The sequence below is a fragment of the Zootoca vivipara genome, chromosome 6 (assembly GCF_965207765.1).
Source record: "Zootoca vivipara chromosome 6, rZooViv2.hap1.1, whole genome shotgun sequence".
Classification (NCBI taxonomy): domain Eukaryota; kingdom Metazoa; phylum Chordata; class Lepidosauria; order Squamata; family Lacertidae; genus Zootoca; species Zootoca vivipara.
In genome coordinates, this window is record NC_142589.1 from 4,622,400 (window position 1) to 5,196,442 (window position 574,043).

At 46.3% G+C, this 574,043-nt stretch overlaps 13 protein-coding genes and 1 long non-coding RNA gene across 44 annotated transcripts; 6 read left to right on the forward strand and 8 right to left on the reverse strand.

Annotated features, from left to right (window-relative positions):
* Positions 1–10,187: 10,187 nt before the first annotated feature.
* TGFA (transforming growth factor alpha) lies at positions 10,188–59,961 on the reverse strand. The gene is made up of 6 exons (XM_035119954.3): positions 59,590–59,961; positions 40,197–40,250; positions 21,898–22,015; positions 20,652–20,801; positions 15,958–16,067; positions 10,188–13,114 (listed from the first exon to the last, which is right to left on the reverse strand). Exons 1-6 carry the CDS (start codon positions 59,630–59,632, stop codon positions 13,107–13,109), a joined length of 483 nt encoding a protein of 160 aa, XP_034975845.3. The 5' UTR covers positions 59,633–59,961; the 3' UTR covers positions 10,188–13,106.
* Positions 59,962–85,491: 25,530 nt separating this feature from the next.
* Positions 85,492–102,966, reverse strand: GMCL1 (germ cell-less 1, spermatogenesis associated). Its single transcript, XM_035119937.3, has 14 exons — positions 102,737–102,966; positions 101,158–101,281; positions 99,535–99,631; positions 98,761–98,858; positions 97,240–97,352; positions 96,475–96,540; positions 96,266–96,350; positions 94,770–94,860; positions 94,055–94,195; positions 93,020–93,089; positions 88,768–88,843; positions 88,269–88,414; positions 87,303–87,390; positions 85,492–87,089 (listed from the first exon to the last, which is right to left on the reverse strand). Exons 1-14 carry the CDS (start codon positions 102,964–102,966, stop codon positions 86,961–86,963), a joined length of 1,554 nt encoding a protein of 517 aa, XP_034975828.2. The 3' UTR covers positions 85,492–86,960.
* A 99-nt stretch (positions 102,967–103,065) lies between these two features.
* TSR1 (TSR1 ribosome maturation factor) lies at positions 103,066–116,901 on the forward strand. The gene is made up of 15 exons (XM_035118214.3): positions 103,066–103,471; positions 104,374–104,477; positions 104,779–104,995; positions 105,082–105,216; positions 106,485–106,906; positions 107,048–107,207; positions 107,751–107,905; positions 108,836–109,044; positions 109,316–109,478; positions 111,363–111,473; positions 111,963–112,095; positions 113,249–113,365; positions 114,295–114,435; positions 115,061–115,135; positions 116,627–116,901. Exons 1-15 carry the CDS (start codon positions 103,090–103,092, stop codon positions 116,803–116,805), a joined length of 2,703 nt encoding a protein of 900 aa, XP_034974105.2. The 5' UTR covers positions 103,066–103,089; the 3' UTR covers positions 116,806–116,901.
* A 1,518-nt stretch (positions 116,902–118,419) lies between these two features.
* ANXA4 (annexin A4) lies at positions 118,420–142,871 on the reverse strand. 10 transcript variants are annotated; one of them, XM_035118216.3, is made up of 14 exons: positions 142,475–142,788; positions 135,415–135,537; positions 133,856–133,898; positions 132,036–132,123; positions 130,528–130,622; positions 128,975–129,088; positions 127,931–128,021; positions 127,619–127,698; positions 126,615–126,671; positions 126,178–126,271; positions 123,597–123,692; positions 122,216–122,274; positions 121,970–122,092; positions 118,420–121,248 (listed from the first exon to the last, which is right to left on the reverse strand). In XM_035118216.3, exons 3-14 carry the CDS (start codon positions 133,856–133,858, stop codon positions 121,189–121,191), a joined length of 960 nt encoding a protein of 319 aa, XP_034974107.1. In that variant the 5' UTR covers positions 133,859–133,898; positions 135,415–135,537; positions 142,475–142,788; the 3' UTR covers positions 118,420–121,188. The 10 variants fall into 10 exon arrangements, with proteins under 10 accessions (XP_034974107.1, XP_034974110.1, XP_088526991.1 ...); XM_035118219.3 differs by having other exon boundaries at positions 135,406–135,537; positions 142,475–142,752; XM_088670865.1 differs by having other exon boundaries at positions 142,470–142,709.
* Positions 142,872–149,520: 6,649 nt separating this feature from the next.
* AAK1 (AP2 associated kinase 1) lies at positions 149,521–266,882 on the forward strand. Of its 18 annotated transcripts, none has more exons than XM_035118199.3 (22): positions 149,521–149,944; positions 150,607–151,033; positions 183,774–183,892; positions 184,356–184,464; positions 186,197–186,339; positions 188,035–188,156; positions 193,638–193,719; positions 198,758–198,890; positions 199,792–199,895; positions 201,493–201,572; positions 205,030–205,166; positions 206,519–206,826; positions 208,266–208,508; positions 218,589–218,812; positions 222,562–222,719; positions 230,493–230,609; positions 233,129–233,218; positions 238,662–238,763; positions 241,839–241,940; positions 242,605–242,715; positions 246,848–246,952; positions 262,811–266,882. In XM_035118199.3, the coding sequence occupies exons 2-22, from the start codon at positions 150,871–150,873 to the stop codon at positions 263,920–263,922; spliced, it is 3,864 nt and encodes a 1,287-aa protein (XP_034974090.2). In that variant the 5' UTR covers positions 149,521–149,944; positions 150,607–150,870; the 3' UTR covers positions 263,923–266,882. The 18 variants fall into 18 exon arrangements, with proteins under 18 accessions (XP_034974090.2, XP_034974102.2, XP_034974093.2 ...); XM_035118211.3 differs by lacking the exon at positions 262,811–266,882 and adding an exon at positions 249,073–251,428; XM_035118202.3 differs by lacking the exon at positions 246,848–246,952.
* Positions 266,883–274,655: 7,773 nt separating this feature from the next.
* NFU1 (NFU1 iron-sulfur cluster scaffold) lies at positions 274,656–285,633 on the forward strand. The gene is made up of 8 exons (XM_035118222.3): positions 274,656–274,729; positions 276,844–276,950; positions 278,012–278,147; positions 280,000–280,066; positions 281,092–281,206; positions 282,600–282,663; positions 283,833–284,007; positions 285,122–285,633. The coding sequence occupies exons 1-8, from the start codon at positions 274,683–274,685 to the stop codon at positions 285,191–285,193; spliced, it is 783 nt and encodes a 260-aa protein (XP_034974113.1). The 5' UTR covers positions 274,656–274,682; the 3' UTR covers positions 285,194–285,633.
* Positions 285,634–286,476: 843 nt separating this feature from the next.
* On the reverse strand, positions 286,477–288,469 carry LOC148685232 (uncharacterized). The gene is made up of 2 exons (XR_015950296.1): positions 288,128–288,469; positions 286,477–286,770 (listed from the first exon to the last, which is right to left on the reverse strand). It is a non-coding gene; the product is annotated as an uncharacterized LOC148685232 (long non-coding RNA).
* Positions 288,436–331,490, forward strand: GFPT1 (glutamine--fructose-6-phosphate transaminase 1). Of its 4 annotated transcripts, XM_035118080.3 has the most exons (21): positions 288,609–288,777; positions 297,807–297,914; positions 298,527–298,634; positions 303,641–303,766; positions 305,129–305,187; positions 306,482–306,616; positions 307,289–307,350; positions 308,442–308,521; positions 310,140–310,193; positions 312,108–312,213; positions 314,009–314,172; positions 315,078–315,173; positions 316,008–316,105; positions 317,312–317,432; positions 317,689–317,745; positions 320,309–320,466; positions 323,460–323,574; positions 324,984–325,111; positions 326,017–326,184; positions 328,396–328,557; positions 328,855–331,490. In XM_035118080.3, exons 1-21 carry the CDS (start codon positions 288,771–288,773, stop codon positions 328,897–328,899), a joined length of 2,157 nt encoding a protein of 718 aa, XP_034973971.1. In that variant the 5' UTR covers positions 288,609–288,770; the 3' UTR covers positions 328,900–331,490. The 4 variants fall into 4 exon arrangements, with proteins under 4 accessions (XP_034973973.1, XP_034973975.1, XP_034973971.1 ...); XM_035118082.3 differs by lacking the exon at positions 310,140–310,193 and having other exon boundaries at positions 288,436–288,777; XM_035118083.3 differs by lacking the exon at positions 317,689–317,745 and having other exon boundaries at positions 288,610–288,777.
* Positions 331,491–337,469: 5,979 nt separating this feature from the next.
* On the reverse strand, positions 337,470–464,000 carry ANTXR1 (ANTXR cell adhesion molecule 1). 2 transcript variants are annotated; one of them, XM_035118587.3, is made up of 18 exons: positions 463,510–464,000; positions 449,599–449,670; positions 446,754–446,825; positions 443,934–444,015; positions 443,740–443,773; positions 439,090–439,169; positions 433,705–433,773; positions 432,111–432,191; positions 421,583–421,643; positions 417,781–417,879; positions 400,761–400,830; positions 399,815–399,893; positions 384,291–384,386; positions 374,884–374,925; positions 361,912–362,007; positions 360,952–361,119; positions 358,556–358,636; positions 337,470–337,855 (listed from the first exon to the last, which is right to left on the reverse strand). In XM_035118587.3, the coding sequence occupies exons 1-18, from the start codon at positions 463,659–463,661 to the stop codon at positions 337,616–337,618; spliced, it is 1,674 nt and encodes a 557-aa protein (XP_034974478.2). In that variant the 5' UTR covers positions 463,662–464,000; the 3' UTR covers positions 337,470–337,615. The 2 variants fall into 2 exon arrangements, with proteins under 2 accessions (XP_034974478.2, XP_088527003.1); XM_088670877.1 differs by lacking the exon at positions 337,470–337,855 and adding an exon at positions 338,234–338,297 and having other exon boundaries at positions 463,510–463,802.
* A 4,067-nt stretch (positions 464,001–468,067) lies between these two features.
* On the reverse strand, positions 468,068–475,431 carry LOC148685233 (gastrokine-1-like). The gene is made up of 6 exons (XM_088670981.1): positions 475,420–475,431; positions 473,958–474,011; positions 472,558–472,695; positions 471,874–471,978; positions 470,253–470,385; positions 468,068–468,159 (listed from the first exon to the last, which is right to left on the reverse strand). Exons 1-6 carry the CDS (start codon positions 475,429–475,431, stop codon positions 468,068–468,070), a joined length of 534 nt encoding a protein of 177 aa, XP_088527107.1.
* Positions 475,432–506,130: 30,699 nt separating this feature from the next.
* LOC118087216 (gastrokine-1) lies at positions 506,131–511,309 on the reverse strand. The gene is made up of 6 exons (XM_035119661.3): positions 511,208–511,309; positions 510,211–510,261; positions 509,531–509,668; positions 508,585–508,695; positions 508,205–508,346; positions 506,131–506,378 (listed from the first exon to the last, which is right to left on the reverse strand). The coding sequence occupies exons 1-6, from the start codon at positions 511,217–511,219 to the stop codon at positions 506,296–506,298; spliced, it is 537 nt and encodes a 178-aa protein (XP_034975552.1). The 5' UTR covers positions 511,220–511,309; the 3' UTR covers positions 506,131–506,295.
* A 4,024-nt stretch (positions 511,310–515,333) lies between these two features.
* On the forward strand, positions 515,334–524,324 carry GKN2 (gastrokine 2). The gene is made up of 6 exons (XM_035119634.3): positions 515,334–515,469; positions 517,769–517,825; positions 519,122–519,253; positions 520,284–520,394; positions 522,620–522,773; positions 524,086–524,324. Exons 1-6 carry the CDS (start codon positions 515,458–515,460, stop codon positions 524,166–524,168), a joined length of 549 nt encoding a protein of 182 aa, XP_034975525.1. The 5' UTR covers positions 515,334–515,457; the 3' UTR covers positions 524,169–524,324.
* Positions 524,325–527,856: 3,532 nt separating this feature from the next.
* On the reverse strand, positions 527,857–535,083 carry LOC118086023 (gastrokine-1-like). Its single transcript, XM_035117229.3, has 6 exons — positions 534,878–535,083; positions 534,436–534,483; positions 532,944–533,081; positions 532,724–532,831; positions 529,245–529,383; positions 527,857–528,111 (listed from the first exon to the last, which is right to left on the reverse strand). The coding sequence occupies exons 1-6, from the start codon at positions 534,887–534,889 to the stop codon at positions 528,014–528,016; spliced, it is 543 nt and encodes a 180-aa protein (XP_034973120.2). The 5' UTR covers positions 534,890–535,083; the 3' UTR covers positions 527,857–528,013.
* Positions 535,084–554,691: 19,608 nt separating this feature from the next.
* Positions 554,692–562,098, forward strand: BMP10 (bone morphogenetic protein 10). The gene is made up of 2 exons (XM_035119718.3): positions 554,692–555,271; positions 558,691–562,098. The coding sequence occupies exons 1-2, from the start codon at positions 554,959–554,961 to the stop codon at positions 559,629–559,631; spliced, it is 1,254 nt and encodes a 417-aa protein (XP_034975609.1). The 5' UTR covers positions 554,692–554,958; the 3' UTR covers positions 559,632–562,098.
* The last annotated feature ends 11,945 nt before the right edge of the window (positions 562,099–574,043 follow it).

Genomic DNA, 574,043 nt, shown 5'->3' on the forward strand with positions numbered 1-574,043 from the left:
GAACTCCTTGGAGGAAAAGGTGGCATATACAGGAAATATAATAAGTAAAGCAGGCAGCTAGGTTCTATGGAGGCAAGCTTCAAACCAAGGGCAAAAGGCGGATCGCTGCTCTTTTTCAGGGCCGAGACAAACATCTCTGTTATGCGTGCTATCAAGTGGGTAGGAAAGAGTCAACGATTAAAGGGAGAGGAGAATTTTAATGGCTTCAGCCAGCTGCAGCCCCACCCTGGCTGCTTCTGCTGATCACCTGGCATTCTGCTTGTAAAACCCAATCTGGGAGTCTCCCAGGGCTGCAGCTGGTCTTACCCGAAAGTCTGGAACCTGAAAGTGCTTCTCAGAAGGCTGGACCTGATCTCTTGCCTTCCGTCACCACCACCCAGCAGGGTGTTTGCAACGGGGCTGTCCCTCGCCTTTGCCTCCGGACCTCAGTCCTCTCTTAGGGATTTCGGGGTTTCAATCAGCCGTTCCAAAAATTTGCCCCCAGTGCCCCCTGCCTTATAAAAAGCATTATTCAGAACAGCAGCTTGCACGGAAGATAATAATGTGATGACATTTAAAACATTAACAATCAACTGCACATTTCTTTGGAAACTCAATTCAAACCGCTTCGTTTAATTAGTTCAGCAGTATTGAGGAACTTGATCTAGACTAGGGCTGCCAGCGTTTCAAGGTCTGGTGGACATTTGTTCCTCCGGCACCAGGGCTGGCCCATCATTGAACAGCTGCCTCATGTGCCACAGTCCAAGGGGCATCCCTGGCCAGTGCCAGAGAAGCGAGGAGAAGGGGCTATAGGGGCTTCTGGGTTCCAGAGAGATCTCACAGGGTTCTGAGGAGATCCCGGTGTGCTCACAGGGTGGCCCCTCAGGTGGTATAGAGCAGTGTTTCTCAACCTTTTTTGGGCCACGGCACACTTGTTCTGTGAAAAAAATCACGCGGCACACCACCATTAAAAAAGTTAAAAAATTTAACTCTGTGCTGCCCTATATTGACTATATAATTATGACTGTAAGAAACACTTGCCAATTGCTGTGTTGGTTGCAATCTCCTGTAATAAGGCTTCACAAGCCGCTGATTTCTCTGCCAGCACGTGCTCCTCGCCGAAGAGGCCGCTCACTCCCTGACAGAGTGACAGTTTGGATGCTGGCTGGACAAAAGAGGCAGATCTTCTCTTTGCACCTATGGAGTCCCTGTGCGATTTTTATGCGTTACAAAATGCATCGTTTCATTTCCACGTGGCTCCGCTCCTCCCGTCGAACCCGGCTGGGCCGTCCCGAGGTTGCGGTGCATGTTGGGATACTGGGGGTTCTGCTGCTTTTTCCTCTCTGGGGGGTCTGGGCTGAGGTTGCGGCTGCAGAGATGGTGAGTAGGGGAGGGGGAGCGCTCGGCGGCTTTCGATTGGGTGCGGAAGACCATAGACAACTAAGTCAAAGGGACGCTCGAGGAGGAACCATAGAGATAAAAGAGAGAGCGGAGAGTGGTGGTGGTGCAGGCGGGGCAGGCAGGCGGGTTATGACAGGAATCGCCGCCATCTTGTGAAGGGCGCGCTCAAACGCAGCCATGCTGAGAAGGTTCTCCGCACATAGGTAGGGTAGTTCTGCAAATTGCCCTTCTCGTCGCCGCACGTCGCGGCACACCAGGCAGCGTCTCGCGACACAGTAGTGTGCCGCGGAACAGCGGTTGAGAAACGCTGGTATAGAGGGACGGGTTGGCCCTGTCCAGCGACCCCCTGCTACTGCCCCCTTGCCTCTTAGCACACCCACACAGGTAACCCCAACACCCGCTTTGGGAGGCACTGATTTAAATCAATACCTTCATTTGACACCTCTCAAAGGTTTGGAGTGAATCAACAAGGACATAAACTGAGCCCTGAAGCAGGATCAGGGCCAAAGACCTATTGAGCCTGGCATCCAGTGTCCCGTGAGGGTCTAACCTGATGCTCCACCAGGAAGCCCATAAAGGGGGAGAGAGAGCAAGAGCCCTCCCCAGCTGCTGTCACCACCACAACCACCACCACCACCGCAGAAACTGGCACTCCTTTGCGGCCAAAGAATGGCCATAAAATGCCTCCTGGCCATTTCCAGAGAGCCGCAGCCATATAAAGCCTCTTTAAAAGGCATCCCTAACCCCACCCTCAACTCTTAAGCTCTCTTTCGGGTGTGTGTGTGTGTCTTTCTGCTGCCTTGGAGCAGTCAAGCCTATGCCTGCCTCCACTTAGAAGCATAGGATTGTAGAGCTGGAAGGGACCCCGAGGGTCATCTAGTCCAACCCCCTGAAATACAATAATTGCAGCTACCGGTAATTCTCCCCAGACACCTTCCCTTCCTGTGGCCGTCAGGCATCCATGGAACAGGGACAGTTTGGGGGCAAAGGGAGACGGGGACTAGCCATTTGGAAATGGTCAGGGCTCCATCCCCTTTCTCGGAATTGCTCTGCTCTTTAATTTCTTTGCCAGGATTTTCCCAAATGGAACCCCAAATGGAACCAGCGTGGAGTATGTCCCACAAGCCTGGGCAAAGGAGAAAGGCTTGATTTTAGTTAGGGCTCCCCCAGGACGCCATTCCAGAAATTGTCATCACTGCTAAGCTGAGAAGATGCGATGCAATTATAGGGGGTGGGGAGATTGCGGGGAGAAGAAGAAGAGTTTGGATTTGATATCCCGCTTTATCACTACCCAAAGGAGTCTCAAAGCGGCTAACATTCTCCTTTCCCTTCCTCCCCCACAACAGACACCCTGTGAGGTGGGTGGGGCTGAGAGACTTCAAAGAAGTGTGATGAGCCCAAGGTCACCCAGCAGCTACATGTGGAGGAGCGGAGATGCGAACCCGGTTCCCCAGATTACGAGTCTACCGCTCTTAACCACTACACCACACGGGCTCCCTGGAGGGCGCTGGCTGACTCCAGAGCTGCTTTCAGATTAGGTTTGCCAACTGACCAGACAAAAACACAAATCCTGCTCTTCTTCTCCCGTGCCTTTTAGCAGTTCCTTGATGCGCAGAAATCAGTGCGTGGCGCTTTTCATGACAGATCGCCCGGAGGTCAACAGGCTCACCTGCCAATATCTGCGCATCCAGCAGCTGTGAAATGCACAGGCCAGTTGGAAATTTGCCAACCCTGATCCAGATTAATTTTCCAGACATCCAAGTTGTATGCCCCAGATTTTGTGTGTGTCTTGGGTAGGCTTAGAATCTACCAGCTGCACTATAATGGGCATTGCCTGCCTATAATATATTGTGGCTGCATTTATCTTTGAGAGGGATAAACTCAGTAACCCCTCTGATGAGATTATATATATATTGTATACACGCACATATATAATGCAGCCGTCTATCTCTTGTGCTTGTGCTTCTGCCCACCCACCCTAACGCTCTAGAAAGAGAAGATTTCGTTTTGTACAATTGGACTTTGAATTGACAACTGCAGCCTGTACTAGAACAGCAGTCTTCTGCAGGCACTGCTGTTCTAGTACATCTGTATCTCTTGGGATTAACAGAACGCCATGTGAAGACTGGGGAAGGCACAAAGGGCATCTGTGCCAGACAGAATGTCCGTCCCAAGAGCTTTGATGGTGCCGAGCTCTCCGGTCCTTGGCAGAGACCCCCTCACACAGAAGTTTATTTCCAGAAAAAAAGAACGCCTGCTGCGTCTCCCTCCTACTGTGCTGGAAACAAGACCACCAACCAGATAAGGAGGCTGCAATGCTAATCTCTTGGCTCTTTTGCATAATATGCAGAGTGAATTTGACTGTGTGAAAAGGAATCGAGCTCTGCACGTGCTCAGGGGCACTTTCAGATATCTCCTGCAGGGTTTACACAGAGTGGAGCCATGACTTGGTGCCACCTATCATGAAGAGAAGGTTAAGGGGTGATATGATAGCCATGTTCAAATATATGAAAGGATGTCATATGGAGGAGGGAGAAAGATTGTTTTCTGCTGCTCCAGAGAAGCAGACACGGAGCAATGGATTCAAACTTCAAGAAAGAAGATTCCACCTCAACATTAGGAAGAACTTCCTGACAGTAAGAGCTGTTTGGCAGTGGAATTTGCTACCAAGGAGTGTGGTGGAGTCTCCTTCTTTGGAGGTCTTTAAGCAGAGGCTTGACAGGCATATGTCAAGAATGCTTTGATGGTGTTTCCTGCTTGGCAGGGGGTTGGACTGGATGGCCCTTGTGGTCTCTTCCAACTCTATGATTCTATGATTCTATGAATTAAGCCCTGTGCTCACATCTTGCCCATTGGCTGGTGCTGCCTACCAGTTGCAAAGGATCTTTTGTCTGATCCAGCTGGGCTTTTCTGATGTTCTTTTCATCTTATGAAGACTTTGTAGGATTTCCCTTTTAGAAGGCCAGGGGCTCCCTCTCTTCTGCTCTGTTTCCTTGGACTCTGCAGAGTAGTGGGGTGTGTTTTATGCAACAAATGTCTCCGGGTGTCTTGGGCTGGGGCATGTTTTGGGGCTAGGACACAACCAGGTGGAATGAGGAGGCCAGCAGACCAAACAGCTGCTGTTGGTTTAAATTGTGTTATTCAATGTCTATTTTGGTGCATATTTTATTTTCTATTTTTAAAATGTTTAATCTGCTTTTAATATGGAGTTTTTGCATTCCAAGCCAGGCTTTAATTCTTGTTTTTCACAATACACAGATCTGGAATGAATGGCAACAATTTTTATTTCTCCTGACCTTTATAAAGAGCATTCTGCAGTGGCTTTGCGGAAAGGCTGGCTATAGCTAAATGAAAACAAGCCTAGTGAAGTTCCTCTTTATTGAACCAAGTGGAGAATATTATTATTATTTTGACACAAACAACGTAATCTGATTGGGATCCTTTAGCCAGGAGGACCCTGGTAATGCACCCATCTTGAGAGTAGCCAAGTCACCAGGGGGGGAAATGGCCCTGCATGCGGCTGTCCCTTGAAGAGCTGATTAATGGTCAGAACTCAACAGACCAATTTTTTCACAGCATGGTAGTCACCTGCTAATAATGTCTGCAGACCACACTGCTGCTGTAAAGAGTACAGGAGCAGTTGGCCTAAAAACATTGGCAATCTTAAATTTGGTGGGCCTGCTTTGCTTAACTTCAGTGACCCTTGTCAAATTAAATGGGGATCTGGAAAAGTTGAGGACTGAAGCTTTTTATCCTTGTCCCTTCTCCTTTTCCTGAGAAGAGAATAAATAATAATTCCTATTGCTTTTATTGACCTTTCATCCAAAACTGCCCGGAGGAGAATTTCTGCAATGCTTGCAGATTTGTTGCCACCCTCTCAATGCAGCTGGTACGCAGGATGAGACCCTACCTGCCCGCGGACTGTCTCGCCAGAGTGGTGCATGCTCTAGTTATCTCCCACCTGGACTACTGCAACGCGCTCTACGTGGGGCTACCTTTGAAGGTGACCTGGAAACTGCAACTAATCCAGAATGCAGCAGCTAGAGTGGTGACTGGGAGCGGCCGCCGAGACCATATAACACAGGTCTTGAAAGACCTACATTGGCTCCCAGTACGTTTCCGAGCACAATTCAAAGTGTTGGTGCTGACCTTCAAAGCCCTAAACAGCCTCGGCCCAGTATTCCTGAAGGAGCACCTCCACCCTCATTGTTCAGCCCGGACACTGAGGTCCAGCTCCGAGGGCCTTCTGGCAGTTCCCTCGCTCGCTGTGAGAAACCAAGTTACAGGGAACCAGGCAGAGGGCCTTCCTGGTAGTGGCGCCTGCCCTGTGGAATGCCCTCCCATCAGATGTCAAAGAGATAAATAATTACTGGTACCTGACATTTAGAAGACATCTGAAGGCAGCCCTGTTTAGGGAAGTTTTTAGTGACTGATGTTTTAATGTATTTTTAATCTTTGTTGGAAGCTGCCCAGAGTGGCTAGGGAAAACTAGCCATATGGGCAGCAAATAAATAAATAAAATCCCTTCACGGGCATTGGGCCTTACAAGAATGAACAAATGATCTGAGTCCCATGAACTTGGTGCAGAGGATGGATAGGGCCGGATGTTTCAGAAACAGCAGCAGGTAGGAAACAGGGCAATTACAATGTGGTCCATCCCTTGTTATTCATTCTCATCTTCCCACAATCCGCACTTTGGAGAACACCTTGAGGAATGAGGTTGCATGCCGGAACTATCTTGATGAATAATGACTGATGGGCTTCTGTTTCTCAAGGACATGTTTTGACAAGAATTGTACTGTACTTTGTTTCCTGTGATGGAGCCTAAGAGGGAGAATTCTTGGTGCATGTCATTAGTGACAGTTCCAAAAGCTGGTTGCGAGAAACCACAACAGTAAAACAGGCACATAGCACCGTTTCAGTGGTAGAGATCAACAATCTATGCTGACATTCTGTGTGTTCACGGACACCTGGAAGGACAGATAATCTCTGAGACTACAGGAATATAATTATTGTTTATATACTGCTGCAATGAAGCCAGGCCATTAGGAGTGAGGTGACCTCCCGACCTCATGTTGTGCTCGTCTACTTACAAGTAAGTCTGCCATCTCCAACAGTGGCAGCTTTTGTTTCCTTGCATCAACATGATATAGGGATGAAGTGAGGTTGCAGTGAACCAGGCAGAGGGCCTTATCGGTAGTGGCTCCCGCCATGTGGAACGCCCTTCCATCAGATGTCAAGGAAATAAAAAACTATCCGACTTTTAGAAGACATCTGAAGGCATCCCTGTTTAGGGAAGTTTTTAATGTTTGAAGTTTTTGTTCTGTTTTTAACGTTCTGTTGAAAGCTGCCCAGAGTGGCTGGGTTTAAATGTGGTGGGGTATGTATGTATGTATGTATGTATGTATGTATGTATGTATGTATGTATGTATAAATAAAATTATTTATTGAAGTTTACTGCTTGCCCCATCTTGAGGACTCTGGCGAGACAGCAAGATCACAAAATTCCATAGAAACAAAATAAAATTTAGTCAGAATAAATGCTGTTGTTGTTTTTTCCTAAGCTCTCTACATAATTTGTATTTACAACATTTTTATGCTACCCTGGATTGTGGTAGCTCAAGTGTCCTTTAAGACCAGATTCCTGAGTCAAATTCCACCAGTACCAAGACTTGTGGGCCAGGAGAGGGGAAGAGAGAGAGACTGAGAATTGAATTAGTAAATCTGATTTGACATTCTATTTTTCTCACTGAGAAATACTATATTTTGCGTAAAATATTTCTGGCTCAGATGCAGAACAGCCTTCTGTTGTAAACTTACCCAGCAAAAATGTCCAAGAAAAAGGTAGTAGGCAGGTTTGCCAGGCAGCCACAGCAGACACCGTTCATGTAGGATAATATCCTGCCTGCTGGAGTTCATGGTGGGATTCATATAAGATTATACAAGAAAAAGGAGCCACTTTGATAATATACACCAGAATAATTATTCCTTTGATTTTAGGAGGGTGCAGCTGTTTGTGGTCAGTGAATCACAACCCTCATGAACTCCTTACTACTTAATTACTAGCTTTTGTTCTTTAATTTAAACAAAGAAATTGACATATGTTAATGAGTTGGATGAACATCCCCCACCCCCTGTTCGTACAGATACTCTGTACATCCTGGGGGAAAGAATACACAATCCTAGAAACTGGGCTTTTAGTGTTGTAGCTCCAGACTTCTGGAATGAGTGAAATTAGACTAATGCCTAGCGTCTTGATATTTAGGTGGCCACTGAAGATGTTTTTGTTGGTTTCCCCTGATCCATCCATCTTATAGAATTTTAATTGTAGAAAACGTTTTATCGTTTAACAGTAGAAATAGTTTTGTTGTTTTTAGAGCTTAATCTTCACGTCATTTTATTTTATTCTGCGCCTTTGATAGCTTCAGGCAGTGTAGTGGTTTATAAATCTGCAAAATAAATGAATAAGCAGCAGCTAAAGGAACTACCTTATGTCATTGATCGCCGATAAGCAGTCGTTAACAGCCATCAACAGGTTTACCACTCCTATCAGCCCATCACCCATTCCCACCCTCCCCCACCCTCTGAATATACATAAGGGTCTGGTGGATTCTGTTTCAGTGTATCTGACGAAGTGTGCATGTACACGAAAGCTCATACCAAAATAAAAACTTAGTTGGTCTTTAAGGTGCTACTGAAGGAATTTTTTTATTTTATGTCATTGATGAAATAACTCGGCAGATGCCAGGCTGATCTCTTTTATGCTGGTGGCAGCTGTCATGATAGTGCGGCTGCTGACTTGCGACAGACACAGCACCTCTGCAAACAGGCAGCATCCTTGCATACCTCACTGCCACTCACCAGTCACAACACCCTGCATTGAGGTGCCCACATCACCCATGCACAGAGGCACAAAAATCAATGCAGAGGGGGCCAAGCAACACCATGACGTCCCCCAACCCAGCCCACACTGTCTCCATGCATGATGAAGCTGCCTGAGTCCTCTGGGACCCCACCCCCCAGCACCAGGCGATACACCCAGACAGTTCTGTGTTGGGCTGAAAAAAGTGCAAGAGCACAAACTTATTCATCACCTTCCCTGCTCTCAGTGCTACCTTTGGCCTTTACACAAGCAGCTGCTGGGAGCTTTTGTCTTAGTGGATTCTTAATCATGACCTAGATTCCCCTCCTAAGTCCAGGTTCTCCCCACCACCTTAGGCCAGAGCCAGCTGAACTGGGCTCATTAAGGCCAACCTTTTCCAGAGGTGTGTGTGTTTGTAGACCAGTGATGGGCAACCTTTTGAGCTTGGTGGGTCAAAATTCGCCAAAAAACCGAGCGTAACTCGGATGGTGTGTCACTTCGAGAAAAAACACCATTATTTTGCAATATTTATAGTTTAAATAACAAAAATGTATAATTGTAATATATAATTGTATTTAATAAACCAAAAACTAATTATTTAACCAAACCAAACCAAACCAAAAACCCCTTATTTATCACAAAGTGCGCAGAGTTGTTGAGCTTTTTGGGGGGGAGCTGCTGGCCAAAGTTTTGGAGGTTTTTTTGGGGGGTGCAAAAGTTGCTTTGCTTTTGGGGGGATGCCCCAAAGCTGCTGCGCTTTTTTTTGGGGGGGGGAAGAGAACAGAAATAAATGATGAATAATATACTCACTGGAACTAACACACAGCACTGACATAGTCTGCCAAAGCGCAAAAAAAAACCCCAGCACAGAACGGGTTAAAAACGAACGCTGTTACACCCAATCATAGTCTGCCAAAACAGCACAGAAAGGGTTTAAAAACCAATCTCTGGCTACCAGCAACAACAACAACAGCGGAGACAAGCTGTAGCGTGAGGAGGAGCGGGAGAACAAATGGGGGGGGGGAGAAACAACAGCGTGAATGGACCAATGGGGCGCGTGCCAGCAGTGAGGGCTCTGCGTGTCACGTTTGACACACGTGTCAAAGGTTCACCATCACTGGTGTAGACCTTTGGCCACTAGGAGGTTGGGGTTGCCTGGCATTTCGTCACTGTAACCAAAGACCATTAGGACCTGGGGATGATGGAGGCCTTGCACTGTTTTCATGTTCACAGAACCCTTTCCTTCGGTAAATAATGAATGTGAGAATTTGTCCGTGCTGCAGGGGGCGAGGGTGGGCACTGCTCTCAATGACACCAAGATGGAGAGAATGGGCACAGGAAGACAACCCCCCTCCCGTCTCATAATACCGTACTACGAGCCAGGAACACTCAAGGAAGCAGACTGCAGTAGATGGCTTCAGGGTGGACTAGATGGACTTCTTAAGTGGAGCCTGCCGGGTCGAGGCAAGGAGTGCTCGTCTAGTCCAGCATCCTGTTCTCACAGATGCCTCAACAGGTAACCTGCAAGCAGGCCTCCAGCATCCAAGAGCGCTCTCTCCTCCTGCAGTTTCCAGAAACTGGGATTCAGAAGCACTGTGGAGGCAGAGCCGAGCCATGGCTAGCTGCCACCAGGAGCCCTCTTCTCCACACAGTGCTGCTTCACTTATTAACTTTGGATATTGTGAGAGAGGTGGCAGACCCCAGCTTTTGTAAAGGCGGTGTGTGCGTTTTAAGGGCTAGACAAGTCTATGCAGGAGGTGAGGAACGCAGGAATCTGCATTGTACCTCAGTATTGCCCCCACTGGCTGGCAGAGGCTTCCTGGCAGTGGCTCCACGTGAAAGGCAGGTCGGCCACATAACGTAGCACCAGACATTAAAATCTGTGCGCAGACGGCCCTTATTTAAAGTATCCCCTTCAACCCATTAAAAACAGACAACAGCGAAGTATTATGAAAAAAGTGTACTTCACTCATTTAAATAACTATAATTCAGCGTATTAAGGAAGAAATAACTGGCAATCAAATATAAACACTTTACGCAAATCAAATTAATTTAACCACACAATAAATTAATACATTAAATATTAACTTTCAGTGCAACATATACAGAAGGAACAAGTGTACCGCTGACTAAAAATAATCTTCAGGTTGGTTATAACAGTAAACGTACTTACAAAAACAGAGAGGGGAAGTGTTAACAATATAACCAGAAGTCAACACACAATCAGGAAGGGGGTGTCTAGTTCATTTATCAAATGTGTGTCTGATGTGAAAAATTGGCACAGTTCGTCCATTTTTATTCTTTAAGAAACATACATACTGATCCTGCTTCCGGCCAAGTATCCAAATTGAAACAGAAACTCAGGTGGGATCAGGTCACAACAGCTCAGGTTAAAAGGCCATCTCTAATTTCAGAAAAGCATTGCAGGGTACAATTGCAGAGAAACGTACAAGCCAGCTCGTTTATTCAGACTGCAAGTCACTTTTCTGCCTATTCCTTCTCCCACTGAACAAAAGGAGCACAGGGTCACATTCTGCAAAAGGTACTTAAAAACACTGCTTTCACAGGGTTGACAAGCCACAAATTGCAGCACAAATAAGAGCAAAGTCCTGGGACTGGGACTCCGAGGGTTTTTTAGGCCCAAAGGGGGACTTGGGGTAAAGGTATCCCTTGAAGAAGGTCTAAGATACCAGGAGTCCTTACGGCAGCCATTTGCAAGCTGGTGCCCTCCAGATGTTTGGGTCTGCACCTCCCCTAGCTGTACGGTGCTGGGAAGGAGGAGGGGAGATGTGGTCCAAACATCTGGAGGGCGCCAGCTTGGGAAAGACTGCCTTTCGATGGGGAAAAGCCCACCCAAGTGAATTGCTTTTCCTTAATTCTGTGGCAATCGAGTGACCCTGACTCAAACAGGCTGGAATAATGCCCAGTTTAATAAATCAGCACTGGCGAGGAAAGGCGTTTAGGGACAATATTTTTTTAAAAAAACCTCATTTTTCCTTGAAGAGATCAGCTCTTCTCCTCAGGACAGTCAAAGAAATATTTGTGCTGAATGACAAATAAAAAGGGATCGGACCCTTTAAAAGTAGCACAGAATGTCGTAAACTTTGGAACTAAAACTAACCTGCCTATAACTATTTCTTGGAAGGTACCTATCAGATTGGCTCTGGCAGCGATCAGGGTCAACAGGGATTTTAGACAACATGCTCAAGGATGGGGAATGGAATGGAAATAATGGAAACCATTAGCAATTTCACAGAAGAGGTTTCAACTTGCATCTTAAATTTCAATTATTCTGCCTACGCAGAAAGAACAGAATGGCTTTTGAGTGATTTTTAAAAAAGAATTTCCATATACAGTACAGTATATTCCTGCCCCCTCATTAGGAACTCTGCATTAGAAGCTGTCCTCTGAGGGTCCCAATTCTTGCTTTTATCGATTCGGCTTACAGAAGAGAGGTTTCGGCAGAATGCGGACCTCCCAAATGGTGAACATCAACTTTGAGCCAAACAGCCCCCTTCCCAACACACCTTCGGCTGCACACTCGCTCAGCAACAAGCTACACCCCTCACACTCAAGAGGCCAGCCCTCTTCCTGCAGAACAAGTATTGGGACATGGAAGCCCTTCCACAAATCACCTGTCTTGGGAAACATGCATTAGAATTGTCAGATAAAAGATGCACAACAAGCCCAGCTGATCCCATGGAATGTTTCCAGACACACAAGCATCTGTTGAAACACTCCAGTCTCTCCTTACATTGTCCTGTTAAGGCAGCCTAAAAATCCCTTCCCACTTAGAACCACAATGGGATGACTTTTAAGAATCCATCCAAAAGTGATTCTTATCTATTTCAGTGAGCTGGGCTTTTTTCAATTAGGTGCTAAAAACAATAACCGAAGAAGCATCCTCCCCAATATCTCTTGCCTTGGAATCCACACATTTTTTTAGGGGCTCTGCTTTTCATTCTTTGGGGAAATGCGGCAGAGCAGTCGGCTGTTGTTGTTTTGATCCAGTTACACAGAACAGGGGTGGGGGTGAAAAAGAACTTTCTAATTTGGAGGCACAATGATAATGAAAGCTGGAAATGTGAGCTATTTTGCTGTCCTTCGGCTCAAAGATGTTGCTTTTCTAAATCCAGATATTCAAAATACAGAAAACGCTGAGGGCTGGTAGAGACAAGTGATCACTTTGGAAAATTCATCTGGATGTTTCTGGATACAAAAAGATGTTTTTTTCAAGGAGTGGGACTTGCAGTTGAACCCAGCGGACCTTCTTCTCAATTGGAGAATTTGGCTATCTCAAAATCACGAATGTAGCTCATCACTTCTTTGGAGTCAGATTCTGTATTGAGTGCAGGATCCTAAGACTCGAGTCCATGTTCCATGAAGTCTCAAGCAAGGAGGAAGATTTTTGGGAAACAAAGTTACCCCCACCTGAACTGTACACAATTCTTTCCTGGTATTAGACACCCATTCCATGTGCATTTCTCATAGCAACGTAAACATGAAGCCGTCCAATGTGCACTTTTTAAAAAAATGACTAGCCTGTAATTTTCCTACTCTTTATTTTACTATGTGAAGTCTTTTGAGATTCCTTGGTTATCCATAAGCTTCCATGTATGGATTGACCTGGTGTGTGGCGTCATGTGTCTCCACATAGCAAGTTCTGGAAGCACAATGCATGAATGGAGGATGCAGACAAGAAGCCAAATGTTGCAGGGAGTCTGCTTGCCAATACTGTTCTGTCCCCAGGAAGCACCTGTGTCCATCTTAAGTGTCCCTCTGGAATATTGTAGGCCTCCTGTAGGATGCTTAAGTGGTCCCTTCTACACACAGCAGTCAGAATCCCAGCAGACCCCCGTCTCCATCAGACAACTGTGAAAACAGGCATCAAAATAGTTTAAGGATAAAGGCTTCACTCTGACTAGGCTGCAGCAAAGCTACGGTATAATACAATTGCATCTTGCATGCAACTAGCTTGCATGAATGAGCCTCACACAATTGAAATTGGGCAAATTAATAGCATGCAAGGCAGACACCTTAAAAGCTCTTTCGTGCTAGATTTTCCAGGTGTGGAAAGAGCTTTTAAGCTCTCCACCCTGCTTAATGGGTTCTGGGATGCTCACACAAGATATCGCAGGAACTTGGACAGCCCTTGTGGGAGCATCTCAAAACCCGCATGCTGAGTGGGACTTGTCTGATAAGAAGGCAGAGAGCTTTTAAACTGTCTGCCTTGCTTGGGGGGTGGCAAGGCTCACTTGACACACCAGCTGCAGAAGGTAAGGGTGCTCATATGGGGCAGTTCTGGGTGTGTGTGTGTCCAGCATACAGTGGAACCTCGGTTCCCTAATGCCTCTGTTGTCATACGTTTCTCGAACGCCGAAAGCCCAGAAGGAAATGCTTCTGTTTTTGAACATTTTTCGGAACCCAAACGTGCGATGCAACTTCTGCTGAGTGCAAGAAGCTCTTGCAACCAATGGGAAGCCACACCTCGGTTTTTGAGTGTTTTTTGAAGCCGAATGGGCTTCCAGAATGGATTTTGTTCGAGAACCGAGGTACCAGTGTACGTCTTTTTGCATATACACATCATACCCAGAACATAACCCCCATGTAAGGTGTGGTTGTGCTGTACAATACAATGAGCTATGCAACACCGCATGGAATTAAAGGTTGCCTTATAGGAGATATGCGCTCATGCAACAGGATTTCACTGTCCTCTTTGCACCCCCAACCTCCCAATTCCGAGGGTGTGGCGAGAAGGGGAGGGTAGTGATCCTGTTATGCAATCGGAGGTCTGTTCCGCTCACACACACAGCAATGGATACGACCCTAAGTCACAAGCTGTGGGGATGATCACTAAGATGGTAAATAGGCAAACCCACAGAGGATGGACCACCAAAAATGATGGCAAATTGGTACCCCATGCCTACAGGCAGTCTACCTCGGAATACCAATGTGGGGTTGGGGGGGGGGAGAAGACAGGGGAAGGCCACCCATTTCCCATATCCTTCCTTCAAGAAGGATACTGACAAGCTGGAACGTGTCCAGAGGAGGGCAACCAAAATGGTCAAACGATGCCTTATGAGGAACGGCTTAGGGAGCTGGGTATGTTTAGCCTGGAGAAGAGAAGGTTAAGGGGTAATATGATGGCCATGTTCAAATATATTAAAGGATGCCATATAGAGGAGGGAGAAAGGTTGTCTTCTGCTGCTCCAGAGAAGCGGACACAGAGCAATGGATTCAAACTACAAGAAAGAAGATTCCACCTAAACATCAGGAAGAACTTCCTGACAGTAAGAGCTGTTCGGCAGTGGAATTTGCTACCAAGGAGTGTGGTGGAGCCTCCTTCTTTGGAGGTCTTTAAGCAGAGGCTTGACAGGCATATGTCAAGAATGCTTTGATGGTGTTTCCTGCTTGGCAGGGGGTTGGACTGGATGGCCCTTGTGGTCTCTTCCAACTCTATGATTCTATGATTCTGCATAGGAGGTTTCAGGTGTACCTGACTTCCCAGTGCTTTGGCCTCATCGCACAAGACAGTGCCGGTATCATTAAAAGGCAAGAACCTCCAGGCTAAACTGAGCAGAGCTAGATGGGCACATGGTGCATTTGATGCAAACTCTGCACACCTTCCTGAAGTAGCAAAGCAGCTCATAGATTATTATATAGCTTGTAAGCAGCAGAAGCAGCATCGAAGCTCCTTTCAATGCAGGAAGGGGCTTAAGTTAGTTTGCACAGAGCTCCAAACGAGGACACTTAGGACTGTAAGTCTAAATCAGGAGAAATATAAGTCCTCCCATCTGACCAAGTTAGAGACTGGGCTGTAAAATCTATTTTGAATGAGCAGAATTTGGCCCATGCCTCAGAAGAATCTAATTTAAACAGTTGAGAATTCCTGCTGTCTTCTAAGTTGTAAGACTGAGAAAGTGTCCTCTCACAGAGGACAGCAGAGTCAAAGGATGGCTCCTTTTTGCTTGGTACGCAGCTGATGGAGGACAAGGCTGTCAATGGCTGCAAACCATCCCCAGGATCAGAGCTAGTCTCCCTCGGGATACGATCCAGTGGGGGGACAAATGGAGAGTGCAATAATAGCACTGCAAATCTCACTTCCAGGTTCTGCTTGTGGGTCTCCCAGGGGCCTCTAGCTGGCCACCATGGAAAACAGGATGCTGGATTAGATCGACCTTTGGCCTGATCCAGCTGCCAACCACTACCTGGCAGCCCTGCTGACCTCAAGGCCTGCATTTCAGTACACTGTACTGGGAATACTTATTTACGGTGCAATTTTGCTTGTTTACCTTCTGTTAGAATTGGTTGTTTATTGGTCCCGTTTAGGTGATTTTGTCATTTTTGTGGATTGTTTTTTGTCTGTTTATTTGTAGTACTCTGGGACTGAAACATTCTGTGAAGAGCGGGTTGCAAATGCTGCAAATAAATAACAAATTCTCACGTTCTTAACTCTCCAAGGTCTCAGTCAGAGGCCTCTCCAATTCCTACTTCCGTAAATCCTTTGGGCTGGAAATTGAATCCGGGAACTTTTAACATGTGAAGAGAGTGCTCTGCCACTGAACTGGAAACTCACTGCAGATCAGGGCTGTATGAACTATTGCAGGAGGCCCCCCTGACCCTCAGCCCAGGGAAGTAACTACTGTAGTTTTCACCTTACTACCCATCAGGTTAAACGCACCCCTCTAAGCTGCTTCTGTAGCACCTTTATTTACCTGTCTCTGAATGGCAGCAAGACGTTCCTCCTTTCAGGAGCCCGTTGGGCTTCTCCTGTCTGCAGACAACAGTTCTGCACCACTCGCAATGTTTTCGTATCCTACAGCAGCTGCAAAACATAAGCAAGAGGTTTAAGGCAGGGAAGGCCAGGAAAGACATCAGAATGCAGTGGTTAGAGTGTTGGATTAAGAGCTGGGAGACCAAGATTCAAATTCCCACTCAGTCTTGAAGTTCACTGGGTGACCTTGGGCCAGCCGTTGTTTCTCAGCCCAACCTGCTTCACAGGGTTGTTGTGAGGATAAAATGAGGAAGGGGAGAACCATGTACACCACCTCCAGCTATTTGGAGGGAAAGGTGAGATAAATAAATGCGAAAGGGTGGGAGATCAGAATGTCGTCCATCCCTACAGTATAGAGGGCAGCTGGCACAGGTGGGGCCCACCTTTAGAATGGGCTGGCATGGATGGGCCCTTGAGTTTGTGAACCTGGAAACCCAGGTTCACACATGTGGTAGCTCCAAGCTAGCCCCTCGCATTCTCAAAGCTGATCAGCCTCAAGTCTTACATTTGCCAAGTTTATCGCAATTCAGCACCGCTGGAATCCCCTTTTATAAGCACCTCAGGCCCTGTGATTAGGCACTATAAAGTTTGTTGCTGGGTTCCATGTTTCCTGCTGAAATTCAGAACTCCTAAATCAGAGTAGGAAACTTAACAGCTGGAAAAATAAATCAAAATGGTGTGTGTTGCCTATTAAAATAAAAGGACTGTTCGATTTGATTTTAATCAGTTTTAAAGGTACTTTACTAATTTAAGATGAAATCTTTTGCACCAGCCTTATAAGAGACCAACAGCCTAGGGAGCAAAGACCCAAAGACAAGAACAATCAGGTGGAACAATCCAGGTGGTAGCTCTAAAAAAATGGGTTTCAGTCTCTCCCTCTCCAAGGAGCACTCAAGCCCTTAGATCCCAGCACAACCACTGGAAACACAGAATCTGGGAGTTTGAAAAGACCCAAAGGGTCACCCAGTCTGCAATGCACTAAATCACCCAGAAGAATCCTACTACTGGTCCCCTGCGTCTCAGGACCAGCCTCAGCTAGAAGCGAGCCATTCACTGTTGCTGGCCCCATTATGTGGAATACTTTTCCAGCGGAGATTCAGCAGTCATCCTCCCTGTTCACCTTCAGACAAGCCTATTCAGCTGCTTAAACTCCATTTTAGATAAGCTAGTCATCCCTATGGTTGCCTTGTACTGATTTATGGCATTTTATGTTTCATTGTATGGGATGCAGGTGGTGCTGTGGTCTAAACCACAGAGCCTAGGGCTTGCCGATCGGAAGGTTGGCGGTTCGAATCCCTGCGACGGGGTGAGCTCCCATTGTTCGGTCCCAGCTCCTGACCACCTAGCAGTTCGAAAGCACGCCAAAAAGTGCAAGTAGATAAATAGGTACCACTCCGGCAGGAAGGTAAACGGCGTTTCTGTGCGCTGCTCTGGCTCGTCAGAAGCGGCTTAGTCATGGTGGCCACATGACCTGGAAGCTATCTGCGGACAAACGCTGGCTCCCTTGGCTTATGGAGTGAGATGAGCGCCGCAACCCCAGAGTCATCTGCAACTGGACCTAACGGTCAGGGGTACCTTTACCTTTACGTTTCATTGTATTTGTATATATTGTTATGCACCAGCTTGATATTTGTTGCAAGTGGGTGGTATAGAAATACTTTCAGAAGTAAACAAAAGGTGAGTCAGGCTCTCTGCTGACTATACTTTGGAACTCCCTGCCTAATGATATCAGGCAGACACCTTCACTGTACTCTTTTTGGCACCTGCTAGGAACATTTCTGTTCAGACAAGCCTACCCAGATGCTTACAAAGTTGATGTGAGTTTTTAGATTATTGTTGTTTTAACTTTTCAGAAGTCATAAGTTATTAATGTTCATTTTTCTTAAGAGATAATTTTATTGGCTTCCCTTTTTTTGTAAACCGCTTTGAGGTTTGTTTGTTTCTTTTACAATCAATCTTAGGAAAAAGAAAAAAAAATGCAGACTAGACTACTGCAATGCACTTTACATGGGGCTGCCTTTAAGAACAAATAAAGAATGGTCTGAAATTTTCAGCTAGTGCAAAATGCAGCTGCCCTCATGACCCAATTTGTGAGCAAGGATGTTATTAAAACATTACAGAATTTACTACCAACACACTCCTGCATAAATACTTCTCAGCACCAAGAAAAGCGGCAGGGCCTGGAGAAACCCGCTGTTGCCGGCGACTGTCCTAACTGGTTTGTTCGTTTTGGTCTCGCTGCTGGCAGAGAATGTTCCCCGAGCAAAGGTGAGAGGAGGGCTGGGGACTTGCTTGAGAAAAGGGATTAGGCAAGGCGAGCCATGCAGATTGGGAAACCAACCGCAACGACACTGCAGCCCGTCCTCTAAATTACACAGCAAAGACTTTAATTTTAGCTTAATGGGTGGCGTTCCAGTTGCAACATGCAGGCCACCATCTCCTGTCCTCAGAACAAAAACACACCGGAACACATGACCTCATTGCATGAAAGAGCCATTCTAGGACATCCAGGACGTGGATGGAGAAATTGCCAGGCAGAAGGGGGGGGGGCAGAGGCAGCGCAGGGCATTTTTTTGCAGCAGGCAACAGCTGAAAACAAAACGCATGTCCAGTTCTCTCCAAAGTGTCTTTCTAAATTAAGGGAATCCTTAATTTAATTGCATTTTTACAAAACGGAATTAAATGCTGAAATACATGAGGAATGGGAAGATGAGCGGGTTGGGGTGTGTGTGTGTGTGTGTGTGTGTGTGTGTGTGTGTGTGTGTGTGTGTAGAGGAAGAGACATAGTTTCATGCTCTTCTCATCCACAAAGTTAATAAAGTGGTTCAATTTACAACTAAAAATAAATTACATGATATATTTTAATGAAGAGACACTTTCAGAAAAAGTTCCCAATACTTCCAAAACAGCTGTTCCGGACACTGGGTAAAACTAAGACTTCTGTCTATATCTTAAGCCAGGGTTTGTGGCAAAAAGAGATGGTGCAGATCACAGAACTGTGGAGCTGGAAGAGACCCCAAACAGCCATCTAGTCCAGCCCCCTGCAATGCAGTGAAACATGGAGGATTACAAGGGTAACTTGCACTGAGTACTCTTTACAGATTTGCAGGTCTACCTTGTTAAAGGAAAGTTTTCAACGTTCTGCAATTAACCACTATTGGTCAATGGCAGCTCATCTGTTTTTAAGCTAGAGGCAGAATTAGGCTGAGAGAAGGTCTTCCCTTTCCATGCAATCAATTGCCTTCAGCATCCAAGAGCCCAAGTCCATATTAAATTTCATCCAGGTGTTACACTTCCCTCTCACTGCTCTCCTTCCATGAGGTTCGGGATGGCATTCCAAGGTGGTTTCCCATCCAAGCAGTTACCAGACTTTGGCCTGCTCAGATTCAGGGAGGTGGCTCCACCACATGGACCACGCTGAGACGTGACAAGCTAAGTGACCAGCCATAGCTCAGTGGCAGAGCATCTCTGCCTTGCATTCAGTGGGTCCCAGGTTCAATCCCCATCAGCTGCCAGTCAGTGTAGGAAACATTGAGCTAGATGGACCAGGGCAGGACTCAGCACAAGGCAACTTTCCATGCTTCTAAGATCATGCACACTCTTTTAAATGAATTCCACCTGCCTTGCCCCACCCCCTGGCCCTGGGACTCCTCATAAGGAAGCTGTGCCTGGAGGAAGAACTGTGAAGGGAGAGACTTCATTAGGCAAGGCTTTCTTCCACCTGCCTTGCTCCACCCTCTAGTCTCTGCTTCTCAATTTCTATTGTATTATTTTATGTACTGTGGCTTGCTGTTGTTTTATGATTATAGTTTGGAAATTATTTATCATAACTGTTAAGGGTGAATTTCTGTTTAACTTTTATATGCTGATATTATTATTTTATACTATTCTAATGATTACTGAATGTTACTTTTTTGATGTAGGTTGCTTATTTTAAAGTTATGTTTCATTATCACATTTTTGTATTGCTTTAGATTGTTATAAAATGTACATTTTTTGTTTCTTCAGCTCGTAAACCGCCTTGAGTGTTGTAAGATAGAAAGACGGTATACAAATTAAAAATGATAATGATGATGAATTTCTACCCTACTTTTCGAGGGTGGGGAAGGCTTCCAGAGAGAGACTTGTACATCGCTACAACCAACAGGCTTGCAATCTAAAAAGGCAGGGCACAAAAGGAAAACTGGTTGGGAGGGAGGAGGAAATAAGCAAACTCAGCTGCATATTCTTCGTTGGAAGTTCTTCTAATGATCAGCTAGGGTGAAAAAGTCCAAGGTGACCTCGCACCCCTTCTCCAACCTCCTTTGCTGCAGCTTGATGCCGCGGCTACTGCCTTGTGACAGCTGTTGGAGGGAGGAGTCTGCTGCCTAGTATGCAAAGCAGCCTTTGCCACATGTCAGGGTGAGGTCTGGCTCCAGCCTTCCAAACTGGGAAGCAGGCTGGACCTGCAAAAGGAGACCCTTCTCTCCATGAACTGCTGCTGCCCACCCGGGCCTATTCAGTAGGCTGGCCACCTTTTAAGACACGCATTTTACATAAAACACATGCCTTGGTGCACACACACACACACACACACATTTCATGCTTGCAGAGATGTCAATGCAGAACATCGGTTCAAATGGAAGTTTCACTTACTGTATTAGGACGCAGATCATGATAAGGGCGACAGAGGCTACAACGGAAACCACCACCAGGGCAGTGATGGTTTGCTTTGTCTGGCTGGCGGCCACCACTGCAAGGAGGTCAGCGTGTTCGCATCGCGCCCCAACGTACCCGGAATGGCAGCTGTGACGAGGCAAAAGAAAACCAAGAGCAGTGAGTGCACAGAGGAAAAGACACAAGCTTATATATATACACATATATATGCAGAATTTGAGGCAGATGCCATTTTCTCACATCTAGAATTAAAATGGGATTTTATCTAAAGCAAAGGGCTGGAAGGTGCCTAGAGGCAGGGTGGGAAGCAGCTACTGAAGGCCTGGTTTGCATTTCCCCTTTCGAGTGAAGCGCAAAAGTCCTGCTCTCCCTGCCTCACTCCAGAATTTGCGGTGCTCCTTTTGAGCCGCATATTCCCCATGGGAAAGACTGCACAGTGTTCCCAATCAGGGCATTAGCCAGGCATGATCCAAACAAACCAGTGAAATTTGAGCTGCTTAGGAACCATTTCGGCATATAAGTGGCATATACGTTAGTTTTAAAATATTAATAAAATTATTAGTATTTTACTCTTCCCCATCTGAACACAGCATGTGCTCTGGATCACGTTGGCATGTTTATTATCTTCGCACCAACTCTCAGCATTCCAACAAGGCAAATCTTGCAGATGAAGGGAGATTCCCCATATGTTCCACAAGGGCCCAAGAGCCACCCCCATCCCCTTAGGCCAGGCATGTCAAACCTGCGGCCCTCCAGATGTTTTGGACTAGAATTCCCATCTTCCCCAACCACTGGTCCTGCTAGCTAGGGATCATGGGAGTTGTAGGCCAAAACATCTGGAGGGCCGCAGGTTTGACATGCCTGCCTTAGGCAGTCTTCTTCTATTGGACTTCAATTCCCACCATCCTCAGCCAACTTAGCCAATTGTCAGGGATGACAAGAGCTGTAGTCCAACAACATCTGGTGACCCAAGAGTCTAATGCAGGCATTAGGCAAACTCGGCCCTCCAGATGTTTTGGGACTACAACTCCCATGATCCCTAGCTAACAGGACCAGTGGTCAGGGATGATGGGAATTGTAGTCCCTAAACATCTGGAGGGCCGAGTTTGCCTATGCCTGGTCTAATGCATGGAGGCAGGGACACTTTCTTTCGTGACATGCCTACTGCACGGTTACTGCTGAATGCAACGAGGTGGGTATTGCAAGATGCAAGAGGGAGACTTACACGCAAGCTGGTTTTTCCTCTTGCACCAAGAACCTGCAAGTACCATGGAAGCAAAACTCACTATGAGCATCTGGACAGCTGTTAAAGTGAGATCTCACAGCAGCAGCCACTGGAGGACCTAAGCAAGGATGGACACGAGAGAGAGAGAGAGGGAGGGAGAGAGAGAGGGAGAGAGGAGGCTGGTTAATCTTTGGTCCCATGGCCAATATAACTCACACTACATACAAAGAAACATACTTCAATCAGGTGCTGTGCATCTTTATACAGTGGTACCTTGACTTACGAAGGTGATCCGTTCTGCAGCGCTCTTCGTAAGTCGAATCCTTTGTAAGTCGATGCGTCCATTTTGCGCTTTGCACATGCGCAGACCACGAGCGCTGCTTCTGCGCATGCGCAGAATGCGCACGCGGTGAAAATACTTCTGGGTTTGCAGACTTTGTAAGTCGAAACCTTCGGAAGTCGAGGCATTCGTAAGTCGAGGTACCACTGTATACATTTCTATATGAGATTGTACATGATATGAATATTTCGGCAAGCAATTTTCCTTAATACGGGGCTTTTTGTAAAAACAAAAAAACTTCCACAAATATATGCATTTTTAGGCTTGCTTCCCCCTAGTACAAGTGTTTATCTACATATTCCTTGGTTAGAGAGGTGCACTGTAAAATATGAAGTGGAGCAAAATTGGAAGGGTAACTTCATTTCAGTTTGTGAATCGTTTCAGAAAGAAATTATTAGGTAGCCAAGCATTAAAATATAACCTACACCAAATTGCCTCCCCCCCCCCAATATGGCCAAACTAAGGACACGAATAGAGCCTGCTGGATCAGGCCAATTGCCCATCTGCTCCGGCACCTGGTTCTCACCGTGGCCAACCAGATGCCCCAATGGGAAACTGGCAAGCAGGACTGAAGCACTAGAGCAGGCACCCCAAACTTTGGCCCTCCAGATGTTTTGGACTACAATTCCCATCTTCCCCGACCACTGGTCCTGTTAGCTAGGGATGATGGGAGTTGTAGGCCAAAACATCTGGAGGGCCGCAGTTTGGGGATGCCTGCACTAGAGCAACACTCCCCCCTCCTGTGCTTTCCAGCAAGCGGAATTCAGAAGCATTGCTGCCTCCAACTGCAGCGGCAGAGGGATCCATCCTGGCTAGTAGCCATCAATAGCCCTCTCCTCCAAGGGTTTCTCTAATCCTCTTTTAAAGCCATCGGTTGGTGGCCATCACTGCCTCCTCCAGGCACTTCCATAGGATTGCGAATATGTTTGGGGTGCACAGAAGAGGCTGCACAGAGAAGCAGAGGCCATGCTCAGTCAGTGTGTGTTTTTACCCAAGAGTTGTCCCTCACCTACCACCGAAGCTCAACTAGAATGATATACCTAGAGTGCATGAACCAAGACAAGGTTTGGCGTTACTGTAAGGCAAGCAGAAGGGAGAAAGGCAGCAGTAACAGCTGTCAATATAAGGATACTTGTCACACATACTTTTGTGGGGTAGTGGGCTGAGAATGTGCACTGCTAAGAACACATCCATTTACAGGAAGAAGGTAACTGGCCATGACATCATTCAACCTTTTTAGAAGCCATGTGTCTTACAACTGAAATAGTCATAATAATAAAGGAAGATATATTTATGTATTTATGCAAGACATTCCTGGGCTGCCTTTCTGGACACCGTCCTCTCAAAGCGGCTCACGGAATATCACATGCCATAAAGCAATCTTCCCAAGGCTGCAATTTTTGCAACATATTTTTGTGAACCACTCAGAGACTATTGTAGTTGAGTCGCATATCAACTGCAGGAGAGCCAATGTGGTACAGTGGATTGAGTGTCGAGCTCTAGGATCTGGGTTCGCATCTCCACTCTTGCCATGAAGCTCAGCGGGTGACACACTCGCTGCCTCGACTAACCTACTTCACAAGGCTGTTGTTGTGGGGGTTGAATTAAAAGAGGAAGAAGAACCATGTATCCCACCTTGAGCTCCTTGGAGAAAATGTAATAAATAAGAAATAATGATTTAAATCATCTTAAAGCAGATTTAAAGCAGAAATAATGATTTAAATCATCTTAAAGCAGAGACATCACCTTGCCTACAAAGGTCCGTATAGTTAAAACTATGGTTTTCCCAGTAGTGATGTATGGAAGTGAGAGCTGGACCATAAAGAAGGCTGATCGCCAAAGAATTGATGCTTTTGAATTACAGTATGGTGCTGGAGAAGACTCTTGAGAGTCCCATGGACTGCAAGAAGATCAAACCTATCCATTCTAAAGGAAATCAGCCCTGAGTGCTCACTGGAAGGACAGATCGTGAAGCTGAGGCTCCAATACTTTGGCCACCTCATGAGAAGAGAAGAATCCTTGGAAAAGACCCTGATGTTGGGAAAGATTGAGGGCACTAGGAGAAGGGGACGACAGAGGACGAGATGGTTGGACAGTGTTATTGTAGCTACCAACATGAGTTTGACCAAACTGCGGGAGGCAGTGCAAGACAGGAGTGCCTGGCGTGCTATGGTCCATGGGGTCACGAAGAGTCGGACACGACTAAACAACAACAACAATGATTTAAATAAAAAACGTAACATTTCAGAGTTTCATGAGAACTACCTTTAAAAACAGGACATAGGTTAAAAGCCTCTAAGGTTACTGAGATAAAGAAAGTATCCCTGGTTTGTGAAAAACTAGAGAGGCTAACAGATCCTTTGAAAGCCACACTGTGACTGGTCATGTAAGTACCGTACTTTTCCGTGTATAAGACGTCCCCATGTATAAGACACCCCCTATTTTGGGGGACTCAAATTTAAGAAAATGGGGGGAGATGGTACAGAGTTGTTGACCTTTCTTGGGGCGGGATTACCCAGCGCTGTTGAGACTTTTTAAAGGGGGGATTGCTGAAAACCGCTCACCCCAACACGTCGTAAACTCCGCCGACTCTTCTGTCCCCTCGCCGGCAGAAGCTGCCAATCACCCGCGTCAGCCAATCAACACCAGCCATTGATGCAGCAACCATTAATTATTATTTTTTTTAAAAAAACCAAAACAGTCTTATACACAGAAAAATGTGGTATTTTCTTAGAGTGCTTTAAGCTGGACATTGTTACCACTGGTTAAAGATGCTGGCCAACATCTGAAAAATCTCACCAGGGGAAGATGGAGGCTGCAAGATACTTTTCCCAAAGGCTTCCAGGTCCCCTCCCACAATGTCAATGACAGAGTGAAATCGACGCAGCCGGACTGCAGTCTGCACACAGTCTTACAACATGACCCTGCGTGTGTTTACTCACCAGATCCAATGTGCCCCCACCCAGACATCCACGCTTCCCCTCAACTCATAGCAGAAGAGGTAAACAGACTAAGAAGGCAGGCCTTGTGTGAGAAGGTTTGAAGAACACAGCGATCTTTCAGATTTCGTACGAAGCAGTATGCAGAACCTAAGAGGTGTGCGTGTCTAGTAGGGTTTGGAAGACTTAATTTCATTACATTAAGCTACATATGTCTGAGCAGAACGGGATCAGCAGTCTGCCCCTCAGGACTGGACTGCCTCCTGTCGTCACTTGGCCCAAACACTGCCACATAAGACCTGCCCCACATTTGTAAGAGCTCAATATTTTAGTGTGGCAGCACATACCCTCTGGAACTCCCTGCCTCTTGACATCAAGCAGGAGCCTTCACTGTGCATGTTTTGGTCCCTGCTAAAAACATTTTTGTTTAGACAGTCCTGTCCAGGTGTTTAGAAAGTTGATGCAAGTTTTAATCCATTTTTAGTCTATTTTAGCTTTTGGAAAAACCTACATTGTTATCAATTCTTCTTATTGATCATTTTATCTTTTTTGTAAACTGCTTCGAAGGTTGGTTGGTCTTTTTACAATCAAGCAATGTATAAATTATATGAAAGAAAGAAAGAAAGAAAGAAAGAAAGAAAGAAAGAAAGAAAGAAAGAAATGCGTCCGACTTCAACATCTCTCCTGCTTCACCTCCACGAAGGCTTGGCCTTAACCCCCTAAGCCCACACTTCCAAATGGATAGAAATTTACTTATAAAAATATTTATATATCACTGCATTATAAAAAAAGTCAAAAGCTGTTTACATACGTGTGTGAGAGAAATAAAAAAAAAATTAAGACCAGAGACCATCAACTAACCAATTTGGAAAGATGTTCTCTTAATTGCCCGCACAAGCCTGGCGGCATTGAAAAAGTTTTCAGCAGGTGTCTAAATCTTTTTTGCATTTGCCCACTCACAGCTTCCTAACCTTGCTTCTCTGGCCACTGCCACCCCCGCACCTCAAAATTTACACCACAGGTTCCTGGGGACACCAATTTCTCTCCCTTCCAAAAATGTAATCAACCCAACGCCACAAAAAGCAAGACGCCAAAGAGAACACAAAAATGTAAGAGCCCTAAGCCATCTAGTCCAGCATCCTTTTCTCACAGTGGCTGACCAAGTCCCTGGGGGAAACCGACAAGCAGGACCTGAGCACAAGAGCATCTCTTCCCTCCTGTGGCTCCCAGAAACTGGCATCCAGAAACATTGCTCCCTGGGACTGGGACAACTAGAGGCAGCCTACAGGAAGTTCACAAGCAGTTAAGGGGCCTCCTGTAACATGGGTCTGCCAGCCAACTTTTCACTTTGCAAAAGGGATGGGGAAAACTGTGGTCCTCCGACATCTGGAAGTCCAACAGCATCTGGCTGGCCATCAGTTCTCCAGCCCTGCCTTAGAAAATCTGCTTGCTTTCCAAAGAGATGTTAAAAAAATAAAATAAATCTATAAGCACAAGGAACAATCATAGACCAAACATACATACAAGAGAACTTCTCTCTCTCTCTCTCTCTCTCTCTCTCTCTCTCGGTGTGTGTGTGTGTGTGTGTGTGTGTGTGTGTGTGTGTGTGTGAGAGAGAGAGAGAGAGAGAGAGAGAGAGAGAGAGAGAGAGATGCGGACATGGAGCAATGGATTCAAGCTACAAGGAAGAAGATTCCACCTAAACATTAGGAAGAATTTCCTGACAGTAAGAGCTGTTCGACAGTGGAATTTGCTGCCAAGGAGTGTGGTGGAGTCTCCTCCTTTGGAGGTCTTTAAGCAGAGGCTTGACAGCCATCTGTCAGGAATGCTTTGGTGGTGTTTCCTGCTTGGCAGGGGATTGGACTGGATGGCCCTTGTGGTCTCTTCCAACTCTTATGATTCTATTCTATTCTATGAGAAGTTCTCTTGTATGTAAATTTGGTGTGTGTGTGTGTGTGTGTGTGTGTGTGTGAGAGAGAGAGAGAGAGAGAGAGAGAGAGAGAGAGAGAGAGAGAGAGAGAGAGAGAGAGAGAGAACTTTGCAAAATGCAGAAACTGTGGCAAAACCTTTGTGCTGGTTATTCCATATAATGAACCATTATTAAGAAGAGGAGTGTTTGGTATTAAAGAGATTACCAATAAGTATGGTTCAGGAAACGTTCAGGGAATCCTTATCCTCCTGCATTTTTACACAATTATTCAACACATCCTGGGCTGTTTTAAATTGTTCGCCAACAGTTGACATGGAAAACAACATCCTGCTCAGCAAATCGCCCCTTATATAAAAAGCCCACCCATTCTCCATTTCAAAGCCCCATCAAGTTCCTGTTGCAGAGAGTTAATGGCAAACCAGGCAGCAAAGCTAATTAAAACCACAGCTTCGAAATGTTTCAAATGAGACCCTGGAAGAAATTAAACGTCGTCAAAAACTTTTCCTGCATTAAGTTAATATTTTCTCTGAGGAAAAAGGTAACTTTGTTCCAGTTCTTTAAAAAAAAACACTGGAAAATGGAAATGAAATACAGTTGTTCTTAATTGTAGTCAAAGCACAACAAGAAAAAGCATGTCACATGTCAGGTCAAGAAACCGGGCGGGAAGGCCCAAAGTTGACAAAGAAAGGGAATCCCACTCACAAGTCACTTATCTTTTGCGAGACTTTTTGTGTGCTCTTGAGTGTTTTGCTAGCTTAGAAAAGAAAAAAGGTTGCCAACTTTGACACACACACACACACACACACACACACACACACACAGTTCATTCCATTAACTCTTTTGTGGCCACATGCCCTTCACCACCCAAATGTTGCATTTGGACCGAGGACGAGGAGACCCAGTTTAACTCTCTGCTCAGCCATGAAATTCACTGGGGGGGGGCAGCTTAGCCTAGTGGTTACTTCAAATCTATCTTTGCAGAATCACCAGTTGCTTAACAGCAGTTCGATACTCTACAGGCGCTGTCTGGCTTTTAAAAATAAAAGGGATCTGCCTTGAACAAATCAGTCCCAGTCCCAGGAGTCCTGGTAGACCACAAACTTGACATGAGTCAACAGTGTGATGCAGCAGCTAAAAAAGCCAACGCAATTCTGGGCTGCATCAATAGGAGTATAGCGTCTAGATCAAGGGAAGTAATAGTACCACTGTATTCTGCTCTGGTCAGACCTCACCTGGAGTACTGTGTCCAGTTCTGGGCACCACAGTTCAAGAAGGATACTGACAAGCTGGAACGTGTCCAGAAGAGGGCAACCAAAATGGTCAAAGGCCTGGAAACGATGCCTTATGAGGAACGGCTTAGGGAGCTGGGTATGTTTAGCCTGGAGAAGAGAAGGTTAAGGGGTGATATGATAGCCATGTTCAAATATATAAAAGGCTGTCATATAGAGGAGGGAGAAAGGTTGTTTTCTGCTGCTCCAGAGAAGCGGACACTGAGCAATGGATTCAAACTACCGTGTTTCTCATATTATAAGACATGTCTTATATTTATTTTTCCCTCAAAAAAACACACTATGGCTTATTTTCAGGGGATGTCTTATATTTTTCCTCCACCTCCTCCTGCCATGGCCGGTATTGCTGCTGTGCCTATCACTATGTCTTATTTTCGGGGTACGGCTTATATTCCTTGAATGCTTAAAAATCCTGCTATGGCTTATTTTATGGGTATGTCTTAAAATATGAGAAACAGGGTACAAGAAAGAAGATTCCACCTAAACATTAGGAAGAACTTCCTGACAGTAAGAGCTGTTCGACAGTGGAATTTGCTGCCAAGAAGTGTGGTGGAGTCTCCTTCTTTGGAGGTCTTTAAGCAGAGGCTTGACAACCAAATGTCAAGAATGCTTTGATGGCGTTTCCTGCTTGGCAGGGGGTTGGACTGGATGGCCCTTGTGGTCTCTTCCAACTCTATGATTCTATGATTCACACAGGGTTGTTGTGAGGAATAAATGGGGGAGAGGAGATAAGCAGGTGCTCACCAAGTACTTCTATGAAAGAGTTGGATATAAATAAAAAAATACCCCAAACCCACCACCACCTGACATTTTAAAATTCATTGTTTATTGTACTTGTGATTTCAAACCGAACAAAACACAGCTGTAAACAGTGGGAGAAGATAAGCTCACTACTGTTATTTTTAAAGGAACATGAGCTTAAGGCAAGGGAAAGAGGGATGTATTGCTGTCTAAGTGTTCCTGCTCTTAACTGTAGTGCTCGCTTTGCACAGATCAGTGACATAATATCATCTGCCAACAAGCGACTCCAGTTGTGGGGAAGAAGTATCACTGGATTGGAGGCTTCTAAAGCAGAGATTTCCATAGACAAGGCTCCAGTTTCTAGGAAAATCCGGGATTCTCTGCCACACATTCTGTAAGGACCAGCAGGATAATCTATTGACTCCAATTCCAATATTGGTATATGTGCTGCTTCTTTGTATATATTTTAAAATTTTACATCTGGATGTTTTATGATGACCTATACTTGTAACGAGGGACGCGGGTGGCGCTGTGGGTTAAACCACAGAGCCTAGGGCTTGCCGATCAGAAGGTCAGCAGTTGCTCGGTCCCAGCTCCTGCCCACCTAGCAGTTCCAAAGCACGAAGTGCAAGTAGATAAATAGGTACCAATCTGGCGGGAAGGTAAATGGCGTTTCTGGGTGCTGCTCTGGTTCGCCAGAAGCAGCTTAGTCGTGCTGGCCACATGACCCGGAAGCTGTACGCTGGCTCCCTTGGCCTATAGAGCAAGATGAGCACTGCAACCCCAGAGTCGTCCACGACTGGACCTAACGGTCAGGGGTCCCTTTACCTTTACCTATACTTGTAATGCCTAATAAAGGTTTGGTGAAGTACAGTAAGTAAGTAAGCAAGTAAGCAAGTAAGTAAGTCTGTTGACTCACTAGCATAGGTGGGCATTGTTTAAGTTCATGCAATCCTGGGAACTGGATCAGGGCTCATTGTGTACCTGGAAAGCAATTAATGAGCCATAACTAGACAGCTGTGATTTACAAGCTGATGAAACAGCCCCTTTGATTGTCCCAGGCTTCCACATAAAAAAAGGACTCAGTTGCTCCTTTGGTTCTCCTCCTACACCTCTAGTCTGATTAATTAATTTAGTTAATTAGTTAGTTACTTAGTATGCTGCCCTTCATCTAAAAATCACAGGGTAGTTCCCAACATAAAAATACAAAATGAAAACACAAAATACATAACGAATCAAAAGCCAGAGAATGTTAATAAGCCAAAGAAACATTTTTGCCTGCCTCCCCAAAGGTATGTAATGAAGGCACTACGCAATTCTCCTTGGGGAGAGCATGCCACAAACGGGGAGCCACAACAGAAAAGGCCCATTCTCGTGTTGACACCCTCCGGACATCTCGCAGAGAAGGCATACAAAGAAGGGCCTTGGATGATGATCACAGGGTCCTGATCGGTTCATATGGAGAGAGTTGGTCTTTGAAGTCTTGCTGTCCTAAGCAATTTAAGGCTTTATAGGTCCAAACCAGCACTTTGAATTGGGCCTAGAAACTAATTGGCAGCCAGTGAAGTCAGGCCAGGATCAGTGTAATATACTCAAGCCATCTTGCCCTGACGGGCAGCCTGGCCACCAAATTCTGCACCAGCTGAAGTTTCTGAACCATTTTTAGAGGCAGCCCTACATACCAGAGGATAGATGAGAGAAATTAAGACAATCCTTGTCCAGATAGGGGCACAGCTGGGCCTCTGCGCCACTGAGGGACCACCACCCATTGCAAGGAGGCATTAACCACTTCCTTGGCCCAACCAGCTCTCCTCTCCCTGCAAGTTTTTATTAGCCAAGAGGCGCTAGCGGTTGCCACTACGACCCAAGCCTCTTGTCCCCATCCTCAAGCCTTACTAACTAAAACTCATCTAACACAACAGGATTAGACAGTGCTTCAGACACCCCCTTGAGATCCATCTGCTGTAACAGAAGAATAAAGATCCTGGGGCAAACTTTGTGACCACCCCATTTATATTTAAATGTGCACCTCAATATTTGTACCTCAGCATTACTAACGTTTTCCATTGTGTTTTGGTGCTTTGAGGAAGGAACTGACTGTGAAACTCGGAAAAGCGCAAAACCCAGAGGAGGCTTATGTTCCAACCTGTGCATTAGTTAGCAAAGGTAAAGGTAAAGGGACCCCTGACCATTAGGTCCAGTCGTGACCGACTCTGGGGTTGCGCGCTCATCTCGCATTATTGGCCGAGGGAGCCAGCGTACAGCTTCCAGGTCATGTGGTCAGCATGACAAAGCCGCTTCTGGCAAACCAGAGCAGCACATGGAAACGCCGTTTACCTTCCCGCTGTAGCGGTTCCTATTTATCTACTTGCATTTTGACGTGCTTTCGAACTGCTAGGTTGGCAGGAGCTGGGACCAAGCAACGGGAGCTCACCCAGTCACAAGGATTCGAACCGCCGACCTTCTGATCAGCAAGCCCTAGGCTCAGTGGTTTAGCCCACAGCACCACCTGGGTCCCTTGTGCATTAGTTAAGAAGGTGCAAATTTTGGCAAGAGCCACCTGTACATCTGCAAGCATCAATAGCTTACAGCTGAGCTACTGGGCCCCAGCAGAGAGGGGCTGGATGAGGGTTCAGAAGCTTCATAATGTCTTAGAATTGCCTTTTCCTACAAGGCGGGGGGGATGGGGACGGGACAGCAACAGAGCAACACAGCTCAGTCTACTGGAGCGTCGCTTCGCTAATGTCTGTCCCGACATGAGGAACCGGCCTTGAGCATCTTCCAAGAAGGCGGAAATCTTCCCCTCCAAGCTTGGAGATTTGCGGAGCCTCCTATAATTTTGCGCCTGCCATTCTGAAGTCAAATTGAACACCAGCCTAGAAAGGAGGCTTTATCCGGCTGCCAGGAGCGATATTTATAAGTTCACCTTCCAAGTGATTCACAAAATGCCTTTCAACAGGCTGCCGTGTAAATAACCAGGGGATGCATGAATTGGCCCCATACAAACCTCCAGAGCCGTTTTGCTTTGAACCTGGGCAAAAGCGTGAAGAAAAAACACACACAGAGAGAGACCCTAAGACATCCGGCTTTTTATGGTCCCACCATTCCAAGTAATGGATCATGTGAGACAGGTTCCCCCCGCCACACACTTCCACAAACACAGGTATTCTGCACAAGCCATATTTCTTAGATTTCAGTGCTTTCCAGAAAGGCAAGTGTTGACATTTAATCTCTTTCAATTCAATCCATTCATAAAATCTACTGACCATCCTATGAGGTGGGAGGGACAGACACAAGACAAGGAATAAAGAATAAAAATAATTCAGTGTCTTTAGATTTATTGGGCTATTGCACAAATTATGGAAGAAACAGCTGATCCAGCATATCCCACATAGCACTGTACCAGTGACGCCAGAATATTAGTGCAGGAATAGGGAGACCTGGGTTGGGGAAATCTCTGTATCTGCCTCGCCTAACCTGGTGCCCTTCAGAGGATTTGGCCCAGCCAGCACAGCCATATGGTGCTGGGGGTGATGGGAGTCATAGTCCAAATCCTCATTGGGCAACAACTTGGGGAAAGTCCCTAGGTGACCTTTTGAAGGCTCATCCTGGGATGTAGTTCAAGGTGAAAGCCCCAAGCCCTCTCAACCAGCAATGCTGAGGCCATCAGAGACATACCTGAAAGGGAGTTTCCATTCAAATTCCAAAAGCTTCCCAAAGGCTCCACAGCCTAAGACATAGACAGACCATGCAGTGTGAGAGGCAGAAGCCAGCGGGTGGCGGAAGAGAAGGGAAGAGAAGAGAAGAGAGCCTGGAGCAACTATGCTGGAGAGGTATGGCTGGGTGGGTCACTGGATGTTCACTGGATGCCTGAACTGGAAGCACTGCAAAGGCCAACCATTTGAAAGCTTGGAGTGCTACTCAGAGTTGACCCACTGAAATTAATGACTAAGGTCCATTTTACTAATGTTCCTGTAATATATATGAAGCTGCAGGTAGGTAGCCGTGTTGGTCTGAGTCGAAGCAAAATAAAAAAATTCCCCCAGCAGCACCTTAAAGACCAACTAAGTTTATATTTTGGTATGAGCTTTCGTGTGCATGCACACTTCTTCAGATACCAAGAAGCTGGTATATGAAGATATATGAAGCTGGTTATCCTTGCATGCTGCCTTTCTGGGCAAAGCATTCAAATACATTAGCACATTGGATAAGTGAATGAATGAACGAACGAATGAAATAGTACACAAGGCTCGTCTAGGATTCTCAAGTCTGACAAGGAGGACAAGGGTTTGTCAAAGTAATTAGCTTCTGTCAAAGTAATTAGCAGCTGTTTTAAAGATGTAACATTCTGAATTGTTACAATTCTAGTCACAATTCAAGAATGGTAAAAACAAAGCTATATTCTATACAGTATATCCAAGTTACTTAACTGTTACGAAATCACAACACCCAAGTCTATTATTTATAGCCAAGCATGTTAGCAAGAGATTGAGTTGTTCTCTTGGCGAAAAGCCAAGAACCCAGACAGTTATAAATGCCATTGAAAAACCACACACCCCTCTATTAAAAGACAGGAGTCAGTTTAAGTGTGTTCATTTCAAAGGGCAGATTGAGCTGGATCCAAAACTGAGCATGTACACACAACTGCGAGGCGAGGAAGCAAGCGCTTGCCGTTTGAACAGAGGAATGGCAGATGAATACCTGGAATATTTAACTAAGGCAAAATACAGCCAACTGATAATATTTAACCAGACAGCTGACCAGCAGCTCCATCCTAAGAGACAGGGAGTACCCAGGTGCATCAGTAGTACTTTGTCAATAGCAGCTGAAACTATTCAGGATTTGGGCATCCTCTGTATGCACAGTTTTACTTCACCTTCTCAACTTGTAGGCACTTTGGAATTGTCCAAATCACTTCGTACATACAGTACTCAGAATTCAAGACCTGAATCACAGGACTCTGTTTGCTTATGAAAGGACTATGGAAAAACACCAGCAAGAGGTCTTCAGATCACAACAGTTATTTGCCTTCGAATTCATTGAAAGTGATGCTAAGAACAGGCCAGAATCACACATTTGAATCGCAGAAAGTCTCTGCGGCGCAGAGTGCCTTCCATCAGCTTCAGCTGGTGGCCCAGATGTGCTCCTATCTATAGTCTAAGATTTGTTGTCTATGCTCTGGTACCCTCTAGGTTAGATTACAACAACACACTATATGTAGGTCTGCCTCTGAAGATGGTTCGGAAACTTCAGCTGGTGCAGAATTTGGCAGCCAGGTTGCTTACTGGGGCAATACTTGGCGTTAACAAAGGATATTCAGTCACCGGATGTGCAACCATTTGCTTTTCATTAGAAACACAAACCACCTTCCAAAGCAGTGTGACTGTGCAAAACTGCTAGTGTAAAAGTAAAGAGAAGTTTGATTGTTTCCCTCATCCTTGGATTTCCTCAGTGCTCCTCTGCCACAAACAACAGTTAAACCCGAAAGCCACATTCTCGCTTGCCAGAGCAAGGGGAATCTGAATTTCGGAAGGTTCAGGGCAGACAAAAGAAGAAAGGACTCGTTCTCTCACAGTATATAGTTAGGAAAGTTGCTGCCACTTTATGTAGGGATGCCCACCAACTTACAAGGTAAAGGTAAAGGGACCCCTGACCATTAGGTCCAGTCGTGACCGACTCTGGGGGTTGCGCGCTCATCTCGCATTATTGGCCGAGGGAGCCGGCGTATAGCTTCCACGTCATGTGGCAAAGCCGCTTCTGGCAAACCAGAGCAGCACACGGAAACGCCGTTTACCTTCCCGCTGTAGCGGTTCCTATTTATCTACTTGCATTTTGACGTGCTTTCAAACTGCTAGGTTGGCAGGAGCTGGGACCAAGCAACGGGAGCTCACCCCGTCACAGGGATTCGAACCGCCGAACTTCTGATCAGCAAGCCCTAGGCTCAGTGGTTTAACCCACAGCGCTTGGGTGGCTTTAAAAGATAATTCGATTCAACCATGAAGGGGGATAAGGCCACCCATGGCTATGTTCTACCTCCAATGTAATGGGCAGCATGCCTCTGATTAATATACCTGTTGCTAGTAATTGCAGGTGAGAACCCTAACCCTAACCCTTCTAGGCTTCCCACTGAGACACCAGGATGCTCAACTAGATGGGCCATCTTGCTCCAGCTTCAGGGCTCTTCTGATGTGCCCAGTCTGCCAATTATCCTAAAGCTGAAAACTGGGTAAAGTCCAGAATAAAGGACCAACCCAAAGTGTAGCAAGCTAAAGAACTATCCGGCGATTCATCAGGTGAGCACTCGAATGATGCAAGGAAAAGAAGCTCAATCGCTGTATAGGGTGAAGTTACTACTCCGTTGGCTTGCTATAGCAGACACAGCAGCACTCAACAGTCCAACACATAGAATGTGTGAATGTTAAGATAACACAGGTGTAGTGACTATGTAATATTTTTTTTACTCTTTCTGGGAAGAGTCAGGTCCAAACTGATTTGAATTAGGCATGCTTAGGACAGTGAACTGTCAAAATGTCTTCCAGGTATGGTACCTCCGCAGGAAGTGTGGCAAATATCTAAATGGCCAAGAGTTTATGGGGAAACACGCACATGTTCAGAAGCACTTGCAGCTCAAAAGGGTCAAGAGGCATTGTTAGTGCCAAGGACAGACAGGTCTGCGATAAAGTATTTCACCCAGGGTAAAACAGAGTCACCCATTTTTACTACACAGCAAGACAGCTGCAGGCTGGGCTGTAAAGTCGCCTTTGGATTTTATAGCTTCACATAAAAAGAACAACTGGTCTGCATTCATCCAGCAGCAGATCTCTTGATCTTCTGCAAAGTGACACCTGGGGTGGTGTCTCTCCAAGGGCCACAAAGTTTGATACAGAGGGCAAGGCTAATGATCCTAAAGAAGCAGAACACGCCACACACCAGGACACTGCAACATAGTGGGAGTGCAAAAAAAAACACAGAATGTGGCACCACATTGAGAAGTCCACTTCCTTAGGGCCTAAGTTTTCATTTAAAAAGGAAAAAACATGTTTCTAGTCCTTAGGGTTGCAAGGATGAAAGGGCGCTGAACAAGATCACAGAGACGGGCACACAATCCTAAGCTATGGCTTGTTCTAACTATGGTTTGTTCAGTCCTAATTTGTGTCACAGATAAGGAAAACAAAACCACGGCTTGTTTCTCCCAAACTTGGTTCATTTTCCAGCTGCTTTTGCTTCATGATTCTGCAGCTTGCTGAGCATTTGGTGTGTGGACAAACAAACTATGGTTAAGCAGGGCTGTTGGGTTCGGAAAACTCACAGCCCACTGGAACGGGTCCAGACAGACATAGAGACCATCCATGGCTTAGTGTTTGTTGCAACCAGAGCTCTGGGTGACATTATCTCCAAAAGGATATTGTAGAGCTGGACAATGTTCAGAAGAACCAAAATATTCAAGGGGGGTGGAGCAGCTCCCCCATGAGGAAAAGTTGCAGAATTTGGGACTATTCAGTTCAGAGAAAAGGTGAGCAAGAGGCAACATGATAGAAGTTTATAAAATTATGCATGGCATGGAGAAAGTGGATTGAGGAACATTTTCCTCCCTCTCTCATAACACTAGAATTCATGAACACCTAAAGAACCTGAATGTTGGAAGATTCAGGACAGACAAGAGAAAGGACTTCTTCACACAGCACGTAATTTATGGAATTTGCTCCCACAGGAGGCAGTGATGGCCACCAACTTGGATGGCTGTAAAGGAGGGTTAGACAAATTCATGGAGGAGGAGAGGGTTAATGGTGGCTATGAGCCACAACGCCTATGGTCCATGGTCCATATGCTCCATGGTCGGAGGCAGTAATGTTTCTGAACATTACCATCGGAGAGGAGAGAGGGCTCTTGGGCTCAGATCCTGCTTCTGGGCTTCCCAGAAGAGGCATCTGGTTGGCCACTGTGAGATCAGGATGCTTGGCTAGATGGGCCATTAGCCTGATCCAGCAAGTTCCTCTTATGCTCTTAGCTTTGGCCGAATTATACCGCATTACTGGCTCCAACGTATTTTTATTCTGCCAGCGCCCAGGAGAGGTTTGAGGAACTGTCTAGCCTACAGTGGCAAACTTCCCTCTCCAGCAGCATCACTTCAAAGACCCCAGGATTGCCTCCCCCGGTTGTGGTTTCAAGGGAGCAAGAAACCCATGTGCAGGATTCCCATACGTCTCATGCTTGTCTGCACGGAAGGAAAGAAGGGAGGAAGGAAGGAAAGATCCGCATAACGTGTGAAGCAGCCACATATGACACACCACACAGTGCTGGAAGCCCGTACATCCAGGACAGCAACGAGTAGACTTCCTCGTAAAGCACTGAAGTTATTATCACGCCAAACTCCTCTCTCTCTGCCTCCACAGCTGCAGAACATCCTCCTCTTCTCCCACAACTGCAAAGCATCATTAGGGAGGGCTGCCGCCTGATTAGTAACAGACAGAAGCATTTCAGCAGAGATCCTGCCTCCTGTAAAGCTAAGCTGCCCTTTGATCTCAGGACCCGCTCACGCTCTGCATATCCCTCCATGGAAGCCACCCTAACAGCCCAGAGCCAATTTAATTCACTCCAGGAAGCATCTCATTGGATCAAGGCTGGCCATGTACACAGGTTTAATCTATAGAGGAAGGGCGATTTCTGTACACCACAAAAGCTCGGGGTTAATAGCCCAGTGGATTAGAGGATTGCAGAAGCAGATCCCGCTCTTAACCCCAGGGCACTGCAAGTTAAAAGGGAATCAGGCCAAGGGCTGAGGCTCCAGAGACAGAAGAGCTGGTTCTGCGTCCAGCCTACAGCTGCTTAATGCTCTCTACATTCCTCCAGCACTAAGCAGCTTTCTCCAACCTGGTGCCCTCCAGATGATTTGGGCTTCCACTCTCATCAGCTCTAGCATCATACAGCTGCGCTGACGGGGGCTGATGGGGAAAGGCTGGCACCGAGATCTTCCTTTGCAAACAGTCTTGGAAGTTTTAAAAACCTACAGACCAGAAACACCCCAAACCTACACCAAAGGAAAGAACATGCAACTGCTTGAATATAGGCTAATAGAGAAAATACAAGCAAAAGGAAGGCGATTTTCCAAAGACAGTTTTGACAACAGCACATTTGGCAAAACTGGGGAGCAGGAACAAGAGGCTGATCAGCCCCAAAAGACTCCCAACTGCTGCTTCCTTTCCATTCTCAGTCAGCCATACTTAAAAAAACGACAGCTATGGGATGAAATCCACCACTGCCATGGTCCTCAGAGGTATGCATCAATCCTTTTGGGTTGATGCAGCAAGGAAATTATTAAGTTCTTTGTATTCTAAACTGGCAAAAGGCCTGAGAGCTCAATCTATCTACTGGAGAGAGATTGATGGGAGTCAGGTGGGGGTGGGCGGGGCGGGGGAGAACAAAAATACGTCCCCTTGGCACACACCCCTTCTCTCTCTCCTTTTCCTGCTGAAAATGAGGAGGGAGGTACCGTCCCTTTCGACCCAGTATTACAATTCCTGCTGCAAAAGGAACAAAATGTTGCAAGGCTGGACCAGCTCTGCGTCATTACCTGTCCTCGAGACCAGAAAAACGAAGCTTAAACAGAAGAGTATAATTTTATAACAAGGCAACTGTGTGGTCCATTCTTATCATGCCTTGCTGGAATGAGGAAATGTTTTTGTTTTTTAAAATGAGCTGCCACCAGATACCCACCTCCTTCCATTTTTGCCAGCAGTAAACCAGGTTAGCAATGCTGGGAGATAAGAGAATCTCTCTCCTTGGTTACATCAGCTGAAAATGGGAGCAGCTGAACAAGAGGTGACCTAAAAGTGGTTTAAAAATGAGAAACCCCAATCGCAGAGACCCCTGGCAGCCACACCTCCTGCAGCCTCAGAAATTAATCAAAAGAAAGTTCCAATGTTAACTGCTGGGGAGGGGGAGACCGCCAAACGGCAGTACAGTATTTGTATTTTATTTGTTTGCAAGGATTAGGGGAATTAAGAGTGAGCCTGCAGACAAGCTGGAGGAATCTGTGCCAGCAGGCAGCCACCACAGGGCAGAGGCAATGCAGTGCAGTGGTTAGTGTTGAGCTGGGAGAGGGGCTGTCACTTAAATAGTCACCCTGCAGGAGTGAACAGCTGGCCAAATCCAAGCTTTCACACACAAGGCAGATTGCAGCCTTGGACCAAGAGGGACTCGTAAAGGTAAAGGTACCCCTGACCGTTAGGTCCAGTTGCGGACAACTCTGGGGTTGCGGCGCTCATCTTGTTTTACTGGCCGAGAGAGCCGGTGTATAGCTTCCGGGTCATGTGGCCAGTATGACTAAGCCGCTTCTGGCGAACCAGAGCAGCACACAGAAAACGCCACTTACCTTCCCGCTGGAGCGGCACCTATTTATCTACTTGCACTTTTTGGCGTGCTTTCGAACTGCTAGGTTGGCAGGAGCTGGGACCGAGCAATGGGAGCTCACCCCGTCGTGGGGATTCGAACTGCCAACCTTCTGATCGGCAAGCCCAGGGGTCAGCAACCTTTTTCAGCCGTGGGCCGGTCCACCGTCCCTCAGACCATGTGGTGGGCCGGACTATATATTTTTGGGTGGGGTGGGGGTGGGAATGAACGAATTCCTATGCCCCACAGATAACCCAGAGATGCATTTTAAATAAAAGCACACATTTGACTCATGTAAAACACCAGGCAGGCCCCACAAATAACCCAGAGGTACATTTTAAATAAAAGGACACATTCTACTCATGTAAAAACACGCTGATTCCCGGACCGTCCACGGGCCAAACTGAGAAGGCGATTGGGCCACATGCAGCCCATGGGCTTTAGGTTGCCTACCCCTGGGCAAGCCCTAGGCTCAGTGGTTTAGACCACAGCGCCACCCGCGTTTGTTATTTATTGCATTTATTGCCCAAGAGGAGCTCAAGAAGCCAAAGAGCCAAGGCCACAGAGAAGCGTTTGACACGTGCTTTTTGACTGACACCCAGCCACACGGGAAGGCAAAGAGTGGCAGGTGGCATCGAGCACATTTACATTTTACAACTTAATGAACTCACCACTCAAGGCGGACGTTGTGTTCTCCACGGCCTGGCACACAGCTAATACAATACCTAGAGAAGGAAAGATAGCCAGGTTTGAAAACAGGGATCATTTGAGAGCGTCAAGAGAGTTTACTTTAAAAGCTTTGGCTACTGAAAATCCCACCATGACAAGCATTTTCATATTGCGTCAAAAACAAACAAACAAACCCCACCCTTATTATTCAGGTATATCTGCAACCCAAAGTCAACACCCAAAACACTCTGATGCAACCCAGCAATGGTGAAAATTTAGGGTTGTGATTCAAGGCCTGCATACCATGCTGACTTCCAATATAGTTACCTCTAAGTAAACGTACAGAAGACTGGTGGGCTGCATGGCTCAAACTATGTTCCCCCTTCAAATATTATGTGCAAGTTCTGCACATGATCAAAGGCCAAAGAGTGGATCCTGCAATCCGCTACTTCGTAATCAAATTAACAAAGATGAATGGATTTCTTGGCAAGAGCACATGGCGGGGTGACTAAAGTCAGAGCTACTCAAGACTTTAATCCGGTCTTCAACCTTCTCAGATTCAGGAGTCACTTTTTAAAACACAACTAATAAAATGGGACCTGATTTTAATTGCCCTTTGCAGCAGTTGAAGGTTATTACATACAGGAAATAAAATAATAAATAATAATAATAATAATAATAATAATTTATTATTTATACCCCGCCCATCTGGCCGGGTTCCCCCAGCCACTCTGGGCGTCTTCCAAAAAAACAGAAATTCTAAAATACAGAAATCCATCAAACATTAAAAGCTTCCCTAAACAGGGCTGCCTTGAGATGCCTTCTAAAGGTCTGGTAATTGTTCTCTTTGACCTCTAGTGGGAGGGCATTCCACAGGGTGGGTGCCACTACCGAGAAGGCCCTCTGCCTGGTTCCCTGTAACTTGGCTTCTCGTAATGAGGGAACCGCCAGAAGGCCCTCGGAGCTGGACCTCAGTGTCCGGGCAGAACGATGGGGGTGGAGACGCTCCTTCAGGTATACCGGACCGAGGCCGTTTAGGGCTTTAAAGGTCAACACCAACACTTTGAATTGTGCTCGGAAACGTACTGGGAGCCAATGTAGGTCTTTTAGGACCGGTGTTATGTGATCTCGGCGGCCGCTCCCAGTCACCAGTCTAGCTGCCGCATTCTGGATTAGTTGTAGTTTCCGGGTCACCTTCAAAGGTAGCCCCACGTAGAGCGCATTGCAGTAGTCCAAGCGAGAGATAACTAGAGCATGCACCACTCTGGAGAGACAGTCACTGGGCAGGTAAGGACTCAGCCTGCGTACCAGATGGAGCTGATAAACAGCTGCCCTGGACACGGAGTTGACCTGTGCCTCCATGGACAGCTGTGAGTCTAAAATGACTCCCAGGCTGCGCACCTGGTCTTTCAGGGGCACAGTTACCCCATTCAGGACCAGGGAGTCCTCCACACCCGCCCGCCTCCTGTCCCCCACAAACAGTACTTCTGTCTTGTCAGGATTCAATCTCAATCTGTTAGCCGCCATCCATCCTCCATCCTCCAAAGGGTGTTTGTTTTTTTAAAAGAGTAACTTGATGTGTTTCAGGAGCAAAGAAACTTCATCTGATAGCGTCCCTGATTAGGACAACTCCATGGGATGGAAGTAGGACCGGGGGAGAAATTTGTTCTGTTTGCATTTTAATATGCACCAAATTTGCAAATGCAACTGAAATGCAGCTGTATTTCAAAATTCATACATCCGATTTTTGCAGTGCAATTAAAAATGCATTAAAAATATGTATAGTAAAGGAAAGGCATACAAAATTGGGCATCAGTGGAAATAACATACTGGACCAACTACATTACATTACGGGAAAGTGCTTGCCAAAAAGCGTATACCAGGCAACAAAATCCATCTGTTAGGTGGGCAGGGCCACAGGCAGAAGTGGACACAGGAACTTTCACTAGCAAGTGGGATGGCGAACAGCATTTGCTTCACATTGTTCCTTTGATTTTGCTGGAGGTGCCAGCTGGGAAGGAAGAGGAGTTGGGGGCTGACCCAATCCCTGGAATGGCTCAGAACGGCACCAGCGAAGACACTGGCTCAGATCCCGACCACGACAAGGCAGCGCTTGGGCGAGCCAAACAGCAATCCATAAATATGCCAACAGCATCACCGGGCGTGATGGGAAAAGCTTTGGAAGTGCTTTCGCTGACCTCATCCTTGGGATCGGTGCCCACCATGATTCAAGCTGGGGCAGAGATCATGACATCCCCCCGCCCCACAGAAGAGGCACCTCTCCAGCTCAGCCGGGGTTCAGCACCCACAGAAAAACACACAGAGAGAACTCATTAGCTATTAAAAGTTATTAAAAGACCGATGGACCCATGCGGTTCAAAGGAAGAGTCCTTGGGGGCATCAGAGGGCACAAGAATGCCAGGCAAGCGCTTCCAATGGATTCTCAAAACACTGAACTACAAAAACTGGCTTTCACACACAGCTGGTCTTAGTGAACCCCTCCCGGGGGAGGGGGCAGGGAAGGGAATCTTTATTTTAATGCACGTATATCTAAGGAGCTGCCTTACCCCAAATCAGAGCGCTGGACCAGCATTTGGGAGTGGCAGCTGCTTGCCGAGGTCTCAGAAACAGATCGCTCTTGGCCCAGCTGCCAACCATGAGTCTCCGCAGTCTTCTCCAGCTTGCTTGCCCTGCAGCTGGTTTAGACTACAGTGCCCACCAGTCCCAGCCAATGCTCATGGATGATGGGATTTGTAGTATGAATGTACATAGTATGTGTGCCTGGCGCCTTCATTACATATCTTTAGGCGCCAGGTGGCGCTGTGGGTTAAACCACAGAGCCTAGGGCTTGTTGATCAGAAGGTTGGCAGTTTTAATCCCTGCGACGGGGTGAGCTCCCGTTGCCTGGTCCCAGCTCCTGCCCACCTAGCAGATTGAAAGCAGATCAAAGTGCAAGTAGATAAATAGGCACCGCTACAGCGGGAAGGTAAACGGCATTTCCGCGCGCTGCTCTGGTTTGCCAGAAGCGGCTTTGTCATGCTGGCCACATGACCTGGAAGCTATACGCCGGCTCCCTCGGCCAATAATGTGAAATGAGTGCTGCAACCCCAGAGTCGGTCACGGCTGGACCTAATGGTCAGGGGTCCCTTTACCTTTTTTACTATTTGCCTAATTAAACAATCCATGGCCTTTTAAACTGTGGCGGGCAGGGGGTTGTTGTTTTTGTTTGTTATTATGGTATGCATTTTTATGTTTTTATATTATAAACTGCACTCACTGGGATCTTTGGATGAAGGGTGGAATAGTAATTCAATAAATAAAATAATAAATCCATAAATTACACAAACATACATAAACGGTGAAGGAAGCCAAGGTTGAATTACTGGTTTTGTTTTGTTTTGTTTTAACTGGAGAGGCCATTGTGGTCCCAGTCCCCGGAGCGATCAGTCACCTCAGTACTGTCAACTCTGACCAGCAGCGTCTCTCCTGGGTTTCAGGGTCTCTCTCCCAGCCATCCTTGGATGAGCCTGAGATTTCCTGCAAAGCCAGCTCTGCTCCTGAGCTAAGGGCTTAAGGCCTTTCCCTACTGACAGAAAACCCTACAGCACCCCATATTTCCAAGGGGGCTCTTGTTCAAACACTAACCAGGCCTGCCCTCTGCTTAACTTGCAGCTGCTTTCAAGCTGGTGTGCCTTTGCGGGCGGGCGGGGGGGGGGGAGAGGGGTGCTGAGGCAGGGCTGGGAATTCCAGAGCAGGGGGAGGAAGAGAAAATGTTCCTCATGCCCCAAGACCGAATGATCAGGTCCACCCAGATGCATGGCAAAGCCCACATGAGTCACCCTGGTTCGGTTAATCCAGAATAAAGGCCCCTCCTTAATTCTGCTCTTGAAAGAGACACGAGAGTGGTTTTGAGGAAACTTTTCTGACAGTCTTCTTGGGACATGAGAGTCCATGCAGGAAGCAAAGGCAAGCCGTCTCATTGCAGTCTGGATTCCCCTCCCTATCCCCCACCCCACCCCAACATGAGTTCACACTCCAACTTCTCTTAATCATCAAATTTTTGCAGTGCAGGAAGACTCCCCAAGCTGACAGGACACACTCTCAACCAGAGACAGGCAACCTTTTGAGCTTGGTGTGTCAAAATTCGCCAAAAAAACCAAGCATAACTTGAAGTGTGTCACTTCAAGGGAAAAAAAACCCATTAATTTCACGTTATTTATAGTTTAAACAACAAAAATGTATAATTGTAATATATAACTGTATTTAATAAACCAAAAACTAATTATTTAACCAAACCAAACCAAAAACCCCTTACTTATCACAAAGTGCCCAGAGTTGCTGCGCTTTTTTTGGGGGGGGGGGAAGAGAACAGAAATAAATGACAAATAATACCTTCGCTGGAACTAACACGCAGCACCGACATAGTCTGCCAAAGCGCCAGAAAAAGCAGCACAGAAAGGGTTAAAAAACAATCTCTGGCTACCAGCAACAACAACAGCAAAAAAGGATCTGGGTTTTAACAGCGGAGACAAGCTGTAGAAGCAGGAGAACAAATGGGGGGGGGCAACAACAACAGCGTGAATGGGCCGATGGGGCGCGTGCCAGCAGTGAGGGCTCTGCGTGTCACGTCTGACTCGCATGTCAGAGGTTCGGCATCACTGGCTTAGGTCGTGCTGCTGGGTGACCACTCCTTTGGCCTTCTGCTCTTCACCCAGGGTCTCAGACAGATGAGCCAATGGGCCGACTCTAGGCTGCTTTCTACATTCCCTTCAAAATCCTGGCACCCTCAGAGTTCAGAAGCTGCCTGGTTCCACAAGAAGGCGTGTGTGTGACACCGGCTCTCTGACCAGCTTGCAGTCGCTTTGTCAAGAATGCAGGATTGGGTCTTCGGAACTGAGCAGCAGTAGAGAAGGCAGCATTTTGGCCTGTCAGTCAAGCCTCTTGCAGAAGATTCCACAGTGAAGTACAGTAAGATCACAATCTATGCCCATTTAACTGTCGCGAATTCGACCACATAGAATTGTAAGGGTCCCAAGGGCCATTTAGTCCAACCCCCTGCAATGGAGGGATTAAATCCAAGCAAGGGCAAGAGGTTAAAAGCTCTTGTTGTGTGGTGTCTGCTTGGGTTACCGGACATAGAGTTTCTAAGCACTTCTTCTTACTAGGAGGGTGGGGGCAAGGCTTGCTCAGTGCACCGGCTCTGGGATGCTCTCCTGAGATCTTGAGGGGGGCACCTGACTTCTTATGAGATCTTGCAGGAGCATCTTTCCAGGGATGAGGGCCCAGCACACCTTGCCCACCAAGCAGACCTGGCGCGGAAAGAGCTTTCAAATTCTCTGCTTTGCTGGGCAAAGTCCGCTCAGCACTCAATCCCTGGGAGTCCTGGGGATTCTCTCTCCCTTCCCTTCACCCACTAAGCAGCTCCAAGGGTTTGGTATACCGTACATGGTTTTCGTGCAGTCGTGGAACCCTTGGACCCAGACCCCCACGTAATATGCAGTTGAACTGTACCCAGATGGGGGTGATGGAGGGAGCGGAAAGAAGAGACGGGTTGGCGATCCAAGGCAGTTATTCCTTTTTTTTTTGGTTAAATAATTTTTATTAGTTTTCAGTTATAAAAATCCAATACTGTATATGCCACATTCTATCAATACCATATTACCCTGCACATTTCTTGTTAACATTAAAAAATAACCAAAATACCCCCCAATCCCCAGACTTCCCTCCACCCCCTCTTCTGGTTCTTTAAATGTACGAAATCTCACATTCCAAATCCTTTCCCCCAATTTTCCAACTAAACAAATTTCTAATATACTGCACAGATATTTTAAATATTCAAACTGCTTTATGCACTACACATCTATGCTTACAGACTATTTCCCCTTTTAAAATTATCCTTATTGTTGCTTTTTGCAAGTGTTTAATCCATGTCTGCTGATGTCCTGATTTATTTACAACCACTGGCCCCTAAATAAAAACCATTTCCCATTTCATTTTCCACGAGAAATCTGCATCTGCTCCAGCAAGTTACGTTCGCAGGGCATCAAACCCAACAAGAATGGCATCCCTGAGATGCTCTTGTGTTGCCTGTTTAGGTTGCACAAAGTCACTTTGCACTCATTCTATTTTCTTACTTTGGCATATTTAAACCTCCTCCGGAAGAGGCTTCCCATTAGGACAATTCCCAATTTCAGCCCCCCCCTTCCTTCCAAATTTCTCTCTGTCTCCACGACTGTGATTTCACCAAAATTTCTCTAACTCACGGCAGTTATTCCTACAGCATATTGAGAACTGTGCAAACACACAAACACACACACACATACACAAACTGTTCTACTGAATTACATGGGGTTTCCGAGACAAAACAAGCAACTGGTGTGTCAGCGCAGGCCACAGCAGCACAACAAAGCACTGAGCAGCGCAGCACCAGGGAATATGTTTGCACACCAACTCCCCAATCACAGCCGCATACAAGGGGACATAATTGGAAGCAGGAGCAAGGGAAGTGCAACCACAACAGAGGTCTGCCTGCCTGGAAGGAGACACGGCAGGACCACAAAGGAGGAGGAGGGCCTCCTGGAAGGAGAGAAAACTTCGTTTCCCAGCTTAATTCAGAGGACGTTCACGGCAGCTGTTCCAAAAATGTAAACGGCACGAAACAAGCCAGCAAAGGTGATCCCACCAACGTTTCTGTCCCAGACAACAACAGCAATCCGAACAGAAAACCATCCCCTTACCATTCAGGATTCTTTAAGAGCAGGAAAAGAATCTTTTGCAAACGCTGCACTGTGCCACTTTGCACCACACTGTTAGGCTAACCTCTCACAAACCGGGCTGTGTGCACACTACGTTGGCAAGATTTCAATTCTGAAACCACACCAAAGTCTCTGGCGAGAAAAGAGGTATCTCACAATCACAGCGAGCAAATTGTCCCCGGTGTAATGAAATATGCAGCGTGGTAGAGCATTTAGAGCAGGCATCCCCAAACTGCGGCCCTCCAGATGTTTTGGCCTACAACTCCCATGCTCCCTAGCTAACAGGACCAGTGGTCAGGGATGATGGGAATTGTAGTCCAAAACATCTGGAGGGCCGAAGTTTAGGGATGCCTGATTTAGAGTGTCGGACTACCGTAGGACCTGGGAGAGGACAGGGTTCCAATCCCCGCTCAGTCATAAAGCTCACTTAGGATAGTTTCTGCCTCTCAGCCTAACCTGCCCTACAGGGTTGTTGTGCAGAATAAATGAGGAGGGTGGGAACCATGCATGCCCCACCTTGAGCTCCTTGGGGGCGGGGGAAAGGTGGGAAATAAATGCAATAAATAAATAAACCAAATTTATTGTCATGCAACTCTACAATTATGTATGATGGAGGCAGTGGGACCCTGGAAGGAACACCCTCTCCCACTCACATGGACTGGTAATCATGCTGGCCCACTGCTCTAGAAGGCCACATTCAAGCCTATCGCTGCCACAAACACTTGAGACCTGGAAGCATTTACTTTATCTGAAAGGGTTCTGGTCTTCTAGCTGCAGATTTCAGGTCCATGAGAAAATTCTGCCCTCCCTTAGAATTTCACAAGATGAGCAAAGCTATGCAACGTTCGGAGCTGCTATTACAGTAATGTACGTCAGTGTGCTAATATACCATGTCCCAGTTGTCTTGTAATGCTGGCATAACAGCACAGATTGTGACTTCATGCCTTGGCAAAAGGAGCCTCTTGAAGACCGTCTGTGGAGAGGACCAAAGAGGGCTGGTGGGACGGGACAGGGGAATGAGCATAAGAACATACAAAGAGCCTGCTGTATCAGGCCAGTGCCCCATCTATCTATTCCAGCATCCTTTTCTCACCGTGGCTGACCAGATGCTTGTGGGAAATCCACAAGCAGGATTCGAGCACACAAGAGCCCTCTCCCCTCCTGGAGTTCCCACCAGCCAGTCTTCATGGCTGGAAACCATCACTATTCCTCTCCTACACGACTTTGTCCAATCCTCTTTTAAAGCCATCCAGGTTGGCGACCATGACTACCTCCCGTGGGAGAGAGCTCCACAGTTAAGTATAGGAATGGGACCAAACCCTGAGGATTCTGCCCAAAGGGGAAAGAAAGGGCACCAACACACCTTCCTCTCTCTCAAAAAATTCAAGGATCCATCATTTTAGTCGAGGACCCAGGTGACTGTGCACAGTGCCATACGACCACGATTCTACAAAACAAACGCAGCACTGAGCAATTGCTCAAGCAATTTGCAAAGTCAAATAAGGAAAAGCACAATGAGTAGGCACAGACCAAGTCAATGCAAAGCGATTCTGTGGGATGTAAAGGCAAAACATTTGCAGCTGAAAGAAAAGAGGCCTTCCTAAGTTCTTCGGAAGAGGGTGTGTGTATGTGTATACGCCCCCTCCCAGAGCCCTTGCCCTGGAAAAAAAAACCGCTGGGCTTTGCTTAAGCAATTTTGGGAGGCAAAGAATGAGTGAGGAACAATACAGTGTGTTCCTCTTTTTCCTCAGTCAACTGGGGAATGGCAGCACAATTTTCTGCTTCAGGAGCAGTATACGGTCATTCTTGGTTTCGTTGATGCAAGTGGCAGAGAGAAGCTGAACTATGAAGTCCAGAATGTTCTGAAGCCACTGTGTGACCTACAGTGTGAACCTTCTGCATGAATATACGAGAGCAGTCCTGGCCATCCAGGTGCCCTCCAGATGTTTTGGACTACAACTCCCAACAGCCTCAGTTGGGCTCCTACCAGTGTGAGCACTGCATGGTCATGGTGGAAGTTGAAGTCCAAAACATCTGGAAGGCATCTAGTGGGAGAAGAGGGCTCTACAAGGCCATGGCCTGATCAGAGACGGTCTGCAACAGCAATGCGATCACCATACCAAGCTAAGAACAAAAAAAGGAGCCTTTTAAGGTAGTTCAGCTTGAGCCTCCTACTAAAATGAGGAGCAGACTAGCAAGCAAATTGGTGATAGAAGGGAGGTGTGAATTGGGGGAGAGGGGTCTTCTCCAGTTCATCCTCTTTCTACAAAACTATACCAGCTGCCTTTCTGAACATTACCTGGGGTTCCCATAGGGATGGAAAGATGGACAGTCTGATAGCATTTCCCAAAAGTATGCCACAGCCAAGTCGAGCTTCTCAAAGTCACCTCCATCCCCTCCCCCCAAAGACTCTGGCCTTCCAGAGGGAAACAAAAGCGTAACGTCGCTAGATGGTTTGTTTTCCCCACTGCGAGGTCTCCATGGGTGGCCATGGGACCCAAATCCTGGTTAGACTACTCAGAAGACCAAGATGCACCCAAATATCCCCCATGAGACCACCACCAAGAAGGCAGAGGGTTCAACTAGATGTATATTATATTCTCAAGTCAGATGGCTAGACAGACAGCAGAGGAATGATGAAGGGAAGCGCCAGAGGTTTAACCTTGGGAGGCAAAGTCACTGCAAAAGTTTAAGAATGGCTAAACCAGTGGTTCCCAAACGTATGGTTCCATAAACTCATCCCCTGTGCCGCCTAGCCTAGCCTGGCCTGGCCTGGCCTGGCCTGGCCTGGCTTGGCTTGCATGACCCACTAAGGCAGTGTTTCCCAACCAGTGTGCCTCCAGATGTTTTGGGACTACAACTCCCATCATCCCTAGCTAGCAAGACCAGTGGTCAGGAATGATGGGAGTTGTAGTCCCAAAACATCTGGAGGCACACTGGTTGGGAAACACTGCACTAAGGAATATAATAACACAATAAAATTCAAGATAGCAACAATTAACCACACATCTATTCAAAACACAATTAAACCCGTTTATTTTAATTAGTGCAACAAAGCTGATGAACTTGATCCAGCGATATCAACTTTTCAAAGTCTGATAGTCATTTACATCCTCAGTGCCCCCTGCATCCCCTTGCCTCTCAGTGCCCCCACTGGCTCCCAGTGGGAGGGATCACTCATTTTGGGAACCCCTGGGCTACATCCCAGTCACCTGCAGATGGTGGGGCTCACAATCTCTCGCACCAAAGCCCCCATCAGCCGTTGTGGCTGAGGTTGATGGGAGGGCTTGCTGATCAGAAGGTCGGTGGTTCGAATCCCTGTGACGGGGTGAGCTCCCGTTGCTTGGTCCCAGCTCCTGCCAACCTAGCAGTTCGAAAGCACATCAAAATGCAAGTAGATAAATAGGAACCGCTACAGCGGGAAGGTAAACGGCGTTTCCGTGTGCTGCTCTGGTTTGCCAGAAGCGGCTTTGTCATGCTGGCCACATGACCTGGAAGCTATACGCCGGCTCCCTTGGCAACCCCAGAGTCGGTCACGACTGGACCTAATGGTCAGGGGTCCCTTTACCTTTACCTTTAGGTGTCTTCAGCTACATGTAAAGGGAAGTTGTCCTGTATATATAATAAGCAGATATAACAGATGGTTTTATATTATAATAATGCTGCCTACCAAGGGAGAAATGCAGTTCAAGAGGAGCTGCAATCTGTAAGGAACTGGCTGTGCCTTCCCACTTCACACATGGCCAGTTGGCATCTTAAGCGCCCAAATGCACCTGAAAGTCTCTTTACTCAACTAGCAAAACTGACAAGTTTCGGTGGCCTGAGCGAGGAGCATTATGTGCCAAGAGAAACCCAGCAGTGAAGGGTGGAGCTGCTCCTGGGAACAGAAAAGCGAGCAAGAGGAAAATGGAGCAACGCAACAGGATTTCAGCCTCCTTTTCCTTGGAAATTCACACACAAACATGTCACAACCCTTCCATGCGGCAAAGCAGGCCACGGTTTGGAAACCCACAATAACCAGCCCTGATTTCAGCTAGCAAGCTGTTCTGTGTACTTGGGTAAATGGCAGCGGTGGGTATAAATTCAAGAAGGGAAATGTAAATTAAAAGAGACTCGCCACTTGTTCTTCAAAATACAGTCGTCCCTTGGTTATCAAACGCCTTGGTACTCGGACGTTTTGGCTTCCAAATGCTGCAAAAGTGAGTGTTCCAAACGTTTTTTGGAACGTGAACGTCTGACGTGGCTTCCACGGCTTCCGACTGAGTGCAGAAAGCTCACACCGCCAATCGGAAACTGCACCTTGGTTTTCGAACCGTTCCGGGAGTCAAACAGACTCCTGGAACGGATTTAAGTTTGAAAACCAAGGTGCCGCTGTATACAAAATCTCAGTTGCAAGCAAACACTGCTATAGAAACCTTAAAAAAGGAATCTAACAACAATTTTCAATTGCTCCATTTCCCTCCTTGCCCATTTTGCTGTTCTCTGAACATTCACATGGACATTTCAAACAAACAATGAAATCTGGCGACTTTGGGGTAACTTGCTGCCCCAGGTATATGCTGTAAATACAGCAGGAAATTCTGGGACATGTCTCCTAGGGCTATGTGTTACTTCATGTGGGGAAGGGCTGTAGCTCAGTGCACTTGCTTGGCATGCAGACGGTTCAATCCTTGGCATCTCCAGGTGGGCTGACAGAGACTCCAGCCAGAAACCCTGCTGAGCCACTGCCAGTCAGTTTGGACAATAGTGAGGTGGATAAGGCAGCTTGCTATGATCAGTGGCACCCCCTAAAAATACCAGTGGGGTTCCTCGTGCAGTTAGGCTGGCCTAATTAAAAGCCAAAGTACGTTTCTGAGCACAATTCAAAGTGTTGGTGTTGACCTTTAAAGCCCTAAACAGCCTCGGTCCCATATACCTGAAGGAGCGTCTCCACCCCCATCATTCAGCCCGGACACTGAGATCCAGTGCCAAGGGCCTTCTGGCGTTCCCTCATTGCGAGAAGTGAGGTTACAGGGAACCAGACAGCGGGCTTTCTTGGTAGTGGCACCCGCCCTTCCAACAGATGTCAAGGAAATAAGCAGCTATCCTATTTTTAAAAGACATCTGAAGTCAGCCCTGTTTAGGGAAGTTTTTAATATTTAATGCTGTATTGTTTTAATATTCAATTGGGAGCCGCCCAGAGTGGCTGGGGAGACTCAGCCAGATGGGCGGGGTATAAATATATTATTATTATTATTATTATTATTATTATTATTATTATTATTAGCACACACCGACAATTAGAGACACCGTCCGTAAAAAACAAACCCGACACTCTGTTAATGCTTACAGGAATTGTTCCATGTTCATCTAAGCATCTCTCAAGGCAACACTATAGGAGCTTTTGCAGAACAAGCTCTGCTTCAACCTCTCATTCTGCTCTGCTATAACAAAAGCTTGTCAGCTCCCCAAAGTGAATCAATATTGCCAGGGTAAAACACACAAGCCTGCAACAGACCAAGGTCAAGATTAACTGGTGGGCTCAATGTACTACAGGGGACAGCCTTTGCAGGCTTCAGGATTCCTAGCCAGGAGAGCAGCTTGAAAAGGAAGAGGTGTGCCAAAGTGCCACAGGGCACTCTCTTACCTCCAATGCCAGTCAATATTCACAAGAAGCTGCTGGGGGCGGCCATTGGGCGTTTTGTGTGTGTGGGGGGGTAACATCTGAGCTGGGAAAGGCCGTGACAAGCTGAGTTTGAATCCTGGCAACACAGAGGCAACTGTGGGTGAGTGGTTCCCACGTCAGAAAAACTGGTCAAGTGCCTATCCTGGAAAGAGCAGGTTTGCATTCTGGAGATCCTTCTGGATGCAGCTCTGTCTCTGGAAACCAAGGAAGCCTCAGTGGTTAGAGCTTAGAAGCATCTTCTACCAGCAGAAACTGGTACAGCAGCTATGACTGTCCCTCGATTGGCAGTGTTTGGCCACAGTCGTTCATGCCATGGTTGCTTCAAGACTGGACTACTGCAATGCACTCTATGTGGGGCTTCCCTTGAGCCTGATCTGGAAGCTGCAGTTAGTGCAGGATGTTGCAGCACAATTGGCGACAGGAGTGAGACCCTGACAGTATATTAACAGGTGTATTGTTCTCACCTTACCCCATATATGCCCACTTGTCCACTTTGATCCATGGAAGTAGCACTACTACAGGTGCCCCACAATACCTGTTCTGCAGTTGTAAGAACTCGATCTTTTAGTGTGGCAGCACCTACACCAGCCTTCCTCAAACTCAGCCCTCCAGATGTTTCGAGACTACAGTTCCCATCATCCCTGACCACTGGTCAGGGATCGCTTGCTAGCTAGCTAGCTAGCTAGCTAGGGATCATGGGAGTTGTAGGCCAAAAACATCTGGAGGGCCGAGTTTGAGGAAGCCTGACCTACACTCTGGAACTCCCTGCCTCTTGAAATGAGGCAGGTATATTCACTATACTCTTTTTGGCACCTGTCCCGAACTTTTTTTTTTAGGTATCCGGACATATAGAAGGTTGATGTGTGTTTTAATCCATTTTTTAAAAAATCAATAAACACCAGTGCTTTAAATAGTTGTTTTTAATTGTTTTTTACTGATAGTTTTATTGCTTTTGTAAACCGCTTTAAGGTTGTATTACAATAAAGCAGCATACAAAGCTTGTAAAATAAATAATCCAGTTTACAAGGCAGTAGAGCAGCCTTTTCCAGCATGGTGCTTGCAGCTGTTTTGGAATGCAACCCCCATCAGGCCTAGGCAGTGGCTGGGAGTACGATACTGCAGCTCTCACTCCCCACCTCTCTTCTTCCCCAGCCTTAAATGATGCGTAACATTATACAGTCGTACCTCGGAAGTCAAACAGAATCCATTCCGAAAGTCCGTTTGACTTCCAAAATGTTCAGAAACCAAGACGCGGCCTCTGATTGGCTGCAGGAAGTTCCTGCGGCCAATCAGAACCCGCGGAACCCGCGTCAGATGTTCAGGTTCCAAAGAACGTTTGCGAACTAGAAATGCTCACTTCTGGGTTTGCGACTTTCGGGAGCAAAAATGTTCGAGTCACAAGGCCTTTGACAACCAAGGTACGACTGTATTGTCTCACACCGAATATAACTGATGTGTAGAAAGGATTCTATGAACAGAAAACAGAGACTTTTGCAACCCAAGAAAATATTCAATAAAAACAATCTGAACAAGAAGAGAAAAGGGGGGGAGCAGTTCAGCAGCAAAACAGGGTTTAGGACATATGAAGTCCAGACTACGCCAGCCTCTGCTTCCCAAAAAGTTAGTCAACAATGCCCAAGCCTTGCCTGCTACACTCAAGTTCGCTGAATAGCGCAGCTGATTCAGCCTCCTGGTCTCTCAAGATGTTCATTAAAATGTGGCGGTTCCGCTTCCCATGCAGGAACGCTCAGCAGAAACTTCTGGGCGCTTTGATCCATCGCTCGCTTTCAGCCAACATTTTATCCAGATGTTACTTGCCAACCATTGTGCCTCTTTAAGCTTTTAATGAAAATAAACAATCCTCTTGTGAAACTTATACCAAATTGCTATTTCTGGTCTCATTAGTATGATGCTAATTTTGACTCCCTCCTCTCATTTTCGCCAGGAAAAAAAAAGGAATAGGATGTCCTTGTGGCCTGGCCTCAGCTACTGTTTTCCTGGGGAACTTCCAGGCCCCCCCCCCAAGTTAGGGAAGCCCTTTCCGTGCAAATCCTTTGATTTAAATTCACTCTGACCTCTTGGCCCTTGAACCTGCACAGGTACTGTATGTCTGGGAGCGATTCACAGCTTTCAACACAGAGCAGTGACAGGGCAGGGCAAATCAACTGAATAAGGCCATTGCAACAGTCTAATCTACAAATCAACTGATAATGCTTGCCTGGGGCTGGTGTACCCAGTGTTTTGCCTTGGGCTACAACTGCCTGCAGAGATTATGTGACACTTCTCTGGATTCCCTGCTTTTGCTTTATTAAAGTTGAAAGAACACAACCCAAATGTGGCATCAAGCGACCTTAATCACACTCACTTCGGAAGACAGCTAAAGCCACAGGGGCCCCTGAAGGACACTACATACCGTTTCGTATCCTGGTCAGAGAGTTAGAAGCTGCAGCACAATTTCAGTTTTCTTCCCAGAAAACATCGACACCTAGAACTGTAAAGAGTAGGTACGGTACACCTTGAGGGTGCATCTCAGTTAGCAACTGTGCTAGTGTACCAAACAGCCTTTAAAGGTAAAGGTAAAGGACTCCTGGACGGTTAAGTCCAGCCAAAGGAAACTCTGGGACTGTGGTGCTCATCTTGCTTTTAGGCTGAGGGAGCCGGCGTTTGCCCACAGACAGCTTTCCGGGTCATGTGGCCAGCAGGACTAAACCGCTTCTGGTGCAACGGAACACCATGATGGAAACCAGAGCACATGGAAATGCTGTTTTCCTTCCCATCACAGCGGTACCTCTTTATCTACTACTTGCACTGGCGTGCTTTTGAACTGCTAGGTTGGCAGAAGCTGGGACAGAGCAACAGGAGTTCACCCCGTTGCGGGGATTTGAACCGCTGACCTTCTGATCGGCAAGCCCTAGGCTCAGTGGTTTAGACCACAGCGCCACCCGCGTCCTATCAAACAGCCTTTAGTTCCATCTGACTATTCCAGCACTGCAAGATAGATCCCTCTTAAGCAGGCAGGAAATGGCCGAAGGTGAGCAGGAATCCTCACTCCAGAACTGGCTTTCAGAAGCAGCCTTGCCCTCACCAAACCTAAATGTTAGGGTACATGTGGCAATTCCAGTTATCATGAAAAAACATGCACTTAAGACACATCATGCTAAAACTGGAACCAAGCAAAGAAGTGGCTGAAGATGAAGATTCTCCCTTCAGATTCTTGTGTTGAATATGCAAAAGTTGGAAGCATGTTCCATGAGAACATGGGAATGAATTGCCAGCGTAGTTTACACCTGTATACCTTTGGCTTTCACCCAAGTTAAAGACATGCTATTTATCCTATAGACTTCTCCAACCTGACACCTTCCAGATGTTTTGGACTACAACCCCCATCAGCCCCAGCCAGCACAGCACAGCACAGCACAGCACAGAGGACTTGTAGTCCACAACATCTGGAGAGCACCAGGCAGGATATGTCCAACTGCTGAAACAAAAACAAAGCTGCAACAAAATGTACGCCTCTTGCATTCTTTGCGGCTGGAAGGGCAACCTCCACTGGTCCCCTCAGCTCCCTCCTAAGGCAGGTTCATCGAGCAAGCCTGCAACATCAATTGACCAAGAGGAGCATTTGTGAATGGACCATTTCTGATACAATGCCCAGGGATGAGTTTCCGCATCACTTCAAATACATTTTGGTTGCATCTCTTTACACATTCTGCTTCCAGCCATCAAAACACGGAGAATAAACCAGCACGATTTGGGTAGGGGGTCATATGCAAAGATTCTTGATTCAAGATCTGGTCCTGTTCCAACCTGTGTCAATTTCGCTTTAATCAAGTACAGCTTTTCTTTTTTAGTTTTCCCTCAAACATATGGAACCAGGACACAGCCCCTCTGCCTTTTCCGAGACCACCCAAACAAATGAGGGAGGCAATATGCAAGTGGGGTATAGAAAGGATAGAAGACATTTCCTAGTGGATAGGGCCCATATTTTTTACATGAGGAATCATGCAAGACTCAATGTTTGAACTGACTCTTTTGAAAATGGTGTGGTTGACAATACTATTGCAAGGCACTATTAAAGTTCCACATTCAGCATCTGTCCACGACTACACATTCACACCTGCAAGTAACCACCTGATGGCACAGGAATCAAACAGGGCATGCATATATGAACTACCTGCAAGAGAAACTGACCAGTTTCATGAACCACCATTTGGAACCCTGCCCCTGAATTTGCTCTGTCTATACCCACCAGGCCACAGATAAACAAGACAAACAAACACCCCCCCCCCGACACACACCCTGAAGCTTATTAATCACAGCTTAAATTTTGCAACCTGGTCCTAAACATGTTTACTCAGCAGCAATTTCCACTTAATTCAACCGCACTTAGGAAATGAGCAATGTGGATAGTTCTGTATTGTGGAAGCATGCAATATGATTTTTAAGGAAGCTCTTTGGGGCAAGGACCAGTCATTTTTGACATATTAATCTAGAGCACCATTTACAAGGATGACACCACCTCAAGCACTCAGCTCTTGGTGTATTTGTGTTGCAAGAGCCTTAAGGCAATTTTCAAGTTCTTCACTGGGGAAATCCTGCGATTCCTTGATGAGAAGATCTGCAACAGCAGGTCAAGGGTTCCTGAAAGGCAGAGCAATCCAACATGTAGCTGCAAGGGGAGCACTGGGTGCAATGTGGGGATACCCTCTCCATAGCTTGTTGGCCAGTGCCAAGACTTATTCCACATGTGCCAAGTATACACCCTAGAAAAGCCTTCCCCAACCTAGTACCCGCTTGATGTTTTGGACCACAACTCCTATCAGCTCCAAGCAGCACGAGGACTGATAGGAACTGCAGTCCGAAACATCTGGAGGGCACCAGGTTGGGGAAGGTTGACCTAGAACATGACCCAGGTTCTCCCATAGGGTTTAGGGATTCCCTGATAGTCAGGCTGCCATGGAAAGATTTGAGAGCCAGTGTTTTAAGAAAGGTGGTCTCAAATCTTTCCATGGGTGAAAAACTGGCTGATGAAAAGGAGATTATTTAAGCATATGCCTGATTAAACAATCTTCATTCATAACACGGAGCTATTAAGATTTCAAAAAAAACAGGAACTGGGAGCAAGGGAGATGTCTTGAACCCGGGAAAGAATTACGATAAAGCCACAGAGTTAAGTGTCTTGCCTTTCGATCCAGAAGGTATCTCCTGCTTCTGGTGTCTCATAACTGAAAGCTATCCAAGCGCCTGGTAACTGGAAGCCAGAGAGGACGTCTAGATATACCAACCGAATACTAACGCTACTATGCCTCTAACCTGAGAAGATAATAGCTGAACTTTTAATCCTTTGCTAAAACCCACTTGCGCTTTTATAGGGCAAGTGGCTCCTTCTTTCCGGATACTTCACCCATGGCTCTCAGGGCCCCCTTCCAAACCCAACAGGTCAGTGTCACACATGAAGCCAGAACCCAAGGGGCCGTTCTCCTCCCCCACACAACTGCCTGGCTTTTATCAGTCTCATTTTAACCTATTATTTCCGCAGCTGATCCGTAGCAGGATTCAGTCCAAAGAACAAACTTCTTAACTGCAACACTTGCTAGTTTTTCAGAGAGTGCGCAGAGAGGAAAAACTGCTGCTTGCTGATCTGAGCTGCTGGAGGGAGAAGCTGGAATATTGTTTATTCGGTTTAATTTATTACACGTTACATAACCTTAATGCCCATACAGGAGTTTGGACCCAAGTCAGCCTTCTTTACACCACAGCAAATCCCCCAACAGCACAAGCTCACACCTAGCAGCAAACACCCATCAGTGTTTTTTAAAAAGTGCCATTTGTTAAATTCTCCTAAACAGCATCTCTGTAATTATCCGGCTATTTCACATTTCAAAAAGATTGCTAATCGCTCGGAACAAAAACAGCCCCAGTCCATATAGTGTGTTCAGGCTGCTTTTGCTGTGTAATTAAAAGGAGGACATTCACAGGTAAGCAAAGTCACCCTAAAAGGCATTTATTTGCCACCCCCTTTTTAAAAAACTGTTTACAAAGAGACAGAAAATACCACGGAGGGTCTGGTAAATAAATGCCTTCCCGTTTCTATTGTTCAGTCACCAAAGCAAATCTAGTAAAGAAACAGGAGGAGGAGGAACAACAGGCAACAGAGAGAAGAAAATACCCCCAAAATGGGGGGGGGGAGGTGGCAGGGAAGCAGAGAAGGAAGAGAGAGGGGACAGATAATCCGATTGCTTCGCTTTATCAGTTAGTGGTGAAGTCTGAGCAGAGATGGATTACTTCGAAAGCCTTGTATGTATTCTAAAGCAGGTAGCTCTCAGCAGCCACTATGTCCTTTCAAGCAGGTAGTCCTCTGTGAGGCAGATTGCTGCCTTCCCGTCCTTTTCACTGTTTTCCTCTTGGTTAAATAAAATTTCATTTATTGCATTTCTATCCCACCCTTTTCCTCCAAGGAGCTCAAAGGGGTGTTCGTGGTCCTCCCCTACAGTACCTCATTTGATGACCACAACAGCCCTGTGAGGTAGGTTAGGCTGAGAGGCAGTCAGTGACTGGCCCAAGGTCACCCAGAGAGCTTCACGGCCAAGTGGGGGAGATTTGAACCCTGGTCTCTCCCAGCTTCTAGTCAGCCACTCTCTAACCACTACACTGCACAGCCTCCCATGTATTCTGGCCTCGTTAGCCTCTTCTCCTCCGCCTCCGGAGCTTGGAGGGGGGAAACGCGGGTCTGGTAAGGAGGGGAGCATTTTCGGAAGGGGCCAGAGACCAAGGCAAGAGGCGCTGCGACTCCGCGCACCAGCTCGACGGGAGGGTTGGGCTGCCGAGGAGACGCGCGACACTTGCAGCTTCTTCGGCCCCATCCCAGCGAAGTTTACTCGCTCCGGGTTCCAGGGTGGTTTTCCTCGCGAGTAAATAAAGGCTCAGTTGGAAAGGGGAGTCCGAGCCGCGCCCGGACGGGAGGGGGCCACTTACCGAAGGTGAGGAGGGCCACCTCGGCGCCCGCCACGCCGACCATGTTGCCCGGCCAGCCGTGGGGGGGGGGGGGCGGCGGCAGCAGCAGCAGCAGCGGCGTCGGTAGACTCAGCTGGCCAGCCCTCGGCCTCCAGCAACGGCGGCGGCGTCGAGCATTCCCGGTGGGTTCGGCGTGGAGCCCCTTCGGGGGTCGAGTAGGAGGATTGGAACGGGCGGCGCGTCCCGAGGCCAGTCGGCAGCGATGCACCTGCGACGGGCGGAGCAGCAGCGAGCGCGTTCTCCGGCCGTCAGACGCGGCAGGCAGGCGAGAGAGCAAGGGCGTCGGTGCGCTCTTCTCCGCGCGGCTCCTTCCAGGTGCGCTGCGCGGCCCCGAGTGGCCGAGGCGGAGAGCAGCGTCCGCCCCTCCTCCTGGCGCTGCGCCGGCCTCCCTCCCACGCCCCCCGGGCGGGGTAGTGGCTCCGGCCCCTAGGACGCCCTGCAGAAGCGCCCGACGGGCGCTAGGCGGCGCCGACCCGGACGTCGGAACAGCTGGAAGTCCGTCCCCGCGAGCCGGTCCTTGATCCTCGAGGAGGTGGTCGCGCTGCGGTAATAAGCATCACTTGAATGCCTCTGTTTCATTTTGTTGATTTTGGGCAGGGGGCGGGGGACAGCTTATTTTCCCTCGTCGGAATGAAAACCAGGGGAAAGTTTCGAATTGCAACTTTTTTTTAGTAGGCTACAGTACTTCCACTCTTGTATGTACAGTATTAATGATAAAAAGTGCCTTTTATATTTGCAACACAATAAAAAAAGTTTGGTTTAGAATTATTGCTCCCGAAGAAAGAATGAGGCTCAAACTGTACATGTATTTTCCCCTAATGATTTAAAAAACAAAACAAAACAAAACTTTAAACTGCTTTTAGCTGATTTTCATGGTAATTGTTTTCGGAATGTTTGAAACAGTTTCAGAATGTTCCTATACTTTCTCCCCCCCCCCCTTTTTTTTAAATTTTCCCACCCCTTGCACAGGCTGCTTGGCTTGGATGGACAGGACTGGAAATTCAATAAATAAATCAAGAAGGAGCCTGTAGGGTTGCCTAAGATTTTGTTGCTCTGCTGTGTCTTCAGGTGTTGCCATTACTCAAACAAGAGGCCCTGATCCATCCCAGGTATCTGCAAAACCTCGCCATTCCAAAATTGCATCATGAGAAACAAGGCAGACCTTTTCTCTCCCCACTCACCAGCTGGGGCAACCCAACAGACAACTTTTTTCCTCTTAGTCATTCAGGTGACTTGCACATATTTTACTTGGGGATGGCCACATTATGTAGTTTTTGTAGCAGAAACCAAAAGCCAGAAAGTGTGTTATGATGAGCAACTGGCTAAGAATGATCTGAAATATCTGCACATTTGTATCCAGACTGGATGGCAGCCATGGGGACAAGTGGGAGAGTGGCAGATGAGAGACGCTGGACTAGATGACCCTTGTGGCATCCCTTCCAACTTTCCAATTCTATGACTCTGTGTTAAAGTGCAGGGCCACAAGCTTAAAACATCTTCTTTTGGCTTGAAAGACTAACAGATTTCTTATTTCTAGTTACACGTAAGTAGCCGTGTTGGTCTGACGTAGTCGAAACAAAATAAAAAAAAATCCTTCCAGTAGCACCTTAGAGACCAACTAAATTTGTCATTGGTATGAGCTTTCATGTGCATGCACACTTCTTCAGATACCTATGACATTAATTTTCACAGCTTGCTGCAGACCAGAACAGCTTCTGCCACAATAAATTTGTTGGCCATCAAGGTGCCACAAGACTCTTTATTCTTTGTACTACGACACTTCTGAAAAGCCTCGATTAATTTTCTCTGTATGTTCACAAACTAAAATTTTAGCTGAGGCCAGTTTTAATGAGCAAGTGTCAAAAAATGTTCACCCGTGAGGCTGTAAATAGGGAACCACTCTTGGAGAGGGGGGCGGGAAAAGGGTGTGGTTTTTTTGTTTCTCGTGGGTGACTATAAGCCAGAAAGAAAAGATATTAACACAAAGGCCTTTCCTGCTTAAAAATATTTATTGAGCTTCACCAGTTTTTTGGGGTGGGGTGGGGTAAGTCTTTTGTGGACCTCACCATGGTAAGGAAATAGTAGTGCTACAACAATGATACTAAAAAGCATGGAGCCCCCTGGTGGTGTGGCAGTGGAACAGAAAAGAGCCCTGCAGGGATGGGGGGGGGAGTCAGGGATTGGGGGGGGAGTCAACCTGTAGTCTTAAAAACATCTGGAGGGCACCATGTTGGGAAAGACAGTGTGAGTGCTTCGGCTGGTGGCCTACTGGCCGAAGGCCAATTGAAGAAATTTTTGCAACACCCGGACAGGCGAATTTGACTCATTCCTTTCCAAACGAAGGTTGCTACGTTTTCAAACTGGCCCCTGTGTCTGCGCCTCTGATGTCTGGCGTCCAAACAGCAAGAAGTTTTGACCTCTGCAGATCAAACTGCTCCATTAAGGGCACAAGGGGGACGGGGGGGGGGCATTTTATTCCCTGTCACCTGACAACCCCACTCAACTCCCCTCTGTGCTATTTCTCATCTCTTTGGGCAAGCTTGGTGACCACAATATTTATTTATGTAAATAGAAGGCCGCTCCATTGTAATCAGCTTCCCACTCCTTGCTTGAGTCATTCATAAGCACAGTTGCTACATCTCTGGAGGAAGAAAAAACAGCGATCTCCATGATTATCAGAGCGGTTTGAACGGGGGGGGGGGGGGAGAGCAGGAGAGATTTCTTCAACAGCTGGGTGGGTTTAGTGAAGAAAAAAAAACTAGGCCCATCCTAATCCAGATTATTCAGCGTTAAACAGTTTTTGAGAGAATAAAACTGCTGTAGGCATGTTTGCAGGTCAGCCCCTTTGTGCCATTCAGATGAGCAGGTGGGAGGGAGGGAAGGCGGCAGGGGATGGGGGGGGGAGGGAGAGAGAGACGCACAGCAGGTGCTGCTTTCACCCACTTTTGCATCACAAACTGCGTCTGACAGCATTTCCTTATTTATTCCCATTGGAGCCCCCGCTCCTGCATTGCATCGGGTCAACTTTACAGTATCTCCATTGCAGCAAATGTAACAGGAGTGTATATTTTCCCTGATGTGTAGGGGCTGGGGCTTTGCTTTGTTTTTCTACAGTACTGGAGCAGAACCATACCAAGGAATCATGATGCCTGACGAGAGGACCCTGCTGGAGCAAGGGTCTTGCATCCTGTTGTTCTCCCAGTGACTGGCCATCAGGTGCCCCAATGGGAGGCCCACAAGCAGAGGCTTCCAGTTCCAGCAACTGCCATTCATAGGAATTGCTGTCTCTTACTGTGGAGATAGAGCTAAGCCATTCACGCCTAGTAGCCCATGAAAGCCCTCTCCTTCATTTGCGGTTCGAGGACCCGCCCCCCGCGATAAATGAAGACACAGTGACACATGGTATTAGAGTTAATGGGTAGAATAAGGCCACAACTTTATTGGTTAAAGCAAGTGAGAGTATTGGCTTAGGCATTGGACTCGCTAGCAAGAGTGACTCTACCCCGCTCGGGGGGGGGTCATATCAGGTTAACACCCCAAGGAAGGAGCCTGTTGATGCAAATACAACTGAAAGCTCCCCCTGGTGTCACCGGGGGTCGTGCCATGGCCCTAGCCACCAGCAGGGCGTAGGACGGGATCCACGACCGCCGGATCCCTTAAGGGGATACCCCTATAAGAGGAGGGTTGGATGATGGCCACAGCCAGTCCTCGAACACACCAGACAACTCCATATTCCAATGCCTACCACCACCCGAGCCAAAAGGGCTCGCCGCCAATACCCTCACCGCTGTAACCAAGCCCTAATGCTTCGTGTGATAGCAGCTAGCCAGATGTCGTTTCCTTGGTTTGAAAGATGCACGCCATCATCACGGAAGAGAGCCGCCTCACTGAACTTGATTTCAGGGGGCTCCACAACATGGCCCTCCATGCTACGCAGTTTGCGTGCCAAAACACGATTCAGCAGTTTCCTGGATTTTTCCAAGGCCCGTGGGTTATGACTGTCACGCCACACTCTCCTCTTGAGGGGCGATCTGGAGCCTGCCGCGCTTTTTTAAAGACCTGGTAGCCCCGCCCCCCAGCTGGCCCTATTGGCCAGCCCTGAGCGCGGCAGGTAAAGGTGGAGCAGGGGGCCGGACCCGCCCCCTGCTCGGAGCGTAGAACGGGTCCTGCCCGCAAATTCCCCCCTCTCTGAAGAGGAGGGATCTAATTGGTCTAATCCTCTTTTGAAGCCATCTAGGTTGGAGGCCACCACTGCCCCCTGCTCCTGCAGGAGCGGGTTCCAGCGTTCAACTCTGTGTTGTGCGAAGAAGTCCTTTCTTCCGTCTGTCCTGAATCTTCCAACGTTCAGCTTCATTAGAAGCCCACGACTTCAAATATTATGAGAGAAGAAGCAAAACTTTTCTCTATCCACTTTCTCTGTGCCAGGCATCACTTTATTAACTTATATCATGTCACCTCTTACTCGCCTTTTCTCTAAACTGAGCTCAAATGCTGCAACCTTCCTCCTCCCCCTGGATTATTGCTCCTTCCCCTTGATCATGAAGACCTCCTCCAGCCTCTAAAGCAGCCTTGCCCAAACTGGTGCCCTCCAGATGTTTGGGACCACAACTCCTCATCAGCCTCAGCAAGGGCCATAGCATCTGCTTCCCATGCAGAAGGTTCCCAGTTTGAATCCTGACATCTCCAAGTAGGCCTCGGAATGTCCCCCATTGAAACCCTGGACAGCTGCTGCCAGTCAGTGCTGACGATACTCAGAGAGATGGAACAGTGCTCTGACTTGGCACATAAGGCAGCTTCTTATGTGCCCAGGCATCACAGTGATACGGTGTTGGCTGGGGCTGATGGGAGTTGTAGTCCAAATAAGGGTGGGTGGAGGAGCATCAGCTTGGGCACCGGGCTGTGCTAGACTTTAATTTAATTTAATTTGCAGTCACACCTTTCTCCAGATGGCCCCAGGGCAGGTTCCAGAATAAAAACATTAATGTGAAGTATGAAACATTTGACAAAATCCAGGTAACACACAAAAGCCAAGCATTAAAGACAAGGCAACAGTCAATAGCTAAAGCACAACCAAGTACAAATAAGCAGAACACGTGCCCTGCAGATATTTCGAGTCCTACCAAGGCCCCGGGCAAAGTTGCAGTCAGCCTTAAACTGTAAAGGAAGTGCCCACCAGAGGTGTTCCCCCCCTATTTTATTAGGCCAAACTGGGGCAGCTGACCTTGGCTGAAGAGGGCCGATCCTGCTCATTGGTGCCTTGTCTATCTCTTTCCACTTCTTTCATGGAGAGGAGACAGCGAAGAAAGCAAAAAATGTAACCAGCATAAACATGACTCTATTTTCTTCCCGCGGCTGTTTCCAAGAGATTGGAAGACAGAGTCCAGGGCAGGCCTACAAAATCTTGATAACCAAGAATATAAATGAGATGCACCCGGGAGGAAGTTCTCCTGCAAAAGCCTCATGTGAACATATAGGAATTGAGGATGTAGTCAACTAAGTTCCACTCAGAGAAGACCCATTGAAAGGTAGCCATGCCCATTAACTTCAGTGAGACTAGCATTGGCTGCAACCCATAGGCAGGAAAAATTCTAGGTGGATCAGCTCCCATCCATCACAACTTTTTGTATTGAACTACTTGCACTCCTGGGACCTCAGCCCTGCAACTATATGGACAATTAATGCCATTTTTAAAAATCCTAAAATTTTCAGAATTAATCTAGATTCTATACCAGAACTAATTTCCTGTAGGGACACTTCCTTGGGAGAAACACTGGCAGGGTTGCCATATTTCAAATAGTGAAAATCTGGCCAGAAAAGTTGTTAAGGATTTTGGGGGCAAATTTGTCGAGTTTTTTGTTTTTGGCCAAAGTTGTTATTTGGCAAATTCGCGTGCGTGCGAGAGAGAGAGATTTTGAGCTGCTTTTAAAGAAAACCACCAAAAACAACACTGCCAACATGGGTTGCCATGCAGCCGGATTTTCCCGGACTTTTTAGCTTCCGACAGTGTCCAGGAAATTCCAGACATATGGGAACCCTAGATATTGGACTCCATGAGACTGACATCCGCATAAACATCCCTAAGATCAGGCTTCTAGTCATTGGCCCTAGAAGTTCTTACAGACCACATCAAGACAGAAACCCTAAAAAGTCCTTACTGGGAAAAGTTATTCCATACTTCTAAGGAAACTTGGTTAGGAACATTTTGGTATTTATTTATTGCAGTTGATGGAGATGGAACTTTAAAGAGTATTGTACGGAAGAACGCTGATAAAAATTTCTTGCAATTTTTGCCGGGCCACACATGGATATTGTAAGCAGACAAAATCCAGCATTCATTTGAACCAAAGGCACTTAGAGATTCCAAGTGCATCCTTTAGCTTCAAACGTGACTTCAAGACCTGACAAGTATTGGCCGAGCTCTTTGGTTCTCTTTGGAAGAGAGTCGGCAAGTCTCCACCACAAGACGCAGCCCACTTTAATCTCCAATAAGTATAAATTTCTAATGCGGCAGTAAAAGAGTCCACCTTATATCCTGAAGGAAAGTACTCCGACAAGGGAACTCTGTGTCTGTTTCCAGCATAAAAGGGTTCAGCCGCAGGTTTACTTTGGATGAGAAATTCAGGAGATGCAAAAATGCGGCTTTGACATCTCATACCTCCCTACTCCATTTCTCTTGCAAAAAATAAATAGGAACTTGCCAGGATCTCTTCGGTTGATTCCTCTTGCTAGCAGAAGTGCCCCTACTTTGAAGCAAGGGGTGTGTGTGTGACCACATTCATGTGTATAGAGTTGCCAATTGCTCACTTGGTTAGCGGCACTCTTGATAGCAACTTATTAGGTGGATATTTGTCAGACGGGTGTATTAGGTAGATCAGGGGTAGGGAACTTGTATGGTCGGAGATGATAGGAATTGTAGTCCGGTGGATGTGCAAGATAACAAAAACATTCTGGGAAATGATTTATAATGAGCTGAAAAAAATGTTTAAAATAACGTTTGTAAAAAAAAAAAAAACCAGAGGCTTTTCTACTAGGAATTTTAGGTGCAGAGAAACCAAAGGAGCAGAAACGACTGTTTATGTACCCGACCACAGCAGCGTGGATACAACTGGCTCAGAGATGGAAAGAAGACAAAGTCCTGACCGGAGACGAATGGCTGATGAAGATGACGGACTACGCCGAAATGGCGAAACTGACTGGGAAAATCAGAAACCAGGAAGAGAAAAACTTCAAGTAGGAATGGGAAAAATTTATAATGTATTTAAGAGAACACTGCAAACAACTAAAAACTTTGGCAGGATTTGAGTAATGCTTGTAATGTACTAAAAATTGTGGCTAAAATGGACTATTTAAAAGAAATAAGAGAGAAAATAAGAGAAGCAGTTAAAAAAAAAATGTTAACGGTAACCATGGAAGGGAGCTGAAGGATTCAGGGAATGCTAAATGATGATGTTGATGTTTAATGTTTGAATTTTAATTTGCAATGTAAAACTTAATAAAAAAATATTTTTGGGGGGGGGATTGGAATTGTAGTCCACCAACACCTGGAGGGCCACAAGTTCTCCCCTCTCCTGGCCTACAGCAACCCAGGAAGATGCAGGTTGAGATCCCTGTTTAGTCCATTCATTCTATCTCACCCTGACCCACTTTGCCGGGTTGTTGTGGAGATACAGGGTGGATGACCACGGCACGCTGATTTCCTTGGAGAAAGATAACATCATCATCATCATCATCATCATCATCATCATCATCATTTCACATATTGCCCTTCCAAAATAAAGATTGAGCTTGTCATATGTATGAGAGTTCAGGGGAGGCTGGACTGATTAACCCACACAGGAGAAAGAACATTTGTGAAACCTTGTTTGATATTTATCTCAGCAGCTGGGAAACAATCGGTTGAAAGTGGAAATCATCTATGTGACTGTAAGGGGAAGATCTGGATTATTATGAACTTGGAGGACGATTTGAACTTTAGAAAAAAGACGGCAGTGGACGGTTGCGAGGAATCCCCAATTTCTTGAAGCATGGGAACCCAAATAAAAAATTCTCTAGACGATTTGGCATAACATTCGGTTTGATTGATATATATATGTGTATAATTTGAAATAATGAATGTGATATAATTGGTTTTAATTGGAAAATTAATAAAAATATATTTTTTTAAAAAAAATATGTATGAGAGTTCATAGTTGTGTGTGATTGCGTTTTGCAAACACGTTGAGGCTGGCTGTGGCTCTGTGGCGAAGGTTTGCCTGGATTTGCCACCACTTTCTGTGCAAAATGTCCCTGTGAATGGGAAAAGCAAAACAATGCCTCCCAACTCTGTCTCCCCTTCCCCTCCTTCAAAGGTTAAAGGCAGCGACCCAGCAATTTCCTGAGGGAATGAATCACCTTCTGCCAGCCTCCCGATAAAAAGTTTAAAACCGGGACTGCAGATTAGCAAGCCCTGGGAAATCCTGGAGGGCCACCCCTCAAGGATCAGGTGTGACTCAGCTCAGCAGGAATGCCAAGTATTTGGCCTGCCAACTGTACCTGTGTCCTACTTCCTGCATGGGAGGGAGTTCCCGTTCTTTGGTGTGCTGTGCCAGGTATCTGGGTTTGTTCTCAGAACTGGCTCAGCAACAAAGGACGCCACAGTCCCCAAGTGCTACAGAGAGTAAAGACAGCAGAGAACTGCTAGGAGGTTTCCTTCACCAGAAGGGCTCGCAAGGTGTGGTGCTGTCAACATGTTGAAGGGTCCCCACTTCACAGAACCATGGAACTGTAGAGCTGGAAGGGACCCAAAGGGCCATGGAATACAATGCAATGAATCAATTGCAGCTTCAACCAGCTTTCACTGCCAGGTTGTGGCTGTCTTATTGTTTCTGTTGTTCTGTTGCTATAAATAATCATTCTCTGGTCTGTTGCACTTGGGCATTGCACACACACACACACACACCCTCAGCATTCAATGTCAATTAGATAGACACACATAATAATAAAAAACACAAATAAATGTGCATTATCCAGAATGTGATTATCCAGAACTTCCCTCCCTACATGTACCTGATTGTGGCATTTGAATTGTGCTTGAGAATAAGAAAGCGAGATCTTGTTACAGTGCTGTCCTATGCATGTTTTTGGGAAGTACCATAAATTCTATGTTCAGTGGAGTTTGCTCACAGATAAGTGCAGATAGGATTGCAGCCTAGAAGAACTGCCTGTATTATTATTATTATTATTATTATTATTATTATTATTATTATTATTACTAGTGGGACCCAGCCACGTGTTGCTGTGGTCCAGTCAGAGGCCCCGTACCCCAGTGGAGGATGGTAGGATACCCCTCCCTCTGTTGTCCCCGGGGAGTGTTGGCCCCTCGCCACCGTATCTCCATTCCTTGGCCCCCACCCTTGGAAAAGGAACTGCCTGAGTCATGTTTTATAGTCATTGGGCAGTAGATGGCGCTGTGTTGAGTTCCTTAAAATTGGCTTTTACCTGCCTCAGGTGTGACATCTGTCTAAGCAAACTTATAAGATCCTTCGCGTATTCGCATGTGATGTTGTGTCAAAATTTCAACACAATCGGTCAAGCGGTTTCGGTGAAAAGTGGAGACACGCAAACATGGTCGGTTCACATTTATATATGTATTTATTATTATTATTATTAATTAAAGTTATTTATAACCCACCTTTCCCCCTGATGAGACTCAAGGCAGGTTACAGCTAAAAATAAGAACTGCTAAAAACATAGAAGAACAATAATCAGGAAACAATTAAACATGGATAGAATTAAAACTACATACATATATAAAATCTATTAAAGTCATACAAATAATTACAATAAAAACAGCACGGCACCAGCCCTTTCATTAAAAGCAGTCAATTCCCCAAAAGCCTGTTGGAACAAAAAAAAAATTCATCTGCCTATGGAAGGACAACAATGAGGCAGCCCGTCTAGCTTCTCTAGGGAGGGAGTTCCAAAGTCTGGGAGCAGACACCAAGAACTATGAAAACCAGTGCAGACTTTAGTCTCTTTGTTTTTCCAGAACTTGATGTGAGTTTAGATTTCATGCACCAAATAAAGTATCTGGATGCCCCCATAAAAGTCTGCAGGGAGAGCAATCAATACATGCAATTTGACCTGCTATCAAACTACTTAATTTGGTGCAACATAACTGAAATTAATGAAATTGGGAATTCCACCAGTGGCAGAGAAAGTATAATCTCCTGGAGTACTGTTGCTCTGTATCCCTCTTCCTTTAGCATTCACCGCATGCCCTGTTTAAAAATAAATCAATAGGAATAAACATGAGCATCTCTGAGCATGCACTGAGTGCCTTCCCTCCCTACTGGGCAACTGAATATCTCTCTCCCCCCGCAGAGCAGTGCTCACTGAATTTTCCATCACTGAATGTTCAGTGTCCCAAGACTGCTGTTCTGCTGCTCAGTTAAATAATAAGATATTTAGTCACTTATTAGCTCAGCTCGAAGCAAACAGGATAAGGAGTGTTGCGGCTTGCAAAGTAATGGGGCATGCACTGTAGAGACCTCAGGGGAGGACTTAGCTTGGAGATGGGAAAACTCCAGAACGAATTGTGGAGCCAGGGGTGCACCAAACAGTCAGATCCTCTCCTGATCAAGAAATGTGACCCGGGCAGGGGGAGCGGGGGACACCCATGGCCGGAAAAGCAATGTTGCTGCGTATTTGCAAGTTGACAGGTATATCCAACACCCTGCAGCAATTCAGCTCAAGGGCAGCCCAACAACATTTCTTTAGGGACTGCATTTGCCCATGGAAATCCCCACTCTCAGATCACTTCTGCCTCCGGGGTTAAAGCGGATGTTTCTTTCCACACCTCTGAGTTCAGGATCATAGCTTTGAAGTCAAATCCAGCCAGCAAAAGAAGTGGTCACGGTGGGAGATGACCAACACAAACAGCCCACAGGCGCTCTTGGAGAAGAGGCTCAAGGTCCAAGACGCCACCTTTGCCAACCTACATGGGCCCCACATTCTGCCTGCGGCATGAATTCCTAGTGGACTGGAGCACATTAGTGTGCCCTAATACAACTGCCAGTGTGGCTCTGGAAATAAAAGGCTGAGTCCAAGGCAGGGCTGGATTTATGTATAGGCTAAGTAGACGGGACTTAGGTGGCGGGTGTGGTCTAAACCACAGAGCCTAGGGCTTGCCGATCAGAAGGTTGGTGGTTCGAATCCTCACAACGGGGTGAGCTCCCGTTGCTCGGATCCAGCTCCTGCCAACCTAACAGTTCGAAAGCACGCCCAAAAGGGCAAGTAGATAAAATAGGTACCGCTCCAGCAGGAAGGTAAACGGCGTTTCTGTGTGCTGCTCTGGTTCGCCAGAAGTGGCTTAGTCATGCTGGCCACATGACCTGGAAGCTGTACGCTGGCTCCCTTGGCCAATAAAGCGAGATGAGCGGCGCAACCCCAGAGTCGTCCACGACTGGACCTGGTCAGGTGTAGGCTGAAGCCTAGGGCCTCTAGCTCTAGGGGGCTTTGCCAGCCTGCCCGCTCCCCAGTGCTGCAGACAGTCTTATCTCTTCCAAAACTGCAAACCCAAGACTTCATGCGAGGGCAGGGCAACTTGGGCCTCTAAATCTCGGGGGCCTTACCAGCCTGTCCGCTCCCCAGCACTGCAGTCTCTCCTCTCCCAAAATTGCAAACCCAAGACTTCATGCGAGGGCATTTCTCCCCCATTTCAATGACATTTTGCTTCAAAAGAAAGGCGGACTTGGACATCACCTTCCTCCATCATCCTCTAAGGGAGAGGTCACGTACTCAACTTGGATACCGGTACCACCCTCCCCCATAATCCTTGGGATATGCAGTCAAGTACACAGCACTCCTCCCTTGAGGGGAACAATGAACATCCATTGATGGGTTTCCTGAGGCCAGGTGTCCCCATAGCCCATCCTTGGGAAGGCCAGAAGCCAACACACCATGCACAGAGGAGATTGCCCATTGTGTCTCCTTTATTGCCCATTGTGAGCCACTGCTCTGAGAGGGATGCCTTGCAGTCTAAATGTGCTAGGATGTAGTAAACTTTGACATATGACCAGCAGACCAGGCCCTCTCGGAGGTCCAGAATGGCCTTGCCACCTCCAGCTGTTGAAGCTCCTAACTACACAGAAAAAGGGTGGCCATGCACCCTACTTTGCACAGGGCAACCCTCAGAGAAAAAATATCAAAGCAACTTAAAGCTCTTAAAAAACCAACCAACCACGAGAGCCAAATATGATTCTGCATTATATTAGGGGGAATTGCTTGCAAAAATGTGTATATTAGGCAAAAATGCATACATATATTAGGAGACCTGCACAAAGTAATGCATGGGGGGGTCCTGTGTGTGTGCTTTTTTAAAAAACAAATGCAAAGTGATGTGGAGATGGGATGAGCTGATTTTAAGATCAGGAGGAAGAAGAAGAAGAAGAAGAAGAAGAAGAAGAAGAAGAAGAAGAAGAAGAAGAAGAAGAAGAAGAAGAAGAAGAGGAAGAAGAATTTGGATTTGATATCCTGCTTTATCACTACCCGAAGGAATCTCAAAGCAGCTAACAATCTCCTTTTCCCTCCTCCCCCACAACAGACACCCTATGAGGTGAGTGGGGCTGAGAGACTTCAGAGAAGTGTGACTAGCCCAAGGTCACCCAGCAGCTGCATGTGGAGGAGCGGAGACACGAACCCAGTCCCCCAGATTACAAGTCTACCGCTCTTAACCACTACACCACACTGGAGGAGAAACTGGGATTAATCAGCTTAGAGCAGGCATCCCCAAACTGCGGCCCTCCAGATGTTTTGGCCTACAACTCCCATGATCCCTAGCTAACAAGACCAGTGGTCGGGGAAGATGGGAATTGTAGTCCAAAACATCTGGAGGGCCGAAGTTTGGGGATGCCTGGATTAGAGAGACCCATTCATTCCTGCTGTGAGGGCCGGGCTGAGAACCTGAGCTTCCTTTCCCAGTGCTTGACAATCATGGGATGATGGCAGACAATGGCTGTGCTCGTTTGCCCTTCCGGAAACCCTGCCCAGCTGCTCTCCCAAGCAGTCACTGCAAGGCACCAAGCAGAGGGCACAGCGGAGGAGCTCCCTGCCTGCCCCAGCCTCAATCTGCAGGAGCTGAAAGCCCCTGCCCAAGAGAAGTGAGACTTGTGTTTGGAAAATGACAATTTTCTGTCTAGGAAAAGGCAGCTCCTGAAAGGAGGCCTTCTTTTGGGGGTTTCCAGGAGCCAGAGGGCAGAACAAGAAAAGCCTTTGAATGGCTATGTAAACGACCCAGCAGGGTGCCAGCGAGGAGGAGACAGTCAGCAGCGGCAGCGGCAGGCAGCCCAGCGGAAAAACCATCAGCATGCTCAATTGCCAAGCACAAACACATCCTAAAAGCGGCTGGATTTCTCAAGGGGGTGACCTCATGGAGCAGCACACATAGCTAACTTGGCTTCACCCTGCAGCTGTGGGTAGGCATATCACCAGAGCAGTTTATATTCTGTGCGTGTTTTTTAAAAAATATTCCGCACCAGATGCTCCAAATTCCACACTAAGAAAAGTAGAATTCTCCAACCTGCATTTATTCTGCAACCTCAATAAATAATGTGCATTGTGCAAGTTCTTCTGGAACTTTTGTAGTCTTGTCATTTCACATTCTGGTTTTTAACTACTGGTTCTGGTTTTAGTGGTCACACACGGGTCAAGGATTACCCTTACCAAAACCAGCCACTTTTCAGAAAACGTTACCCACCAAATCTTTCTGCATCCGTAACAGATACAATCCGGCTCCTTTTCAAAGGGGCTGAGATTCTTAGGAAGTCGAAGTCGGTCTGTACGCATCCTGTGTATTTTGTGCACACCTGCAACGCGGGCACCACTCCCTGCATCCTTAGCAACATCAGCGTAGCTGTGCTGCTGAGCCTTCCACACACAGCCTTCCTGCCTTCCTCAGCCGCCCTGGCGTGGAATACAGTGAAGAAGCAACATAAAAAGTGCCTGTTGGATCTGTCCAATGACCCATCTAGTCCAACATCCTGTTCTCACAGTGGCTGAAAGAGTTGCCTGCGGGAAACCAGCAAGTCAGATTTGAGCACAAAAGCCGTCTCCTCGCCTCCTGCGGTTTCCAGCAACTGGTATTCAGAAGCAGTACTTTTGTGCCGCATGCTCATTACAGTGGTACCTTGGTACTCAAACGCCTTGGTACTCAAACGCCAAAGACTGTAAGTGTTCTGGTTTTCAAACGTTTTCGGAAGCCAAACGTCTGACACGGCTGTGGGCTATTGTTTCTGGAGCGCCTGCACCAATCAGAAACTGCACCTTGGTTTTCAAACATTTCAGAAGTCAAACGGACTTCCAGAACAGATTAAGTTTTGTGCATTTGTTTTTGCTATTTATTTCTGGTTTTGAGAACCCCAATCTCTGAACAGTGCAAGATTCTGGGGGTTCTAGGCGCCTAAGCTAGCATGGCTTTGGGAATGAGGCACAGTGAAGATGGTGGTGTCTTTAGGATATATGATTCACACACACACACACACACACACACACACACACACACACACACAACCTTAGCCTACAATGGAGGGGTACACAGCAGTAACAGCCCCAAAAGGTATTGTTTCTCCCATAGCCGCAGCCTAGGATTCAAGCAGAAATCAAACATTGCTCTCAAGCGTTGCTGACTCTCTCCAGCTTTCTGCTTTCCTTCCAGGTCACCTCACTGCAGCTGAACTCTAAACTCTGGTTTTGTCCTTCTAACTCAGGCGTCGACAATGTTTTCCGGCCGTGGGCCGGAGCATTCGCACGGACTCTCGTCTGTGGGCCGGACATGGGGCGCACATGTACAGAAGCGATTTCCAGTGCCACGCTGCCCATGTCCGGAACACCAGAAATGGCTTTTGCGCATGTCCGCAGCTTCTGCGGCTGCACAGACACGATTTCCAGCATTTGTGCAGCCGCAGCCACAATTTCCAGCGCCGCTCAGCGAGTCCCCGCGCCGCACTGGTTTAGCGCCGAGCGGGCAGCTTGGTTCACGGGCGGCCTGTGGGCCAGATAAATGGCCTTCATGGGCCGCATCCAGCCCATGGGCCAGACATTGCCGACCTATGTTCTAACTAACCCTGAGCTGGGGGAGAGGCCCCACCCATTTGTTTCCCCTCATGGCCCATCACCTCAGCACAGGAAATTGGCCTAGCTTATATTTTAAAACTTGCTGGGTTCAGAGGGTAGAAGGGTCTTGAATTAGGGATGCCATATTTCAAAAAGTGAAAATCCAGCCACAAATGTTATTGCACTTTTTGAGCTTTTTTTTGGGGGGGGGGAGAAGAAGAAGAAGAAGAAGAAGAAGAAGAAGAAGAAGAAGAAGAAGAAGAAGAAGAAGAAGAAGAAGAAGAAGAAGAAGTTGTTGTTTTTGGGCTACAGTGGTACCTTGGTTCTGGGACATAATCCATTCCGAAAGACCATTTGACTTCTGAAACGTTAGACAACCGAGGCGCAATGGGCGGTTGGCAAATTCCACTGAGAAAATGGAGAAACGCACCTTGGAAGCTGTTCGACTTCCGAGGCGCATTAGAAAACGAAAGCTTTCACCTCCGGGTTTTCGGCGTTTGAAAGCCGAAACGCTCAACTTCCAAAGCATTTGACAACCAAGGTTCCACTGTATTTTTAAGGAAATTCTACCCGGGAGCTGTTTCTGATGGGGGGTTCCCAGCAATGTCTGGGAAATTCCAGACGTATGGCAACCCTGTCTTGCATACAACCCAGATCACCGCCACCTCATACCAATACTATGACTAATGTAATGCTAATACTAATTACAACAGGATTGACAAATTAGTAGTACAATTAGTGGTGTTCAAGGGACCAGGTCATTCACTTACACACATCTTTCCTGTTTTACAGTGGGAACCAGCGTGGAAAATGTGGCTATATCTTCCTCCCCTGCACTCTTTTGCTATTCCTAGAATCCTTGAATTGTAGCATTGAAAGGGACTGCGAGGGTCACGTAGTAGTCCAGCTCCCTGCAATGCAAGGATCTTTTTGCCCAAGGTGGGGCTTCAATCCATGACCCCAAGATTAAAAATCTCATGTTCTGCTGACAAGCAAGAATACAGCAAAATCTGAGATGCCACAGAGACTCTGCCTTGCTCCTTTTCCCTAAAAGTGAGACTGAGATAGATTAATCGGTTTGAGATTAAAACGTGGGCTGGTCACTGCAGAGAAAGAGACTTGGCCTGGACAGACCCAGGGGCAGATCTACTATGAAACTAATAAAGCTTAAGCTTCAGGACCCCTAATTGCAGGAGGGTCCCAAAAGTGACTTCAGTCCACATTGCTATTTTTTATTTTTTATTTCAGCATCTTAAAAAGCAGAGACATCACCTTGCCGACAAAGGTCCGTATAGTTAAAGCTATGGTTTTCCCAGTAGTGATGTATGGAAGTGAGAGCTGGACCATAAAGAAGGCTGATCGCCGAAGAATTGATGCTTTTGAATTATGGTGCTGGAGGAGACTCTTGAGAGTCCCATGGACTGCAAGAAGATCAAACCTATCAATTCTGAAGGAAATCAGCCCTGAGTGCTCACTGGAAGGACAGATCCTGAAGCTGAGGCTCCAATACTTTGGCCACCTCATGAGAAGAGAAGACTCCCTGGAAAAGACCCTGATGTTGGGAAAGATTGAGGGCACTAGGAGAAGGGGACGACAGAGGACGAGATGGTTGGACAGTGTTCTCGAAGTTACGAACATGAGTTTGACCAAACTGTGGGAGGTAGTGGAAGACAGGAGTGCCTGGCGTGCTATAGTCCATGGGGTCACGAAGAGTCGGACACGACTAAATGACTAAACAACAACATTTTTTATTTAGGTCTAGTTGACTTCAGTTTGAGCCACACAACTCAAAAACTATAAGGTGTAGGAAATTTGTGACTTTGACATGTCAGATAATCCAGTACCGCTATTTTAATCAAAATCTGAGGTGTACTAGTTATTAAAAAATAAATGAATTGTGGTGATCTGTCACAGAACAGTCCCACTTAAGAAGGTAACAGTGGTTCCCCAAGACCTCGTTGCTGGTTGTGAAGGGGCCACCATAACAGTTGAAGCTTCAGGGCCCCAAAAATGTAGGTCCGCCACTGGCCAGCCCAGCCCACTGACCTTTTGCTCTTGCCAACTCTCAGCTTCACTGCCAGCCATCCGAGAAATTGTCCTGTGTGCCCCCGCCTCCTGCCAGCACGTCTAGCCAAACCACGCATGTTTAGGCCTTTTGGAAGATCCTCGTCAAAGAGCCTCTTAATTTTCTTAAGCAGCAGTGTGTGCACAAGGCAGAGGGGGCTCTGGGTGGGCTCAGTTGCCTTGAGACCGTTAAGTGTGGCCCCGAAGCAGCCACCAATTCATGCACTGCGGAAAGTCAATACTTAGCCCACTTCAGATCTCACTGCATAAAGGCCTCTTCAGCAAAGAGTGTTTAATGGGCTTCTGTCTAGTGATGGGCTCAGCGCCATGGGACTGGAGGCAAAACACACTTAGCAGCTGCAAAACATAATCTGCCACCATGTTCTGAGCGTCTCGTTTGAGTTCGTTTGCTCCAAAATGTGAAGGCTAAGCACAGAATAGACAAAGCTCTGCTGGAAACAAGTCACCTCCCTGTAATTTAGACTCTGTGAATATTTGGGGGTGGGGGTGGTTTGGTCCTGACTCCTGTTTGGTGCTGTGCCATCATTTCCTTCCTTCTCCTTTTTCCTGGATTAGTCTCAAGAGGAATCTCTTCCAATCAGAGATCAATGAAACGATGTCACAGTGCTACAAAGCCGATCAGCTTAGGCCATAGCTGCCAAGTCTCCCGTATTCCCTGGGAAATCCCCGTTGTTCCAGCTGTTCCTAGCTGAAAAAGCGGATTTTTTTGTTTCCCCCCGGGTTATTCTGGTGCGCCGGCCATTTTGGAACTGGGCAAAGCAGCATCAAAAGTCACTTCTGAGCATGTTCCCCCCAGTTCCAAAATGGCGGCAGCGCTACTTCCGGTCTGCTACTTCCGGCCCAGTCCCTTATTTCTCCGACAGCAACTTGGCAGGTATGGCTTAGGCTGTGTGATGACACCGCTGAAGACAAGGGAAGGCAACTGGGTGAAGGACAATGGAGGGCAATGTAAACAAAAAAAGAAAAAGGAAAGCCTTTTTGAAAGGAATATCAAAAATTGCTGAAAGGAGTTTACCAAAATTCACCAAAAACTCCGAATAATTTGAGATTAGCCCAAATCCTTATTGCAGATACCTGGGCTGCTTCCAGACCAATGGCTCCTAGGAATACCCAGTCCATTGTAAGCTGCAAGCAGAATTGCACTTGATTTCCCACGCTGTACAGTTAGAAGGTTTGGGTCCCATTTTTGTCATGTTCCGTCCACACCAGGTAGATTTGACACAGGCAATCTGGGTGGGGAACAGGAAGGAAGCTAAACTAAGCAAACATTTATTGTAGCCTTTGCAATGAATTCCATGTTATTGCTTGATTCTTTTTCAAACAATATTTTAATTACCACTAAAATGCTTTTCTAGCTGTCTTTCTCCCCGGTTAAGAAGACTTTTAAAATGTTGTAGTGCTGTGACACTGTAATACTGTTGTTGTTTTTTAAATAAAGAAAACCTCACACAGCCTTTCTTTACATTGCAGAGGTGACCGTAAAGGGTTCTTCCCACATTTGTTTCAGAACACTGAAATGCTATAGCAGTATAATGCCATATTTCAACCAGGGTAAAAAGGTAAAGGGCCCCCTGACCATCAGGTCCAGTCGTGTGCGACTCTGGGGTTGCAGCGCTCATCTCGCTCTATAGGCCGAGGGAGCCGGCATTTGTCCGCAGACAGCTTCCGGGTCATGTGGCCAGCATGACAAAGCTGCTTCTGGCGAACCAGAGCAGCACACGGAAACGCCGTTTACCTTCCCGCTGGAGCGGTCCCTATTTATCTACTTGCACTTGACGTGCTTTCGAACTGCTAGGTGGGCAGGAGCTGGGACCGAGCAACGGGAGCTCACCCTGTTGCAGGGATTCGAACCGCTGACCTTCTGATCAGCAAGCCCTAGACTCTGTGGTTTAACCCACAGTGCCACCTGGGTCCCAGGGAACCACCCCTAATTATATTTTTTAGAAAAAATATTTAGAAGTGGTTTGGTCACGGAGGCTCCCAGCTTCTCTGTTTTCATGCCCACCTCCTCCTCCATCCATCCACCCCTGCAGATGTTCCTGATGGAAAATCCTTGGCGTGAAGGAGACTCCCCTCACATTTCCAGAGTTCACACAACCCCATACCGCCCCCAGACATTAATCACCATCTGCTACAACTCAGACAGATGTTCTCTGCCGATAACAGCACATTCCCCAGACCGTGGGTTGCCCAATTAACCCACAAATACTGATTAGCAACTGTTAACGATAAGTTCTGAGATGGTGTTCAAAGTCACGGGGAGGAAAGAGCAGGAGACCTCAAATGGATGGGTGTCAAGCGATGACTAACACCCTGGAGGCTTTGCTGCACACTTTGCTTTGGCTGAGAGGACAAGCCTCTCATGCATGTTGGCAAAGAGGGATGGGTAGAGTAAGGAGCAAGGCTCCACTGGGTCCTTCTCAGTCAAAGGCAAGGTCCCTCAGATGCCACCAGCCTCCTTGCGCAGAGGGCCAACTCTGAAGAACAACTCCCATCATGCTGTGCTGGCTGCAGCCTGCACCCCACAGGACTGAACCCTTGGTCAGAAAAGGGAGAAGACACAGTAGAAGAAGATGAAGAAGAGTTTGGATTTGATATCCCGCTTTATCACTACCCGAAGGAGTCTCAAAGCGGCTAACATTCTCCTTTTCCTTCCTCCCCCACAACAAACACTCTGTGAGGTGGGTGGGGCTGAAAGACTTCAGAGAAGTGTGACTAGCCCAAGGTCACCCAGCAGCTGCATGTGGAGGAGCGGAGACGCGAACCCGGTTCCCCAGATTAAGAGTCTACCGCTCTTAACCACTACACCACACGGGCTCCTTATAAGTACCTCCTTATTCCCCAACCCTCCAACTGACGGCACACCTAATTAGAAATTACCCCCACCCATGGATTCGAGGTAGCGTGGGTGGTTCCCAGGTTAGCCTGGGTCTGAGGGACGCTGGGGCACAGCCGCATATGCCTTTTTTCTTCTGTATATAGCAACCCCATAGTTTGTTTCACAGATGTTTGCATATAAAAAAGGCTTTTCTTTGAGCACACCTATTATGTGGCTCAGGGGTTATTCAATATGGTGCCTTCCGAATGTTGCTGGACTCCAACTCCCAGCAGCCCCAGAGGTCCAGGATGATGGGAGTTGTAGTCCAATAACTCACTACCACGAAGGTAGATGTGGTATTAGTGGCGCCAAAGATGTTTGTGGAATAATGTGTATATTTTGGCCTGCTCAATGTTGTTATGAATTTGTGGGACGCCAGGAGCAGAGACCTTCCTAAATTCTTAGATTTGGTAAATGTCAGAAATAAACTAATGCTTGGGGTATTAAGGGAAGCTGCCAGATGCTGAATCTAGTAGTGTCAACAAAGACAGGCCAAACCAGTTTTGAAGCAATCAACAAAGAGAGCAGAGTTCTGGGCCATTAAGAATGATTGGCAAGGCAAATATGGCCAGTTGGCAGAGGTTGGAGCCCTCTCTCCCCAGTGAGTAGCAGAGGCAAAGGCCCAATGGTAGCAGACAAAGGGCAGGTTTAGGATTTCAACTTAGGCTTTGAGTCTGTTAGCTGCAAGAAGAAGCAGGGGCAGGACTCCATGTGAGCTGTGGTTGACAGGCTGGAAACAAAGAATGACAGAGGATGGCTTTTTGCTGTCCTTGGAGTCCCCTTAAAGGGGGAAGCCAGACCCTCTTGGAGTCCCCTTTAAGGGGGAAGCCAGACCCGCTTGGGTCTCCATCTAGACACAGTGTCTCTCCATCTAGACACAGTTGTAAATATGTGTAAATAAACCATACTTCATAAAGACACTGCAGTTTCCACCGTGCCTGATTTCTGAAGGAAACACAACCTGGATAAGTACCAGGAACCCCTGAAGTCTCACCCCGCTCGGAGATAGAGGTGGCTTGTAACAATATGATTGCTGTGAGGATTGAGAGCCAATCTCCTCTCACCTGCTCTGCAGATAGAAGGCCTCTGAATGCCAGATCAGGAGCAAGAGAGGGGCTGGGGCACTCCTGTCCCACAGGTGGAGGAAGAGTGTGGGGGGGAGCACCTCGCCCCCAGCAGTGCAATCCCAGTGGGGTGCTATCGTGGCTGCCCCCCCTGGGCGCCTAGCCCCCACAAGCAGTGCACCTTGCCCCTGCCTGCTCTCCGCCCCCCAGTGCCGGAGCATGAAGCTCCGCCACTGTCCTGTCCTGCTTGCGAGCTCTTCAGAGATTTCTTGTGTATGAATGGAATCCTTCCTGGATGGGCCTGGAATCAAGCAAGGATCTTTTTAGGTTCTATTAAAAGTACTTAAGAGGGTGCAGAAATTCTGAGGCAAACATTCACATTCAAAATGTGGATTCAATCTTTTAAATGGAAATGTTACACTTGCTACCGGAATGGAGGAATTGGAGGCGCTGGTGAGCTTTGAAACTTGGGTGAATCTTTGCAAATATTCATTTTAGGTCTTTGCTTTAGGAAATGCCAGCGGGACGAATAATAAAAGAAAATAATTTTAAATGGCCTGCTGAGCTTTCAAAGGCCACAGTTTTGCACAACTTGAGAGCTTCCTGTGACAGCCGTCGGGGGCCCCTCAGCAGAAAGCACAGAAGGGCCCCCAAATACAGCAGAGCTGTCTTATTGCCACAAGTTGAAATGAAGACACCTTACCATTGAAATAAGCTTCCTTCCCCATCAAGTCTATTAAATCTGGAGTGTCCAGTTACCTACATGCAGCAATGCCTGTCTGTAGCTCACAAGTAAGATACTGTCTAAAGTTCCCTCTCTATCTTAGAAAACTCGTAGCAGAGCAAACTATGGGATTAGGCTGCCCCCTTCTGGCTGCCATGTGTATTCCTGTTAATGTAGCATATGAACATTGCCTGCTACAGTCAAAGCTGGAAGCAAAAGAAACAAGAGTGGTTTTCATTCATAAAAATAATCAAAAACAGAGTACAGTGGTACCTCGGGTTACAGACGCGTCAGCTTACAAACTCCGCTAACCAGGAAGTGGTTGCTCCAGTTTAATAACTTTGTCCCAGGATAAGAAGAGAAATCGTGCGCCAGCGGCATGACAGCAGCAAGGGACCCTATTAGCGAAAGCACGCCTCAGGTTAAGAACCGTTTCAGGTTAAGAACGGACCTCTGGAACGAGTTAAGTTCTTAACCCGAGGTACCACTGTAGTGTTGAAGTCCACAAAATAAAGCAGAGTTTTGCCATGATATGCACGTTTTCTTTTTGATGTTTGCTTCCTTCGAGTTTAAAAAGTGAGTTCCAGGGACACTGCAATTATTTAAAGCATATTGAAATGGATTCTTTCTGTCACCAGTTCTGATCCCGATGCTGAAAATGCGACCCAGCGACTCACCAAGGCCACCTGTAATTGATAATGAGGAGCATGTAATTGATCGATGGGAGAAACATGTATTGAGTTGTGCACACAAACTTTAGGCTTCTCTCCCTTCAAGGAACTTGGCAGTGTCCACGCCCCCACCCCCCGGAAGGAAAGTGAAGGAGGAGACATTTGGTGGTAAAAGGGAAGCCTCCCTCCCTCCCCAGGGCTAAGTTCCTGACCACCTCTGGCTATTCCTCCGGCCCTCCTATGTCTCTGGTTCTTATGGAGCAGGCTTCCTCAACCTCAGCCCTCCAGATACTTTGAGACTACAAAGCATCCTGCTAGCTATGGATCATGGGAGTTGTAGGCCAAAAACATCTGGAGGGCCGAGGTTGAAGAAGCCTGTTATGGAGGTTGAGAAAAGGGTGGAACAATCAATGCACTTCTTGGGTGGGTGGGTGTTATTTTTTTTTTTAATGTATCAGGCTGCTCAACCTTGCTGTGAACCTGGCCCCTGGGACATATACACTGATATATGGTTGTTCTTCTCTGACTCTTAGCACCGAAAGCTGAACTGCCACCCCGAGGACTGAAAGCCCCAGTGCGTTGTGCTTCCACTCTGCCCTCTCTCCACAATCCCCAAACCTTCATCAGATGCACCGGACTACCATCTGTGAAAGCCGGTGCCACAAACCTCTTTGTTGTTTCAGCATCTCTGAGGAGCTTCCCATAAGAATAGCTAACGGAATTGCTCCAGGCATTTCTAAAAAGCAGAAATTGCAGAAGTTAACTGCATCAAATAGGGGAGGCAAAATTCATCCCTGGGAGAATCCCATTAAGTGCCACCTCCAGCAAATGTTTTCCTTAGCATAGCTGCAAGCAGAGAAAAACTGACAACTTTTTGAAATGAATTTCATGTTCAGAATCATTTGATGGTTCACTGTGAGCCAGCTGATAAGCCTGTTGCTTAGCCTGCAGATAAAATCATTCCGGATTCATGAATCTGCCCAGGACCCCCCTCACACACGCAAATAAATCTCACTGCAGCCAACTAAAGACAACCAACCCTACCCTGTCCCCCAGCCTCTCTCATTAGCAAGGAAATATAATAAAGCAGTGGTTTTCAACCAGTGTGCTGTGGCACCCTGGGGTGCCATGAATGTCAGGGGTGCCATGGGCAACACTGGCCTCTGTCCCTCTTTCCTTCCCTCCCTCCTCTGTGTCTCTGCCTCCCAAAGATTTGCACAGCTGTTTTGTTACAGCAGCCCTGGCGACAAGCTCCCCAGGTGAATGTTGCCTCTGGGGGTGCTTCCCAGGGGGTGCTTCCCAGGCCCCTGTGGGGCAGTGTGAGGACGCACCTCTCTTTGGGGAAGGGGGCACAGCTCAGAGATGAAGGGTGGCAGCAACCTCTCATGGAAAGGGGAGAGGAGGCTGAGGGAACACTCCCCAAGGGAGGGTGTTCAAAAAAGGGTGAGGGGCTGCCAGCTCCGCAGGCAAGGGGCGGGTCCCATAGGGATGCTGCAGAAAGAAGGCAGTTGGTTAAGGGAGCCATGGATCCAAAAAGGTTGAAAACCTCTAATAAAGGAATAGAAAGAGAATCTACCCAAAGGACACTGACATAAAAACCCCCACATATACACAAAGTATTACTACCACCCCTCTCCCGCTGCTTCTTCTTCCCGAACCTCATTCTGTACACGCTCCACAACCTGAAAAAGAGACAATGCCCATACTTTTGTAAACCAAGAAAATCTTTAATAAAATTAAACAAACAAGACCAAATCTGCTCAAGACTCATTCCCATTAAAAGCCTTTCCTCTCTGGCTTTGCAAATGCTGGGAGAGATCAACTCATTTCCATCTCAAATTCTAACACTTTGTTTTCTGACTCTTCCTGCATGTTTACATCTCTGGGTCACCAAATGGCATCCAGCAGCCGTTACCTCACTAGCAGCAAGCACAAGGCTGTGGTGAGACCAAGACTAGGGTCACATCCAGACCATACATTTAAAGCACATTAAAAACACTTGGTTTCCCCCCCAAAGCCTATTGGGAAGTGCAGTTTCCACCTCTCAGCATCACTGAGGAGCAAATGGCAGGAGAGGGGTGGAAGATGATGTTGGAAGGGACACAGGAAGTGTCTTCACCTCAACTAGCTCAGTATTGTATTTCTTGGTGGCAAGGAAAAAGACTACTTGTGTAGCAAATTGTGAACAGCAAATGTGAATTTTTGCTATAATCCCCCAGGTTCTTAATAAGTAGACCCTAGGTCAGATTTGAAGATCCATGAAGATTAAGCTGGGGGAATATCTATTCCCAAACAAGATCTACAGGCAATGTTCTCTCCATAATCATGTTTTCTTAAATTAACACATGGAATGGAGAATTATCTATGAGATTTAACATTTAGTTCAAATAGAAAAACTTCTCTGACTTTGCATTTCCAGACTACGCCTTCTCAATATTTAGAGGGACGTTACAGCAAAATACCTGCAGAACAGTGCCTTTGTATATGCAGTGCTCAAGCAGGAGGTCTTTATCATTATTCACTATACAGTACGGCTCTTTGTATTCTGGACTGAGGGCAAAGTTTATTCTGAATTTGTTAAGATACCTGCTGGTGATGACCAAATGAAAACCACGTATTTCTTGTGTGATTCTGACCACAAACTGATTCTGATTAAGGCAGGCTGGACTGAGGAGTCTCCAGTATGAAAGGAACTTCTGCTCCGTGGTGGTAACTGAGTCGAACTCTGAAGCAGAGAGCATTGGATTGGGCAGCCTTAAAACTTCAGCACCGTGGCAATGCATTCTTGAGGCGTGCGGATTCCTGAACAAACCACACCACATGCAGTCATTCAGCACCACTGAGAGCTCCATAATCATGGCAACCCTTTGAATGCAGAACCCAGACCACCTTATCTCATTGACTGTCTCTGGATTCACCATCCTGGACATGGGAATTTGTTCCTCAGACCACCTTCCTAATGCTGGAAGGGAGGAAGTTCAACACAAAGCCTCTCTGGGTAATATTCCACAGCTCTGGGGCAGTCATCAAGGTTTTGTTCTCCCAAAGCAGCAACTGTCCAAAAAACTAGAGGCTGACAGCCAGCCAGGGAAGGGCCAGAGGGAAGCAATAGCTGGGGCTTTTTAATTAAGCATGGTGTGGTGAAAGCAGATAGGAAGACCTTTTTCCTCCTTCTCTTATCGTACCAGGACTCGGTGGGGTTGAAGCTGAATCTTGGAAGACTGAGAACAACCCAAAGGAAATGCTTCTTCATGCAGCACATAGTTAAAAATCATGTTTACAAGGCATTCTGATCCTTATTTTTCGGACCCCCAACGCAGACCCCTAGAGAGAAACCAGTACCAGGCAATCTAAACTGTGAATGGTTTATTCACAATTTGCTAATATATTATAGCATACAAAGGGCATATGACAAAAATTTGGCTACAGACAAAAATTGAAAGGCATAAATTCCACAGCAACCCCTACCCTCCAATATGTACAGACTAAATCCACTTACATCTCACCTTTAATAGATCACTTAAAAAAAAGGTAAACACTAACTCAAAACATGAATGCTTTGACCTCAGTTCCTAATTTGGATTCTGCAATGTAGCTATAAAAAAAGGTTCCAACACACTCAAGTTCCTGAGCATAAATAGGATGTAAACTCCCAATATTTGAGTAAAGAAACTGAAATCACTTTAAAAAAAATCTGTACATGGTACCCCATTAGCTCTAACAGAATGCTAGTGTAAACCTGTGGTAAGGTATGCCATGCAGAGTTCTCCATAAGCCAAGCACTTTGAATACATATGCATTTTAACTATGGCACACCAGTTTCTGCTCCAACCCCTACAGCCTTCCCAAGTGAGCTGGAAGGCAATCTATCCCAAGAAGCCTCCTGCACCCTTTAAGAGCTGCATAAGGTTCAGAGTTTCATAAAAATGGCTCTTCAAAGAACAAAGAAACCCCGGCCTGCCCAATGCAGCTATTCAATACTATTTACAGTTCTTAAAGGCAGGAGCCTTTGGGTCTGGAGTTTGCTACCCCACAAGCGGAGACGTGTCCAGTCCTCAGCATTGGGAGATAGTCTTGTGTTTAACCATGCAAGAAAGCATCTCCCCAATACTGGCATGACAGTCTGCAGAGAGACCTGTGCCTGGACTTTAGTACAATGAGACCCATGTACCAGACCCACCTCTACTTCTATGTAATCCAAAAAATGAATTTTAAAAATACATCCAATGTTTAAAAAATATAATCTTGAAAACAAAATAGGATATACATGTAAATATATATTATACTCCTCATTAGGAAATATTTACAAGTCCCAAATGCTAAATGAATTTTTTTTATTTTAAAAAAACACAAATAAAGGGGTAAAGGTGAGCCCTGGTGCACAACCACTGAAGGCAGTGGAGTTTTATCAGGGCTATAACTGACCCTTAACATTTGCAGGTTCAGCCTGAAGAACAAAACCTAGAGGCGTTACCCTACATGTTATCCTACATGTAACCATCTTGGATTTTACAGATGTGCTATTCACATTTAAGGAACATGTCCAGTTTAGTTAGCTGCATTTCCATCTTGTCTGTAACTGGCAAGAAACTGGTAATGATTCTCAAGCGTAGCTTTCCCTTTGGCTCTTTTAAAAGCCACCGGAAAAATGCCAACATTATGCTGGAAACCTTTCAGATATGCATAGGAATGTACACATAAGGGGTGGAAGCTGCATTTCTTCTGCTACAGTGTGTAAGGCCATTTTATTACTTTTCTCTCTGTGCATCAAGGGCACTTGAAATAAAAAAAGTCATGAGAACAAGATCCAAAGGTATCTCTCAGCTTTCTAGGTTATCCAGCTGTCCATCAGTCTCTGTCTTTTTCTCTGGGGACGTATAGAGGAAATTGCAGCAAATATACAGAGGGAAAACCAGCAGTCGGCTGTCCAAATTCATCACTACCTGTTCCTGAAAAAAAACAAACCGTATTTTTGGCAACAAAGGAAACAAGATTTCCCCCTTATAATTCAGACTGCATGCAGGAAAACCTAGAACTCATTCTGTCCCATTCTCTGCTCTTATTCCTGCTGCTGCTCCCTGGAAACACTTTTCAAGGGAAGACGAGCCGGTGCTTCCTTGCAGGAGCATCTGAAATGAGCTCAAGGTGATGAAAACACATACCTGATCTTTTTCAAGGGTTAATATCTGATATCCTGCTGTTCTGCTACAAATAAGCTTCCCACTGCTATCAAAAGAAGCCAGGCGCAACCTAAGGGCAGATAAAAAGTTACACTAAGCAAGCTGAAACCGATTTGGGAGAGAGGGGGAATCAAAAGAACTGTTTGTATGGGGTTTTTTTTGTGGGGGTGGGGCCTTAGGAATGGCAGGTAGAGAAAAAAATGCCAACCGGAATCTTTTACTCAGCATTACAGTTGACAGAAGCTATATAGCCTCTTCCAGTATATAGGGTGGTATGAGGGAGGGAGGGAGGAGAACAGAATCTATAAAGCTGCCAGCAGACACTGGCAACCCTTACAATGGTAAACATTGTGCCAGTGTTATTACGTTGGTATAAATTTTGCCCCTAAACACAGGCTTCCATGGACAGGAACGGTCTGTATGACTTGGCAAGGGCCGTAATATTGTATCTACAAACCACCTAGCAAATTCCCCAATAGCTATATACAAACCGGAACCCAGGAGGAATTTGGGCAGAGGGGAGAAAGAGTGCCTTAATCCATTGCTCTTCCTCCATCTTTCTTTGCACGCTTGATCCCTCCTGCCTTTTCTCTGAAAAAACTGTGGGGTGGGGACAGCTTGGATACACACTACCAAAGGAAGCTAAATGGATATATTCCCCCCCTCCCTTCCCTAGCACCCATATTTTGGGATGGAGAGAGGCTAACCCTATAGTCAAGGAGCAGCAGCAAAGGGACTCCAATAAATCACACTAAAGAGCAATTTCTCAAAAGTTGATTCCCTAAACTCCTGCCAACAGCTAGGACATGCAACACTGTCCTCTACAGCCAGACTATTTCTCAGTGGCGTCATTGAAAAAGTACCCCCTCACTGCAGCAACACAGTATAGTGTGACCCTGAAACAGAGCCCAGGGTGGAGATAAGCAGGCAGAACCACAGTGCACTCACCTGAAAGCAATGTTCCTCCGGGGCTGCAAGCTGACTGAGCCACTACACGGCTGATTCAAAGTGTTGCGCTTGAAGATGATGTAGCGGTTGGTGTAAGTCACCAGCAGATCAAAGCCAAAGTTGAAACCTGTCCATCGCCAACAATACTTGAAGAAATAAAGGAGGTCATTGCCCCACATATAGTTACATACTAAACATATGCTTTAGTTTTACACCTGAATAGTTTGCCACAGATCTATTTTGATCTCAGTACAGGAAAACTGTAATATTCTATCAATAGGTTTATTGCTAAAAAACCTCTAAGGTGGTTGTTATCAATAGCAATGGCATGTTGGCATACCACCTGTATATCTAGATGTCAATTAAGGTACTTAAGACCCATAAGAATTAGTTTATAAAAACACGATTTGCATTATAACCCAATTTTCAGCAAACCACTCACAAAAATTGTTAATGAATTACCCACTTTGAAAGGGCATGGAAAAACACTTGTGCTTACGTCGCCATCCTTTGCAAGCTTCCTGCCACACCGCATGCTATTTGCTTCCAGCTCGTCCTTATTAATTTCTTGAGGCCTTTGGACATACAAAAGAGTCTTTTATAAAATGTCATTTTTTCAGATGAAAGAGCAAGAAATGTAGCCTGTTAAATCGGGTACATAAACAAACATCCAAGACAAACTGCAAAGGTGTTGAAAACATTTCAGGAGGTTCTCCCTTCTGATAGCATCAAAATTCCTTGCTAATCCTTCAAAGCAGTTGTGGGGAATGAGTGTTCGGACCCCTGGGCAGTCACCTGTGGGGTACCTCAAGGCTTTGTCCTTCCCCCCTGTGCTTTTTAACATCTATATGAAGCTGCTGGGAGAGATGATCAGGGGGTTTGGGCCTAGTGTTCACCAGTATGCGGATGGTACCCAGCTCTACCTCTCATTTAAAGTGGAATCAATGAAAGTGGTGAACATTTGGTGTGACTGGAGGTGATGATGGATGGTGGTAAATGGATTGAGGCTGAACCCTGACAAGACAGAAGTACTATTTCTGGGGTACCGGGGGCAAGCAGGTGGGGGGCTCCCTGGTCCTGAATGGGGTAACTGTTCCCCTGAAGGACAGGTGTGGAGCCTGGGGTCATTTTGAACTCAGCTGTCCATGAAAGTGCATGTTAATTCTGCATCCAGGTGGCTGTCTTGTTCCATCTGGTATACCGGTTGAGACCCCACCTGCCTGCGCGCTGTCTTACTTTTTAATGGTTGATGTTTTATTATGTTTTTAATATTTTGTTGGGAGCCACCCAAAGTGGCTGAGGCAACCGAGTCAGATGGGTGGCATATAAATAATAAAATGATTATTAAATTATTATCAGTCTGATCCATTCTTTGGGTTATATACAATAGACCATGATAAGACTGCTACTGAGCTTTCTTGTGCTGGCAGAGGCCAAAGATTATGCAGGTAGATCAGCTTCTTGCAGGATACTGCCAGCACAAGGGAGAAAACTAATTGGGTGGCAGTGATGTTGTGGTAGGAAGGTTTTCAGCCTAGCCTGATCTTGCTCAGTACTCACTTTCGACCCTTTCATTTGTATAACATTACACAAGTGTAAGACTAAGTAAAAACACTCTTGCTAACCAATGCAGAATGATTATGACCCTCCAGGCTGGCCTAGTTCCAGTGGAGGGGAGTCTAACAAAGCGAGTAGATGAGTACAGCACACACACCAGGAGCAGAAACACCCCAAGAAACAAACACACTTCTCACATTTACATATTTTACAATATTATATCCTACCTATTTGGACTCAACAATGAGCCTTACCATTAAAATTGCGAGTTATGCAACCATTACAACAAAACTAAAAATTTGAGTGTGTCAAGATCAGTTAAGAACAGGAGTGAGAACCATCACAACAAGGGGAGACATGGAGCTACATCACTAACCCCGAATCTGCAGAACCACAATTTCACAAGCAGGAACTTGGCAATGGGGAACATTGGTGAAATGGTGCTTGATACAAACAGAAGAACTGCCAGTCAAGGCCAATAAAGTAGGAAGGACAGATGACCAACACCTGTGTTATCAGAACCCGTACAGCTACTCTGCCTATCATGCACTTTGAGGAGTCACAATTCCATCCTTACCACTGGAGGTTGAACGACAAAGAACTCCAGAGTTAAGCAGATGGGGTGGGGGCTAATAGCTCAAAATACCTTCCCTTCTTTGAGGGATCCCATAGTGTACTTCCCTCCCGTTACTCCTAACCTCTGGTTCCTGCTCTGTAACAAGTCATTGATCCATAAAAGGTCCCCCTCCCTTTTATCCCATGCCTACTAAATTTATTCAGTCTTTGGAGAAGGACTCTTCAAAAGCTTTTCGGAAGTCTTAGCATAGAGGCTTGTTCTTCTTTGACGATCCCTCGTAGCTGAGTAAGATTGTCTTCCATGAACACGGTCTTAACAGTGAGTCTAAGTGACTGTGGAGGGTTGTATCCAATTAATCACTACTCGGAGCAGACCCAATGAAATTAAATGGACCCAAGTTAGGCACACCTATTCATTTCAATGGGCCTACTATAAGCATGACTAGCACTGAATACAACACATTCCAGGTGATGGTTGGGTTCCCTTCTGGGCACTGCATGCCAGTGAGTGAAGTGAAAGCAACACATACACACACACACACACACACACATTATTCGCACAAACCACACATATACACGTCCTACTTGTGCATTCCCTCCATCCTTGTCTGATAAGTTTCATAATAAACCAACTTCAAACAATAGGTTACAGAACTGGCTGATTAAATTAAACTTTGCTTTACACCAGGAACCTGGTTTGTACATACTGCTAAGCTGAGACTCTTTTAAAAGTTAAATTACACTTGGCAGAAGTCCTTTTGGCTGTGTGAGGAGGAACAGGAGGAACACACAAGCCCAACAGCAACCACAGTCTAAAATCTATAAAACAAATGTACAGTCGTACCTCGGGTTACGACCACCTCAGTTTGTGAACAGTTCGGGTTACGAACTGCGCAAACCCGGAAGTGTTTTCGCCACGTGCGCAGAAGTGGCGCGTGCACGATCGCGCGATCTGCGCATGCGCAAAATGGCGGCGCCCATCGCGTCCGGGTTACGAACTGCAATCCGGAACGGATCGCGTTCGTAACCTGAGGTATTACTGTATACATACATACACACACACACACATCTTGGGCAGCATAAAAGCTTAGGCAGGAAACCTTTCATAGGTAGAAAGCAAATAACTTAAAACTGTAAATGACATATTGCAGAAGTTACTACTGAAAAGTTGGAATTCTGGATATTATCTTCTCTGACCATGTATTTAGAAAACTTTATCCTGCTGCTCTCAAACTGAAATAATTCAGTTTAATGATTAATGTTTTTAATACACTGTGCATCAGTACTGAGTATCTTTGTAATAGACTGAAGCTGCCTTCTACATGTTCAGGCCATTGGTTAACCCAGAGCAGTTAGAGTGTAAACACCATTAGGACTCAGACTAACTTCTGGGTGAATGTGCACAGAGGACTGGACTGCAAAGGGCATTTGATTTTGGAATCTGTATACTGTACAGTCATACCTCATGTTGCGTCCGCTGCGGATTGCATTTTTTCATGATATGCACACGGCAGCCCCGGAAGTGTTTACTTCTGGGTTTCGCCACACGCGCATGGGCAGAAGCGCGCTTTCGCGCATGCGCGAAAGTGCTGCTTGGGTTGCAGACTTTTCAGGGTGCGAATGGCACCCCAGAACGGATCAGGTCCGCAACCCGAGGTACCACTGTACTGCCTCATTCACAAATAATGTGAATCAGTGCAATTCTTTATGGGGAAGGTTTGGGAATTGTTTTTTAAATAAAAGAAAAACAAAGCTATATATGTGAAGGGCAAGTTTCAAATTCATAAGCATCAAGATTTAAGGACAGAGAGAAATTAAAGTTATTTCCCAAAGAAAACTTTGATTACAGGATCAACTTGAGTGGCCAAACATTTGATGCTCATGAAGTTTACCATACATTTGTACTATGAAAGCTGCTCTCTACAACGTAAAAGCACAACCAACTCCTAACATCACAACCAGTTATGTAACATCTTCAGCAAAGTGTGTGAAAAGGCATTTATACATATCATAATGTAAAAGCCAACTTAATGTATTAATTTCATTAGATAAAGCTCAACTGCACTAAAAATAAGAGTCACAGAATCAGGCCTCCAGAAATCCACTCATTAAGGTGCAAATAGCAACAAAATTTCTCCCAGGTACGCTGCAAATTGCAGAAGCATTGCATTTTCGCTGTTCTGGCTTTGCAGAGGGAAGACACAGTGCAAGCAATGCTGAAAAGGCCCTGGGCTACTGGAAACCAATACCAAGCTTGTTCCCTAAATCTCTAGGATATACAGACGCCTTAGGGAGAGGGGCAGGGTCCTTTCATCCTTTGCACCAGGCTTTGGAGAATGAAAAAAGCAGACACTTCTCTCTTTTCCAACACTGCCATAGGCATGATCAGATGACTCTGGGAATGATGGAAACGCCAAGCATCTGTTGAACACTGAAAGCCAAAATTTCTGGGCTGCTGCAGATAGCCACCCCGAAAAGACTGGAACTCTTAAATTTAAAATGTTAAATTAGCCACACTTTGTTTTTCCCCTTTCATTATGAGAGCCACATTCTGAGATGCCTGTACCAGAGAAGAGTGCACTAACAAACTTATAGGGAAAGGGGTGTGCTATACATACCCAATGTCATTGTCTTGTTCTGCTCTGAGCATGGCAAACCACTGCTGTTTATAAACAGAGGACAGCCATTCTAAAAAAAAAAAAATCAAAGTGGGTCTTTTACAGATGGGGAATATAAGTTAAGCAGCACTTTAAATGGTCTTATAACTTAGACAAATCTATGCACGTTGCTAACTATAGGACCCCACCACCCTGCACCAAACCATTCAGCTAGTGTGATGGAAGTAAAGAAAAAAAGGGGGGTGCATTCTCATGTTTGAAAGGACATGCACACACACCTATGGTTAAAATGAAAAATGGTCAGTCATTAATTTGCACCTAGGTAATTCAGTTTCAGCTAAGATCTTACCTGGAATGGTTTCTATAAAATTTGGTGCTCAGTGTATTTAATTCATCCATCCTTTTTGCCAATTCAGTCCAACTTAAACAGGCCTCAGTTCCGAATCACTAATTTCCTCTCATCTCAACATTTGCCAGTTCACCTCATTCTCATGCCCATTCAGCTTTCCTTTCTACCATTAAATCTCACTCAGTTTAGTTCAGCATTTTTCTGGAAAACCTTCCACTTTGTCATGCTGACACAAAACCCCAGTTCCTCCCAACAACTTCCAGAGAGTGCCAAAACATTCTTGTTTACTAAACTAGAATAAACTCTATGATGACAATCGTATGGCGGCATTCCCAAGACATGCAGAAAACACAAGCCTAGAACATACTGCAACCAAATAAGCCTTTCACTTATGACATACACCACATATGGAACCTGATCCCAGGACAGCACTATAGCTATGGAAGCGTTTTCACCAGTCCCTGCATTTTGAGGGGGCAGGGGAATGGTATTCCTAATCCTCCCATTAGAGATCCTGCAATCCTGCATTAAGCTGTAGGAATCATTTGCACCCAAACCCCACTTGATCCACAACCACTTTCACATTAGTAAATTGGATCTGAACCCCCTCAGCATGCCCATATATTCAGTCCTGAACCCACCTTGTCTGCGGCCAAGGGGGAAAGAGAGAGCTGCTCCAATCTTACCTGCAGGTATCAGACCATCTCGCTCAACAATTCTTGCTGATGCCAGATCACTGACTATGTACTGCAGCCGTAAGTGTCTGAACACTGCCAAAAATGCACTTCCTGGTTCTGATTCCAAGAATGAGATGCCATCCCCAAAATCTGCAATGTGATAATAAGCAAGCCATTATGAGTTCAAATACTTTTTTGTTATGCTTGCACAGTTGAACTGGCCCTGCCCCTCCTCCCAAATCTGCTCTTGGGGGGGGGAATCACTCAACCCTCTGTAGCCAATTTCGGGGGCTGTGGGAACACACATCAAGAGAAGTGCTGTTGCACTCACAGAAGTCATTCTGTTAACAATGACTTCTGTGGATTCCACCCAAACTATTTATGGTCAATTCTACAGCAACAAAAAGTAGGAAATGCATTCTGCAGGCAAAGCTGAAAAATATCAGATTTTCCTTTAAATTGGAACAATTTTATTTTCATTCACTTACTTTAATTTTGTCTGTTTTAATACAACTAGATCCTGCTTTTTGTAAGTGCTCAGGATCACACATAGAACTATGGATTATGAAGCTAAGTAAAGGATAAATGCTTTCCAGCCCACATTAAATAGGCCAATTGCATATTATCAGCGTCAAGGTACAAAGGTACAAAATCTTGCACAAAGAGAAGATTTGATATTTTCAAACCGCACAGTCACTCACAAACTCTAGAGCTGCACAAATACCTTTTTTACGCTTGGAAAACCAAACATCCGCTTCATTTAAAAGGTGCTTTAGAGATCCATTCCAAGAAGGCACCAGTTGAAGGAACATCCACTGGATAAAAATAAACTGGTGTAAGTTTAAAATTTTCCATTGGAACATTTTTCATTCAGTGTGAAAACACACACACACACCCCTTTTACAAGCAGCCCCATTTACGCGCATTCAATACAAGTGTGACGATGTTTACGCGCATTGTGCCAAACCTTGAAGTAACCCAGAAACATCATAATGACATCTCTGAAACGTCATTAAAAGAGTGGAAGAGGGGCAGGGCAGAGGCAGAATGGGGGGTTTGCAGGCTTTTTCAATGGGTTTAAATTGGTACCTTGGTTCTCAAACACCTTGGTTCCCAAATGCTGAAAACCCGGAAGTAAGTAATCCAGTTTTCGAATGTTTTTCAGAAGCTGAATGTCCGATGCAGCTGTTGGCTATTATTTCCAGGGTGCACCAATCAGAAGCTGTGCCTTGGTTTTCGAACATTTCGGCAGTCAAATGGACTTCCGGAATGGATTAAGTTTGATGCTTTTGTTTTTGCTATTTGCGTTTTTGTGGCTTTTTTTGTTAATTTGTTTTTGTGACTGTGTGGAACCTAGTTCAGCTACTGATTGATTGTGTGACTGCGGAAATGGATAAAAGTCCCCCATCCAAACAGTGACTATCATCAGTGCAGGCAAGAAAAAATAATTTAAATTTTTATTTTATAGTAAAGCTTATGGTAAAGGGAACCCTGACCGTTAAGTCCAGTCATGGACGACTCTGGGGTTGCGGCGTTCATCTTGCTTTACTGGCCGAGAGACTGGCGTTTGTCCGCAGACAGCTTCCAGGTCATGTGGCCAGCATGACTAAGCCGCTTCTGGCGAGCCAGAGCAGGACACGGAAACGTTATTTACCTTCTACTTGCACTTCAATGTGCTTTCGAACTGCTAAGTTGGCAGGAGCTGGGACCGAACAACGGGTGCTCACCCTGTAGCGGGGATTCGAACCGCTGACCTTCTGATCAGCAAGCCCAAGGCTCAGTGGTTTAGACCACAGTGCCACCCGCGTTTATAGTACAGTACATTGATTACTGCTTTCATTTTATGGATCAATTCATGTTAAATTGCTGTTTTAGTGGTTGTTTTTAAAAGTCTGGAACAGATTAATCTGTTTTGCATTACTGTCTATGGGAAAGTGTGCGTTGGTTTTGGAACGTTTTGGTTTTGGAATGGAATTCCGGAACGGATTAAGTTTGAGAACCAAGGTACCACTGTATACATGATTTCACTGATGCACACGGTGCCTTTGAAACTAACCGCCTCCTAAACAGGGGCAGCCTGTACTGGAAATAAGCATGTTTTATGACACAGCAGCACCTGGACCAGAGTACGGTAATTGTGGATTAAGCCTGGTTTGGTGCGAATCCACCATCAGGGCACCTGTTTCACACACACAGGACTATCGGGGACTTGGTTACTACCTTTTTAAGAGCAGTGTACACATCCATCTCCACTTGCATGACAAACAGGTTAGAGGAACTGATCAGCTGTTTCATGAGGTTTATACTGGAACAGAAGACATGGCACATGAAATGTCAAGGTAATGAACAGATTCATTTAAATTTGTGTAATTTTAGGCTAAACATCTCTCAATATCTCAGTTAATCCAAGATAGCTGAAATCTCAATACCTGAGTTCTTTGATGAGTTCTACACACTGGTGTGTCATCAGGTTGTTTAAGAGCCATTCAAGGCACCTAGATTTAACATATATCAGTCTTATCCGAGTGCACAGAAAGATGATTTCCCCAAACAATTAAACATCTAGGAAGAACATTTTAAACAGCTTGCAGAGTAGATATTTGCTCTGTATTACCAAATATCACCATATCCCATGAAGTCCCCACATGCAATGCCCGTCCACCCTGCTATAATTCCCTTCACTCTCACCATGGATTTTACATTCCCATTGCATCCAACAATATAAAGCAGGCTTCCTCAAACTTGGCCCTCTAGATGTTTTTGGCCTACAACTCCCATGATCCCTAGGCTAGCAGGACCAGTGGTCAGGGATGATGGGAATTGTAGTCTCAAAACATCTGGAGGGCCGAGTTTGAGGAAGCCTGATATAAAGTATCACTCTGAGCCTGTGTCATCCTTCCAATTTTCTGATGCCCGGATACCACAGCCCACAATACGCAGAAGTCCCAACTGCACTGTATAGGGCAGAAATGTCTTCAGAATGTCAAGCCTACTTTTACTTACCTAAAACGAATCCCTTATTTTCTATAGGAACATGCATATCCCAAAGAACATGTACAAACAGGAAGATGAAAGAATGCCCATGGAGGAGCCACATTAGCTGCTTCCCACAGCGATTCCAAGGGGAATCACACTACTTTTAGAAATGCCATCTCATTAGATAAAGCTCATTTCAATGCAAAGAAGATACTTGCTTTTTTTTCAGGGAATCTAATCCATATGTTCCTGCAGAATTATAATAGCTGCACACAGTTTTTGCATTAATTGTTTCCTTCATTGTCTCACCACATTGCTGTATTAAGCCATCCTGAAAATACACAATGACAGAAAAAAATCTCCAATGCCTAAATAGTATGTGTAATCTATTCCCCAGAATAGCCTAGGAAGAAGGTGAACTCAATAGATAAAGTATTGATAATACCTAAAAGCCTGGAGGAAACCTATATATACCTCCAGTTTAATCATCGTTCAGTTGCCCCCATTTTGGAACATAAGTATTTATGCCAAGTCAAACTAGTTATTGTGCGCGTGAACTGCTAACAGCAGTCCAAAAAGACACTTTTCTAGCTTTCCTACGTGAGAGCCCTTGGAGCAGGAGCAGGAAACTTGCAGCCCTCCAGGTGCTGTTGGACCACTATTCTCAAATCCCTAGACCTTGGCCATGCTGGCTGGGGCTGAAGGAAAGCTGGGAGTCCAACACCAACTGAAGGGCCCCAGGTTCCCCACTGCTGCCTTAGAGCAGGCGTCGGTAACGTTTTCCGGCCGTGGGCCGGATCATTGCCACTGACGCTGGTCCGTGGGCCGGACCCGTTCTGCAATTGCGCAAAAGCATTTTCTAGCTTCTGGGCATGGGCAGCGCGGCACCAGAAATTGCTTGTGCGCATGCCTGGACATGCGCAGAAACGATTTCCGGCACCACTCAGCGAGTCCCTGCTCCGCCGGTTTAGCACAGTGCGGGGAGTTGCCGAGCAGGGGGCTCAGTGACCGGGTGACTCATGGGCCGGATAAACGGCCTCCATGGGCCGCATCCGGCCCATGGGCCGGAAGTTGCCAATGCCTGCCTTAGAAGGATTGAACATACAACCTTAGAGCACATGTATTGCATATATAATACAGAGAAGCAGCAGAAGGTGGAGATTGTTAAAATGAAAAGTTACAGGGCATTCATAAAATGTTCAGCTTTGCATTAAGAAATGAGTTTTCTTACATATTATCATCATTTATATTTGGATCCCTTTTGTCAGGAAAATGACTAATGAAGCAACTTACAAAAATAGTGTGAACACAAATCTGTTATAACATACACAATCAACAAAGGCCTAAAAACACATCTATACAAATTAAAGACAGGCCTTACAGATCCTGCCCCACTAAAAGGGCCACAGATCTCAGAAAACCCTCAAAATTAAAGGCCACCAGCCCAGGTAAAAAGAAAAGGTTTTACCCAGGTGTCTAAAAACATATACAGAAGGTGCTAGCATGCCTTCCTGGGGAGAGAATTCCACAAGCATAGAACCACCACTGAAAAGGTCCCTTCTCATGTTGCCAGCCTCTAGACCACCTGTGGAGGGGGCTCACAGAAAAGGGCATCAGATGATGACTCTGGGGCCCAGGTGAATTCATGTCTTTTGCCAAGTAAAATATTTTACAAATGCCCCATAGCTTATAAACTGAAGGGGGAAGGGTGCCAAATAAAGGTAGCCATTTCTACTTACCAACTGCAGCATGCTGGCTGCTGCTAGGAGTGCAATGACTCTGCTGGGATTTATTAACACTTCATCTCGATAAAGTGACCCAAATGCTACCTGTAAGGCTGGGAAACAAGCATCCCATTAAAGCAGTCAAATGTAGAGGATGGGTATATTACACCCAGTTAAATTATTAGTGGTTTTAGTTAATTAATTCCTTTCCATTCAACATAAGTGTTCAAAGTGATGTTTAAAATGTTAATGTCCAGAAACCCCCTAAGAACTTCAAACACATCAACAACACTTAAGAAAGGAAAACAAACTACAAAACTAGCAACTGAGAAACCTGGAGGAGCAAGTCCTGTGTAGGAAAAGCAGTCAAACACATCAAGAAGTATTAAGCAGCAGGGAGAAGCTGTTGAGAAGCCAAACCACTCAACAGAAACAGAAACAGAAACAAATAAAATCTGTTATTTTCAAATGCTCTACCCCTTTGTAACTAAAATTCTGGTGGGAATGCGACTGTTCATCTTGTGTTTTTTACATTGACAACATAAAAAGTTTTAAAGAAGTCCCAAGGTGCCTGCCTACTTTCTTTAACACTGCTCCCAAATGGAGAAACCCATTTTCTAATGAGTTCTCTACAATGTTCTCCCAACACATTCCCCAGATTTCCAACTCTAAATGTGATCCAAATAATGTTTTAATATACAACTTCTTTTGATAATTAAAAAAACATCTTAGCTGACTTGAGAAGTACTCATGTCTTCTGTAAAAAAAGGAACATCATCCTTTGCTTACCTTCTACATCAATATTCTGATCAGGAATTTCCAATTCTATTGTATCCATTTCCGATTCCCTCCAAGAACCGCTGAACATACTCGAAAAATAGCCAGACTACAAAAAAGACCCTGAATTTAATTCAAATGCTTAAAATTTAAGAATATATGCAATTAAAATATACAATAAGCAAATTAATATGGTACAAAGAAAGTGTGCTGTACGTCCATATCATGAGGCATTATGACAGATCTCTTCCATTCCTAATAAATTTCAAGCAAACTCTTTATTAGCCTTTATACCAAGCATGGTTGATCTCTAAAGTATCAGTTTGAACACCCTCAACTTTATTTGCCCTCGTTTATGACACTAGAAACGAGTGTTCAGACCATGTAGTAGTGCCTACTCTAGTGTTTGATTCTAGTTAAAGAAAGCTATGGTTTCCCATTATCTCTGAAACGGATTCAGGAACAGAAATCAGGATCAAACAAGGTTTTCATTCCTGGTTAGTACATCACCATTAAGTCACAATTTCCTGTTTCAGGAGTAATGGGACACTGGTTTTAACCAGGTTTAGACAACACACAAGGGGAGGTATATGTAGGCCCAACACTTGCTTGCCTTCTTAACCAAGATTATGAATCTTTTTATCCAAACAGAGGAGGCAGAAGAAATTACAAGAATATTGAATACTGCCTGAAATTTGAACAAAACCTCCCATGGGCAGCAATTTAGAAGGGTACTGGAAAAGGAACCACATGCAAGACGTACAAATAGATGTACAAGGGTGGTCTCATGCTACAGACATACATTCATTGCTATATGCATACTAAGTTAGGTGTAGGTAAATTAACACACACATACTGTACACACACCATGTAAGTATACCTTTTCATTAAAATGCAATTCATATAAAACTAGAAATAGCTAGTTTTCCATCCAAGGAAGTGAAAATTACTGCTCTACTAGAACTTTCCATCACAGCAGGAGGTGACCCCATTATGAGATGCTATCACTCACAGAAGTTTACCTGAGAGATCAAAAGAATAAAGTCTATTTGTACAGTAGTATATTCCCTTTGACAATCTTATTTTTTCCAAGGGAAACAATCAATATGTTATGGTTAATTTATTCAAGTAACCTAAAGTATGCTTTGTTCGCCATTAATGTACACCTCACTGCTGCTCTTAAGAATTCTGGACATAGTGGCAGGCAAGGGATAAAGAGAGAGTGTCTAACAGCACTATCCTCTGCATGTTTACTCAGAAACAAGTCCCACAGTTCAGTGGGACTTGCTCCCTAGTAAAGGTAAAGGGATGATCAAATTACTACAGCCGTAGCTGAATTTTTGAGTGCTGTCCATGCAGAAAGGGTGGGCCATTACAAAGAGAGTTAGTGCTCCTTAATTGGTAGGTGATGTGGCAGTGTTCGGTTGTAGTATTTATATATATCTATACTCTTCCTGGAGTTAAGGAACTGACTGGGATAAGCCTTGCTCAACTGAGTTTGTATTTTATATAATCTGTATATAAATTTTATGTGATAATGTGTGGTTTGATATGCCTAATAAAGGATATTTGTTTGTTTGTTTGTATTTAGAATTGGAGCCCAAGATCTGCCTGGGAAAATTGTTTTATTCTTACCTGACATAAGTATATCTTGTGCAAGTTCCATTCTTCTCCCAGAGCACAAATCTTAATATCACTGTTTTCACCTTTTAGAAATAAAGTCTGATATATATACTTGGAAGTGCTTTTCAATTTTTTCCTGGATTAAGGGAAAAAAAACAAGTATTGAATTCCAGCACATAACACTAAACATAACCTTTTGAAAGCTTGTTGGACAGATGAACCTTCCTTGCAAGCATCCCATTGAACCAATTTGATCCATTTCCCAAGGTTTTTACCGAAGTCAATGGTTACAAGGTTGGTTTCAAGTTACATTTTGTTTAAGGAAGCCCACAGTTATCCCAACATCATGCTTCTTAATGAGCTGAAGCAATCATGAGTAATTCTAAAAGCAATCATGAGCCTTCTAAAAAAGCCTTTAAAAAGTGGATACTGCAGAGCATATCCTGGCTCTGGCAATGCCATTCACTGATCCTTTACCTGCCTGGAGGCTCTCATAAGGGACATACCGTAAATTTTTTGCATTATCAGCTCCATCCTGCTGCTGATGATCATATCTAGTTTAGCTTTAAAACACAGACTAACCTAAGGCTTCAGGAATGTATGTCATTTACCTACTTTTAAGATATTGCCAGGCATGTGCACGTTCTGCTGGAACTTCTGCTTCTGCTATAATAGTGCTTGAATTTGCAAAATGGGAAGGCCAGTAGCTCAATAGGAAAGCATCTGCTTTGCCTGAAGAAGGGCCTGGGTCCAATCCCTGCTGGGATCTCCAGGTACAGCTTGTGAGAGACTCCCTGTCTGAAACCTTGGAAAGCTCCTCCCAGTCACTGTAGGCCAGTGGTTCCCAGAGGGGGCAGAGAAATTGCTAGTGGCAGGCACTAAGCGGCATGGCGGGTAAATGACTAACAGATTTTGACAAGTTGATGCCACTGGGTCACATTTGGTTGAATTAATTCATCCTCTCTCAATCTTGGCTCCCCAGATGTTGTTGGAATACAAATCCCATCATCCCTCATCACCAGTCCTGGTAGTGAGGTGTGATGGGAGTTGTATTTCAACCTTGGGACCCAACTTTGAGAAAGGCCTAATTAATTAAACTAAACAGTTTTAAATTAATCTGCAATCAGTTGTTAGTGTTTTAAATTTTGTGGCGTTATCATCTTTCTCAGTGAGGCGTGCAAACCGCTACTCTGAATAATGGGGGACGGGGACGAGTTTATGGTGGTGGCGGCCCCCAAATGTTTGAGAACCACTGGCCCTGTGGAAAGCACTGAGCAAGATGGGCCGATCATAGAATGGTAGGAGTTGACAAAGTCCCGAGGATCATTCTAGTCCAACCTCCTGCAGCTGCCTCGGTTTCCCGGAGGGGGCTGCAGGAGGCTGATGACCCACCTGCAGCCCAGCGCGGTTCCCCGCAGCGGCGAGCCAGAGGCCCCCGCTTGCTCCGCAGCACCTGCCCCATGGAGGCTGGCTGCCTCGGACGCTGGAGGCCTCAGGCGGGTCCTCCAGGAACCTGCTCAGTCCCCGCAGGGCGGCATCCTGAGGCAGCGAGTTCCGCAGGTTAACGCGCCGCTGCCCTGAGATGAAGTACCTCCTCGGGGTGTTGAGCAGCCGCTCCTCGCGCTCGCTCTCGTCGTCGCTGTCCGTGTCGCTCGGGTACGCGCCCAGGTCACCCCGCTTCCTCTTGGCGGCGACGGCAGCCCCCCCTCGGCCCCCGCCGCCCGCCCCCGCCGCCACAGCCCCCGCCGGACCTTCGCCGCACGGGGTAGCGGGGGCCTCCGCCGGCCGGCCCCGCCACGCCCTGCTGCTCAGCAAGCCCATGGCCGCTCGCTTGCCTCCTCCTCATGGGGTCCACGCGAATGCCGCGGGCGCCGGCGACTTAGCGACCCGCGGCAGCAACGGCCGCCGCCATTATCGCCACGGCGCCCGGCCGACGCACAGCGCATGCGCTGCAACGGCACACGCCATAGTCCCGGCTGGCCCCCACAACAACACAATGCGCCTGCGCGGAGCGGCGCCTTTCGCAGCCGTAGGACTGGCAAGGCGGAGAGGGAGGGAACCTTCGAGAGGAAGGCTAGAGCGGCCCACAGCCCTGGAGGAGGTCAGAAGCAGAGAGCGGCCATTCTAGGCTCGGAGGCGGGTCTTGGTTTGTGTTATCGGAAGAGTACGTACGTCACTTCCTGCCTGGCACCCAGGCAAGGGGAGCGCGTGGCCATGGCTAGGAAGAGCGGAGGCGGCGGGGCCCACCGGGCCGGGTCCCTGAAGCAGCAGAACAAGCCGCACAAGAGCGGGAGGCACAGCGGGAGCAACGCGAAGAAGCAGGGAGGTGAGGAGGCCCGTCTGTACATATATGTGCAGTCCTGTCCTGCGTGAGAGTCGATGGCATCCTTCAGCTCAGGTACAGTATAGGCAAACTCTGCCCTCCAGATGGTTTGAGACTACAACTCCCATCATCCCTGATCACTGGTCCTGTTAGCTAGGGATGATGGGAGTTGTAGTCCCAAAAATCTGGAGGGCAGAGTTTGCCTATGTCTGCTTCAACTGGTCCGGGGGCGGGGGGGGGGGGCGGGCCCGAGACAGGCCGAGCCTGGATGCTGCCGATGGCTGTGCCAGAAAACTTGGGACCAGTTTAGCCAGCCCTTTTTACCACAGCTGCGAGACCCCCCTTTACCCCATGTACGCCCTCTTGAAACCGCTTCGATCAGCGGAACTGGCAGGATTACAGGTGCCGCCTAATGCTCCTTTCTGCAGCTGTAAGAAATTGATCTTCCCCTGTGGCAGCGCCTGCACTTGGGAACTCCCCGCCTATTGATACCGGGCAGGCACCTTCACTGCACTCTTTTCAGCACCTGCTAAAAACATTTTTTGCTTAGATACCCAGGTATCTAGAATGCTGGTGGGTTTTTAGTTTATTGCTGTTTTTAATTTTTGGAACGTTTTGATTGTTTTTACAGGGGAAAAAATCTCATTTTATTCATATTGTAAACTGCTTTGAGGTTTAATTCAATCAAGTGATATATGAGTTTGATTAAATAAACAAATAAATAAAATGATTGGTGGGCAATGAGTAATAATGATAAGCTTGGCTCAGCAGTGTGGGTGCATATGCTCAAGAGCAGTATTTAAACAGTTTCCCTATCTCCATGTCTTCCTCTGAATTGTGTTATGTATAGCATAGCACTGTGTGCATTGAGAGCTTTTTCTCTTCTCTCTCCACCCTTTCCTTAGGCCGGGTCCCTGCTAAGACACTCAGCCAGCAGCGTCACCGCAATTTGGCCAAATTGGACCGCAAGCATCGGGCCTGGCAGCTCCGCCAGCACTGCAGGGAGATGGTGAGTCAGTGAGAAGCTGGTGGGGTGGAGGGAAAGCCTCTTCCTGCTTCTACAGGGGAGGGAGAAAAACATAAGAAGGGCATCTGCCGGATCAGGCCAAAGAGGGCCATCTATTCCAGATGCCTGTGGGAAACCTGCAAGCGGGATTCAAATAAAAGTGTCATTTCCCCTCCTGCAGTTTCCACAGCTGGCATTCAGCAGCATTGCTGCCTCTGACGGCAGAGCATAGTCATTGTGCTTAGTGGCCATCAATAGTCCTCTCCTCTGTGCAAGGATTGTATTTGCTTTTTCTTGTTCACAGGTGTTGGAAGAAAAGCGGAACTTGGGTCACAAGGCTGGGCCACCCCACTTGGTGGTGGTAGTCCCGCTGCATGCTGGCGTCGCTGTCCCCAGAGCCTTGAGCCTGTTTCAGAGCAGTGCAGCTTCTACTGTGTGCCAAACCAAGATGGGCCCACCAGGTTTTGGCCTGCTGTGCCACCGATCCAGACGCCGGTGGCGCTTTGTGGTGGCTGACACAGGTAAGGGCACCTTAGCGTACTGAGACCACTGTTGTTGCAACATGCCAGCCTCCACCTTCTTCACCTGTGCCTTTCTTGTCACCCAGGGAACCTCCATGCTGTGCTGGACCTTGCCAAGGTCGCGGACACCCTCCTTTTTGTGCTGGATCCTCACGAGGGCTGGGATGCCGCTGGAGACTACTGCCTTTCCTGCATCTTTGCACAGGGCCTCCCCAGCTATGGTGAGAACAGTGTCAAAAGCTGCTGTGCTAGCAGGAGGGGACTCTTCCTTTACCAAGTTCCTCCTAGCAAAACAGAACAGTGTTTGGATACCAGGGTTTGAAGTGGGGAAGCCAAGCTGGATAACCAGGAAGAACATCTGAATTATAGACTGTGAGGGAGCTAGGTAACCTCCAGTTAAGACACGGGGTGATTTACTGTTCTTTTTATCCTGATTTTCATACAAATTCGTTCAAGTTAGAGGCAGGCAGGCTTTGCCAACAGGCATATACGGGTAAACTAAAAAGGCAACATGTAAAAGTGGGGAGTGGCAGGAAAAGGGAGAGGAAAGAGTCCTTCAAGGTCAGAATGAAGTGCTGAGTTACAAGCATTTACATTCAGTTCAGGCAATGCTGATTATCCCTTGCTGATGTTCTTGTTTGAACAGTGGATTGTGGCTTTCTTCTCTTTGGCCAAAGGGTGGGGCCAGAAGGTTCTTTCCTCTCCTTTGGGGCAAATGACAGCTGGATACAAGTGTTATTTCTGGCCAGGAAGGCGGGTGTAAGCTTGCAGCTCATGTTCCTTTGGCTGATGGATGGGGCTGCGTTGATCTCCTTGTCATGATGTTCTTCCTGGGAGGCAGGGGAGGGGGCCCTTGATCCTCTGGCTGGTGGCAGAGGCCAGAGAGAGCTGCCCTTCAGGTCTGCAGCCCCAGGGAAAGTTCATATTAAAAGGGATTAGACCAATTCACAAAGAGGGACGGATCTTTTGCAACTGCTGCCCATGAGTGCTAAATTGAGCAACTGTGTTCATTGACAGTCTATCCCCAAGCCACAGATATAACAGGGCAGGGCTGTTGTGTCTGCTTCTCAAGAGACATTTGGCTGGTCTGAATTTGAAATGGGATGGCGGATGAGAATTTTTTTTGGATCTGATCCACTGCTTCACCCTGTGTTGTTGAACTTATACCAACTTATGGAAGGGATGGGCAGTGGGCTTCCGGTCAGTGCTGCAAAGCTGCTTACATTTGTAGAATTGTAGAGTTGGAAAGGAGCCCAACGGTCATCAAGTCTAACCCCCTGCAATGCAGGAATCTTTTTGCTGAATGTGGGGCTTGAACCCACAACCCTGAGATGAAGAGTCTCATGCTCTACCGACTGAGCTATCCCAGGGATAGCTTGCTGGCACCTAGAGGATATGGTCCACCCTGCCTTGTGAGGTCCCCTGAGCTTTGCAGCTGCCTGCAAGCCTACCCAGCCGCTGATGCTTCTCTCCTGTTTGTCACCTGCAGGCCTTGCTGTTCAAGGTCTTTCTGACCAACCGCTAAAGAAGCAGGCTGACTGTCGCAAGAAGCTGAACAAAGCCATTGAGAAGAGGTTCCCTGAAGCCAGGCTCTTTCCCCTTGACACAGAGCAGGAGTCCGCCCTGCTGCTGCAGCACCTGGCCAGCCAGAAGCAGAGGCATCTGGCCTTCCGAGACCGGCGGGCTCACCTGCTGGCCATTGCCGCCACTTTCGTGCCCAGCACAGACAGTGTCTTGGTGGGGACCCTGAAGGTGTCTGGCTACGTCAGGGGACGGAGCCTGAACGTGAACAGCTTGGTGCATATTGTGGGACACGGGGACTTCCAGATGAGTCAGGTGGATGCCTCCCCAGAGCCCTTTGCTCTGAACCCCAGAACTGCAAAAATACACCCAAGGAGCATGGGGGACCAGGTAGGTTCTGTTGCCTGGCTGGTAGGGTGGGGGGCAGGAACTGGAAGCTAGGAGAAGGCAGCAAATGCTTGTGTGTGGGGGGGGGAGCAGTTCCTTTGCCCCCAGGTGGCCGTGCTTGAACTTCTCTCTCCTGATTCCTAGGATGACCTTGTCAGGAGAGAAGAGGAGATGGAGGAAGACGTGAAGGTGCTCAGCAAGGCTGATGCCAGCAAGCAAGAGTCTCTGCAGTCAGAAGTGGCCCCTGACCCCATGGATGGAGAGCAGACCTGGCCCACCGAGGAGGAGCTGAAGGAGGCTGAGGGTCAGTCTGAGCCTTGTCCATCCTGCCTGCCTCCTCCTTTAGACCAGCCATCTTGAAGGATGCCACTTTGCATGTGGGCCAGGCTGAGGCTGATTTTGGTCTGGGTTGGGCTTCAAACGCTGCTTCCCTGTTTATTTCATTAACTTTATACCCTGCTTGATTGTAAAAAGAAAAACCCTCAAAGTGATTTTTTTTGTAAACCCAATAGAATTATCACTAAGAAAAATAATCAAGAATTATTTGAGATGTTCAGAAATTCTAAATAACAATATACAAAAAACAGATTGCCGCTTGAGCCAGCTTTTTAAATGTCTGGGTAGGTTTATAGTTTTTGGTATTGAAAATCATTTTATCGCTTCTTAACGGTAGTGTGTAAAAGCACCAGCAGTGTGTGCTTTTAAGTAGTTCAGCTTCACTTTCCTGGTGCTGTAAAACAGCCTTTGCTGTAACTGCTTCAGTTTGGCCAGATGAAGAGCAGTCAGTTCTCTCTCTCTTTCTCTCTTTCTCTCTCTTGACGCTGCCTAACTGCACTTGCATTTCCAGAGTCCCTGGCACAGAGGAAGAAGATGGCCAAGAGGGTCCCCAAAGGCACATCTGCCTACCAGGCTGCCTGGATCCTGGACAACAATGATGAATTGGAGAGTGGCAGTGAGGAGGAGGATGAAGAAGAGAATATGGTGGAAGAGCCCATCTCCCAGGTAATGGGATTGGGGTTAGTGCACAGCAGGAAGGTGTAGCCGGACATCTGATGGGCAAGTGGGGAAGGAGGCGAGCTGGCTGGGGAGAATGGATTCATTGTAGGTATTCTGGACTGTTCAGGAACAGCTGGGTGCAAGAAGGGGGGCCTTGGATGTGCAGGAACCCTAAAATGTTGGCTTGGCTTACTAGCTGGACTCTGTGCATGCTGCCAGTACTGTCAAAGTCTTTTGACATATGTTCAAAGGGTAGGGTAGAGAGGCAAAGGGTACCTCTTACTTGATTTGTGTTGGGAAGAAAGTAAGAAACTGCTGGAGAGAGGCTTGAACCTTGGAGCTAGCGGTACCCAGCAGAAGGAGTCATCTTCTGCTTGGCATCCTCTCTTGAGAGCCAGGAACATGTTTTGGTGAGATACCGGTAGATTAGTGGACCCCTGTTGATGGTGGAATGAAGAGCAGCATTGTGGGTGCATAGCACTGAAAGGTCAGAATTCGGGCAGAGGGATAGGAAGCCGCCATATGCAGAATCAGAGTCTGTCTAGCTTGATACTGACTGTACTGACTGGCAGAGGCTCTCCTAGCCCTACCTGGAGATGCCAGCAGGGATTGAATCTGGGACCTTTTGCTTGCAAGGCAGATCCTCTTCCACTCAGCTGTGGATCTTCTCTGATCCATAAAGAAGAACATGGTTGTAAGAGCATAGCAAAGGGAAATGGCAAGCCATGTGTGTCTGTCTTGACTGCCAGCCTAGTATTTTATTTTAGTTTTAATTTCATTCTCCAAGGAGTAGTATACCAATTAGACATTGTGTCTTACATTTTCCTTTAAAAGGTTTCTTTCTTCAAACACCCGTGGCTCTTGAAGATCCACTGCAGCTGCTCACTTTCTCTCTGTCCCTCACAACCCCACGTGGGTTGCTTTTTTGTATGCTAGGATGGGAGTGGCAGTGAAGAGGAGGAGGAGGAGGAGGAGGAGGAGGATGAAGTGGCCACAGAGGAAGAGGAGGGTGCAGCCATGACCCTCCTGGACGATGAGAAGATGGAGGACAACGAGGCAATTCTGGAGAAGTACAGGGAGGAGCGGCAGGAGGAGATGTTTCCAGATGAGGTGGACACACCACGAGATGTGGCGGCCCGGATCCGGTAAGAGCCTCATACGTGCAGGGTGAAAAGGTAGGAGTGCCTGCAATGGGATGGCAAGGTCTGCTCCAGTTTGCTACATTTATCACGGCCAATTGCCAAAGCGAGGCCGGGTCTTGATGCCCAGGTCCATGTTAGGCTGGGCTTTGGGAACAGAGGAGCCTTGTACCTCCCCCTGCAGCTGGTTCACAGGCAGTTCCTCCGCTGGGTGTGGGATAGGCAAAGGCAGGAGGCCGGGACTCTTGGACCGCTGACTCCCTCTGGTTGTCTCCAGGTTCCAAAAGTACCGAGGCCTGAAAAGTTTCCGGACCTCTCCATGGGACCCCAAAGAGAACCTGCCCAGGGACTATGCCCGGATCTTCCAGTTCCAGGATTTCTCCCGGACGAGGAAACACGTCTTCCGGCAGCTGGAGAAGGAGGAGAGCAGTGGAGCTGAGGTAGGCCTTTCCTCCAGGCCCCAGATCAGTTGCTGAAGGCTCCTTGGTCCCATCAGTCCTGTTAAAAAATTGCAAAGCTGGAGGGCAGAGGAGTGGGACTCAGCCTGACTGTGGGCATGGGATCATTTGCACCCAGCCTCCCCTGAAGCAAGCTAAGGGCGCAAAACAGGAGTGAGCCAAAAGTGCCTGCAGGGGCAAAAGCTCCATGTGGCTTGAGCTAGTCCATGGCAAGTTGGAGGGCAAAAGCCATGTCAGCTGGGGTTGCCCGTGGCCTGCGATTCCTTGGTTGTGCAGAACTTGCAACAACTCAGCACGGAGCTGAGAGGCTTGAGCACCTTGTGAGTTTTCCTTCAAACCTGAGAGCAAGTTTCTACCTCTTGTGGTTGCAAAGAGAAGCTGGAAAGTGCAAGGTGCCTGGTCTTCTGAAATCTTGGAAGCCAGAGACGGGCCTGAATAAAGTTTCCTCTGACTGGGGGCAGAGCCTCAGTCCCCCTTCCTTGCTCCTGGCTTCCCTCCAGAGCAGCCTCCCCCATCTGATGCCTGCCAGGTGTTTCGGACTGCAATTCCCTTTAGCCCTAGCCTCCTGCATAAGCTGACGGGGTCTGATAGCCGTAGTGCAAAACCTCTGGGGGGCATTAGGGTGAGGAAGTTTAATCCACAATAATGGGCTAGGTTTTTTTTACTATTGGTTTTATTGAAATGATTTCATGGATAACAAAGGTACATATAAGGTCTATTTCTTTTTTTTAGTTCATAAACTCCTATCTGCAGGTCTGAGATATTTGGTGTGAGATATTTCTATCATAGACATTGTGAGTGGGGGAGAGAGGTATGGGGAGAGAGAGAGAGAGGTGGGAGAAGGAAGGGGGTAATGATTTGTCCTTTTGCATAGTGCATACATTGGGTTTTGTGTCAGCATCACATGAGTAGGTTTTTCATCAGTTGTTAGTTTTTGGTTGGCGGTGAGAGAAATTGGGGAGCCCAGAATGCAATGCTGGTTGCATTCAGCTGCTTGTAGTGAGTTTTGTTTGTGTGTGAGAGGGGGGGTGGGGTTGCTGGATCAAATTAGCCATATCAATTTGTATGCTGTCCGGGGTGTGTGTGCGTTATGTTGTTGTCTTGTAATAAAGGGGAGCCACACTGGGGTGAAGGCATCTTGTTTGTCCCCCTACTAATTTCAGTTTGCTTAGTATAGGGCTAGTTGAACCAATGGTTTGATTCTGTATAAGGCAGTAGGGCTGTTCATAACCTCAGCTGGATAATCAGTTGGAACTTGGAGCTTCATTTGGCAGCCCTTGACATGTGACCTCAGCTTATTATTGAGATTTCTCAGTTTGGGTGAAATTGCACCAGAGCTTGCAAACCAGGCCCGGGGTGGGGAGCCCGTGCCCCCCCCCCCGATGCTGCTGGGCTGTAGCTTCTGTCAGCCGCAGCTAGAATGGCCAGTAGGCAGGGCGAATGGGAGCTATTGGCCAGCCACGGTTCGAGGACCTTAGGCTACCCACCCCTGCTTTAGAGAAAGTGGGGCCTTGCCCATCCTGATCCATCGCTTGGGGTTTCACACGCAATGAGTCTGTGCACATATCAACCAGCTCTTGGCATTTGGTTTCCTGGGGCAACCTTTGCCAACCTGGTGCTCTTCAAGTCTTTTGAAGGACAACTCGCATCAGCATTGTATGGCCATGTTGGTTGACCAGCTTGGTAAAGGCTGGTCTGGTAAGTGACCGTTTCCAAATTGCTTACAGTCCTTTTTCTGGCCTCCAGTACATGTTTGCTGATGGGCAGAGTTTCTGCTCCTTCCTGCTTTCTGTACCCAACATTTCCTGCTTTGCTCCATGCGCTGCCAGGTTCGCTCTTTCACCCCTCTGTCTTCCCTTTCTGCAGGTCGGCTGTTATGTCACGCTGCACATCTGCAGTGTCCCCGTCTCGGTCATGGAGAGTTTCCAGCAGCAGGTGCCTCTGTTGCTCTTCACGCTGCTTCCTTACGAACAGAAGGTGAATGGGGAGGGGAGCAATTTAGGCGTTCTGGCCACACCCTGCTGTGCCTCCTTCACTTAAGCTGCTAGCTTTTCATCACAACGTCTGAACCTGTCTAACTTTGGAAGGGCAACCAAAGTGATCAAGGGGAAATGAAGCAGAGGGTTATCGATAGCTACCAGCCACAATGGTTCTGCTCTGCCTCCACGGTTGTAGGCAGCAGTGCTTCTGAATACCACTTTCTGAAAACCACAGGAGGGGAAAGTGCTCTTGTGCTCAGGTCTTGCATGCAGGTTTCCTAGGGCCATGTGACCACTGTGAGAACAGAATGCTGGACTAGATGGGCCCCCTTTGGCCTGATCCTGCAGCCAGGATCTTGTTCTGTTCTTATGACACCTGACAATCATTAGGTGATCAGAGGCTTCTCTTGCCTGTCGTGGGTGTGAGTTTGGGCTATTCCTAAGGCTCCCTCTTTTCCTCCCCTTTTCTTCTCCGCACTCTCTGCAGATGTCTGTGCTCAACCTCCTGGTGAGACGCCAGCCGGGTGACAGTGAGCCCATCCGTTCTAAGGAGGAGGTGATTGTCCATTGTGGCTTCCGCCGCTTCCGAGCCTCCCCGCTCTACTCCCAGCACAGTTCAGGTGAATGAGCATTTCCCCCCCCCTCCTGTGCCCCGGGCTTCTAGTTTGGGCCCCTGCAGTTGGTTCTGTGAATGTGTGTGTCCAGAGAAGTCTTGGTGAATGTCCTATGCTGAACACGCTGAACAGGGTAGCGGGTCTTCAGATGCAGCCCTTGGGCCCCTGTCCATGCCCCACAGCCCCGTATTGTGCCGTCGTTGAATACTTTGGGTGGTCTGGAATGTATAGTGCAAATGCATCTCACATGAGGCTTCTGTTCCAGGAGCAGCACATGTATGCAAAATTGCACATAGCCAAAAGCTGCTGGCTGGCAGTGAGGGGAACCCCATGTGGAGGGCCTCCCTGTGTCTCCACTTGTCAGGTGAATAAATCCTGCTCCCTTGTCTGCAGAAGGGAACAAAGAGGCAGGCAGGCAGGGAGAGAGGCAGTAAAGAGGCAGGCAGATCCATTCCAGCCTTTTATCTTCTGCTTGCTGCACCTCCATCTATCTGCCAAGAATAGAAAAATATTTCTTCTTCCTCTGCCTGCCTCCCTCCTCTGTTCTGTATTAGTCTCCTTCCTCCACTGCAGCGGTTGCCACCAGAGCAGAGTGCATGTAATTCAATTTTTACAAGTAAGGGGTGGGTGTGAGATGCAATTGCACTACATTGTTTGCCTGGACAAAGAAGTGTGTTTGTGTGTGCCTGATGTTTGCATGGTTGGAATACTATATAGCCTGCTAGCCAGTGATAAGCCAAAGGTAAGACTCACATCTGTTGCGCCACCTACCATTGGAAGGTAGATCAGGTGTACCTTCAGGCTGGGGGGGGGAATCCCCATTTGGGGTGCAGAAGGCCCCTGCTGCCTTTCTGGCTGCTTCATCCTGGGCTTCAGTGCTGCCTGGGACATTACACAGCTACTTGCCCTGAGCCAGACAGACACACTTGCTTGACCGGTCTAAGTACCAGGCAGCTCCTTCCTGATGCTCCCAGGAAAAGGGGGGCAAGGTGAGGTTGGCCCTTCAGTGGCAGAGGCTGCAGCCACAGCTTTCCATTCTCCTGTCCCTGGGAGTTTTCCTGGACAGAGCTCTGTAGCCTTGTAATTCCACAAAGGGGCTGTGGATTGGTGAAAGATTGGCTCCAGGGCAGGGGCTGATGGTGTGCTTTCCTTCCCTCAGCTGACAAGCACAAGCTGGAGCAGTTTCTGCGGGCAGACACCACCATGGTTGCCACCATCTATGGCCCCATCACTTTCCCACCTGCTTCTGTGCTGCTGTTCAGACAGAGGAGCAATGGTGAGTTTGGCATTAGGGGGAGGGCCTTTGGGGCAGGTGGGTTGTCAGCCCTGGGCCTTTTCTTGCTGCTGCCTCAGTTCCTGCTCAGTTCCAGCCTGCCGCCCTCCCAGTGCTTTGGACTACAGTTGTCCTGACTGGGGCCGATGGGAGGCGTAGTCAGAAGCAGCAAGCGGGTGATGGGTTGAGGAAGGTCGTCTACAGCAGTGGTGTCCAAAGTGGACAGTATTGCCCCCTGGGGGTGGGGGGTGGGATTACCTGGGGGCACAAAGAGGCAGAGAGGGGGCAGCAGAGGTGTCAGACTTTGAAAAGCTGGTATCACTGCATCAGTTCCCTTGGTTTTGTTGAGTTCATTGAACCAAATATTTTGAATTGGGTTTTTGAATAAATGTGTTTTGAATTTTATTGTGTTACTATCTTCCTTACTGGGTCATGCAATGATGATTTCTGTAGAGTTGGGGACACTGGGGGTGAGTTTATGGAACAGATGGGCAGTGGCCCTGAAAAAGTTTAGGAATTGCTGTTTTTACAGCAGCTTGGAATCTACTTGGCTCATTGGCTGTCTGTTTGAATCACCCTGCCTTATTTATTGGTGGCACTGCAGCAGTTTTAAAATATTTGTGTTGGTGCTGTTTAATGGTCACTGTGATGTGTGTGTGTGGGTGTTTCTTTCCTTTCCTTTTTTTAGCATGGGTAGCAGAAAAGGATTGACGACCTTGGCTTTGAGCCAAGAGCATTTCCAGCCCCTCGCCATAGATGCCAGTTGGTTACTATTGATCTCTTTTCCCACTTGAAAAGTGGTGCAAGGCTACTACTGTTTTGTTGGCTGGGTGAAGCCTGCATTTATTGCACAGACTGTGGTGAGCTGGCTCCCTAGAACTGAGCGCTGTTGCCCATCCAGCAGCACGCTTGATAATTGCGTTTCTCTGCAGGAGCTCACAGCCTCCTGGCCACAGGCTCCCTGCTCAGTGTCAACCCTGACCGGCTGGTGATCAAGCGGGTGGTGCTGAGTGGCCACCCTTTCAAGATCCTCAGCAAGATGGCAGTTGTGCGCTACATGTTCTTCAACAGAGGTACGTACGTTGGGATCCAGAGGGAAGACTATCTGACAAAGCTGCTGCTTGTTAGGGAGGAGTTGGGGAAATGCCCCAAGGCAGCACAGGCCTTGCCTGTTCATATGCTGCCAGTCTGGTGGGTTTGTCTATGGGATGGCAAATTAGCTACTGTGGAATAACCCAGATTCAGATCTTCGGGGAAGGCCCTTTTCTAAGGCTGCTCCGAGACTCTGGGGGGCCCTAGAGAAGCTAGACTGGCTCCCTCTTTCTTGTCCTTCTGCTGGCAAGTGAAGACTGTTTTATTCCAACAGGTCTTAGGGAACTGACTGCTTTTTAAGGAAGTTTTAATTCTAATAAAGCTTAATTGCTTTTTAGCTTTTTGTGTTTTACCTGTGTTGTTTTAATTTGTGTCAGCTGCCTAGAGTCCCAATCCAGGGAAAAGGTGGGATGTAAATAAATAGAATAATCTACACTAATTTCTCCCTGGAAATGCAGCGCCTGAATATTGAGCCAGAGGGAGGTTCTGCTAGTTTAGTGCTATCCTATGGACACCCTCCACCCCACTGTGAATGAAAGCAAGACCTGGAGAATTCCATTTTAGAATGTGCATCACTTACTCTTTGTTTTCTCTCATATCCTACAGAGGATGTATTGTGGTTCAAGCCAGTGGAGCTCCGGACCAAGTGGGGGCGCCGGGGGCACATCAAGGAGCCTCTCGGTAAGTATGCAGGCCCCCATTTTAAATCGATCCCTAGCCCAGGCTACTGTCCCATCTTGCCTGAAGTCTTCTATTATTGTTCCAGTACCAAAAAAAATCCAATCCGGAGAATCTGAATGACTTTTGTCCAGTAGCACTCACACCCATAATTATGAAGTGCTTTGAAAAGCTGGTACGAAATTATGTTATTACCTGCCTACCTGAGGGATTGGACACATTCCAATTTGCCTACAAAACAAAAAGATCAACAGAGGATGCTGTGGCAATTGCCCTCCAAGCTGTTCTGGCACATTTGGAGCAGCGGGGGAGCTATTGCCTGACTGTTTTTTGTAGATTTCAGCTTGGCATTTAATACCATTCTACCGCGACATCTGATGACTAAATTGGGAAACTGGGGTTCCCGCTATCACTCTGTGGGTGGATACTGGACTTTCTTTTAGATCGCTCCCAGAGGGTCCGGTTGGGCCCTTATACCTCTAATATGCTTAGAACTAACACAGGAACACCACGGGGATGTGTGCTTAGTCGGCTCCTTTATACTCTTTATACGTATGATTGCATCGCTGCCCACCCTAGTAATAGGGTTGTCAAATTTGCAGATGGCACAACCGTGATCAGGCTCATCTCTGATAAGGAGGGTGAAACTGAGTATAGAGATGAGGTGGAGCGACTGACAGAGTGGTGCAGAGTTAATAACTTGCTCATAAATACAAAGAAAACAAAGGAGCTTGTGGTGGACTTTAGGAGACGAAGGAACGAGGTCCAGCCACCTTTGATTGACAGAATCTGTGTGGAGAGGGTAACGACGTTTAGATTTCTAGGCATTGAGTTACAGGAGGATCTGTCCTGGAGTGTTAATACAAGGGGGCTTGTGAAGAAGGCGCAGCAGAGACTACTTTTTGAGAATTTTAAGGAAGAACCATCTTCCACAAAAGCTGCTGCTTGCCTTCTATCACTGCGCCATACAGAGCGTGCTCACGTACGGTTTATGTGTGTGGTACAGAAGCTGTACTTCTCAGGATAGAGCAGGGCTGTGCAGAATTATTAAAACAGCAGAGAGCATTACTGGCTGCTCAATCTCCACCTTAGAACAAATCTACACCACCAGGTGCCATAGAAAAGTGCTAGACATATCAAGATATCCAATGCACCCTGGTCACCATTTATTTGTGCTCCTGTCATCGGGACGGAGAGATAGAACAATGCAGGCAAGAACGAGCTGTCTCAGGAACAGTTTCTTCTCTAGAGCAATTTTGGCCCGAAATGGAAAGTCTGGACTTTTGTATCGTATTTACTGTTTTTAATTAGGTTTTGTAGCAATTTTGGATTCTGCGGAATGCTTTATCTGAGTGGATGTAGCAACCGAGTAGTTTCGTTGTTCCCGCAAGGGGACAATGACAATAAAGAGATCTTATCTTATGAACATCCCAGCAGATATCTCTCTGAACTGTGTTTTAAACTGCTGCCTCCCCATCTCTTCTCTGCTGGCAGGTACCCATGGCCACATGAAATGTCAGTTCGATGGGCAGCTGAAGTCCCAGGACACGGTGCTGATGACCCTCTACAAGCGGGTCTTTCCCAGATGGACATATGATCCCCACGTGCCGGAGCCACCGCGGGAGAGTTTGAGCAGCCTCCTGCCTGGCCAGGAGGAAGAGGAAATGGACTAGCAACTGCAGGGGACCCAGTTTTGTCTAAATTTGCACTTGGCCTCTGTTCATTTGTATCCTATTTATTTTTGGAGGAAAATACTATTTCCAAGACAAGCCTTGGCCTCTTTGTTTATTTACGTGTGTCTTTAGTGGCCTGACAGTCTTGGGCATCATTGCCCCAGAGAGAAAGTGAACTGTCAGTGGCTAATTCCTCCACAGAAGGGGTAGTTTGGGTTTATTTATTAAATGTATTTGCAGCTTGACCTTCATCCTAGGGCATGACACAAACAGTTAAGACTTGGAAGAGTTTTCATGTCTTAAAAATTCAAAACATTGTTAAAATTGCCACCCAAGGGAAGAAACACCAGTTGCAACAGCACACTAAAGACCTAGTAGCCAACAGAAACCCAGGCGAGGAGGGGTGACTTTTCCTATTCTGCATCTGTACTTCTCGTACTCTCGAGGGGGAGGGCATTCTATAAGCAACAGAGAGGACCCTATCCTTTGCCATGATGCAAAGGCACTCCTTTGGATGTTGGAGAATGAGAATTGCTTATCTGTGGCCTTGCAAGGAGAGGGATAGGGAGTCTTTGTTCCTTCAGAACAATCTTAAACTCAACTCTCAACCTTGGCAGAGCGGGGAATTCTTAGCGCCATGTCCTCTTGGGGGCCTGAGTCGCTGCTTCTCTAAAATGAGTACCTTTATCAAGGGCTCTGAACAAACAATATGGTTGCAGATGATAAAATTCCCATAAGCTCCTCCCCAGAACCTTACAGACCTGCATCTTTCTCTGCCGTTTTAATGCTCCCAACTTTATTGTTGACTTTTATAGTTTCTTGGACGTTGTGACTGCTACTCTCCAGCTGACTCTAGAGCAGAGGTGTCCAAACTTTTTTCAAAGGGTCAGACTTGATGAAGTGTTGACCTTTTTTTAGGATTGAAGTTGTTGAGCTGGGTGTTGGTTTTTTAAAAAGATTTTACCCCATGAAATAAACTGCCACAGGGGCCAGATTAAACTGACCGGTGGGCTGGATTAGGCCCCAAAACGGACTTTGGACATGCCTGCTCTAGAGTCCGTTCTCTCTTTTGGGATCAAAGAAAGATGCTGCTATCCCCAGGCACTCGTAAGACTTCCAGGAAACAGACGTTCCTTGATTCTAAAACTGCCAATTTGTCAATCACCAGCCGTGGCACAGGCGGCTGTAGGGATGTTTTTGGGAAACTTAAATTTGCTACCCTCATTTACTACAATACCTATGGCTTTAAAAGATTAGACACATTCATGGAGGAGAGGGCTATTGATTGCTACTAGCCATGACGGCTATGCTCGGCCAGAGGCAGCAATGTTTCTGAATGCTAGTTGCAGGAAATCACAGGTGGAGAGATTGCTCTTGTGTTGCAGTCTTGCTTTAGGCTTCCCGTTGGGGCATCTGGTTGGCTACTCTGAGAACAGGATGCTGGACAAGATGGGCTGATACTCTTATGTTCTTAGCAGGATTCCTTGGGTGGGTAAAGGGACACTAACAGAGTATTTCTTTCCTAGGGTGCTTGTCGAGAGCCTCTTGTTAGTCTTCTCTTGTCCCATCTTATCAGGAGACTCCCCCCCCCTTTTTTTTTTTAAAAAAGCAAAGTTTACAGCAAACACATCTTTGGTTTATTAGAGTGGAAAGCAAGCAGCATGATGGCATTTCAACCTCCTGTTGCACTGCCACATTTGTTGCACACATAGTTGTTTCTCATTTAGCCAGAAGCCTGGGTTGTCTTCTAAAGGAGAACTAGTTTTAGAAGACTCAAACCTGACTCAAACCTCAGGTTCAATTCCCACTCTGTTAGAAGCAAAATAGAATTCACACAAACATGAAACAAAAGTAAATCACAACCTGACAGGTTTTTGGTTTTTTTCAAAGCACAGATGAGAGGGCTTTCTGAGCAGTGACACTAGGACCAGCTGCTGTACATAAATTGTTTCCTAGATCAGAATCTCTCTCTAGTGGAGGAAAGAGTGAAGGAGACGATTTCTCTTCATGCTTCTGCTCCAATCAAAGGCAGAGCTTCCTGCACTCATATCTGTATGACATTCAGAAGAGTCAGCCTTTATCACTTATGCTCCTGGTGCTGAGACTTGGTATCAGACTGTTGCTTAACTTTTTGCTTTTCACAGGAAAGGCACAAACAGGTATTACATTTTTGGCCGCAGAATATATAGAGATACAGCAATTTACAACTTGTGATTCTAAAGGCACTACAGAAGACGGCAGGGGAGGATTGTCTTGTTTTAAATAAGTGCTCTAGCATTCTGAGTAGGACCCAAATTGCATTCATTTGCTGTTTACATGTTTTGTTCTGGACACCGATTTTCTATTCAGAGCATGTGTGAAATTCTTTGCTTTACATTTCCCCCCCCCCAAAAAAAAATGCACAATGGCTAAAGGGCAAGTACTTGTGAGGAAGGCAGAAGCATTGTAGGGAGGTGACCTCCCTACAACCTCAGTCTAGCTGAAACTGCCCCTCTCATTTTTCCTCCAGACAGAAGCACTTGATTTTCTTAAAAAGGGTAAAATCCCTGAAATCAACTACACGTAAATGGGAATGAGGCCCAACCCACTTTGGGAACTAAACAGGAGCCTGGACTTGGCAATATCCAGATTTACTAAAAAGAGCAATTTTTAAAATGATTCATGCAAACAGCAGTTCCCATATACATTGATCGAGAAGCAAGTCTCCCTTGCCATGCGTACGACGGGTACTGTGTAAAGGTGGTATGACAGCCCCAGTGGCGAAACCATGGCTGGGTCACTACAGGGAGCCCTGAACCAATAAGGCGCGCAGCTGCTGCCGTTGCCATTTGCCCAGAATGCCTTGGGGCCTTATTTGTTGAGGCCCCAAAAGAATTCTGGGGGAATCAAGACAACAGGAGTACAAGTCACCCGGCTCTGGGGCTCCTCTTCAAAACACCAGACCCTAAGAATGTTAAGAAATTAATAAAACAAAATGTGTGGTTGGCCTCTAGGGGATTAGGGTAATAAATACAATGTACAGGGCATTCTGCTAGCAGTTATAGTGAGGGCCAAGGGTTGAAATCCAGCACTGCCCCTTCATTATGCAATATTTGTTCCTGATTTTGGTGGGCATGGGAATTTAAGTAACAATGCTTACGTAGCCTACTGTATATGAGGGTGTAGTTATGTGGGTGGATGTACTTTGGAGAAGGGCCACAGAGCACCTGCTTTGTCCCAGATCCTGGTATTGCCAGGAGACTCTTCTCTGGAATCTTTGGGAATTGCTGCCAGTCAGTGTAGACACTGCTGAGCTAGATGGACCAGTGGTCTAACTCAATATAAGGCAGTTTCCTCTGTTTCTCTTCAGACTGCAAAGAAGGTGTATACAGTGGTACCTCGGGTTACAAACGCTTCAGGTTACAAACTCTGCTAACACAGAAATAGTACCTCAGGTTAAGAACTTTGCTTCAGGATGAGAACAGAAATCGTGCTCTGGCGGCGTGGCGGCAGCAGGAGGCCCCATTAGCTAAAGTGGTGCTTCAGGTTAAGAACAGTTTCAGGTTAAGAATGGACCTCCGGAACAAATTAAGTTCTTAACCAGAGGTACCACTGTATTTCATTTATAAATCTACAGCAGGCATGTCCAACAGGTCAATCGTAATCTACCAGTCGATCGCGGGGGCATTCCCAGTCGATTGCAGGATCAAAGTAAGAGATCTTCGTGGTCCTCCTGATCGATCCCTGAACAAAGCTCAACAACTCTGAGCAACCCTCCCCCCAAAAAAGCTCAACAACTCTTGGCAATGGGTAGATCACTGCCAGTATTTTTATAGTGGGAGTAGATTGCAGTCTCTTGGGAGTTGGATGTGCCTGATCTACAGAATGCTAAAGCTAGCCTTCCCTAGCCGGATACTCTCCAGATGTTTTGGGCTGTTAACTCCAACCAGTCTGTAGTCAATGTCCAAGGATGGAGGGGGTTGTGGTTTGGCAACAGCTGGAGGTCACCAGGTGAGAAAGGCTGACTTAGGTGGTCAGCAGTCCCTTCTGTGCAACCCCTTCAAGAGTGAGGAGTATAGACAAATGAAACCTAGTCAAGAGGACCTGCAGGAAATTTGAGAGTTGCCAGGGTTTTTGTTTTTGTTTTGGTTTAAATCACAAACACGTTTGCAGGTCCAATTTTAGAAGCCAGGGCACAAAAAAGATTCAGAGCTCCCCACACGTATATTATCTGCCAATGATTCCAAGGAGAAATGATTTTCAAACCTATTATAGGACACAAAATCTAGGTTAGCATGATGCAAAACTGGCATAAAAGGATTACTGCAAGAGATTGAGACTGCAGGCAGCATGGGCAAGACGTGCTGCCTGGTTGTAGGAAAAGGCAAAAGGCCATTTGGGCTGTTAGTCTTCCCCACCACAAAGGAGGAGCAGGACTTTCCTGTAGTCTCCTGAGGTGTCGCCCTGAAAGAGAAATTTGAAGCCACTGTCAAGTCATGCTTTTGATTAATGGTTTAAAGCAGTTTAAAGCACTCTTCCCCAACCGGGTGCTCACCAGAGGTTTTGGACGACAGTTCTCATCAGCCCCAGCACCATAAGGCCATACTGACAGACTGATGGGAGATTTATCTTATTTATTTCATAAAACTGATACACTACTTGACGGTAAAAAAAAAAGCAAACCTCAAAGCAGTTTATAAGGAGACTAAAACAAAGTTATGAGTAAAAGCAACACTTATATCTTAAACTAAAAGCAGATTAAAACATACACCCACATTCTACTTGTCTAAACAAAAACCATTTTAGCAGGCACCGAAAAGAGTGCAGTCAGGGTGCCTGCCTGATTTCAAGAGGCTGGGAGTTCTAGAGTACAGGTGCTGCCACACTAGATGTAGTTCAACATATCTGGAGAGCAACATTGTGGGTGGCGGTGGTTTGTATCTGGCTTTGCTATGGCCATTAAACACTGCTCCAGGCTGCCCACGAGTGTGAGCCTCTTTGGGGAAATTGTTCCTGCAGGGAATTCTCCTGCCCAAGCCTCACAGCAATGAGTGAGAGCAGCTCAAGGCTGCGGTGGAGACCACAAGGCAAAGCATCTTTAGCCACTTAGGCCTGAGGCCTACATGGGAATTTAAAGGCTCTGGAATTGGGTGGGGAAACAAATGAACAAAAAATGCAAGCTCACCTTAATGAAGGAGTAGAGGGATTTTCCATACATCCGCTTGAACTCTGCCTTGATATCTATCATGTCTATCTCACAGCGGGAGACCATCACTCGAATGAGGGTGTTGTCATTTGTCCCTAAACCCTTAATTGGGGGGGAAGGAGAGTAAACAAGCAACTGGTCACTCGGTTTTTGCATAAAACAAAACAAAAACAAACAAACAAACAAGTCACATTCAAATCTTTCTCTCTCCCCTGCCCCATTTACCTTCATGGATTTGTACAGCCTTTCAGCAAAGTAGGCATTCCTATTTCTTATACAGTTTACTGCAAGGAGAAAAACAAAGGAAGAAAGATTAGCAGACGAAGAAGAGAGCTGGAACCAGACAAGCTCATGATCAAGGAATATAGTTTTTCAAGCAAACAGAGGGCCTACATTTTTTAATAAAGAAAGTGTGGAGTCAATTATACTTGGCCAAGAAGCAGCTGCCCAACATGGGAATCCCTTCATCAGCAGCCATTATCCAGTGAGAAAGCCTGAAGGACTCTCTGAATAAGGGTGGGGGAAACCTGTTGCCCTCCAGAGGTTGCTGGACTGCAACTCCCAAAATGGCACAAAAGACAATCATGGGAATATGTAATCAGCGCAAAAACAAAACTATACCGTGATAAATCCCTGAAACGAGATATTGATAAAGTGAATGATATTAAAACTAAACTAATAATTGTTCCAAAAAACAAAATTAGCTTAAATCTCCCAAAAGAAACCTTGATATAGAAAAAAACATAAATTTCTCAAAGAAACCTCTAAATAAAGTAAACCTTGACGAGGTGCTGGCTGAGTGACTCGTTTCACTGGAAAATCTCTATTTCCTCAGAAGGAAAATATTTAGGGGCTGAGGTTTTCTTATCAAAAACTAGACAGGAACTGTAGATTCTGAAAAGAACTGAAAGCTACACCGCAGCCGGGGGTAAAATTCCCCAAAATAACTCTAATTTTGTTTAAACCAAAGGTTAGCTAATCTTATGAGACAGTTCAAATAATGAATATCATAGCTGTTTGAAAAAGATTAGGTAGAGGGCTGTAAAAGCTCTCCTGGTTGTGATGTTATAACGCCATTGCTAAGACTGCTGAAGGGTGTTTCTGATTGCTGGCTTATATACTGAGTGGTGCTCCATTTCTTAAAGGGCCAGAAGCGACTTAAGGCGTGTCAAAAGACACTTTCAGTAGTAAAGTACAACAAACTTGCATGGTACTTGTTCTAAAATACTCAACATAGAAAGCTTCTAAAGGAAATATTAATAATGAATATGGTTATGTTACCATATGAATATGTTACCAGAATGTGGGGGAAAGTCTCCCCTGCAGATATTAAAGAGCTTTGAAGGCTCACATGGAAGGAGGCAGTGCATTAGCTATCCTGGACATAAACCATGAAATTCACCAGGTGACCTGAGCCAACCTATTTCAATCAAGCTTACCTCACAGGGCTGCTAGATAATCTTCATGCAGAGTTTATTGGACTTCTTGAGAGAAGGGTGCAGAAACCAAGATCATCATTGCAAGGCACCTCCAAAGCTCTTTCAAGTTGCCCCACAAGACCATCCCATCCCCCTGTTTCATTTCAGCAGCTCAGTAGATGACTCACCTATCGCTAACAAGGCATCCTCAAGATCTCCTGACATTTCAGATTTAATGCTCTCTGTAATGTCTTTGTTAGCAATCTTCCTGTAGTCATCGAACACTGGAAAGCAAAAGGAGGGTTTTACTAGCAAATTAAAAGTAAAAAGGTGCCAAATCTAGAAGCCCACATATTTAGGAATTTATTCAACTAACTTCTACTAAGAGTAGACTCACTGAAATTAATTGACAGAAGTTAGCCATGTCAAATTTCAATGGCTTTACTCTGAGTAGGAAGAACACTGGTTACAACACTTTAAATTGCCCTCAGTTTTGCTGCTTAGATGAGACAGAACATTGGGGAGTTCCCAGGTTTCTGATATTTGACTTATGATTATTTTAAAGTAAGAAAATGGCAGTTTATTAGAAATATTTTTCTGTACTCCTCCACAGTGCAGGTTTAAACAAACTCTGTGACGTTATTTACGCAACCGCAGTCACTCCCAAGGAATTTGTAGAAATTTCAACGCAATGAATATAGAATGCCTTGGTTGCTGTGGTATCAAATTGGAAATTTTATACACCAAACCGCAATACATCAATTCCGCCTTTGGATTATAGTTGAACTCTGCTAAAGAGATAGAATAGACTCTATTGTCTAGACTGTATAACATGTCGATCCAAATAAACATGGGTACAACAGATGGTTTAAAGAAGATATGGGAAGCTGATTGGCAGATTAGCATCAGTAAAAAGGTGTGGATTTCAATATGGAGAAAAATTCATTTTAAATTGGTCTTGGCCTCAATAACAGAGGTGGCATTTAATTTGTGCAAAAATGACATGTCACTCAGTGGCTCAGTTCTGGGATGAAGTATTTGTTCAAATAAAGCCACTTACTGGATAAAATGTCTCAAAACGCCCAGAACTGGCTCTTCTCAATCCATTTATGGGAGACAGTATGCAGTTTTAACTTTTAGTAAATTCTCTTCTTCTAGCACCCAGGTGCATAACAACAAGATTCTGGAGGAACTTAGAGGGTGTTTCTCTGACAAATTGGTAGAACAAAGTGGCAAGTAGCACTTGCAGAAAAATAAAATAATAAAATTGGCACAAAGCTCGAAACATAGTCTCTTTTGTAAATGAATAGCAGAGTTTCATTATGTACATAGCTAAAAACAAAAACAGACGACTCCCCTCACATTATAAAACTTTTGGGTTAACAAACTATTTACAGTGGTACCTCAGGTTAAGAACTTTGCTTCAGGATGAGAACAGAAATCGTGCTCCGGCGACGCAGCAGCAGGAGGCCCCATTAGCTAAAGTGGCGCTTCAGGTTAAGAACAGTTTCAGTTTAAGAACGGACCTCCAGAACAAATTAAGTTCTTAACCAGAGGTACCACTGTATTGCCTTCTATTCAAAAAGTAGTCTGGGATAAATACTTTTATTCTGCATGTATTGCCTAAACACCAGCTTCTGATGATATATTACTTTATTTATCTGTGTGCTGTTGTATATGTTGAAAGAATTAAAGAAAAAGGAATAAAGAAAGTTTGTGCAGATTTCTGCACAATGGTGGCAAGTTGGATTGAACAGACATGGGGGTTTCTAAAACCGTGTGTGTGAGGACCTAAGGGTGTTTAAAAAAAAGATTTCTATATATATTTCTATATATCCGAGCTACAGTGCTCTATATACATCTTGCTGGCCCACAAATTTTCATTTATCTGGAAGGAGGAGGAGGAATAAAAACCCACAGAGTGAATGAAAGACAAGCACCAACAGGTGGTAGCAAAGCAAATGCAGCAGACTTGTCTTGAAGCCAACTCTTACTGTAAGAACTGGTGGAGCAAAAAACAGGAAGATACAGGATCTCCTTGCCAGGAAATCTGTGGGGTTCATGTCCATGCAAGTTTCCATGGGCATGAAAGAAAGACACTATGGCAGCATATAAATGCTGAATGAATTTTGCAATCCGGCAGAGCATCTCATGTTTCTCCACAGGAGAAAGAAATTAAGTTGGAAAGAGTCCCAAAAGGAAACTGTAGTAAGAGTATCTATCAGGGCTGGTTGCACATCCTTAGAAGTCACGCCAGGGCTGGCTCCACCCATAAGAGTCATGTTATTGCCTTTTCTTGAACCACAAACGTCCAACTGTCATATGGAAAATCACATGCTTGCTTTTAAGCTTCCCTTTTCCCATTGCTAAGAAATGGCCTCTGCCGATAAGATGTCCTGTTGCTGCTGCTATGTGAATGTTCTGTATTTCATTGTTAGCCATTGTTTCGGTGTTTATTAACATGAGATGTTTGTTTGCCTGATTGATATTAATGTGATTTTTTTTAATGCTGTTATGTTTTGTCATTGTTGATGCATTACCTTGCGCTTGGTTTTACCATGGAAAAGCAGCATACAAATAAACTCAGCTTGATCATGATGTAATTTCCTACACTTCAGTGTGGTAAAGAGACACTTTGAATTCCTACCTCTTGGCATATGTACGAAGCTGGAGAAAGGGCTCCCTCCCCTTTGCACATATTCCGAAAGCATCACAGATGCCCAAGGGGAGTCTCTGTACAACAACCATCCAAAATGTTCAGCCTCTTACCCCTCAACAGGTGGTTTCTGCTTCTTGAGCACAGGATACTCATGAACTGGGCCTCATCAGTGCCCCACCTTTTCTCCCCAGCTTCGTACAGACACTGAAAATGAGAAGTGCAGATAAAAAGGCATCAATTTTTAAAAGGTCAGTGCAGAAGGACAAGGAAACCCAGGAGGGAAGCAGAGCCTGTGAGGGGAGAAGGGAGGTCTGGACCCAGCAGCCAAACAAGAGCTTGGCTGTGGCATCCAACAGCCCAGACAAGTTCCAAGTAGGTAAAAAGGTAGAGCTTATGTCACGCATTGTTTAAAATCACAGCAGAGAGAAATAGCTCTGGGTCAGAAGAACTGGCTCCCCTGAAGGGGGCAACTGTGATATAAGCTGCTGCCCCAATGTGGTATTTTTCCGCAGTAAGATCTGTTCCCCGAGTGCAAAGAGCTACAGACCTGGGCATCTTGCACAGCCAGGCCCTCATCAACGTAGCTGCTCTCATCTCTGTTGCCCTGGAAACAAGAGGCATAGGTTAAATTCAGTCTAATGCAGGGGGTGGGAATTTCCAATGGGGCACTGTAGGTGTCAGTGACTATCAGACTTTGAAAAACTGGTACCATTGGATCAAGTTCAACAATTGTGCTGAATTAATTAAACTAAACAGTTTTAATTGGATTTTGAATAAGTGTACAATTAATTGTTACTGTTTTGAATTTCATTTTGTTATTATCATCCTTTGGTCATGTAAAACACTATTCTGAATAATGCTTTTTTATAGGGTAGGATAGGGGGCACTGAAGATGAGTTTATGGAACTCATCCCCAAAAAGTGTGTCCCCAAGAAAGTTCAGCAGATTTTACCTCTGAGAAGTCACAGCTTTAATGAGGGGAGATTCCAAGGCAGCAGAAATGCCCTTGGATGTAAAGAGGCCATACCAAAGGGTTCCGAACCAATGGACAAGCATCATGCAAGTGGTTCATAGCACGCCTGCCTTAAATATTCACACTTACATAGCATTGTGTTTCTATTGCTTCTTTTATTTCTCACATTGTATTTTGCTGTATTGGAATTTGGATTCTGTTGCATTCCAAGTCCAATACAATGAAATACAGTATAACAAAAAAGCAATAAAAACACAATTAAAAATCATATAGCATCTGGCACAGCGAATAGAATTGATAAAGCAAGCTGGGGGGTGGGGGTGGGGGGTGGAATCAAGGGTCTGCCAAAACTCTCAGCAATTTTCAAGAGGTCTGTGTGGGGCAATGTTTGGGGTCCACTGGTCCAGACAAGTATCAAGGTGGCAAACCCATCAACAGGATGCAGGGAGAGAAATAGTGGAATACCAGCCTGGCGCTGTGGGGTGTCAGTTGAAAGAAATATTTACAAAGAAAGAAATGGGGGTGAGGTGTTTGTGAAAGGTTGCCATAAGGCAGCCTTTGCCAACCTGATTACTTACAGTGGAAAGAGACACCAGCACTCTCCGGAGGATGGAGGAGGTGTCCGAGACGATGTCATCCTCAAGGCTAACCCCATACTCTGCCAAGAAAGCCAAGACACAATGGCTATAACGGGCTAGGGTTACTTAAATACTCCAGAGAGTACTGAGAAATTAGAGTCACATTCATTTCCACCACGCCAAGGTAACTACCTCAGGCAGCCGATTCAGGAAGGAAGATTTCTAGACAGATCTGGGCGCAACCTAACACCACGTTCTCCCACACAAGCAAACACCATAGAAAGAAACTCAGAAACATCTCTTTATACTCACGATGTTTGTAGGTTTCATTAATCAGTCTGATTTCTGGGTTGGTACGAGAAGCCAATATTTCTATGAGGCAGCCCTCATCTGTCCCAGCCCCCTGAGAGAGAGACAAACAGACAGACAGACAGAAAGAAAGACAGAGAACATGAAAAGAATGACCACCAGGGAGAAGGGGAGAGTTCTCATCCCAATGTAGGCAGGATTTAAATGCTGAACTTCCCCGAGTTCTTTCTTGGGGGGGGAGGGCTTAGAGAAACACCAAGATGGGGGTGGGGGTGGGAAAGTGCCCACTGGCCTCAAATCAGATGAGAATGCAGCAGTGCTCATTCTACAGTGGTTTTCATTCTGCTCAGAGGGTTCTGCCCTTTTTATTGCACATTAATGATGGCGTGTGCCTGCAAATGTTTTGGGGTGGTCACTCTGCTTCACTTCCAGTCAGTGCATATCCTGCAACAACCTGCTGAAATCAGGTTACTTTTTATACCACAAACATTCTGGTTTATTCTCCTCCTATTTCTGTTGTGCCATAGTCCAGATGCACGGGGAAGCATCCCAGCACAGACGAAAGAGGAATAAATCCTGCACCAGGGCACTATTATTGTGTCAAGAGCACATTGCAGAATGCACCCACTATCAAACACAGGTGGGGCCCTGTAGCCAGAATTCATCACACCCAAAGCAGATCCACTCAGGTTGCTCCCGGGCAACTTTTCTTTGGCTGCAACATGGTTTTATCTGAACCCTCTGGAAGTTCTGTTTCCCTTCCCCATCGCTCCTTCCTGGCTGTGATACCTGCATCACACAGAACTGGACTATTTGACCAGTTGGGTCTCTTTTCCAAGGCTACCATTCTATGATTCCGTGATCCTAGTACCACATACTCTGGAAACCAGGCCCTGTCCAGCAAAATGTGCATACGATTCCAGTTACATGATCTGTGTGCAGACCCCAGTTATGTCCCACCCAATTTTACATGACAATATGGTAGGAATTATGCTTATTGGGCAGAGTCCACTCATACTTGGGCTTCTGTTACAAGCCTTTGCAAACCTTGACAGCTTTTTTCAGCTCCTGCACGTCATACAGAGTGATGGGTGTCATCAGTCCAATGATAACCCTTTCAAAATTCCCACTCAACTCAGACTTCAAGTCGTCAATCAAATCCTGTTGGGGGAAAGACATGTTTTGGATGAATATCACAGAGAAGCAACTGTAAAAATATGTTTTTAAGCACATCAGAGGTAAGAAAAGTCAGTGAGAGTGGAGCTCCTCCACTTGGCTTAACAGGAATGCAATAAGGTGACCCCCCCCCCGGGAGGGGGGGGGAGGAAGAATCCAACCTTTTCTTTCTTTAAACAAAAAAACAATAGCTTGTTTCATACTGCTTTGAGGTCATTAGCCAAACAAGGAAAAAAGTTTTACTTCAAATAATTTTATAGTCTGGATTCACAGAGGTTTACTTAAGACAAACATTTGTACTACAGGCTGAGAACATCTACCAATTATTAACATCACTACCAACTGAGGGAACCTGTAAATTCATTTTTATTGATGGTAACCGATATATGCATATTAATCATTTGTAAGCATCACTGGAATATTCCTTTATTACCCCCAAAGCCCTCAGAACTACGAGCACTCACTGCTACCTTTGCTACTTACGTTTATTAAACATAGTTCACCATACTCATAATCTGATAAGTGCTTTACAGGCCTCTGAAGTTAACGTCCCCTTGAGGTTTCTAATAGTCCCATTTTCCAAATGGGCAAACAAAACTGCACTTGTGTGACTTGCCAAAGGCCAAAGGCCCCAGAGCAAATGCACGGCTGATGAGGCACTTAACCCCTGCTCTGCTGCTCAACATTCAGCCCAGCCTTGCAAACAAATTCCCCCAAATTAGAAACGTTTTTAACTAGCCTGCCTACTGACTTACAACTGCACTAGGCTTATGTGGCCGTATAAGCCTGCTGTTTCCCCTGCACCCCAAGCAGAGGAGAAGGCCTTTTAAGTGTTCACGCTCAGACTGTGGAACTCCCTACCAAGGGGAGGTCTGTTTGACCACCCCCCCACTTGATTTGTAGTCAGCTAAAGAACAAAAATGGCCTTTCCGCTCCTTCACATTTTTGGACTGCCAGCCTGAAGACCCATTAGCAGGCTGCTCTTCTGTATATGCTTTCAACTGCAGAACCTGTTTCTCTTCAGTACTGGAGCAGTTTATTGTGTCTTTGATTTTAATGACTTTTTTTCGTAATATTGGGATTTAAGATTATCTTAAATACAATAAGAAGTGTGCAGAGAATTGAGGAAGAGAAAGAAATCATGCTTTTTCTGGTTGCCTGAAAAGTATTCCTACTCATCACAGATGACAAAGTGGGTGGCTATTTAAAAGCTGGGGAAACCGCAGGTGAGGGGGAAACACACTCAAGGGAGGACACAGATGTGTCATTTGGGCAGGTGAAGTATCGTAGGCTGATCAGTACAAAAAAAATACTTGCCATGATAGATTTTAAACTATAAACTTCTAAAATATCAAAAACTAGAGGTGGGGAGCAGGGAGAAGAGAGAATCAAGGAACTACACAGTTCCTATTCAATGCACCTACCCGCCCAATAGTGGATTTGTAGGCTATCTTAATCTCCTGCCGTTGGGCCAAATTCCTGTTAACCAAAACCTCAATAATGGCATCTTCATCTGTACCTGAGGCAAGAAAAGCAACCAACTTATTTGAAATTCAAGCAAGAAAACCCACGTGGGGGTGGGGAGACAATGACAACAATTTACCATAGCAACTACTGACAAGCTGGGAAGCAGCAATTATCTCTAGAACTGTAAATATGCTCACAGACACACATCTACTAGATTACACCTTGATGCATATGCAGCCTAAGAAGGTGGATGTGAATGAAGGGGACTGAGCATGGGTCAATATAGACTAGTGAGGTGAGGTTGTGGGAGACCACCAGGGGAGCTATTGGGAACCCCAGCTCTGCACTCTTCCAATGGGAAAACACTAGGGAAGATATACTGTTGCCAGGTTATTATGGTATTTGACAATTAAAAGTTCCTCTCTTCTTTTTTTCTATACCAAGTCGCATCTGCCATGTCCTATACCCATTAGGAAACAGATTTCTATGAAAGCACACTTATCTTTTGTGGAGCTATGAATAAGCTACTCTCTAGTCCTCCTTGAACCCATGTGGTTCAGTTTATTTTTTAAAAAAGGGACACTTTCGGTTTTGAGAGCCTCAATGATATGTAAGACTCTTCTTTAATAGTGTGGCTAGGCTACCTTCTTGGAAGTCACCTGCAAGTCCACTATGTCTTTGGTGTGATGCACCTTGACTACTTCTAGACTCTGCTTATGGCACAATGGGGTCCAAAATTCTGCTGAGCAGATTGGTGGAGGGAACACAGCTTGGCAGGCAATTCCTGCCTTTCTACCACCACAACTCTAATATGTAGAACTGTTGTTGAAAGGACTGAACATCAAAGAAAGGACCTCTGCCCAACACCATGGAGAGCCAATGGCAAGCAGAGTAGACAGCAGCCATGCTAGATGGACCATTCTCTATGGATAATATCTTTTTATGTATATATAGATGCGAGATAACCAAGGCTGTTTTGACAGCCCTTGATGCAGAACTAATGGCTTGCTCTGTTAAAACTGTTTAAATCCCATGGCTATTAGCCCAAAGCCTGCAGAACCACTGACCTGAGACAGAAGAAAAATAATGAGTGTTACATGAGAGGCACAGAACACTTTCCAGCTCAAGGGCTGCATTCCCTTGTGGAGGCTGTTTCTCTGAGAAAAAGCGGGCAAAGCAACTCTTAACTTTTGTACAGCAAGTACATTCAAGACACAAGGTAAAAGTGAGAGACTTACCTCCATCCACATAAGCAAGAGGCAATTGTCACAAGCCAAGGACACACTCCAGGCAGGCAAAAGCATCAGGAAGAGTACAGAGCAAAGCTGGCAAGAGTTGTGGCCTGCGGAGAGCCCCAAGGGCCAGACAGAGAGATCTGGAGGGCCACTGGTTTTTAGTGCCTAGCCTTGAAGTTCCCCACCCCATCAGAGAAAGAGAGGCAGAGGCAGAGGGGGCAGAGACTCACCTAGTCCCTTCATGGCCTTACGAAGCTTCTGGGCATCCTCTTCCGCCCTGAAGTTGGAAGCTCCTTTGATAGTTCCCCGGTTTCCTGCCTAAACCAAAGAATATCAGCTGTTAAATGCCATCACAAACAGGGATATACCAGTGGTTGTGGCTCCAAATAACTCATCTGGGCTCCAAATAGCTCCTTGAAAGCCATACAGTCGTACCTCGGGTTACGAACCGCTCGGGTTGCGAACAGTTCGGGTTACGAACTCCGCAAACCCGGAAGTGTTTTCGTCACATGCGCGTTCCGCGCATGCGCAGAAGCGGCGTGCGCGCTTTGCGCATGTGCAGAAATGGCGCTCGGTTTGCGACCTTTTCGGGTTACGAACTGCGACCCGGAACGGATCGTGTTCGTAACCCGAGGTACTTTCTGAGGTACTACTGTAGTAGCAAAAGCACAGAGATTGTGAGGTGTGCTATATTTCTTCAGAATGGTGGCTGTTGCTTACCTGTTGGCAACACCAAATTCCAGTAGAGATTAGGAAAGCTGCAGCTCAATGCTAGAGCACACACAGGGGATGTGGAAGATCGACCTAAGGATCTCAGGTGGTGGGAAAGATCCCTGCCTGAAAGCTTAAGTACACTATCACAATTCAAAGTAAGGCATGCTGGACTCTATGAACCAATAATCTTAACTTGGTATAACAGAGCCAGTGTGCTGAAGTGGTTAGTGTGTTGGCTTAGGACCTAGTCAGGACCTCCTCAGCCATGAAGCTCTATGGGTGATTTTGAGCCATTCACAATCTCTCAGCTATCCTACCTCACAGGGTTGAAGTGAGGATAAAATGAGGAAGAAGAGAACTATGTATATCACCTTGAGCTCCTTGGAGGATAGGTGGGATGAAAATGCAATAAATACTCTTTTTTTTCCAAATAATTTTTATTCAATTTTCCAAATAAACAGACCACACATAAACAAAAAACACAATTACAAATCCTCTTATCCCCTCCTCTCAATTCAATTCGCTCTGCCGAGCTGTGACTTCCCTCCCTCCTGCCATTCAGCTTTATTGCTCACTCTCGTCTCGCAGTTTCTTTTTACCCACATTGTAAACCAGTTCTTAGGATTTATTTCAGTCCTGCAAGTGTCTTTAAACTTCTACAGTTCTTCTCCATATAATCAATGAATTTACTCCATTCCCTTTGGTACTTTGTCTCTCCCTGATCACGGATCCTGCAGGTCAACTTTGCTAACTCTGCATAGTCTATCATTTTCGTCTGCCACTCCTCAATCGTCGGTATGTCTTGTAATTTCCATTTTTGGGCTAATAAAGTCCTAGCCGCGGTTGTGGCATACATAAATAGTCTCTGATCTCTCTTTACTATTTCCTCTCCTATTAATCCCAAAAATGCAATAAATATTCTCTTGTTTTGTTTAGCTAACAAAAAGGGTGTGAGGTCTGACTCCTCGCCCTACAAAAGTATATATAGGTTAAGTTCCCACAGGACAGAAGTGGGAAATTATCATACGTAGAAAAACAGCCTTTGCCAACCTGGTGCCCTCCCAGCACACTGGCTGGGACTGATGGGAGGGCACTAGGTTGGCAAAGGTTGCAGAAGAGGATGTATGAGGACCCAGAAGCCCTGACCTTTGTGTTGCCAACTTTCAGCTCTGTTGAAACCTTCCCATGGCATTATCATATAAATCTTGCTCCGATAGGAGTCTTCCGTCTGTTTTATTTGCCCAACTCAATATCACAGAACAATGGCCCTGTTTATTGGGCTCTTGAGCGTACCGGGCACAGCTTGGTACATGCTGGGGAAACAGGAATCACTCACCATGACAGCCACCTGGTCTGGAATTTCCCAAGCCAATGATTAACTGCAATAAAACAAGGAGATGATTTAGATAATATTTGACTTCAAACACAGTGCTTTCCTGGCATGGGAGAGAGGGGCTTCTAAGCCACCTGGTACCACCCAGTACTGGAGAGGAACAGCCCTGCCTACTTTGGGGGCAAACATCTAGACACATCCTTTCCCCAAGGAGTTGCAACACCCCCACCACATACACCTCAAAACTAAACTACAAAAAAATCCTAAGATTTTCAAGCATGCACAGCCTGTTCTCAGTTAAAACTACTCAAATGACATCTAGTTTATAGAAAAGGCATGAGAGGTGACATGACAGAAATTTATAAAATTATGCATGAGATGCGGAAAGCAGATAGAGACATGTCCGTCCCCTCTTCTTTCATAACACTAGAACTCATGGACGTCCAATGAAGCTGAATGTTGGAAGGTTCAGGTTACATAAAAGTAAGTACTTCTTCATCCAACGTATGGTTATTCTATGGAACTCACTCCCGCAGGAGGCAGTGGTGGTCACCAATGTGGATGGCTTTAAAAGTTCATGAAGGAGAGGGCTATTGAAGGCTACGGTACTAGCCACTATGCTCTGCCTCCATAGTCAGAGGCAACACTGCTTCTGAGTAACAGTTGCTGAAAAACACAGGAGGGGAGAGTTGCTCTTGTGCTTGGGTCTTGCTTGTAGGCTTCCCATTGAGGCATCTGGTTGGCCACTGTGACAACAGGATGCTGGACTAGATCAAGCAGGCTCTTCTCAACTGCTATGAACCAGAGATTCTGCAATCAGTGGAAATCCTCTTTTACTGTGCTAGCATCTTTATCATCAGCCCCCCCCCCCCCCGGAATGGTCTTGAACCTGGGCTGTGTCCGAAGAGATGGCCACCACACACAGCCCCACATGCCCCTATTACAGTTGAAAGTTTGTGGGCATTTTAATTGTAAGCTGTGTTGGGAGACAAACTTGGTTGAAGCAGCAAACAATGACAAAACTAGATTCAGGTATGTAGCTGTGTTTGTTTGACCCAGTCGAAATAATTTAAAATTAATTTTTTTAAAAAAAATAGTCTTAGCTCATACCTAGAACAAACTTAGTTGCTCTCTAAGGTGCTACTAGACTATTTTTTAATTTTTTAAAAGAATTGAATGACAAAACTCATCTTGATGTGAAGCAGAGATCTGGCATCACAGAGCAACCTCTGGACTTGGACTTTTTCTACCAGCCTTGCCTGTCCCAGAACAGCACACACAACAGCAGAAAGCACAAAATAAGAAGAGTCTGGCTGCTGGGGCTCCATCTAGTCTAGCTAGCATCTTGTTCTCACAGTGGCCACCAAGATTCCAGTGAGAAACCCGCAAGCAGGGTTCCAGAAACAAGTGGTTTGTGCCAGGTCAAATGAAGGAACAAATCACTCCAGTGGTGGCCAGCCATGTGTGATGTCAGATATAGGGCCACTCTAATGATTGAGGGAGTGGGCAGAAGCCAAATTCTGGATAATAAGTACAAATTTCTGGTGGAGCACCAAACTGACTGCAGGGATTCTACTGATTCAAGAGTTCCCCAGAAGACACAGCCCCAGCCAGCCAGCAGCATCCACAGCAACAGCATCACTCATGTTGTCTGAAGAGGCTTGGTCTGAGCAGGCTTCACAAATCTAGGAAAATACAAAATGCAAATATACACATGTGTGGTATTGCACCTTCTACAAACATGAGGCAAATCTAATACTGTATTTAAATTTGTTATACGCAAAAGATGAACCTTTTAAGCAGATACTTTTTAGCCTAATTCCCAGGTTTGTGTCTTAGTCATGTCAAGCTGCCAAGGAAACATGGTTTTTTAGTCTGGAAGAACTAGGCAAAGCCTGCTCCAAAACTCAGCTCTTCAAACAAAGCTTTGAGTCAGACTGTTTTAAGTCTTCCTCCCCAGTAAAAGCAAAACCAGAGTAATGTGGAACTGACATGGTTTCCAAGCACATCATTTTCCAGTCTCCCTTCTCCAAACCCAAGCTATGTAGGGTTTTTTTGTTACAGCTCATGTTTAAGGAGAGTGTTTAACCACAAGCCCAGGTTCAAGTAACACAGACATAAGAACAGACTCTGGATCAGGCCAATGGCCCAGCTAGTCCAGCATCCTCTTCACACAGGGGCCAATCAGGAAAACCGCAAACAGGATCCAAGCATAAGAGCACTCGTCGCTCTTGTGGTTTCCAGGACCTGGTATTTAGGAGCATTGCTGCCTCCAAATGTGGAGGCAGAAGGAGCTGCTAGGTACCAAGTTCTTGGGTACTGTCAATTGGCCTATTGCCAAACTTCAAGCTCACTTAAATTTTGTTGCTGTTGTTTAGTCGTGTCCGACTCTTCGTGACCCCATGGACTATAGCACGCCAGGCACTCTTTTAATGTACGTTAAATGAGTTGTCACTCGTTGCTTCTCTTAAGTGTTATGTTACAGTGAGATTATTATTTAATTAAGTATAGTTCTTATGCAACTTTACTTGCACTCTTTCATGTATTTTGGTGTAATGCTGTATACAAATAAGTCGACTACTATGTCTAACCAACAGCAGAGCTCTTCTTATGAACATGCAAGAAATGTTTGCACTGAACTGCCAGGCACATCTCCTGATGTAAATAAGGACTCACATCGGAGAAGCAGCTTCCTGGGAAACCAAACTCTCTTTCACAATACTGTACATGGATTTAATTTTTAGTAAAGATGTGGTGGATTCTAAGAGGGAACTAACCAGATGACACATTTTGCAACTGTGGCAAAGCCACGATTCTAAGGGCTTGTTTCTGAGTAGACGTGGGTTGTATTGCGCTGTACATCTTGCAACATAACATTCAGATTCCAGTTTCTGTACCCAAACCCACAGCTAAAAGAAAAAAGAAAAAAGTTCCAGAGACAAACCACAGGCCGGTGATTAAGCCTTGTAAACTGCCTGGTTTTCAGACAACTTCAGAACCCAGCTCTCCTCAAGAGTTCTTCAGTAAAAGGGTGTGGTAATAAATTAGTAGCTGGGGCCCAAACTATCTACCACTTTTATGGTGTAATTAGAAATCACTAGGTAATACTAGGCCAAAGAGGTAGAAATTAGGAGAGGAGCCTTATTCCCTCCCTTCTCCAGCTATGATCCTTATGAAAATCTCTCCACTTCCAAAGCTGCAAACAGCATTGGCGGAAAAAAGCTTTCACTTGTTTCAGCAGGAGCTTCCACCCACCCACCTCCTGCTAACATTAACTGCAATGCATTGTAGGAGAGGTAATTTGACCTCATGGAATCATAGAAAATGCAACAAGCTTGTTTTCTGCTGCTCTAGAGGGGAGGAGCCAAACCAATGGATTCAAATTACAAGGAAGGAGATTCCAATTAAACATTAGGAAGAACTCTCTGACAGCAAGAGATGCTTGACAGTGCAACGGACTTCGATGGAAGGTGATGGACTCTTCTTCATTAGAGGTTTGTTAACTGAGGTTGGGTGGCCATCTGTCAGGGATTCTTTAGTTGTGATCCCTGCATTGCAGGGGGTTGGACTAGATGACCCTTGCATCCCTTCCAACTCTATAGTTCTGATACTATATCATTGCTGGCAGAACTCAAGTACAGGATTTCCCCCTTCAATTTCTCTTAGTAGTCTTAGTAATTAGTTGCACCGCCCACCCCACCCCCCAGCTCATTTATTTCCCTCAAGGAAATAAAAAAGCTAGAAAACCAAGTATCCCAAAGAGCTCTACAGATGTGTAAATGTAATGATTTACTCTTGGCTTATTTGCCATGAGGCATAGTCAAATAAGCAGCATGGGATATCATATTCATTTAGAATCATTTTCATCCGTTTTGCATGCCCCATGCACAGCAGTGGGAAATACAACATCAAAGTCGCATTGACTGCTCTGCCGCTCTGCTACATTTCATTAGGAAAAACAAGGTCAGCAACTTTCCTTAAGCGGATGGTTTTCATTTGCCAGCTACAAGCATAACAAGGTTTATGCATTCAAATCTCCACTTCCTGCTTTTACCGTAGTTCTGTAGGAGACACTGATGTTGAGATTCACTTTGCAAAGCTACCGTAATTGGCACTGACAGGGTTGCCTAATCTTTTTTTTTTTTTAAAAAAAAGTTTGAATCTAAGTCAGTGGCGTCACAACATCAAATAATGGCAAAGGTTACCAACTGACCAGAAAAGGCCCGTCCTGGTTTCCTAATACCATTTCACACCCTAGCAGTGCTTTCAACATCAGCTGGACCTTGAAAATGAGATCACCCCCTGCAAAAGTCAGTGCACATCAAATTGTTGTTAAAGGCACAGCTACAGAGGCTGGCTTAGAAGTTGGCACTCCCATGTGGCAGTGATTTCCATAAATCCATTATATGTTGAGTGAAGAACTTGCTGTCTTTGCCAATGATTCTGAATCCTGAACTTGTGGACATCCATAAGCCGAATGATGGAAGGTTCAGGACTGACAAAAGAAAGTACTTATTCATGCAGGGTAGAATTGATGGAACTCATTCCCACAAGAAGCAGTGATGGCCACAAACCTCCATGGCTTTAAAAGAGGATTAACAAGTTCATGGAGGAGAGGGCTATCAACGGCTACTAGCCATGATGGCTATGCTCTCGGGAGAGAGCTCTTGAGGAAAGGAAGGCCTTTCAGATCTGGCAAAGAGATAGAAACTGTGCCACTAAGAAAAAAACCTATGCCAACGCTAAGGCTGAGGTTCAAAGAAGAACCAGAGAACTAAAAAACACCTGGTGGATAAAAAAAAGCTCAAGAGATCCAACACTTAGCCGGCACTCATGATGGAGGAAGGAGCCTGTTGATGCAAATACAACTGAAAGCTCCCCCTGGTGTCACCGGGGGTCATGCCATGGCCCTAGCCACCAGCAGGGCGTAGGACAGGACCCACAACCGCAGGATCCCTTAAGGGGATACCCCTATAAGAGGAGGGTTGGATGATGGCCACAACCAGTCCTCGAACACACCAGACAACTCCATATTCCAATGCCTACCGCCACCCGAGCCAAGAGGCTCTCGACTTTATACTGTGGTAGCACCTACACTTTGAAACTCTTAAGCACCTACCCGGTATTTACATCAGGCAGGCACCTTCATTGTATTATTTTGGGTGCCTGCTGAAAACATTTTTGTTTAGACAGATGCTTAGAAAGCTGGTGTGAGTTTTAAATTTTTTTTAGTCTATCGTTATTTTAGCTTTTTGAAGGTCTTACATCATTGTTAAATCTTGATTTTTTTTCCAAACCACTTTGAGAGTAGTTCTGTTTACAGTACAGCTCTGTTTACAGTACAAATTTTATGAAATAAATACAATGTTTTAACTGTTCACATTCTTCGTTTGCTATACCAAGTAAAGTGCCTATTTTAGAGGGTATTTTTATACGGCTGTTTTATTTGATTGCCAATGCCTGCATTTCTGCCCTGGGCAAGTGCAGGATGCAAGGGGGAGAGAAGCACAATAAATGAATAAGTAATAAGACAAGACGCTCAAAATTCAAGCAGAACAATCCCAAGTTAATCAGAGCTTTGTTCTCAATTCTTTTCTTTAAGTCTTCTCAAACAGACTCCCCTTGGCAAAGGCCTCCCTACAAGTTCTGGACATCCTTCCTAATCCACCCAACCATGAAAAACTAACTATAACATAATCTTAGAGTGGAACAAAACCTGATTTGTATTGTGACTCTTTCATCTATTTAGCCCCATGCAAAGAAAACTGGATACCAATTCTGGGGTAGGGATGGAAAAAAGTTTCCAAATCCTAAGAGCAAGCATCACCTTTTAAAGACTAGGAACTTAAAAGTTTTCCCAACTCCTGTCCCAGTAGGACACTGCTTGACGGAAGTCATCCCATACTTAAATGCACCAAACAGACCAAAACAGCACTAGCTGAAGCAAAGACCTTTGGCAACGATCAGACAAGCACCCATACTATTGAATGTACAGTACAATTAAAAAAAATCCTCTGGAAAGGCTTTTAGAAACCAGAGCAGCAAAGAATGCTGCAAATCTGCCAAAATGCCTAAATCTGCCCCTCCTTTTCAAAGGGCAGTTTATGGTTGTAAGGTGTCTGTGCACCACACCTGGTGAAATCTCAGAAGCCACAGAAACTGTGGAATACAGTACATGTACAGTATGTTTTTCATTAGTAAGGATGAAGAAGGGAGCTTTCAATGCCTAGTATCAACCTTCCTCAACCTGGTATCCACCAGCTGCTTTGGACTAAAACTTCTATAGCTCTCAACAGCAGCACTCACTTGAAAGAGCTGATGGGAGTTGTAGTTCAGGTTGGGACAGGCTACTCAGTATGGCTCTTTTCTACAAATCCCAGAAGCAGAATAAATTATGCAAATAAGAAAAGTCACAGCATAGGGAATTGTGCACATCTGCTTAATTTTCATAGTTCACTCAAATGAGAGAAATCAGCTTCTCTTGTGACAGAGTTTTTAGCATGGAATCTGCACAGGTGATAAGCAGGTCGAAAATGCTACTTTAGCCCAAGCAATTCCCAAAGTACAAGCTAGAACTGCTTAGTAGGAAACGCCAACTTCAACTCCTGGCTCTTAATACAGAAATTGATAGACTTGTTTAACTGGTTCTTGTTGCAGCACCAATTTGAATATTCAGCTTTATTATCCTGCAATTATAAAACTAGCATGTTAAATGAGGCACCTTTAACCTTCAAACAAGAACACTTAATCAAGCTGGTGTGGCCTGTTCATACGAAGAACAAGAAGAGGCACAAACCACCTGTGGCTGGAGGAGCGGATCTCTGCTCTCAGGACCAAACCAGTGTGTCTCATAGTAACCAAACACAGACATGTGTACCTGTGATTTTTAAAAACTGAACGGAGCAGGAAGATATGAGTGAAACTCACCTCGCCATCATGCATGCACCCACCCCCAATCCAGACATAAAAACTTCTCTCCTACCGGTACCTGCACACCACTGTTGGAAGCAATTCCCAGTCCAAACCTGCTGCCCTACAGATGTTTTGAATTACAATTCTGATCAGCCTGCTTCAGGAGCAAATGTCAGGAGAGTGGTGCTGGATCTTGGCCCTGAGGCTGCTTTTCCTTTAGAGTAGGACTGCCCTCCACCCACTCTTAGGTGAGGGATGCTAGTCAGCAGATCCTGAGGTGAGGCACAGCACACTGGCATCATATGTCCACATGCACCAGAGTAAAAACATATCTGCTTCCTACGGTAGTCAGGTTTTGTTTCATGAGACTGGGGGAGGAGGCTGAGAGCTAACTGCTTTTTAAAAAAGAAATCCCTTAAATTCCCCGTAAAGGCAAAACAGGGAGTGGATACCAGCACATGTAGATTGTCTAGGGTAAATGGGGCTTCTATATCTTTCTATTATCCAAAAACTGCTTCCCCCCCCCCCTGGAAACCATATTAGGTCAGGGTGTGGGGAGCAAGCTACCTCCTCACTCTATTATTACAGGTTGGTTTATATCTCAGCTTTCCACAAGTTACTCTGTTTGCTTATTTCATAAAAATGGTATGTCACTTATCTGCACAACAGGTCAAACTGCAGCTCAGTCAGAAAACAAAACATCCCTGAACCCCAAAAATAAGTCTTGGTCTACACCATATCCTATCTCCGTGACCTTCAAGACCTACAATATTTTTCTCCCATCAAAACTGTCATGTTCATGGAAATGCAATTTGGCCCTAAATGACAACTGCAAACAAGGCTATGGGGGGGTAGCCTTGCACCCCACAGTACGCTTTAGAGCAGGGTTTCCCAAACCTGGTTCTCCAGCTGTTTTTGGACTGCAAGTCCCATCATCCCTATCTAGCAGGAACAGTGGTCCGGGATGATGCACATTTTAATCCAACAACAGCTGATATGGGAGCATGGAACAGATCGTTCTTTTTCAAGTTTTCAAAATGAGCTGTGGTGGGGAGGAGGGGGGCATGGGCCTAGCCAGGTTTTTTGTTACCAGGGGTAGGCCTTTTGTTGGGGCGGCGGCAGAACCTAATTTTGCAGGGTATTTTTTTTAATTAAATTTCATTGATTGGGGTGGCAACTGCCCCTCCCTGCCCCCCTTAGCTATGTCCATGGTATTGGTATGCTTTTCTCTTGTCCTTAATATGTATTAGTTTTTATCCTGTATTTTTATTCTGTGAACCGGCCTCAGATCTACGGATGAAGGGCGATAAGCAGGTTTCAGTAGTAGTAGTAGTAGTAGTAGTAGTAGTAGTAACAACTTGCGAGGCCTAGTAGGCAGCAGCCCATTTCAGCACCGCAGCGGAAAAGTTCTCCAAGACTGTGCCCGGACGCGACCCAAGTGGAAGGCAAGCGGCGCTTTGCCCGCGCTCAGAGGCACTCTGCCCCCGCCAGGCGGGGGAAACGGAGGCGAGCCCTCGCTCGGGTCCCCAGGGTGGCAGCGCCCGCTCCCCGCTGGCCCAGCAACCGGCCCGCGGGCGAAGGGAAGGAGGCCGACGCCCAGGCACCGCCAGACTGGCTGGTGAGGGCCCGCTCTCTTCGGAACACGCCGCGCCCTCGCGCCCTCTGCAGCCCCAGAAGTGGCACAGACCCGCCCGCCTCACCTCACCTCACCTGCCCACCTGCTGAGTCCGCGCCGCTGCCGAAGCCGAGCGCCGCCTCGCCTTTTCATAGGCACGGAAAACCCGCCCTTGGAAGGGGCGGACGCCGCCCTGGAGGCGGCTGAGGCGAGCGGCTCGGGTTTCACCTCGGCGGGGAAGCCGGCGCCCTCCGTGAGGCGAACGAGCGAGCGAGCTTCTCCTCAGGGAAGCCTCTTTCCGCCCTCCCGAGAGGACGGCCGCGTGAGAGCGGCGGCGCCGAGCCTCTTCCCCGACGCCCGCCGAGATGAGCCCGGTCTGATGCGGCGGGAGCCTCGGACGGAGGAAACGGCCTGAGGAGGACGCCGTGGCTGAGCCTGAGGCGGGATTTGAACCCGGGGCCTCCTCCTCTCTGCACTACTAACCACGGCTGCACCACCGCTGGCGGGACATCGGGCATGAGTAAGGAAAGCTGGCAGCTGTTTTATTATATTAAATTTGGGTATGTTCGCAAAATAAAAGCACAAGATGAAAACACAAAATACGTAACGAAAACCAAAGGAAAACAAATGAATACCACCCAAAATGTATACCATCCCAAAAGCAGGCAACCCTCCCAAATTGCAAAGCAGATAAATGCGCCATATGGTGTGCCATCCGCACTATGCATTTAAAGCACTATGGTGCCACTTTAAACAGGCACAGCTTCCCTCAAAGTCTCCCGGGAACTGTAGTTTCTCAAGGGGCGATAAGAGCTGTTAGGAGACCTCCTAGTCCTCTCACATAGGATTCCCCTGGATGTTTTAGCCACCAGTCCCTCTTCTTGAGGAACTTCTTTGTGGGTCGACCTTTGCTGAATTTGAGATAGCATGCTGTCTAGGGTCAGAGTCTCTGGCCCTCTTCACATCATACGTTGAAAAATTCTAGTAGCTGCAGTTTCTTAAGGGCGCTGCAAGTTGTTATCCCCACCCCCAAGCTGCTCTTCCTAGAGTTCCTTGGGAAAGAGGGGGTGGGTTGTTAAATCGCTGTGCAAATTGGGGAATCTGTGACTGTGAAGGTAATTGTAGTTCAACAAACTACAATTCCCAGGATGCTTTTGGGAAAGCATTGCAGGGGGTTGACCTAGATCAGTGGTTCCCAACAGGTGGTCCGGGGACCCCCAGGGGTCCGCGAGCTATGCCAGAGGGGTCCGCAAGATGCTATTAGAATAAAAAATATATTAAATAAATTTCGTATGATAACAGATTTTTTGTTTTGGCCGCTTCCTGCATGAGCAGAGTCTAGCGCAAAACTAGAATTAGATAGAGGCAGTAGTTCTGCTGTATGCTGTTAGGTGGCGCTTTACAAACACTACTGTTTTGCAAAGAGGCAGCGCCCGCATTCTACTATCGCTCACCTCCCCAAGATGCTTTGCGCGCGTCAGCTTCATTTGTGCGCTACTGCGCAGGTACCCTGTCTTCTCCATTCCCCTCCCTCCTCCCTGGCGCGCGCTGCCTCTTTGCAAAACAGTAGTGTTTGTAAACAAAGCGTTGTTTTTCGCGGAAGCTACAGTTCGCGTAGTTAAAAATGGACCGTTGGTTAAAAAGTGGTTCGTTAAAACGACAAAGGCCTACAGATGAAGAGGAAGAACTGTAAAAAACGTATAAATATAAAATATAAAAAGACTCTTAATTTGGCTCTCACTTTTTAATTTTAGGATTAGGAATTAATGGGGGTCCTTGTCACAATAGCGGCTCGATGAGGGGTCCTCGAGAAAATTTTGTTGGGAACCCCTGACCTAGATGACCTGCAGGGTCCCTTCCAGCTCTGTAATTCTGTGATTCTAAGCCATGATCATTTAAAGTGGTATGCTGCTGCTTTCAACAATATAGAGGGCAGAGCAGATGGGGCCTTGGGCACAGCAAAACCACGGTAATGGGAGCACCATATGAATTTAAAGCCTGACTCCTGCCTGAGCCAACCTCAGTATAGAGCAGTATATAAATTCAATCAATCAATCAATCAATCAATCACCTGCTCCTCTGGCAACCCACGTGACCAATACATCCACTTTGCACTATCCATCCCACTGCTTCAGCCAATGTTGCTTAGTAGAACGGGTACAGTGAAAAGGGTGGAACATTGGGAAAACCCCAGAAGATAGGGGTTCAAATCAGTAGCGGCTTTTTTTTTTTAAGGCATTCTCTTTTGTAATTTTCATATGACCTTCCAAATTATGATAAATTTAAACTTATAAGTAAAGCAAAGTGTAGGAGACAACGACGGGCTGGTGATGGTGGAATGAAGCAGAACATGAGTTGCTCTGCTATTTTTTCTTTACTAGGGTGTGACTCACAACCATTCCTTCCACTTTAAGAAGCCAAAGCAGGTTAAGAACTGGGGGTGGGGGAGAGAGCAGTATTGCAAGGATAAGATTTAAGGAGGAAATGCAGGAGACTAGTTTTCATTCTGCTGCTCACAAGAGGTCACTATTGCTCCACAGGTGGGGCTGACCAGCAGTTCTGGATAATCTCGGCATTTACGAAATTTCTCCAAGTCTGGCAGATTTCCAGTTACAAAACGCTGAACTGTCTGGAAAGTTTGGTCAATAAGGGAGTAAAAGCGGGTATTGTATGAAGCTGCTGGCGCCCTGATTCTCAAAATAGGGGCCTCCCAAACAAAATGCAGGCTGCCACTAGGATAGGCTCAGAAGCTTTATTCCTTAGGCTTCCTCAGGCTCATGGAGTTTTATGAGCTAGGAAGTGAGCTAGATGTTTTTCTCCACCCAAGTTTGCTTCCCCAAAATTGTACAGTATTTCCAATTTACATGTCAAGCATCCTCTGAGTACTGTACTCAAGCACTGTACAGTATTTACTTTCACTTGGCATCTATGAAAGACACTCTACCAACAGGGGGTGCCAGAGCACCCCCACCCAGGTAGGCAAGGGATGTGGGGAACAGGTGCTATTTAGTCCAGCATCCTGTTCTCACAGTGGCCAGCCAGGTGCCTTTGGTAACCCACAAGCAGAATCCGAGCACAAGAGCCTCGTATGGTCTCCAGCAATTGGTATTCAGAAATTGCTGCCTAAAGATGTGGAGGCAGAGAATACAGATACTCTTCCCCGCTCATTAATTTGTATAATCCTGTTTTAAAGTCTTATAGGGAAAGAACGTGTTTTCCCCACATGCCCTGCAATAAAGACTTCACTCTTGCAATGTGTGTGTTAGATATTTTTTATTAGGAAGGGACCTCACTGCTCTGTATCCATCTGCCTTCAGGGTGAGATTCTGACAGGTGGGTGGGGAGTTTGATGGGTTCAGAAACATGATGGGCCCTCATCTGTTGCTCATGCAGGTTATCTGGATTGTGGGGAGGCAAACCTCTCCAGCTGCACAGGTAGGATGGATGCCAATGCCAAAGTGTATAAGATACCCAGGTGGGAGGATGACAGCCAGGAGAAGCAATAAGGCCTCCTGGTTCAATGTGCCACATAAGACACCAAGTGGCCTATTGGACAATATATATAGTTTGCCAGAGCATGTCATATAAAAACACCCTACACATTGATTGATTTTTTATTTATAACATTTAAATGCCACTTTTTCCAATGAACTCAATGTGGTGTACATGGTTCTCCCATCCCAATTTTGTCCTCACAACAACCCTGTGAGGTAGATTAGACTGACAGGCAGTGACTGGCCCAATGTCCGTGAGCTCCATGTAACTGAGTAGGGATTTGAACCCTGGTCTTCCAACGCTCTAACCATTACACCACACTGGCTCTCCTGCCTCAATTCGTTTTTTAATCAATTAATAATTCATCATAAGAACCACTCCCCAATCCTTTTTCAAAAGACATATGGGGGTAGAAAAGGCTTCCTTATAGAGAGCCAGACCAATGGCCCACCCTCTGACAAGCAACAGTTGTCCATGATTACCTCTTACCTGGAGATGCATCTACTGGTCAATACAGCACTCATTCCAATTGGTTCAGCTATGGCTGGATGGGCTTTGCCTCTCCTAGCATGGGATTTGACCCTGCATTTGACCCTCTGAAGCTTGCATGTTAAATGCAAAGTATCTTGCCTCCCAAGCTTCCTCTTGCACACCCTTTGCTGCTTGCTGTTGCTGTCTTGTGACAGGGCAGGTAAGAAAAATGCCTTGTGATGTGGTTGACTCCTGACTGCTGCTGTGGCTGAATAGCTGAGGAACCGCTCTTCAACATTCGTTAAATGGGAAATATTAATGTATGTTGTTGTATTTTTTCTTGTTTACCTTATGATAGGATTGTTTAATTGCTTATTAGCCCTGTTTATATGATTCTGTAATTTTTGTGTATTATTTTTCTCTATTTATTTTTATTACTTTGTTCTCTGCTCTGGAATTTAAACATTTTGCTATATGCACTGTAAATAAATAAATGTTTGCAGTTTAGATATGAGTCAAAGGATATGACACTCAGTGTTTAATGTTAATTACAGGTGAGTCTTAATTGTTTGAGGTTTTTTCTTCTTCTTAATTGCCATATGAAATGATGCCTCTAGAGTCCTTCAACCCATATCATTCTGTTCAATATGAAACCAGGAACAAGTTGATGGTATACCTACAGCCCATACTAATAAGGTGTTAACCAATCAGCTATATAATAAAAGTTCTTGATGTGGAATAGTTGGTCCTTTCTCAAGTATCATACTTTATTTTATATGCAAGCATTGGAAAAGACATTGGAAACAATGTTTGTGCAATGTTTTTGTTTCAATATGGAAAATGTTTTGTTTGACCAGAAAAATCCATCTTTTCACTGCAGAAAATCTCCATATTATAGTAGCCTGTATTTCTGGAATATCAGTTGGCTGGTGTTTTTCTTTTAAAAACAGGAAAATGAAAGGTTGTAGTAAATGCTAGTGCTACTCAGAGTAGACCCTTTGAAGTTAATGGACATACCTGATTTAAAATTCATTAATTTCAATAGGTCTGCTCTGAGTTTGGACTTAGCTGGATACAAGCCCAATGTCTCCATTTAAGGCACAATCCTGTGCCACAGTTACACCAGCAGAGTAATAGTAATAAAAATAATAATTTGTACCCCGCCCATCTGGCTGAGTCTCCCCAGCCACTCTGGGTGACTCCCAATTGAGTGTTAAAACAATATAGCATTAAATATTAAAAACTTCCCTAAACAGGGTTGCCTTCAGATGTCTTTTAAAAATAGGATAGCTGCTTATTTCCTTTACATCTGATGGAAGGGTGTTCCACAGTGCGGGTGCCACTACCGAGAAGGCCCTCTGTCTGGTTCCCTGTAACCTCACTTCTCGCAATGAGTAGCATTTGGAGGTGGCACCAATGTAAACCAGTTGGTGGAAACAAGTATTCCAGAGTAATGACAATTGCACACTAGCAAATTCTCTCCTCTCTGCCTGTCAGGTTCCAAAAATGGAGTATAGCTCTTCCCGTCCTCTATTGTTCTCTAGAACAATAGACTGTAGAGTTGGAAGGGGCCCAAAGGGTTATCTAGTCCAACCCCTGGCAATGCTTTCTCCCATTTCATCTCTCTCTCCTTCCTTCCACCTTCCAGACTCTCACACCTTCTATCTAGAGTGCTTTTGTAAAATAAATAAAAATATTTTTTTAAAAAAGAGTGCTTTTGTGTGGATGTCTCTTGCTTGCCTCCTGCCACAGCAATGGCAGCTTGCTGCAAGCAGTGAGGTTTCAAGGGGTGTGGCACTTAGCCTGGGATGTGGTTTATTTGGAATGAGGTCAAAGGTGGATTTAGGGGAGTTTGACCGGTTCTCCCGCACTGAGTTGAGAGGATGCCGCAACATTGACTTAGAATGGAAGGTGAGAGGTGAGGTGGGGTGGGGGTGGCAGTGCATTGCACAGGTTGCCACTGAAATTTGATAGCCCAAAGTCCACTACAGAATAAGGTTGCACGTGCAACTTAACTCCAGCAGATAGGAACATGGGAAGCTGCCATATACAGTGTTAGACCATTGGTTCCCCTAGCTCAGTACAGTATACAATACTGGAGATGTTCTCAAATGTAGACAACAATGTTGTTAAAATCCCACAAACCGACTCATCAGTCTCTGGCTAATCCACACTGATGGTCCTATTTATAGAAATGTTAAGAGTTGAGGATCCCAGCATTGGAAGTGATCCCTAGGGTGGGTGGTGTTCAAATAGGAAATGATTTTAGAGGCATACAACAGTCTTGCTCAGATGGGCATCTAAGATAATGGTTAAATTTCTCCTAGAATTGGTTTAATATCAATATAACTTCGTCAACACCAACAATGTTCTTCCTCGGGCATGGATATCATACCTTTAACCATTTTTAATTTTACTACTACTACCGGTATTATTATTAATCAAATCCATTCACAGTCCTGATCGACAATGAATTTTGGGCAATTTGCTAATACCAATCAATCATGAGTTTGGGGTAAACTGATCCCTGCCTGAACGAATTTCTATCTAAAAACTGTTGATATACCAGGTGCTGTACAAAGGATGTACAGTGTGTGTGTGTGTGTGATAACAGTGTGTGTTTTGTAACATGCAACAATTATATAAAATAAAAAAATAAAACAACAATAAACAGATAAACGGTTCTGAATATATTAACAAAGCTGTGTCAAAGTGTATATAATAAATATATTACACTTATTACAGCATATGATTTCATATGCATATGTATTGCTTAGATTGGTGGCCATAAGTAAAAAGTATTTTGTATCAATAACAATTAGAATTTATAGGAAAGGAACAGGAAGGAAGGATTTTTTTAAAAAAAACCTGTACTTCATGCACTCCTCTGAGTGTGACAGAGCGCGATAAATTAATAAATCCATTACTCACAGCTCCCACCCAACAACCCTCCTCCAGGCGTCATCTGGGACTTGTAGTCCTGCGAATCGACGAGGTTCCAGAGATCCCGCAGGCAGGGAGGAGAAACTACCCTTCCCAGAATGCAACGCGGCCAGAACGTCTACTGTTGCAATTTAAAAGGGGGGAAAGAGGAGGAGGAAGGGAGGAAGTAAATGTGAAGTCCCCTTAAAAAAACACCCACACACCCACAGTAGTTTTGTTTGTGGAATTATTTCACGGATCCGTCGCTTCTGTTTGAGGAGAGGGGGGGAGGCTGCGTGCTTGCCTGGCTTCACTGGCTGGGAAGGGGTTAATAGGGAGGGGCGGCGCGTTGAGGATTCCTCCTCCCTCTTCCGCCCTCCTTCCTCTCGCCCGCCGACTCCCTCCCTTTTTTCTCCCCCCCCCTCCCTGCCCAGCTTTGCTGGAACTGGGACTTCCTGTGGCAGTTCATTTCCTGGTCGGCGGGGGCCGCGAGCGGAGGAAGGCTCGGCATGGTCTCCCCCCGGCCAGCCCCAGCCTTCCTTGACGCTCTTCCACCTCCTCCTCCTTCTCCGCAGCGGCTCCCCCTCCTGCTCTGCCCGGCCGGCGGCGCTCCTCCGGCTGCCACTTTGTAGCGATGCTGCAGGGCCGGAGCGGCGCCCGCAGCGGAAGCGGACATGGTAACAGTGTGGCCAGGCCGGGTCTCTCTCTCTCTCTCTCTCTCTCTCTCTCTCTCTCTCTCTCTCTCTCTCTCTCTCTCTCTCTCTCTCTCTCTCTCTCTCTCTCTCTCTCTCTCTCTCTCTCTCTTCTCTCTCTCTCTCTCTCTCTCTCTCTCTCTCTCTCTCTCTCTCTCTCTCTCTCTCTCTCTCTCTCTCTCTTCTCTCTCTCTCTCTTCTCTCTCTCTCTCTCTCTCTCTCTCTCTCTCTCTCTCTCTCTCTCTCTCTCTCTCTCTCTCTCTCTCTCTCTCTCTCTCTCTCATGCAGCCATAGCAGCAGGGACAGCAGCTGGGCACCCCCTCTCCTGCCTTGCTGTGGGGGGGGGGTCCCAAAAGTAGGCTTTCCCCTCCCCACCACTCTTGGCGGGCGGGAAGAGGGGGCCGTCATAATAACGACGCGTACCCTTTCCCCGGGCAAAAGGACCCCCCTATTTTCGTTACTGGCACCTCAAGAGTAGAAAGAAGGGATGCTCTTTTTGGGAGGGTGCGAGTAAGGGATTCCTCCTCCCTCCGCCCTGCCTGAGGGATATATTTCTCTCCAGAGAGGGTGATGGTGCTGTTTTTAATATTATTAGACAGTTGGAGCAAATGGCAAAAGCCTCTAATTCTGTCTCTTCCTCCCAACAGGTCTGAATAATACCCAAGCTCTGCCTTCCTGGACTAGGCGAGAGGAAACAAAGCATATGACCTCTAAGGAAAAAGAAGATATTTTGCCGCAAAGGGATTAATTTCTGTCTGTCTTCAAGACATCAAGAGCTGTGTACATAGACACACACACACACCAAAAAAAATTACACACAAACACACAGTTAAATATATATATTTGGGGTGTTTGTGTGTCATACTGGACTTGCTAAGCTAAAAGTGTTTAGGCTGCGCACTCTTGGAGCCATGAAGAAGTTTTTTGACTCTCGGCGAGAGCAGGGTGGCTCTGGGGCCGGTTCTGGGACCCTCGGAGGGAGTGGCAGTAGCACTGGGCCTGGGAGTGGATACATAGGCCGGGTGTTCAACATTGGGAGGTGTCAGGTGACTGTGGATGAAGTTCTGGCGGAAGGTAAGATGCAGCTGATGGGAGTTTTGCCTCTCCTTCCCCTACCCCCTCCTCCTCTCTTAACATCTCCACAAATGAATGGAAGCAGATTCTTAACCCTTCTTTGAATGTTCACACACTCAATTTCCATTCTTTCAGGAAAACGTGCCACTTTACATGGGTGCCACCTTTGCTTATTAAAAGGACTAGAATGTTGTGTCAAGGCAAATTAATAAATGGTAGCATTGGTGGCTACTGTCTATTCTGCGTTTTAATTAATAAAAAAAATGGTTTGGAACTCCAGTTTCTACAAATGCAAATAAATAGAAGCAGCTAACAGGGTTAACAGTACTGTATATAAGTTGGAAAACTCCCCTCTCCTCCCCTCCCATTGGCAACAATATTATGTAATATGGCAGGCTGCATTGGTGCTTATATTAAGGGGGTGAATTGTTTCCTTTCATACTCCCCCCTTCCCCCCCTCGTTTGAGTGCTATTAAGTAAAGGGATAATTGGACGCATAGGGGTAAATTTGTCATTTATTCATCGTGCCTTTGTGTAGCAAGTGCAAAGCACACATGTAAGATGCATGCTTACCTTGGGGGTTGTGGACCACAGAAATCTGGGTGACATTTTAATGACTAAAGGAGATTCCTACAGGGGTCCATAAAGCCCACCCATAAAGTTTTCAGTGCAGAAAGCCCTTGGCTTTTTACTTCAACTTGATTTGGTGCAGTCTAGCTAGAATGTTGAGATACTTCAGGGATTCTCAACCCACCACTCCCCAGCGTAGAAAAAAACCAAATTATATATGGAACTTTAGCTATGACCTTCACAATTGTAGTATTATGTAGGCCTTGCATGGAGCCAGTATTTGGACAGCATCTCTTTAAAAAGAGGGGGAAATGTACAGTTTAGAATTTATAATACATTGCATAAGGCCTGAGTTACTAAGAAAGAAAGACCCCTGTTAGCAGAACTGGATAGAGGTATTTGAGAGGGTGGGGGTTGTTTTTACTCTGTATCCCTGTGCCAAGGTAAATTTTATTGAGCTGGCTTTCCCAAAGGGACAGTGTGGCTGCATTTACAAAGAACAGTGTTTTTCATGAAGCGTTTGGGTTTTTTTTAAAAAAAGATGTTTGAGTGTGTTGAATCCAAGGCTGATGCTCACCTAGAGCAAGCCAAAGGCTGCTGGTCATGGTGAATTGCCGCAGGCATTTTTCTGAGTAGAGATAGGGAGTGGGCAAAAAGCCAGCCCTCGACATCTCTGTGTCTCTCTCTCCAAAAATAACAAAGCCAATAAAAAATGGCGAGGCACTATTTTGACTGAATTGTGTATTGTGTACCTGCCTCTACTGGCTTCTGACAAGGCCCCGGCTATGAGGTGCTCTCAGGACTAAGCTACAGATACATTCTGCCTTCCTCTTGCTTACTACGTAAGTGTTCCGCAGGAAACGGAGGACCTCATTTGAAGATGATTAAATAACTTGCCGGCAGATCCTCCATGTGATGTTGACAGGAGCAGGAAATGATCTGAACCTCTGTCCTCGAGAATTTGTTGAACTGCTCCTCTTCCTCTCCTTGGTGTTGTTTGTGCCTTCCTCCCTGGAGCTCTCCTGTTCTCAGGGTGGTGCTTTAAGAGGAAGATAAACGTTGTGACTGAGATTTCTGGTGCATGTTTGATTTGGAAAGAGGAATGTCTGGTGCATGCGCATGGATAGATATAGATAGTAGTTTGTGTATTTTCAAGGCATGCTCAGGGGCTCCTAAAATGGTCCCAAAATAATGGAGATTAGGGGTGAAGAACATAAATGAATAGCACAAAGGCCCAGGACAGCTTCAGGTGGCTTGGTAGCCATGGTTTTTGGGGATGTGTCTTAAACTGTGGCCTGAGCCTGCAGGATTAACTTAGCTCCAGATGAGAGAGCAAAATCACCTGAAAGTTTTTGTTCACTCACCCCAGGTTTGGACAACCAAAGCATTTCTCAGGAAATGTGCACACTCTTCTAAGAGGCCACCCATAAAGTAGATGCTGTGTGAAAGGTAGGAGGGGTGACTGTAAAAAGTATGTGTTTAAATGTAACTTTTAATGCATGGTGTCTAACCATATCATTAGGAAAATATATGTATATATTCTACAGTGTCCTCTGGTGACCTCTTTTGATGGAGAAACTCAACACACAAACTGGTCCGTGTGGGATCAATTGGTGTATTGGTTAGAATGTTGAATTTGGGGCCAGGAATGCCCAGGGGCTCCCATTTGGCCATGAGATTCTCCATGCGAACTCTTGGTCTAACCTACATTGAAAGGGTTGCCGTGATAAATGAAGGTGGGGAAGATATCTGTGTGTATCATCTTGAGCTCTTTGGATGAAAAGTAGGATTAAAAAACGAACCCTTCCATGATCAGCTCTGAATGTTCTGTGTGAGCCTGGAGGAGGAAACACTGTCCTGCATTTGCCTCTTACCTGTAATGGGCTTCTTGGATCAGTGCATGTTATAAAATGGGGGGAAATGATTAAAATTTTAAGTTCACATATTTTATTACAGATAATGACAATTAGCATTGTATGGTGTACAGTGGTGCCTCGCTAGACGAAATTAATTCGTTCCACGGGTCTTTTCTTATAGCGAAAAATTCGTCTAGCGAATCCCATAGGAATGCATTGAATTTTTTTGAATTTTTTTTTGCCCATAGGAACGCATTAATTGAATTTCAATGCATTCCTATGGGAAACCACGATTCGTTAGACGAATTTTTCGTAAAACGCATTCGTCTAGCGAGGCAAGCTCCGCTCGAAAAATCCTTTCATTACGCGGAAATTTTGTTAAGCAGGGCATTCGTTAAGCGAGGCACCACTGTATTTCAAATGTTGATCAGAGCCCATGCCCGTCATTTTACGTAATCCTCAGAGCAGCCTCTTAAGGCAAGCCAGTTCTATTTGTTAAATTTCTATTTACAAGTAGGTAGCCGTGTTGGTCTGACGTAGTTGAAACAAAATTTTAAAAAAATCCTTCCAGTAGCACCTTAGAGACCAACTAAGTTTGTCATTGGTATGAGCTTTCGTGTGCATGGTATCTGAAGAAGGCAGTGGGAGGCAGTGGAAGACAGGAGTGCCTGGCGTGCTCTGGTCCATGGGGTCACGAAGAGTCGGACACGACTAAACGACTAAACAACAACCACAAGGTGCTACTGGAAGGAATTTTTTAAAATTAAATTTCTATGTCCATCTTCAATTGTAGATAGAGGGCTGAGACCAGGAAAGTAATGCCTTACTGAGGCCACCACCTGAGGATAGGGTGGGAGATGAGATTTGAAACAGGGACGTTACAACTTGACCTCTAATCTATTGCATTACAACCAGCTTGACCCAGTTAAAAGCTTAACCTGACTTCCAATATCCGGGCTGGGGAACTTGTGGCCCTCCAGATGTTGGTGGACTCCATCAGCTACAGCCAGCAGGGCCCAATGATCAGGAATGGTGGGAATTGTGATTCAGCAGTATCTGGAGGGCCAGAGGCTCCCCAAACCTGACCTATATAAACTATCTCATGTGAAAGACTCTTGCACAAAGGATTGCTCTAGAGCAGCCTTCCTGATAGGCTGGGACAACAACTCCCATCAGCCCTAGCCAGCATTAGCTATGTTGGCTGGGATGAAAGTTGTAGTCCAACACATCTGGAAGGCACCAGATCAGGGAAGGCTGCATCTGATTTTAGCACGCCTTCAAGGTTAAGGTTTTCTGATAAGTGTCTCCCAATGTTGAATGATGTTTATGTTCTGAAGAAACCTGATTCAGCAATAGGAAGTTCTCATGGACAGAGGTGAGGGCCTTTTATGGTCCAATGGCTGCATTGGCTCATGAGCAACCTTTGGGCGGGGACACATGCCAGTGGTGAGTGGGACCTCCAGAGGCAAAAGTTGGTGGACCTACAGAGCTAACTCTTAGGATTGTGTGGTAGACTACATTCCAGCCATGCAAAAACCCAGCTCCATGTATGCAAGCAAGAGACATTATTGCAGTTCAAGGACACACTTCAAGGCAAGCAAAAGCCCTGGAGGAGAGCAATGGAACAGGGATGTATGTATGCATGTATGCATGTATGCATGTATGCATGTATGCATGTATGCATTTAACATGCCACCGATATATGCCCCAGCCATTCTGGGTGGCTCCCAACAAAATATTAAAAACACAATAAAACATCAACCATTAAAACTTCCCTGAACTGCCTTCAGATGTCTTCTGAAAGTCAAATAGTTGTTTATCTGTTTGACATCTGATGGGAGGGCATTCTATAGGGAAAGTGCCACTACAGAGAACGCCCTTTGCCTGTAAGGTGTGGGAGCAGGAAGGGGTATGTGCCTTGGAGGTGGGCAAGGCCAGATTAAGAACTTTAGAGGCCCCTAAGCACTGAAAAGATTATGGTACTCCCCTTCTGTAATTTGAAACAAAAACAATGCTAAACTTTAAAATAAATAAATGACTGGATCTGATTCCCTCACATTATTTTGATCTACGTTTGTAGGACGTCCCCTGGTTTAGGCGGGGATTAAGTACCGGTAGTAACCCAAGAACATAAAATGAACCTAAGGGACATAAAAAGGAACATAAAAATGGAGGAAGAGTGTGGAGTGGAGGGTAAGGAAGTCTAACAAGCTCTGATTTCTCCTACTGTGACTACTTGGATGTTTTTCTTGAAATACCAAATGTCAAAACCTGATCGTGTGCATGCCCTTGCTTTGCTGGTGCCTTAAGCAGGTGCTTAGTTTGCCTATTGGATAATCCAGCATTGGAGAAGGAGCTGTGTACAGAGGTCTGGAGGTGAGGGTTCCCCACCCCATCTACCTTATGGGAAAGGCAGACAAAATGGTCAGTCACACATGCTCCTGTGAGAGTTTTGCTCTCTTGCTGTGCTCTCCTTTGTGTGTGTGTGTCGTGTACCAGAACTGTGTTGGCTAAACAGGATAAAGTGCCTGCTTGGGAACAAACTACTGCTGAGAACTCATTATGTGTTCATTATTGCCTTGTTTTTCTCTTCAAACAGTAGTGAAATTAAGGCCATACTTGAGTTGGGTGGCAGAGAGGCAGGCCCTGGGCCTCATTCTAGCCAACCGTTGGGGAGCTGGACCTTTTGTCTCTTTGCCTCCAGGCTGAAGGTGTTGGTGTCATCACCATGCAGAGGGCTGCTTCTTGGGAATCAAGGTGATGGGGAGGGAGGTTTCAGGTTAGCCTTTTTACTGACATGCAGGCTTCCTATCGGTAATAATTTTATTGCCATTATACAAATTATGCCGCAAGTGCATTTGGAATACCATGTACAGTTCTCACCTCAAAAAGGATATTGCAGTGTTGGAAAAGGTTCAGAAAAGGGCAGCCTTAATGACCAAGGGGGTGGAGCGACTCCCCTATGAAGAAAGGTTGCAGCATTCAAGACTTTTTAGCCTACGGAAAAGGCGAGTAAGAGGCAACATAATAAAAGTTTATAAAAATTATTCATGTAATGGAGAGAGTAGATGAACATTTTCCTTCCTCAAAACACAAGAATTTGTGGACATCCAATGAAGCTGAATGTTGGAAGATTCAGGACACACAAAAGGAAGTCCTCCTTCATACACTCTGTAGTTTAACTATGGAACTAGCTTCCACAGAAGTCAGTGATGACCACCAACCTAGATGAATTTAAAAGAGAACTCGACAAATTCATGCAGGAGGCGAGGGCCATCAAAGGCTATGGAAGCTATGCTCTACCTCCACAGTACAGGCAACAATGCTTCTAAATACCAGTTGCTGGAAGCCACAGGAAGAGAGAGTGCTGGGTCCTGCTTGCTGGGTTCCCACAGGTTGGCCATTATGAGAACAGAATGCTGGAGTAGATGGGCCACTGGCCTGATCCATCAGGCTTTTCTGAGGTTCTTATTTAATGAAGGAACATTTCATTATCATGCAAGTACCAGCACACTGTCTGAAGTGTTGAGGTGCTGGGTTACCTGATCTTCAGTTTGTGAGAACTAGGTCTGACATAACGGGAGTATGACTGCTGGATCAATCCAAAGGCCCATCTAGTCCATGTTCTCACAGAACCCTGAGTGCAATAGTGCTCTCTCCACATGAGGTTTCCAGGAACCGGTATTTGGAGACATGCTTCCTCTGACATGGAAGTAGAAGATAGTAATTGCAGCTAGTACCCTTCAGTAGCTCTCTCCTCCATGAATTTGTCTTCTTTTGCAGCCATCAAAGTTGGTGTCCATCACTGTCTCCTGTGGCAGTGAGTTCCATAGTGTAACTGTGTGCTGCACAAAGAGGGACTTTCTTTTCTCTGTCCTGAATCTTCCAACAAAGGGTGCTCATCAATGGCTCCTCTTCATCCTGGAGAGAAGTGACTAGTGGGGTGCCACAGGGTTCTGTCTTGGGCCCAGTCTTATTCAACATCTTTATAAATGACATGGATGATGGGCTTGAGGGCATCCTGATCAAGTTTGCAGATGACACCAAATTGGGAGGGGTGGCTAATACCCCAGAGGACAGGGTCACACTTCAAAATGACCTTAACAGATTAGACAACTGGACCAAAGCAAACAAGATGAATTTTAACAGGAGAAATGTAAAGTACTACACTTTGGCAAAAAAAAAATTAAAGGCACAAATACAGGATGGGTGACACCTGGCTTGAGAGCAGTACTTGTGAAAAGGATCTAGGAGTCTTGGAAGACCACAAATGTGACATGAGTCAACAGTGTGATATAGCAGCTACAAAAGCCAATGCAATTCTGGGTTGCATCAATAGGAGTATAGCATCTAGATCAGGCATCCCCAAACTTCAGCCCTCCAGATGTTTTGGACTACAATTCCCATCATCCCTAACCACTGGTCCTGTTAGCTAGGGATCATGGGAGTTGTAGGCCAAAACATCTGGAGAGCCGCAGTTTGGGGATGCCTGATCTAGATCAAGGGAAGTAATAGTACCACTGTATTCTGCTCTGGTCAGACCTCACCTGGAGTACTGTGTCCAGTTCTGGGCACCACAGTTCAAGAAGGATACTGACAAGCTGGAACATGTCCAGAGGAGGGCAACCAAAATGGTCAAAGGCCTGGAAACAATGCCTTATGAGGAACGGCTTAGGGAGCTGGGCATGTTTAGCCTGGAGAAGAGAAGGTTAAGGGGTGATATGATAGCCATGTTCAAATATATAAAAGGATGTCATATAGAGGAGGGAGAAAGGTTGTTTCCTGCTGCTCCAGAGAAGCGGACACGGAGCAACGGATTCAAACTACAAGAAAGAAGATTCTACCTAAACATTAGGAAGAACTTCTTGACAGTAAGAGCTGTTCGACAGCTGAATTTGCTGCCAGGTAGTGTGGTGGAGTCTCTTTCTTTGGAGGTCTTTAAGCAGAGGCTTGACAGCCATCTGTCAGGAATGCTTTGATGGTATTTCCTGCTTGGCAGGGGGGTTGGACTGGATGGCCCTTGTGGTCTCTTCCAGCTCTATGATTCTATGATTCATTCAACTTAATTGGATGGCCCTGAGTATTATGAGAAAGGGAGAAAAACCTTTCTCTATCCACTTTCTCCTGACCACAAATAATATTACACATCTCTATCATTTCTAAACTAAAAAAACCCAAGTGCTGTAACCTTTCGTCACAGGGGAGTCGCCCCAACCCCTTGATCATTTTGGTTGCCATTTGCTGTACCTTTTCCAGTGCTATAATATTTTTTTGAGGTGAGGTGACTAGAACTGTACACTGTATTTACCCTTCCCATGCCTTCTGCTTCTGGTGAAACTTAAGCCTGGATTGCCTGTGTAGGGTTCCCACATGCATGTCCCATCAGTTGTACCTGGTTCTCACATGCATGCCTGTGGCTTGAATTCTTAACATAACACAACCTCGTAGAGCGTTTGTGGTTGCAAAATTCAGTGTTCTATCAATGGTGTTAATCTAGGACAGGGAGATTTTGGAGAATTCCATTTCAGTATTGATTGTGCCCATGTAAAGTATGGAGTCCCTAAGACTTTATATGTATTGTGTGGCTTGCATTCTGATTTGGGACTTTGCCATGTTAAGCTGTGATGTTTAGTTTGTTTAGCAGTACTATATTTTTCATGAGATCCTTGCTGGTGCCTGCAGCCCAAGCTCCTGGATAAGATTGGTTATGCATTGTTTTATCTGGCAAGGTCCCATATCTTACTGAGCACATGACTAACTTTTAAAAACTGCTGTGCACCTAAGAGTTCAGCTGACTGGCTGCATTAGTTAAACTGGACAAACTGGATGTCTCTTATTCCTTGTTAATTTAGCTCTGCATTTTAACCTGTACAGGTCATATGACTGTAAACAAAACTGGCTCACTGGCACTTGATTTCTGTAGGAGTGAGTGTTGTGACTGCAGAGTTCTCTTTGCATTGATTTACCTGTAACCTCTTACACATGTGCAAGTTGCTGAATGCAACATTCAAATGTGTGTGTGAACCTGTCCCTCATCATGACTATTTGTTGTTGTTTAGTCGTTTAGTCGTGTCCGACTCTTCGTGACCCCATGGACCAGAGCACGCCAGGCACTCCTGTCTTCCACTGCCTCCCGCAGTTTGGTCAGACTCATGTTGGTCACTTCGAGAACACTGTCCAACCATCTCGTCCTCTGTCGTCCTCTTCTCCTTGTGCCCTCCATCTTTCCCAACATCAGGGTCTTTTCCAAGGAGTCTTCTCTTCTCATGAGGTGGCCAAAGTATTGGAGCCTCAGCTTCAGGATCTGTCCTTCCAGTGAGCACTCAGGGCTGATTTCCTTAAGAATGGATAGGTTTGATCTTCTTGCAGTCCATGGGACTCTCAAGAGTCTCCTTCAGCACCATAATTCAAAAGCATCAATTCTTCGGCGACCAGCCTTCTTTGTGGTCCAGCTCTCACTTCCATACATCACTACTGGGAAAACCATAGCTTTAACTATATGGACCTTTGTTGGCAAGGTGATGTCTCTGCTTTTTAAGATGACTATCATGACTATAGCATTGGGTAATAGCTTAGTTTGTATGTGAATGAGCCATTGCAGATGAAACACCACAGAAAGAGCCTTTCTTTCTCCCAATGTCCTTTCATATAAGGCAGTGGTGTCCAAACTTTTTTCAAAGAGGGCCAGATTTGATGAAGTAAAGGGCTGTGAGGGCCAACCAAAGTTGTTGAGCATTTTTTTTGGATTGAAGCTGAGGGTTTTTTAGGATTTTACCCCAGGAAATAAACTGCCAAAGGGGCCAGATTAAACCGACCAGCAGGCCGGATTAGGCCCCCGAAACAGACTTTGGACATGCCTGATATAAGGTAAAGGACCCCTGGACGCTTAAGTCCAGTCAAACTTGACTATGGGGTGCTCATCTCGCTTCAGGCCAAGGGAGCCAGCATTTGTCCACAGACAGATTTCCATGTAATACGGCCAGCATAACTAAACTGCTTCTGGCGCAACGGGACACCGTGATGAGTTCTAGAGCTCACAGAAATGCCATTTACCTTCCCACCACAGCGGTAACTATCTGCTCATGCTGGTATGCTTTCAAACTGCTAGGTTGGCAGGAGCTGGGACAGAGCAACTGTAGCTCACCCCGTCCCACGGACTCAAACCGCTGACCTTCTGATTGGCAAGCCCAAGGGGCTCAGTGGTTTAGATCACAGCACCACCCGCTCCCTTCCCTTCATATACGTTGCAATGAAGCCCATTTGCACACTGACCTGTCAGTCATCACATGAAGAGAAAACAAGCAGTGCATATTCATGGGTCAACAAATCTTGGCTTTCTTGCTGATATTTGCAGCTGGATAGGGTTGCATATTAAAGCAACTCTTCTAGGCCCCCTCCCTACGAGGAACTAGGCTCCATAAATCAGAGGTGGAATACCTGCTTTGCATATAGATTCCAGGTTTGCTCCATGGAAAATTCAGCTTCAAGATCTTGTGTAACAGGGCTGTGAACGAACTTCCATCTGAGACCTTGAGGAGCCACTGACAGCCAAAGTTGTCAGGGGGTGTGGTCTGGGAAGAGCACCGACAGCCTGGCAGTTGCTAGAGGGTCACATTCAACCCACAGAGCAGAGGCTCTCCACCTCTAGTTTGGAGGGTGAAGCAAAGAATGCATGATAGCATGGGCACATCTTATGCAGGGGTAGAGATGTAAAATTTCTGGAAATTTTGAAGCTCTGGAAAAAAACGGACAGGAGGTTTTTCCAGAAAAAAATGGAAAAAAATTTAAAAGTTGAAAAAAATGCTACATTAGCACTTCTTTTTTCTTGATTCAAAGTCCTTCTGTTAGTTTAGAAACATAAAATATAACTATGGACAATTTTAATGGGCATAAAATTATCACAACTTGCATATTAAAAATATAGTGTATCCAAACAATTATTACAAACAGAATTTACTTTTAAAATAATATTTATTTGTATTTGTAACAAATGGAGCAACAATCTCCTGAACTGTTTACTAGTTTATGTGGAACAAAAAAAAAAACTCCACAAAACAATTTTTAAAAATCCAGAAGTAACAATTATTCATATTTCCTTTCCACAGAATTTTTTTTTCAATTTTTTCAATTTTTTGGAAAAAACAAAAAAGGCTTCAGGAATTTTTCAGGGTTTTTTTCCGGGCCTTCACATCTCTATGCAGGGGTTCTGTTCTTAGGGTTCTGGGTTATACATGAAAATCACATATACCCAAACCCTTGGAGCTGTTGTAGGCTAGTGGGTGGGTGGGGGTACAGAGAGAATCCATAGTATTCCCAGAGCTCTTGTGCCAAATGGACCTTTTCCAGCAAGCAGGCAGAGAAGTTAAAGCTCTTTTTGCACTGGGTAACCTCTCTCAGTGCGCCGCCTTCAGAAAGCTAGGGTTGCTCATACGAGATCACACAGGAACCTGGATCCCCCCATGTGATCTTGCAAAAGCATCCCAGAGCTGGAAAGCTGAATGGGCCTTGCCCCCACAAGCAAGTCAGAGAGCATAACAACTCTTTTTGCAGTGGATAACCCCAAATGGACTCAGTGCAAAAAGAACTTGCAAGTTCTCTGACTTGCTTTAATTTATGTTGCACAATTTCAGCAAGCCTGCCTCCAACCACATATGGTTGAAATCAGGCAAGTTAAATGCACATACAATGCAATTATTCTCTCTCTCTCTCTCTCTCTCTCTGTGTGTGTGTGTGTGTGTGTTTGTAATCAAAGGAGATAAAGCTCACTGTCAAGGGACTCTTTCTGGGAATGGGAGAACAAGCAGTCAACCAGACTCCTATATGTCTGACAAGATATTTCAGGCTTGTCAACAACCATTTAACTAATTCTTACCGTACTTTGCTACAGGTAACCAGGAAGGAGTTTTTACAGGGCCGTCTCAACCATGCCGGGCGCCCTGGCGCGGAGATCGCTCCTGCACCCCCGCTCCGCCCCATTTATTGTTGCGGCTGGTGGGCGGGCGCAGGGTGCAGCATGGCTTCCACGCGGCTCTGCTGCGCGATGCCCCCCTGCCGGGCCAGTGCCCAGGCACCCCGCGCCACCCAGCCTACCCCTAGAGCCGGCCCTGAGTTTTTCCACAAGTTATGTTTCTGTTTCAGTGTATCTGAAGAAGTGTGCATGCACACGAAAGCTCATACTAATGACAAACTTAATTGTTCTCTAAGGTGCTACTGGAAGGAATTTTTTTATTTTGTTTCGACTACGTCAGACCAACACGGCTACCTACTTGTAACAAACATGACCTGCATATTGGGGTTGTTCAGACAGTCTAGAAAAAGATTTGTGGGCCAGCAGTCTGTTGACTGGTTTATTCTTAATAAGTAAATAACCCAGGGTAGTTGAGTCTCAGTCCTCTTAAGTAACTACAGTGGTTTAAGAACAGCCCTGTTTATGAACTATTTGGTTTAAGAACTCTGCTTAGTGTCCCGGTTTACAAACTTTACCTCGGTCTAAGAACGGAAGCCGAATGGTGGAAGGGCACCGGCAGCAGGAGGCCTAATTAGGGAAAGTGTGCCTCGGTTTAAGAACGGATTCGGTTTAAGAACGGACTTTTAGAACAGATTAAGTTCATAAACCGAGGCATCACTGTGCTGAGTTAGGAGAGGTAAGGACTTTTTCAATTGCTCTTAATATAGGGTGGCAATGACCAGGGCCAGAATAATCCTGGTCAGGCCATAAGAGCAAGAGGAATTCCATTTTGTATATTCAATTCTAAATCTCTCTGCCTCTGATAGAAAGCAAACAGGCACAGCATGTTTGCACATCTAATGCAAAGATCTAACCACACACAGCACTTCTAAGAAATTCTAGCATAAACCACAAGAGCAAGAGGATGTAGCCCACCGCAAATTATAAGTAGAGCACAACCACAATTGTGCCTGTAAAATTCCACATAGACACATGTATGAAGGTACCAGGTACATAACGCCACCTAGTAGAGTTGGGCGGGTGACTTTGCATCTTGGGGTGCTCTCTCTTGATTGGTTGATGAAGTACTGCAGAAAGGCTGATCTTCACTTCACTCTGTCAAAAAGGTATAAAAGCACTCTGTGTATGCCCATGGGTCGGGCAGAATGAGAAACTCATTCTCACTGCCACCATTTATTGCAATAAATGTTTTAATAAATCTGTTTTATAATATGTACAACTGCCTGAGATTTCGTCTGGTCAGTTTGGGAAGCCAGTCATCCACCTTACATTTCTGGTGCCGTGCGTGACTCGGATGAGGGCATTTCCCTGAACCAGAGGCAGTCCCCTTTTGCCCCACTGGACAGGGCGCAGATTCCTAACGGCGCCTCTGGTCTGGTGCACACCGGCAGACTTTTTCCGGAGGATCAGAGGTGGCCCTTGAGTTTCTGTGCCCTGGACGAAGAGGCAAAAGGACCGAGGTTGGAAGGGAAGAACAGGAAAAGCCGGCTGGGGTAAGTAGAAAGGGAAAAGGTACCTTGAAGGGAATTGGCCCCCTTTAATGAGGGGAAGGGAGATCCTGATCACATCTCCAGCGTGTTGGTAGTACTCAGTTAATCAGAGGTCAACTGGGAAAACCAGGCGCTTTGGGTAAGAGGCAAAGGGAGGAGGAAAATGTGTATGTTAGTAGTCAGTAGGGAGGAGGTCCCCTGACAAATAGATACTTAGGAAACAAGGAAAAACTGGGAGGTAGAGTGTGGTAAAGTGTCCAATGCATGGTATGTGTGGCAAAGTTTGCAGTGTGTGCTGTGAATGAGGGGATACTTTACAGGGCCATAAATGGGAGGAGTATGGTAAAGAGGAGGGGAAAATGTGATTTCCCTCAAATTCATGATAGATAAATTCAGAATGCTATAAAAGAAATTTAATTTACAAGTCCTGCCAACAACAAGTTCGGAGAGAAAAAAAAAAGGTGGCGTCAACCAGTATTCCCCCCCCCCCCCCGAGAGAAGAAAGGCATTGTGAGAAAGAAGATGAAGAGAAAGGCAGTGGTTAAACAGCAACAAATAATGGCTCAAGGACCAGTGAGGAACCAGAAGGGGTTCAAAGGTCACTGGTGAAGGTCAGTTGCTAGGACGGAGATGTCTCGGTCAATGTAAAAGAGGAAGGAAGAGTGTTCGGAGAAAGATGGGACAAGGGGGTCCCAGCAGAAGAGAGTTCGTCGGTTTGGCAGGCATGGCAAGGAGCCGTGGTCAAGGTGACCTAAGAGTTACCTGCATCTGGACTTTGTTATAAACATAGGCACCCAGTATTCTGTTTTTAAATATCCTTGAAACAGCACCAAAAAGCCAAAAGAAGCATCAGACTGATTTTATGCCTAAAAGGGCTGTACAAACAGACAGCGGAGGATTGGTTCAGAAAAATCATCTCTGGAACCTTTAAAATGCTATTCACCACACTAGAAATGAGGCTACCGCCGCACAGGATACTGACAAAATGCCAGTAACGGTGCTCAGAAAATGTTTTCATATGCTTCAGCTGGCTTCAAAAGAAAAGAAAAGAAAAATTATGTACTTAAGTAGTTCACAACGCAAGAGACAATAGATTTTATTTGAACAATTAAAATCTTTTCCCCAAGTCCTGTTGGAACTGTGCAGACTTTAGTTTTTGGGGAAACTTACAAGAATGGGGAAAAAGAGACATTTGAGTCCTTCAAAAAGCAAACTACGTTTAAAGGGTTTAACCCTCCTACCTGCAACCCCATTTCATATGTTTTTGTGACAGCAACATGTTGGAAAATTTGTAGAAGTGCATATTTTAATGAAATGAATGTCTGTCAACTAAAGAATTTAGGATAAGGTAGAAGGAAGTTATATTGAATTGAGATTTGTGTGTAAAGACATTGTTTGAATCTAACACTACGTTGGAAGACAGGCTGCAACATCTCAATAACTCTCAAACCTCCGGCAGAGATGTGTGGCGTAACCCCCCTTATTTGGTTACACAAGCGATTCTGCATGATTTGTATTTGCACAACTTGTTTTCTCCTGCAACCTGCACTTAGAGACTGTGGCTGTGCCTGGCTGGTGTTGCCATTTCGGACATTCTATTGTGTGACATTGTGTGACCAAGACCGTTGCTGTGAAAGTAGGGAGAAAAAGATGTTATGCTTTGGAGGTCCACGTTTCAGCTTACAAAAACACTACTGCTCTAAATGCTTTGACTTTAAAAAAATTTATGTCTCACGGAAACAGCCCGTTGCTACAAAGCAGCTGTAAGTTTTTTCTTCTTCTAGAAACCACAAGACTTTGCATAATTTGAAAAACAGGCTTCAGTATCCTAGCAGAACTCCGCCGTCGGCAGCTGGATGGGAGGCAAATACGGATTTAAAGGACCCCTCCTTAACCCTGCACATGCATGAAGTTCTGTGGAAGGAAAGAGAAACCACGGGGAGATCCTGAAAGATGGACCAGACGTGGAATCCTGTTGCAAGCCTTGTGAAATTCGGCAAAGACTGCTGTAAGGCACTGCTGCTATATCCCAGAGATGACTTCTCAACTAACTGCTGCTACATCCCAGAGATGACTTCTGTGTGCCAGACACACCTCAATGTCCAATACGTGGGACGCACTACCTCGGAGAGTTTGGTGGTGGACTAACCAGCAAGAAGTTCTAAAACAGCAGCGGCAGCTACAAGGACAATCTCTCTCTCCCCCCCCTCCTTTGTTTTTTTATCTACAGGAAATCACTCGAGCGAACAGCGTGTAGCCTTGCGGAGCCTGACACGATGGTTCTAGCCTGACGCTAGCGAGTCCCTGAGTGAATCCTTGAAGGAAGGGAGACGAGACCCTCTTCATTCCTAGGTGGTGAGGTATCCATTCCATCCGGTGAAAGTGCCTGAGATGACCCCCTGGATCCACACCCTGCTGTACCTAATCAGGAGTGGGTACCCAGCGCACGGTGCACCAGTTTCCCCTTGCAGCGTCTGACCGGCAAAAGACGCCCAGCGCATGGGAAACCGAAGTAGCCCCTGCTGTGACACTCCGGACGCTGTCACTCGACGCACGGGTTGAGGAATGTCCATCTTATGTAGCACCAAACATCAAGGAGACAAGGAGACGCAGTAAATCTTAGACCCTTATATATGTATGTATGTATGTATGTATGTATATTTGTATGGGAGGCATCAATTGAGTGGGACCCACAGTAGAAGTCTACCTGCCCCCAAAGCAGTATCCTTAATTTGGAAGGAAGGGCAGTGTACCTGCCTCACTTGAGCGAACAGACCCAAAACAGTTTCAGAAATTGAACCATGGGGTGGGTTCCAGCAACTCCCTAGGTCATACAGATATGGGGAGGGTTCCAGCAACTCCCTAGGTGATACAGGGCTATAGCTGGGTTGGGGATGTAACTGGAAGAGCTGGCCAGGTGCACCCCTCAGTTCTGGCTTTGGAAATGATGGGAGAAGCTTCTGGTAGCCCACTGATATCTAATGCAAGCCTCTCCTGATTCTGGCAAACTGGAACAATAGCCATTCTTTCTGTAGCCAAATGCTCAGCTAGGACAAACCTCCAATTGTTATATATATATATATATATATATATATATATATATATATATATATATTCCTGGCCTTTAGAACTGTGTAGGAACTTTTGAAACCCACTGATTTGCATTGAAGCCCAGTACTGAGCTGAGAGAGAACTGTGTATTTTCCTGCTGACATAAAGTTTTGGAAACAGTGGCTAAAGCCCCTTGGCTTTTAGATTTCCAGCAACTATAGTATCCTAGTATCTCTGAAGACTAGTGTGGCCATTATAGATTCATGGCCCACCTGAGAGAAAGAACCCTTTGTTGCCAAAAGTCTGTATTGCGATTTTTTTGTTGTGCCTCAAATGGAAATGCAATGTAGTAGAAAGTGGCACTTGTGCTTCGACAAAAATGATGTTTGTATAATGCAGATATGTGTTCCCAGTTAGGTCTAACACGAAGGCTAAAAACTTCAACAGAAAATGCTTAGGAGTTATGGAAATAGATTAATCAAAAGCTGAACCAGGCTTAAATTCAGCAAGCATTTTTACTCTGCTTTATAGCATCAAGCTGAAGCAGGGGAAAAAAAAAACTTTCATGATTATTTTACACTGACAGTTCTGCAGACTGAATGCCTTAATCTACAGGCTCTCAGAGTTTGTGTATAGCCCTATGAATTAGCTGATGGTGTCTATCCTTTTTTTTTTTTTTTGAATTTCATTTATTTATTAAGCATCAATCTTTGTACAACTCAACATAAACAATAAACAAATAATCTGTAAATCAATGAACATAAAAAATAATCCATAATATCCACAAATAATAATCATAACAATAAAAAAAAAAACAAAAAAAAAACATACATACAAACAAAAACAAAAAAAAAACAAAATATACAGAGTTTCACCATTTACCAATCACCAGTTACCAATCACCCCCCAGCTCCTACCGATGGTGTCTATCCTAACAATGAATTATCCTTTCCCCCTTAGGAAAGTTTCCAACCCCATGTGTATGTGTGGTAGCATTTTTAAGAAACTGCTTAGTAATGCACGTTATTCACAAGTTTTAGAAACACTAGCTTGTATACCTTAAGTTAAGAAGTTTCAAAATGAAGGTCTGAATGTGCCAGGTAACAAGTTTCAAAATGAAGGTCTGAATGTGCCAGGTAACAAAATTTAGGTCTTTTTGTAAAATATTTTGCTATTTGATTTAAGAAAAGCAATGTACTATGTCTTTAATGACTGCTAGTTCCTGATCACAGCCGGAGGTTCCTGGAACCTTTTTAGTTCTGGTGACACTAAGAAACATTTAACAGCCTTGGTCAGGTATTTTAACTGTTCAGTAGAAAAGGCAGCCCCCACCCCGAAGTTCTCTATCTGCCTTGCACTGTTTCCCTGGAAGTCAAAAACCTAACATTTGAGCAAGCTTCCAGTTAGCCTTCTTCTGCCCTACATACCTCTTTGCAGCCCAGCAATCTTCTGAGGGCTCTGAACTAGCATCTGTATACAACCAGAGTAAACGTGTTGAGAGTGATGTTAAAAACATTAAGAAGCAGGCTGATTTGTACCACAAGGTTAGCCTAGACGGTGCAGGTCTGCCCAGTGTATGGAGTTAGATTAGTTCTTGGCTCCCAGGTTGGTCATAGTTAAAAGAGATTCTGCTCATAATATTAATTTTCTTTCTTATTGTCTTAGCCCTATGCAGAACCTTGGTCTGTATAAAGCTTCGGGTAGCCCTTCTGAGACAAGCTGAATAACAAGCCTGGGAAAAGTCAGCAGAAGCTTCCTCACTTACTTTGCTCTCTGTTGCCCATCCTTTGGCCTAACATTGGAGCATGGGAAGCTGCTGGCTCCTCTGTAGAATCATAGAGTTGGAAGAGACCACAAGGGCCATCCAGTTCAACCCCCTGCCAAGCAGGAAACACCAGGAAACACTGTAGTGCGATGGGTCAATCAAATGGAGATGCAGAAACACACCTGTTCTTCATCTCCATATTGAAGAGGAGGGAATATAGGGTGGCAATGACCAGGGCCAGAATAATCCTGGTCAGGCCATAAGAGCAAGAGGAATTCCATTTTGTATATTCAATTCTAAATCTCTCTGCCTCTGATAGAAAGCAAACAGGCACAGCATGTTTGCACATCTAATGCAAAGATCTAACCACACACAGCACTTCTAAGAAATTCTAGCATAAACCACAAGAGCAAGAGGATGTAGCCCACCGCAAATTATAAGTAGAGCACAACCACAATTGTGCCTGTAAAATTCCACATAGACACATGTATGAAGGTACCAGGTACATAACGCCACCTAGTAGAGTTGGGCGGGTGACTTTGCATCTTGGGGTGCTCTCTCTTGATTGGTTGATGAAGTACTGCAGAAAGGCTGATCTTCACTTCACTCTGTCAAAAAGGTATAAAAGCACTCTGTGTATGCCCATGGGTCGGGCAGAATGAGAAACTCATTCTCACTGCCACCATTTATTGCAATAAATGTTTTAATAAATCTGTTTTATAATATGTACAACTGCCTGAGATTTCGTCTGGTCAGTTTGGGAAGCCAGTCATCCACCTTACATTTCTGCAGACAGAAAGCTTTGGTGGGGTCCTTAAAAACAAAAACTCTGGGTTTCATAGGTAGTGATGGTTATGATCCCCCCCATTTTTTTATTTTTTACTGTTGCTATATTTTTCCCATGGAAATGCACCCTTTTAGAAATGCACCCTTTCATAAAATTAATTACATAATGACTGAATCCATTGCAAGTGAAATTAGGCAAGTGGAGCAGCCACAATACCAGCCCGATCTAAATTTGTAACGTTTCCCCCGCCCAGGGTGACTTTCCCTAGGAAGCACATAACGTATATACCCAGATTTTCAGACATCGCTAAAATTTGTAGGTTAACAGCTTTCAGTGTTCCCATTTCTTAATATCTAATGTAGGGGAAGTATGTACTACTGAGTATTCCAGTAAAAATAATTTTAAAGTAACCTTTGATTTTGAATATAACATTTAAAGTACACTTAAGTGCACTCTACTGATCCTCCCCGCATTCTTAAGACATGCTTTAGCTCAACTATTTCCAGATATAGGAAAAAAATTACCATATTTTAAAGTGTAGAAAATGAACATGACCGACTCATTAAAAAGTTTTGGTTACTAGTTTTGCTTACTAAATAGAAATTGTACACGCTAAAATAATATATTGATTTCCTGCAGTGGAAAATGCTTAAATCAAAATATTCCAGAACCTACCCACCCCCATCACTGGTCATAGTCTCAGGTTTCCCCTGACTGCCTGTTCTAGAATAGTGCCTCTCTCTGTTCTCACCCCTCCCCAAATTCACATAGATATACATCATACTTTTGCGCCTGGGCTATATGTAGAATTTTCAAGATCTGTGTAAAACTGCAGAATTTTCTCTAACTTTATATTCCTCTCTGAAAATGCCATTTCTCAGAGAAGACCCTAAACTGTAAAATGGATTAATCCTTATTAGTCTTAACCACAGAGGATAAAGTAGCCCTCTCACCAGGAAGAGGGGAGTATGTGATCTCATGGTCTTCTCATGTTTGCTAATCAAGGAGGTTTAGGGGTGTCTAGAAAGGAAATGGTTCAGATAATGAGGAGCAGCAAAACTTTTCAGGCACGTCTGTGAAGCTAGGCTTTCTCTTGACTTGATGCTCTAGGCTAGGCATGTCCAACAGGTAGATCGTGATTTACTGGTAGATCGCGGGGGTTTCCCATCATCCCTGACCACTGGTCCTGTTAGCTAGGGATGATGGGAGTTGTCGTCCCAAAACAGCTGGAGGGCCGAGTTTGCCTATGCCCGGCCAGGCTGGCCTAACATCTGTTCTTGGAAAACTGGTGGAAAGCATTCTTAAAGGTATAATTACCAAGCGTGTAGAAAAACAAGGTTTTGCTGAAGATCCAATAGACTTCTGCAAAGGTAAGTCCTCTCTCACTAGCATTTTAGTTATTTTAGCAAGCAGGTGGAGAGATGTGACTTGGATGTTCAAAAGCTTTTGATAAGGTACTCCTTACCAAGACAACTGAGCAAACATAGCTACTGGGGAGAGAAGAGAAGGTCTGGGCTAAAGAGAGGTGAAGGTAACTGGCCAAAAACTGAAAGCAGAGAGTTAGAATAAACAATGGAGAGAAGGTGGAGGGGGGATATGTATTGGGACTGGGGTGTGTGTGCTTTAACTTGTTCATAAGTGGTCCAGAGTTATGGGTGAGCAGTGACATGGCCAAACTTTCTGATGATGCCAAATTAAATCATCCAGAATGGTGAAAACCCGTACTATTTGAGACTGTGGAGAGCTCCAAAAGGACTTTTCCAAGGTAGGAGGTGAATGGACAGCAAAAGGTGGAATTCAATGCAGCACTAAGGAGATTGTTTTGTCAGCATGAACATTTCTGCTTGTTAGAGAGAAGAATCTCTCCTCCTGTTCTGGGAGCTCTTGTAACAATCCAAGGTGGATTGGGATGGTGGCAAGGGCAGGAAGCCCCATTGCAGCCACAGGAGTTCTTGTGTTGGCTTCTGCTAGGGCACCAGGGTTGCCTTATGAGGCCTTTGACCATTTTGGTTGTAATGAACAATGATATATATATATATATATTTGTCTAAAACAGGGATCAGCAAACCTTTTCAGCAGGGGGCCGGTCCACTGTCCCTCAGACCTTGTGGGGGGCCGGACTATATTTTGAAAAAAAATATGAACGAATTCCTATGCCCCACAAATAACCCAGAGGTGCATTTTAAATAAAAGGACACATTCTACTCATGTAAAAACATGCTGATTCTCGGACCATCCACGGGCCGGATTGAAAAGGCTATTGGGCTGTATCCGGCCCCCGGGCCTTAGTTTGGAGACCCCTGGTCTAAAACAAGGGTCGAGCATCTTTCCAATAGATCAAGTGTTCACATGAAAAATGCATAGCACAATAGGCTTGGGATGCTTGTGTAGAAGGCGATTAACAAATTGAGAACAAATCATTAAATGACAGTCCTCATGGCCAAGTACTCGCTCAACAGGAAGCCCCAGCATATGTTCTTAAAGAGGCAGCTTTCCCCAAATGGGTGCCCTCCAAATCTTTAGGATTACATCTCCCATCTGTCCTAGCCAGCATGACTTTCTGGAGGGCAGCAGATTAACAAAGGCTGGATTAGAGTATTGGGCTAGTCTCTAGAACTGGGGAGATGTGGGTTCAAATCCCTTCTCATCCCCTGAGGGTGCCAGTCACTCTCTCAGCCCAGCCTGCCTCTGTAGGGTGGTTGTGACTTGTGACAGTAAAACAGGAGAACATGTACCTTTGGAAAGGTGGGATAAACTGTAATAAATAATATGAAAATAAGTAGAATATTATTATAGATTCATGTCTTTGCTAGGTTCACAATTTACAGAACTTGAGATGTATGCTCGAGGAAAGATATTGGTGGAAAAACATTTAAGAAAGCAAAGAGTGTGCTGCACTAATTGATATTATGGAGATAATCAAAACTACACTTCTAATTGAAGCTGGTTGCGCAATGGTCTAATGCTGCACCCAGCAGGTTTTCAGGTGTGGTGCAAAAGTGGTGGTAGACTGGAAGCGGCCCCTCCCCTTAGCCAGGCTCTGATTTAGCACTTAGTTTTCACTTGAGCGGAACAGGCCAGCTTTGAGAGCTGCTCTTTGAGCATGCAGGGATAAAATCTATTCATGATTCAAGACTCTACTTCAGACCTCTCAGGCAGCTGGCAAAGGCCTCTCTGTTCTGAAGACTAGTTGGGGCTGAATTTTTGTGTCTTCCTATGCGGTAATCAACAATCCCAGTGATGAGTGGCCCTATTAATTCAGTGTTGCAGACTGCTGAGGGATGTCCTTTGATTGCATAAGGCACCTCTGGCTTGGGGGTTGATTATGGCCCTCCAGGCTTTACCAACTGGCCCTCCATGGGGGGCTCTCCCCAAGCCACACCCCTCACTGACCCAGGACTGCATCCTTTGCTGTGCTTGGAATGCCTTTGAACTGTGATAAAAAGCTTCTTGCTTGTCTTGGTGTGTTTATGTAAACACACTTGCATATGACTCTTGCATGGCTGGAGTAACCTATACAGTAGTCACATCATCCATTGCATTGCTCACTTTTCCTCTGCAATAATAATAATAATAATAATAATAATAATAATAATAATAATATATTATTATTTATACCCCGCCTATCTGGCTGGGTTTCCCCAGCCACTCTGGGCAGCTTCCAACAAAATATTAAAATACAGTAGTCCGTCAAACATTAAAAGCTCCCCTAAACAGGGCTGCCTTCAGATGTCTTCGAAAAGTCTGGTAGTTGTTCTCTTTGACATCTGGTGGGAGGGCGTTCCACAGGGCAGGTGCCACTACCGAGAAGGCCCTCTGCCTGGTTCCCTGTAACTTGGCTTCTTGCAGCGAGGGAACCACCAGAAGGCCCTCGGCGCTGGACCTCAGTGTCCGGGCAGAATGATGGGGTGGAGACGCTCCTTCAAGTATACTGGACCAAAGCCGTTTAGGGCTTTAAAGGTCAGCACCAACACTTTGAATTGTGCTCGGAAATGTACTGGGAGTCAATGAAGGTCTTTCAAGACCGGTGTTATGTGGTGTCGGCGGCCGCTCCCAGTCACCAGTCTAGCTGCCACATTCTGTTCCTTATGCAGCTCTTAGTTTGAAAAAGCTTCCCTCACTCAGACCTCAAGGGTAGAATCTTCCAAGTTTTGCTACTGGAGACTGTTTTAACTGATGGCACTACCGATTAATCTTGGGTCCCTTGCATGTCAGGTGTGTGTGCATGCAGGGGACCCAACTAGGACCCCTTCCCATTCTGTAGGCCTGCCTTGCCTCCGGCACTAACTTGGCCTCGTCGGACAGCCAACAGAAATGAGTGGCTTCCCGCTGCACTGGAAATCGTGGTGGTCAGCTGTGGCTTATTCTGTTAAATTTGTTGTTGGTGTAGGTAATTCCAGGATCACCTGTGAATTCTTCCTCAGGTACTTTGCTGGATGTGAGAGAGAGAGTTTGGAGAATCATGTGCTTGCTGAGAATGGCAAACTGCTTTCAGTGTTCCCTGGGTGAGGTGACTTGTTTTCTCCAAAAGAAGTGGCAATGTGGGTCAAGGCCCATATTTCCTTGATTCTTACGTTGTGCCAGCGTTTATTTTTTTTATCTTTGACTCTTTCTTGAAACGAATGAGCCTGAAGGGATTGTCATCTCGGCATTGCTGAGCATGTAAACAAGCCCTCTGCATTCTGCTTGAGTAGCAGTCTGAACGGATTGGGGCTTATTCATGGGCTTTATATTTGCTGCTTCCAAACTATTGTGACAGCAGAGGCCTCTCTCTGTGTTGCACTGGATTTTGAAAGCTGAAAAGGTTATTGCTGGCTTAAGGGGGTATTTACATAGATCTACGCTAGCATTTTAATACAGGCCTTGGAGTTTTGTGCCTTCATTCAGTTATGCCTTTTCATTGTGGCCATGGCAGATGCAGGCATTGTTGTAGTGCTTGTTTACCTGCCACTCACCCCAATCAAAGAGAACTGAGTAGTTCAAATATCTCCTCTGATAAGAATTTGCCAGGTGGATGAAGGTGCTCTCTCTACTAGATTGGTTTTCCTTTCTGGTGGTGTGTAGATGAGCTGATAGTAAAGATCACTGAGGAAATGTATGTAAAATGCTTGAAACACTAAAAAAAGAAAAGGAAGGAAGGAAGAACTACATTTTTGCCCAGTTCACACATCACAGTAAACCATGGTCTTTGATAAGCTACAGTTTACTGTGAAGGAACAGCATGATGGTGCATGCTGCTCAGTTATGCCCTTTTCCAACCTGAGTGGCTTAGAGTTGCATGTAAATCAGTACTTGTGGTCAGTGGCGTCCAAACGGGGGGGGGGGCAGTGGAGGCGGTGTGCTCCCGGTGCCACGTCTCCGGGGGTGAAAAGGCGGTACCTTGCCATGGCAGAGGCATAGGAAGGGGGTGGACATTTGCCGCCCGCCCACGACTCCCAAGCCTAACCCGAGCTGTTGATGTGTGTGTGTGTGTGGGGTGTGTGTGTGTGAAAACAATTCTGCACCGGGTACCACCTGGGCTTGCTACGCCTCTGCTTGTGGTCACCAGGGTTTGTTCTTTGCATATGGTTTGTTTGGGAGAATTTCACATAATGGAAAGCCAGCTGCTCTTTGGTTTATTTCTGAGCTTGGGACTTGGGAGAAGCAAAGAGGGTGTGACTGCATGCTGCCTGTTCCATGTAAGCCATAGTTTATTTCAGACCATGGCTTACTGTGATGTGTGAATGAGACCAAATTACTACTGTTTAGTTACCGCCTCCCTGACAACAGTGAGCATGTGGAATGCAGTTTTCTCATTCTGATGATGCAATTCCTTTCTGAGATTTCCATCTTCTCTGCTTTGCCTTGTAGCAAAGGTTGCCTTCCTTACATTGGCCTCTGCTGTTTCTTGCTGGCTTGACATCCATGCTCAGGACCACTCTGCGGCCCTGTGGTCTCTGGTGCTTATGCAATTGCCTCGCTTCTCCTCCTATGGGCTTCTGATGCTGTTAAGCTGCCATTAAGAACGGCAGCAGCTGAAAAGGGCTTCTAACAAGCTGGCTGTGTGTTTGGGTCGTAGGGAGTTTTATTTACTACGCATTAGAATTTTCTTCTTCTCACACTGAGACTTAAAGAGCTGAAGTTGTCGTAGGGTGGACAATGTTTGGAATTGCCTTTTTCACCCTGAAGTAATTGAGGAGGCAGCATAGAGAGCAGTAAAAATGGTTCTGTGACATTCTCTAGTTGTGTAACCTCCTGAAACAAGGGGCGGTTCAGATGCCTCTTGCTCAAAACTGTAAGATAGGGGCCCATGTTGGTGTACTGTATCTGATTTCTGCTGTGATCTTGCTATGCAGCAATACAGGGGCGGGGGGGGGGGGTTTCTGAAGAACTTCTGCTTTTCAGAGACCCCAGTTAGCATGACCCCAGGGGTCATGTTTTCAACAAGGACAACCACTGACTCTGCTTGCCGACCTATATGCATTTAAATACACCCTCCTCTCTGGTATAAGCAGTGGTGGGGCCATCCCCTTATACTGCTTGGATTTCTTCCCAAAACGACTGCCAGCTTCAGACAGATTTTTCACAGGACCCCATCAGAGGTAGAAATATTTAAATTCCTTCTCCACACATTCCCACTGGTTTTTATTAACATTTTAAAAGATAAAGGACCCCTGACAGTTAAGTCCAGTCGCGAACGACTCTGTGGTTGCGGCGCTCATCTCACTTGACTAGCCGAGGGAGCCGGCATTTGTCTGCAGACGGTTTTTTCTGGGTCATGTGGCCAGCATGACTAAGCCGCTTCTGGCGAAACCAGAGCAGAGCACAAAAACACCGTTTACCTTCCCGCCGGAGCAGTACCTATTTATCTACTTGCACTTTGACGTGCTTTCGAATTGCTAGGTTGGCAGGAGCTGGGACCAAGCAACAGGAGCTCACCCCGTCGCGGGGATTTGAACTGCCGACCTTCCAATCGGCAAGTCCTAGGCTCAGTGGTTTAGACCACAGCGCCACCCGCATCCCTATGAATATTACACAATATTAATATTAATATTACACAATAGTAAACACACACAGAGAGGGGGCGGGGTTAAATGGAACTTTGCATCTAACATGTAGTTGCATTAAACATCACTGTAGTTTGGCCCTGACTTCTAATTCTCCAGAAATGTGTTAACTTTATACATGATGTTTCTAGTGGTGGTGTTAATTATCCTACTTTTCCTCTAAGGAGCTCAAGGTAGCATACACGGTTCTCTTCCCATTTTATCCCCACAACAATCCTGTGATATAGGTTGGGCTGAGAGTAAGTGACTCGCTCAAGGTCACTCAGTGAGCTTCATGACATAAGTGGGGATTTGAACCCTGATCTCCCAGCCCTAGTACTTAGAACTGCAACATTTTGACTCTCTTAAATTATTCTGTCTTCTGTTGTCACCCAAAGATTTATTTCTTCTTAAAGCTTTATCCTACAAATTTATTGGTGAATCAAATACAGGTTATAGGTCTGTATGACTACGTACTTAAAAACAAAACACAACACCTCCAAGTCTCCAAAACCAGTGCTCTCCACAATATCACAAGCTATTTTACCTCCTGATAATAAAACCAAAGCGAGTTTTTTAGCAGCTGCTGTCTCTTGAAACAGTATGTGTTAAAGCACTCTGGGTATGTGATGTTGTGATCTTGGTACTGGAGTGAGAAGACGGGATGTCATTCTGAACTCCTTGTACCTGAAGGGACATTACGTCTCTCTAACACAAGGATGGATTCTCTGTAATTGGTTTTGAAGTGGTCTGCCTGTCCCCCCCCCCCCCCTTGAGCTGCTTGCCACAGTCATCATGGTGACCCTTCCCTACTCCTGGTGAGTGTGAAGGGGAGAAAGCTTCTGCTCCAAGTTGGAGCTAGGAAGGTGGAGTCACCTTCAACAAAGTCCCCCATGATATTCTTGCAGAGAAGCTGGTAAAATGTGGACTGGATGAGGTATCTGTTAGGTGAATTTGTAGGTGGTTGACTGACAGGACCCAAAGAGTGCTTGTTATCCTGGGAAAAAGTGACAAGTGGGGTGCCACAGGGGCCTGTTGTTGTTCAACATCTTATAGACTACTTGGACAAAGGAATTGAGGGGATGTTGTATTCTGCCTTGGTACTGCAGTACTGTGTCCAGTTCTGGGTGCTACAATTTAAGAAGGATTTTGACAAGCTGCATTGTGTGCAGAGGAGGGCAACCAAGGTGATCAAGGGTCTGGAAAGTAAGCCTCATGAGCTACAGTTGAGGGAATTGGGTTTGTTTAGCCTTCATAAAGGACTGTCACATGGAAGATGGAACAGACTTGTTTTCTCTCCTGCTCCAGCGGCTAGGACTTGAATCAATGGCTTCAAGTTACAGGAAAGGAGATTCTGACTAAACATCAGGAAGAACTTTCTGAAAGTTAGAGCTGTTCAACAGTGGAAAAGATTCCCACAAGAGGGGGTGAACTTCTTTGGAGTTTTAAAGGCAGAGGTTGGGTGGTCATCCGTTACTTATGATCTAGTTGAGATTTCTGCATTGTGGGAAGGTTGAACTAGATAAGCCTCAGGGTCCCAATGCTACAATTCTATGATTCTATTATTGTGGTCAGATGTGTCATAAGAACTGATGGTTGTTGTCTGGGTTTGCCTAAAGGCTGGACACAGAAGGACAAATGGCAAGTGGCTTGGAGTAAATGCCACTTGGAGTCTGCAATGCCTAGTGCCTGCTTCTCACTCTACCTTGGTTGCCTAGTTCTATTTTCAGATGATATACAGGAAGACTTGTGTGAATCTTTATGGTTTAGAAACGTATGCTGGGATGGTGCAATATAATTTTCCATGCCAGATCAGTTGACCCTAGTGGGGAGGGCACAAGTGCCACATTGTGTTGGCTGTGAAGTATTGATGAGGCAGGGGCAATGCATAGAGAAACAATAAAAGGGAGGAGCTTTTCTCTCCCATGGCAACAGCTGAGCCTTCTTAGAGTTCTTCCTCCGCCAATGTTTTGGGCTACAACTCCCATTAGACCATGACAGTATGTCTGAATGAGAGAGCAGTTCAAAATTTCCAGGGGAAGACTGATCTACTGTAGTTTAAGTCTCTTGCCTTGGTACCTAAGAAGTAGTCATCGTTTCGTCTGCTAAGGAAGATTAATTTGGAGGTGCTATTTATTTCCTCCTTTCGGTTGACTTGTTTGGCTGCCTGGATGCCTCTGAACAGTTTATGCTTGAAAGCTGTTATTTTCATGTGGAAAAAACTGTCTGTTCAGCATACATCCAGCCAAGGAAGGACTGTTATTGTGTGGGTGTCTTTAAAATCGACCCAGAGGAAAATGGAAGCTGGGTGTCATGTTTTGAAGTGCTGACAACTGATGTATATTTTAGAAAGCGATGTTTTGTATGGGCTTTTTCTGCTTCTGGAAAATGTAATAATAAAATGAAGTATTAATAAAATAAAATGAACATGTTGACAATAGATTTGTGGAGTCATTTTCCAGCTGCAGAAACACCAGTTTTGGGAGAGGCATAAAGATAGACTTGGAATGGAAGAAAGTTTAATTGGCTTCCCACACAGTGTTTATCTGGAGCCCCATGAAAATGGGTGAGTGCATTGTCTTTGGAGCCAGGCTGACAGGGCTGAGGAACCGACTTGCCTCTTACATGTGGCTCCCAGAATGTTGCCCACCAGGAAATGTGGCCCTCTGGCCCAAAAAGTCCCTCCCACCCCGCCCTGATTTAAACTGATGTATTCTGAAGGTGCCCCCAAAGAAGGTGACTGTATGAATCATAACAAATTCTTAAGCATATGAGCCAACAAAATTACAGTTAAACCCACCACATTGCAACATTTGGCAGCAGACAGAGGGGCAGATCCCCCTGTCCAACCAACCTTCGGGCATAAAGATCCAAATACACCTCCCAAAAATAGATGCATTCTTAAACCGTGGCAACCTCAAAAATCCTCACTGCCACTAAGAGAGCACCAAATTGATCACGCAGCTTGAGGCATGGCCACAGTGAAGGTGCTCTTCTATGTTCTCACCAAAGGTGTCTCTGGCATTGTTGAAACATGCGGGAGAGCCTCCCTGGCTGATCTCAAAGGATGAGCTGACTCAAGGAGGAGATGGTGGGCCTGCATGTATCCTGGCTCTAAGCCAGGCATGTCCAAAGTCCGTATCGGGGGCCCGCCAGTTGGTTTAATCCGGCCCCTGTGGCAGTTTATTTCCTGGGGTAAAACCCTAAAAACCCCTCATCAACAACTTCAATCCTAAAATAAATCTCAACAACTTTGGGGTAAAATAATGAAAAAAGCTCAACAACCTTGGTTGGCCCTTTGGTTGGCCCTCACAGCCCTTCACTTCATCAAATCTTGCCCTCTTTGAAAAAAGTTTGGACACCACTAAGCCCTATAGCATCATTGGGGGGGGGCAGTTACAGCTACCCCACCTATTACCTCTGGAAGCCTTCCTGCGATGCCAAAGGAGGCACTGATCTTTGGGGATGGTGAACACTAGAAATTTAATCAGACTAACTTGATTCTTGGCTAATTTGTCATGGATTTGATATCAGTAGCTGGAGCAGCTGGAGCAGCATCTGAAGAAGTGTGCATGCCCACGAAACAAGCTTAGTTGGTCTGTAAGGTGCTATTGGACTATTTTTTATATATATTTCACCTGAATCTGGAGCATCTGGGACAAGGATTAAACTCTTCAAACCTCCTTGTGCTTTTTGCTACTGCCAGGAGCTGACGTGTTGCTACGCTTGATTCTACTGAAATGCTGTTCTTTTGTGTGCTGTTACCTTTGCTATTAAGTCGCTTGTTTTGTTGTTGCCATTATTTTTATTTATTTAATTTCTATACCGCCCTTCATCTGAGGATCACAGGGCAGTTTACAATATAAAAACACAAAAATGCACGACATAGTAACAAACAACCCTTCCCCTGCCACGGTATTAAGAAATGGTTCTTGCAGTTGCTGATTTTGTGATGCAGTGCTATTCTCCTTGTCGTAAGCAGCTTAGAGCGCAGGTGCTTTTCTGTGTGCGGAAAGGCAGCATACAAAAATAAAGTGATGAGTAATGATGACAAAGGCAACGAGTGGGGGCTGCAACGCATCATATGGAGCGCTGCTCCCTGCTTTATGCCAGTGGGGCAGGAGCTGCCTGAGACAGGGGTTGGGGGAAGAGAGATTATTTCTTGTTTTAATTTGTTTATCAAGATGTATATACCACTTGATTGTAATAAACCTTGTTGTTGTTTCTTAAGGCTCCGCCTCATTGTATATTTTTACAGGTTGCCACATCCCTTCCTGGCAACTTTTGCCAAATCTGCCTTCCTTTTCTCCATGCTACGGCAGTTGCTCCCTCCTTCCCTGAACTGTGTATATTGTTGAGCCTGTAGATAGGCCTGACCTGAAGTTGGGGATTGGGGTAATGGTGGCTGACGTCAGAGAGGCGTTGCAGTTCTTAGCAGAGTTTGGGGGGTCCTCCTTTCTCATGAATTGTTGCAGGTTTCCCAAATGCCTGTCCCCTTCCTCCTTTCAGCTTTCCAATGGTTCCTGGGAGGTTGTGCTTGATGCAAAAAAATCTTAATTGAAATGTAGGATGGGGTTATGCCGTGAGCTAGACTTCGTTAGCGTATCGTGCCTCTTTCCCCTCAAAATCTGTATGTCTTGACCACTCAGTTTCTGCGTTTGATCTGAATAATGTCTAACTAACGCTCCGAGGTGGCCTTGACACTGAATGTAGATGACATTAGCATCTGGGTGTTTTTTCTTTGTAGTTGAGTGTAGTAAGCCCTGCTGCTTACTTGGCAGGATTGAGAGTGGGCAAGGATTATGAACAGTGAGATTATGTAGGCTGCTGGGGCCCACTTCTGAAGTGTTGTGTTCACCTCTGGTACAGCCACCTCTGAAACAGCTGCGGTGCAATGGTGCATCTCTTGTGGTGAGTCTGTGGCTGGCTGTAGTGATTTGAACTGGTGGCTTCTATTAGTCTGCACATGACAACAGCTTTTCAGTAAGTAGTTTTTATTTCAGTTAGAGGAGATGTGTAGGGGGTGCTGTAAGGCAAGTGTGGGCGTTCCTGCCTGTTGGCGCTTTGAAAAGTTAGCTTCCATCCAGGATAGGCTGTAGGTCCCTTAAGAGTACATAGGAAGCAACCTCATTACAGAGCCTAACCATTTATCTGTCTAGCTCAATAATATCTAGCAGCCCCTCCGCCAGGTTTTAGCGCTACCTGGAGATATCAGGGATTGAACCTGGGATTTTCTGTGTGCAAGGTAGATGCTCTGCCACTGAACTATGGTCCTTCCCTTAGCTGTAGAACCTCCATGTTGTGAGCTATAGATGACAGTGGAAGTGGTACCATTGTGTTGCCCTTGGGAGGTTGATACGCATGGAAATTCTCCATAGATTTGGAGAACTGTAGAGTTGGAAGGGGCCTCAAACAACAACAACAACAACAACAACAACAACAACAACAACAACAACAACAACAACAACAACATAATAAATTTTATTTATACCCCGCCCTCCCCAGTCAAAAACCGGGCTCAGGGCGGCTGACACCAACAGAATTACAATAAAACATCTAGCCCAACCACCTGCAATGCAGGAATTACAGCTAAAGAATCCCTAGCAGACGACCACCCAACCAGTGTTTATAAACCTCCAAGGAAGGAGAGTCCACCACCTTCCAAGGGAGCCAATTTCATTGTCAAGCAGCTCTTAACACCAGAAATTTCTTCCTAATGTTTTGTTGAAATCTTCTTTCTTGTAATTTGAATCCATTGGTTCAGACCTATAATCTGGAGCACCATGGATTGAGTCATCTGCTAACCTGGATAAAAGGCTGGTGTTGGCAGAATTGAGGGTGTCCAGTTTTGGTTTTCATTATTGCTGGTCAAAGCAATGGAAAAAGCAATGGGAAGATACTCAATAAAATCTCCTGGGTGGCTCATCAGGGGGAAAGAGAACCCTGGCAGAGGTTGCGAGTTACCAACTTAACGGCATATGGACCTCGTTTGGTGCCCTTCAGATGTAGTCCCACCACCTCTCACCATTGGTCTCCCCTTTCCTGGGGCTGATGGGAGGTGCAATTCAAACATTTGGAGGGCACCAGGTTGGGGAAGGCTGGTATAAACAAGACCACTGTACTGCATTCCTGGTTCTTGCTGAGAGATGATGCTTCCATCACACCTCTTTTTGTGCAGCAGATTGTTATAAACATGGTGCACTGTAGGAATGTTGATTGATTGTGGTTTGGCTGTAAAAGTTGTGGCTTGTGGAGTGAAATTAATCAGCGTCCTTTCACTGTGTTGTTGTATGAGTTTTGTTCCGAGGTAATATCAACCAGAGAAGTGCTAGAGGTTATTCTGCTGTGGAAGACCAAGCTTCTCCTCTATGTGTAGAAATCAGTTGCTGTCTGCTCCTTTCATAGATTATCAGCAATGAAGCTGAGAAAGGAGGGATGCTTGTTCAAGACCACCCAGTGAGTCCCTGGCAGAACCTTCCAAGTCCATGATGCCTGAGGTCCTGTCCATCTGTCCTTTACCATACGCCAGCCTCCCCTAACCTGGTGCCCTCCAGATGTTTTGATTAAAAACTTTGCCCTTCAGATCCTTCCTTCCTTCCTTCCTTCCTTCCTTCCTTCCTTCCTTCCTTCCTTCCTTCCTTCCTTCCTTCCTTCCTTCCTTCCTTCCTTCCTTCCTCTCTTTCTCTCTTTCTCTCTCTCTCTCTCTCTCTCTCTCTCTCTCTCTCTCTCTCTCTCTCTCTCTCTCCCTCCCTCCCTCCCTCCCTCCCTCCCTCCCTCCCTCCCTCTTTCCTGGCATGGCTTTGTATTGGGCTTGTGGTTCAATTGCAAGGGCTCAGCAGAATTGCCCACCTTCAGAGGATGCTACCCATTGGATCACTGCATGAGTCATTGTTTTAGATTGCTGGGACTTCCAGGAGGCACACCCAGAACAGTGACTCATGCAGAAACAATATAGGGAAAACTACACTGAGCAGAGGTGATTCTTTTGCTCACATGCTCTAAAAACAATTCCTTTCCAGCGTGAGAGTTCCTCCAGTTTTAATTCAAGGATGTGAAAGTACCTTGGGTGCCTAGTTAGCCATATCTCCTTCCAGAGAGCTTGGATTGATTTTCTGCATGGCTCTCCAAGGTCAGGCCTGCTTAGTTTCAACAGCAAAATTGCTTGCCTCAAATTTCAGACAATCTTCTAAAATTGCTAGCTGAACTTTTGCACATCTTCTGTCCACAGGTGGGTTTGCTATTGTTTTTCTGGTGAGAACCAGCAATGGGATGAAATGCGCCCTGAAACGAATGTATGTCAACAATGAACACGACCTACAAGTCTGCAAACGGGAAATTCAGATCATGGTAAGCCAATGCAGGACTCAAAACTCTGGAAGTTCTTGCAGAATGTTTTGGATAGATACTATTGCATGGATTGGAAAGTTGGGCCTTCCTGTTTGACAGATCTAGGAGGGAAAGAAAACCACTCCTGTTAGCACTGCTACAAAGCCAGCTGTTGTTTTAAAAACATAACTGCTTCTTTAAACTGAATAACTTGAGTGATGGTGGGAAGTTCAGGTGTCAGAGCTGGGCCAGGATATTCTAGAAATACAGAACAACCAAAAATCATGTAGCAGAAGTGAATTTGAATTTGAAAAGTTATTGGATACTCAGAGAATGAGGAGAAGCAAAGTAAAAGGAAGAGAATGATGTCACTGGCATAATATGTGCAGGTAGCTTAATTCTGTTTTGAAGTTTGTTTACTTAGATGTAGATTTTTCTGGTTGTGACTTCCAGTGAACAGTACCTCTTCTTTTACTTTTTCCAGAGGGACCTTGTGGGACACAAGAACATTGTTGGATTTATTGACTCCAGTATAAACTCTGTGAGCAGTGGGGATGTCTGGGAAGTCTTGATCCTCATGGATTTTTGCCGAGGTGTGTACTAGTTCAATGGAGCCATGTTTACAAACCTGTATGGTATGACTCCTGTTCTCAGAAGGCCTACACGATGTCCAGATATCCAAAGGTTTGTCTAAATTGGAGTGCTGTTCAAATGCAAGAAGGTACAATGGAAAAAGATGCAGGCCTTAAAAATAAGTTCACAAACAATACTAGTCCACAAGATTTACCCCACCTCTGGCAACTAGGCAAGCAGTCATTACCAAGCCATGTTTAGAAGAGAACTTTGAAGGCTCATCACAACTCACCTCAAAGGAATAAGCAAGCTCTGTAAAGTCACTGGATTTTTTTCCAGCTCAGATTGAAATAGGGATTTGGAAAATAATTTTTAGCCTTTCCCTATGTGTTAGAGCAGCCATGTCCAACACATCGCTCGCTCCCTGGGCGATTGTGGTCTATCATGGGATCCTTATTGATCACAGGATTAAATGAAGTGAGCAAAAAGCTGGACAATTCTGTGCAAATCCTCCCCCCAGAAAGCTCAACAACTCTGGGCAATCCTCCCCTTCCACCCATCCACCCTATGCACGCTCTTTCCTCCCTCCAGAGACAATGGGTAGGGAAATTCAAAACAACACATTTATTCAAAATCCAGTTGAAACCATTTCATTTAGTTAATTCAAAGTAGATGAATCTGATCCGGTGATACTAGGTATTGCCTGAAAAAGATTTTTATGCATAAAACATTTATATATAACTACTTACCAAGCATGCACAAACCTTCACCTACCACAGATGTGTGGCAACTAATTTATAAGGCAATTGATAGCTGCTAGCTAGTTGTTAGGGATGTGGGTGGCGCTCTGGTGTAAACTACTGAGCCTTGGGCTTGCCGATCAGAAGGTTGGCGGTTCGAATCCCTGCAACGGGGTGAACTCCCGTTGTTCGGTCCCAGCTCCTGCCAACCTGGCAGTTCAAAAGCACATCAAAGTGCAAGTAGATAAATAGGTACCGCTCTGGCGGGAAGGTAAACGGCGTTTCTGTGCGCTGCTCTGGTTCACCAGAAGTGGCTTAGTCATGCTGGCCACATGACCCGGGAAAACTGTCTGCAGACAAACGCCGGCTCCCTCGGCCAGTAAAGCGAGATGAGCCTCGCAACCCCAGAGTCGTTTGCGACTGGACTTAACTGTCAGGGGTCCTTTACCTTTTTTTAGCCAGGTATTGGTATATTGTAGGCATCCCCAGACTTCGGCCCTCCAGATTTTTGGACTACAATTCCCATCATCCCTGACCACTGGTCCTGTTAGCTAGGGATCATGAGAGTTGTAGGCCAAAACATCTGGAGGGCCGCAGTTTGGGGATGCCTGCTATATTGTGACAACTCACAATTGTAAATACAAGCAAGCGTGACCAAAGGAAATAGCTTTGAAAAATAGAAGAGTAGTATAACTTTAAATACGAAATGAATGTGTTTTGCTCTAGGCTCCAGCATTGTCAGTTGTACATAAGTGAGCAACATGTTTGGAGGAGCTCATCTCCAGTGCCCCTTGCTTCTTAGGCCACCCCCCAGTAGTCCCACTGCTCCTCAAGGGGGTGGTACCACCCAGTTTGGGAACGACTGGCACAGAGCACCTTCTGATACCCTGTGCCAACATGCTGCCATGTTTCCTTGAGTGCCTTGTGGTTAGTAAAGCCTCTTAGAAAGCGCAGTGTCTCAACCACTGGTCTTGGCTCTCCCTCTCCCTTACTCTGCCTTTCCTCTTTCCAGGAGGCCAGGTGGTGAACCTCATGAATCAGCGCTTGCAGACAGGCTTCACGGAAAGCGAAGTTCTGCAGATCTTCTGTGACACCTGCGAAGCCGTGGCCAGGCTGCACCAGTGCAAATCGCCCATCATCCACAGGGATTTGAAGGTAACGTACGGTGTCCTTGTAGAGATGCTTGCCATGTAGATAGTATTCTGGTGCCCAGAGACTCTCCTCGATATTAAAGCAGTGATAGGTCCTCATGACTGGGTGTGTTACAGGCATTTCTTTTTTCCTACCTTGGCTGGTATTGACAAACAGCAGTCTTGTGCACATGCATCACTCACATTTGGGCTGTTGGGTTTTTTGCGCCACCAGTTTCTGACTAACCTTGAACTGTCGTCAGTGGGCAGTTGGTGGAACCCCACTTGGTAGGTATTGTCTTGCCTCTTCCTGACTGCTTATAGCAGCCTTCCCCAACCTGGTGCCCCCCAAATGTTTTGGGGGCGGGTGTTTGACTTTATCACATTTATTAGACAGTGTTTGAGGCTCTCTCCCAAGTTGTGTGAGCACTCAAAGTAATGTAATCAACACTACGATTACAGAAAAGTGGTGTGCATGGATTTGTGCGCTTAGAAATCTTTATAGTGGGGGCTGACCCTGTATCCCCAAATCTCAAATCAGGAGATCATAATCTCAGGGCATTTAAGTGATGTCAAAGGTTATGCTTATCTGAGTTTCTCAGTGAAATACAGTGCTACCTCTACTTACGAATAACTCTACTTACGAATGGAGCTCCGTCCGCCATCTTGGATGCAGTTTAGATAGGATTTTTTCTACTTATGAATTTTTAGATAGGGTTGCTTCGACTTACAATTTTTTTCTCCCAATGCATTCCTATGGGATTCGACTTACAAATGTGTGTTTGGAACGCATTAAATTTGTAAGTAGAGGTACCACTGTATATTTGTTTCTCTCAAGGCAAGGCCAGGGGATCTGGTGCTATTCCAGATGTTGCTGAACTATAATTCCCATCATCCTGATCATTCACCTTGTTGGCTGGGTCTGATGTGATTGTTAATCCAAAACATATGGAAGGACACATGTTTCCTGCCTTTGCTCTGGGGAAATGATTTCTCACTGAATTTCTCAAAATCAGAAAAAGAATTTCTCAAAACTCCCTCCAAGCAAATGAGAAGTACCCAAGATGAATGTAGAGACAATCATTTACTACTATGAATGTGTTGAATAGTTGCTGTTGTGAGCCTTGGCATCAGTGCCATTCATTGTTTTTAGGAAGAGGGGATTTGTATCTTTGTGAGAACATAAAAGTAAATGCTGAAACATCTGTAGAACATTACAGAGGCAATCCTTTGTGTGCAGTGGGATATGTGGGGGGTGACAGTTGCAATGCTCTGCCAGAATCTTACACCCACTGTAAAATTCCTAAATAGTCCACAGCAGCCTTTCCCAACCTGAGGCCATCCAGATGTTTTGGATTACCGCTCCCACCAGACCCAGCCAGCAGCACTGTATGATGGAAGCATGGGGTAGAGGGCTGATGGAAGCTGTATTTCAAAACCTTTGAAGGGCCCCAGGTTGGGGAAGGCTGGTCCATGAAGTATCAGCTGACCTTCTCCATGGGTGATATCTCAGTCACCACATGAAAAGTCTTCCGGGAGGAAAACCAAGTAGGACTTGATGGCTAGGGGATTTTGGCTTTCAGAAGTCAGGGGCACTTTCCACAACTGCCGCCACTGTTCCCAAGTTCACGTTTCCTGTTCCTGCTGGTGGGAAGAGAAATGTTTATGCAAAGGAATTATGTTTCTCCTTTATCCTGGTATGCACACCTTTTCTTTCCAGGTGGAAAATATCCTCCTGCACGATCGTGGCCATTATGTGCTGTGCGACTTTGGAAGTGCCACCAACAAATTCCAGAACCCTCAGCTCGAAGGAGTGAATGCAGTGGAGGAAGAAATCAAGAAGTGAGTGAGGGATGGTTTAGTGGGCCTCTCCTGTGTCTGGCTTGGGGCTGCTTCTGCATGAAAAGCATCATAGCAGCAGAGAGGGGAAAAAAGCAGCCTGTTTCTGGGCTTTTAGAACATTTGTTTAAATCTTAAGTGTTGTGGTTTCAAAACTAGAAGAGGGTTGTTAATTAGCTGGGCTGCTTCTAACCTTTACCCTGACACTTGAGGTGGTATGTTTTTAGGACCCACCTTATTTTTATGATTGTAAGTTGTTTTCAATTATTTTAACTATCATTTTTAATGCTATTGTTGTGACGTGGGGTTTGTGATTTCAGCTCTCTTGACAAAACATGCTGGAGACAGTTCTCTAGTAACAGCTCTTTATTAAAGTGAACAAGACTGAAGACTGAGGAGAGGAAAGCTACATTTATAGGGACAGGGGACTAGCTAGGAAGGGATACATTTTGGAGGGAACAATATCACGCAATCACAGTGCTGCCTTTTGGAGGAAACCAATAAGACAGAGGATCCAAATACAGCAGCTTAAATGAACCAATAGTAGCTGTACCCTCTGGGACCAAAAGGCAGTTACTTTATCCTAATGCAAATACAGACAATAATAATACAGATATAAAATCCTTTGACTCAATACACAACACCCCTCCCCCCTAGTGAGCACAGCAGACGTAATCCCTCAGGTACTGTGGGGTCCTACAACTTCTACCTGATCTCCTGACAACAGGTGTTGCAGGTTCTGGATTGGGTGTTACCTGTGGTGGAGGGGCTGCTATAGGGGTTTCATCAGGAACAGATGGAGTCCCAGACATCTCAGGGTCCCCGACCTGTACCTCGTCATCATGAGGACTAGCAGACCCTGGTTCATTTGCTGAAGCCCCTGGTGACTGCACCTCTGGACCATTTTCACTCTGGTCTCGCAGCTGTGCGTCATTAGCCAGGGATGAATTATCTGACTCCTCCCTGCTGAGCGCCCGGCGCCTCAGCTGATCTATATGTCTCTTCCAAACTTGCCCATTTTCCAAGGTCACATAATAGGACACAGGTCCACTAGCCCGGGTGATCACACCAGCCACCCACCGCGGACCTCGTGAATAGTTCCTCACCCAGACCAGATCTTCAGGGGCGAGATACCTTGTTGTGTCAGTCTCAGCCTGGGGGGTTGCTCTTGAATTACGGTTTGGCATTTTATCTGGGTGGACATAATCCAGCACCGTTACCAGTCTTCTACCTAAGAGCAGCTCGGCTGGCGACTTGCCCGTCGCAGTACACGGCGTCGCATGCTGCAAAAATAACATTCGCGCAATGCGAGCCGACCAGTTACCCTCCATTAAGCGTGCAATGGATTATTTGGCTGTTCTTACCATGCGCTCAGCCTGCCCATTGGAGGATGGGTGAAAGGGCGCGGATGTGACCCCTCTTATGAAGTTATCAGCCAAGAATGCCCTGAATTCTTGGGATACAAAAGCTGCCCCATTATCTGATACAATGGTCTCAGGTAACCCGTGGGTTGCAAACAGCTGCCTCAACACCTTGATTACGGCAGCTGATGCCATGCTAGGGACCATCGCCACTTCTAACCATTTGGAATATGCATCAACGATAACCAAAAAGACCTTCCCTTGGAATGGCCCTGCAAAATCTATGTGCAGCCGGCTCCAGGGAGTCCTGGACTGCTCCCACCAGTGGACTGGTGCTCTGGCCACTTCTGCCCGCACCTCTTGGCATGCCTTGCATGTTCGTACCCATTGTTCTATGTTCTGGTCCATTCCAGGCCACCACACATAACATCGGGCTAGCGACTTCATCCTGACCATTCCCGGGTGTCCCATGTGAAGCGTCTCAAGAACCCTGTTTCTCAGTGGTGCTGGGATGATCACCCTATCTCCCCATAGGAGACAACCCTTATGCATGGACAATTCGTGCTGCCTTGTCGCATAAGGCCTGAATTTTTCTTCATGCGGACCACCTGGCCACCCCCTCCCCACCCAAGTGAGCACACGGGAGAGAACAGCATCTTTCCTCGTTTTCTCAGCTATATCCGTAGCTGTTACAGGAGCCCCCGGAAGTGTTTCTAGCATCATAATGTGCTCCGCCGGAGCAGGATCCTCATTGCTCCCGCCAGGAAGGGGCAAGCGACTCAGCGTATCAGCATGGCACAATTGTTTCCCCGGCACATGGGTCAAGGTGTACTGGAACCCATTCAGGAATATTGACCAACGCAACATTCTGGGGGAGAGAATTTGTGGCGTTTGTTTGTTTGGGTTGAACAACCCTAACAGTGGTTTGTGGTCCGTTTCAATGGAGAATTGGCGACCGTACAAATAATCATAGAACCTTTTGATTCCGGACACAATAGCCAGTGCCTCTTTATCAATTTGAGCATAGTTGCGCTCCGTGGGCGACAACGTACGGGAATAGAAAGAGATGGGCTTTTCCGACCCATCCGGTTCCCTATGACTCAGCACAGCCCCCAGACCGTATTGAGAGGCATCACATGCCAGGACCAGCGGCTTTGACTCATCATAATGAGCAAGGACGCTCCTGCTACTCAGCATTCCTCGCAAGGAGTCAAAAGCCTTCTGCTGCTCCCGCCCCCATCGCCACACATTCTTTTTCTGCAATAGTCTATGTAATGGTTCAGCTACCGAAGCTTTCTGGGGTAAGAATGAATGATAAAAGTTAATAAGTCCCAGGAATGACTGCAACTCCGTCTTGTTCTGTGGTCGTGGTGCCTCGATGATGGCCTTAATCTTAGCATCTGTGGGGTGGATGCCTGATGCATCAATTTTAAACCCCAAGAAATCCACCGTTGGCACCCCAAAACTGCATTTTTCCTTTTTCAGTTGCAACCCCACCTCCTTGAACTTGAGCAACACTGCACGGACACGCGCAACCAGTTCCTGTGGGTCTTTTCCAGCAATCAAAACGTCATCAAAAAATGGCAAGACCCCCGGCAGACCTCTTAACAGGCGTTCCATGAGCCCTTGAAAAATCCCTGGGGCCACACAAACTCCGAACTGTAATCTGTTAACTCTGAACGCCCCTTTATGTGTGACAATAGTCTGTGCTTCCGCTGATTGTGGGGTTACTGGCAGCTGTTGGTAAGCTTGTGCCAGGTCAATTTTGGCGAACACCTTGCCCCCAGCCAGTTTAGCCAACAGATGTGATACAACTGGAATGGGGTATGAGTTTCCCCTGAGTGCCTTATTGATAGTACATTTGTAATCTGCACATATCCTGACTTCCCCATTTGCTTTAAGGGGCGTGACGATTGGAGTCTCCCACTTAGCAGAGTCCACGGGTGAGAGAACTCCCTGCTTGACCAATTTATCCAGCTCTGCCTCGATCTTGGGTTGCAGTGCAAATGGCACTCGCCTTGGTTTGAGTCGGATTGGAGCCACCCCGGGGTCCAACTCGAAGTCAACTGGGGGCCCTTTATAACAACCCAGTTTTCCATTAAAGAGACCAGCAAATTCCTTGCATAATACCTCGCTCATCTCAGGGCAGGTTTGGATTGAATTAAGCCCTGAGATACTCAGTCCCAGGGCAGGGAACCAGTCAGTGCCCAGGAGACTGGGGCGACTGCCCTTCGCAATCACCAGTTTGAGTACAGCCTGTTTGTCCCGGAACTGTACTCTCACGGCACACATTCCCATAACATGGATGCGGCCTGCTGAGTACGACTGCAAGGTTGCCGGAAAGGGCTCCAGAGGGGGCAACTGACCCCTGGGGAAGAATGTCTTCGCGGTCTGGTCTGACACGATGGTGAATGCAGATCCGGAGTCCACCTCCATGTCGCACTGCTGACCCTCAATCTTCACCTTGACGTGTGCCTTGCCTTGCGCTGGAAACTGCACGGCCCTCCCATTGATCTCCGTTACGTAGTGGCAGTCCTTTAGAAAATGAGTTGCTGTGGGCGGTCTGCGATGCTCCAGTCTAGCTGCTCCTGTCGCTCCCGACGCCGCCGATCTACAGACCCTGGCGATGTGACCCGTCTTTCCGCACGTCCGGCAGATAGCATCCCTGAAACGACAACTCTTCCTTTCATGGTTTCCGCCACAACCTGGGCAACTGCCTCGGCGATCTCTGTGCACTGTGCAGGCCTGACGCACCGACTCAACCCCACGGACTGGGCTCTGGCTTGGAGTAGCCTCTAGCTCGTCCATGGCATGCGCAACTTCTATCTGTGGCTTAGTGGCCTTGCGACTGGCATCAAGCTCCTCTCTTTCATAATTCTCCGTGGCGGTGGCCTCCTTCAAGGCTGAAGCAAGGGTAACCTCTTCTTTAGCCACGATGCGTCTTCTGGCTTTCTTGCTGCTCAGACCCCCAATAAACCGATCCAGGAGAGTCTCTTCCAGATTTTGGAAGCCGCAGTGCTGAGCGAGCTTCCGGAGTTCAGCCAGAAATGTGGATACAGACTCCCCAGCACACTGCTGCCTCTTATGGAACTCCATCCGCCGGGCCATCTTGGTCTCAGTAGGCGCCAAGTGGCTTGTTAGGCAGGCAAGAATATCTTGGAGAGATGTCTCACTCAGCTTAGCTGGAGCAAGTAATGCCTTGGCTAGCTTGAAGGTCTCGGGCCCACAGTAGCTCAGGAATGTGGCCCTTCTTTTGCTGGCATCGGTGATCCCTTGAGCCACTGCGAAGAACTCAAAGCGTTCGACGTAGTCTTCCCAGGTGTGGGGCTCTGATGGCTGGAAGGGCTCCAATACCCTTGGACTCTCCATTGTCCTAGCGGGCAGGGTCGTCTTCTCAGCTGGCCAGTGAGTCTTGTTCTCAGCTGCAATCCGGACTCTGAGGCAGGGTTGTGTTTAACCGCTCCTCAGCATTCCGGATCCCACCTTCGTCGCCAGTTGTTGTGACGTGGGGTTTGTGATTTCAGCTCTCTTGACAAAACATGCTGGAGACAGTTCTCTAGTAACAGCTCTTTATTAAAGTGAACAAGACTGAAGACTGAGGAGAGGAAAGCTACATTTATAGGGACAGGGGACTAGCTAGGAAGGGATACATTTTGGAGGGAACAATATCACGCAATCACAGTGCTGCCTTTTGGAGGAAACCAATAAGACAGAGGATCCAAATACAGCAGCTTAAATGAACCAATAGTAGCTGTACCCTCTGGGACCAAAAGGCAGTTACTTTATCCTAATGCAAATACAGACAATAATAATACAGATATAAAATCCTTTGACTCAATACACAACAGCTATAACCCACCCTAGGACCTTAGGGTAAAGGGCAGAAAACAAACAAACAAATAATAAATATATTGGCTTTCAACAACAGCCTCTTTTTGTGGTGGTCTTGGGGTGCGATCTTGAAATCTCTTATTTCTGAGTGCCCTGAGCTGCTGTCAGTTCTAGATCTAGAAATCATTCAAGGCAGAGTAAATGTTTATGTGAGTTGTAGAGGAAACACCACATAGTTTACAAAACCATTTTGACTATTCCGGCTACCCTGTGAGTTTTGGTTTCGTTGTAGGTACACCACGCTATCCTACAGAGCACCAGAAATGGTCAACCTCTATAGCGGCAAGCTGATTACTACAAGAGCAGACATCTGGGTATGTAGAAGGTTCTGTGAAGTTACTTGCCTGCATGTGGCTTGCTAGAAATTGTACTGGCAAATCTCCTGCCTTGGTTGCCCGTCTTTCCCTGTGGTCTTCTGTCTGCCGTGATTCCCAGTCCCTTAGACCTGCCCCTTCACTCGGTGGTGATCCTGCACGTTTTGCCACTGAGGCAAAGCAAGAAAGTGCCACCCCTTCCCCTCCAATGCTGCCTTCTTCTCCCTCACCCACAACAATGACAGTCAGAAAAAGGGGAGTAAAAGAAGGCCATTGGAGGTGGGGGGGAGAGAGAGGTGGAGGCGTTGGCAGGAAGATATGGCAGTGGCGGTGGGCCAGCGGCATTAGTGGTGTCAGCAAAGGCAGCCGGTGGCGTGCTCTTTATGGGTTGAGATTGGCCACCACTCCCAACTGTCCTGTGCCTGCCATGCTGAGGCAATTGCTTCACCTTTCCTCATGGCCAGGCCGGCCTTGCTTCCACTACTGCATGGCCTGCTGGGAGCTTGCAGGTCAGTCACTCTTTTGCCTTCCTCAAGGATAGAAATGGAATCAAAGTGTGATGGGTGGCGTGTAACTAAAATTGTATCTCTGACTAAGGTCTTGCAACCTAAATGGTTTGAATGGTGCACCTGTGCCCATGTGCCTGATGGCAGCTTTATGCAGCACCTCAGTAATGATTCCTGGGACGGAGAACTGAATTTCTCCAGCAGCTGGTGATGTCGCCCTTTTACCACCCAAATTCCCTCCCTCTTTTGATCTGCACACGCCTTTGAAATCTCAGGGCAGCAAAATTTCCATTTTGGGCAACCCTTTGGTTACGTGCAGGGCCGGCCCCACGACCAGGCTGGGTGGCGCAGGGCGACAGGATGCCCGCCTGCCCGCCACGGAGTTGCGCCCGCCCACCCACCGCGGAGCCGCACCCCCGGGAGCCGCACTGTGCCCCGTGCCCTGCGCCCGTCGGCCCGGCTGCGCAGCTCCGGCCACACAGCTCCGCCCGCCCGCCACGCTGGGAAATGGGGCGGGGTGGGGCGGGGGCGCCGGAGGGATCTGTCGCACCAGGGCGCCAAATATACTTAAGACGGCCCTGGTTACGTGGGGTATATTTAGCAGTACGTTTTATTAATGTGGTTTTATATATACATTTGTTTTTAAATATTTAATTAGCAGTGAAATTACATTGCAATTTGGATTTGTTCTTGTGCCTCGGTTTCCCCCCTTTTCATCTATAGAAGTGGTAACCCGCCCCAGAGCCCTTGTGAATAGCGTGGGGCTTAATAAATAAAAATGAACAATTGGAGATTATCCCAAGAGGCTGCTTCCTGAGGTGCATTTCAGAAGAAAGGACTAGATGCACTAAGGGCCTGATCAGCCACTGTGCTCAGAGGCATCTTTCCCATAGGGCCTAGTGGCTCGTTGCGCCAGGTGCCAGCCTCTCAGGGGCGCTGGCGGGGCGCAACCAGCTACTAAGCCCTATGGCTCCTCTGCCACCACCTCCTCTTCTCCCTCGGCTGCAGGAATCCCCTCCGCCGCTGCCTGTTGGGCCGTTGCCCTCCGAGCCGTTGCCCTGCTCCTTGGGCCGTTGCCCTCCGAGCCGTTGCCCTGCTCCTTGGGCCGCTAGGCAGCAGCGAGAGCGCCGGCAGAGGAGGAGGCGGCCCCCCAGAGCCTCGCAAGCTCCGTAGCCCTGGGACTCCTGCTGCTCATGGCCGCTCAGCCCACCAGCAACCAGCGTTAAAACAAGTGCGCTCTGCAGGCAGCCGTGGCGTCAGGGGCCGGGATTTCTGCCAGGGGGTGGCTCCAGGCAGGGCTAGAGTCGGCCAAGGTGGGGGCGGGGGCGGGGTGCAGCACGGAGTTTGGAGGCGGCAGCGGCAGAAGTAGCTGCCTCAGCAATAGATCAGGTGAGCCCGTCCCATCGGTGAGCCCACCTGTCTGCGCTATAGTGAGCCGCTGTGCGCTCTGCTGGGGGCGTGGCAGGTGGGGGTCCAGGCTGGGCAGGTAACGCGACCTCCAGGGGTAGGTGAGTGGGTTGCTAAGGGCAGTGGGGAGGTGGGCCGTGTCGGGAGAGGTATTCTAGCCTGACCGCCCCCTCCTTTGAAGGAAGGGCACTAACAGCGGGAATGAGGTGCCAGGCATCAGAGAGGGCATTGCGATACTGGAGGGGGCAAGGGTGATGGGGATCAGGTTGGCTTGCCACTGGAGGGAGCCCACAGCACTGGGGGGGGGAGGTGGGGGGCAAGAGTTACTGTCAGGGGTGTAACAGGCTTGCAGCCGAATCGCAACCGTGTTTACTCGGTAGTAAGTACTACTAGCCCATCTAGCTGCACGCACGCAGGGACTTCTAAGTCTGCACTTTAATTCGGAGTAGTTAAAAGAGATGGTGTGTCTCTTCCTTAACTGCGCTTTCCCTCCTGAGTGCTTCATGCCTGCTGATATAACCGCCCTCCAGATGCTGCCTGCCCGGAGGGAAGGGTGGGGGTGGGGGGCGCCCGAGGGATCCCTGCACCACGGCGCCAGATAGGCTTAAGACGGCCCTGACTGTGCTAAAGGCAGAACTCTCAGCCCCAGTACAGAGCTCAGGCCCACCACCCTGGTCTCCTCCCCACACCCCATCCAATCTATTCTTGCAGAGACAACTAATGACTAAACTGGACCATATTGCATTTATTTGAGTGACTTGTTTGCCTGGAAAGACTAGAGTAGGCGGAGGGCTGCCTCAGTGAGAATTGCATACTTTATCCTGTGAAACAGCTGGATTTTCCTTTTTATTTTATTTTTTGGTTTCATTCATGAGGTTTGCTTCATCATCTGCTCCGGTAGTTAATATTCTAGACAAAGTTTTAGCAGGTTTATTTCTCTTTTCCAAAGCATGTATATTCCCTGCAATAGCATGCTTATCTGATTTAACTGCTTCCCACACCACAATAATATTTGCATTTTATATTGGTGGGTGGGCCAGACCCTGCCTTTTCTAAATCTCTGGGGCTGATGGGAGTTGTAGTCCAAAACATCTGAAGAGCACTTGGTTGGAGATGGCTGCACTATACTCTGTATTCACTTCCCCGTAACTAGGATGTGATCAGCATAAATTCTACTTCTGAGCTCTTTTTACATCACTAGTGACTTTGGAAACAAAAAAATTAATCAATTCTCATAGCTGCTTAAGGCAGTGCACGTAAAAACTACAGCCTTTTTGCATGGGCGTGGGTAGGTGGAAGTGGCATAAAATGTTATTCCTTTGTTTTCTAATTGTGCTAGAACAGGCATCCCCAAACTTCGGCCCTCCAGATGTTTTGGACTACAATTCCCATCTTCCCCAACCACTGGTCCTGCTAGGTAGGGATCATGGGAGTTGTAGGCCAAAACATCTGGAGGGCCGCAGTTTGGGGATGCCTGTGCTAGAACATCCTTTTGTCAGGGTGCAAAAATAGCACTTAATTTTTTAAAAAATAATTGATTGTTCTTTGCTCTGTTGCCGTCTCTTGCCAAAAATATTTTCTTCTGTTACTAATTTCTCCAGTTATTTGATAACTCATAGATAACTAATTATTGATGTTTTTTTTTCTTTTTAGCAATAAAAAAACCAATAACATATAAATCTACACAAGTTAGAGAAACTGCATTCAGAAAGCAGACTTTTGAGCATAAAGAAGCCACAGCCTTCAAATAAGCAGATGGAAGGAGGGGAGCATTTGGATGCATGGATGTAACACTCGTGTCTTGCAGCCATGCATTTAAAATTCCAAGACGTACTGTGCTGAGAGTTTCACCCCCGTTCTTTAATCTCAGACCAAATATGTAGAGCAGGCGTGGCCATACTTGGCCCTCCAGATGTTTTGGGACTACAGTTCCCGTCATCGCTGACCACCGGTCCTTTTAGCTAGGGATGATGGGAGTTATAGTCCCAAAACATCTGGAGGGCCAAGTTTGGCCATGTCTGATGTAGACGTTCCTTGAAGCCAATCACTTGACTGAGAACCGCAACCCCCCCCCCGGGTGAAAGGACTTTGAGATTATTCTTTACCCGCCATCATGTTTTTCTTTCAGAGACAACTTGTATCCTACTTCTATGTTCTATTTTTGCACAACTTGAATACTGCTTTTCACTTCTTTAAAAATTGACACAGAATTTAAGACCCATATCTTATGTGCAAATGCTGCTTTTGAAGAACTAGACTAAATGCCTTACTCCAAAGTAGGTAACAGAGATCATTACCTGCAGATAGTAGAAAATGATGGTTGTTGGTATTAGACTTGCTCTCCTCATCTAGGGTTCGTGGGCTGCTAGCTTCCCAGAGATTTCTTCTTGCAAAACAACACACACAGGCAGGGACTGTTTGAAACACACCAAGCAACAGTCTCTGTGTGCGGAGGAATTTGTTGCCCTTCCTTCCCACCATCTGCTTAAGCCAGTATTCCCCAACCTGGTGCCCTCCAGATGTTTTGGATTATAACTCTATCCACCCCAGCAAGCATGGTCATTCATAGTTGTAGTCTAAAACATCTGCAGGGCACCAGGTTAGTAAACACTGGCCTAGAGAAATGCATTGTGTAGACACTTCACACTGAGGCTTTTTGTGATGCTTTCTTATTTGAAAAGGAATCATACCAATGAGATGTATGTGTTTGGCCTCCATGTGGATGGTGTGAGCTGCATAAGGGTCAGAACTTGGCCTGCAGTGTCTGGTGATTAGTTTAATTCAGAGTGCTCTGTTTTGGAGAATTGAGGCAGCTGGGTCTTAAAAATTCTGCCAGTTTTTTTTTATAAGCTTTGAATTGCAAATTTCTCTTGCAGTTCAGAAACAGCAATCTTGGTTCACCAGAGGCAAACTTGGAACAATTGCTAGCAGAGCCAGCAATTCCTACATTCCTAGCTTCAAATCAGGCTGGTTTTTGCTGACCTGAAATCTGATGCAGGTCATGTCAGCAAGAGAGGTTTGTTTTCTGTTGTTGCAGCTAGAATCCAGCAAGGCCTTACATGACAACGGAGGTAATCAGGTCTCTGTTCCTACAGCACACTAAAGAATTCTTTGTCTTCTTTCAGGCCATGGGCTGTTTGCTGTACAAACTCTGTTATTTTACTTTGCCATTTGGTGAGAGCCAAGTAGCAATTTGCGACGGAAACTTCACCATTCCTGACAACTCGCGCTACTCTCAAGACATGCACTGCCTCATACGTGAGTATCTATTTCGGAATACAGCTCAACTCTGGTTTTGAAAAGCAAACTAACACGAAACTGATCCTACCTCCTGCCAGGTGTTTGGGTATGGAACCCAGAATACCTCTGTTTAAAAGGACAAAGGTTTTGGGCACAAGTCTAGGAGATTTATTTTGGTGCCCACTTCTGTGAAGTTCATCAGATGCTCTTATATTGATGCAGCTCTCCCCACACTGTTGCCTCTACCACAACTGCCATCAGTTGTACCGGTAGTTGTAGATGGAAGTTGTAGCCCAAAACATTTGGAGGACACCAGTTTGGGAAATGCTAAAGGGGCAGGGGTTAACTGAATAAACAGTTTTGAGGGTCTTTGGGGGGAGTAAGTTCTGCTCCATATGCGTCAAACTCAAGTCTTTTGCACCCCTGCCCTGTGATGGGAAGGTAAAGGAGGGCCACTAGCAAAGTAATTATCCAATTAGAAGCCGGAGCTATCAAGATGTGAAACTGTACCTGCTCCTGCCACCTTCCCCCTCTTCTCTGCCAGGTGTTTTCCCTTTATGGAGAGCTTGGAGGAGATTATAGCAATGTACCAAACAGTTCCCACCTTAGAAGCTCTTCCAAGACTCCAAAGCCATTAAGTAAGACCACTTTGAATCTCTTAGAGAGGAGAAGCAGGCAAGCCCACAGGTCACTAAGGCTCCTTATAGTAGCAGTAGACTACGGTTTACTGTGGTGTCTGAACCAGGCTAATAAGCAATGTGGGATGTCCTTGGGTTTTGGAAGCTATGCAAGTCCTTGTGGGCTGGGTTTTCCAGCATCCATATCCTGAAAGTGATATTGAGTAAGACTTGTCCCTGTCCCTCCTATGCCATACCTAAATGCCACACCACCGAAGCCTAATAGGTCTTCTGTTTCTTAGGGTATATGCTGGAACCAGACCCTGACAAGAGACCTGAAATTTACCAGGTCTCCTATTTTGCATTCAAGCTCGCTAAGAGGGAATGTCCGGTCCAGAATGTACAGGTAAGTGATGACTGATCCCTCTTTGCTGAAGGGGCAAAATACCATACAAGAGTCTGTAAAATAATCCTGCCAGTTCTTTAGTCCTCCTCTTCCTCCAGGACTATTTTTGGGCCTGCAAAAGTCATGGAGTAATTTATTGAGAGGTTGCAAGGAAGCAACAAAAGACAACACAAAAGGGAGGGAAACCACAGGAATTTAGCTTAGTGTATGGGGAGGTGTGCTTTCTCTGTACAGTATGATTGCATCTTACGTAGGGAGTTCAGCTCCAAAGGTTCTGTGTATACACAAAAGTCACATATACCCAAAGCCTTGGTATTTCCGCATGGCTAGTGGGTGAGGGGGAGAGAGTGAGTATGCCTCGCACTCCCAAAACCCACACGCCGAGCAGGCCTTGCCCAGCAAACAAGGTGGGAATTTAAAAGCTTTTTTGTGCCAGGTCCACTTGGGTTACCTAGCACAAAAGAGCTTTTAAGCTCTCTGCCCTGTTTGCTGGGTAGGACCCTGTCAGCGCACTGGCTCTGGAAGGCTAGGAATGCTCAGGTGAGATCTTGCAAGGACTCTGACAGCCCTGCAAGATCTTGCAAGGGCATCCCAGAACTAGTGTGCTGAGTGGGCCATGCCTGGTAAGCAAGGCAGAGAGCTTTTAAAGCTCTTTCTGTACTGGGGAACCCCAAGTGGGCCTGGTGCAAAAATGGCTTTTATGCTCTCTGCCGTGCTTGGATTTAAGCTGCAGAGTTTTAGCCAGCCCTTCTTCAACCATGTATGGTTGAAATCATACAGATTAAATGCCTTCTGTACAGCCAAAGCACACTTTTCTCATGAACTGTAGTGAATTTAAATTAAAAAATTCCTTCCAGCAGCACCTTAAAGACCAATTAAGTTTTTTTATTTTGGTATGAGCTTTCATGTGCATGCACACTTCTTCATGCACACGAAGTGTATCTGAAGAAGTGTGCATGCACACGAAAGTTCATACCAAAATAAAAAACTTAGTTGGTCTTTAAGGTGCTGCTGGAAGGAATTTTTTTATTTTGTTTCGACTACGTCAGACCAACACGGCTACCTACCTGTAACTAGAACTGTAATGAATTTAAGCTCTTTACTTAAAAATACGCTGGTGGTAGTAGTAGCAGTTTTGGTCATTTTAGTTTTACATCGCTACTGCTATTTTATTTTCAGGTGTGCTGTGTTACAGCCTTATTATTTCATTATTTTGCATGTTAATACATTGTGACCTGCTCTGGAATGGGCAGCCCTGTAAGGCAGGCTGTAAATAAATAAATACAGTTGACCATCATAAACATTTGCCTGACTACAATTATAGAAATAAATAGACATCGTGTAATTTCTATGCTAATGTTGCAAGGGTTTTGTATCTTAATTCTGTCTGGCTTGGGATTGTTAAGTGGAAAAGTCCCCGGTGCTGTTTCTCCTCTTTCATCCCAAGCATTTCTTAAGTATCGTAATAAATTTTACCTACCCATGAAGTGAAGCCTAGGAGAGCTCTAGGTTTCCCCATTCAGTTTGCCTCTTGCTCCCTGTTGCCTCTGACAGCCCTCCGTCACTTTCTGCTCTGTGTGTGGGTTTCCATTTGCAGAACTCTCCGATCCCTGCCAAACTCCCAGAACCAGTGAAAGCTAGTGAAGCTGCTGCTAAGAAGAGCCAGCCAAAAGCCAGGTGAGGGTTCCTGTCTCTTCCATGGACCATGGCAAAAGACGGGGAAATGCTAGCGGTGCTGCTTAAGAGAGTTAAGCATTCTGGAGAGCTGGGGCCATTTCATACTGCAGCGCAGGAACCTGAGGTCAAAAATCAGTCAGTCATAATCACTGAGAGGTATATACCACTTAATAGGCAAAATCCCTGCAGCGTTTACATGAACTTGGTAAGATAATTTTATAAAGGAAAAAGGATAATGTATATACAACATTTAGAACCAAAACTTCAAAGAAACACATCACTGAAAACAGAAGCCACCCGTAAAACTTTGGGTTGAAATAAATGATAGACCAAAATGAAGGAGACCATTATGTCATATGTGTTTAAACATGTTTTTAAATTATGAAATGCATAGTTAAATAGGCATTTTATCTCAACGAACACATAACTTAATCAGAAGGTTAGTTATGTTCCTGTTTGTATGTTCATTCAGGATGTGTGAATTAAGCGAGTTAAAAATGTTAATGAAATCTTTCTCCATCCCTAATTAGTAGTTCCACTCTCAGAAGTGATTAATGACATTTTGTCTACGGGGAAGCTTCCAGAATCTTGGAATGAAACAAATAAAAGACCACACCTGAGTTCATATACACCTGCTTCAGTGTTAAAAATATTTATTCTTTTCCAAGTTTAGTAAAATACAAATATGAGAAAAGAGTACAGTGTAGAAATAGAAATGCAAGAACATCCACATGTTCCATTTATCCTGTATAAAAAAGAGGAACGGGGCATATATTAACATGCATTTAAATAACAATTTATTGTTTTGTGTCTGTTTTTTCTCAGTGTGGTGTAGTTAATAAATTTTACCTACCCATGAAGTGGTTAGAATGTCTGACTAGGACCTGGGAGACCAGGGTTCAAATCCCCACTTGGCCACAAAGCTCTTTGGGTGGGTGACCTTAGGCCAGCCACTGCCTCTTGGCCTAACCTACCTCACAGGGTTGTTGTGGGGATTAAACAAAGAGGGGGAGAACAATATAAACCACCTTGAGAGTTTTCTTTAACTATTTTAAAAATTGATAACTTAAAAAAACAAGCAATTTTTTCTATATGTGAAGTGGAATTGGGGCCATTTCATCATAGCCTCCCTCCCCCCAAGTTTTTCAGTCCTGCTTCCTGTGGACAATCTTGTAATTGTTTTGAGATCTCATGAAAACTCCCCCCCTTCCAATCTAATCTCCTTCTAATTAATCTAATTAATCTCCTTCTTCCTTCTCCCACCTGGCGTGCGCTCTAGACCCCTCCTGTCCCTGCCACCCTTTCTCATGTTATTATAGGGACACAGAAAGCTGTCTTCTATTGAGTCTTTGGCCCACCTAGCTCAGTAGTGTCTAAACCAGGCATCCCCAAACTTCGGCCCTCCAGATGTTTTGGACTACAATTCCCATCCTCCTTGACCACTGGTCCTGTTAGCTAGGGATCATGGGAGTTGTAGGCCAAAACATCTGGAGGGCCGCAGTTTGGGGGTGCCTGGTCTAAACTGACTGGCAGTAGTTCTCATGGGCTTTAAGAGGGGAAATTCCCAGCCCTACCTAGAGATGCTGCTTGGGATCTTCTGGATGCAGATCAGATGCTATACCACTGAGCTACAGTCCTTGCCTATCAAAACCATCCTTGAACTCTAGTGCTTATCACAGAATACAGCCCTCTGTTTCATTCCTTTCCTTGAGAAGCTGCTTCCTTCTGCCTGCTACAGGGTTTGTCTCAATTGTTTTGAAGTACCTGGGCCAGTGGCTTGTTGTTTTGCCCCCCCCCCCGTGGTGCACCTGCTCCTTATTTTAGTTTTGTATTGTCTTTGTTGGGGATGAAGGTACCGGAAGGGGCGGACTGCTTAAGTGTTGCCTGAAAGATGCTCCCCACAGCTATAGTTGTAGAATCATGGTAATGGAAGTGAACCAAAGTGATTTAGAACTAGACCACAGTTCTTTTTATGACTCTGGCCTAAACAGTTGCACTTGAGGCTGCCAGCTACTGCCAGGCAAGCTCAGGGCCCTTTGGTCTGCTTGTCTGCAAACCTATTAAAAGTGCAGATTTAAATGGTGTGTTGTTTCCAACATTTCTGCGCACAAATTGATTTTAGCATGTGCCAGCCGGCCTTTATTTCATGCCGAGTGGGGCGGTCGTGACGGCAGATGGGAGTGATGCAACAGGCAAGACTTTATAAAATGTGCCAGGTGGATTTTGCAAGCCCGGCTTGCTTTTGGAGTTCTGCCTGAAGGGTATCCGATGGTGGGACCGTCTGATATGTTGCTCCTGAACCTTCTGCCTTGATGATGTAGTTCTTATTGTGGGCTTTGGATGTCTGCTGAGTAGACAAAACAGTATAGCAGTTTTCTGAAATACTCCTAGTTTCACCTTCCCTGCTCCCAGGCTCTGCTCCTCTTCCTCCTCTGGCCTCACTCTCCCCTCTACACGCATCAAGCTACTACCTCTTCCTTTCTGCCCTCCCCACCACCTGCTTCTTTTGCAAAGTATTTATTGAGCCACCCTACCTCTGTGTTTAGTGTGTGTGTGTGTGTGTGTTTCATTTCTCTATAGTATATAAAAATATTTACTGCATTTCTGTCCCAAGGAGCTCAAAGGTGTTATACATGGTTCTCCCCCACCGCATTTAACCTCCCCAAGGTAAGGTAGCTTAGGCTGAGAGGCAGTCACTGGCCCCCAGGTCACCCCCAGTGAACTTAATGGCCAAGTGGGGATTGAAACCCTGGTCCCCCAAACCCTAGTCTGACACTCTAACCCAGGGGTCAGTAACCTAAGGCCCATGGGGGTTGTTTAACCAGCCCACGAGCCGCCCCCTCGGCGAGTCCCTGCACACTGCACTAAACCGGTGCTGCGCGGGGACTTGCTTCCGCAGCGCCAGTAATCGCGTCTGCGCAGGCGCAGGTGCCGGAAATCGCAGGCGTGATCTGGCTGGAGTGAACCGGCGCAGGCAAGGTAAACCTTGCCAACCCCTGCTCTAACCACTACACCACACTGGCTTTCAGTGTCTGCTCTTCTACTGCTACCCGTATCTCCTCTGAACTAGTGCCAACTCACATGACTTAGCTGCTCTAAGAGCCTAAATTGTATACCTGGGATTCTGCAGTTAAACTTCTAGGGCTGCAAAACCCCAGTTCCACAGCTGGAACGAATTACGCAGTTTGGAAGAAAATATACAGAGAGTTGCTTAAAATTACATGCTGTGTGTAATTTGTGCCATTGTCATGTATAACATGGATCTTGTGGTCACCTCTCTCTGTGTGTGATTTTTTCCGGGGGTGGGGAGGTTGGCTGTTTCAGGGGGCATTTGCCAACTGGAAGGTTGTGGGGTGGGGGTGCTCCAATGAAAGGGTGGGTCATGGAAAGAGGCTGGTCACTATGCTGCCTTCCTCTAAAACGTTAGTTTTGTGTCAATGTTTCCTTCTCCTTGCAGGCTGACAGATCCTATCCCCACGACTGAAACATCCATCACCCCACGCCAAAGACCCAAAGCTGGGCAGACACAACCAAACCCCGGGATGCTGCCCATCCAGCCTGCTCTGACTCCCAGAAAGAGGCCCACAGCACAAGGTGAGAGGGCGCCCCACTGCAGGCTGCTTCCTAACCTACTTTTCGTTCTCTGCATGGGTAAACTTGCACTCCTAAATGCACAGGCAGGCTTCCTTCTGAGTGCTCTGCTGCTCATGTGGACCAGAGGTTCCCAAACCGTTTTGGGGCCCCACCCCTTGATTCCATAGACTCATCCCCAGTGCCCCTTACTCTACCCTATAGGTAAAGGTAAAGGGACCCCTGACCATTAGGTCCAGTCGTGACCGACTCTGGGGTTGCGCGCTCATCTCGCATTATTGGCCAAGGGAGCCGGCGTATAGCTTCCAGGTCATGTGGCCAGCATGACAAAGCCGCTTCTGGCAAACCAGAGCAGCACACGGAAACACTGTTTACCTTCCCGCTGTAGCGGTCCCTATTTATCTACTTGCACTTTGACGTGCTTTCAAACTGCTAGGTGGGCAGGAGCTGGGACCGAGCAACGGGAGCTCACCCCGTCGCGGGGATTCGAACCGCCGACCTTCTGATCAGCAAGCCCTAGGCTCAGTAGTTTAACCCACAGCACCACCTCGGTCCCTTACTCTACCCTATAAAAAGCTTTATTTCCGAATAGTGGCTTGTATAACCCACTAAGGAAGACAGTAGCACAATAGAATTCAAAACAGTAATGATTTATTCAGCACATTTTTTAAAACTCCAGTTAAAGCTATTTAGTTTAATTAGTTCAACAAAATGGATGAGCTTGATCCACTGATGCCAGCTTTTCAAAGTCTCATAGTCATTTATGCGGTGGTTCAGTTACAAGGGTTCCACGTATACACAAAAACCACACATACCCAAACCCTTGGAGCCACTCTGCAGCCAGCGGGTGGAGGGAGAAAGAGTCCTCTGTGCTCCCAGAGCCCATGCAGCAAAGCAGGCCTTGCCCAGTAATCAAGATGGAGAGCTTAAAAGCTGCTTTGGCGCCCGGTAACCTCAAGCATACCCGGCGTGAAAGTACCTTTTAACCTCTCCCACTTGCTTGGATTTATCGTGTGCGATTTCAACCAACCCTCCTTCAACCGCATATGGATGAAATTGTGCAAGTTAAATGCACGGACCAAAATCCTCTTGAAGATTAGGTTGCAAACTATTGAAAAACAAGGCACCCGCTTTTCTTCCCCTTTCTTCCATTTGCTGGCTATTGTGCCTTCCTTGCACCTTCTTTTGTATTCCAGCCCCTTGATCTATCTTCATTTCATAGAATCACAGAATTGTAGAGTTGCAAGAATCACAGCTAAATATTTATGCATTTAAGTGTTTAAATAAAAAGTACACAAGTGGGGGGCAGGAGTAAAGGAAACGGATGCATTCTGACCTCTCCTCTTGCTCTGCAGTTGCTGCTCCAGCGCCTTTGGCCGGGGGTCAGGCCCCCCTCCCCACCAGCGTCCCACAGCCGAAAGCCCTGCCTCAGCCGACTCCGCCTCTCCCGCAAGCTCAGCCTAAGCAGCCGCCCCCTGTACAACCGCCTGTTGCCTCCCAACCGCAAGCCCCTCCAGCTCAGCCCCAGGCTGCCACCCCACAGCATCAGCTGTTCCTAAAGCAGCAGCAGCAACAGCCACCACCGCAGCCGCCAGCCACATTTTATCAGCCCCAAGGACCTCAGCCGCAGCCGCAGCCACAGCCTCCCCTGCAAGTTCAACAGGTGAGGCTGTTTTGGGGGGTGGCTGTTTTTCTTTTCTCTTCCCAGGAATTTTAAGGCGGGACTTGGCAGCGGAGAGGAGTTTGAGTCCAAGGACCCGAGGGCGGATCTCTGAGTCTTCACTTTAGGAGTCAAAGGCAGCTTTCAGGAATCTTTCAAACGAGTTTGTGTGGTCATAGAGAAAATATATGAGACAAGGAGTGGGCACAGAAGGTCTTAACAAAATGAAAGCCCCACCACCCCATATCTTGCAAATTTGAGCCTCTGTTTGAGCACATAGAATCAAATATAATGCACTAAGAATTATTAAATATACAGATGAAACTCGGAAAATTAGAATATCTTCAAAAAGTGCATTTATTTCAGTAATGCAACTTATTATTATTATTATTTTACAAATGCTTTCTTTTGGAAATAACACAGTAATAAAAAATAGTTACAATAACACAAAAATAAACATTGCTATTCCATTTCATTCATTCCATTCCATTTATAATTGATCCGCCTAATGACAAATAATTACAATTAAAACAAATAAAGGCTTGACATATATTGCTTTGCATGTCATGCATCTATCTCATATATTGGTTTCACCTTTTAAGCTGCGTTGCTGAAATAAATGCACTTTTCGACGATATTCGAATTTTCCTAGTTTCACCTGTATAGTACTTTGTGAGCCCTGCATTTGGGCCGCTTTGAGATGGCTTGTTTGTTTGTTTGTTTGTTTGTTTGTTTGATTTATTATTTCCAACTCTTCACCCTAAGATTCCAGGGCAGGTTAAAGCATTAAAACACAATATTAAAAACAGTTTGAAACAACTTAGAACTATGAAAATAAGCTGAGTCCTAAAAACATACACCTCAAATGTCTAAAGCCAGGGTAAAGAGGTGTGTCCTCGGCATTCTCCGGAAGCTGTGGAATGGAGGTGCCAGGCGCACCTTTGCAATGAGGGAGTTCCACAGTTTTGGGGCTGCCACAGAGGAGGTCTTCTCCCCCTGGGCCACTACCACATCAAGCCTCTGAAGTCAGAAGAGCTACCCAGGGGTCCCCCTCTGCCGATCTCAGCACCCGGGAGGTTCTGTAAGAAAGGAGATGGTCTTTCAGGTGTTTGGGCTCTGAGTCGTTCAGGGCTTTAATCACCAATGTGAGCACCTTGAATTAGGTCCGGAAATAAACTGGCAACCAGTGCAGCTGTTTCAAAATGAGTTATACGAGACCCAGATGGAACTCCAGCCAGAAATCTGACTGCTGCATTTTTGGACCAACTGAAGTCTCCAAGTCATCTTCAAAGGCAGCCCAACACATAGCACGTTGCAACAATCCAGAAACAAGGGGAGGTCAATTTGGGGAGACGCTCTCACTCCATTGCATGTGTTGGAATGAAAAAGATTGCAGCTGATCGTAAGGAAGGGTTCCTTAATGTTTGCTTGCTATGTTGTAGATCCAAGTGGCGCCCCAGGCACCGCAGCCGCCAGTGAAGCCACAGTTTCCAGTGGCGCAGCAAGGAGTGCAACCGCAGCCTGTGCAGAATTACATGCAGCAGCAGCAGCAGCAACTGCTGGCACAACAGGGATCCATCCCACAGAAAGCAGCTGCAGGGCAACAGAAGCCGTCAGCTCAGATCCTGCCCCAAGCGCAGGTGCAGCAGGTGGCGGCACAGCCAGTCCCTGTGCAGGATCATCCGGTAAGGATTGGGAGGAACCTTTGGGTAATAACTCTGTCCTTGCTTTGCAGTGTTGCTTGCGTACTTCTTCCAGATCCTCTGCCACTGGGCCCACGGCCCCTCCCCACTTCTCATGCTGGTGGGCAGCAGGGAAGGAGCAAATGTGGCCATGTCCAGAAGACCCTGATTTGATTTCTCTTCCACTTTTCATTCAAATGAATCTCAAAGCAGCTTACAAACAATAAATAACAGTAACTTGATAGGACATAATGGAACATTGCAAGCAGAGCATAAATCAAATACAGTGGTGCCTCGCTTAACGAATGCCCTGCTTAACGAAATTTCCGCTTAACGAAAATATTTTTCGAGCGGAGGTGGCCTCGCTAGACGAATTCATTTTATGAAAAATTCGTCTAGTGAATCGCGGTTTCCCATAGGAATGCATTAAAATTCAATTAATGTGTTCCTATGGGCAAAAAAATTTCAAGAAAATTTCAATGCATTCCTATGGGATTCGCTAGACGAATTTTTCATTATAAGAAAAGACCCATGGAACGAATTAAATTCGTCTAGCGAGGCACCACTGTAGAGTAATTAACAAATAATCAGTGAAATAATTACAGTCTATAAAACATTGTTAACAAGCAGCAACTAAAAATGATGAATGGTATCAGACGAACAATGATATTCAAGTCTCAGAGGTAATTTGTGAAAACAGATAAAGAACCCCAGCATTGTCCTCAGTTTCTCCTTTGCAGATGCTCAAATTTACCCCCCCCCCTTCTCTCTCTGTGAACACAAACAGAAGCATGCATTTTTATTCAACTCCTCCAATGCCTGCTTAAGACTGGAGGGAAATTTGCATTAGTGCTGATCCAACTAAGGTTATTGTCCCCTTTTCTGGCCGTGCTTTTGTGTTTCATACAACAGTGTTCCAGAGATGGGGAATCTGTGGTCTTCCACATGTTGTTGAACTACAGTTCCCATCATCCCCTGGCTACTGGCTGGGCCCGCTGGGAGCTATAATCCATCAAGAATTGCAGGACCATAATTCTGCAGTTTAAAACTCAACGTGAACAAAGGTGCTGGAACTGAGTTCAAGCAAGTTCCGGCTGAAAAAAACCCTGATTAATCATTAGATAAAGGATGGAAATTCAACACTTTGCTGCAGAGAAGGGGGGCACGACAAATGTGATGGGGCAGTGCAGATGCAGGAGAGGCTGTGAGCAGACGAGAGAGAGTGAGAGTTAGAGTGCCAGAATGAAATCCTTGCTCAGACACTGGTAACTGGGGGCCAGGTCTGACCCAGTGGTTCCTTTTTTTCTTTTCTTTTTGCCTGCACATCACTTTACAAATTTCTGGAGATTCTTAATGAATCCTGAGCAGAAAGCTGTGACTCATCCTGTTGAAAGTGAACATGGGAAAACTGTCTGGTTTGGCACCAAAAGGCTGCATGTGGGTGCAATAGCAGTTCTTTTTCCTTTAAAAAAACCCCCAAAAACATTTATTCAAAAGTTACAATACATTTACAGTACAATACATTTTTAATCAATATATCCCTTCCACAGACACCTCTATGATGATGGTGGCATTAAAAAATCCTGTTCTTCAGTAAAAGAGAAAAAGGGAGACCAGATTGTGCCAAAGTATCTTTTTCAGGGCCGTCTTAAGCACCTCTGGCGCCCTGGCGCCGTGGTGCGACGGATCCCTCCGCCGCCGCCCCCCCACCGCCCCGTTTTCCAGCGCGGCGGGCGGCCGGGTTCAGCGTGGCTGCCGAGGGCGCTACTGCGCGACGGGCGGGCGGGCTTAGCGCGCAGCGCTGCTGCCGAGGGCGCTGCTGCACGGTGGAGCGGCGGGCGGGCGCAGCTGCACGGCGCCCCCCTGGCAGGCCGGCACCATGGCACCCTGCGCCACCCAGCCTGGCCGTAGGGCCAGCCCTGATCTTTTTTGAAGATGCCTTTCATTAGCTGCTGATGGTATGTGAGGCGTTCTGATAGAGCAATGCTTCAGATGTTATTAACCCAAGCCTCTACGTATTGGTATTTTAGAAGTTTCCTTCCATCATTGGGCAATAAACTAGTCTAGCTCCTGTGAACAGGAAGGAAAATAATTCTTGCGTTTAAGGGTAGAATTTGGGGTCAAATCTAATGATAATAAGGCAAGTGCTGAATTAAAAGGGATCCGATAGATTGTTTAATGATTTTGGAGGTCAGGTTAAAAACTTTTCCCCAAATGCATGAACTATGGTACACTCCCACCAAACATGAAAATAGGAACCTCATTCTCTACAGCCTTTCCAACATAATGGTGAGTGTGAGGGACAGGGGATATCGCGAAGTCCCTCCCCTCCTGAGTTCAAGCCAATCCCCGAGCACAGGGGGAAGCAGAGAGAGTTCCGATTCCAGTGGGGAAGCAGGAAGTCGTGTCCGAGGCTCAGGCAAGGTAGAGGAGCCAGGGTCCCAGGTGGGACAGGAAGGGGCGAATAAGGGCGGGAGACCCATCCCCCCAACTCCGGAATTACGCAGAAAGAGGAGGGGAAAGAGGATGGGTCTGCCAAAGCTTTTGTGTTGGAGAAAGACGCGCCAAAAGCCATTAGGAGGTTCTGAAACCGACTGACCACATCACTCCGTGTAAATAGCAATGACTTAAGCACTGTAAATACGCAGCACCAATAAAAGAATAAAATGCAGAGCTGTGTAGCGTCGTTACTCTGAAGTAGTCCGCTCCGGCCACTGTGACAGCAACCTCCTAATCCTTTTTGGGCTACTTTGGAGTTGCCGGGATGAGCGTGTCAGAGGCGGAGAGATGGCGGCAGATCGCGGAGCAAGCCCAGCAAGAACTGCAGCAGCTGTCGCTGCAGGCGCAGGGGGAATTGAAGGCAGCTAAAGAAGAGACTAAGAAGGTCCAGGACGACCGGCTACAACTTGCGGAACAGGTGAGAGCGCTACAGGAAAGAGAGCAGGAATTAAGGGCGGTGGCGGTAGACCTCCAAAACAAGCTGGATGCAGAGAAAAACAAGGCGGGAGGGGCACCCCAAGTCCAAGTGCTGCCAGGAAGGAGAGCCGGGACCCTAGTAAGCAAGTTCAATGGAGACCCGAGGGAATATCATGGCTTTGAGACTGAGATTGTGTATGCTCTTGAGCTGCACCACGATGAGTTCCCTGATGATGAGCACAGGGTAGCGTTTATTGTGGAGCACCTTACCGGGGCAGCCAGGGAGTGGCTAAGACCGTTAATTGCAACAAAGAATCCTTGCATGAAGAATGTCAAACTATTTCTAGAAGGTTTGAAAACGATGTATTCGTCCGATAGTCATATGGACCAGACTAAGGAGGAACTTCACAATTTACGCCAAGGAAATATGACAGTTCGCGCGTATTGGGCGAAATTCACCATGCTGGTGCACAGATTGGGGTGGGAACTAGAGTCACCCCCAATGCAAGCGGCGTTCTACTTGGGGTTGCATGAGGAGGTGAAGGATGAGCTCTCGAGAGGTCCAAAGCCCAGTAATATGGATCAGCTGAGCAAAGCGGCTCTGGCGGTGGGGGTGAGACAGGAATCCCGGTGGAGCGACAAGCAAGCAACGCGCGCAAAGCGGGCTTGGTTCCCACGGTCGCAGGAGAAGCCACCCCCCCAACAACCCTTTCAAGCCACGCCTGGGGCCAGTCAGGACCAGGAACCCATGCAGATTGATAGCGCGCGCGCGGGGGCTTTTCAAACCCCAGCGGCGCCAAGACGCAAGGAGGGAAGGGGTGGGAATTGCTTTCTCTGCAACTCCCCCCAGCATCTCGTCAGAGACTGCCCACATTGCAGGGAGTGGCAAGGAAAGGCGGGAACGGTTGTGCCCTCCCCCACTGACGCAGCACCACAGCAGGGAAACGGGAAAGCCTGGCTGCAGGAGACAAGGGGCAGCAGCCAGGCACAGTCAGCAGACAACAGCCCCAGCCCACCCACCCGCACAGAGAGGAGCAGAGCCAGCCCACCCCTCCCAGAGCAGGAGTGGTTCTAGAAGTGACGCTCACGCTCCCAAATGGCTATCCCCTGACAGTCCTCGCCTTAATTGACAGTGGGGCGTCAGCGAACTTCTTCTCGAGGAACTTTGCAGAAGAGCACCAGATCCAGCTTCTGCAGCTGGATTTTCCTCTGCACGTGGCGACCATTGACGGCAGAGAGCTGCTGGGAGGGGCCATCACTCATCAAACCCCCCCCATGAAAATGACGGTGGGAAGGCACTCAGAGACACTGGCATTCAACGTCACCACCATCTCAGACCCCCCCATCGTCTTGGGCATGAGCTGGCTGGCGCGCCACGACCCCTCCATCAGTTGGCACCAGAGATGCATCACTTTTGGATCGGACTTTTGCCTGGAACATTGCATGCAGCACCAACCAGGGGAGGGGCCTCCGATAGCCACGGTGGCCACCATGCACGTCAAAGGGGGTGAGGCGATACCCAAGCCGTACTGGGACCTGCAGGAGGTCTTCAGCGAAGCGGAGTCCGACCACCTACCCCCACACAGGCCTTTTGACTGCCAGATCAACCTGGTGCCAGGGGCAACTATACCCCCAGCCAAGCTGTACGCCATGTCAGACCAGGAACTGGAGGATCTGCGCGCTTTCATCGACAAGAACCTCAAGCGGGGGTTCATCAGAGAAAGCAAGGCAGCAGGGGGCAGCCCGGTCTTCTGGGTGGACAAGAAAGACACGCAACAGCGCCGTCTGGTGGTGGATTTTAGACGACTGAATTCAGTGACAGAGCCAGTGGCTTTCCCCATGCCCAGAGTGGATGATCTCCTGACAGCGGCACGCAGGGGCAAGATTTTCACCAAGCTAGACCTGAGGGGGGCGTACAACTTGATCAGGATCCGGGAAGGCGATGAATGGAAAACCACGATGTTCACGCCTCTGGGCTCTTTTGAATATCTGGTGATGCCCTTCGGGTTGCAAGGGGGCTCAGCATGCTTCCAGGCCTTCATGCACCACGTCCTGGGGTCCCTCCTCTTCAGGAAATGCTTGGTCTTCCTGGATGACATCCTTATTTACTCCAATGACCCAGTGCAGCATGTGAAAGATGTCAGGGAGGTGTTGCAGCGCCTGAAGGAGAACCACCTGTATGTGAAGCTGGAGAAGTGCAAGTTTCACACCAAGGAGGTGGACTTCCTGGGCTACAAGCTGTCAGACAAGGGGCTGGCGATGGACAAGGACAAGGTGCAGGCCATCCTGGACTGGCACAGCCCCAGGACGCGCAAAGATGCCCAACGCCTACTAGGCTTCGCCAACTTCTACAGGAAGTTCATCAAGAACTTCTCTCGCGTTACGGCTCCCATCACTGACTGCCTGAGAGGCAAGCAGAAGTTCAGGTGGACACCAGAGGCACAAGCAGCGTTCGAAAGCCTCAAGAGGGTGTTCGCCTCAGACCAGAACCTGTTCCACGTGGTTCAGGACGCGCCCCTACGCGTGGAGACAGATGCTTCTGATAAAGCTGTGGGCGCCATTTTGTTGCAACTGGACGCCAACAGAGAGTGGAGACCCTGTGCCTTCTTCTCCAGGAAGTTGACCCAGCCAGAGCGAAACTACACGGTGTTTGATCGGGAACTTCTTGCGATCCACGCTGCGTTCCAGCACTGGAGACACTTCCTGGTGGGCGCCAAGCACCCCATCCAAGTGTGCACGGACCACAAAAACCTGGAGTTCTGGAGAACTGCCAGGGTGCTCAACCAGCGGCAGATACGGTGGGCAGAGTTCTTCTCGAACTTCAACTTCTCCATACACTACATCCCGGGAGAGCAGAATGTCAGGGCGGATGCCCTCTCCCGCAAGCCAGAGTACATGGAGGAGGAGGCGCCACCGGCACCCAGGCACATTTTCCCCCCGTCAGCATGGTCCTGCGGAGCAGCAGTGGTGAGCGAGGCAGAACTCACAGCACTGACGGCAGCGGATGAATTTGCCAACCGCATCTTCAGAGAACTGAGAGGGGGGGGAGCAGGCAAAAGACTTTGCAGAACGCAGGGGGCTGCTTTTCTACAAAGGTGCACTGTACCTGCCCACCACCCAGCTTAGACGTACGGTCCTCAAGCAGATGCACGACAACCCAACGGCGGGTCATTTTGGGAGGGACAAAACCACTCACCTAGTCATGAGACACTTCTGGTGGCCAGGGGTGAGGGAAGATGTTCGAGACTATGTAAGGGGCTGTGACACCTGCCAGCGGGCAAAGGTGGTCAGAGCAGCGCCACCGGGATTGCTGGAGCCCTTAGCCACGCCACACAGGCCGTGGGAAGTGGTGTCCATGGACTTCATCACAGATCTGCCTTCTTCCAGGGGCAAGACCGCAGTGTTGGTGGTGGTGGACCTCATGTCCAAAATGTGCCATTTTATACCGTGTGCCAGGGCGGTCTCTGCAGAAGAGACAGCCAAACTGTTTGTGGATCACGTATTCAGACTGCATGGATTACCTTTAAGGGTTATTTCGGATCGTGGCCGCCAATTTGTTTCCAGGTTCTGGCGGCGGCTCATGAACCTCCTGCAGGTGGAGGTCAGCTTGTCGACGGCTAGACACCCGCAGACCAATGGACAGGCGGAGAGGGTCAACGCCATTCTGCAGCAGTACCTGAGATGTTACGTCAGCCAGAGGCAAACGGACTGGGTGGATCGCCTGCCACTGGCAGAATTTGCCTACAACAATGCGGTGCACGTCTCCACAGGGGTGTCGCCCTTTAAGGCCAATTACGGGCGTGACCTCAGATCTTTCCCAGAGAGGGAGGGGGAGGAGGAGGAGGAAGGCCCACAGGCTGAGGATTGGGCAGAGGAACTGGAGACGGTGCACCAGCAGCTCAGAGAACACTTGGAGAGAGCCAAGGAAGCGTACAAGAGGGGGGCAGATCGCCACAGGCGACCGGGGGAGGTCATTAGGGTGGGGGACAAAGTTTGGTTGTCCTCGGAGGGCCTTCCCATCAGAGGGCGATGCAAAAAGCTGGCGCCCAGAAGGTTGGGCCCCTTCACGGTCACGCAACAGGTCAACCCGGTGGCATACAGGCTGGCACTGCCAGAGGACATGAGGGTGCACCCAGTGTTTCATAGATCGCTGCTGTCGCCGTACAGGGAAAGCAGCAGGCTCCGAGACAGCGAACAAACCCCTGAGGGAGGGGGGGAGAGGGAAGGCAGGGAGCAACTCAATGAGGCCACAGCCATCCTGGATTCAAGGTGGGGGGTGGGGGGACTGGAGTACCTCATGGCATGGGAGGATGCTCCACCGTCCCAGAATGAATGGGTCCCAGCCACTCAGATACAGGAGGAATTCCTGGTAGAAGAATTTCACGCCCTCTTTCCCCATAGACCCAAGCCCTGGCACATGGAAAGGGAGGGGGAGGGGGAGGGGGAGGAAGCACAGGAGAGCAGCTCACCATGGCGCTGGGAAGCGGAGTTTGAGGAACCAGAGGATGAGGTATGGGTGTCACCGAGATCCACCCAGTCAGAGGAAGGAGCAGATTGGCAGAACATTTTTACCCCCACCAGCTCTGACGCCACAGACTTTTTGGGATTCCCGTCCTCCCAGGCGGAAGGGGGGGGCTTGCAGGACTGGGGGGAGGTGTTCACACCAACGGGCTCGGAAAGCACTGAGTTCTTAGGCTTCCAGTCGTCACCGACACCTGGGGGGGACCTGGGGAGGGGTGAAGGAGAGCTTGGGAGAGGGGTGGATGTGAGGGACAGGGGATATCGCGAAGTCCCTCCCCTCCTGAGTTCAAGCCAATCCCCGAGCACAGGGGGAAGCAGAGAGAGTTCCGATTCCAGTGGGGAAGCAGGAAGTCGTGTCCGAGGCTCAGGCAAGGTAGAGGAGCCAGGGTCCCAGGTGGGACAGGAAGGGGCGAATAAGGGCGGGAGACCCATCCCCCCAACTCCGGAATTACGCAGAAAGAGGAGGGGAAAGAGGATGGGTCTGCCAAAGCTTTTGTGTTGGAGAAAGACGCGCCAAAAGCCATTAGGAGGTTCTGAAACCGACTGACCACATCACTCCGTGTAAATAGCAATGACTTAAGCACTGTAAATACGCAGCACCAATAAAAGAATAAAATGCAGAGCTGCGTAGCGTCGTTACTCTGAAGTAGTCCGCTCCGGCCACTGTGACAGTGAGCTTAAAGGATTTATCTTTGCATGTGGGGGGTCCAATGCCACTGAAAGATAATTTTAAAGGAAATTTTCTGGAGGCGAGCCAAAATTGTTTTTAAAGATGGATTTTGCCGTATTGATTCCCATGCTTTTTCACTTATTGAAATTCATATGTCAGTCTCCCATCTCATTTTCCGCAAAGCTTTCTAATATAATATAATAACATAAATCATTGAGAATGCCCCTTTTGTGGCAGGTCCGTTACACAGTGAGCCCTCGCTCCTGCAAAAGGACTGTGTCTGTTGATACAGATGTAGCCAGAACCGTTTTATGCCTTTTGCCTTTGCTTTATCTTTTACAAACACATCTAGAAACCATTTGTTTCAAGATCTAGGAGTTGGTTATATTTGTCTGCATGTTTAAATGAGGGGTGATCTAGCAGAGGCATCTGTAGTGAAGTCCTAGGAGCCAATACTAAGTTCCAATTCCGCCACGCCGTTAATTATACTTTTAAAAAATGGGTTTGCACACCTTTTCTTGTTCCTTCATGAAGGGCAGAGCGTGTACTGATAGTCTTGTGTGGCCACTTTCTATCTTTATCCATGGAATATCTACTTCGCTGTTAATGAGAGGTATCAATGATTTAATTTGGAAAGCTGCGTAGTATAGTTCAAGATTGGATATTCCTAACCCCCTTTATTCCTATGTCTAAATAAGATTTTTTTGATTGAGTCTGGCTCTATTTCCTAATGAAGTAAAAGAAAGTAATTTGTTTTGCCATTTTTAAGCATAGCAGGAGAGATGTATGTTGGTAAAACCTGAAACAGGAAAGATAATTTTAGTAGAATTGGCATTTTTATAGCTGTGATACGACCTAGCCAGCTAAGGCTTGTGCGCTTCCATTTTGAGAGTTTTTTATTTATCGTTTTGAGCAGGGGCTCATAATTTCTTTGATTTAATTGTTTGAGATCAGCTGTTAAGGTTATCCTCAGGTATTTAAACCCCCCATGGGTGACCCAGCAGTTCCTTTCTCCTGCTCTGGATTTTTGTCGGGCAAACAAGTTGGAGAAGAGTTTGCAGCTTAATCGCAATCCTTGTTTCCAATGTACTCATGACCAAACATTACAGATCCTCCATTTGATGACTGTAATGTATGCATTCATCCCAAATAAGTGCTTTTTTACTTAATGAGAACCAGGGTTTTCCCTGTGGTGAGTGGAGCAGCTGCCTGAAGTATAAAGGAGTGGAAATTTGCCAGGGATCTCCCATCACTGCAGATACTTGAGAATTAAATTTCACATCCGCCTTCTCCTGCTACATGTGTACACACACACACACACACACACCACACTTCATTACTATTCAAGTGTAATCATTCTTCATTGTTTCTTTTTTTACTGAAATGCAGCTGCTTTGACTGTTGGAGGGGGGGGGTTGTTTAAATGAAAAGGATGCTCAGCATATGAATAAATTACGGTAAATGCCTTCCAGCTGAAACTGTATTTATACTAGGTTATTCTTGCCACATTTCCCCCCCTGTAATTCCCAAATTTATTGGTAACCAACTGGTTTCGGGAGCAGATTTGGAGAGAGCACCCTAGGATGAAGAATTTAAGGGGAGGGGACTCCCCCCTCCATTATTCATGTTAACAAAATGGGTGTGGGTAAACATAAAAGGGGTGGTTATTTCTGTCACAAATATATTCACAACAACATTTCAAACTAATATTTGTTGTGGTATTTGAGGGGGAAAGCTGAAATGTGATGGAAAAAATAATCCAAGCCTCCAAAAGATGTAAACATCCCATTCTGTTTGCTCCTCTTTGTATTATAGATGATGTTGATGTTGATGATGTTAATAATAATAATAATAATACCTTTATTGTCATCCAGAATGTAGAGTTTGGGTTGTCCCTTCTGCTTCTAAGAAACAGCTTTGCAACTCCTGTGGTTAAGGAAATAAACTTGGTAACTTTCTCTCTCCCCCCCCCAAAGCAAGCGCCTCCACGACATCAAAGGATCCCCACCACCCCGTCGTCAGCTGTCCAGGCGCAGAAGGTGGGCTCCCTCACTCCCCCGTCCTCCCCCAAGACTCAGCGAGCGGGACACCGGAGGATCCTGAGTGACGTGACACACAGCACTGTCTTCGGGGTCCCAGCCAGCAAATCAACACAGCTTCTGCAGGCAGCGGCTGCTGAGGCCAGCCTCAACAAGTCCAAGTGTGTACTTTTTTTGGGGGGGGTGTCTCTTCTTCCTGCTAAATGACCCTTTGTGCATTTTGATTCTCTTTGTTTTGTTCTGATGTGGGGGCAGCCTGCCTCTGCCTGCTTTTCTCGCGCCATGTCCTAATAGCCTTCCTGCTGTTGCTCTTGGAATGAATAGAGGAGTATGCTTCAGTTGCAAGAGGAGAATTTATAACCCTGGGCTAGCAACTAAGCTTAACCTAAGAACACCAGAAGAGCCTGCTGAATCAGGCCAATCGCCCATCTAGTCCTGTTCTCACAGTGGCAAACCAGAGGCCTGTGGGAAACCTGCAAGGAGGATTCGAGCACAAGCCCTTTCTGTGGTTTCCAGAAACTGGCATTCAGAAGCATGGCTGCCTCTGACTGTGGAGGCAGAGCATAGCCATCATTGCTATGCTCCTCTCCACCATGAATTTGTAAAATCCTAGAATCATAGAATCATAGAATCATAGAGTTGGAAGAGACCACAAGGGCCATCCAGTCCAACCCCCTGCCAAGCAGGAAACACCATCAAAGCATTCCTGACAGATGGCTGTCAAGCCTCTGCTTAAAGACCTCCAAAGAAGGAGACTCCACCACACTCCTTGGCAGCAAATTCCACTGCCGAACAGCTCTTACTGTCAGGAAGTTCTTCCTAATGTTTAGGTGGAATTTTCTTTCTTGTAGTTTGAATCCGTTGCTCCGTGTCCGCTTCTCTGGAGCAGCAGAAAACAACCGTTCTCCCTCCTCTATATGACATCCTTTTATATATTTGAACATGGTTATCATATCACCCCTTAACCTTCTCTTCTCCAGGCTAAACATACCTAGCACCCTAAGCCGTTCCTCATAAGGCATCGTTTCCAGGCCTTTGACCATTTTGGTTGCCCTCTTCTGGACACGTTCCAGCTTATCAGTATCCTTCTTGAACTGTGGTGCCCAGAACTGGACACAATACTCCAGGTGAGGTCTGACCAGAGCAGAATACAGTGGTACTATTACTTCCCTTGATCTAGATGCTATACTCCTATTGATGCAGCCCAGAATTGCATTGGCTTTTTTAGCTGCTGCATCACACTGCTGACTCATGTCAAGTTTGTGGTCAACCAAAACTCCTAGATCCTTTTCACATGTACTGCTCTCAAGCCAGGTGTCTCCCATCCTGTATTTGTGCCTTTCATTTTTTTTGCCCAAGTGTAGTACTTTACATTTCTCCTTGTTAAAATTCATCTTGTTTGCTTTGGCCCAGTTGTCTAATCTGTTAAGGTCATTCTGAAGTGTGATCCTGTCCTCTGGGGTGTTAGCCACCCCTCCCAATTTGGTGTCATCTGCAAACTTGCTCAGGATTCCCTCAAGCCCATCATCCAAGTCATTGATAAAGATGTTGAACAAGACTGGGCCCAAGACAGAACCCTGTGGCACCCCACTAGTCACTACTCTCCAGGATGAGGAGGAGCCATTGATGAGCACCCTTTGGGTTCGGTCAGTAAGCCAGCTACAAATCCACTGAATGGTAGCATTGTCTAGCCCACATTTTACCAGCTTCTTTACAAGAATACCATGAGGCACTTTGTCAAAGGCCTTGCTGAAATCAAGATAGGCTACATCCACAGCGTTCCCTTCATCTACCAGGCTTGTAATTCTGTCAAAGAATGAGATCAGATTAGTCTGACATGACTTATTTTTCAGGAACCCATGCTGACTTTTAGTGATCACAGAGTTTCTTTCTAGGTGCTCACAGACTGTTTGCTTAATGATCTGCTCTAGAATCTTTCCTGGTATTGATGTCAGGCTGACTGGGCGGTAATTGTTTGGGTCCTCTCTTTTCCCCTTTTTGAAAATAGGGACAACATTTGCCCTCCTCCAGTCTGCTGGAACTTCGCCTGTTCTCCAGGAATTTTCAAAGATTATTGCCAGTGGTTCTGAAATCACCTCTGCCAGTTCTTTTAATACTCTTGGATGTAGTTCATCTGGCCCTGGAGACTTGAATACATCTAAACTAGCCAAGTATTCTTGTACTACCTCCTTACTTATTCTGGGCTGTGTTTCCCCTGCTGAATCATCTGCTCCATATTCTTCAGGTCGGGCGTTTTTTTCTTTCTTGGAGAAGACTGAGGCAAAGAAGGCATTGAGGAGTTCTGCCCTTTCTCTGTCCCCTGTTTGCATTTCACCATCTTCTCCTCTGAGTGACCCCACTGTTTCCTTGTTTTTCCTTTTGCTACGGACATACCCATAAAAGCCCTTTTTGTTGCTTTTAACCTCTCTGGCGAGCCTGAGTTCATTCTGTGCTTTAGCTTTTCTGACTTTGTCTCTACACGTGCTGGCTATATGTTTGAATTCCTCTCTGGAGATTTCCCCCCTTTTCCATTTTTTGTACATATCCCTTTTAAATCTTAACTCAGTCAAAAGTTCTTTAGATAGCCAGCCTGGCTTCTTTAGGCACCTTCCATGTTTCCGTCTCATTGGTATTGCCTGAAGTTGTGCTTTTAATATCTCCCTTTTAACAAACTCCCAACCATCATGAACTCCCTTCCCTTTTAGTATTACTGTCCATGGGATTTCACCCAGCGTTTCCCTAAGTTTTCTGAAGTCGGCTTTCTTAAAGTCTAGAATTTGGACCTTAGTATGCTTGGTTGCTCCTTTCCGCTGGATAATAAACTCCAGAAGAGCATGGTCACTCCCACCTAATGATCCTGCCACTTCTACCCCACTAACCAAGTCATCACTATTGGTTAGGACCAGATCTAAAATGGCTGATCCTCTTGTTGCTTCTCCCACTTTCTGGACAATGAAGTTGTCTGCAAGGCCAGTGAGGAATCTGTTCGACCTTATGCTCTTGGCTGAGTTTGACATCCAACAAATATCAGGATAGTTGAAATCCCCCATTACTACTATCTCACTTCCTTTGGAATGCTTGGCCATCTGTTCCAGGAAGGCATCATCTGTGTCCTCAGTTTGGCTTGGGGATCTATAGTAAACTCCCACAATGAGATCACTGTTGTTTTTCTCTCCCTTAATTTTGACCCAGATACTCTCAATTTGGCTTTGAAGTTTTAAATCCTGGATTTCTTCACAGGTATACATATCCCTAACATATAAAGCTACTCCTCCTCCTTTCCTGTTTGGTCTATTTCTCTTAAATAGATTGTATCCCTCTATTACTACATTCCAGTCATGAGACTCATCCCACCAGGTTTCAGTGATGCCTATTATGTCATATTTAGTTTGCTGTACCAAGAGCTCAAGTTCATCTTGTTTATTTCCCATGCTCTGTGCATTAGTATACATATGTTATTATGACCGAAGAGGCTTTTGTCTGGGCCTCTGTTTGGGGAAGAGACACTAAAGGGTGGGTGGGTGGGTGTGCACACGTACACACACACACACACACACGGGTTGTCTTTGAGATACGGACCTATCCTGTGGACCAACTTCACTGCTGTGGTGTGTATTGTGACGTTCTAAGGCACCACACATTTAAGTGAAATTGTGTATATTTGAAACACAATTGGAAAAGCTTGCAAACACCTTGTTCTGTCCCCTTTTGTTTTGCCCGTGTGCGCGTAAATGGGGGGGGGGGGAGAGTTACCTGTATGGATCTGTGTGGACAATTTTCAGGCTCGCAGAGCTGAACAGAACTTCAAAGTCTACCCAGTTGCATATTCTGCACACATTAGGAAGTTAGGAAGCAAAGATGGCAACTGAATTTCTTGTTTTTGTTCCCCTTTTGGCGTGGCTTCCTCCAGGTCTGCCTCGACGACGCCTTCTGGATCCCCCAGGACATCACAGCAAAATGTCTACAATCCACCAGATGTCTCTACCTGGAACCCTTTTGATGATGACAACTTCTCCAAGCTCACAGCAGAGGAGCTGCTGAACAAGGATTTTGCAAAACTGAGTGATGGTTAGTGCAATCCAGTAGTGGCTAAAGTGCCCTCAGAGTGGAAGCTGTGGCAGCCTAGGCTGTTGAAGATGAAGGGCCTCCCAAAACTTTCTAGGCTGTTCCTTGGGAACAGACAAGCTGACTTTTTTTTAAGGCTCTCTTGGTCCAGTGGCCTAAATCAAGACCACTGGAGTTCTCATAATCGGTCCCCTGCACTTCATATTTCAAGGTTATAGACTTCATATTTCAAGGTTAATTTGGCACAACATTTGCTGATTTTAATATTAGGTTCCAGTTTCACCTTCCAGGGTTCTGAGGCTACAGAGGGAAACAGCCGTGGTGGCAGTATATGACCATTGCTGGCTGACTTCCCCTGAAATAGTCTTGATAGATAGATAGATAGTTTATTACGGCCATAGGCCCATATGCAATACCAATATACATTGTACAACAAAGCAAATATGACAAAATAAAATTAATAAAATTCAAATACATATCTAAAATCATAAATTCCTAAATTCCATTAAAATAAGAGCAATACAGCACTTAAAATATCAGATTATCACTATAAATCAGTATTATATAAGCGAGATCAATAATCATAAAGTAATCCATTTTTCCTCTTATAAGCTAAGACTGTAATCAGAAACCTGGCAACAAAAAGGGACCTACTCGGATCAGAATCTTGCAGTAAGTGTGTTAACTGTGTTTCCAAGGAGTCACCTGAGGTTTCCGATAATAAAGGGAACAAAAATCTGGTCCGAGAAACTGAATGCAGTGGGCAGCAAAATAGTATATGTTGTAAGGATTCAATAGATCTATTATCACATACACACACAGCTGAAATCTGACCTTTGGAAAATCTATTGTTCATAACATTAGAAGGAAAGGCATTAAATCTTGCCTTAATAAAGGCGTATCTGTGGACCGCTACAGACAAGGAAGTCAAATAAGATGGTATCTGCTGGGAAGGCACTATGCCAAGATTTAGTGGTGAGCAAGTGCCACTACCCAGAATGGTGTTTTGTTGGAGGTCAATCTCCTCAAGTTTTTGAATGAGGGTTCTTTTAGCCGTGGCTAGGTCCAGTTTTAATAGTTCTGATGGGGACAATCCATAGGTCACTACTTTAGAATGGATCTCTCTTGCCCATGGGCTGGGAAAATCATCCCTCCAAAGACATTGAATCAGGTACAGATTCGGGAGCCTTTGCCATAAGGACAACCAATAGCAAAGGCTGCGCCTCCAAAGAGTATTTTCTAAAGATGTAGTTTTTAATTCTAAGCGAATAGCCGCATTGCTAACGCACTGAGGGAGTTTTAACAGCCGTCTCAGGAATTGGTTTTGAATGACCTCCAATGGCATCAAATTTACTGCGGTCCCCCATAAAGGGACAGCATATGCCAGTGTCGCGATCACTTTGGCTTTAAATACCTTCAGGGCGGATGGCACATGAAGAGCCCCATCGGAAAAGAAAAGGCGCAAAAGCGCAAAAGAAAGGGCTTTAGCCTTATTTGAAATATATGCAATATGCGCCTTCCAACCCAGATTGTATTGGAGAAAAACTCCCAAATATTGAAATTTATATACCTGTTCAATAGGTTTTCCATCTAATTGCCACTTATAGGATTTTCGACTTTTTGAGAAGATTAGTACTTTTGATTTAGATTGATTTATAGTAAGGGAGTTGGTTTTACAGTATGAAACAAATATTTTAAGTGCTCTCCTGAGGCCAATTCTTGAAAATGACAAAATTACTGCATCATCAGCATAGAGTAGTAATGGGCATCGATAGTTTGCAAGACGGGGGGCATGAATGGTTGTCTGAGATTCAGCCAATGGTGTCCTCATGTCACTAATAAATAAATTGAAAAGAAAAGGAGCTAGGATACAACCTTGACGGACTCCTCTGTTGATGGGCACAGAGTTTGTGAGATCGCCGGCTGGGGTTATTCTCACCCTAGCAGCCGACCCCTCATGCAGCTGAATTATTAGCCACAAAAGTCGTCTGTCAATTCCCCATCGAACCAACTTTTCCCAGAGTAACCTTCTGGGGATGCTGTCAAATGCAGCCTTAAGGTCGATAAAAGCCGCACAGAGTTGGCCTTGGTTTGAAGAAGAATATTTTCGGGCTAGATGGTGCAAAACTAAAACATGGTCCGTTGTTGACTGGTTCGGTCTGAATCCTGCTTGCTCAGGGCCTATCAGTTTCTTTTCTTCAGCCCATTGAGTAAGTCTACGCAATAGAAAACGTGCGTATATCTTTCCAATTATTGACAATAGGCTAATATTCCTGTAATTCTCCGGATCATCCGGGGAGCCTTTTTTATATATCGGAATTATTATAGCATCCTTCCATATTTTTGGTACCCTTCCAGTTGCATTAATGGCATCGAAGGTGACAGCCAAGATTTTTGCCCACCAGTCAGAATGTAGTTTTATGGCTTCCGCCGGAACCAAATCTGGCCCGGGGGCTTTGCCAATTTTAAGTTTAGAAATTAGATCCAAGATTTCGTCAGGATCAATAGGGGACCAGATGGGGAGATGCTCAAATACATCATCAAGAGTGTTGGTATTGGGTTCTGTTGACGCAAAATATTTCCTTAGGAAGGATTCCCAGACTGGGGCAGGAATAATTGTTAGGGGGTACCTCTTTGATCTTCTATTAACCAATTGCCAAAATTGCCGTGAACTACGTGAGCTAGAGGCGACTATGAGTGCCTGCCAGCGATTTTGTTGCCACTCTTGTTTAGCCATTCTCTGAGCTTCCTTATATGCTATTTTTGCTTGTTGGTAATTTCTAGGTAATACTAAAGCACCAGAAGATTTATATTCTTTGTAAATGGCACAAAGATGCTGTCTAGCTTGTCTGCAATGTAAATTAAACCAGGGGGCACCAGTCTTAAAATGGGCCCAATTTACCTGAATAGCTGGTACTGTAAAAAAGGACATAAGGTCTTCCGTAAGCAGAGAGAATGAGTTAATAATTTGTTCATACCCATACAGATCTAAATCTAAAAGAGCATGGGTTTGAACTATCTCTTGTTGGAAAAATTCCGTATATTTCTGGGCTTGACTTACAGACCATTTTGTTCCTCTCACTTGTTCTGCAGCATTTATTCCCATATATATGGGGTGCCTAGACTTGACTGGCTGCCAGTCTAGGGAAAGCTTGGCACTCAAGGGAAGATGGTCGCTCATTTGAACGTTTTCTATTTTAAAATAAGAAAAAATTGGGAATAAATCTCTGGAGACAATAAAATAATCAAGAACACTATTTGTATGTGTGCTCAAATGAGTAAAATCACCCGGAATATCCGGGGGACAGTTCCCGTTTAAAATTATTAAATTCATACGTAAAATCAGCTGATAAAGGAGGGTGCCCGCTTCATTGACCCTATTATCTTTCGATTTTCTTTGTACGTGGGGGGATAGGTCCAAGTTCTGGTGATCAGGGGGGACCCACCATTTGGCCTTGCCTAACGCTTCCCAGTTTGCAGCTGTACGAGCATTGAAATCACCTCCCAAGACTGACGAGGTATTCGGATACTTGGTATAGCAGAAAGCTAGATGTTCTTCAAGTGCTTCCCATTTGGAGTGGAGGTCCGCTGCTTGCCCCCCAGGGGGGAAATAAACATTTGTTACCAGTAATTCAAATTTCCCTCCTGAAATCAAGCCTGTGATCGCGTAAGGAGGGAGTGATTTCACAAGTGTAAGTTTTGCTTGCAATTTGAGGGAAATGGCTATCGCCAAACCTCCTCTGGGGCGTCCACCTTTAAGAGAGGGACAAGCTGGAAGTAAAATAATATCATATCCGTTTATATCAATCACCTCCTCTTCCCAAGTTTCTTGTAAAAGAATCACTTGGAATAAGTTAACAAATTTTAAGAAGTCTGGATCAAGTTTCTTCCCCCTCCATCCCGCAATATTCCAGCATAGAAATGACATCAGAGGGTGACTAGGTTGGTCATTAGGTAGTCAAATCGAGTGGGAATGGGGTTCTGAGTTCGGGGGAGTTTCAGCTTCAAAAAATTCAGTTATTTTTCTTTGAGAAGGTGGCAATCGTGTTATACATCCCAATCGTTTAGATTTACTGGGATGGTTTGACTGTAAAATCAAGCCACTCGTCTCACTAGAGGCAGGTTTTAGGCCTAAAATAGTCGGCTCTTCAGAGCCAGATGGTAGAATTAGAGGGGTATTACTTAGGGAGAGAGAAATTAAGTCAACAGAAGTAGTGCCACTAGTTGGATTTTCATTAATTGTTTGAGTAATTTTGTTAATACGACCCGTTGGGTCTTCAACCAGATCACACTTCGGGGCTGAGAATAAAATAGGGTCGTCTCTCATTTGTTGAGCTGGTTCAGCTGGTTCTGTTACCAGTTCGATGATATCTATGGATGTATTCAGCTTGCTCACGTTGGAAGAGAGTGGGTTAATAAAGTTGCAAGTAAGCGCACTCATATAGGGCACTTTATATGGAGAGCCCAATTCGGCCTCATTAAGTTCTCTCATTTTATCCCAGGCAGATGTTGTGGCCATATTTGCCTCAGAGGGGGGTTGCGTGGTGCATGAGTCTGGTGGAGAGGTTTTCGCCTCCAGATTATGGAAGAGTGGGTTCATCTCAGCAACAACCTGTTGGCTGGAAGGGGTGGGTGCCTTCCCAACCCACAAGTCCAGCTCTTGGTGGTATAAGAATGGGGCAGAATCTGAAGCACAGTCAGGTATATTTTGTTTAGGTAGTCTCAGCTGTTCCTTCATCACTTTTGTCAGGCAAAGGCGGAGAGTGTCCATTTTTTGGAGTATTTCTTTCTGAGCTTCTTGTGGGAGAGCACTATAAGAATGAAGTAAATTATTTTCAAAGCTGTCAAGGACGATTCCCTGATTCACCGCATACGTGGGCCCAAGGGAGTCCAACTTTTGAGGGTCCTTGGCTACCAGACCAGTAGGGTGATTAAGGATGTCATCCACAGAGTTTATATCAATTAGAACATGTTGGTCAATCTTATGTTGGAGAGTTTTTGGCAAAATCACAGTATGGGGAATAAGTGGAATTGGGGGTGCTTCATTTTTAAAGTACCTTGAGATTCTTACGCCACTTGTCTTCAGGTGTTCTCTACATTTGTACACCAGTTTTGCCAGTCTCCCGTCATAAAATGAGACCACCGCTCTGGCAAGGAATCCGTCGAAGTATAGATATTCCACTTGGGCCAAGTCAGTAGGGTTATTAAGGATACCTGGCATATAGAGCTTTAGAAAGTTCAGTAGATGGGCTTTACGCTCTTCTTGTGACAGGAGTCCTGGGGGTTTAGGATAATTTGATAGAACGAGCTTGTTTCGGTATAGCACCAAATTCCAGTTATTATTTGTCAGGTTCCTCTTCTTAGAGGGATTGGTCTTATCTGCAGATAAAACGTGAGACCATGGATCTTGAATCAAAAGGTCTTGCTTGGAGTTAGGTGTTGGGGTAGGCGTTAGGGGTTCCAAGCATTCCAATGCAGCATCAGGGCAAGGGTTTATAGAAAGTTCTTGCTTAGAAGGCTTCCTGGCAGGAAGTTTCTTGGTGTTCCCACTGATCCCGGTTATTGGGGAACTCTTGAGGAGTTTAAAGAGCTTTTTAAAATCCATTTTTTTGTAACGCACTGCCTTGAAATTTTTAACATTTTTGCTCTTTTTTGCACTTATGGGCCTCCTTTTCAAGGCGATAGCCCTGCTGGATCTCTTTACATTCCTTGATGATCTATTTTTGCAGGTGATAGGAGGCAAGTTGTTGTTACTTTCCAATTCTGCAGTCACTCCGCCAGGTTCCCTGCAGAGGATTTTACAAGTGTCCATCATTATAGTGAGGATTTTTGTACAGGTGCCCAGGTAGGATTTTATATGTTCAATATCCTCAGTTAAAAGCACCAGCCATTTGATAACGGATAAATCCTCACCATTTGTCTCAGGGGATTGGAAGCAAGAATCTTTTGATGTTTTAGAGTTTCCCGAAGACAGCTCTGCAATTTGTTTTAACATCAGTTCCTCCACTTCTCGGTCTTGGGATGGTTCAGGAGAAGCTAGGGGTTTAAGTCTCTGTTTCGGGAGTACTTCGGTGTCTGTACCAGTTATATTTGAAATTATTTTGAGCTTTATCGGCCCATTGTTGTGGCATTCCTCCGCACAATCCTCTCTCTGCACTGCCGGCCCTTCGTTGTGGCTGGCAGAGGACTCGGTGCAGAGGGGGGAAGTTTCAATTTTCTGCTGATTCTCAATCAGCTCCACTTTGCCCCTATTCTTATAGGGCCGAGTGATTTTTGTTTGTGCTTCCTTTAGAGTAGCTCTTTTAGAGAGAGGTCTTATATCACTCCGAGGAAGGCCCGAGGTTTTACAGCCACTCCGGGTCGTCACCATTATTTATTTGGTAAAAATCAGGTTGGTAAAAGTCTCGCTTCAGTTCATTTGCTTGGTTAGTAGAATGGTGGAGCAGGGAGTAAATGCAGGGAGATAACGATAAGAGCAGTCACAACTTGAAAGGTTTCTTCTTTTAAAAAAACGCTGAGGCCCAGACGCTCCCCCAAGTGAAGGTCAGGAAGACTTTAAACAACTCCCTGCTGTACTTTAATTCCTTAAAACCTATGACTAAAACTTAAAACTTAAAACTGAGCTAAATTAAGTAGATAAGAATAAAACGAAAATAAAATATAAACACGGTATAAAACAGTAAAAAACTTAAAAACAAACCAGTAAAGTACGGAGGTCAGAAGGGAGGATGTTGATACTCCGCCATCTTAGATCATCTCCCCCTGAAATAGTCTTGAAATAGACTTACCCTGAAATCATTCACAGGGTGATCAGCAGATGTGGGAGTCCACAGCCAGAGTTCACTATCCTCAATGCTTTGTCAGAGCCATCAGGGGCATAAGATTTTTTAAATGCAATTGTTCCATTTCTTGGTATCCTAGTTGCAACTAAAAGGCATACCACATGTTGTTTCTCTCACAGTACAAACTGGTGCATGTTTGCTTGGAAGTATTCTCACTCTATTCAGTGTGGACTATTCCTTAGCACATCTTTATGATTGTAGCCTAAACCAAAGTGACTGGTTCTGGTTTCCTCCCCCCAAAAGCATCAGGAACAACCCTAGTAAGAGTGAAGGAGCAACATGTGGAGTTTCTGTTTGGCTTAGTTGCTTATCCTTAAAACTGAGAAACCAGGTCTAGCTCTGGCTTGCAATATGTATTGCAAACCCAGGGGGTTTGGAATATTTCCAAGATATGCTTAGCAACTCATGATGCATAAGAGCACTTAATAACCAGGTCCTTGATTAATTTGTAATATAAAGATAAATCCAATTCCTTTGTTGGCTTCCTAGGAATAATAGATGAATCAAACCAATTTTTATCTCATCGGGAGATGTTGACATTTTTGCTGGTAGCTGCTTGTTTAGAAATAGCTAAATGTTGGCGCTGCGCAATAGGTCTGTCAAGAGACTCCTGGTGTGCTCAGGTATGGTCTGTTACTCTGGCCAACAAATTGACCTGCCAGGTCAGGGTGGCCAGAAACAAAATGAATCCTTTCACCACAGGTGGCATCCATTCATCTCCTATATGAGACATGGCAATCAAGAGACCTCCCCAGACACATGGAAACATCTGGAGAGACCTATTGGATGGAGACTTTAATATGCATTATAAACCGGTTCTAATATCAAGCTGCTGTTAATGCCTTTCCCCAAGAAATGGCAGAATATTGTTGTTGTTTATTGTATTTTAAATTATATAAAATATATATAAGTAACCAGGTCCTTGGAATTTCAGGTAAACTTCCAGAGAAGCTGGGTAGCTCAGCAGAGAATCTGATTCCAGGCTTCCAGCCAGCTCCTTCCACAACACAGGCAGATGCGTTTGGCCCATCTTCTCTTGCACCTGTGTCAGGTATGCCCGGGTGGGATGCTATTTGCACCAATTCAATGCAGAAGGTCTTTCCAATGGAAGCAGGCAGCACTTGTCAGGCTGATTCTGGACTCTGGTTGTGTGTCTTTCAGTTGTCATCAGGGGGGATGGAAGGCAGGCTACAAGTGGGCATTGTGAGGCCGGCCAAGCTGAGGATAGGGGAGCACAGGGCCTCAGCTGCAAGTCGGTCAGCTATGTTTTGGCTAGGTGACCCCCATATCCAGATCTCCAGCCCAGGTTCCCTGAGGGGGCAGGACCTGTAGTGTGAAGTGTTTCAGGCAGAAGCTGCTGCCCTGTTGGCTAAGCAGGAGGACCAGGTTCTTGGCATTTATACCAAGCCTGGTCCATTGGGAGGCTTATTACTGCCTGCCATTCACAGGGGTTCGCACTGCACACTCCAGTCTATCCTGTGCCTAGAGAGGACCCGTGAGGCCAGAGCTCTTGCGGTCCAGGGTACTTGTTAGGCCAGGATCCAGCCTCAGACTGTGAGGCTCTTCATTCCCTTAGCCGAGTGCGGGCAGCACCTGCTTCAGAGATGTGAGCAGGGTTACCCAACAAGTGGAAAAAGTGGGGACCTGGGAAGGGCTGTACTTGATTCCATCTGGAGTGGACAGTTCATTAGTTTCCTTCTAAAACCTGGGTGCCTTCTGCAGGCTTAGATCTGCTGACCAGCCTAGATCCAGTCCAGCCTCTAATCTCATGGAGTATGATCAGGTTTTTATTGAGTCTGGCTGGTTTCTTAAGCTGCTGGAAGCCCCTGCTGTGTGCTTGAGACCACCTTGGAGAAGAGCATAGGGCTTTAAGAATAGTTGGCAAGTAGCCTGAATGTGTGCTTCACCTGCTATATTTTCGTGTTAAATGCTAAATGCGATGAGGCAGCAACTGTGGCCCAGAATGATGGTTTTTTTTTAGAGCTTTAGTGGATACTCCATAAAACACATAAAACCTGGTAGTTGTCATAAATTCTGGAGTGACTTCAAGATTATGCTACTTAAGCCTTTCCCAATCTACTGCCCTCTAGACATTTTTGGACTCCAGCTCCCATCATCCCTGAACATGGCAATTAGGGCTGATGGGATTTCCAGGAGCCACCAGTTTGGGGAAGGCTGTCCATGTGGCTGACCTGGAAGATAGTTTGGGAACTTCCTTTATTTATTTATTAAAAACATATCCTGCTTTTTGCTATGTAGGTCTCACAGCATATATATATATATATATATATATATATATATATATATATATATATATATATATATATACTGTACAGTGCACACATTTTAAAACATGAATTGAAGCTCCAAAGTCTAAAACTTCAGGAATTTAAAATCTCGAGAAAAGAAAAAAGGGAAACATCTGAGCATCATTCAGGGTGCAAAAGTCTACTTGAATAAAACAGTTTTGACCAGGCACCTGAAACTCAGTTGCGAGTGGTGCCAGTCTAACTTCTTGTGGGTAGGCCTTCCATAGAGTTGGGCCCACAACATTGAAATATGAGTCGTGCTTCCAGCTTTCAGGTAGTGCAGAACTCAGAGGTCTGCCTGTGGACAGTTGTGGGCTGATCTTCTCATCTCACATCTCCTGAAGCTGGCTGCCATTTGATCATGGGACAATTCAAAGTGCTGGTTTTGACACTTAGAACCATAAACTGCTTGAGTTCTGATTATCTCAGGGGATGTCTCCTTGCATTTAAGATCATCTGTAGAAATCCTGCTGCAAGTTCCAGATAAACAATTGCAAGGAGCAGGGAATATGAGGTTGTTTTATATCGGTTTATTTGTTTTAATGTTTTGTATTTTTTTTTAAGGAGCAGGGTCTTCTGTGCAGCAGCCCCATTGCTCTGGAACTTATTCCAAAGGGAGGTTCATTCAGCCTCAGCCTTCTTGGAGAAGTTCAATGTTTTTCAGAGGGCCTTTGATTTCTGGCGCTGCTTGCCTCTGCTCTGCTTTTTGAGGGTTCTTATTTTATTTTTATTGGATGGTTTTATAAACCATTATGAAATTTAATGAATAGTGGTATAAAGCTGTTGGTCAGAGTAATATAGTACTGTATAGCCATGCATCTTGACTTCGAGACTTCACTCAGTTGCAACACTCTCAAAGAAACACAGCAACCCTCCCCCAAGGCTAGCAGAACATATGAATAATGAATTAATCCTCGTCATGTTGAGTTTGGAAAAGGTGGGATGACCTGATGCCCTTGGAAGAAGAGTTGTTACTTTGGTTCTGTGGGTGGTCTACTGTGACCTTGGATCAACTCACCAATAATTCACTGATAAACTTTTTGGTTTAGTGGTTCATGGGGGTGGGTGGGTAATACTGCCGTACCCCCAGATGCATGTGGCAATTAAATGACTTTTCAATGCATTTTGGTCTGTTTGGCATCTCCCTGTGCTCTGCTTGACATCTCTCTCCCTCTCTCCCTCCCTCCCTCTCTCCCTCCCTCTCTCTCTCTCCCTCTCCCCATTCCTTCCTTTCCTAACTTCCCCCTTGCTGCTCACCCAGCTGAAAAAACAAAAGATATCCTGGACTCTAGCCCTCCACTTCTGGCTGTTCCTGACCCTTTCATTCCTCTTCCACTATCAGATACGCCAGGTAACTGTGACATGCATAAACAAGATGTGATTTAGCAGGAGGGATCCCACCCAAAGGCGCTGGGTGACTTTTTGGGTGGCCTTGTATGCAAATGTCAGTAAGTGAATTCAGGTGGTGTGTTATGTTGAACCATTCACAGTACGACTTGAGAGTCACCTGTTTGCTTCAGTGTGCTTCCTGGAGGTACCTGGATGCCAGCAGCTACCAAGGGGGGCTCCTCTGAGCACCCTTCTGGTTCTAACTTGGTTCTCAGGTGGGTTGGGTTCAAGGTATTTACATTTGGCCTTGATCTTTTAAGATCATGGTAGAAAACGTATTAGTGGATATTGTCTCTTAGGTCACTGATAAATTATTGGCCTGGCAGGCTGTCAGGGACTCGTGAGCTTCTATCTCATTTTTCAGAAGTTACTGGGGTGGGGAGTGTTGCAATAAGGGAATGTTGGATAAATCCATATGTACCAGCTGAACATTTTAAAATCTATTAATTCCATGAAAGGTCCCTGTTCTGCTTCTCCTTTCATATCAGTGGGTTTTCATGGCATATGTTCCCAGTAAATTATGTGCTTTGGTGTTACCTGGCTTTTATTTTCATTTTTTAAATAGTGCTTTATTTGCTGCTCATGGGCTGCAACTGCTAATGGAAATGTAACTGCTGCAAGAAGGACAGAGGTGACAGAAAAGCATCTGTTCAAATACTGAGAAATGAGAAGTTCAGGCTCAAGGCTTTCATCTTCTCCTGCCTTGGAATGGAAGGGAGCCAAGTCTCCTTAAAATAAGCTCATGGCAGGCTGTCTTGCTTGATTAGTCATTACAGAGTGTGGTAATGCTTTTAATTCTGTGCACTAGGCACTAGTCCCCCCCTTTTTTTCTCATGAAGATGAGCCCTCCCAGCCACAAGGCAATGTAAGGGTGGTAACTGGCTGGCATGTCCTGTCCAGCATAGTTTCACTATCAATGGTTAAATTCACAGCCATCGAGAGGATTCTCTCTCTCTCTCTGGCTGCTGTTTTAACAACATATGCTGCAGTCAAATGAAAGCATAGCAGAACCGCAAGCCCTTCTCGCTGATGCCTGTTATTTCATAAATAAAAGGAGGTACTGGTGGTGAGAATGATGATCAGGCCAATAGCTGCTACATGCAAAATTGGTTTCTAGAAAATCTCTTTTCATCTCCCCACCTACACCGAGCCCTGCAAAGCAATTTTTTTTAAATGGTCCTTATAGCTGTATAGATACGCTTGAAAGGGTAGTGGGAGGACCTGCTTGCTGAAATCTTAGTAGCCACATGGGTAGATTTCCAAAGTCCCACAACATAACTACTTCTCTGCTCTTCCTCCAAGACTAGCAAAACCCAAAATAATTTCTGCAGTGCAAAAGAAGCATTGTGTGTTTTCTGGATACCAGATTCAGTTTTTCCTTGAGCTGTGTTTGGATTTCGCAGACAAAAGGCATGAAATATGGGCTTTCTTTTCTCCTCCTTCAGTTTTAGCCACCCTTTGTAATGAGCTCCTAAAATGGGATTGACTTGTTTTGGAGAACAACACGTGCCCTTTGGTTTGTTGACACCTCAAAGGTTAAAAACATGGCAGCCGCCTAGAGCAGCTGCTTGGAAAGGTCCCATGGTCTTTAGCCAGCCTTTGCCAAATTGGTGCCCTCCAGATGTTTTGGACTGCAACTCCCATTAGCCCCAGCCAGCATGGTCATTCTCCTATCAGCTGCAGTGCTATACAGCTGTGCTAGCTAGGGCTGATGGGCGTCATAGTCCCAAAACATTTGGAGGGCACTAGGCTGGCAAAAGCTGCTCTTAATCCTGGTATTCTGAATGTGCTGTTTGACGGGATTCTTACTAGATAGTTTTTCTTCCCCAGCTGATGTCCAAGGAAAAGGACTCTGCTGCTGTGTGCTTTATTGAAATAGCTGTCCTTTTCTTTCCTTCCATGGTTGAAGAGTGAGTAATATGCTCAAAAAGACTATGGGGTGGTTTTTGGTTTTGTGCATCTTGATTATTCAAAGTGATAATTAATAATGGTTGAATTGCATTTTGAGAGAGTTTCTTTTTTTCCACCCTAATTAAGGATGCCTGCTATAATGTGTGCACTGTTTGTTTATTTTTGGATGTTTAGCCAGGACATGCAGACAGCATGGGGTGGTTTTAAAAGAGAAGTCCAGGTGGCAAAAGCAAATATTTTTATCCCCAAGGTCATTTGCTGAAACAGCTCCACCTGACTCAACCGTGCCCACTGCAACATTGCATAAGGGTAAAGTAATACTCACATCCACCTTCCACCTGCTTTGCAAAGCTGGCAAAGAGCAGCGGCCCCTGCAAGCCAATGGGAATGGGGGTGGGGTTTGGAGCTTGCAACAACTTTCTTCTGTTGCCTTTCCTTCTCCTCTCCGTGTGGAAGAGGAAGCCCCTGTTCTCAGCAGGAGCCTTGTGTTGTTGTTGTTTTAAATCTTGGAGCTGTTGGTATTCATCTACCTTGAGAGACAATGGAGTGCACCTCCAGGGGTGACGTCAAACAACACTGTTAACAGCACTGATGGCCTCCTTGGGGCTCAAGCCTGGGCAGTGTTTATGGAGGTCCTGGATTGCCCAGATGGCCTTGGTCTTACTAGTGTGGTCCAAAGGAAAGCAGAGCAATCAGTTTGGCACCAGGATGACTATAGGAGTTGCTGGAAGGAGGCATGCAAGGCACCATCCTTAGGAACTCCACCCTGGATTTGTGTAGGGCTTTCTCCTTAGTCTTTTCTTCTCCTGAATCCCAGAAGGCAGCAGAGGTTTAGGATCAGAGTTTTCATTCTCATAATGGGCCACCTTCCCATGTTGATGAGCCCCATCTGCCCCTCACTTCCCTCTACTGCACATTGAGTGGGTCCACATTCTTGACCATTGGACCCACTCAATTTGCCAGACTCTGTCTTCACATGTAGGTGAAGTCCCTAACTCACTGAGGGTTTGAGGCCCCTTGGCTACCCTCACCTGGTTTAGCCATTTCCCCCATCACTTATTTTATTATTATTTATTTATTGCATTTATATTTCACCTTGTTCTCCATGGAGCCCAAGGTGGAGTACATGGTCCTTCCCCTTTACTCTCATTTTATCTCCATAAACAACCCTGTGAGATAGGTTAGACTGACAGCCAAGCCCACTGCCCCAAATAAATGAGCTTCATGGCCCAGGTCCTACTCTTGACCACAGCACCACACTGACACTGATAGGATATCACTGTGTGAATTTGTTCAGAAGCATAGCACATTAAGGTCAGTGTGACACACTCCCAGATAAGTTGTACATTAAGGCTGCTGTCGTATTCACCCGGGGGTGGGGAACTGAATCTGGTCAGCAGGCTGGATCCAAAAGAAGTCTCCCACCCCACAGGCCGCTTTGGCAAGTGAGTGGGACATCCGTGCGCATGAGGTCAGGTGCTTCAACTTCAAAGGGAGAATTAGCACATTCTAAAATGTGCTCCCAATTCTTCCTTTCCAGATGGAATTCTGCACGTTTTTGAATCTGTTGCTGCAGGTCTAGTGCTGAATTACACCAGTGGCTGGAAAAGAAGAATCAGTATGGTTTTTTATTCCCATGTCCATTTTAAGATCCACCCCCCCTTTCGTGCAGATCCTGGTTACTTAAATGTGGGTGCGCACAGCAAATCAGCCAGAGAAAAATTTGCACACAGCTGTTGAGAGATTCAAAGCCCTCTTCATGCAAATCTACTAATTGCAGTCCTCCAGGAATGTAATTTGCATAATGCATAATTCATTTTGTCTTTGGGGGACAAAAGGCCAAAAGAGAGAGAAAGAAATCATGTTGGCTTCTGGGATGTGAGAGTCCCAAATAGAGATGTCAAGCCACTTTTCACTGTGTGACAATGGCAGATATTCAAGAGATCTTGGAGACAATAATTGCACCTGCTTCTGCTTGAGTGTAAATGAAGGGAGGTTCTGGCTTTACTTTACTGAATCAACTTTGGGAGCTTCTGTGCACATTATGGGGATGGTGCAAAACACTGAAATTAAACAAGAAGCTCTGAAATGCTGCACCCAAACCCTGTGGTTGCCATGCTGGCATGAGGTCCCAGGTCACAACCAAACATCTGCCATAAAACTGCTGCAGCAGAACATGCAGGTTGCTGAAAACATCCCTGCTAGATTTGGAGGGAGAAGGGACATCTATAGGACTTTCCCCTATACGTTCCAGGGAGTGGGGTCACAGAAAGTGCACAGCCCAGAATCCCACTGGACAATTCACCCCTGGCCTTAGGTATTAACTAGGATCAATTCTTTTCTTTTGGCCACATGCAATAAAATGAGGGGGGGGCAACGATTTGTAGGATTTGTGACTCATCTTTCTATGTTGTAGCCAACACCATGCATGGTTGTCTTGCAAAGTTTTTGTGAACTAACCACAGCACTTGCACAGAAACAAGAGCATGCAGTTTACAGGTCTCTGTGTTTCATGAATGCCTTTGGGATTCTGCAGCTCTCCTTGCACATAGAAGTACATTTGAGCCGTGGCCTGCTGGTACCCATTCCTGAAGACATGGAGTCGGGGGGGGGGGCAGGAGAAAGTGACTAATGCCAGTGATGTACTGTAACTGGGACTGTTTCTTCTCTCCATGTTGATAAGCTGAGAGGAAAGCTGTGTGTGTGTGTGTGTGTGTGTGTGTACGCGCGCGCACGCGCGCCTGACGGTGGGGCAGCTTCAGATGAAATGTGGCCATTTGAGATTTTTGCAGTCCTAACACCTCCTTTTATTCCTTTACTGATTTTCTCCTTCTATCAGTTATGTTAAATGCCCACTTCCAGACATATTCCAAACATCATCAAGTATGACTAAGCCTAGAAAACTGAGCACTCTTAAGAGGTTAATTGAAATCCTCCGTTTTAAAAATCCAATGTGTCTCCAAAAAACAACAACACTCAAACTAAAAGGAACAGGCAATGCAGATTGATTAATTTGTATAGTTTAGCTTGGCACTTTGGGTTTTGTGAGAGTGTGTGTGTTTGAAAAGGAGTCAACAATAATTCTGGGCCAATTCTCTACTGGCTAACAAGATGTTTTAGTGCAAGGATGCTAGAACATTCACTGTGATGAGCCAATTAAATGGGACACCTTGGGGAGGCTACCACAAGTAAAAAAAAGTGTCTGCGGTCTTGTTTCTGTTTATGTGATTCAGTTATTAAAGGACCAGCTGAAAAAATCCAAGGCCCTGGCTTTTCAGGTTGTTGCATGCTTAACCAAAGGATCCATATCTGCAATTAAATGCATATATTGGTGAAAATAACCCTGACAGAAATCCTTTAAATGTTAGGTGAGTTGTTGACCTTGTTGAACAACTGCTGTTCTGCTTTAACCAATTTATTTTGTGTGATTTTTGCTTTATTTCTTTCTGCTTCTCTCCTTCCTCATTTCCTGCTCTCTCCCCCTCCCCTGCTAGAAAAACTGATTGAGGGCCTCAAATCTCCTGAGCCTGCACTTCTCCTCCCTGATCTCCTGCCTCTCGCTGATCCCTTCGGTAGCACCCCTGATGCTGTGAATGGTAAAATCCTGAAAAGCCTCTCTGGCGTGTTCTGTCCTGCATGTTGACCCACCAACATTGCATGTTTTGAACCGTAGCAAGCAGGTGCCCAGAGGTCAAGCCAGCCAGAGCCCACAAAAAGTGACTTTGGGAGACAGAGGGTCATAGGATGTTCAGTGTTTGGAATTCACTAGCCTATCGCTGAGTCTGCGAATCAGACGTGTGAAGTTCCTGCACTCTGGGCATCACCGCCAAACCATCCCCTTCCCTTGTTCCACTAATTCTCCACTTTCTGTAATCTATCACCTCTTCCTCTCATTTTTATCCTCCCCAAGTTGGAAACTCAGGCCAGATCTACATGTGCAGCAAAAATGGGGTGGTAGAGTCCTGACGTGAATGGACTGAACCACTTCAGATTATACAGAAGGGCAGAAAAGGCTCATTCACTGGGCAGATGTGGGGAATCTTTGGCCCTTCAGATGTTACTGAACTTGCAACTCCAGTCAGCCCTAGCAAACCTGGTTGATGGCCAGAGATGATGGGAGTTGTAGTTCAGCAGCATCTGGAGAGCCGAAGGTGGGAGGGGGAAACCTAATTAATGGCTGAGCTCAGATAAACAGATCACTTTACTCCATATACAGTGGTACCTCTGGTTACGAACTTAATTCGTCCCAGAGGTTCGTTCTTAACCTGAAACTGTTCTTAACCTGAGATACCACTTTAGCTTATGAGGTGTCCCACTGCTGCTGCTGCACGATTTCTGTTCTCATCCTGAAGCAAAGTTCTTAACCCAAGGTACTTCTTCCGGGTTAGCGGAGTCTGTAACCTGAAGTTTTTGTAACCCGAGGTACCACTGTATGCCCACTTGACCTCTTTGGTCGGCAAAACTGGCATTGTTACAGGTGCCACATAATACCTGTTCAGTGTTCGTAAGAATTTGAAATTTTAGTGTGGCAACACTTACACTCTGGATCTCCCTGCCTGTGGATATTAGACAGGTGCCTTCGCTGTATTCTTATCAGCACTTGCTAAAAACATATTAGTTTAGACAAGTCTGTCCAAGTATCTAGAATGCCAATGCAAATTGTATTCTGTTTCTCTATACCATGCATAATTTTATATGCTTCTAGCATCTTGTCTCTTACTCACCTTTTCCCTGAGTGGAAAAGTCCCAAATGTCGTAAGGGAGTCTCTCCACCCCCTTGATCATTTTGGTTGCCCTTTTCTGAACCTTTTCCAACTCTGCAATATCCTTTTCAAGGTGAGGCAACCAGAACTGTACTGGGTGTTCCAAATGCAGTTGCACCATAGATTTATTTAATTGTATTATGATACCTGGCAGTTTTATCTTCCGCTCCTTTCCTGGTGATCCCTAGTATGGAGTTTGCCTTTTTCACAGCTGCCGTACACGGGGTTGACATCTTCATTGAGCTGTCTACTATGACCCCAAGGTCTCGTTCCCGGTCAGTCACCTACCGTTCAGTCCCTATGAGCGTATATGTGAAATTAATATTCTTTTCGCCCTGACATGCATCACTTTGCACTTGTTTACGTTGAATTGCATTTGCCATTTTGCTGCCTATTTCTTCAGTTTGGAGAGGTTCCTTTCGCAGCTCTTCGCAATCTCTTATTGTTTTAAAGACCCTGAGCAATTTAGCACTGTCAGCAAACTTGGCTACCTCACAGTTTACCCCTAACTCTAGATGGTTATGAGCAAGTTAAAAAGCTCAGGTCCCAATACTGATCCTTGGGGGACTCTTCTACTTCTTTCCATCCGGAGAGCTGTCCATTTTACGCCTCCTCTCTGTGATCTACTAACTTAACCCGTCCCTGATCCACCACTTCACCTCCCCCCTTTTCCTGCTCTTCAGTCTGAAATTACGTGCCCACCTATTTCTGCTGTGTTTCTTCTTGCATCCTTAGAAATGGTTTGGCATGCCCTGGGTCCCTCTTGCTCTTGAGGAGCCTCAGTGCTTTTCTCCTCAGATTTTTGTTTCTCTCTGCTGCATTCTTTCCCTTGCTCAAAGGCTTAAAAGTCTGGGATACAAAACACCCACTGGCCCTTGCAAGCTTAAGCTCCCCGAGCATCCTGAATGGGCCCAGACAGGACTGGCTGGTTGGCCTAGTCCATCCTCTGGTCTCCCTTGTGTCACATCTTCCCTTCACAAAGCTGAGAATTAAATTGGGGTTTTTTAAAGCCATTGCATGTATGGAATGGCCATAAATATATACCTGATGTTCCTTTTCCAAAAATGTATCTTGAAAGGTACACTTAAGTGTTGCAAGCACATCTTTTTTCAGTTCAGTGCATGCCATAATCCTGGACACTTTTTGAAAGCTAAAGAGACCCTTCCTAAGCATTTTAAGTAGCAAGTTATTTCCAGCTGCCTATTTCCCGGAAGAAGAAATGGAACCAGCTACCAAAGTTTCATGGCACGTTAAAGCCAAGCCTTATAATGAAACGGATTCACAGGAGTCTGGGCTGCATGCTTCCGTTTTTGAGACTTGCCTACATGTGTTAGAAAGCGCATGGGGGGCAATAAGGACCGTGAGCCTGACCAGGCTCCATCTGCTCATCCCTGCTGTGCAGAATACATCTGAATACCACAGCTCAGTGGGCAGGGCCAGTTGCCCAGGGCGTTTCCAGGGACCTGTTGCTTGTGCCATCTTTGCCTGGCCAAAGGGTCAGGTTGAGAGAACTCCTGCAGTTGTCCCTGCCCACATGATTGTGCATCCTGGAGGGGCATGGAATCTCCTCACATGGCTGTGGCATTGATGCTGTCAGAGGTACGTCTGGAAAGGAACCTGACTGACACTCAGAAGTTTTGGGCTTGCACAGGCCTGCCAGTGTGCTGGGTCTTTCTTGATTTGTGCTTTCCTGGGTGCCCAGGAATGCACAGTTGTGCCAATGGGAATATCCCTTTGAAAATCACCCTCAGACTAAACTGACATTTAGTAGTGCAATCCGGGTGTTGGAATGTCTCTGTAGGATGTCCAGGGATTAGTGTTTCAGGCTACGGCCTTCTCTTCCTTTCATCCTCTGCTGAACCTCACCTAACTTTGGCTTCTGCTCTGTTCCTTTGTGCTTTCGGAAAGGAAAAGCTGAACTAACAGTTGAGAGTCTCATCCCAGGCCTTGAGGCTCCTGTGTCGCAGCATATATCATCGCAGACAGACTCTGTGGCTTCAAACAGAGCAGGTTGGTGGGGGTGGGGGGGGTGGGGTCTTGAGCTCAGGTGGGCCATGATGTCAAGCTGGTGAAGAAATGGGTGGGCTTCTGTGTCTTCCATTCTCAGCATTGGGGCATTGTCTGCAAGCTGAACTTTTATTTAGAGTGCTAATTTGAAATTTTAAAAAAAAATCCATACACCTTTCCTGGGGTGCATATATATATGCACAACCTCTCTCCAAATGCTACAGATTTAAATAAGGCAAAGTATTAAACAGCATAACATTCTGCAGCCTGCAGCCTTGGCATTATCAACACCACACTAACAGATTAGAATCAGGCTCATCTACAGTACAACCCAGAGTGCTGTATCTGTAATCCTCCTATCACATTGAATTTCAACTCCTTAAAATCCAGTGCTGTTAAATAAGCAGCAAGACATCCCCCAAAGCCCTTTAAGCTGATATTTTTTAAGAACACCACCACCACCTGAAATCAATTTATTTGTTCAGAGGCAGCTTGTATGTGCCGAGTCCTTTCAAAGCGACTAATTTTGGCCCCACTTCAGCCCAGGATTTTAAAAACTGATGCATTCAAGCTCAGGATGAGTTGGAAGCAGACAGCTTTCCACGTGTGACTGCTAACCTCCTCTTCTCTGTGCTGTTTCCTTTCTTGCTAACCGGGGGATGATCAGATTCTGTCACTGGGGAGGACTCCCTGCTTGACTGCTCTCTGCTTTCTAATCCTGCTGCTGACCTTCTGGATGAGTTTGCTCCTTTATCCGTTTCAACCCAAGCTCACAAAGGTAAAGTACCTTTAAGTGTTCTGTACAAATGGGAGAGAAGGTTGGGGAATGGGGGGGGGGGATGTGCAACATGAAAGTGGTGGAAGCATCTGTGTTAAAAGCTGTGGTGGCCCCTGTGTGCCAAGGCAGGATGGTGGTCCTTCTTCCATGAACATTTTTGTCATAGCTCTTTCACAGTTGATGTAGCTTGGTGGCCAAGTGCTTGAGCTGCAAGTTGGGCTCATAAGGAAGTGAGCAACACACTATTTCAACCACTCCCAACTTGGTGCCCTCCAGATGTTTTGGACTGCAACTTCCATCAGCCCGGGACAGCCTGGCCATATGATTCTCAAGCTGACAGGAGCTCAGCTGTGCTGCCTGGAACTGGTGGGAACTGCAGCTCAGACAGGTTGAGGCGCCAAGTTGGGAATGGCCACGTAATTTGCACAGCCTTGCCTGAAATATGGGGGATCAAAATTGCTGACCTTCCTTCAGTGCTTGCCTGTGGAGTTCTTGCTCTTCCTCTGGTCTCTCCATCCTCACTCTCTAAATGTAAGCTGCTTGTGGGGCAGACCCACCAACAGAGGCGATCAGCTGTAAACCTCTGGCAACTGAATCCTTTGGGTGGAATCTGATATCGGGGGCTGTGTGCCTGTGCTCCACTTGGTTGTGTCAGATGTTGCTTCTCAGCATCTTTTGCGTGTGTTACCCTGTAAAGAGCAGGGCCTTTTCATTGGTGGCTCCCTGCTTGCGGAATGCTCTCCCTGGGGAGGCTCGCCTGGCACCATTGTTTCATATCTTCAGGCGCCAGGGGGAAAGATTCCTTTTTAACCAGGCCTTTTGCTTTTAACTACTTATGACCTTTTAGAGAGGGTGAGATATTTTAATGTACAGTGGTACCTCTACTTACGAATAACTCTACTTACGAATGTTTCTACTTACGAATGGAGCTCCGTCCGCCATCTTGGATGCGGTTTAGATAGGATTTTTTCTACTTACGAATTTTTAGATACGGTAGGTTGCTTCGACTTACGAATTTTTTCTCCCAATGCATTCCTATGGGATTCAACTTACGAATTTTTTCAACTTACGAATGTGCGTTCGGAATGCATTAAATTCGTAAGTAGAGGTACCACTGTATCTCCTCCCTCCCTAGTCTTAATGTGTGTGGGTTTACTCTGGGTTGCCATGACATAAAAGCGACTAATACATTTAATAAATAATAATGATGGATGTGGATGCACATGGCTAGCACTGGATAACTTACGGTAATTGTCCTCTTGGCACACATGCAGTGCTTTAGGAACGGCTGACCGCTGCCTTTTGTGTTTCTCAGTGTAGCTTCAGGCCTTTGGGGAAGAGCTTTCCCAATCTGGCCTGTCCCCACCTCCCCATCCCAGGCTGACCATTGGCTCTGTGTTGGGCAGGAAGGGATATAAGGACTTCTTTCCAGGCTGAGCCTTGCTTGAACATAAGAGGAAGTGAACATAGTAAGCTGCCTTATACAGAGTCAGAGCATTAGCCTGTCCAGAATTGCCTATGCTGACTTGCAGCACCTCCCAGCCCTATATGGCGATGGAGGCTCAGAGGCACCAAGTTCTGCGCAACAATGGGGGGGGGGCGCTTATCGCGTGCACGTGACATCACACGTGCAACCCCCCCATGTGATGTCACAAGTGTTGGGAGGAGGCCACTTAATATTTTTTGGGAGGGTCCAGTTCCATTGCTGCATACTTTGGGGAGGGGGGGATGCCCTGCGGCTGAGCTACGCCCCTCCTCTTGAGCAATCAGATCTACTGGAGCTCCAGCTTGTGTTTCTGGCTTGGCTTTTTTTTACTCCTGGCTTGTTCTCTGCTCTTGCCTCCTGGTGGGGCTCTTTGCCCTCGCAGCTCTCAGTTCCTGGCTCACTCCACACTGCCCGCATGTGGCCCAGGTGAGCTTTACCCACCAAGCGGCAATAAAATACTCCTCTTGGTATGGGCTACATCTGCCTGGAGTTCGGTTATATCAGCATCTTTTCCTGGGCATAATAAAGCATGAGCGACAAAGAAAATTGTTAACGAGCAAGAGCACCCATTTTATGTTTTATCAGTTAGCTGGATTTGCAGTGAGCAAGTGCAATGGGAACGGATCCATTTTGCTTCCACTGGAGTAAGAAACGAAGAGGGATTTCCAGTTCTAGCTTGTTCTAAACATTAGGATGAGGTTTCTGAGGATAGGAGCTGTTTGCTAGTATAACAGCTAACCTCAGAAGGTGGTGGGCTCTCTTTCATTGGAGGTTTTTAAACAAGGGTTAGATGGCCATCTGTCAGGGATTCTTGCATTGCAGGGGGTTGGACAATGGTCTATATATGGTATATAACAAAAATTGGAGACCATCAACTAGCCATTATGGAAAGACGTGTTGTTCATTCCCAGCATTATCCTGGCAGAATAGAAGAGTTTTTAGCATGTGTTTAAAGACTGAATCAGAAGGCACCTGCTCAATCTCTAGTGGCAGGGTGTCTCACAGGACAAGGCATAGCTGCCAAGTTATCCCTTTTTTAAGGGAAATTCCCTTATGCTGAATAGGCTTCCTCACGAGAAAAGGGAAAACTTGGCAGCTATGGGACAAGGTTCTGCTTTAAATTGCTGTCAGATGAGCCTTGTCAACTTGCAGGGTGACCAACAGTGCTACTGCAGATGATCTCGATGATCAAGATGGGATATAAGGGTTTAAGTGCCCCTCAGGGCACCCTGGACCTAAGTTGTTCAGGGCTTTGTAAACTAATACAGGGACCTCAGACCTAGATTGGCAGCAGATGAGCTTAGTTAGGGTCAGTTAGGATTCTGTTGTTGGAATCTGGGTGTGGGAAGAACCGAAAGTGTAAGACATGAGTGGGAAAGGTGATCTGCTTAATTTCATTACCTAAAAAGCAAAATAAGGCAGGGAAGGGGTCTATCTGTGGTCCTCCAGATGTTGTTGGATTCCAACTCACTCACCCCAGCTAGCATGGTCCATAGATGGGGGTGCTGAGAGCTGTAGAATATCTGGAGCTTCCCTATCTCTAAAAGAAATTCTTGGCATCATCTTGGTGGAAGTAGAAATTAACAATCTTTGTTTAAAAAGTTTTTCTTTTGGAGGGGGGATGTTACAGACATTGCATTTCTTCCAGTCAGTAGCACTTTGATTCCTTAGAGAAGCTGCCTTTCTCTTGGGGTGTGTGCAAACTGTCTGAAGCCGGTATGCTGAGTTTCTTCTATCATCATTAAGGCACCTTATGCCACTAGGAAGAGCTCCCATTGCAGGACCACTAAGTGGCAGCTGCTTTTGCTGGGGGTTTGCCACTTTTCAAAAGTGACTCGAAGGGATCTCTTGTCAAAATCTGTGCCAGAACTGAAACCACACCTGACAGCTCTGGGCCAGCCTGAAAAAAACCAAAACCTTGCCCTCCACTGTGAGTGTCTTGGGAGCATGTGGGAATGTCACTGAGCTCGTGGCTTGGAGGAGGAGCCCTGTTTTCCACAACTGTGGCATCTCAAAGGGGGTGGTAGACGATGTCTGCCTTCACAAACGGTGTTCCCACCATGAGTCTGCGTTCTGTGAACCGCCCTGAGACCTCTGGGTATAGGGCGGTATATAAATTCTATTATTATTATTATTATTATTATTATTATTATTATTATTATTAAGTTTGCCAGAGGCCCACATCCTCCTGGTGGAGCAGAGCATCGCCTCATCTGAATCAGGGCTCGGGCTTGTCTCTCTCTTCACTGCCTTTTCTCGCCCCTTTTGAGATCAGGTCCCTGGGAACGTTACTAACTCTCTAACGCAGCCTGGCTACTTTCTTTCTCACAATACAGCCTCTGGTGCTGCTGCTGCTTCTGTTTATTTTTCACATTTATACCTTGCTCTCCCTTATAACTTGTAACAATTTAAAGCTCCAGCTTCTAACCTTGCCTTTGCTCGCCTGGTGTGTCCTCCAGCTGTTTGGGACTGTGACCCACACAACTGGAAGACATGGCAGGTTGGGGAAGACTCTCCGCCCGCTAATCCTTCTTTGCAACAAAACACATGCAGCTAATGTTGTTTTGGTGGTTTCTAACCAGCTTTCTCTGCTCTATCTTTTTGCTCCTTTTTAAAACTTCCACCCCTCTCCCCCTCGTGCTGCAGAAGATACTAACCTGATCTCGGGCTTCGGTGTCCCTGAGGGCTCTGAAAAGGTGGCAGGAGACGAGTTTGACCCCATCCCTGTGTTGATATCCAAAAATTCACAAGGTAAGCAGGCAGGCTGGGGGTGACTTGAGATTTTAAGGCAGTGTCTTTCTTTGTGGTAGCATGTATGGCCTGAAACTAAATCTGAGGCTGAAGGGTTGCAGGGTCGCCATGCCTGAGCCCAGTCTTCTTCAGCTTCCATAGTCTTGGCAGCGCTGAGCTCCTTTCAGTTCCCACTTGTTGTGACAAGGACACATTGAGGAGAGGTGAGCATCCCAACATCTTTAGCAATAAGGAAATTCTTAATAGTGTTACTGCCTCAAATCTCCTGATCGTAAGCGGGTGGGCGGAACTAACTCTAATCATCTCCAAAGGACCCTTGTGATTTAGAACCAAATTCCAGTATTCACGATTTGGTTAGGCTCCCACCAGGGGCCTATACTAACCCAGTGAGATTAACAGTTGATTTCCATCACTACTCCACGGCTCCTTCCAATGCCATGCCCTCTTGGTTTAAAAAGCAGCTTGCAATGTAGCATGATTGGGAGACAACCACCCACCTTGTGCCCATGGAACTAATCCTGAGGGTCTTTGAATCCTGACCCAGAGTTCACCGCTGGGAATAGCTATAGTACAAGCTTGGTGGTTTGTGGTGGAAGGAATCAAGAGTAGGGCCTCTTGGCCAGGTGACCCATTGGATTCACAGCCCCTCTCTCCCATGCACTGTCACCCTGATTTTTGACTGGGCATTTCATATAGACCCAACAGCGCAGAGTTATGTTCTAAAACACAACACACCTTAAAGCTAGAGATTGTATCGGGGTGCTGGGCTGCAGTTGAACATTCTGTCATAAAGTACCAAAGCGGCTGTGCAGAGAAAACGCAGGATGTAGACCATGAGCAGCTGAAAAGGGGCAAGGGCATCTTTTGATAAGACATGCGTAACATTGAGGCCTCTATTGGAAGACATAGAAGCGCCCTGTTGAATAACAATTTGGTGCTCTGCAACTCTGGAAATTACCTTTCCCCCTTTGTCCCATGGTCAATGCGCACAGGACTCCCCCTTTCTATTTTTGTCACGGAGCCCTGCCCGGTAACAGATTCCTGCTCTAATATTTCATTAACACTGTTGTAAAATCATCCTAGGGAAGAGGAGACTGCATGAGGTTGCTTAGAGAGGGAGGAGCTCTAGATCTAGGCCCCTGACCCTCCAGTTATTCTGTTTACTTATTTCATGTAATCTATACACAGGTGGCGCTGTGGTTAAACCACTGAGCCTAGGGCTTGCTGATCAGAAGGTTGGCGGTTCGAATCCCTGTGACGGGGTGAGCTCCCGTTGCTTGGTCCCAGCTCCTGCCAACCTAGCAGTTCGAAAGCACGTCAAAATACAAGTAGATAAATAGGAACCGCTACAGCGGGAAGGTAAACGGCGTTTCCATGTGCTGCTCTGGTTTGCCAGAAGCGGCTTTGTCATGCTGGCCACATGACCTGGAAGCTGTACGCCGGCTCCCTCGGCCAATAATGCGAGATGAGCGCGCAACCCCAGAGTCGGTCACGACTGGACCTAACGGTCAGGGGTCCTTTTACCCTTTACCTTTATACACTGCTTGACTGTAAAAGCAAACAAACCTCAATAAAATTATCAATAAGAAAAACCAACAATAATTTAAAACTTTGAAAAAGTTAAAACAAAAGTAGACTAAATACAGATTAAAACTCGCATTGACTTTCTGGACAGGCGTGTCTAAACAAAAACGTTTTTAGCAGACACTTGCCTGACTTCCATAGGCAGAGAGTTCTGAAGTGTAGGTGCTGCCACACTTAAAGATAAAGTTAGTTCTCCTGTTGACCTCTGTATCAGGAGTGCAATGCCACAGGCAGAGCCGCTGTTGGCCGACTTAACTTTTCAGAAGCTGAGACCTTTGGTTGTTAGAATCTCTCTTCAAAAACCACATTGAAGACTTGTGTCTGCAAAACTTTCTGCATTGATCTACTGTAACTCCAAGAGCCACGCTTGTGTAGATTCCAGACTGCTGCTGCTTTCTCTAGCTTGTAGCTTGCTCTTCCTTTTTGTTTGCTTGTGAACGCCTTTTTCATTTTATTTATTGAAATAAAAAAAGCTAACTTTTAATTCCCTTTAATTCTCTTGCTCGATACTGAATTGCTATCTCTCACACTTTCAGGTGGGCATTCTAGAAACAGCAGTGGAAGCTCTGAATCCAGTCTTCCCAACCTAGCCAGGTCTCTTCTGCTAGTGGATCAGCTCATAGACCTGTAGCAGCCACTCAGTAACCAAGGCGGTTTCTGTAACGTACCTTAAATCCAATGTGGTTTTTTTTGTTTTTGTTTTGTTTTGTTTTCCCAACGGAGCTGAATCTTTAGTTGTCAGGTGATTTTGTGTTCCTGTTGTTGTTTTGTTTAAAAAATAACCCTGCAGATGGAAGGAGCCCACACCCTGAACCCCAAATCATGGCCCCCTCTCTTGGGACTCCCCTGCCCTCCGTCTCAGCACGTCCTTGATGCAACTTGCTGCCTTGTGCACTTCTTTCTACTAGCCTATCTCTAATGGGAGCAACGCTGTTTATTAACCTCTTTGCTATGATTTCACCTCCTCTCCCCCCCCCCCCCGCCAGCTCCACTGGAACCATAACTGTACATGAAATTACGTGTAACCTGTGTATGATCCTTACTAGAAATGCATACAACTAATATGTCTGGGCCCCCATCCCACCTTAGTCTAGAGAATGCTAACCAAATGGTACGTCAACTTCTTTTCGTAATCTAAAAGCCAGAAGGGGAAGGACCATGAAAATAAGTCGCCATTGCCCCTCTCTGATGTGCAAGGGGCCAGGGGCTCTCTTAGGAAGGCTTTGGGGCCGGACTCTGGGCAGTGCCTCCTCCTCCACAGCTAAAACTGTGCTTGAGATCTGCTGAGTAGATACATTTCCAGCTTGGAAAGTGGACATTTTGCTCCCTAACCAGCATTCTGCAGTGTGCTTAGGAATTGGCTGTGCTTAATAAGATAAGATTTAAAACAACAACACCCAAGCTATGGAAATTATCCATCGCAAAATAGTTAAATGTAAAACATCATAATGTCTAAAAAGCATGGCTGATTTTTTTTCCTGTTGGATGAATCCTCAGTTGAAGAGGGCATTTGTAGCAACAGATGTGTACTCTGGTGGAGGGCTTAGCCTGTAGAGGAATTCTGTAAAATTAATGAACATGTCAGACATTCCTGCAGGTGAGGTTGTTTTTGGGTTTTTTCTTTTGGCTGTCTCCCTATGTTGCAACTAGGTATAGTGTTAACACAGTACTATGGAGCCACCCCCCCCTTTTCCCAGTAGCCAAAGGACTGTAATCTTTATTTAGATCCTTCGGTCTTTGTAGAGCTCGCATGCACACCTTGTCAGCCAGTTGAGAGTAAGTGCTTTCCAGCTTAGGTGTACCTGAATGGGTTTTACCTTTTATTTCCACCTTGATATGCTCAGTTTCGTCAAACTACTGGATAGAGTAAACTTGTTTTCATCGGCTTCTGGTCTTCAAGTCCAAAGTTAACTTGCCACTCTGAAGATGTTCTTCTGTACGGAAGGACCTACCCTGACTCCATAGTGGAATAATTATTAGCTTAATGCTAACTCTGTGTATGTGTATGTAGCTGTATTGGTAAAAAAGTGCAGTTTTTCCATGTGTGAAAGTATGAATGACTAAATTTATAGATGTATCAGCCTCTCCTACATGAAGAAAAGACACCTTGATGACGTCCCTGAGTATTCCCCCCTTCCAGCTTCGCCCCCCACACCCCATCTAAATCTCCCCCTCAGAAATTAGCTTAACAAATTCTGTAAATAGGATTTAACCGTCATGTCCGTTCTCTCTGAATCTTTCTAAGATCTACATGCACACTTCATGATAAAAAGTATTGCTTATGTGTGATGTGTCCATTTCCGTGTCTCTGCTGCACTTTCCTGATGATTTACATGACAGAACTATGGAAATTATCTTAGTAAAATTGTTGATAGATCTTTATATTTTTTTGGGAGGGGGTGGGGTTGTTTTGACTTCTGAATCCCGAAGCACAGGCGACCGGGTCTGGATTATGTGGACAAAGCTTTAGATAGAACGTTATTGTATAGTCAGATACTGAAAAATATATGGGGGGAAAAAGAATGGATTTTTTAAAAACAAAGTAACCATCTGCTGTGTATAAGAAACCAAAAATAAAGAACATTTCTGTGAATTAAAGTACTTTTAAAAAAGAATGTTTAACATTTTAAGTCTACTTGAACTTGTTGAAGAGTTCTGGACACAGAATAATGGGAGTACCTGGTTGCTTGAGGACAGTGCTGTGAGCAAAACAACTGTGAGTGTTGGGGCTTTTTACATTTTTGCTTTGTTTTTCCAAAACTGAATCATGCATCTGGATTGGCAAATCTAACATGGTGGAAATAATTTATCCTGTACTAAGGTTTATGAATTGACCAAAAGTCATGGAAATGACGTGTAGCAGATTCTTTAATAAACAGCGCAAGACTGAAATTCTGGGAATGATTATTAGCCTGTTGCAATATATTGCTGGAGGTTGCAGTTCCTTCTTTCAAAGGGGTGATCAAGTATAGGGGGTGTGCGTTTGGGGGTGTTGCAAGGCTGCCGTTAGGCAGAATCAGACAGTCTGCAGCCCATTTTGGAATACCAGTAAAAAAGGGCAGGGAGCAAATATTTTGATTATGATCATGGGAGGCATCACCTGGATTTTCTGCCTCCAGGACCAAAATGTCTTTGACTGCCTGAGGCAGTGGGTGGAGGTGCTGAAATTTCATGTCCGGGGGAATGACTTGATTTCTCATATCCTTAAAGACGGGGATGAAGGTGTGTCTTCTGCTCATGCCATGAGCCCCAATCTCTGTCCCTGTGTCTTCACTGGGGGAACTATTTTTTCCCCAATGAGTTGCTTAAGCAGCTGCAATTGATGCAGACCAGCAGCTGGGAAGTGCAATGGTCCAGGTTGACAACCTTAGTTGTGATAGACCTAGGCTGGCCAACACCCGGTGCCCTCCAGATGTTGTTGGCCTCAAGCTCCCATCAGCCCCAGATGGCATGGTGAATGAACAGGGTTGATGGAATCTGTAGTTCAACAACGTCTGTAGAGCACCCCATAGACTTTCCCAGCAGTCTGCTGGAAATTCACTGGGGAGAAATTCAGCACCAGAAGTGGCACCTCTGTTGTTGAATTTCTTGCTGTCTGAGCTAGTTATTTAATATTTCTGGTGTGTGTGTGTGCTTTTGTTTTTTAAATTGTGTGGGCTGACTTCTGTCTTGCACACTAACAACAACAACAACAACGAAATGGGAGACACCCCACTGGGTGTATATTAAATTTGCAAAGTAGGAGTGCATACAATTCCTGTATTGTGGGGTGTGGACTCGATGACCCTTTGGGTCCCTTCCAACTCTACAATTCTATGATTCTATGCTCGGCACCTCTTCACAATTAAGGCATTATTTTGAAGCTGTGCCAATGAACTGCTTATTCGGAACCACTTCAAGCAGGATCAGGCCAACCCAGCATTCTCAGAAAGAATCTCAGCAAGTAGTTAGCTTCCCTGATATTGCTTGGATCACCCCTGACCTTTGGCCTTGCTCCCTGGGGTTGGTAGGCATAGTGGTGCATCAAGATCTAGTTAGCCACACCTGTTCTAGGTAGCCCAGTGAACCGCAGTCTACCTTCAGGTTGCCCCTGTAGAAATGTTTCACTGCAAGTAGTGCCAAGCTCAGCCTGTCACGCACTGTGCTCGGATAGTGTTTGTCATGCTCTCTTAGATGATAATTGGCAGTAGACAATGTAGTTAAAAAGTTCACAGTAAATTCTGTAGCCCATTGATCGTAACACAGCCCTGTGATGCTGATCCATATCCTGTGACAGCCTTCATCAAGCTGATGCACTCCAGCAGAGCTAGTATGATGCTGCAAAGCTTTTATGGAATGTGGAGCTGCTCTTATCTTGTCAAAGGGTTGCCGTGGCCTGTTGCTTTTCTGACATGAGTGGAGAGCTGTGCTGAGCGAGCAGAAACTGCTGCCTGACCTCTGCAACAAACTGCCATGTAAGGACATTGAAGAAAAAGCACTCATCCTGATGGAGAACCCACAAGCCATACAGCACCCCTTTCCTATGGCTCTGCCTTCCTCTTTACTCTGGGAGTGATGCTGATGATCCTTTCATCTGCAACCAGATTAGAATCTCACTCTTTAGGGCTGGGGTTTTGAAAACACAAGTGGAAACTGGTGTCAAGTAGCCATTAACTTGGTGATGGAGACGGAGGTTCAAGCAGACCTTTGTATGGAAGATGCCCAAAGTAATTTGGTGGCTTGTTGGCTTTTAATTGTGCTCCAAATATGCACCAGCATATTTGGTGCTGTATGGAAAGCAAATGGAAGCATTCCCTGCTCAGAGGAGCATTCAGGATTAGTCAGAAAGGTGGGATTCATCCTGATATCACAGTTGCCATCTTAATGGCAGGCAGTTCTGTGGAAGTGAGAGTACAATGATCCAGGAAAGCTTTGTTTATGGAAGAAAAATTTTGAGGGAAGGGACCTCAAGGCAGGTTTCCTGATGCGTAAAGAAGGTAAAAATTTGATACCAAGCACCAAAACCCAGTTTACAAGATTTCAGATAGCTGTGCAAAACACAGCCAGATGAGAACCACCACCCCAACCTGATTCCCCTCCAGATGTTTTGAACTACAGCTCCCATAACCCCCAGGATCATACAGCCATGCTGGCTGGGACTGTGAGTTGTTGCTGCTGTTTATTGGTATCGCGCTTCCAAAAAATGAAACACTAAGCAACTTACAAAAATGTACAAGAATAAAACAGCTTAAAATACACAAATTATATATATAGATCCAGCTCCACATCACCCTGCTAAAATTAAAGAATCAAAGGCCTGGGTGAATAAAGATGTCTTTGCCTGTTGCCTATAAGAGAGCTAGTGATGGCAGCAAGCATGCCTCCCTGGGGAGAGCATTCCCTAAACGGGGCCACCACTGAAAAGGCCCCTTCTTGTGTTGCCACCCTTCACACCTCCTTCAAAGGGGGCACCTCAGATGAAGAATGTAGTGTCTGGGTTAGCTTACTTGGTGGTGAGAAGCAGTTCTTGAGGATACTGAGGTTTGTAGTCAGAAACATCTGGAGAGCACCAGGTTGAAGAAGATGGTGCAGGGAAAGGACAGGCCAATGATCTAACCCAGTAGAAGGCAGCTTTATATTCATCCCCGAGCCCTTCCAACAGTGAAGCTTGTTGGTGACTTTATGTATCCAAACAAGAAGATATTCACTTGGACCTTTTCAGGTCTCCCAGGCCCAGTTCCTGAACTCTTACAGAATCTACCATTTTCATTTATTTAAATAAGTGGTTTGCAAAATTGAAATGAAATTATCAATAATAAAAACTAATGGCAATAATTTAAACTTTTGAAAAGTTTGAATAACAACAGACTGAAAACAGGTTGAAACTCACACCAGCTTTCTAAACATCTGAGTAGCCTTGCACTAAACAAGGAAGGATGCTTTTTTGAAGGTGCCCAAAAAATGCAATGATGGTGCCTGATATCGAGGCAGAGGGTTCCAGAGTGTAGGTGTGGCCACACCATCACGTGAAGACCTAATTCTGTCTGTGCTCCTGTAATTGTGGAGTGCCACAGTTTCCCTACTCTCACTGCTTTGTTGTCTCAAAAAGAGGAGGTGGGAAGCATGTTTATGAAAAGAGAAGGTGTCAGTACAAAGGAGGACACCACTTGGTCCAAGATGAGAGCGCATAAGTGCTTTCTTTGATGTCTTCGCGACACAGCCCCCACACCATCCTCATCCGATTAGTCCCCTGCAATAGAGCCCTCCTGTGTGTCCCTCCAGGTCTTGTCGACCTCCGAAAAGGTTCAGTTTGCTGTAGGCACCCTGCAGAGACAACATTGCCCTGCTGCAGCTGCCTTAGGAGGAGAATGTTTCAGTGGAGCTGTCCATTGTGCTGTTCTTGCCTGGCCTGTTTTGCCTTTGCCAGACACTGCCTGCTTCCCTTGGGAGTCTCAAGCTCCTACAGCAGGGGTGTCAAACTCAAATTCATCGGGGGCCGCATCAGCAGTTTGGTCACCCTCAAAGGGCCGGTTGCATCTGTAGGACTATGTGTCCACTCTTTATTATCATAAATTATTGTCACTGCATTCAATTATTACTGTTTTTTGTAATAATGTAAGTAATAACTAGCTCTGAAAGCAGAAAAATAGTCAGAATAATGGCAAGTAGATATTCAAATGTACAATTATTGTACAATTTATTGAAAAATGATTTTTGGTAACAGACAGTATTTTTTTAAAACATACAAATATTGCCAAACGCTTGGAGCTGCTGTTCAGGAAGATGGATTTACAAGGGTCCCCCATCATCCCCCTGCGCCTCACAGGGTTCTCTGGGGAGAGGGGCTTGGGTGTGGGGCTGAGTGAGGAAGCCTTCAGCCCTTCCTCATTCCTGCTGGTTGGGGGGGGCAGAAGGGGGCTGGGTGGGGCTCCTGCTCTGGCGCTTCATGGAGCAGAGGGCAAATGTAAGAATTCTCTGCACTGCAAGCCTATGTATCTTTAATACCCAATGGAGCATAGGTTTGTATAAATGGGTGTGGAAGTGCAGCCTTGGGTTGAGCCTCATAAGTCATACGATATGCAAACATTAATGTGAACACAAGGGACCATGGATCCAGTAATCAGCAAAGCACGCAGGTATCTAGGACAAGTAAAAATGTTTTATATTCAACAAATTCTCAAACCGCTCTACTTTAGAATATTCTGTTGCAGCTAGCTGCAGCCTGCAAGTTAGTCTATTGGTCGATCCCTGCGAGGCTCTGCCCTTCTGGCCCCGCCCCCTCTCCCTGTGCAGAAGTGAAGTCGGAGTTTAACCCTTTCCGTAACGTTAGTGGCTGCTTCTGTTCGTTCCTCAGGAAACGGACCATATATCTCCCTAAAAAAAGCTCAACAACTCAAGCAGTCTCTCTGGAGTCGGCCACCCCTGATCTATATAAACTATCCAGGGAGGAATGGAGGGCTGCCTCCCTCCTGCCACCCCTCCCCTACCAGATAATATGCCATTCTTCTCCGCTCCTTTGCTAGCCGCCCACCCCTTCCCCCTCCCCTTTTTCGCCAATCAATCCTTCTCCATTTGGGAAATTTACAGGAAACCCAAATTCGCTGTCCTTGTTGGGTGAAGCAGATTTTGAAAAGCATAACACACACACACACACACACACAAGAGTGACACCCTGTGTGTGATTAAATGTCTTGAAATCTGCTTCTGATTTCCTCGGGATTGAAACCTTTTTTTTTAAACTCCCATTTAAAGGCAGCCCGACCTCAGTTTCTCCACTGTTGCATTTCTCCCACCCCTCTCCCCACACCCCTCGCTGCTCTTTTGATCCCTCCCAGTGAAGCAACCCTTCATTGGGTAGTTCAGAGCGAGCAAGCAAGCGAGAGGGAGAAGCAGCAGCAGCAGCAGCCAGCCCTGCCTCTGCCGCTCATTTCGGCGCCCCTGGAAGCCGCAGCTGCGGCTGCAGCGCGCTTGTCTCCTCTAGCCAGAAAAGGAGAGGGACTTTGGAGGACTTGCGGAGCTTCCGGACGAACGGCAGCTTCGTCGGAGGAGACGACGCGGCAGCGGAGCGCGTTGTCATCGCTGCCACCGCCCCGCCCCACATTCAACCACCGCGCCGAAAGCGAGCGCGAAGTTGCGAGAGGTGGGGTTGGGGAAGGGAGCAGCGGCGGGCCATCTCGCGAGAGTAAGAGGCGAGAACGGTTTCCCGAAAGGAGCCCCTGGGAGCTGTAGTCTCCAAGCGGAGCGCTCCCCGCGTGCCTCCAGATAGCGGCCTGTTTGTCGGTGCGGCCAAGGTCCCGCTGCTGGGTCCTGCTGGCTGGGGCGCTCGGCGGGCCACATGAGGAGGTCTGGCGGGCCGCATTTGGCCCGCGGGCCTTGGGTTTGACACCTGTGTCCTACAGTGTAGGTGGAAGGAGGGCTGTAGCTCAGCAGCAGATCATCTGTTTTTCTTTCAGAGGGTTCCAGAGTCACTCCCTGGCATCGGCATGTAGTGCTTGGAAATACTGAGTGGATGGACTGATTGTCTGATTTGGTGTAAGGCAGTTCCCTAGGTTACAAAATATGCAGGCTCAGAGCAGGGGGAAGCAACGCCAGCTTAAGCTCTGGCATCCCGAGAGAGTGAGTACAAAAAATACCCCGATACTTTTAGCATTCCAGAGCCCAAAGCCCATCTCATTCTCAAATGGGAGGGTTTTTTGTCTCTCTGTCCTCAAATCTGCTTTTATTCTATTAGCACACACAGATCTTGTTTATATCTTGTTATAGCAAACCACCTTCACCCACAGTCGGATTAGTTTCTCCTGTTCAGAACAGTCAAGGAAAATCCAGCTGTTTCTTGACTGGTGAGCGAATATCCACTGACCATTCTGAGTCATTTGTCAATAATTTGCTAGGTCATAGTTATGGCTAGGCCAGCCTCCCTAACCAATGTATTTGGGTTATGTAATTGAGTGTTTGGAATTAAAAACAAGTGTAAGGGTCTCTACACTGCTGTCCCCCTTTATTGTAGTGAAGGCAAACCCACTATCCTTTTTGTGTTATTTAATGCCTGTATGGGAAGGAATCACAGTTTTTTTGTTAATATTAAATTTAGTATACTCTAATAATAGGATCTTCCTGCCAACCTAGCAGTTCGAAAGCACGTCAAAGTGCAAGTAGATGAATAGGAACTGAAAAGTGGGAAGGTAAACGGCGTTTCCGTGTTCTGCTCTGGTTTGCCAGAAGCGGCTTTGTCATGCTGGTCACATGACCTGGAAGCTATACGCCGGCTCCCTCAGCCAATAATGCGAGATGAGCGCGCGACCCCAGAGTCGGTCACGACTGGACCTAATGGTCAGGGGTCCCTTTACCTTTTAATAATAGGATTTAGTAATTGCAGCAGGGGTGGGGCCCTCATAGCCCTTCTACCTGGCCCTTGGGACTAGACCAGGCCCCCCTCTTCTTCAGCCATGCATTGTGCTGTTGCCTGGCTCAAACACACCCTTGAGCTAGGGTAATGCCTCTTGCTTGCCTGGATGGAGGGTTGTGAGTGTGCAGAAACTTCTGTGCATGTGTTGCACAAAGTCAAAAGCCACTTCTGTTTCCCTGCCCTTTCTTGTTTATGTATCTCCACACCCACCCACCCCAGAAAACTGCCCACAAGGCAACTTGGTCCTTGGGCTGAAAATGGTTCTGTGCCTCTGAATTACAGGGCGGACTCAGACATATTCTCAGATTGCTCACCAGTACTGTAAGTGTCTGCAGCAGCTTTCTCCAACCTAGTGCCTTCCAGATGTTTTGAGCTACAACTCCCACCATTCCCATCCCACACAGCTGTATGTTGCAGCTGTACTCCAAAACATCTGGTGCAGGCATGTCAAACCTGCGGCCCTCCAGATGTTTTGGCCTACAACTCCCATGATCCCTAGCTAGCAGGACCAGTGGTTGGGGAAGATGGGAATTGTAGTCCATAACATCTGGAGGGCCGCAGGTTTGACATGCCTGATCTGGTGAGTGCTATGTTAGGGGAAGCTGCTGTATAGGATTGCAGCCTGAGTCCCATAACTTTTTCTTATCAATCATACCTGCTGTCTAGGAATGCTGTGCTGGAACCATCACAAAAATTTGAGTTGGAAATCACAGAAATGGGTGAGAATTCTAGACAGACCTTTAAACCATCTCTTAGCTTTCTGGCGTTTCTCTTCTTGTCTCTCTTGGTTTCTGGATCCTCCTTTCAGCACACTGGGCCTCATTGCTGATTCCGTTGTCTTGGTCCTGCCCTTCCAGAGGGTCTCATCTATGCAAGAGGCGGGTGGCGAACATCTCAGTGGCCCATCCATCAGTCTTGTGCATCCTGCAGTACCAAATGTATTCAGGACACGTTATTGTTTTGATTATCTTACAATTAACTGGACAGTGCTCTTTATTCTCCCATGGACTATAGGCAGATGTGTAGGATGTTTTTATGTTGTTACTGAGCTATGCAAAGTGGATTGGATGAAGACCATGGGGAATCCGTTCCTCAGAATGCATTGTGTTCCTTCACAATTCCCATTAATTCCCATGAACTTGTGTGGGAGGCATTTGCAGGGAATTTAGAAAGCCTTGGCCCGTCACATATTTACCCAGCCTTTCTGCCAAGGAACACAAAGCAGCGTGAACTTGGGTTCCCAGGCAATGAGGTTCATAATATGCAATTCTGCAAGATGTTCCACATCCTCATTGGGATTCTCCTTCTGGTTTCAAAGTCTCAAGATGCAGCTGACTAGTTGCAGGGCTGCCACTGTCAGTTTGAAACCTACCCAGGTCTCTGGAGTGCAGAAAAGCAAAATCCTTTCTGCAATTGCTGAAGAAGAAGAAAATTTATTGCCAAATTCTTCAAACACCTGATCCCAGCACTGAGCAGGTTGCCATTCCAATTTGTATGGTGAAGATTTCTCTCCCTGGTCCTCATAATATGGTTGCTGTATGTGCAAGAGGGCCTAGGTATGCTGTAGACTGATTTGTGCCCTCTTTCCTTTTTGAACTGCATTTTGTGTTTGTTTAATCCTTCTGCCATTGCATAGTTGAAAAACAATAGATTATGGATATATATGCAAGTACATATCTCATTGTAGAGTCTAATTGTATAGAACAGATGAAATGCAATTGTGTAAGTACCGAACTGAACCAAAATGGGGCCTGTTGAACTAGGCAGTGGGTGGGCAATGGGGATTTTCTGAGGGGGAATTGTGCAGATCAGATCTTCGTACGGGGCTTGTTTCAACTGCTGCTTTAGATGGTTGTCTGCCAAGCATGCGGGAGAGCTGTATGGCACAGTGGTGGGAGGTGAGGGGAAGTAGCCTTGGCCCAAGGTGTTTTCCCTTCTGCAATATAGGGTAATAAAGGGTAAGAAGGACTGAGCTGACATATGCCAAGCAATTGATAATGCTCTTAAAGCACTATATAAATGCCAATGTTAATTTTTTTTATGAGGCTGGTGAAAATGTAGTTTGATTTCTGTTTTAGAGCTCCTTGCTCCGGAATATGAGAGAGAGAGAGAGAACCCAGACATATTTCTCTTCCCACCCCACTCACTCACTTATACCCCTTTCATAGCTTTAGTTTAGAGTGACTTTCCTAGTTAGCACATCCACTAGGCTTGGAAGCAATGCCTGCTGCTCACCTGGAGCACCTGTGCATGTCTTTCCAGTGGAATTAGTGAGCCTGAAAGTCAAAGGAAGCCTGCCGCTTGCTGCGTTGAATCCAAACACAGCAAGGCAGGCTGGCTTTATTTGTATCATGGCAAATATGACAAGCTAGTGTTTAAGGCAGATACACACACAGCCCCTCCAAAAGAGAGAATTTTAAAGGACCTGTTTTTGCTAAGGGAGCCCTTAGTTCGTAGCTGAACCTGCAAGGGTGATAAGGGATGCATCTCAATTGGTTATAGCCAGGGTAACTGCTGATGATATTGCAGCCAGCTGAAGCCATGACCCAATCCACTAGTTTTCATATGCTCTCTTCTTCCTTACCCTTTAGCTTTTTTTGTAGTGCGGGAGACAGTTGCAAACCTCATAGTTTTCTTTTGGGGAGGGGGATACCTGAACCTCTTGGGGGGAAAATGCATATTACACACCCGGCGTTCAGAGTGGTTGTTTTTTGAGATTGGGTTTTTTCCCCTAGGTTGCTTTTTTGTTACTGCCGTGGGAATGATTAAAAATATAAAAGAGGAAGTCCTGTTAATGGAACGCTGCATATTGGCTTCAATAGGCTTTCTGTACAGTATGTTACATTGCCTTCCATTTCTTGCCTACAGTGGCCATGCACTTACAGTGTAATGTATCAAAGCCGATGGTCTCTCAATAAACAATCATTTTGATGCTTATCTTTGAAGTACTGTCTTTGATTATTGGGGGGGGGGGAAGAGGGGGAGAGTAGTTCCAGTGCCCTGAAAAGCAGGTGACCTCTATTGGAATTCCCCCCCTCCAAAGAATGAACTACTTTCTCCCTCTTTTTATTTATTTATTTATTTTAAAAAAACAGCAGCACAAGAAGGACAGCCCTAGTCAATCTAAGTTAGGTTTGCAAGGCAAGAATTGATGCTCCAGGATCTCTTCAAACTGGAAGCATCATCCACCTATGCTCAGTGGTCTTGAGGACACAGCCTTGCTTAAGGATGTGTGACGGGCCTGGCTAAATAAGAACAGGGTCTGCTAGTCCAGAATCCCCAAAACTGGCAGAGTGTAGCCAAAGATAAGCCTGTGTCCCCAGGTGGGCTGTGATCTGTGCTTTGCCCTACAGACCACATGAGATTTGGTCCGTCCCCCATGCCCCCCCCTTCTAAAAGAGTGTGATGCCCAAAATCCTGTTCCGTTATTTTAAAATGGATGATAGCAAATGCGAAGGCTTTGGGATCTGGTTTTCAACCGTTTAGTTTTCATGTGCCTTTTTCCTGTCCTCTTGCTAACATGAGTCCTATGCCATGATAACCTGCTACTATTTCTTGGAAGGTAAGCTACCTTGTGTTCTGATAACTGTCTGTGTGATCCATCTGGCCTAGAAAAATAAATATGGATTCCTCCAGTGAGGTAATAAGAGAAAGTCCTTCCATTTTCCCCTTCATTCTTCTGCTAATCAGGCATTAAACTTCTAGTAGTTAATATGGCTTTGGACTGGATTGACCCAACATTGCAGTGGTTCATGCCCCATTCCAGCCTTCCCCAGCCAGATGTTTTGGACCACAGCCCCCATCAGCCATCATGCAGCCATGTTGGCTGTGGAGCTGATAGGAAATGAATATCTGGAGGGTAGCAGGTTCAGGAAGGCTGCTATAATCTTTGCATCTACCGGGCTATACCGGGCTAAGATATAAATAGAATGACTACCACCTGTGATTAGCTGCCATTGCTCTTTGAGCAAGTGGGCAAGCAGAAATCCCCAGCCTGGTTTATCCTCCTTCGCCAGCAAAAGATTAGCAGAGCATTTGAGTAGCTGGAGAACTGGCCTCTCAGGAGTGTCTTCCTGTCCTGGAATCCACTAGGATTGGTGGCCATTCTTTAGGGTGGCTTGCAAAATTAAAAATCTAAAACTCTTGTCCTGAGACACTGGAACCTCCCTGCTAAAAACTAAAACTCAGAGGAAAAAACACCTCAGATTGGATTCATTCCAAAGGAAGCAAATAGAAATGTTTTCTTTTGTTCGTATGGTTTGGATTCCCACCTCCCCACTACCACTCTCAGCAACAAGAAGTTGTTGCTGCATGATGTGGGAGAGAACCACTGGGGATTGTTTGCCATGGGGGGGGGGCAACAGGCAGGTAGACAGGGTGCTGAAAACTCTCTCTCCAGCTAATTGTGCACCCTGTTTAACCCCACACTTAATTTTTCAACACTTAGCAGAATCTGACCACACTATCCTAGTTCCTTCACCGCCACCTTGTCTCAAATTAAAAAACACAAAACCAAAAGCGATGGTTGTGTGCTAGTGACCCTCAGCTGTGCAGATTTCTGTGGCTGCCATCCCACTCGCCACCCACTCCAGTCATATCCCGAGGTTTGAATGTCTGTGTATTTATAACATCTTCCATCTTTTTCCAACACACATTTTTGTGGAGTCCTGAAATGTGAGAGGACATAGAGTCTATGTGCTGTAATTTACCCGGCTTCATCTTTGCATATATTTTTATTATTATTTTAAATGTATTCCTCCCTCCCTCCATTCCCCACCCCCACATTTGTGCTGCTGATTTTGGATCAACATCATAACACATCTGTGCTTTAGTTCTGTCAAGAGAATCCTAAGATCGGCAGGTTAACACTCTTGTCTTGTGCATTGTAGGTCTACCGGGGGAGCCAACCATATATTTTGTGGTCAGCGCTGAGCACGGTCCTGGAGTGTCTGCCGCTGGCTGCTTCCCAGTGAAGAAACAGCAGCCTGAGATGCTGGATGGAAGAACCCGGAGCGCTGAACATGGAGAAGAGTCGGAGTACTTATCGAGGGACGGTCCTTCCAGCAACAGCTCTTTCCACAGCAGTGAAGGGGAAGGGACGGACCATGAGGGGGACATCTTGGACTGCAGTGGATCCAGGCCTCTGCTGATGGATTCCGAAGAGGAAGAGGAAGCTTATAAACCGAACCCTCAGCATCTGGAAAGGGGTAGCATCTCCCAAGAAGACAATCTTCAAGTTCCCCAGAGCATGGGGGTGCAGCTTGATGCTTTCCAACAACTCCCCGGAGGAACTTCGGACGAGAGAGATGTCTTTGCCACAGCTCCATTCCGAAGCTCCACGGCTCTTCACGACGACCTGGACATCTTCGCCAAAGCGCCATTTGTCTCCAAGAGCCATGGGGTGGTGAAGCAGCAGGATGAGGGCGACGTGTTCCTCCAGGCTCCGTTCACGAAAAGGAAGAGCCAGGAAGAGTTTATGCCGCACAGTGGGGCAAAGGAATCTCCTGTCCTGGCGGGGATCTTGGGCTCTGCTGGAGCTCCCCAGTACACCTTTAACGCTTCCTTCCAGAACCTAGATACAGGGCTGCATGGCTCTCCTCTCTCGCAAGGTCAGTATTCTGTGGCCTCGCTGCCCCAGCCATCCAGTGCTCTCGAAGGCCCAGATCCTCCCAAAGGCGCATCTCAAGAGCTGGGCAGCATCCCCAACGACACGCTCCAAGCGCATACACTCCCCCAAGACGTCCTCTTGGGTTTGAAGGCCAACCAGCCTTTCCGTCCACAGTCATTGGCAAAGTATTCCCGTCACTACAGCCCAGAAGGGAACCAGGGCGTCGGCGCCCAGCCCATCGCAGCTTACAAAGTGGTGTCTCAGACCAACAAGCAAGCCATAGCAGGGTCCATTTCTATCGCCTCTCTTTCTTCCAGGACTAAAGAGCTGCCCAGCTCTGACCCATTCTCATCAGCCCCTTTTCCTTCCAAACTGGGAAAGCAGAAACCCTAAATGGTTTCCATTGTGACAGAAGGAGGAGGCAAGGCTTTGAATACGTTACCAAGAGCCTACAAGCCCTTTGGGCAAAATGCACTCCGTACGTACCTAGAATGTCAAAACTACAGTTGCTGTGATACTCACCTGAATCATATGAAGTTGGTTTCAGGCTGTGAACAACTTCCAGGCTGTAAGGTTTATCACTTGCTTTTTAGATGCTCTTTCTCTCCCCACACTCCAAGTTTCCTCCCCGTGGGTCTTTTGTTTGGTTTGGGTGATTATTTAAGCCAGGGAATATATGGGACAGAACTGATTACCTCTTGATAGTAGCACTCACTAAGGATTACGTAACATATCAACAGCACACCAAGAATGTTTCAGAAATGCTAGCCAGATGGGACATTATTTAATTTTTCTAAGCTAGAGAGAAGGATAAGCACACTTTGATTTTAGTTGCTACTAATGAATCTTCCCTTGAAACCCGTAACTGACAGTTTGCAACAGAAGTCTTGTCCTGCAGTGTGTGTTTAAGCACCCCCCCAAAAGGCAATTAATGTCTGGGGGTCTTAAACCCTATTTGTTCTAAGTGACAGCTGAGGGTTTTGAATAACTCCGTTCTGACTGTTGCAGACCTAGTTACACCCTCTGTGGAAATGGTAAGTGAAATGCAGAAAGCGTGGGAAACCGAGTGGCTTTTGCATGTTCCCAAAGGGAGGGCTTGACTTTCCCACCTGCGATGGATGCCTAATTTGCAAAGCCAGTTTTCTGCCAGTGAAACAGATCTAAACCCAGATGCCACCCCTGAGGAGCATCCCCAGAGCCCTCCCCCCCAAGCTCCTCTTCTGCGCATAGAGAGGAAAGCAGCTCCCTAGTCTGGCCCTCAGCACTTCCACATACAGCATATAGCAAGCGCTCCCTCTTCAGAGGTTGCGCCAATTGTGCACCCATGTTGCAGATGGCCCCCGTGGGTTTGCTGACAATGAGGAAGGGGGGCAGCCACCAGGAATGACAATAGAGTGAGCAGGACTCCAGATCATTGATGGGTTGGGTTCTAAACACACACGAGCTAATCAACAAGAACTTCTAGTGCAGTTACTTTTCTGGCACATCTGGAGCTTGACAGTGCTCAAACATCCTTTACTTTTGTTTCCTGTATCTTGGGGAGGGGCAGTGCGCAATGCTCTGAATCTCCACAGGTTTAAAAAAAATAAAGAAAGGATGTTGCATACTGTGACAAAGATGGTCGTAGAGTGGTGTGGAAAGTGTTAGTGTTAATTCTGCTGACCTCAGTGATGCTGTGACAGTTCTTGATGGCTTAAAATTCTGATTCCAGTCAAGGCCCAACGACTGAATGGCAACTTTTGCAAGTCTTCCCTACCTGCTGTTTTATGAAGGACAATCTTGTGGTTTTTAACAGACAATCCAAGAAGCTGATGCATCGCTTGTGAGAGAAATCCTTGTGAACTGTTGAAATGTAATGGCAAGTTGACTTAACGCTAGTCAATTTTGTTGAATTGTGCCTTTTACGGAAAGGTGTCCTCACACCCTATGGCCAGACCCCAGCGTTCAGAAATGTCCTGCCAGCTCTTTTACCTCACGTTCGTACAAAGGAATCTTGTGAGTGCCCCCTGGGTGAAAGGGCCTTGTCTGCCAGTTGTCAGAGGCAGCCCTGCCCTAAAGTCAAGTGATGACAATTTGGGGGGTGTTTTTAAGGGTCCAGCGCAGGGGGCACAATTCACTGGGCAACCTTTCCATTGAAATGCATGGGGACCTTCTTGTACAGCTTCCATCGCTTTGAATGGGGCTGGCACAGGAGAGCTTTCTGGCAGATGGTGCTTTGTGTCCGTTGGAGAAGAGGGTGGCTTTTGAATTTCCTGTCTCAGGCACCTAAATATATTGGACAAATCCCAGCTATGAATCATGAGCATGGCTAGCTGGCTGGTCTCCCCCACTCCAAAGATTTTATCCTCTGCTTATGTGTTAACTGTTTGGTGAGGATGGGTGGGGGTGGGGAAACCTTAGCTGCTCTTGATGGGACTGTATTTTATGGTTGAAAGTCCTCGGACTCCGAAAGGGTCCTTAATGACTCAATATCTTTCCTATTCTTTTGGTACTTTCAAATGAATTCTGTAGCACTTTGTTACTCCAAATGGGGGCATTTGGTAGGGTGGTGGCTTGAAGCAGGCTTTGCTGAAGCATTTTTAAAAGTTTAGGAGACAGATGTGAAGGCCTTAACTGTTTTTTGACATGCAACTTGTGAATCTGTTTCCTTGCTCCTTACTGCCAGCTGGGAGTCCTTGCACTTTTGAGGACGGTCCAGTCTGATAATGATCACGAAAAGCTTCTTTCAGTCAAGAGTCCAACTACCTGGCAGAGGAAGTGATGGAGACTGTTAAAGCAGAAGATCTGCCCCAAGGGAACCTCATGTTTGCTCAGCACTTCACAAGAGCAGCATGCTCCTGTTTTGCCTGTGTGGCCCTGCATCTTGAATACATTCACTTGGACTATCCCAGCATCTTTAGGCTAGTTTGGATGCACCTCTGTCGATGTGCAAAAAGCCCTTCCTGCAAGTTTTCATGGCCCATCCGTCTTGCTGTAGAGCCAGGACTCAGTTTACCAAAAAGCTTGGACTCTGGATACGCTTCTTGTGAACTCAAGCACTGTATTTGCTATGAGTCCTTGCTAATACATCAATCTTCATCCTGTACCTACCTCTACTCTTTAAGCAGATGCTGGTGTGCCTGTGTTTCTTTTTGTCTGGTTGGTTTTTGACATCTTTTGCTGTAGAACTTGTGCAATTGATAATGGCTTGTAGGGAGAAGCAAAGAGGAATTTGATGCCGCTTAATACCCTGCAGTGGGGTGGGGGAAATACCGGTAATTCTTGGAAAATGTGCTCACACAGACTTTTGTGCCTCCATTGTTCAAAACACAGGCAACTGAGCAAACATCATTTTGAGCTTGCCTTTTTTTTAACACAACAACCACCCCGATGACTGCTTACCTGTTGTGTCTTCGCAGATATATATATAAATTAAATCAAGAAGACATCTTTAGGAAGCCATGTTCTGTTTCTCTGTGAAGTGTTTGCTAATCCATACATTGGAAGTTTAACTTATTTTTTTTGTGTGTGTGTGTGTGTATTGGAGAAGAGAACTTACCGGTAGGCGCTAGAATGAGAAAATTAAGAAATGCAGAAGATTTCATCCTTGCAGTGTTATAGATTCCAGTGTAAAATTCAAAGATAGAGTGTAGCCTGTACTCTGTTGATGGCATCCGGCAGCTCAGCTTTGAACTCTCCTTGACTCAGGAGGTTGCATATTCAGTAGGAATAAACAGAGGCTGGAGCTAATTAGATTGCTGTTGAAGTCAGTGGGATTTCCCGCCTCCCTTTTGACCAATGACAAATAGTATTTTCAGTTCTAATTCTGCTCCTCCTACAGTCAGTCATGAAACTGCCGCCAGTATTAGTTGAGTGCTTTTAAACTGTTACAAAAATCCTCCGTCACTCCACAAATAGTTTTTGAATGAATGCATTTTGCTTAGTTGTTTCCCTATCCTTGTTGAACAAGATGGTACTTCAGCAGAGTTGTTTGGCCAAAGACCAAAGCACAGTTAGGCTCCAGTCCTCATAAGAAGCTCCATGGATGGAATAGTTCCTCTCTTCTCCTCTCTTATGTGAGAATGCACCTCATTCTCTGGAAAGTAAGGTGCACTTAGCCATTTTAAAACTGGCTTCCCCCTCATGTGCTCACATTCCTAGATGAGTCAACTTGAAATGTTGGGGTCATGTTCCTGCTGACCATGTGGGTTTCCTTCCCAGCCTCATTTCTCCACCCCAACCCCAGTGATTTGGATTGCAAACCTACCCCGCCCCATGAACCCCGGCATCATATGGTCGTGCTAGCTGGGACTGATGGGAGTTGTGGTGCAAAACATCTGGAGGGCACCAGGATTAGAGAAAGCAGAGCTACGAGTCTGTGACTTGCATGAAGGGGCTGGGTGGTGATTCCTGCCCCCACGTTTACTCGTGAGGTAGGGCACATCTTCCTGGCTCACCAAGTGTTGCGCAACACACAAGGAGAGACCTTCAACGGAAAGTTTGCCCTACAGCCCTGGCATAGCAAAAGCCTGGATGGTTTTCCCTCTCTGTTTTAGAAGGTTGCTTAGTAGATTTAGACAATCTTAATAAACTGTTCACTAGTAATCTTGAGTGAAGCTTGATGACACTGCCATGAAGCCGGTGTTCTTCTGTAACACTGCGGAACTGCACAGCGGCAATTGCGTCTGGGCGATCATCTGCTTAGATGTGATGCCACATCACTTGATTCCAGCAGGGCGTACGTAGGAGTTGCATGTCCCGCCTTGAGGGGTTGCACCTTCCAGTCAAATCAGTGCAGCTAGGAATGCATTTCATGGGCCTCGGTCGGCGGATGTGGAGCCATATTGAGCTCCACTTTTCCCTCATGCAAATCATCGGAGCACTTTTCAAGTGGTTCAGAGAGCCACCTCATTAAAAACCTCCCTAGTGTTGCCCTTCCAGTTCTGCACAATGTGTGGGTCTTGCTTCTCTGATTAAGCTTTGAGTTGGGATCTGCTTCCTGGTGTGCTGGCAGCTTTGCCTGTGGGGTCGGTGGTGGGTTGAAGGTTGAAGAGCAGACAATTTAATTTTCCTGTTCCATTCTGGGGTTGGGCAGCATCCCCTTGGTATTTTATGTCTCAGGTTCCAGAAGGATTTTTTAGCCCAGTAGAGTTTATTGCTAGAAGATTATGGCTTTGAATCAGAGAGAGAGAGAGAGAGAGAGAGAGAGAGAGAGAGAGAGAGAGAGAGAGAGAGAGAGAGAGAGAGAGAGAGAGAGAGAGAGAGAGAGAGAGAGGCATCTGGTTGTCTGTCTTCTCTCCTTTGTGGAACTGCTCCCAGTTTAAACCGGGTTGATGTTGGCTGGCTGAGGCAGAAAAGGGAGAGGCTGGCTCCCAAGAACACTCTGGTTTTCCTTCTGAGGTTCCCTTCTCCCTTTCCCACCTGCGCTCCACCACCATCCCTGCCCACACCCCCATCACAGTTGGGCTTGTGGGTCGTTGCCTAATGTTTGGGATCAGTGTTAAAGCTACAGGGCTATAAGATCAACCACACTGATTTCCATGGATTCAGCTCCCACCAAAGAACTCTCATGCTGGAAAGTTTTCCCCGCCTTCCTCCTTTCTGATGTTTGGTGGTTTTTAGACGTGTCTTGGGTGTAGTGACATTTCCCTCCCTAAGTGTTTTTGACACAAGGGCACCTTGTGTGTCTCTGCTGTTGGAGCCATTCTTGCATCGGGACTTGGCCTGTCATGACTCTACAACGACTGCAGCCGATTTGAATGGCGGCTGTTTTGTTCTTTCGTGTGTGTACACTGCGAACATTTTTACCATTGTAAGACTAGTCAGCTGTGATATCAGAGTGCCAGTCTCCCAGTGGCTATTTTTCTTTCTTTCTTTCTTTCTTTCTTTCTTTCTTTCTTTCTTTCTTTCTTTCTTTCTTTCTTTCTTTCTTTCAAAAAAGGGATTATTTCTTGTAAAGGAAGGCCCAATGGTAATTGGATCGAAACACCTGGCCCCAGAGGTGGAATTGCAAATGGGAAGAGGGAAATCCGTATGCAGGCAATAAAAGAGAATTGTGACTCATTCTGAAATTGTCTTTACTGTCCTGGCAGCTTGAGGGGGTCCTTTGAGAGGGTCGCATCCAGCCCTCTCCCCTTCTGCTGCTGCAAATGTGGAATTGTCTCTGTGCAGTTACGAGTCATGAGACCAAGGCTTTTACTCCAAGCTCCTCTTGATACAGTCAGAACTCAACAGTGTTGGATATACCTCTCTGCTATGATAAACTGTTTGAAGTCTGGAGTATATATATATTTCCCACTCTGGTTGCATTAAGTCTTTTATGAAGAAATGTTAGTGCTGGAAACTTGTATGCTTTATTAAAAACTATCTGATTCAAAGATCCTTGCCTCGCTGTGTGCTCCTTCTTTGCTCATAAGAGTCTTTCCAAAAGCTTAAATGCAAAGGATGTGTCTGTATAAACTTGTTGATTTTCTGCAAGGGGGACAAAACCAAGAGCTAACTCGAAAACTATCCACCATGCATCGATCGCAGCAATGCCAACTATTCAGGGGTTATTGTCAGATAATAATGATGGAGTAACTTTACTGGTGGCTGGGTTTTTGTGCTCGGTTTATGCAGAGAGATTTGGCCACTGTGGAAAGGACCAAGGGATGCTAATTGAAAATTGATATATTGTTCTAAAATATTAATTTAATTAATATGTATTTTATTTCATGAAGTTTATAATGCGAATGTTTTATTCATAATTTTGTTCTGAAGATTCTGAACTTGTCATGCCTAATAAAGGTTATTGATTGATTGATTGAACTATCCACCATTTCCCCACAAATGTTTTCAGCCAGGCTGAAATTTCATCTCTCCCCAACTAAGTTTCAGCGCACCTTAAAAAAAATATTTGCCAGCAAGTTTACATTCCCCCTCACTTTCACTCACTGTCCGTTGCCTTCACTTGCTCTTAGTGATGGTACCATGTAGTCAAAGCTAATTGGGTGTAAGAACACCAGAAGAGCCTGCCGGATCAGGCCGGTCGCCCATCTAGTCCAGCATCCATTAAGCAGGACCCAAGCACAAGAGCCCTCTCCCCTCTTGCGGTTTCCAGCAACTGGTACTGTATTGATAAGCTATCTCCAGACATTTTGGCACATGAAGCAGACTCCAAAAACGGTGCCTTCCTCCCCACAAGGGAAGATCTACACCAGGAACAGAGTTGGGGTGGGGTAGGAAAAAAAGATTGGGATCTGCTGCCTGGTGGATCCTGCCACCTCGGGCAGTCACCTCACATTTCCTCATGGGTGAGCTGGCCTTGGCTACCTTCAACTGGCTACCTTCAACTGGGGAGGCAAAGCATAGCCATCATGTCTAAAGTTAAAGGTAAAGGGACCCCTGACCATTAGGTCCAGTCGTTTCCAGTCGTTTCCGACTCGGGTTGCGCGCTCATCTCGCATTATTGGCCGAGGGAGCCGGCGTATAGCTTCCAGGTCATGTGGCCAGCATGACAAAGCCGCTTCTGGCAAACCAGAGCAGCACATGGAAACGCCGTTTACCTTCCCGCTGTAGCGGTTCCTATTTATCTACTTGCATTTTGACGTGCTTTCAAACTGCTAGGTTGGCAGGAGCTGGGACCGAGCAACGGGAGCTCACCCCGTCACAGGGATTCGAACCGCCGACCTTCTGATCAGCAAGCCCTAGGCTCAGTGGTTTAACCACAGTGCCACCTGGGTCCCTTATAGCCATCATGTCTAGTAGCCACCAAAAGCCTCTCCATGAATTTGTCTAATCCTCTTAAAGCCATCCAGGTTTGAGGCCATCACTGCCTCATGTGGGAGTGAGTGCCATAGTTTTAACTATGTGTTGCGTGAAGAAGAACTTTTTAATCGATCCTGAATCTTCCAACATTCATCTTCATTGGATGTGCACAGGTCCAATGTGCAAGGGTCAGCTTTCAGCAGGGGGCTGGCCCACTCTCCCTCCGACCATGTGGTGGGCCGGACTATATTTTGAAGGGAAAAAAAAAGGGGGGGGGGAGAAATGAACGAATTCCTATGCCCCACAAATAACCCAGAGATGCATTTTAAATAAAAGCACACATTCTACTCATGTAAAAACACCAGGCAGGCCCCACAAATAGCCCAGAGATGCATTTTAAATAAAAGGACACTTTCTGCTCATGTAAAAACATGCAGATTCCTGGACTGTCCGCAGGCCGGATTGAGAAGGCGATTGGGCTGGATCCGGCCCCTGGGCCTTAGTTTGCCTACCCATGTTGTAGTGTGCAATTTCACCAAACCATCTTGTGCCTCACACGATTTAGGAGAGTCTCACAGGTAGCAGCAGTGAAGCCGCGTCAGCCAGAAACTGTGGGGCGGCCGGGATTATACCCTCCAACATTTCTCCGATGAAAATACCACCCAGTAGTTAGGCCAGTGATGGGCAACCTTTTGAGCTTGGTGTGTCAAAATTTGCCAAAAAACCGGGCATAACTCGGGTGGTGTGTCACTTCGAGGAAAAAAACCATAATTTCACGATACTGTATTTATAGTTTAAATAACAAAAAGGTATAATTGTAATATATAACTGTATTTAATAAACCAGAAACTAATTATTTAACCAAACCAAAAACCCCTTAATTTATCACAAAGTGCCCAGAGTTGTTGAGCTTTTTTTGGGGGGGGAGTTTTGGAGGTTTTTTGGGGGGGTGCAAAAGTTGCTTTGCTTCTTTGGAGGGGATGCCCCAAAGCTGCTGCACGTTTTTTTTTGGGGGGGGGGGGAAGAGAACAGAAATAAATGACGAATAATACCTTCGCTGGAACTAACACGCAGCACCGACATAGTCTGCCAAAGCGCCAAAAAACCCAGCACAGAACGGGTTAAAAAATGTACGCTGTTACACCCAATCGTAGTCTGCCAAAGTGCCAGAAAAAAAGAACAGAACAGAAAGGGTAAAAAAAACCCAATCTCTGGCTACCAGCAGCAGCAGCCACAACAATAACAAAAAGGACCCGGGTTTTAACAGCGGAGACAAGCTGTAGGAGGAGCGGGAGAACAAATGGGGGGGGGGACAACAACAACAACAGTGTGAATGGGCCGATGGGGCGCGTGCCAGCAGTGAGGGCTCTGCGTGTCACGTCTGACACGCGTGTCATAGGTTCGCCATCACTGAGTTAGGCCTTCAGCTCCATCAAGAATGTCACAGCTCAGCTGTGTTTTCACCCAATGCTGCTGCAGAGGAAATTGCACATGGGCGGATTGGGGTATGTGTAAAATATTGGCCGCGGTATGTGTCAAATATTGGCCGCTCCATGCTCCTCCCCACACATAACAAGGCAGTGTGCGGCCCATGGGTTCCATTTCAAAGTACTCTTGCCGCCCGCTTGGTCTGAAAAGTTGGGCCAGCCTGTTATCTATAGCAGGCATAGGCAAACTCAGCCCTCCAGTTGTTTTGGGACTACAACTCCCATCATCCCTAGCTAACCGGACCAGTGGTCGGGGATGATGGGAATTGTAGTCTCAAAACACCTGGAGGGCCGAGTTTGCCTATGCCTGATCTATAGCCTGCATGTGAAAAGGTATAAATTAAAACTTTGAGTGTGAAAGTCTTCAGACTGCCTTAATGTTTGTGCAGGAAAAACCCAGCCTTGAGCTAGTCTGATAGGAGGCGGCAGGCACCCTGTTCTTCTCACTGAGCCAGGTATATAGCTCTGATAATGCAAGCCTGCTTCCCCTCTGAGAACGTGACAGTTTCTATGCACGTATAAAGCTAAGGCAAGGTGTAATGGAAAAGCCTTCATATAAGTATGTGAAATGTATGGGCTCCACTTTTGTGGGTTCCGGCTGTTCTGACCAAGTAAAGGCATCTCAGCCAGGCACCACCAGAGTTACAAATTGCAAATTTGACAAACAGTCAGAACAACATCAAATATATAAAGCAAACCCTTCTAGCATCTCCGTCCTTCTGCTGATGCTGCCCACAGTCCATGAAAGCAAGGCCGTGGACTTTAATCCCACAGCAGAAGCTCGTGCAGCAACTTCTGCTAGTTCTCTTGTCGCCCTCGAGCTCCTCAATGTGCATCAAGTGATGTGTCCCATAGACATTCGCACATTAATTTATGAGAGCAGTCATAGCAGCATTCTAGTTACAGAGAGACTGGGCAGTGGCACAAGGTCTCACCTCCCAGGCTTAGGCCATAGTCCTCTGCACATCAAGCCACGTGCTACATTGGTGTGCTGGCTTCTGAGTAAGTACACCAAGAGAAACACAGAATTGTAGAGTTGGAAGGGACCCTGGGGAGCCCAGAACCCCTGCCATGCAGGAATCACAGCTAAAGCATCCCTGGCAGGTGAGGTGGCCATCCCTTCCAGCCTGTTTTAAAAACCTCCCAAGGAAGGAGAGTCCACCACCTTCCGAGGGGGTCCGTTCCACTGCCAAACAGCTTTTGCCATCAGAAATTTAATCCCAATGTTTAATCGGAATCTTGTCATTTGAATCCATTGATCCTTTCCCTGGGACATAATCCAATTCCCTCAATCAGTGCCGGATTTACGTATAAGCTAAACAAGCTATAGCTTAGGGCCCCACTCTCTCGGGGCCCCAGAAAAATTTAAAGGAAAAAACAACGATGCACATTTCCAAAATATAAGATAAAAAACAAATTAAATAAAACCTACATACAGCAACAGTCTTTTTTGGTGTGTGTAGGTTCCTATTTGTTATGTGCAAATGGCTTTAGATACCTATTAGGTCCATAAATTACCATATAGCATATATTCAACCCAAAAAACAGCAACAATTTATTGTTGACAAAAGACAGCTGGACATATAACGGGCCCCATTACCTTGAGTAGCTTAAGGCCTCATCAAACCTAAATCCAGCCCTGCCCTCAATCATAACAAAATTATAATAATGTAGCAACAACAGTACTTGAATTAATTTGTATAATAAATCACTGCTCCGCAGAGAGTAAAAAGAGAAGTGGGCGGGGCCTCGGGACATCTGACGCGGAGACCCCCCTCCTCCGTCCCTCCCGCCTTCGCGAGTCCTTCGCTCCAGCCTGCACTTACTCACTCCGGCCAGCAGAGGCCGCTCGACCCTAGCTGGCGGTTCAGGCGCCTGCGAAGGCAGCCCCTCGCGAGGGGTCCTTCGGTTGCCGCCCCTCCGAGAGGGAGAGGGAGCAAGATGGCGGCCGCGAGGAGGTTGGCGGCAGCGGCGGGACTGGGCAGCCGGTAGGTGACGGCGTCCGTGCCGCCCCCCGTCGTGGCTTATTTCCCCCTGCCTGGGGAGGGAACGGCATACAGTTCTCAGGATTTTTTTTAAAAAAGGGGGAGGTGTTTGACTTTTAAACGGGACAGCCTGTCCTACCTCATGGGGTTGTTGTGAGAGGTGAAGGGCCGCTTGTGTTGGGCCCCCTTCCGAGGGAAGGTGGGCTCCGGAGGCAAGAAAAGGGCGTTTACAGCGGTGGGATTCTGTGTGGCGTGATCCCCTCGGTGTCTCTGCGGGGTTGCCTGGACTCAGTGCCGGATTTACGCATAAGCTAAACAAGCTATAGCTTAGGGCCCCCACTCTTGGGGGCCCCAAAAAAATTTAAAGGAAAAAAATGGATGTACATTTCCAAAATATAAGTTCAACAATTACTTCGATAAAATACCTATTTTGTTACGTGCAAATGGCTTTAAGGTACCTATTAGGTCCATAAATGACCATATAGCATATATTCAGGGAGGCATTTAATGTTTAATTGTTTTATTTCAGTTTTCTGTTGTAAGCCGCTCAGAGTGGCTGGGGAAACCCAGCCAGATGGGCGGGGTATAAATAATAAATTATTATTATTGTTATTATTCAACACAAAAAACAGCGACAATTTGTTGTTGACAAAGGACAGCTGGACATAAAAAGGGCCCCATTACCTTCAGTAGCTTAGGGCCTCATCAGACCTAAATCCGGCCCTGGCCGGGACTCATACCAGCCACCTTCCCCGGCCACAGCGGGCAGGGCCAAGAAGGCCTGGGGTGGGGTGACCTTGGGCCGCTTTCAACAGCTACACCGACCTTGCAGGGTTGTTGTGAGGATTAATGCCCAAGGTGGGGGGGAGAAGACAGTGACTGTCCCGAGGCCACACAATGAGCTTCCTAGCCGAGTGGTGGGATTCGAACCCTGGTCTCTCCCAGGCTCTGGTCCGACACTCTTATCTCCTAGACCACCCCTGGCTGTCAGGGCTGCTGTGAGAGTGGCATATGGTCTCTCCTCTGAGGAAGAAGGAATAACAGAGTCTTAAAGCCTAACCAGGTTTTTTTTATGGCTTCATGGCTTATTTGACATGTTTTGGACTACAATTCCCATCAGCCCCAGCACCATACAGCCCTGCCGGCAGGGAGTTGGGAGTCTGAAAGGAAGCAGCTTGGGCAGAGTATCATAAGCAAGAAAGCGTGGACTACTGTTGGTCGATGGCCATAGTAAACTGATTGATTGATTGATTGATAAGCAACAAAGCAGGTCCCTGCCCTGAGGAGCGAAAGTGTCCTCAATGGAAGTAATAATAATAATAATAATAATAATAATAATAATAATAATAATATATTTATACCCTGCCCATCTCGCTGGGTTTCCCCAGCCACTCTGGGCGGCTTCCAACAGAAAAATACAATACAATATCTTAAATATTTGGTTCCATTTGTTGATGAAAGAATAAGTAAGCTTTTCAGTCCTTAGCTATTCACATTTTAAAAAAACCAAACCTGTTTTTTCATGAAAGCAAACTGGTTTAACAAAAAGCACCCTCTTTTAATTTTGGGCCATCACAGCTGTCCTGATCCTTTGGCTTCCCGAAACAGTCATGTAAATGACAATACTGCCTGTTTTGCTAACCTGCACTTTTTAAGGTCTGGAGGCGTCCTGCATGCTTCCTGTTTTGTCTTTATAGTTAAAAAAAGATGGAGACATCTTTATGAAGCCCTGGATTGAAAGCAGGAACTGTAATCTAGAGGAGCAGTTACCTTTCCTGCATGGTGCTGACCTGTATAACATCTCACTTTCTTCTGCCCTTGTCAAACCACAAAGGAGAAAATCTTCAGAGCTAGGGTCTGGAGGATTGGTTGTTGGAGTTGTGTTTTCAGTCTTCACTCAGCCATTGACTGTTTTCAGTGTTCTTGTTCAGGTTTGGTCAACCAGAGTAGCTGAGATCATGAAAGGCACAAGGGAATATTTTTTACTCAACATAAAATAAAATAGGGAAGGGTCTAACTTTGTAGGATGGACTAGTTAAGCCTTTATTGAGCCTCAGGACTATAAGGAGTCTGAAATTGTGACATTTTTGGTAAGGTTGGTTTTTGTCTTCTTTAAGATTCTGCCACTTGGGATTCAAAGGGGTGAACATCACAGCTAAACAACCCCTACACATTGCCTCCCAACAGATCCTGCTCCTTCCTCCCACAGTACTACAGATGAAAGGTGAGTGCTAGGTTTGTTGTGCAGTTTGCGATCACAGTTCTGTGGGGGAATGCAGTGATAAAAACTTGCAATTCTCCTCTGAAATTGCTACATTATGACAAAAAGTATATTGAGTAAGCATACTGTTCAGTCCAACAGCTCTTTTAAGAGTGTGTGTGTGTGTGAGAGAGAGTATTTCCATAAAGCAGGGGTAGGCAACCTAAGGCCCAAGGGCTGGATGCGGCCCAATCGCCTTCTCAATCTTGCCTATGGATGGTTTGGGAATCAGCTTGTTTTTCATGAGTAGAATGTGTCCTTTTATTTAAAATGCATCTCTGGGTTATTTATGGGGCCTGCCTGGTGTTTTTACATGTGTAGAATGTGTGCTTTTATTTAAAATGCATCTCTGGGTTATTTGTGGGGCATAGGAATTTGTTCATTCCCCCCCGCCCCCAAAAAAGTCCGGCCACATGGTCTGGGGGACGGTGGACCCCACGGCTGAAAAAGGTTGCTGACCCCTGCTATAAAGTCATCTGAATTAGTTCCATGTATAAAGTGTGTATTTGCTTCTAACTTTTGATTTTTCGATCTGGGCTTCCCAAGTTTTGTTGATTTTCTGTAGGCCAAGAAAATAAAAAATGAGCCCTTCTTAAGAGAGAGAGAGAGAGAGTTGTGAATGCCTAGTAGGCAGAAGATGGACCGAGAAAGGCAAGGCCCCCCCACCTCATTGAGCAAGGCCATTCTCAGCTCTCTCTTTTTTTACAACACTCATTTTCGTTACTTGTTTGAACTCCTGCAGCAGAAGGGAGGGGTGGGGAGAGACAAGATTGCATGATGGAGAAACTTAATCCATCTAAATTATATTGCCTTGTTCAGTGACAATATGCCTCTGAGAATCTGTGTTTGTGCCATGCTCATGGGCACCAAGAAGCTTCTGGCTGGCCCCTCTGGGGGCCAGGATATTGCACTAGATGGGCCTTGTATAAAATCCAGCCCAGTTCTTCTTGTTTATAGTTTATGAAGGTTGGATGCAAATAAGGTTACTACAAACCTCACAGTTTTTTTTATTCTTTTTATTTCAGCGAGATCTATGTTTGTTCAGACACAGGACACTCCAAATCCAAACAGCTTGAAATTTATCCCAGGAAAGCCAGTGCTGGAATCTAGAACTATGGAATTCACCTCTCCAGCTTCCACATATTGTTCACCCTTAGCAAGGTTTGTTGTTTCCTTGTTGTCAGTTGTATGACAATAACTTAGTTATGTGTTCAGATCAAAGTACTTTTAAGTGGTATTTACTTAGGAGCAAACAACATATTGTACCATAGCTGCTATAACGAAGCCCTGGGAGCATATTATCCCGTGCAAAGCGTTATTGGGAAGTGGATGCTTTGCATCAGAGAAGGGAGTGTTTAACCATTTCAGTGTAACCATTCCTCTAAAATGCCCCCTCGCCCAACTGTTGTTGCCCCTATCCCTGTTTTGGACTTACCTGTGCCTTGCAAGTACTAATCAGGACCCTGTGAGGTTGAAAGCAGATTGAAATCTGTTCTGTTGTTGTAATGGGTATTAATCAATTCCAATAGCATAAGAAATGTTATTGGAACCTAACCCCTCCCCAAATAAAGACGGCCAACAAGACAGAAGAGAAACAAAGTGGGGGGAATGATTAGTGCAAATCAAACCTCGTCAAATCAAGTCAAGAAATGTCTAGTCAGTCCAGAGTGCACTTCCACAGGTGTCCATGTGAGGCAGGCAGGCAGAACCTATGTTCCTTTACAGCAGCATCTATATATATATATACAGTGGTACCTCGGTTTATGAACACAATTGGTTCCGGAAGTCTGTTCATAAACTGAAGCATTCATAAACTGAAGCGAACTTTCCCATTGAAAGTAATGGAAAGTGGATTAATCTGTTCCAGATAGTCCGCGGAGTACTTAAACTGAAGCGTTCATAAACTGAAGCGAACTTCCCCATTGAAAGTAATGGAAAGTGGATTAATCCGTTCCAGACGGGTCCACGGAGTACTCAACCTGAAGCATACTTAACCCGAAGCATGGGTGTAATTGGTTCCGGAAGTCTGTTCATAAACTGAAGCGTTCATAAACTGAAGCAAACTTTCCCATTGAAAGTAATGGAAAGTGAATTAATCTGTTCCAGATGGGTCCGCAGCGTTCATAAACCGAAAATTCGTAAACTGAGGTGTTCATAAACCGAGGTTCCACTGTACAGTATAAAAAATGTAAAATGTGCATGCGTGTGGGTCTCCAACACCAAATACCTGACATACAGGCCAGGATACGCCAACACCGACACCTGGGGAGTCACAGGGATGAGCCGGGGGGTGCAGGGAGTGGGGTGGGGGGAGTCACAGGGATAAACCGAAGGGGGGGAGGAAGGGGGGACAGGGGTGGGGCCAATCACAGGGATGTGCCGGGGGTTGGGGGAGGAGGGGGCAGAATAGGTCATGGGTCGGGACAGACTGTGGGGAATCACAGGGATGAGCCACAGCAACGCATGGCCGGGTATAGCTAGTAATCAATAAATCTTGTTCAAGTAGTGTAACATTTATATGGTGTGGTTCCTTTGAGATGAGCATGGATTTCACTTGTTAAATGTTCCTTTAAAGTCAAACTCCATGTCATCGTAGTCCATTCTCACATGAGGGTCCCCGATAATGTCCTTCAATGTTTTGCTATTGTAGGCAGCTGCCAGAAGAATAGAGTCAAATCTTTGCACGTTAATTCTCTAGAGTCATTATCTGGAATTGAAGGAAGGGCAAGTCTGGGATCGGAAGTCAGTAATTGGTTGGTTATTGATTCAGTCTCTAAATATTTCACATGAGTAGTTTCCCCTTATTATATATATACAAAGAACTCAGTCTCATGCATGTTTACGTGCAAGTATTCTGGATTCATGGAAGTGTTCTAGGATTGAAGCCTTAGTGGCCAGGCAGTCAACAGCCTACAAACATTCATGGGTATACTGCTACAAAGGAACCTGGAAGCTCACGGTGAGCAGGAGTTTTGAATGAAGATCTTTATTTTTCTTGTTTTTGTTTTGGTAGGCAGCTCTTCAGGATTGAAGGAGTTAAAAGCATTTTCTTTGGAACAGACTTCATCACAGTCACAAAGGTAACCCTAAAAGAATATTTTAATGCTTTGATGTCTGCACAGGGAATGATAATAGAATCAAAGAATTGTAGAGTTGGAAATTACCTATGGGTAATGTTGCCCAACCCCATGCAATGGAATCTCAACTAAAGCATTGATGGTAGATGGCCATCCCACCTCTGCTTTAAAAAGGGGAAGGAGAGTCCACCACCTTCCAAGGGAGACTGTTCCACTGTCAAACAGCTCTTGCCGTCAGAAAGTTCTTCCTGATGTTTAGTAAGAATCTCCTTTCTTGTAACTTGAATCTGTTGGCTCAGGTCTTACCCTCTAGAGCAGGGGAAAACAAGCTTGCTCAATTTTTCATGTGGCGGCCCGTCAGATATTTGAAGATGGCTATCACATTTCCTCTCTGTCTTTTCCAGGGTAAACATACCCAGCTCCTTCAACAGTTCCTCATAAGGCTTGGCTTCAAGACCCTCAACCATCTTGGTCAGCCTCATCTGCACACAGTCTATATAAATATTCTAAACCACCAGTGATTCCCAATTGTTTGTCTGCAGATCCCAGGGGGTCTGTGTAACCCACCCAGGGAGTCCATAGCACATCCCTGTTAACTGTATGGCCTGGAAGACATGCATCCTGGTTTTGCACTAGGACATGTTGGAGGGTATGGTGGCAGCATTCACATAACAAAAACTAGCACAGAGATACCAACATTTTCAAAAGTAGGGGGTCCATGGCTTGGCTCTTGAAAAACAGGGGGTCCACAGTTCTTAGCTAAATGGGAACCACTGTTCTAAGCATTCCAGAAGAGGCGTGCACTTCTGTTATCACTTACTGTGCAGACCATGCTCTCCTTAAAACTTTCCAAAAAATAGAAGATATAAAAGACATGCCAGTTTTTAAGTTGCTGAAGTGTCAGAAACTATGCGCTATTCATAGATTCAAAGGACCTACATTTTCCCACAAGGCTTTAAAAAAGTGTTTTTTGTCTGATTCAGCAAAGCTATTCATGTATAGCTAACCTATTCTTGAAATCTTTGTAGGAAAATGAAGAAGTGGATTGGAACTTAATAAAACCAGATATTTATGCAACTATTATGGATTTCTATGCTTCTGGCTTACCTGTTGTTACTGAAGAGGCACCTCGTACAGACACAGGTAAATGGCTAATATTGAATGCGTTGATGGAGGAGAGTATTGGGTGTTAGTGGCAAGTTACATCCTCTACTTGTGAGCTTGTCTGGCCACTGTTGAAGATGCAGTGTTGGGCTAAGTGGCTCACTGGTTAGATAGAAAAGGATGGTTCATTATTATTATTAACTGTATATCCTGCCCTTCCTCCCAAAGGAGCACATGGGGCAAACAACAAGGAACAAAACAATGCAAACATGAGAAACAGTTCCTGGACAGATGGAAATGGGTGTTCCCGAGGGCTGCTTGCAATGTCTTTGCTGCTCTGATAGGCCAGGGCTTACGGGGACACCCTCTTGGGTTTTTTTTAACCTCTCTGTTCAGCTTGCTCTAGGCACAGCTTTCCTTCTTATTACAATACAGTATCTGAGGAGCTTTTGATATGGGAGGACTTACAGGACTTTATTATTGGATTGGGGTATAAAATCAAACAGAAGGTCTTAAATTTTAGGATTTGCTACAGAGCAACAATTAACAATAGTGATTACCAACGATTCATACAACATGGAAATTCAGTGGAATTTGATATTTGGGAATTTTGATATTGTAAACTCATGCAGAAATAATTTATGGTAATTACATTCAGAGCTCCCCAGAAAAGATCTAAATATGGTGGCTTGGCAGCACCCGATATTAGCAAGCAGCCTTGTTCTGCCACGACTCAGTGGTAGAAATATTAAAACTCATTGGGTATTAGAGCAAATAGGGATCCCAGTATTAACAGTGTGGATGTGAAGATCAGATAGCCAGTAGATCAGTCATTGCAATATGTGACTTTTTGAAAGCAAATAAGATAGTTGAATTTTTGAAAACATGAGACTGTGCTCACAAGATGATGGGGGAAGTTTTTTGTATTAACATACCTGGTAAGCAATGGAATGATTTATGTTGTAATAGCACAATATCTTTTAGAGATGTTGCTGCCAGGGAGATTTCTTTTCTTTTTTTACAAGATTCTGTATTTATGGTATTATATTCCATACAAGTTACAGAAAATGCATAAATGAGACCATTTTGTTGGAGATGTGGCCAAGGGTGTGTGAAGTTTGAACATATTTATGCTTGTAAAGATATAACACAAGTGGGCTATGAAGCAAGCAGGATGACAGCTAGCACACAAGGGCTGGAAGTCTCAGAGCGGCTATTACCAAACACAAGTAAGAGCGCACTGTTGTGCTTCTTTTGTGGCAGGGACAGTGGTGATGCAGGCTCACTTTTCTGCAGCCGTTTCATCCCCAAGAAGCTATTCAGCAGAGCTTTTCTGGGTGGTAAATGGATTATATTCAAGGAATGTTGTGGAAACATTTATCAAATAAGATAAGCATGATTCATTCCTTTTGTCTTGCATAAACCACACAAGCTCCATCTGAAGAAGATGATGAAGTTGTATCAATGATAAAAGAGCTCCTGGATACTAGAATAAGGTACAGCTATAACTTTGTTTCCTATACACTGTTGGTGTTTCATGAAGGTGGCAGAGTAATGAATGTGCAATTCTGTTGATAGCCAGTTTGGTGGATTGGCAGAGATGCCGGTGCTTCTTGCTAGGTTGCCTCTGAAGAGAGTATTTTGTTCACTTTGCGGGATGCTGCTAGTCTTTCAACCAGCTGTGCTCCCAACCCACTTTCCCCCAAGAGCTTTTACAATGCTTTGTGACTTAGAAATTCACTTCAGAAAGAGATTGCAGTAAACATCTCCAAAATATGTAAGGTATGAATAATTTAAAATAGACGTGCCCTTTGGATATTTAGCTTTTATCACTCTGATCCCTGAATATATATTTCTGTTAGAATCACTTGCCCTCTGCTGTTAGCCAGGAGGACAGCAGGGAAATTTGTTACAGTTGCACATTTATATATTGGTGCTTGTGTCAATATCTGCATTGAAGCACTTCCAGCATTTTAGTGAGTGTCAGTCTGACAAGACAGAGCCTTCGTTGTTCCTTTGGAAAATAACAGCATGTCTGTTGGGAAGTGAAAGGGGTATAAGTGGAGAATGAAGACGCTGGTTTCATTGGAATGTAGGTGCAGCTTGTTCTTGAATGAATACTCAAGCCCTGAATTGGATGCATTAATTTGCCAGCTACAATCTATTTCGTCTGTTGTGAGGACATTTCAGAAGTGGGATTGAGAGGAGCAAGGACTTCAGCATTTTACATAGCTTCTCATTACCACTACCCAGATTGCAAAGAGAAGATAAAAGTTGCAAACTGGGCAAATGCATGCAAAATGACTGGATTTGTACAATTTATTCCAGTTTCAGTAATCAGCTCTTATTGTCAGTAAAATAGGGCTTGCCCTGGCAGAGAGCATGCACATAAAATAAACAGAAGATACTCAGTTTGGGATCAGCTGTTGTAGGAAAAATTTGCTGATGGTGGATTTGAAGAAGGGAGGTGTTTTGAAGAACTGCAAGAGATGGGCTGTTCTGAGAATAAGCATTAGTGCCACAGAGAAGGTATAGAGGTGGGATACAAAGAAGAGGTGGCCGAAGAAGTGGGGGTGAGAACTACTTCTAAATGTATAGAAATGTTTGGAGTTTAAAGTGGTTTACTCCACTAATACTTCGAAATCTTATCGACAATGTTCCTCAGGCCAACAGTCCAGGAAGATGGTGGGGATGTCATCTTTAAGGGCTTTGAAGATGGGATTGTGCAGTTAAAACTGCAAGGCTCCTGCACAAGCTGCCCCAGTTCTATCATCACCCTGAAGAATGGGATACAAAACATGCTGCAGTTCTATATTCCGGAAGTAGAAGGTGTGGAACAGGTAGGCACAAATTGAAGGGTGTTAAAAATTGGGGTGTTTTGTTCATAGAATTTCTTCTCCACATCTCAAAGTGTCTCTGTACAAGCAAGTTTGTACAAATGAAAGTTGACACTTCAAATCTGCTAACTGGGTTCAGTGCAAAAAATTAGGTATAGAAGGGTCATTATAGAAGTAACAACAGAGTATGAAACAGGATTTCTCTGGGCACAAGTGAGACCAGCATCAACATGTTGCAGTTTCCTTTTGCACCCCTACCCCACCTGGAGTGTTTCTCTTCAGGGTTCCAGTCAATCATGCTTTCCACCAGGATGCTTTATTCCATATCCCCACCCTCTGGCTCTCTTTCCCCCTTTTTCCCACCTGGTATGCCATATTTCAGCAAAAACAACAGAGCTGTGCTCACCAGCATCACAGAAAGTGATCCAAGGCATGGGGCCCAGTGAACAACCAACAAATCACAGAATGTATCTGTGGATACAGAGGGGCTGAGTGGGGTGGTGTCTAAATCAGCAGTGGGGAACCTTTGGCCAGCCAGATGCTAGACTACAACTCCCTTCATCCCTGACCATGGGCCAAGCTGGCTGGGGCTGAAGGCTTACAGCAACATCTGGAGGGCTGCACTGATTGTGTTGTGTTGAGAGAGAGATGGCTTTCTTTGCTTTCTCCAGTCTGTGGCAACAACAGTTATGTGGGAACAGTGATCTTCAGTCAAGAAGATGGCTTTCCTCATGTTACTGACAATCTCATCCACACTCTTAGCAAGTCATAGTTCTTTGGAAGTGCTGCTTCATTTTGAGCTGGAAATGCTGGGTTGGGTGTAGAAAGGAGGAAGTTATGCCATGGATTTCTTGAGATACTTCTACTGGTGTAAATTTAAAGTTACAGTAGGTGCAATTATAAATTTATACTAAGTGGCCATTTGTGATTTTAAAAAGCATAAATCTGCTTTTCAAAATGACATTCAATATCTGTTTTTCATTTCATCTGTATTGTGGCGGCTGAACTACAAGGATCTTGAGGACCTTTTGATTTCTGACACCCGTGTGTGCATGTGTTTTTATTTTTTGAATTAACAGCTGCCTATCCCTTATTATTGCAATCTGTTATCTTTCAGGTTGTCGATACCGAAGAAGAAGAAGAAAAAGCAAAGTCTCAACCTAAATCAGGGAAAGCTTTGGACTCTTAAGGAAAAATTATTCTCCAAGCTGATTTGTCTAAATTATCCGCTGTTGTCAACACTTTTCCCAGACACAGGACTGTTTCCTTCACTGCTTCATGGTTCTAAGAAAAATAGTGAAAAGTATTCTTGAAAGTGTGGTTGTCTGTTTGCTGCTATTCTTGTAAACAAAAAGAAGAAAATGTATAGATTTTGTTTGGACAGAATATGACATTTATAAAATATTTCCCCTCTCTGTTGTTTTTAGGTAGCTTCTGTGGTGACCTACAGCCCATACTGTTGGAAGAATTATGTAGTGATAAATACTGATATAAATTATTGCTTTATTATTTTGAGGACTTCCTGTTATATAAGCCATGTTTTTATTACTCTTCGTAGGTCTGTTGTCTTATCAACACTGCATATATATCTTTGCTACTAAATGCACAATACTGGGTGAATACTGATAACCGTTTCCTTATTATTGGTCACAAATGGGGATTAGAAACTGAATTTAACCCTTGAAAATAAGAAAACTAACTCTTTTGCTACTGTATTTTCTTGAATACATCAAAGTAGTTGCAACAAGGAAAGAGTGTGTTATGTTCCAGCAAACCCCATTACCGTATTGGCCCGAATATAAGCCACATCCAAATATAAGCTGCACCTTTAAAATTCAAGGATGGAAAAGAAAAGAAGACAATACCCGAATATAAGCCGATCCCTTAAAATTTTTCAGGCACTCACACCCGTTCTGTTTTACCATATGTCTGTTTCAGCAGTGGTATCATAAAAGCCAATTTTTGTATGGTTGCAAATTTAAGCTGCACTTTAACTTTTTACGGTAGGAATTTGGGGAAAAAGTGAGGCTTCTATTCAGGCCAATATGGTAAATGAATTTTAAAATGTGCTGGGAAGAATGTGTGAATTATACAGAAGCTGGGACTCCCCAAGGAAACTAGATGCCTTTTCAATAAAGGCAAATGGGAAATTGCTTTGCCTAATAATTAAGTAAGCATATGCTGTGTGAGGGCAACCAGAAGCAACCCGTGCCCTGCTTGTCTTGTGCAGGATGCCACCACTTCAGTTCCTGTGGCACTGTCTTTTCCTTGCCCTGGGCTAAGAATGAGTTACTAGTATATGACCACTATCTGTTCTGGCCATCTTGAACTTTTTCGTGGGTGACGCACTTAATAAGTTCTGACTCATTCAAAGTTCCTGGAAGAGAGAACCCTTCTGTATTTACTGTTTTACTTTTCCCTGCCTCTGAAAACATCACATTACCTAACATGATGCAACCAGCACACCTAATCTTCACAACAGCGTTCCTTTTATTTGAAAGGGCAAGTACTGTACAGTCGTATGAAAAGGATAGCTTGTTACTTGAGAATTAGTAATCCAGCACCCCCACCCCCAAACCTGGAAGAGACTATTCAGCATTTCCTGGTGGGTCAGCAAAAGGGGTGTCTGAAACAAGTCAATTCTAAATTAAACCGGGTGTCAAGTTTGTCAAGGCTACTTCCATTCTCAGAAACTGCCAGCAAGTGATCAGTTGAGGTAGTAGCGCATGGATCTTGCCTGCAGCAGCTCCTTTTGGTTTTAGGTACCTTTTAAGAGCAAGAGATGACATACAGACATTTATAAAATTATGCATGGCACAGAGAAACTGGGTATTTTTTCCTCCCTCAATGCTAGAACTAGAACAAAAATATCAAAGGATGCCTTGTTGAAATCAAAATACGCTGCTTCCAAAGAGGGGGACTCTTAACATGCATGGATGGCAAACATAAGAATACCACCAAGTGTGGTGAGGCTCATTCCATGGGAAGGAAGGTGAAGCAATGTTGGGGAAGATTCTGTTTCTAGTGTAGACCAGCTTCACAAACCTGGCATGCAAAAGGTTGCCCTCTCCTACTGTGTGCCCCCAGCACCTAGTGCACTGTCGCCATGCATGTTATTTATTTAAATCGTATCCCACCTTTTCTCCATGGAGAATCAAGGCAGCATACATGGCTGTCCCCTTTCTCTGAGAGGTGGGTTAGGCTGAGACGTGGCGTCTGTCACCCAAAGTCACCCACTGATGGCAGAGTGGGGATCCGAACCATGGTCACACCCATGTCCAAGTTTGAGACTCTAACCACATTGGCACACAGTCGCTACAGGAAGTTGCCTTACACAACCTCTGGCCATTAGCCTGCCTGGCCTAGAATTATCTCTTGGAATTAATGGCTATTCTTCAGTATGGCCAGGGGGCCTTTTCTGCCACCCGCCTCTTTTAAGCGGGTGAACGGGTGGGGCTGCCAGGGCAGGCCAAGCAAGAACCCCTTTGCAATCAGCTGGGGGCATGAAGGTGGCTACTGGACCACCTCCACTCCCTGCTGCTCGTCCCCTGCACCAGGTACAGGGCAATGGACACTTGCTGAACATGGAGGCTCCATGAAGCTCCAACGGGCAACAAGTTTTTCTGGAAGCATTGTTTTAAAAAGCCCCACAATGCTCTGGTGCTATGGAAAAGAAAGAAAGGCCAAACTGATTTCATATTGTGGGATCTTAGGGCAAAGGGCAGGAAATAAAAAGTCAAAAAGTGAGGGGTACTAGCCCCCAAAGGGAGCCCCATTTTGCCCAAGCCTAGAGCCACCAACCAGCGGACTGATGATAATGGCAACCACACACAAAGGGGTGCCTTGTTTTGCTGCAGAGTCACAATCAAAAAGAATGAGGATGGTGATGATAACACCTAAAGGGGTGCCTCATTTTGCTGCAGCCTAGTCACAAAAAAGCAGATGGGTAAGAACAGCAATCCCCAAAGGGTGTCGAAATATATAAAAATAATTTAAATTTTTGTCCAGTAGTAGCACCTTAGAGACCGACTAAGTTTGTTAGAACATACTTAGTTGTTCTAAGGTGCTACTGGACAATTTTAAAAGAAATTTTTAACTGTGTCAGACCAACACGGCTACCTACCTGAATCTAACCCCAAAGGGTTTGTGCGCCTTATTAGCCCCGCAACGGGCGCATTGCTTCGCCCCAGCCATGAGCCACCAACCAAGGGACCGATAATGGCATAGCTGCCAAGTTTTCCCTTTTCTCGCGAGGAAGCCTATTCAGCATAAGGGAAAATCCCTTTAAAAAAGGGATAACTTGGCAGCTATGTAATGGTAATATTAACCTTATTAATCACAATAACGCCAAGAGCGCGCCTCGTTGGGCCCCCTCGCCTAGAGGTGCCTGCTTCCCCCTCCGCCTCCGACCGAGAGCGCGGCCCTTCCGGCCTGCGGGGCTCCCGCTCCTCCACCTGAAGCGGATGCTGATCCGGCTGCCACGTCGCCCCGAGTGACACGGCAGCCCGGAGGCGAAGGAGGCGGAGACGGAGAAGGAGCCCGCCCCGCTAGGCCGAGCCGGGCCCAATCGCGAGCCAGGCAGGGAGCCTGCGCCCCTCTGTCCGCGGGAGGAAGAGGAGAAGAAGGAGGAGACGCTGTTGCCGCTGCCGCCGCCTCCTCACCCGCCAGTCCCCGCCGGCCCATCAGCGAGGAAGTGCCTGTCCAGCCTCCGCCGCCTCGTCCTCCGCGCCTCACAGCTGCCCTGCTCGGTCTCCGCAGGCGCCACCATGTGCGGTGAGGAAGGAGGGAGAGAAGGAGGGAAAGGCGGCCGGTGGGGAGGGATGGAGGCTGCGCCGCTGGGAAGGCGGGCGAGGTGGACGATGCTGAGGGGCCAAAGGCAGGGCGAGGCGGCTTCTCTCGAAAGGTTTGCCCGCTTCCCTCAGGGCAAACGGCAGCGGGTTGGGCTAGATGACACTGGGGACCCTTCGTGCTCTACGGTCGCATGCAGTAGCATTTCCTCAGCCCATGTGCAGAGTGCCCCTGAAGAGGGGAGGCCCTCAGGGCAGCACCTGCCTCTCTCTTCTTGGCGCCCCCCCCCGCCCCCAGCTGCTTCCTCCTCCACCTCATTTGCTTTCCTGCTCCGACTCTTTCACCATCATGATATAGAGAGCCTCGGGAAAGACCCGGGGGCTTGGCCCAGCCTCCCCCTCCCCTGTCAAAAGTCCGACGCTGGCTCTCTTGAGCATGTGCAGGGTGCCTTCGCCTTCAGGGTGGTTCGGAAGGGAGATAGGAGGTGACTGTGCAGATGGAAATCAGGTGGGTGAGAGATTTGGTTCGGTTTGTTTATAGGCAACCCCATGTTTGAACATTCAGCAGGGAGATATTTCCAACTTTGTTTTCCGTTAAGCTTAAGGTGGCTAAATACAACAATATGGCAATATGTTCACCTCCTAGAAATATAAAGGGGAACAAGGGGTGGGAAGGGGTGGCAGCCATCCGTGCAGTAGAGGAAGAGCATAGGTGTGTGAGAGAGAAGGAGACAGGTAGAAAAGTAGACTTCCCTATTCAGGAGCTTCTCCACACCAACTTCTGGGCTGTCTGCCTTTCTAGCAACTTGTACTGAAGCTAGGATTTGCCAGCGGTGTTGGCAGGTGGAAGGGCTGCTTCTATATCTCTGGTTTGCATGTAGGTTCTTACTCTTTAGGTGGTGTTTGTTTTGCGCACCAAGCTGTTTACGGTGGTTCTGAATACTCTCTGGGATGTTCCAGAAAGATTTCATATTTCATTTAATCCCCATTTGACGTTGTGTTTGCACATTGCCTACAAGCACATCCTTTTGATGTGTCGAAAGGTGCTGTTTAACCTTATTGAGTTTCAAAAGCGGCTTCTAATGTGACACAGAAGAAGAGGGGATGTGGAAGAAGAAAAGAGAGTCCTCTTACACACATAGGCAAAAGGCAAGGGGTGTTTGGATCAATTCCAGAGGCATCATTATTAAAAAGATCATTGCTAATAAGAGATTAAATGGGAAAAAAATTTTTTGCAGCTTTTTTCTTTTTAAAAAAGTTGTGAGATGACTACCATGAAATGTTGTTGTTGTTGTTTAGTCGTTTAGTCGTGTCCGACTCTTCGTGACCCCATGGACCATAGCACGCCAGGCACTCCTGTCTTCCACTGCCTCCCGCAGTTTGGTCAAACTCATGTTCGTAGCTTCGAGGACACTGTCCAACCATGAAATACATATTTAAAATACCAGAAAGAAAGAAAGAAAGAAAGAAAGAAAGAAAGAAAGAAAGAAAGATACTACAGAGCACAGCAAAAATGACATAATAAAAGTAGAAAGAGGAGATGATAGGCACATATTTCTGGTGATGATGTTCCACTATGTGGTGCATAGTTAAACTATGAAACTCACTCTTCCAGGAGGCAGTGATTGCAACCAACTTGGATGGCTTTAAAAGAGGTTCAGACAAAGTCATGATGGAAAGGGCTATCAATGGCTGCTAGCCAGGATGGCTAGCCTTTGCTTTCATGTTCAGAGGCAGCAATGCTTCTGAAAGACTAGTTGTTGGAAACCACAGGAAAGGAGAGGCTTCTTGTGCTCCATTCCTGCTTGCCAGTTTCCTGCCGGCATCTGGTTGGCCACTGTGAGAACAGGATGTTGGATTGGATGGGTCATTGGCTTGATCCATCAGGCCCTTCTTCTATTCTTAAATTCATAAAGGGTGCAACTACAGGTGAGGCTCCCTGATCTTCACCCGCCTAACTTATTCAGAGATCTTAATGATAAGACTGTCTCATTATTATTTTAATAATATTGGAAGTGTGTATGTATATAGTTCTTTTTGTGTTCGGGGTGCTTCATGTGCATACATTTATCAAATTGCTTCGAACAGTATATAGTTTTTATGAAATAAATAAAACAAAACAAAACACAGGACCCCACTCATCCTTACAAATTCCTTCTAAGTTAAATTGGTCAATATGATTCTCCCCATATTCCAAAGGACTAGGCACTGAAGAAAAGCAAAATTGGCTTGCTTGAGGCCACCTAGTGAACCAGGACCTTCCGGTTGAGCCCTGAATTATCATTTGCATTCTCTTGGTGTGCAGATGTAGCATAGGTCTATATGTGCTTATTGAATCCCAGGCCATTGGGCCCATCTAGCCAATTGTCCGCACTGGCTGTGGTTCGCCTGGGTTTATAGCAGGAGTCTTTTCCAGCTGCACATGGAAGGTGTCGGAGATGGAACATGCTCTGCCACTGAGCCCTTCCCCATATATCAACTATTCTTTCGGCTTTCTTAACGTTAAGGATTTCTATTGTACTCTGTCACCTTCAGGTATTTATGTGGGGTTTTTTTTGATGTGGGACACAGGTTCACGAGAAATTTCTCCTGAAGAGCAAAAAGAAGAAGAGCTGCAATCACAGTTTGCTCATGTGCATTTAATGCTATGCAAATTTGCCTCAGAAAATGGAAAATGGGGCAGTGCTAAGAATAGAATAGGCAATTTATGCTATAAATAGTTTGCTGTGAGCACAGTGCAAGTCTTTCTGTGAATTCAATCTTGGGAATGTGTGGGATTCTCAGATTGCATAGCATAATCTGTTCTTTGTCTACAAACACATCCTTTAAAATATTTCTGAATACAGTTATAGACTCTTGAGTGTCTTGTTCCAAAATGAGAAAGCAGAATTTTGTGCCCTTAGAGTGATGGAGACTGACAATGCCATTGCCTTTTCTTCAGGTCATATTTCTGAGGGAATTATTTCTCTTGCATGGTTAAAATTGTAGGGTTTATTGCCCTTGCAGTTTTATGTTTACCCTGACATTTCTGTATCTCACTTGCTTATTCTTTGATGGAAAAAGTATAATTCATCTATTGTTAACGGCCCAGGTAGAATGTAGATGTCCAGACAAACCAGTGTAGCAAATATATCCCTTGTTCATAGTTGAATGTGAAACTCATAACCAGTTTAAACTTGCTGCAGAGGTAAGGATGGGAGCAAATCTTACAAGATCACTTTCTTTTAATAATTAAACTGGTGCAGCATCAAACTGGAATAATTTCAAAATTTGATAGTTATTCAGTGGGTTACATTGCCAGGGGCTGGAGAGGGGGGTTGACTACAGGACTAAGAGCAGATTCCAAGCATTGACTTATAGGTAAAGAAGGAATACCCGAACTGACAGAACAGTTTTTTTTCCTGTTCAGCAAAATAGAGTGAGATTGTTGGCTCTTCGTAAATGGGTAGTTTGTTCTGGTTTTCATTGTACAACTAAAATTTGGGACCTGACTTGCTGTGAAATTGTCCACCCTAGTAGAGCACACACTGTTCATTTCCGACCATTTGGTTTGACTAAGTGTAGTGGCGGGTGCTCTGTTTAACATCTGCAGTGAAATAAATATTTCTACTGTTGACATTAATTTGTTTAAGCAATTTTTATCCTGCCCTTCAGTGCAAGTGCTCTCATAGCAACTATCATATCCAAAGGATCTCTCTCCACCGTGCCTTTTAACCCCAGTATGAGCTATGGGGCCCACTTAAACATTTTTGTTGCATGTGGTCATTCTTTACCTTCTCTCTGTTCCTGTCTCCCCCCCAGCCCCCCCTTTAAATTTCCCCTGCATTCTATCATTCTGCTTTATTCTTTATTCTTTATTCTCTTCCAGAAACATTAACCAAGTACAAAAGGAAGTGTGGCACCTGAACCAATCTGGTTCAGGCTGGGTTGCAATGAGTTTCTGGTCTCACCAGCTGAACCCTCATGTTTCACTGCCAGGTGTTGCCACCAGGAGTGAAACAAGCACCTGCTCTTCCTTCTGCTAGGTAGCCCCCAATATCTTGCTGATATCAAGCTAAGGAGGCCTATAGAATTCTTTTGACTTCAAGGTTACAAAACCCCCCTATTTTTATCTGAATTCTGAAGTATTGACTTGTGAATTCTAACTGGGCTCTCTCAGAAGAGGGACAGCAGGAAATAAACTACAGTGGGACCTTGACTTACGAATTTAATCCATTCCGAATGCACACTCGTAGGTCAAAAACTTCGTAAGTCAAGTTTCCCATAGGAAAAGCGGTTTCCCATAGGAAAGCATTGGAAACGGAAAAATTCGTAAGTCGGGGAAACCACATCTAAAAACTCGTAAGTTGAGGAAACCGCATCTAGCTGCGAACGGGTTTTCCCGTTTTCGATGTCGGAAAAATCGTAAGCGCACGATCACTTTTTTCGCTCGTAAGTCGAAAACGTTGGATGTCGAGTACTTCGTAAGTCGAGGTCCCACTGTACTTTAAAAGGGCTAGAAAGATGGTAGCACCTGCTTTCTGTGCCAAAGGTCCCTGGTTTGATCCCCACCATTTCTCCAGGTAGGTTAGGGAAGACTCCTCACAGCAATGCTGCAGAGACCATGGCCAGTTAGTGTTGACGGGACTATGGTCTGAAGTTTAGCTATACAATTTTCTGTTTTATCTGTGGTGAATCACAGTTGCCCCCAGGCACGTTTTGGAGTTGCAAACTTCCCCTTAGGCAGCTCTGAGTGGGGTCATGTCTGGAGACCCCCAAGGGCAGTCTTGTGCTAGCCTTGCATTCCGCTGACTGCATGTTTCTATGCTTTCCTAGTGTTTGAAATTAGGGAGCAGCTGCACCACCAGTAGTAATTATTAGCGCAGATATTTAGCGTTACAGAAGTGACCTATTGGAGAACTTACAAAGGAAAACATATTTGAAATATAGGATGTGACAGCCATGTGAAATAGCTGCTAGGAGGTTGGGCACTGATCCTTGTAAATTTGGAATATATTACTGTGCTTTAGGTGACTAATTATATTTGTCAATAAGGTAGAGAGCTTTGACCTACCAAAAGTTGGTGATTCTTCTTCCCTTCTGCCCCTTTCAGGTGCCTCTCTAGATGAGCTAATAACCCTGTCATAACAGAATTTTCATATAGAACATTTCCTCCTATGGGCTATGATCTTCTTTATGAGCTGAATGAGTGAATTTATTTCACTGTAACGTTTTACTTCCTTTCTTCTTTTCAACTCATGCAAATGAGGAAGTTATCTTGGGAGTGTGCTGTGTAAAAATATGTGATTAGCAGCACACCTTAAAATCAGTGTAGTGCTTGTACACTTGGAAGGGAGCAAGGGCTAAGGTAGGGTTGCCAAACATTCAAAGTTTCACGGACATAACTGGGATTTGGCCATTGGAAACAGTGTCTTAGTACAAAGCGCTGAAATGTCAGGGAAACTCTGGATGTATGACAACCCATGTTGGAAGTGTAGATGTTGGCAAATTTTCTTTAAAATAGCTTATAAGCGTCTTTTTTTTTTTTGAGATTGGGCAAAATGAAAAAAAGCCATGCATCAGAATGATTTGCAATATCTGGCCAAAAATTATGAAACCTATAGCACGATAGGGGCTTAAAACCGGTTTTGAACAATATATCAAAATATCGCCTAGCCCCGAACAGTACATCTGTGGAATGTGCTTCTTTTCCCCTGGGGTCAGCTAGTGTTGACTTGCCTTAGAAACTAAGAAATCCCACAGCTTTTTGGGTGTCTCCAAGGTTTGTGGTATAAGGCTAGCATGGTGCGAATGTGGTGTGTGTGTCTCTCTCTCAGAGCCAAATATGTCCTTGCTGGTAGATCATAGGTCAACATTTGTCCCTAGATGAGGGACCATAAGCTGCTAGGAAGAGGAAAGGGATGAGGGTGTTGGGTGAACTGAAAGCACACCATGGTAACAGGCTGCTAATGCTATGTGGAGCAGAGCTTTGGCTACAGCTAAATGAGCAGCGTTTGCCAACATGGTCTTGCTGACCCACTGTAAGCTCCTTGTTCATATGCTTCTGACTTACGCAAGTAATATGAATACTGAAGCAGCCTTGAATGATGGCTGGACTGAGCCAGGGAGCCAGTGAAGTGTTAAGCAAGAAAGTGGGCCCTTTTCCTGAGGCGATATTGGCTCCTGGTAAAAGCAGACAGTCTTGTCCAGGGGTCAGCAAACTTTTTCAGCAGGGGGCCAGTCCACATTTCCTCAGACCTTGTGGGGGGAGGGCGGACTATTTTTTTTTAATGAACAAATTCCTATGCCCCACAAATAACCCAGAGATACATTTTAAATAAAATGACACATTTTACTCATGTAAAAACACGCTGATTCCCGGACGGCGATTGGGCCAGATCCGGCCACCAGGCCTTATTTTGCCTACCCATGATCTTGTCAGTGGTGGCCCCCTGTCTTTGCAATGCCTTCCCAAAAGAGATTTGCTCCCTTGGTCATTCTAGGAAGGTTTTTTTTGGCCAGCTATGCACCTTTCTGAGATGTAAGGGTTAGAATCGGAAAAAAATGTCAACGGTTGCTGCTGGGGGTGGTCACTGTAAGGATTAGCCTAGGCAAGAATGAGAATTTTGAGACTCAGTGTCTAGTTGTGAGGACAGCAGAGCTCTCTGTTTAAACCCAGATGTTCTCCAGTCCAGTTATGTAGAAAGAGGTGGGGGAGCAGCAGGGTCTCTCTCCATTGCTTACATCCTTCCAGTTCATGCATTTTTCTTGCCTCTGACTTTCAATATTGGAGCATGTCAAAGGAAAAGAGCACCTGGTGGGAAAGACAGACTTTCAGCAAGATCAACTGTGTCAATTGTGTGTTGTTGGGCGGGCGGGTCGTTGGAGAGAAGTGGGGTTAGCACTCCATTGTTCATGTGGTCCTTCCAAGAGTTGATCAGTCTCTTCTTTGTTTTTCCTTAGTTATATATATATATATATATATATATATATATATATATATATATATATATATATACTGTATATTGGGGGGTGAGTTTCCCAAAGCTCTTCTCTTGAGTTGGAATGCTTTACTGCAGTAAAGTTTTCATAATTACTAACATTGTTGGCTATAATGAAATAGAACACTTCCTTGTAGTCACTGGGAGCTGGCAACCTGTCTGAAATCTTGATAAACTGGAATATCATGGCTTAAACTCCCCACCCGGCTTTCCCCCGTGTTTCTTGTGCCTTGCCCACTTTATAAGAAGGTGTGAGTATGGCAATGCCCTTTCACACAGGGAGTTCATGCATGGAGATTTCCTTGTAATTATCAAACGCAGTACTGAGCATGCAGGTCATTATTGTGACAAGGCAACTCATTTGTTGTGCTTGAGAAGTACCGGTAGGAGCACATTATTGACTTTCCAGGTGCTATTTTCTGAGACTTCCCAGGAATTGTGGGATCCATGGATTTGTTATTGCTTGGGGTTGACCCATTGGGTTTACTCTGATTTGAACTAGCACTGAATATATCCCACAGTGTCTAAAAAGTAAAAGTCCCAGAATGTAGGGTGTATTTTTTCTCATGCAGATGGTAGCAGAGATGAGGCCTAAATCAGGTGATCTGGAGCTATTGAGATAATTCAAAAAATCCATAATAGTTTGCTAGATTTTCTAGGACCAAATCTAAGAAGGTTTTTTTTTTTTTTGGAACGAAGGTTGTAATGGAGGGTTCCATTCTGCAAACTCAAAATTCTTTACCCTACATCCTTGTACTCCATTCTAGAGCTTGCAGAGTGGAGCCACTTCATTGCACTCATCTACAATATGTTTTATACTTTTTAATGGTTTTTTATTTTATTTTTTATTTTATTTATATCCCATCCTTCCTTCAAAAAAGCCCATCATAATGGATCCTTCTCTCCTCCCTGCCATTGCTTTTACACTCTCTTTGTTTTACTTACGATTTTAATTGTGCATATGTACATAAAGGTAAAGGGTCACCTGACCATTAGGTCCAGTCGTGACCGACTCTGGGGTTGCGCGCTCATCTTGCATTATTGGCCAAGGGAGCCGGCGTATAGCTTCCAGGTCATGTGGCCAGCATGACAAAGCCGCTTCTGGCAAACCAGAGCAGCACATGGAAACGCCGTTTACCTTCCCGCTGTAGTGGTTCCTATTTATCTACTTGCATTTTGACGTGCTTTCGAACTGCTAGGTTGGCAGGAGCTGGGACCAAGCAACGGGAGCTCACCCTGTCATGGGGATTCGAACCGCCGACCTTCTGATCAGCAAGCCCTAGGCTCAGTGGTTTAACCACAGCGCCACCTGGGTCCCTGCATATGTACATAATATATATATATATATATATATATATTGCTTGGGAGAAATGTAGCAAAAAAGTGTGGTGCTTTTTCTTCCTGTGGCTTGCAATCTATATACAGTATATAAAAATGTAAAAGGTGCATGTAGGTGACACAGCACCTTTCTCAGAAACCGCTTGACCGATTCTGCTCAAATTTGGACACAATGTTCCATTCCACTGTGCGGAGGTTCCTATAAACTTACATTACAGAAATATGATACCTATCACAGGTAAAAACGGCATTTTATGAAAAAATAGCACCCTCCAGTGGACGTCAAAAGAACAGATACCACCACACCTCTCTCCCCCTCCTCCCCTAAACCTTCGGTCGGGAGAGGGTGGGCCCAATCACAGGGTTGAACCGGGGGATAGGGGGGGAGGGACAGGGATAGGTAATGGTGGGGGGAGACACAGGGTGGGGGGAGACACAGGGATGTAAACACAACACACAGAAAAACGGGGACTCTGAAGGTGAGGGGAGTCTGAACTCCATTTAACAAACTGAGCCACCCTAACGCGTGGTAGGGCCAGCTAGTGTTTTATAAAAATGAGTTTATTTACAACACTTTGGGGGCTGTGCTAATGAAAATCCTACACAAGCGCTGTTTCAGTTCATAGTTGTGGTTACAAAGTGAAATGCACTATTGCATGTATATAGTCTTTGTTTTAATTTCTAATCAACCTTGCAGGCATCTTTGCTTACCTGAACTACCACGTTCCCCGGACAAGACGGGAGATCCTGGAGACCCTCATCAAAGGGCTTCAGCGACTGGAGTACAGAGGATATGACTCTGCTGGTAAGCCGCTCACCCTGTCCTTGGATTCCTTATCTTTCAAACTTATTTTCTGTGGATATGGTTTTAAAAGTATGTGGTTGCCAGTAAAGTCATGGTCTGCAGTGTGTAAGAAGCAAGGCTTGGTGTGACTTACTCCACCTTTCAGTTCACATGCAACAAGTTTACAGGTTTAGTTGTATATCTTGGACATAAACCGTTATGTGCACAGGTATTTGGATCAAGTTTAAATCTCACTAGGCTTTTTGAGATGTCTTTTCCCAATGAAAGAAATCTCCTTTTCCTCACAGAAGCTGTATTGTTTGACAAGAGTCTAACGGCGAACATAACTGACCCTGTGCAGTTGGAATGCTTGGATATTCTTCGATGTCCCAGCAATGTGGCCAGTGGCTAAAAGGGAAACCCTAGGCAATGTTATGTTTCTAAATCTTGCACTGGCTTTTTTGTAATTATGTACAGCCATAATGTTCTGTGTGTTCTGAAACCCTGCATTTTTATTCTAGCCTTTAGAAAAATGATTGTGAAAGTTAGGTTACTGATCTTGGAAAGCAGAACAAGTAATATTTCAAGCCAAATGAGGTGCGTGTGATTCACCTTAAGCTTTCTGTGTATTAGGAGTTGGAATTGATGGAGGCAATGATAAAGACTGGGAGGCCAATGCTGGCAAAATTGCACTGATCAAAAAGAAGGGGAAAGTGAAGGCTTTGGATGAAGAAGTGAACAGTAAGTCCAGTTCTACACAATCCATCTTTTCTCTTTGGTGTTCTTTGTTCCTGACCTCAATACCATTCAGCAACCGTCTTTCAATGTATTGTTAGGTACAAACTGAAAACACTTCCCAACACACGCTGTGCTCATTGGTATACTAAATGGTAAACTATATATTCATTTTTATAATGCAGTCCTCAGATAAATCGAATTTTCTAATCCTCCCTGTAAGTCTGCCTCACCTGTTGAGAGCAAATATAGAGATATAGCATGATTCCTTGTTGTTGGGTCATTCTTTGGCCAGTTAGACTTGACACCTCAGTCACCTTTGGATCACAGACCCTTTCTCTCTCTCTCTCTCTGGTTATAGTAGAGGCAGCATGAATAGGGAGAATGGTAGTGGAGAGTACGCATGAAGAAAAAGTGTTCACAAGATAGTGGAATTCAGATACTCTGCATTGTCTTGTCCACCTCCTTCCAGAGTGGACAGCTGAGACCTTTTGTCTTGTCTGTTACTGATAAACTAGTGTCCTATAAACTGATAACAGCAGATAGCCAGACCACCTTTGCCAAGTGAGAAACTACTGAAGTTCCCAACAGTGGATTTATTCACATGCATCGCCAAACCATGGTTTGATGCTGCTTGAGTGGCCTCATGCGTGTTCCCCTCCCTCCCTCACATTATGCCAGGCATAGGCAAACTCCGGCCCTCCAGATGTTTAGGACTACAATTTCCATCATCCCTGAGCATTGGGCCTGTTAGATAGGGATGATGGGAGTTGTAGTCACAAAATCTCGAGAGCCGGAGTTTGCCTATGCCTGCATTATGTGCTCCAATGCAAGTTACTTCCTCTTTAGCACAAACCAGAATTTGCTGTTAAACTAGCCAACTATGGTTTGGGCTTGCCCTCCAAACTGGGACCACAAACCAAACCATGGATGGAAGCTGGTTTGCAGTCCTGCCTTGGAGGGCATATGCAAATCATAGTTCAGCTGTTAGGGAATTTGCAGTAAAGGCAAAAGTAAAGAATTAAAATGGAATGTGTGAATAGAATGCTTGTTCATATTGTAGCCAACTATTTAATTTATACAGCAGTTATGTATTTCTGTAGCTGCTGCTCTTAGGAATTGTTTAAATCAAATGTTGATGCTCTAAGCAATGTAAATTGATACAACCACAAAATAAGGTGGTCTTTTCTTAACTTTCTATGTACTGGAAAAATGCAAGTATTAAATTGGTATGATCGCTGGGTGGGAAAACTCTAAACAATGGAGAAGCAAACATCTCATGTTTTGCGTTCCGTTCAATACCCTCTATTCAGGAAACAACAACGTGTGTTAATATTGTGGATAATACTTTGTTTTAAACTACAGTCATACCTCGGGTTAAGTATGCTTCAGTTTGAGTACTTTCAGTTTAAGTACTCCGCGGACCCGGAAGTGTTTACTTCCGGGTTCCGTCGTGCACACATGTGCAGAAGCGCTCTATCGGTGCTTTGCACATGCTATCGCTGCTCAAATTAAGTACTTTTCGGGGTGCGAATGACACACCGGAACCAATTAAGTACTTAACCTGAGGTACCACTGTACTGTAAATGTTATTTTTTTTCATTTAAAATACTGTCTTGTTTATTTTATAGTACAGTACGTTGATTATTGCCTTCATTTTATGGATCAATGGTCTCGTTAGACAGTAAAATTCATGTTAAATTGCTGTTTTAGGGGGTGGTTTTCATCGTCTGGAATGGATTAATCCACTTTCCATTACTTTCAATGGGAAAGTTCACTTCAGGTTAAGTACGCTTCAGGTTAAGTACGGACTTCCGGAACCAATTAAGTACTTAACCTGAAGTAGCACTGTATGGCTGTTTTCAGGGAGGCATGGTGGAGGACCTCTGTCTTGTGGACTTACTTTTATCTTAACTGTTGCTGACTGAGAAGGCTGGCTTTAGTCAGAACTTCGGTTGGGATGGTTGACTTTTTTGTCCCAAGGGCCACATTCCCTTCTGGACATCCTTCCAGGGGACCACATCTCAATGGTGGGCAGGGCCAGAAGAAAAAGTTGGTAGAGTAATGAATCTAAACATTGCCTTTGTTCATGAGGCTGGTTTCTACAAACACTCATGCCCCTCTCTATCTGCCATCCAGATCAGCAAGTGGCATGATTAGAGCTCAGATACACATTTCAGCCAGGCAAAAACACTCTAGCAGGGTGCAGGGTATGGCTGGTATGGGTGTGTGTGGCCTGGGGAGAGTCCTGAGGGCCAGATGGAGAGGTCTGAAGGGCCACATTTGACCTTTAGCCCAGAGTTTCCCAACCTATAATTTATGTGTTGGTGGAAGTGGACCACTTAACACATGCAAAAGACCTGTAAATAATAATAATAATAATAATAATAATAAATTTTTATTTATACCCCGCCCTCCCCAGTCAAAAACCGGGCTCAGGGCGGCTGACACCAACAGAACCACAATAAAACATAAAAACAATTAATTAAAATACAGATTAAAATACAGTATTAAAATTTAAAGTGCAGCCTCATTTCAAGTAGGCCATAAGTGGCTGACATCAACAGAACCACAATAAAACATAAAAACAATTAGTTAAAATACAGATTAAAATACAGTATTAAAATTTAAAGTGCAGCCTCATTTCAAGTAGGCCATAAATCCAAGCCATGAGGGAGAAAAACACAGGGGTCAGGCTGAGTCTAACCCAAAGGCCAGGCGGAACAGCTCTGTCTTGCAGGCCCTGCGGAAAGATGACAAATCCCGCAGGGCCCTGGTCTCCTGGGAAAGAGCGTTCCACCAGGTTGGGGCCAGTACTGAAAAGGCCCTGGCTCTAGTAGAGGCCAATCTAGCCATCTTATGACTCGGGATCTCCAGAATATTATTGTTTGTGGACCTTAAGGTCCTCCGCGGGGCATACCAGGAGAGGCGGTCCCGTAGGTACGAGGGTCCCAAGTCGCATAGGGCTTTAAAGGTCAAAACCAGCACCTTAAACCTGATCCTGTACTCCACCGGGAGCCAGTGCAGCTGGTAAAGCACTGGATGAATGTGATCCCGCGGCCGGGACCCTGTAAGGAGCCTCGCCGCGGCATTCTGCACCCGCTGGAGTTTCTGGGTCAGCTTTAAGGGCAACCCTGCGTAGAGCGAGTTACAATAGTCAAGCCTGGAGGTGATCGTCGCATGGATCACTGTGGCCAGATCGGGGCGAGAGAGGTAAGGGACCAACTGCTTGATGCGGCGGAGATGGAAAAATGCCACCTTTGCTGTGGATGCAACCTGCGCCTCCATGGAAAGGGAGGCGTCAAAGGTTACACCCAAACTCTTGACAGAAGGCGCTGGTACCAATTGAGCCCCTGCAAAAGATGGGAGTTGGCCCCCCAACCCCATGTCGCCCCGACCTAGCCAGAGGACCTCTGTCTTCGAAGGATTTAACTTCAGTCGGCTCCCACGTAGCCATCCAGCCACAGCTTCCAAGCACCTGGTGAGTGTGTCCGGGGCCGAGGCAGGGCAGCCGTCCATCAACAGATAGATCTGGGTGTCATCAGCATATTGATGACAACCCAGCCCAAAACTCCGGACAATCTGGGCAAGGGGGCGCATAAAGATATTAAAAAGCATTGGGGAAAGGATTGTGCCTTGCGGGACTCCACACACCAAGGGGTGCCGCGGCGACAACTCCCTCCCTAGCGCCACTCTCTGTCCCCGACCTGAGATGAAGGAACGCAGCCATTGTTGGACTGTGCCCTGAATCCCCACGTCGGCAAGGCGGTGGTCTAAAAGGTCATGATCGACCATATCGAAGGCTGCTGACAGGTCTAAAAGAATCAGCAGTCCCGACCCACCTCGATCCAGCTGTCTACGGAGATCATCTGTTAAGGCTACCAGAGCTGTCTCGGTACCATGACCAGGGCGAAAGCCGGACTGAAATGGATCTAGAGCCGATGTTTCATCCAGAAACCTACCAAGCTGTTCGGCAACCACTCTCTCAATTATCTTACCCAGGTACGGAAGATTCGAAACCGGGCGATAATTGGATAGATCTAAAGGATCTAGAGATGTTTTCTTTAAGAGTGGACGCACCACTGCCTCCTTCAACTCCTCTGGGAAAGTCCCTGTGCCCAGGGACAAGTTGATGATCTCACCCAGGGGGGCCCGTACCTCATCTGGACACGCTCTAATCAGCCAAGACGGGCACGGGTCCAGGGAGCAAGTGGTGGGCCTTCCAGCCCGGAGGAATCGGTCTACATCGGCAGGGAGTATCTGATCGAATTGGTCCAATACTGAACTCGAAGACAGTCGAGGGGCCTCCAGTTCCGTTATTGTATCCAAATTGGCAGGGAGGTCACGGCGGAGTGTCAAGACTTTCTCCGCAAAAAAGCTCGCAAATGCCTCACAGCTATGGGTCAAATTCGTATTTAAATTTGGCTGTTCCTCTAGGGTTGTTAAAGACCTGATTATTCTAAAAAGTTGTGCTGGGCGAGAGCTAGCGGATGCAATGGAAGCTGAGAAGTAGGACTTTTTTGCAGCTTTCACCGCCATCTCATAGGCTTTCATAAGTTTCCTGTAAGATGTTCTTGAGGCTCCGTCGTGAGCACGCCGCCATACTCGCTCTAGCCGTCTAAGGTCCCGCTTCATTTTCCGAAGCTCCTCGGTAAACCAAGGGGCCCGGTTTCGGCGGGGTCGCAGAGGGCGCTTAGGTGCGATCTCATCGATGGCCGCCAAGAGCCGGTTGTTCCAGTTCTCGACCAGCTCTTCTAATGAGCCGCCAGGGGGAGCAGGGTCCCGCAAGGCCTGACGGAATCCGTCAGGATCCATCAGCCTATGCGGGCGAGCCCAAATGTTAGAAAAGAGCTCACATTCATGAGTGAGTAAGTAGCCTGAAAGCCTTGGCCTACTTTAAAGCCTCACGCTGCATTTCTGAAGCCAGTGGGTGATGTCAGCTGAAACCTTTCCCTCCATTCAATAAGAGTAGGGGATCCTCTTAGGAATCAACTTTTCCCCACTTTACATAGAACAACAGGATATGGACCTGGACATTGAGTTTGATGTGCATCTTGGAATTGCCCATACCAGATGGGCCACCCACGGCGAGCCCAGTCCTGTCAACAGCCACCCACAGCGATCAGATAAAAACAATGGTAAGACATTGCCGTTACCTTTTGGTGGGTGTGAGGGATGAAGTGACGCTTTGACTAGGCTTCTGATGGCTGTTCAGAGTTGATAAGGTGTTGGGCAGGCAATCTTCTTGGATAGCTGTGTTCATCTTCTTGAACAAAGTACCAAGTAGCATGACATGTAAGAAGTAAATCTTAGTGGTCTTAGCCTTTATTTCCAGGTGGGAGGAGGCAGATAGACTGGAGAGCCCCAAGAAACCAAAAATCAGCTGCATTGAGAAACAGAATTTAGTTCTTTTATGGATTAAATAGTGTTTTAAGTTTAAAATAAACCTGGTCTCAACTCCTTTTAAATATGCAGAATGTTCACAGATGATAATGATTTTAAAATAGCTTTTTTGAAAAAGTGAGTTGTGGATTACGGAATAAATCATATATTACCTTATAGAGATTTTCAGAAAAGGTTAAATTTGAGTACTCACTGACTATATTGTTTCTAGATAAAAATCTGTGGTCTGAGGCACTGCTGTTAGTATTGCACTAAGGTTAAAATACTACCAAAGTTACAAGCATGGGTTATAATTCCCATTAATCTGTTGTAAGGGTTCGTTTTAATCTGTTAAATGTCTTAATTCTAAAGGCTCCCCGGGGCTGAAATTGAGCTGCCAGCTACCTTGTACTTTGTTGATACATCCTGTTTAGCATAGGCAATTATCGTTCCTGGTGTAGTTAGTACAGAAAACAGTTTTGAGTAATGGCCCACATGGAAGATGGCCTACGTTCTCTCTTACATTAGGAAATTGAACTGTAAATGGGTCTGGAATAAAGTAAAGTAGGTAATACTGCAGTTGGATGCAGCTGGTGGCATTAAATTACAGTGGTGCCTCGCTTAACGAATGCCCTGCTTAACGAAATTTCCGCTTAACGAAAGGATTTTTCGAGTGGAGGTTGCCTCGCTAGACGAATTCGTTTTATGAAAAATTTGTCTAGCGAATCGCGGTTTCCCATAGGAATGCATTGAAATTCAATTAATGCGTTCCTATGGGCAAAAAAAAAATTCAATGCATTCCTATGGGATTTGCTAGACGAATTTTTCGTTATAAGAAAAGACCTGTGGAACGAATTAAATTCGTCTAGCGAGGCACCACTGTACTCTAACTTAAGCCGCCAAGCAGGGATTGTACTTTCTTTATTAAATTCAATCATCCATCTATTATGTACTTGTGGTTGGCTTGGCTTTGGGAACCCTAGTTTCTGTTTCAGGCTTTTGCCTTTCAACAAGGTGCTTGGCACCTCTTTTTTCTTCTCCTCTTGTAATGCTTGCCTATTTTTGCGGGCTGTTTTATGCTCATAGCCACTAAAGTGTTTTCTCCCCCTTTGTTTCAGAATTTATTGTTATCCACAATGGCATTATTACAAACTACAAAGACCTGAAGAAATTTTTGGTAAGTGAAGCTCCTTGTGCTGTGCTGTGAGTTTAAATAAAGTCTGAATTTGCTTGTGTTCGTATCGTAGGAAAGAATCACTTGGGCCGAGTAGTTTTGTTCCCAAATTATGCCAGCATTCTTTGGATGCTGAGAAGGGAGACACTTTAGAAGCCTTTAAAGTATATTACATGAGATGGTGCTATAACTTTAAGGAGTGGTTAGATTATATGTTCCACTGGGCTGATAGGTATCTTCTGTGTCATTTTGTGAAGTGCCTTAGGGATGCAGGAAGGCACCTTATCTCAATTCAGGTTGTTGCTTCATCTCATGCTGTACTGTCTGCACCAGGCTTCCTCAAACTGATGCCCTCCAGGTGTTTTGGACTATAACCATAACTATCACTCTCAACAGCCCCAGCCAGCATTGGTAGCAGCTCTCCAGGTTCTTCCCTTTCCTGCACCTGGGGCCTTCTGCAGTCAAAGCATGCACTCTTGTCACTGAGTTTATGGGCTTTCTCCCTGGAACATTAGTGGCATAATATAATAATGAATATTACAATCTTACCACAGCTGGATAATTTTATCTTCTAATTTCTTTCAGGCTTAAGTGTGTAATGTGATCGTGTGGTCTATTAGGTTAATGGTACTGTATTGACTTCAAATGAAGTAGTAGAATTAAGAAATCTAAGGAGCAGATGGATATACTTTAATAAACTCCCAGGAATAGTCTTCAGGTGCCACAAGACTTTTTGTGGTGTTTGCAGCCGCAGACAACAGAGTGACCCCCTCTGGAATTTTTCTTTGCAAAAAGAGGTCGTGGGGTTATTAAGTTAATTGTTTACAATCATATGTGGCACTAGATATATTATCAGCTGCCCTAGAATGCTATTGTCGCTCTTCCCCTCCCTAACCAACAAAAATTGAATCCCGACCCATTCTGGCCTTTGAGAACTTTGCCATTGGGTTCCGTACTAGCTTGGCTGCATTGTGTGGTTAGCATCTGCTCTGCTTTCTGTAGGAGTGCAGCAGTGAGCTGGAACCGTGCCCATCAAGACATGGTTCTTTTGCTTCTGCATTCCTTTATCTATTCTATTTGATTCTTTCTCTGAGCAGGAGGACTTGAAATTAATGAATGAAAGTAGAGCAGTTGTAAGAAACAAGAGCAGCCTGTGCAATATTTTTAGAAAATATTATGGTTGCTATGATACAAAAATAGTGTAATAGATATTATTTTATCCAGCCCACATGTGCCATATTCCATATTTCCATTGTTTCGACTAACACAAGTCATACTTTTAAAATGTTTTTTTCAGGAAAGCAAAGGTTATGAATTTGAGTCTGAGACTGATACCGAGACAATTGCTAAACTTGTCAAGTACATGTATGACAACCGTGAAAGTGATGATATCAACTACAGCACATTGGTAGAAAGGGTCATCCAGCAGCTGGTAATTCTACATTTTTTCATAAAGTATTTATCACCCATAGGAGATAATATATAATTCTTATGTTTTGCCAGACCTTTTAATATGTTTCATGGTGAGGTTTCAGGAATTGCTTAGTCAATTGCTGATATAGAGCAGTCTGCTTTCTCTTACAGCCGCTTTAGTCAGCAGTGTAAGACATTCCTGCATTGCAGGGGGTTGGACTAGATGACCCTCTGGGTCCCTTCCAACTCTATGATTCTATGAAAAGCAAAGAGCAAATGAAAGAGCCAGGATCCTGTTTGCAACAGGAATGTTAGTTCATAGCTTTTACCAAACTAGATGTAAGTTAATTGACTAATTTAGAGAATATCCTGTGATTCTCAGACTAGGGATGATGATGTGGATGATGATGATGATGATGATGATGATGATAATGATAATAATAACCACTTGCTCATGGCTTCCTTAAAAGGTTGGCCTGCTTCTGCTGTTGGCTTTGATGATACTTTAGTAATTTTAGGTGGTTTCCCTGGTCAATCAGTATACTGTTTCTGAGACTTTTAAGCTGCAATGTATTGTAAGCTGCCTTGAAAGAGTTTTCTCCCAAAGGCTCCATATTAATATTTTAATTAAAAAATGTAAATGATGTTAACTGAAAAAGTAAAGTGTGTGTTTGTTTGTTTTTTCCACAAGGAAGGTGCATTTGCCCTTGTATTCAAAAGTGTTCACTATCCTGGTCAAGCAGTTGGAACCAGGTAAATACCGTCCCAGTACTGTAGTATGCTCTGTGTTTCTCTAGGCCAGTTTCATTATTTGTGCACCCACACCTCTTTTTGATAAGCTATCATAGATTTTAGTCAATTTTGAATTGGAGGAAATTCTGTTTGCCATATCTCTTATGCAACCCTGTGGTATAATATTCCCTGTTTTTCATGTTACCTGCTGATGCAAAAATATTATCTTAGAGAAATGACCCAGTTCTTTAATGCTATTTTCCTGCTATCCATGAAGTACCACAAACTGTTCAAAATTAGCAAAACAATCAACATCTTGACTGCGGTGACTGTTTGGATTTTCCAAGCTGAATCTGGGTAGTTAAAGTCATGTTTGCACGCATATCAGCTTTATAGCTTACTCCAAAGAATTGTGAGAATTGTAGTTTGTGAAGGGTCTGGAAGCCTCTTTTGAAAATTCCTTGCTTGCCTCACCCAGACCTGTAGTTCCTCTGGTTCCATTAGGTGAAAGAGGGACTTTAAAGGCAGTGATCTTGTTTGCACTTAACTGATCTCAGTGGTGCTGACTTTTGAGTAAGCATGTCAGGGATCAACATTTCAGGGATCAGGGATATTTTAAGATTTTGCACATTTCTGTCACATCTTTACAGTCTCAAAATTCAGGGTTCTGGAGAGGTTGACCCACAGATTGTGAACTATACATTCAGCTGGTATGGGATGCCTTTAACTACATTCTGTCTTGGCTTAAAAGCTGCCCAATTCTGAACTATATAGATCTTGAGTTAGTGCTGTTTGCCATTTTGAAGGCTGTAATTGAGATCACATTAGTGGGGTCCCCCCAATCTTTTTTGTTCTGTGAAATTGTTCTGTGTCCTGGTCTGACACAAACACACCACCCCAGGCCCATAACCCTATCCCTGCCCCCTCCTCACATGGTGCTTTGCTTGAACTTGCTATCTCCAAGGCCAAACTTTCTTCCCCTTGGTTATATCCTTCAACTTGGCTGTGCTGACACTTAGCTAAGCTGCAAATGTGATCAGGCCCTTCAAAGGGAAGAATCGATGCAGAAACCAGTGTTTATTGGCCATGACAGCTGGATGTCTTGTTTTCAGGAGAGGAAGCCCGCTGATCATTGGAGTGCGGAGTGAGCACAAGCTTTCTACAGACCACATTCCAATACTGTACAGAACAGGTAAATATCACAGCTTGAAGAATTTCTCAACTCCCCTCCCCCTCCTTTTAATGCAAGTGTAGCAGAAATGAGAAGTTTGGTAAAGGGACCCCTGACCATTAGGTCCAGTCATGACCGACTCTGGGGTTGCGGCGCTCATCTCGCTCTATTGGCCAAGGGAGCCGGCGTACAGCTTCCAGGTCAAGTGGCCAGCATGACAAAGCCGCTTCTGGCGAACCAGAGCAGCACACGGAAACGCCATTTACCTTCCCGCCGGAGCGGTACCTATTTATCTACTTGCACTTTGATGTGCTTTCGAAATGCTAGGTTGGCAGGAGCTGGGACCGAGCAATAGGAGCTCACCCCGTCACGGGGATCCGAACCTCCAACCTTCTGATCGGCAAGCCCTAGGCTCTGTGGTTTAACCCACAGCGCCACCCGTACTATCTGCTAAATCAAAACCTTATGAATATGGAGATGAGATGCTATGGGAGACTTCTAAAAAGCAAACCCTATTGTGTACTGCATTCCTTAGCTGGATTTGGATTGTGGAAAGTACAGAAAAATCTAGTTCTGTTCTTATAATGTTTGATGTCATGGCTCTGGGTAGGTGGTGGGCTCTCCTTCATTGGAGGTTTTTAAGCAGAGTTTGGATGGCCATCTGTCAGGGATTCTTTAGGTGTGATTCCTGTGTTGCAGGGGGTTGGGCTAGATGGCTGGGGCCCTTCCAGCTCTACAGTTCTATGACCTGCTCTACAAACCTGTATTGGCTTTGTAACAGCTGAAGCATCCCTGTGGTGCTGTGAATCCTTGCTTAGAGATCCCACAAGGCCTCTTCTTCCCTGTAATGTTCCTAGGGATTTCTGGGCAGAGGGAAGGAATGATTGTTAAATCAATCCACCCTTAGATACACAGTGAGCGGCTTGGTAGTAAATGACTCCCCTCATTTTGCATAATATCACTATATACCTTGTGCACGTGGCACCTTAGCATTCTGGTATGAAGACTGGCCAGTATCTTCAGCTCTTCTTGTCCCCCAGCAGAACATCCCCTGTGGCTTTAGGAATCTATGCATTCCTTTTAACTGGATGGCAACTAATGCTACAGTCCTATAAGCTTGCCTGAGAATTCCGGTATCACCACAGGTTTATTGGCCCCTTCTTTATTTATTTTATTTGAATCTCACTTTTCAGCAAGCAGCCCAGGATAGTGCCTCTTGGAGGGCAGGTGACTGGATGAACACCATCTAGTTTGTGGCTCGGCAGGGGTTTGTAGCTGAGTATCCTCCCACTGTTCTGCTCCAAGTATCTCTATGCTGATGCTTCACCCCCCCATTTAGTCATGTTATGAAGGTTTATTGGAAGTATCTGTCCCGGGTGCAAATGCTAATGCAGGTATTCAAGTGGGACAATGGCTACAGGAGCCCTCTGCTGCTGCTGGAAAACAGCTTCATCTCAGCCCCATGGGACTGAAATTCGCAGGACTTAACACAGCTCAAAAAGCACCGTGTGAAACTGCACTTCCAAGCCAAAAGTCTGTCTTCTGCTTGTACCTAATTTTTATTTTAAGTTGACATTGCTGAAGTTTTTGTTGTTGTCAATGACACACTGAAGTGATTTTTTTCATATTACACTTTCAGCCACACAACCTATGGATCATTCTATTGATGGAATATCCATAAAAATGGAGGAAGGTGCCTGAGACATAATTATTCATTCTATGAGGAGTCCTGAGAATGAATTAAGACAATTACTTTCTCTTTAATGTGTAGCTGATTGCTTTCCATTTGAGAGGAGGGACCAGCTTCACAGGGTATAGTCTGCTACTCTGTTCATTTGAGCAGAACTTTTCATTTCTTAGCCTGCTTTTCTGGGTGCAGAAGTGCATACAGAAACGACGATCTTGGCTTTTGATTGTCAATATGTGTAACCTTGTTTGTTCAATGGAAAGTGATGGCAACATATTAAAGAGATGGCATTGGGGGCGGGAAATTCTGCATGCAAGAATCCTAATGGGGCTTTCCCACTTAACCAAAAGGGCTTCTGATCCCTCTCTCGCCTTCTCTGGTTTCTCTGCCTTCTGCTGATTTTGTTAATTTGAAACCAACATCCAGATTTGAGGTTGTCTGACTTAACTCGAACTGGCTTTTTTCTTTTTTAAGTCAGTATCAACATGAGAGCCATGTTTTAATTCTAAAAATTAGAATACATTTAACATTGGTGCTATCAAGTACTGATCTGAATACTAACAGTTTGCCAGTGGGTAGATAATCATGGTAAAAATGGGGGCAATGCTAGGAAAAATATGGTAGCAAATCCAGATGTACCTTTGCCTTTAAAGAGCTGCTTGTTCTGTGATTCACTGCTACTTTAAATCATTTGTGTGCAAATGTTCTTCACAGAACATGCCTATATTTTCAATAGCTCTGACTGTCAGGTGTCTTAAGGCTGCAATCCATCTTGTGTCCTATGAGAGCCAGTTCCATAGTTTTAACTAGACAGTACAGTACATACCGTACTAAAACTATGGAGCTCATTCCCACAGGATGCAGGGATGGCCAACAGTTTTGATGGCTTTAAAAGAACATTAGACAAATTCATGGAGGAGAGGCATATCAATAGCTACCAAGCCACAGTTGGTCCTTGGTATTTCTGACAATTGTGAGAGTCCTCCTGAATCAATACTTTTTCAGGTACAACATGCTTGACTCTAGAGCAGCCTGTTCAAAATACATTTTTCACTGCCCCAGTCCAAGTTCTCCTAATGCAAACTACTTCAGCTAGCTCAGTTGTCTTCAGAAAAGCTATTCTGGCTATGAGGTTTTGAGGATAGCAGCCCAACACCTGTATTAGCTGCCTGTCCAGGGCCCACGTTGAATTCAAGTTTAAGAACACCTGATTGTCTTAACACAAATGTCATCATTTCTTGTTTTTTCAATTGACAAACACAGAACTAATTCAAAAAGGCTTGGATGTTGTGCATGTGGAATTGCTTAGAAATTGGCTAGTTTATATCATGTTCTTAAGAAAAGCTAGACTGTCATTTTTACATGACAATCCCCACTCCACACCAAAAGGCTTTCAACTGTCTCACATCCTTCATCGAAGCTGAGAGCCAGTATGGTGTAGTGGTGAGTGTGTCTGACTAGGACCTGGGAGGTCAGGGTTTGAATCCTCACTCAGCCGAGAAGCTCACTGGATGACCTTGGACCAGTCTGCTTTCCAAGACCATTGTTGGGATAAAATGGTGATGCAGAGGAGAAGTCCGCCGGCCTCCCTGAGCTCTGTGGAGGAAAAGTAGGATATAAATGGAAGAAGTAAATAAATAAAATAAAATTGCACAAGGCTGACTCCCTGGGAAAACCTCCCGCACAGCTCCTGTTGAAATGAAAAGGCAGTGGCATTGGTCTTGACCACTTCCTTTCAATGGTGCTTCTGCAGGAAATATTCCCGTGGACTATGCCAGCAACCTTTAAGAAAGTGAAGCTTCATGTTGGTACTGTGACTTGGTGACTTGGGGTGAATTTTATCCTTTGAGGTGCCTTCGTTTGCTGTCAGTTGCTTTGTGCGCTCTTACGGCAGCTAACTGAACTCTCTTGCCTCCGCAGGCAAAGACAAGAAGGGGAGTTGCAGCCTTTCCCGGGTGGACAGCACTACCTGCCTCTTTCCTGTCGAGGAGAAAGCGGTGGAGTACTACTTTGCATCGGATGCGAGGTTTGTGGCCCCCGTGGAGTCAGCCGAAGTTGCCTTGTCCTTGGCTTCCCACAGCATGCACCAAGGAGGTGGTTGACTGCTAGGCTAATGCAGTCAGTGACAGGCCACCTCTCTTGGATGAAGCACCAGAGGGGAGAAGAGATAGTGACTGGCATTTGTGTGTCACTTTCAAGTAGCATGTGTGTTATATGTGGCATAAAATGTTTCCTGACTTGACCTGTTTTGTGGACACCTTCAGCACCTAGCGTATTTCCAGTAGAATGGAAAATGGGTGTGAATCTAGCAGCCCAGGTACTCTTGGTGTTGGAGCCTCTAAGGCAGGCTTCCTCAGCCTCGACCCTCCAGATGTTTTTGGCCTACAACACCCATGATCCCTAGCTAGCAGGACCAGTGGTCAGGGATGATGGGAATTGTAGGAAGCCTGCTGTAAGGCTTCTGATTATCCTAGAGCCAACAGGGTGTAGCTGATAGTCTGGGACCAGCTTGTTGATATTTTAAATGGCTATCCTGCCCTTCCTCCCAAAGGTGTCCAGGAGGGCTCATGACTTCACGGTTATGTGGGTGTTTGAAGCTTTTCAAGTGGCCTCAGGTCAATTGCTGTATCTTTGCCTAACGTGGTGAGGAACCATATACAGTGGTACCTCTACTTACGAATTTAATGCGGCCAGTAAAGCGAGGTGAGTGCCGCAACCCCAGAGTCATCCGTGACTGGACCTAACGGTCAGGGGTCCCTTTACCTTTTACCTCTTCAAAAGCAATGGGATATTTGGGTGTGTAGTTCTAGTCAGTCCAACTAAGTTCTACTCAGAGCAAAACCATTGAAACTAATGAACCTCAGTCACGTGCATTAACTTCAGTAGGTGAAACTATGCACAAAACTAGCATTGGATAAAAACCATGTTTTATGCAGGTTGTTCTGTTTTGGGGTACAAAACAACCCACAAAATGATTGCAGGGGTCTGTTGGAGCCCAGGTGAACATTTTGCTTTGATTTGACTTTCTTGACACAGGAGTTAACACTCTCAGGGTACAGACCTGCTACACTGATTTCTTATTTGTAATGTTCATTGGAGAGGGGGCACCTTTCATGCTATTTAGGTACATTAGACCCACTTCTTCTCTGAGCCCAATATTTAGCCTAGGCATCTTTTCTGTTTTCTTTTCAAGAGCTTACTGATAAATATCCAATGAGGAGTTCAAATTAACATTGTGGGGGGTCCAATTAGACCATGTTTTTGGAATGCACAGCCAATTAATCTATTTTCTTATGTTAAACAGGAATGATTTTGTGATCAATCATGATCTTTGTTTCTAGCTGGTCTTAAAAGGGCCTGTAAAAATGGAAAAGGGTTAAATAAATACAATAAAATTTGCATAAGAGCTGAAAAGTAGGTTACAGTGAAATGATAAAGTAAGGATGTTAAAAATGATCCAGTTAATATGTTAAGTTGTAGACCATTCATAGTTTTTTGGAGGGGAGGCTGTAGTTGTATTCCAATTCAGCATCGTATTTGTTATCAGCATCATCAGCATCATTATTAGTGGTATTTCAAAGTTTATATAAAAATACAGTAGGACCAGTCAGCTTAGCTCTTATCTCAAGACTGGTATATCTACTCTTGCAAACACTCTGGTTCTAATATGGTTTCATTACTGGATAACTGGAGTCCAATTGTTTTATAATGTGTCTATTCAGTGAATCTTACAAGTTATTTGCCCGTAAGCATAATAATCCAGATTCTTCTCCTTCTAGTTTCTATAGTTGGAAGTTGAACCATTCTCTACTCTTTTACAGTGCAGTTATTGAGCACACCAACAGAGTGATTTTTCTGGAGGATGATGATGTGGCAGCTGTTGTGGACGGCCGTCTCTCCATCCATCGAGTCAAGCGCACAGCGGCCGATCATCCTAGTCGCGCTGTCCAGACCCTACAAATGGAGCTCCAGCAGATTATGAAGGGTATGTCTGTGTTGGTAGTCAGAGCTTCCCAGTTTCAGAGCTGTGTTTGTGGGAGAGTGAGAAGATCCTTCCTGGAGGTTCACGGGGACACAGGCTACCTACCTGGAGGCTTACAATTTTTTTTTAAATGGCACAAAATGGGAAATAGGGAGGGAAGAAGAAAATCAAAACGAATGCCCTGCTTAACGAAATTTCTGCTTAACAAAAGGAATTTTCTAGTGGAGGTTGCCTCGCTAGACGAATTCGTTTTACGAAAAATTCGTCTAGCGAATCGCGGTTTCCCATAGGAATGCATTGAAATTCAATTAATGCGTTCCTATGGGCAAAAAAATTTTTTCAAAAAAAATTCAATGCGTTCCTATGGGATTCGCTAGACGATTTTTTTGTTATAAGAAAAGACCCGTGGAATGAATTAAATTCATCTAGCGAGGCACCACTGTAGTAATTTCTAAACAATTGTTCCTATCATGACCAGGTGGCACAGCTCCATCGGCTCTGCTGCTTCACAGTTGTAGTTTATACATAACTGAATTGGCTGTGTTTTATTCTTTTCTTTACATTTCCCAGGCAATGTTGTTTAGCCCATGTTCACTGTACTAAAATATTTATGTATAAGAAGTTGCAATAATAATAAAACACCACGTTCTGAAATAACGAAGAAGAAGAAAATATAAAGAATTTCTGCATCAGCAAAAAGTACAAAATTATATTAGGATGGCTGCTATCCTATACATACTAGTAAGCAGGACTTTTTTCAGCCAGAGCTCACCAGAACTCAGTTCCGACACCTCTCAGGTGGGCGCTATTGCCATCAGCCCCACTCTGTTGAGGTAGCTTTGTCAACAGAATAAAGATTGCAGTGTTGTTTCCATCCAGTCTACCTTTTGCTGCTGTTTTTTTTTAAGGTAACTTCAGTTCATTCATGCAGAAGGAAATTTTTGAACAACCAGAATCCGTTGTCAACACCATGAGAGGAAGAGTCAACTTTGATGACTACACAGGTAACTAAGTCAAAAGCATGTCAATTGTCTTTTGGTTTTTGAGGCGCTTTTGCTTAATAAAGTACTGCTGATCAAGGGGGGAGGGGGCACAACAGGATGGTCTGTATACAGAGAAGTTCTCTGCCCCTTTTGCCTTACGTAATGTAAGGATGATTAATACAATTGTAGAGTTGGAAGGGACCCCAAGGGTCATCTAGTCCAACCTCCTGCAATGCAGGGATCACAACTGAAGAATCCCTGACAGATGGCCACCCAACCTCTTTTCAAATACCTCTCATGAAGGAGAGTCCGCTACCTTCGGAGATAGTTCGTTCCACCATCAAACAGCTGAGGTAGAAGTTCTTCCACACTATTCCACATTTGCTTTCTGTTGGTTGCATTGTGACCGCTTTGCTGATGAGCAAGTTTCCCTTCTCCGCTGGGATGCTTAGTGGGACTGAGGGGGCTATGCTGCCACACTTGGTAATTGCCTTCTTCCTGCTTAGGAATGTGTCAAAGGAGATGACATTTGCTTGACCCTACTGGGTACTGTAGATCAGGCACCCCCAAACTGCGGCGCTCCAGATGTTTTGGCCTACAACTCCCATGACCCCTAGCTAACAGGACCAGTGGTCGGGGAAGATGGGAATTGTAGTCCAAAACATCTGGAGGGCCGAAGTTTGGGGATGCCTGCTGTAGATGATGAGAGAGAAAGCTCTGAAATTCCTCTAAATGGACAATATAATTCCTGAAGTCTTAGTTGAAATGTCTCTTATGTTTTTTCTTGAGGAGTAGTAGTAGTTGTTGTATTGGTCATGTTAAATACCTAAACCTTTGTGTCTACATTTATAATAGTGAATCTTGGGGGTTTGAAAGATCACATCAAGGAGATCCAAAGGTGTCGGCGTCTCATCCTAATTGGTTGCGGAACTAGCTACCATGCTGGAGTTGCAGTAAGTGGCTGACTTTGGGTTTTCCTTTTGAGTAGCATCTCAAACACATGGAACAAATTAGTAGTGCTGTGATCCTACGATGATGTCTGTCAAGCTATGGAGAGTGGGCGCTGATAGGAGGTGAATGTAGTTCTTTTATGGCTCCGTGTAACCGTGACCCATCCTTGTAGCATCATTACATTGGTCTGTTTGGTTCTGCAGATGGGAGCCATATCTTACTGAAATTACCTACTGGGTCATTAATTCTCAACTGGAGCATGGAAAGGCATACTCAGTAGAACACGTAGGAGACAACTCCTAGGGACTGACGTCCCTTCCTCCCTCCCCCAATAAAATTTTGGAGGGGGCTGGGCCCCTGCAAAGTTGATGGGCATTGGCATTCAAATGGTGCGCATGGGCTGTGTCATTGTGCGAGGCGGGGCTTACCTCCCCCCCCCAATATTTTATTCAAGTTGGTGCCTCTGGTAGAACATTTGGCATGTGGGAGTCTTACCAGAATTGGAAACTCACTCCAGTTCTGATGTAATAAATCACATTTTCTTTGAGGCCTGTATAGTCTATTTTGCCTATGAGAATGATGCCGACCTTGGACCCTCTTTTTGTTTCTTGCACTGAAATTGAAAAGCTAAAATGGCATCCCTTGTCCCTGCACGCTTTCTTTCTCTTTAAATGACACAAAGATGGAGACGAAATATATAAAAAAAATATAAAAATTGCCCAGTAGCACCTTAGAGACCAGCTAAGTTTGATCTTGGTAAAAGCTTTCGTGTGCACACACACTTCTTCAGATACAAAGGTGCACGCACACAAAATCTTATACATTGGAACCTCGAGTTGCAGACGTAATCCGTCCCGGACGGACGCCCACAACTTGAAGCGTTTGCATCCAGAAGCGCCGCATCTGTGCACACGACCCGTTCCGGTTCCTGCAGGTTGCTGCAGGACGCAACTTGAAAAGACGTAACCTGAAGCAGACACAACATGAGGTATGACTGTACCAAGAACAAACTTAGTTGGTCTCTAAGGTACTACTGGACCATTTTATTTTTATATTTATTTCAACTGCGTCAGACCAACACGGCTACCTACCTGAACAAAGATGGAGAGTGGGAGCAGAAAAAGTGTTCCCTCCGGAATCTGCTGCACTGCTTCATGGGCTGAGGAGTACGTGACTTCCCTCCTTTTTCTTTTTCTTTTCTTTACCAGACACGTCAAGTTCTGGAAGAATTGACTGAATTGCCTGTCATGGTAGAACTTGCCAGTGACTTTTTGGACAGGAACACTCCAGTCTTCAGAGACGATGTCTGCTTCTTCATCAGCCAGTCAGGTACGGATGGGTCTTTGGCCTGGGAGCAGTGCTGGGCAGGTGGCAGGCCAAACTGAGACCAGTAGGCTAGGGTCATGACCTTTGACCTGGCGTGCTACCGAGGAGGGAGGTTTAGAATCCTGTAGAGCCAGGAGCCACCAAGTCCAGTCAGGATTCTCCCTGTTGTAGCTCTTAGCACACGGTACTTCTTGGCCATTGCTCATACAAACAATGTGTGTTTCTGTTTGTTTGTTTGTTTGTTTGTTTGTTTTTTTAGAAGTAATGAGTTCGGCATGCTTAGAACCAGACATGTGCAAGTTATCCGGGGCAAAATGTAAGAGTTTCAAAACAAAGGACAAACTCTGTGTGAATGTAGTGAAATGCAGCCTGAATTTCATGCCTAAAGCTGAGCTTCAGATATAAGCTACAAATTAAATCACGTGGATACATGTTTATTCATTATGTGTTTGTGATATTCATCTCTATCCCGCCTTTTCCTCGGTCTGGGACTCAAGGTGTGTCTTACACAAATTAAAATGACACAGATAAAATGCAAAAAATGAAAATGGTTAAAAAGTAATTAAACTCTTAATAGAACTAAAACAATATTTTTATTTTTAAAAAATCAGGTGTATTACTGAAGGACCCTTACTACTTTACCAGAAAAGTAGTTTTGACTATTTATACCAGGGGTCAGCAAACTTTCTCAGCAGGGAGCCAGTCCACTGTCACTCAGACCTTGTGGGGGCCCGGACCATATTTTGAAAAAAAAGAAAAAAGGAACAAATTCGTATGCCCCACAAATAATCCAGAGATGCATTTTAAATAAAAGGACACGTTCTACTCATGTAAAAACACGCTGATTCCTGGTCCGTCCGCGGGCCGGATTTAGAAGGCGATTGAGCTGGATCTGGCCCCTGAGCTTTAGTTTGCCTACCCATGATTTATACTATAATATAGTATAAGTAAAAAGGGGCTAAATAGCCAAAACTTGTTAATAATCACTTCCAACACCACTGCTGCGTTGAAAATGAAATGTTACCGTTCAGATGAAATGGTTGAAGCCTGGGCACTTTAGTTTGCCAAATAAACTTGTTCTGTGGAATAAAAGCTAAAAACCAATTGTAGAATCTTCTGCCCTCCTGGACACAAGAGTCGTATTGGGTAGTCACAAACAGCAGATTCCTTGCAGGGTTTCCCATCCCTCTGGGGCAGCCTTCACCGACCGCTGCCCTCCAGATGATGTTGGACTGCAACTCCCAGCAGTCCCAGCCAACACAGCTGATGGGAGTTGTAGTCCAACAACATCTGGAGGCTCTTTTAGTTCACAGTGATTTCTTCCTTGGCCAGGGGAACTGCTAGAATATATTCTGAGTGTAGAAGGCGCCTCTTAGAATGCTCCCTGTTGACCATAGTGATAGTAGCCGGCCAAAGGAATGGTAGGCATTGGCAGTTGGCAGGCTGGGGATTTGACACCCTCTGCTGGTGATTTGCAGGCATGCCTATAATCTTCTTTGCCATGCACTTGGTATTCCTGTTGTTACAACGTTTTCAGTGTAATAATAAATAATGAATTCTCTAAATTCATAAGAAGTAGTTAGTAGTTTGAATTGCTTTATGAAAAGCAGCTGTAATTATGTCTTGTAGTTCAACTCCATACACATAACACACAGAGCCATCGAGACAGATCAGTCTAGATTTGCTTTAGTGCCAGTGGAATATATGAATGGTTCATTGGTAGGGAGATTTCTTTCCGGAATGTATTGCTAAAAGGATTTGGAATCCTGTAGATATTGTTGCCATTTCTCAAAGAAGCAGAGGTTGGCCACTGACTTAGCATTTGTCCAGTTTACCTACTTTACTCTTGCCTTTTGCATCATTCAAAAAAAAGTGTGCCATTTGGGTATTGTTTAAAATGAACAACACCCCCTCAGTTTGCCATCTTAACATCTGGCTGCTATTCTCATTGCAATATATTGTCCGGTTTATTTAGATATTTTATATCTTGCCTTTCTGCATCTGCGTATACTCCAGGCAGCTCACATAAAGGAACAACAACAAATTATAAAATCCAAACAAAATTTTAAAAAATTCCTTCCAGCAGCACCTTAGAGACCAACTAAGTTTGTCATTGGTATGAGCTTCCCTAGCTAGTACGTTGTTGTAATGCAGCTGCCTTCTGTCCATGTTGCTGAGCAATGAAGGGGAAGAGCTAGAGTTCTTCAGAGAGCATTGCTGCTTTGCTTAGGTCTGTGGTTTCTCGTCTATGGTGCCTATCTCCAGCAACAACAACAAAGTTAATGCAATTCTAGGCTACATCAACAGAAGTTGAGTGTCCAAATCAAGGGAAGTAATAATAAAGCACTATTCTGCCTTGATCATACCCAACCTGGAGTCCTGTGTCTAGTTCTGGACACCACAGTTTAAGAAGGATAATGAAAGCTGGAAGGGAGTGCAGAGGATGAGCAAAATGATAAGGGTCTGGAAACCAAGCCTAATGAGGGACAATTGAGGGAATTAGGTATGTTTAGCGTAGAGAAGGTTGAGAGGTGATAGGATAGCCACCTTCAAATATCTGAAGGACATAAAAGGTGGAGGAAGCTTGGTTTCTGTTGCTCCAGAGGGTCGGATCTGAAGCAGTAAATTCAAATGACAAGAAAGGAGATTCTGATTAAACATCAGGAATGACTTTTTGATGGCAAGAACTATTGGACAGTGGAACAGTCTCCCCTGGAGGGTGGTGGACCTTCATTAGGGGTTTTTAAGCACAGGTCAGATGGCCATTAATCAGGGATTCTTTAGCTGTGATTGCTGCATTGCAGGGGGTTGGGCTAGAATGATTCTATGGCCTCCAGGTCAAGCATTTTCTGACTCTGATGGTGTCTGTCTCTCTGCAGGTGAGACAGCAGACACTCTGATGGCCCTACGGTACTGCAAGGAGAGAGGAGCCCTGACTGTAGGAATCACAAATACTGTGGGGAGCTCCATATCTCGCGAGACAGACTGCGGGGTTCACATCAATGCTGGACCAGAGATTGGGGTTGCCAGCACAAAGGTAAGGGTTCCTCACTCACACTTGGCACCAATAAAGCTCAGTTGAGTCACGTAGATTTGCCTATCTTGTAATACATGCATCTGTTCTGAATCCTATGCTGCAATGCAGGGGGGTGGACTAGATGACCCTCAGGATCCCTTCCAACTCTACAGTTCTGTGATTTCTCAAGGAAGGGCTGAGGGAGCAGGGGCAGGCATAGGGGTTCTTTCCCAGTTCTACTACACTGTGCAGAGGGTGTTTAAAAATACCCACATTTTGAATAGTTTCCTCCAGGTTGCGTTACGTTGAAAGAGGCATAACTTCTTAAAGAAATCCTCATTTGAAGTGCAGGCACACACTGCACTTTGGACTGGTTTTTAAATTGCACTGGATAATTTTTAAGAAATCAAGACAAATGATAAAGGCTTAGATGGAGAAGGTGGTTTTTTAAAAAAAATAATAATCCCCAACTGATGCAAATATTAGTCTGATCTGTTTGTTATGGTGCATTCTTAAAGCCTTGGAAGATAACCAAGCTTTCGCTTTGTGGTATGGGTTTGAGATTAGGGGTTTGTTGCAAGCTACAGGAAAGGGAAATGTAGACGGCATAAATGTTAGGTAATCTCTCGGTGTATATCAATTTCATGTGCATGTATAACTCAACTACTTTTTGTATTAAATTATTCTTTAAAGCTTACTAAAAACATACCATTAACACCCAAATGTTGGAAGAGTCTTTGAGCAGTGAATAAGGCAAGATCCCATGTGATGGGGAGCTCCTCTTCCTATCTCAGTAGATTCCCACCAGGGCATAACTACATCTCCTCCCTGCTGCCTTGAGTTGCTTTTCATGGTTTGTTGTGTGAGCTGCTGCTGCTGCAGCTGGCCATTCTGCACTCTCCCCCCTCCCTTCCGCAGACCTCCAGGCTGTAGATCCCCTTAAGAACACCCTTAAGAGCCTTCTGAATCAGGCCAATGGCCCTCCTAGTCCAGCATCCTATTCTCACAGTGGCCAGCCAGATGCCTGTGGGAAACTCGCATGCAGGATCTGAGCACAAGAACAACTCTCCCCTCCTGTGGTTTCCAGCAACTGGTATTCCAAAGCATTGCTGCCTCCAACTGTGGAGGCAGAGCAGTGCCATCCTGGCTTGTAGCCATCAATAGCCGTCCCCTCCCTTTGTCTGGCTCTCTTTTAAAGCCATCTGGGTTGGGGGCCATCACTGCCTCCCATGGGAGCAAGTTCTGTAGTTTAGCTCTACGTGCTGCATAAAGTAGTACTTTCTTTTATCTGTCCTGAATCCTCCAACACCCTTCCCCAGGGGGTGGGGTGGGGGGTGTCAAAGAGGGTCCCTAGCAAATATTTCAAGGTGATCAAGCTGCTTCTTTTTCCCCTTAAGATTTTTAAAAATGTGTTTAACAAAGAACAAGCCTTGGCCAAGATTTGTATGCTAAGGTGCCTGCTGCTTTTTCGTGGGGAACGTGCTGCAATATTACATGAGCTAAGAGGGTATTGTTTGCAGCTGACAGTCCAGCTCATTTTTAGGCTGCATTGGCAGTTTTGAAAATATTGGTGCTCCTTTCCACGGAGCCAGTTAAGAACTTCAGAATCTGTTTTCTTAGGCTGTTCTTGGCTGCTCCAGAGACCCAGGTAAGGAGCCCCTGTTCTGGCCCAGGGGCACTGGAGCCTGGGGTAACCCATGGCAATGAGAGGGGAGAGTGCCACTGGACCAGATAGCTGGCGAGGATCAATGGTTCCTAGCCACCATGGCTATGTTCTGCCTCCACTGCTGGAAACTGCAGGAGGGGAATGTACTTGCTTTCCACTATTTTGCTACCGTGAGAACAAAATTCTGGACAAGTTGGGAAGTTTTTAATTGGGTGGGGTGATGGTCACCCAGACCTTCCTGGTCCAAGCACAGCACTCTGTCCTCAGCATCTGGCTGCCCAGGTCTAGGAGGGGTATAAACCTGTATTTTTGTGTCACGGGCGCTATTTTGTCCTGCTTATGCTCTTGAGCTTGTTGGCGGCATCCCAAGTAGAGCAGATGTTACACATTACATTCTCCCCCCGTCCCCATTTAAGGCTGCATTTCTGGAATATGCAATCACCGTTTAGGGTAAAGAATCGAAGTTAACTCTGACAATGCTTTCTGGGGGAAACTACTGATACACTGAGAAGGTGGAAGTTGTCAGACAATGGCAATCCTTTTTCAAGTTGCAGTGGTGGAACCTCCAAATTAGAGTCAATACTTAGGAGTCAATAGAAAGTAGCTCCTCTAGATTAATAACAGTTTGAAATCAGTGCTTTCCCCTACATCTTGCCATCTAGTGCCCCCCACTGGTCTCTAGAAATAAGGTTCTCCCAAACAGGGATTTGGATTTCAGGCTGGGCTCCCTCCAACACAGACACACACATTTCCTCCTCAGAGTTAGCCTTTCTCTGCATTGAGCATACCCAAGTTCTCATCCTGCTCTGAGTCGCTGGGTTGGGCCTGTTGTTTTCTCTCTAATCAGGCTAGAAGGAAAAAAAACAGAAGATTGCAGGGCCTGCCCCCTTTCTGTCAGCCTTTAGACAGAATTCAGGGGTATTGACTGGCTCCCCCTGCCCCCCCCCCAACACTTTCCTGCCTAAGGATGTGAAGATATACGAGTGCGAGTTGTGCCTTGGGTGCAGGATCTTTGCCTCTGCCCAGGCATGAACAGCAAAATTACAGAGCCTCCAGCTGTAAGGACTGGCCACACACTCAGCTGCTCCCTTCTTCTTACTCTCCAGGTTAGCTAGGATAATTGTTGTCGTCAGGTCAGGTACGTTTGGAATTGGTCTCCTTTTTCTCATTGGAAGAACCAATTCTTTCTGGTGCTTAGGGGCTGGGCTGGGTTTGTGCCAGGATCAAGTGGGCACTTTTATCCCAGCAGTACCCTCCTGAGCTGCTTTCAGGTGTGATTTTTGGACAGCTTGCAGCATCTTTGCAAACCTGGCAAGCATATGCACAGTGATGTCCTCTCTTTCCGCAGGCCTACACAAGCCAATTTGTGTCGCTAGTGATGTTTGCGCTCATGATGTGCGATGACCGGATCTCCATGCAAGAAAGACGGAAAGAAATCATGCGAGGCCTCAAGTTATTGCCAGGTGTGTACAGGCGCTCTGTGGCGTCATGACAAAATGTAATACTTTGAAGGATTCTACAGCAAGGCGAGGATCGATTTGATGAGGGAAGAGGGACCTCTCATTTGCTTCCTGGTTTTGTGAGAAGCTGGGAGATTTGAAGCAGCAAGGATCTCATCCAGATTAGGTCCCTCACTGCCACATAGCCTGCATGGAGCTGCCTCTGAAGCTCTGATGCTCCATTCTTGGTTAATCCACACTAGCTACCAATCCATTTTTAGACATAGTTCAAAGTCCTGGTTATTAAACAGTTTTGGAGTAGGACCTTTGACGGGCTGCCGCCTGCTGCATGAGCCTGTTTGTCTGCTGCACTCTTGCCTAGAGGCCTTCCTCTGCAACCTGCTGTCATCAGAAGTCTGGGCTGGCTTGAGTGGCAGGGCCTTTTTGGTTCTGGCACCCAGATTCTGGACCTCAGGAAAGCCTAGTTAGAATCATAGAATTGCAGAGGTGGAAGGGACCCTGAGGGTCATCTAGTCAAACTCCCTGCAATACAGGAATAGGCAGCTGCAACCTTGACATTGTCAGCCCCACACTCTAACCAGCTGAGCCCCTTTCTTCGTGGTGACTGGTGCTCTCTCTCTCTTTTGCCAAGCTTTTGGTTGTGGTTTTTTGCTCATTTTTCATCTTACTGTTTTGATTATATTTTAATTAATGACATTTGCCACTTTGGGGGGGGGGGGCTAAAGATGGTTTTATAAATAAAATAAACAGATGAGGTCTGTGGGTGAACTCTTCAGCTGTAGAAGATGGGCTTGTGCAGGAACAATAAGTTGCATATAAAAGTGAAAACAGTCATATCTTCAAGAGAACAAAACATATTTATTTAAAAGCCACGTCAAGCATTGCATCAGTGTATCTTGGTTCTTTATTGTCACATCCTCAAATGTGGATCACTTTATAAGTTACAGAACAGGTTCTCGAGTTCTGTTGGAGGATTTAGGAATACCACCTCCCACCTCTATTCTTCGGTGCTAATGAAACCCCAATAAAAATTGGTGGGTCCAGGTGACAGTTACTTTTACTCTTTGAAGATCCACTGAATTGTGAAGTTTTCAGTACAGCTTTTAAATGCCACATTGAACATTAGTTACAGGTAGGTAGCCGTGTTGGTCTGAGTCGAAGCAAAATAAAAAAATTTATTCAGTAGCACCTTAAAGACCAACTAAGTTTATATTGTGGTATGAGCTTTCGTGTGCATGCACACGAAAGCTCATACCAAAATATAAACTTAGTTGGTCTTTAAGGTGCTACTGAAGGAATTTTTTTATTTTACATTGAACATTGTTTCCAAAGTGCATGTACAGCCATTTCTAGTGTCACTGCAGCGGTATCTGCGTGTTAACATCTTGCCTCCCACTTGCTACTTGCAATAGACTTGATCAAAGAAGTCCTGAGCATGGATGATGAAATCCAGAAACTGGCCACAGAGCTTTACCACCAGAAGTCAGTCCTCATTATGGGCCGTGGTTATCACTATGCGGCATGCCTGGAGGGCGCTCTGGTAAGAATCCCCATTTCCTTCAACAACAACAACAACAATAATAATAAGGCGGCTTATGCATCGCTATTTATGTTCCAGTTTGAAGGGTCAGACCTGACAATGAGCAAGAAAATGAGGGAGTTTTTAAAAACATGTCTCTAGTAATTATAACTGCAAATGGAGGGTTTAAAGCTGCTGTCCCCAACCTGTTGCCCTCCAGATGTTTTGACTGCAACTCACATCAGCCCCAGTCCAAGTGATCTGGAGAGCACTGGATTGGGGAAGGCTGGTTTAAAGTGTAAGGGACAACAGAAAGACTCCCAAATGGACTGAGTAGGTTTTCTAAAGGTCAGAAATGAAGATGGGTTTTAAATCAGGCCTGCAAATATTGTTGTCTCTAAACTGAATGCAGCTCAACTGCCATCTCCTCTGACCTACCAAGAGTTTTTGCAGTTCTCATGGTAGTTTTTTGTGTTTCTGCAGTCTGGGGCAGGCAGAAACCAGCTGGAGGGTTCTGGAGCCACTATCCACAGCTGCTGGTTTGCTTTTGGCTTGGTGCAGGCATAGGCAAACTCGGCCCTCCATATGTTTTTGAGACTACAATTCCCATCATCCCTGACCACTGGTCCTGTTAGCTAGGGATGATGGGAGTTGTAGTCCCAAAACATCTGGAGGGCTGTGTTTGCCTATGCCTGGCTTGGTGGAGCACATTTCCCCCAAAGAGTTCATGGGGGAATGCATGGTCGACCCCTCTCATTTAATCTTCCACAAGAACCCTGTGAGGCAAGTCAGGCTGAGAGGCACTGACTGGCCCCCAAGGTCACCCAGCGAGCTTAATGGCTGAGCGGGGATTTAAACCCTGGCCTGAGGGAGAGAGAGAGAGAGAGAGAGACTTCATGGACTAATGTGTTGCACCTTCTCTGCAGAAAATAAAAGAAATCACCTACATGCACTCGGAAGGCATTCTGGCCGGTGAGCTGAAGCATGGGCCCCTTGCCTTAGTTGATAAACTGATGCCTGTCATCATGATCATCATGAGGGACAGCACATACACCAAGTGCCAGAACGCCCTGCAGCAAGTCATTGCCCGGCAGGTGAGTGCAGACAGGAGGAGACAGAGCCCAGCTCTGCTCCACAAAGTCCCATCCTCCTTTGCTCCTCCTCAGGGATAAAGGATGAGGCGCTGGAATTGGCAGTGCCCAAAGGTATCGGAGGTGAGTGGTGGGAAAGAGGGGTCCGTTTCCTCTACGCCTCAATTCTTGGTCTAAGGGTTTCGTTCACCTCTTGCTTGTGTGTTAATTCCAGGTTTGAATGTGGGATCCTCAGGCCCCTTTTAAGGGGTCAGGGTTGCAGCCAAGGCTGCTGCCATTCCTCAGGCAAGATTTCCTCCTTGCACATCCAGACAGTTTTACTTTTATCATTTATTGCATTTATCTCCTGCCTTTCCCCAAGGAGCTCAAGGTGGCATACATTCTTCTCACAACAACCCTGCGAGGTAGGTTAGGCTGAGAGGCCTGAGATCGCCCAGTGGGGATTTGAACCCTGGTCTCCCTGGTCCAACACACTAATCACCACCGCTGGCTCTCCTTGCCCTCTCCTGCATCTGCTCAGTTGCCTAGAAGTCTTGCCTGCTCAAGGCACGGATGGGCAAGCTGAATATCCAAGATGCTTGGGAGAGGGGGGTTCCTCTTTGAAGCTGAATAGCTCTTTCCCTTTTCCTGATGTTTCTAGGGGACAAACATAACCTCATCTGTTCCCATGCTCCTCCCGCATTTATGTATAAATGTGCCCCAAATGGGAAGCCTGAGCAAAGGGAGCTGTGCAGCTTTTTATCTCCTGCCATTCAGCAGCTCAGGAGGCACTTTGACCTCCACCAGCTCTAATGCCAGAACTGAGTAGCAGTGCCTGGAGCAGTGGAGAAAAGGGGTGAGGGAAGAAGCGGGAGGGCAGCGCCTCTTCCAGCCGGAAAAACGAGGTTCTGAACCTGAACAGGAGCTGAAGGAAATAGCTATTTCCAATAGTGTTTGCTTCTCAGTGTCAGCCACCCCCCTTGAAGACTTGCCTCCTGGCTTTCTCCTCTTAGGATCTTATCCAGAGTGAAACGAAACTAACCACATCTGCTCTCCCCTGTGTTTTCACTCAGGAGTAACATAAACCAATAACTAGGGAGATGGCAAATAACTGAAAAGTGTGTTTCTTGACTACGCACATTGTTTTCATTTGGGCCGACAAAAGTGGCATTAGCAAATTAAATGACAAACCCCCGGTGTTCCAGGCTGAGACCCTCTTCAACTCCTTACAGGCAGGGCTTGTGGCTGGAAAAAAGAGGAGCCTCTTCCATCCTCTGTAGCCCCACCTGAGCCAGCACAACACTTTGTGAGGCACCTTCAAGGCTCACAGGCTTCCATTTCTCCCTTTTTTGGTGGGAACCAGTCAGAATGATGCCAAGGAGAGTGGCTTCCAGACCAGCCCCATCTGGCCAGAAAGCAGAAACCACCTTCCAGGCTGGCTGTTGTGACACCTTTTGAATTCTGCTGGCGCAGCCTTATTTCATTCGTGGGAAAAAAGCACTTTTTCAAGGTCTTAGTTCCCTGAGGCAAAAGAGTTCATGGGGTGGGATTGGTGGAGGTAAAGAGACAGCCATCCCTCCTAGCTTGGTTTCCCGCCCTCCCACACAGGACAGGGGCGCAGCCAGAGCAAAGGAGCCTGGCTTGCGCTGCTCTCTGGGGTACCCATGTTCCCTCCAGCCTGCCTGCCTTCTTCCTGGCCCAGGAGCAGGGTCAAGCAATGGCCCAGCCAAAGTGATTTGCCCCGAGTTTTGCTCAGCCACGCTCTGTGGCATGGTGCCATCTGCAAAGCAGGTGCAGGAATGCTGCCAGCAGACGCCAGTGTGACGCTTGCAGGGGAAAGGAATTGAGGTTGCTCTCCTGTCACAGTTTGGGGTCTAGCACTCCAAGACCTGCTTGCAGCAGCTGCAAAATGGCACCCTGCAGCAACTGGAACCCACGGGTGTCAAAGAGAGCTGTGAAGGTGCAGTAAATCATACCCTGAAGGTTGTGGTGGTGGAGGAGGAGCTCCTCCCCTGCTCTCCTTCCCACAGGCATGTTGCCAGGAACAGTCTGATTCTTCTGGCCTGCCATTTCCCCATGGTGCCTCAGGGACAGGCAAGACCTCTCAGCCTTTGCCTCATCTTTCTCTCAAGGGTGTGGAGAGACGGAACCTAAGAGGTGGGTGGAGGCCTCCTAAGTTTGGGAGTGGAGAAGAGGCTGCCCCGCCTCTTTCCTTTACACATGTGCTCCTTGCAGGGTCGGCCTGTTGTGATTTGCGATAAGGAAGATGTTGAGACCATCAAAAACAACAAACGGACCATCAAAGTCCCCCACTCCGTGGACTGTCTGCAGGGGATCCTCAGCGTCATCCCTTTACAGCTCCTGGCTTTTCATCTTGCGGTACTCAGAGGCTATGATGTAAGTACCACACTTCAAAGTTCCTCTTTAGTCCTTCAGTGAACATAAGGAGAGCCTGCTGGACCAGGCCAGTGGCCTATCTGGTCCAGCATCCTGTTGGTGGCGTTCCACAAACCACTTAAGGTGGTGTGAATCCACCAGCTTCAGCTGGGTTAAGTGGGCAACTTGAGCGCCTTGCCAAATAAACCAGCAAACAGAGACAGCACTTGTGTCTGTAACAAAACAATAAGTCTTATATTGCCTGTTCAATTTAAAATGTCCTTTTCAAGTTTTTTTTATTGTCTTTGTCTTTTTCAGGTTGACTTTCCAAGAAATCTGGCCAAATCTGTTACAGTTGAGTAGCATACTCTGTCATTAATGCTTTGGCAGATGTCAGCAAGAGACACTCTCTTTTGGTACTGGGACACATTGATTTTAAAAGTTCTTCCTTGATCAAATCTTAATCCCCTGTTCAAGAGTCTTTATAATTGTTACATTTGTGACTGTTAAATGTTGAATCCACAGGCTATGCCAGCAACATTGTTAAATGATGATCATTTCAAGGTACAGTTTTTTTTTCCTCTTTAAAAAGTCATAACCCTCCTTTGTTGTCTAGCTGGATTGTTTCAGGCCTCCATAGTGCTGAATTGCATAATTGTCTAAGTATCTATAAGGCATGCAGGCTTGTAAGATCTTTCAAGAATGGAAATGGGAAACAAGAAGGTAGTTCTGGAAATTTTAAGAACAGAGTGAGACGCTAGGGCTGTGCTCTGCCACAGGAAACCAACTTTCCCCATCCTGCAAGGATGTTCACTGTCAATGCCTAAAGAGGAAAGAGCCCTGGTTGGTTGCTCCTGTAGAGTGTAGACTGAGGTGGAGGCCACTTTGTGCGTTCATTTTTCTTAATGGCATAAAGTCACCAGAAGGTGGGTCACTTCCCCTTGCCTCTTTCACAACATAGTAAAGACATTCCTCACCATATAAGGAATGCAGTCAGAAGAGAGAACTGCACCCCATTTTTACCTACTGGAGGATGAAAAATTGGGTGACCCTTGGGTGAGAGAAGACACAACTGAGGTCTGTACCGGTTGCCACTAATGTTATTCCCAGCATCTTCTCTGAAGAATCAGTCCATTTTATTTGGAGGGTAGCTCTTCAATGAATGACCCCAATTCTATTAATGTGAACAGGTCCCACATAAACATGTGGAGGTCAAGCTGCTATTTTCTAGAGGTTAGGGGCAGATGGTGAAACTAGGGCTGAGCTGAAGTGGGAGAGGGCAGGTGGTGTGAACATGCTCTGTGCGAAAGCCTTTGCCTGCTGCAAAAAGCAGCCACCCCTTGGCATTTTGGGAGGGGCCTATGAATAGGGGCAAAAAGTGTTTGTCATTTTGTAAAAGCAAATGCATCCTTTGTTGTCGTCCACCTAGGCCAATTTGACCTATTTTTCAGCACCGAGTTATTAATAATAATTGTTGGCAATGAATCCAGCAGACTGCAGAACGGGAAGATGGAGGCGGAATTTTACTCCACTTGAGTAAACAACACAGAGATGTCTTCCTTCTCTCTTCTCTAGCTCTGCATGAAAAAACCTTTGAGAAATGAAGCAGCCATGTGTTCTGCATAGTATTAAGTTTGTAATGAAGGTAGTGAGAAGGGGCGTAAGAGAACATGCAATACAATATGAAGACCAAAGATGAGCTTCAACGCCAGACTGGTGTACTAGGGCTGAACAGGTTTGGAAACCATTGATGGAGCAAACATAGATGGCAAAAATCCAAGTTATCTGAATGAGCAGCCTCCCAATTCCCTTGTCCTTAGGTGATGAGACAGAGATGACACCAGAGGGCTGTGAATAAGCTTCCTTTCTGAGGACGCTTTCACAGTTTTATTTCAAGGGCAGAAGAACTGGAATGTACAAAAGCTAAGAAATATGGCAAATAAGCCAATTTGCAGAGCTCAGTACAAAACCAGCTTCTCTGCATCGCCTTTCATCAGTTGAGAAAAAAATGTCCTAATAGAGAGGATTTAGGGATACTATGATGGGGGGGGGGACAGCAGTTGTGTGACCCTCTTGGCCTGCCTAAGAACAATGGGATGATGGTGTGTCTTGAGTATTCAGAAAGCCTTGCACCCTGATGCTCAGCTTCTCTTGTGCTCATCATAAAGGTTTAAAGTGGCCCATAATTGCCATTGAACATTGTAGAGTTGCGAAGTATTGCATTAAACAAAAGTCCTTACCTTGCCAGCGGTTACGCAATGTCAGGAGGGGCAGCGGTTTTCTTTCAGTGGATATGTGTCTGAACTGCCTGCCGTGCAGTGTAAAGGGAAAGGAAGGGCTGCTGGAAGAGGTTTCACTCCACTTGTGACTTGGGCTACTTTACATAGATGTAGAGCACCAGCGTGCAGGGCAGAAGGGCTTAGCGTTACTTCCAGCCCCTACGGTACAAGTTCTAACTGATGTGGAAAGGTCTGCGCTCTCTTCCTGTGCAAGTTTCCATGTGGGATTCCCCCTCATTTTGAACACCATGGTTCCAGAAGTCTGCAAGCCTTTTAACAACCAAGTGAACTCATGTAACTCAACAATCCATCAGCGTGGTCTTCAACACTTCCATTGTGGCCAACCTTGTTAAGTACAAGTTCCTCGTGTGTCATGAAGAAGGCTGACGTGGTTTACTACTGAAGACGACTAATGTGGACTCTGGCTGATGAAATCACAGCTCTGTGTGTGTGTGTGTGTGTTTAAAACTGGAACATTTTTGAAAATGTTAGCCCTCTGTTTCTCTGCTCATTTCCCTTTGGAATGTATATATACAGCTCGTCATGGTTTATGGGGACCACTTTACTAATTTTGCGCTGTGTGCTCTACACAGCTCAGAATTTTATCATTTAGATTGTTTCTTAGCTTACTTTTTTGTATTTTGCTCTTTAAATAATAAAAAGTGCCCAACCTTACCATGACTTTGGCTTAGAAATCCTTGTTCTCTTGTGCTTCCCATAAAAAGAACCACCCAAGGCAACTTGTGAATTGAAATCGCAAACTGCAGTAGCTCTTGCCCGCAGAATGCACAGGTTTCATTGTAAAAACGGGGTGCGGAATTATACAGCCGTATAATTTGATAGTCCTGTGTGGACCACCAAACACTTCCCTTAGAACTGCAGCTCAGCCTTTTCAAAATGAATTAAATGCCTATCAGTGTCCCCAAAACATGTTTTCTTTTGCAGGGTTTTTGCTCCATAGGCCTGCCTCGCCCTTTGAATGGCCGGTGTTTAGCCTTTGCCTTGAGAGAGGTAACAACCTAAAAAAAGGTTCACCAGAGCTCAGCAATAGGATTCATTCTCCAAATCCAACCAATTATTGCAGCAGACTTTGGGAACAGTGTGTGAGAGGAACTCCCGGCTTTAACAGTCAAGGTTTCAAGGGCCTCATTCCCCCCTTTGGGTTCTGGGGTCAAAATGCTTCAGTGACACAATGGGCAAAATTGTTCTCTTAGGCGCCAGACTAAGGATGGGGGAGCCCGTGGCTCTCCAGATGTTGCTGGTCTCCCCTCACCCTTGATAACGTAACATTCTTTCCTGGGAATCAGCGTAACCAGGATTTATGGGGGGGGGGGCAAGCATTATGTTAGGGGGGCAGAACCAAGCCACCTGCAATGCAATTGGTCAGCTTCTGATCCACAGCTGCCCTTTCCCCACTTTTATGAACAGAATACATGAAGGCAGAGCTCAAATTAGTTCTTTAATAACATCAAAATTTAAGAGAGTAATGGCTGTATCTAAAAAACAACAACAACCCCACACAATTCATGCAAATAAGCCAAGGGCACAGAACAAGAGTCTTCTGCTTGCTGAACAGACATTTCTCTCATCCACCAAAGGTCGCCACATCTACAGAGAAAAGCTTCTCTTCTGACTTACATCATCTCCATTATTTGCTAACCTCTCCATCCTTCCAGGGACTTCCAAGAATTGCAGATTGGCCACCGTTAATGATATGACATATACACTTGGCTTTTGAATCTAGGAATAAATAGATTCAACCAAAGTAGTTTCTCAAGATTTGGTCCAGTATGATTTATCAGTATTTATTCAACTACGGTATTTGAACATGTGAAGTGGTTAGTCATTTTGCGATTTAATTCTTCCTGAAGCTGCAGAAAAGATGGTGTCTCATCCAACTGCTTCCACTCTTCTTTTTGTTATACAAAGAACTCTCTTTAGAAATGGCTAGTTCTGGAATACTTGCTGTTATGAGCTCAGGATTTTCTATTAACAAAAAAATGTATACACAGTACTATATGTCTCTATATAGTACACTGGCCAGTTCAACCTCTCTGTTACATAACATTAATTGTCCCTGGAAAATTAATCAGAGTTTGAGGTCCATGGACACAATCCAACCAAAGTTAAGCACTGATATCTCACAGATTTCACCACCTTTAACATGAAAATAGTTTTGAGCTGATTCCGATTGCTCTCATGGCAACTAAACAATGTCAGGCAAATGGAAAATGGTTGAAACCTGAGTTCTGCACAGCCCCATGCTCTTTCTGCTCTTTCTCCAAAGAGTTAAGAGTGGATTGAGTCCATTGTCCTCTTTCTCCACCACAGATAGACCCCTCAACTGCTGTTTACAACTGTCGATAATGGTTTAAGTGGAAGATCTTCTGCTCAAGAGTCTTCATGATTACAGTTAATGCTGTGTAAAGGAGGCATTCGTCATTACAGGGACTATCCATACATTAATAATAGCAATACAACCATAAAAGGGGGGAATTAAACAAAAAAACAAGCACAGCTTGATACAATAACATGCCATGAAATATCATTGGCTTTATAATAATTTACTACAACATGAAAAAAGATCTTTTATCCACACAGGATAGGAAATGCTTCCACTTAAAATATGGCAAGCATACAATAATAAAATATACACCACAGATTTGGAATTTTGCTTTTAAATCATGCACAGAGGATTTGTGTATTTAAAAATAAAACATCCCTGGCCTAACTTACACTTTTAAATTCATTTGTTCCCTTAGTTTTAAAATCTTTTAAACTGGGAAAACAAAATTCATCTTTAACAAAACTGGGAGCTATCAAAATGCACTTATTTTCCCTCTGAGATTATTCCAGCGTTGCCACCAAATAAACGCTAAAGAAGTGTTGCATTTTTCTAAAAAGCTTTTTTTATTCCAAACTTTGGGGGCACCTTCAAGGCTCTGTAACAAGTCAAACCTACTCCCTGTATTACTCACCCCATTTGTTCTATACTTTCCGAGCAGTCTGCCAGGAAGTTCTCTTGGCAAACCCTTGTTACAAGTTGCGCTGTTCTGCACCTCCACTAGGTTTGCACAAGAGAGCTTCCAACTGGACTGAGTGCTCCCATCTTCCAGCAAGATGAACTTCTGCTCAGCTAGATTGTGGCAACCAGCTGGACCTTGTGCCGGAGCTTCTTGGGCAATGACAAGGCCGCCTTGTGACCGAACTGCAACTACACCCTGAAAACCCAAACAGTGGCTATTTCTGGAGAGGTTTGTGACCAGGCAGAGTCCCGAGTGGTGGCTTTGCTATTACAGAAGGCTGCTTTGTTCTGCCTGCAGATGGAGCAGCTGTTGCTGTGCAGCTGGGGAAAGAAAAGAGTGGGGAGATGAAGCAGCAAAAGGCAGGGGAGTATCCACTGGCCACTCTCAGCTCATGGTAACTGCTGAAAACCACAGCCCTGGAGACAGATTGGGCACTTCCAATCTGGATTAAGTTGCTTGAGTTGCAGCCATATACAGTTGTCCTTAGGATGCTTTTGAATTTGATCATAGGCAGCAGGAAACCAGAAAAGAGCATCGACCAAACCAAGGGGCTGTCTAGCCCAGCATCCTGTTTTCAAGAGTGCACATCCTGAGGGCCCTGGGAAGCTCAAAAGTGGGACCACGGAGATGATCGGGGACCTGTTGTTTCCTAGCATATGGGACAGCTCAGCACTATCCTGCCTCGGACCATATTCCATTTAGCTACCATGGCAGATAGCTTTGGGTTGACTTACCATCCATGAATTTGACTAAATCTTTTCCGACTCGCATATCTGAATGTTGGAAGATTCGGGACAGGTGAAATAAAGTCCTTCACGCAGCACCCAGTTAAACTATGGAACTCGTCCCTACAGGGGCCAGTGATGGCCACCAACTTGGATGGCTTTAAAAGAGGATTAGGCAAATTCGTGGAGGGGAAGGCTATTGATGACTACTAGCCACAAGGCTGTGCTCTGCCTCCAGTTGAAGGCAGTGATGCCTCTGAATCTCAGTTGCTGGAAACCACAGGAGGAGGAGGGAGTGGTTTTGTGCTCCAATCCTGCTTGTGGGTTTCCTGCAGACTAGGTGGGCTATTGGCCTGACCCAGCAGGCTCTTCTTATGTGCCATGCACATCTGAAGATTATGCATCTCTCCCCCAGGGCAGATGCACAGGTTCCTTTCCTGGACAAGTCAACGACATGCTTGGTTTTCTACCACATGCTGCGATGTGCAAAGTGTTCCAGCCCAGAGATTCTCAGAGCACCCAAATAGCCAAGTCTACCCATGCAAGGCCACCTTCTGGCTGCAATGACCCCGCAAATAATTTCTTTGCAACCTACCTTAACAATGAAGGTGGACATGCCCTATGGCAGATGCATGCGCAAGCATTCCCCCTGGACTGTGGCCTTGATCTCTTGCAGTGATTGTCTACGGGAGCACAAGGGAGCCAAAGGCCACATTGATTTTCATGTCCGCAAGGGAGAGTGGAGTCGGCATATCGAAGTCACTGAAAGCAATGCAAGCTCAACGTGCTAAACACTGACCGGATCCCGTCCGTCACCATTTTGAACAACTTTAGGATGCATCATTCTGCAGAAAGGTGTTGAAATCCTCCAGAAACACCAGGAGGGGTGTTTTCCTTGGGGGAAACTGATCCTAATGATCGCACGGTGCTGCATGAGTTTGCCATTATTGATGCAATTATTTTATCTACTTCTAACATCTGTGTTACTAAGGCAGGTTGTCAGACATTTTACTACAGGTAAAATACATACATTTGCAGGACTGGAAAACTGAGTCAGCTCCCACTTATAAAAAGCAACGATGCAGCCTGTGCATCTCCTGGGAGTCTCAGTGTTATTGCACATTTTGGTATTGCCCCAGCAAGGTGCTGCACCCCCCGCTAACTAAGGCTAGTTTCCTGCGGGTGCCGCAACGTAACTTGTCTTACAGCAAGTCAGGCTATTGGCTTACCTAGCCTAGCACCATCTATCTGGGCTCACAGCTGCTCTCTGGGCCCTTGCTCTGTCCTGTAATCCAAACGCCTCGAGATGGAAACAGCCTTGGACCTCCTGCGTGCAGATCCCATTGAAATGGGGCTCCTTCCCAGTCAAAGGCAGGCATGGAGGGCTCCTTGCATCAGTGATGAAGGTGAGCTGTACAGAAATGCCAAGAGCAGGCAGGCAGGCACGAGGTGGCTGTGTGAATTGCCCCTTCAAAACGGAATGAAATCAACATAGGTTTTGTAAAATAAGTACTGGAGGAAAAGAGTCTCACACTGTGTTGAAGTCAATACATGATGAACTTTTTCAGGTGATATCCATGGAACCAATTCCCAGGCCACTTCCAATTTGTAAGGGTCTGCAATTGCATCTGAGGCCAAGAGTGGCGTCCCATGGCCAAATACAGAGTCAGCAGAGGACATGAAACTCAAGTCACACCTCTCAGATCAGCATCCATCTCACTCTTTTCCAAAGTTCTCTCTGAACACACATCAAGAGGGCAAGTTAACGTGGCTAAGCCAGAATGTATCAAGCTCTCGCTCAGTCTAGGCACCACTTGAGACCAGTTCAGCATGATCAAATCCACTAAAAGAGCCGCCTTGAACTGGCATCAACATACGGTTCTCCGAGTCCATTTGAAAGTAGCTACTAAAGGGGGAAAGTTGTCTAGTCTTTTTAAAACCATGGCAATTCAAGTCGTTTCACCTCCTCTCTGCACGCTGGGGAAACATTTGCGTGAAACTCCCTTTCCTTCTGTTCCTCCTTCCCATGATTGAGGTGTGTTGTTTTTCCAAAGCCGGCCAACAGGAAGTGGATTCACTTAAACTGCCAGCACACTTCCTAAAAGGGTCCTTGCAGGGCCAGTCAGGTGTATTGTTGGTGGTTTTCAGATCTCCCATGGAATCAACCACTTTGGGCTGCCCTTGGGCTGCCTTTTGGAAATCTCACGGCCATGTGCCACAGAACTTCTGCCCCTTGCCTGGGCAAGGCCGCCTTTCCACCCAGCGGCTGCATTTGCTCTGCTTCATCACAGCATCCCAACTCCTCTGGACTCCTCCTGTCAGCTGAGAACATGACAAAGCCATACATTCCATTTCAGGCCACTTCCTCCACTTCCATTGCAGGGTGCGGACCGTATGACCCTTGGGGTCCCTTCCAACTCTACAATTCTATGATTCTTCAAAGGGCAAAGTGCTGACGTTTCCTTTGCTTCCAGTCATCTGTTCTTCCTCTGAAACCATCAGACTTGAGTTAATTGCACCTACTGCCTTCTTTCTAGCAACATATCAAATCCAGGCATGCTCAGGAATACCTTCCACGTGGCAATACTGGCGTGGGCTCCAAGGATTTCTGTGGCCACAGCCATGCTGTCCTCCTGAGATCCCCACCACTCACCTCTGACGGATGATCTACTCAACCTGACAGGAAGAGGATGGCTTTCAGATCAGTGGCTGGTGGTATCCTGAACACACAGGGCTGTGGGCAGCGTCCAGCGACTGTTTTGCTTTCGTTGTCAGAGTCATACTCTTTTTAAAGTGATGAATGGCAGAGATTTCTTCCAAACTGAATGCCAGGGATTTGAGCATTCCAGTCAACTGGGGCATTAGAGGACTTTTTGAGAAGAAGAAGAGGAGGAGGAGGAGGAGGAGGAGGAGGAGGAGGAGGAGGAGGAGGAAGAAGAAGAAGTATTGAAAGGGGTTTGCTTGTCTCTTCACCCAGAATGTTAAGAATGGTTTTACAGTACTGTTGAAAATGGCTTAAGAAAGGCTTCTGGGAGAGAGGGCAGGGTGTTTAGACAGAGGGCCGTGGAGGGGGACGAGAAGGGGGAGGGGCCCGATTTGGGGGAGGAGCATGAGGAGGGGGAGGGAGAGGGGGGAGCGTGGAGGGCGGAGACGGGGTAGGAGGCACTGGGGAGCTGGGTGGTGGAGGGGTGTAGATGGGGGCAGGGGGAGGGGGGTGGTAGGCGTTGTTGAGAGGGTACTTGGGGGGAGGCTGTGATGTCTTCACTCGGGTGAAATTAATGCAGCGACCCTGAAAGAGAAAGCAAACATGGAGTCACTCAGGATGGAGCTGATAGAATTCATGCTGAGATGATGGGCCAGCGCAGAATCTGAATAAAGCGCAGAATCTAGCTAGCTAGCTTGCTTTTTTAAAAGGGTTTCTAGACCTCATGCTGGTGAAGGTATGCTTGGGAGCGTGTGAGCAAAGAACAGCTGGAGAAACCCAAGTGCTGTAGGGAGTGCTGAAGAAGACTTCCAGTGGTCCAGTGAGGTGGGGAATTAAGTGGCATGGATAACTGAAAGCCAGTGTTTGTAGTGGTTTAAGTGCGAGGCCGGGGTTGGAATCCCACTCGGCCATGAAGCTTACTGAGGGACCTTGGGGGCAGATGCCGCCTCTTAGCCTAGCCTACCTTGCAGGGTTGTTGTGCGGGCTAAAGGAGGACGGGAAGAACCAAGTACGAGACCTTGAGATCCTTAGAGAAAAAGGTGGGGCAGTGCAGTAAATAAATAAATGACAGCATTGTTCCCCTTCCTCAGAGGTAGAACCATGCTTGCTAAATAAACAAATTCAGCTGATTGCTGTTCTTTCTTTTTTTACACAATGGATGCTGGAGATATTTATTTATTTATTGGGTTCTATAGATCCTGCCAAGGCTGACAGATACTAACAGCAAACGCAGGTGGTTGAGCACCTATCTGTTTGGAAGGAAATGGGGCCACCCAAAAATAAAGGAGGGGTTTCTCCATATTTGTGGGACTCCCTGCATATGAAGGAGCTTATACATTTGCAAATTAAAAGAACAGGTTTTTGGTTTTTTTTACTAAATTCAAAATGAGCTGACAAGACCCTCAAGGTCCCAAGACTTAAGGAATGCTGGTGGCACGGGGGCATTTAGCGGGGCGAAGGGGCAAAAGGAGGAAACTTCTATGCCTCCCCACCTGGCACCCCCCAAAAACACAGAGGCTGGCTGAAGCTGAGGGCAGACAGAGTCCAGAACAGCAGGAGGGCAAGTATCCCATTTGATACCTATTAAAAGGATCAACTCTTTTCCAGGCTAAACCACATAATCAAATCTCAATTTTTTTTTGCTTCTCCACACCTGGTGTCAGGGTTGTTGTGGCTACTCCTGAGTAACGACCTTCCACATGCTTGTCTTTCAGAAGCTTTTATTACTGCACATTATTTACAGTGTACGAGCTGCTAGTTTCATGTCTTCTCACTCCGAATCAGATTCCTGCACTGGCGCTCTTCGCGTTTTAGCCCAACATAAAAGCCTCGGAACTGTGAAGCGTTTCCCCTTTCTCCGCCTCCTCAATTCCGGTGTCGGGGGGGGGGGGGGAACGGCCTACGGACTGACTGACTCCTGTCCCCTCTTTCTCCCTCCCTCTCTCCCTGCCTATGGAGCAGGGGCTTTTGGATGTTGCCAGAGGGCTGGCACTCCCTTTCTGTTTCCTGGCTCTGCTCATCAGACCCTTCGCTCTCGTGGCTGCTCCAAGACGGGCTGCTCCTGAGGAGGGGAGGCTGTTCCCTGTAAGCCTTACCCCTTACACCTGGCCCCAGAGATAAAGCGCAGGGTTGGAACATGAATAAAAAGCCCCAAAGATACGCAAATTCTCCTCCCCCCCCCCCAAAAAAAAATCTGGAGCAAACACAAAGTTTGCTGCTTGCCTCTTGGCTTGGATGGGTGGACAGCTGTATGTTACGCTGGGTTACGTTTATAGGCGCTTGTGGACCAGAAAGAACAGGGGGCAGGCCTGTAAGAGCCTCTGCAATGGCATCTCCGGTGGAAAAAGGTGCAGAATGTGGTTGAATGTTAATGACCTGATGCTCGCCCACAGCCACAAAATGCATCTTTAGCTGCCTATAAAAATGGTGCTGAATTAGTCTCCTCTAATAATTTCCACCTCTGCAATCAAGCAAACCCTGTAATGTATCGTTTCTCAAGCCAGGGGCACAAAGATGTGAACAAACTCATCTGCAGACATTTTGGACTTCGCCTGCTATCAGCTGCAGCAAGCAAGCAAGCAAGCAAGCAAGCAAGCAAGCAAGCAAGCCAGGGCTGAGAGGAGTTGATAATCCAAAACATCTGAATGGCACCAGGTTAGGGAAGGCTGACAAAGAGAAAGAAAAGGAGCGAGAGTGAGAGATTAAGCAAATTCATGAAGGAGAGGACGATTGGTGGCCAGGGCTATGCTCAGCCTGCACAACTGGAAGCAGCAAGTGCTTCTGTATACCAGTTTCTGGAAACCACAAGAGGGGAGAGTTGCCCTTGTGCTCAGGTCCTGCTTGCAGGTTTGCCATGGGTACCTGGTTGGCTGCCATGACAACAGGATGCAGGACTAGATGGGCCACTGGCCAGAGCCGGCAGGCTCTTTTCATGTTAGAGATGGTGGGACTGAAACATTCCTCCAAGTTTATATCTCAGGGTGTCATGGAATCATAGAGTTGGAAGGGACTCAGGTAAAAAGATAAAGGTAAAGGACCCCTGGATAGTTAAGTCCAGTCAAAGGCAACTCTGGGGCTGTGGTGCTCATCTCGCTTTCAGGCCGAGGGAGCCGGTGTTTGTCCACAGACAGCTTTCCGGGTCATGTGGCCAGTATGAATAAACCGCTCCTGGCGCAATGGAACACCGTGACGGAAACCCAAAGCGCATGGAAATGCCGTTTACCTACCCGCTGGAGCGGTACCTATTTATCTACTCACACTGGCATGCTTTTGAATTGCTAGTTTGGCAGGAGCTGGGACAGAGCAACAGGAGCTCACCCCGTGGCGGGGATTCGAACCGCCAACCTTCCAATCGGCAAGCCCAAGAGGCTCAGTGGTTTAGACATAACAATCCATGTAGACATGAACTGAAAAATGTAATACGCCTCAGCAGCTGCAGTGTGAGAAATGGCAGGCGGGGCCCAGCATGGCACCTCAGAGCTTTTGCGCAGACATTTGCCTGTGTGCAAGCCAAGCCATTCCCTTCCCTCTTTCCCTCTCCTCCAGGAGGATCAGCCTATGGGGAGTCAACATATGGCAGCTGTGTGGGGCTCAGCCTTGGCTCAGCTGGCCAGGTGTGGCTCAGGACAGGAGGCCACAGAGCACCCAACCCTGCTTTAAAAGGCTGTTTCCATTCCACTGCCTTCCTCCCGAATCAAAGCATCAGCCTATGCTGGGGTTGTCGTAAATCAAAGCACATATTTGGACTCGGCTGCAATGGTTTGATTCATTGTCCCTGGGCCTTAGTTGGGTGTGTGTGTGAGTTGCCTGTAGCTTTCATGTCTCTCCTTTCCAGCCGACAGCAGGACATACTTTTATACGTAGTAAATCAGGAGGTGGAAAAGACATTACAAGCTCAGATTTGATAGAGGTCAGTTTGTGGGGGTGGCGAGGGATACACACCTTCTCTCCAACTAGCTAGCCGGTGAAGAAATGATTCCTTACAGCTTTCAAGAAACATCTGCCTGAGACTCAAAGCATTCCGTGAAGGAAAGGAGAATAAAATAGAGAATAGAAACAAGGCCAACCTTCTCCAACCTGGTGCCCTCCAGATGTTTTAGACTACTACTGCCACCAGCCCCAGGAAAGGAGAGGAGGGAGCCCTTAATTTTCAGATAGGAGCCTGTTTTGGGAATGCTTCCTTTTGGGGGGGGGGAAACAGCAGACCACCCCACCTAGATTAAACACATTTTTAGGTTGGGATGCCAACCTCAGGTAGCTACGGATATTTCCCCAAGGCTATTCTTAAGTAGCTAAGTCTACTGCTCAGGTTGCCAGAAGATGCCTACAAGAAGATGTCCATCAAGGCAGTGACAGAAACTGGACAACTTTAAATCCAACCAAATACCTCTCTTGACAAGGGAAGGTTCCCTTTGAACGTTGGGCTGAGAGATGGGGTGAAACCATCTGCTTCACTCTCACTTCAGCCAAGCCCACCAGCCTCAGATAATCTCAGGTATGGAGTGAGGTAACAATACACTAACTATTCCACATCATGCAATACAAGGGTGGATAAAAAGCAACATTTTTTTAAAAAAGGGTTTTTTAAAAAAAAAAAACTTAGAACATTTTTTATATATATCAGATTTTTAAAATAAAATGCTTTTGGAGGAAAAAAAAAATCTTTCTAAAGATAGTTTTCTATTTAAGTTACATTATAGTCCAAAGGCTATTCATCAGGAAATAAGGATTTGTTTTAAGTTTTTCATGTGTGCTGAAACTCAGTCTAAGTTGGTTTTTAAGGAAATTGTTATTAAGGAAATGATTATTTTTCTCCTTCCAATAAAGTACAGCAGAAAAGTTGCCCAAATATAAACAGTTAAGTTATTAAACCTCACAATAATTTCATAATTATCTATGTATTTCTAATAGTATAACCAAATCAGTAATTTTTGATATAACTGTAAAAACTACTCAGAAGATTTATTATTCCAAAAATGAAACCTTCATCTGGTTTTAAATATTAAGATGATACCAGCAGGAATGTCTGTCTGTAAGCAATAAAAATAAAAATGATTTAAATCAAGTATTACTGACTAGTGATTTAAATCGTGTTTTAAATTGTGATTTAAATCGATTTGATCTAAATCAAATCCACCCTGTGCAATATTGTGCTGAGCATTTGAGATGCGCTAGCCGGCCTTTCCCAAGCCCTCCTGGACTACATCTCCCATCCTGGTCAACAAAGCTCATGCTTTCTAGCCACTCAGGAGTTGGAAACAGATGTCAGGGCTGAGCCCTGGCAAACCTCTCCACTACAAATGACAAATTCACCGTTGCAAATTAAGCTCCAGCCACGTATATCTTGACTCAAGTCAATATCTGGACTTCGAAGTCAGTGTTCCAGCATTTGGCTCTCAGAAGGTTTTGTAGCCAATGTGGTAACAAAATTCAGACATTAATTTTCCTACAAAATACCACTGATTGTGCAAAACGATCCCAGTTCTAAAGCTCTTTCAGCTTCAGAGCCTGGGTTTTATGGTCGCTCTGCAGGCTCAGATTGCAGGTCTTAATATTGTTTCAACACAGATATTTCTGCGACTCGTATAAGTCAATCCGAAAACAGAGTTAAGTGCACTTTAGGGCCACTGAAATCACTGAGCCTGGATGAGCAAGGACTGTGCTGGGAGCCTGGTCTGTGGGCTCAGAGATGCTTGAGGACTGAAAGTCAACCGCAACAAATTTTATGCAGAAGAAAAAACAACCCAGAGATGTAAAGGCCTGTTGGAATGAATTGCTGCAGACTGAGTTGTGTTTAGAGAGTGCAGATATCCCTTGGCAGATTTACAAGAGAGGAAGAAAGAAGCAGCAGCTGGGAAGTGTGTGAGCTTTTTGGTCAGGGGGAAGATTTGTACCAAGCACACCCAGCAGGCCCTGGAAGAGGGAGACTCCACCATGTGTAGCTCTACGTGTGAACTGGGCAGCCGATGGCAATGCATGGGGCTGGCAGGCTGGACTGCAAAGGAAGCCCCCTTGGGGCAGGGGGTGGGACTAGACCCTTGGGTACCTTTCAACTCCACGGTTCTATGATTCTAAGACTGTGTAGGAAAGAGCAGACAGATTAGCCACTCCTCGGTCCGGTATACCTGAAGGAGCGTCTCCACCCCCATCGTTCTGCCCGGACACTGAGGTCCAGCTCCGAGGGCCTTCTGGCGGTTCCCTCATTACGAGAAGCCAAGTTACAGGGAACCAGGCAGAGGGCCTTCTCGGTAGTGGCACCCACCCTGTGGAATGCCCTCCCACTAGAGGTCAAAGAGAACAATTACCAGACCTTTAGAAGGCATCTCAAGGCAGCCCTGTTTAGGGAAGCTTTTAATGTTTGATGGATTTCTGTATTTTAGAATTTCTGTTCTTTTGGAAGCCGCCCAGAGTGGCTGGGGGAACCCGGCCAGATGGGCGGGGTATAAATAATAAATTATTATTATTATTATTATTATTATTATTATTATTATTATTATTATTATTATATCAACATTGATTGGACATATGCTGCCTGTTCTGATTTTGCTTAGAAAGAGATTGCGAAGTCCCGGGCATTCTAGTCTTGTAAAAAGATCTCATTTGTGCAGTGTTAACTCTGCCTCTTGCTAGAGGAGGAAAAGAAGCAGCAGCTGCATTAGTCACCTGGATCAACACACACACACACACACACACACACACACACACACACACACACACACACAATTTTCCTGGCAGGGCTCCCACAGTGGAACTCAAGCGGCCTTGGACTATCACTCCTATAATATTTATTTTCTTTATTTATGTCCAAGTTTTTAATAATAAAAAAAGACAGCAGCCAAGGGAAACAGAGCCAGAGATAAATAATGCTTCGGACTGTTTTGCCTGAAAAAGTATTCAGCTGGGGCAGTAAGAACGATGAAGGGATCGTCTTCATTGATCCAACTGGAACCCAAGCAGAGCTGCAATCAAAATCTAATAAAATGTTTATGGGGCATGGTTTTTCTTGGCAATCTTGCATCAAGGAAGCATATGAATTCCACACACACACACCCGGTTCGTTTTCCTGCCAATCCAGTGCCTTAAATGGCAACATGTGGGACGCAGCGGACCTCAAAGTGCATCCTGAAACTGAGCAGGTGCAAATGGGAGACCAAGGTGAGTGTTCTGTGAAAGAGCAGATTTTATTCATGCTCTTTATGTGAGTGCAGAGCAGAGTCTGGAAATCTTTGCTCCAGGGGCACATGCTTGGCTGAAGGGGAGTCTACAGCCTGGATGGACTTCCTTTCAGTGCTTGGAGGAGGAAGGGGAAAGGATGTGGGTTAAACTAGATGCAGCAGCTGGAAAGAAGTGGGAAGGTTTTTAGGTCGACTTGGAAAAGAAATGGGATGCCTGCTTTGGTCTGCTACTCTTCTTCCTCGGTTGAAGAAAATAACCCTTCTTACCAGGGGAGGAACTCTTGGCTCATGTGACAAGAGGGACATTCTTCTGCTATTTTGACCTTGAAAAGCTGACCCAAGAAGAAACGGGCCGCCTTTACGTTCACCAGCAGGATGTTAAAACAAACATGGGTCTGAACAATCTGATAACAGGAGGCAGAAACGGAGGCGAGTTTGTGCTTCCTGGGCCATGACTACAAACAAGCCAATACTGGAAGAGCTCAGCTCCCTTTGGCTAAACAAAACCAGGTCACGTATAATCCTGAAACAAGGAAGTGTCAGGATGTGCCCCAAATTAATCCCGGTCCTTTTACAGTATTACTCAAGCAAGTGAATAGAATCACAGAATTGTAGAGATGGGGGGGGGGGAACCCTAAGGGCCACCCAGTCTGAACCCCTGCAATGCAGGAATCTCAACTAAAGCATCCATGACAGGTGGACATCCAACATCTGATGAAAAACGATCAATGAAGCAGAGTCCAACAGGTTCTGAGGGAGGAGTCGGAATCTCCTTTCTTGTCATTGGAATCTTTTGGTTTGGGTCCTCCCCTCTGGTGCAGGAGAGACACGTGACAGCCCTTCAAATATTTGAAGATGGCTATCTATTCACCTCTCAGTCTCCTCCAGGCTAAACATACCCAACTCCCTCAAATGTTCCTCATAAGGCTTGGTTTCCAGAAGCTTGGTCCTCTTAGTCACCCTCCTCTGCACATGTCAATATTTTTCTTAAATTGTGGAGGTGGACCACCTAGACCAGGCATAGGCAAACTCGGCCCTCCAGATGTTTTGAGACTACAACTCCCATCATCCCTACCGTGTTTCTCATATTATAAGACACGTCTTATATTTATTTTTTCCTCAAAAAAACACACTATGGCTTATTTTCAAGGGATGTCTTATTTTTTTCCTCCTCCTCCTGCCGTGGCCGGCATTGCTGCTGCGCCTATCACTATGTCTTATTTTCGGGGTATGGCTTATATTCCTTGAATGCTTAAAAATCCTGCTATGTCTTATTTTATGGGTATGTCTTAAAATATGAGAAACAGGGTAGCTAACAGGACCAGTGGTCAGGGATGATGGGAGTTGTAGTCCCAAAACATCTGGAGGGCCGAGCTTGCCAATGCTGACCTAGACCTCTCACTGACTACCAACACTTCAAGGACTTAATAGTTACCCCTTTCCTTCAAGAACCTGCATGAGGGAGAAAAGGGCCCTGAAAGGCAGCCTTCTCAAACCCGGAAGATATTTTGTACTACAACTCCCATCAGCCCCTGGACAGAGAATGGTCAGCTTGCTCTCCAACTGTCAATTCTTTGGGAGAAGGTATACCAGCTGTGTAGGGACGCAGGTGGCGCTGTGGTCTAAACCACTGAGCATCTTGGGATTGCCGATTGGAAGGTTGGCGGTTCGAATCCCCGCAATGGGGTGAGCTCCCGCTGCTCAGTCCCAGCTCTTGCCCACCTAGCAGTTCGAAAGCACACCAAAAATAGTGCAAGTACAGTGGTACCTCGGTTTAAGTACTCAATTGGTTCCGGGGAGCCATTGCTCCCCCAAAAGTACTTAAACCGAGTGTCATTTCCGTGCGTGCGCAAAGCGCCGATAGAGCACTTCTGCGTATGCGCGAACCGCACAGATCGTTTCTGCGCAAGCGCGTGCTGCACAGCTCACTTCTGCACATGTGTGCGCCGCAGAACCCGTAAGTAAACACTTCCGGGTCTGCGGAGTACTTAAACCGAAAGTACTCAAACAGCAGTAGACTCAAACGGAGGTATGACTGTAGATAAATAGGTACCTTCTCTGGCGGGAAGGTAAACAGCGTTTCCGTGCGCTGCTCTGGTTTCAGTGTTCTGTTGCGCCAGAAGCGGCTTAGTCATGCTGGCCACATAACCCGCAAAAACTGTGCGGAGCGGACAAACTCACTCAGCCTGTAAAGCAAGATTAGCGCCGCAACCCCAGAGTCGTCTGCGACTGGACTTAACTGTCAGGGGTCCTTTACCTTTTTTTCTACATCAGCTGAAGCAGCATGAAGCTGATACACACTTGTAATGCAGAGGTGCCCACATGTCTTGGCAGTCATCACTGCAACTGAGTCGCTCAAGAAGAGAATAAGAGTGTGATCCTTTAAAGAATGCCTAGACTTCTGGTCACCTCACCTCAGAAAGGCTATTGTAGAGTTGGAAAAGGTTCAGAAGAGGGCAACTGAAATGGTCAAGGGAATCTACAAAGAAAGTTTGCAGCCTTTGGGACTTTTTAGATAAAAGTAAAGGCAATTAAGAGGCAATTAAGAGGCGGAATGATAGACGTTTATAAAATTATGCCTGGCATGGAGAAAGCCGATAGAGAAAAGTTTCTTCCCCTCTCTCGTAACACTAGAACTTGTGGAAATCCTATGGAACTGAAAGTTGGGAGAGTCAGGACAGAGAAAATAAAGCTAAACTGTGGAATTCACTCCCACAGGAAGCAGTGGTGGCCACTAACTTGGATGGCTTTAAAAGAGGATTAGATGCATTCACCTACTATGGCAATACTTCTAAATACCAGTGCTTTTTGTTTCCTATTAATAATGTTGCTTTGAATGTATACTTGGCTTTCTTTGTTTTATTTGATGTTTTAATCTAAGTTGTAAACCGCTTTGAGATTTCCTTCTTCTTCTTAAAAAATATAAATGAATATTTTTATATATAAATGAATACATAAATGAAAGGTATAGAAATGAAATGAATAGGAAGAAGAATATCCCAGCCTCCATCTTTGATTGCCTCCCCCAGATGTTCAGGATGACAACTGCAGCACAACCGGGCTATCAGGAAGCTACCAGGTTGGGAAAGGGCTGAAGGTGATGCCTTCTTCATGCATCTGTCACGGATGTTTTAGCGGAGATTCTTGCATTGCAGGGGTTGGACTAGATGACCCTTGGGTCCCTTCCATGATTCAATGATTCTATGTGCCACATCTGGCCACAGTTCCACTGCCACTGAGCTAGATCTCTCCCCATTGTTCAAAACATTTCCATGCTAAACTTGACAAGGGACCCAGGACCATGCACAAGATAATTGAAAGGGGAAACAAGAGAGGCTCCAGGGTTTAAAACCTTAGACAAAAATTAATCCAAGACCTCTGTGCTAATCCCACACAGTTGGCCTCTGACCCTTTATACTATTCCAAGCAAGCTGTTTTAGGATCTGCTCCAACACTCACTTTATGTAGAGAGAAGATACAGTTCTAAGCACAGGGAAGAAAAGTTCTGGCTTGCAAGAGAAACCTAGAGGAGAAATCCAAATCTGTTTCTCCCTTAATCTAAGGCAAAATATTCACTCCAAGCTCAATCGACATCCCAGAGTCATACATTGCTTCCCTCCCCACTGGGGGATTTTGGTTTCTGTTTGAAGGGTTTTCCAGTGCACTAACAGAGAATTCTCGGCACCTTGAATGGACTACAGTTCTTAAAATTTATTGGCAAGAAGTCATGGCAATCAAACTGGTATACAATTCATTCATTTAAGACATGGATATCTAGGGTTGCTTTCAGATGGGCAGTGGCGAGCACTACCCCAGTTCCTCCACTGAAAGGTACAGCTTCAAAGCTGCAACCAAATTTCCACACTCAGGATTGGGTGCTTTTCCTGATTTCTTCTCCTCTGTTCTGTCCACAGTAGCGGAAAGGGCTTGGCTATGTGGGTGGGGAAGGGACAATTTGCCCCCCCCTTCTCTTTTCCTGCTGCAAGAAGCCACATAGTGCCTGGGAAATCTGCCCACATAGAGTTGGAAGGGGACCCAAAGGTTCATCTAGTCTAGTCCAACTCCCTGCAATGAAGGAATCATAGCTGTAGAATCCCTGACAGATCCAACCTGTTAAAAAAATTCTTATGAAGGCGAGTCCACCACCTTCCAGGGGAGTCTCCTCCACTCTCAAACAGCTCTTAATGTCAGAAAGTTCTTCCTAATATTTAGTCAATGCTTTCTTGCCATTGGAATCCATTGGTTCAGAATCCACCCTCAGAAAACATGCTTGCTCCATCTTCCACGTGGCAGCCCTTTGGGTATTTGGAGATGGCTCTCACGTCATCTCTCAGTCGCCTCTTCTGCAGGCTAAATATACCCAACTTCCACTCGCTTTCCCCCTCTCTCTCACAAAAGAGAGGCAGAGAGTCTTATGAGAAGGAAATTCCTGCCTCCTTCCACTTCTCCCTGCCAGGAGAAGGCGTTTGGCTGCTGGCTAATTCTGGAAAGGGGGAGAGATCCTTCCACCCTCTTTCCCCCCCAGTTCTGCTACTGCTGGCCGCCAGCCAGGGCATGAGCACCCTCATTCCCTTCCTCGCCTGAATCCTGCAGAGGACCAGAACCAGCGAGCAACTGCTGAGCTCTTGATGAGAGAGAGGGAGGGAGAGAGAGAGAGAGGGAGAGGGAGAGAAGGAGAGAGAGAAGCTTCTGCCCACGGGGTGAGGAAGTTCCAGGAAAAGAGCTAACATTTGGATTAATTTTTCATTAATGGGAAATGGACCACAACAACAAAAGAAGAGAGACGCCATTTTGAAACTCTGCAAAACTCTTGCCTTCAGAGAGCTCTTCCTAATGTTTATTTGGAATCTCCTTTCTGGTAACTTGAAGGCATTGGCTTGAGTCCTACCCTCCAGAGGCACAGAAAGCAAGCTGGCTCCCTCTTCCATGTCACAGCCCTTGAGATATTTGAAGATGGCTGTCACCTCTCCTCTCAATCTTATCATTTCCAGGCCAAGCACCCCCAACTCTAACTCAACATACCCAAGAGCAAAGAGCTTCTGCCTGTGAAAGAACATAGCAGGGGCCGATGCAGAAGAAGATCGGGCAATTCTGTGGCCCTGTCTCTTTTCCTGCTCCTTTAGGTGTGGCAGCCATGATACCACACCCTGGTGGCAGCTATTTTGTGACCGGTGCCCACTGCAGTGCCGTAACATTCCTAATGTGATGCCCATTGGGCCAAAAACATTGGCCACTTCTTCCTTCTGGAAAGGGATGCTTCCTGAGGGTTCCCTTGGGGTGCCTGTCACCTCCACCTCATGAACCCCTGGGCTCCACCTCCGAGTCCCACACCAATGGCGGAATTGTTTATTGGAAGAACTGGTGGCCCCCAAGCAGATGACCTCTACACCCACCAGCCGTCTAAGGATAATGCCTGTGAGCAAAGTGGGATGAAGCCCTGCAGGAAGCAGGGGACATCTAAACAGAAGGGGCAAGTGATAAATCCTTGGAGCCACAATACCCCCTCCTCCCAGTATTGGCCCAGACACCAGTACAAGAAGCTTGCATTTTTTAAATTAACACATATATCAATCAATAAATAAATAAATCAATCAATCGTTACGGAAAATTCCGTAACACTATCTATCTATCTATCCTGACTCATATAATTTAGTGGAGCTTACTCTCAGGTAAGTATGGACAGGATTGCATCCTAAATGCATTTATTTATACACTGTGATTATCCATAGTGAGCTCAGTATATTTTGGCAGAGCTGCGGCCTTTTAAGTTATACGTTCTGCCTTATATTCTCCAAGGGTCTATATACCAACATACATATTATTTTAGTTGGAATAGTAAAAAAAAAGCCACATAATAGCTTTATTTAAGTGCACAAAAAAAGAATTCAAAAGTCAAAGTCTCTGACTCACACAGGTGGTTCTTTGGGCCTCAAGTAGCAATGAGGAATCGAAAGGGTTACTCTATACAAATGCAGCAGAATCAGGTTCCCAGGGAGGGGGTCTATGGGCTGCTCCCCCTGTTCTGCTTTAACCCTAACAAATGTTTCAATCTCCAGATTTCAAAAGGAGGTTATAGAAGAAGAAGTGAAATTATTGAAGAAAGCATACAGTATTCTGCTAGAATGGGAAACAGAAGACGAAGAGGTCAAATCAGTCATGATTAAATGGGCGCAAGATATAGGACACAACATACAATTTGAGGATCGGGGAAAATTGTGGAAGGTAGATTTGAAATTTACAGATTGTTCTCTTTTGAAAGAAAACTACATGAAAGTACATGTACAGTTGGTATATTACACCAGTAAAAATGGCAACAATGTATAAAACCGGGTCAAACATATGTTGGAAATGTAAAGAAAAAGAAGGTACTTTATATCATATGTGGTGGGAATGTAGAGAAGTAAAAAAATTCTGGGAGATGATATATAATGAATTGAAAAAGATGTTAAAAAATGACATTTGTAAAAAAAACCAGAAGTATTTTTGTTAGGGATTCTAGGACAAGACCTGCCAAGGAAAATAAAGAACTTATTTATGTATGCTACAACAGCGGCAAGAGTCTTGTTAGCACAAAGATGGAAGAATGAGGAAATCCCAATGAAAGAACAATGGCAAGAAAAGCTGGTGAGCTATGCGGAGTTGGCAAAGATGACATACAAACTACGTGAGAAGGACAACTGTGACTTCAAAGAAGAATGGGAACTTTTTACAAACCATTTAAAAAGACAACATAAGGATTTGGACTCCTTGGCAGGTTTTGAATAAACACCCACAATTTATTAGTAGAACCTATGATAGATAAGGTAATGATATGTACAATTTTACACCATGCAGAAAACAATATGTACCAACAAATCAGAGAGGGGAGCTGAGGGAAGTCCTTAGAGGGTGGGAGGGGAGGGGGAAAGGGGGGGAATTGTAATTCGCTGTGTTATTGGTAATTTGTATTGTTTAAAAATTCTTTTTCTTCAATAAAAATATATATTAAAAAAACCCCAAACATATCAATATATTTTCACAGCAACAGTAATGACCCTTACTAACAACTCGGTGCGTTTGTCATTTTATTAGCTAGTCAGATTTATGAGGCCTGAAATAAAAAATGTCATCCAGGTGTGACATAAGTGGGTTTTAATATCTCCTTTAACTAGAAGAAAAATTGGGGATTTTGCAGGTGCTGAAACAGAGGGGCTTAATCCCCGCCAGCTAATAAATTCTTTCCTAATATTCCGTTCTCATTTTATAAAGCCAATCCCACACCCAGTGACCGCTGGGCCCTCCTATGCACTCTCTGATTTTCTCCCTTCACACAGGCATCCACTTTGAATAACAGAACTGTACAGTTGGAAGGGTATCCCAAGGGTCATCTAGTCCAACCCCCTCCCTGCAATGCAGGAACTGAGCAAAGGCAGAGTGATACAAGGCCTGGGAATAGGCAGAGTGTGTGCCACAAGTCTTCAGCAGTGCAGGAAGGCTGCAGAATGCAACTCTAGGTGTAGCATTCAACTTCCAAAGAATCTCAGTTTTAAAAAGGAAAAAAGCATGTTGTTAGTCCTCATGAGGAGATGATGATGCCTGCTGAAACCTTAAGACTTGCTGAGTAAGGCTACCAGTGGCTCAAGAGGCAGGATGAATTCCATAGCTGTATTCAGCAACAAAGCCAGTGCCATGACCTCATAGGAGGTGGCTAAGAAGGAGGTGGCTAAGCCAGGAACCTCTCAGGCTTGTTTGTAGAGGCTAAAATTGCTTCCACCGCCACATTTAGCTAAGAGTTTCAGGATCATGAAAAAGGAACGATAGCTGGCTTTGAAGGGGGCTAACACTGGATTTGGGGACCCAGGTGGCGCTGTGGGTTAAACCACAGTCTAGGTCTTGCTGATCAGAAGGTCGGTGGTTCGAATCCCTGCAACGGGGTGAGCTCCCGTTGCTTGGTCCCAGCTCCTGCCCATCTAGCAGTTCGAAAGCACGTCAAAGTGCAAGTAGATAAATAGGTACCGCTCCGGCGGGAAGGTAAACGCCGTTTCTGTGCACTGCTCTGGTTCGCCAGAAGCAGCTTTGTCATGCTGGCCACATGACCCGGAAGCTGTCTGCAGACAAACGCCGGCTCCCTCGGCCTATAGAGCGAGATGAGCGCAGCAACCCCAGAGTCGGACACAACTGGACCTGATGGTCAGGGGCCCCTTTACCTTTAACACTAGATTTGACCCATATAGTGGATAATTATTGATGACTATGAGTTAATGGGAGCTATTAATATTAATAACACAACCTCCTTGATTAATAATCATTTTTTATCAGCTTATGTGCCATCTGCATTAAATTGTTGCTGTTGTTGTTGTTTAAAGAAAGGAGGGAAGGATGAACACAATCTTCTGACAGCTTTAAGATTCCCTTAAGGCAAGTTTTATGGTTGGCTAGTAAATTCCTTTAAAAACCATGTTTATGATGGAAATGCAAGACAAAACTATAAAATGCCACAAGCGGGCGCCACCATAATTAAAAGCAACCCCCCCCCCAAAAGTTCCCATTCCTGATAATGAGCTTTTTATATTAGGGGCAGGTTTTACCTTTTGGGTGAAAACAGGACTCAATTAGGGGGGGGCAGGGAACACCCGCCATTTGGTCTATTATCTTGAACACAAAAATAACCTCATTAATGCAGGCAAAATTGCAAAACCTAGTCCCTTTAGAATGTGAGGAGACCACAGGAATCCCATGTGACCCGGCCTCCTTCAGAATGATTGGAAGCAGCTGGGCGTTCTGGCAACCTCAGCCCGTTTCCAGATTTGACGCTGCGAAAAGAAAATTTCACAACCCCTTTTGTCTGCCCAAAATGAAGCTAGAAAACTTGGTTTTAGCCTTTGCCTTGCAAATCAGTTAAAGCAACTAGAGAATCATAGAGTTGGAAGGGAGCACAAGGGTCATCTACCTGCAATGCAACGCAAGGAAGGCAAGTAACAACCACCATTAAGTTGGATGAGGAGGAGAGCTGGGAGCCGCCAGCCCAAGAGCCCCCAGGGAGGGCTCCGGAGGTGACACCTTAGGGCCTGGAGCCGGGTGGTGGGACACGGAGCAGTTAGCAGAAGGGACAAGCTGGGATCTGGTAGAATCAGGAGACTTGGGCGATCAAGGAGGGTCAGGATAAGGAGGGCCTTCCAGGACACGATTAGAAGCTGAGAACTGCAGACTTCCTTGTGACTTCGGCTGTGCCCACATTGGGGGATTCATGCCCCTGTGGGTCACTGTTTCTGAGTGTGTGCTTGCAGGGGGGTTGGACTAGATGATCATTTGGGTCCCTTCCAACTCCAAGATTCTTTGATTCTATTCCTCGTCTTCATCCACCCACATACCTCAAAAATCTATCCTGGTGTTTTACCGCTCACTGTCTCGTGGGTATTACATGATGAGATATATTTGCACTTTGCACTTTTGTCTCCTCTCCTCAGTTATTACTTCCCTACCCACCATAAAGTCCGTTGTGGCCATGCAGGCAAGTATTTGTTTATTTGTGTGCAAGCCACGGTTTGTTGGTTCATCTGAGGGCAACTCCTGGCAAACAACCTATATCTTAGTGTTATGCATAAACCAGACTTGTGTTCTATGTATATAGCATTTTCGATATTTGTATTTGCAAATGTGATCTGCTGTTTAATGCATCTTTGAGATTGCTTGAATTTTTGCCTCTGGCGATGAGCAACAGAAGTTTGACCTGACCTTCAAGTAGTATGTGAGAGCCAATGACTGAGATTTCCAATGGGCATGTGAATGGATGCTCATCCGAGGTCTGTCTCGGTGAGCTGGACAGATACGCATCAGTCTAGCACTGATGTTCTGAGCTAGCTGCTTTACCGGAGCAAATGGAGAAAACATGGTAGAAGTTTATAAAATTATGCATGGCCCGAAGAAAGCAGATAGAGAAAAACTTTTCTCCTTCTCTCCATAAAAAATATAAAGGTAAAGGACCCCGGATAATTAAGCCCAGTCGCAGACGATTCTGGGGTTGCGGCACTCATCTTGCTTTACAGGCTGAGGGAGCTGCCGTTTGTCCGCAGACAGTTTTTCCGAGTCATGTGGCCAGCATGACTAAGCCGCTTCTGGAGCAACGGGAGGGACACCAAAACCAGAGCAGCGCATGGAAATGCCGTTTACCTTCCTGCCGGAGCGGTACCTGTTTATCTACTTGCACTTTTTGGCGTGCTTCCGAACTGCTAGGTTGGCAGGAGCTGGGACCGAGCAACGGGAGCTCACCCCGTTGTGGGGATTCGAACCGCCGACCTACTGATTGGCAAGCCCAAGAGGCTCAGTGGTTTAGACCACAGCGCCACCCGCGTCCCATAACACTAGAACTTATGGGCATCCAATGAAACTGAATGTTGGAAGGTCCAGGACAGATAAAAGGAAGTCCTCCTTCATGCAGTGCATTGTTAAACTATGGAACTCCCTCCTGCAGGAGGCAGAGATGTCCACCTAGATGGCTTTAAAAGGGTGATTCGATAAATTAATGGAGGAGAGGGCTATCAATGGCTACTAGCCATGAGAGGTGTGCTCTGCCCCCCACATTTGGCACAGTGATGCTTCTGAATCCTAGTTGCTGGAAACCTCAGGAGGGGAGAGGGCTCCTGGGCTCAGGTTCTGCTTGTGGGTTTCCCGTTGGGGCATTTGGTTGGCCACTGTGATGTCAAGCTCTTCTTATGTTCTTAATGAAGCCTTTGAGTTGTTGATTTCTGTATTTATATCAGACAGGAAAAGCCTGGGCCAGAATGTCCTGAAACACATCTTGTGAGTTTGTGTCAGCAGCTCATGGAATGAAAACAGGATCAGAAAACAAGTCAACGGTTTCGCAATCTGCACAGGATGAGACCTTCGTTGTCAGGCTCTCCCCACTCCCGCATTAGATATCCTACCCTGTCTGAATTGTATGGTGTACCTGAGAGTACGTGAAATGGAGAGATCTGCATTGGTTAAAAAGGAAAATGGGCACCTGCTCTGATGCACTTCTTTTCATGTAAATTCAAATTTAAGGTGCACAACTTAAGGTGCCCTTGCTACTAGGCAAAAGCAATCGGAGGCAGCATAAAACTGAACAGAGCAACAGAAGTCAGGGGCAAACCAAGGGGAAGGATGGTGGCCCTGCTTGCTCTAGACTAGACTAGCTAGCCACTGTTGGAAATAGAATCCTGGATTTGATAGTCCGTGGCTTAATCCAGGAGGATTACAAAACAGACAAAGACTCTGGCATGCCTTCCATGTCTCAACACCAGAATGTGTCTGCCCTTTTGCCGGGAGCCCCAAAGGCATTCAGCTCTCCCCGAGCCATTTTTACAATCCTTCTGAAGACACCAGGGGCCGTCTGTGTTCATGTCTAAATGCTGGAAAGCAGGCATTCTCGAAGCAAAGACACATCACTATCTCTGCCTCTTCCTAAAGGGGAATTTATTGGCAACTGCAAAATTCTTATTAATTTTTTTTTTCAAAGGAGAAATATGATCTGTGCCTTCCAAGCAACCGATCTCCAGACCGCCTAATGCCTCCTTCCTGCCAGAGGGACGCTTGCTTTATGTTATGTTTACATCTATGGAAATTTCATGTCACTGCTTGCAAGGCGAATGCGTCACTTGGTCAAAAGGGGGGAGAGCATTTTTGTGGCACTTTTGAAGCTCTCGCAGGTTTCCTTTTGAAGGTTTCTCAGCTGGGGTGGGTGGGGGTTGTTTCCTTTATAATTCTCCGAAGGGTCCTTCAGAAAATATGATGAATGCAGACTTGGGAATATTTGTGTCTAGGTCTCTGGGAGACAGCAAGAGAGCTGGGGGAGATGTGTGGATGTTTCCACCCTGCCGCAAGAGGCGGACTGGGTTTCCCTTCCATCCTGGATCCCGGCCACTGTCAGCGAGGAAGCCTTTTATGAACTGGGATGGGATTTCATGGTTTTTGAGAGATCTGAAAAGCAGACCCATATGTCCATAAGAAGTGGGGTGGAGGGAATGGAGGTGGGTGGGGACAACTGGGGTGGGCGGGGGGGAGGTGACTGGAGGAGACAGCTTTTTTTTCCAGAGAGCTGATGGAGACAGTTCCCCCCCCCTTTTTTTAAAAAAGGCCATAAAACCCGTTTGGCTAGAGGCAAGAGCTGGACAACAGAAAAATGCGCATCATTATCAGGTGACTGTCAATGCTCTTAGACAACTATATCTGCAGCCACAGGGTCAGGAGAGAAGAACAACTTGTATTCTTCTACTTTTATAGAAGATGGGCTGGCTAAGAAATGCCACCTGCTTTTGGTTCTGCTTCTACTACGGTTACGGCGTTGTTTTAACCTTTGCTTGTGTCCATGACATCACCCTTCAAGTTACATCATTGCTGCACAGGGACTGTAACCAGCTCTATGTAACAGAATTTAAAGAAACAAGAAACTTCCCATAGGGAAGCTCAGACAAGCCAGCCGCCGCCCAAGAATGCAGCTGCTGTATGATGGGAGATTTCTGGTCTCACGAACCCCTGGCTGCAGCTGGAGCGGTCCTTTATCCCTCCATAAAGTTCTCCAGCCACTTAGCAAACATTCAAAGCTGCAAGTTTTGGGAAACCAGGATCTCAACAAAGAGAAAACTGTTTGAAACATTTTGAATCAAATTCACAGTTGCACATTTCCACTGTAGACTGAGAGTGCAGGCTTTCAGTTGCTAATCAGTCTTTGTTCTTCTGCTGATTTTCCACTCTTAGAATCATAGAATTGTAGAGCTGGAATGGAATGAAAGGGCAATCTATTCCAACCCCCCCCTCCAATGGAAGGTTTAGCGTGTTCCTGTGTTTTGTTTGCATCAACCTTCCACACTTGCAGGCATTGGTGTGGAGGGCATTAAAGTAGCATGCTCATTTGAAGAATAAGTTGTTTAGCTTGTGCTATGTATGAGTGCAAATAGAAGGGGAAGAAATGGAGGCAGTGAGAGATTTTGCTTTCTTGGGCTCCTTGATCACTGCAGATGGTAACAGCAGTCACGAAATTAAAAGACGCCTGCTTCTTGGGAGAAAAGCAATGACAAACCTAGACAGCATCTTAAAAAGCAGAGACATCACCTTGCCGACAAAGGTCCGTATAGTTAAAGCTATGGTTTTCCCAGTAGTGATGTATGGAAGTGAGAGCTGGACCATAAAGAAGGCTGATCGCCGAAGAATTGATGCTTTTGAATTATGGTGCTGGAGGAGACTCTTGAGAGTCCCATGGACTGCAAAAATGTCAAACCTAGAATGTCATTGTTAAGGAAATCAGCCCTGAGTGCTCACTGGAAGGACAGATCCTGAAGCTGATGCTCCAATACTTTGGCCATCTCATGAGAAGAGAAGAATCCTTGGAAAAGACCCTGATGTTGGGAAAGATTGAGGGCACTAGGAGAAGGGGACAACAGAGGACGAGATGGTTGGACAGTGTTCTCGAAGCTACAAACATGAGTTTGACCAAACTGCGGGAGGCAGTGGAAGACAGGAGTGCCTGGCGTGCTATGGTCCATGGGGTCACGAAGAGTCGGACACGACTAAATGACTAAACATGTGTGAGCGCAATGGCACTAATAGTTCAATATATTTTTGAAAATGCATAAGCCAAACAAAAACAAAAACACTTTAGTACAAAACTGATTACATTTCCTAAATGGCACCACCTGGAAGTGTGCTGAAGTCAAGAGGCAGAGCCCTGCATGGAAGGGAAAGGAAAGTGCAGGGGGTGGTATTATTTAAGGATAATGTTATGCAGATAGCCTATGATAAGTGAGTGAACAAAGGGTGGGGATTCTAGAATTTCCCTCGTGTGGAAGGGAGCCTCCGTAGTTCCTCCTGCCCCTTCCCTTTTCAATATGAACTCGGCGTGCTACATCTTCCCCCTCTTCGTTGCTCATCAATTTCCCCCTCCTTCTGCTGCCTATTTGGCATTAGCCACAGGATAGTGTGTCTCTGGCAAAAGCCAACGAGGATGCCGGCATGTCTTCCCAGCTCACCCTCCAGAGCAGACTTCAGCAGGTGTTCTGGATCGGCCGGTGGGGGGTGATGGGAGTTGGTCATACAAAACATCTGGAGGGCACCAGGCTTTTGCTCAGAGCAAGTTATTAGAAAAGGGCAACAATACCTTGTCTCCCGGTTGTGGTCGCATCACAGACACTCGGTCGTAACCTTTCCGCAGCAAAACCCAGAGGGCATCCAGCTTTCCCTGAAAATGAAACAAACATTGCTTAATGCAGCCGTTTAGCAGAGTGGTTGTCATCTTCTAAAAGCCTGCAAAGTAAGCAGAGCTACATTTCACTTTGACCTAGCTCCATCTTTTTTCTTTCTCTTTCTGTCTGTGTGCCTGTCTGTCTCAAAAGAAAAATGTGCAGCTGGGGAAAGGAGTCTCACGCTCATGAAAACCCCACTTTTCTTTTGAAAATGCAGGTTTCTAGCCAGTATACTCACAAAGTTGTGCTTGAGTCTTAGAGACCTGAATGGTGGGAGGATTTCCAGTGGTTGAGGGCGGGTCTTTCCCATGACTGGCAGGAGCAGAACAAATTATGCAAAGTAAGGAAATCATGCAGATATGCTCAGTTTGCATAATTCATACAGGCCACAGAATCCAGCTTCCCTTGGCACAGAATTTTGGAATCTTTCAGCACAACTCTGATTGCAACAGGGTCTAAGCAGCAATGTAGTTTCATGGACAGAAGAAACACTTCAACAAGCTTATAGATTTCAGGCCAGAATGATAAAATCCACCTCATCCAGACTTCCTTTTGCGTTGCAGGTCCAGGCTTTAAACTTGCATGTCAGACTTGTCAGAGGGCTTTTATTCTGTCCCAGCACTTTTTCTAGGAAAACCTGTGTTTTACTACTGTATTAGAGCAAACGCCAATTGGGCTTTAAGTGGATTGCCATTTGCTCCAATTTAGCAGTGAAACACGGGTTTCCCCAGGGAAAGTACCAGGAGAAAACAAACAAGCAAGTAAAAATTGCTTGGATACAGAGCTTTAAAGCGCAGATCTGTGCTTGGAAAATATGGTGCAAAAGAAAGAGTGGAAGAGCCCTTAGTTAACAATGGTGGCCTAACCTGGCAGCTGCCCTGTACCTATCCAATATTATCTATGAATCTTATAGATGGGCCTTTTCCAGAGCCCGATTTGATGCGATGCCTTCAGTTGTCTTACACGGCAAATTCTTCCGTATACCAATCGAAGAGCGCCTCTGTCCATGCATGTCCAACAAGGTGGAATCTATTATTCACATTCTTCTATTCTGTGAATTCTATAATGAAGACCGATCACGACTCATTTTACCCCTATTATCAAAATTCACACCCTTGCAATATTATCTGGAATTCCCCCCCAAAACGTTACGCAAATTCCTTCTGGAAGACGCTTTGAGCTCAGTATCCTACACTGTGGCCAAATTCTGCACCTTAGCTATTAAAAAACGTAAATCTCTTTTATTGAATAACCTATTATAACAATTTGTCCTGCCCTCCGCTGATGATATTGCGGCTACAGTTCTTAGTTACATTTCTTATTCCGCTGGACCTGTATTTTAAGTATTGTATATTGACTGTTAAAACCCCATATCAGTTGCTTTTATTGTTCATGTAGATAATTATGCAGAATTTCTGGTTTAATATGCTGGCTGTTTGCCGTAATAGACATTGACTTGATTCCTGTGACAATGGTGGAAGGAAAGGCTGGGGTTCTGGAGTGCTTTGTTGCTTCTGTAACCCTGGCACTTTTTAACTGGGTGGTGACACAACATACAAATCTGTTTTGCAAGAGGACAGAATCCGGAAGACAATACAGGCACATCTGTGGATCTTGCTTCCTCCTTCCAGAGACCCCACCATGAACTCCCCTCTCCCTCAAAAGAAGCAGCAGATCCACTCCAACAGAGAACATACCTTCTTCCACAGCAGGGCGTGCAAGTTCTCATTTCTGGAGTGAACAGACCAGGGCAGATGCAGAACAAGCTACGCTGGAATTTTACTCAGCAATCTCCTCGTATGCACACTAATGGATAGAGTCTGCTGAGCGTGCCAGAAATTTTTTGGCACTTCTACAGAGGAGGAATATTTGAAGGCGGCTTTGATCCATTTGTTCTAAGTGCGGGTTGTCCAGAAGAGTGTGAACGGACTTAACGTATGCCAGTCAAGGAGTGATTAGGTGCTTAATGCTCCTTAATTCTTGGGAATCACGTTCTAGATTTTTTTGAAGGTCCATCCTTCAGCTGGTCGTAGGGACTGGGAACGAGCAGTTGCAGCAGCTTGAATTTGGTCGCAAGAGGGAGAAGGGGGGAATTAGCTGGGGCCACCCAAGCAAAGGGGGCGGGGGGGGGGAAGCGTGTTCTGCAGAGACGGTTTATGGCCTATATATCTGATTCATTCATTGGCTGTTTGTTCAGGATTTTATGGTGTTTTTATTACTTTATTGTACACCAACACTTTTTTTTAACCAGTTAGAAGGTGGGGAAGGATGTTTCAGGGGTTGCAATGAAAATATCACGTATGAGAGGTACCTTAATTGGAGAGTACCACTTGTGGGGGGAAGACGACCTCCGCATGTTGTTTCCAAGATTCCTGGGCTCTGGGAATTCGTACTCTTGCTCTGGCATCTTGACCCGAGCGTTCTTGGCCTTCTCCAGCTTTGCACCTTCCTCAGTGGATCCCCTTTCCCCCCAGCGAACCTAAAAACACCCACAAAAAACTATTGAGCATTCAGTCACAGGATCATAGAAGCATCGGACTGTAGAGCCCCTTGCGGCCCAGCAATCACAGGTAAAACATTAGTGTTACGAGACAAACATGGCTTTGGGGACCTTAAATTTGCTTCATAATGTTGATAGGGGGGGGGGAATTCTCAACGCACATAACAAATCTCAGCCTTCAGGTTATCTCACAATTGCCTGCTGTCTGTCTCTCACAAAAAGCAGCTTTGTGGGGCCCCAACCCAGACTGGGACCACAGCAGAGGGTGAAAACACACACACCCCATCTCTCGGTGCTGTGGTCCCAATCTGGATTTAACCTTTCAACACCCTGTGCTGTTTTCCTGCCAAAACAGCATTTTTGCAGCAAACAGCAGTTTGGGGGCAAATTTCAGCATCAGGGGGAAGGGAATGTGGGCGGGGAAACAGTATGGAGATGAAAGAGTTATACACCCCTCTCCTCCACCCTAAGCTACAGTTCCCATCCAGACGAGGGTGAGTCCATCATTTTTTGCATCAGCAGCAATCCCTCCAGAGTTGCTTAAGAAGAGCCTGCTGGATCAGGCCAATGGGCCCATCTAGCCCAGCACCCTGTTCTCAGAATAGCCAAACCCATCCTTCTCCTTGAATTGGCCCAGTCCTCTTTCAAAGCCATCCACTTTGGTCGACATCACTGCCTCCTGTGGCAGTGAGTTCCACAGTTTAACTATGTGCTGTGTGAAAGAGTTCTCCTCTTATCTGTCCGGAATCTTCCATCTTAGTGTTCACTTACCTCCATCCGCTTAATTCCGCCAACGCCACGCCCACCATAATAGGAGGCGTCTACTGTTGGCCACTTTTTCTTGGGAAGCCCATCGTCGTCTTCTTCCTGAAAAATAAATAAAACAAGCAAAGATGACGATGGTGACGTTGATGATCATTTAAAGTTACAAAACACAAAATACATAATAAACGTAATAAAAACATGATAAAAATCCAAATTAACATATAACGTTTAACAACAATTTTAAACAACCCCACCCTCCAAATAAAACAGCACCCACCCAGTATTCCCCACTAAAGCTTCAGTTAATGGGGTTAAAAAAGGCACCTTTGTAGCACAACCCTGAGATCGCTCCATCTCGTTCTGACAACAGGGGGAGTCAGACCAGCCCGCCTACTTGAGGTGGGAGGCGACTGTGGGGGTCTGCATCACTCCTGCTGATGACCCAGGTGCCCACCCACCCTCTCATTGCCTGCATATTGTGTGCAGAATCCCTCCACACAAAGAGGAGACAGTGTGGCCATGGAGCAATTGGGGGGGGGGATAGCCTGCAAGGCTCCCCACATTCTTTCAACGGGTGTGGACCTCTTTTTGCTTTTTTTAAAAATAATTATTTTTATTAAGGATTTTCTTGAGTTACAAAGGTACTGCAATGTCTCATTTTTTTTTCCTTTTTCCATGTAACATTTTTACACATCAATTTTACTTATTGAGACATTAAGAGGAAGGGGGGAAAGAGGTGGGTGGGATGGGGAATTGGGTGTGGTGAATTGTCGATGTTTCTGTTTTTCTTGATATGTGTAGGGGGTTCGGCGTCAGCGTTGTTTGTGCAGGCTCTCTGTTGGTGAGAGAGGTCGGGATTCGTCTTAGGATGTGATTGCTCATTCGTGGTTGGCTGTGATGATCTTTAGTTTCTTGTGTGAGTGGGGAGGGAGGATGTTTTGATTAGGTTAACCATATTGATTTGTATGCTGACGGTAAGTTTTTGTTGTTGTCTTGTTGGGCTGTATAAGTGATGAAGGGGAACCAAACTGGGGTGAAGGTGTCTTCTTCTGTTTGTCCCCGTGTCAGTTTCAGCTTACTGGTTAGTTTTTCTAGTAGGGCCGTTTCCCATACAACCTGGTACCATTGGTCCATGCTTACTCCTGACAGGTCCCTCCAGCGTCTGGCTCTCTTTATGCTTTTAAACAGTGTGATGCGCAGCATCCACGTGCCACATAGGAGAATGGGATATAGTGAAAGTCCTGAAAGACCTCTCACTCTCTCCACCAGACGTTCCCTTTGTCCTCCCCTCGCAGGGTGCTGGCTACATTCCACAACTGCACCCTGGAAGCACAGAAAGTGACAGAGACCACGACACCCCACACCCCAAAACAGAAGACAGGGCTGTGAACTACGGAAGCACGCATGTAACCATCCCATGTTATGCAGCACATGTGTGTGTGTGTTAATAAGGGCAGGGCTTCCAACATGCAACCCTGCTGTTTCTCATTTGGATCAGGTGTCCCTACTGGCTTAAAGCTGTGCTCATTAATTCAGCCTTGCAGGAGGCAAAACTAACTTCTAATGCCTTAAACTGCATTAGAAGCTTCAGGAGCCGTTGGCAAGAGGTATTTCCTTCGCCTGGCGGGAGGTGTGGAATGTGATCTGTTATCTCCAAAATACATAAAATTGAGGCCGGAGAGCTGCTTTTAGGGGTGGAGAAGCATGAAAAAAAGGTGGCGCCAGTACTTGCTCATGTTTGGAAAAGTGGGGAACCTGTGTGTTGCATTCTCAGGAGTACATTTGCACCCTGAACTGAAAAATAACAAACCCAAACAGAGTTTTCTGCATATAAATATGAGGAAACTTTGCAGGCGGAAGGACTAAAAACCTGCTCTGATCCAAAGAAACAAATGGGAGAACCTGAATTCTGCTGATTGATGCCACACTCTGTGATGTAGCAGAATCAGAATGACAAATGTATCTGTGGTAGAGAACTGGCAGCCAATGGGCCAAATCAGGCCCCCAGATGGCAGCTGACTCAAGACTTCTGTCAGACAGAGGAGTCAGCACACCCTATTTATTGGTGATCATGGCCACTGGTCCCATCCCCATAGAAGGGGAAGAAATGGAGGCTTTCTTGGGCTCCTTGATCACTGCAGATGGTGACAGCAGTCACAAAATTAAAATACGCCTGCTTCTTGGGAGAAAAGCAATGACAAACCTAGACAGCATCTTAAAAAGCAGAGACATCACCTTGCCAACAAAGGTCCGTATAGTTAAAGCTATGGTTTCCCCAGTAGTGATGTATGGAAGTGAGAGCTGGACCATAAAGAAGGCTGATCGCCGAAGAATTGATGCTTTTGAATTATGGTGCTGGAGGAGACTCTTGAGAGTCCCATGGACTGCAAGAAGATCAAACCTATCCATTCTGAAGGAAATCAGCCCTGAGTGCTCACTGGAAGGACAGATCGTGAAGCTGATGCTCCAATACTTTGGCCACCTCATGAGAAGAGAAGACTCCCTGGAAAAGACCCTGATGTTGGGAAAGATGGAGGGCACTAGGAGAAGGGGACGACAGAGGACAAGATGGTTGGACAGTGTTCTCGAAGCTACCAACATGAGTTTGACCAAACTGCAGGAGGCAGTGCAAGACAGGAGTGCCTGGCGTGCTCTGGTCCATGGGGTCACGAAGAGTCGGACATGACTAAACGACTAAACAACATTTATTGGTGAGAGAGGGGAAACTTCAAGAAGGTTGCGAGCCCACGTCTTGCTTTTGTGCATCCTCTACTCTCCCTGTCCTGGGAGTCATAGAATCACAAAATTTTAGCTTGGAAGGGACCCAAAGAGCCATCTACTCCAGGGGTTGGAGAACTTTAAAAGGTGTTCCTAGTCTGGAGGTGTCCCTCACAGAAACCCAAAGGAAAAGGAGGCCGGCTCCAAGTGACAAGAGAGGCCTTCATTGCGTACAAACGTACGTAGGGTCAGCCTCCTAAAAAATAAGAGAGAAAGAGAAAAAGAGAAGGGCTGCATTTTGATGCTTTCTGGCATCTTCTTTTACACACATCCAACAGCACAGGTGATGACCACCTGTCAGACAGTTGCTGCAATCACAGCCACCTTTTCCATCACAGCTACAGTAACAACACACTTTTGGCATTCTTAAAGCACTCAGAGATCTTCCAGCCCTTCTGACTAGCTCACCCCAGCCTTTTCATTTTAATAACACATGAAAACACGTAACCCTCTTTCAGTGCCTTCCTTCGCTGCCTTCTTGCTCTGTGCCTGGCAATCTCGGCTTTCAGTTATTTATATTGATCTTTCTGTTCTCTTCTTGATCTAAGATTTAGTGTGATTACTACGTTAGGCTGATCTCCTTGTGTTTCGTTCCTCATGTTGCATCTTATCTGTGTTCATTTCATTCCTTCCAGTTGCACTAGGAGCTGTAGGAGAACACAGGCTTACGCAGCACATACTTCTGCTTAAAAACACACACAGCCTGTCGGTTCTATGAGGAAAGGTTCAGATTTCAGACTGCAAAGCTTTAAAGCTTTAGTTGGCCACCGTGAGAGCAGGATACTGGACTAGATGAGCCACTGGCCTGATCCAGCAGCCTCTTCTTACGTTCAAGGGCCATACAAATGTCAGAAGGCCCCTCTAGCCCTCTGTGGCTAGCAGATGCCCCGGCAATAACCAGGGCAAGAACTGGAGTACTGTGTCCAGTTCTGGGCACCACAGTTCAAGAAGGATACAGACAAGCTGGAACGTGTCCAGAGGAGGGCAACCAAAATGGTCAAAGGCCTGGAAACAATGCCTTATGAGGAACGGCTTAGGGAGCTGGGTATGTTTAGCCTGGAGAAGAGAAGGTTAAGGGGTGATATGATAGCCATGTTCAAATATATAAAAGGATGTCATATAGAAGAGGGTGAAAGGTTGCTTTCTGCTGCTCCAGAGAAGCAGACACGGAGCAATGGATTCAAACTACAAGAAAGAAGATTCCACCTAAACATTAGGAAGAACTTCCTGACAGTAAGAGCTGTTCGGCAGTGGAATTTGCTGCCAAGGAGTGTGGTGGAGTCTCCTTCTTTGGAGGTCTTTAAGCAGAGGCTTGACAGGCATATGTCGGGAATTCTTTTGATGGTGTTTCCTGCTTGGCAGGGGGTTGGACTGGATGGTCCTTGTGGTCTCTTCCAACTCTATGATTCTATGGACAAGAGCTTTCCTCCTGCTCAAGATCCCAGGCAACGGGTGTGCAGAGTCTTTCCCGAGGGAGCTAATATAGCCATCATAACTAGTCTCCGCAGGCAGCCTTATTCTATGTGACTTTATCTAACCCCCGTTTGAAGCTCAGTTTGTGGCCACTGACCACATCCTGTGGCAGCAAATTCCATAGTCCAAATATGCAATGATGTGCAAAGAAGGGCTTCCTTTTGTCTGCCCTGCATCTTCCAAAGGTCCAGCTTCCCTGGATGACCCCCTCTGGGCCTGCTTTCTCCACACTATGCATACTTTTATAATATATCTGTCATCTTCCCGCAATCCTCCCTACTCATCTTTTTTTTCTAAACTAATATGTTGTTGTTTAAAACCATGGGGCGGCTGAAACAGCCACTGCAAAAAAGCAGGCTGAAGCTGTCACTTCAAAGGGCACTCTTTGGGGGGGGGGAGACTAAGGGGCTATCAAGCGTGGCCCCCCTGCCCCAAGGGCTCTGAGGGGAGTGAGTGTGGGGTGATGGGGGCTGCTGTGCTCAGCCTCCAGGTGGGCAACCAGCAGGCTCCTGTCCCCTGCCGAGCCTGAAACTGGCTACCTCTGGCCTTGGGGTGAGGTGGGGTGGACTCTGCCTCCAGGGACCAGGCAGCCAGCAGCAGAGAGACCTGGAGCCAAGGGCAGTTGATGGAGAGAGGAAGCCCTCCTCTCCTCAGGGCCGCCTGGGGCTCCTCTTACAATGGGCCAGCCTGCAAGTCCAAAGTAAGGAGGAGGGCGCTGGAAAACTCTGGCCTCAGCCTTCTCAGTCCCCTAATGGGTCAGGCAGGTGGGCGGGCAAGTTCTTTGGCTCTCCTCCATTGCTGGAGGTTGTAGTAGATCAGGGACGTCCAACAGTGACCAACTGGTTGATTGTAGATCGCGGCCCTCCCCCCAAAAAACAACAACAACAGCTCAACAACTTTGGCTCCCTAAAAAAAGCTCAACAATTTAGGCTCCCTAAAAAAAGCTCAACAACTTTTGTCAAACCAATGGATAGATCACTGCCAGTTGTTTCACAGTGGGAGTAGATGGCAGCCTCTTGGAAGTTTGGACATGCCTGTACTAGATGACCCTCAAGGGTTCCTTCCAACTCAACAATTCTATGATTCTGTGATAAGGAGGGGTTGGCATATGTGCAGCCGGGGGCGGGAAAGGCTACATGGGCAGGGAGGTGCCATTTTCTGGTTCGCCTCAGGCAACAAAATGTCTTGGGCTGGTCCTGCAAGGAAGGAAGGAAAAGAGAGGAAACTGCAGCAGCTCTGGGTGCCCTGTCAGGGATAGTGACATGCCTTTTACAGATGCCCCTTTGGCCTGGTTTAGTGCTGTGGTTGCCTTGAGTGTAAATCAGTTTAGTGCATGGTTTGACTCTTTCGATAAAGGGTGTTAAGTCGGTCTTTGCAAGGGACTCTGCTCCATGCAGGCAGAGTTCCCACTTTACTAGATCCTCTGACATGCCAGGGAGTTTGCATGGAGCTTTTCGTGAGGGTTTTATTTTATCATATTTCTTTGCTGTTGCTTGAAAATGGGAAGGAAAACCATCCAAATCTTTTCTTTTCTTTTCTTGTCGTCTCTCTCTCTCTCTCTCTCTCTCTCTCTCTCTCTCTCTCTCTCTCTCTCTCTCTCTCTCCTCACTTTGTTACTGCAAAGGCCTTCGCACAACAGGAAATACCAGCGCTTAAGACACTCTCCGCAGGGCCTTAAAAACCTTGCAAGCCATTTAAGATTTTGGGGCAGGAGGAGTCGACAGGCCAGAAAACTCAAAACAGCAGCAGCAACAGCGATGCCGAATCAAAGAAGAAGCCACGCAAATCCCGTGACAGGATGAAGCTTCTCAAAATACGTTAAGAGGCTCCATTTTCTGTGCTGTGAACAAGAGAAACATTTGGAGGAAAAGATGCTGCAAGCAGAATTCCTCAGTCACTCCGCTGCCCCACTCGACCCCACACAAGCAGAAGTTGCACCCATGCATGTTTTGGGCCATGGGTCAGCCAGGGTGCTTTGCTGCCCCTCCTGGGGGTGAGTGGGTACCCCTCCCCATAATATGGCAAGCCCTCCTCTAGCACAGGCATGGGCAAACTTGGCCCTTCAGATGTTTTGGGACTACAACTCCCATCATCCCTAGCTAACAGGACCAGTGGTCAGGGATGATGGGAATTGCAGTCTCAAAACATCTGGAGGGCCGGGTTTGTCTCTAGCACTTCAGGTGCAGAGAAAAGGACCCGGTTCTCAGACCTAGGATTCCCACCTGAGCCACCACACCCAGAAGGCAGACAACAGCGGGTGGCCCGACTTGGTCTGCTTTAGTCTAGGAACGTGGAGTAAATGCAGAGTCAGACCAATGGTCCAAATAGCTCAGTATTGTCCACACTGACTGGCAGCAGCTTTCCATGGTTTCAGGCAGGGGACATTCCCACCGTATCTGGAGGTGCTGCTGAAGATTGAACATGAGACCTTCTGCATGCAAATCAGTCTTTCTCCCGCACCAGTATGTTCCGGTGGTTCCTGAAATAAAAAAAGCAAGCTCCCTACCCCTTGCATGCTGTATTTCTCCCTCTTTTTCTTAAGGAAACAGCCATTTCCTGGTCAACATACAGGAAGAATAGTTTGACATAATCTCCTCACTGGTGGTGGTGGGGGTGTGTGTGTTGCTGCTCGGGTAAAACACCCCCAACTGAACCAGCCAAACTTCCAGGAAAGTGCATTTAAGGGGACTAGATACTGATATATAAAAATCTGTTTTAGCTACAGTTTGGAAAAAAAAATTCTTTTGCAAGAAGAGATCCACCGTCACAAAAACAGCACCCTCTCCTCCAAAATACTTATTTGTCTCACATTACAAAATTTGGAACCATCTGCTCCTGAACGAGCATCATTTGTTGGCAACGTCAGAATGCTTTTGCTGCCAAGAGCCCTTCAAAACACATGGAAAAAGCATCCCATCAGCTAGGAATGAAACAAGATTAGGAAGAGCTTGGGTATCTGTCATACCCCTTGACCGCTTCAATTCTACCAAATAATTTTTGCTCGAGGTAGATCTCTTTTCTGAGCCTTCCCTCACACATTTCCCCGGTTTTTCTGTAGTGCCTAAAGGCTAGAGGTAGGTTATTTCTTTGATGTGAAAGTGAAGGTTCTCTGGTGCTAAAAACAGAGTTTGTGTAGTGATGAGCCTCTCATGACATGGACTGCACTGCAGCGATTTGGTAAGGAGGAGGAAAGCTTTGGCAGGTCCAAATGCCATTTGAGGCATTTCTGATTGGGCTCCACCTCCATCCGTTCCAGCCAGCATGGCCAATGGTCAGGTCTGCCCAACAACACCTGGAGGGCCACAGACTAGAACTCAGAGGCCAGAGACCAGTTGCCGGGAAATACTTAAAAATATGACATATGTTCTCAGGATTCAAATCTGGCATCAAGGGGCTGGAAACAAATTACTTCTTTCCAACACAAGTCGTTTCAATAAAATATAAATATTACAATATCTATTTTCGATCTTGGAGTTTTCGATCTGGGATTTTCTGAAGTGGGTGTTGGTGATTTTTCTATTTTTTGCTCTATTACTGCATAGAAAGAAAGAGAGGGAGGGAGGGAGGGAGAAGTCAGCCATATGGAGTCTATTTGACTTGATGGGTACTTCTCCTTAACTGTCACCTGACTGCCAGAAGATGAGTTGCAAAACAAACAATGAAAAGCAAAGCAAGAGCCCAACATTACTTGATTTATTTATGTTTCGATGCTGCTATAAGAAACAAAAACAGCTGACTGTTACTCACTCTGCCCTTGTAATCTAAACTGAATACTCCTGTTTATTATTACCAATAGTGAAAGTAAAAGCTACCAGGCCTCACCAGTACAGCCAATGGATGTATAGAAATATTACGCGTCCAGCCTTGCCTCTTCCTTGGGTCCCTCCAGAACTGCGCCTATCACTATGTCTTATTTTCAGGGTATGGCTTATATTGCGCAAATGCTTAGAAATTCTGCTATGGCTTATTTTATGGGTATGTCTTATTTTAGGAGAAACAGGGGTAGTTCTGGGAAATGTGTTTTATGTGATGGGCCAATGGCCATAATAAATATCATTCATTGAATGGCAATGCCCATCAACTTTGCGGGGGACCCTCAAATATTGTAAGGGGGTTGCGGAAGGGACCTCGGCCCCAAGAGTTGGCTGCTATGCTGTGCAGTCACATAAGATGTTTAAAATTTCAGTTGCCTCTGGCTTAATGAACTATTGCTTTGGCTACAAGAAGCAGCTGCTTCTTCCCAAAACGCACTCCCTACCTCGGCGGCCCACTGTTGCTCGCGAAAGCTCCACCTTCCAGGCACAGAACCTGCTTCTCATCTGTTCCCAATCACATCAGGGTTGCATTCAAGTCCCACACCCTTCCCTTGAGGTCCCTGGCTCTGCTACAAGGCACCATCCTCCCCGCTTTGCCCTTCCCACCGCCGAGGTGTGAGCCTGGGGTGACCGGGAGAGGAGGGGGAGATTGCCTGTACAACACACGGGTGGGTAATAATAATGCATTTCCTGCTGCACTGAGCGCCGCCGCTCGCCCTCAAGTTTATTTAACTATATCTGCCCATGAGATCTTTCAGGGAGAGGAAAAAAGGAAATAATCTGGAAAAGAATAATAAACACAGATAAAAGCTAGACCAGCAGCTCTGCAGTACAAATGGGTGACTGCCAAATCTTCACTGACTCCGAAAGCTACAGGGGGGTGGGGTTGCCAGGCCTTAATTCTCCTACACCTGCAAGAAGCACTTCACTAACCTAGTACTGATGTTGGACCCCTATTAAGTCATGCTTTCGGTGGAAAAGCAAGATGAATTTGGCAACAGATACAGCGTAACACATAAAACAATCGTGTTTGAGATTCCATTCAGTACAGCGCAGGAGTACAGCTCTCTGGGGATGGTATTTAAGGTCTGTAATGATTCTCTGTGTTGATTCCTATGAGTTTTCAAAATCCCTCATATTTATTGAGTCAAAAACTTTGGTGCTTTATCTTAAATTAAATGGGATAGCCATCTTCAAATATCTGAAGGTGGAGCCAGCTTGGTTTCATGTGGCCACTGTGGAGCAGTGCAAGCGTGCCTGCCACCAGCCAAGGCTGGTCCGACAGCTGTGGCCTCTTCTGGCCAAAGTGATTCTGCTCTGCTAGCATTTTTTGAGGGACCCAGGTGGCACTGTGGGTTAAACCACAGAGCCTAGGGCTTGCTGATCAGAAGGTCGGCGGTTCGAATCCCTGTGACGGGGTGAGCTCCCGTTGCTTGGTCCCAGCTCCTGCCAACCTAGCAGTTCGAAAGCACGTCAAAATGCAAGTAGATAAATAGGAACCGCTACAGCGGGAAGGTAAACGGCGTTTCCATGTGCTGGTCTGGTTTGCCAGAAGCGGCTTTGTCATGCTGGCCACATGACCTGGAAGCTATACGCCGGCTCCCTTGGCCAATAATGCGAGATGAGCGTGCAACCCCAGAGTCGGTCACGACTGGACCTAATGGTCAGGGGTCCCTTTACCTTTACCTAGCATTCAGTTTAGACTATTGGATGACCATCCTTCCCTTTTGTTTATCGAGGAATCCTCCTTCTGGTCATTATCCAGCCTGTCATTAGTTTGGTCTTTCTGACAGTATCAATGATCTGAGTGAAAACAATCTTAGTGAGACGCACTCAGCTTGGCTGACTCCTGAAATACCAGCCTTTGAATATCCATCGCTGCGCACACACAAACCCATCTAGCAATCATTGACCTATAATGCCATGCCATGGTTTCTCTTGGGGGGATTCACCCTGGAGCTGAGGACCCCTCCCCAATGACATGTTTTTGGACAGATCATATGGAAGGAAAGGTATAACTTGCTCCTTCCCTATTTCTTTCTGTCTCTCTTGCCAGTTTTCCAACTTCCATTGCTCCCCCTTCCCTTCCCCCCTGCTAAAGCATAACTGTGCCCTGGGTTCTCTGCCAACTCCTTTCCCACTCCCTCTATAACCCTTTCCTCTCCGAGACAGCCTTCAAGTATACTGCATATTATTTTAGTCTATTAACAAAACTTTCCTTTTCTGGAAAAGCTTGGGCTTCATCTGATATTCCCTCCTAGGTACCTCACAAGGGCACTCCACTACCTAGCCTAAGGTTCCCAAAGCAGCCTTCAACAACTTCCAGATGTTTGGGACTACAATTCCAATCGGTTGTGCTACTTGGAGCTCATGGGAGTTGTGGTTCAAAACATCTTTCGGGAACCAGGTGGCCAAAGGCTGTCCTGGAGTTAGAATAAACTTTGCTAGAACTTGTGGATCCAATGAAGCGGAATGTTGGAAGATTCAGGACAGATGAAAGGAAGCATTTCATTAAACTATGGAACTCCCTCCCACAGGAGGCAGGGATGGGCACTAACTTGAGGATTATGGAGGAGAAGGCATGGAGGAGAAGGCGGTCAATAGCTATGACCTGCCTCCAGAATTGGAGGGAGCAACTGTGATCAGGTCCAGCTTGATAGTTTTCCACAACTGTTCTCACACTTCAGCCACTATGGACTAAATGGGCCATGGCCTGATCCAACAGGCTTTTCTTAGGTTCTTAGAGTTATACGTTTTGTTAAACATGTTAGTTTCTGAACAAGCTCTGCTAGACCAACAGCACCATGTCCTCTGGCTAGATAGAACCAGAACTACAGAGAAAAAAAGATTCCTCTATCACTGGAGCTAAATCTCTGCCCCAGCCATCCATGCTTATTCACTAAATGCCCAGGTCACTAGCTTTTATGGTTGAGAACCCCATGGGGTGATGTCTGAGGAAGTTGCACCCACTTTGGTTGAAGCCCAAATACTGAATGCAAATGGTCTCTTATGAGGTTATGTGAACCTTCCCCGAAGTAAAGCAAGCTGGTTCTAATGTATTGGACACAGCTTTGGCCACTGCCCCACTTGTTTTCCCCTTCAACATGGCTAAGATGGGGAAATGCAGCCCTTCTCTATTGCCCCAAGGGACCCAGGTGGCACTGTGGGTTAAACCACAGAGTCTACTGGTAGGGCTTGCTGATCAGAAGGTCGGCGGTTCGAATCCCTGTGACGGGGTGAGCTCCCGTTGCTTGGTCCCAGCTCCTGCCAACCTAGCAGTTCGAAAGCACGTCAAAATGCAAGTAGATAAATAGGAACCGCTACAGCGGGAAGGTAAATGGCGTTTCCATGTGCTGCTCTGGTTTGCCAAAAGCGGCTTTGTCATGCTGGCCACATGACCTGGAAGCTATACGCCGGCTCCCTCGGCCAATAACACGAGATGAGCGCGCAACCCCAGAGTCGGTCACGACTGGACCTAATGGTCAGGGGTCCCTTTACCTTTACCTCTATTGGCCCAAGATCGAAGGAGGCCTTTTTGGGAGAGGAGCATGCTTTCCTCCCTCCCCTGTGCAAGCCAATGGAGGCCACCTCCATCAGATTATCCAAGGGTGGAAAAAGCACCCTAAAAATGACTAGTATTGGTGTGGAATTCCACTCCTCCAAACTATCACCCCTTGACAGTGAACAGGGAGACAGAGTTGAAGCAAGTCATGTCCAAAGTGGTCCAGGGCAAAGATACCTCTTATAGGAAACACATGAAGCTGCATCCATGTCAAATCTTGAGTCAAAGCTCATTGGTCCATCAAGGTCAGGATCATCTGCATTCACTGGCACCAGCTCTCCAAGATTTAGGACAAAAGCCTTTCCCAGTCCTACAGGGAAATGCCAGGGTTTTAACCTGGCTCCTTCTCCATGCAAAGCCTGTCTCTGACCCTGAGCTGCAGACCTTCCTCAGTCTAAGGCTCAAATGCTGCAACAGCAGCAGCTTCTAGGAGTTCAGTCTCTCCAGGAGAAGAACACAGATGATTGCTTTGGTTTTGCAAGAAGGCTCCTCTCAACAGAAGTCACAATCACCTCTTTTGCTAAATTGCAACCATGCTACTGAATGCAACAAACCTGCCAAGTGTGTCTATCGCTAGTTGTTAAGTGGGCAAGATGACATCAGTTGCAAGCATTATCCAATTACAGGCTGGCTAGTGGCTTGGCCCTCTTGCCATGTGGGTGAAGACATGTGGACCCGAGACAACAACTGAGGGCTTAAAGCAACACAGCAATTCAAGATGTGGGAACTGAATCGAACCGCCCATTTCCATGAACAAATGCTCAGGTTCACCCAGGAGAATAATCACCAGGACACTGGATTTTGATGGTGTTGGCTGGCTTGGGCCCCACTCAGTGAAAACAAACAAGCAGAACTCAAGCGGCAACATTATTCAAGAGGTTTCACGATTCAGAGCAACATCCAGAGGTTTCAGAGAAAAGGAGGAGATCAACAGCAAACAGATTGCATTTCACACCCAGCATCTTATCACTGCATGACACGGCAAACGAGGGAGATAGACACACAGGAGTGCGGAAGGTGATTGGCCTGGTGGGCCAGATCCGTATCTGTACTCACCAGCCGTACAGGCCAACTTTGACAGGCCAGCAGGAAAAGCCCACCTGTCAATCACCTGGTGCCATTACAACCTACCTGTCAAAGTCCCTTGCACAACACTCTCCAGCTGGTTGTCAGGTGACAGAAAAGCACTGCAAAAGGAGCTTTGCAAGTCCAAGGCTCAGTGCTTCCCAAGCCTCAAGCAGAGGGCTGACAAAGCTGCTTTCTGCAGGGATTGATGACGGCACGATTGAGTTTCCCACAGGGCAAAGGCAAGAGGAGCAATTCAGAAGCCATAATGAAGTTGGCACTTACCTCGCTGTCTTCCATGGGGGGTGGGGGAGGCTCCTTAATGATCTAAAAAGAATGAAGAAGAAACACGGGGGCTTAGTCCATAGCCAGGCTGCTCTACAGTCGGGTTTTAAACTCAGTCAAGACTCACTTCCCAGAACATGTGAAGAAATGGTTAGAGAGTAGCTCTAAGCATGGTCAGAGTGCATGGACACACTTTCTCCGGCTATCATGCAACTAAGTGAGGTGGATGGAAGAAAGGCCCACCCCCTTGGCCTGAAGGGCACCATCACTTAGGTGTAGCTCTCACAAACTGCCTCATTCTTTTGAGATGCTGAAGAGGACACTTGAGTAGCCAGCTAAGGTCCTTTCTTACAAAGAAACTGGCCAGACCAGTTCAGCAAACTCTTCTCTTACATTCTAACCCTCTCTGGGTGCAGGATCACAAGAACTGGAAGGGGCTCAGGGCATCATCCAGGCTGACCCACACCAAACCCACAATAACACGTACTCACAAAATCCACATTTTGCCTAATTGATTTGTTCCCTGGCACACAGCAATAAGGATCAACTGTAGCTTTGTCCCCCGCCCATCTCTCCTGGATAGGGATAAAATGTGGGATGAATGAACACAGATGCCAGCCAACACTCCTTGAAGGAAGGGTGGGATGAAAATTAAATAAATACATTTAACGAAAGTAAATTGAGTCCAGAATTTTACTCTGCATGTGAGGGGTTCTGTTTGGGTTTTCTATTAAGAAAAATAGGTCTGGGGTCTTCACCATAGAAACTGTCAAAGCTGATGTGAGTGAGGCTGCTATTTCTTGCACACACACACACACACACACACACACACACACACACACACACATCTCTAACGCAGCAAGGAGCTGGCAAATGCCACAGCGATTCTCTCCAAGGGTAGCATGGAGTCCATCCAGCAAGAAAGCGAAAACAGAGGCATGACAAGCATCTCTCCTAAACCTCAGATGCAGCAGCCTTGGAGAGGAACAGAGAGCTCAATCTCTCCCTATGTAAGAAGGAGCAAAATAAATCAGGCCAATGGAGCTTCAGGAGGTTTAATTCACCAAACTTTTTCTGGAAAACCTGCGGCCATAAACTCACCCCAAGTGCCCCCTACCCTACAGAAAGCATTGTTCAGAATAGTGGTTTGCACAACCCACTAAGGAAGATAATAGTACAATCAATTTCAAAGCAGTAACAATTAGTTTCATATTTATTCAATTAAAACTATTTGGTTTAATTGATTCAGCAAAACTGATTAACCTCATCCAGTGATTCCCAGCTTTTCAAGTCTAATAGTCGTTTACACCTCCATTGCCCCCCTGGCTCTTAGCCTGCCCCCTCCCCAAGGTAATCCCCCTCAGGGCAGTCTCACCCACTTTGGGAACCATTGCACAGATCTACCGCTGGCTTGAGATTTTGTGCAGCCCACGCTCTGGGCCCCACCTCCTCCTCTCCAAGCCCTTGCCTGCCCACCTGTCTTCTTTGAAGATCACTCATAGCCAAGTAAGATTGTCTTCCATGGACACGGTTTTAACAGTGAGTCCTTAAGTGACTTTGGAGGCCAATTCTGGATCCACACATCCTTCCACAGTGGGGACCTAGGTTTCTGGGTGGGAGTTGATCATGGTGAGGGTTTGCCAAACGTGCCTTCCTCTTAGCACTTTTCATCCTGAGTTTGAGCATCTTCAAAGTTCACGACACCTTTGGTAAAGGCTGTTCTCCAAATGTTCTCCCATTTGTCGGTGTTTATACTACTTTTTATATTTTAAATTTGCCTTGAGAGAAACCTCTTTTGTTGACCACCAGCATTACGCTTTCCATTTTTAAGTTCGGAATAGGAAGACGATAATCAGGCAACTGAACAGCATTAACCAGTCCAACAAAATTGATGTTGAATAATTGTTGCTTCGACACTGGTGATCTTTGCTTCCAGTGCACTGGCATAAGTTCGCCTGTCTTCCCAAGTGATATGTAAAATTTTTCAGAGACACCGTTGATGGAATCTTGCAAGGAGTTGGAGATGGCGTTTGTAAGTGGTCCATGTTTCACAAGCATACAGTAAGGTTGGTAGTACAATAGCTTTGTAAACAAGCATTTTAGTTTACCTGCAACTGTCCTGGTCCTCAAACACTCTGCACTTCAATCAGGAGAAAGCTGCACTCACAGAGCTCAAGTGATGCTGGATTTTGGCATCAATGTTGGCCCTGTGCCCACTGCCCAGGCAGGAGAAGTGATCGACATTTTCCAACGTTATACCATTGAGTTGGATTTGTGGTGCTGCAGAGGGGCACTTGTTGGTGCAGTACTTTGGGTTTTTGGATGTTGAGCAATGGGCCAAGTTTTTTGTAAGGTTCTGCGAAGATATTTAGGATGGTTTGGAGGTCATCCTCCGAGTGTGCACACACTACGTTGTCATCACGATATTGAAGCTCTATGATGGAAGTTGTGGTGACCTTACTCTTTGCTTAGAGTACGCCCTCCCTCTCAGGGCCCAATCCACAAGTGCCCAGAGAGAGAGAGAGGCCGCTGAAGTGTCTTCAACATGCTCTTCATTCAAGGGAGTATCCGAAAGAGGATTTTCTCCACCTCCCCCCCCTCTTTTGTAAGAATGCAGCATCATTCGATGAAACCTACCGGCAGTTAGATGTCAAGAGGTGTATGCAGTGACAGACATAAGAAAGTGCATAGTTGTATTGGAAAATAATAATATATAATAAGAATAATATTGGAGAAAACTGGGTATTGAAACTTGCTTAATCTAAATCATATATCCCAGTTTACAGCGGCCCTTTAAAGTACGCTTCACGCAGAGTATACGCAGTCAGAAGTTGACCTGGCTAAGAAAACACCACCAAGAGCGTAGGGAATTATCTCCCTTATATGAAACCCCTTACTAGCTGCACACTTGTAAAAGTATACAGATGAAAATACAAACGGTTGGGTTTCTTTAACTGAAAAACAAACTGACTCTAAAGAGACTTTAAACTAAAGATAAATGCTTTCTCTCTTAGCAATGTTATCTACCCACATTCAAAACCTCCCACAAACCTCCCATTAAACTACCCAAGAATTAACAGCAAACTAGCATTATAAAGAAGCAATCATACTAAGATTCAACTAAGGAATCTCTTAAACTAAGAACAACTGAGAGAGTGATCTACTACGAGATGAATCAAACTGAAAGATCTAACTAAGAGATACAGAAGGCTTTCTAGCAGAGCCTTATATACAAAAAGCAGAGCCCACGCCTGTGAGCAATTAACAGAAACACCGGCACCTGTTTCTCTTAAACAGACAGTATTTACATTAGACCGGCTCTAAAGTAACTTGACTATTCAAAAAATCCAACAAGTTAATGGATGGAACTCACTGCTACAATATGTCATGTTGGCTTCCAGTTTGCATAGCTGTAGAAGGGTTTAGATAAAATTGATGGTGGAGGAGAGGGTCTAGGAGCATTGACTAGCTGTTGTACTGGATAGGATATGCTTTGACAGATGGCCTACATGTCAAGAGATGCAAAAACTGTAAAAAGAGAGTGTGAAAGGATATTGTTAAGAGAATCTGCTTCTTCGTACTGTCTTGTGAATGTGTCCGTACTGTTTGTGCCTTGCTCAACCGGGGTCTGCTTTTAGGCTCTTGTGGAGAGGGGCCAGGGGAAGGCTCTGCGATGTCCCAGCCCTCCTCTTCCAAGGCAGCAGCACTGGAGTCCAAGTCCTAGGACCATATGTCTACACTCTAAATGTTTGCATTTCATTTTCAGCTCCAAGAGTGAAAAATGTATACATGGACAGCTTTGTTTAACATGAAACATATACCGCCCTGTGTCCACCCCTGCCACAGAGGGGGACTGAGATTAAAACCAGACATTTTCCTTTCCTTTTTTCTGTTTCTTTGTTTCTACTGCTCGATAGAATGAACGGCAAGCACCATGCTATGAGCTGATGGCTTAAAGAATGGGAGCAGCAGCAGCAGCAGCAGCAGCAAAGCACATTGGGTCACTGAGCGAAGCCAAATGCAGTAGGTGTTGCCCTGTAACGTCTCGCCCATTTAGCTTCAACAGGGAGAGACAAATTCCATTCACAGAAACAACCAAAAAAGCTAGGCTAAAAACAACAAATCTCATGGTGGATACTTCTTCATGCAGCGCATAGTTAACCAATGGAACTCACTGCCACAGGGCGCAGTGATAGCTACTATCTTGGATGGCTTTAAAAAAGGATTAGACAAATTCATGGAGGAGGAGGATATCAGGAACTCCCAGGCGTGATGGCTATGCTCTACCTGCACAGTCAGAGGCAGCAATGCTTCTGAATATCAGTTGCAGAAAGCCATGGGATGGGAGAGGGTTCTTGTGCTCATGTTCTGCTCCCTGGATTCCCACAGGCATCTGGTTGGCCGCTGTGAGAACAGGATGCTGGACTAGATGGGTCCTTGGCTTGATCCAGCAGGTTCGTCTTCTGCTCTTAACCTAGGAATCTAGCCGTTGCTAAGCTCTTCTGCAACTCATTCCAATGAAAGTTTGCAAAAGAAAACTTTCCACTGGGTTGCCTGGTGCTGTTTCCACTGTGCGCATGTTGCTAAGATTATTTCTCACAACTTTCCTCTTATGTTCCTTCGCTTAACATTATAATAATCAAGCAATGTTATTTTTTGGAAAGCATTCTAATAGGCCAAAGAAACAATGCTTGTCATTAACTCCATGGTTGGAAAGGGTGGCTGTCAAACCATTCTGAACCTCATTATTTCCTCCACACTGATGGGAAAATGTGTAAGTTCCACTGTAATTGTTCCTTGGGGGTTACAGCTGAGCATCTGTGTTTCATCTCCAGCTTCATCCTCAATAATAATCAAACATCCTTCAGTTATTCTTACATTCCTCTTTCCTCCAACATTTCAGATCCTTTGGGTTAATTAAAGTCCAGGGTGAGAACCAAATTTTCCCAAACGGATCCAACATTACTTCTCTCATCACCAGACGTTTCCATGAGAAGTACGGCATTTGGAGTGTTGCTTTCATAGAATCATAGAATTGGAAGGGGCTTCAAAGGGACATCTAGTCCAACCCCCTGCACGGCAGGAATCACGGGTAAAGAACCCCTGGGAGATGGCCATCCAAGCTCCGTTTAAAGACTTCCAATAAAGCAGAATCTACCACCTTCTGAGACAGTCCATTCCACAGTCAAACAGCTCTTACCATCAGAAAGTTCTTCCTAAGGTTTAGTCAGAATCACTTTTCTTGTCATTTGAATCCATTGGTTCTGGTCCCCTTCTCTTGAGCAGCAGAAAACAAGTTGGCTCCATCTTCCCTGGGACAGCCCTTCGCATATTTGAAGACAGCTATCCTTTCACATCTCAGTCTTCTCTTCTCCAGGCTAAACATCCCCAAGTCCCTCAACCGTTCCTCATAAGGCTTGGTTCCCAGACCCTTGATCCTCTTGGTTGCCTTCCTCTGCACACCTTCCAACTTGTCAATATCCTTCTCAAACTCAACACAGGACTCCAAATGAGGCCCTTGATCTTGACACTCTTTTTTTTTGATGCAGCCTAGAATTGCATTGCCCTTTTCTGCTGCTGCATCACACTACTGACCCATGTTAAGCTTGTGATCTACTAAGACCCCTAGATCCTTTGCACATCCCCAACCTGTAATTGTGGAGCAGGTTAGTCCTGCGTCAGTGCAGAGCCTTACATTTGTCCCTATTGAAATTTCGTCACATTAGTTTCTTTCCACCATGTCCTTTAGACAAGAGTGTGCAAATGATGTCCCTTTGGTTGGCCATTGTGAGGACAGGACGCTGGAGTAGATGGGCCACTGGCCTGATCCAGGAAGCTCTTATGTTTGTTGGACTCCCCAGCACAAGTTGTGTCCTTGGCAGGGTTGCAGGTTGCTCACTCCTGCTCTGTTGCAATTCCGCTCCCAGCTAACAACAGAAAAGCAGAACCTCAGGAGTTCAGCTAAAGGGAACTCTGGTCTGCACATGCTAGAGAAGGGTGAGGTTGAAATGGGGAGGCCTTGGAATGTGCCACTAGGACAGTCCGTGCTGCAGATCAACATCCCAAAAGAAGGAGCCAAGTTGCAGGAGCTACAACTAAGTGATGGTGCCCTCCAGGCTAATGGGAGGCGGCTTTCTTCCACAACCACCTTAAACTAGCTGCTAGGTATGAGAACAATATCCAGAGAGTGTGTGCTGAGCTGGCAGCACCCTGGAAACAGGAGGCACTTAATCTGTGCAGGATCCAAAGCTGTGACTCATAGCGAGGCAATATCTGATGGGGTGCTAATGCTGTGAGCCCCTTCTTCCTATGCTCATCTTCTATACTGTAGATGTGTAAATAAAACCATATAGCCTAAAGACACTGCAGTCTCCGTTGACCTTCATTCCAAGGAAACCAAACCCTGAATGAGCACCTGGAACCACTGGAGTCTCTCACTGCTCGGAGATCGGGATGCCGCACAACAATATTTTAATTCTCCCCCACATTTAAAAAGAAGAGAAACTGCTGCCAAGTGGAAAAGGAGCATTGCCAGGAGTGCAATGAACTAGGCTAGAAGCTCCCTTCCTGATGTGCTAAAAACAGCATCCCCCCCCCTCCCCACCCTCTTGAAGTCTTAAGTGGCACAGGCCAAACTGCCAGTTCAGGAGTCTAACATCTCATTCTGTTGCATGTCTGGATGGGGCCCCTGTCTCTCATTGCTCCACCTGCTTATGACACCTGCCGAAATGAAAGATGGGGGAGATTTCTGCCTGAGCCAGAACACACACACTAAATGTCTAACTGACCTCGGTTTGACATCACCACATTTACTGTAAATTGGAGTGATGAGCGCAATCTTTCATCCTTTCTTCGACAGAACACACTGGAGAATCCTAAACAATGATGCATTTGGAAACTATGTTTATCGATGGGCGTTTGCCAGGAAGACCATTTGGTCCAGAAAAAAAATCCATGGCACTCCTCCACTGAAGTCGGTGAATTTAATTATCCCCAGCCCCCAAATGACGCTGGCCATTTATCTCGCCTGGAGCACAGCTGGGTGGGAACATTTTCCGTTTAATTTAAAACACATGCTCAGTTAGGCTGAGAGGGACTGACTGGCCACGAGGTCACCTGCTGAGTGGCCAAGTAGGGATTTGAACCTGGGTCCTAACCTGAGCATCTAAGGACTGTACCACCCTGGCTCATCATCATCATTCCAATCTGCATCCAGATAGGTCCACAGGCACTGCCCAGCACTTTCATGCCTCCTGTTCTAATCATGAGGTCTAGAAACATGCTTAAAAATCTGCACCCCAAACCCAGTGCCACATTTTGTGCCTTTTTCTGTGCTCCTAAGGAACTGCACAGCAAACAGATTTCTGGAGAAGTGCAACAATTTAGTAAACAGTAACTCACCATGGTGTCTGCCCAGATACTACTCCAAGTCCAACTTGGTGCCCTCTAGAAGTTTTAGACAACCACCAGCTGTGCTTGCTGTGGCTGATGGCACATATTTTTTAAAAAAAATCCAGAGGGCCCCAGGATGGGGAGACCTGCCCTAGGCTTTCTGCAGATACCCCAGCCTTGGGTGCTGCGTGCCTGTGCATCCTGGCCCATGCTCCCTAGGGTATTAATCTGATAGGCATGCCAGGATGGAGGCACACCACAGCTCCTTTAACTTGAAAGTGGGGTCACTTTTGACGCAGTAATAATAATAATAATAATAATAATAATAATAATAATAATAATAATTTATACCCCGCCCATCTGGCTGGGTTCCCCCAGCCACTCTGGGCGGCTTACAACAGAAAAATGAAATAAAACAATGAAACATTAAAAGCCTCCCTAAACAGGGCTGCCTTCAGATGTCTTCTAAAAATCTGGTAGCTGTTTTTTTCTTTGACATCTGATGGGAGGGCGTTCCACAGGGCGGGCGCCACCACCGAGAAGGCCCTCTGCCTGGTTCCCTGCAACTTGGCTTCTCGCAACGAGGGAACCGCCAGAAGGCCCTCGGTACTGGACCTCAGCGTCCGGGCAGAACGATGGGGGTGGAGACGCTCCTTCAGGTATACTGGACCGAGGCCATTTAGGGCTTTAAAGGTCAGCACCAACCCTTTGAATTGTGCTCGGAAACGTGCTGGGAGCCAATGTAGATATTTCAAGACCGGTGTTATGTGGTCTCGGCGGCCGCTCCCAGTCACCAGTCTAGCTGCCGCATTCTGGATTAGTTGTAGTTTCCGGGTCACCTTCAAAGGTAGCCCCATGTAGAGCGCATTGCAGTAGTCCAAGCGGGAGATAACCAGAGCATGCACCACTCTGGTGAAACAGTCTGCAGGCAGGTAGGATCTCAGCCTGCGTACCAGATGGAGCTGATAGACAGCTGCCCTGGACACAGAATTGACCTGTGCCTCCATGGACACAAACACAATTTTGTTGCTGTTGTTCCATTGCTGCTTCTGGAGCTTTGGGATACACACACAAACACATAAAAAACACCCTTTCAAATTTCCACCCCCTGCCACACACACACCATGATACCTTCAACTTCAAAATACCTTCAACTCTCCAAGGGAGGCTGAAACTCCCTTGCTACAACAGCCCCCCCTGGCTGCCTGGCTGTTTCTGGGCACAATTCAAAATGCTGGTTATGACCTATAAAGCCCAACATGGCTTAGATTCATGTATTTTATCTGTGTTGTTTTAATTCATGTAAGCCGCCTTGATTCCCAGTCTGGGGAAAAGGCAGGATATAAATTTTATTAAAATTTCTATAAATTTATTTTTAAAACCCCAATAAAACCAAGGAAAAATTACAACATGGAATCTAAAACATACAATTTGTTTTTTCCAAAACAGGTTAAAATTCTCATCAGCTTTCTGCGCATCTGGGTAGGCTTCTCTAAACAAAAATGTTTTTAGCAGGAGCCAGAAATAATAACGTGCTTGATCTCAATAGGCAGGGAGTTCCGAAGTTTAGGTACTGCCAAACGAATCGATTTGAGTTTTTACAAATGCAGAATGGGTATTACCGTATGCGGCACCTATAATCTTGCCAATTCCACCGATCGAAGAGCTCAAGAAGGTACAGCTCAGATGCAGGCCGGCCACCCCACCTGCTGAGAGCCAAGGAATGTGCCCAGGCCCAAGTAGCAGTGGGGCTGGAAAATAGTTTCTGGGGCTGAGCCCTGCTTCATATTGTGCCCCAGATGTAGAGAGAGTTCCAGCTTTGACATCCCAGGGACACAAACTGGGGCACCTGAGATGGGAGGAAAGCGAGATCCCTGCTCCGTACAAAACACTTGGCCAAGCAGGTGCAGGTTTCTGGTGTGAGCTATTTCCTTGCTGCTCGAATCATTGGCCCATCCACACAGAGGAGCTGCTAAAGAGAGAACGGATCCCAGGTTGGGCAGGAAGAAACTTACCACGGTGCAGCAGAGAGGCCAGAACCACCACAGCAGAGCCAGCGCCAGCAAAAGGAAAAGGATCAGCAGAGCAATGGCCAGGATCGTCCCATCAGACTGCAGAGGAGAAGGCAGAAGAGAGCAAGATCAGTGTGGGAACAGAGGACTGGGAGATTATGGATAGCGGCCCGGGACTTGGGAGACCTGAGTTCAAATCCCCGCTGGGTGACTTTGGGTGAGTCAGTGCCTCTCAGGCTAACCTACACCACAGGGTTGTTGTGGGGATTAAATGAGCTGGGGGAGAGCCACCTGTGCCACCTTGAGCTCCTTGGAGAAAAAAGTTGGGTTAGAAATGCAATAAATAAATAAATCCCAAATAAATCACCCACCCCCAAACCTACACCACAAGGTTGTTGTGAAGGTAAAGGTGCAGAAGAAACCACCTGTAGTGCTTTAAGTTTTTTGGAGGGAGGCTGGATAAAATAATAAAAGCAACAAAGGCTACAGCAAGTAGAAAGTAGAAGCCCCTCTCTCCATTCTCATGGACACTCCTGCTTCACAGATCTGCAGGTGTTTAGCCTAGAAAAAAGGCCGAAAGGAGATATGAAAGCCATCTTCAAGCAGCTGAAGAGCTACTGCATGAAAGATGGAGCAAGCTTGTTCTCTGCTGCTTCAGAGGGGAGGACCCGAACCAATGGATTCAAATTACAAGAAAGGAGATTCCATCTACCTGAGAAAACGGTGCAATCTGCTTCCTTGCAGGTTTTTAAACAGAGGTTGGATGGCCATCTGTCAGGGATTATTTTGCTGTGATTCCTGTATTGTGGGGGTTGGACTAGATGACTCTTGGGGTCCCTTCCAATTCTACAATTCTATGATTATATGAAAAATTGAGTGTTTTGCAACTCCAGGATGCAGCACTGATCTGGTCAGAGCATCAGAAGACAGTGAAATGCGTGGAACTCTGAGCTAGAGAGAGGTTGAGGCTCAGCCATAACAAATTGAACTTTCCCTTCATTTATCAGCCTAAGAAATCAGGGCCACAGACACTTTATTTGCTAAATATCAGTTGCATTCCAACAATGCATGATTTGGACTTGAGGATCATGAACCAGAGCTGTGCTCATGCGCTCTCTCCTCCTGTTACACAACGGGGTCAACCCATAGTTTGTTGTTACACCTTTTGCAGCAAACCAGGGCTTGATCAAACCAGACTTCACGCCTTCAAATCAGAACTGCAAAACAGGATCACAAACCCTGGCTTGAGAACTTGGTTTGCAATTGGAAACAGCACTTTGCTCAAACTAGGACGTAAACTGTTCAGGTGTGCCGATGGAGAGGGAGGAGCATGCCAAAACAGAGTTTGTCCCATCTCCCAATCATACATAGTGTGTAGGTTCATCGGAAGGCAGCCCCTATCTCTTTCTGGAGTGCCTCGCCCCTGCTGTTTCTCCAAGTTAGGAAAATGCTCTTCGAAGGAATTATATCACGTTGCTTCCAAATTTCATCTCAAGTATAGACTATTCGCTTCCAGAGACCAGCTAATATTTCTGAGCCATTCCTCACTGGTGTCATCAGGCTTTTGGGATAAGCAGACAAAATTAGGTTTGGCCAGAGTTCAGTTCAGCGGCTTTGGTTTTAAAGAGCCAGACAGCTAAAATAACAAAAGTGGGGGGTGGGGTGGCAGAATGGCCACATAGGGAGGCTGCTTCTGACCTAAGGTAGCAATCAAGAGCTTTGCTGATCCTGGCGTGTTGAGGAGGTGGGGGTTTCGGTGTAGGTTCAGACATGCATACATGTCGATGGCTCAGCACTTGAGGACTAGCCAGCAAACACACCAGGCTCTTGAGTCGGAGCACCGATCTCTCTAGCTCGGCAGCAGAGACCGGCTACGGTTCTCCAGAGCCTTGGGCAGAAAGGCCTCTGCTAAAGCTGGGAACTGGGAACTTTTGTGTGCCGAGTGTGTGTTCTGCCACCACCCATGTAGTCACACATTGACAAGCATTGTGTTGGAGGCAATGTAGGGAACCCTGAGCTGCTCCTCTTCTTTTTCTAAGGAGTTGATAACTTTAAGGATACTACATCACCAGGAAGTCCTCCGAGTCAAGGCCAGATGCCTGGCGATTCTGCACCTGAAACATTTCATGTTACTTTGGGCTATCCCAGAGATATTGACGTTCTATCTGTGGTGCTCGATCTGTGGAGGCACATTCACACATGCAAGGAATCACTCTTCACTTGAGACTGCAGTCAATGGACAGTGGACATGCATGAATGAATGAATGAATGAATGAATGAATGGAGAAAGCTGTGTCAGGCCATTCCTCCCTCCCAGTACATCTTCAGTTAGCACTTAGGAAGATAACACCACCACCTGAATCCCTGGAAAGTATGGAAAATACTAATCTAGCAATCTGACTGGGGATAAGGCAGCTTCCGATGTTCATCCAGGCAATGAGACATTCTGCCATGCAAAGAATGTTCTCTTCCCTGACCTAGAGGCCTTCTCCAAGATTTCTGATATGCTGTTTATCTTGCAAGATTCTCCACCCCCAGAATCAGAGATCAAGACCCTAGCTTCCCTGTCTGTGCAGTCCTTGACTAGAAAAAGCAGGATGTGCTGCGTTGTAGCTTAATAAAATAACAACGTAGGAGACCTTCTAATCTGTTACCTAGTCCGAACCCTAAAGCTCTATCCCACTGGAACTGACAGGTCTTGCTAAAGTAATTCCCATCAGACCCAGCATCACAGGGGGACATGGGATGGGGCTGGTGAGAATCCACTAAAACCTGATTTATTTCTCCACACCGTGCCTAATTTAACCAACTTCTATCATGTCACCTCTTCCTTGCCTTTTCTCTCTCAACAAAAAAGTCCCAAACGCCGCGTCCTTTCCTCATGGGGGAGGCGCTCTACCCCCTTGATCAGGTTTTTAAAAAATACTTTTGCTTTAAATTTCAATAAATCCCTGCAAAGATGACTCAGCAAAAGAGTCTTCTTAACTAAACAGATGAAGCAAAGACTTTTGTCAGCTAAATGTGCCTGATTCTGGGGTTGTCTTCTTTAAACAGTTTTGGGAGGAAAGAAGCTTACTGGGTTTTAATCAGTGCTGGATAAGGACCACTCTGGCCCTTCCTCAGCTCATTTGGCCAGCAAACACTTGCCAAGATCTCTCTCCTATCTTGCTCAATCTACTTTCCTCTAGGCTAAACACATGCAATTCCTTAAGCTTTTTCTTCTAGGTTGTTTATCATCCTTGTAGATCTCCTGGGCATTCCCCCACAGCTTATCAACACTCCCCTTGAACCTTGTTGCTCAGAAGTGAATATTCAGGAGAGACTCCAGGGGAGGATGGCTGGTCCAATCTCTGCCCAGGTCTTTTCAAGAGCATCTACACCCTTAAGCAGAGGAGATGCAGAGTGTGAGCAGCTCTCGGTTCTCAAATGAGAAAGTAGCCCAGGGAAGGAGGCCAGAGGCTCCATAATTGTTTTCAATTAAATGCAGAATGGGCTCAAATGCAGCAAACTGCAGTAGGAAACCTTTACTCCAGCTTTGAAAATATCTTGCTCATGAATAAATGTCTAAAGTCTTGTTGCTGTAAAATAAATATTAAAGAACATTTTCTATTGATTTTTTAAAAAAACCACGGCTGCTATTTTTAGACTTTTGGAACCATCAGAAACAACCCTACTGTACCACATCTGCTCATGTTTGCAAGGCATACCATGTTGCCAGATGTTCTAAAGCAGCCCTCCCCAACCTGGTGCTCTCCAGATGTTTTGGCTGAGGCTGATGAAAGCTGCAGCAGAAAACAACTGGAAGGCATCAGGTTGGGGGAGGCTAAGTTAACATTATGCAGCTTGATGGTTTTGGAATTACTCTAAACCAGTGATGGCCAAACTTGGCCCTCCAGCTGTCTTGGGACTACAACTCCCATCATCCCTAGCTAACAGGACCACTGGTCAAGGATGATGGGAACTGTAGTCCCAAAACAGCTGGAGAACCAAGTTTGGCCATCACTGCTCTAAATCATGAACTCTTCACTCAGGGAAAACTTGTCAACTAAGGTAGTTTCACCCTTACGAAGGTTAACAGGACTATAGAGAGCAACATTCGCAACTTTCCAAATGTTGCCTGCACAAACATGGCAGACAACCTGATCGTGTTCTTTTCTTTTTAAAAAAAAGAAAGTACGTTTGCATGTGTTTAGATGGCAGGTTTTCAGCCCATTTCAAGAAGGCTGGATTAATTAATCGCCTGCTGTAGTGCACTAATCAATTACATTTTGGGGTCAGAATACAGACTAGAGGCAACCTTGCTGAAACTAAGGAGGCTCTGGTTACTGCCTAGGAAGAACGTGTAACAGATTTCTTTTTTTAAAGTACATTTGTTAGATAATTTAGAATTTAACAAACAAAAAGCTATCATTAACCATTAAGGAAAGGACACCTGAAGACTTCAGAGGCTGGCACGATACCCTGAGGATCCAGCACATGCAGCTGGCCTAGAAGTTATTCTTCAGATGAAAGTTTGCTGAAGCAGAGCCCTTTGGACTTTGGCCAAAGAATTTAAAGCAACATTTCCCAAGATGGTGCCCTTCAGAAGCTGCTGCCCTTCAGCTATGCTTGCTGGGGCTGATGTGAGTTGTAGTCCCAAACAAGTGGAAGGAACCATACTGCAGGATTCGGGAAGAAATTTGTTTGCAATTGAATGTGAAGCCACCTCATTTGCCCTTCCCCAAGCCAACAGGGGAACTAAGACATAGCTATCATTCAAAATCCCCACTTCTCCAAATTTCTGAAGCACATACATACATACATAATTGCACACATTTTTGTGAAAGCAATGTATGAAGCCACTTTATATTTAGGGGAAATGACTTGCATGAAATGCATATCTCAGAAGTAATGTGAAAGAAATTGCATGGTTTTTTTTTGTCTGGACCTTTAAAATTTTTTTAAGAAAAAGATCAAAAACTGATGTCAAAGGCGGGTGAATGGAAGGTTGGAAGGTTGGAAAAACGAGAAGCTGAGGTTGGAAAAACGAGCAGCTGAGAGAAACAAATATTGATGGTTCATCCATTCCCAACAAGCTGGGAAAGGTGGCTTTAAACACATGTATTTTGCTCATTGCTTTTCTCCTAAGAAGCAGATGTCTTTTAATTTTGTGACTGCTGTCACCATCTGCAGTGATCATGGAGCCCAAGAAAGTAAAATATCTCACTGCCTCCATTTCTTCCCCTTCTATTTGCCAGGAGGTGATAGGACCAGTGGCCATGATCTTAGTTTTTTTTTATGTTGAGCTTCAGACCATATTTTGCGCTCTCCTCTTTCACCCTCATTAAAAGGTTCTTTAATTCCTCCTCACTTTCTGCCATCAAGGTTGTGCCATCAGCATATCTGAGGTTGTTGATATTTCTTCCGGCAATCTTAATTCCGGCTTGGGATTCATCCAGTCCAGCCTTTTGCATGATGAATTCTGCATATGTTAAATAAGCAAGGAGACAATATACAACCTTGTTGTACTCCTTTCCCAATGTTGAACCAATCAGTTGTTCCATGTCCAGTTCTAACTGTAGCTTCTTGTCCCACATAGAGATTTCTCAGGAGACAGATGAGATGATCAGGCACTCCCATTTCTTTAAGAACTTGCCATACCTAGACAGCATCTTAAAAAGCAGAGACATCACCTTGCCTACAAAGGTCCGTATAGTTAAAGCTATGGTTTCCCCAGTAGTGATGTATGGAAGTGAGAGTTGGACCATAAAGAAGGCTGATTGCCAAAGAATTGATGCTTTTGAATTATGGTGCTGGAGGAGACTCTTGAGAGTCCCATGGACTGCAAGAAGATCAAACCTATCCATTCTGAAGGAAATCAGCCCTGAGTGCTCACTGGAAGGACAGATCCTGAAGCTGAGGCTCCAATACTTTGGCCACCTCATGAGAAGAAAAGACTCCCTGGAAAAGACCCTGATGGAGGGCACAAGGAGAAAGATGGAGGGCACAAAAATGGAGGGCACAAGGAGAAGGGGACGACAGAGGACGAGATGGTTGGACAGTGTTCTTGAAGCCACCAACATGAGTTTGACCAAACTGCGGGAGGCAGTGGAAGACAGGAGTGCCTGGTGTGCTCTGGTCCATGGGGTCATGAAGAGTCAGACACGACTGAATGACTAAACAACAACAATTTTGCTCATTGACATCTTGCAACACTCAAACTGTATGCTCAAACACTTTTGTCCTCCTCCTGGGCTTTTATAAAGGCCTTATAATTGTTGTTTATTTCAACCAAAACCTAGGTAAATCTGTAGAAATTTCAAATCGAGTGTGGCCTAAAATATGCCAGAGAAACCATAAAGGCCAAAAGTTTTGCTTATAGCATTGTTGCCAGCTGGAGAAACAGAGAAAACAACAGTTGGCAGGACACCACTGAACACAAATTAGCTTTCAAAGTTGGAAATCTTATAGGATACACACTGGAGGCATTTTCCAGTTGCTTCCTCAATGTCTGTGAAAACAGTCTGAAGACCAAGAATGGTTGCTGTATTAAATTGTTGCTCGAAATAATGCAGATTGTATTAACACATGAAGCAGAAACATGCATGCAGGTGGGCGATGGGGTAAAGTTCTGCCCCATCTGGAATCCAGGACAGAACATAGATGACTTCTGTAGATAAGAAAGGACATCACAAGGGGGACTTATTACTGCTGAGTGTCTTCCAAATGTTTTTGACTACAACTCTCAGTATCTCCTAACATGATCATGCTAGCTGGGGCTGATGGGAGTTGGAGTCCAAAACATCTGGAGGGCACCAGGTTGGGGAAGTAACTAGTTAAATTCTTTGTCTGGAAATGGAATTTCCAGGTTCCCACTCAACGACAAGACAACACCTTTATTTGCTGCTCCCTTTTGCTGGAGTGGTGGCAATGAGCTGTTGTTGCCCGATTTTAGCACAGCTGTGCTAAAATCCTGGATTTCTTCATTGTTTTCTGTAGGCAGACAGAACCTCAATAAATAGAGGTCTCTTATTTTGAAGCCTACAGAAGAGCCAGTTGGCATAGCTTCCACAGGGCAAATTTTTCTCTGCGGCATGGAAGTTGCTGTCTATCATTCATTTTATCACGTATAGGTACAGGGTTTTAAAAATACATATAACTGAAACAATCTGGTCTAATACAAAGGAAATTAAAACTCCCAGACTCTCTGCTGGTTTTAAACTCCAGCTTGCTTTGATCATCCAATGTTTTCTGGTTTCTGGAACAGCAGCCAAAGCAGACACGAGTGGAATCTCATAAAATAACTGCCATGCTTGAGACAGGGGATATAGCCTGACCTGCCTTTATCTACCTTGCTTGTGCTGCTCAAGACTTCATGGAAAACGATACAGTGTGGAATGGAAAAATTTATTAAGGGCAGCAAAGTTTGGTATGCTGGTGATTTGTAGTGGAAGATACTGTATCCGTTCTCAGTTCGTCTATGGTCATGGTTCAAAGACTCCAAGTGCATGGTGGAATATTTTCAGGTACTGTATTAAAAAACCATCAACTGCAGTGCACATTGAAAGCTAGAAGGGTTTACTAGTCTAAACCTCTCCCAGAGAAGCTCAGTATGGCAAAAGATCCTAAGAACTGCCTGGTATCTCCAACTGGACCAGAGTACTGCATGGTCACATCTTACATGCATTTAACTTGCAGTTTCAACCATAAGCAGTTGAAGGCAAGGTGGTTGGAACTGTCAAAGTTAAATCCAAGCAAGGCACCATAATAATATCTTTATTACGATTATAGACCAGCAAAAAAGAAAAAGAAAACCAATAATACATAAAATAGATAGTTCTTGAATATCATCTTTGAACAATACTGTTTCACAATCCTATTTTAAATTAAAATTGGGTTAAAATTTAATGAGGGATAGTTCCCTTTAACTATTATCCGCTGAGAATTAATAGGCGGCTTTATCATTGTTACTGATTGATGTCACGGCGTGTCTTAGTCTTGACGCGTAGTAACAGAATTTAGCTACATTCTTAGTGCACTCTGGATTAAAATCCTCTAGTAGGTATCTAGTAAGCGTTTCTGTTGAGCGGCCTGGTAAGTTTTTTAACAAGGGATCGATTAATTCCTTCCTCATGTCTCGATACAATGTGCAATGGAGGAGGACATGACTTATAGATTGAATCTCCTTGTTATCACAAGGACATAGTCTCTGTTCTACCGGAATCTGGAGATATCTACCAGTTAACAACGCCGAGGGTAGAGCATTGAAACAAGCCCTAGATCCAAGCAAGGCAGAGCTTAAAAGCTTGTATTGTGCAGGCACCCAGCTCATAAGTAGCTTTTAAGCTCTCCGCCTTGCTTGGGAGGCAAGACCTCCCTCAGTGTGCTGGCTCTGGGAGTGGAGTGGATTGTCTCTCCACACCCCACACCCCCTCACCCACTAAGCCGCAGAGGTATACATGGTTTTAAGTATACCTGATTTTGGTGTATACACAGAATTCTTGGAACCAAACCCCCATGCAATATATGGCCGTACTCTAGGGCGGAAGCAGAGGACAGGAGTGTTACCAGAATCCAGATAGTATCAAAAATGTCTTCCAAGTTCCCAGGACAAGATGGCTTCGGTGAGAATGTGGAAGGCGCAGCAATGCTAAGCGATTCTGTTTAGGATGTGAAACCTTAAGAAAAACAAGTATTTCTCCATCTCTGACTCATGAGAATCTAGCTAGCTCAGCTCCCATGGATCCCGTTTGCATGGTTTAGTGGCAGCAGGTGGCCAAATGGGGCCTTGGCTGAGCCCCAGGACATTAGGAAAGTCCACGGCACCTAAGGGTAGACCCCGCTTATGGTGGAGGACTGTGAGTTTTCAAAGAAGAAGAGGAGGAGGAGGAGGAGGAGGAGGAGGAGGAGGAGGAGGAGGAGGAGGAGGAGGAGGAGGAGGAGGAGGAGGAGGAGGAGGAGGAGAAGAAGAAGAAGAAGAAGAAGAAGAAGAAGAAGAAGAAGAAGAAGAAGAAGAAGAAGAAGAAGGAGGAGGAGGAGGAGGAGGAGGAGGAGGAGGAGGAGGAGGAGGAGGAGGAGGAGGAGGAGGAGGAGGAGGAGGAGGAAGAAGAAGAAGAAGAAGAAGAAGAAGAAGAAGAAGAAAGAAGAAGAAGAAGAAGAAGAAGAAGAAGAAGAAGAAGAAGAAGAAGAAGAAGAAGAAGAAGAAGAAGAAGAAGAAGAGGAGGAGGAGGAGGAGGAGGAGGAAAGAAAGAAAGAAAGAAAGAAAGAAAGAAAGAAAGAAAGAAAGAAAGAAAGAAAGAAAGAAAGAAAGAAAGCCATTCTAATTCCTGAGAGAAAAGCAGCAAAGCAAAACAAGCTGGCAAAACTTTAAAGCAATTTCTGGCCACTCCTGCCTTTCAAGTGTTTTTAGCCACTGAGCGAAATCGTGTCTGGGACTGATGAGTAGGTTGTTTTGCACCCCAGGCAATAGGAATCTTTGGGATCCTAAAGGGCTGCTGCTTTCTCTGTTCTTCTCTTCTTCATTTTGTAGTCCTTAGAATCACCATAGTTCTAAAGACCTCATTCCCACCCACACTCAATTGTTCCCTGAGGGCTCATCCACACTCCTGTTTGTCCCCTGTTTTATTCGGTTTCTCCTTTGATTTCTAGACACAGGTCTTTTTTTCCGCAAACGTCCCCAACTTTCCCTGGGAAAACCCACTGTTTACTGCTGAATCGGAACAAAAGCCAATCTACAGAAAACCTGTTCATCCTCTTGGGTGCCACCAACCCATGTGAAGTTCCTAAACTTCCATAGCCAGCTGGAAGAGATGATTAAATATTCAGTTTATATTTAATTTAAATTTGTTATTTAAACTCTGCTAACAAGATGACTCTCCTTTTGAAAGCCAGCCTCATTCTGCACCTATAACTATAGTCACAAGCAAAGCTTGCTCACATTTGCTCACTAGGCCTGGGACCCCAAGTATTTTAAGGTCCTAGCAGCACCTCTCTGCCACACCCTGAGCCCATTCTTAAATATTTGGCAGGCTGCAGATTTCTTATGGATATTCTTCTCCTGCAGATTCATTTTGGATATTCTTCTCCTATGCCCATCATTTTTTGTCTCCAGGTTGGAAGGAAAGTCAAGTGTATCTGTTCTGTAGCTCAATAAATAGAATTCTTCAGCCAATGGCAGAAGGTTTTCCACCTTCTGCTAGCCGCCCTTGGCCACCGAGTCCTTTTGGCGCATGGAATGGAATGGAAAAAGAATGTGGCGCTCCGTGAAGGGGATCCATTTGTCCTGCGTGGGCTCAGTCTGCCCTCCACCTCCCTTCTGTATCAATCAAATCCAGTGATCTCAGAGCAGGCTTTGGGACTGATCTCAAAACCCACACGGCGAGGAGAAAGGCTCCTCATATTGTGCACCAACAAGCGGTTAATTGGGGCCAGGCTTGTGCGCCACTTGGGCAGGTGGGCTGGGCCCAAGAGCCAAATTCCTGGCACACTTTCAGCCTCCACACCTCTCAGCACCAGCTTTCCACCCCGGCCGACGGATTTTCGGCTCTTAAAGCACCTCGTGTTGTGGGAGTGCCCCGTAGCAGGATCCAGACCCCACCAGCGTGTATTTGAAATGCAATTTGTCTTCAACATGCTCGTCGCCTCACCCCAGCCAAATACCTTGCAGGATCCAGCAACAAACCCCCGACTTACTTTATTTCAGTCGAGAACCTGAAAATGGCTGGATTTTTATTTCAATCAAAAATGTAATCAGGTTTCACAAGCAAACCAAAATTCAGTCAGGAAAAAAAGGAGTGCTACTTCTAGGATATAAAAGTTTCCAAAACATTCTAAGCAGTTGAAACACGTACAAGACTCTTGGCTATAAAATCAATCTCAGCCCTGCCCACTTTGATTGAAATACACATTTCATTCATTCTTTTCTTTGTTTTGCCAGACTGGACGTGCCTGTCTTTCATCCAGAGAGGGACACTGTCCACGGGGGAGTGTTTGCGAAGCAACAGGCACCAGGAATTTATGGGCTGCCTGCGCCAGCCCTAGCCCCAGATTTGTACTCCAGCAATAATGTCAAATATTTCCGCAATTCGGGTCACAGGCAGGCCACTTGCTACTAAAACATCCTCAATCTGATGGGGTTGAGGCAGGGGAAACTGACCTCCCACAGGGGGCAGCATCAGGAATCATCAGCTATGGGCAGGTCCAGCCCAAGGGATTTTGGCACCTGAGGCAAACCACAAAATGGCGCCCCTCTCCCTGCCAGGGAAGAAAGGGCGAGTGAAGATCTACATCAGGAACAAGGAAGTTTTTTTTGGGGGGGGGGAATCAAATCAACCTTACCTGATGGTTGAAGAGGGAATCAAAGGCCGTCATGGGGGTGGCTGTGAATCACACCAGGCGGGTGCAGAGCCCTGGCCATTTCTTCCCTCCGACTGGAAAGAGACCAGCAGTGCCTCCAATTCGCTGGGAGGCCTCTGTAGAGGTGGCATGGTGGGGGGTGAGGGGTGGCACTGCTGAGGAGATGGCAGATCCGGCCTCCAAGGAGCAGTGGCGAGCGGTGAATTGTTTTGTAGGGGAAGAGTTAGGGCCAGAGGTGCCAGCTTGTGAGGGTGACAGTGGGGGGGCCCGACACTGGATACATGAGCCGGGCAGAAGCTTCCTGGGCTTTGAGGAGGCGGCACCAGGCCAGGCATCCCCAAACTTCGGCCCTCCAGATGTTTCGGACTACAATTCCCATCTTCCCCGACCACTGGTCCCGTTAGCTAGGGATCATGGGAGTTGTAGGCCAAAACATCTGGAGGGCCGCAGTTTGGGGGTGCCTGCACCAGCCTCTAATACTTTAATACTCTAATTTACCAGGAACATTTAGGGGACTGGTCTAGTCCCCGTAGTCTGCTGACTGCATGCCACTGCCAGGGAGCATGCTGCAGCCGTCACCATCATTGAAGCAGTGGCAGCAGGCGACGCAATCCTTGCAGACTGGATCTGCCGCCCTATGGATTCTGCTGCCTGAGGCACTTGCCCCACCTTCCCTCATGGGTGGGCTGGCCCTGGCCTTGGGTACCTAGCAGGGAACAAATAATAGTCAACCAAGCCTCACCACACTGGTTTTTACTTGCTGCTTACTGTGTACTCTCTCTCCCCACCCCCAATTGCTGGATGATCATTGTTTAATTGTTTGATAATTGTGATTCTGGGTTGCACCAATGGAAAGGCAGGGGAAGTGTTTTGCAACTCAGAAATCAGCAGCCACACCGGACATGTTGAAAAAGGGCCCAAGTCAACCAAAGACCAAGAAAGAAGGGCCCTTTCGCCCAGCCAAAGGAGGGGAAAGAGGCTCAGTTCAGGCTCCCTGGCCCTGAGAGTGATCCTGGCAGCCTAGAGACCGATTGATGAAGCCTCTCCAAACCGCTGCATGTCCTGACTCATCACTTGGTAATCACTGCAATAAAACCTGCTGTTCCCTATGAAGGCTGAAAAGGAAGGAAACACAGCTGGAGTATCACAATGCAGGCAGAATATTGTTTAAGGCAAAACCGCATAATATCATAGCACCCAAGGAGACTTCTTACATAAGAGCTCTGGTGCATAATTCAGGCCTTCAGTGCTGCTCCTGCTGCTGCAAGGATCTATAGCTCCTAACAGTTCAGGGGGGGAACCCTGAAGAAAACAGAAATTACACTAAGCTGCCAGGGAAAAAGAATCCACGACTTTTTTATTTATTATGAATATGGCTCAAGAACATAAGAAAAGCTTGCCGGATAAGGCCAATGGCCCATCAAGTCAAGCAGCCTGTTCTCACAAAGGCTGACCACAAGCAGGACCTGAGCACAAGATCCCTCCCCCCTCCTGTAGTTTCCAGCAACTGGTATTCAGAAGCATTGCTGCCTGTAACTGTGGAGCCAAAACACAACTGTCATAGCCACTGATCGCCCCCTCCTCCATGAATTTGCCTAATCCCCTTTTAAAGCCCTCTAGTTTAGTGGCATCGCTGCCTCCTGTGGCAGCAAGTTCTGTAGTTCAACTATGTGCTGCATGAATAAGGACTTTCTTTTATCTGCCCTGAATCACCGAGCATTCAGGATAGGCTCCTGTCTGAAACTCTGAAAAGCAGCTGCTAGGTGGACCAACGGTGTTATTTTGAACCACCCTGAGACCTGCAGGGATAGGGTGGTATATAAATTCAATCAATCAATCAATCACTTTAACTCTAGTCTCTTTATTGATCAGTCACTGCCAGTTCAGACCCCATCAGCAAATTAAGTGGTTAGGACTTTTTGCCCATTGAACTGCACTTGCCATTTTACTGCCCCTTCACCTGGTTTGGAGAGATCCTTTTGTCATCAACAGAACTGGCCACCTCTCTGCTCTCTCCTTCCATTCACAATCAGAGACCCAAGAACAGGAGGGCTTCTAGCCCCCAAGTCCTTTAGCCAAAGGGAAACCAGTTCACACAAATGCACGACAGCCAGCTCACTCCTTGTTGGGGAGGTGCAAGAAAGCCTGAGTTTCATGCTGCTAGAAGATCTCTCCCAAGGAAAGAATGCGCAGAGGGACCTTTTGTCATCGAGTTACCAGCGAGGGCTTAAATTGAAATATTAAATACTTCTGGGGAAGTGAAAAACGAGAGGAAATTGTACCACCTTGTTTTTGCAAGCACTGCAAAAAGTGACATGCATGGCAGCTTTGGAAACCAACATACATTAATCATGTCAAGGATCCTGGTGACTCCAGGCTATTTTGCTGCTTGTGTTCTTAAGAGGAGGATGACGACACACCCACACAGACACCAATTTTCTTTAATCCCCACACATCGGCGTATGGGGACTGCAGCTCCCTAGGCTGCCCACAAATGTATTATATAACTTAGCTTCTTGTTTTGAGAATCCACATGACAAAACTCACCAGTTTTGTCTGAGAGATTCAGAAAGGGACAAGGAATGAGCTTTGCCTGTACAAAAACCTCTGGGAGCAATCACTTGGGCGAAACACCCAATAATTTCAAGGGAAGTTCTGCTTGGTAACTGCTCGACCACATCGGCTTGCCAACCATCCAGAGTTGGCTCGGATTGTGCAGGATACTTGATTTCTTGGCCAGCATCTAAGACGATTTCCAGCCAAAATGTGTAATGTATAGGATGATGATTGTACAGATGGGACCAAAGGAGGATGGGAAGATGGCTGGCCAGTGGGGAGGAAGGGCAGGGAGGGAGACAAGCATGATTCTTTTCTTACCAGCAATGTCTGATGCCAAGGAAGGTCAACAGGAGGTGGAGCCAAAGCCAATGGCAATCAGAGGCAACTAATTCCAGGTTTGTCCCCATCGACCCCTTCTCTGCTGAGAACTATGAGAGCAACTGAGAGTATCATAGAATACTGGAATTGTAGAGCTGGAAGCCCCCCCCCAAGGTCATCTAGGCCAATCCCCCTGCAGTGCAGGAACCACAGTTAAATAATCTCTGACAGGTGGCCATCCAACCTCTGCTTAGAAACCTCCAATGAAGGAGTGCCCACCACCTTCTGAGGGAGTCCGTTTCACTATTGAACAGCTCTTATGCTCAAAAAGTTATTCCTAATGTTTAGATGGAATCTCATTTCTTGTAATTTGAAGACAGAGGCTAACAGGCAAGGCTGCCCCCTAGGCGGGCTGTAAGAAGGCATACAGATGGGGCTGGCTGAGAGCAGGCAGAACTTGGTGAGGTAGTGCCCTAATAATAGTGATGATGATGATGATGATGATGATGACAGTATCATCTTCTTGTTATTGTTGTTACGTTCCTCCTAGGAGCTCAAGGTGGCATACATGGTTCTCCCTCCTCCCGTTTTACCCTCACAACAACCCTGAGAGGTAGGCTCTGCTGAGAGATGGCGACTGTCACCCAGGAAGATTCACGCCTTAGTCTGGTCTCCAAGGCGATTGCCCAGTACTCTAACCACTACACCACGCTGCCTCTCGGACCAGTCTTGATTCTCCTCAACACTCCTCGCCTCCCCAGATAAGCCTTGCTGCAGATATCCTCTAGCGCATCTAGTCCAGTGACCGAGAGCTCACTGAAGCTGGGGCTTACAGAATCATAGGATGGTAGAGTTGGAAGGGACCCTAAGGGTCATCTAGTCCAACCCCCTGCAGTGCAAGAATGACAGCTAAAGTGGCTGTTTCGAGGGAGGGGGTTCCCAAAAGGAACCAGCTGAAGCTGCCAGACCAACCCTTCCCTAAACTGCTCTGCAAATTAGCAGCACACTCCTATGCACAGAAGACCCATCAAATTCAACTGGTCTTACTCCCAAGAAAGTGTGTCTAGGACTTCAGCCTAGAAGAATTATATTACATAAGCAGGACCAAATGTCACTGAACAATGAAAACATCAAAAGGCAATCTTGCCAGATTTCAGCCATTATAATCTCTCCCCTTGCATTTCATACCTGTGTCTAAGACATGCAGTCCAGGCAGCCCACATTCCCACTCAAGTCAACAGTAGCCAAAGCAGAGCCATTGCTCTCGATGCTCCCTTAGCGATACCCAAGGATGGATTTCTAAGCTGGTCACTTACACAGTGTGTGCTGGATATGATGACAGAGCTCGAGATGAAGCTGAGCCCATCGTTCATGCTGACCTGGAGAGCAGCTTCCCTAGAAAGAGGGAGGGAGGGCAAGAGTCATTACCCAAACCGGGCACAGACTTACAATCCCCCTAGCCTAGCTCATGAAAAATATGATGTTGTGGGTTTGGAGGGGAGTCAGTCTGGATGATGCCATGAGTCCCTTCCAACTCTTGAAATCCTGTCTCTGTGGGAGCGGGCGGCGTGAGAGCAACTTTTGGCTGTCTAGTTAAGCACCATGACTTAAAGAAGTGGCTCTGTGCCCTAGAGCACATGGGTGGGTCTTGCCCCCACCCCCCAGCTGTGCAAACTCAAGCACCATTGCCAAGAACGTGCCACTGGATACAATGTCGCTTGCTTGCCCATCACTTGGGAACTGAGGAAAGACTCGCCCCATCTGCCTGGATTCTTCCCAAGAATGAGCACATTTATTTGCAGATAGACATTACAAAAAACCAACAACAGTGAGAGTTTCCAGTTCAGTCTCATCACAAGGAAGCAGATTCAGTTAAAGTTTTCGACCCAGAAACTTCCTATCACTTGAGGAGTACAAAGCAGGGGGTCTTGGCTCTACTCTTGCCAAAGACAACTGCGAAGAAGTAAAGGGGGTGGGGGCAGCTGTGCCGAGAGAGATGCCCTGCCGACGTGGAGCTGCAGGTCTGCTTTGGGTAGCCCAGTTAGCCTAATTTCAGCATGAATGGCACCAACTTCAGCCGAAGGTGCAGAAGGAATCCTAACAAGCCCACAAAATAAAAGGTTTTATTAAAAAGGGAAGGAGGCAGTCATAGAAAAAAGAAAACCTTACCCCTAAATCAATCTCAAGGTTTCTAATGAAAACATGCATAACGGAAGAAAGACAGAAAGAGGTAGAAGCCGTCCCACATTCTAACAAACCTACATGCCAACTTCTCGCAGCACAGGTGCAGGGCAGAGCAGGTAGGTGTCCTCCACCTTGAATGGTTTCTCATCTGAAAAGAGAAGCAGAGAAGGCAGTCTGAGTGCATGGGAGTTGCGCAGAACAAAGTTCGCAGGCGGCAATTTAAAGTGGTGGCGACTGGATTTGTTTTACCAAAGAACATGCTTACAGTGCTCTTCACCAGTGGGGGTTGGTTTTTTTTTGGGGGGGGGCAGTTCACAGCAAACTGAAATAGCCATAATCTCACCCCACCCCACCCCACGTTTGTATCCCCAGTTATATACCCATTTCCACCCAAACCTGGGTCCTCCTGTGCTATACAGCACAGCAAGCAAAATCCTCAATAAGATATGGAAAACAAGGGTAGACAGCTCTGCTTAGGCTCACATGCAAACCTCACATACAAGGCAGTAGACAAATATACCTGTATACATAATAAAACCACAGCTGATGTTTCCAAATAAATGCAATTTTCAAAAAATCCTATACAATTAAGAACAGCAGCACTGGGGGGGACACTGGGGGGACCTATTGGGAGTGAACATGGACCACTGGTACCAAACTGTATGGGAAACAGCCCTACTAGAAAAACTAACCGACGAACTGAAACTAGCACAGGGACAAAAGATGATGCCTTCAGCCCGGTGTGGCTCCCCTTCATTACATACGCAGCTCAACAAGACAACAAGCTAACACACACACACACACACACACACCGACAGAATACAAATTGATATGGCTAATTTGACCCAACATCCCCCTTCCCCTCCACACACAAACAAAACCCACTGCAGCCAACTGAATGCAAGCTGCCATGCTCTGGGCTCTCCAGCCTCTCACGCCACCAACAAAAGCAAGCATACAAGCAAGCAAAGAACCTACCCACCATACACTGGAGACAAAACTCTGCACATACAGTATGCAAAAGAATGAAAGATCATTATCCCATCTTCTGTCTCTCTCCCCCGCCCCGTCTCCCCCCAACCTCACAATGTCTATGGCAGCAGCATCTCACACTGAATGTAACTGACTTGCAAATAGGACTCTGTGAACTGAAAACAGAGACGGTACAGGTACCTTTGTTATCCATGAAAATCTTTCAATAATTTTTAAAGTCCTATTTCTATGGAAGGATATCTCATCATGGATGGCAACGGTATTGAAAAAAGTTTGTTTCCCAATGGTTTCAATTCATAGAGAAATGGGCAATAAATCAAGTCTCAAAAGATAAGCAAGACCAAAAAAGGAAATGAATTACTACGAGACACTGTAATTTAGAGGAAATACCGCTTAACAGAACGTGGAGCAGATAGTTGTTCGCATTGACCAATGGTTTTAAATAATCATTTAAATAATAACTTATATTTCTATATATTTTATAAATAAATAAGTAATTCCACCAGCAGATGGAGATTCAGAAGTCCCTCATTTGTAATTTTTGCTAATCTTTCTCCGTTTCTGCTTTCTTTGTTTTTTCCCCTTTCTCTTTTTCTCTCTTTTTCTCGATTTCCCCTTTCTCTTGCTTTGCATCTTACATGGCTGCAATCTTATTGTATGATAGGAAAACCTCAATAAAAATCTTATTGGGGGGGGGGAGGAAGAGAAAGATCAGAAAAGCGCAGAAATAAACTGCCAAGCCCTGAAGTTTGCATTACATGTGTCCTGTCCTCCACTCCAGATGAGGGTTGGGCTGCCTCATCCTGAGGAACAGAAACATAAGAACATAAGAAAAACTTACTGGATCAGGCCAATGCATCCTGTTCTCACAGTAGCTAACCACAGACCTTCCAAGTGTCCCAATTTCTCAGGGACAGTGCTTTACAGAAGTGGTCCAAGTTTCTGATTTGATCCTGGAATGTCCCGCTTTTCCTTAGGATGTCCCTATTTTCACTGGAGAAATGTGGGAGGGTATGGAGTTATCTGCCCCCACCCCCCGTGCCAACAGAAGGCATCCCTGTATAGTGATATTTTTTTAAAAAAATATGTTTAAATGTTTTATTATGTTTTTATATACGGTATGTTGGAAGCTGCCCAGAGTGGCTGGGGCAACCCAGTCATATGTATAAATAGCAAAATTATTATTATGGACTAGGACGTCCCTATTTCATCGGAGAAACGTTGGAGGGTATATGTCCATAGGAAGTCTGAAAGCAGAACCTGTGGGTTCCAGCAACTAGTAGCCATTGATAGCCCTCTCCTCCATTAATTCATCTGATCTTCTTTTTAAGCCATCAGTGTTGGTGTAAGGTTACCAGATTTTTTTCAATGAATCCAGGGACACTTTGATTAATTAATACACGTTCGGGACGTTGATGCTGCAGCGATGGCGGTGGCAGAGGGCTGGCAGCTGCCTTGACCTCAACCGCCATGTTTCCCCTTCCTCCGAGGCTTCTATCTCCTTTCTCCATGAGCCTGGGCAGCCCACGAGTTGTTGGCTGTTCAGTGGTGGTGGTGGGGAAGCGGTGCGCGGTGAGTCAGGCATGGAAGGTGGAGAAGGAGGGCCGAGAGCAGCGGCGGCGGCGAGGCTCGGGCAGCGCGATGCCTCCCTTCCCGTCGGAGCAGCCCCAATCCCATTCCTACGTGCGTGCAAGCAGGAGGGGACGGCGATCCCTCAGCTGGGAAAGGGGGCTTCCCGTTGCCCAACTGAGAGATCCCTGCCCCTTCCTGCTTGCATGCAAGCTCTGATCGGCAGCGTGAAGCCTCCCTTCACAGCTGAGTTGCTGGGGTCAGGGAAGGTGGAGGCAGCCCGGAAGCTGCATCTTAGAGCCCCTGCACCACCATCAGATGGGGACTTCCGAGCAGCTCCTGAAGCCAGCCAGAGTCAACTTTTCCGGGCTACTGAGACTCCTGCTGCTGCATTTCCTGGGGACATTAGATGAAATCCAGGGACTTTCCGGGGATGGAATTTGTCCGGGGACTTATTCGCAAATCCGGGGAGTGTCCCCAGGAAACAGAGACGTCCGGTAACCCTATGTTGGTGGACATCTCTGCCTCCTGCAGGAGAGAGTTCCATAGTTTAACTATACCCTGCATGAAGGAGGACTTCCTTTTATCTGCCAGGAATCTTCCAACATTCAGCTTCATTGGATGTCCACGAATTCCAGTGTTATGAGGAATTCACTTTCTTCATGCTATGCATAAGTTTAGAAACATCTATCATTTCACCTCTTACTCGCCTTTTCTCTAAACATGGCTTCCATTTTGAAAAGGTCCCTCGGAGAGAACCAGCATTGCACAGTGGTTAGAGTGTCGGACTAAGACCTGGGAGACCAGGACTCAAACCCTGACCTGGCCAGTTTGGTTGAGTCGGCATTGGTCAGTTTTGACCATTTTACAGCAAAATCCAACTGCTGCAGAAAAACATCAGCTAGGTTGTGGAACCATCTTCAGCTGAGCTGAAAGGATCATAGCATCTTTTTAACCTTTTGGCCTTGACAATCTTATGTGATTATTTTAGACAATTCCAAAGAACAGCCTTAATCCCACTTTAGCCCCAAAGCCTGCTTTTCATTTCCTCTTGAGTTGGGCCGACACACGGTCTTTTCTTTGAGTTACTCAACATGATTATGCAGGAACCCAAAGCATCTTGTAGTAAACAGTGTTGGCGACTAACTGCAAGGAGACCAGCTGGGCTGGAGTCTGGATGAGCCTGGCATTTCTGCTCCCAGGCATAACAAGGTTGACCCATTATTCCCAGTTTGTTCCCAGTCACCTCAGGAAAATCCCTCAGAGAGATATAACGTCTCACAACACTCATTTTGGTTTTCTTTGCTCCGAATATTTCCCCCATTACTTTTATCAATGTCAACAGTACTCAACACAACCTTGCAAGTTGTTGTTGTTTAGTCGTTTAGTCGTGTCCAACTCTTCGTGACCCCATGGACCATAGCACGCCAGGCACTCCTGTCTTCCACTGCCTCCCGCAGTTTGGTCAAACTCATGTTGGTAGCTTCGAGAACACTGTCCAACCATCTCATCCTCTGTCGTCCCCTTCTCCTTGTGCCCTCCATCTTTCCCAACATCAAGGTCTTTTCCAAGGATTCTTCTCTTCTCATGAGGTGGCCAAAGTATTGGAGCCTCAGCTTCACGATCTGTCCTTCCAGTGAGCACTCAGGGCTGATTTCCTTCAGAATGGATAGGTTTGATCTTCTTGCAGTCCATGGGACTCTCAAGAGTCTCCTCCAGCACCATAATTCAAAAGCATCAATTCTTCGGCGATCAGTCTTCTTTATGGTCCAGCTCTCACTTCCATACATCACTACTGGGAAAACCATAGCTTTAACTATACGGACCTTTGTAGGCAAGGTGATGTCTCTGCTTTTTAAGATGCTGTCTAGGTTTGTCATTGCTTTTCTCCCAAGAAGCAAGTTACTAGTCCACAACGTGGGGGTTTTGTTTTGTTTTTTATACCTAGTCCACCAGCCCAGCCCAGTTATGTTAGAAACTTCTGGCATAAAAGGGACTACTGTAAGACATCTCTTCTTGTTCACCTGGAGAAACTTTTCACTCACTTTATTCTTAAGAGTCACTCGGCCACAGTAGTATCGTGACTACAGGGTCGGACTAGAACCTGGGAGGGTAGTTTTCAAATCCTCACTCAGCCACGAAGCTCATGAGGTGACCTTGGGACCCAGTCAGTGCCTCTCAGCCTAGCCTACCTCACAGGATTGTTGTGGGGATTAAATGCACAACCATTACCCCCTTCTCATTCAGTCCCCACAACCACCCCTTGAAGTAGTTTAGGCTGAGAGAAGCAATGACTTGCCCAAGTGAGCTTCATGTCCGAGGGGGGATTCGAACTCTGGTCTTGCAGGGCCTTGCTGACACTCTAACCACTACCAGATCCTCTAAGTCAGTGGTCCTCAACCTTGGGCCTCCAGATGTTTTTGGCCTACAACTCCCATGATCCCTAGCTAGCAGGACCAGTGGTCAGGGATCATGGGAATTGTAGTCTCAAAACATCTGGAGGCCCAAGGTTGAGGACCACTGCTCTAAGTGTCCCTATCAAGGGACATCCCTGATTTAGAGAAACCATCCTGGTTTCTGATTTGATCCTGGAATATCCCATTTTTCCTTAGGATGTCCCTTATTTTCATTGGAGAAATGTTGGGGGGTATGGAGTTATACCCCCCGCCCCCCGGTTCCAACGGAAGGCATCCCTGTATAGCGAATTTGGGGGAAACAAAAAGATGGCGCCGAGGTAAGACGCTCTTATCGGAGCTCAAAGAAATCTTTTAACTAAATGCCTTTGTTGCTGGCTCTCCTCCTTCTTTTGGATTTTATTTCCTTTCACTACTTCGTTGTGCTTTTGAACATCTTATCTTATCCACCTCGGTGCCGGGACTTAATGAAGTTAATGAAGTTTTAACGAAGGCTCTCAGACATTCCCTCCCGGGCATTAAGGCACTCCCTCCCAGTTTCTCGTTGACTCCTCGTGACAAACTTATTCCGAGGATCTTTAAGGACTTCTAATGGGCTTTTAACCCCAAAAACTACAAATTCATAAAACCACAAATTTCTCCCACCACCTCTAACTTCGTGGACCCCCAAACATCTCAGTTGTTTTAGCAAACTGAGAAGGGGGGGGGGATACTTCAAAGGAGTGCTCTAATTGGACCCGGTTTTAAACTCCTCGCAGCAGGCCAGCCAGGACTGAATGAGAACTGAATGAGATTGCTACCTAAGAACTTTATCACTTTATCACTCTATTTAGAAGTCTGATCTCATTGATTTAAGAAGAATCTAGCAATGAGAAGAGCCAAAAGACTCAGGTGTCCTGATACGGAAACTGACGCAGAGCCCTCTGGTTTCAAACAGAGTAATCTAGATAATTACCTGCTACCTCAAAAACAGCACATATCTCCTCCCAAAACCTTCCTCAACCCTTTACATGGAAAGACAGTTGAAGAGATATCCCTAGGAATAAATGAGGACAAGGCTACTACTCCCATAATCGAGGCACAAGTACTAATTGATAGAAAGGTGGAGCTGCTGGAGGAATGCTGCCTATTGACTGCTCAAACAGTTCAAAAAATCTTTGAACAATTACAAAACATCTCCAAGAAGCTGGATAACCCAGATGAAAGGAGGCAACTCACTCCCTTTTTGCCATCCTTAACAAGCCCTGGAGATAAACAGAACAAATACAAATTTATACCTCTAAACCAGCCAAAAACCAGAGGAAGCCCCCCTCACTCAGTCAACCTGATACTGAGGCCATGTGAGATTGTTCTCCACATTTTTCCATATAGAGGGCCCCTACCTTACTGGGAGTCATCCTTCTGGGCCAGACATCATCTAAATCTGCTCCTAGGCCTTGAGGGTGGAAGCATTGACTTAAAAGCAGTCAAGAGGCTCACTAACGATGGATATTCCAAAAAAGTACTACTAAGATTTGGTAGTCATAGAATTCCAACCAAAATCTTAAGGGAAAAGGCTCATTTAGCCCAGAAAGGAATTATTCCGCATCGACACTTTGAAGATATATCACTCAGACCATTGATTGCATCTAAAAGACAGAACAAGATGAACAAGGCCATTCCACCAGAAGCCGACATCTGCCCTACTCCTGTGGAAGAACCCAGTAGATGGGAGAAACCACAGCCAGCTACCCGGGAAATCACGCAAGAAAAATCCAAGCTCCCAAACCATGTGACTGTAGCATCAAATAACAGCCTCGCCCTCGACACAATAGACTGGACAGTCCCAGAAGAAGAAGATCTGCTGAGTAACTTTATCAAGCTACCAGATAAAGAACAAATAAACATACTCAGTAAATTGATGAAACTACAGGCCAGATTGACCGAAATACACCAACAAGGTCAACAAAATGCAGGAGAAACAATACACAATCAAACTTTACATTTACCAGCCTTCTCCCCAAAATGCATAGTCAAAAAGAGAGCTACTAATGGAACTTTTAAATGTATAGATGCAGAGCTTCAAATCCAGCCTCCTTTAGAATATGAAATGGCAAGGAAAAACTCCAGTAACGAGACCACAAATTCCTGGCTGAGATATCAAATACTAGCTCCAAACGAAATAGGTACCCCTTATTTAAGTACCACAAAGGACTCTAACATTGTCGAACAAAAGACGACCTCCAACAGACCTGACACACTGAGCTCAACATCAAATGAGGCCAAAGAAATGGAAGTAGAGACTGAAAACAGTCCTACTGTCCATAACAGTCCGCCAACCACAGAAATTTCTCAGGAACAAGGAACAGTTAAGGAAGAAAATCAAGAAAGGGAGGAAATTTTAATTTCCCGCACTTTAAAAAAGAATCTAGAAGATCCACCAATATGTTCCCCACCGAAAGCAGCGACAAATGGCTGTATCTGCACAAGACAAAATCTCTCGCTGGACTCAATAACAGAACTAGAATGACTAAATGCCGTCAACCAGCCACCAACTCAAAAACGGATCCTACGCTTGCTGTCCTGGAATATTGCAGGGTGGGGAAACAAAGACGGAGACCCAGACCTAATGAACTTCTTTAAAGATTTTGAATTAATACTTCTACAAGAAACATGGTCAACTAGAGATATTAAAATCAATGGATTCACCTCCTATACGAAACCCGCATTGAAAACAAACACGAAGGGCCGGCCGAAAGCAGGGTTCTGCTGTATGATCAAAGACAACTTAGGGTTTGAAATCAAGCAGCTAGAAAAATGCTTACCACTTGCACAAGCTCTACTTTTAACCCAAAAAGACGATACTTTGCTACTTGTAAATGTCTATATCCCCCCAACCAAAAACAATAGCAGCAGTGAAAATTGGTCACAACTAACCTTTTATATAGAAAATTTGACCGATAAATACCCAAATGCCTCACTGATAATAGCAGGTGATTTTAATGCCAGAGTGGGAACCAACAATGAACAACTATGTAGCAAACTAAATTGGAATACTGATAATGATATCGCACATGCCCTGAAAATACGACGATTCTCCAGAGATAGGGTTGTAAACAATGAAGGCTTACACCTACTTGAATTATGTAACAACTTTAATTTGCAGATTGTGAACGGTTCAACAAAAGGCGATAGAAGCGGGGAGTTTACATACTTCTCCCCCCGAGGATGCAGTGTCATCGATTATATTCTTGTCCCTTATAATATTATAAATACGATCATGGACCTCAAAATTGGAACGCGTACTGAAAGTGACCATCAGCCATTATCGTTGTCTATTAACTTAAAGGATGAAACCAAAATAACCAAGTACAATATCATAGAACCTTCTCAATACAAACAAATGACCCAATTAAAATGGTCCCAGGAAATGAGTGCAGCAGTGGGGCAAAAACTTACAGCCAACCTGAGAAAACAAGTATTATCCAACTTAAAGACCACTAATTCCCACAGTGATATTCCGAAAATTTATAATGAAATCTTCCAAATGTTCGTAGAGCTTAGTACTCCACCTAAGGTTTGGGTACTTAAACATAGCACTAGCCCTTGGTTTGATGATGAATGTTTCCAGCTAAAAAGAAAACTGCGCCAAACATTTAAAAATAATCGCAGTAAACTAGAGCCCTCTTATCTTGATGAAAAAAGAAAATATCATTACATTCTGGCCGAAAAGAAACAGAAATATGCAACCCAAAAATGGCTACAATTATTCGACTCAATTCAGAGTAAAAACAACAAAGCGTTCTGGAACCTAGTGTACGGAGGACTGAAAGCCGAAAATCAACTAACTCTTCCACCAATTGCAGAATCCAAATGGTCCCAATACTTTACATCTGTATTTAACAATCTACACAGTGAACTTAAAGGAAATGAGACCACTAAAAATAAAATCAATAAACTCCAGGAGTGGCCAAGGGTAGAAGAAGAGGAAATTAGAGAGATAGTTAAAAATTTCAAATCGGGGAAATCTCCTGGGCCAGACGGTCTACCGATAGAATTATTCAAGACCTATATAGATTGGTGGGCAGAACCCTTAGCTCAATTGTTTACTCTCATAGATAAATATGGGATCATACCTGAGATATGGTTAAGATCAATAATTATCCCAATCTTTAAAAATGGCGACTCAAAAGAACCAAGGAATTATAGACCGATAAGCCTATTATCAGTGATAGGGAAAATCTACGCTAAGCACCTTTTATCTAAACTCCTTACCTGGATGAAAAATCTAAATTTACCAGGGAAAGAACAAATAGGTTTCTCTAAAGGTTGCTCTACTTTAGACCACTGCCTTATACTTATGCATTTGGTTGAGAAATACAGATCCCAAAGGCAATCTAAGATATATGCTGCTTTTGTAGACTTTCGTGGTGCCTTCGACTCAATTGACCGCCCAAAGCTGTGGAGGAAACTCGCAGAATTAAAAATTGACCAGCGCTTATTGATTCTAATACAAAATCTATACTCTTCCAATACCAGTCAGGTCAAACTTAACACCAAAGGTCACCTTTCATCAGACATCCCAAACTCGAAAGGGGTAAAACAAGGGTGTATTCTTGCCCCCTTTCTATTTAATTTATTTTTATCAGACTTGCCAGATCACCTCCAAAAAATAGAATCACATGCCCCTAAACTTAATCAGAACCCAGTTCCTCTCTTATTATACGCAGACGATGCTGTCCTACTATCATTAACGAGCTTGGGTCTGAAACGTCTTATATCTTCTCTGATCCTTTACTGCGAATGTAACAAACTCTCTATAAATTATGAGAAGACAAAAATTTTGGTCTTCTCGAATGGTTGGAAATTAGAGAAATGGAAAATAAGAGGGCAAGAAATCCAACAAGTGAAAATCTATAGGTATCTGGGAATCTTATTCCAGAGCAATTTAGGGTGGGCAAATCATCGCACAAATGCCATAAAACAGGCAAAGTGCACCTCATCAGCAGTTGCCCGTTTTTATTATCAGAAAGGTAATCAATTTATTCCTGCGGCCAATCAGATATTTCAAACAAAAGTGCAATCCCAGATATTCTATGGAATCCCGCTATGGGTCCAAGCATATAACAGTGATTTAAAAAAGATTCACTCCAGCTTTCTGAGACGTATTCTTGGACTCCCAACTGTGATCAAATATGAAACAATGTGTGCAGAAATAGGCATACACACAATGGAATATTGGGCCTGGACCACCTCAATAAAATACTGGTTACGCTGCCATTTTCGCTGCCCCCCATCAAGTCTGCTCGCTGATTTGCTCAAAGACTCCTATAAATCAAGATGGTATCAGTACCTTGAAAAAAAGATTGAATCTTTAGGCATCGAGCTGGAGCCCCTGTACAATTCTAACGAGCAATACATTTTCCATAATATCCTAACTAGACTAAAGGATGTCGAGAGACAAAATATTATGGCAGCTGTAAACAAAATTTGCTCCCCCATATTCTATGATTTAAGTATCTTAGATAGCAGAGCCAATTACGTCACTAAGTTAATAATCCCAGCCCAACGTAGGGCTTTTATGCTGGCCCGTTTGAATGTTTTTCCCTCGGCATTTGTCAGGGGAAGATACCAAAACATTCCTAGAAACAAAAGATTCTGCAGATGTTCTATGAATGTCCCGGACACTGTAGAGCATATTCTCTTTCATTGCCCATTGTACAGTACGCTCCGTCAACGTGTGCTGTCCCCTCTTTTGGGTGGTCTGGAACCCCAGCAAGGTGAAAGTGTGGGATTCTGCCTATCTGACATTGACCAAAGGGTAACGGCGGGGGTAGCCGAGTTTTTGGTAGCAGTCCTCCAAGGAGCAGGTTAACTAGGAAAACCACTGATTCTGTATGTATATATATATATATATATATATATATATGTATGTAGCCAACTGCTGCCTTTTTATATATATTTCAAGGCTTTTATATGTTATTTTCTCTTTTATGGTTTTATTTGCATAATGCCTAATAAAGGTTTGATAAGTAAGTAAGTAAGTATAGCGAATTTTGTTTTTTATTATTTAATGTTTTATGTTTTTATATATGTTGGGATCTGACCAGAGTGGCTGGGGCAACCCAATAAGATGGGTAGGGTACAAATAGTAAAATTATCATTATGGAATGGGACGTCCCTATTTTCATTGGAGAAATGTCGGAGGGTATGCACTACACCACGCTGTCTTTGTAAGATGTAGCTGAATATCACCCCAAGGTGATATTAGCTTAGTTCAGCCTCCCCCAGCCTAAAAGTCCAGATGTTTTGGACCACTGCATCCCATCAGCCCCAGTATCCTACGGCACCACAGCCTGGAGCTGGTGGAAGTTGTAGTCCAAAACATCTGGAGGGGACCAGGTTGGGGTCCCTTAGCCAGCCTCTTTCATCCATGCCATGATTCAAGGTCTTGTGCTTCCACTTCCTGAGAAGGTTTCGTAAGGTTCCCTTTGCCTTCCCCACAATAAATCTGCTCATCCTTTGTAGTCTGACATCCCCAAGGGAATGCAAGTTTAGCTGGCAAGTGGGGAGGGCTCATTTTTTGCTTGATCATCCGTTGCTGCTTCATCACCAATACAGACAGCTTTCTCCTTCGGCTGTTCCCCTCCTCCCCTCTGCAGCACAAACAAAAACTGGTGTCCATCATTCCATCTGGCTGCTCCCTGGAAAGCCTTCTTGCGAAACAAAAATCACGATGCATTCGAAACTGGGATACCAAATTTGAAAAAGTAATTAGATGAGCCTCGCCAAAGAGTAATTGCCCCAAATCTGGATCTTGACACCGAGGGAATTCTCCTTTTCTACCTGTATTTTGTCCTTGCCACTAACACCAAACAGATGCCCGTGGGAAACTTGCAAGGAGGATTTGAGAACAAGAGCACTCTCTCCTCCTGTGGCTTCCAGCAACGAGTATTTGGGACCATTACTGCTTCCTGCGATGGAGGCAGATCATGCCTAGTAGCTGTGGACAGACTCCATGAATGCTCATGGGAAGCCTGCAAGCTGGATATGAGTTCAACACCACTCTGCCCACCTGCAGTTCCCAACAACTGGTATTTAATGACATAAAGCCTCTGACAATGGAGGCAGAACATACCGTTGTCATCATAGCTAGCTGCCCTCGATAGCCCTCTCCTCCAGGAAATTGTCTAATCCTCTTTTAAAGGGATGGCCAATTTGGTGGCCATCACTGCCCCCAGTGAGTTCTGGTGTTATGAGGGGGAATTATGCCATGCATTAATTTTATAAACTTCTATAGTGTCACCTCTAACTCGCCTTTTTCACTCAGCTAAAAAGTCCCAAACTCTGCAACCTTTCTTCATAGGGGAGTTTCCCCAGCCCCTTGATCATCTCGGTTGCCCTTTTCTGAATCTTTTCCAACTGCACAATATCCTTCTGGAGGTGAGCGACCCCAACTGTACACAGTATTCCAAATGTGGTCGTACCATAGATTTGTAAAATGGCATTGTGATATCAGCAGTTTTCAATCCCTTTCCTAGGGATTCCTATCATGGCATTCATCTTTTCGAAGCTGTTGCATACTGGGCCAAACTCCTCATGATATGCACTACGATCCTAAGATCTCATCTCCGGGCAGTTACCACCAATTCAGACCCCATTAACATATATGTGACATTCTGATGATTATTATTTTTGCCCCAACATGCCCCACTTTGCATTTGCTTACAGTGAATCACATTTGCCATTTTACTTCCCATTCCCTCAGTTTGGAGAGATCCTTTTGGAGCTCTTCGAAATCCCTTTTTGTTTTAAGCACCCTGAATAATTCGGTAACAGCGAACCTGGCTACCCGTCAGGGACTGCACCGAGGAGGAGGAGGAAGACGACGGCGACAGTATAGATTTACAACAGGGGTTTGAGGGAGGTCACAGCTCAGAGGCAAATGAGGGGGAAAGCTGGGAAATAATGGGAAAGCCAGAATAACACCCAGCATTAGAAAGCTTTCCAGACCCTCCATCTCCCAGAACCCAGTGAGCCTTAAAAGTAGGAGAGCAAAGAGCTCAAAGGCAGAGGGCACGTAGCAGCACCCGTAGAAGAGACGGTGAAAATGACAACGTGGGCGACACAGGGTGGGGGTGAGGTTTCACTCGGGACAACACTATTATCCAAGAGACTGGGTTCTATAGCCTCGCTCTGTAAAGACTGAAATAAAAAAGGACAGTAAGAAACTTTTCCTTGGCTTTATACTTCCTGGGCAATCAGCCGGGAGCCACTGAAAGTATCCTGACACTACCTAACTGTTCACCCCTAATTCTTGATCATTTTTATTTACTATTGGAGAGAACCCGAAGTGTGGCTGGTTTTATGTGTCACACTGTAGTCAATTTAGGGATCATGCACTTTGAATTTTTACATATCATCTGCTTCCTTGCCAGTGGATCTTCAGTCATGCAACCCTTGGAAATCTTCACACCATCCAGAAATGTTGCTTATTCTGGCACAGATGTTTTTCCAACTCTCGCTATGGTGGCAGCACAGAATATTTCCTCCAACAAAAGAGCCCCTTTAAAAAAAACTTTAAAAAAAACAGCCCGAAGTTTATTTTGTGGGGAAGTCAGAATGCAGTCGGAGAGACAACGCTGGATTCTCCAAGCCAGAAAAATCGCCTGCTCAGGAGCCCAGCAAATGGGAAAGAAGTGTTTTGCTCATGCTGTAATGAAAACCAGGCCGGAATCGTGCTATTATTTCCCCTGCTTTGCATCGAAGCATTCGGAGAGCCAAAGCAACTTACGACAGCCTTGGGTTGTGAGTGGGTGGAGGGACAAGGAGCTGGAGGCAAATGAATAATATAGGTGGTTATGTCACAGGGTCAGCTGTTGTATAGACAGTGAAAAAGGCTGGGGCAAAAAAAATATATCATTCTCTCTAATGGACCGTTCTGTCGTGCTTAAGCTTTTTAAATTGACACCAGATGCTTAATCTTCAACTTGATATAAAATTCCACGTGGAAGAAAGAAGGTGGATCTACTTTTATCCAGCCACCCCCACCCCTTTCTCTCTCTTTCACTCTCTCTCTCTCACACACACACCTGGATTTGTAAATGTTACAAAGCAGGCTCTCTCCCTTACCAAGAACTTCATAGAATCACATAGTTGGTTGGGAGTCAGAAGGGACACCAGGCACCTTCTAGTCCAATGCCTGCAGTGAAGAAATCACAGCTCAAAAATCCCTGACAGGCGGCCACTCAATCCGTCTTTAAAAACCTCCCGTGAAGGTGAGCCCACCACCTTCCGACATAGTCTGCTCTGCTGCTGAACAGCTCATACCACCAGAAAGTTCTCCCTCATGTTGCGTCGGAATCTGCTTTCTTGTCTTTTGACTCCACTGGTTGGGGTCCTCCCCTCTGGAGCGACAGAAAACAAGCTTTGCTCCATCTTCCATGGGACAGCCCTTCAGGTATTTGAAGAACGCTATCATGTGACCCCCGGTCTTCTCTTCTGCACCCAACTCCCTCAACCTTTCCTCATAACGACCCTGTTTCATCTTGGTCACCCCTCCTCTGAGCATCTCGGTCCAGTATACCTGAAGGAGCGTCTCCACCTCCATCATTCTGCCCGGACACTGAGGTCCAGCACCGAGGGCCTTCTGGCGGTTCCCTCGTTGCGAGAAGCCAAGTTGCAGGGAACTAGGCAGAGGGCCTTCTCGGTGGTGGCGCCTACTCTGTGGAACGCCCTCCCAACAGATGTCAAAAGGGAAAACAAATACCAGACTTTTAGAAGACATCTGAAGGCAGCCCTGTTCAGGGAGGCTTTTAATGTTTAACAGATTATTGTGTTTTATTCTTCTGTTGGAAACCGCCCAGAGTGGCTGGGGAGACCCGGCCAGATGGGCGGGGTATAAATAATAAATTATTATTATTATTATCTTCCAGGTGGTCAATTTCCTTCTTGAACTGGGCTGAAGACTCCAGGCAGGGTCTGACCAAGGCAGAATTGAGTGGTAACGATGACTTCCTTTGCTCTGGATTCCCTATGTGGACGAACGCTGTGGCTTTTAGAAAACCTCCCCATCGCTCTCCCACTGGTCTAACTGAAGCAGGAATGGCTTGCTGGCTTTGCCTGATCTGCCTCTGGCTCCACGAGAAGCTTCACCAAACGAAGCACCAAGAGCAGCATGGTGTGACCTACATACGGCTCCCATCAGGTCCTAATTGATTCAGCTCAGCTTTTAAAGCAGCCAAGAGTTTCATCACTGCTTCAAGAATGCAGGAATGGAGAGGGAGTTCCAAGTTTAAGACTTGAAGGCAGCTCTGTGTCGAACTGTACTAATTTACACTAGGGAAAGGACTCCATCCAACATCTTCACAAAGCAGACACGGACATTTTTCTGGAAGGAATCTAAGGAGTTTACGCTGCCTTTCCCTACTGTAAAAATATGTGGCTCTAGATTTAGCTCAGTGGTTCCCAAACTATTTTCACCCTACCCCCCAGTTCCATAAATTCATCCCCACTGCCCCCTACCCTATAAAAAGCATCACTGTATTCAGAATAGCAGTCTGCATGACTCACTAAGGAAGATAATAACCCCCCCACCAAGAATTCAAAACACCAACAATTAATTGCATATCTATTCAAAATGCACTGAAAACGATTAAGTTCAACAGAACTGGTGAACTTGATCCAGTTCAAAGTCTCTAATAGTCCTTTACACCTCCAGTTCCCCCTCCTGCCCCCACTCGCTTCTTAGCGCCATCCAGGGAACTCCCACCCCTTCCCAGGGGACAAGACTGCCCAATTTGGGAACCACGGATTTAGACCTAGATTCCTTTTGTTGTAAATTCACAATATTATATTTTATATTCAAGGCATGTGATCTCCTGACCTGGCTGTTCTGAGTCCGACCCCAAAACCAGAACTTTCTCATTTACTTGCCAGAAAAAGCTTCTACATAACATGGGGAATCTGAAGTTTCTTCGAAATGCATAAGATCAGTCTCTGGTTACCCCGAGAGCTTAAAGGTAAAGGGACCCCTGACCATTAGGTCCAGTCGTGACCGACTCTCAGGTTGCAGCGCTCATCTCGCGTTATTGGCCGAGGGAGCCGGCGTATAGCTTCCAGGTCATGTGGCCAGCATGACAAAGCTGCTTCTGGCGAACCAGAGCAGCACGCGGAAACGCCATTTACCTTCCCGCTGTAGCGGTACCTATTTATCTACTTGCACTTTGATGTGCTTTCGAACTGCTAGGTGGGCAGGAGCTGGGACCAAGCAACAGGAGCTCACCCCGTTGCAGGGATTCGAACTGCCGACCTTCTGATCAGCAAGCCCTAGACTCTGTGGTTTAACCCACAGCGCCACTTGGGTCCCTCATTTGCTTATTAATTGCATTCATATCCCGCCTTTTCCTGTAAAGAGCTTAAAGGTGGCATTCATGGTTCTACTCTTCCTCCTCCTTTAATCCCCGCAACAACCCTGTGAGGTAGGTTAGGTCCAAACCAACACGGCGAGGTGAATGACTGGCCCAAGGTCACCCAGTGAGCTTCACGGCCGACGACCTTCTGATCAGCAAGCCCTAGGCTCTGTGGTTTAACCCACAGCAACTCAAAGCAACTCGCGTGATAAAACATGACACGAATGAATCCAGTATAAAACCCCAGCCTAACAGCTCAGAGCCTTTTCCCTAGAAGGCAGCAAGTGAGGCAGGCCAACCCAGGAGGCTGATTTTGAGTGCTGTGGAGGGGCTCCAGACTGTTAGCTATTTAATTTATTGTTGCCATGGAAAAGGAGAGGTGCTTGTGGGGTTTCCTGCCTCGGATGCCAAAATTACTTGGGAGATGGAAAGCAGGGTAGCATCTACATCTCTGCCTCAGGGGGCCAGATACCTGAGACTCATTTACACCTCAAATGCCCCCCTGCTGCCCCCTAGGGAATCCCACAGCTCTCCAGGGGTGTCACCGCTAACACCATCCCTGCCTCTCCCGGAGATGGACAACATCTGCTATGCTCTTGACCAGGAGCTCTCCTGCTTTCTGCAAGGGTTTCCCAAAGCGAAGGGGCAAACATCACGGAGGTGGGCAGCGAGCCAAGCCCAGAAACATTAGCCAACTGAGCACGCCGACAGAGAGGAGAGCGAGCTACTCACTGAGCGTGACCGTCTCGTTGATCCTGAAGCTGCAGAGGACGCGGTCGACATTGCGAGCGTGGCGAAAGCCGTTTCCCGTCACGACCACTTGGAACGACTCTGGAAAGACAGGGAATTGCTGGTTCTTCTCCCCACATCTAATAAAGGCACCACATTTTTTCTCTTTTTTTGAAAAACTTTTTTTAGAATTTTTTTTTTAATATAAAATGCAGCAATACAAAATATACTTTCCATCACAACTCAAGTGAAAGAAGATTCAAATCAACCTTATAGAACTAAAAATACTTGGAACCCCCCCCCCCAAACCAACATCTAATATACAGTATATTCCGGCATATAAGACGACTGGGCGTATAAGACGACCCCTAACTTTTCCAGTTAAATTATAGAGTTTGGGATATACTCGCTGTATAAGAAATATGACCCGGCGTATAAGACGACCCCCGACTTTTGAGAAGATTTTCCTGGGTTAAAAAGTAGTCTTATACGCAGGAATATACAGTATTACTAAGGAGAAAAAGAAAAAGCATCCACCATACATCTCCAGGCCTCCGTCTTCCAAAAGAAACTGACCCTGTAAAAGGGTTCTTGGGGAGAGTTTGCAAAGGACAGGCAGACTCAAAAGTTGGGCAAATCCCACACAGGACAGGATCAGTGGCAACTCCAACAGGAACACTACACAGCCTTCTAGGACCAGGTGCCAAACTTTCATAGAATTGCAGAGTTGGAAGGGACCCCAAGGGCCATCTAGTCCAACCCCCTGCAATGCAGGAATCTTGCCCACGGCTGTCCCTGGCTGGGCTCAAACCACCGGCCTTCTGGTTAACAGCCAGACGCACTGATACCATTGTGCCACTGCTATCAGGTGTTGCTAAGCTACAACTGCCATCGCCCCATATCACTGCCCAGGCAAGCTGATGGGAGCTGGGGTCCAACCACATCTGGAAGGTGCCGGTTTATATTAAAAGGAAAAAGCCTAAGACACATTCAAGGAACAGTCATGGCCGTTAGTATGTGCAAGGGTGCTTGTAAACTAAAACAAACAGGCGGCGGGGAGAGCGAACTGTTATCGCTTCAAGCTCCTCTGCAGGAAAAGCGACCCTGGTTTCTGCTGAATCAACTGTTTCGCTGGCTCTTAGCGTGGATGCCGCCCACTCACTGCCTCTCCCAGCGCACGCCTCCAGGGGGGCTTGCAAAGCACACAAGTCAACTCAGGAATCTGGGCTGTGCTCCAAGCCACAATTTCTTTCATCCCAAAAGGATCAGCTGCACACCAGGCCAGGCCAATCCACCCCTGCAGGCTGGTGAGCTCATCGGGGGAAGAGGCAACACAGCAGAAAGGTGGAAGGTAAGCACCAGCCTTGGGAGAGGAAAAAAAAAATCCTTGCCATTGGCTATGTCTGTCTGTACAAGTTTCTCAGAAGGTGGTGGGTGCTGCTTGGGGTAGAGCCGCAGGGCCATCTTCAGCATATCCGGCACTGTGGTGTAAAGATCCCTCGGTCCAGTATACCTGAAGGAGCATCTCCACCCCCATTGTTTTGCCCGGACACTGAGGTCCAGCACTGAGGGCCTTCTGGCGGTTCTCTCGTTGCGAGAAGCCAAGTTGCAGGGAACTAGGCAGAGGGCCTTCTCGGTGGTGGCGCCTGCCCTGTGGAATGCCCTCCCATCAGATGTCAAAGAGAAAGACAACTACCAGACTTTTAGAAGACATCTGAAGGCAGCCCTGTTTAGGGAGGCTTTTAATGTTTAATCCATTATTGTATTTTATTTTTCTGTTCGAAGCCGCCCAGAGTGGCTTGGGAAACCCAGCCAGATGGGCGGGGTATAAATAATAAATTATTATTATTATTATCCCTCTGGTGGCGCCCCCGGAAACTCCAAAACAAGGGAGGGGACAGTGGAAAATGTCCTCTGCCTCCCCCACCGCCCCGATCCCCAGCGTGGCGGCAGCGATCAAGCAGGAAAACGTGCTGGTGGCCATGCTTTCCGACGTCGAGGCGCCCGGGGAGGCTGCACGCTGCCTTTCGCCAGGAAGCACGAGGAGGACAACGACTGGGAGCTGGGCCGTCTGTAGCAGATGCAGAGGCTTGGGAGGGAAGCTGCGCACAGCTTCCTTCCTAAGCCTCTGCGGGGATCGCTCTCCTCCTGCAGAGGCTTGGGAAGGAAGCTGCATGTTTGCCAGCCATATAGTTGGCGGGGCGCAGCTGGCGGGCGTGCAGGGAAAGGGAGGCTGCAGGCAAAGCTGTGCAGCTCCCCCACTCGCTAGGGTGCCCCTGAGAGGCCAGCACCTTGGCACAACGAGCCACTTACAGCAATGGGAAAGACGGCTCTGGGTAGAGGAGGAGGAAAGCTGCAAGGCCTTAAAGCAGGACCCTTTTAGTCAGGGTCCGTGCATCAGGTGATCAGTGCCAGCCAATCACCTCAAAGCAATCACTGGCGGAAGCACCTTGAATCCAAGCAACTACCTCCAGAATCCTTGGCTGAACGAGGAGGTTCCAAATGCTCCCAGAAGCGATCAGCCAACTGACACTAACAGTGGCTCTGGGCTCTGGGTGTAGCTCACTGTGTAGAGACCTGGAGCAGGGCCTTCTCTGCAGTGGCACACCCCAGCTGTGGAGGAACTCCCTTGCTGGGGAGCAACCCCTTGGGCAGATGCATGATTTGCTTATTTATTTGAAGTATTTACAGTACAATCACATATTATGCACAATGAACTTGAACAATTTCAACTACCGCAGATGAAAGCCAGCTGGTTGAAACTGCACAAAAAGTTTAAAAGTACTTAAGGTTAAAGGTACTTTTTATCCTTCAATAAATAATTTTATTTTATTTTTTTAAAAAGTGGAGAACAGCAAAGCTCCTTTTGTGCTGGGTTTTCCCAGCACGGAAACAGCTTTGAAGCTCTCCCAGGCTCTGGGATGCTCTCACATGAGCTCTGGGAACTTGGACTGTGCCACAAGTTCTCACGAGAGCATACCAGTGCCAGTTCAAGAGCAAGGCAAGGCCCATTCGGCATGCCAGCTCCAGAAGGCAAGAATAATTGTGCTGGGCCAGTTCCAATGAGGTTTGTTTGGCTATATTTATTTTTGCACCATCGCCAGAACGTAACCTTCGTGTAAGTTGCAATTGTACTGCATAGCACCTTTCAGGCAGATCTCACAAAGGAGATCACATAAAAGGTAATCACACAAACAAACACCCAAACTGACAAAGATTTTAAAGGAGTAACATCCTTGGGCCTCTTCGCTTGCCTACGTTCTCAAAGGGAAAAGTCACAACAAGGCGATTTGCCCTGCCAATACTCACACAGAAAATCTCCTGCTAAAAATCAGTTTTCTGTGGCAAGATCGCATCCCTGATGAAACGCTTCATCTCCTAGGCTTTGCCAAGTTGCGCATCTAAACTATCCTTTCCTCATGTGCCTGTCCAGGAGATTCTCTGCAAAACACCACAAAGCCCTTTATCTTGCCAAACGTGGGCTAAGACTCTTGCATGAGAAAGACAGCTGACAAACAGCTATTCTTAAACCTTACAGACAATAGCTGAGATTTCACAGCCCTTCTGGCCTAAACGAAAAGATTGAAATACATTCCTAATACAAATCCCATCAAGATCACTCCATAGCAGCAGACATAAAACAAATGGAATTTTCTAGCATTCCCAGCCAAGCTCTGTCTGGAAAATTTCCCAAGGAGAGCCAAAAGATGGGCGACTCCGGCATCTGCCTTCCCTCAGGGAACGACGAGAAAGAAACACAGTTATGTGTAGCAACGAATGCTGGAAGAATCAGCTTTAAACTCACCTCCTGCACATATACTAGAAGGTTCCGCAGCCAAGATTTCAATGCATGATTTCTTCAAAATCTAGAAGGCATAGGAGAAAAAAAGAAATAAATAAAATTGCAGCAACATCTCAGTAACCTTCAGATACAGGTCATTTTGTGTTGCCCTTTTATAGCTTTCCCCGACCTGGTGCCCTTCAGATGCTTGGACTACAAATCCCATTTATTCCAGAACATCTGGAGAGCACCCGGTTTAGGAACGCTGCTCTGGTAACACAATAAAATGATACTGGGGCTAAGGAAACAGCACCCCTAGAAATGTTTTATTACATATAGTCAACAGTGGCCCATCTAGTCCAGCCTCCTGTTCTCACAGTGGCCAAAATGATGCCTCTGGGAAACCCACAGGTAGGATTCAAGCACAAGAGCCCTCTCCCCTCGTGTGGTTCCTAGCAACTGCTATTCAGAAGCACTGCTGTCTCCAACTGGGGAGGCAGAGCAGAGCCATCCTAGCTAGGAGCCATCGATAGCCCTCTCTTCTATGAACTTGTCCAATCCTCTTTTAAAGCCATTCAGGTTGTGCCCATCACTGCCTCCTGTTGGAACAAGTGTCCTAGTTTAACAATACCAAACTAAAACACAGCTATTTTTTAAAAAACTTCTCCGACGCCCGCACAGCAACTCTCAAACCCCCGAATGTGTACGTATATTAGGGAAAATTTTTGCCTACGGATGCATATAGGTAAAGGTAAAGGGGCCCCTGACCATCAGGTCCAGTCGTGTCCGACTCTGGGGTTGCGGCGCTCATCTCGCTCTATAGGCCGAGGGAGCCAGCGTTTGTCCGCAGACAGCTTCCGGGTCATGTGGCCAGCATGACAAAGCCGCTTCTGGCGAACCAGAGCAGCGCACGGAAACGCCGTTTACCTTCCCGCCGGAGCGGTCCCGATTTATCTACTTGCACTTTGACGTGCTTTCGAACTGCTAGTTGGGCAGGAGCTGGGACCGAGCAACAGGAGCTCACCCCGTTGCAGGGATTCGAACTGCCGACCTTCTGATCAGCAAGCCCTAGACTCTGTGGTTTAACCCACAGCGCCACCTGGGTCCCTTACGGATGCATATATGTGGCCATAACTCACACAAATGTAGTATAAGAAGGAAAATCACGTGCAAAAATGTGCATATTGGAAGCAATCTGCATCAAAATGCTAACCATTTCCCATGAGGCTTTTTTTATATATATATATATAAAAATGCAAACTTTCACTGATATGTGGTAAACTTAATGGAAGACTGGAAAAATTAGAAACTGGAGAAGCCCAAATTGACGGAGTGTGCCTGGGGAAAGCTGGCAGGGGTGGGATGGCAAGGACCAGAGTGGGGTCCCTGTTTTGGCTGGGGAAAGTTATCTAGGCCCCCTTGATTTTTGGCAGGGTGGGGGAGAAGCTCAAATAAATTCTGCGTTAAAAAACCAGAGATATTTCAGCATGGGGAAATTGTCCATTTCTAGCATGCTCATTTCACACCGGCCTTCAAAAGAGATGCAGAAGGAACCATGGGCTCTTTAGAAGTCTGCATAGACTGTTGAAAAGAGGTTTCGGGGCTCATACAAATACCAGGGATTCAGGAACCGAAGAGAAGCAGATTCTTCTAACCAACTGACACCTCAAGAATAAAGGTGAAGCTTGGAAGAGGAGAGCAGAGGAAGTGTCTAGAGGTAAGCAGGAACTGCCAGAGATAAGAGAGAGAGAGAGAAAGAGGGAGGGAGGGAGGGAGAGAATAAGGAAGCATTTACAGAAATTAGACTAGTGATAAAAGAGTGTAAAACTGAAAGGGGGGGGGAAGAGACCATTTATCTGGAACACAATATCCAAAATTCATACTTTTGTATGTAAGCATAAAAGCTTATCATATTTATTTATATGCTGACTTTCCCCCAGTCTGGGACTCAAGGTGGCTTACACAGATAAAATAGATAAAGCTAAAAACATAGAAAGGGCAATCATTAAAATGTAATTAAACACTGATAGAAATTAAAATAATATTAACATGATCCATTAAAAACACAGGTAACAACAGTCTTTCCTCAAAAACAGTCAGTTTCCCAATGCCTGTTGGAACAGGAAGGGCTTCCCCTGCTGGCAGAAGGAGAGCCAGCAGGGAGCCAGTCTGGCTTCTCCAGGGAGGGAGTTCCAGAGTCCGGGAGCAGCCACCCAGAAGGCCCTGTCCCTACCAAGTGTGCCTGAGAGGGTGGGTGGCAGGACCGAAAGAAGGGGCCTCCCCTGCAGATCTGAAAACCCAGGCCGGTCTGAATGAGGGAATACAATCTTTCAGATAGCCTGGACACTGCATATGGTTTTATAGGTGTTTCCATTTTAGATTTCAAAATTCAGAGCATGCTTTCAGTTTGGAGGCAAATTGTCCAGATCTCCCATTTTATAACCCCAAATTCAAGCTCTACTAAGAAGAAAAGCCAGTTTTTTAAACATCGAAATTCTACATTTTCAGAATTGACGGAAGTTGTTGGTTTGCTCAGCCGTTAAGACATCGCTTAAGATGTCATAACCAGACTTGGCATGAAAGCACCTAGGATTGAGCATCCGCTCCCAAGGCAAACAAGCCTTGGGAAACAAAGGCAGCTGGCATGAATGCCAATCTTTTTAATAAATGAAAAAAATGATATACCACATTCACTCCTCTCTTGGTTATTTTAAGATGGTAAAGAATAAGAGGGAAAACCCTGCTTCCACCCATCTAAAAATGAAACTGGTGGAGATTTTGGAGCTTTGCTTGGTCTGTAATGAGAATATTGTCATAATAGGGATTAGGAGGGGAATGGAAACCCTCTCCCACAAAAGCCCCCGGACCTGCAATTTGTCAGGCTTAATCCACTCCGAGGAGGATCAAGTGCCTGCCAATTTCATTCACCTCTGCCAAAATGGGTGTTTGGGGGGGGGTATAGCCAATTTAAAATTCCCCATTAGAGTGAAAGTGAGCTTCATTTTGCTCAGAACCCAAATCACAGACTGAGGCAGAGGGAGCAAAGAGCAACTCAGAAACAGATTGGATTTTTTTTTAAAGCACAGACACGAAGCGGATATTGGGGGCCATGATAGTGGTTAGAGGGTTGGACTACCAGGACCTGAGAGAAACCAGGGTTCAAATCTGCTGGAGGCCAGACACTGCCTTGCCTACCTTGCCGGGTTGTTATGTGGATTACAGAAGGTGGGGGCAAACCAATGCTATTTTTTCTAGAAAAAGGGGTGCTGGAACTCACCAGAAACACCTCCATCCCTCAATCTCTTAGAATGGCAATGGTACCCACCTGAGAGGGGCCAGAACTGAGTTCTGGCTGAAAAAAAGCCCTGGGGAGAACCATGTATGTCATGTGACATATAGATGCAATAAATGAATACCCCTAGTGCATATCAATGATTCTGATATACTGATCTGATTTAATGTTTTGCTGTTTTAATGACATTAAGCCATTTCCCCCAAGTCTCTGAAGCAGAACCAGACAGTTGAATAAAGATGAAAATGGATGCAGAGCTTTTGTTTAGAATGGATGCGGAAGTTTAGAAAATGGCAGCTTCCTTCGCAATCTTCACTTTGTCTCTGTGTACTCACTGTATATCCTTGGGGTGAGTCACGGCCCCGTGAAATCTGTTGATGATTACACGCAGCGAGCATTTAATTTTATTTACATAGCCTGAGCATCACTAAGCTTTATCCAAGCTGAAAACCTCGGGGGGGGGGGGAAGGGGGTAGGAAAAAAAACTTATTTCCAAACATTGTTTTGCAGCAGGAGGAACTGTAAACAGAGCTGTGGAAATAACAGCGGCCCGCCAACCAAACTGCAACCCACCGGCCATGTTGGAGGCTTGATGAAACTCTTATGCTCTTTTGACTGTCTGAGGTTGGCCAATATCTGGTAGGCCAAACGGTTGGTATCCTGCATTTGGTCTGGTGGGCCTCATGCCATGCCAGCAGTTACTCTCCGTGGCATGGAGTCCTACTATTTATTTATTCATTTTTAAAATTATTTATTTGTTATTTATTACCACTATTTATTTCTTTATTTAATGCATTTCTAACCCACCTTTCTCTCCAAGGAGCTCAATGCGGTGTACATGGTTCTCTCCCTCCGCATTTAATCCCCACAACAACCTTGCGTGGTAGGTTAGGCTGAGAGGCAGCCACTGGCCCCCGAAGGTCCCCCAGTGAGCACAGCTGAGTGGAGATGTGGACCCTGGTCTCTCCAAAGCGATGGCTTTGTGGGGCAGGTGGGTGGGTGACTGGAAACCCAAAATAAGTTGGGGTGTGAGCGTGGGAACCCCTTCCATCTTCAGCTCAGTCTGTATATATGTATAAATAAACCCATATATCTAAAAAAAAGACACCACAATCTCCAGTCACCTTCAACTCTGAGGAAACGAAACCTGAGCTGCTCACAGAGACCCCTCAGATCTCTCCCGGGGCTTGGAGATCAGGCTGTGCACAGCAAAATATTTTTTTAAAACCACTGGGTAGAAAGCTTACCAATTAGCAATATACAAAAGTGGCTCTAAAGCTGATGGCATTAACAGCAAGCGACCAGCAGCAGCTCGCACCCTCCCTCTCGATTGCTTAGTGTGGCAGCACCGACACTTTGGAACTCCCTGCCTATTGAGATTAAGCAGGGGCCTTCTCTTTACTCTTGTTGGTGCCTGCTAAAATCATTCTACAGTGGTGCCTCGCTAGGCGAATTTAATTCGTTCTGTGAGTCAATTCATTTTGCGAAAAATTCATCTAGCGAATCCCATCGGAATGCATTGAATTTTTATTTATTTATTTATTTTGGCCATAGGAACGCATTAATTGAATTTCAATGCATTCCTATGGGAAGCCGCGATTCGCTAGACGAATTTTTCGCAAAGCGAATTCGTCTAGCGAGGCAACCTCCGCTCGAAAAATCTCTTTGTTAAGTGAAAAATTTGTCTTACAGGGCATTCGTCTAGCGAGGCACCACTGTACAAGCATTCTTGCTTAGACAGATGCTTAGAAAGTTGAGGTGATTTTAATCTGTTTCAACGTTAGGATTCCAATATTTTTCTTGATTTTACTGTTTTATCTTTTCGTAAACCACTTTGACGTTTTTCTTTTTCTTACAATCAACTTCGACCCTCCAGCTGTTTTGAGACTACAATTCCCATCATCCCTGACCACTGGGTCCTGCTAGCTAGGGATCATGGGAGTTGTAGGCCAAAAACATCTGGAGGGTCAAGGTTGAGGAAGCCTGAATTAAGGAATACAAACATCCCTTTTGGTGCTTCACTGTTTAAAGAACGAATCAAGAATTTCCAAGTGGTCTGACAAGCCCATGACTGAGGCCTTTTCCTGAACTCATGTCCTGATCTGCAAAAATTCCCTCTTGAAAGCCGCAAAGAAAATTGCCTCAGAGCGAAGCAAGACAAAAGCCTCATAAAACCCGTCTCCCTGCGCTCCCCTCTGCCGTGGGGAGTGGGAGGGTGTTTCAGGAGGGCAGCCCTTGGCAGGCCTGATTCCTTTTGTGAGGGGTCCACGGGACACTTATGTCCCGTGCATGAAATTATTTTGTAAGAATGTGCAGATCAGCCATGAGAGAAGCAAGAGCAGGGTGCCAGTTCACAACAAAGCAACCCTCCTCCAAGCTCCTCCTTGCCATTCAGTCTCCAAAACAAAGGCAGAGTTCCATTTATTCGTTCTTACAGTTAATTTATCCATCACCTTCCAAACCACCATGGATGTTTTCCATTCTGTTTTGTATCAGTACCCAAAACCCACAAAACGTCTTTGGTGAGAGGCAAGAGTGAAGCAAAAGGAATAAGAAACATGCAGTACGGGAAGCAATGCTTAAAACATCCTTAAAAGTTATTCTTCAACAGGGCAGTCTCGAGCAGGTCGGGCGCCCTGGCGCTGAGGGGCGGAGATCGCTCCAGCGCCCCTGACCTCGCAGGGCGCAGCATGGTTTCCGCGCAGCGCCCGGCCTACCGGCCCGGCGCCCTGGCACACCGCGCCACTGGGGCTCTACCTAGAGCCGGCCCTGTTCATCAAGCTGACATGAGAAACAAAGATGGCCGCAGTGGTCTATAAGGAAGAGGAAGAAAACCCTCTACAAAATCCACGGTTGGGCACAGCTGGTCTATGGCTCAGCTGCAGATTTTGGCATTAAAAATGATGGTTTGTCCCCAGTGGTCTTGAGTTTCCATGGTGATGGTGATGATTATTACAGTTAATTTATTAGTTATCACTCCATTAAGGTGATTTACACATCAGATAATTTAAAACAGAAACACGGAAAACAACAAAAAACATTTAAAACAGGACTAAAACCCAGAAAAGTAGGCAGACATGGGAAAGACCCATTTATCCAGCTGGGAAAGCTTATGGAAGCAAAAAAAAGTCTTCAGCCATTTCTGGAAAGTGTGGGTGGTGGGCGCCTGTCGAATCTGGACAGGGACAGAATAGGGGCAGCCATACTAAAGGCCCTGCTCCTCTGAGTTACTACGGAGCAGGCTTCTGAGATCTTTCCAACTTGCAGGAGAAACTCTCTCACAGACTGCAGGGATCTGCTGGGTGTTTGCTTATTAATTGCATTCCTATCCCGCCTTTTCCTGCAAAGAGCTTAAAGGTGGCATTCATGGTTCTACTCTTCCTCTCCTCCTTTAATCCCCGCAACAACCCTGTGAGGTAGGTTAGGTCCAAACCAACACAGCGAGGTGAGTGACTGGCCCAAGGTCACCCAGTGAGCTTCACGGCAGAGTGGGGATTTTGAACCCTGGTCTTCCAGGCCCTAGCTCAGGATTCTAACCACTGCCCCACGCCGGCTCTCTTGGGGTTGCGCTCGGTGCCAGCTTGGCCCTCAATGCAAGGTATAGTGATCAGCCAGTGTGGTGAAGCGGTCAGAGTGTTGGACTAGGATGTGGGAGATCAGGGTTCAAATCCCCACTCAGCCATGAAGCTCACTGGGTTCCCTTAGGCCAGTCAATGCAGCTCTCAGCCTAAGCGATCTTGCAGGATTGTTGTGGGGATTAAATGAGATTGGAGGGGGGGGACACAATGAACCCCACCTTGAGCTCACTGGAGAAAACGGTGGAATAGAAATGCAATATAACAATAAAATAAATAAATATAATCTAGCAAGGGTGCCAGAGGGATTTATTTCACTTTATTTTATTCATTATGTTTATTTATTAGGCGGCGTACAGTGGTACCTCTACTTACGAATTTAATGCGTTCCGAACGCACATCCGTAAGCCGAAAAAATTTGTAAGTCGAATCACATAGGGATTGCATTGGGAGAAAAAATTCATAAGTCGAAGCAACCCTATCTAAAAATTCGTAAGTAGAAAAAAATCCTATCTAAACCGCATCCAAGATGGCGGACGGAGCTCCATTTGTAAGTAGAAAAATTCGTAAGTCGAGTCATTCATAAGTAGAGGTACCATTGTACATACTTCTCCTCCCCATTTTATCTTCACAACAACCCTAGGAGGTGGGTTAGGCCGAGAGGCAGTGACTGGCTCAAGGTCATACCCAGTGTGCGTCATGTCACAGGTCACAGTCCAACACCCTAACAATTTCACTCCACTACGCTCCATATGAATGTCTCCCTCCTTCTACTTTCTGCATTGAAAGCAGCTCTTTCCGGGGAGCAGCTCCTATGAAGCCCCTACTAGACCCTCCCCTCTCTTTCATTGGGCTGTTTTTGGCCCCCATCCCCCACTCCCAGGACCACAATTTTCTGCTTCTGCTGCTGCTCTGCCTGTTATTTCCTGTGCTTCTCCACCCACGGGTCCCTTGTGCTGAGATTCTGACCAGCAAGAAAGATACAATCAACCAATTTATGGGGAAACGTACAGCTTTTCCTCAACGCACAGAATGCTATTCCTTGCCATGCCTTCACCACGCATACATGATCCCTCCATTATGAGATTTTATCATTTCAGAGCGACCCTTGGGTAACCTGACTGCTGCTAGTAAGGTTGGGAGGAGCCCAGCAAGCACTTGGATAATCAGCTCTGCCCAGATTTTTCACATGCGCGTGCGTGCACACACACACACACACACACACAGGAAACTGCTTCTGGAACCCATTAAGAACAGCTGCAAAAGGAATGAAACGAAAAGGAACGAAATCTCTCTTACAATCTCACAATACCTGATGATCCAACATCATTTGGTGCATCCCGTCCAATTTGGAAACAAATGTTAGGAAAGAGAGGAGGAGGGCCAAGATCCAATTTGCCTTGCATGTACCAGATAAACATATTGATGTAGAGAAATGTAGAATTGTAGAGTTCGAAGGGAGACCAAGGGTCATCAAGTCCAACCCCCTGTGATGCAGAAATCACAGCTCAAGAATCCCTGACATGTGGTCATCCATCTGTATAGACTGACGGATAGGCAGTTTTTTTGTTTTTGTTTTAAGTGTTAAAACCATGTTGGGAAGGGATGTTGTAAAAACGAGCCAAAAGGTCTTTGAGGAAGTTTGAAGAAATTTGCTAAAGGGTTTGATTTCCTTGCTTTTCCTTGCTGTAGCCTGGGATGTTCGTTACCTTATCTGCTTAGAAACAGAATTTGCAATGCTTGCCTTGCAAGAAGGCAGGCTCTTCCGATGGAGTGCATTTGTGGCTCAAACATGCCACCGTAGTTGTTTGCAATCCCTTGATACGTCCCGTTTAGCCCTGGCTCATGTCTATCTGCACCTTCTGTGCAACTGAACTGGGAAATCCACTCGGAGGAGCAAGCCGGAGAGGGCAGCTGTGCTTGCTTCAAATTTAGGTTTTTGTACAGCCCAGCTCTGGGAGTGGCTCCAGGAAAGTGCAGGTCCCTTCTCCAGCATGTGCTGCAAGAAACACTCATTCTGAAGCCATTCTCAGCAGCATTCTGCACTAACCCCAACTCAGGATTCCTGCATGAGAGGAATTAGGATGTGCAATGGAGTTGGCCATCTACGCCATTGTTGAGTGGACATCTCAAGAGATGCACCAGATCTAGCATAGCAGGTTTGGGGTGCTAGGGCACATCCGTATGAGTATGACGTTTGCCATGTGAAATAACAATAAATAAATAAATAAATAATTATTTATACCCCGCCCATCTGGCTGGGTTTCCCCAGCCACTCTGGGTGGCTTCCAACAGAATATTAAAATACAATAATCTATTAAACATTAAAAGCCTCCCTAAACAGGGCTGCCTTCAGATGTCTTCTAAAAGTCTGGTAGTTGTTTTTCTCTTTGACATCTGGTGGGAGGGCGTTCCACAGGGCGGGTGCCACTACCGAGAAGGCCCTCTGCCTGTTTCCCTGTAACTTGGCTTCTCGCAGCGAGGGAACCGCCAGAAGGCCCTTGCCGCTGGATCTCAGTGTCTGGGCAGAACGATGGGGGTGGAGAGGCTCCTTCGGGTATACTGGACCGAGGCTGTTTAGGACTTTAAAGGTCAGCACCAACACTTTGAATTGTGCTTGGAAATGTACTGGGAGCCAATGTAGGTCTTTCAGGACCAATGTTATGTGGTCTCGGCGGCTGCTCCCAGACACCAGTCTAGCTGCCGCATTCTGGCTTAGTTGTAGTTTGTGGGTCACCTTCAAAGGTAGCCCCACATAGAGTGTGCAGTAGTCCAAGCAAGAGATAACTAGAGCATGCACCACTCTGGCAGGACAGTCCGCGGGCAGGTAGGGTCTCAGCCTGCGTACCAGATGGAGCTGGTAAACAGCTGCCCTAGACACAGAATTGACCTGTGCCTCCATGGACAGCTGTGAGCCAGATCTTGGTGGTGCTTCAGGTAGACGTCATTATATGCATGCTGTTGCTGGTTGTTGCATGTTGTTCTCCAATTGAGCTGCTATTGTGCATTGCTGGTGATCAGTTCCAGCCATGTTCCACACATTTTTCATAGGCTAGCAGTGTTGTAAGAATTTCAACCAGCCAGAAACAAGAAGAAATAAACCACATTCCCTTATTCAAACAAATCGACCTGATGTTCTCTTTTGCATTTAATTTCCTGACTGGCTCCGTCGTTCATGCATGCTTCACCTTCGCAAGCACAGACTAAGAACAGATCTAAATCATGGTTGAAACTGCCTCAATTGCGCCACTTGCACAGTTAAGGCTGCAATCCTAGGAGGCACTCAGCGGGCCGGCTTCCTTAGGATTGTGCTGCCTGCCACTAGCCCCACCCCAAATGGAAGCATTTGTAACCCTGCAGCCTGATTGGAGCACTTCATCTGCAACAGCAAATCTGCCACTTCCCCTTGGGGAGGCACAGACCATTTGACCTCTTGGCAAAAGCCTCTCCACGCTTTGTACTTGCTAACCGTAAACAAGCCTCTGGCATCTCCTGTCCATCATCCAAGCCCATTCCCACCCTCACCCAGGTCCAGCCCTTCAGTTCCATTCCTGCTACTACCCCCCCCCCCCCAAGAAGAGGAGGCCCTCAGATGTCAGGATAGTGATAAATGCCTGGTTTCTGGCAACAACGTTGGTGATTTTACAAGAGTCGTAAAATGAACACAATGGTAAGTGATACTTACTGAGTCAATGATCCCCTGGAGAGCTTCGAAGCCATCATTCACGGGGAAGACGTGATCCTTGCTGTCAGCGATCCGTGCCAGCTGGAACAGCAACAAAAAGGGTCAAACTTGTCAGCAGCCAGCAAACAATGTCATAAGGAGGAGTTGAACACAAAGCCTTGGCCAAGCAACCAGTGGGCTGTGGCTACAGAGGACAGGCAACGGTGGCTTTCGTGTGTTTGCTTTTAAAGTACCAGTAGCCAATGCTACTGAGACTCTTGAGAGTCCCATGGACTGCAAGAAGATCAAACCTATCCATTCTTAAGGAAAACAGACCTGAGTGCTCCCTGGAAGGACAGATCGTGAAGCTGAGGCTCCAATACTTTGGCCACCTCATGAGAAGAGAAGAATCCTTGGAAAAGACCCTGATGTTGGGAAAGATTGAGGGCACTAGGAGAAGGGGACGACAGAGGACGAGATGGTTGGACAGTGTTCTCGAAGCTACGAACATGAGTTTGACCAAACTGCGGGAGGCAGTGCAAGACAGGAGTGCCTGGCGTGCTATGGTCCATGGGGTCACAAAGAGTCGGACACGACTAAACGACTAAACAACAACAACAGCCAATGCACTGTGATTTCTTTTGGTCCCGCAATCAGGTTTAGCAGGATTTGCAGCCCCTTCAAAAACATAAAAAGCTTTGTTTTTGTTTTATAGTCTTTTAGAATTGGAAGGTACCCCCCAAAAGGTCATCTAGTCCAACCCCCTGCTAAAGGATCCACAGCTAAAAGGCTTCCTGGCCATCCAATGTTTCAAAACCTCCAACAAAGGAGAGCCCACCACCTTCAGGGGGACTCTGTTCCACTGTCTAATGGCTCTTACTGTCAGAAAATTCTTCCTAATATTTACTTGGAATCTCCTTTCTTGTGATTTGAGGATCAGTTAGTTTGGGTCCTCCCCTCTGGAGCAGCAGAAAACAAGCTTGTTCCATCTTAAATGTTGCAGCCCTTCAGGTATTTGAGGGTGGTTAGCATATGTGGGGAAACCCAACCACAGTTTACAAAAAAGATGAAACAATAAACTTATCACCAAGAAAAATGAACAATAATTTTAAAGCTGCAAAAAGTTGAAATAGCAATAGGCTCACAAAAGATTAAACTCACGTTAACTTTCTAAACATCTTGTAAGCTCGTCTAAACAATAATGTTTTTAGCAGGCACCAAAAACATTACAGCGAGGGCGCCTGCTTGATCTCAATAGGCAGGGAGTTCCAAAGTGCAAGTGCTGCTGGCATTCTTACAAAATGTTCCTATAAAAGATGGAGTCCACACACACTTTTTTTTAAAAAAAACTGCTGTTTTGTGCAAATCTGGTATACAGTGGTACCTCGGGTTACAAACGCTTCAGGTTACAAACTCCGCTAACCCAGAAATAGTACCTCAGGTTAAGAACTTTGCTTCAGGATGAGAACAGAAATCGTGCTCTGACGGCGCGGTGGCAGCAGGAGGCCCCGTTAGCTAAAGTGGTGCTTCAGGTTAAGAACAGTTTCAGGTTAAGAACGGACCTCCGGAACGAATTAAGTTCTTAACCAGAGGTACTACTGTATTGGGAACTTACCTGTGTTTCATTGAAATCTTTCACGCCAACACAGTACACAGTTGCCCCCAGGTCACGGGATCGGTTTGCCTTGAGCAAGAAAATAAAGAATAGATACTGCAATGACCCACACAGATTAAAAACCGTAATCATGTGAATGTGGTTTTCATGGCTTGACTCTGTGGCTGCCTTCAGATTTGAGCTAAAGAAGTGATGACGAACTCTCTGCTACCCACCCAGCCAGCCTACCATCCAGCCATTTTACCTGCCGACGCCTAACAAGTCTGTCTACAAGTTCACCAGTAAGGAAAAGAGAGCATCTTAAAGTTATAGGAAATGGAGACATTGAAAAGAGATATTTCCTTCAAATTTCATCCACTTCTGTCAAAGGGGGAAAAGAAGTTTTCCCATGATAGTCAACAGGGAGGTATTGAGCTTTAGTTTTCCCAAATGAAAATGGCAGGCCCAGAGGAGTCCAGCCTTCTGATTGGTGCTTTTGCCATCGCCATATCATTTTATTTATTTTTTTATTTATATTCTACCTTCATATTTATATTCCAAGGAGCTTAGGGTGGCATACATACTGCTGCTCCACCCCAGAGGGGGGGCTAAGCTGAGAGTGAGTGACTAGCTCAAGATCACCCAGTGAATTTCATGGCTGGGCGGGATTTGAACCCTGGTCTCTCCCAGATCCTAGCCCAGCACTCTAACCACTACATCACACTGGGCTTCCCACTGCCAATCAGAAGAAAATTTATATGCCCCCTTTCAGTCCCAGAAGAGGATCCCAAGGTGCCTTGTCATAAAACAAATTAAAACGTAACAAAAAACCAGGGCCAGAATAATAACAAAAACAATGTGATTGAAATAAGAGGAGGAGGAAGAGGGAGGGAGGGAGGGAGGGAGGGAGGGAGGGAGGAGGAGGAGGAGGAGGAGGAGGAGGAGGAGGAGGAGGAGGAGGAGGAGGAGGAGGAGGATCTAGCTAGTGGACCTGTTTCTTGCAAATGCAAATTTATTTCCGCCCAAGTTTCATTAACATCACTTACTGTTTTATTATTTTTTGCTGGACTACCTTAATTTTCATTCCACAAAAGCAATCTTTCCATTTGGGTGTTCAAGGCTCAAAATTCTACTTTTACTGGGGGGGGGGGGGCGACACACACCTCACCCCCACCTCCACATTTCCATTCCAGTTAATGATTCTCTCCAGCTTCTGGTCAGAACAAATCGAACATTTCACACCATCACAGCGTTGGATTTCATCAGGCTGCCTGATACAGCATCTCTCTCGCCCTTGAGCAGATACACAATCAGCCCGATTGAAGTACAGTGGAACCTCGGTTTATGAACACCTCGGTTTACGAATTTTCGGTTTACGAACGCCGCGGACCCATCTGGAACGGATTAATTCACTTTCCATTACTTTCAATGGGAAAGTTCGCTTCAGTTTATGACCGCTTCAGTTTATGAACAGACTTCCGGAACCAATTACACCTATGCTTCGGGTTAAGTACGCTTCAGGTTGAGTACTCCGCGGACCCGTCCGGAATGGATTGATCCACTTTCCATTACTTTCAATGGGAAAGTTCGCTTCAGTTTATGACCGCTTCAGTTTATGAACAGACTTCCGGAACCAATTACACCTATGCTTCGGGTTAAGTACGCTTCAGGTTGAGTACTCCGCGGACCCGTCTGGAATGGATTGATCCACTTTCCATTACTTTCAATGGGAAAGTTCGCTTCAGTTTATGACCGCTTCAGTTTATGAACAGACTTCCGGAACCAATTGTGTTCATAAACCGAGGTACCGAGGTACCACTGTATTGAAATCCTTGAGAAATTAAGAGTCAATAAAACTACGCACAGGAGACTACCCAACTAATGACATGTCACTCTGACCTGGGATGTATTGGAGAAAGAACGCCCCTGTATCACCGACTTTTTTTGCCTGCTAACCTCCCTCGTGAAGCTCCGAAAAACCTGGCTCAGCCACCCTAAAGCTTTTGCTTCCTTTTGTGCATTTAAATGGCAGGGGGGTGGTTTATCGCAACATTAATTCAGGGAGGAGTGTGATCTCCCAGTTATGACAACCGCTGGGCCTGAACTCCCAACTCCACCCACTGCAAAAAAAAAAAAAATTAAATCCAGGGAGGGGGACGTTGTGCATGGAGCACAACTAGCTGCCTTATCCTGTTACTGAGGAATTGGGATTGGTTTGGCCAGGATGCTTTCTCTGACTAGGAAAAGATTCCACAGTCTGTGGCCTGCTTGCAAAAGATACATTTGCCCTTCATGGCCATTCAGCACAGCCTGAGGGATCAGAGGTCCTGTGTTTTACCACTGAATTGGAGCAAATGGCAATTGGATTTTCCACTGGTTTTCCCAGTACGTTTCCGGGCACAATTCAAAGTGTTGGTGCTGGCCTTTAAAGCCCTAAACGGTCTCGGCCCTTTGGCCTGAAGGAGCATCTCCACCCCCATCGTTCTGCCCAGATGAGGTCCAGTGCTGAGGTCCTTCTGGCAGTCCCCTCACTGCAAGAAGCGAGGTTACAGGGAACCAGGCAGAGGGCCTTCTCGGTAGTGGCACCCGCCCTGTGGAATACCCTCCCATCAGATGTCAAAACTATCTGACTTTTAGAAGACATCTGAAGGCAGCCATGTTTAGGGAAGCATTTAATATTTGATGAATTATTGTATTTTAATATTTTGCTGGAAGCCGCCCAGAGTGGCTGGGAAAACCCAGCCAGATTGGTGGGGTATAAATATTATTATTATTATCTCTGATTCAGCAGGTTTTCCCAGGGAAAGCACCAGGACAAAAACAACACAACCCAAACACCTCTATGCTTGGACAAGAAGTGCAGACATGTGCCTAGAAATCTAGCACAAAAGGAAGTCTGGATGAGCCCTAATATATGGGACCACCCATCAACTGAATGAGGATAACCTGGGTTCACCAATCCATGCTCAGGTGACCTCTAGGTTATATTACTGCAACCTGAGATACGCGGAGCTGCTTTTGAAGAGAGTTTGAAACTCTAGCTGGTACAAAATTCAGGGGACAGATTCTTTAACTCCTGGCATAAACAGGAAAGACTCCTCATATGCAAATTCATGTGGGGGTGGACTACATCAGTCTAACCTGAATGGAGGGGAAAGTGGATCAGGAGCTAGTGGATCAAGAGCTAGCCTGGTGTAGTGGTTTGAGTGCTGGGATAGGACCTGAGAGAGACCAGGGCGTCAATCCCCACTCAGCCATGAAGCTCCCTGGGTGACCTTGGGCCAGCCACTGCCTCTCAGCCTAACCTACCTTGCAAGTTTGTTGTGAGGGTGGGGCACTGTATGTAGGCCACCTTTGGGCTCCCTGGAGGATAACTGGGATATAAATGTAATAAATGGCTGAATGTATGAAGCTTGAATATGGTCTTTCCCGCAGCCCCTCCCGCACTCTGATCTGCTACCTGCACTCTCTTTCAGGACACCTGGGCTTGATTCCAAACAGGTGGCACAGGATGGGTGCCAAGTCAGCTCTCTTAGTTTTTAAGAAAACTTATATCCCGCTTTTCAATTAAAATTTAAAAATTGCACCAGGGAGACACATGGCATGGTGGTCTCACAATGCTCCACACATCAAGGGACCTCTCATTTGGGGGCCAGATCCAGTTCCTACTCCTTGATGGTTGCCAAGGGCTCTGCACATAGAAAAGCTAACAGATCTGTTTCCATTTTCTTATTCTTTCCCCAAGTGAGGTGCAATTTTAGGTGAACTCTGCAGTCATTTTGTCACATGCATCTGTCTATGAGACAGACATCTGAACTGTCAGTCTGTGGCTTCCAGCTTTGTCTGGACAAAGTTCCCCTTGTCTGCCTGCTGTCAGGCTTGCTTAAAACACATGCCAGTTTTGATCACCAGGCAGACAGAGTCAGACAGGCAAAATATGATCTTTATGGGTGCAAAGATATGCTACCAGCCTCACAGAACCCGATACCTCACTCTCTCCTGAGGCAAAACAAGATTAATGAACGAGTTGTCTCAAAGAAAGGAGTCCTTTGCTTTTCTGAAAAACCTGGAGAGATTTTCAAAATGTTGGTTTTTCATCTGCATGGAGAAGGGAGATAAAGGCTGTGCCTTTCCTTGGGTTGTAAAGGAGCATGGCTAAGCACAGGGTTTTGGATGAAACTGGGTGTTGGTAAGCCAGGCTGATTCTCGGAGGCGGTCAGCGGGAGCCAGTGTGGTCTAGACTGATGGGTCAAATGCTACATGTGGTTTGGATGGGATGCATTTGAAATTTCAAATCCCAGCTGAGATGTGGCTACGGACTGGGTAGGAGAAACCCCTCTGGGCTGCCTCTGCTGTTTACATGGTGGCCCCACAATTTCCTTGTGGGCACTTGGTTTTGCTGACACCCAAACATACAGGTTCACTTATGCTATCTCTTGTAAGTAGAGGGAGATGTGTTTGAGAAGGTGTCTGCAGCAACCCTGCGTCGTGGTGGGAGGAGTATTTTGGTATGAGGGTTTCTAAAAGATGGGTGTACTGGGATTGGTTGCTCAGTCCCAACCCCTCCTCTGTGAAATGGCAAGTGCCATGACCACAGAAGTGAACAGCCAGCATATGCCACTCCCTGCTTCTCCACACCAAGGCTGGTCAGGAAAAGAGCTTGACGTCTATAGAAGAGGCCAGGAATCGCATCTGTCCAGACTGCCTTGCCTCTGATGCAGAAGCTCTGCTCCCTAAAATTTGGTTTGTGCAGGTAAAAGGTAAAAGACCCCTGGACAGTTAAGTCCAGTCAAAGGTGACTATATGGGGTTGCGGCGCTCATCTCGCTTTCAGGCCGAGGGAGCCGACGTTTGTCCACAGACAGCTTTCCAGGTCGTGTGGCCAGCAGGACTAAACCGCTTCTGGTGCAACGAAACACCATGACGGAAACCAGAGCGTATGGAAATGGTGTTTACCTTCCTGCTGCAGCGGTACCTATTTATCTACTTGCACTGGCGTGCTTTCGAACTGCTAGGTTGGCAGGAGCTGGGACAGAGCAAGAGGAGCTCACCCTGTTGTGCGGATTTGAACCGCCAACCTTCTGATCGGCAAGGCCAAGGGGCTCAGTGGTTTAGACCACAGTGCCACCCACATTGGTGTGTGAAGGCAGGTCGGCATTAGTAGGGAGAAAGGGCAAGGTCTTCTATTTGTGCTCAGAAGAAATATAGACTCCACATATTCAAGAACCATACATGACCCACATAAACAGATTATTTGGCTCACACAGTTTCATTGAAGGCAAGACAAAGATTTTCCCTGCTGACAAAACCCACCTTTGACTGAACAGGCATGTTGGGAGCAGGAGGTATGGGGAGCCAGATGCCCACCCCATCACCTTCCCATTGATTTTAAACCCATCCCATTTACCTCTCTTTCTGCATAGAAGAAAAGGTCCTCATGAAGTTCTCCGTCTGTCAGTGCAATGATGACACTCGCCGTCCTAAAACCTGAAGAGAGGAAAGCCGTTCCATTAATATGGTGAGTGAGGAGATGAAGTGGAGCATTATGAAATGGCATGTGGATGCATGGAATCATAGAATCAAAGAAGGTACCTCCGATGGTCATCTAGTCCAACCCGCTGAAATGCAGAAGAGAAAACTCTGGTGCAAAAAAAGGCACTTGGACATGGAGCTTTAAAGCACGGATCTCTGCCCAGAAAGCGTGATGCAAAAGGTAAGTTTGGCTAAGCAATGGCTGGTTCTTTCACCAGTGTTAGGAGGTGTTCTAAGAGTGCCATTGTAGCCCATGGAGCATGTACATTAAACTTTTGTCCTGCTTCTTCTCTAGCCAGACTTGCTCTACAGCATTATTGTGCTGTTCAGGCCACAACAGAAGAGTTACGGCTGGTATCTGTGCCTTTCCAACCATTACTGAACAGTATATAGCAACAGAATTGGATTTACAACCAAACAAACACACAGGAAGGGGGCACAGTCTGTTGTGAGTCTCTGATGAGTCCCTGCACATGACAGATTCTTCCAAATGCCTCTTCGGCACAGCTACCATTTACACCTTAAGTCAGGCATAGGCAAACTCGGCCCTCCAGATGTTTTGGGACTACAACTCCCATCATCCCTAGCTAACAGGACCAGAGGTCAGGGATGATGGGAATTGTAGTCTCAAAACATCTGGAGGGCCGAGTTTGCCTATGCCTGCCTTAGGTGTTGACTTAAACATAGCATCACATGCTTCTGCCCAAGGACCAAACCAGGCATGGAAGCAAATGCAGCTGCCTCCAGAATAAGCCTCCAGAATAAGCAGCTGCCTCCAGAATAAGCCACAGAATCTGGCTCCTCCATCCCAGGATGTGCCTCATGCCAGGCGATGACAGTAGCACAGGGAGCTGCCTTCTCCCAGGTCAGGTCACTGGTCCTTCCAGCTCAGTGCTGTCTACACGGAGTGGCATCAGCTGCTCTTCAGGATTTCAGACAGAGAGGCTTTTCCAGCTCTGCCTGGAGATGCCAGGGACAAAAGCTGGGATGTTTGTCATACAAAGTGATCCAGCTGGCTGAGTATTGTCCACACTAGTTGGCAGTGCCTCTCCGGGGCTTCAATCAGGAATATTAGCCGACCCTACTTGAAGGTTGCAGGGACTGAGCCTCATGCTCTGCCAGGGGTCTACATCCTACATTTCCCCACTCTCTTGTCACTGTCAGTCAATTAGGTAAAGGTAAAGGGACCCCTGACCATTAGGTCCAGTCGTGACCGACTCTGGGGTTGCGTGCTCATCTCACATTATTGGCCGAGGGAGCTGGCGTACAGCTTCCAGGTCATGTGGCCAGCATGACAAAGCCGCTTCTGGCAAACCAGAGCAGCACATGGAAACGCCGTTTACCTTCCCGCTGTAGCGGTTCCTATTTATCTACTTGCATTTTGACGTGCTTTCGAACTGCTAGGTTGGCAGGAGCTGGGACCAAGCAATGGGAGCTCACCCCGTCACAGGGATTCGAACCGCCAACCTTCTGATCAGCAAGCCCTAGGCTCAGTGGTTTAACCACAGCGCCACCTGGGTCCCTTGTGTCTGTCAATTACGAAGAGGGTAATGCATAAGAGTGTGATCTGCCATGGGTGGCCAGAAGGAAGGTCAGAGTCTACTGGGCTACCTGGTAGCTCACTGCTAGCATTGATGGTAAGTTACAGGTAGGTAGCCGTGTTGGTCTGATGCAGTCAAAAAATAATAATCCTTCCAGTAGCACCTTAGAGACCAATTAGGTTTGTCATAGGTATGAGCTTTCGTGTGCATGCACACTGGTATCTGCATGCACACGAAAGCTCATACCTATGACAAACTTAGTTGGTCTCTAAGGTGCTACTGGAAGGATTTTTTAAAAGAACACTGGACAAGGCTGACCTTGGGCTTAACCCAGAAAAGATACTTCTGATGCCCATAAGCAAGAGGGCATACTCAGAAGCACAGATCAGTGGAAGAACTGTGAGCATGCACTCATGCTTTCTAAAACTTATCAGCGACTCATGCTCTGTGAGTCAGCCCACCCCTGTCCTACAGTGGGGGCGAGGAAGGGAGAGTTGGATCCAGGCCAGAGCCAGTGTGGCACAATGGTTAAGGTGTCGGACTAGGGCCTGGGAGACCAGGGTTCAAATCCCCACTCAGTTATCATGCAGCTCATTAGGTGGCCCTGGGGCCAGTCACTACATCGCTCAACCGCCTCACAGGGCTGCTGTGGGTTTAAATGAGGAAGGGGAGAACCATGTTCACCATCTGGAGCTCCTTGGAGAAAAAGGTGGGATCTAAATGCTATAAAATAATAAAGAAATGAATCAATGCTCCTTGGAGAAAAAGGTGGGATATAAATGCTATAAATAATAAAGAAATGAATCAATGGTTGCTGCTGATTCGGTGGGGCTGTGCCCTCCACCCTGTAGAGTTCGGCCCCGGGGAACAAAGGATGCTCTGAAAGGTTCATGAACCCTGGACCTATTTGGTAGCTGGCCCCACTATGACAGAACTGCTTGTAAAGTAAAAGAGCCAAGCATATTATCATCTAGATTGCAGCACCGCCTGCCAAAATGCATTCTTCTCCCAAGGAGATGGTTATCTTGCTCTTAAGCATGGCCCAGGCTTGTCATCGGTATCAACCGAAAAGCGCACAACCCTCATGAAGCAGAACCAATTAAAGGTAATTTGGATGGCTGCCGGCAGCTCCTTGCAGTAAATCTGAGAGGCCTCTGAAAACAAGGATTACATGCTAAAGATGACATTTTGCACTTGTTAAAGCTAAATATACGGTAATTGCAAGACTTCTACCTGCAAGGGAGAAAAAAAGCAAAAGCCCCAGTAATTAACAGCCTCTTTAAAATACCTTATGGTTAGAGTGCTCCCCCCCCCAAAAAAAAACACAAGAGCAGGTTTTTTTTTAATTGCCACATTGCTGGAGAGAGCGAAAAATCAATTTCAGCTGCTTTCTGGGACAGTTGAGGAAAGCAGTTGAAAAAAGTAGCACCCAAGAGGATTGGGGCTATCTAAAACTTACTTTGACAGACTTCAGCTCTCAAATTGTGAAGGGCTTTAAAAACTAACTCCTTAACGTGATAGTATTCAAATCAAATCACTAATGTCTCAAGGCAGTTTATTAGTGCAGGTTCTCTGGCCAGGACTGCTGTGCTGCCTGCTTGGTTCATGGATCGAAAGTGGAAACCCCAAGTTTATGCTAGTAAGAAACCTAGGCATATCTCCTCACTCTTTCTCATTATCCAGGACCCCACTTAAGCGGAAATCCTTCCTACACTCTTGTTTGGCTGCTCCTCCATTTTAAACTCTAGGTCATCAAATGCCGTTTTGGGGGACTGAGTCTTGAGCTGTGAGCTTTGTCAGTCTCCTTCATTGGAAGTTTTCAACAAAGGTTGGATGACCATCTCTCATGGATTCTTTATCTGTAATTCTTACATTGCTGACAGTTGGACTAGATGAGGCTCAGGATCCCTTCTAACAGGAATCCTTTAATTCTATAAACTGTTTTAGAACAATTGGTAAACTCAGAACAAGCCCTTCCCAGTCCTTGGGCATAAAAGCTGATCTTAGGGACAAATCACAGATTCATATTCCAGTTGCTTAAGAACTCTCAGGCTCATCCCATAACTAGACCCAGCAATAGGTTGGCTTTTAATATGTCAATAAGACCTGCAGGGCCGTCTTAAGGTCATCGGGCGCCCTGGTGCAGGGATCCCTCGGGCGCCCCCCCACTCTTTTAAAAAAAGGAAAACTCTTACCTGGCGTGCCGGGCGGTGGGAGCCTCACGGCGGCCCCCGCACCTCACAGCAGGGCCGCGCTGTGCCGGAGGCTGCCTGCCTGTCCGATGCTGCCGGATTGAGTGGAGGAGGGGGCGCCGCTGCTCCGCACGGCCTTCCTCCCTTCTCCCAGCGGAGCGGGGTGCCTGGGCAGGCCGGGCCACGGCGGGTTCCTTCCCGCCAACAGGGCGCTGCGTTTCATTGGTAGAGGTGCTGCCATGTGGCGTCACCTCTACCAATGAAACGCAGCGCCGGGGTGAGGGATGACCCTGGCGCTGCAGAGCGGAACAGGGTCCTAGTGCCCCTGTTCCGCTCACTTCCTTCCCTGCTCTTGTGGCGCAGCTGGTGGAGGGAAAAGGGAGGCCGCCGCGAAGCTCCCCCACTTGCTGGGGCGCCCCTCAGCGCCCCCTGATTGCCCAGGCGCCGTGGTGCATTGTGCCACTAGAATCAATGGGTGAGCCAGGCCTGAAGACCTGGATACTTGCTACTGCTGTTGGTCTCAGTAATTTAGGTCAGGCATAGGCAAACTCGGCCCTTCAGATATTTTGAGACTACAATTCCCATCATCCCTGACCACTGGTCCTGTTAGCTAGGGATGATGGGAGTTGTAGTCCCAAAACATCTGGAGGGCCGAGTTTGCCTATGCCTGCTTTAGGTTCCCTTTTTGACATTTTCCACAGTCAGGGCAGCAGAAGAGGCAGGTACCATCTGTCCATCACTTACAGGACAATAAAGCAACTTCCATTCAGTGACCCCCAAACTCATTCTTACCTTGAACATTTTCATGGTAAATTTGCTCACTTGCCTGAAAGAGAAACAAAAACGACCGTCAGAACCATAAAGAAGAATGTGTGAGGAATAGGGGGCCATGTTTGGAAACAGCAATGTTTGGGGCCTGATCCACCCGCTGCCCACCCCCAGAGTGATTGGGAGCAAATGTCACGCTGGTGCGGTTTGCGATTTACCCTCTCGAAGCCTTCGTGCATGTACGTGTCTCCTCCTGGCAGGACTTTCTGGAGCTCCTCCAAGCCTTGACGGATCTGCTCCCTGAAACAGCAGAACACAACATCTCCGTTGAGGGAAAGCCAACACGCTATGGATAAAATTGGTGGACGAGGAATAACATTCAGATATAAAGATTTCAGCTCTGCCTGTTCCAAACTATATTCAAAATGAAATGCAACGCAGTTGAAACAGGGGACACATTTTTAGATGCCAAACTGAGCCAATTCAACCTTTTGTGCCGTCTTTAAGCACCTGCGGAAAACCTTTCTATTTCGCCAGGCCACTCCAGGCAATTAAGTAGACATCCATCCACAATCGTAAACTGATATCTGCTTTTAATTTGTATGGTTTTACTTTATTTTGTTTGTTTGTTTTTATTGCTGCAAACTGCTTATACAGTATGCCTATTTTATGACACAGCAGCATGCAAATATTTTTATAAATAAATAAACTTATGTCAAGCATGTTCTTTTCATTTTTGTAAGACATCAATATCCTGCCTTTCTACCATCAATGGAACACAAGAGAATGTAGATATATTCACTGAACAGTCTCCCTTCTAGGTACTGACCAGACCTGATTAGTTTCCACAAGGTGGTAGTCTCCTACAGGTAGGTGCACTTCAGACTGTATCCTGGGGCCCAAGCTGTGCTCAGGACCAGTTTCTTGAACACCTCGTAAGTACTCCTGCATTGCAGGGGGTTGGGCAAGGTGGCCTTCCAATTCTACAATTCTATGGTTCTATAGTTCTTTATTCTGTCAGTCCTCGCCTTCACGTTACACAGAATTTAAGCAGCTGGACCTTCTTGCTCACAATATTTTGATAAATCAATGAAGTTTACATAGCTAGATTTTATAAATCGCATTGTGTGTAACATGTCTATAGCTTAGCAGACAATTTTACCTGGCTTCAGAAAAGAGGAAGAAGAGCATGGCAGGGCATTGTTTGGGGGTGGAACAGGGGTATGGATTCCCCCACCCCGCCTTTGCTAAATTGCTGAGTGAAAATCAGTCTAACTCGAGGCAAATGGAGAAAGCAATTGTTATAAGCTGTGGAAGTTAAACGGATCCATCACCGATTCCTGCAGGAGGGAATTCCATAGCTGAACTATGCACTGTGTGAAGAAGGACTTCATTCTACCTGTCCCGAATCTTCATTGGACGTCCACGATCCTCTAGTATTACGAGAGTCTAATCTTCAGGCTCCAGATTTATGTGAAAGCAGCCACCCTCTTCCCTCTCTTCCTCCATCCAAACCAACTTCAAGATTAATGAGTTCATGGGAAAGACTTTTAAAAGTCCTGGACATCCAATTTAATCTTTTCAAAACGCAGGCACACAGAAAGATTAAAAACAGGCGGAGCAGGGTGGGCTCTGTGGTGTTTCACTCAGCTGTGAAAACTGACTCGAGGGAGCCAAGTGGAGTTCGGAAAGGCTTCCAAGCCAAGATAACGCCTCTGTGGTCCTCAGACTATCTCCGAATGAACTCATGCTGCTGGTATCTCCATGGGAAGGAGATTGCCAGTTCAGCCAACACATTGGGGGGGGGGGGCTCCACAAAATCCAACAGGCAGTGCACATTTGTTGATAAATTCCCATTTATTAAGTTCACAATTAGCCCAAAGGGTTTGGTTTTCCAGGGAGATTCCAGTTGGACGGTTAACATTTCGCAGTAACATTATCTGTTGAATTCCTTACTTGATGAGAAGCATCACCATATTAATGAGGCCGGAAGGCTCGACAATTTCAAGTGTGTTTGGGGGACTTTTGGGAGTGTCCCCAGGAGAAAGAATATCATCAATATAAAATAAAATTACACGTGGCACAGAGAAAGTGGATAGGGGAAAGCGTTTCTCCCCCAAGTTCCCTTGTTATGATTTATTCTATGGAAACTTTAATTGAGCTGACTGTAGCAACTGGGGCATGCTCCACATCATTTTAAGTTGGCTTTTAAAGGAATCCTTCAAGGATGCAAGTGTGGAGCTTTGAAAAACCAGTTGTCTCATTATTACAAGAACCAGCCTCCTCATTCCACCTGGCATTTTCTCAAGGCTAGCTTCTAGTTTGTTTCAAAAATGCAGCAAATCCCACCAGCACTAGCCCAGTACCAAATATATTCCATGGCAAGGTGCTGGAGGGCTTTTCAACCACGGCAGTCTTTAAAAAGAAATGCTTTGCAGGTTTTCAAACTCCAGAGGCACACGGGTTCAAAAATCAGAACAGGGATATGAAGTCAAACCCATGGCTGTAACTGAACACACTCTTGTCATAAGAACTAAAGAAGAATCTGCTGGATCAGCTCAATGGCCCACCTAGTCTTCTCAAAGTGGCTAACCAGCAAGCAGGGTTCGAACACAAGAGCAGCACTCTCCCCTGCTTCAGTTTCCAGCAACTGTTACTCAAAAGACTGTGAAGGCTAGTAGCCCTTGATAGCCTTCTCTTCCACGAATTCGTCTTATCTTCTTTTAAAGCCATCTAGATTGGTGGCCAGGACAGCCTCCTGTGGGAGGCGAGTTCCATAGTTTAACTCTGCACTGTGTGAAGAAGTCTCTTCTTTTATCTGCTCGGAGTCTTCCAACATTCAGCTTCTTTAGACGTCCACAAGAGTTACGACACGGTCGTGTTTGCTCCTGGCCTTGCAAAGCCAACTTTCCATTTGGTTCCGTTGCACAGTCTGAATCTCAAGGGGCACAGGTGTGCAGGAGGAAAATGCACGATGCACAAGCCTCAGACCTTTGTAGCCCACCAGCACCACCCTTGCCTTCCCTGCTTCCACTTACCTGTCTTCAGTGAGCCTCATCAGAGTTGAGCCTCTGGTTGAGAAAACAATGAAGGACATCCTCAACTGGGGGCTGGAAAAAGGGAACACAAGGGTTACAATCGACGCTCTGGTTCACCATGGACAAACATGAACGTAAAGCGTTTGGGGCCCACCCAGGGATCATTTCTGAACCATCTAGGGCTGGAACTGAAAAAAAATAACAATCAATCTTTTGCACTCTGGAACTCCCTGTCTATTGATATTAGGCAGTGATCTTCACTGTATTCTTTTTGGCACCCGTCAGAAATTGTAAGGGGGAGGGAGTACAGAGTACCCCCCCCCATCATCAAGAGTAGCTCCTCACAGAGTAGCAAAGGAAACACAGACTCCGGGGAGGGAAGTCAGGACACAGAGAGAGAGTGCCCGGGCTCAGGCAGGATGAAAGAGCCCAGACTCCACAGACGGGAGGAGAGCAAAGGGGACCAGGGGGAGAGGGAAAACATGGAACGCAGACCCTTTCCACCGGTTCCGGAATTACGAAGGAGGAGAAAAGGAAAGAGATTCAGTGTCCCACGCCTTCTATGTTGGGGGCGTTCGCGCCGAGGCGCACTTCCGGATTCTGCATCGGACTGAGAAGACATGTTTCTGCACCTGCTTCACTGTACATATCAGCACTAATAAACACGTTATGGAAAAGTAACCTGAGGAGCGTCGTTACTCGAGAGTAGTCACCAGAAACCCCTGACAGAAATATTTCCATACATTTATTTATTTCATAAAATATATAGGCGACTCGATTGTTAAAAAAACAAAAACCCTCAAAGCTGCTTATGAAAAAGATAAGACAACGAACTCATCACTAAGAAAAATGAAAAATTTAATATGTTCAGGAAAGTTAAAATAACAATAGACAGAAAACAGATTAAGACCTGCATCAACTTTCTAAACATCTGGGTAGGTTGCCTAAACAATTATGTTTTTAGCAGGCACAGAAGAGAGTAAGGTGAAGGTGCCTGTCTGGTATCAATAGGCAGGGAGTTCCGAAGTGTTGGTGCTGCCACACTAAAATGTTCTTACTAATAGGGAACAGGTAATATGGGGCACCTGAAACACTGCCAGTTCCACTCATTGAAGCAGTCCAGTGGGTGGATATGAGGTAAGGTGATCTTGCAGGTTCCTTTGGAGAAGACCATGGCAACTTGTTGGTTTGTAGCATAGGTCAAAAGCCGGTGGGGAACCAACTGAGCTTGCAGGGCCTAACGAGCCATGCCCACCCGCCCCACAGCTGATGCAATCTATGACATCACGTGTGGGACAGGTGAAGAGGCATAGCTGGGCCAAAAGAAGTTTTGCAGGCGCTTGCCCAGCCCCTCACACAGTACCAAATAGGAGCTGGTTGTCAGGCTTCTGTGCACAGTTATGCAAGCCTTAAGTCAGGCATCCCCAAACTGCAGCCCTCCAGATGTTCTGGCCTACAACTCCCATGATCCCTAGCTAACAGGACCAGTGGTCGGGGAAGATGGGAATTGCAGTCCAAAACATCTGGAGGGCCGAAGTTTGGGGGTGCCTGTTCTAGACTCTGCAGCAGTGGTTCGCAAACTTTACCGGGTCACCATCCCCTTGGTTCCATAAACTCATCCCCAGTGCCCCCTGCCCTAACCCTTAAAAAAAGCATTATTCAGATGAGTGGCTTGCATGGCACACTAAGGAAGATAACAACACAACAAAATTCAGCCAAGAATATTGCATGAATTTCTCCCCATATTCTTATTAACGAAAACAGAAGGGGGAAGGAATTTAGAGCATAAAATATTTGTCTGTAGCGATTTATCAAACATGCACAAACCTTCACCCACCACTGATGTACAGTGACAAAGTAATAAGAAAATCAGCAGCTGTTCCAATAACTGCTATCTTGTGAACTGTGGCAACTCAGCATCATAAATACAAACGAATGTAATCTAAGGAATTAGCTTTGAAAGCAGGAAGAGCAGGAAGCAAGGAAAGTGCTTCACTCTAGGATCCAGCCCGGTCAATCGTAAATAACGTGCCTCTCAGTGCCACCCTCACCCCCAGTAACCCCCCCCCCACTTTGGGAACCAGTGATCTAGAGAAACGTAACACAAGGGCTAGAAGTATACCATGACTGGTTTTTAAAAACAAAAATTGAAAACAAAGTATTTAATGAGACGGAGAGAGGAGCCCTTAGAATGAATGAATCGATTTATTTCGGTCACTGACCAGAGCGGAACCCTTAGGATACCTTGCTCATGAAAATACAGAAGGAAGGGATCCATTTTGGAATTCATTCTGTAATATAAATTATGCTCCCTTCTTTTAATTAAACGGGATCCAATGCAAGGCAAAAGGAAAGCTCAAGACAAAACAAACTAGAGCAGGCATCCCCAAAGTTCGGCCCTCCAGATGTTTTGGACTACAATTCCCATCATCCCTGACCACTGGGTCCTCTTAGCTAGGGATCATGGGAGTTGTAGGCCAAAACATCTGGAGGGCCGCAGTTTGGGGATGCCTGAACTAGAGGGTTCCCTCCCACAACCAAGTTAAATTGTGAATTTGCTCAGTGAATTTTTCTCAGCTGTGATGTTATGAGGAATCAAAGAAACAAGCCCAACTGAAGCCAAGAGAGATGAAAGAACTTGATTCTCTTCGGGTATAATCCACAATTAGACATGAAGGCCCGATTCCATGCATGGTTTACTCAGCAAAACAAAAGGACTTATTTACCTGGGACTGAGCCCCACTGAACATAGCGGAACTTACTTCCGAGTAAACATGCACTTCCGAAGCCTAATTACGCTTAAGCTCCTTGAAATCAACCTCCTTCTATCAGCCAAATTTCTTACCTTATAAATTTGTGGGCCAGATGTTCCACAAAATGGTAGATTTCATTCCAGTGGTGCAAGACACTTCCTGATCTGGAAAAGAAAACCATTCCAAGCAATATTGGTTTAATTACAGAAACATTTAGTTTGCTGCTGCTGCTTTATTAAGGTTTTGGTTCATCTGGACATCTGTGGAGCTCATCAGGTTCAAAGCTGATCTTCTGTTCAAAATGCCTTTCGCAGTTCCTTGGAGGGGGAGGGGGAAGGGAAATGCCCGTATTTCATGTGTTGCTTTTGAAAGGCCCATGCAGATGATGGATCTCCCAGGTGAGCCCTGGGGACTGTTCTTTGACAAGGATAAATAACTGCAGCACTGGACCTTTAACTCACCACTACACAAATCACACAAGGGCTGCCTCTCATCCGCACCCCTGCACAGCTTTGAGACGGGCTCTGCGCTGCACAGAGCTTTTCAGCCGATTTCATTTGGGAAAAGGGAGACCAGGGCCGGCTCAAGACATTTTGGCACCTGAGGCAGACCCCAGAATGGTGACTCCCTCCATGCCGGGTAAGAAGGGGTCAAGGAAGATCTCTATCAGGAACAGGGGGTGGGACTCAACATCAGGATCTCCTGCCCTGGTGGATCCTGCCACCTTATCTCACTTTGCCTCATGGGTGGGCCGGCCCTGAGGAAACAAAGTTGCTCTTAGTGAGAAACAGTTTGGTCTTGCTAGGGAGAAAGTTAGATAGGGCTGCATCCACTGAAGCGACAGGTTAATGTCCCTTAGTGGCTCACTGGTTCCACTGGCAAAACTTTTTGAAACGGTGGAACACTGTTGTGCAAGACGAATGTAACATGAAAGTAAACACGAATGTAAAACATGAAAGAGAACATCTTAAAATATTGCTTAGGTCAAAAGCATGCAAGAATACATCTAAGCCAACATCCTGCTCCCACAGTGGCCAGCCAGATGCCCAAAGGGAAGCCCCAAGCAGGATCAGGGCTGTCTTACCCCAAACTAAAGCCCGGGGGCCGGATGCGGCCCAATCGCCTTCTAAATCCGGCCCGTGGACGGCCCGGGAATCAGCATGTTTTTATATGAGTAGAATGTGTCCTTTCATTTAAAATGCATCTCTGGGTTATTTGTGGGACCTGCCTGGTGTTTTTACATGAGTAGAATGTGCCCTTTCATTTAAAATGCATCTCTGGGTTATTTGTGGGGCATAGGAATTCGTTCATATTATTTTTCAAAATATAGTCCGGCCCCCCACAAGGTCTGAGGGACAGTGGAACAGCCCCCTGCTGAAAAAGTTTGCTGACCCCTGGTCTTACCCATAGGCGCTAGGGGTGTGGGGCACCCGGGCTCTCAGGGGCGCCAGGCCGAGAGTCCAGGGCCCAAGAGTTGAGCCCGGGGAAGAGCCCGTCCGTCAGTCGGAGTGCCGTGACGGGTTCTTCTGCTGTGGGCAGCTTTGCGCCACGAGTTCGGGGGAGACCGAACCAGCGAGACACTGAGACGGACGGACGGACGGCTCCGCCCTCCTGCATGCCTGGGACTGGGCAACTGGGGGGGGCACCGGGCAGATCTTTGCACCCCAGCGCCACATATGCTTAAGACAACCCTGAGCAGGATTCTGCTTTGAAAGCCATCGAGGTTGGTGGCCATCGCTGCCTCCTGTGGGAGCAAGTTCCATAAGTTTATCGTTCATTGTAACTATTGATGTGTTTTACAGATTTTATATATGGATATAGTTTTAATTCTATCAGTGTTTAATGGTATTTTATTCATCGATTTGTCTTTTGTTTCTAGTGGTTCTTGTTTTTGTCTGTAAGCTGCCTTGAGTGCCATCAGGGGGAAAGGCAGAGTATAAATAAATAGAACAGCAACAACAGCAACAACAGCAACAACAACAACAACTTCACTGTACACAGGTTGTACATTGACAATAAAGGTCCTGAATCTTCTAACATCCAGCTTCATTGGATGCCCACGAGTTCAAGCATTATGAGGGAGGAAGACTCTTCTCTATCCAGGGCCGGCCCTACGGCCAGGCTGGGTGGCGCAGGGCACCACGGCGCCGGCCCGCCAGGAGAGCGCCGCGAGCTGCGCCCACCCGCTGGCCGGCCGGTCCGACGGTCCACCGCGCAGCTGCGCCCACGGCAACCACGCTGTGCCTGCCTGCCCGCCGCGCAGCAGCTCCTGTGGCAGCCGCGCTGCGCCCACCCACCGCACTGGGAAACGGGGCGGGGGGGGCCGCAGGAGGGATCCGTCGTTCCACGGCGCCAGGGGCGCTTAAGACGGCCCTGCCTCTATCCACTGTCTCCATGTAAGTCATAACCTTATACACTTCTACCATGCCCCCTCTTTCTCACCTTCTCTCTAAACTAAATGCTGTTTGGACCCTACCCTAAAAGCCACCCAGGAGTGGCCCTGGGTAAATCTCCCAGAATATGGAGTTCTCACAACCTGGGTGCCATCACTAAGGAAGCCCCGTCTCAGGAATCCTCGACGACAGTTCAGTAATATGCCCATATTGTAAATGAGACAGGACACCAGATGTCTTACTCTATTTGCCAGCTGCCATTTGTGAATTTGGGGCTATGGTAAGATTGGAAACGGGGGCAGAGGCTCCTGGACACCTTTCTTAGCCGCCTGCCCCTCAAAATTTAGTGTCAATCAATCAATATACTTTATTCGACCGATAGTCAGAAACAAAAAACATTTCTCAATACAAAGATAAACATATAAAACTGAAGGCATCAGAGGGATATATAAAAATATAAAACTGAAGGCATCAGTTTTTCCCTTTAAAGAGAGGCAGCTGAGGAACAGCCATTGCGTTTAGAAACACAGGTCTACTTTCCATGGTCTAGAGAAGGAATCCCTGCCCTGGTCCAGCTCTAGAGCTCCCCATGGCTCCGAACGAGCTCCCTTGTCGGCTCTGCTGCTGCAACTCAGGGACCCGCTAGACAAGAGGCTTCTGAGTTCTTGGTGGTTTGGAAGGAGCCTGTCTCAGTTACACACCACTTTTTAAATTCGCCACATAAGTACATCCTCCAGCTTTTCGTCTCCCCTCGGAACAAGAATCCAAACATCTAAAATTACAGCTCTTTTTTCCGCGAGACCTTCCCACACGCCTCCTCGCACAGGAAAAGTGCTGCCACCGCGATGTTGAAGGCCAGCAGAAAGAAATTTAAATAAATAAATCCCTTTTCTTTGCAAGGAGGACGGCTTCTTTCCCTTCTAGATGGAAGAGGCGAAAGTAGAAACATTAAAAAACCCCACCCCAAACCCCCTCAGTTCAGAAACACCAAGAAGGTTCACAAAAGGTCAACCAAAACGATCAAGCGAATAGAGTAACTCCCCTGTGAGGAAACTCCTAGAGAAAAAGTTTGTAAAATTAGGCATGCACCGGAGAAAGAAAATATTTTTGCCCTCTTTCATAAAGCTAGAACTCGTAGGCATCCAGTGAAACAGAATGTTGGAAGATTCAGGACAGATTTTTTTTAAAAGCCCTTCAATGCAACTCACTCCCACAGGAAGTAGTGATGACCACCAACCTAGATGGCTTTCAAAGAGGATTAGACAAATTCATGGCGGAAAATCCGATGGCTATGTTCTGCCTCCACAGTTGGAGGAAGTAACGTTTCTGAACATCAGTTGAAAGAAACCACAGGAGGGAAGCGTTGCTCTTGTGCTCGAATCCTGCTTGTGCAATTCCCAATAGAGGCATCTGGTTGGCCGTGTGAGAACAGGATGCTGGACTAGATGGGCCACTAGCCTGATCCAACAGGCTCTCCTTATGTTCTGCCTCTTAAAAGAGATGGTCTAACCATGAGACTCTAACCTGAAATGGCATCTCACTGTCTTACGAACTGCAGGTCTGCTCAGTATGCTGCACGAACACTAACGGCGGGTGAGCAGAGTCAAACCTGAAGCTCTTCCTTCAGGTGATCCTTTATCTTCAGAGCAAGCCTGGATCACACAGCCCTTCAAGAGGACAACAGTTCTCTGACCACCTTTCAAATAGAGGCAGGGCTGGCCCAAGACATTTTTCCACGTGAAGCAAACCCGATGGCTCCTCCGACCACGTCTCACTCCTACAGAGGGTCTTATGCCACGTGCACCCTCACCAAAGCTGCAGGGCTGGACAGGCATGAGAGGACCTTCTGATTGGCAAGCCCAAGAGGCTCAGTGGTTTAGACCACAGTGCCACCCCGCATTATAGAGCCGGCCATGAAAAGAGGATAATCGTCCTGTAAAGCAGGACACATGGTATATGCTACAGGTCTGGATGATGAAGATCCCAAGGAGGTTATTTTTAGCAGGGGGGTGGGGGGAAGAATGAAAGAACAAAAATGAGGTAGCATGACAACAAAGATGAATGGAGGGGCATGAATGAAAGGGGAACGCAATGCAGACATTCACAATCAACTTCACAGAGTAGAGGCAGCTCCATTCACTGAAGTCCCAGATCTCACAAAAGCAGCCTTCAAATAGCCTCAAAGAAGTGACACCAAAAAAAAATTGCTTCCATTTGAAAAAAGATCACTTGAAAATGTCATGGAAAATGGAAGGATCATAAAACTGGAGAGTTGGAAGGGGTCCAAAGGGCCATCGAGTCGCACCCCCTGCAATGCAGGAACAGACACATTTTGAACTCAGATCTGCTACATTCAGTGTCATTGGAGGGTTCACATTTGACTCAAAGATGTAGGTTTTTTTTAAAAAAAAATGCCCACCCCAAAATACTCATTTTAAAGAACTAAAACCCTGCTTTAGCCTCAGTTGTGAAAGCACCCCTCCACAACAGCTACACTACCAGATGGTCCAGAGTGAGGACAGAGAAACCTGGGGTCTTCCAGATGTTGCTGGCCTCTTTCTCCCATCAGCCTCCACCTATCATGCCAAATGTTCAGGTGTGATGGAGGCTGTATAACAGCTGGAGGTCCACTTGGTCTGCATCAGCCTTCCCCAACCTGGCACCCTCCAGATGTTTTGGACTTCAACTCCCCTGTGCCCCTGCATCCCATGGCTGTGACAGCTGGTACTGATGGGCGTCTTCCGAAACATCTGGAGGTCTTCAGGGTGGGGGAGGCCAGTCTATAGCAACCAGACTGGGTTTTTATTTTTTTGTTTAGACAACCCTACCCAAATTTATGAATCTTTGTTTTAAAAATGCTGGGTTTGTCCATACTTTGAAAAATTCTGCGTCTGCTTGATTTCAAAGTTTGCCTTTATTGGTATTTTCTTGTATATAATATTGTTTTATGTATACTGCTCAGAGGTGTTTTTGATTAAGAGGCATATAAATCTTGCTGGTAAATAAACAAGCAAAGCAAACTTCTTTGGGCAGCTCATATTAAAATATTGGAGAAACCACATTAGAGAGTCCTAGAGCACTTTCGTGACAAAGGAGCGTTATGGCAGCAGCAGCTGCATTTGTGGATGAAGAGTTATGCACAGTTGGCAGAGACATACAGATGCGGGAGGAAATGGTAAACAAGAGGGTCAAATAGCATTTGCCGTTTGACTCAACTGCTTGCCATTTCTCTCCCCTCCCCTCTCCATATTCCTGTCAACTGAGGACAGTCCTCCATGCCTCTGATAATGCAGATTCTAGTCCCACCGGAAGCTGCCCTATTTACAAGAGAGAGCGAAGGCCCTTCCAGACGTCCTGTTTAATGAACATTCGTTCTGATTCGTTTGAACACAAGAACGCCAGAAGAAGCTGCAGGATCTGGCCCAGAATCCTTTTCTCACAGTGGCCAACCAGAGGCCTTTGGGAAACCTGCAAAAGCATGCTTTGAGCAAAAGAGCTCTCTCCCCTCCTGTGGTTTCCAGAACTGGTATTCAGAAGCATTGCTGCCTCATAGAATTGGAGAGTTGCAAGGGACCCCCCAAGGCTCCTCTAGATGGCAAACCTTTTAAAGACTCCCTTTCTCAAGCTCTGGGAGGAAGACCTTTCATTGCCTACAGACAGCCACCCAATCCTAAACAACTCCTCACCCACAATAATACAACCACCAGACTTAACATGGACACTGGTACCAGAGCCTGCAATAAACCCAGATGCCAACTTTGCTGCCACATACACCCGGACAACATCATTACTGGCCCCAACAACATCCAACATACCATCTCAGGACTATTTAATTGCTCATCTTCTAACATTGTGTATGCCATCAAATGCCAACAGTGCCCTTCAGCTCTCTATATTGGACAAACAGGCCAAACCCTACGCCAAAGGATAAATGGACATAAATCTGACATCAGGAACCACAAGACAGAGAAACCAGTAGGAGAACACTTCAATCTCCCAGGACATTCTATACAAGATCTCAAAGCAGCTGTTTTATTACAGAAAAAATTTCAGGAACAGACTGGAAAGAGAAGTTGCTGAATTGGAACTCATTACCAAGCTTAAAAGCATGGAGCCACCTGGGATGAACAAAGACATTGGATTCTTATCTCATTATGCATGATCAAGCTTTCTTTAGCGCCTCAGCCCTTGCTTTTTCCCCGCAGGACCAATTGCAGTCATCAGCAGTCGTTAACAGCCATCTACAGGTTTACCACTCCCATCAGCCCATCACCCATTCCCACACACCCCACCCCCACCCTCTGTATATACATAAGGGTCTGGCTCTTCTGTTTCAAGTGTATCTGAAGAAGTGTGCATGCACACGAAAGCTCATACCAAAATAAAAACTTAGTTGGTCTTTAAGGTGCTACTGAAGGAATTTTATTATTTTGCTTCGACTCAGACCAACACGGCTACCTACCTGTAACTTTTAAAGACTGAGTGCCCAAACTGCAACCCCCAAACCCACTTATTTATCACAAAGCACCACCCACAGTGGAGGCTCCCCAAGGAAAAACACGCACCCTGGGGGTTATGGCTCAGTTTTGTACACACACACCCAAAGCCCCATCCGAGGTGTTTCTACTCAGACACAAGTCCCAGGATCCACGACCAGCTTCTGAAAACAACATGAGCGCCTGCTTGGGGATAGTGTCACGTATTCGAAAGGGACCAATGCCCCACCTGGCCTTTCCCTTTGCGCCTCCCTGGCCAGGAGGGCACCTTCTCGGACTGGGCATCCTGTGCGGAGCAGTTGAGCAAAAGGAGCCCTAAAGGCAGTTCAGCAGACGGGCAAGTTTGGGGATTTCAGCTCTTTGCTGTCCTGCTCGTGCAGCATCCAAAACCTCAGCGCAATTGGGCGCAATGAACTCGGGCCAAAGAATAGCTGCCACCCGTTTTGGAGAGAGTCCCACCGATGGGCATTGCATCTTGCTCCTTCTGTGCGGTTTCCTGCGCCAACCCGCCGCACACATGGCCCAAGTTGAGCTAAGGATTTGATGCACTGCCCTCGCCTTCTGCCAGCTCTGTGCTGAGGGGATAGCACATGTGCCCACAGACAGGGCTCTGAGTGCCCCTTCTGGCATAGGTTCGCCACCACCACCACTGCTCTAGACCAACCCCCTGCAATTCAGGAATCTCAGCTAAAGCATCCATGGCAGGCTGCCATTCAACCTCTGCTTAAAAACCCCCAAGGAAGGAGAGTCCACCACTTTCCACTTGCCCAGAAGCCCTTCTACCTGTTCTCCTTCCACCTCTGAGTGGCTGAGACCCACTGTTACAAACTGTAGAGGCAAAGCAAGGCCAGGGGCCCTTTTCCGCTTTGAAACCCATCGAGGTTGGTGACCATCCCTGCCCCCTCGGGAGAGAGTTCCATAGTTTGACTAAAGGTAAAGGGACCCCTGACGGTTAAGTCCAGTTGCAAATGACTCTGGGGGTGCAGAGCTCATCTCGCTTTGCTGGCCGAGGGAGCCAACGTTCGTCCGCAGACAGTTTTTCCATGTGGCCAGCATGACTAAGCTGCTTTTGACGAAACCAGAGCAGCGCACGGAACTATTTATCTACTTGCACTTTGATGTGCTTTCGAACTGCTAGGTTGGCAGGAGCTGGGACCGAGTGACGGGAGCTCACCCCGTCGTGGGGATTTGAACCGCTGACCTTCTGGTCGGCAAGCCCTAGGCTCGGTGGTTTAGACCACAGCGCCACCCATAGTTTGACTAAGTGCTACACAAATAAGCCCTTTCTTTTACCTGTCCTGAATCTTCCAGCTTCCAAGGATGTCTGTGGGCTGCCATGTTATGAGAGGGAGAGAGAAAAACTTCCTCCAAGCCATGTATAATTTCTTTTTAAAAAAACAACCACATATTTTTATTAAAGATTTCTTGGTTTACAAAAGTATGTGCAATGTCTCTTTTTTCAAGTTACATTTTCTACAGATCAATTTCATTTACTGAGACATTAGTGTTACGTTAGGAAGAAAAGGGGGAAAGAGGTGGAGAGGGCCATGGAGAGGGACACAACTGAAAATACCCACACCACAGCATACCCATTCCTCCCAAACAAACGAAGGGAAATCCCCACAACACTAAACAGGTTGACACAAACCATGCTCAAAGCATGGAAAGCAGAAGTAGGTAAACTCTGTATCCCCACTAATTCCCCTGGCACGCCACCCATTATTCCATCACACAGCGCAAAACCTCCAGATAAAAACCTGGCAAACCAAAGGCTTATACCGCCTAACAGACTTCTACAAAAATAACAAACCCTTATCAACACAAGAAATACAAGACAAACTAGGAGACACCTAAATGCCCTGGCTAACACACCACCAACTACATGCCCCCTTAAACAATCCAGTAGTAAAATCAGCAACAATTAGGCCCCTGAGAACCTTCGAAAGCCATGTATTATTTTATGAACTTCTCTCATGTGGCCTCTTCCCTCCCTCTTCCCTAAGCTTTTAAGTCCCAAATGCTGCCACTTTTCTCACAAAAGAGTTGCTCCATCCCCTGGATCATTTTGGTGTCCCCTTTCTGCACCTTTTCCAATTCTACGATATCTTTCTGGAGGTGAGGCGGCTAGAGCTGCCCGCATTATTTGCCATGCAGCCGTACCATACTTATCCTATACAATAATGTCCATGTTGTCCCTGCGTCCAGATGTCCCGTGTGTCCCTGGGGTACTGCGCATGTCCCCCAGAGACACAGGGATTGGACGGAGGGACAACCAGGGACACAGGGATTGGACCCGTGCTCTCGGGACACAGGGAACAGCCAACTGCCGCTCCGCCAACCGCCGCTCCGAAGCCCAGTCTCATGCTGGAGGTGCGCGGTGAGGCGGCGGGGGAGAGAAGCGCTCCCCCCCCCCGGCAGCCTTGCCGCACACCTCCGGCATGGGACGGCGCTTCCTCGGGGAACCCGAGGAAGCCGAAGCGGCAGCGGGCGCGGAGGGAGGCCCGCTTTGGCTTGGCAGCGGCGGGAAGAAGGGGAGGAATTCCTCCCCTTTTTCCCGCCGCCGCCAAGCCAGTCCCGGAGCCGAATTGCGGCGCGGCGGGGTTTTTCGCCGTTTGCCTCCCCCTCGAGGGAAGGCAAACGGCGAAAAGCCCCCGCTGCGGACTGGCTTGGCGGTGGCGGGAAGACCCGCCACCGCCAAGCCAGTCCCGGAGCCGAATTGCGGCGCGGCGGGGTTTTTCGCCGTTTGCCTCCCCCTCGAGGGAAGGCAAACGGCGAAAAGCCCCCGCTGCGGACTGGCTTGGCGGTGGCGGGAAGACCCGCCACCGCCAAGCCAGTCCCGGAGCCGATTTGCGGCGCGGCGGGGTTTTTCGCCGTTTGCCTCCCCCAGGGGAAGGCAAACGGCGAAAAACCCCCACTGCGGACTGGCTTGGCGGTGGCGGGAAGACCCGCCACCGCCAAGCCAGTCCCGGAGCCGAATTGCGGCGCGGCGAGGTTTTTCGCCGTTTGCCTCCCCCAGGGGAAGGCAAACGGCGAAAAGCCCCCGCTGCGGACTGGCTTGGCGGTGGCGGGTCTTCCCGCCACCGCCAAGCCAGTCCCGGAGCCGAATTGCGGCGCGGCGGGGTTTTTCGCCGTTTGCCTCCCCCTCAGGGGAAGGCAAACGGCGAAAAGCCCCCGCTGCGAACTGGCTTGGTGGTGGCGGGAAGACCCGCCACCGCCAAGCCAGTCCCGGCAGGCCGCTTCCTCTAGCGCCCGTTTTTAAACGGGCTAAAATCCACTAGTAGTCAATAAATGCCCTATTAATTGAGCAGAGTTATACAGAGCCCAGGAACTATTTTGGTTTCCCTGGCAGAGAGCACATTCGGACCCGACTGATCTCTCAGAAAGTGCGAGCAATCTGCAATCCTCATCACCCATGTGGCCTTCCCTTCCCCATCCCATGAAACTTGGCACTCCGGAAGAAATATTAGACCCAAATTAAAGTGGCCAGCACAAGAAGCTGGAGGCAGCCCTTGTGTTTTGCAGCAGGAAACTGGAGCGGCTTTCTCCTCGTTTTCTTAAGGGGCATGTGGATTTGTTTCCCTCGGGGGTCTCCCTCTGCTCCAGTTGCCATTCGGGGGGCTCTCAGCTTGGCATCCTGGACAGCAACTAAGCTTGTCCACTTTGAGAAGCAAGTGTGTGTTTTGGGGAGGGAACCCACAACCCTTGAACGCAGCCTGCAAGCAATTCCACTCCCACCCCAGTCCGAGCCATTGCTGAGACCCATTGCTCCAGTAACCAAATGACAACATTTAGCAGCAGAGGTGTTGGCCATTTTCCATTTCTTTTCTTTGGCTGTTCCAATGCCCTTTCTGGGCCAAAGGAGTCCGGGGGCTTGCCATATGGCTCTTCTGAAGCATTTTCGATGTGAAAATGGCCGGCTCAAGAAGAGCGCCAACGTGGAATGCAAGACTCACATCGGGAAGAATCCCAGCCTGCGGAGTCCCGTGGGCAATCGTGACCCATTTCCTCCCTTCTTTCCCACTACTCTGCCAGCCTGGCCCTACCAAGGAAGGTTGCTGGGAGGAGAACGCAAGAGCCCTCCCCTGTGCCACCCTAAGCTCTGACTTCAGAGAAAGGGCAAAATAAAAATTTGACCAATGAAATAGATTTTTAAAGACTGGGACAGCAGTATTATGGTCATAATATTGAATTAGATAAGTGGGAAACATTATGGACAAAAACAATTAAATTTACTGCATGTACGGCACTTAAGGGAAATTTAATGAAGATGATGTATAGATGGTATTTGACTTAACTGTCAGGGGTCCTTTACCTTTATCTTTTTTAACTTGCTAAAATGTATAGAACTCAATATAAGGCAAATTGGAAATGCAAGGAGAAGGAAGGGAATTTCCTCCATATGTGGTGGACATGTAGTAAAGTTAAAGCCTACTGGGATATGATATACAATGGATTGAAAAAGATTTTTAAATATACTTTTATTAAAAAAAAACAACTGGAGGCTTTTCTATTGGGTATTGTGGGAGAAGAAATTCCAAAAGTAGACTTAAATATGTTTATGTATGCTATCACGGCTGCAAGGCCACTTTTAGCCCAGAAATGGAAGCAGCAGGAACTTCCAGCTTTGGAAGAATGGCAGATAAAAATGATTGAATATGCAGAACTGGCAAAGCTGACGGGGAAGATCCGAAACCAGCATGACAAACTGTTTGAAAAGGACTAAATTTATACAATATATGAAAGAACATTGTAAACATCTGAGACCGTCTGCAGGTTTGATTTAAAATATTTTGTAATGATAATTTTTGAAACTGATTTACAAATACTAAAGTAATTTTGTTTAAGTAAGAAGGTAAACAGGGTGATATAGAAATGCTAAGAGCATTGTGATTGCTTAAGAAAGCCAGGGAGTGGGGCAGGGCGGAGTCGAGGCTTGGTATGAGCAAAGTTGTATGTGATTATATGATTTGATATGAATGTGACAAAGGAAAAATATGAAAACGTAATAAAAATTACGTTTTCAGAGTGCACCCACTCCAGACAATGGTGGAAAACCACAAGATGCCATGTTGCATAGTGGTTAGAGTGTTGGACTTGGACCTGGGAGGTAAAGGTAAAGGGACCCCTGACCATTAGGTCCAGTCGTGACCGACTCTGGGGTTGCGCGCTCATCTCGCATTATTGGCCGAGGGAGCCGGTGTATAGCTTCCAGGTCATGTGGCCAGCATGACAAAGCCACTTCTGGCGAACCAGAGCAGCGCACGGAAACGCCGTTTACCTTCCCGCTGGAGCGGTTCCTATTTATCTACTTGCATTTTGACGTGCTTTCGAACTGCTAGGTTGGCAGGAGCTGGGACCGAGCAACGGGAGCTCACCCCGTCACAGGGATTCGAACCGCTGACCTTCTGATCAGCAAGCCCTAGGCGCAGTGGTTTAACCCACAGCGCCACCTGGGTCCCTGGGACCTGGGAGACCAGAGTTCAAATCCCCACTCAGAAAGGAAGCTCACCGGGTGCGACAATGGGCCCAGTCACTGCCTCTCGGCCTAACCCTACCTTGCCGGGCTGTTGCGGGGATTAAATGAGGAGGGTGGGAGAGCCATGTGTGCTTCCTGGGGGAAAAGGTGGGAATTTATATTTATAAGCAATAAATAAATAACCCTATTTTGAAACTGAGGAGATGCTCCATGTGTGGAAGCACAGGGACCCGGGAGAGTGTCTGCTCTTTGAGGAAGGAAAATTAAAACTTCCACAAGGCCGATGCCCAGCCTCTTGGGGCCGTGAGAGCAGCTTTTTGGATCCAGGCCTAGATGAGGCCTTTTGTTTGGGTTTTGCCCTCCCCATCTTATGACATGCCTATTTCTATTAATGTTGCCAATAGTCCCGTCCCTCTATTCTCAGGCACCCGCACAGCTGGATAAATGTTGTAAACGCAACCATAAGCCTCTTATGTAAACACGATGGCACTGAGTCAGCTGTGGGGTAAATAACATGAGTAAGCATTTTATATCATCTCTGGACACTATTAAGCAAGAGAAAGCAGCAAGGAGAGAAATGTGCATTTCATTAGCTGGGAACAAAGAAAAAAGTGACTCAGAGTTAAAGGGAGAGAATCGTACATGGAGTGGGGGGGGGGGAGAGAAGCCACAACAATTGCACTTTCCAACACATTGGCCAAATCGCAAGTTTATTCCTTAGCATCCAGAACCTGAGGATCAATTCAGGAGAGGAAGGATCAGGTCCCTCTCCATCACTCTCGGAGAAAACAGAGGTGGTGTTCAGCAACACCGGAGGGCAAAAAAATAGCATCCCTTAGCTACCTACCTCCTTTGCAAAAGTTTCCCAAACTTTGCTTTGCTGGGTGAAACACGGGAATATCTCTCCCTTCAGAACATAAGAAGAGCCTGCTGGATCAGGCCAATGGCCCATCTAGCCCAGTGTTCTGTTCTCACAGAGGCCAACCAGATGCCCCAACGGGAAACCCACAAGCAGAACCTGAGCCCAAGAGCCCTCTCCCCTCCTGTGCTTTCCAGCAACAGGTATTCAGAAGCAGAGCAGAGCCATCCTGGCTACGTAGTAGCCCTCAAAAGCCCTCGCCTCCTCCATAAATTTGTCCACTCTTTTTTTAAAAAAGCCATCCCAGCCTCCTTCGGGAACCAATTCCATGGTTGGCCACATAGGGAATGGCGGGAGAGCCTTCCTAGGGGCAACCTCTGCACGAATCACCAACCCAAATTGCAATCGCTGCAAAAAAGGACTTGTTGCTGCTGCTGTATACATTTCCCAAACCGAGATAAACTAGAGCAAGAAATGCAACAGGAACCTGGAAGAGTTCCTTGGGGGGCTTCCAGACTGGGGGTGGGGGGTAAAAATAAAACCTCTTTCTGCTGGCCTTTGACACCTGAGATGTGAGCTTCCAGGACCCATCTTATTTTTATGATTGCAAATTGCTTTACATGGTTTTCAACCTGCCCTGGGTGGAATAATAAAAATAAAAATACTGATTAAACGGAGGTGGGGGTAATAAGACAGCTGCTGGCCTTTTGATGCATGCCCCTGGCCTCGTGGGGAGGCTGCCCAAAGCCCCCTCCGGATCGCCCACGAGAGCCACTCACTTGTCCAGGATGAAGTAGAGGTCGAAGCCCCCGTAGCAGGCGGCGCCGCCGTCCTCCCGGCTCCTGCCTTGCCCGCCGCAGGCGAGCAGCACCGTTGCAAAGAGCAGACCGTGCAAGCCCCAGCGCGGGAGGCTCGCCTTGCGGGCATCCATGGCGGGGCAGGATCCAGCGAGCCCCGGGCCACTTGCGCGCCTCCTCACGCCCTCTCCATGCAGGGCTTCGCGGCGCGGAGACCCGAGGGAACAATCGCCGCCAAGGCAAGAGGGCTCGCCTCCCCGTTTGCGGATGATGCCCAGCGGGCTCGCCGCCTCCTCGCCTTTCAAAGGGGCTTCTTCTCGCAGCGCCGACGAGGCAGCATCGCCGCAGTCTGCAAGGCGAGAGGCGGCTTCCGGAGACTTCTCCCCCGGGTCTTTCCCTCCCCGGCTTTGCCCCAGATTTCGGAGAATGTGGGAAGGCTCTCCCTCCCCCTCCCCAGGATGGCTGCTCTCGGGGTGGGGGTGGTCCTTGCCCTGCCGTCCAGCCGAAAAAGAGCCCCGACGGCGGCATCTAGTGGCCAAGGAGGCAAGAAACGCACAAAAAACGGGGCAGCGCGCAAGATCCTTGCGGGATCAGGCTCCTGCAAACTCTGCTCAATGTGGCCTGGGGAAAACCTGCGAGCAGGATCCGAGCCCTCTCCCCTTCCTCCCGTGCTTTGCAGCAGCTGATACGCCTCTTATAATGACAAGGGCGCCCACCTGATGCCGAAACTGAGTTCCAGCTGGGGGGAAAAAGCCCTGGCTAGTAGCCACGGACAGTCCTCTCCTCCATTTATTTGTCGTATCCCCTTTTAAAGCCATTCAGGTCGGTGGCCATGCCTGCCTCCCGTGGGAGGGAGTTCCAAAGTTTAACAATGCCGTTAAGGAGGACTTTCTTGCACAAAAGCCGAGGGTCAGCGCTGCTTTTCTCTTCCATGTGTGGAGGGGGGGCTGTCTTAAAAAAAAACCTGTGTTTCCTTACTTTGAAAAAATTGCCCGCTGCAAAATTCGTTCCCAGTCATTTTTCCAGCCTTCTCAGGAGGCGGGCTTTTGGTGCAATCTGCTCCCAGGCTTTTGGAAGGAGCGAAGGAGTGCGTGCCTAGGGGTCGCCTGGTTTCAAAATGAAAACAAAACCCAAGCCCACGCCATTTCCACCCTGACATTTCTCCGATGCTCCTTTCGGGCCACAGTGGAGTCTGCTGGAAATTGGGGAAGCGGGAAAGAGCTTCACAGGCACCGAATCTGGAAAGTTGAACAAGACGCAGCCCGAGGGAGCTCTAGGGCGACACCCAGTGGCTCAAGTGAAATTTGTACCCATCGCAGCTGACTGTGTGCACGTGTGTGTATCCGACATAAACATTGTCTATTGTATTATCCTGGGCGTAGCCAGGGGGTGCAGGGGGGACAGCTGCCCCCCCTCAAGTAAATGAATAAAAAATGCTTAACTGACCAATTGCCTCACGGATAACTCGCTTCTGCAGCCCCTAACATAAAGCCTAAGGTAAAGGGGCCCCTGACCATCAGGTCCAGTCGTGTCCGACTCTGGGGTTGCGGCGCTCATCTCGCTCTATAGGCCAAGAGAGCCGGCGTTTGTCCGCAGACAGCTTCCGGGTCATGTGGCCAGCATGACAAAGCTGCTTCTGGCGAACCAGAGCAGCGCACGGAAACGCTGTTTACCTTCCCGCTGGAGCGGTCCCTATTTATCTACTTGCACTTTGATGTGCTTTCGAACTGCTAGGTGGGCAGGAGCTGGGACCGAACAACGGGAGCTCACCCCGTTGCAGGGATTCGAACTGCCAACCTTCTGATCAGCAAGCCCTAGACTCTGTGATTTAACTCACAGCGCCCCCTGGGTCCCCAACATAAAGCCTACCCCCCCCCAAAAAATTAAGAAAATAATTATCAAGCAAAATGGGAAGCAAATCTGCTCACTCAAATACCATTAGAGAAATGAGTTTGGATCTGGAAAAATGTTCCTTAATGAACCCCTCGGTTGAATTTTTATGTACCGTACTTTTTAATAAGATTGTGGCTCTGTGCAGAGATGCAAAAGAAGAGGGCTGGGTCTGAAAACTTGTGGGTGGGTGTGGTTAGGCTCTGTGATACACTTGTTGCTTGTGTGGTGCAGAAATTAGGCCTGGGTGCCTTCACTGGAAATTTTCTGTGCATCTTGGTGCATGAATGGAGCTGTAAGTACTGTATCTTAACTCTTAATGAAATGTGGAGATTTAAAAATCCTAGATAGAAAACTAACATCTCAGGATTGAAGCCTGGGCTGGAACACTTCTTCTTCCAGACCCACTGACTTTCTGTGTGCAGGGGGGGGGGGATGAGTACAAATGATGAGGATGAAAGACCAGCAGGGCCGTCTTTAGCAGATGCGGCACCAGGGTGCAAATATCCACTTAGCGCCCCCAAATTACCACAGATTGTGTGTGTGTGGGGGGGTGAAACTGTGCACTGTCAGCCATGGGGGGGGGGGTGCGCAACTCTCCCCCATGCCGCTGCGGGAGAGCAATCCCCTCAGAGGCTTGGGAGGGAAGCTGCGCGCCCGCCAGCCATATAGTTAGCGGGGCACAGCTTCCATCCTAAGCCTCTGCAGGGATCGCTCTCCTCATGTCCTGCCTGGACCTGTACAGCACCACTGGATGTTTTCAAGATCGATAGATGCTCCACCAATGACACTTTGCATCCTTGGCTGCAGCTCCCCTCAGACTGCCAGCTGGATACTTGCTATTTCCCTTCTCAGATGACACAGACCAGGATATGATTTAAAAACAACAAGTTTATTGGTACATATGCGTGCGGTTACTGGATTGATAATATTGTTGTTGTCGTCGTTTAGTCATGTCCGACTCTTCGCGACCCCATGGACCATAGCACGCCAGGCACTCCTGTCTTGCACTGCCTCCCGCAGTTTGGTCAAACTCATGTTCGTAGCTTCGAGAACACTGTCCAACCATCTCGTCCTCTGTCGTAATATTGTACATGAACTTAAAACTGTTGCCTATACCGGCCTATACCTTCTAAGTTATACAACACAACTAGTTTTATATCAAACTGCTATCCTGTCTGTCATCGACCCACCAATGATCCACCTGTCTCTCTGACTCTCACTAACCAACCAACTCTGACTTCACTAACTCACTCAACTGACTCAACTCCAACTCAACTAACTCCAACTCCAACTCCAACTCAACTAATTCCAATTGCAACTCCAACTCAACTGCCTAACTGCCACTCGGGAGGGGTTTTTATCCCTTGGCTGAGCCCGCCCCTGAGGGTTCTAACTGTCCCAAGCTTATCCCCTTACACGCTGGGTCCTGACTCAGGGCGAATCGCCACAGGTGCGCAACTCTCCCCCATGCCGCTGTGGGAGAGCAATCCCCTCAGAGGCTTGGGAGAGAAGCTGCATGCCCGCCAGCCATATAGTTAGCTGGGCACAGCTTCCATCCTAAGCCTCTGCAGGGATCGCTCTCCTCCCGCAGAGGCTTGGGAGGCAACCTGCACACCTGCCAGCCTTATGTTCGATGGGGAGCAGCTGGTGGGCATGCAGGGAAAGGGGAGACCGTCGGCAAAGCCGCGCAGCTCCCCCACTCCCTGGGGTGCCCCTGAGAGGCTGGCGCCCTGGCCCAACAAACCACTAAGCCGTATGGGAAAGACGGCTCTGAAGACCAGTGACTTGTTAAAGAAAATGTTTAAAAATACTTTTGTTAAAAAAACCAGAAGGCTTTTTATTGGGTATAGTGGGTGAAGAGATACCAAGGGAAGATTAAAGACTTGTCTAAGGTTCCATCATAATTCTGTACCTGAAGTTGGATTTGAAAATGGGACTTTCCGGTTTTTATTTCACAGTCTGCTCAGAAATATGGTCATAGCGCTTTGCATGCAGAAGGTTGCAGGATCAATCCCTGATGGCATCTCTAGGTAGTAGTGGTAGTAGCACTGAGAGCCAGGCTAGCATAAATTCATGGTACAAGAAAGGAGACTTTGACTAAACATCAGGAAGATCTTTCTGATGATAAGAGCTGTTCAACTGTGGAACAGACTCCTTTGGAAAGTGGTGGATTCTCCTTCCTTGGAGGTGTTTAAGCAGGGTTTGGATGGCCATCTGTCATGGATGCTTTAGTTGAGATTCGTACATTGCAGGGGGTTGAGCTAGATGCCCCACAGGGTCCCTTCCGACCCCACAATTCTATGATTCTATGGGGCTTTGGTGGGGGGGTCTTTACACTGCTGCATACACTGCCATGGATTTTTAATTTATTTTATTTAAATTATAAATTTTATTATATTTTTGACGGCCCCTGCAGGAACCAGTCCTCAAATGAAATTAAAGAGCAATTGTTGGAAGGTCATCAGGCCTTGATATCCTGTGTCCTGTCCACCCCACCTTGGGACTTGAAACAGGCCCTGACAGCTGGCAATGTGACGGGGTGGCCATTGTTTTGGTGGGCATGTCACAAGTTGGGTTGGCTTTGAGCAGATGTTGGTGCTGGCACAGCTGGGTGGATGGGGGGGGAGGAGCACATGTCTGATCCTGGCTAGAAGAGGGAGATGCCGCCACATAAGTCGATGTCCAGGATGAGCAGATTGATGCCTGCGCAGCCCTTGCCTTCAACCAAGGGGCGGGGCCCTAAAAAGGAAAAGGAAGTTTTTCATTGTTACTTTTTATTAACTTTTTATGGAGAGCCAAGCAGGAGTCTTGAAACACACTCTCAGAAATGAAATAATCTGTACTTCCAAACATGCGTGAGAACACAGAGAGAGCCTGCTGGATCAGTCCGCATCCTGTTCTCACAGTGGCCAACCAGATACAGTACATCAGTGGGAATCTCGCAAACGTGACCTGTGTGACATAACTAACATGCTCAAGTCTAATCAATGCACGAACGGGTTAATGTCATAGAGTAAGCTGGCCTGCCAGGCTTAGCTAGGTCACTCCCCCTCACCTTGGGGTGGGGGAAGGCTTATCAAGCTCTTTGTTCTTTCACTTTTCCACCATTTCTTCCACCATTAGGGTTGCCAGACTCAATAGAGGACAGGACTTCTGGGCCTTTAATTGCCTTGCTCTCTTTTGAGTCTGGAAACCTTAAAGAGAAACCAGCAGACCCTTTGTTTAATTTCCAAGCAAAGATCACCAGTGTTGAAGCAATGATTCTTCAATGTCAACTCTGTTGAACTGGTCATGTTGTGTGGATGCCTGATGATTGTCTTCCAAAGCAACTACTCTATTCTGAACTTAAAAATGGAAAGCGTAATGCTGGTGGTCAACAAAAGAGGTTTAAAGACTGTCTCAAGGCAAATCTTGAAAAATGTAGTATTAACACTGACAACTGGGAAACACTGGCCTGCGAGCGCTCCAGTTGGAGAACAGCCTTTACCAAAGGTGTCATGGGCTTTGAAGACACTCGATCTCAGGACGCAAGGGAGAAACGTGCTAAGAGGAAGGCATGATTGACATATCCACACTGTGACCAACTCCCGCCTGGAAACCAATGTCCCCACTGTGGAAGACGTGCAGATCCAGAATTGGCCTCCAGAGTCACTTATGGACTCATTGTTAAAACCGTGTTTATGGAAGACAATCTTACTCAGCTACGAGTGATCGCCAAAGAAGAAGAAGAATGCTGTTCTGATGGGACAGAGTAACCCAGCACACCCTAGGTCAGGCTTCCTCAACCTCGGCCCTCCCGATGTTTTGAGACTACAATTCCCATCATCCCTGACCACTGGTCCTGCTAGCTAAGGATCATGGGAGTTGTAGGCCAAAAACATCTGGAGGGCCGAGGTTGAGGAAGCCTGCCCTAGGTTTTTATGAAAGGGGTTCCTTCACAACATGCTGCCTGGGATCAGTGCAATGTGATTGATGTTTCTTTGCCAATTTAGTCTCATTGCATGCCATGTTTTAATCTGATTTTAAGCTGTATTTCAGTCAATTGCTGGATTTTATGTTTTTAATGTATTATATACTTTGATGTTAGCCACCCTGAGCCCAGTTTGGCCGGGGAGGGTGGGGTATAAATAAAAATTATTACAGTATTATTAATTATTATTATTATTATTATTATTACTATGTGTAGAAAATGGCAGACTTGTCATCAGCTCATTTAGGGCTTCCGCCCTTCCTTCCTTCACACTCTGCCCCCCCCCCAGACTACGTGACTGTCGCTCATAGCTGCCAAGTCTCCCGTATTCCCTGGTAAATCCCTGTTTTTCCAGCTGTTCCTAGCTGAAAAAATGGATTTTTTTGTTTTTCCCTGGTTTATTCTGGCGCGGTGGCCATTTTGAAACTGGGCGGAGCATGCTCAGAAGTGACTTTTGATGCTGCTCTGCCCAGTTCCAAAATGGCTGCAGTGTGACTTCTGGCGCGACGGCCATTTTGGAACTGGGCAAAGCAGCATCAAAAGTCACTTCTGAGCATACTCCGCCCAGTTCCAAAATGGCGGCAGTGCTACTTCCGGTCTGCTACTTCCGGCCCGGTCCCTTATTTCTCGGACAGCAACTTGGCAGTTATGCTGTTGCTGCCCAAGGTGAATGACATAGTTAAACTGTGGAACTCCCTCCCACAGGAGGCAGCGCTGGCCACCAACCTAGGAGGCTTTAAAAGAGGATGAGACCAATCGAGTTACCAAGGAAACGTAAAGATCTCCTCAACACATCGCTACAGAAGCCGTTAAAACGTGTGATCATCCCTTAAAAATGTTGTGAAGTTCTGGCCCAACTCACTTTGGAACTCGGTAGCCCAGTAGGTAGTCAGGCCTCCGCAAATGGCTTGGGCGGGGACACCATAGTCAGCGATGTTTGTGACCACCTTGCGAGAAATCCCGTAGCTTCTGTGAAGGGTGTTCAAGGGATGCCCCTGGGAACAAAATCAAAACAACGGACAGGTCCATTCATGCCTAGGTCCAGGGGTACCAACTTGAATAAAATATCGGGGTGGGGGGCAGGTAAGCACCACCCTGCCTAATTATTGGAGGGACACCAGTCTCTAGGAGTTGGCTCCTATGCCTAGGCCAGGGCTTGTGTTTTTGACCCCCCCCCCACACGAATGAATGCGAGAGTCTGCTTGTGTGTGTTATTCCACAGCACTTAGCTGCGGTGCTTTGCTTTCAGATCAGTAGTTTTAATGCTAGAAAGCCTGAGAATTGTTAAGAGATGGTACAGTTTCTATCTTTCTGTTTGCCAGTAGCCACTTTGGGCACTCTCAGGGGAAAGCCGGGATTAAAAAATTGGCACCTCTCGAACATTCATATTGTTATATGCAATGAAATAAAAAAATTGAAATTGAGGGAAGACAATGTTACCTCCCCCAGCCCCCCCCCCAAGAATAATACTATTATGGGATTGTGAATGGAACCTCCCAAATCTGCCACAGTGTGTGTATGTTTATTTTAAACTAGCTGGCCCGGCCACGCTTTGCTGTGGCTCATCCCTGTGACTTCCCCCACTCTGTCCCGACCCATGACCTATTCTGCCCCCTCCTCCCCCCACCCCCGGCTCATCCCTGTGACTGCCCCCACCCCCTCCCTGCACCCCCACCTCCTCCTCCCACCCCCGGCTCATCCCTGTGATTGGCCCCACCCTGTCCCGACCCATGAACTATCCCGGCCCCTCGGCCCAGTCTGCGAAGCCGAGGTGAGATGTTGTGGAGAGGGAACCTTTCCTAGCTGCAGTACCAGTGTAGCCGTCGCTAGAGGGCGCTGTTTTGCAACCTCTCCTGTGCTCCCAGCATGCACTTGAGGGTGATTTGTGAGTTCTGGAACACTGGGTTTTGGGGTTTTTACGTGGCCCAGGTGTGACATCTATCTACGGAACCTGTATATGGTCACTGTCATATTTGCTTGGGACGTTGTGTCAAAATTTGAACGCAATCGGTCAAGCGGTTTCGGAGAAAAGTGGAGACCCACCCACATGTCCAGTTTACATTATATATATATATGTATATGTATATATATATATATATATATATATATATATATATATATATATTCAGTTGTATTTTCCTCCTCTCTCTCATTCTCTTTCTTCTTGTATGTTATTGAAGTATGTGCTCCTTTTTAAATCAATAAATTTGTAAATAAAAGTTTAGGTAAGTTTTTATAAATGTTTTCTCTTTCGCTGTAGGTTTTTTTTTAACAGAGATTGACTGGCCATCTTTCCTGCATTGCAAGGTGTATGGCTAGGTGATCCTTTGGGGATTACTTCCAACTTTACAAATCTGTGATTCTATTATTCCTCCCACCGATTTCTGCCCCGCACGTTCCTTCATTGGAAGGGGCGAAGCACCATTTGGATTGCCCCACATATTTGGGGCCAGCCCCAGTTTTGTATCTCCACCTTGACGTACCTCGTGCATCATGCTCTCGAGATTTGAGATACTTGGAAAGCTTTGCCGATTCATCCGGGACATGACACACAGCCTCCTGAATGGCATGTGGTAGATGACAATTCCCTGGGAGACACAATGGCAAATATATGTCACACGAGAGATGGCCCCAGGAAAGTTCAAAATCAAAGTACTAAAAACCCACAACCCCACAAGAGAGCCAGTGTCAGCCCCACAAGCAACAGTGTGGCATAAAGGTTAGAGTGTTGGCCCAGGACGTGCAAGAGTCCAGGGTTCGAATCCCCACTTGGCCATGAAGCTCCCTGGGTAACCTTGGGCCAGTGATTGCCTCTCAGTCTAACCTACCTCACAGGGTTGTTGGGGGGATTAAATGAGGAGGGGGAGAACCTTCAATTCCTTGGAGAAAAAGGTGGGATATGAACGCAATGAAATAAAATAAGATAATAATAAAATAAATGGCAGACCCTGGTTTTGGGTGAGTGTGTGCATAACATGGCTTCTGACTGCACCCCTCCCCAGTGGGAGAACCATCTTTTCCTTCATCTGAGGCAGCAAAATGCATCCCTTTCAGGAGAGTTTAACAGGTTTGCCTAGCTGCTGCTGGGAGATCCCACCCCAGGACAAAGGGATTATCCAACACAGACTGAACAGCTTTGCAGCTGAACAGCTTGCTTTGAAACTTACGCTGTTGTAGTCCACAATGGCGTTGGTGGAGTGCCTTCCAGAGTAAATGTTGAAGGCAGCGACGTTGGTGATGTGGTTGATGTTGACTGTTTGGTATACGGTTGCTCCATCGTTTCCCTTGTTTATGAGCTGGATAGCCTAGAGACAAAGATCCACCGTCACATCCTACAAGGCACTTCGGGGAGATCAGCAAACAAGATCACGTGGTCCAGCCAGGAGGGGCTGCGGCTGCCATGGAAAGCAAGCAGGTCTGATTCACAGGGCACAAATGAACGCTTATTAGTCAGGCCATTGGGCCATGTAGCCTGGTGTTGCCTGCTCTGGCTGGCAGCAGCTCTCCTAGGCTGAAGGAGGCCTGCTTCATGAGATCTGCTTAACTGGAGATGGCCAGGGACTGAACTTTGGACAGCCTTTTCCAGACTGGTGCCCAGGGCTGTCTTAAGCATATGTGGCGCAGGGGTGCAAAGATCCACCCAGTGCCCCCCCCCCAGGTTGCCCAGTCCCAGGCGTGCAGAAGGGCAAAGCTGGCCGGTGGCTCAGTCACTCCCGAACTCGCGGTGCAGAGCCACCCACAGCAGAAGAGCCCGCTGCGGCACTCCAACCAACTTCCCCAGACTCGGCCTGGCACCCCTGAGAGCCCGGCACCTGGGTGCCCCGCACCCCTAGCACCTATGGGTAAGACGGCCCTGCTGGTGCCTCCCCTGCCACCCAGATATTTTGGACAATTCCCATCAGCTTGAGCCAGCATGACTGTAGGATGCTGCAGTGGATCAGAGATGGAGCCCGGAACATCCCAGAGGGAGATTATTCTTCAGTCACCTGATCTTTGACATCATTTCAGGCATCCTTACAGATTCCTGGGATTAAGTGGCGCGTTTATCGCCAGCTGGTAAATTCACCACTGATCTGAGATCCGACCTCATCCCAGGGACTTCTTAACATATGACCGGTTTTGACCAACTGATCTATCTCAGGCAAGTCTTGCAAATGGAGTCACATAGCTTCTGGACAAGACTGAGTCCCATTCCTCACTTTTTTACTTACGTTTGTCATGGGATTTGGCCTATCTATCTATTTATTTATTTAAATGTGTAATATTTTACTTATTTACTTACTTGCTTGCTTACTTACTGTACTTATTTATTTAATACAATTTGTAACACCGCTTGATCGTAAAATGCACAAACACACACAAAACCTCAACAGAGGTTTACCGAAAATGATAAAGCAATAAAATTATCCCTAAGATCAACTGGGAGCAATAATTTAAGACATTCAAGCATTTAAAATAACAATTGACTAAAAACAGATCAAAACAAGCCACTTGTGCATGCAGAGGTTAGCAGCAGGAGAGGTTTTGGAGCAGGAAGGCAAAAATGGGAGCAAAGTTGGCTACTTACGTTGCTCGCAAACGCTGAGTGAATAAGCAGCCCCAGGAGGCTGGCAAGCAGAATCTGCAGAGCGGAAGGAAAATAAGAAGGTAGCACTAAGGGGCAAATTTTAAATTGCCAAGTACACTTTTCCTTTGTCTGTGAAAGAGCAGCTTGAATAGAACACTGATGTTTATGTTATAAACCACCCTGTGATCTTCGGATGAAGGACGGTATATAAATTTAAATAATAATAAATGTGTTGAACATTGCAATTTCATTTTTAAAAAAGCATTTTGTTTAAAATTATGGTAATTCAAGGATTTTTGTGCAGGGTGATGGGATTTTATACAATATGCTAATGATAATAATTCCACTTGATTCCAAAAGTAAATACCGTAGGAATTGTTGGCTATCAAACCTCAAAAATAAATGAGGTTGTCGTCCTGTTTGTGGGTAGGACTGTCTTCCACTGTCTTTTTACTTGAACCTTGTACTCCTGATGATAATGGCATAATACCAGTTTATTAATATCACCAGAATGCCTACAGTGAAAAATAATAATCTTTATAATAAAAAAACAATAAAAATTCAAAATCACATCTATTTCTTGGTACTGCAAAAGGGGCATTCTTGCATTACCTATTGCTTATACAACTTATGCTGGTTGAATATGTATTTTGCTATTTTTAAAACTAATAAAAATATTTGAAAAACTAAAACACTACTACTACTACTAATGATGATGATGTTTGCAAATGAATCTATTTTGCAATGGCAAGGGGTGTTCTATATCTCCCTTGCTCCTCTCATTTCATGAAACAATGTAAAAGGCCAGCTGTTTCAGATCAAATCCAGAATGGCTTTGGGGTTTTTTTTTTAAAAAAAATCCAGAATGAAACCAGCAACCAAAATCTGGTTCCATAGCATAATGTTTTTCAAGCCTGCATATCCTCCAACAAAAATAGGGATGTCCTAAGGAAAAGTGGGACATTCCAGGGTCAAATCAGAAACCAGGAAGGCTTCTGTAAATCTAGGACAGTCCCCGGTGAATCGGGGCACTTGGAGGGTCTGAGTCTGCAGGGAATCCTAAAAATGAAGGCTGCCTTGGACCAGACATTCGGCATTTCCCGGACTAAATGCACATTTGCTGTTGCCTCGTAGTGGAAAGGATCAGGGATTCGGTTTATCTGAGGAGACCCAAGCAGTGATGACCTTCACAGGTACCAAAAGACATTTAAAAACCCAGCTGGTAAATAGGGGCAGTTGGAGCCCTCAAGCCTTAGGTTCCACCTCATTGAAAAAAAACCTATAACCTGTACTGGCTACACCTGCTTCCATCACACACCTGTGAGCAACCGAGTCTTCAGCTAATTTGGCCTGATCTCTGAGCACCTGGTGACAACTTTGTCCCTAGTGAGAGCAAAGCCCAAGAGCTGGACATCTGTACTTCACCCTTGAAATTGAGATTGAAATCGAGGAAGGTACTCACAAGCATCTTCATGGTTGTGGCTCCAAATTGGAATCCAGGCCAAGATGGGTAAGGAGCAAGGAATCACCAGTGCCTATATAGCTAGCTGTGAGAATTATGCAAATACACATCACTCTAATCAAACATTTATTTTTCTCATTTGGGTTTTATGGGAAGCTTGAGAGAAAGCTAAATATTTTTTGTTACATATTTACATACAAGGCTGAGTATCCTCTCTAAATAAAGAGCCCTCCGTGACTTATGGCCATTTCTTTGCAGTGGTTTCTTCACTCTTTTCTATTGATTCCAACCAGTGTAAATGTAAGATTGGAAAAATGAGGAGCTGAGGGTCCCGAAATTGACTGATCCTTCCATCCTTATGTCAGGAGTATGGGCAGGAGTCAGGCTCTGGGGCCTGTAGTGCTTTGCAGGACTGGGGCCTGCCTCAACTTGTGCTGGAGAAGCAAGGAGTGGCCACTCAGGTGAGGCCTCAGCTTGTGCTGGAGAGGCAAGGAGTGGTCACTCAGGTGAGGCCACTTGATACCTCACTGCACCTGGTGGCAGGAGCTGGGAGGGATAAAAGCTCAGCATTTCCCTTAAGCTCTTTGCCACAGCAACGCTATCCCTGCCTGGTTGCCTCTGGCCTCTTGCTCCTTGGACCCTTGCCTTGCCGACACCTTGATCCTCGACCCTTGGACCTTTGCCTTGCTGACGCCTTGCTCCTTGACTCCCAGCCCTTCACCTCCGCCTTGCTCCTTGACCCTGCAACTGCCTGATGCTGGACCCTCAGCCCTGCACCTGTTCCTGCTTCTACACCACCATCTTGCCTCTGGTCCTGACGTCCTCAGCCAGGGCTTCAACCGCCCGCTGACATCTTACGCTGGACGCAACCCAACAGCTGCCTCACTCTGCCGCCCTGCCTGTGGGGTCCTCATGGACCTTGCAGAGACATCCCAGGCCATGCCTGGGTTCATTGAGACACTTAGAAACAAGTTCCTAGCCCTCTTTGTTTGCAGAGATATAAGGAAAAATACACAAGCAGTAACAGTTCCTCTATAGTACGGTACTAGGAAACCACTATTACTAGCTAGCCCTTGCACTGCCAAATTTTAAAAAAACACTGAGTAGCCGAGGAGTTCTTTTCTATAGGACATTTCTGGGTTAGAATTCAAATACGCCTCAACCCAACCTTTAACCTGCAAAATTAAGGTTGGGTCACATCACATTGCTGTTGAATGCCAATCCTAGACATTTTCATGTATTGTAAACTGCCTGGATGCTGTAGGAATTAGGGCGCAATTTTTCAGCAATAACTCCTCAAACCCCTAAACCTGTCATACAGCAACCAGGGACCATTCTCACAAAAAATAACACCCAGTTTAGAAAGAGCATGAAGAACTCTTCCCTTGTGTTGCTGGTACGAGACCCTGATGCGCAGTCACAGAAACAATAAAACTCCAGCTTTCTCTTTAACAAAAAAAAGTCATTGCTAAGAATCCCAAAGTGTGGTATTACATCAGACCATTTGACTGGGAATTTGCCCTTAGTGAAGGTGCAAAGAGACACAGGCACCTCCACCCTCTTCTGATTTCCTGAGATTGAAAGCATTTGGTGTTTACTGGGTAATCCTCCATGGGATCCAATTCCAAACTTCAAACAATGAATGCTTGTTGTTTGCCAAACAGAGTTTACTCGGAGATGAGAGAAAAGTCCGAATGTGTTTGTCTTCAAGGTGTTGGCCTCAGATGATCTCTTAGGAGTGAGGCAAATATTTGACCCAAGTGTTAGAACCAGTCCTTCTCTTGGGTCACCAACACACCATCCGGTCAAAGCCTTCTTAGCCCACTTTAACCAGTGGTGGCTTCCCTCCCCCAAAGAACCATGGGAACTGCTGTCTGTTGAGGGGGCTGGAAATCGTAGCTCCATGAGGAGTGAACTATAGTTCCCAGGAGTCTCTGTGGGAAAGCTGTAACAGTTAAAATTGTGAGGGACAGGGGATATCGCGAAGTCCCTCCCCTCCTGAGTTCAAGCCCATCCCCGAGCACAGGGGAAAGCAGAGAGAGTTCCGATGCCAGTGGGGAAGCAGGAAGTCGTGTCCGAGGCTCAGGCAAGGTAGAGGAGCCAGGGTCCCAGGTGGGACAGGAAGGGGAGAATAAGGGGGGGAGACCCATCCCCCCAACTCCGGAATTACGCAGAAAGAGGAGGGGAAAGAGGATGGGTCTGCCAAAGCTTTTGTGTTGGAGAAAGACGCGCCAAAAGCCATTCGGAGGTTCTGAAACCGACTGACCACATCACTCCGTGTAAATAGCAATGACTTCAGCACTGTAAATACGCAGCACCAATAAAAGAATAAAATGCAGAGCTGCGTAGCGTCGTTACTCTGAAGTAGCCCACTCCGGCCACTGTGACAGCAACCTCCGAATCCTTTTTGGGCTACTTTGGAGTTGCCGGGATGAGCGTGTCAGAGGCGGAGAGATGGCGGCAGATCGCGGAGCAAGCCCAGCAAGAACTGCAGCAGCTGTCGCTGCAGGCGCAGGGGGAATTGAAGGCAGCTAAAGAAGAGACTAAGAAGGTCCAGGACGACCGGCTACAACTTGCGGAACAGGTGAGAGCGCTACAGGAAAGAGAGCAGGAATTAAGGGCGGTGGCGGTAGACCTCCAAAACAAGCTGGATGCAGAGAAAAACAAGACGGGAGGGGCACCCCAAGTCCAAGTGCTGCCAGGAAGGAGAGCCGGGACCCTAGTAAGCAAGTTCAATGGAGACCCGAGGGAATATCAGGGCTTTGAGACTGAGATTGTGTATGCTCTTGAGCTGCACCACGATGAGTTCCCTGATGATGAGCACAGGGTAGCGTTTATTGTGGAGCACCTTACCGGGGCAGCCAGGGAGTGGCTAAGACCGTTAATCGCAACAAAGAATCCTTGCATGAAGAATGTCAAACTATTTCTAGAAGGTTTGAAAACGATGTATTCATCCGATAGTCATATGGACCAGACTAAGGAGGAACTTCATAATTTACGCCAAGGAAATATGACAGTTCGCGCGTATTGGGCGAAATTCACCATGCTGGTGCACAGATTGGGGTGGGAACTAGAGTCACCCCCAATGCAAGCGGCGTTCTACTTGGGGTTGCATGAGGAGGTGAAGGATGAGCTCTCGAGAGGTCCAAAGCCCAGTAATATGGATCAGCTGAGCAAAGCGGCTCTGGCGGTGGGGGTGAGACAGGAATCCCGGTGGAGCGACAAGCAAGCAACGCGCGCAAAGCGGGCTTGGTTCCCACGGTCGCAGGAGAAGCCACTCCCCCAACAACCCTTTCAAGCCACGCCTGGGGCCAGCCAGGACCAGGAACCCATGCAGATTGATAGCGCGCGCGCGCGGGCTTTTCAAACCCCAGCGGCGCCAAGACGCAAGGAGGGAAGGGGTGGGAATTGCTTTCTCTGCAACTCCCCCCAGCATCTCGTCAGAGACTGCCCTCATCGCAGAGAGTGGCAAGGAAAGGCGGGAACGGTTGTGCCCTCCCCCACTGAAGCAGCACCACAGCAGGGAAACGGGAAAGCCTGGCTGCAGGAGACAAGGGGCAGCAGCCAGGCACAGTCAGCAGACAACAGCCCCAGCCCACCCACCCGCACAGAGAGGAGCAGAGCCAGCCCACCCCTCCCAGAGCAGGAGTGGTTCTAGAAGTGACGCTCACGCTCCCAAATGGCTATCCCCTGACGGTCCTCGCCCTAATTGACAGTGGGGCATCAGCGAACTTCTTCTCAAGGAACTTTGCAGAACAGCACCAGATCCAGCTTCTGCAGCTGGATTTTCCTCTGCACGTGGCAACCATTGACGGCAGAGAGTTGCTGGGAGGGGCCATCACCCATCAAACCCCCCCCCCATGAGAATGACGGTGGGAAGGCACTCAGAGACACTGGCATTCAACGTCACCACCATCTCAGACCCCCCCCATCGTCTTGGGCATGAGCTGGCTGGCGCGCCACGACCCCTCCATCAGTTGGCACCAGAGATGCATCACTTTTGGATCGGACTTTTGCCTGGAACACTGCATGCAGCACCAACCAGGGGAGGGGCCTCCAATAGCCACGGTGGCCACCATGCACATCAAAGGGGGTGAGGCGATACCCAAGCCGTACTGGGACCTGCAGGAGGTCTTCAGCGAAGCGGAGTCCGACCACCTACCCCCACACAGGCCTTTTGACTGCCAGATCAACCTGGTGCCAGGGGCAACTATACCCCCAGCCAAGCTGTACGCCATGTCAGACCAGGAACTGGAGGATCTGCGCGCTTTCATCGACAAGAACCTCAAGCGGGGGTTCATCAGAGAAAGCAAGGCAGCAGGGGGCAGCCCGGTCTTCTTGGTGGACAAGAAAGACACGCAACAGCGCCGTCTTGTGGTGGATTTTAGACGGCTGAATTCAGTGACAGAGCCAGTGGCTTTCCCCATGCCCAGAGTGGATGATCTCCTGACAGCGGCACGCAGGGGCAAGATTTTCACCAAGCTAGACCTGAGGGGGGCGTACAACTTGATCAGGATCCGGGAAGGCGATGAATGGAAAACCACGATGTTCACGCCTCTGGGCTCTTTTGAATATCTGGTGATGCCCTTCGGGTTGCAAGGGGGCTCAGCATGCTTCCAGGCCTTCATGCACCACGTCCTGGGGTCCCTCCTCTTCAGGAAATGCTTGGTCTTCCTGGATGACATCCTTATCTATTCCGATGACCCAGTGCAGCATGTGAAAGATGTCAGGGAGGTGTTACAGCGCCTGAAGGAGAACCACCTGTATGTGAAGCTGGAGAAGTGCAAGTTTCACACCAAGGAGGTGGACTTCCTGGGCTACAAGCTGTCAGACAAGGGGCTGGCGATGGACAAGGACAAGGTGCAGGCCATCCTGGACTGGCACAGCCCCAGGACGCGCAAAGATGCCCAACGCCTACTAGGCTTCGCCAACTTCTACAGGAAGTTCATCAAGAACTTCTCTCGCGTTACGGCTCCCATCACTGACTGCCTGAGAGGCAAGCAGAAGTTCAGGTGGACACCAGAGGCGCAAGCAGCGTTCGAAAGCCTCAAGAGGGTGTTCGCCTCAGACCAGAACCTGTTCCACGTGGTTCAGGACGCGCCCCTACGCGTGGAGACAGATGCTTCTGATAAAGCTGTGGGCGCCATTCTGTTGCAACTGGACGCCAACAGAGAGTGGAGACCCTGTGCCTTCTTCTCCAGGAAGTTGACCCAGCCAGAGCGAAACTACACGGTGTTTGATCGGGAACTTCTTGCGATCCACGCTGCGTTCCAGCACTGGAGACACTTCCTGGTGGGCGCCAGGCACCCCATCCAGGTGTGCACAGACCACAAGAACCTGGAGTTCTGGAGAACTGCCAGGGTGCTCAACCAGCGGCAGATACGGTGGGCAGAGTTCTTCTCGAACTTCAACTTCTCCATACACTACATCCCGGGAGAGCAGAATGTCAGGGCGGATGCCCTATCCCGCAAGCCAGAGTACATGGAGGAGGAGGCGCCACCGGCACCCAGGCACATTTTCCCCCCGTCAGCATGGTCCTGCGGAGCAGCAGTGGTGAGCGAGGCAGAACTCACAGCACTGACGGCAGCGGATGAATTTGCCAACCGCATCTTCAGAGAACTGAGAGGGGGGGGAGCACGCAAAAGACTTTGCAGAACGCAGGGGGCTGCTTTTCTACAAGGGTGCACTGTACCTGCCCACCACCCAGCTTCGACGTACGGTCCTCAAGCAGATGCACGACAACCCAACGGCGGGTCATTTTGGGAGGGACAAGACCACACACTTAGTCATGAGACACTTCTGGTGGCCGGGGGTGCGGGAAGATGTTCGAGACTATGTACGGGGCTGTGACACCTGCCAGCGGGCAAAGGTGGTCAGAGCAGCGCCACCGGGATTGCTGGAGCCCTTAGCCACGCCACACAGGCCGTGGGAAGTGGTGTCCATGGACTTCATCACAGATCTGCCTTCTTCCAGGGGCAAGACCGCAGTGTTGGTGGTGGTGGACCTCATGTCCAAAATGTGCCACTTTATACCGTGTGCCAGGGCGGTCTCTGCAGAAGAGACAGCCAAACTGTTTGTGGATCACGTATTCAGACTGCATGGATTACCTTTAAGGGTTATTTCGGATCGTGGCCACCAATTTGTTTCCAGGTTCTGGAGGCGGCTCATGAACCTCCTGCAGGTGGAGGTCAGCTTGTCGACGGCTCGGCACCCGCAGACCAATGGACAGGCAGAGAGGGTCAACGCCATTCTGCAGCAGTACCAGAGATGCTACGTCAGCCAGAGGCAAACGGACTGGGTGGATCGCCTGCCACTGGCAGAATTTGCCTACAATAATGCAGTGCACGTCTCCACAGGGGTGTCGCCCTTTAAGGCCAACTACGGGCGCGACCTCAGATATTTCCCGGAGAGGGAGGGGGAGGAGGAGGAGGAGGAGGGCCCGCAGGCAGAGGATTGGGCAGAGGAGCTGGAGACGGTGCACCAGCAGCTCAGAGAACACTTGGAGAGGGCCAAGGAAGCGTACAAAAAGGGGGCAGATCGCCACAGGCGATCAGGGGAGGTCATCAGGGTGGGGGACAAGGTTTGGTTGTCCTCGGAGGGCCTTCCCACCAGAGGGAGGTGCAAGAAGCTGGCACCCAGAAGGTTGGGCCCTTTCACGGTCACGCAGCAGGTAAACCCGGTGGCATACAGGCTGGCACTGCCAGAGGACATGAGGGTGCATCCAGTGTTTCATAGATCGCTGCTGTCGCCGTACAGGGAAAGCAGCAGGCTCCGAGACAGCGAACAAACCCCCGAGGGAGGGGGGCAGAGGGAAGGCAGGGAGCAACTCAATGAGGCCACGGCCATCCTTGATTCACGGAGAGGGGTGGGGGGCCTGGAGTACCTCATGGCATGGGAGGATGCTCCACCGTCCCAGAATGAATGGGTCCCAGCCACTCAGATACAGGAGGAATTCCTGGTAGAAGAATTTCACGCCCTCTTTCCCAACAGACCCAAGCCCTGGCACATGGAAAGGGAGGGGGAGGGGGAGGAAGCACGGGAGAGCAGTTCACCATGGCGCTGGGAAGCGGAGTTTGAGGAACCAGAGGATGAGGTATGGGTGTCACCGAGATCCACCCAGTCAGAGGAAGGAGCAGATTGGCAGAACATTTTTACCCCTACCAGCTCTGATGCCACGGACTTTTTGGGATTCCCGTCCTCCCAGGCGGAAGGGGGGGGCTCGCAGGACTGGGGGGAGGTGTTCACACCAACGGGCTCGGAAAGCACTGAGTTCTTAGGCTTCCAGTCGTCACCGACACCTGGGGGGGACCTGGGGAGGGGTGAAGGAGAGCTTGGGAGGGGGGTGGATGTGAGGGACAGGGGATATCGCGAAGTCCCTCCCCTCCTGAGTTCAAGCCCATCCCCGAGCACAGGGGAAAGCAGAGAGAGTTCCGATGCCAGTGGGGAAGCAGGAAGTCGTGTCCGAGGCTCAGGCAAGGTAGAGGAGCCAGGGTCCCAGGTGGGACAGGAAGGGGAGAATAAGGGGGGGAGACCCATCCCCCCAACTCCGGAATTACGCAGAAAGAGGAGGGGAAAGAGGATGGGTCTGCCAAAGCTTTTGTGTTGGAGAAAGACGCGCCAAAAGCCATTCAGAGGTTCTGAAACCGACTGACCACATCACTCCGTGTAAATAGCAATGACTTCAGCACTGTAAATACGCAGCACCAATAAAAGAATAAAATGCAGAGCTGCGTAGCGTCGTTACTCTGAAGTAGCCCACTCCGGCCACTGTGACAAAAATGATATAAATTGTTTAAATGTGCTTTAGGGATATGGCCTTGGCTTTGTTGGTGCTGGGGACGCGGGTGGCGCTGCGGTCTAAACCACTGAGCCTCTTGGACTTGCAAATCAGAAGGTGGGTGGTTCGAATCCCCACGACGGAATGAGCTCCCGTTGCTTTGTCCCAGCTCCTGTCAACCTAGCAGTTCGAAAGCACGCCACTGCAAGTAGATAAATAGGTACCACTGCAGCGGGAAGGTAAACGGCATTTCCATGTGCTCCGGCTTCCATCACGGTGTCCCATCACGCCAGAAACAGTTTAGTCCTGCTGGCTACATGTCCCAGAAATCTGTCTGTGGACAAACACCGGCTCCCTCGGCCTGAAAGCGAGATGAGCGCCACAACCCCATAGTCACCTTGGACTGGACTTAACTGTCCAGGGGTCCTTTACCTTTTACCTTTTACCTGCTGATGCTGGGATCTCTTCCATGCCGGCAGTAGCGTAGGAAGCCACTTGGGCACCTGGAGCGGCAAACATGACATGACGGGGCTTTGCTATGTAGTGCGCATGCACAGCATCGCTACGTACGACACATGCGTCATATGTAGCGACACATACGCTGTACGTAGCGATGCTGCGCATTTGTGCTACGTAGCGGGGTGCCAGGAGGGTGCCCTGGCCCACGCCTCGCTTCCGCGGCTCCCCCCCAGCAGGAAGGAAGAAGCAAAGCGCGCACCAGCCGAGCAGATGAGCAAGCCAGCCAGCCACCGCCGCACCGAGTGAGGCTTTTTACCGGGCGGCAGGGCTCGGCTTGGGAGTCGCGGGGGGGGGGGAGGGCTTGCTGAGTGTCACCCCCTCCAGGGTGGTACCTGGGGCAACCCGCCCCCAACGCACCCCCTTGCTACACCCCTGTATGCCGGGCCCTTTCAGAGGATTTGCTGTCTTTTGCTTCCTTCTTGGCTGACCCAAGACATTTCGGTTCCAGAGTCAAAGATGATTCCCACCTATTCCACATGCAGAGCACATTCCTGAGGGCAACAGGCTTGGTCAGACCCCTATCTGTGTCCATTTCTGGGCACCACAGTTTCAGAAGGATCCAGGGTCTGAGAACCGAGCCTTATGGGGGGCAGCTGAAGATGTTCAACCTGGAGAAGAGGAGACTGGGACCTTTCCTTATCCACGGGCCCCTTTGCCCCATGATTTCCAGGCAGAGACCTGCGCTCTGTGTCCGAGCATTTACCCCTTTTTTGCCCTGAGGTTGGACCAGGAAAACTTGCTCTTCAGCAATCAATCAGAGCAAGCGTCAGTTTGGGTTTTCTGCAGATTAAATTTGGCTCTGACTGAGTGTTAAAACAGTGGATCTTAGCAGGGAAAGCTCAGGGGTGGGGGCACAGATCTTATATCCCCTGAGTTTGTTTCGAAAGAGCAAGGGAAAGGGAAGTGTGGATAACCCCAGTGTTGGTGTCGCTCTGGTATAAAACCAGAGGAATTGGGGAGGGCAGAATTTGAACGGAATGTTTCTGGCCATGACGCTCACTGGGTAATCTTCCAACATATATAAAGACTTAATACAACATTAAACATTTGAAAAGAACTTCCCTATACAGGGTTGTCTTCAGATGGCTCAGGGGTCGGATAACTCCATACCCTCCAACATTTCTCCAATGAAAATAGGGGCAACCTAAGGAAAAAGCGGGACATTCCAGAATCAGAAACCGGGGCGACTTTTCTAAATCAGGGGTGTCCCTGGAAAACAGGCACACTTGGAGGGTCTGTAATTGTGTGTCGATTGGACATGCCTAACTTTTTTGCCCCCCACCCTGTTAATCTCCCTCTCACTGTGTTGTGGTGGCCTGATCCATAATGCCTTCCTGCAGCGCTCTCAGAAAAAGGAGGACAAGGAGGAGGAGAATATTTTGCATCTTCTAGGGGAGTGGGGAAATAACTCTGAAATTAAGGGAATGCTAGTAAAGCCTTCGGAAGTTGTTGATGTTGTTTTTTTAAAAAAATATTCCTCTTCTATTTCTTTTGCCTTCCTGAAAGAATAATCCAGGACATGAGGAGATATATATATATATATATATATATATATATATATATATATATATAAACATCGGACAACTCAAAAACATTCATCTTTGGTGCGGGGGGGGGATCTTCATTTGAATGTCTTCTCTCCCCCTCCCTCAACCAAATTGGCATAATCCCGGAATTTAGCTGAATATATCCCTTCCCTTGTTGTTCCAGGACAAATTTTGGATATAGACCATATAAAAACGAAGTCCAGAGGAATTGGGGAGGGCAGAATTTGAATGGAATGTTTCTGGCCGTGACACTCACTGGGTAATCTTGGGGTCCCCACCTAGCCTACCTCACAGGGTTGAGGAGAGGATAAAATGGAACAACTTCTGTATACACTGGCCAGACACACTGGTGAGATACAAAGGTGACAAATATACAATCAAGAGAGACTTTTTAAAATTCCAGGCACATTTTAATTAGCCATCACTCCAAATACAGTAGTTCCCCACCCTCTATCCTCCAAGCATAAAATCAAACTGAGATTAAGAAAATCAGGGTCAGAAGCGGTTTCTTTCATCAGTCGACAAACGCAGAGGTGGGAAGAGCTGGAGGTTTATACAAGCAAACAAAAGCGGAAGGAGAGGACATTGCTTCGGAAGCAGACACAGTTCACACCTTCCGGAAAGAAAGAAATTGGAACAGATAGCATCAGTCAGATGGAACGGAATCATTTGTTTATTGCATTTATTTCCCACCCTTTTCTTCAAGGATCTCCAGGTGCCATTCATGATTCTCCTCCCGCATTTAACAACCCTATGAGGTAGGCCAGGCTGGGAATGACCGGCTCAAGGTCACCCAATAAGCTTTGTGGCTGAGTGAGGATTCGAACCCTGATTTCCCAGGTCCAAGCCTGACACACTAACCATTCTGCCACATCAGCTCTCACACAGTTTATAGAACCCTGCAGCTCATGGTACATCAACAACAGATACAACTTATGCTGTTTTTAAACCAGTTCAACCACTGTGCCTTTCCAGTGGCTTCAGTGGGGCTGCAGTGATCAACCAGGGCTGAGAAAAGAAGTGGGGGGAGGCTATGTTTCATGCAATTCTTAGCAAAAGATATATTTCATGTTCAATGTGCAACCAATTCTGAGTAGCAGCTTGTGGACATGTGCTGTGAACCGAGTAGTTCTACGGACATTCGCTTCTGCACTTTGACAGTATGAAGGGGAAGCTTCTCCCAATTATGCACAATCACATTTGAATGTTTCCGTAAGGGAACCCCATGTGAATGCAACAAAGTTGTTGCGTGATACTCATTATGTTGTGTTACACATCCAAGTTTAACTAAGGTTGCTATATTTTGAAGAGCAAAAATTGGACTCGTTTGCCGACTTCTACCAGTTTACTTGCAAAATCACTTTACCCCAGATTTGCCCCCTCAGCTGTGGGAATGTTCAGGGAGGCAGGAGAGGATATATTGTTTAATTATATCCTTTCCAACTTGTGTTAACAAGTTCTACAATTTAGCAGAGTAACCTCCCCCTTTTTAAACTTGCACAGCGGATAGCATTTGCCAGGCTTCTATAAGCCTCTAAAATAAGTTACCTGGTAATTCCCCTTTTATTCCCTCATGAAAAGAATAGACACGACACAGTCTTCTATAAAAGTATATAAAATAGTTTATTCACTCACATTCTGTTCACAGATGGATCCCAGAAAGCAGACTTAAGTTACAAAATATACCTGGAATCTATCCCATAAAGAGATAGTCCTTTTGTCCTCTCTTGGCTGGAAGCTGGAAGCCAAGAGAGCATCTTAGGCTAAGCAGATGTTGCTTCTTTGACAAATGCACTCAGAGAGAGAGAGAGATGGCAGCCAGTCCTATGCTTTTGTTACCTGCACAGGTGAGGCCATGCCCACCTCTAGTCACATGTAGAGGAAGTCTGTCCCTGCCTAGGAGGAAAGTTCTAACTGGCTGGTCCAGACACCCCCTTTTTATATCTACTCTAGGGATGTTGTACTTGAATGCTCTGTGTTTCACATCCCACATCAACCCCTTAGATCTGCGGAACTGGCACTGTTACAAGTGCCACAAAACACTTGTTCCACATTTGTGAGAAAATTATATTTTAGTGTGATAGTGCTCACACTTTGAAACTCTTCCCCTATTGACATCAGGCAGTGCATTTGCTGTACTCTTTTAGGAGCCTGCTAAAAACTCTCTTGTTTAGCCAAACCTATCGAGACCGGGAGAATGTGGACATATGCTTTAATCTGCTTAGTTTATAGTTGATTTGTTTTTATGCTTTAAATAGATGCTGAACTGTTTTTTACTGATCATGTTACTGTTTCACTCTTTTGTAAACTGCTCTGAGGCTTTATTGCAATCAAATGGTATATAAATATTGGGAAAGAAATACTGTAGTACCTAAATGTACAGGGGAGAGATTATAGAGAACCCTCCCCTCTCATCAGGAGCAGTTCGTCCCCAAGCAGCCATGAAAGCGCGGGGTCTGAAGGGGCTAGTCAGGAAGCGGAGAGAGAGTGCCAGGTCTCTGGCAGCATGGGAGAGCCCCTGGCTGCTCCACAGGCGGGAAGAGAGAGAGACGGAAAGAGGGGAGAGGGAAAAGACAGAGCATAGACCCTTTCCCCTGGCATCGGAATTAAGGAGAAGGAGAAAGGGGAGGAGATTCACTGTCCCAAGGCTGTTATGTTGGTCAAAGTCGCGCAAAGGGGCAGTGCCGGATTCTGAAACAGAATGAGAGGACATGAAACAGACAGCTTACTACACTGTAAATAATGTGCACCAATAAAGACTTTTAAAAGACAAGTATGTGGAAGGTCGTTACTCAGGAGTAGCTGTAACAACCCCTGACACTAAATAACTAGGTTTGGGCAACTGGGTTAGTATGTTTGGGTACAGCCTGGAGTACAAGCTGTTCTTTTCTCTCAGCTTGCAGCGCAACACAGAAACACAATCCAGCTCCTAAGGCTCCTGTCTGGTGCCAATTTCTTTTCGGGAGGCGAACGTTGCCACATGTCCTCTTTTTCTAGGACATGTCATCTTGTTTAAAATGAGAGTTGTCGTAGCAATCCATAGAAGTAAAAGTCAGCAAATGTGTCCTCTTTTTTTGCTCTTCAAAATATGGCAACCCTGTCTAGGACCGTAAATAAATACTGTGAAAGAGAAAAGGGGGTGGGAGAGGAGAAGCCAGAGAAAACGTTGAACTGCCATAGCAGTTGCCTCCACAGCCGCTCCTTCCAGGTTTATATTCTTAGATTCCTACCTGTTTGACACACCCGAAGAGATGATGGACCATCACCGAAGGGGTGTGGACCGAAGTGGGAATCTCCAACATCTGTAGAAAGGACAAGTCATGAGTCTGGGTTCATAAACTTTGCAAAAAGGTAACTGCGCAAAGGACTCGATCCGGGTAGGCAATCGTGATTTAGAAAATGTGCTTATTTGGGTGTTGGATGCTATCTGCCGCGATTCTTCCTGTGGGGCGGTGGGAGAAGGAAAGTAACGTGACCCTGAGGCAGGAATACTTTCCTTTCAATCTGCAAACCCCTTGCAGTTGAAGACCAGCTGTGGGTAAGTTAGACTCACCTGTGACTTCATCAGCAGCAAAGGTTGGGTTCCCTCTGCAGGCGGCTTCAATGGTCTTCCCATATGGGGCCAGGTTAGTGATCTCCTTGTGATTATTCTTGTAAATGAGCTCCTTGGGTGCCGGCCCTTTAGTAGGATCCGTCTAAACAGTGGGGGGGGGAGCGAGCAACAACACAGCATTGAAAGATGGGACTAAGTGGGTGGTCAGCAGGTCAAGTGATGGAGCTGGAAGCTGGACCAGGGAGGCCTCCCTTTTTGTCACTAATCAGTCATATACCTGAACAAATAATAATCCACTGTCCTGTGCTCCATCTGCAAAATGGGAGCATAGCTGCCAAGTTATCCCTTTTTTTAAGGGATTTTCCTTTATGCTGAATAGGCTTCCTCGCGAGAAAAGGGAAAACTTGGCAGCTATGAATGGGAGTGAGAGTGACCTATCTTCTGTGGATAAGTTAGTCCCAATGTGGGAAGCCCATTGTAGATTAAGCGTAATAACTTAAGAAGCGTATCTGCTGGATCAGGCCAAGGACCCATCTAGCCCAGCATCCTGTTCTCACAGACTGAGCAGGGGCCCCTCTTGGTAAACCCACAATCAGGATTCCCAACTGATATTCAGAAGCATGGCCGCTTTGGACTGTGCAGGCAGAGCCCAGAAATCCTGGCCAGGAGCCGTCGATGGCCTTTTCCTCCTCCATGAATTGGCCTCACCCTCTTTTCAAGCCATCACTGCCTCCTGTGGGAGCAAGTTCTTGAGATGAGTTCTGTGCTGCATTGTGTGGGGTTCTTTTGAGGAGGATCTCTCCTTAAAGCAGCCACATGGATAAATCCACAAAACTTAACAGCCCATGCAAATTTGAACCAAGGTCAAAAAGCCATTCCAAGTGGAAAGGCCCAAACTAGATGGGACACAATTGTTCATGCAATGGTTCTCTCTGTTTCATATGCATTATTACACACACACACACACACACACACACACACACACACACACTGTATATACAGTGGTGCCTCGCAAGACGAATTTAATTCGTTCCGCGAGTCAATTCATTTTGCGAAAAATTCATCTTGCGAATTGCAGTTTCCCATAGGAATGCATTGAAATTTCTGTTTTTGCCCATAGGAACGCATTAATTAAATTTCAATGCATTCCTATGGGAAACCGTGATTCGCAAGATGAATTTTTCGCAAAACAAATTTGTCTTGTGAGTCACCATCAGATTGCAAGATGCATTTGTCTTGCGAAAAATTCGTCTTGCGAGGTACCACTGTATACTGTCAGGGGGACTCCCTACAGAGAGCCTCCCCCCCCGTCATCCTGACTAGCACTTTGCCCAGCAACAGCGGTAGCAGCGGGTCAGGAGGGGGGGAATGAGGAATGGAGCGGAATGGAGGGAGGGCTCAGTGAGGCATCCGAGCCCTTGCACTGCCCCAGCCAACTAGTGGAGGAAGGAGGGCTCAGCGATGTATCAGAGCCCCTGCACTGCCCTAGCCAACAGGTGGAAGAGGGAGCGCAGCCGCTTCTGGCGCCCGAATTGAGGCACGCGCCCAAACACAGGTCTAGGGGGCGGCGTATCGGCGTCCCCAAGCTATTATGCTGGCCCCAAAGCAGAAGGGCGCCATTGCCGGATTCTGCGAGTGACTAGGAGGTCATGTTTTCTGCTCCCTCTGCACTGTAAATAGTATGCACAATGAAACCTTAAAAGACAGATCGGACTGGAGCGTCTTTACTCGAGAGTAGCTGCAACAAGTCCCTGACATATGCTGTATATATATATATACCTGGCTAGAAGTTAGATAAGCACCAGATAAGGCAGGAGGTGGGAGCAGGGATTTAACACTCTCCCCCTGCTGTGGTCCTGATCCAGGATAACTCCCTGCACCCACACTTTCCTAATCACACCTATGGAAGCTTTTATACCAATGTAAACAGGAGGGGAGGGAGAGAAAGTGAAAGGCTGAGGACTGGAGGCTTCCACCCTCTTGGCAGGAAGCTGAGCACACAGTGGCAAATTGCATGGAAATCATTTGAAAATTCTTTAGCATTTAGTTCAGCATTCATCAGCATTCCTCTAAGAAACACAGTTTTAAACATAGTTTCCACTCATGCACACATTTTTTTGCAAGCCATTTCACATAGCACATTATTGTATATTAGTTTCACAGATTTATTCATTTTTATGCACACTGTCACCTAACATAGTATGCATTTTTGTGACTATTGGTTGAAGGATTCCATCATCAAATTCAGATAAGCATGAATCTTGAAGGACAACTTTGGATGTACCGTACTCATATTATTTCAGGAAATGCAAATTTAGCAACTTATCCTCCAAGAACTTGTCTAATCTGCTTTGAAATCCACCCAACAAGGCTCCTCTTGGCTTCACCTGTTTTTCCTTGATGGCTTCTGAAAGAGCAGTCACATCTGGCATGACATCTCGATTCATTTTTGTAATAATGCAAGCTTTCTTGGAGAGGAACTGGGTTGCCATGTAGCCCTATCCAAGCAAAACAGGAATAGTCAGATCAGCATTACGCAGGAAGGGACAATTCTGTCAATGTTACTTTCTTTCAGTTTTCCAGTCTTAAACTCGGCTCACCCCATTACCACCTCAAATTCATAACCTTTAAAGAAATAAAAAGTCTTGCATGCAATATTCCCTAGGTAAAGGTAAAGGGACCCCTGACCATTAGGTCCAGTCGTGACCGACTCTGGGGTTGCGCGCTCATCTCGCATTATTGGCCGAGGGAGCCGGCGTATAGCTTCCAGGTCATGTGGCCAGCATGACAAAGCCGCTTCTGGCAAACCAGAGCAGCACATGGAAACGCCGTTTACCTTCCCGCTGTAGCAGTTCCTATTTATCTACTTGCATTTTGACGTGCTTTCGAACTGCTAGGTTGGCAGGAGCTGGGACCGAGCAACGGGAGCTCACCCCGTCACAGGGAATCGAACCGCTGACCTTCTGATCAGCAAGCCCTAGGCTCTGTTTTTTAACCACAGCGCCACCTGGGTCCCTAATATAGTGCAATTTTATATGTTCACTAATATACTGTATTCTGTTCACTAATATACAAATTTACAAATTATATTCCCTCAGTTTATTGTTGCAAACTACTTTCAAGAGAGTCGTCCCCCCCCCCACATTTGACCACTATATACATTTTATGAAATAAATACATGCATTTTGTGTAGCTTCTGGATGAGAGTTGTGTCTCAGTTGGCATATTGCCTTGAGAAGTATTGATGAGGCAGGTCTACATAAAGTGGGACCTGAGCTGCATTTCACCCCCACCCCGATATTGCGTACTCTATTGTACTCATACCATTTCAGAAATCTTAAATTCAATCAATTCGTTTTTTATGTGAAGTAAACTGAATTTCTCCCTATCCTCCCCAGTCTCATCCCAAGTAGAAAAACAAAGGCATCTGAATGTGTGGATGCTCCTTACAGTGTTGTAATCCAAAATGCCACTCCAGCAGAGCCCGCCATTATTGGTGTCCACGATGACCACCTGCTCTTGCTTGTCAATCACCGCAGACTGACAACAAAAGCTGCCCTCATTCCCCGGGACCTTTTCGTCGATATTCTTGAGTGGGGAAAAATGAAGGAAGAACAGCAAGACAATCAGATTTTCAGTGTTCCAGATTTTGCAAGAAACATTTATTTGTAAATCGGGTCCTCCCTAACAAGAGGACACTTTTTGCAGTGGGACATGGCAACCAGACCCTGTGTTGTGGGTGGTGTTTCACCTCTAGGGGACCAGCAAGAGTTAAGTTGCAAGGAAGGTAAATAGCCACTAGGAGCTCTCCAGGCAAAAGCAGGGGTTTATAAGGAGAAGCAGTCAGTCAGAAGGGGGGGTTGAGTTGATGAGAGAGGTGGAGAGGATTTTGAGATAGAGAGAGGGTTAGAGAAGCTAGTGAGGTGAGCTGTGGTGCAGAATCTGAGAGAGTAATAAGAAGGCAACTTAAGTCAGGGAGGAAAAGGGGGGAACTAATACTAAAGGTTAAGTTTAAGGAAAAGTACTTGAGAAACTGTAAAGAATTTATATGCTTGTAAGATCATCACCTAAAGGTAAAGGTAAAGGGGCCCCTGACCATCAGGTCCAGTCGTGTCCGACTCTGGGGTTGCGGCGCTCATCTCGCTCTATAGGCCGAGGGAGCCGGCGTTTGTCTGCAGACAGCTTCCGGGTCATGTGGCCAGCATGACAAAGCTGCTTCTGGCAAACCAGAGCAGCACACGGAAACGCCGTTTACCTTCCCGCCGGAGCGATCCCTATTTATCTACTTGCACTTTGATGTGCTTTCGAACTGCTAGGTGGGCAGGAGCTGGGACCGAGCAACGGGAGCTCACCCCATTGCAGGGATTCGAACCGCCGACCTTCTGATCAGCAAGCGCTAGGCTCTGTGGTTTAACCCACAGCGCCACCTGGGTCCCCAAGATCATCACCTAAATAAACTTAATTGTTTTGGTTTACCTTTCACCTGACTGGAATCCCATATTTGTGTACAGTGGTACCTCTACTTACGAATAACTCTACTTACGAATGTTTCTACTTACGAACAGAGCTCCGTCCGCCATCTTGGATGCGGTTTAGATAGGGTTGCTTCGACTTACGAATTTTTTCTCCCAATGCTTTCCTAAGGGATTCGACTTACAATTTTTTTCGACTTACAAATGTGCATTCGGAATGCATTAAATTCGTAAGTGAACACTTACCTCCTCTTGCTTGTCAGTCACCACATTCTGATAAGAAAGGCTGCCCAAATCCCCCAGGACCTTTTTGCCGATATTCTTGAGTGGGAAAAAATGAAGGCAGAAGAGCAAGACAATCAGATTTTCAGTGTTCCAGATTTTGCAAGAAAACATTTATTTGTAAATCGGGTCCTTCCTAACAAGTGTTGCGGTGGGACCTGGCAACCAGACCCTGTGTTGTGGGTGGGAACATTTGGATAGCCACAACACCCTTTTGGAGGTCCCTTGATCTTAGGAGCAATTGGGCAAGAGGGACGCCAGTCAAAGCAATCGAGGGACCTCTATTTAAGCCCCTGCATGTGTCCCTGAGTTTCCTCTTTGGGGCTCTGTGCATCGGAACACCCGCCCACCTCTCTCTAGATTTAGGGCTTGCACTTGACCTTGCTATGCCATCGTTTGTCGCCTGTCGTTGGGACAGGGGCACGGCAGGAATTTCCCCCACTTGGCTGATTGGCTGGTGCCATTTGGGTTTCACCTGCCACATAGCAAACCGTCACAACTTGTAAGGTTGTGGATAGGCTCTGGTTCAGGTGGATAGGGGTGGCAGGATGCCTAGCTATCCCTATGCATTGGGTATTCCCAGGCCCGGCTCGCCCATTGACTCTAGTGGCACAATGCACCACGGCGCCTGGGTGATCAGGGGGTGATGAGGGGTGCCCCAGCAAGTGGGGGAGCTTCGCGGCGGCCTCCCTTTTCCCTCCACCAGCAGCGCCGCAAGAGCAGGGAAGGAAGCGAGCGGAACAGGGGCACTAGGACCCTGTTCCGCTCTGCAGCGTCATGGTCATCCCTCATCCCGGCGCTGCATTTCATTGGTAGAAGTGACGCCACATGGCAGCACCTCTACCAATGAAACACAGCACCCTGTTGGCGGGAAGGAACCCGGCGTGGCCCGGCCTGCCCAGGCACCCCGCTCCGCTGGGAGAAGTGAGGAAGGTCGCGCGGAGCAGCAGCGCCCCCTCCTCCACTCAATCCGGCGGCATTGGACAGGCAGGCGGCCTCCAGCACAGCGCAGCCCTGATGTGAGGTGTAGGGGCTGCTGTGAGGCTCCCGCCACCCGGCACGCCAGGTAAGAGTTTTCCTTTTTTTTAAGAGTGGGGGGGCACCCGAGGGATCCCTGCACCAGGGCGCCCGATGACCTTAAGACGGTCCTCTAAAGGAATCCATGGACTCATGTTTAGTCTTCCCTGTGAGGGGTTGTGCCCGGAGCCTGAGTCCAGGGGACATCTGGGTGGAGGCCTAGCAGACCCCCCTGCTTGCCGTCTGTCCCAGTTGTTCACCGGAGGCTGACCTATGGTTGGTGCCCAGGGTCAGCGCTGCCTGCAAGGGTGCAGGGAGCTAGTTGAATCAGAGCCTATGCAACCACTCACTTGATTGTACAGTAATCAATAAAGTTGTGGCCTAAATTCTGCCAAAAACCAAACCAAAAAATTGAGTCTTGTCTGAATTTATTTATTTAAAAGGTCTCCACACGCAAATGCAGAATAGAAAAAAGTGGATCTCCAGCCACTCCAGCACGACTGAAGCCAGCTCTCAAGCACAGTTCAGCCTGAAGCATATTTTTCCCCAAGCTGCATTTGGAGATATAGTGGTACCTTGGTTTATGAACTTAATCCGTTCCGGAAGTCTGTTCTTAAACCGAAACCGTTCTTAAACCAAGGCGCGCTTTCCCTAATGAGGCCTCCCGCCGCCTCCCACCATTTGGCTTCCGTTCGTAGTCGAAGGTAAAGTTCGCAAACCAGGACACTACTTCCGGTTTTGCGGAGTTCTTATACTGTAGTTCGTAAACAGGGCTGTTCTTAAACGGAGGTACCACTGTAATTTGTTGTTGTTTAGTCATTTAGTCGTGTCCGACTCTTCGTGACCCCATGGACCAGAGCACGCCAGGCACTCCTGTCTTGCACTGCCTCCCGCAGTTTGGTCAAACTCATGTTCGTAGCTTCGAGAACACTGTCCAACCATCTCGTCCTCTGTCGTCTCCTTCTCCTAGTGCCTTCAATCTTCCCCAACATCAGGGTCTTTTCCAGGGAGTCTTCTCTTCTCATGAGGTGGCCAAAGTATTGGAGCCTCAGCTTCAACCACTGTAATAGAATCCTATAAATGTAGAACTGGAAAGGACCAAGGGTCATCTAGTCCAGCGCTCTGCAATGCAGGAATCTATGGAAGATCACCTGCTCCTACTCTTCAAATTCTGGCAAACTGGCCAGCCTACACAAGGCTCAAGAATGGGATCGGAGGAGATGTCCAAGAGCTGGACACAAAGTACCTTCAGGATGTTGCTCTTCCCCTCATCCCTGCCCACTGGCCATGCTGGCTTGGTGGAACTGAGCAAAAACTCCTGGAATGCATGTGTAAGGTTACTCTAAGGCCAGAGTGGGGAACTTTTGGCCCTGTAGATGTTGCCAAGCTACATCTTCCATCAACCCTGAGTATACTTAAAATGTACGAGCAACATCAGGAGATCTTTCTGGATCAGGTCAATGGCCCCTCTAGTCCAGGATCCTCTCCACAGAGGCCAACCTGTGGGAAACGGGCAAGAAGGACCTCACTCCACACACTACCCTCCTGTGGTTTCCAGCCACTCAGAAGCATTTCTGCCTCTGACTGTGGAGGGAGAGCACAGCCATCAAATTCTCCCCCATGAATTTGTTTAATCGTCTTTGAACGCCACCCAGGCTGGTGGCCATCACTGCTTCCTGTGCGAGCAAGTTCCCTAGCTTAGCTATGTGATGCTTTCTTTTCTCTGCCCTGAATCTTCCAACATTCAGTGTCATTGGCTGCCCATGAGTTCCAGCATTATGAGACAGAGGGTCCACTTGTCTCTGTCCACTTTCTCCATGCCAGGCATCATTTTATAAACGTCTATCGTGTTGCCTCTTGCTGGGGCTGATGGGAGGTGTAGTTCAGCAACATCAGGAGGAGAAGCAAAAGTCCCCTCCCCGCCTGTTTGAAGGGGAATGTAGAAAGGGAGCAACAGACCCATGTGTGTGTAGTAGGACCCGAAGCCACAATGGGTTTCAAAACTGGAGGTCTTCCAGGTGAGGACTCAGGTGTGTACCATCCAGCCAACCAACCAATTCTGACTTAAAGCAAGAGACTGCAGGGGAACCACGCAGGCCAGGAAGGAGCACACTTACCGACCACAGGGATGCTGCAGGCTGAATAAATAATAATAATAATAATAATAATAATAATAATAATAATAATAACTTTATTATTTATACCCTGCCCATCTGGCTGGGTTTCCCCAGCCACTCTGGGCGGCTTCCAACAGAAAAATAAAACACAGTAATCTATTAAACATTAAAAGCCTCCCTGAACAGGGCTGCCTTCAGATGTCTTCTAAAAGTCTGGTAGTTGTTTTCCTCTGTGACATCTGTTGGGAGGGCGTTCCACAGGGCAGGCGCCACCACCGAGAAGGCCCTCTGCCTAGTTCCCTGCAACTTGGCTTCTCACAACGAGGGAACCACCAGAAGGCCCTCGGTGCTGGACCTCAGTGTCCGGGCAGAATGATGGAGGTGGAGACGCTCCTTCAGGTATAGTGGACCGAGGCCATTTAGGGCTTTAAAGGTCAGCACTGAAAGGAGGGGGGCAGCCGTTAGCTCCCATCTTCCCCATGGACAGGCCTGAGCATCACTCGGTGGGGTGGGGTGGGGAGCACTAGCTATTCACTTGCCTTGCCTTGGCCCCCTGCCTGGGACCCTTAAAAGGAGGAGCTGCTGTTTAAGTACTTCTTGTTCTCTCTTAATGTTTCTGTGGGGAAGAATCCATTGCCTCTTTCCCCCCCCCCAGGAAAATGAATGGATTCCCGAGCCAAGTGCCTCTTACCCCACATGGTCTGCCCTAGGAGGAGGAACGCGGGAAGCTGCTTAATACAGAGTCAGACCCTTGGTCCATCTAGTTCAGCAACTATCCAGGGTTCAGGCAGGGAGTCTCTCCCTCCCAGCCCAAGCTGGAAACGTTGCATAGAACGATCTAGGGACCTTGTGCAAGCACTGAGCTACAACCCTCCTCCACAACTTTAAGAGGAACAACGGATATTTGAGGGTGGGAAAGAGTGTCTTACTGCGAAACAGTGGCTGCATGTGTTTGATTCGCCCATCGTTTTCCCCTGCAGACAACCTTCTAACCTCGGAGCCCAGGGGAAACGGAGGATGACAGGAAAAATAACATAAAATAAAATAGCCAGGGGAAGGTGAGTGAGGAAGGGAGGATGCTGCTTCCAAGCCCACATTCACAATGCAAGAGTGTCTCATCATACAGAATTCTACCCGAATGCTAACACTTTTTAAGCCTTCCATAAGATATAAAAGCAGCCCCAGAGCACATCTGATTTCGAGCTTCTAAGAGCAGCAACAAGACAGAAACTGAAATAATGTAATGAGAGCAATGTGTTTAATCTGTCTTAGTACTTACATAATTGGCCAAGGTGGGGGCTAGGAGAACGCCCAGGAGAGCAACACTCAGAGCCTAGAACGGATTTCAGAAGAAGAGTAGCATTACATGAAAGTCATCTTCAATTTATAATCAACTCAGGGTTGTTGTTATTTTTTTTTTTAAAGAAAACAGTATTTAGAATAAGACTATCTAGGCAGTCTTGAGAATCCAACCATTTCTTGCTCATTCCTTCATTGCATGGTGGTCCAGCCAGGAGGGACTGCGGCTGCCATGGAAAGCAAGCAAGTCTGATTCACAGGGTACAAATGAATGCTTATTGTTAGGCAATTGGGCCATGTAGCCTGGTGTTGCCTGCTCTGGCTGGCAGAAGCTCTCCTAGACTGAAGGAGGCCTGCTTCATGAGATCTGCTTAACTGGAGATGGCCAGGAACTGAGCTTAGGACAGCTTTTCCCAGGCTGCTGCCTCCTCCTGCCACCCGGATATTTTGGACGACAATTCCCATCAGCTGAGCCAGCGTGACTGTAGGATACTGCTGTGAATCAGAGATGCAGCCCAGAATATCCCTGGGGGAGACTCATAAAAATGAAGGCTGCCTTGGACCAGACATTCAGCTTTTCCCGGACTAAATGCACTTTTGCTGTTGCCTCGTAGTGGAAATGATCAGGGATTCAGTTTATTTGAGGAGACCCAAGCAGTGATGACCTTCACAGGTACCAAAAGACATTTAAAAACCCAGCTGGTGAATAGGGGCAGTTGGAGCCCACAAGTCTTAGGTTCCACCTCATTGGGGGAAAAAACCCAATAACCTGTACTGGCTACACCTGCTTCCATCACACACCTGTGAGCAACCGAGTCTTCAGCTAATTTGATCTCTGAGCACCTGGTGACAACTTTGTCCCTAGTGAGAGCAAAGCCCAAGAGCTGGACATCTGTACTTCACCCTTGAAATTGAGATTGAAATTGAAATTGAGGAAGGTACTCACAAGCATCTTCATGGTTGTGGCTCCAAACTGGAATCCAGGCCAAGATGGGTAAGGAGCAAGGAATCACCAGGGCCTATATAGCTAGCTGTGAGAATTATGCAAATACACATCACTCTAATCTAACGTTTATTTTTCTCATTTGGGATTTATGGGGTGCTTAAGAGAAAGCTAAATATTTTTTGTTACATATGGTATTTACATATGAGGCTAATTGCCCTTTCTTAATATTGAGCCCTCCGGCAGGGTGATTTATGGCCATTTCTTTACAGAGTTTCCTCCACTCCTTTCTCTTTATTCCACCCAGTGTAAATGTAAGATTGGAAAAAATGAGGAGCTGAGGGTCCCGAAATTGACTGATCTTGACGCAACCCAACAGCTGCCTCACTCTGCCACCCTGCCTGTGGGGTCCTCATGGACCTTGCAGAGACACCCCAGGCCCTGCCTCTGTGTGGTTCATTGAGACACTAAAGATGTAAGGCCGCTTCAAGTTTAGGACTGGATGGCCCTTGTGGTCTCTTCCAACTCTATGATTCTAAGCTTGACCCTCTAGTTTTGCAGCCCAAATAGGGCCAGTGAAAAAGGAGGCACTTCTTTACTTAGTGAAACGCCAAGGTTTGCAGAAGCACATTTTTTTGAAAAGTGAAACCCCATCCCCACCACACAAAATGTGGACAGATCTTCTTTCATGTGAAAATTGTGTGGGTTTTAAAAAAAGAATTTTAGAACATGGGGGAAACATGTTTAAACACAGATCTTCAACCCTATGACTCCAGGAGGGTGTTTGAATGTTTTGCCATACCCCAACACCACCAATTTTTGGGGGGTGGGGGTGGGGGATTATTCCAGCCCAGAAGCTGGTGCAATTCTTTCCCACCAATCTCCTTCCACTGAGAACAATCAACAATGGGAGGGAAACTGAATGTTTTTAAAATGCCTGGAAGTGGCAAACAAGTTTGGGTGGCAAGCAAGGGGAACCAGCAAGCATGGCCAAGGCTCAGGTGTGATGGGAGTCCAGATGTGGGAATGTTGAGGGTTGCAGGAGAGGATATATTGTTTATTAATATCCTTCCTAACTTGCGCTAGCAAGTTTGTTCACTTAGCAGAGTGCATCCCCCCCCCCTCGGGCCGGTGCTAGGGTTTTTTGCACCCTAGGCAAGATCACCTTCTGGCATCCCCCAGGGGGTGAGAGGGAAATAGCGAGAGAGAGAGAGAGAGAGAGAGAGAGAGAGAGTGTGTGTGTGTAAGGGCGGGAGGGAGGGAGGGAAGGAGGAGGGGGTGAGAAGGGAAATAGCGAGAGATTACTCCAAATACAATAATTCCCCCCCCCACACACACACACATGCTCCAAGCATAACATGAAAAGGAAATGAAGAAAACTCAGGGTCAGAAGATGTTTCTTTAATCAGTGGACAAAGACTGAGGTGGGAAAAAGTTAGAGGTTTATTAAGACACCCTTGCTCCCCCACAAAGGCGAATTCTCAAGAGGAAGAGGATATTGGCTTGGAAGCAGGCTCCTGACATTTCAATGTCAGGAGAAATGTCAGGAACAGGGAACAGGGAACAGATAGTATCAGGCAAGGTATTGGGATGGAATTAAATAATCTAATGTCAACATTTTTATTGGTTTTTAAACAAATACATTAAGCATTAAACACTTATCCAGCAGTACTGTTAATGGTCTTTGTTCTCTGAAACATACACTGAAACACTCAACTGTCAAACATATTACTTAACGAAACCTCTCCACTGAGAATATGGAGTGGTTGGTATACAAAGGTCTTGATTTTGATCATTAACATACTTAAAGAAAGAGAGAGGTCCAGGTTTCTTGGAAGGTGTCTCTATTCGTCATGCCTCTAACCGCCCTCCTGCATCTGGTGACACCCTCGGACATTACTGTGTCCCAGATATAATTTTCCCATATGTTTCGGGGTATCGCTAATCGTGATGCCGTCAGTAAGAGAAGCCTACTAGTTCACTGTGGTGCAGGGTGGAGCCTAAGTCTATGTCCAAAGATTGTAGGGCTAAGGCAGGATTTGGAGAAAGGGGTGGCCTGTAATTGCAGCTATAATGGAGAATAGTCTATTTGAAGAGTTTTCAACGTAAGGGCATTCTCACCAAACATGAATAAAGGAACCAAGCTTTCCACAGCCCTTTCCGATAGAAAGGGGAAAGGGAGGGATTAATTTTTGGAAGCGTGACTGGTGTCCAGTGCCAGCGGAGGATGACCTTGAGCAAGGCCTCCTGCAAGCGAGCAGAGATGCTTTTGAACAGGGAGTGGTCCAGATACCCTTCCATTTGTGATCTTCATTTGGGTGGCCTAAATCTGATTCCCATACAATTTGAAGGCCTCTAGCATCCCTGTTTCATGATTGAATAGATTGCTGTGTATCTGGGAAGCAAGCATCCTTCAGGGCATATGCTGGCTTGCTGCATAAGGATTCAGACAGGCCCTTTCCCCTGCGCTACAAACAGAGTGCAAAAGAATGAGCCTGAGCTCTCTGAAACCAGGAAGTATGAGTGCCTTTTAATTTACCTTGCAGTTCCTCTTTGGAAATTGCTTTAGCTACATCCTCCCAATCCTTAATCTGTTGATATTTATCCATGCGTCTGAAAGCTGGATGATCCAGGAATGGGACTAGTGGTGTAGGGCCAGGGGCCAGGGTTTTGCTCCCTGTTCTCCACACCATCAGTACTGATTTAGTAAATGGGTTGTCTATTTTCCTTACCTCCTTCAAGGGCAAAGGTAAGAAAGGGAAAGAAAGGGTGACCTCTCATTGAAGATGAGAAAGGGGCCATCTCAAGTTGGACCCAAGGGTCCTCTGTTCTTCCCCTGAGCAATGGGATCTAGGATTTGATTTGGAAAGCAGCATTGTGTAACATTACGTAAGTTTGTGGGATGGAACACTGGGGCAGACAAGTCACAACAGTTCCTAGAGTGTCCACTAACAGGAACTCACCTGGGGGAACCTGACTAAGTTCCTGTTCCTACAGACATGCAAATTAGCTGGGACAAAAGCACCTAGCCAGCAGCCATTCTCTCTCTTAGCCTTCTATCCTTCGATGGGAACACATCTCCAGAGAATCTCCAGTTAGGATGGTTCTCACTCTTGGCCTGCAGCCAAGAGTGAGACCAAATGGAGCCTTACCTTACTAAGTAGTCTCCACATGTATATATTTGTAACTTTTCTACCTAAGCCTATTAACTCAGGATGAAACTGTAAGTAAACTCTATCTTATTTTATAAACACTGTGTTGTGTATTTCTTTTAAGAGGGACAAAGGGGACTTTGCCAGGAAGTATAATATTGAAGTATAAAGTATAATATTATTGTACAGGTTTTAGCAAACCTGAACGCACTCGCTTTGCTGTGCACAAAAGGGGAATGTCACTCTGCTGATATTGGAAGCTTGCTAACACAAGCTTGGATAGGATCTATCTAATAATATATCCTAATCCACATCCCCAACATTCCCACAAAGTTAGGCATTCCCATCCCTCCTTTGGGTCTACGTTTTTTAGAGTTTAGTTGCTTATCCTAGAATTGTTGCCTCCCAACACAAATGCATTGAGTTTGTTTTGCTATCTCTTTAGGGATGGGAATAGGCAAAACTTAAACAAAATATAAGAACGTAAGTAACACTGACATTTTGACCACAGCTATTCGCCCAAGCCAGCTAAGGCTGAGATGTTTTCATTTCCTAAGTTCTTGTTGAGTGCCTTTGTACAGTCCCCTATAGATTCTACGTCCCAGTTGTCTTGTATCTGCAGTGAGGTTAAGTATATAAATTCTTCATGCACTGAAGAATTGCTCTCTCATGCAAATGGAGAGTTAACTAGTAACCAGTCTCTTGTAAAGATAAATATAAAAGTAAAGGTACCCCTGGCGGTTAGGTCCAGTCACGGACGACTCTGGGGTTGCATGCTCATCTCGCTCTATAGGCCAAGGGAGCTGGCGTTTGTCTGCAGACAGCTTCCGGGTCATGGGGCCAGCATGACTAAGCCGCTTGTGGCGAACCAGAGCAGCGCACAGAAACACTGTTTACCTTCCTGCCGGAGCGGTACCTATTTATCTACTTGCACTTGACGTGCTTTTGAACTGCTAGGTTGGCAGGAGCTGGGACTGAGCAACGGGAGCTCACCCCGTCGTGGGGATTTGAACTGCCGACTTCCGATCGGCAAGCCCTAGGCTCTGTGGTTTAAACCACAGCACCACCCGCGTCCTTGTAGTGCCATCTAAACTGATAGGAAGGAGCATGGATTTAGAATACTGGTAGTTGATTTGCAATCCTGCTACTCTGTTGTACCTTTCTAACTGCTTAAGTGGCTCGAGGGCTGTTATGGGATTTCGCAAAAATAAGAGGGTGTCATCCGCAAACATATTCACGTTGTGTATCACATTCCATACGGTGACCCGCTCTATAGAAGTGTCCTTGCGTAGTTGGATGGCTAATGCAAACGACAATGGCGACAGAGGGCAGCCCTGACATTTGCCCCTCAAAGCCATTGATTGAAATGATTGCCTTTGATTTGGACTATAGTTGGTTAATGAGGTGCAAGAATTTCAATTTGTTGAGCAAGCGTGTCAATAACAATGAATCCGTTCTTTCAAAAGCCTTATAGGCATTCAGAGAGAGCAATACACCAGTTCTTTTCTTTCTATTCAACTCATGTATAATGTTTAGTGCCCTTCTGAGAGGACTTGAGATGCTTCTTGCTGGCACGAACCCTTTTTGATTTGGATTTATATATGTTTAGCTGCTTGAACACTATTGCTATAAACAACTTTGCATCTACATTGATGAGAGCTATTGGCCTATATGACTCAACTCTCATAGGGTCTTTCTCTGGTTCCAAAAGCAGTAATAGTTTTGAAGAACTAGTAAAATTTTTGTGGTACATTCCCCCCTTTCTAGGATTGAATTGTACAGTTTAGTCAGCCATGGGGCAAGCAAGTTAATAATGATGATGATGATGATGATAATATTTATACCCTGCCCATCTGGCCGGGTTCCCCCAGCCACTCTGGGCGGCTTCCAACAAAATATTAAAATACAGAAATCCATCAAACATTAAAAGCTTCCCTAAACAGGGCTGCCTTGAGATGCCTTCTACAGGTCTGGTAATTGTTATTCTCTTTGACCTCTGGTGGGAGGGCATTCCACAGGGTGGGTGCCACTACCGAGAAGGCCCTCTGCCTGGTTCCCTGTAACTTGGCTTCTCGTAGCGAGGGAACTACCAGAAGGCCCTCGGCGCTGGACCTCAGTGTCTGGGCAGAATGATGGGGGTGGAGACGCTCCTTCAGGTATACTGGACCGAGGCCGTTTAGGGCTTTAAAGGTCAGCACCAACACTTTGAATTGCGCTCGGAAACGTACTGGGAGCCAATGTAGATCTTTCAAGACCGGTGTTATGTGGTCTCGGCGGCCGCTCCCAGTCACCAGTCTAGCTGCCGCATTCTGGATTAGTTGTAGTTTCCGAGTCACCTTCAAAGGTAGCCCCACGTAGAGCACATTGCAGTAGTCCAAGCGAGAGATAACTAGAGCATGCATCACTCTGGCGAGACAGTCCGCTTCATAAAACTCTCCTGTAAAGCCACCCAATCCCAGAGACTTTCCAGATTTTAAATTCCTAATTGCCTCTAGAACTTCTTCCTGAGAGATGGATTGGTTTAGGTACTGTCTGTGCTTATCTGACAGTGTGAAAATCTACCTCTGAAAGGTCTATTAATTTTTGAGGCAGCTTGTCAGGTGAGTACAGAGAAGCATAATATCCTTTAAATATATTGCTGATCTCTATTGTGTCATTGCATACTGTCCCTTCAGAGTTGCAAATCCCAGTAATTAGATTTCTATTTCTACATTTTGACAGCATTTGCTAGTAGTCGAGGCACTTTGTTGCTAAATTCATAATAAGCACCCCTAACTCTAGCTAATGCTTTACGCATTTGTTCAGATTCTAAGAGCTGCAATTTTGCACATGCAGCTTTTAAAGCTCTAAGAGATTTGGCTGTTTCTGACTTGTGGGGTATCTCCTCAAGCCTTTTAATTTCCGCAGTGAGGATTTTAACCTTGTGTTCATGCATACTTTTCCTCCATATCATTTCACCAATGCAGTGTCCCCTCTGAACAGCCTTCATTGCATCCCAGAATATAGGGGTGTCTATGCCTGGCAAGTCATTCTTTTAAAGTAAGGGTCCAAAGATTTAGCTAAGCAATCTAAAGATGTGGGTCCGGGGAGTGGGGGGGAAGTGCACCAAAGTTTAAGTTAATGGAGACTGGTGCATGATCAGAGACTGTCAAAGACCCAATTTCTGCACTCACCACCTAATGAAGATCACCTTTGGGTATTAATATTGGGTTCATTTGTGCCATTGATTCAGGAGAAAAACATGAGAATTCCCTGCCTTCCATATGCAGTGCTTGCCAAGTGTCCAATCAGGTCCCAATCAATCAACATTTCTGCCAAGCGTGGGCTGGAGACTTGGTTCACCGATCGGTGCCTGCTTCAGTCCTTAGAGTTATCGCTGCAGCAATCGAAGTCTCCTCTCTTATTATGGTCCGCTCTTTTTAAAAATGGTCTAATTCTGTTAGTGTCTTCTGGATAAAGTCTTGTTGTGCTACGTTGGGTGCAAATAAACAGGCGGTGGTGATTGGATGACTGCCTGTGACACCACAAACAAAGAGGTATATGCCGGCCGGCTCTGCCAAATTTTCCTCAACACTCAGGGGGCAGCACCTGCTTATCAGGACAGCCACAACTCTGGAGTTGCTTGCCTAGCCAACGTCCTTTCAGTAAAGCAGCCCTCTGGTTCCTGCTTTGATGTATCTCCTGCAGGAGAACAATATCTGGATGTTCTCTCTGCAGGGCTGCCTCTCCTCTGGCTCTCCCCTACCGTTGAAGGAGAGAAGCTCTATTGTTTGACTTGGAAGAATCATAGTAATGTTGGTGGAAGTGGGATAGGAGAGAGTTAATTCCTAGGTAAGCAACTCCTGCTCTATTAAAGATGGCATTTTTCAAGAAACTCAGTTTTTTGCTGGACTTTTAGCAACATAAACTTAAACTGGGTAATCTCGGGACACACACTCTATCTCGATCTAGCCTACCTCACAAGGTTGGGGAGAGGATAAAATAGTCAATCAGGGTGGGATAGAAATGTGACAAATACATAATGAAGAGAGACTTTTAAAATTCTAGGCACATTTTAATTGGCAATCACTCCAAATGCAGCAGTTTTCCCCCTCATGCTCCAATCGTAAGATGAAAAGGAAATGAAGAAAAACCAGGGTGAGAAGCTGTTTCTTTCATCAATGGACAAACACTGCGGTGGGGAAAAGTTGGAAGTTTATTAAGACATCCTTTCTCCCCCACAAAGGCTGATTCTCAAGATGAAGAGGATATTGGCTTCGAAGCAGGCTCCTGACCTTTCTCCTGGAAAGAAAAAAATGGGAACAGATAGCATCAGGCAAGGCATTGGGATGGAATTAAATCATTTGATTTATTAATTTATTTAAAAAATGTGTTTGTTTTTAAACAAATACGTTAACCATTAAACACTTATCCAGCAGTACAGTTAACGATGTTTGTTTTATCTGTTGTCTCTAGACATACACTAATACATTCATCAGTCAAGCATATTACTGGATGAAACCTCTCCACTGAGAATATTGAGTGGTTGGTATACAAGGTCTTGTATACAGGGTCATTAACATACTTAATGAAAGGGGTCAATGTTTCTTGGAAGGTGAGACCCTCAAACATTGCTGTATCCCAGATATTATTTTCCCATATGTATTTGGAACATGGGAACATCAGACATTTGGATAGAGTTAAATCATTTATTTAATGCATTTATTTCCCACCTTTTTCTCCAAGGAGCTCCAAGTGCCATACATGATTCTCCTCCCCCATTTAATTGCCACAACAACCCTAAGAGGTAGGCCAGGCTGGGAATGACCGGCTCAAGGTCACCCAATGAGCTTTGTGGCTGAGTGAGGATTCAAACCCTGATTTCCCAAGTCCAAGCCTGACACTCTAACCACTATGCCACATCAGCTCTCACGCAGTTTATAAAACCCTGCAGTTCATGTACAATGACAACAGAGACAAGTGATGCTGTTTTTAAACCAGTTCAACCTCTGTCTTTTCCATGGCTTCAGTGGGGCTTCAGTGATCAACCAGGGCCGGTAAGAGAAGTGGGGGAAGGCTATGTTTCATGCAATTCTTAACAAAATATATATTTCATGTTCAATGCACAACCAATTCTGAGTAGCAGCTTGTGGACATGTGCTGTGAACCGAGTACAGTATTTCCATGGACATTCGCTTCTGCCCTTTGGCAGTATGAAGGGGCATCTTCACCCAATTATGTGCAATCACATTTGAAGGTTTCCGTAAGTGAATCCCATGTGAATGCAACAAAGTTATTTGATACTCACTATATTGTGCTATAGTGAGTATCAAATAACTTTGTTGCATTCACATGGGATTGATACTCACTATATTGTGCTATGCTGTGGGTTAAACCACAGAGTCTAGGGCTTGCTGATCAGAAGGTCAGTGGTTCAAATCCCTGCAATGGGGTGAGCTCCTGTTGCTCGGTCCCAGCTCCTGCCCACCTAGCAGTTCGAAAGCACGTCAAAGTGCGAGTAGATAAATAGGTACAGCTCCGGCGGGAAGGTAAACGGTGTTTCTGTGTGCTGCTCTGGTTCGCCAGAAGCAGATTTGTCATGCTGGCCACATGACCCGGAAGCTGTCTGCGGACAAACGCCGGCTCCCTTGGACTATAGAGCAAGATGAGCGCCGCAACCCCAGAGTCGGACATGACTGGACCTGATGGTCAGGGGTACCTTTACCTTTATATTGTGCTATACATCGAAGTTTAATGTTCCAAGTGTACAGTTTGTTCAGCAATGATCATGGGTGTGCTTGCATTCTTGACATACTGTAAGTCATTAGGATCTCAATATTTTCACCAGGTCTGCATATTATATTTATTCTTAACATAAAACTGAGGCTGCACGTTTATTTTATATCCAATCTGAAGATTCTTAGCCAGTTGCCCAATCAGTTTATCACTAGGGTCAAACCTGCACTCTGTGGCCCTGGGGAGGACCCAGTGGAGGCGGGGAAGACAACCCCAAAAGGGGTTCCCTGCTTCCATGTATAGTTGTGTGGAAGGGGAAACAAACCCAACTTGTCCCTGAGGCAGGAATGCACTCTTTTCACTTTGCAAACCCCTTTCAGTTGAAGACTCACCTGCAAATTCATAAGCAGCATAGGTAGGGATCCCTCTGCACAAGGCTTCGATGTTCTTCCCATATGGGGCCAGGTTAGTGATCTTCTTGGGAGTAACCATGTAAGTGAGGTTCTTGGGTGCCGGTCCTTTGCTACGATCCTTCTAAACAGAGGGGAGCAACAACACAGAATTGAAAGACAGGACTGAGTGGGTCATATGCATTTTTGTGACCATTTGTTGGAGAATTCAGTCACCGAATTCAAATAAGCACAAATCTTACAGGACAACTTTGGATGTACTCATATTATTTCAGGAAATGCAAATTTAGTAGGTAGCTGTTGAAGGCCTTATGCTTCAAGAACTGATCTAATCCTCTTTGAAATCCACCTCTTGGCTTTACCTGTTTTTCCCTGATGGCTTCTGGAAGAGCGGTCACATCTGGCATGACATCTCGATTCATTTTGGTAAGAAAGCAAGATTTCTTGGAGAGGACCCGGGTTGCCATGTAGCCCTGTCCAAGCAAAACAGGAATAGTCAGATGAGCATTACGCGGGGAGGGACAATTCTGTCAATTTTACTTTCTCTCAGTTTTCAGTCCTAAACTCGGCTCACCCCATTACCACCTCAAATTCGCAACCTTTAAAGAAATAAAAAGTCTTTCATGCAATATTCCCTAATATAGTGCAATTTTATATATTCTGTTCACTAATATACAAATTTACAAATTATATTCCCTCAATTTATTTTTGCAAACTACTTTCAGTGGGGTTTCCCCCCCCTGCAATTGACCACTATATAAATTTTATGAAATAAATACATGCATTTTGTGCAGTTTTTGGATGGAGAACTGCATCATGAAATCTGAAGCATTTCAAAAGAGAGTTATGTCTCAGTTGGCATATTGCCTTGAGAAGTACTGATGAGGCAAGTCTGCATAAAGTGGGACCTGAGCTGCATTTCACCCCCGCCCCAATAGGTATTGCGTACTCTATTGTTCTCATACCATTTCAGAAATCTTAAATGGTAAAGGTCAGGACTGGGCCCCTGACCGTTAAGTCGAGTCGTGGATGACTCTGGGGTTTCGGCACTCATCTCGCTTTACTGGCCGAGGGAACCGCCGTTTCTCCACAGACAGTTTTTCCGGGTCATGTGGCCCGCATGACTAAGCCGCTTCAGGCGAAATCACAGCAGTGCATGGAAACTCCATTTACCTTCCTCCTGGAATGGTACCTATTTATCTACTTGCACTTTTTGGTGTAATTCATTTTTTCCCCTGTGAACTAAACTGAATTTCTCCCTTATCCCAAGTAAAAACAAAGGCATCTGAATGTGTGGATGTTCCTTACAGTGCCATAATCCCAAACGTTGTTCCAGGAGTGCCAGCCATTATTGTTGTCCACGTTGACCACCCGCTTTTGGTTGTCAATGCTCACAGACTGATGTGAGTGGTCCCCCACATTTTCCTGCTTCTTTTCACTGATATCCTTGAGTGGAAAAAAAATGAAGAACAGCAAGACAGTCAGATTTTCAGTGTTCCAGATTTCACAATAAACACTTCTTTGTAAATGCAGAATAGAACAAAAAGTGGAGCATGACTGAAGCCAGCACTCAAGCACAGTTCAGCCTGAAGCATTTTTCCCCCAAGATGCGTTTGGAGATGATAGAATTCTAGAATTGTAGTGTTGGAAAGGACCAAAGGGTCATCTAATCCAACCCTCTGCGATGTAGGAATCTTTGGAAGAGCACCCGCTCCTATCCCTCAAAATCTGGCAAATTGGCCAGCCTACGCAAGGCTCAAGAATGGAATCAGGGGCAGCCTCAGAGGACGATTCTTCCAAGCAATGTCCCCTGAGCTGCTGTGCCCACACATTCACAATGCAAGAGGGTCTCATTCTGCAGAATTCTACACCAAGATATAAAGGCATATCTCAGAGCACATCCGATTTCGAACTTCTAAGAGCAGCAACAAGACAGAAACCAAAATAATGGAACGAGAGCAATGTGCTTAATCTGTTTTAGTACTTACATCGGCCAAGGTGGGGGCTAGGAGAACGCCCAGGAGAGCAACACTCAGAACCTAGAATGGATTTCAGAAGAAGCGTAGCATTAATTGGCTGTCATCTTCTAGTTATAATCAACTTGCTTTTTAAAAAAAATATTAAAACAGAATCTCAGTACAGTATTTAGAATAAGATAATATAGGAAACTCAGGGCGTGAATCCAGCTTCTCACTTCTCGCTCATTCCTTTGCTGCATAAAGCACCTTTACTCTTTGCCTCCTGTTTTGGACTTCTGGCAACTAGAGATGGATTCAAGCATGCACTGGCTATCAAATTATTCCGAGTAGAGGCAGAGAAATTTCCCAAGTGCCTTGATTTCCAATGTCCATTTAGGCAGCCAGCTTTGACATTAGGATTCCGGCTGCAGCATCCTACGTACGTTCAATTTTCCAGTCGCAACAGGAACAGTTGTGTTTGTTAGTAAAACTTCACGTTTTAAGATTAAGACCTCAATCCATCACAGAGTTAAGAGCTCTTAAGCACAGCGGCTCAGGAGCATTCATGGGCAGGGCTGTTTCACAATGAGTGTGTTTCTTGCATATTCCTCAAGGAGCTGAAGCCCACCAGGTCTACATATGATGTAGCAGAATTATTTTATCTTATTTGTTGCATTTATATCCTGCCTTTTCCTCCAAGGAGGATAAGGTTCTCCCCTCATTATTTAATCCCAAAAACAGCCCTGTGAAGTCCCGCTGGGTGACCTTGGGGCCAGTCACTCTATCTCAGCCTAACCTACCTCACAGGGTTCTTGTGAGGATGAAATGGGGGGTGGAGAATCATTTATACCACCTCAAACTCCTTCGGAGAAAAGGCAGTACAGTATATAAATGTCATAAAATAAATAAATACATAAACGAAATCTAGAAATTGCTTCCCACAAAAAAAAAAAAGATGTTTTAGGGATGAAGTGGGTTTTCCGTCGCACAGGCTTTCAGTAGAAAATGAAAAGTTGTGTATACTCACAATCAGCTTCATTTTGTCGCTGGAAGAGGTGTGGGATCAGCTAAAGGGGAACCCTTCCACTTTATATACTCTGGTTTTCAAATATTAGGTGTGGAGAGTCCGGAGGGGTAGGGCCCCCTTATCACAGTGGGGCTGGTCCTCCTCAGACCTGGGCCGTGTATGCGAAAGACAAGGAAACTGGGTGACGCCTTACAGATAAGCCACACGAGGCCGATAAAAGATATAATCAATACACTTTTTGATAACATTTGATTGCACAGAAGGAATGGGTGGGAGGCGTCATTTTAAAACTGCTGAATTAAGACCGAGTTTAATCCCACAAAACAAACACGGCTCACCTAGTAAACCTGCTGTGTGAAATGTCAAGTAACATTCCAACATCTGCATTTATCAGGATGGGCAGAAATCTGGATTTTTTTACATTTTTAAGTTCCATTCTGTGACTTTGGCTTTTAGTGTGGCATTCAGCTATGTTTTACTCAATGGAAATTAGTGAACATGACTAAGTTAGGACTGTTAATTTCAGTGGGCCTACTCTGAGTCGGGGCGCGGGTGGCACTGTGGTCTAAATGACAGAGCCTAGGGCTTGCCAATCAGAAGGTCGGCGGTTCGAATCCCCGCAACAGGGTGAGCTCCTGTTGTTCTGTCCCAGCTCCTGTCCACCTAGCAGTTCGAAAACACACACTGCAAGTAGATAAATAGGCACCACTCCAGCGGGAAGGTAAACAGCGTTTCCGTGCACTGCTCTGGTTCGCTGGAAGCGGCTTAGTCATGCTGGCCTCATGACCCGGAAAAAAACTGTCTGTGGGCTCCTTTGGCCTATAGAGCAAGAAGCGCGTGCAACCCCAGAGTCATCTGCGACTGGACCTAACGGTCAGGGGTACCTTTACCTTTACCTTTACTCTGAGTAAACCTAGTTGGCTGCCACCCCTAGAGATTATCTAATTTTCAAGGAAACATGAATTTAACACGAGGAAACATTCTGAGGTCTGTTGCTCCAGTTCTTTGTCTTCCCTACTCACATCTTTAAATTGATATATAATTGATCCATGCATACACAAAAACTGTTTGCAAAGGGCAACTGCCTCTTCTGTTAACACCTGTTAGCAAGGAAAAGGTGGCCCTTTCAAAAGAACATGCTGATAGCTGTATGGAATCACTGAAAGAATAAATTTGGTGGAGTGCTTGCCACTTTCTGTAAAAAAAAAGATACAGACCATCTTTCCATGGATATAAAGCAGGCATCCCCAAACTTCGGCCCTCCAGATGTTTTGAACTACAATCCCCATCATCCCTGACCACTGGTCCTTTTAGCTAGGGATCATGGGAGTTGTAGGCCAAAACATCTGGAGGGCCGCAGTTTGGGGGGATGCCTGATATAAAGCTAAGTTCTTACATTGAGGATCTTTGCTGAAAACCGGCACAGTTCTTCACATTTGGCACAAATGTTTGCAAAAGTGACATTTATTCATCCCAGCTCTCCCCAACTTGGTACATTCCAAATGTCCTGGATTACAAATCCCATCATCAGTTCCCAACCAGCAGAGCTGGACTCCCTCCATCCTGAGCAGCACAGCACCAAGCTGGGGGCAGGGGTGCTGAAGGGAGGTTGTGAGGGCACCCTGGCCACGGAAGACAAAAACCAACAAGGAGATGGAGCTGGCGCAGCCATTAGGCAGGCTGAGTCCACTACCTCAGGCCCCCAGGAGGCACACCCATGGGTGCCCCACCTGCCTAGCTGCCTCTGACAGTGGCGGAGAAGCGTCACCGCCATTGGTACCAATTTTGGGTGAGATCACAACCATTTATGCTCATGAGATTAAACCTTTATGCTCATGAGATTAAATGCCTTCCCTTCTGCAGTGACCAAAGGCAGATTCTCACATACTCCATATCAAGCCTGTTTGTGCACCTGCAGCCAAGGAGTACCTGATTCAATGGACCATATTCTCTTAGATTTTGCTCTCTACACAGCAGACCTCGCCATCTGATGCTGAGCAAAATGTTGGACCCATAGCTGCCAAGTCTCCCGTTTTCCCTGGGAAAACCCCTTTTTTACTTACCTTTTCCCGGTGGTCCCCCGTATCACTTCGTCTCCCGTTTTTCTCCGTTATTTTCTCCTGCCGGCAGCCATTTTTTCTTTCCGATTTGCCCTTCTATGGGCACCAAAAATGGCCGCCGCCAGCTTAAAAAGCCGCATGTACGCATGTCCGGAAGTGCATAGACGTCACTTCCGGTGTTGGCGGCGGCCATTTTGGTGTCCATAGATGGGCGGAGTGTCACCGGAAGTTGCGTCAGAGCACTTCCTGACATGCGCACAAGCGATTTTCGAAGCTGGCGGCAGCCATTTTGGGTGCCCATAGAAGGGCAAAGCGACACCGGAAGTTACATCGACGCAACTTCCGGTGTCAAATGGCTGCCAGTCCCGGATTCTGCAGTCCAGAACTTGGAAGGTAAGGTTGGACCTCCGGCCTACAAATCTGAGAAGAAGTCAAATGAGGTTTCTCCTGGCAGATCAGGACAAAGATATCATGGCCTTAGTAGCTTCCTTTTTAGCCACAATTTTACTAGAAAGGGTTCCTAATGAACCATCCTTTTGGAGAACAGACAGGGTGAAGCAGAATATCTAAGTGCACACACACGATCACAGCGTGACCTTACTACCCTCAACAGCTTCACCCTTGTCCTTTTAATTATCCCAGTAACTTGAAATGTTTTATATTGTGATGCCAATAAAGGTACTTGATTCGATTTGAATGAAATCTTGCAGAGTGAGCAAGATCTTGTGCGATTTTGGGGTAAAATCTCACCCTAAATTGATATGATCTTGCCTGAAATTGGTGCCAATGGCAGCACTGCTTCTCTGCCAATGATGGATGTGGCAGGGCACGCAGTGGCAGCAGGAGCAGGTAGTGGCGGCAGCAGTGGCAGCAGTGGTCCAGCAAGGCAGCACTTCCTGTTTCATCTGAAGCAGCGAAAAAGGACTCACCGCCCCTGCGAGGTGATCACAACATGTGTAAAGTTTAGAAGAAGAAAAAGGCAAGCAAGAGGAGAAAGTGGGGAGAGAAAGTTTTTCCCTCCCATTCTTTTGACGCTAGAACCCATCAACCTCCAACGAAGCCGAATATTGGAAGATCCAGGACAGTTAAAAGGAAGTCCTAGATTTCCCCAGTGAAAACTCCAGGTAGGACTGAGAGAGAAGGCTGTCTGAAATCCTGGAGAGCTGCTGCTGGCCAGTGTAGACAATTCAAAGCTAAGATGGACCCAATAGTCTGACTCGGTAGAAGGCAGCTTCCTCTGTTCCTATGTAATGCACTCTAGAGGTGCAGGGATAAGCACTAATTAAAACATAAAAGAGCCATCCTGGATCAGGCCAATGGCTATTTGATCCAACATCCTGTTCTCACAATGGCCAGTCTGAAGTTCCAATGGGAAACCAGCAAGCAAGTTATGGAGTCTGTGACAAACTAGCTGGTCTGAGCAAAATTCAGAACAGAGGGTTTTTCATGCATATTGGGTTCTGCTGCGGAAACAAAGCTCAAAACAGTGGTGCCTCACAAGATGAATTTAATTTGTTCCACGAGTCAATTCGTTTTGCAAAAAATTTGTCTTGTGAATCGTGGTTTCCCAAAGGAATGCATTGAAATTTCTTTTTTTGCCCATAAGAACGCATGAATTAAATTTCAATGCATTCCTATGGGAAACCGCGATTTGCAAGATGAATTTTTCGCAAAATGAATTCGTCTTGTGAGTCACCATCAGACGCATTCGTCTTGCGAAAAATTCGTTTTGCAGGGTATTCGTCTTGCAAGGTACCACTGTAATGTGGAACTCCAAAATCCTGGTAAAATTTAGATGAGGGGAATTTCAGAAGTATCCCCTCCTTCACAGAACCTCAGACACACACGCCTCTGTTTAAGAATCTGATATTGTAGAGCAGATGGGCAGACTAGAGGCAGGCAGGCGCAGACATTCTAGAAAGGGTTAACTGATATTTGCAAAATGACCAAATTGGAATTTTTTCGCAGCTGACTAATGTACTCTGGGCTATAGGGCATGGTTATCGGCTCAGCCCAAAATGCAGATAAAGCCGTTTACCATGGCGGGTCCAATAGATATGGAGCCCCGAAGTGTGCGGGGCCTATTTCTGTGTAATGTTCCCCACACCTACAGGCAAGATATAAAAGCTTGAAGTCTCGGGAATCTTATTCCATTTGCTTCTCAGCTTCTTCCCCTTATCTGAGAGAAAAATGAGCGGACTCGTGAGTATAGCTGGCAGAATCCTTTTTAGCAAAAATTAATATATTTTAGGTGAGGTTGTGAATTGTCTTTGTAAGGATGAAATTTCATAGCAGGTGGGGGTTTACCACAAGCTAGCATCTTTTGGAAGGATACAGGGACCTTTATTTCATCCAAAACTTTACATTTCGTGAATGTAGCATGTTGAATGAACTTGCTTTGGTTTTGAATGAACTCATTTCTGTAACCACAGGACAATTTTCTGACATCAGAGTAGGATGATATTGTTGCACACCACACCTGGGTTTGGATTCCTTGGAATGAAGGTCAGCAGAGACTGTGGTGGCTTTAGCGTATTTGGTTTTATTTTAACATCTATACAGCTTGAGCATAGGATGGAGGGGCTCACAGCATCAGCACCCCAACAGAATTTGCCTCTCCATGAGTCACAGCTTTGGGTCCAGCACAGAGCAAGCAGGTCTCTGTTTCTCCATCCTCCAGTCTGCTTCCAGCTCAGTTCTCTCTCACACTCTCTGGCTACTATTCTCCTACCTAGCAGCTAGGTGGGCAGGTGAAGGAAAGGCCCACCCTTTAGCCTAGGGGCCCACCATCACTTGTTGTAATTCTTGCAACCTGGCTCGTTCTTTTGGGATGCTGATGAGGACACTTAAGTGGCCAGCTGAGGTCACTGTCTTCCTCAAAAACTTCCTTGTTTAGCTCAGCAACAGAATCCCCTATTGGACTCTAACCCTCACTGTGTACAGGACCCCCATGTTTGGAAGGGACTCGGGGCACTGACCCCCTCAACCCCACAATACAATCAAAACGTCATGGATGTTTAAACTGAAAATCTGGCATGTCTCTTGCAGGATACAGGAGATCCGGGGGGGGGGGGGCAGCACAAAGATCCATCCAGGGAAGGATAAGAGAGGATCCCGAGATGGGGGGGGGGAATGCTCTTCCACAGGCAACCTTCAATTTGGTGTGTTATTCCAAGGCCTGTGGAGGTTCATAGTGTGGCAAATTGGAGCAGGGCATTCTGCGTGGTGGCCCCCTGACTGGGGAATGGACTCCCACCCACTGAGGGGCAACAGGCACCTTCCTTTGCTGAGCTGCCACTGGCTGTTCAGAACAATCACTCAGGCTTACTCCAGCCTCTGATGCCAGTTGAATGATTCCTAGCTACTGAAATCATGATATGTTGCCTTTCCTAGACTGCTTTGATTGGACGTTGCATCCCTGCTTTGCATTGAATTGCTTGATTGTACACTGCCTGGGTAAGGGACCCAGGTGGCGCTGTGGGCTAAACCACTGAGCCTAGGGCTTGCTGATCAGAAGGTCGGCGGTTCGAATCCCTGTGACGGGGTGAGCTCCCGTTGCTTGGTCCCAGCTCCTGCCAACCTATCAGTTCGAAAGCACGTCAAAATGCAAGTAGATAAATAGGAACCGCTACAGCAGGAAGGTAAACGGCGTTTCCATGTGCTGCTCTGGTTTGCCAGAAGCAGCTTTGTCATGCTGGCCACATGACCTGGAAGCTATACGCCGGCTCCCTCGGCCAATAATGCGAGATGAGCATGCAACCCCAGAGTCGGTCACGACTGGACCTAATGGTCAGGGGTCCCTTTTCCTTACACTGCCTGGGTATTATTTTAATGAGAGGCAGCTCAAAAATATTTTAAAGAAAGAAGCCAAGAAGTGAGGCGTGTCTTGGGTAGATTCTCTGAAGGTCCTGCAGGGGGGCATTCAGTGGCACCCATTGGATTGGTGGGAACAAAATGCAACCTCTTTGTGGGAGTTGGGAAGAATAGAGCCTCTGGTTCTCCTCTGCATTCCTTGGGGAAGGGAAGTGCAGTTCCTCTTCTAATACCAGCAGGGGGCGCTGATAATATTGCTCTCCCAGGGCATTGGCGGTGCCTGAATTCAACAGGGAAGCTGCCCATGTATGGGATTGCTGTGCATTCACTTGTGGTGCTGGGGGCTTCTAGAAGGTAGCAGAAGGTTCAAAGGCACCCACCCACATTGAGTTCACTGCCATTAGCCCAAAATCAAACCAGTGCTTCCCAAAGTGGGTGGTAGTGCCCAGAGGTGGGGTGGGGGTTACCTAGGGGGGTGCAAACTGCTGTTCCTCAGTGGTTTGTGCAAACTGCTGTTCCGAATGATGCTTTTTATATAGGGTAGGGGGCCTTGGGAATGAGGTTATGGAACCAAGGGGCGGTGACCCATCAAAGTTTGGGAACCACTGCTTTAAATGGAGCTGCTTTCAATTGTGTTCTATTTTATCTTGATGGAAAATATCTCCCCCCCCCACTTTTCTTCCCCCAGGCTGTATTAATCGCTGTTTTGGGGTTCTTCTGCAGCCCAGCTTTTGCCACTTTCCAGGTAAACAGAATAATCTCTTTTTCACCATGGCAACACTTCAAATGACGTAACCATTGTAGTGCTATTTACTATACTGAGGTTGTCGTTTTATTTATCCCGCTGCATGTATGCCCGACACAATACCAGCATGCGGAAGTGAGCGGAACCCCTAAAATGCTGTGAAAAGTGGGGCTGGCAGAAATGAAGCAAAATGTAAACTTTATACAGATGAGACAGAAGTACAGTACTGGTGGATTTGCAGATCTGAGAATTGCACCTTGTTTTGGACAGGGTTGTATCCTGCCCCTCTGAAAACACAGGCAGCTCACAGTTTGGGGGCTCTCAGTTGGTTAGCAGAGAATGGCAGTTAGAACATATTGCTCTGGTATTGTTCATTTTGCATGGATAACCTGTTCGCTTCAGAGCCCAGTTGAAGATGCTGCTTATTTATACCCCTAAACTGGAAAATCAGCTCCCTTGAGGTTCAGCATCGGAGCTCCTGTCACATGAAGTGCCCGCCTGCACAGTAATGGTAGTGCCAACACTGTGGCATGCCTCTGCGGGGAGGACCCTCTGACCCCCAATACTGGGTGTTCTTAGAAGCCAAATTAAAACCTGACTCTTTCAAGGATCTGTGGGTTCCTTCCTGATGCTGCAAAAGATATCGTTGCCCCCACTTTGCTGATTATTTGTGTTTTTCATTTTAGCTCCAGTTTTTCATGCATTTGATGGGGTTTTTCCTCCTCTGCTGCTGTGTACTTTGGCATACTGCCTAATAATGGGGTTCTTTTAAGTGATTATTTCATTAGTCACTTTGATTTTTTTAAAGAAAGTTTAAGTGAATTACACTTTTTAATATTATATATAGCACCCTTACTTATGCCATACGTCACAACAAGAAATATGTAAATAATAATAACAACAACAATTTGGGGGGCTATATTTTGAGGGACCCAGGTGGCGCTGTGGTTAAACCACTGAGCCTAGGGCTTGCTGATCAGAAGGTCGGCGGTTCGAATCCCTATGACGGGGTGAGCTCCTGTTGCTTGGCCCCAGCTCCTGCCAACCTAGCAGTTCAAAAGCACGTCAAAATGCAAGTAGATAAATAGGAACCGCTACAGCGGGAAGGTAAACGGCGTTTCCATGTGCTGCTCTGGTTTGCCAGAAGCGGCTTTGTCATGCTGGTCACATGACCTGGAAGCTATACACCGGCTCCCTCGGCCAATAATGCGAGATGAGCGCGCAACCCCAGAGTCGGTCACGACTGGACCTAATGGTCAGGGGGTCCCTTTACCTTTACCTTTTATTTACTCTTAGGTCTACAGAATCCCAAACTACAATGGTGATTATATCCAGCAAACCGTGTCCATAGATAATGAGAATCAAGTAGCCAACATCCACGTCTATGGAGGACTCTGCTCTTCAGATACCATTTTTGACTACAAGCATGTAAGTCTACCTGTTTCTGTCTCACAACAATCCTCTGGGGTCCTCTGCAAAACAGACTCAGGTGACAAGGGTGGATCTAAAGGCAGGTGGAGCCACTATCCACCTTGTTGCAGCTAAGCAGCTCTGGGACTGGTCAGTGCCTGGTTGGGAGACGGCCTTGGAAGCACAGGAATTCTGCCTTGGGTTCATTTATGGAAGAAAGGTGGGCTTAACAACACAGGAAAGAAAGAAATGGCACCAGGAATAACCAACATGTTAGGCATAAACATTTTTTTTATTCAGCTGCATTCCATCCATTCATCCAAGTATCATCTATTTAAAATAAACTTATTTTGGGGTGATCACAGACATTGTAAAGGGGGGTTGCAATGGCGAGCACCCGTCAGTCACATTCTGAGGAATTTGTTTCCAGAACAGTCAAATTCATCCATGCTTTTGAATGAATGGCTTTCTTTGCTCTGTAAAATAAGTTAGCTTGACATTCAACATACAGATTGGTTTTCTGGCAAGAATGAAGAACTCGTTGAGTCTATCCAGTTTTGACACAATCGGAGGAATTAGGTTAGTGGCTCAAAATCCACTTTTGCAAGTGACAGAGTTAGGCCCCTTTGTTCACCAATGCAGGCATTTTTCTGAATCTGTTCACACACAGTTTGTAACAGAGAAGATGGTCATTTGTTTTCTTTTTAAAAATCGTGTCCATACAAAATGTGGCATCGGACAAATGCATCATTGGTCGACTGTCATTACCTCTGAAATTATTAATGCATTTCGGCAAGTCTTTCTTGCCACTAAAAGTAAAAATGCTACAAAATGAGGTTGAATAATAAGCTGCAGGACACACAAATGTACTCAAACACCTTTAATAAAATTGGCCAGTGGCCTCAGAAAAAGTCTTTCTTGTTTACCATGTGCCTTTAGTTCAGACTGAAAGCCAATGTTGATTCCTACCTTGGGGGTGGGAGCGAAAGGGAGCCCGGAAGGCCCAGTACCTTAATCTCAGTTCTTATTCTCCTTTTGTGAATGACAGGGATACATTGCCACCCGGCTCTTTTCTCGACGGGCCTGCTTCGTCATGAAGATGGAAAAAGGCTACATTCCAGAGCTGGAGGAAGTTGGGCGGTTGGCTTATGAGAAGCAGGTAACTGCAGAGTTCATTACAGACATCTCGGTGTATATCTCATACACTGTACAGGCCTATTCAGTTTAGGCACTTCGTTGTTGGTTTTAATATTTTTAAATTGGTTTTTCCATGTATACATCCTCTAACAATTTTCCATACCCCCCCTCCCCCCGGACTTCCCTCATATTCCCATTTTGTTTTATTTCCATATTACTCACCCTGCGTGTTGTTTCCCAAAAATTTCCCAAGACATATAATCTTACTATTTTACATATACAGTTGTGTTTGTTTGTTCAACCCCTGCCAGTGAGTCCAATTCTTTATGCTGCCTCTTCATATATGTTGTAAATGGTTCCCATTCTCTTTTAAAGTCTTCATTATCCTTTTCATGTATTTTATCTGTTAATTTTGCCAGTTCTGCATATTCCATAAGTTTCCCTTGCTCTTGTTCTTTTGTTGGTATTTCTTCTGTCTTCCAAGCTTGTGCTAATATAATTCTTGCTGCTTTTGTTGCATAAAGTGGTGCCTTGCTAGAGTCGAAATTAATTCGTTCCACGGGTCTTTTCTTATAACGAAAAATTCGTCTAGCGAATCCCATAGGAATGCATTGAATTTTTTTTGAATATTTTTTTTTTTTGCCCACAGGAACGCAATAATTGAATTTCAATGCATTCCTATGGGAAAACCGCGATTCGCTAGACAAATTTTTCATAAAACAAATTCGTCTAGCGAGGCAAACTCCGCTCAAAAAATCCTTTCGTTAAGCGGAAATTTCGTTAAGCAGGGCATTCGTTAAGCGAGGCACCACTGTACATAAATTATTTCCAATTTTCTTTTTTAAAATCTTGATCTAAAATTCCTAGGAGGAATGCTTCTGGTTTCTTATCAAGTCTTTTTTTTTTTTTTAAAAAAAATTCCAATTCATTATATATAATTTCCTAATAATTTCTAACCCTTTTGCATTCCCAAAAGGCGGGATTTTGGCATCCTTCCTGTTGGGGGAGGGACGATGAGTCAGACTCAGCAACTAAGGTTAATGAGAGCAGGCATAATGCCATGCTCTGGATGTGTTTTTCTTTTAAATAAACTTATATAAAACTGATGGAGAATTGTTGCTGCTTATCAGGCTGCTTGCTTGCCAGAGATCGTTATAGCAGGAATCACAGCTAACGGATCCCTGACAACATCTGTTTAAAAATATCCAGTGAAGGAGTGTCTACCACCTTCCGAGGGAGTCCACTCCACTGCTGAATAGCTCTTACTAGTGGAAAATTGTTCCTAATATTTAGTCAGAATCACCATCTTTGTCATTTGAATTCTTTCGCTCAGGTCCTCCCCTCCAGAGCAGCAGAAAACAAGCTTGCTCCATCTTCCATGTGACAGCCCTTCAGATATTTAAAGGTGGCTCCCCTATCCCTCCTCAGTCTACAATTCCCAGGGTTCCTTGGGGGAGGGGAAGTAACATGCCTTATGGTGTCCCCACTCATCTTAAGTCAAGTGCCCAGCCCTCCCCAACCTGGTGTCCTTCAACTGTTTGGGACTACAACCTCCATGAGCTCCAGCCAGCACAATTGTGCTCCCAGCAGCCCCAGAATTATACAGCTGTTTTGACTGGCGCTGATGGGAGTTTAAGTCCAAAACCTGTGGAGGGCATCGGGTTAGGTAAAGCTGCCTTACGACACAATAAATGTAGGAGTCTTTTGTTGAGGTTTCTTCACTGTGTGAGTATGTGCATCTGGTCACATAGCAATTAAGAGCTGGCAACATGCCCAGAAGAGTGATTCAGCAATCTCCAGGGCTGGATAATTTGCCTAGTGATAGAGCCTTAGCAACAGCTTGGTGATTGGTTCAGTAACCCTATTAGACTAAGGGTGAATTTGTGGGGTTTTGTGGAGAGTTGGTGGTGTGTTTCTGATGTGGTTATTGTGTTGTAGAGAGATAGAGAGAAGTACTGATCTATGTACTGTTTGTTGTTTTGTTCTTGTAAATAAAGCTGTAAATAGTTACACAGTACTAGTTGCAGTGAGTTCCTTGTCCTGCAACTTGCCTTCATCTTGCAACCAAGAAGTTTCCGCTGTGCCTGCGCTACTCTGCTGAGTTCAACTGGTATAGTTGGCATTTACGCCAGGTTCAGCCTTGCCGGTCTTTAACATCTTTAACAACGCTTGGTGCAGCAGCAGCAGCAAATGAACGCAGCTGTCCCTCTGAAAACAAGTTACTTCATAAACACGTTCCCTTTTTAGATGATGAACCAGATGATGTCCCCCAGAAACGTGTGGGCGAAGTATGAACCCAGTGACTCTTTCTTTGGAGAAATCAAGGAGTGGCTTCTTTTCGGCAGCTCCATCGAGAAGCTCTGCAAGAACGTGCCCGTTTACAGAATTGAAAAAGTTGAGAGTGAGTATTCACAGTCCAGCCAAACACCTGCTTCAGTTTGGAAATGGAACTCCCAGAGTGGTTAAATGTTGGAAGTGCAATGGAAATGCAGATCAAAAAGTCTAAAAGAGCTCCGTCAACTGGAGTGGCAGGTTTTCTGGATTGATTACTGAAGAGGTGTGGAAATGTTCAGGGTGGCAGGAGAGGATATATTGTTTATGAATATCCTTCCTAACTGGTGTTAGCAAGTTTCTTTATTTAGCAGAGTTTACATTTCCCCTTCTCACGCACAGCAGATAGCTGGTTGCAGGCTTGTGTAAGCCTCTGACTATTGTACAATTCAGTCTGTCTCAGATTGAATGGTATATTCCTGGTAAATTCTCTTTAATCCCTCTTTAAAAAATAAAGACACAACAATCTTATTCAAAGTCAATAAAAGAAGTTTACTTACATCAGTTCACAGTTGGATTCCTGAAGGCAGACTTAGTTACAAATATGTACAGGTGGATCTACCCCATATGGGGGAATAATCCCAGTGCTTCTGCTAGCTGAGAAGCTAGCAGAGCATTCCTAGCTAAAAGCTGGTCCAACGAAGAAGGAAGTGAAAAAGAGAGAGAGTGCTGCGTGACTCGTCTTTTTGTTACCTGGACAGGTAAGGTCACGCCCACCTTCTATCACATGCAAAGGAAGGATGCTCCAGCCAGGAGGAACAGGAAGTTTCAACTGGCTGGACCAAACATTCCCCCGCATATCTTCTCTAGCATTACAAGGAATGTTGTACTTACATCCCACAAGATCTCACTAACTGCCTAATAAAGATAAAGGGCCCCCTGACCATCAGGTCCAGTCGTGTCCGACTCTGGGGTTGCGGCACTCATCTCACTCTATAGGCCGAGGGAGCCGGCGTTTGTCCGCAGACAGCTTCCGGGTCATGTGGCCAGCATGACAAAGCTGCTTCTGGCGAACCAGAGCAGCGCACAGAAATGCCGTTTACATTCCCACCAGAGTGGTCCCTATTTATCTACTTGCACTTGGATGTGCTTTCGAACTGCTAGGTGAGCAGGAGCTGGGACCGAACAACAGGAGCTCACCCCGTTGCAGGGATTCGAACCGCCGACCTTCTGATCAGCAAGCCCTAGACTCTGTGGTTTAACCCACAGCGCCACCTGGGTCCCATAACTGCCTAATAGTGCAATCTTATTCAAGTCTACGAAGCCCCACTGAGTTAGGGACTTGCTCCCCACCCAGTAAGTGGGTATAGGATCACAGTTTTCAGGTCTCAAATTTGTGTGTGTGTGTGTGTAATTTGTATTTCTTGTCTCCTCCCACCTAGGTGGATTCCATGCCGGCGGATGTGCCAAGGCTGGCATCCTCGGCATTCTGGGCATCAGCATCTGCGCAGACCTCAACGTCTAGACCTCCTGAGCTGCCTCCCAGTATTCCATGCTCTTCCAAGCTTTCTGCCTCCCTGTGAATTATCTCACTTTCCCCAGCTTCTTGGGCTTCCTTCTGCTTCCCTTGAAAGCTGCAGCCCAACCCAAGACCTGTTAATAAAGAAAAGCAACTTCCTAACCCTCCCCACTTTTGGCGTCTTATTTTCAAAGTCATTATAAAAAGATCCTTCCTTTTGGATGCACTGGGGGGAGATTTTTACAGGGTTTTTTTTTTTTTACCCTGCATGGGAGAAAAAGGCATGAGGGATATTTGGAGCTGTATTCATAGAATCATAGCATCAGAAGGGAGCCCAGTTCTAGTCCAACCCCAGTGCAGGAATCGCAGCTAAAGAATCCTTGACGGATGTCCACCCAACCTCTGCTTAAAAAACAACTCGTTCCATTACATTAGCTTCATTAATTTTAATGGGTCCACTCTGAGTAGTTAGTCATGTCTGTTAACTTCAATGGGTCTACTCCGAGTAGGACTAACATTAAATACCAACCCATGGTGTACTTGTGAAAGTGGTTCGTTACTAAATTACAAGCCAAATATCGGGGATCAGGCAGATAGTCTTTAAAGCAACATCAGTTCCCCCTAAAACCACATGGCTTCTTTTTGGAAGGTCTCCCCAGCAGCTACAAAATAAGGTCCTTTCGCTGTTTAGCTCCTGAGTGGCATATGCAGTGACAAAAGCCATCAACGATCATTGAAGAAAATGTATTTGAGCCCCCTGTGCTCATGGAAGAAGCATCTTTAATTATTTGCTGAACAAAAGACGTGTGACAGTTGTCTCTTCTCCTCAACACACTATAGCAATGGCTCCCAAACTTTTTTGGGTCACCACCCCTTGGTTCCACAAGCTCACCCCGATTGTCCCCTGCCCTATAAAAAACATTATTCAGAAAAGTGAGTCTGTGCAACACACTATGGAAGATAACTGTGCAATAGAATTCAAAGCAGTAACAAGTAATTGCACCTCTTTTCAAAATCCAGTTGAAACTATTTAATTAAGGGCTCATCCACACTTCTGCTTCTCCCATGCTTAGAAAGCAAGGGTCCAAGCATGCCCCCCCCCCCCGGTTTGCCCCTCACTTCCCCCAGGAAAACCCAATTGATGTTTGCTCCGATTCAGCACTAAAGAGTGGGCTTTCTTTCCTGGTGGGGGTGGCAAGACAAGCAGAAGGGTGGGCGAGTTCTACTTCAAGAAAACTGATGAACTTGATTCAGTGATATCAGAAGTCTGATCGTCATTTTCACTTCCAGCATCCCCCTGCCACCCTCTGCCTCTTAGAGCACCCCCCCCAACGGGAATCGCACCCCCAGGTGGTACTGAAGGATGTGCAGTGCCAGATTTACGTATAAGCTAAACAAGCTATAGCTTAGGGCTCCACACTCTTGAGGGCCCCCCAAAAATGTAAAGGAAAAGAAAATATGAGATAAAAAACATATTTTGTTGTGTGCAAATGGCTTTAGATACCTATTAGGTCCATAAATTACCATATAGCAGGCATGTCCAACAGGTAGATCGTGATCTACCAGTAGATCACTGGACGTCTGTGGTAGATCACTGGTAGATCAGTGGCTCCCCCCAAAGAAGCTAAAAAACTTTGGCTTCCCTAAAAAAAGCTCAACATCTTTGCCCTGCACCCCTAAAATGACCTGAACCAACCAAAACGGGGCTTTCCTTCATTAAAAAAGGCTCGTCGCTTTTCTCTTCCCTAAAGAAGTTCAACAACTTTTACATGAGCCCCCCAAAACAGGGCTTTCCTTCCTAAAAAAGCTCAACAGCTTTGACCTGAACCCACAAAAAGGGGGTAGATCCATAGCTGCCAAGTTTTCCCTTTTCTCGCGAGGAAGCCTATTCAGCATAATGGAAAATCCCTTAAAAAAGGGGATAACTTGGCAGCTATGGGTAGATCACTGCCACTTTTTATCTCTGTGAGTAGATCGCAGTCTCTTGGAAGTTGGCCACCCCTGCCATATAGCATATATTCAACACAAAAAACAGCGACAATTTGTTGTTGACAAAGGACAGCAGGACATATAAAGGGCCCCATTACCTTCAGTAGCTTAGGGCCTCATCAAAGCTAAATCCAGCCCTGGGGATGTGTGCATGGGGCCAAGGAGGCAGTGGCCCCAAAGGGTTTGGGAACCACTGCCCTAGATAGAACCCATCTTCAGAGTCTGTCTCAGCTAAGAAAGATGGGAAGAAATGATAAAGAAGTAAGCTTGTCTCTGATCATTTACAGCCAGGGTGTGTGTGCCAACATTTCTGGGCCTGAGGGGTGCCTTCCTAGTGGTAGATGCAACCGCTCCACTCTCTTGCATGCAGCTCAGCTGGTGGGGGATGTTATTTCTGCCTTCTCTCTCATCAAATAACCAATCTGATGACTGGGGTGGTGGCCTTTTTGATCCCCATCCTAGTGCTGAGCTAGGCAGAAGACCAGGTGCTGCTTTGAGCGTATTCATTTATTTAATACCCCTCCACTTGGTGGGGTCATCAATATTTTGCTCTGGTGGGGGCCCACAAGCCAGGTTTTAGCTAGTCCTGAAATACAGCCTACCTTTTTGCTCATTTACTTGGTAACGACAACTCTTTCCTACACGCCTGCTATCAAGTATATTTATTAATTTCATAAAATTTGTATACCTCTTGATGGTCGATGAAACACATCTACTGTTTTACCAAAAGAATAAAATGATTAAATAAGTAACTACAACATTCAAAAAAATTAAAACAAGCAATAAACTCAAAAGACATCGTTTTGTCTAAGCAAAAATGTTTTCAGCTGAAAAGAGCACAGTGAAGGCGCCTGCCAGATATCAATAGGCAGGGAGTTCCAAGGTGTAGCTGATTAGAGACACGATATGACTGCAGTAGTCCCAGTAGTGATGTATGGAAGTGAGAGCTGGACTATAAAGAAGGCTGATCGCCGAAGAATTGATGCTTTTGAATTATGGTGCTGGAGGAGACTCTTGAGAGTCTCATGGACTGCAAGAAGATCAAACCTATCCATTCTGAAGGAAACCAGCCCTGAGTGCTCACTGGAAGGACAGATCCTGAAGCTGAGGCTCCAATACTTTGGCCACCTCATGAGAAGAGAAGACTCCCTGGAAAAGACCTTGATGCTGGGAAAGATTGAGGGCACTAGGAGAAGGGGACGACAGAGGACGAGATGGTTGGACAGTGTTCTCGAAGCTACGAACATGAGTTTGACCAAACTGCGGGAGGCAGTGGAAGACAGGAGTGCCTGGCGTGCGCTGGTCCATGGGGTCACAAAGAGTCGGACATGACTAAACGACTAAACAACAACAACATGACTGCAGAAAGGCCTCTGCACCTCTTCCGTGGAGTGTACCCAGCTGAGTACCAATTTGGGAAGTGGGCAAACTGAAGAGAAATCCAGCTGTTGAAACTTGAGGTGCTACTTTTGTCTGTTTGCAACAAATTAAGTTGTGAGGAAGGGATGGAGGCCAATGCTTTATAGAAAGCTCCTCTTACCTGCCCCCCCAGACCAGTCTTCTCACCTGGATTGCAGCCTCTGCGGTTGCATGTTGGCATTTATTGGGCTGGGAGCACTGCCCACAACTGAGTGCAGCGCTTCATGTCGCGTTATTAAATCTTCCTTCAAATTCCAATAAATTAAAATCAAGACCCATTCATTTTGTAAACATTTATTATTATTATTATTCAAGTGCTGGTAATTGGATTGAACTTTGAACAAGGAAAACTGAGCTGGAGAGGAAAACCTGGACAGCGAAAAGGTTGTTGTGAGGAGAACAAGGAAGGCAAAGAATCACTCTGTGGACTCCTGGCCAGGATTTTAGCAACCAGGAATGTTGCCGCAGAGATAGATGTTGAATAAGCCATGTAGGATCCCAACATTCTCACACCCGCGACTCTGCAAGGGGAGGTTTGTGCCTGTGAAGGGGGAAAGCACAACACAATTATTACTGAAGAAGCATCAAGCACAGTGTTGCCATCTCCAAGACATGGTTGGGCTTTCCAAATTGGGGGCCTGGAAAATAAATGCAGGTCCTGCACCCCTAAGCAGCTTCTACACCAGGGGTCAGGAAACTTTTTAAGGAGGGGGCCGGTTCACCGTCCCTCAGACATTGTGGCGGGCTGAACTGCACGCACACGGTGGGGGTGGTCTTCTCTCTCTCCCCCTCTCTCCCCAGCCCCTCCCCCTCTGCTTTCCTACCTCCTCTGTTGCTCTGCCTGCAGTTGGGAGCCGGTGGTGGTGGCAGCGCCTCTCCTTTGCGGGCCAGCTTTCCCGGCCAGCAGGTGCACCAAGTTCCAGCCAATGCCCCACGATGTGCCCGTCATGATGCCCACAGCGCGGCCATGGGTGGAGAGGCCGGCGGGTGGGTGGAGAGTCTGGGCTGCGCCTCAGAACATGGGTGCCGAGGCTTCGGATTGGCTGGCACCAATCAAAGCCCAGCTCCCTTCCTCCACAGGGTGGGGAGAAGCCAGGAGGGGGGAGGGAAGAGGTGCCGCCATGGTATATGTATGGGGGGGGGATGGCGCCCGAAAAAATTGCAAAAAAATGGCACAGCCCGAATGATCACACCGATCCAAGCGGCAATTCCAGGACCATCCGCAGGCCGGATCCAGAGGGCAATTGGGCCTGATCTGGCCCGCAGCCCTTAGTTTGCCGACCCATGTTCTACACACTCTGCAAAGTCAGCTTGAATCACATCTACACAAGAAGCTTAAACTGGCTTGGAATGAGTTTGGCTATCATGCAACTGTTCCCTACAAAAGTCTTGGCCTGGGTGTGTGTGGGTTTTTTTTGCTCCTCTCCTCTGTTTGTCAACCTGCCTGTGGTCATGATCTCCTACTGCCTTTCTTAACCTGGTCCACATCCAGAGGTTTCGGACAACGTCTCATTCCAGTCCCAGCATCATACAGCCATGCTGGCTGGGTGTGTGTGATGGGAATTGTAGTCCAAAACATCTGGAGGGCACCAGGTTGGCCAAGATTATTTGGGATTCTTATTTAATCCCACACAGCCATTTCTGCAGCTAGAGAGGAAGAGAAACATGCCCCACCTTGCTCTTTGGAGGCGTAGTACACAGGAATTCCACTGCAGAGCTGCTCAATGGGACTTCGAAACTGAACAGTGTTCTGCACACGGGTCTTGCCAACCAAGAATGTTAAGTCACTCGCCGGAAGGGTGCTCTTTGACAGCTGTGCCAGGGTGGGATGAAAAAATTGGTCAGTGGAATTACTAGTGGAAATTTATCATGATCAGAGATCATGCTTGGAGATGCTCTAGTGCAGTGCTGAAAATCTCCCTCACTTTTTGAAAACCCTTCTTCATCAATTAAGTACAGTAGAAAAAAGACTGCATTCCAAAATCAGGGGTGCCTTACCCATAGAGGCTAGTGGCGCAGGGTGCCAGGGCGGCAAGTTCTGGAGGGCGCCAGGGAAGAGGTGGAGGCTGGATGTGGCGCCTCCCGGCATCAGCTCATGCTCACTGCCCTCGCCCACCTCCGCCATGCCGTGCCAAAGCAGCACCGTGCTTGGAGCCTCCGCCTGCCGTTGCCACCACAGCACGAAGCAGCCAGTTGAGCCAGGAGCTGCTACATCCAGCCTCCGCCTCTCCCCCTCCGGAGCAGCTGCCCTCCAGCCGCTGCCCGCCTCATCCAGCCCCGCAAAGCTGCCGGCAGCGCTGTAAAAAGGTTGGCAACTCTGGGAAACCGGGGGGACGGGCGCGCGCCGGAGGGATCTTTGCACCATGGCACCGGATATGCCTAAGACGGCCCTGTCCAAAATTATCATAGAATGTTTGAAGAAGGGTCTTCTAGCCCAACCCCCTGCAAGGCAGGAATCACATCTCAAGTATCCCTGACAGGTGGTCATGTTGAAAAACCTCCAGTGAAGGAGAGGCCACCACCTTCTGAGGAAATCCATTCCACTGTTGAACAGCTCCCTTCTTGATCCATCTTCCATGCTCAATTTCCTCCACAAATTCCTTTGTTAGCCCCCTCCCTGTGGCTCACCTGTATGCCTGCTCTGCTTATGGCAGTAGTAGGGGAGAATCACAAGAGGTGGCCGTGCCAGACAACGGAATCCGTGCCTGGTGTTGAGTTTCCCATTTCAGCAACAAATTTAAAATCTGCAGATTTTCCCATTGGCATCTGTCTGTGGTGGATTTCTTCATTCCACACACCATTGTGATGTTTAGGACAACTTCATTTGGTGAGAACAATAGCGGCCATTGGGGAACCCACAAAAGTGGAGTCCCCAGGCCTATAAATTTCATGTGCTTCTATGGAGGTATTCCCTCCATAGGTGGGCAGAAGTTAAATCACATTCTCTGAGGGAAATCAAGCCTGCATTATCAGAGCTGGATGCCTGGTTCAGCGAGAAGTACAGGGCAAGCTACTGTCTATCAGGCCAGCTCAAAGCTGAGATTTTCCTGCACATTCTTGGCACATTCATAAGTTCCATTCAGTTCAATTTATTGTGTTTAGTGAGCAGCCATTACACACATAAAAATAAGAAGACGAATGCTGCTAATAATAGTGGTTTACATTTCTACTTCCTGACCTCTACAGGATAAATCATTTCTCATTCACCCTTGAAGTTTCAATGTTTCGTTACACAAATCTGTAAAGCCTTGGTAAGAAATTTGGATCTTCTAAAGGAAATAAACCTCTCTACATCAGGTCTTTGCAAGAGATGTCCCACCCTTTTGCGATCTTAACAATGGGTGGAAGTAATTGTTTCTAACGTCATTATAAAAAGGGCATTCTAGGACTACATGAGTTATGGCTTCTATTGACACAGAGTTGCAGCCGCAAACTGTATCCTCCTTAGGAAATCCTTTATGTCAGTCCCTCGAATCTGCTAACGGAAGGGCGTTTAGGCTTGCCTGTGTAAAGGCTATTCTCATTTTAACATTTGGCAAATCTATCTTGGCAGGGATGCAAACAATGGAATACAGAAACATACACTTAGTTAGATTGACAGGTGTTGAGCTCATTAGTTTTGTGATTGCGTCTTGGTGTCTCTAAGCCTTTGGAGTATTAATTCTTTTGTTGTTTAGTCAGGGGTCAGCAAACTTTTTCAGCAGGGGGCCGGTCCACTGTCCCTCAGACCTTGTGGGGGGCCGGACTATATTTTGAAGAAAAATATGAACAAATTCCTATGCCCCACGAATAACCCAGAGATGCATTTTAAATAAAAGGACACATTCTACTCATGTAAAAACACCAGGCAGGCCCACAAATAACCCAGAGATGCATTTTAAATAAAAGGACACATTCTACTCATGTAAAAACACGCTGATTCCCGGACCGTTCGCGGGCCAGATTGAGAAGGCAATTGGGCTGCATCCGGCCCCCGGGCCTTAGTTTGGGAACCCCTGGTTTAGTTGTTTAGTCGTGTTTGACTCTTCGTGACCCCATGGACCAGAGCACGCTAATTCTTTAGCTCTCTCAAAAAGATGAAATTGGGGTGTGTGGGGTGTGGAGTGTTAATTCTTTAGCTCTCTCAAAACCCTGCGTCACAAGAAAGGAAGCAGAGGGTCCCAACCTCATGGCAGCAGATTCCATTTCACATTTCCATGAGTTTGGGGCCATGTCTTCCAAAATTGTCATGAGGGATTCTGATACATGCTTGGGGGGGGGAATTAAACCAAAAAAAGCAGAGCTAGTCTAAGGGCTTTGGCTTGAATGGGCATTACACCCAGTTCTGCAGGGAGCAGTGCTGTTTTGATAGAGGTAGGGACTGGCAGGAGTCTCCTCCAGTGAATCAAAATTGGTCGTGGCCCACAGTGGTGCTCTATATAACAACTCTGGCAATACCCTGGTCTTATAAAGTTCTAAAGTGGGCTGCACCAAGTTGCCCCCTTTCGTAAGCTGGAATCTTGGTAGTCCATTTAAAGTTCTACCACAGGGGTCAGCAAACTTTTTCGGCAGGGGGCCGGTCCACTGTCCCTCAGACCTTGTGGGGGGCCGGACTATATTTTGAAAAAATATATGAACAAATTCCTCTGCCCCACAAATAACCCAGAGATGCATTTTAAATAAAAGGACACATTTTACTCATGTAAAAACATGACCGTCCGCGGGCCTGATTTAGAAGGCGATTTGGCCACATCCAGCCCCCGGGCCTTAGTTTGGGGACCCCTGTTCTACCAGCTAATAAGGTGCTTGGTTGCAGCTGTGCAGACGATTTGCCTGCCCACTGAAAGACCACAATGAGAATACTTGCTCCAGTGTATTTCCTTCGAGCAACCAATTGTAAGATTTCTTAGATTTGCCAAACATAATAACTTTAGTTTTTTGGTAATTTATACTGTACGTGGTAAGATGTTCATTCTTGCAGTCCAAGGTGAACCGATTCAGCAGTCTGCGCAAGCCCAGTTGGGTGTAGGAAATCAAGATTGTATCACCTGGACACATTCATAAGGCAGTGTGAGGAAGCAGTTTCTCCTAATATCCTCTCAAACACTCTTGCAGTTTTTACATCTCTTCTCATGGGGGCTACCAATCAAAGCATATAATTTCCACTACAATACCTTCTGCCCTCTGAAACTGTGGAGTGTCTCCAGGCTTGGGAATAACTCAAAATCCATTGCTGCTACCACACAGACCCTCTTCCGAAACAGCCTTACAGCGAAAAGGCCCTATTAGATGCAAGAAAAGACAGCTTTTAATTATAAACCCAAAGATTCAAATCTCCACGGACCTGTCCCACAAATAGTGGGTCTGAATTACTAGCTGCTCCTAGGGGGTTACCTTTTGGTAATCCCAGACTGCATCCCATCCATTCCACCCATGATAGTTGTGGATCGTGGCCGTTTGATCTTGCTGGTTAACCTTCACCGCCTGGTGGGTGCTGGTGTCGGTATTTCCTTGGTGGTTCACAGCAATTACCTAGGGAGTTTTTAAAAAGGGCTGTAATGAATGAGGCAGTGGGTAGGCATGCAGGAAGAGGGCTATGAAACTCTGCCTTGGCTGGGGATGGAGGGGGATTCGGCAATTTTTCAAGTAGACTGTATCAAAGCTGGATATTATGTCCAGTTCTGGGCACCACAGTTCAAGAAGGATACTGACAAGCTGGAATGTGTCCAGAGGAGGGCAACCAAAATGGTCAAAGGCCTCGAAACGATGCCTTATGAGGAACGGCTTAGGGAGCTGGGTATGTTTAGCCTGGAGAAGAGAAGGTTAAGGGGTGATATGATAGCCATGTTCAAATATATGAAAGGATGTCATATGGAGGAGGGAGAAAGGTTGTTTTCTGCTGCTCCAGAGAAGCGGACACGGAGCAATGGATTCAAACTTCAAGAAAGAAGATTCCACCTAAACATTAGGAAGAACTTCCTGACAGTAAGAGCTGTTCGGCAGTGGAATTTGCTACCAAGGAGTGTGGTGGAGTCTCCTTCTTTGGAGGTCTTTAAGCAGAGGCTTGACAGGCACACGTCAAGAATGCTTTGATGGTGTTTCCTGCTTGGCAGGGGGTTGGACTGGATGGCCCTTGTGGTCTCTTCCAACTCTATGATTCTATGATTCTAAGTCATCATGAAGATTTATTTGATGTTTTAGTGTTATTTATTTATTGAATGTATCTCCTGCCTTTCCTCCAAAGGACAGAAAAAAGCGGGAGCACAGAAAGGGCAAAGTATATTTCCAGGTGGATGAACTGTGTCCTGACCTCTGAAAGAAAAATAACAGTATGTGTCAATGACAAGACTCCAGCAATGGGAAGGACAAGTGGGGGGGCAAGCTCCTTATTTGGTGGGACACCTTCCCCCACCCCTTCTGCCATCATCCATGCCAAAGAAGACCAGGGTGGCACATTTTTGCTTGTGACTTTGCCAGATGTGCATGTGTTTTTTTAAAACAATTCCCCTTAATATCATGCATTTCCACATGCTATTTTCACTAATACATTAATTTTTATGCACAGTTTTTCTTAACAGATGCATTTTTGTCTACAAAACAACAACAACCAACAACAACAGTTGGAGAACTGTGTCACAAAATTCAGAGAAATGTGAATTCTGAAGCCTAGCTGTGTTTCCGTTCACATTGTTTTGAGGAATTCAAATCAGGTGGGTTCATATTAAAATGTGAACCTGACTGAGTGAGTTTCTCCACCGTCCTGGGCTTCAGAACCTAATCTATCCTATCAGGCATCTGGGAAAGGCTGCCCATAAAACAATAAGAAACCTCCTTAACTGGGGTGAGCCCCTTTCCCCCATCCCAACATTGAGAAATGGTGACTTACATCACTGGCTGAAGAACAAGTCAGGGAGACAAGAAATACGAGGACAGCCTGAAGGAGAGATCAAATTTGCTCATTAGATAATTGAAGTTTGAATGGAAATCTTGAACAAAATGCAATGCAGTATGATAGGGGAAGGGCAGAATGGCAAAGTATCTGCCTTGCAAGCAGAAGCTCCCATGTTCAATCTCTGCCGGCATCTCCAGGTGGGGTTGGGACCTCTCAAAAGATATGTGTCCATCAGCATCTTCAAGACCAGCTTGTCTTCCATGGCTACCGTATGCGCAAAGATATCCATCTCTCTTGCCCAGCAACTTGTTTCAGATTACAGAACTTCATAAGGTGATTAACCACATCCATTCTTGCAATGCAATCACATTAGCCGATGGCACCAAAAGAAAACAATGGTTATCACTACCGTGGCGAAGTTAGAAGCGGTACTTACCAAAATCTTCATTTGATCCACCTGCCAGATGTTTCTGAAAAAGAGGATTGAAAGAATCTCAGACTTTATGCTTAAATAAAGTTCCCATATCAGCAATTCCAAGGTCCAGAAAGATTAGCAACATCTGCAGCGCTTAAGTAGCTCCATGCTGGCATTAATCCCAGCTAAAAGTGGTTGGCAAATAACCTAATCTTTTGTTTTAAGCAGACTTCCAGCCAAGTCCTAAACAGATTTTCTCACTAGTAAGTTAGAACCAAGCACAAGAAGATGTGCTCCTGATAGAAAGCTTTGAGGCTGCAGACTTCATTCAGTGGCTGTTGTGTAGTTGAGCGTGGCACTTGCAAGAACCTCAAGGGTGTGCTCACCCACCGTCACCCATAAGGATGGCACAGGCCTGCAAGTATATGGCAGAGTACAAATTTAATTAATTAATATTATTATCAGGAATCAGGAGGGCTGAAGCTGCTTCTGAGTCACAGAATTTAGAATGATAGAGTTGCCAAGCCCACCATCCAGTCCAAACCTCAGTAATGCAGAATCACAGCTCCAGAATCCCTGACAGATGGCTATCCCACCTCTGCTTAACCTTCAAAGGAAGTCCATTCTACTCTCTAGCAGCTCTTACCCTCTGAAAGCTGTTCCTGATGTTTAGCTGGAATGTCTTTTCTTGCCATTGGAATCCATCGGTTGAGGTCTTCCTCTCTGGAGCAGCAGAAAACAAGCTTTAAAAATGTATATACTAAATGTCAAAATAGGGACGTGCGTGGCACTGTGGTCTAAACCACTGAGCCTTGGGCTTGCAGATCAAAAGGTCAGTGGTTTAAATCCCCACGACGAGGTGAGCTCCTTTTGCTTGGTCCCTGCTCCTGCCAACCTAGCAGTTTGAAAGCACGTCAAAGAGCAAGTAGATAAATAGGTACCACTCTGGCGGGAAGGTAAACGGCATTTCCATGCGCTGCTCTGGTTCACCAGAAGCGGCTTAGTCATGCTGGCCACATGACCCAGAAGCTCCCTCGGCCAATAAAGCAAGATGAGTGCCGCACCCCGAGTCGTCCGCGATGGGACCTAACGGTCAGGGATCCCTTTACCTTTACCTTACTAAATGAAAAGGCATACATATGTGTGTATACAGTAGGAAAAATGTGCAATGAGATGCTAATAAATGTACAGAAAAACTTTTTTAAAAAAATAATGATGAAGAAATGTGTTGAACTGGAAAGATGGAACAGTTTTTCTCCATTAACGCCGAGTGAATCAATTATAGTATATTCCTGCGTATAAGACTACTTTTTAACCCAGGAAAATCTTTTCAAAAGTCGGGAGTCGTTTTATATGCCGGGTCGTTTTATTAATACGGCGAGTATATCCCAAACTCTATATTTTAACTGGAAAAGTTGGGGGTCGTCTTATACGCCCAGTCGTCTTATACGCCGGAATATACGGTATGTCAATTCCAAGGAAAGCAATTGGTCTAGAAGCCGACTGCAGCACCCAAGCTCTCCCTGCCTCTATGCTTCTTCCAACAGTATTAGCATAACCCAAGAAAAACACGCTGTCAGCTGGGGCTGGGAGAGGAATTAATTGGATTTATATTTTAATGCAAACCGATCTAATCCCATTGTCATGCCCATGATAGGCAGCTCCTCTTCCCAAGAGGATCTGGTTGGGGATGGTTTGCACCTCCCCCCAAAACTGGCAGCACTCAAATCTTGCACTATGCTATAAAAATATGTGGACGTTGGTGACTGCTGAGAAAATACAGTCACAGAATTGTAGAATTGGAAGTTAGCGCAGGATACTGCAGCACGATTGCTGGCAGGCACAAGGCCTTGCCACCATATAGCACCTTTGTTCAGAGATCTGCGCTGGTTGCTAACTTGCTACTGGGCCAAGTTCAAGGTGTAACTGTTTGTATATAAAGCCCTTAACAACTTGGAGCCAGCTTACCTATGAGATAGCCTTACCACACATGTGCCTACTTCAGCGTTTCTCAACCACTGTTCCGCGGCACACTAGTGTGCCGCGAGACGCTAGCTGGTGTGCGGCGACGTGCGGCGGCGAGAAGGGCGATTTGCATTGTCACGTGCCTGGCGGCCGCCAATACACAACACTAACCTGCCGGAAAGCAATATTTCTCCTCCTCTTTCCCAAAGCTCAGTGCAAACGAGCCTGGCGGCCGCCAATACACAACACTCACCCGCCGGAAAGCAATATTTGGCAAGTGTTTCTTACAGTCATAATTATAATATAGGGCGGCACAGAGTTAAATTTTTTAACTTTTTTAATGGTGGTGTGCCTCGTGATTTTTTTCACGGAACAAGTGTGCCGTGGCCCAAAAAAGGTTGAGAAACACTGGCCTACTTGACTGCTTAAATCCATGCAATGGGCAGGTGCCACGTTAATACTCATTCCACATTTGTAAGAATTCAATCTAATCTTTTAGCACCTATACTTTGAAACTCCTAGCCTTCTTTTTTAATAATAATAATAATAATAATAATTCTTATTGATTTTACAAGTGTAGAGTTATAACAGTACCAAATACATGACCATATGTAGAGTCTTCACTGAATCTCCAGACTTCCCACCCTCCCTCCCATGGGTCCTACTGTCAACATTTTCAACTGCATATTATTTCATAATCCATATTTTATATCTTTCCACATTGTCCATAGTGTTTCTTACATTACAAGTGTTGTTAAAATACTGCTAATGTTTTCATCTGCTTACAGTGGTCTCTTAAATAATTTTTCTCATTCTTTCTTGAAGTTTTTGTCTTCTTGGTGCCTGAGCTTTCTGGTCAGCTTTGCCATTTAAGCATAGTCCAACAGCTTGCTTTGCCATTCCTCTCTGGTAGGGACTTCTTTCCATCTCTGGGCCAGTAGCATCTGTGCAGCTGTTATCGCGTACATAAAAAGTATTTTCTGCTCCTTGGAACTCCTAGCCTATTGATATCAGGCAGAAGCTTTCACTGTAATAATAATAATAATAATAATAATAATAATAATAATAATAATAATAATTTATACCCCGCCCATCTGGCTGGTTTCCAGACATTTGGAAGTGTGCCAGTCAATTCCTCAGCCTCAGAACTCCAGCGCCACATAAGAACACCAGAAGAGCCTTCTGGATAATAATAATAATAATAATAATAATAATAATAATAATAATAATAATTTATACCCCGCCCATCTGGCTGGGTTTCCCCAGCCACTCTGGGCGGCTTCCAACAGAGAACTAAAACACAATAATCTATTAAACATTAAAAGCCTCCCTGAACAGGGCTGCCTTCAGATGTCTTCTAAAAGTCTGGTAGTTGTTTTCCTCTTTGACATCTGTTGGGAGGGCGTTCCACAGGGCAGGCGCCACCACCGAGAAGGCCCTCTGCCTAGTTCCCTGCAACTTGGCTTCTCGCAACAAGGGAACCGCCAGAAGGCCCTCGGTGCTGGATCTCAGTGTCCGGGCAGAACGATGGAGGTGGAGATGCTCCTTCAGGTATACTGGACCGAGGCCATTTAGGGCTTTAAAGGTCAGCACCAACACTTTGAATTGTGCTCGGAAACGTACTCATTTCAACTCCTGCAAAAGCATTTTTTTGCTTTTGTTTGTTTAGACAACCCTAACCAGATGTCACCCCAGGTGTCACTACTGAGCGGGGGGGTGACAAAATGCCGGGTGGCACTCATCGCAGGGCCTGCAGCATGTCCGAGCCACGTGTCTCTCCTGGGAATGACATGGTAGCTTGGGCGCCTGCAGGCTCCGTGCTGCCCCAAATGGTCCGCCCACTGCCTCCCCCTCAGCTGTAGGGCAGCTGAGTGGGAGGAGGCAGGCAGACTCCTCAGAGACCCTGCGGAGTGTCCTGCCCCGGCTCGCCCTGCCCCTGGGCACTGAGCATACACACCGCCCCAGGTGCCCGATTAACTTGCTCCACCGCTGGGAGGAAGTCAGAGAGAGGGGGCGGATAAATTATGGACAGCAAGATTAGCAAAGAAAAGGAATAAATCAAAAGGAATAACAGCACAAGGACACAGTGATCTTCATACCGACTCACTTGTAAATACCATCTCACTGGGTTAAGAAACATGCACTTTGCATGACATCACGTGCCCATGCGCTGTGCACCCACAATGTTGGGTGGAACCCAACACATCTGCACCCAGGGGGCTCGGGAAGAACAAACACGAGTGGGTTGGGGGGCTGCCACCCTCCCCCAGCATCTACTGCAGCCTCACCACACAGGCATTTCCACGATGGGAGTTGCAGCCAAAAACCTAGAGGGCACCATATTGGGGGAGGTTGTCGTAGGGCCCATGGCCCACCCATTCCTATAAGAGGCAGCCCCTTGTCAAGGGGTGTTGGGGGACTTGTTCCAACTCCAGAGATGTTGGGCAATGTGATCTCCAGAGATGTTGGGCAATGTGATCTCAGCCAGTTGCCTTCCTGTTCATGATAAGATATCCTCAATGCGATTAGTGCGGGAAATCTCTCCAGGCTTTATTTAAGAGAGCAAAACAGCAATTGTCTTGGAGTCAATGAAATCAGTGTATGAGTTGTTCTGACTTCAATGGCCATTGTTCCCTTATTTCCTCTTGTTCGCCACTGCATTTCATTTATCTCCCTAGCCCTGCCCTTTAGTCTAACAAGAGGATTTGGCAGGAGATGGGCATTCTAGAGGCAGGACTTGACAACAATCAGCAATTGTACTGGCACAGTCGATAAAAGGCATTTCGATGCCAGAGACAAAGAAATAAAATAAAATTACTTAGGAACTTAGAAAGCTACCCCTTGCTGAGTCAGACCATTTAGCTCAGTACTGTCCACACTGACAGGCAGCAGCTTTCCCAGGGTTTCAGACCAAATTCCCGGCCTTACCTGGAAATCCTAGGGATTGAGCCTCTGAAAGTCTGCATGCAAGGCAGATGTTCTACCACTGAACTATGGCCCTTCCCTTACATTGAGGTGGTGAAATCCACCATGCAGGGGCTTCAGTACCCTTGCCCACCTCCTCCTTGTTACAAATGTCCTTGCAGAGGCTTTGCAGCTGGATCATGTCCCCTGGGTCAGAATCAGTCCCCCCTTAAGGGCACCCAAAATTGACTGCTTGGTGAGACTGCTGTGATAACACCACACCAAAGATAACCAGATATTTTTGATGAATGCAATCCTTTTTTCACCAGGAACCCAGAACAACTAGCCATGACACTTAAGAACGTAAGAACATCAGAAATGTCTGCTGGATCAGAGCAATGGCCAAACAGATGCACAAACAGGATTCGAGCCCAGCAGTCCCCTCCCCTCCTGTAGTTTCTAGCAACTGATATTGAGAAGCATTGCTGCCTCTAACTGTGGAGGCAGAGCAGAGCCATTTTGGCTAGTAGCCACCAGCAGCTCTCTCCTCCATGAATTCATCCAATCCTCTTTAAAAGCCAACTAGGTTGGTGGCAATCATTGGCTCCTGTGGGAGGGGAGTTCCTAAGTTCATGTCCTTGATTCGGCGGTTTTGAGGGGAAGATTTGGAGGAGTCCCATACGGTCAGAGAATGTGCCATTGTGCCTTGGGTGAGGTAGAATCCACAGAACACATTCTACTGAGTTGTCCCTTTTATAATGATTTAAGGCAATATCTTATAGACCCGTATTTATCTCAGTTTAGTTTCCGACCAAGAGAACGGCAGGCAGCATATTTGCTAAACAAGCCCACTGGGAAAATAACCTTCTCAGTGGCTAAATTCCTCTTCCTGGCGCTCAAGTGTTGGAAACGTATAATCGAATGTCTTGATGTGGGTTATCTGTAGGAGGTTTAGTAGCGCGGTCATACCCCATTTATGTATCCCTCTGATGCCTTCAGTTTTATATTTTTATATTTGTATTGAGAAATGTTTTTGTTTCTGACTATCGGTCGAATAAAGTATATTGATTGATTGAGTTCCTAAGTTTAACTATGCACTTGAGATAATAGCCTTACTTGAAGACAAACCAAATAATAATAATAATATATTATTTATACCCCGCCCATCTGGCTGGGTTTCCCCAGCCACTCTGGGTGGCTTCCAACCAAATATTAAAAACAGTACAGCATCAAACATTAAAAACAGGGCTGCCTTCAAATGTCTTCTAAAAGTAAAATAATTGCTTATTGTCTTGACATCTGCTGGGAGGGCGTTCCACAGGGCGGGTGCCACAACCGAGAAGGCCCTGTGTCTGGTTCCCTGCAACCTCACCTCTCGCAATGAGGGAACCACCAGAAGGCCCTCGGTGCTGGATCTCAGTGTCTGGGCTGAATGATGGAGGTGGAGACGCTCCTTCAGGTATACAGGACCGAGGCCGTTTAGGGCTTTAAAGGTCAGTACCAACACTTTGAACTGTGCTCGGAAACGTACTGGGAGCCAGTGTAGATCTCTCAGGACCGGTGTTATGTGGTCCCGGTGGCCACCCCCAGTCACTAGTCTAGCTGCCGCATTCTGGATTAATTGCAGTTTCCGGGTCACCTTAAAAGGTAGCCCCATGTAGAGCGCATTGCAGTAGTCCAAGCGGGAGATAACCAGAGCATGGCGAGACGGTCCACGGGAAGGTAAGGTCTCAGCCTGCGTACCAGATGGAGCTGGTAGACAGCCACCCTGGACACAGAATTAACCTGTGCCTCCATGGACAGCTGTGAGTCCAAAATGACTCTCAAGTATACTTCTCTGGTCAGTGCAATGAGTAAACCGAGAAAGAATGCAAGGGAAGAGCCCTTGGTTCTGCCAGTCAGAGTACATAAGAACACTTTATTCACCTGTCTCCAGCCAAACCAAACTGGTGCGGAATGATAATGTCTCAGATAGATTTCCACCCAAGCTCTTCGTATGAAGAGTCTCAGACTGAATCAACTGCATGGCACTGCCTTGAAAGCTAACAGAAAATATTTGAAAGTTCAATATTTGAGGTGTGTTCATCGAAGGGGTGGGGACTGGGGAGTAAACACGCTGTGAAGCCAGAAACTCAGAAAAGAAAACCAGGAAAGATTGCCAGCAACCTTCCTGAATATGTTGTTACTGCTGCAGAGGCCTTTGCTGCTTTTTGATGAGGACAAGCTGCAGCATTTGGGAGCATTTAGAGAAGAGTAAGAGGTTGTAGCATGATGGAAGTGTACAAAATTATGCACATTGGGCAAAATTGCGCGCAGAAATGTGTATACCATGTTTCTCCAAAAATAAGACACCGTCTTATATTTATTTTTCCTCAAAAAAACAACACGGTGGCTTATTTTCAGGGGATGTCTTATTTTTTAAAAAAAAGTATGGTACAGTTTAACCTACAAGGTTAAACTGCCTATCACTATGACTTATTTTCGGGGTATGGCTTATTTTCGGAGAAACACGGCAGTAGGATAAATTTGCAATAAAACGCTTGTGAGTTTCCATGAGGAGTTTTTTAAACAATAAATTTGCAAACTCATGTGGAAATGTGGGGGGCTGGACTTAAGTGTAGAAATATGAGAAGGTGAGAAAAAGCACCATTGAATGACAGCTTCACTCATCCCTAGTGACAAGACAGGACTCTAACCCCTGCAGGAGACAGAAACGAAATCATGGTTCCAGTTGAGCCCTGAAGAAATCAGATCAAATCTGTTCTTAAATAAATTCTCCTACAGCCACAAATACAAGGATTTCCCTATTTAGTTTCTGTTGCCTCACACACCTAACACAGCCCCCTCTCTGGAAGTTACAAAGGTGCCTTGAGCATTACCCAAGTGTCCTCTGTGGCTTGGAGTGCCTTCTACCATCTTAGTCTGGTTTTCCACCTATGGCCATTCCTGGACAGTAATAGCCTGGCCGCTGCAGCCCATGCATTGGCAGCCTCCAGGCCAGATTACTGCAATGCACTCTGTGTGGGGCTGTTCTTGGCACCAGTTCAGCAGCTCCAGCTGGTGCAGAATGCAGCCGCCAGATGGCTGACGGGGGCTTCTGGCTGAGAACATGGGACTCCCTTGTTAAAGAACTGCATCAGCTGCCCACTCAGGTTCCAGGTTCTTGTATTAATTTGCAAAGCCCTCAACAACATAGGTCCCAGATACCTCAGGGATTGCCTGAAGGCTTATCAGGGCCGTCTTACCCATAGGCGCTAGGGGTGTGGGGCACCCGGGCGCTGGGATCTCAGGGGCACCAGGCCGAGAGCCCGGGGCCCAAGAATTGATTCTGGGGAAGAGCCCGCCTGTCAGTCGGAGCGCCGCGACAGACTCTTCTGCTGTGGGCGGCTCTGCGTCACAAGTTCGGGGGTGACCGAGCCAGCGAGACACTGAGGCGGCCTGCCGGCTCTGCCCTCCTGCACGTCTGGGACTGGGCAACCTGGGGGGGGGGGTGCTGGGCGGATCTTTGCACCCTGGCGCCACTTATGCTTAAGACAGGCCTGAGGCTTATAGCCCATCTTGATCACTGAGATAATCTGCAGGAGTGTTGTTCCCCAAGCTGGCAAACCTCAGTGGGTTAGGTTGAGTGACTGGCCCTAGGTCACCCAATGAGCTTTGTGGCCAAGTGGCTATATGAACACCAGTCTCCCAGGTCCTAGTTTAATAATTTAAGCACTTCACCACGCTGACTCTTGTTCAATCCTTCCACAGCAATTAATTGATGTCTCTTTTTAATTGTTGGTTGCTTTTATTCTACAGTTTCATATTTTAATTGCTGTAAACTGCTTTGATTCGTGTTTATTACAGAGTTGTATATAAATATTTCGAGAGGGAAATAAATGATATGGGAAATAAGAGGCATTCAGCAGTGCTTTTTAGTTGAGAGGATATTCCTCCTGGATATAGCCGAAACGTTGATGCGAGAATCACATACGGTAATAATCAGAGTGAACTGTGGCCGTGGCCAAGCTAAATGACCACCAGGGGGCAAGGGATTACAACAGTCAGAAAGCACAATGCCATGTTCATTCCTTTCAGGACTTCCCAGGTCTTTCTTGGCCAAGATACATTTTGCTGCTGGAAGCAAAGGACAAGATGGTGCCTCTCCATCTCCCCTTTCTGTCTGGATTGGCAACCAAATCTCCCTTCAGAGCAGGCAGTGGGGCAGCCTCAGTCTCCTCCTCCTCCTCCTCCACCACCACCACACCAGAGGGCAGCAGGAGAGGCTGGGAGGCAAGCAGGGACATTTCCAATCCAGGTTTTCCCTACTGCAGTTCAGGCCTGTGGTCAGTGGCAGACCTACATTTTGGGGGTCCTAAAGCTTGAACTGTTATGGGGGCCCCTTCACAACCAGCAACGAGGTCTGGGTAACCACTGTTTTTTCTAAACAAACAAACAAAATCCTTCCAGTAGCACCTTAGAGACCAACTAAGTTTGTCATAGGTATGAGCTTTCGTGTGCATGCAAACTTCTTCAGATACACGAAAGCTCATGCACACGAAAGCTCATACCTATGACAAACTTAGTTGGTCTCTAAGGTGCTACTGGAAGGATTTGTTTGTTTGTTTGTTTGTTTGTTTGTTTGTTTGTTTTGACTGCGTCAGACCAACATGGCTACCTACCTGTAACTAGCACTGTTTTTTCTTTCTTCCTGGGTAACCACTGTTATCAGTGGAATTGTTTCAGGACAGATATCACCACAATTTTTTTTATATTTAACTACCTCAAAGTTTGATTTAAATTGCTGCACTGGATTATCTCACATGTCAAAGTCACAGGTGTGAATACAGATTCCCTACGCCTTATTGTTTTCAAGTCGTGCGGCTCAAAGTGTGCCTACTAGGACCCCCCCCCAAATTAAGCAAAGTGGACTGAAGTCACTTCCAGGGCCCCTCTGGGATTAGGTGCCCTGAAGTATAAGCTTCATTCGTTTCATAGCAGATCCACCCCTGCCTGTGGTGAGTTGTTTTTCTTTATTTTTTAAAGAAGTTGTCACAGTCATTTGGAGTTCACCAAATGGGATCAGAATCGGTTCTCCTTGCCACTGGGTTCTTTCGTTGTTCGGGTTGCAAAGCAAAGCCCACCCAATCTTGGCATGCAGCATGAGCCCATCGTACGCAGAGGGGGCAACTCGGCTCCAAGGGTTCAATGCATACATGGAAATCACGTCCATGGTCCACCCAAACCTTTGGCGCTTCCCCATGGCTAGTGGGTGAAGTGGGTAGAGGGAGAACCCGCAGGATTCCCAGAGCCCGCGTGCCAAGTGGGACTGCCCAGCAAGCGGGGCAAGGGAGCCTAAAAACTCTTTTAGCACCAGGTAAAAGGGACCCAGGTGGCACTGTGGGTTAAACCACAGAGTCTAGGGCTTGCTGATCAGAAGGTCGGTGGTTCGAATCCCTGCAACCTCCCGTTGCTTGGTCCCAGCTCCTGCCCACCTAGCAGTTCGAAAGCACATCAAAGTGCAAGTAGATAAATAGGGACCGCTCCAGTGGGAAGGTAAACAGCGTTTCCGTGCGCTGCTCTGGTTCACCAGAAGCAGCTTTGTCCTGCTGGCCACATGACCCGGAAGCTGTCTGCCGACAAACGCCGGCTCCCTCGACCTATAGAGCGAGATGAGCGCCGCAACCCCAGAGTCGGACACGACTGGACCTGATGGTCAGGGGCCCCTTTACCTTTACCCCAAGCAAACTTGCTGCAAACAGAGCTGACTTATAGAACTGTAGATCTGGAAGGGGAAACCGAGGGCCATCCAGTCCAACCCCCAGCAATGCAGGAATCACAGCTAAACATAGATATTAGTTGATCTCTGTATACTAATATTGATGCTGGTAGATTTAAAAACAACCACTGCAGCTCACATCGATATATTCCCCCAGAGCTGCAAGTACAATTTTCTCCAACGGAAACATCGCCGGCCGTCACGTTTGCCCTGGGAATGTTTGGAGGTGTTTGACACAAACACATTAGCGTGATGTCCCCGGGGGCACTACTTGGAGAGCCACTCCAGGGCTCTCTGCCACCCATGAGAGATAAGCCCAGACCTTGAGCACCAGAGGCTGCTGCTGGGCAGAGGGGGGAGGTTGTTCCATGTACTCACTAAGATAAGCTGCCATCCACACCTCAAAGCGCACTTGCCTCTGCCAAGCGAGCCTGAGAAAAGGGCCTCTCTGCACACTCACCCGCTCTGTGCGGAGTCTCAGAGACACTCAGAAACTGGAGAAGCGTCTTTCTGCTTGCCATGTAGCTCCAAGGCTCCGTACCCTATCAAGGAGCATCCCTGGCACTCTGCAGACTGAGAAAGAGGACCGGAATTCTCCCTCATGCTACATGAACCAGATTATAATACGTGCTCGCCCATGGCGAACAGCTGAGGGCATTCTTACCTTCATAATTTTTCTGGTCCCAAAGGATACCGTTACCCAGTGTGGCCCAGAATTTGGAAGGGGCACGCACTTAGAACTTGGATCCAAATCAAGCCCAAACTCAATTGCTGGCTGATGGAAATTAATTCATTCAGAACTGAGGGAGCTAATATGCAGAGACAGGTGGTCCCTGAAACTGGGGGTAGCACACTGCTAGCCATTGCAGCTAGCAGTTATTGATAGCCTTATCCTCCACCGATTCATCTCATTCCCCTCTAAAGCCACCCAGGTTGGTGGGGGCCATGACATCGGGGGGGGGGGAGTGACAGAGCTCAACTATGAGCTATGTGAAGAAGTCCTTCCTTTTGTCTGTTCTGAATCTTCCAGCGTTCAGTCAGGGGCGTAGCAAGGGGTGCGTGATGGGAGCGTGCCACCCTGGAGGGGATGACATTCAGCACTCTTACTAACAAAAGGGTGAAATAAATTGATGCTTAAAATATTTACATACCACATGCACAAACCTTCACCTATCACATATGTACAATAACTCATTTATATAAGAAAATCAATAGCTATTGCCAATAAGTGGCTATCTTGTGTCTTGTGACAACTCAGCATTGTATCTACAAACAAACGCGACGAAAGGGAATAGCTTTGCAAGTGTTAAGGGTTGCCAAACTTTAAATACCAGCAGGGTATCCACATGCTCCCTGGGCCAAGGCTGAAAGGACAGGGGGGTGGGGGTGGGGGAGTGGATGGCAATATAGCTCCTTGCCAAGGGCACAAGGGAGCCAAGGTATGTCTCTGCATACGAAGCAAGGAAGGTGTTTCGCTCCAGGCTGTAGCCTGGTCTATTGAAAATAAGTTGGAAGGGCCCACTTCCAACTCCTCCATGTCAACCCCCTCTCCTGGTATGCCCCGCGGAGGACCTTAAGGTCCACAAACAACAATATTCTGGAGATCCCGAGCCATAAGATGGCTAGATTGGCCTCTACTAGAGCCAGGGCCTTTTCAGTACTGGCCCCAACTTGGTGGAACGCTCTTTCCCAGGAGACCAGGGCCCTGCGGGATTTGTCATCTTTCCACAGGGCCTGCAAGACAGAGCTGTTCCGCCTGGCCTTTGGGTTAGACTCAGCTTGACCCCTGTGTTTTCCTCCCTCATGGCTTGGATTTATGGACTACTTGAAATGAGGCTGCACTTTAAATTTTAATACTGTATTTTAATCTGTATTTTAATTAATTGTTTTTTGTTTTTTTGTAATTCTGTTGGTCTCAGCCGCCCTGAGCCCGGTTTTGACTGGGGAGGGCGGAGTATAAATAAAATTTTATTATGATTATGATTATGATTATGATTATGATTATGATTATGATTATGATTATTAGATCACCCCACCATCCTTGGAGCAGAGCCTCCAGCCCCGCTGAACAGAGGGGAAACCACCACCACCACCCCACACGCTTTTCTACAAACACATTCAGAAATTGCTCCTGGGAATTTTGACTCTCGAGGGTTCAGAGTTTCCCAATGGAATTCTCATTAAGGATAAGAATGCAGGTCTCGAAATAGCACCACAGCAGAGCGAGGCAGGCAACATTGGAAATTTGTGGAAAGATTTTGGGCGGTCGTCTTGCTTTTGTCAATGTCATGGAAGACACTCTTTTCAGCTTATCTGACACCCAAACGAATACCAAACTTGCAACAAAATAAGGGGTTGACAAGGGAGAGAATTCAAAAAATGTCCAGCGAGAACTTTTCCCCCTTCTGGAGGCGAGAGCCTCTTTGTTAAAGAGCCTTCCATTGACTTGAGAATCTTGCAATGATCTCAAAGGGAAATGAAGCTCCGCTGGAACCTTCCATGAGTTCAGTGGTGGGCGATTAAGCAGTTCATTCCATAGGGCATGCGACACAGAGTTACACCCATAGTGAAATCAGAGGATTCATTGCATTCATGGAGGATAAAGCTATTGATGGCTACTAGTCATGATGGCTATGGTCTGCCTCCACAGCTGGAGGTGGCAACGTTTTTGAATACCACTTCCTGGAGACCATGGGAGGGGGAAATACTTGCAGGCTTCCTATTGGGGCATCTGGTTGGCCACTGAGAGAAGAGCATGGTGGACTAGATGGGCCGTTGGCCTGATCCAGCAGGCCCTTCTTATGGTAGGATAAAGATGTGGATTCGTTTTTTGCGAATTCTCCTCCTGTTATGTACTGAGCTGAATCCTAGAACAATAGGATTCAGAATCAGCGGGAGCTACCCAATCCAACTCCAGGTGGAAGCGAATCCGCAACCTGATTGGCCTGCTGGAGCAGCCAATCAGGCGGCTGGCAGAAGTGAATCTGCTACCTGATTGGCCTGTAGGAGCAGCCAATCAGGCTGCAGGCAGAAGTCAATCCACAATATAATTGGCCCACAGGTGTAGCCCTGAAGTAGCCAATCACGCAAGGCCCATTGTGTAAATAATGTATATAAGCAGATGGTTTTGGGAAAAGAGCCATTCTTCTTCTCCTCTTCTCCTTGATGACTATGAGCTGAATAAAGAGCATGAAATTCACTCTCGACTCCGAGTACATTTCACTGGCGACGAGGATGGGATCCTGCTGAGCTGACCGCCACCACGCACTGCACCGCAGCACCGCCACCTGCTGCACCGCTGCATCGCACCGTGCATCCAGGCTTCAGCTCCAGGACCCAAGGAACCCAGAATGGCAACCGACAGCAGCTTCTCGCCATTCAAACCAGCATCAGGAGACTGGGAAGGGTACGCCACCCGTTTCAACTTCCTCCTGCAAGCGAAAGAAGTCACCAACGATGCCATGAAGAGGGCGACATTCTTCAGCGTCTGTGGAGAGGAGACGTTTGAAATCGCCCGGGCTCTCCTTGCACCTAGAGATGTCGCTACCGTCTCTTACAAAACAATAATGGAACGGCTGAAGGAGCACTTCTCACCACAGCCCTCGGTGGTAGCTTGCCGAAATGCCTTCTACGCAAAGCGGCAAGCCCCGGGGGAAACCATAACTGGGTTTGTGACCTCCCTCCGCCAAGCCGCCCAGCTATGCAACTTCTCAGAGTTGGAGAACATGCTTCGTGACCGCCTCGTCGGTGGCCTGAGGGACGAGATGTTGCAACGACGCCTCTACGCAAAAAAAGACCTCACGTTCCAGATTGCTCTGGAGGAAGCCCTGGCAACCGAAGCCGCCGAGAGGTCAACGCAAGAGGCACGACCGGCCCCGCCATCCCAACCGAGGGTCTACCACGAAGACCTCACCGACGAATCCGAATCTGACAGGGAGGAAGTACACCGAGTACAGCGGTGCACTCAAGCAGCACACACACCACAGCAGCCTCGACGAGAAGGAGGGAACTGTGCAAGCTGCGGGGAGAACCACGAGAGGAGGACCTGTCGTTTCCGCAACGCAGAGTGCAGGCAGTGCCGAAAATTGGGACACATCGCCCGGGTGTGTCGGGCTCGACTCACCCGTCGACAAGCATCAGATGACCGACCCAGGAGCCCCAGGTCACACGGCACCATGCACCAAGGCAACTCGACGGAGATCACGGACTACCAGGTATTCCAGTTGCCCCATCCCAGCACAGAGAAAATTTATATAGAGGTACAGATAGAGGGAGCCCCATGCCGCATGGAGCTGGACACGGGTTCAACTCTATCCATAATCTCGGCCCGAACATTAAGGGAACTGTGCCCTAATGGGGGTCCCAAACTAAGGCCGGCCCCATTCACCCTCCGGGACTTCCAGAAACGTAAGGTCCCTACAATGGGGGTGGGGACCTTCAGGGTGCAATATCGAGGGCGAAAGCAACAATTGGACTTGCTGGTAGTTAAGGGCCCCTACGTTAGCTTACTGGGACTGGCATGGTTTGGACCTCTGGGGCTAGCCGTTACCGGGGTGAACCGCACTAGCTTACAAGTGGACGTGGACGCCATATGCAAAGAGTTTCCAGGGGTTTTCGATGGGGCATTGGGACGATATACAGGACCCCCCATTGCCCTACAGCTAGACCCCGCTGTACGACCCATCAGGCACAAGGCCCGCCGGGTCCCGTTCGCCCTGAAACCCCGCATAGACGAGGAATTGGACCGGCTCGTGGAGCAAGGAGTGCTGGAGCCGGTGCCCAACGCCCCCTGGGAAACTCCAATTGTCACACCCGTCAAGCCTAACGGTTCGGTCCGCATCTGTGCAGACTACAAATGCACCATAAACAAGGCTCTCACGGCCCATGCATACCCAGTGCCAGTGGTCAGCCATGTCCTCGCCACCCTGGCTGGGTCAAAAAATCTTTGGCAAACTGGACTTGGCCCAAGCGTATCAACAATTGCCTGTGGACGAAGCCACAGCAGAGGCTCAGACGATTGTGACGCACAGAGGGGCATTCAGAGTAAAGCGGCTGCAATTTGGCGTTAGCGTGGCACCAGGCATATTCCAGAATCTAATGGACTCTCTCCTTAAAGGGATTCCTGGCGTCACCCCCTTCTTCGATGATGTACTGATCGCCGGGCCCACACCAGAGGAATTTGAGGACCGCCTCCGCTCCGTCCTGCACCGTTTCCAGACGGCGGGCCTCAAGGTGAAGCGGGAAAAGTGTTTACTGGGAGTGCCGCAGGTGGACTTTCTGGGATTTAAGGTGGACGCAGAAGGGGTCCATCCAACCGGTGACAAGGTACGGGCCATTTGTGAGGCCCCAGCGCCCAAGAGCAAGCCCGAACTTCAGTCATTCTTGGGACTATTGAACTTTTACCATGCCTTCCTTCCCCATAAGGCAGCGGTAGCGGAGCCCCTACACAGACTCCTAGATAAAAGGGCCCCTTGGGTGTGGGGCCAGCGACAAAGGGCCGCATTCCAGGCAGTCAAGGACTTGCTCGTCTCGAACTCGGTCTTGGCACACTTCGACGAGAGGCTGCCAGTGGTGCTGGCATGCGACGCCTCTCCCTATGGCATCGGCGCTGTCCTGGGACACCAACTCCCGGATGGAAGAGAGGTGCCGGTGGCATACTTCTCCCAGACGCTTGCTGCAGCCGAACGAAACTACTCACAGATTGACAAGGAGGGTCTGGCAATCGTGAAGGGCGTAAAAAAATTCCATGATTTCTTGTACGGGCGGCCCTTTACCATAGTGACTGACCACAAGCCGTTGCTTGGCCTGTTTGCCCCCGAGAAGCAGACCCCCCAAGTGTTGTCTCCACGTGTCCTCAGGTGGTCAATTTTCCTTGCCGGCTACCAGTATGCACTAATCCACCGCCCTGGGAAGGCGATGGGCCACGCAGACGCCCTCAGCAGGCTACCACTACCAGAAACAGGCCCCGACCCAGCGCCTGCGCAAGAGGTTATGACCCTGGAGCTGCTTCCCGACCGACCCATTCAGGCACAAGAAGTTGCGCACCATTCCACAAAAGATAGGGTCATCTCCCGGGTCCTGGACTGGGTGTGGCGAGGATGGCCCAGCAGCAGCCCCGGGCCAGAATTCGCTGGCTACACAAACCGCAAACATGAACTGTCGGCCCACAAGGGGTGCCTGTTATGGGGAAGCAGGGTTGTTGTTCCCCAGCCCCTCCGCAAAAGGGTCCTCACAGCCCTACACGAGACACACCCAGGGGTAGTGAGGATGAAGGCCCTTGCCAGGAGTTATGTGTGGTGGCCGGGGATTGACAGAGAGATAGAGGCCTGGGTCCAACACTGCCAGACCTGCCAAGAATCCCGCCCGGATCCCCCAAGGGCCCCAGTCCAGCCCTGGGAGTCCGCCCGACATCCATGGTCACGCTTGCACGTGGACTTCGCTGGCCCCTTCCAGGGAAAAACATTCTTCATAGTGGTGGATTCCTACACCAAATGGCTGGAGGTCGCACTGGTACCGTCCACTTCTACGGCGGCAGCCATCCGGGTACTACGTAAGCTTTTTGCAACCCACGGGCTCCCTGACACCCTCGTCTCGGACAATGGAACCGCATTCACGTCAGAGGAGTTCCAGACCTTCACAGCGCAGAACGCCATCCGCCACATCCGCTCAGCACCATTCCACCCTGCCACCAATGGCCAAGCGGAGCGCATGGTGCGGACCACCAAGGACAGCCTCCGCCGCATGACACAAGGGGACTGGGAATACCGCCTTGCCGCATTTCTTCTAGCACAGCACAGCACCCCAAGCACAACGACGGGCCGGAGCCCAGCTGAACTACTAATGGGCCGGCGCCTTGCAACTAGACTGGACCGACTTCACCCCGACAGAGCTCAGGATGAGGTAGTGGTGGGGAAAGGCAGGAACCCCCGGACATTTGTGGCCCAGGACGCAGTGTACACAAAGAATTTTGGGGCAGGCCCAGCATGGGTACCCGCCACAGTCACCAAGGTGACCGGTCCCGTGTCGTACGAGGTACTAACGGAAGGGGGGCAATGTTGGCGCCGCCACTGCGACCAGCTACGGCGACGATTCCCAGGAGGAACCCGGAAGGAGAGCGGGACAGAGGGGTCCCAAGGGGACAGCAGGGCAGTGAGGCCTGTAGAGCGAGAGGGGTGGACAGGGGAAGCAGTACATTTCACCTCCACTGCTATCTTTGTCTCTCCCTGGTTCTCTCATGTACTCCGTGTAAGGTAGTTTAGGCCAAGAGGCAGTGACTGGCCCAAGGTCACCCCACACAAGCTTCATGGACACTTGTGGACTCAAACCGTGGTCTCACAGGTCCGTGGCCAGTACCAGAACCACTACACCACACTGAACTCCACCTCTTTAGCATACTTTCCTGTGAGGGAGCCCGTCGTCCACAGTGACAACCACATCCCCACCCCAAAGAAGATCAAGAATTTGGGAATGGCCTGTTTGTGGAATGGAGATGAGAGAGGAGCCCTGAGGTGCAATGGAGAGGAAGCCGCTCTTGAGAAACACAGAAAGGGAAATGTAATTATTCCAACACTTGCTCATCACACCTTCGAGATCACACTTCTTTCCCTCTCATGCCCAACAGTTACCTCATCCATTAGCCAGCTCCTATGGAAGAGGAATGGGGAGAACGTCCTGCATCTCATGTATGTATGCATTTTGGGAAGCTCCATGCCGTTTCTAGTTCAAGGAGCTAAGCAATGATGGGTCATCTTCCAGCATCTGACACAGCCCATATACGGGATTTATCATGACTGCCAGAGAAATGCATGAATATGGACTCTTGCATCCTGCCAGTAAATGCAGAAAGGTCGGAATTCCCCACAATTTGGAAGAAGAAGCACACTTTGTTTTTCAAATTAAAGGCATGAGATTTATTTATTTATCAAGGTGGCTTACAACAAAAATACATAAAACCATACCGTAAAAACCATATTAAATGATTGAAATCAAACATTGTGGAGAGATATCTTCTTAATTGCCTGTATAAGCCTGGTAGGACACAAAAAATAATTAAAAATTAAAAATCAGCAGGCATTTAAAAGTTAAAACAGAAGGTGCCTGCTGAATCTCTAGTGGCAGAGCATTCCACAGGACCAGGCCGGTGACATTGAAGGCTTGGTTTCTTCTTGTTGTCAAATGAGCCTTGCCAACCTGGGAAATGACCAACGACATTCCTGCAAATGATCTCAGTAATTGAGCTGAGATAGCTTGGACCCAAAATATTCCTTATTTCTAGCCATCTCAAGAGCTTTGAGAGTTACTTTGCTGGGTGTACCGCCTGATTGGAAGGTGAGCTCAGTGAAGGGACTCGTGCAGTGTCACAACAAGCTTCCTCCAAGGGAGGAATAGTTTCATATTTTCACCGACAGTGATTGAATTCTCCAATCACATGCAATATGGTGTTGGTGCAGAATTGTTAAGACAATCAATATGATGTTGCCATTATTTTGTGCACTCTGGTTTAAGGCATAGCTGCCAAGTTATCCCTTTTTTTAAGGGATTTTCTTTTATGCTGAATAGGCTTCCTCGCGAGAAAAGGGAAAACTTGGCAGCTATGGTTTAAGGACATTGACAAGCTGGAAGGTGTGCATAGGAGGGAGATCAAGATGATCAAGGGTCTGGAAACCAAGCCATATGAAGAATGGTTGAGGGATCTGGGGATGTGTAGCTTGGAGAAGAGGAGACTGAGAGGAGATATGATAGCCATCTTCAAATATCTGATCCAGCAGGCTCTGCTCATGTCCATATGCTCCTTGAGCATTGAAACAGTCTTCCAAACCATCATTTGCCCTAAGTTTTTACTTACAACTCCTGAGCGTTTTTCAGTCTCCCCTTGGAGCAAATGTTTTCTTGCCGCTTTTCAGAGGTCTACTGACTGGATTGGCAGAAACTTGGTTATAGCATGGACCATGGATACTCCTATACCAAGCGCATGTTTAGCTGAAATCGCAACAAAGCAAAGAGACTTGGTTTCAAAATGGCCAGACTTGGTTTCCAAAGACGTTAGCAGTGGCAAGGGACGGAGGGGGGAGTCAGGTCCCATGCAGGGGGGGGGGAAGCAAGGGGGAATTGCACTATTTCATAGCATCCCAATGCGGAATGTTTACAAAATGCTCATTAAGAGGAAGGAGGATTGTGAGATAGCAACCGAAATCTGGTGAACAAGCTTACACTGGAGGAGATAAGAGAGTGAAGGGCTTCTATAGGAGGCACCGCCAGCTCTATCCAATTACTGGGACCTGGATTGGGGAGGGGGGGTGGAAACAAGAGCCAGAGAGAGAGAAAAAGAGAGAGAGAGAGTTGGATCACAAGTTCCAACTTCGAAACTTGTCAACCGTCAGTGACACAAGACGTTGATACCCATTTGCAGGGGGATAAAATAGGCGGCACCAGAGCAACGCTTTTGTCGAGTCCTGTGGCCAGCTAGAACGAGGCCATGGAACCGGCAGGCTTTCAGATGTGGGCAGCCGTCGCCATTCTGGTAGTGCACCTTGCAAACGGTAGTCCCATCATGAGCCTAGACCTGCCTCTCCTGGAGGAAGACAGGCCGTTCTTTGACGAACAGGATGCCTTGCTTCAGACTTTGCAGAATGAGTTGCTGAAGGCGCTCAACATCTCCGACATCCCCCTGCAAGAGACAGCCGCCAAGGTGGACCCTCCTGAATACATGCTAGAGCTCTTTAACAGGTTCGCCACTGATAAGACCTCCATGCCATCAGCCAACATCATCAGAAGCTTCAAAAACGAAGGTAAGGTCTCTTAAACAAGCCTGTTAGGTGTTGCAGTTAGGATGCAGAGGGGAAGTTTGATGGGTGATTTATTAGCAAAGTGATCCGGCTAAGCAGCAAATCTCTAGCTGATAGACCTGCTGCTTGGTGGACCACACACCTTATCTGCCCAGCTGTTTGACAAATGACTGCAAGTCATTTGAACTATTTGCTAGATTTTCAAGTGCATGGCACACTTGGTTTTTAAATATCTATCAGGGGTGCTTTTTGAAAAGGTGACTACTAATTTTGAGATCTAAATGGAGAATCTCCTCCCCCGCCCCAGTCTCACTTAAAACGCTCCTTTGAAGATAGTCATGCTTGTCTTCTTTGGTAGGTCAGTGATTTTTTAGTGTCAGGTCATCTTTTTCACATGCAGAAGGACCGAGGTTTAATCCCCAGGACCCCTTGGGTAGGGCTGGGAATATTCCCTTCCCTGAAACTTTGGATTGTTGACAATATCGAGCAAGATGGACTAACGGCTTCCTATGTTCCTAGAAGTAAGCACAACAGTAGTCATCTGCTTGGCATTTCCTCTGCATGAGCCCCATTGAAATCAATGGGAGCTGTTGTGCAAACAGGCTACTGCCATCCCACTCAGCTCCCACTGCTTTCAATGGATATTGTGTCAGAGAACTTTCAGGGGGGGCTGTATATGTTGTTTGTATATTGCTTTTGATAACAAAATCTTTCATATATTATTATGCTCATTTTCTATATAAAATAATATATTAGTGGCACATGAGCTACACGCCGTTGGTGTTTACATGGGTAACTTGGTCATCAGATGTGCAACTCCAGATGTTGTTGGACAATTGAATCCCTGATCATTGACTGTGCTAATAGAAGCTTATGGAAGTGGCAGCCACCAACATCTGGAGGGCTGGATGAAGAGACCTATCCATTCAAAGGGATGCTCTGCTTCCTCCTAGATACTCAGCTTCCCACCCCAAAAACTGATGCAATAAAAATATTTCCTTCTACCTAGAAGATTTTTCTAAAACTCTAATGAATCAGTGAGATCAGAAGCAAATCCTATTGGATTTGATAGAGCTTACTCCCAAATAAATGGGCAGAGTTGCAGCCTTCAACCAGCTAAAAATATGTGGGGGCTTTTGCAAGTTTTCAGATTTTGTATAAAAGCAAAAGATGTTCAATGTCCACATAGCTCTCAGCGCTTCTCAATAACAATCATACTTTTTTGAGAGTGGCATGCTTTTCCTTTCTTGTTTTCATAACCAGCATCTTATAAACTGAGATTCTGGAAATGTAGACAGAATGGCACTTACTGAGATCCTTCAGTTTCCTTTGAATCGTGTTCTGGAATACGGTATTGTTTCCATGAATGCAGCTTAGACACTGGCAATCCTGCTGTCAGCTATCGGGAAGGACTCGGGATGAACCAAAATTCTCCATTTAGAAATTCTGAATTCAATGGAACCCAAACCCAGCAGTCTGCATTAATTGATATGTGGCGAAGGGTGAATGCAGATAGGGACATTATTTCCTTTTAAAACAGCTTGGTGTCGGTGTGAAACATTCCCTATACTGTATATAAATCAGTCTCATAGCTTGCCTGCAAAGTGCAACCTTTTCCTATACAAATCTCTAAGAATGAATAAATCAGCGTGGTGGACCTGATCACAAAAGCCATACCAAGGAATGCAGGTGGGTGCATCCCACTTTCATGATGTGCTTCTGATTTGGAAGAAGCAGCATTTTTGCCAATAAAGCTTACTAAGATCATTTTAACATTCCAATTTGAAAGTCACTTACCAGTAAGCCAAAAGGCTAATTGAGTCACAGATCACGGTTGACTTGCTTTTACGCTCTCACGCTCCATCTTAAGTAACTTGCCAATTATGGCACCGCTAACTGTTCATTTCCATATGCAGCAGCATAATGGAGTAGTGGGAAAGAGGCAGGAGCCAAGCAGAACTTTAAAAGTCAGCCCCAGCTTTCATAGAGAAGAGTCCAACTGTGTCTAATGGGTCCAGTCCATATAAGCCGAGGCCATCATGAATCTGTGAGGTTGAAGGGCTACAAGACTCTTTCTTCTTTTCACTGCAATAGACTAACACTACCACCCTCTCCGGACATCGATTAAAAGAGATTACTAATGCTTTCATGCACATATCAAAGACCAGACCGTCTTCAAGTAAACTCTGGTAGATTTTAAATGCACATTTCTCAACTTTAGAGCTGTCAAAATGACCTTCACCAGCAGGCAAACCCTCACAGTGACTATAGCAGGGGTCAGCAAACTTTTTCAGCAGGGGGCCGGTCCACTGTCCCTCAGACCTTGTGGGGGGCCGGACTATATTTTGGGAAAAAAAATATGAACGAATTCCTATGCCCCACAAATAACCCAGAGATGCATTTTAAATAAAAGGACACCTTCTACTTATGTAAAAACACCAGGCAGGCCCCACAAATAACCCAGAGATGCATTTTAAATAAAAGGACACATTCTACTCATGTAAAAACATGCTGATTCCCAGACTGTCCGCGGGCCGGATTTGGGCTGCATCTGGCCCCTGGGCCTTAGTTTGGGAACCCCTGGACTATAGCAAATGCTGAGGAAGTGCTCTGTCCTGTGGGCCTCATCAGGCCTGCCACATTTATCTTGCTTTCCCGAATTTCAAAATGTCACCAAGTGCATATTTCCTACCTCTCTCATTCTTGTAAAGAGCCTCCTGTAGAAGCTCTCCAAACAATTCTGGCTACATTGGACGATATGTGAGACAGAAATGTATAAAGATTTCCCCTTCGTCTAGTTTTGCGTTTGCCTTATCTCACTTTGCCTTTGACCACCAAGAAAAGCTCAAGAAATGGCCAACTCTCTGGCTGCCACAGTCAATCAGATTAAAGTCAGCATTAAATTTCCATGGGGGTCTTTTAGAAAAGACCCCCTGAACTCTCCCAAAACCAAAATATTCAGGATTCTTGGGTCATAGTCTGGAGTCAATATGGTTGCGTAGAAGTCCCCTCTAGCCCTATGGTTCCCAAAATGGGTGGTACCACCTCCTGGGGGTGGGGCAGGTAGTGGGATACCTAAGAGGCAGACGATCAGACTTTGAAAAGCTAGAATCACTGGATCAAGTTCATTTTGTTGAATTAATTAAACTAAATCATTTTAATTGGATTTTGAATAAATGTGCAATTAACTGTTATTGCTTTGAATTTTATTCTATTGCTATCTTCAGTAGGTTACGCGCATTGCTATTCTGAATCATGCTTTTTATAGGGTGAGGCAGGGGGCACTGGGGATGAGTTTATGGAACCGAGGGGACAAGACCCTGAAAAGGTTTGGGACCCATTGCTAGGCATAGACGCCCTTTCATTGGAGAGCATGGCCATATAGGGCAGAAGGGTAACATTTGTTTGCTTTTAATTTTCAGAGCAGATTCCACAGCCCATCCACTTCAATGGAATACGGAGGTACCCTCTTCTCTTCAACGTCTCCATTCCACACCATGAGAAAATAACCATGGCGGAATTGAGGCTCTACACTCTGGTGCAGGAGGACAGGATGCTCTACAATGGTCTCAGCAGGAAAGTCACCATCCTGGAAGTGCTCGAGAACGACCGCGGAAGAGGGAAGGAGGAAGAGGAGAGGGAAATGAAAGTGCTGGCATCCCGGCACATTTACAGCACCGACAATGAATGGAAAACGTTTGAGGTCACGGAGGCCATCAGGAGGTGGCATCACTCAGACTCTACCACTCATCAGCTGGAGGTGCAGATTGAGAGCCGAGGGGGAGAGGAGGCCGTCGGAGGAGGGGAAGCAGATATAGACATCAATTCAGAGACCAAACACGAGCCTTTACTCATTGTGTTTTCAGACGACCGAAGCCATGCCAAGAGAGAGGAGAAGCACGAACTGAATGAGATCATAGAGCACGAGCAAGATTTGCAGGACCTGGACATGAATGATTTCCATACCAGCCCCAGAAAGGAGAAGCTTCTCCAGATCAGATCCAACATCATCTACGACTCCACATCCCGGATAAGGAGGAACGCCAAGGGGAGCAGCTGCAAAAAGACTTCGCTCTATGTGGATTTCAAGGAGATTGGCTGGGATTCCTGGATCATTGCACCTCCAGGCTATGATGCCTCTCAGTGCAGGGGAGCCTGCTCCTTCCCTTTGGACGATCACCTTACGACCACTCATGCCAAGGCCCGGACTTTGATTCACTTGAATGACCCCCAGAAAGCTTCTCCAGCTTGTTGTGTACCTACCAAGCTGGATCCCATCTCCTTACTCTTCTTAGATAACGGGGTCGTCACCTACAAGCTCAACTACGAAGGCATGGCTGTCTCAGAGTGCGGGTGCCGATAGTAGAAGGATGCCCCTCACCCACAGGGCTTTGGGTCTTCCTCAGATTATTTAATTCTTTCATCTGTATATTTGTACAGTTTTGATTTGTACAGACTTAATAAGCTTATTTAATGAGGCATGTACAGATAATTTGAAACAAAGGAAATGGGCAACCGATTAGAGGGGGTGTATTTTTCGCTTTCACGGTTGGCTTGGAGAAAGCAGGATTGTGCATCTTCGCTTTACTCAAGAGTCAGTTTACACAATCAGCAGAATCCAGGGTTAATTCTATCCCCAGATTATACCACTTCAAGCTGCCCATGGTTCAATTCTCCCCCACAAAATAAAATGCCTCACAGTCATTTCTGCTGACTGTGTGAACTAACCCCCCAAAATCTGGCCACCGAGAACCAGTTCAATTCCCCTTTTTGTGTCCAAACCAGGATTTGTAGTACTGTATACTGTACACACGAAGGATGTTATTTTTAAATATATTTCTGAGAACAAACTCAATCAATCGGATGGTTATATGATGCATTCAGAAGAAATTAAAATTGCTGGACACAGTATCAGTAATGTTGATGTGCACAGATCTAGCTCCCACCCCCATGTCACTAGGAATTGCCTCCGATAGAAATTGTGCAGCACTGCTAAGGCTTTGAGCCTACTCCACCAGAGGGAAGGTTGCTCCAGAGCCATGACTCATGGGTGGTAAGGAGGGTTGGGGTTTGTGCATCTCCAGTAGTCACAGACAATGAGGTAATATTCTGGTATGATTGACATGTAGAGATGATGCGCAGACCAAAGTCCCCTTTTCTGCACAACTTTGTTTAACCTAGTTTTTAATCATTTAAAAGCAGGACAGAACTTCAAGTAAGCATACATAAGAGAGTCCAGTTACAGACTCAGATTATAGAATGCCTGGTACAACCCTGCACAACTTTTGAAAGGTGCAATACTTCACCACCCTCTCCTTTGAAAGATCATTGCGCATAACCAGTTTGGTGGGGGCTTATCCTAAGACAGACACACCTGATTCCAATTGCATAAATGCTGGCAATTCAAAATTCGGTGTCTGTCGCACCTGCCAAGAACATTAATGACCTGCTCCATGACTGTCAACAGAAATAGACCAAGAAAATACCAGTGACTCAGAATTTGTACCAAGAAGACCCAATGCTCTTCGCATGCTTGTTGAGATTCTACGGAGAGGGGAATTATATTGTGCTTTGTGTCAGAATGGAATATCTCTGCGGACAAAGAGAGGGTCTTTGCCTTTATGAAGCTGTCAATTCGCAAGAATTTGCCCCACTCTCTGCTTCAGCTGACGACCGAGTCACATGTCATGTTTCCGCCACTCGCCCTCCAACAAATCATTGCGATAAGAAGGTGTTGGAGCTGAGGAACAATAGGCCTGGTGCTTTATTTATACTAAGCTGGGAATTTGTCAGATTCTTTGGAAAGTGTCTTAGTGCCCTGCCCTCGGCTGCAACCTACCGTACTGTCCCCGGCCTTTGTTCTACACTTTTAAGGCAAAGCTGTATTCCCTGGATGAGATAACAGGCCTTGCCTTTGAGAGAATGCATTGACAACGTCAAGGACTAACTCAAGCCAGCTTAACCTACATCCATGCAGCCGTTATTTATTGATATATTTATTGACTGTTGTAATATAATGTAGAATACAAAATCTTCTATTTTTGTGCTGTATGTAAGACACACGTGAATAATCCTGTGCATTGAATCATACGTGGATTTTGACGCTAATAACGGCAAAAAAAAAAAGTGTTATGGATTTTCTCGGTTGTTTTCTTTTGTAAATATATAATTTGTCTCTCTTTTTTAATTTCTCAGTGTAATACAAAATATAGTGGCATATAGTATGCAGTCGCTTTTTTTCCTTTCTTTTTTGCTAGCCCAAAGTCCTTGAACACAAAGGACAGATATGAGATCCATGGAGATTTCCCTGCATTTAATGAACCTGCCCACCAGTCTACAAACCATAATGTTTACTCCACAAATTCCCCCAGGCTATGCTGTGTTGGGTGTATCTGCAATGCCCCTTCCCTTTTCCTGGTAAAAATAGCTAGCCAGGAAGGAAAGGAGGTAGCCATAAGCCGCTTCAGCAGACCTAGATATCCAAAGAGAAGTGAACCATGGCAAGCTTTGGAGTGTCATGTCTTAATTTGCCAATAAATAATAAGAGTGCTCTTGCGCTCAAATCCTGCTTCCCATTGGGGCATCTGGTTGGCCACCATGAGAACAGGATGCTGGGCTAGATGTGGGTCATTGGCCTGATCCAGCAGGTGTGTCTTACGTCCTTGCGTTCTCATGTTCACTCGTTGCCCCAACAAGCCTTTTCCTCCATACAGTCCTCGATGACCGTGCCTTACAAACGTAGCTTCAAAACCACTGGTTGAACAGCTTCTTTTTTTTTTTTAATAATTATTTATTAAATTTTCCAAAATAAACACATTTAAAACATTATACAAGACAAACAAACACATAAACAAACATTCAAAAATACAAACATCCCAAAAAAACATGCTCCGCCGAGCTTGACTTCCCTCCCTCCCCTCAAAAGGTTTTCTAATCAGTTCTTATCTCGCAGTTCCTTTGTATCTAATCTTTAGGGTCAATTCGTAGGATTTATTTCACGCCTGCAAGTGTCTTTAAACCTTTACAGTTCATTTCCATATAGTCCACAAATTTACTCCAATCCCTTAGAAACCTTGTCTCCCTCTGGTTTCGAATCCTGCTAGTCAGTCTCGCTAATTCTGCATATTCAATCATCTTTGTCTGCCAGTCTCCAATTGTCGGTAAGTCCTGGGTTTTCCATTTTTGGGCTAATAATGTCCTCGCCGCGGTTGTCGCATATAAGAAAAGGGTACTATCCTCCCTTGTTATCTCTTGGCCTATCAGTCCTAACAGAAAGGCCTCTGGTCTTTTGGGAAAAGTATATTTAAATATCTTTTTCAGTTCGTTATATATCATTTCCCAATATCCTTTAACCTTTTCACATTTCCACCACATATGATAAAAGTCCCCTTCCTTTTCATTACATTTCCAGCACATTCTATTACTCATTCTATACATTTTCGCTAATTTCACTTTGTCGATCAGCCTCTTCTCATTCTCCATGAGGTGTCTCAGAATTTCTTCTTTCTTCTTTTCTTTATTTTTCTTTAAATAACTATTTTTTTGTATTAAATAGCCTCTCATTACTGCTTTACTTGCATCCCAGACTATATCTATTCCAGTTTCTTTATGCAAGTTCCAATGGAAATAATCCTTCAAGATTTCTTTTGCTTTTTCCACAGTTTCTTTATTTTCCAACACTTCTTCATTCATTCTCCATCTAAAGGAATTCTGTTCTTTCCCTCTCATCTCCAAGAATACTGGATTGTGGTCCGACAATGTCCGTGGCGTTATTTCACTTTTTGTTGTCCTGGGTACTAATTCTTTAGAAATCCACATATGATCAATTCTTCCCGAACTTTGGTTTGGTTCTGAAAAAAAGGTAAATTGTTTCGTCGTCGGGTGTTTCACTCTCCATACATCTACTAGCCCCAGATTTTCCGTAAGTTCAAAGAACGATTTAGGTAATTTTCCATCATGCTTCCTCTTTTTTGTTCTGTCCAATTCAGGTATCGCCACTCCATTAAAATCACCTAACAAGATAATCTTTTGATCCATGTATTCCATTAAATCTTCCTCCAACTTCTTAAAAAATTCTGCCTTGTTTTCATTCGGTGCGTAAATTCCAACCAAAAACATTTTTTCTCCATAAAATGTTATCTGTACAACGATCACTCTTCCCTCTTCGTCTCTCGAGATCAATTTCGGATCCAATTTCTCTTTCACATAAAAGACTACTCCTCTCTTTTTATTAGCAATTGAATTTATAAACTCTTTTCCTAATCCTTTATTGATTAAAATATGACTATGTTTCTTCGCTACATGAGTTTCTTGCAAACAAATCACATCCAGACTCCTTTTCTTCAAAATATGTTCAATCTTATTTCTTTTCTTCTTATCATTTAATCCATTTACATTCCATGACAACACCTTGAGTGCCATGTTCAAATTCTATTACAAGATCTAATTTAGTCTTGGATGGGTATTTTATTACTATCTTTATCCTCTTCCTCCTCCTCCTCTGGTTTAGATTCTTCCCCCGATTCTCCTTCTTCTTTATCTTCTTCCTCTTCTTCTCTCTTTTTCTCTTTTTTCTTCTTTGGTTGAACAGCTTCTACTGTGTCTTTTACATCAACCAACCATGTTAGCCAATGATTGGAGAAAGCTAGAAACTCGACAACTACTTCTTTAGTTGAATATGGCAATAGTTTGACACCTGCCCCCTCCCCAGAATGCCTTCAGGTAGATCACCAACATATGCTTACGGTTGCCCAGAGTTCTGAAAAAATATTAAAAGAGGAGCCAGATGTTGCTGCATAGAGCAATCTTATGGAACTTGGGGCTCTCCAGGTATTTTGAACTATAGTTCCCATCAGCCCTGGCCAGTATGGACAATGGTCAGGGAATGATGGGAACTGTAGTTCAGCGACATCTGGAGGGCCATAGATGAGCCATCCCTGCTTATAGGAGATAATTAAATGTATACATTAAATGTATACATCCTCTTTATAAAGCTCATTCTCAAATGGGAGGGGTGGCTAATACCCCAGAGGACAGGATCGCACTTCAGAATGACCTTAACAGATTAGACAACTGGGCCAAAGCAAACAAGATGGATTTTAACAAGGAGAAATGTAAAGTACTACACTTGGGCAAAAAAAATTGAAAAGCACAAATACAGGATGGGAGACACCTGGCTTGAGAGCAGTACATGTGAAAAGGATCTAAGAGTCCTGGTAGACCACAAACTTGACATGAGTCAACAGTATGATGCAGCAGCTAAAAAAGCCAATGCAGTTCTGGGCTGCATCAATAGGAGTATAGCGTCTAGATCAAGGGAAGTAATAGCACCACTGTATTCTGCTCTGGTCAGACCTCACCTGGAGTACTGTGTCCAGTTCTGGGCACCACAGTTCAAGAAGGATACTGACAAGCTGGAACGTGTCCAGAGGAGGGCAACCAAAATTGGTCAAAGGCCTGGAAACGATGCCTTATGAGGAACGGCTTAGGGAGCTGGGTATGTTTAGCCTGGAGAAGAGAAGGTTAAGGGGTGATATGATAGCCATGTTCAAATATATAAAATGATGTCATATAGAGGAGGGTGAAAGGTTGTTTTCTGCTGCTCCAGAGAAGCAGATACGGAGCAATGGATTCAAACGTACAAGAAAGAAGATTCCACCTAAACATTAGGAAGAACTTCCTGACAGTAAGAGCTGTTCGGCAGTGGAATTTGCTGCCAAGAAGTGTGGTGGAGTCTCCTTCTTTGGAGGTCTTTAAGCAGAGGCTTGACAAGCACACGTCAAGAATGCTTTGATGGTGTTTCCTGCTTGGCGGGGGGTTGGACTGGATGGCCCTTGTGGTCTTTTCCAACTCTATGATTCTATGATTCATTCTCTTACCCACTATGCTAGGGCTAACTCATCACTCTTTGCAATGGAGTTGGTCCAACGCCCCCAAGCAACTCTGTCTCCTACAATCATGGCCTTGCAGCTCTTATTGCCAATTGGAAGCTGAAACTCTCTTTTGATAGGATAAGAGTCTATGCCCTAAGTTACTGCATTGGGTTCTTCTTGAAAAAGCCAGTTTTGTCCTTTATGACCAGCACAGCAGGTCTGCCTGCTGAAACCTATCTCTAGATAAGCAATTAAGCACCTGAGACTTTGGCAACACTAAGGGGCACCTGCATAACCATTGGGGGGGGCGGACGGACACGAAGGAGTGACAATAAAATGGTGGGGAAACTCCATTGAAGTCTGGTGAGGGAAGGGAAAACTATACTTTCATTTAAACATTCATTTGGGCACCTCAAATGTCACGTGCCATTAAATGTGAGTTTATAGGGATATTGAGCAAAACCAGAAATGCTATCCTGCTGTGTCAAAGAAGAATCAGTGGTTTTTAAGCTGGCTGCTAGCTCAAAGGTAGCAGCAAAGTGGCTGCTATTTCACTGATGAGAACTTTTTGTTATGAGATGCTATCTGAATGAGCAATTTTAGGAGGTAGTCTTTGAGGACACTTGATGACTGTCCCTAAGTTCAGATGAGATTCAGTTGCCTACCAGCAAACTCAGGTTGTGCAAGTTCGCTGTGATTCCTGTGATTCCTGCTATCAGGGGTGGCCAACTCACAAGAGACTGTGATCTACTGGCAGTGATCTACCTCCTTTTGGCAGGGGGTTCAGGCCAAAGTTGTTGAGCTTTTCTCAGGAGGGGAAGCCCTGTTTTGGGGGGGTTCAGTTGTTGAGCTTCTTTGAGGGGAGCCTGTGATCTACCAGTGATCTACGGGTAGAACATGATCTACCTGTTGGATGTGCCTGGACTAGATGACTCTTTGAATCCCTTCCAACTCTACAATTCTATGCTTCTGATTCTAGTTGACCTGGAGATTCTGCATAACAAACCCACCGCCCTGAAATACTCAACTTGTTGTGACCAGTGACAGGAAACCCAGTGGAAAGGATGGGCTGGCACTTGCTTTGATACAACATCGTCTAGCCTCCTTGCAAATCAGAGTCATTAAATAACCAACTGGACACCCTTCGACATGTCCCAGAGTAAAACTCGGACACGTGTCTTTGAGGGCCACACCCCTGTACGAGTCACACGACTCACGTGAGAGCATGCCCCTTCCCCAAACACACATCTTTCGGGGCCGCAATCTCTTCTGAGCCAGACGACTCGTGCAAGAGCATGGCTCTCGAAAACGGGGTGTCCTGCTTAAATCGGGACAGTCGAGGTGTATGGAGCTGTCATCTAATCTCCCTGCAAACAAATCAGGGTGAATGTTCATTACAAAGGCCACCGGGAAGCTTCCTGAGCCTAGTGCTCTCTCTCTAGATAGCTATGTGGCAAAACAAAGAAAGCTCAATGGAGAGAGAACACTGATTTTTGTAGCCGGCCATAAACTGGAATTTTTCCTGCTTGTTGTGCTTGGAGGGGGGGGTGTCTCCATAGAATATTGTTTGTCTGGGGGTGATGATGATGCTTAGCAGGCTGATGCCGACTGCTCTCACAAACTCAGTGTGCAGATTACAAAGACATGGCGAATCAACAGGGATCTCTCCCATCGCAGGGGAACAGACCCTGAAATGAGGCAAACCCTTAAACTACTGGGGGGGGGTTATTTGTGAATCCCATACAGAGAAAATTTAAGCTACCCTATACCAAGGTGACCTAGGACCCAGGTGGCGCTGTGGGTTAAACCACAGAGTCTAGGGCTTGCTGTTCAGAAGGTCGGCTCGGCGGTTCGAATCCCTGCAACGGGGTGAGCTCCCGTTGCTCGGTCCCAGCTCCTGCCAACCTAGCAGTTCTAAAGCACATCAAAGTGCAAGTAGATAAATAGGGACCGCTCCGGCGGGAAGGTAAACGGCGTTTCTGTGCGCTGCTCTGGTTCGCCAGAAGCAGCTTTGTCATGCTGGCCACATGACCCGGAAGCTGTCTGCGGACAAACGCCGGCTCCCTCGGCCTATAGAGCGAGATGAGCGCCGCAACCCCACAGTCGGACACGACTGGACCTGATGGTCAGGGGCCCCTTTACCTTTACCTTTTATACCAAGGTGACAGCCCCTTCAACACCAAGGGGGGAGGGGAGAATGCAAGGTTAAAGCACAGGTTGTTGAAAACATACTCTGTGCATTTGTGTAATTTTAAATGTATTCACCTCAAACACCAAAAGGTCTTGGAGAGCACTTTGACCCCCAAACCGCCATACCTTTATGAATAATAATATCGTCAATATTTGCTCTCTGCAGCTTCCAGCACAGGCACCTTTGGCCCTCAATCTGATGAGGTTAAGCAAGGCGTGAGCCCCAGATGGTGTTGAAAAGCTCCGTGCTGAGTTAAATGAGGAGCTTTCAGAGCAGGGCCTCTGAAAGCCACAAACCCTGGAGCTGAAGAACAACAGTCGCCAAACATTCCCAGCATCCATCACTTTCGGGCTCATGTTGTCGTTTGCTGTAGCAACTCCTTATCTCCGCAGAGATTAGAGTCTTCTCAATCGCTACTTGCACAGATTTTATTGTGGGATCCATTTCCTGAGCTGTCACCACCACCACAGCTCAGGCAGAGTCAAAAGGGACAAAGTCAGCACGGCAGCAAGTTTGCACTGGCCAAAGTGCCAGAAGCGCAGCCTAAATTTTAGACCCTGCGGCACTCTAGCCCAGGGGTAGGCAACCTAAGGCCCGGGGGCTCAATCTGGCCCAATTGCCTTCTAAATCCGGCCCACGGATGGTCCGGGAATCGGAGTGTTTTTACATGAGTAGAATGTGTCCTTTTATTTTAAACGCATCTCTGGATTATTTGTGGGGCATAGGAATACTTTCATATATATTTTTTCCAAAATATATTTTGGCCCCCCAACAAGGTCTGAGGGACAGTGGACCAGCCCCCTGCTGAAAAAGTTTGCTGACCCCTGCTCTAGTGCGTGCTATGGAGTGGGGCCGTCACCTGAAGCAACAGGAGGGCAGATCTCAAGAGAAGGGAAACAGGGAACTTCAGGGAAACCCTACAAGGTGATTTAACTAGCCTTAGAATTCATTATCGAACTAAAAGAACAAGGAGACATAGGAACATAGGAAGCTGCCCCATCCAGCGTCAGACCCTTGGGTCCACTTCGCTCAGTATTGTGTACAACTGGCTGGCAGAAGGGTTTCAAGCAGAGTTCTCTCCCAGATGCCCTTGGGAATTGAACCTGGAAATGTCTTCATTAGGTATGGTGGATAATTCTGCTCTGAGCAGTCACAGAAGCAAAAACTGTCCCAGTTCATGTGTTCATTTGTGCTTAGAATCAGCAATCAGGCAAGGGGATGCGAGCCAGTCTCTTTTTTCCAGTCTCCAAATGATATGTCATTAACAATGTTCATCCCACCCACCCCCCTTTCCCCTGATATTTCCTTTGCATGGAAATGGGTGATGTCGAGGGACACAAGAACATTGCCATTAAGTAAATAATCATCTGTTAAATGTGGCCACCATGGACAGCAAGGCTAGTTTTAAATGGAAGCCAAACCGCAGCAGAAGGGAAGCAGTGCTGCTTGCTGCTACAGTGGTACCTCGACTTACGAAGGCGATCCGTTCTGCGGCGCTCTTCGTAAGTCGGAGTCTTCGGTTGTCAAAGCATCTGTTTTGTGCATGCGCGAAGCGCAATTTTGCGCTTCTGCGCATGTGCCAACCACGCGCGCCGCTTCTGCGCAGGCATTAGGGTTAGGGTTAGGGAAGGTTTGGAAGTCGAAACCTTCAGAAGTCAAGTCATTCGGATGTCGAGGTACCACTGTAATATGTGTCAGAAGGGGCCTTGCTAACTTCTTGCATCCATAGTCTTCATTTTCTGTATCGCTGCACTGGACTTAAGGCGCCTGATATTTCTGTCAAGAGGCCCTTCCAGGCATATTGTTCTGAATATGCCTGCAAAAGAAAAGGCAAGCCATTTCACTCGAAGCAAATGAACTGGTCCCTGAGGTCAATGTTTTGAAAATAATCCAGCTGTGGCTGTGGAGGGGTGGTCCGCTATGATTCCAGGTCTTCACTGATAGTGACAGACCCAGAAAACAGAAACTGCTAAGAAATCGTCCTTACATGCATTGCAGTGGGTTGGACTAGATCATCATCATCATTTTTAATTTGTATACTGTCTTTCTCTCTTACAATACTCAAGCAGATACAATACTACAAGCAGAAGAAACAAAAAATGTACATCTTATAACAATCTAATGCAATACAAAAATGTGATAATAAAACATAACTTTAAAATAAGCAACCTACATCAAAAAAGTAACATTCAACAATCATTGGAATAGCATAAAATGATAATAATATCAACATATAAATGTGAAACAGAAATCCACTCAACAGTTACAATAAATAATTTCTAAACTATAACCAATAAAACAACAGCAAGCCACAGTACATAAAATAATACAATACAATACAGATTGAGAAGCAGAGACTAGAGGGTGGATCAAGGCAGGTGGAAGAAGGAGGCCTTGCCTGATGGAGTCTCTCCTCTCACAGTTCTTCCTTCAGGAACAGCTCCCTTATGAGGACTCCTAGGGCTGGAGGGTGGTCCCCTCCAACTCCACGATTCTACATTTTCATAGACACAAAGATTCCCTGAATCACTTTCCTTCCCTCTCTAATGCAATGACTCTCTAGTCTAGTGAATGCTATTGTTCCCTAGCTACGGTAATAAAACGACTCACTCACTAATCCTGTAATGCTAAAGAACGGTCGCAGCATTGAGACTTTTAAGTTTAAAGAAAAGGTAAGTAAGAGGTGACATGATAGAAGTTTATAAAATGATGCATGGCATGAAAAAAACCCGTTTTTCCAGCCGTTCCCAGCTCTAAAAATGGATTTTTTTGTTTTTCCCTGGTTTACTTACCGGCTAGGGGAGGCTCCTTCTGTGCACGTCTGGAGTCTCTGGACATGCGACGGCCATTTTGGAACTGGGCAGAGCAGCATCGAAAGTCGCTTCTGAGCATGCTCCGCCCAGTTCCAAAATGGCGGCAGCGCTACTTCCAGTCTGCCGATCCCTTATTTTTCCGGCAGGAACTTGGCAGGTATGAGAATGTGCATTACATTGTACTCCTCTCGTGGCACTAGAACTCATGGGCTGAAAAACGACTTCTCTATGCAGTGCATGGTTAAACTATGGAACCGACTCCCACCAATGACTTTAAAAGATGATTAGACAAATTCATGGAGGATACTGATGGCAACAATACTTTTGAATATCAGGTGCTGGAGGGGAATCTCAGGAGGGGAGAGTGCTCTGGTGTTCATGTCCTCCTTGCAGGTTTCGCACAGGCCTCTGGTTTTCCACTGTGAGAACAGGGTGCTGGACTAGATGGGTCACTGGCCTGATCCAGAAGGCTCTTCTGGCGTTCTTATGTGGCGCTGGAGTGCTGAGGCTGAGGAATTGACTGGCACGCTTCCAAATGTGAGGTGGAGGTGCAAAATCACATTTGTGAATATTCTCTCTGGGCTGAAAAACTTCCCATGATTTTTTTTAAAAATATATATATTCAAAAGAACGAGCACAACAGGGAATTGGCTAGGCTGAAACCCCTTTCTCCAAAATGCTTTTTTTTTTACTGCCAGGGAGTTCTTGTTGATATGAGAGCACATTCAGAATCAGTGCCCCTCCCTGACTTTAGAAATGGAATAGCCCACTCATTCTGCCTCATGCGTGGTAGACCAGGTCTTCTGTTCAGCTCCTTATGAGGCCTTACGCACGAGAGTGAGGAAGACGTGAGCAACATTCGGGCGATAACATGGGAGCCTGCAACTTTTCCACAATGCTCCTGACTCCCTGCCAAGGTCCTGGTGACACTCGAGTGGAAGACGCTTCCTGTTTTGCGCTCCCCGAGTTTCCAAACCCTCGCATGCAAATGTGCCGAAGGGTGTTGCTTACCTCAGTGCAACGACAGCACTGGGATAGCAGACGCAGCCAGATCCACAGCCTTATCTCATTCCCAGGAGGCACTTTCCCCATGGGCAAGCTCGGTTCTTTTTATTTATTTATAAAAAACAAACTTTATTTAGGATTATTTAAACAATACACTCACAAACATACACATACACATATAAGGTAAACATAAAAGGAAAAAGAACTAAGAAAAAAAGGAAAAAGGAAAACTTATAATCAAAGACAATAACGTAAACAAAACAATATTTGTAATGTATCCAAATCATAATTGTAACAAAACAATAATAACAAAACTGACATAAAGAATCTTAATCATCAAACAGAAGATAAAAAAACTTATAATAAAGCCAAATAAGAATAAACAAATCATATATTCTTTCAAAAAGTCATCCATGCTTAGCCCCCTGTTCTTCCCGGGTTCTAGTCTAATTCATCTTCACCATTAATGTTAAAAAGTTTGATTACCCTCCCCCTTGCCCTCCACCCCTGGTGACTTCCAGTCATTCCTATATGTTGATTATCTTTCTTTCTTCTGATGCATACTCGATTCAGTTTTTCTCCTTCCCTCTAATTTCCTTGCCCTTCATACCTCTGCCACAAGATTTGCTTATCCTACCTTATTTTTCATATAAGATTCAAAGGATTCCCAATTTTTACCCGCTTTTTCCCTACCCAATCCTTTTGAAATCCCATTTTGAATAGCCAAATTTTTATATCGGTTCTGATGTGCCGATGTTCTGTGCAGAGGTCAGAAGTGTGCTGCTCCACGTGTAATTTACGTGATTAGATGTCCCTGTGGTTTGTTGTATGTAGGTCATACTCTCAGACCTATAAAAGTAAGAATATCAGAGCACCATTCTAGGATCAGGAACAATGTAATAGATGCTCCTCTAGTACAACATTTTATTGAAGCTTCTCATTCAGATGAGGACATTTTTTGCAATTTGGACGTATTTGGGTCCTGTAGAACGAGCTAAAAAAATCATCATGCAGAAAGAAACTAGGTTTATTTTCTTACTTAATACCTTACACTGAATACTGAAATTGATTATAGTTGCTTTTTATGAGTGTGCACCAATAGGGTTGCCAGACTCAATAGAGGACAGGACTTCCGTGCCTTTAATTGCCCTTCTCTCTTTTGAGTCTGGAAACCTTAAAGAGAAACCAGCAGACCCTTTGCTTAATTTCCAAGCAAAGGGTCTGCTGGTTTCTCTTTAAGGTTTCCAGACTCAAAAGAGAGAAGGGCAATTAAAGGCACAGAAGTCCTGTCCTCTGGCAACCCTATGCACCAATGTTGACATGTAGAACACCTGAGCATGGACTACGCGTGTTTTGTTTTTGTGGGTTGTATGGGTCTCTTTAAGAAATAAATTGTGTATCTGTGAATTGCGATTGTTTTAGATTTGGAAATTGACTACAGTTGTGCGTGTTTGCATTAATGTACATGTATAACACCTGAGTATGGATTAATTTGGTTTTACTTCTACGGTGCCACATGGGTCACTTTAAGAAAGAAATCTTGTATCTGTGGATTGCTAACACCTATAACTGAAATCAATATTGTGCTTGTCCATATAACCCCACATTGTAACTGTTGTTGTTTATTGCAGCAACTACTACGCCATAGATCCACTATCTTGGTACATCAGATATGGCAGGGTTCCCCAAACTTATCCGGCTTCGTGCCAGTGCCCGCAGCACCAATTGCGTGGTGGGCTGGAGGTCGGGGGAGCGTGCATGAGCGCACACCCATATGCATGCGCACAAGCTATTTCCGGCGCCTTTCCGACCTGGAGGTGGGCAGCCGCGCCGCACTGCGCCGGTGAGAGCGGGCGGCGGCAGCAGGTGGCGGAGGTTGCCGGGGGCCGCATAAATGAGCTTTGCGGGCTGCACCCGGCCCGCGGGCCTTAGTTTGGGGAAGCCTGACATATGGCATGCACAGTTATTTATGGTATTTATATTATTCCTTTTGTAAAAATGTTTGTGATCACAACATTGTATGATTTTACATTACCCAGCACTTGTACAACTGATGAAGCCCAGGACGGTGAAACAAGGCCAATATTCTGGAAATCCTTGTCCAGACTTTGTGAAAGGATTCTGTGGAACTATAACAACTCTTCGTGTGGATTGCGTGGACCTGATGAACAGACGCAGGTGGAATAGACACAAGCACATGTTTGGACCTGATCCATGAACTGATCAGAGTGTGAACTGATCTATTAACTCTTCTGCTTTTTTCCGTTGTATTTTATGGCTTATTTCTGTTGAAATCTATAATATGATACAGTGAATAATATACTTTATTTTTGCAAGAGTACAGCTGGGTACCATAGCTGCCAAGTTTTCCCTTTTCTCACGAGGAAGCCTATTCAGCATAATGGAATTTCCCTTAAAAAAAGGGATAACTTGGCAGCTATGCTGGGTACGTCTCGTGTGGGTATTGAGGTCAGAAGGCACAGGTCATGAGCTCCACCTGGTTGATGACGCAGTCCGCAATGCTGTGTGAACTGGGCTCAAAAGGCAAGGCGGGGGAGATAAAATGAGGGTGGAAGAGGGAAGAGTGAACCAGAAGCAAAAAAAGGCACCCTATTTCATTTCATTTAAAAAAAAGGAATTTCCGAAGGTTGCCAGGGAAGGGGAAAATTAGCAACAACTCATGCTCAGGGGAGCAGATGCCAAATTCTCTCAAGTGTGTCCTAGTTTCTTTAATAAGAAATGAACCCGATGCCCGCCCCCCCCTCCTGCTCCAGCTGTGGAAAATATCTCTCTGGATGCAGCAACAATCCAGCCAGCAGGGGCTTGTGCAGCCAAATTCCCTCCTTCCCAGTTCCCGTCATCGGCACATTGTGTCAAGTGGGCTGAAAGATCGC

Coding starts and splice junctions, on each gene's coding strand:
- TGFA (XM_035119954.3), bottom strand. CDS start 59,632: ATGGTCGGCGTGGCGGGCGCCGAGGTGGCCCTCCTCACCTTCG. Junction 22,016..40,196: donor CACAACGTCCGCCTTGAGTG/GTGAGTTCATTA, acceptor ATCCTTGCTTAG/GTCCTCCAGTGGCTGCTGCT. Junction 20,802..21,897: donor GAGGAAAAACCAGCTTGCGT/GTAAGTCTCCCT, acceptor GCCTCGTCACAG/CTGCCATTCCGGGTACGTTG.
- GMCL1 (XM_035119937.3), bottom strand. CDS start 102,966: ATGGGCTTGCTGAGCAGCAGGGCGTGGCGGGGCCGGCCGGCGGAGGCC. Junction 98,859..99,534: donor TCAGAATATTGATGTAGAAG/GTAAGCAAAGGA, acceptor CTTGTTTCCCAG/CCTTACAGGTAGCATTTGGG. Junction 96,541..97,239: donor TTAGATTCCCTGAAAAAAAA/GCAAGTATCTTC, acceptor TGTTAAATCTAG/GTGCCTTGAATGGCTCTTAA.
- TSR1 (XM_035118214.3), top strand. CDS start 103,090: ATGCGCTGCAACGGCACACGCCATAGTCCCGGCTGGCCCCCACAACAA. Junction 109,479..111,362: donor AGGAGAGCAGTGGAGCTGAG/GTAGGCCTTTCC, acceptor CCCTTTCTGCAG/GTCGGCTGTTATGTCACGCT. Junction 113,366..114,294: donor GTTCAGACAGAGGAGCAATG/GTGAGTTTGGCA, acceptor GTTTCTCTGCAG/GAGCTCACAGCCTCCTGGCC.
- ANXA4 (XM_035118220.3), bottom strand. Junction 129,089..130,527: donor ACAAATCCACTATTGGGCGG/GTAGGTGCATTG, acceptor TTCCCCCAACAG/GATTTGATTGACGACTTGAA. Junction 126,272..126,614: donor TGGCTGTGCAAGATGCCCAG/GTCTGTAGCTCT, acceptor TCTCATTTTCAG/TGTCTGTACGAAGCTGGGGA.
- AAK1 (XM_035118199.3), top strand. CDS start 150,871: ATGAAGAAGTTTTTTGACTCTCGGCGAGAGCAGGGTGGCTCTGGGGCC. Junction 184,465..186,196: donor CCTCATGGATTTTTGCCGAG/GTGTGTACTAGT, acceptor TCCTCTTTCCAG/GAGGCCAGGTGGTGAACCTC. Junction 246,953..262,810: donor GATATCCAAAAATTCACAAG/GTAAGCAGGCAG, acceptor TGTGCATTGTAG/GTCTACCGGGGGAGCCAACC.
- NFU1 (XM_035118222.3), top strand. CDS start 274,683: ATGGCGGCCGCGAGGAGGTTGGCGGCAGCGGCGGGACTGGGCAGCCG. Junction 278,148..279,999: donor TATTGTTCACCCTTAGCAAG/GTTTGTTGTTTC, acceptor TTGTTTTGGTAG/GCAGCTCTTCAGGATTGAAG. Junction 282,664..283,832: donor CTCCTGGATACTAGAATAAG/GTACAGCTATAA, acceptor AATGTTCCTCAG/GCCAACAGTCCAGGAAGATG.
- GFPT1 (XM_035118080.3), top strand. Junction 303,767..305,128: donor GCGATCAGATAAAAACAATG/GTAAGACATTGC, acceptor CCTTTGTTTCAG/AATTTATTGTTATCCACAAT. Junction 305,188..306,481: donor AAGACCTGAAGAAATTTTTG/GTAAGTGAAGCT, acceptor TGTTTTTTTCAG/GAAAGCAAAGGTTATGAATT.
- ANTXR1 (XM_035118587.3), bottom strand. CDS start 463,661: ATGGATGCCCGCAAGGCGAGCCTCCCGCGCTGGGGCTTGCACGGTCTG. Junction 361,120..361,911: donor GCGGAATTAAGCGGATGGAG/GTAAGTGAACAC, acceptor GGGTGTTTTTAG/GTTCGCTGGGGGGAAAGGGG. Junction 337,856..358,555: donor GACCACAACCGGGAGACAAG/GTATTGTTGCCC, acceptor TTTCTCTTTCAG/GGTCGCTGCATTAATTTCAC.
- LOC148685233 (XM_088670981.1), bottom strand. Junction 471,979..472,557: donor CCATTGTGGACTACAACAGC/GTAAGTTTCAAA, acceptor TGTGTCTCCCAG/GGAATTGTCATCTACCACAT. Junction 470,386..471,873: donor TCGAGAGCATGATGCACGAG/GTACGTCAAGGT, acceptor TTTTGTTCCCAG/GGGCATCCCTTGAACACCCT.
- LOC118087216 (XM_035119661.3), bottom strand. Junction 508,696..509,530: donor ACGTTTGGGATTATGGCACT/GTAAGGAACATC, acceptor TTGCTTGGACAG/GGCTACATGGCAACCCGGGT. Junction 506,379..508,204: donor TGCTGCTTATGAATTTGCAG/GTGAGTCTTCAA, acceptor TTTTCTTTCCAG/GAGAAAGGTCAGGAGCCTGC.
- GKN2 (XM_035119634.3), top strand. Junction 517,826..519,121: donor CAGCTTTTGCCACTTTCCAG/GTAAACAGAATA, acceptor ATTTACTCTTAG/GTCTACAGAATCCCAAACTA. Junction 520,395..522,619: donor GGTTGGCTTATGAGAAGCAG/GTAACTGCAGAG, acceptor TTCCCTTTTTAG/ATGATGAACCAGATGATGTC.
- LOC118086023 (XM_035117229.3), bottom strand. Junction 532,832..532,943: donor CAGTCTGGGATTACCAAAAG/GTAACCCCCTAG, acceptor TGCATCTAATAG/GGCCTTTTCGCTGTAAGGCT. Junction 529,384..532,723: donor ACAGTTTCAGAGGGCAGAAG/GTATTGTAGTGG, acceptor ACCCTGGCACAG/CTGTCAAAGAGCACCCTTCC.
- BMP10 (XM_035119718.3), top strand. CDS start 554,959: ATGGAACCGGCAGGCTTTCAGATGTGGGCAGCCGTCGCCATTCTGGTA. Junction 555,272..558,690: donor CAGAAGCTTCAAAAACGAAG/GTAAGGTCTCTT, acceptor TTTAATTTTCAG/AGCAGATTCCACAGCCCATC.